This window comes from Neopsephotus bourkii, unplaced genomic scaffold (genome assembly GCF_033783945.1).
Source record: "Neopsephotus bourkii isolate Nb327-2 ecotype Australia unplaced genomic scaffold, CSIRO-AGI_Nbou_v1 NB_1037, whole genome shotgun sequence".
NCBI lineage: Eukaryota > Metazoa > Chordata > Aves > Psittaciformes > Psittacidae > Neopsephotus > Neopsephotus bourkii.
Window position 1 is genome coordinate 745,468 of NW_026901526.1, and position 443,761 is coordinate 1,189,228.

The window sequence follows — 443,761 nt, forward strand, 5'->3', positions numbered from 1 at the left end:
GTACAAGAGGTGCAGGATGAGGGGAGAACACAGCCCTGAGGTGCTTACTGTGGGATGATGTCTGCTCCTTGCCCCTCTGTGAGGAGCACAGCCAGCCCTTCATGAGGTTTCTGGGGCTAATGGAGCTTCCCTTTTCCCCTATGCCTGGTTCTTCTTGTGGAAGTAGTCCATTTCCTTAGCAGGGAGCTGTGCAAAAGCTATGCCATGTAGCAGCTTTGGGAGCCTGCACACCTGAGGGATGTGCTAATGGTGCCTATTCACATCTCTGTCTCCACACCAGCTTCAGAGGCAGCCAGGTACCAGCTTCCAGGTTTCCTGCAGTGCCTCTAATGCTCTCTGAGGTCTGGTGTCTTCTAATGGCTCTATAAGGTGGTCTGCATGGAGATTAGTTTAATCCCAAAAGTTTTGACCTCAGGTCATGCAAAGACCTGCTCTCGTTTTAGTGATCACCAGTGACCTTCAGCATGCAGGACCATGAAGCCAGTGCTTCCCATTAACTCTCTTTCCTGGGTGCACTTTGCTGCAGGAACATGGAGGAGCTGCCAGCCTGTAGCCATATGGCATCCTCCCCATCCCTCTGCATGGGAAAGGAAAAGTATTGCCTTCGGTTCACCCATTTGGTTTGTAACAGCAGCGTCTCCACCTCTGACCTCTCCTTATGCTGGCCTGCCGCCACCAGCGTGGTGCTGGGGGAGCTGCCACCCGAGCCCAGGCAGCCAGGGCTGGCTGCTGGGGGTCCCTGCTAACAGGAGCTGTACTGCCCCAACAGCCCAAGGTGAAGCCAGAAGCGACGTTTCTGAGTGCCATACAATGAATAAAGTGTGAAGAGAAGTCAGCCTGCGTTTGGGAATGAAGGTGTTTTTCCTTGTCCTTCTTTTTTCTTGTTTTTCTGTCTTGAAAATAAAGACTGCTGGGAGGTATTAGATCATTGCTTCTCCATCAGCCTTTGTCTTTTCAATGAAGAAAGGTCTTAGTGGGGAGAAATAAAAGCCGGTGCTTGGATTTTTCAGCTGAAGGCAGAGGAGCAAAGAGCCCAAATCCCTCCAATCTTTGACACATGCATTTATCCTTTCCACAGCAGAAAATCTTGATGGGCTGAAAATACCAACATTTATCATCATTAATGCTGTTACTAATTACTTGTCTTCCATTGGGTATTAATAAGACACTCATGGGTCACCCTTCTGCTGTGTTCAAAACAAGTAAATGTCACTTCTTACTTTCCAGGCCCCCTCTTTTCCCATTGTCAGGCAGCACAGGTGAGGTTGCCCTCACCTCAGCTGTGCCACTATGGGATCTGATTTAAAGTGTTTCCATGTGGTCACTTGCACTGCAAACCCATCTCTTCTTCTGCTGCCTTCATCTCCCCCCCATCATCTTTCTCTTCCTCATCTCTGATCCTGTCTCTGATCATCTGGTTCCCTGCAGGTCTTGCCATGCATGATAGATCACACACATCCAGCAGTGTGATCTGGGCATTTCCTAGCACTTATATATTCTTGGGTTTATGTTCAGGAGAGAACTAATATGATTTGAAAGAAAACAAATTTGCCTTGAAACCTGCAGAATTATATTTTAGGGCACATGAAGCAGCTCAGGGATTTAGCTAACTTCCATGAAAGAAATGGGGCAAAAGAAGAAAAAACCCTTCTGCAGCAGTATTAGCTGCCAAAGCCATAATGTGCAAACCTGGAAATCCCTTGCTCAGCTGAACGTAGCACATTCATACAGCATCTTAAGTGAATTAGCTGGCATTGGAAAGCTGGTGTTTCTTATAAATAATAAACCAAACATCTTTTTTTCCCAAGTCATCCTGACAGTTTTCTTGGAAATCTGCAAATACAGTACTTACGTTAATCAGCTGTGTCATCTGGATCAGCATTCCAGTGTTCACACGGGGAATTAGAAAAGGTAATATCTGTAAAGCAGTACCGTTCATGTAGATTATAAAATACAGGTATGCAGGAATAGATCAGCTATGAAGTGATAATTTATGAAACATAATCCCTGTAATTTATGAATGTGTTTGTATTACATAGAAATTTATTCTGTTACTTGGCTGTTTTTCTGGTTGTTGTTCAGCTTTTGTTTTTCCATGTTAGTCTTCTATGGATTATTCAGGTTATTCAGCTGTATGCCCAAGAGCCGGGATGCTGGATTCCGGCAGTGGGTGGGTCTGTGCTTTGAGGTGATCCCAATTGCCCCTGTAGGCTTGGGTGCAACCATAAATGTTAAGACCAGCCCAAAAAGGAGGCACGGCAGTGCGATGCTCATGTGTACTTGTCCTGGGTTCAGCAGTAGCAGTCAATTTTTCTCCTTGGTAGCTGGTGCAGTGCTGTGTTTTGACTTTCAGCCTGGGAACAGAGCTGATAACACCGATGATTTCAGTTGTTGCTAAGTCATGTTTACTCTGACCAAGGACTTTGTGAGCCTCATGCTCTGCCAGGGAGGAGGGGAGGCCGGGAGGAAGCAGAGACAGGACACCTGACCCAAGCTAGCCAAAGAGGTATTCCATACCACAGCACGTCATGCTCAGGGAAGTAACTGGGAGTTATGTGGAAGGGCACTCGCTCTCTTCTGGGCTGGGCTTGTTTCGGTGGGTGGTGAGCAGCTGTATTCTCTCCCCTTGTTATTTCCCTTATCATTATTATTATTGGTGGTAGCAGTAGTGGTTTGTGTTATACCTTAGTTACTAAACTGTTCTTATCTCAGCCCATGGGAGTTACATTCTTTTGATTCTCCTCCTCATTCCTCTGGGAGTGGCGGGGGGGAAGGAAAGAAAGAGGGGGAGGGAGTAGAAACTCTGTGGCTGACTGGGTTTAAACCGCGACAGTACTGAAGGAAAGCTCTTTGGTGTTCTGTTGCTTAGAAGTCTTTTTGAGCTGCAGTAGGTAAGGAGTGAGGCTGTTTTGTTAGCGTGACTTTTCTTGAGGGAGATCTTTCCCCTCCTATTGCCCAGACCTTTGGTACTCACAGGTCCCTTCTGCAGGCACTGGGTGTTTCGAATTTTGACACTCTGGGTAACAACAAACTTGCCTAAACTACCTCCTCTTGTCTAAGACTCCTGAAACCCTGGGAAGGGCATTTGCGATAGATGCTGCTGGTGGTGGCTTGATTCCCCTTCCCTGCCTGGTAGAAGTGTCTTCCAGGACATGCCCTGTCTCGAGTAACTCCATGAACCTGTATTTCATGTCTGTGTGTCCCAGACCAATATTACAGGGCTGGAGAAGGAGGTAGAAAGAAAAACTTCCAAAAGGCCCACAGAACAAGGGGGCTTTTGAACAAAACCCTTCAAAAAGGCTTGGTTGGGCTCACCATATGGCTCTCTGGTCTCTAATCTTCTAATCAAGAGCAGTCCCATGGCCAGATAAAGAGGTCCCAGGGGGATGTGTGAGTGGCTGTGGCTTCTAGAGCCTAGCTAGGGGAAATGGTGAGGTTCAGGCACTGAGATCCCTTTTAAATATTGAGATAGAAAAAGCTAACCATACAGAGGGAGCCCCCAGAGCAAAGCATCAGGTTATCCTGTGCAGTGGTGCAAGTGGAAAGCCTGGGAGGATGGGCCCCTCTTCCCAACAAGGGAAGAGGCAACCTCTGGGAAACAAGAAGACCCTAATAGCCAACAAGGGCTGTGTGAAAACAAACACCCAAGAAACACTGAAAATGTTAATGTCTTCTTTCTCTTTGTTTTTCAAGGGGTGGCAGATAACAAGGCCGTGAACCAGAGGATCTATAAGAGTGCCCAAGAAGATGTGGAAGCTCCTCGTGGACTTCTAAATGAGCAGTGCTGTGTCTGACAAACCTACAAAATTACAAGATAGCAAGGCACCTGTTCCCTCAAATAACATCATAAAAAGTAAGTGCAGTTGGTGGCCATTTAACACATATCTGATCATAAAATTCACATATGAGAAAAACCTTTGGCGTCTTAAAGTGGTTTTCAAGCATAGAAGCTGAAGGTGGGCATATCTGCCCAACATACCCACCAGGAACCTGAAATAGAAACAGACATTTCAGTGATCTTCTCCACACAGGTAAACCCAGTGTTGTTTTGTGTTACTGGAGGGATCTGGAGTACTGCTGTCACTTTTTATCATTTTGCTAGAAGAAAGGAAGGAAAAGCAAGACTGTACATATTGAGGAAGCCAACCATCAGAGGATCCTGAGGACAGACCTGCTCGTCTGTCACTGCTGGCAAACAAAGCATCCTACTGAATTGCCAAGGCTTATGGAGGGAATAAGAAAATAGAATTAGTGACAAGTAGTATCGGAACTATCTTAGCTGCGTCAAGAGGGAAGTCGGTCTAGTGCTGGGTTCTGCCTCAGCTCCTCTAGGAGACTGACATGCCTGATGCAAAAGACAACAGGTTACTCAACTTGCTACTTCAAGCCTTAAACCTGGCCATCATTCTCTTGTGCGGTGCCAGAGAAGAAAATAAAGGGTAGAAGGAGTGGAGGAGTACATCTCCTGCTGGAGGCTGTACAAGGCCCTTTACTAGAGGAGCTTAACAATAGCTGTTAGTAACCATGAAAGGTTTATATTTAATTCCATACCCACATATATTGTCACCACTCAGACTGGAATAGCTATCCCACAGTGATGTGAGAAATCATGGGTTTTTAAAAGTACATGGTAATTAAAACTATTAGAAAAATTAAACATTTTTATAACTAGTTTTCCAGTGGGATTGTGGTGTTGGTAATTTAAGATTGGGGGCGGGGGGGAGAAGATGCACGTATCTTGGAAAGTTAATTTAGGTTTGAAGTGAAGGAGTCCATCCCGTGTTATGAACACTGGCAGCAGCTGCAGCTGAAAGAAGCAGAAACAGCTCTATCCCAGTTGTCAGACAGCTGTCCATATGGAAACGTGTATTTGGGAAGAAGTAATTGAGAGCCTTAATACAAAGATCATTTCAGATTTGCCTCTGAATCAAAAGGTCTTTCTCCTTTGAGATGAAAATCTACATTGAATATTAACAAAAGAACAGTAGCAATTTCTGCTGTGTGTTCATGGAGCGCCTGTGATGCCATCACAGAGCGTTCGCAAAGGTTCGCAGTTGCAGGAGGGTGTGTGTACAGGGCATGGGGCTCCCGGACTCATGGCAGACAATCAGTCCCTGGCAGGGCTGAGATGTCAGCCACAAAGTCAGCCCGGCTCCAATAGCTTGAAGATGAAGTCAGTTTCCAGAGCAAAGAACCAAAAAAAACCCTGGTTCGCCACTTTGGAGGTTTGCAATTAAAACAAAGCATTTTGGGGTTGAGCTCTTTGCACTGCTGAAAAACCTCCATGTGCACAGGGTCAACGCAGTTATGTCTGCATCAGGATTCAATTTCCTTTCTTCCTCTTCCTACCACTTTGACAAATAGGCAATTGTAAATAATTTAAGACTGTAAATTGTCCAAGTCAGTGACTGCCTTTTAAGATAAAGAGTCTTTAAGTGCACTAATGTAATCTGTACAGTAGTTTGAAGTTCAGGATTATAGATACCAGGTATTATTTTATTTCGGAGTGTTTCTTGCCAGAGTAGCCTGGCTACTAGAAAAAGTTATACAAAGCATATTTCTACCTCTGCCTAGATTTAGGGATGGATGGATGTTGGCTCGGTCCATCTTCCTCTCTAGGTGCTCTTTGCCTATAAAATGCTCCACGTGTGAGGGTGCTCCCCAGCTCATGGGTTCTGGAACCCTTGATGGTCCCACCACTTTCCCACCTGCCCACTCTCCCCTTGAGCCTGTGCATAGGCAGGGAGGATGACACCCAAAAACCTGGAGCAGAGCCAGGTTTTGGGGTATTTAGTTCAAGGGGTAGAAGCAAGTATTCATTTATTGATTGAGAAACAGCACAGTGTTTCTCTTACTTGCTATCGGTTTCCAAATACGCTTTAAATAAACTCTTCCCGTGCATAAATACAGACAAAATGTCATTCACCATATGTTTATTACTAAAACTTGGCACTTGCTTGCACCAAAGTAGTTTTCACATGCAGGCTGTTTGTTACAAAACCTCAGTGAAGCAGGTATAATTAGCATTAGTGCTTGAGGGGGAAAACTGGGGCTGAAAACAGAGAAAATAATTTCCTTGCTGCTGCAGAGGGAGTCAGCACAGGGATTTGGATTAGAAGCAGCCTTTCGATGCTTCCCATTTTCTTCATGCAGATAACTAAATTTACATATTTTATTAATTTTTACAACAATTGGACAAATACTACCTTGCTTATTTCTTAAAGAAAGTGCTTATAATGCTTGTAAGAATAGCTTAGAAATATCAAAGTGAATGGTCTTCCTACCTGAATGGCGGTAATGACCTTGTAAGGAAGATGTATGATGAGATGCTGTATGCCATTTTTGTACAATTAACGTTTATCAACCAGAACACAAAACACTTTCTGAAGACATCATTTATATGAGCTTTATAAATGATCCACTCTCGTACTGCTGCTATAAGTCGCTCTGCTGAAACCATGCAAAGAGCCTCAGAGCGATGATCAACTAGCACAAGATTGTTTTGTACAAAACTTCTCCAACCCTTTACGTATCACCACTGGATTATTATTAAGTGCTCAGGGATTTTGGACTTTCAAACCAAGTCTGAGAGATCTAAGGAGGCAAAGATAACAGATCTTTACCCTTTTTTTTTCACTTTAGTGTTTTTACATGAGCAAATAAAATTATAGGCTGCTTTTGATATTTTCTTGGCTGTGAAAGAGACTTGTCAAAAGATTAAATTCACATGTAGGTATCCCCTTTTAGTTAAATTCCTAATAAATATGAACTTGAAATTTTGTCTGAAAATGGCAAAAATAAAAATTTTAGAACCATAGAATGTGTAACCTGTTCCAGTGTCTCCCCACTCTCACAGTATAGAACTTCTTAATATCTAATCTAAATCTACCCTCTGTGCGTTTAAAGCCATTCCCCCTTGTCCTATCACTAAGTGCTCTTATTGAAAGTCCTGCTCCAGACTTCTCATAGGCCTCCTTCAGATACTTGAAGGCTGCTCTAAGGGCTACCTGGAGTCTTCTCCAGGCTGAACAAACCCAACTCTCTCAGCCTGTCTCCATAGGAGAGCTGCTCCAACCCTCTGATCATCGTTGTGGCTCTCCTCTGGATTCATTCCAATTTCCCTCTTGTGTTGGGGGCCCCAGAACTGCACACAGTACTCCAAGTGGGGTCTCATGAGAGCAGAGAGGCAGGATCATATCCTTCTACCTGCAGGTCATTCTTCTTTTGATGCAGCCCAGTATATGGTTGGCTTTCTGGGCTGCAAGCACGCTCTGCTGGCTCATGTTGAGCTTAAATTAACAATAACACCTGGAACTGATTTTCCTTTCCTTTTAGAAAAGTGCTTTGTGCATGTTAATGGGTCTTTTTAGCAAATCCAAAGATTGATTCTCTCAGAAGAGCATAATTATGCATGCAAAGTCTTTGCCTTTATATTTCATTAAATACTGCTTTTTAATCTACTTTCTCCTATTGTAAAATCCTTCAAGTCATTCTGTATTAGAAGTGAGAGAGAGAGAGGCTGGGTAAGAGTACAATGGAAAAATACTTCATGAGAACTGCACTGTCCCTCCTCTGGGAAACTTTGTTTGCTCTGGGATGCTTCATTGTCACAGCTCACAAGCCCATGCTGCCCTGGTCTCCCAGCTCAGCTGGTCTCGCTTTCTCTACAAATCTCCAGCTTCGAGCTGCTGTATCACTTACTCTGAAAGTCTTTTCGCTCCCCAAAAGCCCACAACCTTCTCTGACATGAGAACTTCTCTGTCATCCTCTGTGTTGCATATCCAAAGCAGCTCCTCAGTTAAAGATCTGCCTTTCTGGATGTCTGGTGGGAGACACCAAGTGGCCTAATTTCAGGAAGGCTCCATCACTCTTAATTTACAGGTAAATTTCACAGGCTATGCTGCCATTCTACATAGCTGGCTCCAGACATCTCCATGCTGGGACCTTCAGATCCCCATTCATCTCTCTGCTCACTCAGCCACAGGGATACTGGCTTCTTCCATGGCCTCTCACAATCTCAAATCTCCTTCCTTCACCCACAGCTGAGAGCCTCCAGCCAGTTCTTGTGATGGCCCCATCGAAGTGAGATGGGACTCAGTGAGGAGAAGCTCCTCAATACCTCGTATTGTTACTTTCCCCATCTCCAGTTGTAAAACGCAGTGGCTGACTACCTGGGATCTCTGTAACCTATAATAATGAGAAAGCAAAGTTTCTGGGTATGCTAAGTGTGTAAGAGTATGTTTAACTTCTAGGGACTTCAGTGGGATGGAAGGTGAGACTTTAAAAGGTGACTCTAGAAATAGAACCAGGAGTGGAAGCAACAGAAGGGTAAAAGGAAATGTTGGTCTCCCAGTGACTACTTTCAGTGTTACAAAGAAATTACATGTTTTATGTAACCCACAAAAGAAGTCGGTTTTGAGGGAGCGCAGTGAGCTGAGATAAAATAGCATAATCCTCTGGCTATCGTACGTCCTGTTAAGAGGCACTCGAACAAGACATAAAATAGGCGAATGTTACCTGCTGCACGTACTGTCGCTGTCCTTCAGCATGTGTTCAGGGAATTGGAGCTGCTGGTGTTTGGTTTGAAAATGTGTACCTGTGCAATGCAATGTCTACCTTGTGATATGCTTTATGTCTTTCGATATTACCATCATGTATTGGCTACTCCTGTTGAATCTAATGGGTTGGCTCTTCAGATCATACTCAGATGGACGAAACGTACTGCAGCCCAGGGTTACCCAGTAGAGACTGCAAGTGAAAGGATGATGCAGTTGTGTGAAACATATGATGGACACAATGTCACTTCATCAGGCATTTCCCTGGGTCTTAGTACAGTATCCGAGACAAATCAAAGCAATTTTTCTATTCCCTAAGTTGTTCTGGAAGGATATGGGTAAATTTTAGGAATATTACACACACACTGCTACTGTAATTTGGTGATATAGTGTACTGTTTTAAAAAGCCTTCTAGTACTCTTTCACAAAAGCACTTACAGTGCCTCCAAAGAGCTACTAGTTCTGTCAAAGAAAGGGTATTACCTGTATTATTTTCATCAGTGTGCAAAAAAAAAAGAAGAAATAAAAACTGGATAAATTATATTTTCGTAAAATTTGTTTCCCTGCCATTTTGCATATGCCCTCTGGGAAATTTTCTGCAGCCTAAAATAAACATACCCAAAGGGCTAAAACCAAGCAGTGTGTAAGGCTTATGGGGCAAATGGCTCTGATGCTCTTAGGCTTAGCCCATTGCAAGGGCTGGTTTCCACACAGCACTTAGAGCAATCTTTGTTTTGGGCTGATGCTACAATCACACTGGGAAGAGCTTGGAGCTGTGTTGTGGAGTGCACTGTGTTTGCCCCAGGTATTTCACCAGATGTGGAGCACAGGTACTGCTGGAGGCATCCAACGGGGAGTGGGCTGTGTGGCTGGGCTCTCCTCCTGGGCAGGCACAGTCAGGCAGTGGTTGCCTCTCTGGTCCTCCTCCAGATGCTGCAGAGGCAGCTGAGGTTATTCATCACCCTCATTCCCTTCTTTCCACCCTCTTGAATGCTATTTCATTTTGGTTTTCCCTTTGAGGTAATGAAAGTGGTGAAGCTTTCATTAGTATATTAGTGCTGCTTCAGGTGAGTGGTTAGCAGGTAAAAGAACCCTAAGTGCGTGGGGAAGCACCTGGGACGTGGGTTGCGCTGTCAGCATGGAAGCAGGTAATGGAAAACTGAAGGGGAAAGACCATTAACCACCTTCCTCTGCACTGGGCTCTGTGGCAGGGAAGGACTGTTGTTCTTTTGCCTCCTGATGTGCTGCTTCGGCATCTTCAGCAGGGGTAGTGGAGGCTCAGGGGGTGGATTTTGCAGGGTGGTTTATATCCTCCTCTGACACAGCACTAACCAAGCCCTTGGCAATTCTTACTGTCCCCACATGCAGCAAGGATGGGGAAGGGGAGAAAGAGGGAATTTAGAAAATGCACAAAGCCCTAAATTTTAGCAGAGATATCAGGTTAAATATTGTGTTTTTGTGAATCACTTCAAAACTCACAGTTCGGGAATGAAGCAGAGACTAAAATCCTGATCAGAAAACAATTAGTTCCCCACATAAGCCCACTGGGACTATTACATGAAATGTGCTGATTTCAGGATGGCACTCTATGGAAATTAGAGTTTTATTCAGTCTCAAATGGGAGGAATCGAAAAATGTGGAAAATGTGTTTTAGAAGTGTGCCTTGTGGTAAGAATTGGGAGTTTGGGAGCAAGGCACTTATCTCCTTCAGAAACTGGCCACTATTTTGGCAGGCGTAAGCTGAAATTGGTGAGAGGGTGCTGGATTTGGCCAGCATGGATGAGGCTGCAGTGTCTGGCTGCAGTGTGACCTCCTCGGGGAGGCTTTCTTTGCCTGACTGCTGCCAGTGTGGCCAAGCTGATGGCTCATCCTCACCCAGGCTTTGGTCAGATATTTTCACCCCTTGGGAGTGCTGTTTGGTTATTCATCAAGATATGTAGGGGCAGGAGTCAAGTAAATCCTACCATCTTAGGACAATATTTTTCCAAGCAACAAAGTTGTTTAGAAAGGAGAATTAGATAAGACCAGGTTGCAGATGATGCACCGAAATGCAAATATGTGTTGACTCAAACACACAGGGATGAAATAACAATTTTACATCATCAGGGTCAAAGAAAAGAAAGTGGAAAACAAAATAGAAACTAAGTCAGGCATGAGCAGGGTAAAGGCCATGAAAATAAGACCTAACAACAGCCCCTGTAGTAATCATGAATGAATGGAGATGACAGTAAACTGAATGGGATTAATTAGAAATGTAACTTTGCATACAATTAGGTTATTTGTTTGAAATGCTGGATACACGCATTTAAGCTGATTTCAGTTACCATAACAACCCAATACAAGCATCATATAATCTTTTATCACATTATTTTGGATATGATTACATTATTTTACAACTTTGGTTGCTAGGACAGCATGGTACCTTTCTGCGTGCTTCAGACAATACTCACTTTGCATAGACATCAGCTCTTTGTGACTGGCTTCTCAGATAGCTTATGGAATCATAAACAATGCAAGAAACTGCATCATACATGTAGGAGTGCGTTGCACTGGGAAAACTCTCTGCAAGAGGATGGCTGGGATGTTCTACTGTCACAGAGCTGGCGGGGTGGCTCTTGTCAGAGAAGAGCCAGGAAGCAAGGAGACAGCAGTCTTGGGGGAGCTTTACTGGAGCGATGGCTTAAGCTGAGGAGCTTGTGCTCTTGTTCTGATGAGTTTGTATTACAGAGTACAAGTTGTATTTCATGCTATCGGATTCCTTTGATGGAAATTCTAATAAATGTGCAGTTAAACTCTAAAGTTGTTTCTAACAGAAGAGCATATGCCAGTTTGAAATCACTGTTCACACTTTTGCCCACAGAATAATCTAATATACCCCAAGCAAAGGCAGCAGATAGCTGTGGGGCAGCTGGCTTCCCTGTGCTTTGCAGCATAAGGGCATTGCAGAAAAGGAGTGGTTGCTATTTAAGATACATTTGCAAGCATTTCCTAGCAGAAAGCAGTGGCAGAAAAGGCTAAATGTGATGGTTCATGTGCTGGAGATGGGTGTTCATCACACTGCGGAGGTTTCTCTGGCACTTGGCTTTGCAGATGGATTGGGGGCTGGTATTAATGGCTTACAATGATAATTCTGGACAGGGGGAATACAGAGAGAAGGTGATTTCTTGCAAATACTGACCGCTAAAGAAGGCAGCACCAGGAGAGAGGGCAAGGCTGGTGGGAGGTCTTCTTCTGCCTGGAAAAAGGACCAGCAATACTTCACTACCTCTGGTGTCTGGGGAGGCTTTAATGCTTTGCTGCTCCTGGAGGAAAAGGCATTACAGGTCTGTGTGGGGATTGTGGTTACAACGGGTTATATGGAGGTCTGAAATGAATAGGAAGATGAGATGAACACTGAAATATTTTTACCGTGTATTTAAGAGCCGGGAGCTGTGAGTAGAAGCACGGCATTTCTTTTTCCCTTTAGATTTATTTAAAATTATAGGAGCTCTCTGGAAAAATTTTGTTCTTAAACCACACCCAATAGCAAGAAAGGGAAGAAAATTAGTTTGGGTTATTTTCCTCTCAGTCTTCTCCCCTCCTGTGCCTAGAGATTGCAATTAAAACAAAAGCCCAATTGCCCAAGAAACAAAACAGAAATTCAAGGGCAGCCTAACTATCAGCCTCATCTTGTTTTCCTTTGGTCTTCTCCTTGGAGAGTTACAGCGACTGGACAATGCAGGCAGCAGTGCCAAGCTGGGGATTCGAATAACAGCATGCACCTCTCACAAGGAAAACATGGAAGCTGCGCATTCATTGCTCCTTGTGACGGCCGCATGTCCCCTCGGAGGTGCAGAGGGACAGAGGTTGTGTGCAGGGACCTGCAGGAAGCAGGATTTGATGTCCCAGGCAGCGGTCCGCTTGACAAGGCTGCCAGACTAACATTTCTCAGTGGTACAGGACCCTCCTCCCTCAGCTATGCAATGTCAGGCTTTGGCACCTGCGGCGTACCTCCGTACTGCTCTGCAATGACAGCCAGGCTCTCTCAAGTGTCACCAGTGATCCAGTCCCCAATTAACGGTGCGGGTTTGTGGGTTTCTGATGCTATTCTTAAAGCTCCTGCAGGCTGCTGCAGCCTACAAGCCACGGATCATTTCTGCCTTGCAAGGCTCAAAGGAAAGGAAGGGAAAAGGGCTAGGAAGTAAAAGCTATGGTTTCATTATTCCATGCTAGCAGGATAACAGAATACATTTCCTTTAGTACTAAAATGTGTCATTTGAGCAAAGATCCTGCTGTCTGATCAAGCTCTCCATTAGTTATTTTTGCATGTGCATGCACAAATCCAGCAACTAAGCTTACAGCACTGCTGCATATTGGAAACCAGAAAATGCTGCAGGGTGTTTCTAAAGAATAGCAATTTGGAGGTTGTGGGTGGTTTGTGGGTGTAATAAAAAAGGCTTCATACCGAGGCATGTGAATTAAGCTTCTCTTTAGGCTGCTTACAGTCTCTATCAAGATTGTTAAGAACCTGATTCTGCCATCCTTACCCTCACCTGGTAGCATTTCCTCCTGTGAGCAATTTCATCTAAGTGCCACCCGTTCTATCACGGGCCCTAACACAGAGGCTGAGAATTCAGCGCAGCTGAACACAAGTGGAAAAACACTGAGCTTTACTGTACTTACTGATGCTCCCTGTGTTTTTAGCAGCTCCTGAAAGCTGAGATCAGTTGGTCACCAAACCGTGGCACACAGGGGACATGTTGTCATCCCTCCATATTGCCCACCACGCTCACCACTTTGCTCTCCCTCACACAGCTCACCCAGAGGCTCCAAGACCACCACTGTCACCATCAACAGAGTGCAAACCATGCAGTTACCCTGTGGACACTTGCCATCTTATGCTGTCCCACTCTGTACCATGCTGGAGCATTGGCTCAATGCCCTGCAACCCCTGGGGTCTTTCTCCCTCTGTCACCCATGGTGGTCAGCCACAGCCACCACCACCTCAGGATCTTCAGTATCTCTTATCTTCCTGATTGGGTTTTTGTTTTGTTTCATTCTGGGGGGGGTCTCAGTTGGGTTGGGGTGGTTGTTTTGCAAAACTCCCTCCTTTTCCACCTGAGGCTCCTTGTTCTTGCTTGGCTTGAGGGACACCTGGGGAGGCAAACTTCTGCCAAGCTGATGGCTTGTGCCTTGTGGTCAGCCAGCCCTGTCGTACAGGCAGCTGACTCCAGCCTTGCCTAATCTGGTTGATCAGTTACTGCGGAGTTAAAAAAACCCCACCAGTCCTTGTGCTCCCTTGAGCTGAAGTTTTGCCTGCTTTTAACTGCAGTAATAGCAAGCTTTATAGCCTCAGGGCTCCCACTATGCATCAGTGCTGGAGCAGCACAGAAGCCTGAACCGTTATTCCAAGAGCACGCCTAGCAAGTTCCCCAGGTCATTTATAGCCCTTATTTTGCTAATGGAAAGTTAATCATTGGCTTGAAACTGTGCAGAAATGTTAAGGGAAAGAATCACAAGATCACAGGAAGAACTCTAATGTGTTTCCTACTACGTCCCTTTCATTTGCCTGTGCAGTTCACAGCTCTAAATACCTTGGGGTGAAATGTGTCTGAGCATTTCAACAACTAGCAAATATTAACTACCTCAGAGCAGGCTCAAACAAGCAGGATGAGGGGGGGTGCCTTTGTGCTGCAGCCTGCAAAGTCAGGAACACAAGGTCTGTGGAAATAGCAACTTTTACATTCTGCCCTTCATGTCTGTAATCCTGTGGAAGACCAGCATGGAATGGAGTAATGCCACAAAAGCACTCACAACACCTAAGGACCCTTCAGTGCTTGACAAACGTTACTTCATTAAGCTTTCTGATGCCCTTCCGAGGTAGTTCTGGCATTGTTATTCCTTCCTGCTTTCAGAAATAGGGAACTCTGGGATTCTCAGTGAGCAACACAGAGCAATTTGACTTGTGACATCCCTCTCTGGACTTCTGACCTGTGGTGTAAAGGAGCCTACCTTCATCCTCTAGCTAAGAAAGCTAAAGATGCTGCTATCTGAGCTGCTTGCAAGGGGTGGGTGGGGGAGTAAAAGAGCATGTGTTCAATAATGTTGAACGTTTTTCTCTCTGAAATCTACTTTTCCTGCTCAGAAGCAATATTGTGTTGATTGCTCTTCAGAAGCAAACACAATAACGTGAATGGCAACCTCTGTGTGAGGAAGCTGAGCAGGTAGGATTACTTACAGGTATGCTCTTTATTATTTCCTTTTGACCCTTCCCACGGGAACAGTGGACGGGATGGATTTCACCAATATATACTGATTTTAGTGACCTGTTTGGTCAAAGGAAATATGAAAACAAATCTGCAAAGACTTGAAATGTCCTTTTTGGTAAACCAATGGAACTAGACCTGTGGATCACACCTGATAATGCGTTTGTCTTGCAGTAAAAAGCAAAGTCTCTTTTTTCCCAAGCAGTATTTTTTAACCAGGAATGACATGCAGCTGGCTAAAAATACATATGGCAAAGAGAAAGAAAAGTAAAATTCTGGTGTTTATACAGAATGAGCAAGTGGAGAGTGGAGAACTGCTACATGCCTGTTATAATTTATCTGTGATGTTAGGGGCTTTTTGGGTGTTTTTAGAGAATATAATCTGGCCACCCATAGAGAACAAACTCAAACCATGGCAGGCGGGCTTGTTTGCCTCACAGCAATGCAGCTGTGCTCTTTAAGGAGCAGCATCCCACAGGAATATAGCCTGCAAAGCAAAACAGACTGGTCTTTTTCTTTCTTCAGATTTGAACTGCTTGAACACGTAGGGGGAAGAACAATATAGGAAGAAGTGTGCTAGAGACAGGGTACTGCACACCGCTCTTCAACATCCAGAGCCATGGGTTAGTGTATGACAGGCTGCAGGTGGAGATGCTCCAGCCTACAGCATCCCTGTGCCACCATTGCAGCCCCTGTTTGTAATCATACCCCTGCTCTCAACTTTCTCTGGTACATGTCCATTGAGATGTTTGTAAGTGACACAGCACAGCCTCTGTGTCTTTGCCAGCTGTCCCTTCTTCAGGCAACCAGTTTTCTATCTACAGCATACAATATGGAAGAGTTGCTTCACTATATTTGCATTTCAGCTTGCTTGCTTTACTGATTTAGTATAAATTACACTGATTTCTAGCAAACCCAAATGCTTACAAAATTAATGAGGCAAGAAAAGAGCACTATATATAAATGCCAGGGAGCAACCTGCGCTTCTGCCATTTATGGTTGTATTTCACTGTATTATGAAAGCTCCTGTTGAGGTACAAACTTCTCCATGCTGTACAAGTTTTAAGACCCTAATAAAAATAAGATTGAATACAGTGGGCAAGAACTAGACACTTAAACAAACTGAAACGAAGCACATACGTAGTCTCAAAAGAGTAATTATCTACTCTGTGCTGCTGTGCTCCTGTCTCTTTGGTGAATCATGCAAGGTGGCATGAGAGCAATTGTCTTACTCTCTTGCTGGATTTCATGGCAGCCTCCCCAGATAAGACTTTAAAGAAACAATTAATGGGAAGTTTTTCCCTGTGAAGGCTTTATTTGCTGCTGAACACCAGGCCTTGTCACTGTTCTGTCAATGGAGCCTCTCCCAGGGCATGATGCTGTGGTTAGGTGCAGGCTCACAGGCCACTGCCCATGTCCTGAGCCAGACAGAGTGGAGCCAGCTGCAGTTCAAAAGCTGCATTAGCTTGGATCCCAGCCCTATAAAGTACCTGATTTGTTGGCCAGCTGTTTTTCAGGATCACAACTAGTTTCCTTATGTGGTCTAAGGGTTTGAAGGTAGTTCCTTGTACTTTAGTGCTCTGTGTAACTGCAACAATTGCTCCTGGAGAACGTCGGTGTCTTTCTGCAACACATCTTCTGTTGTTCAAGCTCTGATGAAGACAGATGTCTACAATCCATTCTGCCTGTACAAAACATTGATAAACACATTAAGTACCTGCTGGTTCATTCCTGTCAGTAGCAGCCAGCTTCTGCTAGGGACCAGCCTGACCAACACTGCATAACATACTCTTTCCATAGGTCATGAATCAGACCTATGTTAAGGGAGCTTTTATCTTGGACCTAAACAGTAAATGACTTCCCTCATTTCTAAGATCAATACAAAATCATGATTATGACTCCAGAAACCATTTATCTGGCTGAGACATACCAAAACCTACAAGTGGTACAAATCCACACCACCCTCTCATAAGAGCTCCCTAAGAAGTACGCAGCTCAGATGTGCTGGCCCTGGGTTACCTGACTCGCCAAGAATGGGGAAATACCTCTTGGTTCATAGCTTTAGCTCTTGGTTTTCTTTCAGCTGTTGCGGTGCTGGATAAAGAGGCTGCTGCCCTTCACATGCCATGACTGCCACCTCTAACTCACCAGTGCAAGGCATCAGGTGGGTCCTCCTGGACCTCTTTCCATCCAAAGGACCTGAAGTATCAAGAGCTGCTGAGCAGAGTGGTCAGCTGGTTGTAACTGAGAAATAGTGAGAAGCTACTGCTGTGGGAGGGCTTTGGCGTTGGAGAACACATCTGTGATGGGAGATCCCAACCTATATGGATGCACAAGATACAGCTGGTGTTTATGGGACTGTGGTTTTCAGCTGAGAAATGCACCAGGTCCAAGGTAGCTCTTTGCACTCTGCTTCACTGTTGGTAAAAAGATTCTTGGATCAAGCAAGGCTTGGGTCTAAAGAAACCTGGTCTTACAAACCGTAGCTACTTCTAAATTATGTCCTCCCCATCTCAGCTTTCTAGAGGTTTTTGTCTTCTGTTTTATGGTAAAGTGTCAATGTTACTGCACAGTAGGTGCACCTATCTTCGAGTTCAAGTCATTCTTGTCTCATAATTACATCCCAGAGGAAATGTTAAGCATACTAGAGACAAACACAAGAGAACAGTCACTCGTCCAGGTCTGCCATGCGCTCTGACAGAAAGAGGCCTCTGTGGGTGCTCAGTCACCCCAGAGCCCAGTTGTCCCTCTGATCTGATCACAGCTTCCAGCCCTCCTGCTTGAAGACACCTGACCATGTTTCTGGCACATGCAACAAGCACATAGGGAGACCGGTGCTCTACGCTGAGACTAGGTAGTTATGGTACACAGATAGATGAGCTGCTCAAATGCTCCCAGAGGTTTCCTGCAGATGTTTTGCTAATGTCTGACCTGCTGCCTGGGTTCAGATGGGAGGAAATGGTTGCAAACGCAGGTGGTGGTTGCTGAATCAGCCTTCCTTGGACTTAGATCATGAGAGGAAATGTTCAGCTCTTCCAGCAAATCTATGCCCAGGTGTCCTTCTGCAGTAGAGAACCATTAATTGCTCAACTAGGGAGGTGTTAATTGCTATGTTGTTACAGCTGCAGCTGACTATTTCAGCCTGTAGTCAAACTGTCCCATGGTGCCTTCTGCCCCTAAGAAGGCTTTTAGGGTCTATGCAGCTTGTTACAATGCAGAAACTTTTTCCATGGCAAAAAAAAATCCATCACAACTACCAGCAGGACAGAAAGGAAGTGAATGCCCATTTAGGTTTGCTGATTTGGTTTGGCATGAGGCAGTTAGCCACCCAGAAGGTAAGTGCACCATGGTGGAGTGAGCTGCACAGATGCCTTGTGAGTCTGTATCATAGCTTAAAGGATGCATCCCTCAGCTTTCTCAGCTATTTTTCAGCCTTGTTGTTTAAAGATTCTTACAGTAATGGGCTGTTATGAGGTTGAACACATGCATAGGGCTTGCTGATCGGCCCCGCAGTCCCAGTGTCCTCTGACTGCCAAGCAACCTGCAAGTTCTGCTTTTGGCATGTTTTCCTTTCCCCTCCACTGTGACTGGAAAGCTGTAATGAGCAGTGCATATCTGAAGTGTTCATTTTGGCCTAATGGTTTCTTAATCCTTAGCAGGCAGGGAGTGGGGGTGGCATGCTGGTGTTATATGAGCAGCAGACAGCTCTGCCCTCAATACCTCAAGGTGCTCTAAATTAATGCTGATAAAGCTGGCAGCCTATGTTAATCCTCAACTAAATGCATGAAAACTGATTAATAAAACAAAGCTTCAAGCTCCAGCATTTCCTGCATTCAGGTCACTGACCTTATTTTAAGAAACAGAGTTTTGTGCTTGTGCATGGTTCCTATTCCTGAAGTGGGGAGGCAGAAGCAATAACCAGGGGAACATCCTGGTCTCTGGTGTGGCATGGCTAATCCCAAATTCTTGCCCCCTGTATTTGCCATTACATATCCTTTTTACTAAATCCTTCATTCATGTCTTATTTAATGTTTCCTGATGTTTCGTACTAATGTTCTCATTATTTAGTAGTGACAAAAGAACATATTTTGTTTCCAGGAGAGCAAAAGCCTTATTTTCTAACTATGTTTATCTCACTTGGGAGTTTATTCTAAATGCACTGCTATTAAGACTGCATAAATTTAAGCCAGGAGTGGTTTATTGCATGCTTAAAGTGTATCTCTAATTCGTTTATACTTGTGATTTGGGCAGGAGGTAAAATGCATGTTACTTCTGGATACAATCCAAGGGCTTAGCTCTATCTAGTTCAGCTGAAGTTAATGAAATATTTCAGTCCAAGGAGCAAGACCTCTGCCTTAAGGAACTGCCCTCAATGTGAAGGCAATGGGAGTTCTTTCATTAATGTTTTCAGGGTGTCAGACTGAGAGGCAGGGGTGGCAGTGTCTTGCTGCTGCTGCTGCTGTGGTCTTACTCCCACAGAACAGTGAGGAAACAATAAACAGCTATAGGTTTGCTGTGTTGCAAGGCCAGCATGTTCATTACATACCCCTTAAGAACTACCCTCATGTTTGACTGCATTGCTGTGATTAAGCTGCAAAGAATTCTGGGATACCACCAACCTCAGTGCTGGGGTTTGCCTTTATCCTTTTAAAACAGCTGCTGTTATTACCATGTTCTTTTCCAGGACAAATTTGGTCAAAAGATTGCAGGCTGCTGTCTCATCCCAAACAATTCAAGTTTGTAACCCATCAACATTGGCTCCCTCCATCCATCCCTTGGCTCTTGCCTGTGCCTGTCTCAGGGCCAACTGGAGCTTCCGAGCAGATGTGGCACAAGGGACTCTCCAAGGGTTAAATGCAGGAATTTGCTGGCCAGAACTTTATCAGCTGAAGGCCAAGCCTGCCTTTATAAGTTGTTCCCTCAGCAGAGATGCTCTACTTTCTCCTGAAGGCATGCATTATCCTTGAGCCAGTCGAGCATGGGAATTCACAGCCGTTTTCTTCAGCCTTCACAGGGAACTGTGAGCTGCAATTTGGATTCTCTGCAAAGCCCTCTGAGTACAAAGCCTCACACCAATGGCTAATGCTCACTGCTCACTCCTGCTGCAGACTGACGGGTATATTTGCAAGGCACAGAAAGCATTCATCTCCTATGCAGCTTACAGACACCACTTAGCATCCTGGGCTTTGACTTCCATGAGCATTCTTGCTTCAGTGCAAAACCTGTGACAGAAAATTGGATTTCACTGAAGTCTGAGGTGTTCAAAGCACTCATTGCTTCTGTCTCACTTGAAAAACAGCTCTCTCTCAGCCCCAAGATATGTTATTATCCTTCCCCTGTCACTTCCCCCAAGTTCAGCTACAATAGGAATAAAATTCAGTGGAAGTTGCAAGCACCAGATCATCTTTGTCAAAGATGGCAACAAATCATTATGGAGCAAGTTATATTTAATCAGAGTTTTTCAGAGACTCACAGGCTGGCTTTTCTGCCCCTCTTCTCTCTCTAAAGTAAAATGAAGCTAATTTCAAAACTGGAGGAGTTTTTGCTTAATCTAGTTTTGACAGGGCAGCCTGAGCTAAAACAAAGCTGTGCTGTCCTTTGCTCAGATACAGGAAATTGAGAAACCCAAGGGGTCTGCAAGGGAGCGAGGACATCTCCATCCGATGCTGCACAGAGCTTGCACCACAACCTCCTTGGGCGCTGGAGTGCTGTTGTTCATGGGGACCAGTGTGCAGCCACTTGAGAAAGCTGTGGTGCATCTTGTGTTGCTCTGTCAGAAGTAAAATCTAAATTAAGATGGAGGAGGTGGTGGGTTTCTAGCCGAGGAGAGGAACGTAACCAGCAAGGCTCTGTAGAAGGATTGTAGGACTTGCCAGACGCTTCTTTTTTAAACCTAGAAAATCTGAAAAGCAAATTAATGTGCTCTTTGAGTCATTCTGTGAAACCTGTAGCAAGCTGTGAAATTTTACTCAACGGCTAAACTTCTGTGTAAGTTGTTTGGGTTATTTTTTTCCCATAGAGACAGGATGGAAAAGAGAGTGCAGGAAGCTACGAACTGGGAAGGGCTAATGCTGAAAGAGGAAATCTCTGCCAGAGTTGCATTTCAGTGGAAAATGATGAAAAGTTTCAGTCCCAAAGTTTAAGTGGGTGCGGGCACGTGATGCAGCAGTTTTGCATTGGGAAGCTATGTGGGCTGATGAAGGTTGTCATACAGTACTAACACCTGATACAAGGGGTACAATGATAAGGACATACAATTCTCTGTGTGTGCTGCATCCTCTGGGAAAACCAGGGCAGTGTAGAAAGGGGCTGTGGGTAGAGAAAAATTAGCTGATTCATGAGTGGGTTTTCTCTGGCTTATGTTATTTTAGATCAAATCACCACTATAATATTTGGTCTATTTTATCAGATTAAAATTTTACATGTCACGATAAGACTTCTGTTAGCATGAGAAACCAGGGGCATGGCACTGAGTCCCAGTGAAATATCTCCTGTGTTTTCTTGGGATATCAAAACAGGGACCAGAACTAGCCCCTAATCCTTTGCTGGTTCCTTACATCCTCTGTGTCTTTACATCCTCCTTTGCTTTCAGGAAACCAGGCTTATCTGAGGCCACTCAAGGTAGAGCTCTCAACTGACAAGCTGCCCTCATTTTGTAATTTCTTTCCTTCCCCCAAATCCTTCTTCTACTTTAAATTCACCGCAGGACCAAAGAAACCTCATGTTCTTCACAAACACTTTGTGTGCTTGTTTTGGGGCTAGCACTGACAGCAAGTCTGCATCTTCAAATCTTCCCATGGGGCCTGGATGCTATTGTAGGGGAATCTGTGTTACTCAGGCTCCAAAATACCCCAGCCCCAGACCTCCACGTCTTTTTAGGAAATAAAATTGCTTTCAGGGAATAAAAAAATACTCTTTGCTACTGAAAAGACAAAGTCACATCATCTGTGCTCAGGGGAAATTTGTCCTCTCAGATCAGCATGCCAGATTGCATCTCACATTTGGGAGCAGCTCAAACACATGGGAGCAGGGTGGGTAACTCTTTTCCATGCAGCTCACATGCAACCCTAAAATGCTGGTGTTAGTGTGGCAAGCCAGTAATTGAACCCTTGAAGTTTAAGCTGAGTAAGAATTCAGCAACCCTAGTGACTATCTGAAATGTTTGAGCTGGTCAGATTAATCTGGTATTTTAACCTCCAGACCCCCAAGTTCATGCATGGGTTTTCTAGTACTCATTATGTCCTATACTGACTGAACACAGCAAATGCACAAAGCCCAGCTATTTTGCTGTGACAGAGCCACAGATATCTGAGATGAAGCAAGACTTGTTCTGTATTTTTATGTAAGTAAAATCCAAATCTAGTTTAAAACAAAACAAAAGCCAAACAAACAAGCAAAAAGAGCAAGGGCTGGAGAATGCCTGTTGTTTGTCCCATTATACTTGTTACTCTGCCTTCCTCCCTTCCTCCATGACATCCACAGGAGTCCAGCTCCTATTCCAGGGGCACAGCAAATCTTTCCTGGCATGATACAGAAACATAGTATCACAGAATTCCTTAAGCCAGATGAAACTGGTTCAGTTTTAAATAAGTCTGAGGAATAATGCTGCTCAGTTAACATAAAAAACTTTTTTACTATCAATAGCATTGTCCCTTTCTTGTACATCATTGTAGTATTTTTGTGCTGTGTGTGAGTCTCACCCTTACATATGGAAAAAAAGGAATTCTTGTAGTAAAAAATGTATCCTATTCCACTTGCATCCTTCAACTTGCTCTAGTAGAAAGTATTAATGTCATGAACATTATATACTGTGGAGTTCAGCCACGTGAGTGGAGGTAATTTGGTACAGCATACCGATAGCCATGCTAGAGGCTGCTGAGAACCCAAGGGTTAAAGGATGCTTTTCCTCTGACATCTCTTCTGGAAGGGCCCTCAGGTTACACAGGGGCTAGAAAGGAGAAGGGCTTCCCTGTGTAGTTTCATGAGAACCCTAACCCTTTCCCAGGGGTGTGGGAAGAAAACATACCTGTATTTTGGGCACCACCAATGTAGTATGAAACTATTGTTTGCTGTTTGCCTCACATCAGGACTGTGAACCAGGGTGGCTAAAGGATGGTCATGCCGCTAGATCTGTTACCTTGCCTGTGAGAAAAATAGTGTTTGCTAGGATGGCAGCTGGGGGAGGGAATACCTGCAAGCCTTGCACCTAAATCACTTCAGACTTCAGCTTTAATCACTCCTCTAAGGGTCTAAGTAGGAAGTTGAAACAGCTGGAGCCACAGTTCCAGTGGTGTTCCTGAAGGTGATTAGTCTCTCATTTGCAGAATTTTTAAAATGCCTATGCATCTCCTGTGATAATTCAAAAATGTAGCCATGGTGTCCATTACAGACAGAGGGAAACACACATCTTTTTCCAAAAACCCAGCTGAGCCCGAAATCAGAGCAACCAATGCAGCAAGGTTTGCATTTGAGGGGAAAAAAAGGCATAATTATTGTAAGAAAATACTGCCTTGGTACCACTCTCTTCCTCTGGGAAATTCAGCATGTGAAAGGCCCTGGAGCCGCTCTTGTGCAGGGGAGTTGCTGCCATGATGATGAGTTATGGCTTGTGGGGAAACAAGTCCAAGAAAGAAGTCTTCAAATAACCTTGAGTCTTGTGTGGAGAAAAACAAAAGCAGCCTCAGGTATTTCTGTGGAAAAAAAAAAAAAAAGGGATGGAAATGCAGTTATAGAGAGGGTGGGAGCTGGGGGATACGAGAGCTATGAAATGCATTTATTTCAATCTTGTGAAGTACCACAGCATATCGAAGCACTTCACTGAAAATCAGGAGAGATGGATTTTGACACAAATGTGTCTTCCGAATCAGCTAGATGCGCGTCTCCCTGCCAAGATTATTCATAGGTGAACTTTGAGAAGTGCTAGCCTCATCAAAATGAAAAACCAGATCACTTCTTTCCATCTGAGACAAGCTAAGCTCTGAAGGAATATATATTGTTAGGTGCAGGAATATGAGCCTTGATGAGCACATAGGGCTAGGCAGACCTTTGGAGATCAGCTGCTGATTTTCTTTTTTTCTGATAGCCTCAGTAGCTCTGCAAGGAAAATATAATTTTGTGTTACTGAAATATAATAAATATCTCATTTCTTCTTATTTCACACAGGCCTGAACTTTACCAGCTACTGCTGCAAAAAACCCTAGAGTGTTCATAACTGAGAATATAAATGGAATATGAGGTGCCATAATCCCACAGCACACTCAGCTTTTCTTGCATGCAGCGCAGGAAGCTTATCTGGAGTAGAGGCAGAACCTCTCTTCTAGTACCACCAGGTTCCATCATGCTGTTGTAAAGCTAAGTTACCACAAATGAACAAACTACCTGGTTCCTAGCAGTGTCAGGCAACTTTCACCTTGTTATTTTTTTCTCTTCCAGGTTTCCAAATGGGTAATTTCTGAGGTGCTACCACCAAACATAGTCACTGGTCAAAACACTGTTGCACCCCTCAAGCAGTGCAGAGATCTGTATTAGTGGTGCCAAAGACCAGGGAGGAAATGGGGAGGTGGAGATCAAATCAGGAGCTTGAGCACCATCGGCAACTACTTTGGCCTGGGGGAACTGCCACCTAGATAAAAGGAAAGCGTGCTCTACCTTCACCTTTCTGTTATGTCGTGGTTTGGCAAGATTTGTGTTTGTTTGTCTGAATTTACAGTGGTTTATGTTTCTGTGGAAGGATTATAATAGAGAAAAATTAGGAAATAGAGGATTTCCTTTTTGAATTTAGTCCTCAGATTAACAAATGAATATAACCGAAAATTATTTAAGTAGGTTTTCAGTCTGCAAAATATCCCATTTTTTTCCCACAAAAATGCTATGTAGCACTGCCTGAATACTTACATTTGATTCAAAACCCACAAAATTGTGCTCTGATGTGGTGCAGAATAAGGTTGTCTTTGCTCTGATGCCCACATCCAGTGTGGACCCATAAGTAGCTAACATTTACACAAACAGTTGAGCTTCTCAGCTAGCTGTTGCTCATTGAGCAAGCTCTGACCTCCAGCAAGGCTCTCCTGGCCCTCTAACACATGTCCTCCCAGTCAAGCCTGGACCTTAGGTCTGAAGCTTAGGAAGCACTTCAGGCTCTTTCACCAAACGTAAAGAACAGCCGTGTTAGTTTTGGTACCAGCAAACCTCTGTTTCTTTCAAAACCCCATCTAGGAGCAGTGCCCCATAGCTCCTGCCTCTGCTGATGCTCATGGTAAAAAGAAAAACATCTTTCTGTTGACATCAGCGAGGCAAGGAGTGGGCCCAGCTTCATTCACACCCACACGGTATGTTTAATTAGAAACTATTTTCCTCTAGGAGCAGGCATTTGAATTTCTTGAGATGTTGCAGAGAGCTTCAAGAAGGAGTTGCCGAGGGGTGGGGGTGTTTCAGGTAGGAGGAGGCAAATAACAGTTGGGAAAAAGAAATAAAAATTAGGGTTTTGGATCAGGGTGGTTTTGTAATGATCCACAGTCAGAGGCTGTTTTCATCCTCTTCATATTTTTCAGAGGAGTTTTCCATCCCTTCAGGGTAAATTTGACCATAATCCAGCTAAAGCTATTTTCTAACCAGAGTTAACATAGGCAGGATTGTGCTGCGTCAGGGAAGATATCACAGCCATATCATCTGCCTTGTGCTTGCTTTCCTGTAGATGTCCTCTCTAGCCTTCCATGGACTTTTTCCATTGTGTGCTTTCAGTCCTGTTCCCAGGGAAATAGCTATTTATTAGTGTTGTAACGAGCAGGTTTGCACTCAACTTAATTAGCAGACTCCGTGTCCATAGCCTGCTTGCTGCTTGGCCGTCAGGATTTATGAAGGAACCATTAACTGCTTGCCTTGTATGTGCAGTTAAATGGAATTACGGCAGATTACAGCCCATGTGTGACAATTTAATGGCAGTGGCAAAACACAGCTGAAGTCAGAAATTTCATGAGAGCTGTCCTAATTCATGCCCTAATGACATGTTTGTGTTTGTAAATACCCTCTTGGCTTGCGTGATGTGCCAAACACAGAATCAGGGGCTGAAAGCTAGTCTCTGACTACAGGGAGGTTCTGTGCTTTAATAAAAAGCCCCACCTTATTGCAGCCAACAGTATCCAGTCTCTCCATATGTGGAGGCTGCTATTGAGATGACCCTTGAGACGAAGTGTTTTGAAAGCAGCTAGTAATTTTTTGAGAAGTGTGAACGCAGAGTGAAGTGTTTCTTAGGCTGCTCCTTTCCTCTGAGACATATAAAGGAGAAATTGCATTTGGCCTTCCAAAGAAACCATGCATCCTGGCATGTTCATCGCAGGTGGTAGAGCACAGGAGGGATCAGGAGTGCTGACCAAGTGCAAGCACCGCTGTTGGTTAAAGGTGCAAGAGGGACTTGCTGGGAGTTAATAACAGTTTCAAGCCTTCCTATTAGACTCTTCAGAGCAGATAAAGTCAGGCAGCATGTGTGCATAACCATCCCATGGAGAAGGATGGGAAGTTTTAAGCATTTTCTGAAACCTGGTGGTAGGTGAGGCAAGAAGAGCTGGTTTCCTGGTAGATGGGAGCTGCTCAGAGATGCTCTCTGATGGCAGTAGTGGAGAGCCTGGGGGAATAATGAACAGACGGAGACATGCAGTGACTCCCTGAAACATCCAGTGCCCACTGCCTTATTGGATTCTGGCGCAGTCCTTCCTTCTGCTGCTTAATTCATTCTGATTACTTGATAGCTGACTAAAATTGAGTAAAGCTGTCACTACCAGCAGGGAAGATTAAGATATGTTGTACTACTCCTGCTTATTTTCCTTTCAATTTGGAGAATAATGCAGTGCCAAGGCACAGTGGTGCTATGCCTACACTACAGCCCCCTGCTTTGCTGCGGCGGTCCCTTGGCTCTGCTCAGTGGAGTGAAGAGGAGGAGAAATGAGTGGGGTGACACACGGAGTATCTCTGTCCCAGGGGACAGGATGTTCAAACAAGCTGCTGTAGGCAACGCACTGTGTGCAGCTCGTAAAGTGGAAAAATACAGCTTCAGACTCCAGGGTAGAGGTTACCTTAGGAAAGATAATGGTGTTATTTAGCCTCAGGACACCACCTGTGAGATGTTCAATAAGACCAGTGCAGATCTGGGGGAATGGGATGTCACTGGGGATGTCTGGGAGAGCCAGAGAGGATCTTCAGGAGTGTGAATATTTCAAGGGAAAGATGTTCACCTGAAGGCAAATAAAAAGTACAAAACCTTAATTTTGTAAAGAAGAGACTGTGTGAGGGACTGAGCTGGTACCATGTCACTCCGCTGTCTGCAATTGGTTTAGCCCTCTTGTGCTTGATATTATGGTTCTGATTATGAAAAAATGCTAATCTGTTACTGAATACTTTAACAGCTGAGTAGCAGTTGCTAGGCTCTTGCAGTCCTGTCATTTGCTTTGTTTGCTGTCATTGTAAATACTATTGGTTAAGAATTTCATGTTGAAATGTATTTCTTGCACGATCAAACTTTTAGGAAGGGTTTTGTTTTTCCGGAAAGGAAAACGTAAAGGAAATCTTTCATTTGCCGTAGGGTTAGCACAGACTGAAATCTTTATAGCACAGAAACAAAATACTGTATTTTCAGTGAGTTCAACACTGACCAGTACCACCCCCAAAATGCTTTCTGAGTGATGCATGTTGTGTGCCCAATTTCCCCCTGCAGCTCCCAAACTGTGCTGTACCTGCTCATCTTGACAGAAAATGGGGCACATAGAAGGCTGGTTTAGATGTATCCTGAAGTCCCCTGAGTGCCCTTGTTTTCTGGGGAGCCTAGGCAATCTCCCGGTGAGAACTAACCTGCATACATGTCTTTATCTGAAGCTTTAAGTTGCACTGTAGGAAATATATTTCACATGGGAATCTCCATAGTGCTAAAGGGTGCAGAGAAAATGGAAGCCACAACTCGGGGAGGCTCTGTTAGGCCATGCAGAAATACCATTTCACTTTGAAGGTAGCCAAAGTGACATGTTTTGGCTTGCCTCAATATATAAAACTGAAACATTTTGTTTCAGTCAAAATTAACATGTTGGGAAAAATGACAACTTTGCATTAGAATTTGTATTTTAAAGTAATTTTGATCAAACATGGAAATTCCCTTTTGCATAGGAATTCAGTTTTTTTTCTCAGGTGTGACTGTAATTATTGATGATTAGTTTGAGAGACTACATTCTGACAATTGCTACTTTTCTATATCGGTGCTAATTATAGTATGTTTTACAAACAGTAGCAAGCTCACTGTCAGGAAAATAATTTTTAAATGAGGAGAGATTGTTTAGTGCTATTTTCTGGCTGAGAACAGCAACCAGCATGAGAAATAACTGTGGGTTTCTGGCCTGCTCTAATGTTTTCTTCTGGTTTGACCCAGAATTGTCCCTTTCCTCCCAACAACTTATTAAACTGCATTTTTTTATTATGGTTTTGTATAGCTACTGCTTGGGAAAGGGCACTGTCCCTCCATCACAGGGCTTCTGGCACAAGGGGAAGCTCAGTATGATTGCAGCTTTAACATGCAACCATATTACAATATGCATTTTGTCATAAGTAGGCTATTATAGATAGATTTTCTTTCACATTACAGTAAAAATGTCCAGGTTTCAAAGAAACTAAAAAGCAGTGTTAAGGTGATCTGCTGAAATTGTGGCTTGAATAATATTAATTTCCAAGATCACACTGCAAAGATCTACAGGCTCTTTTCATTTTTAGGAACCATATAATAAAGGCTGTAGTAGCTCATTTGCTGAGGAGTGAGTTATGTGTCCCCTGCTGTGGCAGCCTGTGATTAGAGGGAGCTGGGTTTCCTCCTCACACAACCAAGACATCAGATAAAAAGCAGTGTTCCTCCTGTGGAGCAATCTGGTTACTTGCTGTGTAGTATGTTCATGACTAAGTAACCGCTCCTGCTGATGCTGCAGTCCCAGGGGCAACCCCAAATGAAACCCCAGCCAGCAATCAATGTGTGAATCAATGTAACTAATTTTCTTTTACTCTTTTTTATCTTTTTTTTCTTTTGTGCAATGAAAACAAATAATTGGGTGCCATGGACTGCTGCTTGATCCAAGGGCTGTACTTTCTTCCCTTCAATAAAGGTAGCAATGAGTGCTCCTCCTTTTATTTTTTTTCACCAGTTTTTGAGCAGCTCTGTGGGAAGCTCTGAATACTTCAAGCAGTGGCAGGGAATTTATTCTACTGGAAAACTTATTGCTCCTAAGGACTGGAACTGTAACGTTAAATATCACTAAAGCAGCGCTGTGATTTACCCACGACAATTGCAATAGTTAAGTTTTACCCTCCTGCTGATGAGCAAATTCATGCAGAGAAGATAAGGGGCCTCTCTAGGGTGTTTTTGGTAGGGAGCAAAGCTCCAGGGGCAACCCTGCTTTCCCAGAAACAAGCACAAATAGCAGTCTCTAAAGATATTAATAAACAATGAGAAATTCCTCAGTCTGGTGAGATTTACTTGATTTTATTACTGATACTTATTGTGAAAACCTTGATTCAAAGGTTCACTGCTATTATGGGCAAGGAAAAAAGCATGAATACTTCTAAACTGACTCAACATTTGACCAACCTGTCAGTTTCATAGGTCATTATCAAGGGATTCTTAAACCGATTTATAGTCTTGGCTCCTTCAGTGCTTTGAGAACTGGAAAATTCACAAGTTGAAGTGTACTGCTGAAGTTGGCTTGCTGAGTTACTGAACTTTGAGAAAGATGGCAATGGGAGAGAGCACATTGTTTATCATCATCTCACTCAAGGAGTTATGAAGGGGGTTTTATAACAGAAGACAAAATCACAAGTAGGAGTTTAAAATTAGGCATGAAAATGCAGTCATCCTCAAATAGGTTATAAAAATTCAAAATCCGGAGATAATAACCTGAGTGTAGGTTGGGCAGATTCTTCAATCTAAAGAAATTAACATTGTTAGACTGATGAGGGTCCCTCAAAGTAAAATTTCTGAAAAAGCAGGGATGGAGTAAGAAAGGAGGATGGCAGTAAAGCTCAGAGAAAAAGGCCATTTAAGCACCATTTATGTTTGCATATCAGATGACGAATAGAAGATTCATGAGATGGAAATGACTCCTCTTATATGATTTTTCCAAATTCAGAAAACACAGATGAACACAGTAATTGTTCCATGCAAGCAGCAGAGAACAGATGTCAGCCAACTGTCCCAGCTGAGGAACCCAACAGTGCTATTTCCAGATCCAGAAGGAAATGAGAAAGTAAGTCTGAGGAGTAATGGGAAACTTGTATCTGGTAGTTAATTCTTTGAAATATTACTCAGAAGTTTAGTTTTCCATAGATCAGTATCCCAGACATGAGAATTTCCAATCTATTTTGATTCCAGTGGCAGTGAGTTAGTCGACTGCAGGGGTTTTGAAAATCTTCTGTCTGACAGAAGGCAGGTCTAATGATCATTGTATTCATATAGGATGTGGATAATTGTAAGTGAAAATGGGAGTATCTTGTGTCTTGGGTGAATACCCTTCCAACTGACAACTACCATCTCTGTGGTGTACCTCTTCCTTTCTTGAATTTCGTGTAATTTCTATTCTTGACCTCAGCAATGCTGCCCGTGAGAGTTTCATGAAAACCAACACGTTGCTGCAAAAAGCGTTGGGTTTGAATTGTCATACATCTCTGATGAAAAAAAGTAGTTAGAAAATTCTCAAACCAGCTCTCATCTCAAATGTTAATGTCATTTTTCTGTAGAGAAAAAGCTTTTTGGAAGAAGGATTACATTTTTGTTTTACCAGTGTCCTCCAAATGTGCATTTCCAGAGACAGACCCCTTCAAATGAAAATGCTTATTATGAGCCATCAAAGGCTTTATCAGAGATTTTTTTGTGCTGCCTTGATTCAGAGACATGTGGCAATTGCTGGTAGTGCTACACCGACATTCAGACCTTGGCATAGGCGGACCTTAAGATTAAGACCTTAACCACACATCTGAAATTAAGAAATAGAAGGCCTTGAGGACAAACCTCAACTATTTTTCTAGACATAGAGAAGGCAAGGAATTGAGCAACCCTGTACACTATCCTAACTCATACCCTAATGTACTGTTCGTATCTGGCACCAGGTGAAAGAGGATGCTTGCAGATGAGTTGCAAATATCAGGGTTACTGTGGGTAAATTCTCGTGAGAGTTGTGAGCACAGTTTCAAGCCATCACTTCTTGTTCATCCATATTTAGCAGGGTCAAAGGGAAAGCGTGAATTGCAAGATTTGGACATCTGGATGAGACAGGAAAGAAAGGAGAGTGTCTTCACTGGTTCTCCAGCTTTCTCTTGCCCCTTGCTAGCTTTCAGCAAACTCATTTGGCTCAAGTGCTCTTCATTTGAAAGCTGATTTCTTGCAATCATTTTGACTTGTTAGGAATGGGGTGGGACTTAAGCCTATAGACTTTTAAAAAGTAGTTCCTGTTATGAAAAATCTTTTATTCTAGCAGAAAACACTCAAGCTGATAATGAAAATAAACCTGAGAATGTTGACCATATGGACATCCTGCAAGAACTTTGGTATGCAATCCCTGTCACTCAGCTCTGTAATGATTGTGAACTACTGAGAAGAAAGGTGAGCACAAAAAAAGGACGTTACTAAAGACAGCAGCAAAGATTGTTTTGTACAGCTATCACAGGTGGAAACCTGTGTTACCTTCTCACTCGGTTCTGCAGCACCAGGCAGATGAGAGAGCAAAGGAAGTGCATCTCCATACAGTACATGGGAAGCCCACCACCACTTTTGGCGGATCTTGACGTTTTGTTTTGAAAAACAAAACAAAAAAACCCATGCACAACAAGCAACACATTAACTTGGTGTCTTGTAATTCAGAGCACATTTAGACAACAGCCCTAGCAGTTTCCTAAATTCAAAGTACTGTAGTTGCTCACTACGGGGAGTGCTTGGTGCACGGACACTGCTGCAGGTGCACACTCAGGTATGAATGTGCTACTTATATTAAGAACAGCTTGGGGAGAAATGGAAAGATGTTGCTGGGATCAGCACAGTTCTATGGGTAAATGTTGAAGTTCTGAGTGAAAAAACATGATGTTTTAGTTGCTTTTCCTCTTTCTGTTCCATCCTCAGCCTTGAATCTGTCTTTAATGATGGTGTCTCAGTATAACAGACAGTGAGTAGGGGTTAATGGGCTTGGTATTTTAGAATTGTAACATGGAGATCGAAAATCTAAACATTAGTCAATATTACAGGATAAATTGAAGAATTTTTAATTGCTTTTGGTTAAGATGTGTATCAGTCACCAGGGGACACTACTAGTTGTTTAAACTTAATTTTTACATGGAGGCAGAAGTACAGACTGAATGGAGAGTGGAACAGATTAAAAAATATTTAGATAAGATGGATGTACTCTAGTCAGCAGGGTCTGATGGAATTCACCCCAGAGTACTTAAGGCACTGCCTGAAGCAATCACTAAGCCATTAGTGATTATCTTTAAGAACTCACAGAGGAGAGAGGAGGTCCCTGCAGACAAGAGAAGGGCAAACACAGTATATTATATTTTAAAGAGGGGAAGAGAAGGACCCAGGGAATTGCAGACCTGTCGATCTAACTTAGGTCCTTAAAAGATACAGGAACAAATCATTAAACAATCAATTTGCAAGTAGCCAGCTGATATGGTGAAGGGGGTGGGGGGGAAGGGAGGAGGAAAAGAAAAACATAGGCTTGTCAAGAACAGTTGATGTCAAATCAATCTAATTTCCTTCTTTGTGACTGTAGCATGTCTAGTGAATAAAGAGGAAGCAGCAAATGCAATAGTGCTTGATTTTTAGTAACACTTTTTGACATCTATGACAGGCTAAAGAATATGGTATAGATATAATTACGATGGGGTAGGTGCGTAGCCTGTTGAAAAATAGCTCTGCAGCAACAGCTAGTGCTGGATCACTGTCAGGGAGGGTATTTTGAGTAGGTCATACAAGACGGTTTGTCTTGTACCCAGTTCTATTAAGTACTTTTTATTGACAACTGAACAACAAGCGAACAAATCCAGCCAGTGGATGACACAATTAGGAGGTGCTGTGAGTCCTAGAAGGTCAGGATCTCAATTTGAAACAAGTCTTCACAGCTTGGAGAAATGACTCCCAAATGTTTAAACGAAATTCCATCAAGAACAGTCCAAAGTACTGTGCCTGGAAAAGAGAGACAGACACTTTGGTGGTGGGGGGAGAAGGTAAGGTGGAATAACCAGGCAGCAGCATGTTTGTAAAAGACTTGAGTATTGCAGGGAACAATTAATTCAATGTTCTGGGTTATAGGAACAAGAGCATCATCCTTGAGGCACTGCTCACAATTATTTTCCTTTCTTGGCTTCACCTATGGTACCGCATGCAGTGTGCCAGAGTGCCACCTTTTCCTGCAGATGAAGACAAAGCAGAGAAAATCCAGGGGAAAGTCAGAATGTAGGGCACCAGAAAGCACAAACTGTGAGGAGATGCTGAGAGAATTGGGTTTGTTTGTTTGTTTGTTTCAGGAAAGCAAAGGCTAAGAGAGTAACATGGCAGCAGATGTCCAGTGTAGAGGTGAGGGCTGTGAATGAGACAGTGAGCAGTTGTTCTCTTTGGATGTGGAGAGGATAAAAAGCAGAAATTATCTTGATTCAGCACTTAATGTCAGGGTGAGAAGAGCTGGCACAGTCATGCAAGGAGGCTCGTTGCTGTTTGGTTTTGAGTTTCTTAGTTTGTTTTCTTCCCCTTAAGACAAGCCAGGCAGTGCTGTTGGGAACCTCAGGCTCCGTGTCAGTGGGGAACTCATGCCATGAGTTCCTCACAGCCACACATTTCTACTCAGGGATAAAAAGAAATAATGTAAAAATGTCCTTATTGCTCAAGTTTCCATTTTAACATTGCTTTGACAATATGCCAGAAATTGTTTGATTTGATGGTCTTGCATTGCTCACCATGAAAATGTCAACATTTATTCTCTGTTACCATTCTCTGTATTGAAGATACTGCAGTATTTTAGTTCATAATAAGCCAGCTGGTCCATTACACATGCTCTCTTTATGAACATCAATTACTGCCTGCTTTAGACTCTCCTTCTTTCTCCATGGCAGCATCACTCCAAACCTTATTTTGTGGAAGATAAGAGACAAAACAGGCTTATATAAATATTAATTGAGAATGTTGTGAAAAGAGATTATCTGAGAATCTGTCCCTTGGAGAGAGCAGCAGAGCAGACTGTTGCATTAAAAACATCTTAATGCAGCTTTCCAGCAGAACACAGACACCCCTTAAATACTCTGCATAATCAGATCCAGACATGGGCAAAAACCCAAGGCTTTCTTGTTGTGTTGCTGTCAAGGGTACAGCTCCTGATTTCAGTAGTTGGGGTTCTGCTAGCCCCTGCTAGCATCTCCCCAAAATCAACAGGCACTATGGGCCCCAGACCCTACAATCCAGACATGCTGTGCCAACAGTGTTGCCCTGCTGCCTTCTTAGGGGCATGTGGCTTACCCTACAAGTTGGTGACTATTTTTCCTAATGCTATCACCTATTGCAACCCAGCCTGTCCCTTCTTTAAATCGTACATAGTCTACCCCATCGCTGCAAGAAGTCATTGATTATAGGGTGTGTTAGCAATAATCCCACAGTTAATGTCTGCTGGTTTGTTAGAGAAGTGAACACCCTCAGCTTTGCTTTCAGCTATTAATTAACCAACCAGTCATTAACTGCTGCTAACAATTGATTTACAGGGAATTATTGCTTAAATAGCAGGAGGTATTTAAGAGGAAAATAAATTAAAACAAAGAACTGCTGGATCCTTGGGCACAAAAAAGGACTTCTTGTAATACAGAGCATAGCTGCTACAGCACTGTAATTACAGAGTGATAAACAGTCATTGGGAAGTACGTTCCTTTCTAGAGACAATGACATTATGTCTCCTGGAAAGAGTCCCTTTGTCTGCACTAATTGAATGATCTGAAATGAATGATGTTATCAGAAACCTAACCAAGGCAACTAATGTTATATTTATGGGTTATCAAAAACGTTTAATCACAGCTGCGGTCTCTCCAAGATGTGTCATGGACACTGCAGCATCCAAAAATATAATTGAGGGCCAGCACGGCACATTGTCTTAATTATAAAGGAGAATTACAAGTTCTTCCACTGATTCTGCCTCCTTCCAAACTGGCAGAACAAATGAGACCTATTAACCTAAGTGCAAGCGAACACCGCCTCCTAATGACACTTTTTCCTCTTTGTGGACAGAAAGTGAATGAGTGGTTGCATACTATTTTCCCTAGGAAATAGTGACCTAAATCAATTTACAGAGCCTGTGACACGTGAAACCCCACTCACGGCCACTCCTGTTGAATCTGCCCAGGTTTATTCCAACACGGTCAACATCTAGATTGATTAAGCGGGTGTTGCTGAGCAGGTCAAGGTGTATTTGCACTTTCCTGGCCAAATTAAGCCGTGTTTCACTGCCCTCTCCTGGAGCCAATGGCTGCCTGCTCTGCTGCCGTTTAGGCCCTTTTGGTACCCCAGCACTAGCAAAAATGCATTTCATATGAGAGCACAGGGAGAGAACTGCTGCTTTTTCAGACCTGAGGCTGTTGATTTCTCTTGCTGAGAGGCTCTGCATGAGATGGCCAGAGAACAGATGGGAAGGTATCGCTTTAAAAACAGAACCTGTGCTTCAGCTTCTGAGATCGCTTACTTTCATTAGATAGATGTCAGTTTTCCTCCCCACCTGCATTTTTGGGAGTTGTTTTCTTGTAAACACAATGGCAAAAGTATGACCCAGCTCATGTGGAGAGCAGTGCCCATGAGGGAGCAGGGAGGAGGGAGGATAGAGCTCAGGTATAACTGCTGGAGGGGTTTTGCTTGAGGGCAGTTAAGGATACTCAAGTAGACAGTAGCTGAGGACAACACCTTACTTGCTCCAGGAAGAAATGTCACAGCTTTGATCACTTTGAAAAAGGTAATTGGCAAAGCCCTGAGCAAAGTCCTGCTCTTCTGCCTCCCCCCAGCAGCTGTGTCCTAAGCTTTGCCTCTCTCCTTTTCATTTATCTGGATAAACTGAGCTGTGGGGACCTGGAAAACGCCCAGTTTTGAACTTTCAATCAAAATCTCAGGTTTGTATCCAAGGCTCACAAATGCTGCAAAAAGAATTTCCTCAGTCCTGCAATGAATAGCAGACATTTTTGAATAAAACTTTAAACTCCCAAGCTTTCTCTTGTTGGGCTTCAGCTGGTTTGGTAAAGATGTATCTGGTTTGGGTTTAGCATCATTGCAGATATCCTGGAGAGAAGAGTTCATAGTAACCTCTTGCCTTAGCTTCCCTGTCCTTTCATTCATTTACAGCTACAAGAATAATTAACTTTTTGATTATCCGTAAAATAAATAGCTGCATATAAAGGGCTGCAGAGTACCACAGAAATTGAGCAGGAAGTAAGGATTGGGATATTTTGCATTTCTTCACCTTACCATTCCTGCATGGCTGGACCTCAGTATGTTTCTGTACCAGGAGGTGGCACTGATAATCACAGGGATCTGCAGCAGATCTGAACCGAGAACTGGTTGGTAAAACCTCTCTGTTGATATGAAGCATGACTGCAGCTGTGTGAGCCTTCACAACAGTCTGTGTGTCTGTTTTGGCTTTATTTAACCTGCAGAAGAATGGCAGACAGCCTGTCTCTACCCAAAATTCTCAGTTGAGTCTCAAAAAGGAAGTGCAGAAGTCTCATGAATGGTTATAGGATGTCAAAAAATGGGCTGCTAGCAAGGAGAACATCAGTAGTGTGGTCCCTTAACGCATTTATAGTATTTCAGAGCATCATAAAACTGTTATCAAGTGAGAAGTACACAGTCCTCTCAAAATATGCCTGAGAAAGTTCTGGTGCTCCCGGTGAAGGCAGAAGTAATACTGGCATGGTTTTTGGACTGAGAAATCTTTCGTGATGGTTGTGGAGCTAGGGCAAAAAAATAGCCCAAATGCCTTCAGGCGCTGCAGTGCTTGACTTTTAGGTCCCAGAGAGAGAAACCAACATGCCTACGACAGGGCAGGTGCTTTGCACCTTGCAGGGAATCAGTATAAATCAGAGTAGGGAATCTTACTTGAAGTGTTTCGCAGAGTTTAGTCCATGGACTGTTGGTACTCTGTAAGGTGTCAGAAGGTATCCTGTCTAAGAACTGCAGAATTATCCTTAAACATTCATGCAAGGAAAGAAGCAAAAGTGGAGAATAAAAGTAAGTGAACACTCAGGTGTCAGCCTGACTGACTTTTGGTTCTGATGCAAAATATTACAGTAACGCTGCAGAGGGCAGTCCCTGGGAAAAACAATTGGGGTTTTGTTTAAAGACCTGGAATCATTCTTGTTTCCAGGGTGTCCTCTCAGGGCTGTGAGGAAGGCCAGCAGCTGCCTGCATCTCCTGAGGACAGGGCTTTTTGCCCCTCTGTCTTTCAGAGCACAGAAGGCTAGAGTCTTGTCTTGAGAAAACATGAAGGCTGTTTGTGGTAACTCTTGCTTGAAGGCATTTTGGAGATACTGGGAGTAAGTTGTTCAAATCTTCTGGTGCTCTAAGGAATTTTGAAGCCACATTTCTGATCTCCAAAGAGAGTTTTGTAGTTGCCAAGATGTAAGAGCATGAAAAGGGATGTCTTCCCTGAAGCTCACTCCAGAGCTTCCTGAATTTGTTTCCTAAGCCTGATGGAGGCATAAGCATGAGAAGCCAAAATGCAGCAGCTGTGCACATATCCAGATGTGGACTTTTTCTGCACAAAAGCTGCTTCCAGTGCTTGGCTCAGCTCAGGCAGAGTTAGCTGGGAATCTCAAGCATAGCCCTATTTAGGCTTACCCTGGCATGCCTGAGGAGTAAGATGTAACAAGAAAACTAAATAAATTGTGATCTATTGGAGGACTCAGTATTTTTAGACAGTTGATGTGACCACTTTTGGTGGGATATAAAGCCCAGTCACTCTTATTAGACATAGCCTATCCAACTCGAGGTGCAAACTGCCTCAGGATGGGAAGCAAGCAGATTCTCAGTTTTTCTATTTTAGCTCTGTGAGTACGAAGGAGCCGATAAAACTAATAAAGCAATGACTGATTTAGTTTGTCTAGTGGTGGTTGTCTATGGCTGTATCATCAGCTCCTCTCAAAACAGTTACCACGGTAATGAAAAACATCTGTAACGATTTAGAGGTTCTTAAGGACAACAAATGCATAACTTAGTCCAAGAAAGAAGTGATTAGGAAAAGGTCATACTGGATTTACTTCTCTGGAAGCACTATCTCTCCATGCACTTAACCAGAGGCCCTATTCACCTGAACACCTCATCTTTGTTCTTGTATCTGCATCTCCCAAGATCAACAGGGATTGCCTATTCAACACGTTTGCTTCCTTCTTTAACTAGGCTTTGACAAACTCCAAAGAAAATGTCTTGCCTGTGTGAACTGTCAGCACAGTTCACTTTTTATGCAGTAGGAACTGATCTGCTATTTATTTGATGTCATCTTTTTTCTCACATCTAATCAATAGGAATTGATCGCTATTGTTATTAATTCAGCTCAATGAAGTATTGCATGTTTCAAACAATCATATAGCTGATGAGGTAGGTATAACAATTGCTTCGTTTTTTTTCTCTGTTGTTATCTCATTAATGCATATTTTTCTCTAATTACAGCTTTACTTTGGAATTATAAATTCAAGGGACTTGATATAGAGAGAATGATTACCTGCTATGTTGAACAAAAATACTAGAAAGCTGCTAAAACCCATGGCAGAGCATTAGAAGCAGCATTTGAAGTAAGCTTATTTTATGTTCTTTCTGGTCAAATAAGGTTTTCTGTTGGGGAAATTAGGTCAAGCTATAGTAGAAGAACACTCTGAATAGAGCCTATCAGCAGTTTTAAGACCATGTTAAGTTTGTGGGTTCCAGGTACTCAAATGAGCTTTGTGTGAGGTGTTGCCTGAAGTCATGGATAATTCATGGACTGGTCATTACCTTACACTATCCTTTCTCACATTTTGATATTAAAAATACAAAAAACATTTATTCATCCTCTCAATTTTATTTTAGAGGCTCGATGTGTCTTTACATCCCTGTTTTAAAGTCATCATAAATGTTTCAAGGTTTGGGGGCCCGCAGTGAAGCCCAGGAGCAGGAAAGCTCTGTGGCGAGGGCTGTGAGCAGCTCTGCAAATGCCTGCAAAGGTTTGCCTCACTGCAAGCTGTGTGAAATATTTGAGCGGAGGAGAGAAGGCTGACATTTGGATTAAGAATTGTTGAGCACTAAATGTTTTTGAGACTGAAGATCTGGCAGCAAATAAGGTGAACCGAAGTGCAGCTTATCTATTTGGCTGGGTTTCCAGGGCTAACAAGTCCCTTGTCCAGGAAGCACACTGATTGCTGAGGGAGGAATGGGGCTGGGAAAATATTTTTATACTGAGGATGCTTTCACAGGTGCTCTTCCCTTTTGCTGATTATTCCCAAACAGCTTTTTTCTTCATCTGTGTGCAAGGCTCACCTGCATCTCAGTGCCAGCAATTTGCTCTTGAAGGGCCACTTTTTGATGAAATACTGGAGCGGGGGCTTCACAATAGCCTTGAGATTGGCCCATAGCTATCTGGCCTTCTTATCCAACATCTCTCACCAAGAGTAAATTCTGTTTCACCTACAGGATTATTTTGCTCAAGCTGCTTTTATCCAGTGGAACAGTTAAGATATTGACAAATAGTAAAGAATAACAACAGAACACCAACTGAAAGAGCAAAGCTTTCCCTCAGATGATTTTCTTTGAAACATCTGAAATAATTTCTGAATAAATGGAACTCCTCTATGAAAAACTGGTTTGTTTTGTTTTTAAAGAAAAAGAAGGGTAACAGGATGTAAGAAGGAGTTTGCCTTTGGAATCCATGCTGGACAAAGCTGAGCATAGATGCGAAATACTGCAAATTCTCTATAGAAAAGTGTTCTGTGATTTCCTAGGGATGGGACGAAAGAGTGAAATCTAGCTAAAGAGGGTTTAATAAAGTCCAGAATACTCATAGGTTGTTGTTTTGTTTTTTTTTTTTCAATTATCTTATAGTGTTCAGCTTAACTTCTGTATGCAGGAAATACCACTCTTGGGAATGATATTTCGATTTCTATTCAAATATCTATGATACTTGACTTCTATTTCCACAAGGGCTGGGCAGGTTCATCATGTAACCGATACTGCACACCAGATCAATTAGGTATTTCTGCTTAAACAGCTCCAGGACCAGTGAAGGAATAAGGAGGAACATCCCCCCACACTTTGGTCTATATTGGAAACCTGCTTGCATGTAGAGGAATGATTCCTTCGAGAGTTAACACTTGTTAAATATACAGATGTGAAGGAGACCTTTCAAATACAATGTTCACATCTTTGTGCACATTCTTTTCCCAAGATTAAGATCTTTTGGCCTTGGGTGCAGGAAGTTTCTCCTGTCACCTGATGAGCAAGCTTGAAGTTCACATAAATGCAATCATGCTCCAAGAATTTAAAAACAAAAAAAAAAAAGGGGGAAAAAACCCCAGTATGCAAGCCATGGGGTCCTGATTCAGGACAGGACCCAGCTACCTGTACTGGTGCTTGCCTAAAGTGACTTTGCTCTGCTATGAGACACTAGTCTGGGTGTTTGGAGGGCCCCAGTGAAACTTGAAAGGTGCTGTTTTGAAGTGCTGCTGGCTTTTCCTACAGTTCATCGCAGATCTTGTTAGGAAATAAGGAGAGGAAACTGGGCAACTGCGCTTCTCAGCCATGAGGAAACGCACAATGACCGTGATGAAGCCAGCAGCTGCAAGACAATGGGAACAGGCTGGGGCTATTTTTGTTAGATGTGAACAATCAATTGAACGTGTGAGACCTTATCGTGCTCCCTCCCCACCTTCTCCCCCCTTTTTTTAACCATGGAAATTTTCCCAAAGAGAAAACAGCTTTCATTTTCTCTTAGCAAAGTTGATTACCATAATAATTTTCTCTTTCATCTCAGAGCAGGTTTCTTTTGGAAGTCTTTGATGGCTTCCTCTGAGCACAATTATTTTCTTGCTGTGACTGAGTGACATGCAGCTGGGTCATACTCGGCATTTTGAAACCTGGAGCAGCATTTGCTGGTATTTATGAGTAGGTAAGGATCCCCTCGCCTCTCGCTTGCTGGATGTGGAGGCTGGAAGCATTTCTCCCAGAGTTATTTTCAGGGCAGAAATCTGAATTTGAACTGGGCATAGCTTTCACAGACAGAAAATAAACAGCAACCTTTCATACTCTATCAGATGTAATGAGGAGAAATACATAATTAAGATGGTAATCAGCACTCTGATAGCTGAATTCCCTCTTATCTTTATGACTGTCTTCTCAGAACAGTCCTTTTAAATGTCTTAGCAATATTAGCTACAAATCACAAATGGAAAAATCGAGGGACATAAGCACATGATTTATGCTGTCAAGTGAGCGTGAAAGAAAAGACAGTTTGCTCTCTAAACAGACTTACATTTTTCCTGTATGTTCAGACATGTGTATTACTCCCCTGATATAATTGTCTTATTTACATTGTTCCAATGTTCTGTGTGCCAATAGCAGATATACTACCCTAGATTCTCATATTTCATAACTATGAAAGGAATATATATTTGTAAATGAGCTTTTCTAACATCTTGTGATATTTCAAGCATGCACTGAAACAGCACTTCAGGTTTGCTATTAATATTTTTTTATTTTCAGTTCGTCCATGTGTAAGTCTCTCTCCTATTAGTCACATATGATCGATACTTTCTACACCTCTACCCATTATCTTAAAATCACTGAGATCTGGCTAGGACTTCATACCACAATTCTTGCTATTACTTAATTTCATTATAATGACATGTTTACATTGGTAACAGTTCAATCAAAATTGGATGTGTTTATAACACTTACTGCAGTTTAGATTAACAGCTTACTTCTACTTTACTACAAGGAAACCACTAAACTGACTGTAACTCCTAATCAATATAACTACAATTCTTAGCATTTAAATAAGTTTTTAAGCACTCTTGCCCGTGCTGCTAAAGGTGACATGGTTGTCTCATCTTACCCATTTGGGTGAGTCCAACTACTTACTCATTGTACTGTCCAACTATGCTTCTCTGTTCCAATTTGTCTCTACCAGTTCACCATCGTTTTCTCAAAATCCAGCAGTCTCACTGGGAGCAGCTGTGGCTCAAACCCAGCTCAGTGCTGAAAACAAAGATCACAGTTTTCTCAGAGTGGCAAAGTCAGTGCTCCGACCTCACCAGTCACTATCAGAGAAACCTCAAACAGTGCTTGTGACCAGAGTTCACGGTTTAGGAATTTATCCTCTGTTTCGGGCTGGTCTACAACACAATGACACAACTTGCAAGCATTGTAGTATCATGGTCTGCACACTGAATTACTATTTTTGTCAGTGTTTTGGCTATATTTCAGCTGAGGACCCAAGTGTATTTCTAAGCATGCCTCAGGCACACCCTGCTCTCATACCAGAGGGCACCAGTCCCTACCTAAACCACCACCCCCCCCTTTCCCTTCTTGTGGAAAGGAAACCCAGCTGCAGGAGACCAGACCTTGCATACTTGAGCAAAACTTTGGATAGTCAAACACTGATGCATTGTTCAGATGTAATATGGCATCCTGATGTAGACTGTTGTTTTGTAGGTTAGGCAAAAGCTCTCTTTGAAAATAGATGTGTAATTCCTATGGCTGCTGAGCTCCATAGTGATGGGAGCTTTAAAGCAGGCTTTGGGGAAGACCCTGACTGAGGTATATTTTTATTGGATGTAGCAAAAGTAGACAAAACTGCTAAACACTGGAGAAAAAGAGCTTCCAGGCAGGTAACCCACATCTAAGTGCTATAGCACTATGGTTATTATTTGCTTGCTTTTTTTATCCCATAACTGACTCTGAACAGTATAAAATGAGATTTGGAAAAGCCTTTTAACAACCTATATACTTCCGTAACCTGGTTTCCCAGGTTTCCTGTTAAAAAAAAGGAGCTCCAAAACCTCTTCCCTGAAACAGCTGGAACTGAACTTCTCGGTCCTGTAGCCCTTCCCTGAAAAGACTGCTGCCCTCTGACTTTGGCTCTGAATTGCACAGTAAAATGCCTAGAAACTGGAGCTCTGTTTTCTTGGTGCTTCTGGGTATTTAAGAGCCCTTTCATTAGGGAGAGATGACAGCTTTCTTTTCAAATCAACTCATTTAGGGGGAAGAAATCCAAAACAACAAATCACAAACAAACAAAAAGCACAAGAGGAAGGGGAAGGAAAAGCTCTCAGCTCACACAGCACAAAGATTGTTTTGATGTTTTTGGAGATAGACAATGTTTTTAATTCATTTCTTACAAGTGAGTCGGAGTTCAGTAAACCTGGGGTCCTTTTCCACTGTCTCAGAGAAAGCAAACTGAAAGCATTTTGTCAGGAAATGCTGAACACAGGGCTGTCCATCACATTGAAGTAGGCAAGGCTGGTGGGAATCCAACTGCCTGACTTTAACATTGTCCTTGCTTTGGAAGTTCCAGTGCAAGCCCTCGGGTCCCTTCAAATGCACCCACCTTTCTCCTCTGCTCACTGCTTTCTGAAGCACAGACTGGGTGGGTGTGAATTGTGCCCAAGCTGAGCTGACCAGATGCTGTCTCATCTTCTGAGTAGCTTTTCTGTATCTAATGATGGAAAAAACCTTACACATTTCCAGTCTCTGTGCCTGAGACCATAAATATAAGTATTTTTCCCTGTGAAGAAGCTTGACAGGTTAGCAATGGCAGGTTGTTCATACTTCTGATGAATTCAAGTACAATATCAGATTTGTTGCCTGGCTTGGGGTTTGTCTAGACGGGTTGTTTTATTAGACAGCAGATGGTTTGGAAATTGTTTGCTGTGACAGGGCTGAGTGGAATTTGAATTCTCTGTTCCCAGAGCAAAGAAGGGTGGGGTAGGGAAAGAGGAGAGAAGAACTCCCACGTTTCCCTTTCAGATTGAAAAATGCATATATATACATATATATGTATGTATATATTTTGGGGGGAAATGAGCTTCACTACGCTGATCACAGATCCTTAAGCATCTCAGATCACTCACAGGATAAATTTCCTTAGGATACCCTCAGTGCTGATACTGGAAATTGAATTTGCAATCGTTAAGTGGTTTTTTTTTGCAATTTTGAATGAGATAAATGAGCAACAGCAGGGCATATTAGCTGGACCGAAAAAATGGCATCGATTCAGGTATCAGGCAATTGGATCTACTCTGTTTACTTGGACCCACGTGGGCAGAAGTTGAGGCTGCCTCCTTTGCAGAAAGGTCTGAGAACAAAGTCTTACTGGCAATGATTTTGGATTTCTCTTCCATTCTAGCCCAGTCTTCACGCGTGCAAATTAATTTGTTTGCAAGGGAAGCAGCAGCCTTCTCCCCTCAGAGGTAGCACAAGGCTCTGCAGATGGACTGTGTATGTCAATATGGACTTAAGTGTGAAGTTTTAAACAATTTCCCCTCTGTCTTTCCTGATATAAAGGTCCTTCAGGGAGGAACTGGTTACCGAGCTGAAAACTGAAACTGTTGTGAAGCAACGCTTGTTCTCCAAAGAGATGTGAAGCTTTTGTTTCTGGCTGCACAGGATTGAAAAGCCATGTTTCTGAGCAGAAGCTGTGCCATCTGTGCTTTGAAGTATTTCAGATTTTATCCCTGGAGCCAGAGTATGTACTGATAGAAAAAAATCAACAACAGGTTAAAATTGACAGCCCACAGCCTTGGTTACTATAACTAGGGTAGTGTGCGACTGCATTTTGGTCTTATGACTCAGGGCTGAATGGTGCTTCTGGCTTCCTAAATCCTCCAGTAATGTGTCTTGGGGTTGAAGTAGCTGTTTCAGGGACAGGGAACAGAGAGGCAAAGGCTGGGTGCCTTAGTCAAGGGCAGCCAGCAGAGCTGGCTTATAACCCCTATATAACTCCTTCCTTGCTCAGCAAGGGTTAGGATATGGAAGATTCATACCATTTCCCTCATCACCTAGAGCAAGTGGAAAAGCAGCAGCTCTGAATGTGACTCCCTCGTTCTCAGGGGATGGCATAATTGCTCACCAGCTTGTATTTGTATCTGTGTGGGCAATCACATTTTAAAAGAGTAACATGCACTGCTTTGGCTATTTCTAACCTTGTTTAATCACAGCATCTGCTGAAGTGAAATTGTAAAATGTCAAGGAACTCTTAAAGTTCACATCTGGCCCAGGTAAGGAAAAACTATCTAGCTTTTAAAGTAGACCTCAACCAACAAACCTGGCACTTTTTCAGGGTGTCTTCATCAGGAGGAAGTGGCACCTAATTGCAGGCCTGTACTACTGTGCTCGTGCATTTTGAATTCCTCTTTTATCATGGGATGGCACTGGAGTGAAATATTTTGGACGGGATTCTGTGGCAATGCACTATCTACCATGTTATCTTCACTCTGCAACCAGATATTAACAAACATTTTGATATAAAATAATGTATATAATTTATATAATTGCTGGTAATAATTCTTGTGTTTATTTTTCATACATAATCATGCCAGTGGCAAGCTGCTTATTCAGGGAATAGGAGATGCCAAATTTTGCAGTGACGTGCCAAGCAAAGTATTTGCCGACACTGACTGATGCCTCCCCTGGTGCTGAGGGCATGCAAACAGTGTGTTGCTTCAATCTCCTAATAGTTTAAAGGAGAATATAGGCCTTATGCTAGTTTTCTTCTATAAAGGCATGTGTTCATCTTGTCTGACAATGTTTTACTGGCCTATGGCTGCTACTCATCAAAAAATTGACAAAATGGTAACACTCAAATCTTGCCAATGCCTTCATTCTCAAATGCTGGGCTGCATTTTTGACTGGTGTTAGCTCTGGCATGAATGTATGTACATGGTGAAGGGATTTAAGGTTTATCAGTCATTAATACAGTGGCATCAGGATGTCTGGAGTTGGTACTGTTAATTTATTTAGTGCACTTCCCCAGGATGAGTAAATGCATTTTTTTCTGCAAACTAGAAGCTAATGCTTGATGATAGTTGCACATTGCCATAGAAACTGGGGCAGGTTCTGCTGCAAGTCAAAGGTTAATGTATATTAAAAAAAAAAAAAAAGAAAAAAGAAATAAATAATCTCACATAGATGCATTAGTATAGACAGAACTTGTGCAAAGCTGGATTTCTTACAAAAAAAAAAATCTATCATTCTATTCTAGCTCTTCCATTAACATGCCTCCTGTTTGCTTAAGGCAGATTCTCCGTAAGGTATTATACAAGATAACTGCCTGGTTTTGAGTGTTTGTAACTGTGTTTGCAAATGACAGAGTGACTGACAGCAGCACAAGCTCTCTGTGGGATGGCTGTGGACCAGAGCACGGATGACTCATTGTGTATGATATTGTTTCACACCAAAGTGTTTGCTCTATATACTGAACATGTGTGCTAGTCAATAGCAAAAAGTTCAAGAGCAAACACAGCTTAGGTGGGAATAAATTTACAGTGACTAAAATCATTATGCCCAAGTCAGAAAGCTAATTTCATCGAAGGGTAGATGACAAGCAAAACACCCATTTAAGTGCCTTTGTAATGCAGGAGGTTTACTTGTGAAGGTTTCTGTGTCCTCTGCAAATGCCTAAGGGTCAGGCAATGCAAACAGTCTTGGCATCTCCTTGCAGAAAAAGCCTCTTTGTTCCCGGTATGGGCAGAATTGAGTTTGGGTCCCTGCTCAGATTTCTCCCGTACAATGGCAATACCTAATAATTGGGTAATATTTTTCACTCGGATGCACAGACTATTGCTAAGGTTTGGCTTTCTCCCTTCCTGTCACCCCAACTGCCTTTTCAACGTTCAGCAGAGATCTGCAAGCTGGTTTTGTATCAGGAGCTATTTATTTGTTTTGTTGCCAGTTAAGCCTCCCCTGCAGCCCTTGCACATCTATAAAGCATAATTAAAAACAAGCTCTTTTTGATCTGATGATGCTGTTAACATCCTCCTAGGAACAGCCCCTCTCTCAGGCTGGCTCAGTGGCGCAGAGGTGTCCCCCTCGGATATCTCCTTTCTCCCCAGATGAAATAATAAGGATCTAGGAGAAAAACATGACACTACCTCAGTCCCTTAGGGGTGCTTGACTGTACCTCTGGGCCACCTCGTCTTTCGTTGAGAAAACCCTCCACAGCATATGTTGGTTGGTTTTCAGTCCTGAGGGACATTTTAATGAACATATAAAGGCAATTTCATCTATTGTTGTGCACCCTCTGTGAACATGCAGTAAAGGGACACAGAAATATTCCTCTTGGCTGACTGGCAAATAACATACTGCTTTTACAATAGTGTGTGAGGTTAAACCGTGCAATTTACCTTTCAAATTGGGTTTCTCTTGGGGTGTAGATATGAGCCCACAAGGACTTGGGGATGTTTTACTGGGCTTTGAATTGTGTCCATAAGCACCTGTTGCAGCTGGGGGCCTGGTTCAGACAGTGTTCCTCTGTAGGTAGCTCTGGGGTGAATCAGCCACCGGTGGCACGCAGAAACTGCTGCATGTGGTACTGGGTGCAGGGAGCTGGTGGGCAAAAAGTGTACCTGGACAACACTTTTAATGAGAAAGCCTCAAACTCCCCCAAAGTCTCTGGCAACATCCTTTGTACAATGTCTTTTTCCACATCCCAGGACTTTTCTTGCAGCCTGTATGTTTCATGTAGCCAATGAAGCTGAAGGGTTCATACCCTCAAGGAGTGACCTGAGACACAGTGGAGGTTTGTCAGCTGCAGGGCTTCAGATGTGGCCAGGATGGGACAGGTAGGGAATTCCCATTTCCTCATGCCACAGACAGGCCGCAAGGCTGCAGTACCTTTCCTTCCTTTTCTGCGCTTGCAGAGCCTGAGCTGCAGCAATGGCAGGTTCACCCTGGGCAAAACACCTCCTGGGAAGAAGCAACCATCCTGAAGGACAAATCCAACCTTGAAAAACAGCCAGCAGAACGGCGGTGTAGATCAAAGGGGTACTGCAGAGCTCAACTAAAGAGATCCCTCAGAGACTTGCTAAAGCGTTTTAGCTCACCCTTAACGTCCTTAAAATGGAGAACAGTTTCTCTCTGGGAAGAGAGATAAATGAAATGAAAGCAGAGGTGGGGACGTGCCTTGAAAAGCAAGGGCACCTGAGGAGCATTGCCATCTTTTGCACCCACCCCTATGTGCTCAGTGACGCTGTGTTGCTTACAAGAGGCTTATTATTGGTATCCTACCTTTTGACGTAAGACACTGCAAATCTCTGAGGCTGGAAGAACTGTTCTGTGATGACATTTAAACATTTTAAATGTGGTGTGTCTGTACCCAATTGTGCACAAGGTGTGGACAACGCGTATGGGTGTGAAAGAGCCTTCTCAAGAACAAGAGGCAGCAGCATTCCATGTACCTTGATCAATTTGTCTTTAATGAGAAGGAGACTTTGGGGATTTTCAGTTTCCAACCTCTAGTTTTGATTTATCAGTTTGCCAGTGGACACAGACACTGTAAGTGCATGAAGGTATTTGCATGTCAGTGAGGATTTCCAAAACCATACAAGCTACAGTGAGCCATCCTATTTTGCAGTTCACTTCCATGTCTCAGATGGATTTCCCCACACTGTTGCTAGGAGATGAAGGTACTGCCTAACAAAGGATATATTGACAAAAAAAATTTTCCAGAACAAATCTATCTTGTTATGGTAAATGGAGCCTCACATAAAATGGATATTGCAGGATTTATTTCCCTAGTGGTGGCACTGGCAAAATTACATGCATCAAGTCAAGGTGAAATTTCCCCATCAGTGTGTTTTTGTTTTGTTTTGTTGACATGAGGACTTTCAGTGTGTTTAATACTGAAAGCACTGTTGCCTTCCAGTGTGTTTTGTTGCTAAGCTAATACGATTAACACAATCTACATTAGTGTTTTTCCCTCTTCCCTTCTCTGCTACTTCTCCCTTTCAGGAAGAAATGTGGCTTACTATAATGGTTTCCTTTTTTTCATGACTCTTCTGGGAAACATGGATTCCTTTGCTTATTTTAAAGCAGGGGAGAAGTGTGCATGACTTTGGACATGTTGAGATCTGGCATAGAAGCAGCTGAATGCAGTGGAAAAGCACATCAGCTTCTTGCTTTACAGCTCTAGGCACATCTACATGGAAAAAAATCCCAAAACACAAAGTTGAATGGAAATATAATAACGAGAAGAACTTCAGGAATTCTCATGGAAAGATTAAATTTCTAGAGAATGACAAGTTTTCTCCCTTTCTTGTGGTGATGTAATGAACACAAAACAAATGGATTTGAACAGCAAATGCCAATGCAGAGTTAAGTCACATAAAATAAAACTCTTTCCTGGAGAATAAGTTTAGTTCTGGTGGGGCGGTTATATTTGCTCACCCACAACTGTCCCAGCAATTCTTATGCCACTGTAAGGGTTTCTGGCTCTAAACACATGTAAGTAAACAGCTCACTGTCCAGAAAGATATGAAGGCTGAAAATGACATTGCTTCTTACTTTGCAGGGGAGGAAAGCAGTCAGGGAGAAACACAATCCCCTTAATTTTCCTATACGTGTCATTGCACAGGTAGAACAGATAATCTGAACTTTTTTTGTGTTAAAAATACTGTCTCTTCCTCCACAGCTGTGCAAATGTTGGGGTGGCTCCACCTTGGGTGTGAATCAGCTCACCCAGGTGAGCCTGTCTGTACAGACCAGTGGCAGACATGGTCCCCTCCTTTTCTGTTTGCAAATTGAGTGGTGTGAAGGGAACTGAGATACAAATTGTCTCATCTTATCATCTCAGTCCTTGACCTGTTCCCTCCTGGGATGTACCATTACTTTCTGCCTCGCTGGGCACACTGAAGTTGATCCTGCCAGCTGGGCAGAAAAATGCAGGTGGAGAAAAGCAGGTGACACATTAAGGCTGGAGTTGCTCGGTTGCCATCTGTCATGGCCATTCTTGGGTTCATGGGGAGAGAGGGAAACCCTGGTTTTGTGGTGTGGATGTGAATGCCTTTGAGAAGCACTCTTTCCACCAGTCCTGGATGTCTGTGTCAACTTCTGCAGCACTGGCGATCGCAAACAAAACTTGTCAGAGATCTAATTTCTGAAATTAATTTAATTTAATTTGTCTATAAACTTGCGCAGCTTTTTAACTAGACTTGAATGCATGCAGATATTATCTCTACTTCTTTTGATGAGAGAGGGAGAGAGGACAACTGGGAAGGGCCTTGCAGCTCCCCCTGTTTCTGCACTTATCCGGTTTTCTGCTGTAATATCCTGTTTTTCGATGCTTACAGTTTAGCCAAACATTAACCATTTAGGATGACACTGACCATGCTGGGACAGCACAGACCAGAACCTGTGAAATATAAGTAAAGCAGAGTATTTTTTCCCAAGTGGCAAAAATCAAAGGCAAGAGGGGAGACTATTTTATTCTATATTAATAGATCATGGCAATCTCTCTGCTTTGAAATTTGGCATGGTGGCAGCAGTTAGGTCATAGTGCTGTTTGCTGAACATATGGCAAACCAAGCACATTTAGCCAAAATAAAAAATAGTAACAACAAGCCCTTGAAGCACAAGCAGAGCGTGCTTGTATTCAGCAGAGACTTGGTTCTCATGACTACATTGCTTAAGGATTTGCTCCTGCTACGTGCACTCTGAGAGTTTGCCCATACTTGCAGCTCTGCAGGGTGTGGATCCCCTCCCCATGAATCCATCCACCAAGCCCTGAGCATGGTGCAGAAGGCACCTCTTCATTGTATGCAGAGGTACAGCTAGAGGATGGATAACAGAGCAGAGCTGGAAGCTCGGGCAACCTGAACCAGAGCTGAAATCAAACTTGGGTCCCTGCTAAGTAGTGATGTCTTCTGTGGGCTGGGGGCCGCCTGTGATGGGATGACATAATGCAAACAAAGTGACTTAGCCAATACATTATGCTGGGCAACCTGGAGTGGGATGTTTGGGAAACAATCTGTTTGACTGGAAAGGAGAGCCAGGGAAGGAGCAAGGATAGCCAAGGAGATTTTGGGAGGAGGGAATATTTACTGAGTAAAATATGAAGGCAGAATGTGAAAACCAGGAAATCTGAGGAGGGATAACAAGTTCCATATTAAAAGAGGACCATGGCACAGGACTAGTTACTACCAGGAGACAGTGAAGTAACAACATCGAGAAATTAATAGAACTGTAAGGGAAAAACAGAGAGATTTTCCTCCCTCTTTCATGTTTATGCCAAGTGCTTATTTTCTTTATCCTGCATGGTGTAGTTCATACCCAAGGGTGATTTATGAGGGTGGTTAAAAATCAGCGTGAAGTTTTCTTCAGCTCTTCCCAGCTTTAGGCTGAGCACAAGAGTCATTTTCTTTGCCAGACTCACTGGCTTCTGCCATCTTTGTGGCACTGGTGACTTCTTTATGGAAACAGTGGTTGTAAAGCTCCCATTTTCTACTGCCTGTCATAGACCAGCAACTTGAAGCTGCTCCCAAAATGCATACCCACACCATTTCTCAGCTTTAAAGAGCTCTCCGTGTTGTGAAGGGCAGCACTCCAGGCCCCTGCTCTCCACAGTTTTCAGTTGTTAGCCAGAGCCAAACAAGGACTTTGAATCTTTATTAGTTTAAATGAGCTTTTAGAGCATCAGGTGCTGCAATGACTACAAATTATTGTGGAAATATTGCTGACTCGGGTGCATTCACAATGGAAAACTTTTGCTTACCACAGGGTTCATCTGAAAGATGCTCGCACATAGAAGTGACTGCATCACTGTCAGGTGTTTACTGAACTTCAACAAATTTTCTTTGTCAAGCTTGAATCAGTGTCTGGTAAGTTGGTCAAATGTGGCTGAACTCTATGGCCCTTTAACTTTGAGTTAAATGTATTTTTTGTTCCACTGAGTATTTTTTGAACAAACATATTTTCTGGCATGCTCCCCATAGGGTAGGGGCTGCCATTGAGCACATATTTATTTAGCTCATGCACTGGCAAGTTAAAGTGGAAAAAGTCTTTTCACAGAAGCTGCAAATAGAAGAAAATCCTAGCTACATGCAAAATACTATTTCTTCTGTGGTCCTGCCCTTGCAAGCAGTAACCACAATTCTTTTCCTATCCATACCAAATCAGACATTCTTTGGTATTTTAATGTTGTATTCATCTGCCTTGGGTGGCGCCTGACTCTGTGAAGAATGGATGGCCCACGACAGCAGTGTGCTGGTCCACCAGGTGTCTCAAAGCTCACTACAAAGGGAGTTAGTTCAGTTTGCTTTAGTTTCTCCTATGTTCCTAATGCTGCTCTTCCAACATCTCAGTTTATTACCATGCCCTGGGCTACAGTGTTGTTTCCTTTTCTTTTATTTCCCTCCCTTCTTGCCTCACCCATAAGTGTTGTTAATTCAGTATGTTTCAGATACCTCTGTTCACTGAAAGCCCTTTATAGCGCTCCTTACAGAAATGGTTGGAGCTGACTTCAGTTTTCCACTTTGCTCCCAAAGAATCAATATTTAGAAGGGTTTGTAATCTGTTCAGGTATGTTGACATAAGTAAAAGATTCCTTAAATTGTATAAGAGGGGGAAACTGCAGAAACTATAGTTTATAGTTATTTGTAAACTATGCAATATCAGACCATTTCCTGATTCAAGTATGAGCACATAGATACTTTGTTTTCCCTGATCAGACAGTAAGAGTTAATTGCATTGAAAGAAAAATCTTTTCTAGTTTTCCCCCTTAACTATGATGTGTTTGTTTGTTTTTTGTTTTGGTTTGACTTTTTTTCAAAGAAAGAGCTTATTTATGAGGAATTAATTAGTCATTAATTCTTCATTGCAATTACCTCGGTCAATCTATTAGCATGAACTTCAGCATGTACGGAACCAGCCTGTTCTGTTTTTCAAAACCACACTACAAAATTCTTAAAGCACATTTTGAAAGAAATACTAATTATGTTCAGTCACTTAAAAATTCTTTATTGTTCCCCCTTCTGCATTCTGAACTACTTAGAAACTGCAGCTGCACAAACTTTATTTTGTGTAAAGAGTAATTTCTAACAACAGGACTGTAATGAAGATCTTCCAAGTGAAGGATGCAAAGTTAACCAGGTTGTGAGAACATATATTCCAGGTAGGCAGAATGGGATGACAAATGTAGTTCCAAAATTTCTTTGAGAAGTAAGGAAAAAATATTCAAAGACTTTGTTACATGCTTCCGTGATCAAAAGATTATTTATTTGTGACCAACTAAACAGATCAACAGGTACGAAATGAGAATTATCTGAGGGCAAATATTCATTCTTGTTTATCATTCTTTTGCAGATGTACTGGTGGTTACTGAAGTTAGCATTAGCATTATCAGCTACGAGTGTTAAGGAAATGCAACTTTTGTTGCACTGCACTTCAAACATTTCCAGCATTTGAAATGTGATTTCACTTGCTCTTCTTCAAAGTGATCAAGCTATCAATGGATTTTTCCCCTTTCAGTTATACACTAACTAACTTTAATATATGTAACACACCACTAAAGAAATAAATATTCCCATGAATTCAGGCATTAATGCCTATGACATACTTCGCCTTTTCAAGCAAACCTTTAAGGGGCACCAAACATATTACTGAGCTATACCTTTCTAATATCTCTTTAGCTGTAGATGAGTCCTTGGAAAGTACCATTTAACTTGTTGCAAACAGGTCATATGTGAGCAGGACAGTATTTTGTTCTGAAATGCCATATTTAAATCACTTCCTTGGTCCTTTTCATTTGCACGCTGTCTTATACCTCACAATTCATTACCATGAGCAATGGAGAAATTTCTGCACTGACTACAGTAAAACTTAGGCAGTTGTTTCTGTTCTGACTGTTTCTCCATCTCACAACTGTCCAAGGCCAGGTTAGATGGAGCTTTGAGCAACCTAGTCTAGTGGAAGGTGTCTCTGCCCATGGCAGGGAGTTCGAGCTAGATGATCCCATAAGGCCCCTTCCAACGCAAACCATTGTATGATTCTATGACTGATTCTGTGCAAAAATTACCTCTCATTCTTTTCAGAAAAGACTGTGTGTGGTCTTCCTTAGCAGACACTTGAATTCTCACTGTGACAGCACTGTTGTGGTCTCAACACAAAAGGGACATTACAGTTAGTTACAAATTCATGAACACTGTAATATTTATTATTATTACACTGTATTTATCATTATTATTAGAAAATTATCTTTCTTTCTGCCCTGCATTTGTGTCCTGATGATGCGGTTATTCCCCCATGCAACCACTGCTTAACTCATAAAAATATACGTGATAAAATCATCTTTGGGTACAAGTGTGGCACGCAGAGCAATCTAACTGCAGTGCTTTTAATTAGACTACAACTGTTTTGCATATCAAATATATCTGTTTCAATTTCAGCAGGAGGTGATGTAATTTAGATACAAAGACTGCAAAGTCATGTGGAGCCCTTTGTGTTTAGAGATACTGCTTAAATGTAAACCACTGCTCTTTGATATCAAGTACACAAGGTTTGATCAACAAAGTAGCCTGGGGAACACCAGCAGCTTTCAGCTGAGATGAAGCCACTTGGGTCCTCACTGAGGGGGAAGCATCTCCTCTCCTTTCCTCGCCAGGTCCCTCGTCAGGGGGCCCTGGTTCAGGTTCCTCAGCTCCAGGAGCAGCCTCATAGAAGGACCTAAGGGAGGATGAAATAATTTCTTTTAAAAATTAATATTCTACCTTTGTTCTTTTCTTTACTTCACACACGGTCTTTGTTGAATACAGAGAAAATTGGCTTTCAAGATCGCTTCCACGTTGGACACAGTGCCTACTGAGCCCTTACATACAACCCGTGATGCTGCAGCTGTGTAGCAAACACTTGCTGTTTACATAAATTTTAATGTTGTGAAGTTTTTCTTTCTCATTTGACATTTCCTTCCCAGGTTTGCACATGCAAAGACAAAAGATCTGGGGAAATTCTGTGTTTAAACCAGCAAAAACCTCAGAGGAGGAAGACACGGCTATGATTTCAGGTATGCAGTTCAACAGAGTAATACAAAGGGGGGTTTCTCTTTCTCACTTGTTTTAAATTCCTTGAAGTTTTCCACATAGTTTAATTAGTTCAGGTGATTTAATTAACAATTGCACTGCTTGGGGTTTCTCTGAAAGGATTTGAGTGAATCAAGTCTTCCCTTTCCTTTTGCAACACATAAATAGTGTAAGGGCCACTCGTTAAGCAAGAGGGAGCTAACCAATCTAAGCAACAGATTAAGAGAAAATAAAGCCTAAAACCAGAGTCTGGTAGCCACAGCTAGCTTCTGGTTTTGGCTCCCTGCACATTGCAGGGGAGAAGGCAGCACAGAGCATAAAAACATGAGGGTTTTCTTTTTTCAAGTACTGACTAGGAACTCACTTTTTCATTTTTGCTTTTTATCATAAAAGAGCCCCACAAAAAGCAACACTGCAGCAGAACAACACTTCAGCCAAAAGGCCTCTCCATTCCGTTTAGCGGCCAGTCCCTCCTGCCCACTGCAAGCAGAAAAAAGCATGGCTGTAAGCTTAACTAAATGCTGGTGCCATCTGGTGTGGGCCGGGGAAGTAGCAGGAATCTATCCTCCGGCAGCACTCCTCTGCGGGCTGCTGTGAGGAGCCAGCTGGGTGCTATTTCCTGAGAAGCAACCCTACAATTTGATAGTCATTGTCTTTTATCCCCCAGTCTTCCCTCCTATTCCCTTCCCTGGCAGCGCAGGGCTGGGAGAAGCAGACCCAAGAAAGGACTAGCCCAAGGCGAGACCCAGGCATCTTTAATACAGCCCATTATTCACAGCTTCCACTTGTAAGGTATGCTTTGCTGTCTTGGTATTTATTAACAAGAAACACATCCATTACAAAACTATTTAATGGTTTTGTTTCACAAGTCGATCCTGAAAGCACTGCCCGTATTTCCACTCGGGGCTACAAAAGCTTTAACCCTCTTCAAGAGAGCAGGCTTGAGCTGTCCTGCCTCATGCTTGTCTCTTATCCCTCTTCACTCAGCAGCTCCTGGATTGGTGGTGTAGCTTCACCCACACCTGATGACAAGAGCAAAGGCCTCACAGACATGAAGTCCTGAAGAGTTAAACAAAAACTGCTGGCTGGAGAGAGGATGGAGACCCTCTGAGTCATGTTCCTCCTGAGGGAAATCAGCACTATTGGTGCCATGCTTTGCCTTCTGCCCTGCCTGGCCAGCATGTGTGTTCTGCAGCCAGGCCAAGGACAGGCACCCAGACAGAAGGTAATGCTGGCAAAAGGGGTCGAACATCGTGGGTGCATGTGGGTAGGGAATGGAGTAGGGAACACAGAAATGTTGCAAGGGTGGGGGAAGAACATGGGAGGTAGAAAGGGAAAGAGGGGAGCTACCCAAACCCATGGAAGTCTGGGCTTCGCTAATGCATCCGCTCAGTGTGGCATGTTCACTTCTCAGACTCACGCCACCCTCCCTTCTTGCTTTCCTAAATGGAGCATGGCTGAATTCCTGCAGTTCAAAGGAATTCAGGAATTACTGAAACTCCTTTTCCTCTTGACCTCTGTTTCTCTCCTGTCTAAAAGTTTACTGGCATGCCCACATATTACAGATTTTTGTTTCTTTGTTCTTAGGAATTATTTTTACCATCCAGACAATTTAGGATGTACCAGGAAGGCAGGCATCAGGATCGCTTTTATTTTTCCGACAGTTGTCATGATGGTTGATGACAGCAGAGTTTCCATTCACTGTGTAGATGGGTTAGTTATTTGAGTGTGACTTGACCTTCAGATTAGATAATCATGGGCTGTTGTTTTTATCAGATCTGCCAAGAAAAAGGATTACTTCCTTCGAAACCAAATTAGTTCACAATTTTTCCCAAGGAAACTGTGTACTTTTGTATTATAACAGGGAGATGTTTTCTTGACTAAAATCCTGCTTCTCTTATGTATATGAAGGGAGTAGAGTAAAATGGGGCCTTGACATTTCTCAATTATGCAGTGCACATGTGATGCTGCTTACAAGACAGCAGTTCCTGGGATCCTGGAGCTTTAGATAATGTAGGCACGGGTTTGTACTTCATTTCCTTTTTAATCCACTGAGCAATACTATAAAGGAAAACATTTATTTCACAAAATAGCCAAAAGCCTGCCTTCATTCAGGGATTGTTGCAACTCATTCGTATGCACAGAAAATATTCCAATAGTTGCTGTCAGTGTTTTCGGAACAACAGCCCGCAATCTGCTTGGGTTGTGTGCCTAAGCCTTCTGTCTTTTGTATTGCACATTTTGGTAGAAGATTTGTCCAAAAAAAAGAGTTTAGCCAGTGTTCTTGAACAATGCAGACCCTTGCACACTGTGTTCAGACTGTGCCATGGTTTTCTTTGGGGAGTATGTGTTAGCTGCCAAATATTATATTGACATCAGGAAGTGAGCTTTCTGCTACTGGAAACATGTGCTGCCAAGTATAGCATTCCTATATAAATATGGAAGCAGAGATCAGTGTTTATGGTCCACCTATTCACCCATCTGAACCTCTGTACCCTAATGTCTGAAAGTAAGAGGGAGTTTCAAAAGTACACTAGCGCATTTTTCTCTTCATTTGATTTTGGGCCTGATCAGGCTCCTTGTGAAATCAATGGGCAGCAGGAAGCGCTTACAGAGACTTCATTCCTCATTTGGAAATGTGATGCAATTTAGCAATCACCTCAGGGTGATTGAATTGAGAAAGAGACAGTTTTCAGCATTATCCTAACTCTGATTCCACCAGTTTGAGGCAGGCCAGGGCTGACCATCTGAAATCCCCACTGTCATATTTTTGGTGGTAAGTCAGCTGAATTCTTATGAAAGGCACTGATTTCATGGGAACAGGGACTGATGGTGCTCACATTGCTTTATGAAATGGCAGTCCTCCTGGCTTTCTCTTGATGAATTGTAACAAAATGGCTTGCAGTGTATTTGTATGTGTATGCAGTGTAGTACATTATTAATAGAAAATTAATATACATTTGATAAAACATACAATGAACACTACCGCAACAAAGAAATGTTTAGCTTACCACTCAGCTCAGTTCTGGCCCTAGGAGAAGCTCTCACTAGCTTTGCCTAAGTAGAGATCAAGAAAGAAGAAACAAAAAAGACCATGGAAGATAAAGTACCTCCGTAGTTATACAAGTAATAGCTTTGCTGGACATATGTGTAGTTTGAGTCTATGCATTTATTCAGGCTTTGGTCCACCTGCCTCAATTTAAATATGAGAAGAGGTTAGTATAGAGAAATACATTGATTATATGCAAAGTAATAATTACACCCACATAGATGCTGTGGGATGCATTCAGTTCATTGGTCTGAATGAACCCAATCTTGCCTGTAACAGCCAAGGAATCTTGTTTTAGCATCTGGTGAAGAGAAAGAGGTTTTCTTACATCCAAATGGTTTCTCACTGCTGTTCTGGCCTGGGAGGGCAGTGGGCATTCAGCATGGTGCAGGGTAATGTCAGAATCACTTCAGCTACTACCAGCCAGCTCTGAGAGAAGGAAGCTGGGTTGGTGCCGGATTTGCTTGCTTTTCCTACTGTGATATGCACCTGGCAGAGCTCAACTGGTCTGAAAGATCTGGGACATTATTTCAGTTTCTATCAGTCTCTTACAATTGTTAACTAACATCATTTGTTTATTTGAGCCGATAAAGCATTTCATTGTGGCTGCTATGTTGTTTACATCCTATTTGGGGGTGTTGCAGAATGTTCTTTAAACAAAAAGCTTTCCCCTTTTATTTTTTAAAGTCTTTGTGCAAAATAATTTTCTGTACACTTACACCTTGCCCTCACCCACATTGGTCTTGCTTTTATGTACTCATTTATGTTTCTGTAAAGTGTTTTTCATCCTATGCTTATTTAACATATTTATATAGCAATGTTTCTGTTATATATACAATACAAATATACACTTGTATACATAAATACATAAAGCACTTCTCCTTTGGGGGTTATTATGGCCTGTATTTGGATAGACATTTAATACATTTTAAAGGTGCACTTAACCAGCTTTAAAAGCCTTGGAACTCCACAACTCAGTTTTGCCGCACGTCCTATACAAAGATTTGTGAGGGTAGCTATTACTGTTCTGTATGACTTGGTAAGTGTAGTTGAGTGCAGCGGGAGCCAGGGAGGCTGCATTTTAATCATTAGATTTTCACAGTGTCTGCTTTATTTTTTTTTCTGGAGCTCATATATATGCAGTCCCTTCTACTGTACATCATGTACCATTGTAGTCTGAGCTTTGGCTTAACGTGTTTAAATCTCCAATCTGTGCTTAATAGCAGATGAAGACTGATGTAACAATGTTTTTCTGTCTGTCCTAGGAAGAAAGCATATCAAGGGTACTACCTGTGGTGGTAGTATGCTTACTATAGACACTTACTACCTTAGAAAATGCTTTAGAGAATTATTAACTATGAGCTATACTTGTATGACTGGAAAGATAGAAAATCAGTTAGTGTCAGCCACTATATATAGCCCTGAGCTAGTAATGTATAGGCAACAGATACCATCAGTTCTTTTGGGACTGTCAATTGCCAGCTTGGACGATACTAATACTATTAGTATTTGGGACAGAATTCTGCTAGGAAAATTCCTTTAGAGCAAAATTTAACATTTCTGATTTCAGAATGGAAGGGTTGCAACAAGAAAATAAAAAGGAAAGAATTAAGTATAACCACTATTTTAACTGAAAATTGCCTTTGAAACCGAAAAATTATGGCATTTTGTGTTGAAACATCGGTTTACTTAAAAAGATATTAACATACATATTAACACAATAATGACGCACATGCCCTATATGTGTGATATCACATCCTGTGCCACTTGCAGTGGCTTTCACCTGTAGGGATAGACAGTGTTACTACTGGCACCTCGAACAAGTTTTTTGGATGGTGATATCAAGCAGTCAAATTAAATAAGCGAGGAGCTCCTCACTCTGTTTAGAAGAACAAGTATCCAATTTTCCCCTTTCTACAAAATATCCAAGTGATGGAATTGGAGCAGACAGAAATTTTTCTAAGTAATTTAGTTCAAGTTGTGTCAGTCTGAAATAAGAATAGAGCAAGGCATTCCTTCCAGGAGTGAGGAGCTGCAAAATGCAAAGCCACATACAGTTACAGAGTGCAGTCAGGTCTGTATGTCCCCTTCAGCAGCTCAAGTGGTACTGTTTTAATCCCTGCTGCTCTCCTGGATCTGTGGTGGATAACAAGTCAGTAGTGAAACTTAGCAGTGGTTCCAATGTCCTGTGGCAGTTCTGTAAAACACATGGATACATCATTCTTTCTTGTGTTGTGCTCTTCTGTTCAGGTCAGGGCTATAGCTACCCTTCACTTTATCAATCATAAAGAAAAAAACAATAACAAAACCTGTGCATAGCTAATTCCAGTATTTCAGCTACTGTTTGGAGGAAAATACCTGAAATTAATGCTTGACAACTAGGTGTGATCTGTAATGCACAGAATTACAGAGGACCAGAGGCATCACTTACCTATCCTGGCTTAGCAGTATTTATCTTGCTCACAGCATCACTCCTGAGAACGTTTACAGAGCATTATGCCAAATGTTGTGGGTTTTTTTCATTCCCCATTTGCTTGCACTGTCTAAAGAACCTTGAAGAGCTGCAGAGAGAAAAATAGTCTTATCAGCTTTGTTTTGAAAGCTTTGGAAGCAAAAACAGTGAGAATTCATGAGAGGCAGTAGAAATTCAAGGCTGAAGAGCAGAGAAGGCATGGAGAAAGGCTCGCAGTTATAAATCCCTGGTTCACGTTTCTGGGATCTCAATGGAAATTGCTTTACTGATTTTGCAGAGACATGAGCTATGTATTTTTCCTAGATAAAGTGGCATTATGCCACTGCAAACTGGGCAACAAGACAAGTGTACGAAACTTTGGAGACAGGGAAAAGTCTGGACAAAGAACAGGTGATAGGACCCTGTTCAAGAGAGGGAAGGTATAACAGGGTAGTTGGATCATTCTTGAAATGCAAGTAAAAATTTTGGGGACTTAAGGGCATCTTTAGCTTCCATTAAACTCAGTAGCTGTTTTGCCATGGGTCTTAAAAGGGCAAGTGTTACAGTCATCAAAGGCAAGGCTTTGCCCTTTTCCACATTATTGAGAAAACTCCAATTGATTTTAGATAGTAAGGAGTTATGCCATTTTGTACCACAGAAATAAGTTTATCCTTTTTATTTTGTGTAAAAACTGCTATGAGAAAAAAGCCAAGATATAAAAGGAAGAATGAGTTGAAAATGCAATTCAGTGAAACTGTGGAGCTGCTTTTAGTGTTTGTATGTCAAAACTTTCTTTTGAAATAGTCTCACTGAGCTTACGTGTGTTGTTTTCAGATAAAAAGAAGACTAACGGTGGCATTTTCAGCAAGGATTTATCCCTGTTCCTTCTTAAGTCAATTGGATTTCCACACTGGCAGGTCAAGGGAAATGCTGTATAGAGCATAATCTAAACAAAAGCCCTCTAATAACCCCCAGTTCAGTGGGAGTCCTTCTCCAATGTCAATTTCTTCAAGCCAAAATTTTAAAGAAGGTCACGATTTCTATAGTTCCTCTATGGCTGACTGCAGTGACACATCTACTGATACTGCTCTGAACTAATAAATACACATCGGTACTTAGAGCTTGGTGTGCAAGAAGCTTGAGAAAGTTAATCCAGCCACCTTGAACAGTTCTTAATCTTGTTTGTTAAAATTATCCTGTATGTAATCAAGGTTGTTCAAAGACAAGGTCAATACACAGTTCAGTTCCAGGCACACAGCTGCACTATCGGGCAGCCCTTCACCTGGAACACGAGAATGTCGGTGTCACTGGTCATGAAATAGTTTGTGAACATAACTTTGCCTGATTTTTGGTTTAAGCAGGCATGGGTGTACAGTTGGAGAAATCAGCTTACTGCAGGAACTCCTAGGACAGTTTGGAATGCTGTTTCATTTATACCCCTGCAGACATCACAAGCTCATTTAAGCCATGCACCCATCTGAGTTCTAGACTGATTTATTCAATTTTTTTTATTTTTTTTATTTTTTAAGGAGAAATCAGGACTCAAGGTCTGCCTGGGAGATGCACTTCAATGTAGTAACGCCCTAACAGGTATCTCTGACCTAACTGGAATAGGGGAAAACTCTTTGGAAGCCAAGGTGCAGTGGGAGGATTTTACTGAGTCTATCAGAACTAGTGCAGCTAAGAGATGCCTCAGAGAAATCCTGTATGCCAGCTCTGAGAAGAGAGCACCATCAGATGTATTTTAAACTTACATTTTCTTATTTTGCAGCTAGATTTTATAAGAGGTAATGTGAGCTGGTAATAATTGTTTCCTAGACACACAGAATAGAGAGGTCTGTCAGGCCCTGAAAGCAACACAAGGCTGGCAACCACAGGGTTGTGGCGTGCTTGTTTACTGCAGGGTTTATTGTAGGGGAATGCAGAGTACCACTTAAAATGAGAAACATTTGTCAGAGAGCTCTATGTCTTGCCAGAAGGCACTGGGGGTGTTTGTGGAAGACAGTACTGGCGTTGCCACTGCTCTCTCATGGAAGGCAGCCAATGGGTTGGTGGGTCTATCTTGACTGCAGCGCTTTGCATGCTACCATGCAGACTCATCCAGTAAAGCTGTAGCTAGGGATGGAAGGAAGGAAATCAATGAATCACCAAGAATCACTGCACAGCCCTTCCTGCTTTCTTTTGAGGGGTTTCGTTAAGCCTCTGACTAATAAAAGAACTGAAAACGCACGTAAGGCCCTGGTAATTACTGTGAGGCTTTGCTTTAAGTAAGTCATCGAAGGGGTGTTTTCACAATTGTAATGTTTGCTCTTGCAGCTTTCTTTATTGCAATATTAAACCACTCTTTAATCTTCACCAAATCAGCCACATTGGTGAACAGCAAGCTCATCTTGCATTTCAGCTACTATGGTTCTCTTCCACTAAGTAGTTCTTATCAGTTTACCAACAAGGATGGTGAAACTAAACCCAGGATGTGGCCTTTCCTGAATTCACAATCTGAGTCTTGCATACATAGCAACACTCCAAGGGGAAGCTCCGAGAGGAAGCCCTTGAAAATTGATCTGCTAAGCATGCACTAAAATCTGTGGAGCAACTGTGTATGGGTAAGTTCTTGAAAATACACCTTTAACAGTGCATTGCATTTGTTTACTTAATCCATGTGGTCTCACACTGTTGTCCTCATCTTGATTTCTTTATCACTTTACTAGCTCTGCTGCAGTAGATTTCAGAGGGTCAGCAGTTTTAGGTGATAAACCCAAAGCCATTCTACAAAGTATGAGCTCCACTCTCTTGCCAAAAGTTTTCTCTTTCTAGCTAAGGGATATTTAATGGTTTAAACTCATATCAGTTTCCTTTTAATCTTTGTTTTGTAATCTTTTTCAGACATGTCACCAAAAACATTTGACACCTTGCTCTACTCACTGAGTAGGGTGGCTGCAGTCTCAAGAAAGCTTCTTCCTCATGCTATTTTTAGTGTCTCTTTGGATTAATTCCCTACCTCTCCAAGACCAGTCAATGCTATTATCCCACAATCCACACTGCAATCCTACAGAGGGTGACATATATTAACTCCTTTAGACATACAAGCCTTACACTAAATTCAATTAAGGAATTCAGAAAGATTCTGAAATTATTCAAATATAGTCATTAAAAAAAAGTCCAGACAGAAAACTATATGGTATGTTCACTCTGAAGACTCCAGAGACAAAAGCTGCCCTGCTCTGTAAGGAATGAATTACAAATCAGGGCAAGGTGTTCTGAGGAAAACCTGAAAGGACATAAAAAGGCTGTCCTAGTTAAAATAAAAATCAGCTTCTAAAAGGGGTTAGCAAAATGGTTGCAGCTTTTGTGGATAGGCGAGGCTTGAGAAAATAAGAGTGTAATTACATTTTTTATTTGAAATGAGGACTTTCTAGGAATAGAGTTACACATTCGGTTTTGATTTGTGCTTCTGGTTTGGTTTTGGCTTCTGCTTAAGATTTAGCCTAGGTTTTGTTTTCAAGCATAGCTGAACCCCGGAGTTATGCTTTCTGTGTTCCAGAGGGTCTTGACAAGGAAAACAGAGCCTCTTTAAAAGTAGCCAATTAAAATAGCTTATTTTTATTTTTATCTTCTAATTCTCTGTAGGGCATTCTGTTACCAGTTACATAGCAGAGACAAATCTACTTCTACAACAGAAAAAGGCAGGTAGTTTCAGCTGCTGGACTGTACGAAGTCCCTGGGGCTTCAAGGGTCCCTTGTCTTGCAGGAGATGGGAATGGTGTTAATACACCAGCTGAAAGCTGCTGGAGAGGCCATGATGGGAATGGTGTTAATACACCAACTGAAAGCTACTGGAGAGGCCATGGAGCGCTACTGGAGAGTAGGCAGACAGATATCTCATTAATGGCTTTTGCACAGATAACAAGAGGGAAGGAAGGAAGCAAGCAACTGAGGGAGATGCAGCAAGAAGTGACACTTCACATGAAGCTGGAAGGGAGAAAGGAAGCAAGGCTGCAGCCCCAGAGTGGTTCTGCTGCTTGGGACTCTGCCACTGGCCCTGCTCTTTTCCACATACAGAACACTACACCAATGGTAAAATTTGGGGTTGCATCTAAAAGGGAACTAGGAAATTGAAGCCCTTCTGATTCTGTGCTTGACCTGGAAGTAAAACTCTAATAGTAACTGAAAATCCTGGCACTCCTATTTGTCTTAGGTTGAGAACGCATGACCAAGATTTCAGGTTTGAGAGAGAAAATTAGGTTCCTAAATCCCACATCTAGGTGCCTGAATAAGCTACTTTCCCAGAACCTGCTGGGTGATTACCAGTAGCAAAGATCAAGCTACTAATCTTGGTGCCTAAAAAGGATTTAGGAGCCTCACATTAGACACCCACTTTTGAAGCATGCGGACGTAGAGTTTTAGCCCATTCCTGCTTTATGTAATTTTATTTTTGTGAAGACTTTTTCCAAATGCAAGCTCAGGACTCCTCTTGGTGTTGTGTGTTAACAGACGGTGTTTGCAAAAGATTTGCCCTCACTCATCCCACAGCCCATCATCAGACATGACAGGAGTTCAGACATATTGCCTGAAGGCTGCCAGCAGTTCTCCCTGTTTTTACTGACCAAGGAAATGCGTTTGGCAAAAGGCAATAAATGCATTAAACTGAACGACGACTTTAGCAGTAAAATAGCCCCAGCTTTTCCATATCTGAAGTAAGTTTCCACAGTAACTTGAGAAGGAATATCAGCCAGGTCAGAAGTGTAAGCACTGTCTTCATTTTTTAATCCCGGCCAGTTATTTCTCTTGTTTTTATGATCTTCAAGAGAATAAACTGGCTAGGGAGGCCTCAGTTGTGTAGATGTGCCAGGTAGTCATATGGTCAGAACCCACACCAGCTGAGTATTGACTTCATTGCCTGATGTATAACCGAGGAAAAATGTTACTTGTTGTCCATACAGGTACAAAGGGGAGAAGTGAAATCCGAGTGTATAGTAATGCCACAAACAGAAGCAATGCTTGTTGCAGGGAAATGGAAGGCATGTCAAAACCGGTGAGAACTGGGACATAAAATGGTAAAAGTCTCACAATACTAAAAACAGGACAAAAAGAAGTGTTTGACCAAGTTGTTAGCCCCATGGTGTTACGAGAGGTGCACAAACCAGGCAGAACTGGCCATGTTAGTGTAAATACTTTTGTCTGTTAATTACATGACAAGTCTATGCACAATGGAGTACTCCTGCATTACTCTAACAGTTGGGTACTGCATGTGAGATTAGCAAGGTCAATATGGTTGTAAGTGACAACTGATTCCTCTACAAAGAGCAGCTGAGCTGCGGAGGACAGTATCAGGTGCTTTGGTTGACATGTAGATCACATCTATCTTACCTTTTAAAGCAAATACATGTGCTTCTTGTTCCATGCCCTGCTAGTTAGTCTTACCTATACTCCCTATCATGCACAGTGGATGTCACAGGCTAACGGTTCAGTGAGTTCACAACTAGCTCAATCCTAGTTCAGATGTGATGAAAAATTCCTGTTGGTGGTGGTGCAGTTTCTAACTTGCAGGTTCCATTCTGTTCCATAAATTGGGCTAATGCACAATGGAAATAAAGATAATCTCTATTCCATGTAGTTTCCACTCTGAGTGAGGCCAACATACGTATGGAAATGCAGTATGAGGTTGGAGTAGGATGCAGGAGATTTGCAGAGAACAGATATAACTGGACTTCTATTCACATGCCAGTTCCTTCTCCACAGCCTGATTCTGTGAACACTTGCATGTATATCTTTGCATGGTAAGAAGTCCAGCTGAATTAATAGGAATAATCATTACGTACTCAAAGTACATATTTGTTAACATGTCAGTATAGAATAGGTGTGAGCAGAATCTTCCAAAGTGATCAGCCCTGCTGATACTGCTACTGAAAATGGTGAAAGATTGGTTTGGGTGCTTTTAATTTACTTCTCTGGGAGCACAGTTATATTGGTCTGGAAGGGTTTGAAGAATCTGCCATGTAACTTTGGCTGGAGAGCAGATCTGGCCTGGCTTGCGCACAGGCCTGGTCTGACTGAACACTGGAAAATATTATTTTCAGCTAAATTCCACAGAAAATATCACTACTTTTCAAAAGTACTGAAAGGATATATATTGCGAGCTCTGAACATGATCAAATGTTTTAAAAAATATTTATTGAACAGATCTTTCAACAAAAAGTAGAAAAACTCACAAAATAATCGACTTGATAAATAATATTCCATCAGCTTTACTGTTTGAATGTTTTTGTGGTAAAAAAAAAAAAAAATTTTAGAAAGGAAATAAACCAAAAATATGGCCTGACAGAAGCATATTTCCAAAGCAATTGCAAATGTTGTCAGTAACCAGCAACCTAGCCTGGATGAAGACACCTCCCAGTCATTGTTATTCTTGAAGCATTTTCTGACTCTTCCTGTTGTTTTGGCGGTGGGTGGCTCAGTGACTCACCCCAGGGCCTCCAGCCAAACAACAGGATCCCAGGGAAAGGAAAGTCTTTCTATCACCCATTGCTACCAAGGGATTGAAGCACAGGAGCCCTCCTTCCCCCACCCTAAAGCAAGGAGGGATTGCTATAAACTACTCGATCAAGTAAGGAGACCAAGAGGCAGAGGAGGGGCTGGCTGTGGCAGTGAGGTATTGCTCATCTTGCACCTTGTTCACTGGTATTCTGCTAGAACAGTACTAATGTCTAGATATTACTTCCTGAAACACATGTACTTCCAACATTTTTTTCTTTCAAGTACTGAACTGATCCAGTCTTGGTTGTACACTAGAACCAAGCATCAGGTTATATTGTGATTTCCAACACCTATAAGCAATGTTGAAATAGTTGTTTCGTCTAAAGCTCTGTTATGTGATGAAGACGACAGGAAGGGGTTATGCCAATTCAATTAAATAAAAATGTTAGGTTTCCTCAATGAGGACTTGAACAGTTGCCAACATTTTACATTTCTCCTAATGCAGATGAAGCTATTCTGCAAAATTGCACTTTCTGTCAGCACTGTAATAAACCCTGCAAAGGAGTTTGTGCTATCATTACATCTACTTCAGTAGATGTGATGATACAAATTGTCACTTCACAGGTTTTAGCTATTTCTACCCATCTTTTGTTGACATGTGGATTTGACAGGCAGTGTACGAGGAATAGCCACCTCAGCTAGCCCTTAAATAGATTTCATATTTCATCATGTAACTCATCTTGTAAGTCTAATGGACTAACCCGCAGGCTCCCTAGCTGTAGTCTGCACATGCAGACTGAAAATAGGTCTCCGTATTTGTGTGTGATGACAGAAGTTAGATAACCAGTTGATTAATAAATTGATAAATAATACATTTTCCAGAAAGAAATTCTATCTCATAGACTGTCAGGATAGCAAGGGCCCTACAGAAATGGGAGTTAGATCTGTGCCGCAAACCCTGGTGCATTTTCTCTGACAGATATTTTACTTGTTTTCACATGCTTCCGGTGATGGTGATACTCCCTGTCTTCAGCCAAACTATTCAAACAGTAGCAAGTCAGGTGAAAGCAACACGCCACACTTTTAATAAGTGCTTACTTCCTTCATGAATGTGATTAGGGTGCTCAGACTGAAACTGTAGTTATGTGGACTGCATTGTCCCAGCCTTCAGCCTTGCCTTTGTTCCTCCTTCTTTTCTCATTCTTCTATAAAGAAAAATAACTAGTCTGTAGAAGTAATTGATGTCCACCTATTCTCAGCACTGAACAAAAATGGCAGCAAAGTATTAGCTTCAGTGTCTGACGTGTTGAACCTCAGAATATAACTCCAGTTGACCTAACAGAGCTCACTGAGATTTTGCTTTTCAGCTCACCCATGGGGATTAAGAGTCTCCTAACCTGATCCAGCTGTAAAGGAAAATATATTGTCTTAGCTTGTCAGAGCATAATACATAGGTTGTCCTTGGTCCTGTTCCTTATGGAAAGATGTAGGAGAGAAGAAATTTCTTAAAACTATTCTTTGCCTAGCCATCTTCTTATGGTACCCCAAACTTATTTGCCTACATCTTGACTCCAAATTAGCATTTTTAACATTAAATAGAGATACAGTGGTGTTCCTGTAAAACTGTGTTTTACAGGATATAGAAATACAGGGTGTTCCTGTAAACACCCAAGGAGCTGATGCCCCAGAGTTTTATAACTCCAAATATATGCTAGTGTATATCATAAACACATTTTAAAAGTTGATTGGCACAATATATAGGAGTTTGTTAACAGCTTTTTGTTACTACGACCATTTCCTATTGCTACTGAGCGGTCCTAAGTACAGTATGTAGCAGCACAGAATGCTGATAGTCAATTTTTGTCTGTTCTTTTGCATGGGTTTTTTTCCCTTAAAAAGGTTTTAGTCTTATCCAAGCTGTCTGGAACAAAAATCTGGATGAGTGTAAGCATAGATTAATGTGAATCAATCTATTCCTGATAACAAACTGCCCAGCAATATAACAAATTACCAAAAGCATGTATGTGTGAAAATTTTTGTGCCTTTTCCAGCTGTCTCTGAGTTATCTGGAATACCTGCTTTTAGCAGGTGCCCAAGATGATTTTATTTTCAGTTGGCTACTTACTGCCTAACTATTGCATGCTGTGGAAACCATTTAGGCCTCTCTATCACTGAATAAATGGGAAAGTAGAAATGCAGAGAACAGGAAAATGTTTATGGTATCTGTGAAGGGGCAGATACACAGTCTGCTAGGAAGCTGAAATGCTATGGGTATATTTTGGCTCAGGGATCTTACCCACTTTTCTTGGCGACGTTGTTTCCTTATCAGACCGGACGTGCATTGTATTTTGCATGTGTCAAAAAGTGCTTACCAGCAGGACTTATTCTGATAGCTACAACAGGAAGTCTGAAATACACCAAAGGAATGAAGGCTTGGGAAGCCAGACACTGAGGAGCTGCAGTAACAGCTATGCTGGATAAGGAGGCTGAGCTATAAACAGTTCAAGCCTATCAATGCTGGAAGTTGGATTGGAGGAGATGGTAGATAGCTGGGGGAAAAAGAAAAATAAAAAGCACAAGAAAAATGCCAAGCAGAGAGGGGCTGTCTTAAATTCAAGAGCAGCTCTGTGCAAAAAAATGTCTCCTAAATATTGTCTTGGAGAATAACTTAGTCTCAAATTCATAATATGTGAATTCTGGCTTGTTCTTATGAGTTCCACCAAAAGCTTTTCATTATGAATTGTCTCTTTACCTAACTTTCCTGACAGAGTAAGAAATGCAGGAAAGGAGTGTGCTGGCCTGGCAGTTCCTGCATACTCTCTATCTGCCCAGCATTAAATTCTGCACAGCTGCCAAATCTCCTGTAACTCTACCTTTTTCCAGCCCCATGTCCTGCAGTTCAGAAGCTCCCAGACAAACAGAAATGAAACTGGGTAATGAGGAAGATGGACGCATTTTTTTTCTGTTAATCCTTTTATGAGTGGATGAAAACATAGTTTTATAATGGATGCTGGGTTACAAGCATAAGCCATAGTATTGGCTGCTGAGAAATGTATAATGCTTGTATTTAAGTACAATAGGCTCTTTATAATCAGATATTTTATAATGTTCTAAGATGTTCTCTTCTGGCATTGGTGGTTTGAAAACAAAGCTGACACTGTTAAAAACTATAGCTTAGGCAGACCAATGCACAGAGCTGGGACTGACGAGAAACCTGATACATTTTTCCACTGCTTGTGCAGAGGAAACCAAATGGAAAAGAGAAGCCACAGAAACTCAGTTTGTCAGAAGCTTAATGTCCAGTAACATCGTACACAGGAAAACTGACGACTGCGGTTAGAGCAGAAAGTGCATCTTGTTTTTCAGTACTGAGGTCCACTGCAGTCTCATACTGCTGCTTATTTTTTAGTTAGGCCCAAGAAGAATGAGCTCATTGCAGTTTACCACAACAAAGATAAGATATATGTCTGGATAGATAGCGGCTGGATTTATTCAGACATTTAGAAAATTAAAAGCATGGTTCAAACACATACTTCTGTTTTGTTTCCTCTGAGACAGCCAACCGTATAATCATTCCATGCGTTTCAAATAACATAAGAAACTGAGACTGACTCACTGTTTCCCGTTTCACTAGCTCAGGACAGGATGCAAAGCATATAAACACGTTCTGTGTGAGTCTTTATATGACATGATGTTCCTTGCTCCAAATTTTCAAGCCCACTTTCTTTCATATCCCTAGAATGACTGTCTGTGGTCTCTCTTCCAGCTGTCCTGACTCCCCGTACATAAGCATGAAGTACAATTTGGGACAGCGGTACCTTCCCTTCCGTAGCTTTCTTCTTTCTGCCACTGTAATTATGCTTAAGCTTCTCTCTGACGAGCAAGATCAAAATATCTATACATCAGTAACTCTCCAACAGAGAAAGAATGGACCTAGACTGGTGTTCTTAAAAGGACCTTGGTTGTTAAATAGCGTGTTGCAACTCCAAGGGAGGTGCTCACAAAGTCAAGGGACAACCACAGAGTGACTAGTTGACAAAAATAGCCAAGTACAGCTTTTCAAGTTCAGAATCCAGATCTGAGTGACTCCTGAAGCCAATGAATCAGGTCATCAAGTGTAGCATAAATTGGTTTCCTTCCATTAAAATATCCAGAGGAGGGCCATCAGGATGGCCAGGAGGGTGGAACACTTCCCTTATGAAGACAGGCTGAGAAAGTTGGGGCTGTTCAGCCTGGAGAAGGCTGTGTGGAGACCTCATAGCAGCCTTCCAGTATCTGAAGGGGGCCTATAGGGATGCTGGAGAAGGACTCTTCATTAGGGACTGTAGTGATAGGACAAAGGGTAATGGGTTAAAACTTAAACAGGGGAAGTTTAGGTTAGATACAAGCAAGAAGTTCTTTCCTGTGAGGATGGTGAGGCACTGGAATGGGTTGTCCAAGGAAGCTGTGAATGCTCCATCCCTGGTGGTGTTCAAGGCCAGGTTGGAGAGAGCCTTGGGTGACATTGTCCAGGGTGAGGTGTCTCTGCCCATGGCAGGGGGGGTGGAACTAGATGATCTTAAGGTCCTTTCCAACCCTAACTATTCTATGATTCTATGATTCTGAAATACATTGTCTACTGGATAAGGAAGTAAAGTCTGAATACATAAATGAGACTGTCTATTGGTACTCAAGACTCATGAGATGGTGAAATAAACTGTGGCTGATGGTGGACCTACAGTTTTGGGAACAGAAATATGAAGCACGTATGTGCAGAGCACTCTATCTTTTGTTTTGCTAGCAGCAGCAAAGGAAGCATACAGTAAGAGAGAGATGGACAGAGGTAGCTCTGGAGAGTAAATTTGCTGCACCCTTTTGACAGTGACATATATCTACTGAATACCTCAAACATACAACATCCTTTGAAATCTAGCATTCTAGCAGAGTGGCAACCACATTTCTACAAATATGATCCTGACTTGTGTCAATTGCAAGTGAGTAAACATTGATCCAGTTCCTTGGAACATAATTTTACTCTCTGTAGTACATCTATACAGTCCCAGTCATGAAAGAGTAGGAAAAACATGCTCTGCAGTAAAAATAACCTTACAGGGTCTGTTGGTATTGCAAACAAACAATACTCAAACCTGATAGCTAGAGTTAAGTAGTTCTATTAGAAATAGCTTGAAAATATCTTTCGTAAAAAGAGTACTGAATACAGACTAAATGCATTTTGGTCTTTAGTGCCTACATAAAAGCATCTAGGCACAAAGAGTTTTAGTGGAATTTTTCAAATTAGCTCTGAATCAAATCGAAGAGGTTTAAACATTTCCATGCTACAAAGAAAAGGTGCCTATCTTGGGTTTTTAAGTGCTTAAATACATTTGCAAGCCTGCTCTTTCATATTTTTAGTATTATTGAGTGCAGGGGAATTTGGGCACTGACATTTCTATTCTCTGAGATGTTTCAATGCTTCCATTAAAAATTCGGAATAAAATATCTGCATTTAAAATGTCCCTCGGCATGAATTTTCAGAGTAACTTCTATATGTGACCATCGAAATATCTTGGCTTCACACTGATATATTCAAGTTCATTGGAGTTTTACTTTATATTCAGATTTTAATATATGTAATAGTTGAAAACAAGTGAACAAGTGTTTCAAAAACAATTTAAGAAAGAACAGAAAACATGGCTAAACAATGTATTTCTACACTGTTATAACCGCATTTTTCAATGTAAATTGACCCTCTTTATGGGGCTACAACCAAATATATAGGTAAGTTGTAGGTAATTATAATAAAATACCACTTTATGTATATTTGCTGAAATACAGATGTAGCAAGATAATAGGAGTTTGAGATTAGCTTTCTCTTTTTGTACCATTCTGCTGAGTTAAAGTAAACATCAGTGGAAGGGATAGCAATGGGAAAGGCCTGCAAATTTAGTCAGCATGTTTGTTTCTTCATTTTAGTAAACCATCAAAGACTGCTTATCTTTTGCATCTTCTTATTTTTGCTTTTGTAAAGAATTTGACATTTATTCTTTGCACACATTGGAAATTGCCAGTAGGCCACAGCAAGGCAGCATGGCTGTCCATATTATTTCCTGGTTTATGCAGTGGTGCTTCAAGAATATTGAACAATACGTAAAATTTCTACATTCTCTAAATCTGAAGGGGATTATTTGAGCCTCAAAGGAGAACTGTGCACAAAAAGGCAATATTTTGCTCCAAGCAATGTGAACTAGGAAAGAATATATAAATACAGCCAGAGACCAATAAATCTGTAACAGCAAATCCACTGTGGCAGTAAATGGATTCCCTTTAATAATGAAATACCACACTGGCAAAAGTAAATATATAACTCAGGCTACCCCAGCCATTATTGGACTGCAAAATAATGGTGTTTTAAAACAGAGAGTCCTTTCATTCTCTTGAGTGCCCTTTGGTCATGTTTCAAGTTTTCTTCTGCAACTACAAGGGCTAAAATCTCACTTGAAAAAACGAGGAAACTGAGAGTGTCACACAGTCACTTGTTCTGGGACTCAAAGTGAAACTCCAGATATTCCAGAGTTGGCAGTAATTCCACAGTTGGCAGCAGTACCAATGACCAAATTTCTCTTTATGAAACAAAGCACACATTGGTACTGAAGCTACGTTTCTTAGTTTGAGGAAAGAGAGAAAAACATTTCTTCAATAAAGGAAAACTTATTTGCTCATAGGGAGAAAAGAGAAGACTTCTGTTCAGTGAACACACAGGAATAATCTTTTGCTACAAAGATTGTTGAAATTTTATAAAACCTTAAATGTTTTCTTAAAGAAAAAAAAAATAAAAACCACTGACAGGAGTTGGGAGAATCGATCTTCTGCAGCTCAGATGCTCCAGCCCGGAAGCTACCACTCAGCTTTGGCCAGAGTTTTGCTTTCAGTGAGTTATTTCAGCTGTTCCCCTTCTATTCATACTATTCATTACTGTGCTGCTGCTACCCATACCAAGTTTGATCTAGCAAAATTTAGCTGCCTTTGATGTTTATCCTAGTGAGTATCTCATTGGGACACAGTTCTCTTGATGCTTTAGCAAGGCATTAAGCCTTAGGACTCTCTGAAGTAGAACTCGAGATGCATGACATAGTGCAGGGCAAAGATACTTGGCCCTTTCATTTCTTCCCAGCTCTTTACATGAGGCTGGGGACCCTTTTCCACACTTGTCCCTGTGATACGGGTAGCTGCTGCAAGGCTGCAACACTGTGTGCCCTTTCTGCCAACAGTGAATTCCAGCTAACCACCCCAGTCATCATCTTCAGCAGTGGCCGCACACTGAGAACTCTTCGGGATGCTGCTACTCAGATGACCAACACTGAACCAAATCAATACTCTCTTAGATATTCAGACAGTTTCTCTGGGTCTCAAAACCCAAGGAAGAGATCCAGTCCTCAGGCTTCTTACATTTTGCAGAGGTTCCATTTCAGTGTAATAAAATAATATTCCTTTCTGCATCGTTTCAGAATTAACTTTTCAAGCGGTGGTTTGTAAATGCAGTAAATAAAAGATTAAAGTCCCTCTTATCTCATCAGCAATAGCATTACCTGGGATCAATTCACTCTCCGTGTTCAAATTTATCTTTTTGCTTGAAGGTTTTCTGCTGCAATAGTTGCTGCTTTTCTAGCCCGTTCTAACTTTAGGTCCTATGTTGGCACAAAGCTAGCATAAAAGCAGAGCACTGGCACTAACACCCTGCCATATGCTCCTATCAACTTGACAAAAGTGTCATCATGTGGCCCACCTCTACTCTGAGTCAAGTTTGTATTACTGTGTGATCCTTTCCAATGATGCTGAAAACACAGTCTTGCTAAGGAGAACTTACATGTTTGCTTCTCTCATGGGTGCTTATACCTAAGTTTGTTCAAATGAAGTGCTAGAAGTTCATTGCCTACCATTAGATATCTGATGAGAGCACCAGCTTTTGTCACCTGCAATGGGCAGAGGATGTGTCATAACCTTAAGATGTAGAAAGACAATTTCTTTAACTAAACAAAAATTATTCCACACACGATGCTGAGCTGCTACTGATTTCCTCATCCCATGAATAAAACAGTACCGTTGTTGGAAGCACTGTAACTTAGCTCCCTGGAGTTCCTGTATGAAAAGCCATTCCAAAACTTCCCTTTATAGAGAGAAACAGTCCTCAGGGGACTAAAAAAAAACCAACCGACCAACCAAAAAAAAACCAAAGAAATTTTAATTACTACAGTAAGTAGGGTTGACTGCTTAATGAGTAGGGAATTTTGTGGGGTCAACTTTTCCTGAGAGGGGACAGAGACTGAGACAAGCAAACATACAACAGCACACACTCGCTGTGGTTGAGGTTTTGTGATTAACTGCCATCAGCTGCCTTGAATCATTAAAGCACAGAGCACAGGAGTATTACAAGATGATGTTTTGATAGCCTTTAACTTTAGAGCTCTGCTTGGGTTTCTTCCACTGAAGTCTGAGAAATGGCTGTGAGAAGCAGGGACACCAAAGTTTCCCAGACCAGTGGGTTTTGAGGAGAAGAGAGCGATTCTATGCTGGCTTTAGTATTAGACAGCCCAGGCAGGAGGCTCACTCTGCAGCAAGTCCATTACTAATGGGGCAGATACAGTCAAGGCTACTTGCAACTTTTCAAATTAAAAAAAAAAAAAAAAGAAAAGGATAAAAAGGAAGGAAAGAAAAGAAAAAGAAAGCACCCAGTTTTCATTAAGAGGAAAAGACAGTGCTCTCCATCCCTAACTCTGTGGAGCCCAGAGCCTCTCCCTGCTGAGGCACCTTGCTGGAGTCATTTCCTCACCCTGTGCTGGTGGCCCCTCATCTCCTCCTGGCTGCAGGATGGCAGGTCTCTCAGGGAGACACGCTCTGCCTTTAACATGAAACAGCTTTGGTTTTTGCCAAGGCCACTTTACACAACACAAAGGAGAGGCGGGTGAGGGCTCTTGTTGCATGCTTTACTCCCTCATTCCTGGCTGTGTTACACCCCACTACCTGGGCTCCCTCGCTGCTCGTAAATGTCCCCTTTTAAAGTATCCCCATCTACAGTATAAAAGTTGGTGATGTATAATATATTCTAAAGAAAGATTTGCCTCTGTTCAAAAACCTTCCTGACCTCATGGCCGAAGAAGAACAAAATAATGTATTAACAAAAACATGGTTCACTGCCAAAGAAAAGGAGTTCCTGTAAGGACTGAAACAATAAATCTCCTCCGTACTGAACTCCCAGAGGGAGTATGTTGTGTTTCCTCCTGTTCTTTATCAAAGTCCCCAAAATAAGCAGGAATGGGCAGTGACTAGGCACAGTCTCTACACACCTTTTTCCATGGAGTAATTAAGGCCTGCCTCAGAGTGAGAGAGCACTCCCTGCCCAGCTGTGTGAGGCAGAGCTGACAGCACTACCACCACCAAGCATGAAGCTCCTAGGGATTGCCTTCTTTTTCTTAGTTGCGCTCTGTGTTTGCACTGTGGGAGGTAAGTTCTTTGGCTTTTTTGGATGTACTTGTCACATCTGTGGGGTGTTTTGTGAGCAAAAGCTTAGCTGTCAGTAGCTGGATGCTGCTGGCTTTTTTTCCTTGCAGTTCAGTGATTGAAAGTCTATGTTGGAGAAGAAGGTACTAACTGGTAGTTGAGTTATATGTGTTCAGTGAAAAACTTTTCTGCCATTGTATTTTTGTGACAGCTCTTTCTGGTGTCATGAAGCTCCTCAGTCTAGGAGAAGTTAGGAACAGAAGTATATTTACAAAGGTTTTCTGTTCTGTTTTTCTTCCTTGAAATAAAGCATCTCTTGCAGAGATGGCTTAAAGGGGGGGAAGTGAAATGTCTGTCAGATTTTGCAAATACTGCTCTTGCAAATCAAATCTATCCTTGTGGGTTTCCATGGCACTATGCCAGCAATAAGTTTGGCCAAGGGTATCCCTCAGAAATTATCTTAGTTTTGCCTCCAAAGATACAGGGGCTTACAGCATTTATTGAGTGTCAATTAATGGGGGATGCAAGCCTAGGGGCAGTATTAGTTACTGAGTGCAATATCCTTTTTAAATGATTCTCAAAGCACAGATTTAATCAAACTTTGACGTGTTTATATCATCACAGCTTGAACGATCTTGCTTTAAAAGTGGAATTAACTAGTAAAACCCGAAAAGGTGAACGAAACTGTAATAAGGGCCAGAATCTGTCATCACCTTTATCAAAAGATAGTTTTGAAGACAAATCTGCTTTTTACCAGTGTTTTCATTTGCTGGCCCTCTGGTCTGAATACCTATAAGCAAATCTTCCACAAGTGTCTGTTGACTGACTGTAGGGTATTTTATGAATCAGCAGTTTAAAAAATGATAATACTAGATTGACTGGTCTTAAAAAAGTCAACTTTTGCTCACATTGTGTGTTAAAATCTCAAAATGTCTTTTGTGCTGTAGCTTATGCTATTGCTTGGGCTCATATTGGGCTCAATATACCTCTGCTTTTAACTCCTCCTAGACTGAGGAGCTTCATGACTGCTGCTAAGGGGAAAAAAAAATCAATGAAGGAGAGTAAAAATGTGTCAGAGGAAGAACCGCTTTAAAACTATGTTAAGTACAAGCCCCAGAAGTCTGTGTTGAGGTACTATTTATTCTCTGTCTGCTACTTCTAGTAAAAATATCCTTCCTGTCATTGTTAAACCTTTAATTTCACAACTTCTGAAAAGCAAAGTGGAGTTGGATCAAAAGGAGCATTTTTAACACAACAGTCCATAAAGCTTATCAGAAAGCAACATGCAAAGGTGGGAGGTATTCTGTCAATTTTATACAATCCTTTCTTTAAAAAACATTTTCCCTCCTCTGCATGATATGAATGAGGTGGAACTGATGACAGTGAATAAGCAAATTTTATATAGGATATATTTACTCTGGACAACTTTGGTTCCTTAAAGGTCTTTTTGTGCTCTGGGTTTTTGGGTGGGTTTTTTTGTTTGTTTCTTTCTTTCTTTCCTGTTATTTTTTTTAATGCTTCATTGCAGCGTAGACATGGGAGAGAAATTCTATTGGTAAATTCATGTTAGAAAATGAAGAATATGTGTGGGAAAATTTGGAATATGTCTCTATCAACCTTGTGAAAGAAAAAGTACAGAATCTGGTCAAGCTTCCTTCATTCTACCCCATGCATCGACTTGTTAAGACAGAAGCAGTTTTGTGGTCTGTTATATGAGGCTGGACCAAAGTCTGTGGATTTCCACTTTTTGCGATCAATAAAGTGTCCTGGGCATCTGGGCTGTAGCAGCAGGATCTCATAATCTGGAGAGGAATGGTTGGTAAGGAGGCTCCCTCATGCTCAGTCTCCTCTTTTTTGAGCATTGGAGACAGCAGCGAGACATTTCTGCAGTTGCTTAGGAACACTTTTAGTATTTTAAAATTATGCTCAGTAAAATTTAGAGAAGGTCAAATCACAGCCCAGCACTTTAATACTCCCTCCCCCAGGTTTTAGGGTAGTTTGTCTTCAAAGCTTACCAAGACAAGTAATGTGTGGGCTTGCAGTCCCTTCACATAATACACACAGGCTGTTTGTCTTTGTGTATTTTGTAAATCACGCAGGAGTAGACAAGGATGTTTCCACTGCGGTTAGTAAAGAATATACCAAGTACCCCGTGGGGCTTCCAAATTTCATTCCGTGTCTTCAGCCTGTATGCTGGCAGTGCTTTCTTGGTAATATTCTAATTCATCTTGGAATCTTGCATTCTCAGAAGTCCCTTATGTTTTAGTGGGCTCTATCCTCTGTCAGCAAATTTCTAGAGGCTCAGTTATGTACAGATGTGGAGGGCCTGTTGCCCTCCTCTCAAGGCCTTTCTTAACCCTTTGAGAACTAAATGGCATGCTTAAGGCAGAAATTCCTTCGTGCTCATCTCAAGGTGTTCAGTCCTTCCAGCATATTGCCCTTTATTCTTACCTGCTCCAAAATGTATCTCCAATAAAAATGCTTTTTCAGTCAGTTCATAACATTTCCAGCTTTAAACAACTGGCAGCACTGGAATGGGTCAAAGAATATATTGGTAAACAATGGTAATCAAATATAAATACTTTTGAGTCTGTATTAAGGTGTAATTACTTTTAAAATGTGTAACAGTGAAATATTTCTTCTAAAATATGTGGGGAGAGGAACTGGCAAGTGCTTATAATGTGTTTAGAGATTACATCTTCCTATGCCTTGGCCTTGTAGTACGGCATGGCTATAGCTATGCAGCATAGCAGATGTTTTCCACTCAGTGCTTGTAGCACACTGCAGCTTCCTTCTTACTCCAGCAATCAGGTTTCTTTCTTGCAGAAATGATAGCAGAAAAGAGTGGGGATGGTTTTGCTTAGCATCAGTCTGGATGTATTCATGTTATGCACTCAAATGTAGGAGCTGGAATGTACTGTCCCACATTGTAGATGTACAGTGGGTGGGTTTATCAATGTCTGATTAGTGACCCCTGTTGACAGCTATCAGTACGTTTCTCAAAGAGTGTTCTTGTCAAAACTGATAGTGCCACAGAAAAGCAAGGATGTTTTTCATTTTTGAAAGCTAGGAGCAAATCTTGGCATTGAGAGCTTGGTCCAAAGACTACTGAAGCAATTTGGAGCTGTTTCATTACACTGTGCATCAACCCCAAGCGACATAATTCCCACCCCCCTTTCCTGTTAAGAGGTTGCTTCAGAGCCTGGGACATCATCCCAACCCTACAACACAACAGATTAATCCCAGCTCCTAGGCTGATAGCTTGAGAAAGGTTCCTCTAAACCAGGGCTTCTGTAGTGATTGCATACATTTGCAGCTTGCCTAAATTCTGCATGTGAACAAGAGAAGATGGATGGCCTTTTCCTTTTTCATCTTCCATGCTCTCAGCTCTCAAATCTACAAGTCTTTTAGAAAATACATTTAAAAAATTAAATACTAACTAAGCTGTCTTGAGCAGTTAATGCTTTTGAACATGGTATCCCCTCGTTCTGGATTGTTATTCATGGCTGTGCTCTAGGACAGATCAGCAACGCACCGTCACAGGCAGATCCTTGTCTCATCTATGAAAACTTGAGAAATGTGAATAGGCTTTAGATAGCCAGCTGCTTTTTCACACGTTTAGCTTGCTGGAACCCAATCTTTGAATGTCTTGAGAGTTTGCCTGTTGTGAAGGCAAACCAAACCACACCAGCGTGTTTTGGGTATTTGTGTTGTTCCTAGCAGTTTTCAGGACTAGCTTTCTCAAAAAACAAATTGTAGTGCTGGAGCCCACCACAGCCTTAAACTGAGTTTTTATTCCTGTACAGATTTTAGTTCCTCCACCCCTACCGCGCTGCCAGTCCTTTCATTCATTAGACCTTCCCAATATTTGGGCTAGCTTTACCTAATGGATTTTAAAGGTGTATTTGTTACTGGACAGAAGAAAACTGCTTGTTCTAGCCCCAAAACTGAATGCGAGTTTACTAAATTTACTGAGGATAGAAGCAGATGGCTTGATACCTGCTTGATAAGGAGATTAAGATTTGCAGCCAAAATAAATGGAAGCTGAATTTGAAGGGCATCTTCCTGCAGCATTCTGTTCCAAACCTGAGAATACATAATGCCATATAACATGGCCAACAAATGGCTGCCTCCTGAAAATTTACCAGAATACTTTCTTTTTCATTTAGTTATGTCCTTTATCTGGATTAAACCTTAGAGTTCTTATCAATTTCTACTCCCTTACAAATTAGGAGGTTGATTTGGTTTTGTGGACATTTTTCTAAATAGTAAGGGACCTCGAATGTGGTCTCCAATTGTTTATATACTGAGTCCTGTGTCAAAAACCTGCAAAAATACAAATTGAAAATAATCTTTAAGAAACTGTTTATGTAGTGAAGAGGGAGTATTTTTAACTGGTGCAATTAGGTAACCAGGCTATCCTTACAGTCCTAAGATAAGTAAGGCCCCACATCAAATCATATGGGGCAGCCAACTTCATTATTTGTGTTCCTCATGAAGGGGGTGGGGTGTTGTTTTGCTGAGACAACTCAAGGAAGGCTGTTTAATAGCTTTATTTTGCAGTTCTGTAAACAGAGAGACAATGTTGGATTTGTGTGTGCAGCAGCTGTTATTTACAAATACAAGTCAAGAATTAAAGACCTGGATCCCCTAGAAGACAAATATTTACTTTTAGTTTCAGCTAGCACTTAAAATAGCTGTCCTGGATTTAAAGAGTCAAAACCCTGAGTCACACCATGTACTGCCATGCAAGCCACCATCATTGTCCCAGAACCTGAGCTATCGGGTGGTGATACCTCAGCTTTCATCTTATGAAAGTAACTCCTTGGATGCCCTAAGAGCAGTACACTGGGTCAGCCAGACCTACCTCAAATACAAAGAGTGGTTTGACACCATTTAAGGCGACGCCATCTCTATGCTGTGCCTTCTGAACTTACCTCCCTATGTGAGAAAGCTGTGCTCTGATGATCACTTGCTAATATAATGGCTCTAAGAGAACAAAATTTAGCAGTTGTGATACCTGGGATGTTGCCTCCTTGAGGGAAGGGTGGAAAGGAGGTTATCAAGCCCTCTGATGCCACCTACACATGTACTAGAGGCTGGTCGGGGGGGGGGGGGGTGTCCAACTTAATTCCAAATAATTGTTTCTTTGTCCCTTTCAGGCCATACGAACTGGTGGTTCATAAGCTATGTTTCAAGCTAGTAACACGGCAAGGATTTTCTGACTGCTTTTATATGGAAAGTGGATGCTTTCCTGACTTTGGTACAGGTGAAAATCTAGCCCATTTATCAATAGAGTATTTTTACAACAGTTTTTAACCTCTCCTTTTCAATGGCACTAACATGCTCCTGGGTGTTTGCTGCATGTTGTAGATAGCAACACATCTCAGGTTGCTGAAACCACAGAGCAAGAGTCACATGGTTTTGCATCATATTTATCTGCTGTAACCTTTCTGCCTTGTCTTGTCACTCTAATAAAATCGTGTGTTTTGCTGGGATGGGAGCCCATCACCAGCCCTGCTGCCCAAAGATTTCTGTAAGATATGTAGTAGTTCTAAAAAACCACATTCAGTTTGTCTTAATGCCATGATTTCTTAGTGTAGCACCTTGGTGTGAGGAGTGTCAGCATAATCAAAACTTTAGGGTTAAATTAATGAAATCCCTGATAATATTAACGAAATATTTATGCTTCCTGGAGACTTCTTCTTTCATAATCTTCAGCAAGAGATTAATATTGTATTTGGGCTTAACAAGTTTTGTTTTTGAGGCAACAACTGATCATAATGGCAAAAACTTTGGATTTCAGTTAGTCTGAGGAAAACAGCACCAGGAGATTTACTTTCCTTCCTGGGCAAGGATTCTCATTATTTTCCTCTGTAACATACCTTACTGATTTGTTGAGGCATATTTTCATTGCATGGTAATTATTTGAAGTGATCAGAGCCCCATATATTCCTTCATTTTTTACTAGTTTTTGTACTTCTTCACATGCTCAACATTGAGTCCAGGTTTTATTTGAAATACAGTGTTGATTACCTTATAAATGTTAATGTGGGTGGTGCTATCTATCCCAGTGTGAGGACAGTCTGAAATCATCTTTCTTTGACAGATTAATTACCCTTCCTCATCTCAACATAGGTTATATATCACAGCAATGTAGATGGTGTAAATATCAGTGTTTGCAAACTCATTCAAAGGCTGTGGAAGCAAAAATATCACCAGATATTGCTGGGTGAAATGGTGAAAAGCTGAGGATTGCTTCACCAAGAAATGAGAAATTCAAATGTTTTCACCCCAGATGCCCTGTTTCATGTCCGCTAGAGAGAGGCAACTTTGGACATGACACATGGCTAATGCCTCCAGTGCCATTCAAAGTTCCCAAAAGCCAAAATTATGGCGCTGCCCTCTCCCTTCCCCCAGGAATTACAGACTCTCTGAAACCCTTACCAAGTTATCCAAACCTCATTTCCCCTTGACTCCTCTACGTAAACATAGAGGTCGATGGCATGTTGAAAGAAATGTTTGGGGCCAGCAATTTGATTGTAATTACTCATTTCTGCACAGGACTGCTAAAATCTCTTTCTGAAAACTGCAGAATTCTTTGAATTATGAAGCTTTCCAGACATCCTGTGGCATTTAACTCTGCTTTGCCACAAAACACATACATCTTGGAAATGTAGTCAATACCAAAAACTGGCTGCTCAGAAAGGCTATTACAGTAGAGCAGCTTTAGGTTTTCTTTAGAAAGAGTTTTCCTTATAAGAGTAGTGTATTAATGTATTTGCTATGGTTCCAAAAGCAGCAATGTATCTATTAAACTGTTTGGCTTCACTTGCAACAACTCACTAGAGTAATTTCCTATGTGTAACAGAGGAATAACTTATTGGAGATTTATGCCAAATAGATCCCCAAGATGTGCCAATCAATGATAGCAAGGGAAGGACACAGCACAGGTATTAGGGGGAAAAATCCTTCTGGTGCAGGACTGTGTTTTGATTCTCTGCACATTTTACCTTATCTAGTTCAAATAGCTTTGGAGGAACCCATTATTTCCCTTTGCATGCCATTCCCTGTGCTAATGGAGTTGTGACTGGTGCGTCTTAACGCTGTTGCATTTAGGTAAACTAGTTCACAACTTATCTCATTGGCTTAGTGACACTTTCTTATAGTGCACTGTCTGCTTCTTCCCTAATTGCTTTCACCTTGCAGTTCCAAAAACTGACAGAAAATACTGGTTTCAGGTGCAAAATGGAAAATGGGGATTGGTCATTTATGAAAGGAATGGTCAAGGCAGAAGATGAGCAAAAGTGTTTGAGTAGGAATGGACAACTCATTCACAACAGTTTTAGTTGTCATGGAGAATAAAATTACACTAATGGCCAATAAAAGTACAAGTGATGTCTACAGCTGTTAATCAGCATGAAATGATCAGCTCCCGCTCACCATGACTTCCCAGTGCACTGGCTGGAACCTGGAGTTTTGACAGGCTTAAGCATCCTGAATATGGTCTGCTTTCTGCTCCACTGGGAAGCTGGTTATCAGTGTGGGTGCTGGTATGGCTATCACAGCTGCTCCCACTGCTCTTGGACAATGTAGGTCCTCCTTGCTGACCCTCTGCTTCATGTGCTCTCCTAGTAACAAATTAGGGGCTTTTAATAGGAATACTTTGGAGCATAAAGCATGTGAGAACAGCGTTTCAGTTTTGCATCTGAGCTTAGTAGTTGTATCAGGTTGGTAGAAACTCAAAATAACAATCAGCATGACAAGATACTCTCAGACAAGGTCTTCATCAGCTATATGTCTCACCTACAGAAATCAGATATTTTGAAAGTGTATCCTTCATCCTTGCATATAACGTAACTTCAATGAGGCTGTACTCCACTTTGGGCTTTTACAACCCATTTTAGGCTCTCCTTTGGGGATATCCTGTCCCACTGAACCTTTGTTCTAGGAGTGTGGAAAAGATGACTTTCTCAATGGGAACAGGGTTTTGATGCTCCAGAGGCTCTCAGAGCTTTGTCAGGAACAGGGTGGCATAGGAGGGTGTGGCTGAAATGGGTGTCTAGGCTAATCCCGGATGTGCTAAAAATAAATGCATTATAGTAGACACTGCAGTGACCCTTTCCTGAATTATACAATCAGTCATGGCGCTGGAGATGCATTTGGATCACAAACACAGGGCAGCACTGTGATTTTACTAGCTGCTGCAGCACATTGCAAAGGAGAGCTAGGGATTGACCTGGTCTCAGCTTCCCCTCTGGCTGTTTCATATGTGCCCTACCCAAATACAGCTTTCCCGTGAAACAAAAATAGGCTTGCAAATAGCATGGTAAGGATAAAGCATTGTAAGCATTACCCACAGAAGGACATAGTTTTCTCTCTGCCTTATGGGTGTGGGTGACTTACACCAACGCTCTTGTTCTTTCCTGTTGCAGGGGTAGGGGCTCTCCTTTCTTTTTCTACTCAGCAATGCACAATATGTAAAAAGCTCTTTCTATATAAAACTGCACTCATTAAAGACATTTTCAAAATTGATTTAGCATGACTAACACAAAGGAGGTGGCAGTTTGTTTTTCATACTATAAAATAACCCTTGGTAACTCCTACCTTTTATCTTACACGTGGATGGACAAATATATCACCATCAAAGGGTGACAATCTGATGGTTTAAACAGCTTTAAAGGGTTTAATTAAAACCTATTAAATAGGTTTAACAAGTTTAAATAAAGAGAAGCGCAGAGCTTGGAGCCGTGGTCCAAGGCAAGCTGGAGTGCTGATGAGCATGCTGAGTGCATTTATTATTTTATGGAGTGCAAACAATGTGTTCATCCCTCTGTAGTACACAGTAATAAAGATCCCCACCAAGCTTCACATATGAGCAGAAAGTGTGCTGAGAAAGCTTGTGATTAAAAGCCCTTGATAGGGAGATGGCACTTCTTCTGAGTTAGTAAAGGAAACCATGAAACTGACTGGGAAGCACCCAAATTTTTATGTCCACACAAGGTGAGAGGCAAAGCATGCTGTGCTTGAGTTGTTCCAGATACTCAATAGAATACAGGGCACTCATTCAACCCTTCTCATTACCATCTATTTGGGGGAGCCCTCAGCAATGTACAGCCATGTTAGCTGAGGCTGGCTCTTGGCAGCTGCTTTCTCAGTATTCCTCTCTGTGGTGGCTCCCTGTGCAGGAGCTCTTTGTGGACTGGAAACACCACTGTTTGCTTGGGGAATCAGTAATTCCCAGCAGCTCTGCTAGTGCTTGGTTTTGGGGCACTCTAGCCACACACGTAGGCAAGCAGGAGGAGCACTGGGGCAGTGTTGGCACAAATGCTGCATTTCCCACCTTCTTGCCATTCCCTGCTGGAGAAATTACAGCAGTTGTCTCCCTTTTGTTCCTCTCTTCCGCCCTGGTGTGGGGTGCCTCCAGTGTACCCGGGTTGCATTTCCTCTGCAGAGCCCAAGTCCCACATTGCCCCAGTTACTGCTGTCTGTTCTCAGGCGACGCAGGAGCAGCTCTGTCCCTATCTCCCTTTCCAGCTACAGGGCTTTTGCATTTATGCTTTTCCTTTCCTCTCCTGTTTTCAGCTACTTTTGCTTTCCGCAGGGAGGGTACTGTGCCCTTCTGGCTCAGGAGCTTCTCACTCCTGCCTTGGAATCTTCCCCCATGCTCCTGCCTGTGTTTCTTCCTACTCTTTTGTAGAAGGTTGTCTGTCCTGTGAGTCCAGCCTTCAAACAAGGACCACGAGCTACAGTGGAGAAGTAGAAAGCTGAACTTAAATTTAAGACCTCAACGTGTAGTATTTATAATAGTATATTTTCAGTTTGCTGCTAAAGAGATGTGACTGAAAGGAAGGTAACAGCTTGACAAATGGGAGATGGTTTCCCACCTCCCTAGGCAGTGGGAGTTATAGGGTTCCAGCTGGTTGGCATCAGGCAGCAAAAATGTGGCCTCTCCCCCTGCCTTACAGTTTTTAGCATTGCCTGGAGTATCTGACTACATCTCACAGGGGTTCAAATTTAACATGACCGGTGTAACTTTGTTCAGGATCCATATAGTCCTTCCAGTTGCTGTTGTAAGATACTCACAATGGAGGAAATCCTGAGGAGGAAAATGGTTTAAGTTGCAGAAGGCTGCATTAAGAACATCTGCAGAAGCACAAAAGCATTGTCTGGCCAGCCTGGAAAAACACTTTGCAGTCCTGACTCGTGAGGATACTGCAGTGGCAGTGATCCAGCATGGGACTGTTATTAGGGATTTAGGTTTTCTTTCACCAAGTGCGGTCAGAGTGAATTGTTACGTGCAGATACTATTAAAAACACATCTGAATGTATGTGTGAGGCATGCCATGCTTTAGCAAGTGAAGTATTATGAAGATATTAAGGCTGTGTATTTTTATTTGAGTTTGCTTCCAATTCATGAAGTTTGCAAATGGCTTTGTTTAAATTAACATCCCTTACTACACACTGTTATCAGCTCCAGCATTCAGTGAATTACTTCTGAACCTTGATTTAAGATGTAAGACACAAGTCCTTAGGGATTAAATGTAATAGAAGGAGTATTTACTTTCATCAAATTAGTTCTTTAAGAGCAAAATATTTGCAGGTTTTTAATATGATGGTTGGGGTTTTTTTTAATTCTGACATTTTTAATTTCTAGATTCTGTATTTGTGAGCTTTGAACAGGAAGAAAGGAATTGATGGTTTCAAACAATACTGTTAAAATTGCTCTTAAGCCCAACCTAGTAGTACAACCCAAATGGAAGGTTTTGTGATCTGGAGGCATCTATGCTTCCTGAAGGAGTTGCTTGCAGTGCTTACTGGTTTTCTAAATAACTTGCATAGTATGGGCTAGTAATTTTTATTCGACCCTATGATCACAATTCAACACTGTCGATTTTTTGGAGGTTTTATGTCACAATTTCAGTCTTAACAAAATACTTCAGGTGAAACTGAAAGTATTATAGTCACCACTGCTCACAAGATTTACCAAAACATTGTACGTGAAGATTGTACTCTGCTCTTAGAAACATACCTCTCTTGAACCTGCAGATTTCCTAGCAATGCATTTTTCTTGGTATTAGGTAGCTCTTATTTGTGCAATTATAATGTGGGGGCAAAAAAGCTGTATCTAGTGGAAATAAAATAAACCAAAGAAATGCAGGGGGAGGACTGAAATAACAAGTTACCTAAAATTAATGCCATTCCTTGCTCTGTCCTACTTTATAGCTTTCTGCAGTATTTTTGGAGGGTTGATTCTGCCTTGAACACATGCTCCAAAGGCAAATGTTGAGAAGTCTGAGATCAGTTGCAAATGCAAAAGTTGCAGCTTGATAGAAACTGCAGATGCATTTGAGCTCTTGACCTGCAAATATCTCTGTTTCTTGCATAACTGCATTAATGCTAGCATGTGGTGCCATAGTGTGATGCAGTTTGTAGTCCTCCAGAGAATAAGAGCATACTGTTTTCCTCTTTTATCAGCTGGAAATGGGACACAGGGAGTGTCCATGTGGCAAAATGCATAGAAATACCCAAACTGATCTGAATGAGGCAGATTAAGTTCCAGAAGCTCCATCTAAGCTAATTAAATTGTATTTTTCCACATAGACTTTCCAGGAAGGATGGAGTCATCTTTACTCCACAGTTGTAGCCATTTATCTTATTTGTGATTATATAACCAGGAAAGCTGTAAACTGGTGACCTCACACTGTATTTGTGGTAGCACAGTACTGTGGCATGGATGCCACAGATATGCAGGAAGCTTTGCAGATCCTTGGAAAACTGGCTACCACCATATCATTACAAACAAGCCATAAGCATCCATTTCAGCTGCTTTAAAGCATCCTTATATGTGACTTGGCAGAATATTAGCCTAAAGTTGTGAAGGAGACTGAGCCTGGGTTTCCCAAATGCTGCTTGTAGCACTTTGCCTTGTCCCCCTCGGCTGGAAATGCAACCTAGGCCTCCACAAAACTCCACAATTCCTTTTGAGGAGGAAAGCCGAAGAGCACATACAGGCTTAGCCTCACCCCCATGGAAGACCTATTTCTACACCAGAAATTAAACCTTAAGTTTGATCCTTAAATGAATGTATTCAGGTGCACTTGAGCATTGTTTGGAGGGCTTGAGTAGGGTTTGAGCAGTGACTAAAACTTGGTTTTGCTCTTTGTAAATGGGGGGGGGGGGGGGGGGAGTGTTTGTGTAATGACTGGTTGATGGGAGGTGAATTACTTATCTAGACAAACTGTGTTTTTTTGGGGGGGGGTGTATGAACCTTTACATAGACATGCACTGCAAAAGAAGAAAAAAAAGGAAGTTGTCTCAAGGTTTAGGGTAGAAGGTCATGAAATGGGAAAGATGGGTGAGGAGTGAAAACAGAAATAAGAGAAGTGACAGAGCTACACTGGGCCTGGGGAAAGATCAGATAGGGGAATGAAGAGATGAAGCAGCAATAAATGAAAATGAAAGAGAAAACATAACAGACAACAGAGCTCCAAGGTAAAAGCAAACAGGTTGTGTACATTGTCAGGCAGCAGCTATTTATTGGGAAATCTAAGAATATCAATAACAGCTTTTCTCACAAGGACAGCTATAACTTTCTCCAGAAAGGACAAGACATCAGATGAAGTGTACAGCCTTCCCACAGATAATGCTGGAACAGCTGTTACAGGAGGCTCTATCATGGTCATGGGGGCTGGCAGAATTATCATTTGCTTCCTGGAAAAAGATCACTGTTTATTTCTGATGGTGTGGAAAGACAGAAAGCAAGAAAGCAACTTTTGACTTCTCCATGACTTGTGTATAATTGTAAAGGCCCAGGGTCACACAAGCAACCATAATGTAATATACAATAAACAAACATAATATAACACTGCCACCCGTAGATTCTGCTTTATAGCTTTGAAACAGGAAATTGATGTGTACAGGTTTCCTCTGGATACCTCTTCAGTAATTGCTACAGCCTTTTGATATTGGTCTGGTTGTGAGTGGGAATATCTTTCATCTTCATCAGGAAACTGCTTAAAACTCTAGCTTCTGTCTACTATGCTATTAGCTTGACACAGGCTCTGAAGAAGACGTAAAGTTTCTAGTCCAAATTTCCCTTGTCTGTTGTCTCTAGTTTCATCCTCAGTGGATATAATGAAAAGTTTATTCCTCTGCCTCTGTTGCAGCCCCTCAACTACTTAGGTGCTGTTATCAATCATGCTGTCTATTAATCTTTCCCTCTCTGGGCTAAGCAAATGCAAATTTGCAGTCCTTCCTGAGAGATTTTTCTCGGCTTATGATGATTTTTATGGTTCTCCATTAACACCCTCTTCTGTGCATCCACACCCTTCTCAACACCCTTCCAAAGCTGTACCAGGTACTTCAGCTGTGGTCTAACCAGTGGTCATCTGAATGGAGGGATTTTAATATGAACATGCGCTCCTGTCTACCTAGTGCAGAGTCAAGTGAAAAGTGTCAAACAGGCCATTTCAGTCACTATTTGTGTAATGATGGTTCTTTTCCATAAAAATAGTTTCTTTTCAGAATCAGACACTGATGCCAAATTGGACAGCATTTAAATTCAGTAATTCATGTAATGAAAATAATCAATATATATTTTGAACAATCTGTTAATCTTTAAGATTGTTTCTGTTTTGAGTTTTTGGCATTCGTTTTGCATTAGTTGCTTCATGTGGTATTTTAAACTTAGTGATTTGTATCCTGTAGTGCATAAACAAACTATTGATGGAGTATCACGCGGTCATTTCTGCCTTTTTTTTTTTTTGGTCTTGATAATAGCAGTAATAGGCACCTAATTAACACAAGGTCAAAACCTGCTTACCTTAGTCTTCCCACTGTAAAGATAAAGATAATGAGAGGGAAGAAATGGTGAAAAGTCAAGCCCTCAGACCTTGGAGACGGAAGCCTACATCAAAAGCTGCAGCTTGAGGACAACTGTGGTCATTGGTCAACCCTGCCTGAATAGAGGGGCCCGTTCTGAGTTTTAGAAAAGAAATTGCAGTGAGTGTTTCAGTTTGTTCATTTCAAAATCATGTCTGAAGCTCAGATACAGATGACTGTACTGTTGCTTTAATTTTAGAACAAAGGTACCATTTAAATACAAGACTGAAAAGACAACAAAGAGAAATTCTGTGAACCTGAAAGAAAGAAAGAAAAAAAAAAACCCAAACCAGAAACAAAACAAAACCCCAGCAGTTACTCTTTTTTTTTTCAATCTGGCCTTGTGGCCACGGGTCAAATGTTTTTCAAGCTCTTCTTAAATCTTTCTTATATTTCCCTGCCACACTTATTGTCTTACTGCCTCTGGTCCTTCCTGTGTTTCCTCTCTCATCTTCTTCCTGCATTGTTATCTCACTCACAGTTCTGCTTTCTTCTTGCCTTGTTAATCTACTTTTAGACTCTTCTCTTTTTTCTTTTTGGATTTTACCACCACCAGCTCTTTATTCAGCTGAGCACCTTCTAGCTCTGCGCATGTTCTGCAGATACAGGGGTGCTACATCACAGGTCTACCTATGCTCTTTTGGCTGAGATTATTGCCAGTAAGCATAACAAGTGGGAGAGGTTTGTGTGGATTGCTGACTAGATTTTGGCTACTCCCTCATCAGAGTACATCAAGGTACTCTTGATTCAAAGGGGTCACTGCATCTAAATTTGCTAAAAGCCATGCCATTGTAACCTTACTTGGTTGTCTGTCATCTGAGGCTGCAGGCAACCTGACATGAGCAGTAAAATGAACCTTTCTGCCTCTCTCTTTGTCTATCAAAGGTCTCTAATAGTCCAAAGTTCTTGTCTCAATTATTTTTGATCTTTTGCTTTTATCCCCCAAAGAATTCTCCTTAGTCACAAGTCAACACTGCAAATAAGGGCATAATAAGCTGATGATTCTATCGCTTCTTTTAATCAACTCCCCACAAATCCCTGCAAGTTTTAAGCATTTTTGCATGTTGCTTTCAGTTTGTTCTCAAAGTATACTTAATTATTCACCATTTCAAGAAAACAATTCATGACACTACTTTATTCTACTCTGCTAATCCAATTTACCTTAGTGTATCTCTAACCTGTGATAAAATCAGCAAATTGTGACGTAAACTCTCATTATTTTAGTTTTGAGGAAATCTCAGCCTATCAGCATGGTTATTAAATGGAATGCCTTTAAAGGATGAATAATCTAAGTATTGCAATGAGCTTTGTACAAAGTCCTGCTGAGTTAGGGAAAGAGTGAATTAAGGAATGAGCTAATTGACCAGCTAGCGTGTTCAGCTGGTGTTACAGACATGGTAGTTACTGAGAGATGTTATAACAAACCATATGAAATGTAGGCACTGTTGAAAAAACATTCTGGTTTTGTGCTGTGGCCTTGTGGCATGGGGAATTACAGGAGCTTTGTCAGCAGCTTGTAATGAGAATGAAGAGATGGAAAAATGCTCGTTGTTTAGAAAACAAGATTGCTTTTTGGTCTATTTGGATTAATTTTGTTTTCAAAGTATATCAAGTGTGGGTTATGAAGCATTATTCTGACTGGGTAACTAAACAGCAAGAAAAAAAACTGTATTTTAAATACAGTGTGCAAGAGGCTGTGCATAGCCTTCCTGTAGTCATGTGCCCTGGGGAGTAGGGCTGGAGCAGCAGCAGGCCCATAGGGAACTGACTTCATTTGATATGGGATATGGCCACATCAGACTAGGCCAGCGTGTGAGCCATTACAAAGACAGCAGCATACCTAGAAAAGATACCCAGGAAAGAGGGGCTCACTGGGAAGGGGCAACTTATCAGCTGTTGCCCATTAGGTGCTAAGAGGGCTGATAACGTCTTACACTGCTTGAATAGGAATTATAAGGGTCCATCTGACTAGACCTTCATACATGCCTGCAGGGCTCCTGTAATTATATTATGTATTATGTTTTTTTCAGGTTAGATCTGTGACTCTGGCAGGCCTCCGGTGGTGCTCGTGAAATGTTAATCGGAGCACAGCATGCTGAGCAAAGGGAACAAAGCTGATTGTTCTGCTCTGTAACCAAAAAAAAAGAGAGAATGCCAGCAGATATTAGCATGAATGGAGTCACACAAGAATAGTGACATGCTGTCCTGACTCAGTTTTTGAATGTCTGTATTACAGCAAGCTAATGCAGCACGACAGGATGTCACGCTGCAAACCTGAAAGCACTAGGGGATTAGTCTGTGCCATTTTGCTCTCCCATTCAGTCATATAGCTGATATCTTCCTTCCCAGATGTGCCCACCCTTGTCTCACAGCAGTGTAAAATCATTAAGAAATGCCACTGTTTCTGATGCAATGTAATTTTTTTACGCCCTAACTTTTTAGTAGAAAGATATGAACACAGGCAATAAAACTGAAAATATTATTTGAAGCCAAAACTTTTAGTTGAGCTATTCTGTTACAACTTCCCAGCACAACCAGAAGATATAGAAATTATTTTGCTTTTGGTTTGGGGTGGGGTGGAGGGGTTGTCAGTTTGTTTTGCAATATTGGAGACTTTTGCCTACTAACTTGACCCAGGATTTTTGTGACTGGCATAATTTACTGCAGTAAAATCCTAGCAGCTGGAGCACTGCCTTGAGGGCAACTGAAAAGTCAGTCATTCCTCAACCTGGTGCTACCCAATCCATGTTCTGTGAATTCTCCTGTTTTCTTCGTATAAGGATGAGGGTGATGCTGAAAACTGCTCCTGAGGTGCTTGTACTAGCCAAAGAGCCAGTACAGTTTTGCTCCTCCAAGGCAGGAGAAAGGGTGCTTACTCCTTAAGCCAGTTATTTCGGTTAATCCTTCACCCTGAAGACCCAGAGCGGCCATGTTTGTGCTCAAGGAAAGGAACAGCTAGCAAAAAATCTTTCATTGCCTGATGGAAAACAACCCACAGTCCAAGGAGAAAGGCCATAGCAGATGCTCCCCATTACAGCAGTGAGGGCAAAACTAAGAGACTTACCATACCCCTTGAAAGGTTGCTAGCAAAGTTGTATGATTTGGTTGCTTCTGCTAGTAATCTCTTGAACTTGATTTTCCAGGGAGGTCCTTGCTGCTGTCTGCCTAATATGCCTATGTAGTGCTAGATAGGTCTGAAAGGTTGTGAAAGTAATATGATCATTTCTGTGTTTATTTCAGAAAATGGTGTTCAAACCAGTACCGCCAGTGCAACTGCTCCTGCCTCAACATCAAAATCTGGTAAGAGTTCGAGTTTGCTATTACCTGATATTCTGAAGCTCACATTGCCTTTTTAGCATTCAAATTTTCCAACTTCTGGGAGAAATTAGATGAATTATTTCATGTGAATGTAGAGCAACATATTTCCCTAGGCCTCTTATCAAACTCTGTTGAGAAGAAAGGCTTGAGGGATCTTAGTAAGGAGAGGATTAATTTGACCAGGATGCAAAAATGGTTTCAGTCCAAAAAGGCTGAAATTCTGTGAGTTGTTATGGTTTCAAAGAGTAGCCCAAGTGTGATCAAATATAAACAAATTAGTTAAGGCTCATAATTCAAGAGGTTGTTAGATTGAGAATAATTCAGGAAACAGCATCATTCAAGGGATATGGCAGCAGGGAGCAGCGCCATTTGATGGATATAGAGTGATGGAAGAGGACATGGGTTTTGATAGTAAAGAATTACACAATATATGCCAAGATTGGGCCTTAGTTGATAGGAGAGAATAAATGTACATAGAACTGTCACTTGCAAGAAATCTACTGATAACTTCTTGAAACTATTGATATGAAGATTCACTTTTGGGGGCAAGGGATCGGCACCAGTTTGCTCAGTTTCAAAAGCTGCATTGTCTCTGACTTCTGTGATTATTTCAACTAGATCAAATTTTATTTAACTAGATTAAAGTCCTAAAACTAAGAAGACTTAACAGAGAAAATACCTGCTTCAGATGGTAAAAATCTGTGATTCTGGTTTATGTCTTCAACTGGCACATTCAGTTCTCTTTATTGTGTAGGCTTGTAGTTAGGAAAAATCCATATTGAACATATTTCATTCATGTGAGCTAAATATCAACTCCTTTATTAGTTTGAATACTGATGACTGCTGCATTAAAAAAGTGATCCATGTGCGAGAAGAAAATTTGGACACAAGAGTTACAGATACTAACGAGATATGCTAATGAGGCTGTGTTCAAGCTGAAAGTACTGAGATGATTATGAGTATATACTTGAAGTAATGGAGGTGAATAAGATGCAGCCAGGTGAAGTATGCATGTTACAGTTATTACAGCAGAAGAATTAAACTTTTTCAAATTGTGTTGCAGTATTTTTGTGTTTCAAAACCCTTGATGTTAACGTCTGTTTCAGAGACACTTTATAAAAGTTCAACACCTCACAGTGAATGAGCTCTTTTGATGATTCACTGAATTTTCTCTTGCAGCTTTCTGTCACAGAAAGGAAAGCAGAATTGTTATTTACGCCTATGAGAAAAGCATCAGAAACCCACTATGAGATTAAAGCACTTTGTGGGTGTGAGGCACGCTCCCAGGGAGATCCATTCGTTGAGGCACTGCTGTTCTTCATGAACAGCCAGCAAACTAAGAGAGGAGGAAAACAGTATAACTTATGTTTTAAAAGTTCTAGTGTGAACATTGCATTAGAAGTACTCTAGTCGTATCAGAGAAAATGACATGTCATGTCATGATTTGTTCCTATTCTTTCGTGTATCCCATCCACGGAAAGAGGTAGTAGGATGCGTGTTGGGTTGTTGTCAGGGACTTAAATGAGTCTCCGTAGCTAACAGTAGCACTTTCTGTTTGTATTAGATTACAGAATTCAAAGCTGGACTCTTGAAATTATTAGTTATGGGGTTTTTAGCCCAGATTCATTGGCAGCAATTTGGGCAGTCGCTTCCCTTGATCATGTGCCAGGAGAACGTAGGTCCTGCAGTATGCCATCCATGCACAGTAAGACAAACTGGTTTAAACCTTGCTATTGTCTTAGTGATGTTTGGGCACTGTTTTCAGCTTTCCATACCAGTGGTAGCTGGAAGTGATCCCTGCTGCCTAAGAGAGCCCTTTCCTCCATCCTCCAAGTTTCACCCCTCTGGAAGAGAGAACACATTACAAAGGGCAACAAGTACACCTTGCGAGATATCACACATCAGAGAATACTATTAATCTCATCCACAGAGTCCTAAAATTGCTTCACACCTCAAAGAAAGTCCTGGCAGTTGCAGTTTTTTCCACAGAAATGTGTGTGCACAGGTCTGGGAAAGCTGGCAGAGAAGGCTCAGCCAAGGCTTGAGATGGACAGCAGAGGAAAAATTTGCACAAAGATTAGCAAAGTCTCTTCCCCTTTGGCTCTCTACCTGTGATATATAAGCTGTGCTGCTGTGTGTCACTCACTTCTTTCTGCGGAATTTACGTCCCTTCTCCTGTTAAACAGGTATGCAGTAAAGTGTTGGTCAGCAGTCTAGTCCAGCAGCACAGTGAACCCATCCATCCATGCCAAGCTCCTTTCCCCTCACCTCTTCCCCTGGAAGCCATGCCAAACCTTCCCTCTGACAGCAACCACATGCACTTTGAATCCTCTTTAAAAAAGTGTGGGTAAGAAAGTTCTGGAAGTGCTGGACTTTAAACAGAAATTCACTGCCTTTGGAAGAAGGTAGTTAGAGGTATGTGATGTTTATTTATGCATGGAAAAATAAATCATTAAAGATGGGAATGCCTTTCTTGCAGTAACAGAAGCTTTCACTGCATCAACTTCACGAGCAACAACATCTCAAGCACCAGTGCTGACAACAACTGCAATCAGAGCTACAGACGAGTCTATCACAAGCAGTAAGTGAAAATTCTTTGAGCTAATTGTTGATGCTGTTCCAGCATTCATTCAGGAAACAAGCAGCAGGATCTTGTAACTGCATTATCATAGGCTTGTCTTCAGTGGGATAACCCACCTATGGGACACAGAGCGGCTTTCTCTGCAGTGAAGGGAGCCCTGTTCCTGTAGATCTTCAATTTAAATGAAATATTGTTTAAATAATTTAAAACTAGTCTGCAAGCAAGACATAGATGTGTTTTGTGTGTCTGCATATGTACGTATGCAAAAATGAGGAAGTAATTTGAATGTTGTTCCTTTATTAGGCTCTACACCTTCTGCATCTACTGTTACACAACAAATAACACAAGGTACAACAACACAACCACCAGTAGAAGTGACCACTACAGCAGCATATAAAAGTGACAGCACAACAAACAGTAAGTGATAATTTCATTGAGCCCTTTCTGATTCCTTGTACACTACATCTCTGTAAAACAGTATGGAGCAATAAAAAGAGGTAAAAAAAGAGTAGTTTTGGTTATGGATTTGAAGGTTTGGGAAAGCAGAACTATTCACCCTGCCATATTACTTATCTTTAAAGAATCTCACCCTAGAATCTTACACAAAGAATATTATACCTTTGATTTGTAGTGCAAGTGTCCTGAAGCCATCACACAGGATTCTAATCTCCCTGTAATTGAGATGTATTTGGAAGGGTTTTAATTTTTTTATTTTCTTATGTGATTGGGTTGGGTTTTTTATAAGTATTTCCTAAAAAATAAGTGATTCCCTGTCAGCAGAGTGGTGTCAGAACAGCCCCCTTTGGGTTTTTTATTCTGTATATGTTACAATGCTACAGTTACTTATGTTCTATATTATGAGTCACAGTACTGAAAGCAGAGAAGTGATACTAATTACCCTGCATCAATCTTAGGAATATATCTCCATCAATCTTCAGAATAATGTGTGCTGGCCCAGCACATCAGATTGGATTCTAGAAAAAGAAAATTAAAAAATCAAACAGATCCAGCAAGTAGTTGGATTAATTTAACAAAGTATATTAACATCCAAAATGAGCTCAGTAAACTTAAGATGAAATTCAGTCTCCCTTTATTTTGCCTCTGAGCTGCACTGAAAATATTTGCTCAAGTCTTTTGCTGAACCATAGTTTAGAAATACTCCATTTGTATACCTAATTAACTCAAAAAATTAAAAATCATTACCACAGATATTAACTCAGTAGTCAGTGATACACCAGTGTTCTTGGAATTGATATTTAGAGCATCCTGTACTGTCACAACTTATTAGAACTTTACTTCCTTTGGTTTCCTCACCTAAAAAGGGAGTCCTATAAAATGGTTTTCATGCTTGCTTTGTGCAGATTTTCCTTTAAAGCCACCCCTCACTGAGCTGAGCATGCTAAACTGCCTGGAGAGCAATCACCCTTTCAGTTAGTGGTTACATCTTCTGATGCAGCTTTCCCACTGTGCTTGGTATACGGAGTAGTCTGATTATCAGCCTGAAGTCTTTTGGGTTTTGGCTAGGCTTTTAAATGCCAGTTTCAGTGAGTCACAGAATACAGTCTGCACAGGCTGCTGAAGTGATACTGAAGGCCACAGAGAATCTTTTTAAGCCTTCATTTGTGACACTCCGAGACTGTCAGAAGCCTGCAGCATGGCACATCATATTACAGATGCAGTTCCTAGTCCTTTCAGTTTAGCAGAGGTTCTTTGGCTTGTGGGTACCAGAGTGGCACAGCCACCTGGAACTAAACCTTGTTGACAGGTAAAGCTCCCAGCAGAGGAGGGAAAGCTAACAAGGAAAGGCATGCCTGCCAGTACAGCTTAGCTCCAGCCACTGCTCTGCACTGATGCTCCAAAACACTGGTGCTGGGGGTATGATAGTGCTGGGGGTACCACTAGGCCCGGGTGAAAGGTTTTTCACCAACACACTTTCTTTCCATTCCTCTTATGTTCTTTTCCCACCAGCTGGAATTTCCCTAGTTACTTGGGTTATTTGTTTTTAAAACTCCTCATTTAAGCTAAAACCTACACCCCAAACTACCAAAACTTGTGATAAAAAAATGTTGATAAATGAACACAAAAACAGGACTAACCTGCCTCTCACTCCCCTTTCTAAAAAGGAAAATTAAGGAAGACATTGGTATTGCATTTTCTTTCAATGCTGAGTAGTATTTGGAAAAACTCTGTATGTGAAAACCAATTTTAGTGGGTTTTAAAGCAAAGCCTGGTCTACCTTTCAAGAAAGTCATAGCCTTGGTTTCAGCACAAACAAGCGGGACAGGGCACAAGGTAGTGGTTTGGGACAGGCATGGTGCAGGGGCTGTGCAGATATGCTCGCAAAAAACCCATAGACCCCTCAACCCCTCTGGCTGCTGGCTAGAGCCATCTCTGTTTCTAACCCATGTATTTGCATGGCAAGATGCCATTGCCTTCACTGCATTCTCCTAGTCCCTGCCTGTGTCCCCAGGCAGTAGCACAGGGCTTGGGAGAGTTGCATTCCCTGAATCAGGCACAAGGCATAGAGAGATTTCTGCTCTCCAAAATGGACAGGAGATGAAGGTTGTCTACTCTCTTTTTCACTAGCACTCACTTCTCCCGCTTTTTGGACTGGCCGTATGGGACTGAGGCAGAAATTGGTAGTGCCTTTATGACACTTCAAAATTTACTTCACTACACCTGATTTTCAATAAAAAGCCAGCAACTCTGTTTTGCAATGGAGGTAACTGCTTTCTCTGCTTCAGTCCCTGCTAAAAGCTTCAGTAAATGATTGCATTCACACAGCAGAGATTTGACAGGGCTTCCTGTCTCTGCTGCAATTTCTGTGGCTGCTGTCACCTTTTATTATAAATTCAGGAAAAGCCCCCAGTGCTCCATACGCTGTGAAATCATGCAAACAACTTTGTCTTCTTTCTTTTTTAAATCCTCAGTATTCTTTTCCTCTACAGGCAATAAGTACGATCTCTTCCTTTTTCCCTTCCTGTCCTGTATATTATATTGGAAGATAAGCAGTAAAACTTGTCTCTTTAACCTCCTAATTTATTAACAAAGGGGTCAAATCCAGGAGTTCACACTTAGTTAGAAAGTGAGCTCACTTGTGCAGTTCAGGTCCCAAAACAAGAATTTATACGGTGCCACACTACAGCAAGTTGCATCTGCAATCAGGATTTCATATCCTGGGAGACTTAAGAGTTATCAATGAGAATACAAAATGAAGTGCAACAAAAATTATGTTCTTCCTCCCTTGGATATGGAGCAAGCATTTTATTCAAGGTCAGTGCTCAAGGTATTAAATTACGAGTAAGAGTGGATTTTTGGCTCTTGTGTTTCTGATTTATCTCATGACGCTCTCCTGGATGATGATACATCATGGTGCAATGAAATATTAAATATTAAGAAGTGGGAAAGGGAAAGAGTGGAAGAGATACCTTTTTCTCTTTTCACCAAACTACAGGTAATTACTTCAGTAAAACTATCACAAGAGTGTTATGGTAACATGTATTGCTCTCAGGTCATTGCCACATGCTATAGGCAACACTGAGTATAGCTGGCTGTTGAAACATGTTAGGCAGAGAAATGTTTTAAAACAAGTATTTTTAAATACTCAGGGTTTTTTGCTTACCAGAAAATGTAAAGCTGGCAGACAGCAGATGCACTCAGCTATGGGCTGAAATCTGCTTGGTTACCTCCCTAGCAACTTTCTGTTCCTCTGAATGGACGTGAAGTTGCATTGGGTTTGCTACACTGGGTTTTTTCAAAGCTTTCATGAATGCACTCGTTAATACAAACGGTTTCTCAGGTTACTGATTACAGGGGTGAGGCTTAAATGTTTGTTTATGTTAAAGATAGGAGCTCAAGGGAGAAAGTTTAGTCTTCCATCGACAAAGCACTCATGCTGGTATTGTAATGTGGTTTGGGTGCAGTTCCTTCTTCCATGTAAAGGTGTTTCCTTGATTGATTCATTGGCCAAGTAAGGTATAAACCCATGTACAGATGTGAATATTCTTTGCAATGCATAGACTATATGCAGACTATTTGCCGCTTACTTGAAGCATCTTGTGATGTTTAAGATCGTTAGGTAACAGTCTGCTGTAAAGCAAATTTAAAGTACTGTTGGGAAATGCCAAAATATATGTGTATTGTGTGTACGCTAAGTAGAAAATCATGCTAAGATCAAGTGAGGGTGTGTGGAATTACAGATGGTTAAAGAAAATAAGGGGTTTTCAGAGCACAAAATGTAAGGAAATACCTGAGGCTCAGGCAGCATCTTTGAGAGCAGTTTCAGATTCGCTGTTGTTGATTATCCCTTTGACAAATACGTGTTAACGCACTGTCATTTATCCTATCAAAGTATCAGCAGGGAGAGCTGCATCACCACCAGGGAGTTATGCCACTGCGGCAATCATCCCCATTTGGACAGCTATTTTACAGTCTTTACTGCTTTACCATTTTTATTCATAATCAGCTGTTGACAACAAACCCATTAACCGATGTTGCGAGTGCTTTTGCAGCAGCAGCAGCAGCAGCCTCCCTTCTCCACTGGACTGCTTTCCTGTGAGCCCAGGCCTCCCCCCGCCAGGCAGCCAGAAATCTCTGCTGCAGCTGGCTGAGCTAAGCGTGATGAATTACTGCAGCGATGTGTCGGTGGGGATGGCAGAACTGAGTCACTATGTGCCCGCACAGAGTCCCCCGCCTGCTCCTGCGCAGAGCATGGGCACCACAGTAAGGACTTGCACTGTCTCCTCCTGCTGAGATCAAATTAAACCTTGCATAGATATGAGTTATGGGATTTATCAGAAAGGCAGCTTTCTAGCAGGCATACTGCTCTGTCAGCGCTGCCATTGCGTACGTGAGGAATGGCTGGATATGGATGCTTCTGTTCTTTTGGCACAAAATTCAACCTCCTAAGTGTGTTGATGGTAGAGTCTGTGCTGTGTATTAGGCGTAAGGCTTGGAAGCTGCTTAAAAGCCACAAGTCAACAGAGAATTGGGTTGCTAGGATTTAATCTTAGGGTAGTACAGTGGAATTAAGGTTGTGTTTTTCATCTTGGAAATGTGCAAAACTGGCATGCAGACTTTTACACCTCTACTTCAGCCCTCAACACCGAGCGCGCAGAGTCTGTTCTGCAGTCTACTGAAATAAATGCAGCAATCTTCACATGGAGCCCTAGGTAAAGGTGTGAGTCATACCTGGTGCTATCTGAGTAGCAGGAAGAATCTCACCTAGGCTGAATTAAAAACAAAAAAAGGAGATGCTAGCATCCCTCCCTTCTCAATCCCCTGCCGAAGCATATCCAGCATGCAGCCCGCGTTCCCAAGAACAATCTGTTCTCACGGCTCCCAAACACAAGAGGAGCACCCAGGGCTGGGCTGCTGCCAGGACTGATAGGACGCCTAGAACGTGTGATCCCCATGGGAAAACAGCTCTCCGTGGGGTTACAGGCAACTGGCTGCCTCCCTCACCATCTCTCCCACACACTGATTGTTTTGCAGTGTTCACAAAGCATATTTGTGTTCAAATGTGTCTGCACATGAAGGTGTTCGGTTAGTCTGCCTTGCTTTTCATTCTCCCATGCAAGCTTTTACTAATTTCTGATAGGAGAGCCACGAGATGCTTGCTGTTGTTGCTGTTACAAGAGCATGCATCCTAAAGGGAGAGGGAGGTTCTCTAGGTTTTTTGCTTTTCTTTTAATTGACCTGAGATTAGAATTTACACATTTTTAGGCATTTAAAATATGAGTCTGAAGCAACTGCTGTAAGAAACAAAAGTGGAAGAATTTTGCTTTTAAAGATTCACTCAAGACTTCTACGACGAGAATGCAGGAATTATTAAAGTTCTTGGATCCTTGCATTATACCACAGTAAAAAAATGAGGTAGAAGAGCTTTTTACACTCTACATCATTAATCTCTAGTGAAAATCAGACTTGCATATTGAAGAGGTACAATGCTGAGGTTTCTGGAGGGAGCTGACAGTGAAATTATGCTTTTCATCACTAGAATTCCAATGAAAGTTTTAGGCATTTAAGTTTGTTCTGCATAATTTTTGGTGTGGTTTCCTTCCATGCCTCAACCTTCAGAGACACCATCCCTGGCTGTCCAGCTCCTCTCAGTTCCCAATGTTGTATGAATCCCCTGACTCCGGTGACTTCAGCTCATTCTTTCTTGGCTCATTGATTTTTTGAAGCTTGCCTTTCCAAAGTATTGCACTTCATTAACAAGAGGGGAAGTGAAAGGCCAAGTTAAAGGTGTGTGGAAGCAGAATAGGAAGCTTGGGCACTGAAAGATTTTTCCCCTCAAAAAAGGGTTCTTTGAAGGGCCAAACTGATAACCAGTTTCTGAATAAAGTGTGCAATGAAGCGTCCCTCAAGATTCAGATGTTGAATGTGCATGATGTTGCACTCATTGTACTAAAACATGTCTTGAAGTTGTTCTAGTTCTAGTGTTTGAAATTCATATGAAGAGGCACTGAAAACACTTTACAGCTCAGTCACATCTCTAATTTATACCAGAAAGGAAGTATAAGGTTACTCTTGGGCACCCCTATGTTTTATTCAGTATGCACTGTCTGTTATGTTGAGGTTTGAGCATAGACACAGGAATTATCAGCTGTACTGGAACAGCTTACATTCTTTCTTGTTGTCATTAGATGACCTTCAGTTCCCTGGGCTCGATCTTGGACTTACCTTGGGCTGGAAATCTTGTGATAAAGGTGGCCTTGATCCTCTATTGACTGTGTGAGAGCAGAATTGAGACATTTTAATTTCTCACACATTAATATTCAGGGATATATTATTTCTTAGGCCTTAACAGCACAGAACAAAGTAATTAACTCTGCACTTAATTACAAACCCTAAAACTTTTTACACTATCACATTATGTGACAATTATGGCTGAAGCTTACTTTTTATTTATTTTGTTTAAAATAAAGGTGAAGCTTCCCTCTTCTGCTCATGTTGCTTTTGGTGCAATACTGTCTAGTCATTCAGGGCTTCCAAGTCAGAGCTCTAGGTTGTCTTCTGCACAGGTGTGAGGCTCTTTCTGATGCTAGGATGTGGTTTAAAGATGCCCCAACTATGCCAGTAGTAACAACTCCATAGAAATGTTTTGTCATTTGACAAGCAATTACCAGAAGCTGTAGTGCTTTCTGACCTGAAGTCTCTTCTATGATGGTGCCAATTTTTGTCTGAGGGATGGTCCAGGATCTAAGACAATGCTTATAGAGGTGTATCTTGCCTGAATATCTGTCTCATTTCCAGCTACACAAGCAAATGGAACACAGTTGGCACAAAATGAGAGTTCAGATGCTTCATCCACTAAGGGATGGTTTTCTTCATCCACTGAGGGATCGTCCTTTTCACCTACAATCTCTCTACAAAAAACCACTTCTGCTCCTGGAACCTCAGGTAAGCCTTGAAAAAATGCACTCTATTTTTCTATGCAAGCAGTTAAAAAGATGCAAATCATTTTGAATCTTTTCTTCATGTGCTGTGCATTGTCCTGGAATGAGGGCCACCTCTTCATTAATGCAGGGTACACTGTGGCTATCTCATCTAGCTATGAAATTATGATGAGCGATGGGTGAACTTCAAAACATTTAGTTGGGATACTCTGTGTCATTACAGGAGGATATAAATCACTAAAGGTAGTAGCAATCTTTATATATGCTCTATGTGGTCACTGTAGCACTGACTGCCAGAGGAGGTCATTAAGATAAATTCTCTGGCTGCAAAGCAAAGGAGACAAAGGAGAAAACAGCTATAATTTTTACAATTGTTAATAAATCTGGAGGGCAAGTTAATGCATATTACCAACTAAATGACATTGTTCAAAGTACAACATGGTCACTTGCAAGGTCAAAAAGACATTAATCTTTCCCAACTCCAGTCTTGTTACGTTGTTTTTCTGGGGGTGTGTTGATGTATTTGTCCACTAAACAACACAGTGTAGATGCCAGGTTATGAGAATGATCATTTATTAATCTTCTAGCTGGCTTAACTTTCCCAGATTTTGAAGAGCCACTTCTTCAGGTTTTCTTAAGGTCTCTTGGATCTTCACTCAATATTTACTTTCAGCTACATGTGTATAAATCCAATGAGGACACTCGCTTTGTTTGCATATCCCAATTATTATTCATGTTTAACATCCCTCAAGGGATACAAGCCTTTTTACAACCTCTGGATTGTGTCTGTGGGAGATAAGCATGCACATGTATTGTGATTTTTAACTCATAGAAGATAGGACTCAATATAAAAGTGGAGTAACGTCATATTCCCAGTATGCATTAAAGCACTTGGAAACATGCAAAAAGATACTATAATAATAAACATTTTAAGGAAGGTGAATGTGTATTTTTTAATGTTTAATCCAAGGTCATTGATTTATAGAGGATTCTTCACAATTAGTCACAAAACAAGTAAGCCTATGCCCCATAATGCATATATTGTGAGCTGTAGTGATTATCCTGCTAGGTTTTGTGTCTTTTGGCGGACGGGCATGGTATGGAAACCTTATCATTGGTACACTGTGGTAAAAGCAGTAAATTACAGTGTTTTTAATCAAAGGCGCTCTCACAGAGGTAAATCCTCCAGGTTAAAATCAAATTGTAATGCATAGCTGGGTATGGATCACACATATTGAATTACCTTTTACATTGTTTGTATAATTACAGTTTACATTTAAAATTGGCCCAGAAAATTTCACCACTTTCCTTGGGTCTGTTTGTGGAAGTCATCACCTTACCCAGCTCACCTTGCTGTAAAACCACTAAATCTTGAGCTCAGGAACTACCCAAGATTCTTGGCTGAGAAAGGCCCATCTATCCAGAGGGGGGGAATCAGTCTAGGTGCTTCGCATAGCCAGCACTCTGAGTTCCCATAAAACTACCATTTCAAAATCACTTCCTCCTGCACCAGGATTTCCACATTTACACTTTCCTATCTCCTCACCAGCTCCTCGCTTCTTTCTTGCAACTTAAATATGCAAGGAATTCCATTACTCACCCTGATGAGTTTGGTAACTTATCCCAAATGGGTGCACATTTAGACCACCCTTGCCCCCTTTATTCTCTGTATGCATTAAAAACTTTAAGAAAAATATGATTCCCTCTAAACAGATTTATTCCCCTATGTGAAATCACTCAGGGCCAAGGGAAGAAATATGCTGTGCTGTACCCTAATAACTTTTAAAGCAATGCAAGCATGAAGCCAGTTGTTTTATCCTGTGCTGAGATTAGAAGAAGTGCTGACTCTGTCACAGCCATTAGATTATTTCTTCCCAGCTCTCTGGAATTTCATTCAGAGGCTTATACAGGAGCTGAACACCTTGTGTTCACTAGTGCAGAGCCTGGTAGGCTCAGTGGGGCTGATGCTGCGGCCCATAAGGGATAGCAGAGCTTGCAAGCCAAAGGCACCCAAGCCACAGCTTCTGCATGGCAGCTCAGGGGAAGACAAATTAATGTGATATTGGTTCAAAATTGAGTGTTTTTGTTTGATATGCTCAACCAAAATAATCCAGCTGGCTAACCTCAATGCAAAAGAATATATATATATATATATAGTTTAGAGACCATTTTACATTTTTTAAAAAAATGTCATTTTGCTGAGAAAATCCTTTGTTGCTGCAGAAATAAAGCACATTTTGAAGAGAAATTTCCAATCAGCTACATCAAAAGATCAGGGTGTGGGAGGAGTGCCACAGAAAGCTGGAGAGGGACTGAAATGAGTGGGGGAGCCTAGCAAACAACTTGGAGAAACATCAGAGAACACTATTGCTTGCTGTATTAAAAAAGATTGAAATCACCAACCACGGAGGAGGGACTGTGTAGTGTTCACCAAAGTTAGGGAAGGCAATAGGGATTGTTTGCAGCAAAGAGAGCAACCTGCATGCTTGCCATTGACACATACATTTCTCTAACTTTGGCTGTCATGTGTAATATACCTCCTACTCATGCTCCACTTCCACAGAGCCTTGCTTGCTAATATTTAATTTTCTCCTTTTGTTCAATTAACAAAAACTTGGAGATTTAATGGATCAGCCAGGGTCTAAATACATCCAAGGCACTACAAGTGTTGTAGCTTTTTTTCTGTGACCTAAACAACAAAAAAAGCCATAGAGCACAATGAGCTGAAGTTCACCCAGCAGGGTGGTAAGATCAGATGATCCATTATAATAAACTGTCAGATGAATCAACCTGCTGCATCTATTGATATCTTTATTGCACTCCTCCAATTATAAATTCTACTCCCTTGATTCACGGGATGCATTTCCCTCAGAAAAATACTTATGAGTAAGACAAGGAGGGTTTGACTCTTTCTGTAAGCAAACTGTGTAGGAACTCTGGATAATGATATTAGGTAAAAAAATCCCACTGTATCTTCAGCTTCTTCACAAAGAAACCTACACAAAAATCAAAGTGCCTGGGAGATGGAAAACACAGCAAAGCCTCAGATAACGCACTCACTCTATAGCATGGTCAGGGCAAGGAGGGTTTTTTTAACGTTCTTAATTTTACTTTGATTGCTTTGATTTATACTGTGGTATCCCCTCTGAGTAATCAGCCAAATTTATTCATTTGTTTTGCCAGTGAACACAGTTTCATGTGGCTGCCCTCCAAAAACAGAAGCAGCAAACTGCAGGGTATCCAAGCTGCTTAGCTTGCGGTCATTGGAGAACGGAGTGGGGAGAGGTTAGCTATTGGTCTTTTTCTCCATCTGTCAAGCTTCTAACCGGTGCTGAACTGGCTCAGGCAGGTATTTTCAAATCAAACCACTGTTACGTGCCAGATTTGTTATCCTTGTCCTCCTTATCACACATTGAGGACTCAGCACAGCCAGTGTTGCACACCTCGCTTCTCATGATGAATCTGGAACTCTTCCCAGATTGTTTATGCAGAGCATCTGCCCCCTAACTCACAGCCCCAGAGGATGTGATAAGCTCTGAACAGGCAGCTACAACAACTATGGTAGCTATGTTAGTAAGCAAAATGCTGCCTTTCCTTCTGTCCTTCTCTTTCTATAGAACAGCAGCATGTGACCCCACCAGCAGAAGGGGCACTGGATGGTTATTTAGAAAATGCAAACTGAAAGCACCTGCTGAACTGCTCCGATAAGCACAGCTTTGTTTGTGTGGCAGGGCTGAGCAATCTGAACAGAGGGTGAGCTGGTGCTTTGCTTGCATACTGGAGATGCAAGAGAGAGAGAAGGACAGGAGATTGTTCCTGTTTAATTTTCCATGCTCTAGCAGGATCTGGGTGAGATGTCTTTGGGAAAGATGCTTGTAATGTTAGTGTTTGTAGATGTGTGCTGCCTTTAAAGAATAACATGTTTTCTATCTGCGATCATCGCTGCTGTCTGGTTTTATTGCAGTGGTGAGGTCTGGCTAGGATAGCAGGGTGGTTTCGGTTGTGCCTGCAGATACTGAACTACAGATCACCCAACCCTTCCTGTTCACAGAGCGTACTGTTACCTGCATACAGCTTTGACCAACCTTAATTCTTTGGGATAGACTTCAGTATCATCTTTGGCTCAACTTGTTCTTTCTATTCATTTATTTGCTCTAATCTGAGCCAAGGTGGTTCACTTTGTTTGCATGAGTGAAGTTAACGGTGAATGTATAATTATGTTACAATCTTGAGGGGTGAGGAGTTCTTGGGTAAGCTCAAATTCCATCAGACTGGGGAGACAAGGTCTGAAGTTTCATAGAGTAGTGACCTATTTGTAAGACTTGACCAGGTCTTCTGCCTTTCTCCAAGAATATGCACACACAGGATTTTATACTTTGCTGGTTCAACCGTTGTGGTGTGACCTCATGGTACTTTTTGCCATGGGATCCCACTCCTTATAGACTTAAGAAATGGCAGTATTTGGGTGACAAGCAATCATATCATATTTGGATGTTTCCTTAACGCCAGCCATCTGTCCTGCTGCACTGTGTACTGTGCGTCATTCCAAACCTCCTTTGACAGGAGAGTTATAATTTCCCAAAAGCTTTTCTTTGGCCCTTGTTGTTAACGTTACTCAAATATGCTATAAACAATGCTTAATGAATCATTACAGAGATCCTCTCTGCACAAGGTGACATTGCTTTTTGCAGATGGATTGATGACATGATAAAAAGCTTAGGAAAAATGTCTGCTCTGGACCTTAGGAAGCCAGGGTAAGACAACTGTATACCTTCAGAGTACTTAGCATTACTCATATTTAGTATGCTCAAGCAGAGCTCTTACTGCTGACTTTTGAGTACTTGGGGTTTTAATCTGAATGTGCTTTTCATGCATGTTCAAGATTACAGTGCAGTTAAAGCTCTGTCCCATATATCATTAGCAAAAGTGGTTATATGCACCCTGGTGGCTCAAGTGATCTATGTTTTTAATTGGATGTAGAGAGGATGAAAAACAAGAGCAGCCATCCTGGTTTTCAAAGAGTACATTAACAGCAGTAGAGTGATGTGTTTCATTTGTAGAACAGCTCCAATAGTAGGAGCTGTCTTTGTGCAAAGCATCAGTCCAGAACACAGAAAAGTGCAGCAACAGTGTATGAGTGGATCTGTACTCCCCTGGGGCCCCAGACAGAAGAGGAGCAGCACTGCAATCCTAGGCACTCAGGGGAGAGGCCTTATGCCTGCCTGGATTTACAGCTGCTTTCATGCCACTCCATCTGCAGTCTCTCAGACTGGCACAGCTGGGACACAGAGGATGTGCCGGTGGATTATGTCTTCCCAGGGAGCTCCTGGGATTAGGTCAGATGCTTCACATTTCCCACAGGTGCTGTGGCGGCAGTGAACTCTGAAGAGACCCCAGCAAGGGGAGGTTTATGGTGCCTTCCAGCCTAGAGGAAGGTGACCAAACACTGTGATTTATACCTCAAAATAATGAATGACTGCTGAGGATGTAGTGCCTGAGGGATTTTTTGCCATGGTAGCTCCAGTAATCCAGTGTGAGAGGCCTCACCAGGTGGGCAGAGGGCCAGTCACTCGTCCCTGGCAGGAGACAGTCTGTCTTGTACAAACAGATAAATGTTTTGCTGACAGTTCACGCAGGTGTCTATTCTCAAAGACACGGGTGAGTTAGGTGCCCGACTCCCTTTGACTGTAGAGTGGTTGCGGGAGAGATTTAATGCAAAGCAATAAAAATCACTCTGGGAGTGATGGTTGCCTGTGGCTAGCCTCCAAATGTGAAGTATTCACAGCCGCCTTAATTTCCAGGCCTGCTATAGTCTAGACGCACAAAAGCAGCAGCATACTAACAAAAGGCTAACAAAAAAAATCAGTGTTCTGCACCAAAACCTTGTGAAGTGGCTGGGGGAAGCTGCCAGGAGTGGGCCAGTAAGCACTGTGTACTCTGCAAGGTCCATTTCTTTCTCATTACCAGTGCCTCTTACTCCTACTGCTTGGCAGCCTGTTAGCCAAAAGCACCAAGATAATTAATGAAGATTCATTTTTAAAGGCTTCTGTGACAATTGAAGATATGTCTCAATTAGGCACTTGAGTTTCTTTTATTAAAATGCTTATTTGTCACATAAATGCCAGCTATTGCTCCCAGATGCTTGGTTGGTTTTGGCAAGAGGAATTTCTTAAGAATGTTACCAGTTAATGTAGGATTTTCTTCTCTTGAGCAGAATAACAGCCTAGCATAGGCTGGACTTTGTATTCTGTTCTCATCTCCAAGGGGTGTCTGTAGACTTTCACAGTTCGGACTTTCTAGGCTTGGGAACAGTGTCAGACTGCTGGTTCTGGGGCAGCATTGCTTGTGGGTTTACTGAGCATGTTGCTAGGGCCTGTCAGTTTGTATGATTTGAAGACTCCAGGCATCTAAAACAGATACTGACAAACCTGTTCCTTCTGTTTTATTGCAGGCCTTCACCTGAGCTCACCAACACAATCAACAAGTAAGAGCAATAGAAGAGTTTGCTTTGTGCACACTGATGAAAAAGGCTGGTGTAGGGTGGGAGGGGGGCAGCCTGAAATGTAGTGCAGAGAAGCAGAGGAATGATGTTCAACGTGTAGCAATGCATTAACTTTGCTGTGCCTTCAGCTGAATGCCATTGTTGGAACTAGCAAATACTGAAAGGAAAACAGGGTGGGAGCACAAAAGAAACATCAGGTCTGGCATATCGCATGATGCAATGGGAAACTGATATAAATAGAGTGTTTACCAAGGAGCTTGTTCTTGTCAGTGGCTCTTATTCCTTGTCCTGTGGTTAGAAGCAGCAGCTCCCAGGGTAAGGCAAGAGTTTCCTGTGCTAGTGAACCTGTATTGTCCTGTTTTCCTTTCTCTGGGTTTATCAGGAAACAGTCCCTTCTGTACTGGTCCCTGCAGTTCTTGCTGCTGCTGCCAGCAAAAGCTTGTCTCTCATGTTACCATGATGTATATATTACTCCAATTAACTGTTATTCTGATCCCAGATCATTCCATAGCTGGAAAATATTTTCCAGACTCACTTTCCAGATTCAGAGAAAGTAGACAGGATGGGCTGGCTTGTAAGAAAATGGTTAACTGAGTTAAAGGTTTTAACTCCTTAATCCATACTATTCCATGTCTTATTTCAAGTAGTTAATATGCTAACCTATGGATTTTCTTTCCTGCATTACTCACATCTTGGTCATTTAACAGACAACAAGGAAAATAAGCAATGGATTTGAATCCTCAGTTTTTCTCCCGTAGAGATGCTGCACAAATGCAAGGATACACATTCATGGTTTTCAGTGTCATTTGTTTCTGTTGACATTTTCAGTCAGTATCCAGGATAACTCATTGCTGTGATAATTGCCTGCTTGCCCTGTATATCATGTAGTATATCAGGTAAGGTAGCAAAAAGGGCAGTAGCATTTCCCTGGGAAATCCAAAGCAATCACATGGAATTACGCATTCAGAAGAATTATTTCAGTCACTTGATGATGGCTCACAGTTTCCATCCTTACATTATCACCCCTCAGCAGACAGGCACCACAGGAGAGACAACTTCTGTTTGAAAGAAACAGCAATTTTTCAGAGATAGAGGTCTCAGGCAATAATTGTTTCCTGCACTGTAGCATCAGAATGTCTCAGCTGTGGCTGTATTGTTAAGGCATCACACAAGCACACAGTAAGTGATCATTTTTCCCCAGGAGTCTTCAGTCTCTGGCCAGACAAATGAAGGTGGGGGGTAAGGGCAGGAAGGAAAGGAAATAGAGACACTAAATAATCTGCCCAAAATTCACACAGCTGCACAAAATCAGAACAGCAATGAAAGAAAGCACAGTGTTCAAATCTTTCCCTTTGCACTACCAGTTAACCCACATAAATTTTTAAGTAGGACTACATGTGTCCTAGTTGCCTGAAAAATCCAGTATACTGGCATATCCAGTGGAGAAACTGGACCCTGATTGTTCTCTGCTTTGCTTCTCTTGCATCAGACAACTTACTCTTACAAATCTAAACAGGCTCGTATGGTGTGAGAATTGGAATATGGGCAAAAGGAGAATAGTGGAGGAAAAGCAATCACCAACACATTTCTCAATAGTGGGCCTGAGTTTAAAATCAGTGTAACAAGGAAGAGGGAATCCTGTATGGTAGGGACAAACAAACCTTGTTTGTTACTCTAATTCAGTGGTCTAGAGTTACAAGTATTGCTTATAAAAAAGCTTCTGAAAAAGTAGGGACATGTCATTCAGAGACTTAGCAGAACAAAATTGCATTCTAGCCCTCAAAATGGCTCTGAGAAATCAGTTTTAATGCCTCAGTTAATTTCTTAGTTTCCACCCATCAATTTGAGCTGCCTTCTGTTCTTTGGAAGGGAAACTGTGCATCCCTACAGGTGCAGGGTATGAGTGGGTACCTGAGCAGTGGATCAGAGCCTGCGACAAAACCTCAGTGACAGCTATCATGTTCTCGCTACTTACATACAGAGCTATATTCTCTACTGGGACCTCTGCTTAAAAGACCATCTTTGGACCACTTCACCTACTATTAGCACAGGGTTTTTTTAATTAGCAATGAAATATTTTGATCTTTCTTCTTTTGGAGGCAGGTCTAATTTTCACTCTCTTGCTTGTTTATTTGCTTGTCAGAAGTTTTCCTCTAGTGTTGAACATTACCTTAAACTCCTGAAAGTGAGAAAGTGTTGCTTATAACCTCTGAGTGGACAAGCAGATGATCATAGGGAAGACTGCACCCATGAAAAGTGTGTTTCTTCTAGGCCATACTAGATAAACTTTTCCATCCCCCTTGCTGAGTTACCCAGGTGGCATTGGAAGAATTATAGATGTGGAGCACCAAATGGTTCCAGAACTGGGGATACAAAAGTTGCTTAGAGAGGGTAATTTTTCAGGGGGAGTTGTTCGGTGAGTTCTGGCAGTTACATGTTAACCTGAAAGATTATATTTCTTTTGCAAATCTAGGTTTTTACAGTCCTGAGAGCACTCGTGAAAACAAGAAAGGGACAGGGAGTGACAACCACTATTCTAGTGAGTGTTCCTATTTTATTGTCCAGCTTTTGAGTTTTCAGTCAATCAGTTTGGCTTTCCATGAGTGATTGGAGTAGTGGGGAAATTAAGCTGGCAGCTTTATTTTCAGCCTCACCAGATGTAGACGCTATTACAAACCCAATTTAACTGCCTGCTACAAAAATTCTCTCAAAGAGAAGCAGAGCTTAACAAGTTGACAAAACTCTCACTGGAGAGCAGCACAGTTATTTCCCAGGACTGATTCAAAGCGATAAAACTGGGAAAGAAATGTGAACAGAGTCATTCACTGTGAGAGAAGACCCAGGGAAACACGTGGAAATGCTGTTATATACCATTCTGAATGCGTATTATATGAATATGTTGTTCTGAATGTACTATTTAAATATACTGCTCATATTGTCATGGGAGAGAAGGACTAGGAGGGACTCTTCTGCAGACTCTTCAGGCACTTGATGTTTGATGCTTGTTACTTAATCTTTTATTTTAATATTATGCATCTCTAGGGCAAGAATGTTGCTGCAGATCTGCTATTTCCTACCCAAAGTACTGGCTTAGCAAAATACGTTTGATGTTCTTCTACACTAAACCTTTCTCAGGGTTCTCCCTCAAGTTCTGCAGATGCACACACACGCATATATGTATGAATATTAAATATTAATTGCATCAAAAGCCATTGAAGACAGATGATGCTGTGGAAGGTTGTGGGAATGCACACGCAGCCTCCCCCGACACATGGCTTAGGCTACATTTAAATGTGGCCAACCACTGCCAGCAAAACGATAAATGGGGAGAAACTGGGCTTATGTATTTCCTCATGAAAGCTTCTCCTCATTACATAATTCTTTCCTTTTTGCTTCTTGGCTGGGAAACACCTGTCAGGAAATGGCAGATGGTGGGAAATAATATAAGGAAAGAAATGTCCTCATTTAAAAAGGAGATCTTGCATTTTTTATCCCTGGTTGTAAGTGCTGTGGGGAATGTTACTGAGTTATGTAACTCCTTAGTGTCTTTCTGGGTGTACAACATTAAAAGAGAAATAATCACTTCAGTTGCTGAATTTTGGATGAGTCTTGTTTTCAAAAAAGAGGAAAAAAATAAATTGCATGTATCAAAAATTTATTCCTGAAACATGAGTGTTTTGCAAAATTTTGGGGGCTGTCAACACTGGGGGGTGAATTGTGAATATTTTGATGGAGATGATGGTGTCAGTTCCACAGGGCACAGTTAAGTGTCAGGGAAGGACTAAGGCTGGGGGAAGAAAAGTGCCTAAATACCCCTCCACAAAGGCTGTAAGCCTGAGGCTCACTGGGTGTTGGAGGAATAACATGAACGAGTAGGTTACCCCTCTCCAGAGAAGCCAGTAATGTCTGATGAAGCCGAGCTGGTGCCTCTCGCCTTTGTATATGCAAGTGCCTGTACACGGAGACAATGCAAGCCAGGGGCAGTGGGCAAAATTATGTTGTTGGTTCTTTTGCAGGTGTTATCTTGCCAGTCGTCATCACCCTGATAGTTATTACCCTCTCTGTCTTCTCACTGGTGTCTTTGTACAGAATATGTCAGAAGAAAACTCCAGGTATTTGGCTTGCTTTCTCTGAAGGGGAAAAAGATCAATAAGCTTTTTATTATTAAAGATCTCTGGGGTCTTTTTAGACTACCTTAGCCATAAATGTTGGAGTAGTCTGATAGGAAAGCTTCTTGTATTTCAAAGTCTTTTGCCTAATGTAGGAAAATAACACTTCATTTTCAAAATCAGTACGAAGAACAGAGGGAGCAAACAGGTCTCTGATTTTTGGAGAATATATAATGCTGTAAAGCCTTTTGTTCATGCTTTTGCAGCTACAGAGAGCTAACAAACAGCTGTGCTAACACAGTCAATCAGGTAGAAAAAGACAGTGAAAACTAAGTTTAGAGATACTGTTTAACAAAATCACTATATTTATTTCATCTCTGTTCTAGATACAGGCAAAGGAATATCAATGCTTTCTTTTAGGAAATACCTGCTATATACACACATACTCACATATGCACTACATGTAAGTTTTCCAGTTACAGTATACGGTACATGGGAACAAAATCCCTGAGCAAAAAGTGTTTTCAGAAACATTTTGACAGGGCAGCTAAAGCCAGTATGCTTCCCTGCTGTCCACAAAATACTTCAGATAACAGGGTATCATTCCATTTGCAAATGTTTACAAAAGTTTCCTGAGCAGGCCACAGGCAAGTGTAATTCTCCAAGCTCTGAATCCAGACTGTGTTTTATTTCTCCCTGTGAACTGGCATGAGTTAGGAGACCTGTGCAGGTTTTCAACTGTGAAATCACCGGGACTTGGAAATATAAAATCACAGCAGGGTGTTGAAGCTGTAGACCAAGGCTAACAGTGTGTCACAGCCAATTTAGCCAATGACATGGAAAACCAGTCCCAGATAAACAGAGGAAGGTGTGATCCCTGCTTAGGAAATTACTGAGTATTTGGAGTCAAGAGGTAAAGGTATGAGGTGAGGAACATTTCCTTGCCAGCCTCCCCCGTGCACAAATGCCAGCAGGCATGGTACTGGCAAATTCATTTGGAAGCTAGATTAGGTAGATATCTGTGGTGCTTCCCATAGGATTTGCCCAGGCCTATCCAGTGTGCTTCCTCCACAGATGGAGAGCCCTGTGCCCAGTATCATGGGGCTAGAACTGGCTCTGTTTATCCAATGTAACCCCCTGGCCCCATCCATCTGCACACACTTGCATGTAAGAATAAAATACATTCAGTATATGATTCATTTGGGGGAAAAACCTGTTCCTCATTGATGGGGCAGACAGGCTCTGTTCTCAGATGTCATCCCAGGTTAAACCCCTCAGAGAGTACAGCCTAGCAGCTTGCTCCTTCACTGTCCTCTTCCTGTCTCTCTTAGCTCAGTTGTTACATACTGGAGAGCCATTGCATGCTTGCCTCCTCTGTGCCAGCTACCTGGGGATTCGGGAGCTGCAGGGAAAAATGTGCTCCTGCTGTGCTCTTGCACAAGTCACATATCATTTTCCTTAGTTTCCAGAAGTATCGATTTGGGCAATATCAGTTCACTTTCATAGATAACATGGTTATCTTTTTGGAAGATGAACTAGAAAAGTAATTACTATTCAAGCTGGTCAATTGTGTTAATGTGCTTAATGCAATAATGCAAAATCACAACTAAGCCTTCTGCTAGCGACTGCAATAGCTGTTTACTTAAGTGAGTTCCAGCAGTCAAAATTATATTAACTTTTTCCTTCTTCCAGAGAGACAAGAGAACAGCACTGAACAGTAAGTTGAATCCTGTTTTTTCATTGCTTAGAGATCTTTCATGGGGCACTTGTGATTGCAGCAGATTCTACATGAGATTTGCTTTGATCTTTCTCTATTTAAATGTAATAAGTAGTTGCTACCCCAAGGAGAAATATCCTATTGAAAGCGATGCACTTGCAGTTATTGTACACTAGTATGAATGGTAAGCATCTGTTCCAGCATATATAGAAATGTGATGGTTCTTAATTGTTTTCCAAGGGATCTTTCGAAATGGAGAAATGGTTTATGCTATGCTACAGGGCCCATTGGCCCAGTCTTTTTTCTCTTCTTTTTGAGTTTCTGCACCATTGATTTATTTTTTTTTTCATCCTTTCTCATCCCCCTTCTTTTGTTCATGTTTTCTCTCTTTTTAATATTTCTTATTCTGAATTTTCTCTTTCTCTTCTCCCCTATTATTTCATGTTACTCTGTCACATACTCTATCCACTAGTCCATTTGCAGAGGCTTAGTTAAAACAGTATTGGCTAAGGAGTTTGAGGAGAGTGAAACTGAGAATCATTACAAGATATATAGAAGCCATTGAGTCTGGCTGTGGCCTCCAAGTTTTGTATGTCCAAAAGCAACATTTGGGCTGCTGATTTACTTGCTAGCCCTGATTCCCTGGACATCTAAAGTGACCCTTTTTGCAACTCAACATCACCGAAAGCCTTGTATTGACAGAGAAAAAAAGATGACTCTCTTTTCCCCAGGTGCACTTCTGTGGAGTGCTAGAGTGACCCCAGAGTCATGCAACTTGATTTATTACCTATCTTAAGAGGAAGGTGTTTTCAGATATTTCGGTGTACGGTGTTTTGCATCACCACAATTTACACATGGCCCCATGCAAAGCCCATTTCAAGCCTGCCAGTACAGACTGGCACAGGTGCTGCCTCCTTCAGATCATAATCTTCAAATTTTGCTAGCCTCACCAACATGCAAACTCTCTGCTTGCTTGTTTTCTGACTTCAACAGAGCCCAGTCAGATAAAGAAGGAGTGAAACTTCTTTCTGTGAAGACAACTTCTTCTGATACTGGTGAGTATTTCCTTCATGTGTATGTCTGTCAACTCCTCTGAGCCCAGAGAAGAGCAGTTTGCAATGTTATTTCCAATAGCAAGATCATCTTCAGTGTCTGTCAGATCAAAATCACTGCAAACAGTTCTTCAACAGTACAAACTCCCAGACTGGGCGCCTGTAGAGCAGCAGTGCAGCTGCACTGTGTGTGGTATCTGTACTTGGGAATGAGAAGTATAACTGGTTCAGGAAAAATCAGTTTTTAAAATTATTGATTGTAAGTGATCTACAGCTTGGCATGTTCAGGAGTAACTCCGATCATGATATTTATCAGCTAGATCTGGATAAACAAGGGAGTCTGGGGACTGATCCCAGGGACCAAAAGGTTTGGGGGTCAATGCTGTATGTCAGCAGTGTTCAGTCATCCCTGTACCCAGCCACCCTTTGCATTTAAAATCCTACTCTCATTACAAATTCCTTTGTCCTGTGCTTCAGTGATGTGGTTTCTTACAAAATATGTGGTAATAAAGTCTAAAGGAACAGAGGTTATAGATTACATGCACAAAAGAAAGCAAAATCTCATTCATAAAAGCAAAGAGATGGATGCAGTTATACGTTCCGCAGGAAACAGTAGTGCAAAATAAGACTGAGGCAGAATAAAATTCTGGCTAATATGATTCCCACTATCTAAACCACCAAACATACAAACACCTCTCATGGCAGAGCTACTCATGATGAAACTTTTCCCCTTCATCCATTGCTTCCTCAGCCATCTGGGTCCCACCTTTGCTCTCTTCCTTCATCTAAGGAAGACCCCAGGAAAAACAGCTTCATACTTTATGCTTTTTTGGCCATCTATTTCTCCCACTGACATTTCAGAGATTGCCTGGTAGCTGCTCTCCCTTTTCCTCTGAATTCTTGGGAAGCCCACTGAAACACAGCACTTAATCTGAAGTATCCTCTACTTGCTGGAGAGGCACCGTCTGCCCTCTCCAGCCTTCTCTGCAGCTCCCAGAAGCTTTTGTGTGATCCAGGAGACAACAGGGCTTCTCTGGCAGGCCTTGCCACAAGCCATAGTTATATTTCCAGCAGCCTCGCCGACACAGAGCAGTGTGCTAGGAGGCTAGAGGGGGGTAGAAGGGCCTGCTCCATTGCAAGATACATCATTCTGCCCCACTGCTGTTGAGCAAATGCAAACTAGGCTTTGGCACTTCAGCAGCTGTGCTGTGGCACTTAAGTGACTGTACTTCAAAGCTTTGTGATTTGTGAATTTTTAGGGGTGGATGCGTTATGTCTTTGGGAATGGACTTTTAGCTTTATTTTAAGGAATATGAAGTTGCGTGTATGTTTTCATTTAAAATCAGTGGGGTTTTTTTGAAAGCTGGATGAAGCCAGATGCTGGAATTGATAGACATTCCTTGATTGATTCTTCCCTCACACTGATCTCAACAATAAAATAACTTCATTGACAGCAGCAGAATGTGTTTTACAGCAGGGTAAATGAGAAAAGACTCAGGTTCACTGTTTTGGGTTTGGTCTCTTTTTCACAAGATGAGATCTGATGCCTGTTAATCAGCTTCTGGTTCACCAAGTATCTGAATGTCTTTCATCCAGAGGATGCTTGATATTCTTTTTTTTACTGAAGTATGATGTATGCGTGCTATAATTGGAAGGTATGAGTCATAACCACTTAGAAGGCAAGATTCTTGCCCTCTTCTCATTAATACAATTCATATTTAAACTAGCTACCATTTTCTCTTTAATTCTTACATTTTTGTGTGTTTCAAAATGAAACATGCTTTCACAGGAATGGAAGTCCTGTTTTTCTCCAGGATTCTAGACACTTACTGCTTAAATTAAAAGCACTCTGAAAGCAGGGCCTGCTTTCTTACAGAAATATTTGTCACTCATACCGGTATATTTGAGTGTGTTAGGATGCCTGCCCATTTGAATGAGATTTACTTGCTGCGTTAAAAGCTTGAGCATGAAAGCAAGTGTTTCTTACAGTACAGACAGAACTTGACAAATGCCTGAATCATGGTCCCTCAACTGAAAACAATTGCACTGCATAAAACTTCTTTACATGCACCCTTCCTTTTCCTTTCCAGACACATAAAATCCAGCTCAAATAAAGATGAATTGTCCAGCTGCTTAGAAATTTGTGTTGTAGCCACCTCTGATTGTACATGCTAACAAAATTACAAAGGGTTTGACTAAATCTAGAAGATTCTTAAGAGCAGCCTTAACCTTACAGATAGATCTACATTATCCTCTCATTATCAATAGCCTACTCAGCTGCCTATGGTGAAGCATATATACAACAAAATTCTGCTTTGACATGTATTCAAATTAAGCTTTATTAGAAGTATACATTATTTTTCTTTATTTTTACTTTTTATCCCAAACAGAATATTATAAGATTATATAGTTGTGTTAAAACTATGTAAAAACATATAAACAAAAAGATATGACCTACAAAGTGCTCAAGCAGGCAACCTAGAAAAACCCTGTGTCAGTGTTGTGGATGATATGTCTTGATCAAAGGATATGAGAAGTTTTATCTTGACTTATTTTATCTATCTAAAAACTAAGCTGCACATAGACAGCTGAAAGAGATGTATGTGTCCAGAGGGCTATTTATCCCTTCTGCCTTAGACATGTATCTTGAACTGAAATGAGCTGACCTATTCAGGTCCATTGACTACTGAAGGATCCTGTTTTAGGGCTTCTAAAATTAGGTTCTGACTATAAATTGAAAGAAAAAAAAAGAAAGACTCATTTTTCAGAAGCGTAGCTGAAATAAACTTAATCAAGAATAGTATTTCAAACACCTACCATTAATGTGAAGGAGTAAAGGAAGAGAGCTCAGTTAAGCCTGGACTGATGTTATGATTTTAAATGGAGCAGTATCATCAAGAACACCCAGTAAAACTGAGCTTTAATATTCTCATTTTTAAAAACTCATCTTAGAAAAATAGCTTTTCTGATGGCTATGGTCTGTGAGGCATAACTGGCTGAGAATTGATGTAAAGTAAAAAACCAGATGGGCAACACTAAACACCTTGAATTTTTCATGTACTTTGCCAGTGAACTATAACACCTGATGCAAGATAAGTGCCTGTACTTGCATCTTACATGAAAACTCAGGTTGGATAAAAATGCTCAGGATACTGATTTGTCTCATTTTACACTAATGTACATATGCAGTACTTACTGCAGCCGTTCCAGGTTGAATGTACAGGCATATTTAGGTTGTCCCTTCCCAGGAAGAATAAAAGGTCTTCTACAATAGGGAGCTCTGCAAAGCCTACCAGCAAAAAATGTTTCTTATTTGGGATTCAATATAGCCCACAGAACTGCATGTTCAGCTTGTCAGTAGTAGATGTTTCCCAAGAACGTAAGATGGAGGGGTTTACTTGATGGCTAAGAGATCAATACTAGCATCCGTGATAGTAATGGTAAAGCACTGCCTATCTTGAAAACATCTCTAACTTTTTCTGTAAGGGTTCACACATATTTCACCAAAAACCACTGAAGGTACTGAACACGTTTCAGGGTTCATGAAATGCTGAAGGATGGAAACTCCTCAGTAACAGAAAGGTTGGGGAATAGAAATTGAGGTAAGGTTACTCCATGCAGACAAATGATGTGTGATAGAAATACTGATACCTGAGTAATGCTGTGAAAATTTTCCTTTATGGCCATTGCCTGGAGTGCCCATTCTAGAGCACGTAAAATGTATAAAGGGCCTTTATTGTAGCAGCACACTAGTTCAATATTCAGTATAAAGTCTCATATCAATGTGCAGGTGACACAATACTTCAGAGCTGTTAGGTATAATCCTGGCACCTTAAGCACAAGCTGATTCATTAGGGAATGTGTTCTAACCAGTGTGTGCTCTTTCAGATGACAGGGTAGGATATTACTTATTTGGCTTGTAGGGGTATTGCCTGCTTTGGCTTGAATTTGCTCAAAGGATATTAAATGTGTCAAAGCTGATGTGCTCAGATTTTGGTGAGGCACCTGGAATGGGAGGTGGCTGGAGAAAGGTCCATGGTAAATGTCTGCATTCAGGCTTCCCGAGACACCCACTGTGCACACAAATGAAAATTCAAGCACTGCTAACTAAACAAGGCTACGAAAATGTACCAGGCAAACATGGATATTTGAGGAGACATCTGATATGTCACATGTGAAACACCCTTAATTCATTGTAATCACACTGTAGAAATGGGTCTGTCAATATCTACAAGCGCTCTCAGATGGCAGTGTAGTACAAAACAGTATGAAGCCAGGATGTAGAACAACCAGCATTCCCGTGTGCTCCACATCTCTTCCAAAAGCTGCTGCTGGTTAATAGTAATAACAACCTTAGAGCTGTTACCTGCTTCTTCAACTGAATGCACCTCCTGCCTGTAGATTTTCATAACATTTCCTGGGTGCATCGCTTGCACAAGAAGAGCTACCTACCTTGAAGATGTGTCCGTTCGTGGCATAGATTAACTGGACCCCATAACTTCAGCCACTTTTGAGATGACCCTGGTTTGTGCCTGCAGCATTCCCCTAGAATTCCTGAATTTCCAAAGGCTTCTCTACAAAGGCCTTCAACACCAGAGGCCAGTGACTGTACTGTACATAGTGACTAACCACTGAAACCACACCAGAAGAAAGAAAAAATCCTTCTCATTCAGCGCAAAACTTACCTCAGTCATTGGGATATACAAGAAGTTCAGCACCTGATGAGACAGCCCACTGCAGTGCTAGGTTTTGGACCTGGAAAATCCTCTAGTCTTCTTAAATGACATGGTTGAATAAAAATATCTTCATCACCACTTTCCATGAATCTCCAAATGCTGAGACTGTTCAACTGTTCTGCCCCACACATCAAGCCATAGATATGGCTGTGGTACAACAGGACAAATCTGGAGCTGGGCAGAGAACCATTCCTCCTCGGTTTCTATTATGCCAAGCACATCTGAGCATGCACTGCAGCATTTAAGAAGGTAAGAAATCTTTGGGGTTTACCTCATTAGAGGCCCAATCCAGGGAAATTTACCCCTGCCAGGGGGCATGGTTCCACAGTGGGCCATGTGCCTCCTCAACATGTGTTGGTACTTTCATCTGTTTCTTATTTTGTCTAGGATCCAGGTGGATGCCTCTAGGAGCAGGTGAAGAAGCTGAATCTCTAAGTGAGGCACTCCGGCACTGAAAATTCCCTTGCCTCCTGCCCTGCAAGAAAAGCAGTGCAGGTCAGCAAAGAGCAGTCAGCAGGCATGCTGCATGTTTAGAAGTGGTAAGAGCAAGTTTTCCTACTAATGTGAGGATGTGATATTGATTATTACTTTTTCCTGTTATGAGCTGTGCTTTCAGTGTCTTATTTCTTTTCCCTGCAGGTGAAAAAACTAGAAGCTGCTTCAATAGAAAAGGGTCCCCTCGCAACAGATAGAAGTACCTGCTTCCCTTTCTGTCTCTTTCTCATTTCTGATACTCTAGGGGTTTTTTTACCTTGCTTTGTATAATGGCCCGAAGTTGTATTTTCTTTCTTCACAGAAACTGAAGAATAAACTTTCTCAGCTTTTTGCAGCTCATGGCTGGATTCCGTTTGTGTTTACTCACCTGCACATGTTTCCAGCTGAGACTTTTGGGCCAAACTGTAGTCAAAAGCATTAAATAGCATATATTTCCTGCTATATTTCTAATTCAGTTTGTGACCTGTGCGTATTTGCAAGGGTATCTAAAGTGGTTTCTCACAGTCAGAGACTGCTGAGGGTCAGCTGATGTTTTCATCTGTGGAGTGTTTGTTAACTTTCCAGCCTGCAGCTTTCTGAGATGTTCTGATGGTGGGAGAGCCACTACCTACCTTTTGCTAGCAGTTCAGCAGCAGTTTCATTCCTATCCTTCACCTGAACCCGTCCATACGTTCTCCCTCTGCCATGGTGAATTGTACAGATCCTTCTGTCCTGCTGACAGTGCTGAGGAGCAGTTTGCAGGGGCATGAGTGAAGTGTGTGGCAGGGGAGTGCTGGACCAGTGGCACATACCAATCCCACCGAGTGCATTCAGCTGCTGAGTCCCACGCAATGCTGTTCTCCAGCACCAGTAATGCAGCCCTCCTTCTTTCAGTTGAGCATGGTAAAACTAGGCATTTACATGCCTGTGTCTGTAGAGATAGTTTTATACTTTTATAAAAAAATAGGCTTCTGCAATCATATTTTATGAAAAACTTGCTTTAATTCTTTGCTCCAAACTAGATTGCCACTTATGATCAATTTCTCAGCAGCAGATATTACAGTGAAATAGCAGTGCAGCTCATTTTTTTCTTTCATTAAAGACAGTGTAAGCTGAGATACAGTACAACCTATTTTTTATGTCAAAGACTATTTTTTTATATCCCTTTCCTTCCAGCTTTTCTAATGTCTTGCTTTTCCTGGGCTTTGCCCAGGTGGAAAACTTTCTGTACTCATAGTGATATGACCTATTAACACTCTTTCATATCAACATGTTCTGCAGTGTATGTGTATACTGAATAATATGTTCAGATTTTTAATCAAATAGAGAAGGGAAGAGGACATTATAGTGAGATTAATACAACAGCCTTCCACAAAGATGACACAAAGAAATGTTTGTTTCAGAGATTCTAAATTGATTTTATACAATCTGTAATTTCAGCTACACAATAATATAATACGTGCCCATTACTTATTCACAAATAATGTGCCCATTACTGATTCACAAATACTGGCATCAGGATGCAACATTAATAGTCAGAAGCAAGTATATTTGTAGAAGTGAAAAATCAAATCAAATACTGCACAAGTGACATTTTAATTAGGAAGAAAAACTTGCATTTTCAGTCTAATTCTATTACTTTCCTGGTTAACATTTAACTTTGAAGGGCCCTCAGGATCTGTCTACTCAGTCTACTTCCCATGCACTTAAGTATGTTGAAGGATCGGGAGTCCTGAATACAAAATTTTTCCTATTACATCTTCTTCGTCCTCATCCTTTTTAAGCATGACTGTGTTTTAGAGACGGGTGTATGCAGTGTGTATTGGATTGGACCCAGTGCCTAGACTGTTCATTTACTTGAGTGAGTTGGTGATCAGGGTCCTGGCAGAAGTGTTTGAGGGGTGCCACATGAAAGGCTGTGCATATGAAAGACCGTTGGTGTATTTTGGTATTTGCTAGAGCACCTTCTCTTTTAACATTGAAGCTAAGAAACTAAGATCTAAGCCAGCAGTACCTGCTCAGATCCTGGGTCTATGTAGTCCCAAATCCTCTAACTGAGGGCGGCTACCACAAAATCTGAAGGCAAGGATAGCAAATAAGGAAGGAGTCCAGTAATGGGGCCTCTGCCACAGCCTTCCAGCAGCCTGTGGCTTGGAGATGTCCTGAGTAAAGGTTGTATCATTGGTGTTTCATAGACCTCTGTGGCTCTTCCATGAATTTGTCTTATCCGCTGTGGCATCACAGCCTCCTGCTGCAATACCTTGGACAGTTTAACTAAAGATCTGTCTGTATTACATGACACTAATGTTTAGAGACCTCCTGGTGCCTATGCTTTTGTGTTTACAATTCAGTTTCAGACAAAGCCCAACCAACAGGTGCACCATTGGAGAGTAAAATGTTTAGTGAAAGGATTTGCTTGTGAGCTAAAACTTCAATGTCAGTGTCAGTCTAATTTCATTTTCCAAATATTTTGCCTAAGGCCTCTTTCTCAAATTGTACATCATTTCTTTCAGTTTTTATAGAAGTGCATGATATATATGAGGTTGGCTTCTCACTGCCCTCTGCCAGTCTATCTGAGCCCACAACTCCTCCTCCATCAGGAGAAGTGTCACGAGGCAGGACCACAGGTAAAGGGGGTCTAGTTGCACTTGCAGCTGTGCAGTTGTCAGTGCTTTGTTAACTGCACCAAACACTTCTTTCCAGCTCCCTTAGGCTCCCACTTTTGCAGTTCACACGTGTACTTATCAAAGTAGACAAACATGCAATGAATTTTCAACCCATTATGAAGAAAAACATTGCCACAGCATCTATCAAATAGGATCAACCAATAGTTTTATGCAAGATGCTGTATAACTATATTGTGAGAAGCTCTCAAGTCTCTCCTGATGCCTTTTATCTCCTTGTGAACAAGACTAGAATTTCTGTGTCATCCTCTCCTAAATGCATAATACAGAAACAACAAAAGCCAATTTTTCATTGATGTTGCTGTCCGGCAATTTTGCTCTTGTTCATATATATTCTGCATAACTGTGCCATATCTCCCAGTTACAAGGCTTCAAAGCAGGCAATCTATCTAGACCAGTTGAACACTGCCATGGCACTGTGTATATTCTCTGGTGTGAAATAATTTCTTTGGTTGATTAAAATATCATTTGTTCTAACAAAATGCCAAACACAAGTATTTGGGTTTTGTTTTCCCTTATGGGAAGCAAGGTCTAATCCACTGCTTTTAGTGGGTGATGGTTTAGGGGCATGTTTGGTTTTTTACAGTCTCAGAATTTATTTGTCAGTTAAGGCTATTCTGAGATCAGTAAAAATGTCTTCCCACTTGCAACTAACCCAACTGTTCTTCTGTATTGTCTCTTTGTGTTGCAGCTGGATATTTAGTACAGCATCAAACTGCTGAGCCATTAGACTCCAAAATTTTTCTAGATACCTCAGTCTCAAGACGTCCTGCAGCTCTGTATCTGAAACCTTGTGTTATCCTTGTTTCTCTTGAACAGACAGCATCTGTGTGACCATTTCTTCTCCAGTATATAATCATTCTCTCTTTATCACTCAACTGTTAGTTGGCACTAACAATCATAGACCCTATAATGCAAATATCTTCAGACATATTTGCAGCCATGGGGTAGCAATAACTTGGTTTTGTTTCAGAATTCTAGCAGGCTCCTGCCCTGTTGGGAGCACAACGGCAAAGCAACACAGAGCACCCCTGCCTGCATTGAGCCATCATCAGACAGTCACTGATATTATAGGGGGACATTGACCCCAGTAATAGTTTGCGGCAGTTCACTCTTTCCAGGGATTATGTGTGTAGTGCCAGGAAATCAGATAGGGCATGTGAGTGTCTGCGTGCTCAGGGTCTGCAGGAAGTCAAATTCACCATTCCTGTTCCATACACCACTTCCAGCAGGTACCAATCAAGCAGTCTCCCGCCTGGAAACAGCACTGCTTCACCCACCTCATGCTCTGATCCAAAGCCTGTTGACATAAATGGGCATTATCCAAGGAGCTAGGTTGGCTCTGGAGCATCTCCTTAGACGTGGTGTTTTCCTGTGGTGTGAAATACCAGTCTTCCATGTAAGTCTGCCTAATTTCTAGCATAGGCAGAGCAGCAAGATGAGAGTGGAACTGATAACAAAGTATTGATATTTATTACAACTATTGAATATTATCTTCTGCATGGTAATATATTTCTCAACTAATTTCCCCTACCTCTTTTCTAAACAATCTTGCCAATTTCTCCCTTTCACACCCTATTAAATCTTCTATTTCTGTATATTGAACAAGGAAAGTAAAAAAGTTAGGAATGAAGAAATAATAAAGCAAGAAATAGATAATAAATTTAAAAATAAATTAAGGTTCTTAAAAATCTCATTACTTTGTTAGTCCAAAACTCTACAATATTTAAACTGGTTCACTTTATTTTAGCTTTTCAAAACAAGATTTTTACCTAACAAAAGCTTTTCACCTGCCAAAACTGTACAAATCTTGTTGAAATGTTTCATTGGTTGTCTACGGGAGACTTGTGTTTTCCTTTTCTCTAGACGAAATTTATCACCAGAATTTCTGAAGCTCTAACTTAGCAACAATTAAGAATGTTTTTTAACAGTTTGATCTGAAATTGAACACTTGGGAAGTTGTCCTGGGTTCAGCACTTAGACCACAACAGAAGTGAACACCATTCCAGCACCTTATTGTTGAACGATTTTCAGTGTTTCTCACTGAACACCATTAGAGACCAAGTTTCCTACTCATCTCTGAAAATCAAAGAGCTCTTTTTTGCTGCCAGGAAAAGCTATGTGAAAACCATTGACAAGTCTCTACTATTTTCTTCAGGGGCACAACTATTTAATCTGAGTGCTAATTATTTAAATGCCTAATCAGTGAATTTGTTATAATCCTAATTTATATTACAGTTTTCAACCCCCAGGCAATAGATCATATGCAAGCTTTTTAATACACAGTCGCTTTTACTAGTCTCTCATCTCCCTGTTTCCATGGGGCTCTGTCCAGTCTGGGGATACCATTCCCTGTTCATCTCCATGTATGAATCTCTGTCACAAGGAAACTCAGCTGCTGCTCCTGGACACACATTTGGGAATGGGAAAACTGTAAACACGTCCTCATCTGAAGGTGTATTTTTGTGCCTATAACTGCTGGCAGCAGCTCAAGTTCTCCAGGGAAGGAGGAGTGAGACCTGTCTGTAATCGCTGACTGATCATGTTAAAAGTTCATTTTCCTTCTCTGGAGGAACTGAGCTGCTGTTGGTGATATCAGCAAATAATAGTTTTATAGTTGTATCTTTTTATCATTTAATGTCCTAATCATAATTAGACATTAACTAAAGTACGATGCCTTTTCTAAGCCCTTGCAACCTGCCTTGGAAATACTTTGTTGTAGTACCCCGCCCTGTGAGAGCAAACCATTGGGGAAATAAGCTGTAAAACAGAGGGAGTAGTAAAAATCTATTTTGTGGACAGTTTTTGCTGGTTAAGTCAATCTGACAAGGAGACTGGCCAATCTGTGCAGTGGTCAGTGATGTGTCAGTGATGCTGGACTCATTTGTCCTTTTGTCTTCGCATGTCTAACTGATGCAAATGTATTTTCTGTTTCTTAGGAGAGCACTCATCTCATGGGAAGAATAAAACTCGGCAACTCTTCACATCTCAACAATAAACACGTAAGTTTATTGGTTTTGTCTTATGTCTTGTAACATTAGTGTTTGTTAATCTCACTAACAGTTTCAGTATTGTGCCATGTAACTAAACAAAAGGGTTAAAAATGCAAAACAAAAACAGCAATGATTTCACCTGGCAGCATCCTCAAGGAGCAAAAGCTTAAACAAAGCTTAGCTTGAATACAGCATCATGAAGAGTCCCAGGTAAATGGAGGGACTGAAGAAGCTGCAACCTCACCAAGGTAGATTTTTATAGGCATAGCATTTGCCTTTACCTGCTCAGCATTTCTGACTGTAATTCCCTAGGTGAATACTCATTTTATCTGTGTGAGAAGTAAGAGACTTTTAAAGGCTGCTGTCTATAAAAAAAAGGAACATGATACCCAGAAGAGTTCAGCTCCTTTGGTTTCAGGACAAATCTGTGTCTGTTCCACATCATGCAAAAGCAAGAGCTTTCATTGAGGTATTTTATTATGGCTTGAAATCCTTCATGGCTAACACGCAAAACTGGCAAGTGTTGGGCAGTATCTGTGAGGGCAGAGACTCTCCCCGAGCTCTTCTGAAACCCATGGTTTGTGATGTGGGCACTGCATTTTCCTTCATGTATGAAGCTTTCTCAGGCACCACAATCTCCATCCACTCTTACGGAGTTGCTTCTCTCATTTGTGGGCAAATGGGATCATTTGCTGACAGTGGGAGAAGGAAGTGGCTGTGGGAAATGCCCTGTGTGACCAGGGTAGTGTAGGGAGGTAGAGAAGAAGAATGGTCTGAGGAATTGGGTGTCACAGCATATGTGAGGTTGACCAGCCTTCCACTATTGTTGTAGGATGAAGCTCCTCCAGAACAGGTCCCATTGCCCTCTGCTGAGAGAGATCTGGTTAACCAGAAATGTGGAGAGACCCTTTTGCAAAACAAGTTTGAATGGTTTTGGCCTGTTCTCATTTCTCCCAGGATGTTCAAACAGAGCTTTCCTGATGTCAACAGTAAGGACAAAATAACCTACTTTGCCCCTTGAACTAGAGCAGCAGAATGCAATTTTGCCTACATGACTGAAAACCCAGAGGTGGTTCTGTTTGTGCAGATGCAGGACAATGTCCCAGACGGTGGATTTACTCCTTATTTCAGTTTACTGTTCCTGAACAGCCTTACCTGGAATAATAAACTTGAGATACTGTTGTCGTTTCAGAGAGAAGCAACCTTGTTTATCACAATATGCAGGAACATCTCACCAAAGTTGCAGGAAATGTGGAGTGGCTGAAGCTTTTTACCATGCAGGACATTTGCATTAATGACCAGCTCTTGACTTCTAAATCTCAAGTGCCTCCTGTTCCTTCTGGAATGACACGTAATTTTTTGATGGCTTAATAACTGGTATATCATGTATTTATTGTTTTCATATATACTAAAAGCAGGAAAACTTTCAAGAAGGTTGAAGAGAATGTAAAAATCGGGTGGTGTTTGCATAGCAGCTACTAAAAATGTTTCCTGCGCATACAGGAAGGAATGTGTTAGCATACTTTGTTGAACTTCTTATGGTAGATAGGGTTCTTTTAATTGTATGTAGCAAAATACAAGCAGGGCCTGACCCTTGAAACAGTACTGGGCAAATTGCCACTATGAAAATTAGTTCAGTGATTTCCATGAGACTCCTCCCTGTAGCACACACTTTGCTTGTCATAAATGTTTACAGGATGGGATGCCTGGGTGAAACACTGATGTGCGTGCTTTATTCTGTGAAGGGGGAATATACCTTGCACTGAGGAGCTTTGAAGCTCTGTAAATTACTGAATATGATCCTTGTAATGTAGCAGACAACATAGTCTATTTTCACCTGTTCCTTGGCTAATTGCATTACGTGTGCTATAAATACATCTCCTATATAGCCTGGGGTGCAGGATAGGGACCAGCAAGATAAGCAGTTTTACAGATGAACCTTCTCCCCCCTGTTCTGAGTAATGCATGGGATTCCTGCTGGTTATTGAATAATTCTGGAATTTTGAAGAGTGTTTCAAGTGCTAATTACAGACTCTTTTAATTTGTACTGAGCTGGAAATTCAAAAATATCAAGTAGTGCTTCTACCTGCATGTATCCTACTTTTCTAGAACTATAAATGTTTGAAAATTGTATTACTGTGAGCATCTGCTTAGTCTTCATCCACTGACTCTGGTAGTGTGCCAAACCTCCACTGTTTAACTGCAAATGGAAATAAGATAGCTGGTGGTGTAAGTGCAGGACCAAGAGCCAGGACAACGATCTAAGTTTTGATGCCTATTGATCCAATGCTTTTGAGGAACTTCTCTCTTCAATTCCCCTTTCTGAAATAATAAAGCCTACCTGGCGATGTGGTAAGAGATTGAGCAGATTTGTTAGTCCATGTTTATACACAAAGCTGAAAAGTGCTCATTTCCCTGCACTTGACAGTTGTTCTGATTTCCACTTTGATGGGTCTAATAATCCTCTGTCTTAGTGGCACCAAGAGAAACTTTAGATGAAGCTCTGTGAGAGACGGGGAACCAACAAGTGTCCTCATGCTGCAGCTGAATTTATGTGGTTCATTCAGGTATTCCTGGATCACTTGGGTTGCTCAGGAGCAGAGGAGTCTTGGATGCCTACTTTGGGGAGGTCAGGCCATCTAAAATACACAGGTTGGCATCTACAACTATTCAGATTCCTGATTGCTGAAGTTTCCTATGAAAAAAGGAATCGTTGTGGATTTTCATGTTCATATCAAAAAGTCAGAAAAGTCATTTGTAGCATGTTGGATCACACTGAAAGGACACCAGGAAAAAAAAACAAAACCAAAACCAAAGATTGTGAAATATATATATATATGTTTGTGCAAAATTTGTTCTGAAATTACCATGATGTGTCAAGGAAAAAAAAAATTAGCTGCCTATTAAAAGTTATTCTCTTTATTAAGAGGCTCTTCTTTTTCTCTTTGCAGAAATGCAATTAATTACCCGTATCCAATACAACTATTGTTCATTACTGTTCATTCCTGTAGCACAGAATGAGCTGAACTCTACAGTGAGCCTAGAGAGCAGGCATTGGATATTCTGGGCATGGTGGTGGCAGGGGGAGCATGAGACCGTGCAGAAGGCATATAGAGTACAGAAATCTCCTCCTTGTTACAAGAGTTGATGGGGAGAGAGCAGGGCTTGTTGCAAATCTTGGTACTGGAAGACTGAACAGCAAAATAGGGGAAGATGTTTGGGCTCTTCATGACAAGGGATATGGCAAACAATCAAGCTCTTATTGGAAGGCTGGGAAATGTGTCTCAAAGTGTCTGGTTTGTGTGAGTGGGCACTAAAGAAAACAACCAAAAAACACAAAAAAACAGGTGTGGTTCAGTGTATTGACTATTGGCTTCCTATCCTAAGATGTTGAATCAAACACCTTATTTGACTCACATAAGAAAATAAATACTAAAAAAACATCTACTTTAATCATTATCATTATTATCATTAATTGATCAGGACAAGGGGTAATGTCTTCAAGATGAAAGAGGGTAGATTTAGATTAAATGCTAGGATTAAATGCTAGATTAAATGAAGGACAGAACTTTTGGCACCAGCTACTTATGGCACTGCTCAGAAAGGTGCTCAAATAGAAAATATTCCTTGGGGCCATCTGCTTGATGTGGGAAAGTCACACTGCCCATGGCAGGCTGCTGCAACAGGAAGCAGCACCTCCATCCTGATACTGCACCCTCCAGAACCCTCAAAGGCTTTTGTGGTTTTGGAGTGAATCCACCCCACTGAAGAGGGAAAAGCCATTTCACTGCGCACCAGCACACAGTAGACTCAAAGAGAGTCACGAAGCACGTAAGTCTTTCTGGCTTGGGATGGGGATGGTGTTTGCAGCATCTCTGGAATGCCTCAATTGCCAGCAGCCGTCTGCTGACCCTGGAATCTGGCTTTTCTGCTGTGCCCCATGGTGGCAACTTTGCTTTTCACCTGCCCTTCAGTTTTGGGTGAGGGACAAGTACAGTGTGCTGGCTATTGAATTGCTGTTGGATTTCTGTGGTGCTAGACCATTTCCTGGGGCTCACCCACTGGAGCATCCCCAGCCTCACTGCCGTGCATTAGTGCACCAGCCAATTCCAGCACACTGCACCTACGGGCAAAGTGATTTCCTTGGGAAGCTTTAGACATACATCTCAGGACCTCTCTGGCACTATTAATTATGGCTCCTCAATCTCTTCAAATTAGGACTCTATATCTAATAAAATAAATGAGCTTAAAGGTTACTCTATTGATTGCCAACCAAGGCAGCTTTTCAGTTTATGGCTAAGGGCAATCTATAAAACACAGGCTTTAATTAACCCTGGTGAATGCAGCTGACATGAAATGCCAATACCTTCAGAATACTCAGCACAGACAGCTGAAGGATCTTCTCAGCTCCTTTGTGTCTACTGTGCACGCTCCCCTGGGTGAAGACCTGAGGCAGAGGCACTTCCCTACCAGGCTGCACTGCTGCCAAGGCCAGAAACCTCTCTGCTGCCACCAGCATCTTCATTGCTGGCAATGCCAGCTATGCCTGTTGATGTGTCTGTCTGTTTGCCTTCATCTTGAGGGCTGGACTAGGTGACCTTTAAAGGTCTCTTCCAAGCCAAACCGTTCTATGATTCTGAGATCTTACCCGCCCATGGCTTTGCAGGTTGTCAGAAGAAAGACCCACAAGCAGCCTGCCACTCTTCCTCTTGTGGCTTCCACAATGCGTACCTGTTTCCTGGAAAGATCTGTTCTACCCTAAGGGCATTTAGCAGCTCCAGGTTCTCCACAGAGTTTGACATTTGAGGTCAAAGCTACTGCAGTGCTCCAGCTGGGAACGAGACAGCCTGCAAAGGGCTCTTTCCTTCAAAACCTTCCCTAGGGATTTGAACCTGCAGCACCTTCTGGGGAAGCAAAAGGAGCAGTGGCTGGCCAAGGGTGAAAGGCAAGCCTGCCTGTGGGGAAGCGTGCCTCACTGCCTCGCACGGCAGGGCTTCTGTGGCAGAGATGACAGATTTGGGGGCCACATCACAGCACTCAAGGGAACAGCACTAAACAGTGTGACTACAGCACTCACCCCCACCAACAACCCACTAAATAACGCTGGGAGGGAAAGCAGGGCTGTGTGGGCAAGGAGCACTTTGCTGGTTTCCATCTCTGCTTTCCACAGTGCATTAATTCTTTCCAGATGAGGCATTTTCTGATAGAAAAGGAACTCTGTTATTGTGCTCTTCATTATTATTAACAACTTTCAGCTTTCTTATTACATCAGTAGGACACTTCCCCGGGTCAGGGTTGCTATTCTTCTAATGAATGTGGCTCATTTGTCTCCCCCTCTCCCTCCCCGCTCTGCTTTTTGTCTGCTTGCTCTTTGGGTAGCATTTTGATGTGTTGAGCTCTCACCACCTCCGCTGCCCCCGGGGCTGAAGTTCTGACGATGCTAAACAATTAAAATGCAATGCAATTACAGGCAGCACGGAGCAGCACAGGATAAGCCAGCACAAACTCAGCCATGCAGAACGCTGCGGAGACGGCGTGGCTGTCAGTCCCTGGCTCCAGGAGATTAGCTGGCTTTTCTAAGCAACCATAATTGAGCGTTTCGCATGCACCATGGTACGAACTGGTCAAAAGCCTGTTTCCTGTGCACCCAGGAGCACCAGATGGATTGGATGGTCCCTGCAGCTCTTCGGGGGCTGCCGGCTTTGCACTTCAAGCCTCTTCTAGCTCTTGTAAGTTTTATTTTCCGACAGGTTTTATGCATACGAGCCCCTTGCCTGAATTTATCTGGTGAAGCGAGGAGGAAGCACGAGGAACGGTATGGCAAATGAAACCAGCACAGCTGGGGGGATTTCAGAGCCAGAGCTGAACTCTGCTGCTTGCATCCACCCCAAGGAAAGCCCATGGGAGAGACAAAACCGTCTCTGACCTTCAGCCCTCAGATTGTTTGCTGTAGGTCAGGATATGCCCCAAGCCAGCCATTTTGATCACACTCAGATACTTTCAGTCCTATTTTCATGAACCCCACACACACCTTCCTAAAGAAGACTTGGTGCCAGGGAGCTTGGCAAGGAGCTGCCACTATCAAAAAAGTGATTACAGGGAGGCATTTCACCCGGGATTTAACAGCTCTCCTCTGTTAAGTGAAGCACACACACAATGCAAAGGGCAGGTAATTGCAGGTACTTTTAGCTGCTCTGCACAGAGAGGGCTGAGCATTGGGGCTGCCCCGATGTGCAGGTCAAATCCCAAAGGTGAGCTACAGGAAACTTAACCAGAGCCCCTGCTCACAGCAGTATTGGGAAGCATCCTGTAGGTACAAACTCAATGTGGCTGCTCATGGCAGCTCAGCTGTCCTGGACTTCATGGGCTTGCTTCCTGCATCCTTCCCAGGTCCCTCTCCTGCATCCCAAAATCTGTGGGCATTCCCTACAGACACAGACAGTGATGACTTAACATCCTGTTCAACACTCTGCTCGAAGGGCCTAGCCTGGACCTCCAGGAGATGGAGATAAAGTGGGACCTGGATGTGAACCAGGCTACTCCTTTTGTGTTGATAAAGCTGGGTGCTTTACAAGCCACGGCAAGGTTTCACACCCTTGTGCCATAGTGTGCTTGGTAAAGGGGCTAGGAGAAGCACCCCACAGGGGAGCTGACCCTGAGGCACATGTGTCCCCATCACCCCAGTAATTTCTTTCAGGTGCTGCCACTGTGTGATCACCAAGGAAACTCATCCCTGTGCTCTGTCCTCCCTCTCTCCCTCCCAGGTAGGTTTCTGATTGCTGGGGTTGGTTTGCACCTTCATCTAGGGTAGCGAATGCTGCCGTTTGCAAAGGATGGAGGCTTTGGGGTGTCTTCTATCCTCCAAAAAGCTGGATGTGCTCAGGCTGCCCTCAGTTGCCCAGGCTTGGCTGCTGGCTCAGGAGCAGGAAGGCTGAGCACTGGGAGGAGGGTTTTGCTGGGGGTTTGTGCAGTGTTTGAGCACATCTCCGTGCCCGGTCCCTGGTGCACAGGGGTCGTGTGTCTCACTGAGAAACTACAGCAGGTCAGGGGAAAAACTGTTATCATCCTGTAGCTGCGTTTCTTCTCTTTAGAGAGGTGCTGCTGCTTTCAACTGCTCCCTCAGCTGGTCTGCCTTTGCCCTCTTTGAATAACTCACAGCACTACAAGGGGGGAAGGCACTCACATCTCTCCAGGCTGTACTCACTGCCCTTGCACAGCTGTGAAAACATCTGCATACCTAGAAGAGCTATGTGGGACAGGCACCATCTGGCCCTCTCCACACAGCTATCACCCAGCTCTGTACCTACAAAATGCAGTTAAAGGCTCCATTTTAAACTTGATGTTAAAAGTTTGAAGCCCAACTGTTTGTTGTACCCAGCCTTGAAACCTGTAAGAGACGCAATCTGGAATGGCGCTTGCCCCTTCAACTAGTTTCCCAAAGCTCATTGTTTTTTAAACTTATTTTTAAAAGCATTTTAGTAGTTTTTGAAGCTTTGCTGGCCTGAAGCAGTCTCATGTGCAGGAGCACGGCAGAGCGAAGGTGGTGGATTTCTGTTCCCCCCAGTGGAGCAATGTTGAAGGAGCAGCAAGCGGGGGAAGTTCATCTCCTCCTTCAAGCAGTGCCTTAGGAGCAAAGGTAATGGATGGCTTTTGATGAATGAATAGTGGAAATACACTGGTCTGGGCTTTCAAAGTCTCCAAGAAAGAGTTTTCCTGTGCCTGCAGGTCACTGATGGCATGAGCTGTTCAAGGATTGCCCTTGGTGGGATATGCACCATACACTGTTTGGAGGATGAAGAAACTTGCACTGAAGTCATCTTGGTGCCATTTGTAAGCTGGGAAATAGAGCCCTGCCTTTCTCAGGGTGGCTTTGCTTGCTGCTGGCCATCTAGGCAGAGCAGGACTGGGTCACGGATGTGACATTTTGACCACACACTCAGCTTTCTGTCCTTACACAGATTGTTAAAAGTATAAGGAGAAGAAATCCTGCCACATAAATAATCAGCGGGGTTGCCTTGGGGCAAACGGGTGTGTATTTACATACTCATGCATCCTCTGGTAGAATAAAACCAGAGCTTGTGGCCTGATGTGTTTTCTTGAGCTATATCAGGTCATCCGATAATATCCCAGCCCCTCTGAAAGACAGAAGAGCAGGAGCCATTGCAAGGCAGAGGTGTGATTTGCAAAGGGGAGAGAAGGATCCCTCTTTTCTTGCACTTGCAAAAGACACGTGACAAACCGCACCTTTCAGAGGGTTGCTGTAGATTGCAGGATAAAGGGGACTTCTAGATCCAGAAACATTTGATTTAAAATATTCCTTTTTTTTTCCCCCTTTTTCATTAAATGAGAGCACCTAACCAGCTGGCTTACTGTGCCAGTTTTGGGAACATGATCATTAGGATTCAGCTGCAATGCAAAGGCAAGGCACTAACTATATCTGAGCCTCACTCATTAGGCACATATGGTTTTTATTTTCCAGAGCTTGGTCTGACATATAAAATTAGCTATTTTGCCCAAGGGTTTTGGAAGCAGCAGGAATTAGTGTAGAATAGAAACAGGATACCTGATGGAGCAAACTAAGGAAAAATTAATGGACATAATTACTGGTGTGAGAGTTCCAGGTACTCGAGCTGGTGTTCGGGGAAGACAAAACCCTATTATGGGTAAGACAATTTCTGGGCTTTCAAAGCTCTGTTTCAAATGCAGCACCTTAATACTTGAGTCTGTGTTTTGTAATTGAAAATTAGTGATATTATCCCCAGTTTACTGAGGAGGGGGGAAATGAGAGCAAAAGCACATCACGTTGCCAAAGCGTGGTGTGTGTCTGTGGTAGGGACAGCAGCTCACCAAGGCACATCTAGTATTAAACCTGCTCTTGCTTTGCTTGGCATGTTTAATGCCCAGGAAAACACATTTCAGCCCTCAAGTCCTGCAAGTGAAATGGAAATCAAGGGAAGCTGCAACTGCTGGTCCTCTTTTGGAGGACAATATTGGGATAATGTTAGCTTTTCCCTTCCAAATTGCTCACCCCACATGGTGGGGCAATAGCATCTCACCTGATGCTGTTTGCCAGCAGCTGCCTTACCAGAAATATTTGGCAGACAAACCTGTTGCATCACCTGCCTGAACTGCCTCTCACCACCTCCGATCATCACTGTCCTATTGCTGGGGCAACAGCCAGTATGAGACGAGACCTACACCACCAAGAAGCCCCTGTGCCATTTGTGCTCATGTCCCGTCTTAATTAAAACTGGCTTATTTTTTGTTAAGCTGACTTGCAATTTCCAGCACAACGTAACAACGTGCCAGAGAAACAGTGCAACCTTCTGGTGTGAGTCTTCCCTCTCCTTCGAGAGAGCTAATAATGATGTGGTTTCTGACAGCCTCTGTGTTCCTGCATGGAGAAAACATGTCCCCATGTCACTGGTAACGATAGCCCAAACCCCCTGACAGGTGAGAGCCTGCAGCATGTCAGCTCTCAGCTCTTGGACAGGTTAATTGTCTTAATTATGTGTGTTGTGTTAAGCAATACTCTGAAGTGACACAAAATACCAGGTACGTCACAAAGAAAATTAACCTCAAACACTTCATACAGATAAAGAGGTTACTGGGACATGAGGCAGTCCTGAGCTGGCTTAGCTGGAAAATCTGGCATTGCCTTTCCTGCTAAAATGAGCCCAGAGCCAAAGAGGCACTACAGGGAGAGGGTATGGGTCCCACAGTGCAGAAGTGCCCTATGTGGGGACCATGATATTTATTTATTTGCTATGTGTATGTGGGTTTAGCTGCTGGTATTTTTGGTGTGGTTCTGAGGCAGGTCTTGGTGGGGCATTGCCTTTGCTCCTGCAAACGTGCAGGAGGGTGCTGGAAACAGGAGAACTTCAGACACAGTAGGATGGGTCACGATGGTGGGGGTTAAATGGATACCGTGCCTTGCCTGCCCCTTTCTGCTCTCTTTTCTCCTCAAAAGGAACTTAGCTATCACTGTCTTGCCATGTTAGCAGTTCCTCTGGCCAGCTTCTGAATCACGACACAAAGGATTTGGGTTCAGTAACCTCTGCTTTTATTTTTGATAGTCACAAACCAGCCACCCTGCTGTTTTCCAGCAGGCAGTGGGGAGGGGGGACACAGCATCACACTGGTTTTATCACAGACCAGACTGGCTCCCAGCAATAGTCTGCTGGCGGCAAGGCACAGGCCTGGGTACTGGTGCTGAAGCTGGCGCAGCAGGGGAGCCCAGATCATTAGGAAAGCTAAAGTGGCTTAGCTCTGTGCTCTGGGAAATGAACATGAACCTCTCTTGCAGAAGGAGCAGTACAAAAGCAGCTCAGTGTCCCAGACATATCCACACCCAGACAGCGAGGGCTGGGCTCATGTGGGACCCCAGTGGAATGCTAGGAAGCAAAAGCTGGTTTGGCCAGCCAATGCCTTTTCATAATGCATTTTAATACCTGCATAGGAAGGTAATGCTCTGTAACAACATCACATCTGGTTACACTGGGGTGTCTTTTCTGTACCAAACCCAAGCAGACTTCTAGGCACTCAACAGCACAACAGTTTCTTGCCTCTGTTCCACCACACTGCAGGGAACAGCAGCTGTTTCTCTGACTTTAGGCAGCATTGCTTCCAGCTACCTGCTGTACAGCCTCCTTGAAATGCCTTGAAGGTACGGATGGCAGCTGAGCTACTTCAACAACTCACATCCTTCTTGCCTATTACTTTGTGAGACTTTAACAAGGAAGAATAACAATCCTTGCCCTTTGTCATGCACAGTCCGTGCTGCCAGCAGTATTTCATCTTTGCAGGCAGAGACCACCAGGAGGTTGACATTCATCACTGTATGTGCTGTTGGCTGTGCAGGGCTGTAAAAACAGTGCTGTTTGGTTTGGCTGGTGTTGCAGGTAGGTGAGTTCAGGTTCTCCCAGCCCGTGATCTGCTCCTGCAGGTCATTAGAAAATGCTCTGCAACATGAACAACGGGGATGCCTACCTAGCACATGCACTCTCACTGAGATAGGAAATACCAGCAAGGAATTCCATCAGCCTTTGCAAAAGCAGCAGAGTGGCGCAACCCTCCCTTGTTTGCCACCCTAACACTGGTGTGATGCTGGGGTGCCAGTAGCAAGGGTGGTTTCCATCAGGCAGCACAAAGCAGTGAGGACCAGTGGGCAGCCCAGTGTGCTGATGAACTCACAGCAGTGATTTTCCAGGTCTGGTTTCTGTGCCAAGCAGCCTTGGAGATAGCTCCAAAATGGGAACGGCCTTTGCTGTGCTGGTCGTCCTCCTGGGCAGGAAGCTGCTAACTGAATTTCTGTCTGCATTTACTTGCATCAAAGCCTCAAGGTTAGGCTTAGGCTTAAGTGGAAGGCAACCTTCCACCAGCATAGCTGTGAAGGGACCCGAAGTTCCTTCTAACATGGTGTACAACAAAACATGGAGTTAATGTGTTGCTCAGTGAGCTATTTATCTGCAAGCAGGTCCACTGCTCTAGGTCTGCAATTGGAAATAACAGCAGTATCCTGAATGTGCTTTCTTAAGAGATCTCTAGGCCTGCTTATAAGAAAAAAGAAAAAAAGAAGGAAAGAAAAAAAGTATCATTCCTGTAGGAAGAGATATCCATCCTCTGTCTTCACCCAGGCCTTCAGCTGGTTCCTGAGCTGCTGGATGGTGCTCAGAGCACAAGGGCCTCCAGCTCTGCAAGCACAGCCCTCGCTCTGCACTCCATCTCCCTTGGAAAAAAGCTTGTACCTGCCTGAAAATCCTACTGCAGCAGGATGGAGATGTTACCTTTTCAGGCTGTTTATTCAGCAGATGGGGAGGAGGGAAGGGAGGGCTTTGAATTTGCCTTGAGTTAGTTCTGGATAGGAACATGATGGTGAAAAGACTCATCAAGAGGTCTCAGTTTTTCCAGAGGGATTTGATGTCTCGATGTGGAAGAAGGGAAACAGCCCAAAGAGTTAATGAAGTTCAGCCCTGGGGCAGAGACAGTGGGAGCAGATGTGTGATTATAGGAGCTGAACTCCCTTAACTGAGAATTTCACCCAGGCACACGGAGCTTTTCTGTACACAAAGAAACAATTTCTGTTCCCTAACAGCCATTTATAAACCTATTGCCATGCAGATAATCTTCCAAAGACAAGAGGGTTTGACTAAAGCATTACTTTCATCAATTTTACCATAGTTTCCTCGTAACACAGATGTGAAATGAGCTAGGTAACAGCTATCTTTATTCACAATAACGTGCCAACCTAAACCATAATGCATTCAGTTTTGCTTTCCTTCCCTGCAACAGTTTGGTGTCTTGTTTCCACCCAACTGTTTGTTGGTGGGGTTTTGTTGTTTTATTTTCCCTTAAGCTGTTTCACCTGGGAGATGCTCTGGGGAAGTAGCTCTCAACCTGCGTTTCACACCACAGCTGTCTCATGGGTGTGAATTTCATTTTATTTTAAGCTGGAGTGTTTGCTGTGCTCTTGGTTGAAAAGGAAATACAACTTTTCCTGTCTTCTGGAAACAGGATCCTTACCAAGAAGGGAGTATCTACAGTTCCTTTCCTTTGTTTTTATTCCCCCAGCTGTGTTGCCTGCTTGAGCAACCCGTGTGAACAGTTTTCCTCACCCGCTCAGAGATCATCTGGATGCTGCTGGAGTGGCAAGATACAGGGGCTACCATCCGAGCTTGTCTCACAGCTGGACCAAGAGGCACATAAACCTGCAGGTGCTTTTGGGAGCCACAGCAGGAGTTTGATGGGTAAAACAGCTCTGAAGAGGCAGTAGCTTCCTCCCTGCTGCGGGACATGTGAGGTGTGCTGAAGGATGTTTTCAGGGTGGGACTGGGGACATGTGCAGGGCTCCCACCAGGGAAGGGTGTTTCAGCAGCGACAAGACCTGTGCTCTCAGCATGATGCTTTCTTCCAAAAATATGGACAGGTAGATGCTGTCAGCTGTTGAAGTGCTGTGTACCTCTCTGTGACTGACAGGGATGCTTTCTGCCAGCCCACATCAGCACCCCGGGTCTGGCAGCTGCTGAGGGATCCTCATTCCCTCTGGAAGTAACTTGTGTTTTCTGTGGGAAAGGTAGATGGTGATGGAAGATGATAGTGATAGTAATGATAACGGTGAAGGTGTGCTCACTGACATGCTTCTTAAGGCCTTTGCTCCAGTAATTAAAGTTTTCTCTGTTTTTCAGCCTTAAATGTTGAGCACACCATTTTATACGGCTGTATTCTTGTGACTGCCCTTAAGCTTACAGGCTTTTTAGAAGGGGAGGATCTTCACAGGAGCTGGCAGCGCTGGCCTCGGGGTAAGGATTTGGCTTGTGGAAGAGCTCGTGATTTCTGAACATGCAGATTTTAGTTTGGTAACTAAGACAAAAAAACAAAAAAACCCCAGCCCCAAACCCCTTAAAAACAAAGAAGGAAACCCCTCCTTATCTCTCCTCCTGAATGTTTGTTAGCTTGTTGCTGAGAACTCTCTGAGAGTGTTTTAGCATATTTAAATGAGACTGTTTTAAGTTTATCCCTAGTAAATAGCAGTTAAAAGGAAATCAAAGGATTTGATTTCTTTTTATTTTCCCCCTAACAACTGAAAAACTAACATTTTAGATCCTTATTTCGAGTCTCTGAAGACTTGAAGTGTTCAGCTGTTCAGCTGTTCCTCTGCCCATGTTTCACAACAGGGACGAGGCTTGCTCTGCTCCTGGGGCAGCACCTTTCCTTCCTCCCGAGGCCCTGCTCTGCTATGAAATGGGGTGTGGATTAAGGTAAAATTAAAGTTCAGCTTACCTTCTCACCATCTGCCAACAGACCTGCACTTGGAGGGATGGGCTGTGGCTCCTGAGGGTGGCAGTGACCCTGTCTCAGCCCTGTGAGATATGGGGATGCTCCTCAGCCTTTGTTCTGTGGGTGCTGTTGGGTGTGGGGAGGATTCATCCAGTTAAAGGATATTTTCAGCTCATGCTGTACACGGAGAGGATCATTTCTTACAAATGTCTCTGTTATTGCTACCATTGCTTTTAGTCAATTGGCAGAATATTGAGTGTTTAAGGATGGGTGGAGATGACTCTGACGTTTTCTTCAGTCCTGTGTCTGAGAACTGAAGCGAAGGCTCATTTCAGTTGTCATATTCGCATCCTTCATTTCTCATACTCAGTACCTGGAGACTGCTATGAGGTACTTAATTATTCATATATTAAATGTATATTTGGATTTGCTCTAGCACCTTAGGATTTTTACACCAAGCATCAAATATTATTTAGGATTTTTCTTACTTAAACCTCTGCCCTTTGGACCCAACATGTTTGGAAAGCAAAAAGGCATCAGCTGAGACAAAGCACAAATGGATTTACTGGAGTTTGAAACATCCCAGGTGTTAAAGCAGTGACTCGGTCTATGCACATTCCGGAGACATCTGAGGTTGGCCAAGAGGACTCAGCTCCGCTTGTGTTTTGGGGCAGGACTGGGTGGCTTCAAGCAGGAGTGTGTTATCAGGAGCAAAGGAGGAGGGAGCACTGCAGAAAAGGAGGGGCAGCTTTTAGTAAGTCGGGCATTTCAAGGTGACCAGGCTTGATCTTCCTCATCGCTGCTAGACAATCACAGCAGGGGACAGGGAGACACTTACTGTAAAGGGCCAACACTTTGTAATTAAAGCTGCTATTGGAAATATTCATCAGTGGTGGGAAGGAGAGAACCCTCCTGCCCCTTCTCTGCACATTACAGGGAAGCTGAAAAGGCCACATACCTGTTTTATCTCCTCCCATGGGGGTCAGCTTTTGAAGCAAAGTGTAACACCTCTGGAACACCCCCTTGTCACACTGTTTTGGGAAGGAAGAAGTTTGTATCTGTTAACATCCAGAAATAAGAGGTTAATTAAAGGCAACAGACTAAAATAAGCCCAGATTGAGCTGGCTTGGTACATTAATCACCTGGAGCTCCAGCATTCAGTGTTTTCACACGATGGCTAAGGTTCAGCAAGGTTTTTTTGGCAGGAGAAAACACCTCAGAAAGTGAGAAGCCCATGGTTCACTAGCCAGGGGTTGTCACCTCTGTATGCTCCTAAATTAGGGGTACCCTGGGGATCAGAGAAAGTGTCATAAAGTAATAAGGGTAAATGTAATGTTGCATAGCAAAGTAGCCTGCTGCAGGGCTATCACTGATGACAAGAAACTCACAGTGACATGAGAAAATTCGCTTTCCACCCCAGATAGGTCAGTGCTGCCTCCCACTGATACACTGTCTTTAATAACCAAACTGATTTCAAGCTGTGTATAGGCAAGCAACTGGACTCCATGAGGCAGCAGAGATCCAGTGACTAGCCCAGTCCTTCAGCCCCATGACTATGGCTGTGACTGTCCTCAGGGTCCTGCCAACAGGTAAGTTGGTTTCACTACCGAGGGACCCAAGTGAAAGAGGGCTGCATCGCCCTCACTGCTGCCAGGGATGCATGGTTGGTTATTGATGGGAGGGAGCGTGACACCCAGGTTCCCCATGGCTTGGGACAGGGAGCATTCCCAATACAATCATGCAGACCAGTCTGTAAATCCACATGAGGGGTGCAGGGGGATAGGCAGGGATTACCAAAAGAAGTCCCCAGAAGATATTATTGACTAATAATTTGTACTAGTCTCACTGAGGATTGCATTTCACTTTGTGCATCAAAACATGCCTTTGCTTGACTACAGCAAGTATGCTTCCCTAAATATTCCCAGGGAAGTGCTGGTAAATGGTCTATTGGAGAAATACATATTAAGACTGTTCAAAGTACGTAAACCCAGGGATTTTTTAACACCCTGATGGCAGCAGTGGGTGGCTTGTTCTGCAGGACAAGCATGTCTCTGACTTTCCTCTCTCCATTTATTCTGATTCTCAACAGGGCTTTGCAATTCTGCAGACTCTACATGGGCTTGAAGGCTGAGCAAGATTTGTAGCTTGCACCAAATGCGAGACAATGTCTGCGAGGGCACTTGCAGGTAAATGTGTGTATAAGGCTCCTGAGACAGAACCAAAAGGGAGTTATTTTTCCATGTAGCCTGCATTGCTTTTTCATACCCAAGGCTTAACACTCGGAAAACTCATTCTGTAAGCTGCTTTCTGTGAAGGCAGGTATCACGCAGCATTTTATACAGAGCTGGGCAAAATTATCTTTAAGGATTGGGTCACTATGGTAACCACTTTTATCTCAGAATTAAAAAGTGTTTATGATTGCAATTAAAAATGTATGCTTTCTACCAAGAATTATTGTGAATTATAATTCATTTTCTGTTGCATACTGGAGTTATTTTTATTGCTCCCAAAGGTATCAGCATCTGTCATAACTCAGCAATGCAGCACTTCATACGGAGAGACCATAACCTGCTTTGAATGTCCTGTCAGAAACTGTGGTCGATGACCTCAATCCCTTAAATACTTCAACAGACTCCAGCAGAACACCAGCACTGGTTTTTGTTCTTAGAGAGGAAAGCATTAGATAAACAAGGCCTCCTGAAAGCTCGCATTTCATCACAACTAGCTGCATACCCTGAGCCCAGTGACGTGGAGAGAGGGGTCCAGGTTTGCTTCTGTAAGCAGGTGAGTTGGCCACAAATTCAGAAGTTTTGTTAATAAAAAAAAAAACAACAAAACACCACAACATAAACAAGCAAACAAAACAAAACAAGGTACAACCTCCCAGCTTCGATTCCTTGGGTGTTTTTTGCCCATCGCTTCTGTTCCCAGGACCATAGTCATGCATGGAAACCTTAGCAGACTGCTGTTTGCAGTAAAGCACAAATAAAACACTGTGGCTGCCTTTAAAAACTGTAACTTAAGTAACAGGAGCATCATGCTCCACATGGCTATGGCTGAGCTAGTGGCAAAGCTGGTTTTCAATTCGAGAGAAGCAAACCCATGCTTGCAATTAGGTGAGCTGCTCCGCCTGGCTCTGTCCACAAAGGCTTCACCAAGAAGAGAAGTACCCTACTAATACAAACGATTTCCAAGGGGATAGCAGCAGGGTGGCCTCTTCCCTATCCTGGGCAAGCGCCAGGCCAGGACACTTAGCAGAAGTTTTGGCACTCATTCCTGGTATTCTGTTTTATTGAGGGCTACAGCCTATTCATTCTTCAGCGAACACATTATGGAGCAAATACCTACATATGTTTTATGTAAATAGTAATGTAATTGTTTGCCTAAAAATTTCTTTTTTCCACTCTTTCCAAGGGGCAGGCAGAACAAATGTTTATTTTCCTAAAAATGTATAACTTTCAACATTATTCTGGGGAGGGAGTTCATTTCTTTGTAATACAGTTGTGAATCCCCATGGACTCTTGATTTTTTTCTCCTGAAAGTGGTTTTACTGCTCAGTGGCAGCAGTTATTCCAGCAGGACACTGTGGAAACATGTGTGCAGATAGATCCTGAGCACTACACCCAGGGTGATGACAGTCTTGCCCACAATAGCACAGCCTCTGCCTGCATCTCAGGGCTGGCGCAGGGATGCTCTCAGCACCAGCTACAGCTTTCCCCTCACACAGGCTATGGGCTTTCCAGGTGAACCTCTTGCACCTAGAGAAGGTAAATACTTAATAATGGCCATAATAGAATAAAGAGGCAATTGATTTCATTAAGCCTGGTGTAATAATTAGTTTAATCAGCTGAAGTGCAGCTCAATAAAGCATACTTCAGAGATGGGTCAGCTTCAGCGTGCCATGCTGGTGGCAGTGGAAGGGCTCTGCAGACCTGTGCTGTGGTGCTTCCCAGGCATGGAGGGACACAGTGCTGGAGAGGCAGTGTCAGAGGGATGCCCTCAGGGTGGGTTTCCCTTACTCTGCAGCTTGCCCTGGTGAAGCTCAGGGACAGGACTAACTGAAGGGCAGCTCCTGAAGCAGGATGGAAGCCTGTGGCTTCGCCCTTGGCATCAATCTGTCAGCTTCACCACAGAGTAGCAGTAATTTGGCATTTCCCCTACAGGCTTTTCCCAGAGCCTTCCTGGAGCTTCTCTGTTAGCATCTCAGGGTAGCGGTTCAGTCCCAAAACCTAGGCTGGTGGCTGCTTTTATTTCTCTCTTCAGTTTCTGAATTATCTCTCAATTTACTTTTGGGTTTTTCCTGCTGGGAAAGTCACAGCTAAGCTGCAGTTCAAGCTACACAAAAATGTCCTATTTCCCCAAGTGCAAGTGGGTTTTGCACTCACAATGGTTTTAATGTTAAGCAGTGTGGTATCTCTTGCAGAGGTTGGATCTCCTGCACTGTCATTGCTAACCTCCTCCACCACCCTCATCCTTCTAGTTTCACTATGGCAGTTGTTTGCTGGCATAGCCCTACCCTTAGATACAAGAAATGAGCTTGTCTGTGTTGAGACTGAAGACTACAGTTTTGATTTCCAACGTAGGGTATCTGCAATGTGAAATCCTGCTTGCCACCAAGGATTTGCCTCTTAGTCCCAGTCAGCGGGAACCACACCTCCTCCCTCCCTTAATGAGCTGCTCCATGAATGGTGGCATTCAGACATGCTGCAACAAACAGGACAAACCAGTGCCTTAGTGCTGCAGCCTCGAACCAGAAGAAAGGATGCTGAAGCTCTTTATCAGGTATTGGGAACCAACCTCATCCTCCTTCCTCTCCTGGCAGTGCTTGGGGTCAGACACACAAAAGCCCATTAGAGAGGGTCTGGAGGGGGGGACTGCTGTGTAGCACCATGGCTTTGGCAGTCCTCATGCTGAGCTCTTAGGAGCCCTTGGCAATGATAAATACTTGAGATTGTGAAGGCTACAGCTATGAGAGTGATGGTAAGCTTGGAGGAGCCTACTTCGGTCTGAAGTACATTAGCATGCACAGTATGGGAGAACCAAAATCAGCATGATACACCCGCATGTTGTGAAGTGAGAAGCAAATCCTGTCATTTGAGCTAGCTACTGGGATGTAGCAGCCCTCCATCTAGTTCAGCCCAAATTCATTTCCTCGTTCTCTGGAGAGAGTAAGATATGGTGGTCCTTGTCCATGGGACATCAGAAAGAAGGACACAAAAGGGATTTGCTTGCAGAGGTAAAAGGTGTTTGGTACCATACACACTGGAGAGGGCTGCACTGCACTGCAACACCAACTGCAATGCTGTGTCCTCCCTTCCAGCTTCAACACAGGTACTATTCTTCCCAGGCATGGAAAAAAAACAAAACAAACAGACAAACAAACAAACAAAAAAAAAAACATCCCAGCAGCTTTTAAAAATCAGATTTATTATATTTATTTAATTGCAATTTTTTTCATCCTGGCTTTCCAAGGTGAGTTTGGATCCAGACGTCCCTGCAATGCGCTCGACCTCTCCAAGCATGCAGACCTGCATGATGCAAGGCCAGCAGCTCTCACTGAAGATGCCAGCCTCCCATTACCCATTTTCTGCACAAGCCTCACAGCAGAGGTGGTTGAGGCAAGGGGATGCTCATGCAGATGGAGGAACATACAGGTTGCATCTCCCTACTGCTCCTGCCACTCAAGATGCCACATCAGTCTGGGGGACCTCAGGTTGGTAAGCTCCATTTCCTTTACTCTCCCTACCCCCACCTCCTCCAGAAAATAATTAATGTGAAAGAAGAAGGTTTGACAGAGCTCAGTCCAATGTGCATGAAGAATAATTGCATCACCGATGACAAGGGCTTTCTGTGGTGCAGCCCCATTGGCTGCCTGGGATACTGGGAAGGCTGCTGCATCTTCAGTAACAGAATGGGACACCTGAGATAACATGCTCCTCCATCCTACAGGTAGGGGTGATTCTTCAAACATTTCAAGTGCAAACTGAGCCCTGATTATCTAGGCTTGAGGTATTTGTATGCATTGCTTGACATCCTGACTTGTATGGCGAGAGCAAGGGGGATGAGTGAGAAAGACAAGGGGTGCCACATGGGACATGTCTCCCCATGAAGTAAGCAAAGCCAGCTCCCTCTCCCCCAGACATTATGTCACTTCCCCATGTTTCCACTGAGGTTCGGGCAGCACCAGGCACTGAAGTCTTTTCTCTTTCCCCAGTCTATAAATACCGCTCAGGTATTTCAGTGTCATCGTATTCTTGCATCCCTAAAGCAGGTCTTAGCCCCACTCACGGGTCCAGAACCTAATATGAGACAACAGAAAGCTTCACATCACTTCAGGGGGGTTTAAACACCGTCTAAATAATGTGACTTCAATGAGATGTGCGTGCAACAAAACCACAGTGTGCACTTCTCTTTCCCTTCCTCCTTAGCACTTCTTCTTTAGACTTAGAGTCTTAAAGAAACTTTTCCCTTGATACCTACTGTAGGTTGAATGTTTCCAAAAAAAACCACCCCAAAAAACAACCAAAACCCCTACAAACAAACCAGACAGTGGTGTCAGCAAGGCCAAGCCATGGTCACGCCTTGTGGAAGCTTGTGCTTCCCCAGGCAGCAGGGCAGGAATGCCAGGCAAAGGGCTGGTTTTCAGCAGGGTGGGATGCCCAGGTCTGTAAGCAACTCCTGCAACACCAAGGCATAGCACAGCAAAACCCGTTGAGGTCACATAAGGGCAAGACTCACAGGCAGGGGCTCGTGGGTTTGGGACTAGCAGCAGCAGCAGATGAAACATGTTTGGACACCCTCCCTTCTGCCTGTGCATAATGCCTGCCTGCAGTTTCAGTCATTGCTGTATTACCTTTACCAACACAATCTGGATTTCTGTTGCCAGAAAGCTGGGGCTGTGAGCAGCCAGGTGCTGTCTTAATGGCCATGGGCACTAACATCATCCTGTGACTTACTTAAATTACACATTCAGGCTGTTTTTTTAGGGAGCAGTCACACAGGCCTCTTTCAGCACCTTTTATTCAAAGGTAGGTAGTCAAAAGACTCTTCCCACTTCGTAGATGTGCTGTTGCACTTTAGCGATGGGAAGCATCATTGTAATCACCTTAGTGATGCTTCTGCTGAAGCTTAGAAAATTTAGTCTCCTGCTGTCTTACCCTCCACCCTAATCTGCTTCCCCCTGCTCTCACCAGCACAAGTACTCTCTGCCTCTGCTGAATAAATACAACAGGAAAGGGAAGGGAAACCCTTTGGGAGTCCGATACTTCACCTAAGGAAAATGGATGCTTCTTGCCATGGGGCTGCAATCGGTGGTCAGAGCAAATTGTGTGTGCCTCCCATAGCAAGGGCCAAGGCACTGATGGCTGTTGTTCATCCACTCTGGCCTCCTAGAGCAGGGATGGAAGCCACAGGGATGCAGGGGGGCATACACAGCTGGGAATTATGAAATCTAATAATGGTTCCTGTAATATGCTATAGGAAGTGTATCTTGTTCATGCATGCTGCTGCCACCCTGGCTGCATGCTGGGCTCCTGTTATGTTGAAAACTGCCCTTTTTGTCATCTAGGAGGAGGCAACAGGATATCAGTGGATGTGTCGGTGATCTCTGATGGTTCTGTGTCCGTGACGAATTTAAGATGTTTAAAGCTCACAAGGGTTATTTCATCTGGTTGCATCAGGGCAGCTCCCAAAGCTCCCAGGTCCTTCTGCAGGGACTCACTGTGCAGACCCGCTGCTTGTGAGGACTGGCCCTGTTCAGTGTTAGTGCTGGAGCAGGGATAGGGGGACCATGGTTTTTTAGACTTAACAAGTCATATAGAGAAATCTCTGAGAGGAGTTCCCAGCAAGAGTTTACACCAAATGCTGCTGGGGATGGATTTAGCTCTGCTCATCTGCTGCAGTGTGCTCCCACTATTCGCTCAGGTGACTGGACTGCTAGAGCTGTGATGGTGAGGCATAGAGAGAGATGCAAATTCCCATGCTCAGGAGACAAGATGAATGCAGAAGAAATAGCTGAAAATAAATTTTGCACAATGTGAGCTACTCATTTATAAGGTAGCAATGGGCTGATATTGCTGGGTAGCTGAGTACTTGCCAACTTCCAGGCAAGCCATTCTGTAAGTGAGCATGAGGGCAGCAAAGGTAGGTTCTATCATTATATATGGGCAAAAACCCCAGCGATCTGTGGGATCTTTGTACTCACGTCTGAGTGACATCTTGTCACTGCTCCAGCAAAGTTTGCATAGAAACACTTTGCAGCAGCTCCATATTTACTTAACAAAGAGGAGTGTGTTCTTTGGTTTGAATTTTATTAGCTATTCAATGGGACTTATAGAGCATCAGACTGCAAGCCTGGGGTTTGAACATGGGGTTTGAACTTGCCTCGCTTGTAAAGCCAGGTGTAAAGGTGTTCAGGAAAGTACCCTGGGCTGACTCTGCTGGCACTGATGCTGGTGTGCTGGTCCTTGGTGGCCATGGAGCCTGTCCTCCACCCCTCTGCACTTTCCCTAAGCCGAGCATTTATCCTTTGGATGATAGGAATATGTTTTAGTCAGTTTTTTCTAACTGCTGGAGTATCCACAAGAGGATTTCCATCTACAGGTTTTCAACTCTTACATGTAGGGGAAAAGAAACAAAAAACAACCTAAACCATATCCTGTAAATGGCTTCAGGAAACTACTTACTGGTCTGGTTCCCACCTCATACAAGAAGGAAAATGGGTGCACCTGGGGTTTTCCCCCTGCTTCTAGAGAAGTGAGTTATGTTACACTTGCTACCGCCGTTTTGTTTGCCCAGGCTTTGGGCAAACAGCCTGGCAACTACTGAATATGCCAGAGACCCAAGGCCCCAGCTCAGCTGTTCATCTCACTTTATAAAATCATTTAATAGGAAATTATTTAAGCATGGACTTAAGTGCATTGCTGTATTGGGAGTCTGGGGCAAAACCTGCTGGATTCAGTTCCTCTGAAGCAGATATTTATCAGAGGTTGGGCAAAGCCACTGACGTTTTGCCTAAAGTATTTCATAAACACCCTGCTGGTGATAACTTGGACACCAGCACACAGGCATTTTGAGAAACAAATAAGGATCAACCAGCATTGTGCTGGATGAGTCAGATGGGAGAGGGGGAAACTGGCTGATTTTGCTCTTTTCAAGGCAGTCGGCCATGCCGATGTGAATGGCAAATGGAGGAGAGCCAGGCAAGAGCCAGCCACAGCGGAGACCATGATGGCCAGCTATTCATTTTGGAGGAAAATTGGCAGCAAAAGGGATCTGGTCAGCCTTAAGCTCTGGCAGCGTTTGTTCTAATTTTGTTGAGCTGACTCCTTAATTAAATGGTCACTTTATGGGGAGAAGCATCGACTGTGTGGTAGCAAAAGGCGGAGGCTTCCATCCCAATTCATCTAATTCTTCTGAATGCCACCAGCTGCTGTACCCCAGCCATGGGATAATTTGCCTCTAGTTTTCAACCTGTATCCAGGCATTTTCTTTTCCCTGAGGGACAATTTCATTCCTTTCCTGGACTTACTATGAGCTGTAATGTGGCTGTATTTCAATGAAGGCAAGCATAGTAAACATGTAGGAAAAGAGCTACAGTTTACTTTTTTCCATGTTGAAGGTCTTGTTTCTTCCTCCCTGTGCCTGGGGCTTTCTCCAGGTCTCAACCCAGCAGCCTCTCCATCCCACAGTGCTCTTCAAAAAGGATAAACCTCAGACGCATGAGAAATAGAGTCGTGTTTACACCACTAAGATGCAATGTAGGTTCTACACAATTTTAAAGCAACATTTTGGAAGTCATCTCTGTGGTTGGCAGTGAAAATATGACTGACAGGGCAGGACTGGGATTGCCTCTATGGATGGGGCTACCAGGGAAAATGGTCAACCAGAAACTTTGGAGCTGACCTTCTTAAGGGCATACAGCAAACTCAGAGTCACTCATGGCAGGGGAGAGGGCAGGGATGGATTTTTCAGATCCCGAGTGCTTGGTTTCCATCAGCTCACTCAAGTGATGGGAACCTGAGGTTTCTCATGGGGAAAAGCATCCACATCCCAGTGAAACTTTAAGGAATAGGTACATGAATCTGCCTGCACACGTGTGGTGCATGTGCAGACAGTAAATTCAGCAGTTTGCCCCCTCATCATAGCTGATGCAACGGCTGATGTGCATAACCAGTGCTTCTCGCTGACTACTGTGATTCTGGGGAAGGAAAGCCAGATTTGCAAAAAGGTCCATAGCAGATCCAGCCAGTGCTGAAGCCAGGAGTGTACTTGTGAGGACTGTGGGCCGGCAGCAATGTGTGAGTACACAGACAGCACTCAGAGCTATTCTGGATCTCATGTTCGGCTTCCGCCTTAAAATCAATTATATATCTCTTCATCATGCCTGGCACTTGGCCGAGGACGGCTCAGCTGCGATGTTCCCAGGACGAGCTGTGTGCCTTGTGCGTGGCTTGTTTTCCTGGTGAGTTTACCAGGACTTCTGCCTAACCAACACATACAGCTGATCTTTAAGGGGGCAACTGGTTTCAAGCACCCCAAATGCCATCAGGTCCTTCCCTGCAAGTTGCTTCCTCACTGTTTAAGACTACCACTGTTGGCTCCTCACCCCATACATGACACTGTCTGGCTTAATAGGATTATAACACCATTCTCTGAGGATGGACTTTTATTTTGTCTTGGAGGTTTATAACATGCTGTGAACTCTGGACTCAAGCTGTTGGAGCAACTCAAGGAGAATAAAAGCTCCTTGCAGTAAGGAGCCTGGTGCTACCAGGGGGGAAATCCTTACCCCCAAGGCCAGCCGCTGCTGAAGCACTGCTGCTTTAGCTTGCTGTGTCTTGTGCTGCTTTTCGGTGGTATGGTTGGTAATGACAGCTGTAGTGACTTTGTGTAAGGGGATGACTTTATTGAGATGCTTAATCCTCAGCAGGCGCCACGCAACATGACACGCAGTTATGTCTTGAAGGTAATAACGCCACATTGATGTTTTACTGTGCTGTTAACCCTCGGTGTGATGAGGTATTGCAAACATCGTTTATCTTCTGCTCCATTATTGATAACACACTCTGCTGCTTGGAGCCGTCTTGCCAAAGCAATGACTGATACAATGCAGGAAGGGGCTCTCGTCTCATGGCCATGGTATTTTATATGGCTCTTATTTTCCACAGTTGTGGCTCTGCCTCTCTTCCAGCTCTGTGGAGTCTCACAACACAAAATGAAGGCTCCGGCTGCAGGACGCAGCATGGCCTTGCTTTATGGTCATGCTTTGCTGCTGTGTAGGTCTCTTAAGGTCTCTTACTTTTGTAGCTGTTCCTGCCTCTTTTCTTTGTTAGGCTTAAGGCAGAAAAATAACAAAGGGGTCATGGCTTTCTGTAAGGATTTACATTTATAGTCCATGAAATATTGGCATAGTTCCCCAAAAAAGCAGGGTAAAGACACATTTGGGTCACTCTGTGAGACAGTTCTCATGTTGGAAGTCTATACAGTGCATGTTGCATCTCCTTGGTTCTTACCCGGTCAGTGAAATTAGTGGAGTTTTGACTACCTTTCAGTGCAGAACCAGGATCACATGCCTTTGGGTAATGACTTGTGTAAGCATGGAATATTTTCACGATTATGATTTTGGACAATTGGGGAACTTTTCACAGGAATTAGAAGCTGCTACTGGGACGTGATCCAGTTTTACGTATTAAGTTCTCATTGACTGAAGTATGAAAAAGTAACGCTGATGAAAACAGCCAAAAATTGAAGGTACTGCCTTTCTCCTGATTGCGTCATCACAACATTCAGAGCCTTGTAGTTTAGAAACCTAGAGCTCATCTTACAGAAACCTCGATGGCATGTCACTCCTGGGAATTCACTGCTATGGCTGCTCCTGCATCTCCTCCCATTTCCTCCTTCCCATCCCACCTTATTGGTAGCCTTGAAGCTGGATCACCACCTCTGGGCAGGGACATGTTGGTATTTGGATGGCAGCTGATGGCAAAACAGGCACTGGGATTGCTGTTTTTTAAGGGAGGCTGCTCACTCTGCAAACTGATACACTGCTCATCACCGCCTTTCTTCTAAGCTGTGGCTACAAGGCTGGGTTTGTATTGTGGGGATGTGACTCTGTGCTAGGACTAACACCACACTGCTGGCATCCTCTGCACCATGGCATCACTCAGCCTTGTGCTATGGGGTTATTCATAGGAAGACTGTGAGGACTGATACCCACCTTTAATACCACCACATCCAGCCTCTGGATGACCTTCAGTAGTTCCAGGGCTCTGCCACTTTCACTGTTAAAAAACAGGTTTGCAAACGAAGAGGGCAGGTTGCTAAGCTCTATTTCTGCAGTATCCACTGTGTGGCAGAGATGGTGTGTGCAAAAGGTCCTAAATCCTGCTGGGAGCAGCTCCCAGAAAGCACACCACATAGAACGCTGACCAAGCAGAAATGCAATGTTCATCTTGCGTTAAGGAATTCTTAATGCACTGAAGATACAATGTTTTAGTCTATGAGAGGAAGCAACATGGGTTATCATACGTGATAACATCCACGGGCTGAATTACAGAGCTGTCAGCTGTGGGACTCTGAAATGACAGCCCTTTAAAGTGCTGTCAGGCTCTTATTGGACATTTGTATCAAAGCGTTCATTTTAGCTTCAGGAAGACAAATTCACCCATGTCTTCCCTTTCTGTGGATCTCCTTAATTTAAAGTGCTGCTATCCAGTAGTGGGATACATAACAGAATGGCTTTCTTGAAGCAGTCCACGCTGCAAGTAAAATCTCTGAAATTGCCTGACCCTGCCCACTGAACTGCCTTGGGCAGCAGTGAGGTCTCCTGGGGTTTGGCAATACGCTGGCCTGGTACATTCACCAATTGCTCACTGGAGTGAAAAGGAAAGAAGGGGCACTGTCCACAGTACCACCAGTGCTGAGCTGGGCTAGGAAGAGCCTCACTAGCTTCTATACAGAATAGACATCAATGTTTGGCTTCTCCTTGTACCCACTTTCCTTTATGTGGCTGCAACCAGAGGTTGAGCCGTGCTCGCATCGTGGCACCAGTAAAGGACCCCTAGCATTTTGTGCAGTGGGACTGGGGACGCACTTAAGACATCTGAGGGGTACAAGTGCAAACCAGCTGCCTAATCTGGCTCCCATGGGAATAGCCTGGATTCTCACTAGCCAGAGGAGGTTTGGCGCAGGGTGGCAGAGCTTCTCCTATGCCTGCTCATAGCCATTAAGTCTTCATTACAGAACACTGAATTCACTCTGCAAATGAAACATAATGTCTCCTTAGGAAAATAAATTAAAGGGGGAGAGAAGCAGCAAAACAAAAAGAACCCTTCGCACTGCAATAGCACTTGCAATTAAGAACAGAACACAACAGAAAGCTCTGAACCTTGAATACGGGCAGGAAGAAAAGGCCCTCTCTAGAGCCCCAGGTTTCTGTAGGCACAGTGTGGTGGCTGCTGTCTTCGCTTTACATCAGAGCATGAATGCTGCTGTTTCGCCCCTGGTGTCAACAGAGCTCGCCTGGTAAGTGGGTGGGGTATTGGGATTTATATTATAGAGAAATTCAGGAAAGATTCAGTTTTTTGCGGTTTTCTTTTTCTCCCTACAAAGCTTTTGAAAGTCCACTGGGGACCCCTAATGGGCTTCACCTGCTGCTGAAGCACATGCTTCAAAGCCAGAGCTGCACAGCTTCTTTAGCCATCTATGGGTTTGATCATTCCAATGGGCTTTTATTACAGGCAGTAACGCTTCCTTCCCCCTGCCAAAAGAAAAGTCATCTTTCTGGGAAGCTCTGATAGCTCCTCAACAATTTTGGTAAAACAACATTTTTACAGTCAGAAAACACAGCAGCCACGTCAGACAGGGACACCCCTGGAGATGCTTTGTGCCACCTCTGTAGTGTGTAAGATCCCTTCATGCCCTGAGCAACGGTAGCATAGCAGACGCATCTACCTTGCCCAATGGGAAAGTCTGCAGAAGTGGTTAGAAGTCATGGTTGCTGTAAAAGGCACTGGGAGGAATAATCCTGTGGGGATTTTTAAGGACATCAGTGACAGATAGGCAGGCGCTCAGCCCTACATGAACTCCCACTGCCTAGTCCCTATTCCCGCACACCTCCTCTCGCTTTTCCCCCCAGGAATCTCTGCTGCCCAACTTTTAAGGCCCACACCCAGCTGGACAGCCCCCATGACCAAAACCCATAGTCCCCCTATTGCACTCAGCCAGGCCTAATGGGAACTGCTTCCTTCATGGAGTTTTGCTCCAGTTTCCTGGTGCCTCCGCTGCTGGGGCCAAGCAGAACACATGAATACTGCAGCCTGGTTTTGGGGGGGTTTATCCCTAATCCCTCAGGTCAGCTTTCCTCCCTCCTATCACAGAAATGTGTCGCCTTTCCCAGACCAGCATTAACATCATTCTACTTTCTCCTCCACAGCCAAATCCAACAGCACGGCTGGTTACTGGGAGTGGGTGGCCACACCAAACCCACCCGAAGTTTAGGGAGAAAAATGTCAGAAATGCAGTTGGAGTAAGTCGCCCTCCTCTCTTTCACACCTCCATCCCCAAACCCAACTAAATCAGAAATATCCGTGCTTTCTAAGTGGCTTCTAACATAATGAAAGTCAATTAGAGTGATGAAAATGGAGCTGATAACTGCAGGTTTTCATTACTGACTCTGTGTTACATGTCTTGTTCTGGGTCGTTTGCAAGGAAGTAAGGGTGCATGGAGAGGCAAGGATGGGGTTTTTTAAAGCAGTTAAATTGCCTCCAATTAGCAACAAAACTGTAGTCAAAACATAATGTGCGGATAATAAATTGATATTTGCATAGTGGAAATGCTACCAAAATGTATTTCAAATAAGCTGAATTAGATTATAATTAGAGCTGTGTTCTGGGAAAGAAAATCCTTCTAATTGCCTGTGTGCAGGCAGTGCCAAGGAGGAGAGGGCTGGCAGCTGCCAGGGAGGTCCAGCCGGCACCACATGGAACCAGTGACCCACAACTGGGGGCTGTCCCCTGGGAGGGGAGAGGGTGTCTGCATCCACTGGGAGCTGGCACAGCCCTGACGAGGCAGGTTGGTGAAGGAAAAGGGACAAAAGGAAGGAGGAATGTGAATGTGCATACCTGCAGCCATCAACTGCAAAAACATGTTTTGTGGGATTGGACTGAAAGGAAATCCAGGGGGAAATTGTACAGACAGCACTTAGGGTTGGAGGCATTCATGTGGAAAGCACTGGATGACAGATTTCCTCTTGTGTCAGACCATGTGAAGGAAGTTACAGCTGAGATACAGAGAAAACGTCATACTCCAAAACAGATTTTTCTGAGAAAGTGCACAAAAGAACAGACCAAATGAGTAACGTGCTGATGTTACACCTTGCCACTGAAGTGAAGGCAGCATGAACATGGAGGCTGACTTGTTGCCTCATATCTGAGAAGTCTCACAGTCAGTGTCAATGCCCTTTTTGGTGCACGGTAATGACAAGGTTCAGGTGGGAAAATCAATCAGTGGACACAAACCTGCCTTGATTGCTTTGATGGGGGGACAGAAAATGGTCTTGTGAAATACAGTGACCATGATCACTGGGGCCTCAGGATATTTCCTACTCAAACACCCAGGCTGGTACACATGATGCGTGCTGGGATAGTGCCATACACTGCACCTGGGCAGCTAACAACATCATCCTGGAGCTGATAGCATTGCGAAAGGGGTGTGAATTCAGCCATCACCTATTGCTGGGGGCAACAGGTTTGGTACAGCTGGCTGCTGTGAGTAGGGAGGGTGGAGAAAGCAAGGAGTATGACTTGGGGGTAGAGGAGAGGTGGCAGCAGACACCATGGGTCCAGATTTCAGTGGGGATTTTGGGACAGCTCCTCACACCATTAGCCTTGTGAATGCTGTTTTTGGGGTTAAATACAAGGTTTCCTATTCACAGGCACAAAAAGGAGGGTACCACAGCCCTGGAAAGGATGCCCAGTGCACTTAACTGGTGCATGTCTCTATATATGAGATACATAGCATAGGTCTAGTTCCCAAATCAGGAGCTACAGCTCATGTGTGTTTACTGTATAAGAAAAAAAAAGCAGGTATGAGACATGATGCAGCGCTAGCCTCATGTCAAGGGAAATACTCTCCTCCTGTGAAGCGCCCTCATTCAGGGCCCCAGTCCGCAGCTGCTGCAGAGGCCATGGATATATGCTCCTTTTGGAGCTGGCAAATGCTATCTCACTTTTCTGCTTGAGGGGGAGGGAAGAGAGAAACTCGCCTGGTGCTCTGCTCTGCTGTGGGTCTTGTGGTACCAGGTTTAATAAAGGGATGCGTAGGAGGGAGCACAGAAGGGAAAGAGAGAGTAGGAAAGCAGGCAGGGGGAGCAGGCAGCTGCACTGCCAACAGACAGCACTGGTCTGCAGCAGGGGCTGCCAGGGACGATCTGGGGGAGGCAGGAGGACATCCAGCCCCAGGTCTCTTCTGCTCTGTCCTCTCCTCTTGGGAGCAAGAAGCAGACCTGGCGCCAAGGAGCTGACAGCCCGGCAGGGCAGAGGCAAAGCCTGACCATCCCTTAACAGGCCCTCAGGCTGGCATGTTGTGCCTGGGGGGTGCCCCACAGGGGTTGCCAGCATTGCCCTAAAAAGATGCTGATGCTCACACCCACGAGAGGATGAGGACACAGGAGCCTAAGCAAAACCTTCCATGCTTTTGTCTATAAATCACAGTGCATAAGGAATTATTGGAAACCAAAGCCTGACTTCTGCCATGGGCTTGCAGTCCCATTTGCTCCCTCAACAGCAGCCCCTGGGTCTTGGGCTCACCAGTGTGGCCTCAGGCAGTCAGTGGAAGCACAGAACCTCATGTAAGGCAACAAGTGAGATGGATAATTATGGTAAGAAAAAAAAAAGAGATTACACACCAACAAAAGCAGCCCTGGGAAACAATTTTATTGCTTACAAAACGCTATGGATCTTTGTTCAGTGAGTGCACTTCCCGTGAAATGCAACTGCTTCCACTGTGGTTTTAAACTGAGACCACCCTGAAAATGAAGGCAGTTTCCATTAAATTGAATTACTTTTCCGTGAAACTGGCACGGCAGTGGTAACGTTGGTAAAGAACAATAGCTATTAAGTGAGAGCATTATTTATATTTTCTATTAAATCACTCTTATTTCTATTACAAATGACATCATGCAGGCATGTCATGCTGATTTACAGTGATAAAGCCTCAGTTGTGATCACTTATTGCAATGCATAAGCAGAGCATGAAATCCACATGGCACAAATGCACAAGCAACACCACATCAAGCTCAAATCAATATTTGGATCTAATTTAGTATTATCAGATCTGTTGGTGCGACACTACTAGCGCTTTTTCAATATCGTTTGTATGCCCATCACCGTTCTAACCCTGAAGGCTCTCTGTCTCCACCCCACCTTTCCAGCACTGTTCAGAAGTGGGGAGACAGAAAACAAAATAAGAAGGAACAGAAACACATTGCTGCCATGGATTTGACCACGGAAGTGCAGTGTAAAGCAGATGTAATGTCCAATGAATGACCCAAATGCCTGAAGGCTAGACCTTCAGCAAGGAGAAAGTGGGGCTGCTAAGTGCAGAAGGCAGCAAGGCTGGACAAGCATCAGTGTTGCACGAGTTGTTCAGGGAAGGTTTCTGCTCTTGAGGATATGTTCCAAAAGCTGCTGAGCTTCTTGGAGCCCATGGGCTGCTGCCACACTGAGGAGTTTCTCCACTTCCCTGAAGGACATGAAACCTTCATCAGGAAACGCTAGGAGGAGGTTTGATTCATCTCTTGCTAAATTTTATTTACCCATGCTTTTATAAGAGGACCACAGCTACTGGGTCTGAAAGTATCTGTGAATTATCTGGTTTTCTGTCTGGTTTTCCTTGTGGTCTGAGCACGTGTATTTTGGGCTTAGTGATTTTCTTGTATTGGTATTACCACTCAGTACCTGAGTCTGCCTCATCACACGATGTGCAGCAGAGATTGAAACAAAACACCAGGGCTTCAACTCAAGGGTTTGCATAGACACCAGGTTTTCTTAGTCTCAGTTAGCTTAAGAATGCTCACTCCAACTTCAATTTTAATACTTGGAGTAAATGTAAAAAACTTAAAACAGTTAAGACACAAACAAAACAAAAAAAAGTCTGTGTTTCACTATGAGGGGAACCCTTTGGTTGTTTTAGCATCACTTAGCCTCAGGATGAGTCACCGCACTCATACAAAGCACAGAGTTTTCTTTGACTATGGGCCTTGCTGGGAACTTCTCATTGACCTCACTGGACAGGAAGAAGGGCAAAAGGAGGCTCCCCAAAAAAGAAAGACAGGTCTTTGTAACAGAAAATGTACATGTGGCTTCAATATCTCTCTATACACCAGTATGGGTCTTCTCCCTTGCCTCAACTGGGAAACCACCAATGGAAATGCATATGTAATCAGACCACAGCTATTTTAGGTACCATCTCATCTAATTCTTAACATTTCATTGGGGCAACTGTTTAGTCTTTCAGTTTGCTTGCGGCAGGCAGGGCTGCATTACTGACAATATAAGGAGAAGGCATCAGAAATACTGGAATAGCTTCACGTATGGATTACCTACAGCACTAGGTTCCCCTCCTCCCCAAGAGGAGCTAGGAATGCAGCTATAATGGAAAGGAAGAGGAATAGTTCAGGTTACCCTTCTTCAAGTGCCACGGTCATGTTTCTGAGTGCCGCCACAGCCAGGTTGAAGGAGGAGTGAGGATGGCCCTGCCCCGCAGCCTGCCTACATGGGAGAAGACAGAAGCAAAGAAAGCGGTAAGAGAAAGAACAGAAGAAGAAAACCTGAGTTTGAATGTTCTCAAGCAAGGTAAGAGCAAAGAAGGAAAAAGGCATGTATAAATTAGTGTCCCGAAATGCGACCCCGTTAACATTTTCAGGCCCTGATTTGGGAAACATCCTTATTGAGAAACATACCAAGGTTTGAGCATTTCTCTAAGCATGGGTGTCCTTAAAGATGCCTTCTTGGTTCACAACCCCTACTGTCAAAGGCACACTTACTTCAGCCCTAAAATTCCTGCAGCTTGATGCTGTTGTACACCTTGAGCAGGCACAGAGGAAACATCCAGCATGCCCCGCCTCTCCTCACACTTTCTGGGTAGCACAGTAACTTTCCACATCCTTCATCCTTCCTGTTTCTCAGCAGGAGCAGGAGGATGCAAGCCCAGGCTCCCATCACAACTGTAACCACAGCAGGTACCACAGCAAATGCTCACGCTGGGCATGGCTGCCTTGCTTACGTGGCAGAAACTTCTTGAGAGCATGTGCTGAGAGCAGGAAATGAATACGCTGCTGTAACTTAGTTTTAGGTTGCCTCATCAGCTCCTGGCCCTCTCCCCTCCTGTGCCTGTGCATTTCTCCCTGTGGCTGACTCTGTGGCTCGAACCTCCCCAAAAGGCTGTACAGCAGCACACGCAACCTTCTGCACTCTCACCACAAATACACTTACTTTCCTCATGCTGATTGAAGAAGCAGTAATAGCAGATGGAGAAAGCAAAGTAAAGCATCTGACCCCCAGTGAAAAGTGAGGAGCTCCTGGTCCCCCTGCTGCTGCCCCACACAGCTCCCTCACCCAGCACAGGATAGCTCAGCACAGCTCTCTCCTCAAAGCACTGCCAGCTCTTCTTCCTCCTCCCTCATCACAGTAGCCTTTCCCCAGGAGAAGGCAATTTCCCATGGCATGAGTTGGCTTCGGGGGTTTTTTTGCATCTCACCTGAACCAGTGCATGGCCATGACCTCATTTTTTTCCACTCCAGCTCCTGGGTATGAGACAAGGGAGCAAAGCCACAGTTAGGATATAAAGTACAATGTCTGAAACCCAGCAGTGCGGTGGTGTACCACACAGCGCGGAGCCACATCTTGCTTCTGGTTTATACCCGTGCATACACTGGCAGCAACTTAGCCACAGCTTCAGAAATATTACCTTGCAAATACCTCTGTCCCAGGATGTGCTGGGCATTGGGGTACCCCAGTCGAGCGTACACATGAGCCACATGGAAATGGAAGTCCTCGTAGCACAGTGGGATGTAGAGCAGGAGGAGGCCAGCAGTGATTACAGCTGCCAACTGTAGAAGAGAGGAGCAGTTGTGATGCAAGGAGAAAAAGAAGCTGAGGATCAGCTTCAGCAAAGATTTAATCTGAGCTCTGAAGCCTCCTGAAGCTATTCCCCACAGAGAAATGGGAGAAAGTTTCACACAACCACAGAAAATCAAAGTTGCCTTTGATAGAGAGCTGGTTCCAGCATCCACTGAAGCCAGCAGAAAAAGCACCACCACCAACTTCAGCAAGCAGCTGACCCAAGTTATATCCCCTTTAAGCTCTGCTTTCCTTTGCTCAGTGAAGGAAACTACAATCATTTCATGTTCTAGTGATCCTCTTGAAGAAAAGAAAAAGAAAAGATCATAAGGTGCCATCAGGCTTTTACAGGCAATTCATCAAGGAGGCTTGTCAGAAGGAGCTTCATTTTCTGGGCCCCCCACTGCCCATTGCCAACTGCAGCATCGCCATACAGATGTGAACACTTTTGTGAACACCCCTTTTTCATTCTGTGTTACAGTGAGGCCACATCACCAACATCCACACCTGAAAGGAGAATAATCTCGGATCTGAAACCCTTCTTGCATCCAAGGTATAAATCGGCAACAAAGCCTGATGTACTGCACCAGCAGGAAAACAAAGATGAGAGACCAGAACTGGCCTGTTTGCTTTCTGATGCCAAATTGGATTTTCTTTGTTCAGTGAGCTAGCTATTAGCTTCCAGTGAGAGGATCAACTGCATCTTGGTGGGGTCAGAGATCCCTGACTGGGGAAAGAAGAGCAGGGTTAGGAAAAGGCTGTAGAAATCCTACACAGAGCCTCCTGCCCGCATAATTTACAAGGAGCCCTTTGCCTCCCTATAGGGGAAAACAGCACATCTCACCAATGGCACCAGCACTACAGAAGGTAAAACTCTTTCCTACTGCATAGGGAGATGGAGGTCAGGTACAGTTGTGGACTGAAGACATGGGCCTTTGAAAACAACACCGGAGGGAAGTGCTGATCAAGTTTCTCAATGTGACCCTGTGCTCGGGTCTGATATTCACAGGGATGTGCTGAAGAGCCTGCAGGCTCTCTGCTTGCCACTGTCCCCCTCTTACAGATGCAGGAGCAGAGCAGACACAAAGCAAAGCAGCCCCATTTCAATGGCCAAGTAGGAAACAAGACCTGAGGCCCAGCCAGGTGACCACGGCTGTCACAGAACAAGCACATTTTCATCTGGGCATAATTTATTGCTACGGGTACTCATGAATAGTGTGTATGTAGGTTTGCCACCATGCCATGCTTGGAATGAGCCAAGGGGACAAGAAGCAGCTGAAAAAGGATGACAAGACACAAAAGCTTTAACAGTCAGGGGCTCCTCTGGCTGCTATAGATGGTTTGATGTGACTGAAACATATAAGTGCAAAAGCCAACTCCCCTTCATTGGGGGGTATGGCACATGTTGTATATGCAGACCGTTGCAATGCAAATGGCACATTTAGGTCCTGATATGCTTCTCAGCTGTGTGTAGAGCTGGAGGGCAGAGGTGGTGTGGTGACGGTGGGGGCTCCTGCACCCACACACATCACAATCAGCTGAAGCAATCACAGGAGGCAACAGGTTGCCAAGAGCTTGTTATCTCCTAATTGGGACCCAGGTCGTAGTTCAAGCCCATCTCTAACAGGGATTAGTGAATGCTGAGGATTGAATGAGACTGGTTAGCTAATTAGGCTAAGCAGATAAAATACATAAGCAGTAATGACCTGCAAATGACCCGACGATTGGTTTTCTGGTTGATGAGTTTAGGGATGTAGGAAAGACTTGATGTGCTGTTTAAGGATCTCAAAATTTAGCCCATGCAATGTCATTGCTCAAACAGGAATGATTCCCAGATGTTTTAACAAAAAAAGCTCTCTTGTAATGCAATGGGAACCTGCGGAGCCTGAAAGCACTGATGGGTATGTAAATCCCTGTAAGCCAACAGCAAGTTCAAGAGGAAGTGCAAGTCACAGATCAATCTGGTTATCGCTGAATGCTTTTGCTCTCATTTAAGATGAGGAAATGATACTCCTGAAAAAAATATATGATGGCTAGAAATATAGTAAACGCTTCTTGCTGGAAACATGGCTGATGTTAAGATCCATCCCAGGCAAAGCTGAGTGCAGACCTCTGGTGAAGGGCAGCATTTCTGAAGCAGAGCAAAGGCTGCTGAGTAAGAGACTGGTTTCAGGCAGTGACCATGTGCTGCCTAATGCTGTCACTGTGCTATTCTGTCACTGTGCTATTTTGTCACTGTTGCAGTGGCTGGGGCTGGAATATATCAGGGAATGTTACAGAAGGTTGCAGGAGACAGGGTGCACAATGTTGCTGGTGCTTCTATGGGTGCAGATTTGGGGACTGCAAGATGCTCACGGTGGTGGCATCTTCTTTATGCTCTATGCGAAGCTACCCGAAGACTTAGGAAAGGAGTGAGAGATGTGGGTTTTGGGAGGAGCTGTTTCTATTGCAGATCTGGTACACCCAGTACACATAACAGCAAATAAATGATAGTCTGTTTCTAAATGAAAGGGGGAGAGAAACTGGTGGGAAAGGTGCTATAGGTCACAGGGGAAATCTCTACAGCCAGGCTGTGACCGTACACCACTGTCATGGGTGTACATCCTGGTGTGAATGCTCCCTGTGGGACATCACCTCTCCATGGTGACGTCCATGATGACCAGACATCTGCTGCAGGCAGCCCCTGCCCTCACTGCTGTGGTAAAACTGTGCCTGGCTCCTGCAAGATGGGTGGTCCAGGAGCTGCTGGATGTCTGCTTTTTGTCCCATGCTGGGTTTTGCAGTGAGGCTTTTACTGTTGCACTTGTGTAGCCACTGTCAGATGTGGCAAGCACCATCTTTCAGAGGCCAGCACTGGTGACTGAAGGCACAGAGTACCAGCAGTCCCCAAACCAAGAGCTCCTCAGACAGCCAAACTGGGCAATAAGCATTAGTCTACCTCAAATGCACGAATGAGAGCTTGTTGCATTGCCCCACGCAGGGGAGGGAAGTGGACTGCTGGCCTGAAACCAGCTTTGCTGAGGGAGCCAGCTGTTCATCCCACCCTATTCTTCTATAGTGACTCGTTCTGAAACGGCTTTGTATGTTTCAGACCTTGTATCATTGGGGCTCCTCCAAAGCAAGAGGAAGCCCAGAGGTATGGACTGAGCTATGCTGAACAGGCAGTGAGGGAGTCAAAGCAGCCTGCGTATGTGTATTTAATATGCATATGCATAGTAAGTTTGCTACAGCAGCTTTAGCATCTCACCTGCACCATCACCCATGTGCCAAAGCCAAGTAATCAGGATCAAAAAGATGATCAGGGGGATGCCTAAAAATCCCACCCATAAGGACTGTGCTGGCAGATGCCACATTACTGGGCACTAGTAAAAGCCCCCACTCTCCAAAGTCTGCATTCTAACAATCATGACTGTGTCCTGCGTTGCATTCTCCGTGCTGGTGAGCAGAAAACCCTGGGACTCTGCAGAGGTTCTGGTGACATTGCAATCACATCTGGGCAAGGTCACAGTGCTGAGAAAGTCATCGCAAGACTCAGATTTGACCCACCTTGGCTTTAAGGGGACAGCATCGCATCCTGGTGTGCCCAGACACCCCAGTGCCAGTGCTCCCACCCTGAGCCCATCCCACGCTTACCTCCCATCTGCTCCATGCCAAACTGGGGGAAAGGGGGTTCCCACTCCCTGGAGAAGGATTTGCGCGGCAGGTATCAGCACTGCCTCTTTCCTCATGTTGCCGCCACACTGCAGGCTTCCTGTTCCGCATCTCTCCCACCCACAGGAGGTCTGGGCTCCTCATTTTAACCTGGTCTGCTCCCTGTCTCGATGGGCACTGCCACTGCCCTGCTGTAAGTCTTCCCCATCACCATCCCTTAGTTTTGCTCCTGATTTGTGATTGCAGTAGCCCAGCTGCTTCACAAAGATAAGAGGGATGGATATGCATCCCCTCTCAGAGTCATAGAAAATGAGAAGATGCTCCTGCCAAAACCCTTTCAAACCAGTGATGTGGTTTTGTTTCTGTTTTTAGTGTTCACACATTCATAAATTCTCTGTGCTGAATCTTCATCTTCCTTTAGACTGCTCCCAGGTGTTACAAGTCCACATTAGTAAATCATTGTATTCAATCAACTTGATGAAGTTTATTTCTTTCTGCTTTTTGCATGAGAAGGAAAGTGATTCACAAGCAATGATAACGCTACCCACCACTGCAAATGTTCAGTATCTCAATTGCATGGCCACCATGGGCACATGGGGGCTGATTTGTTGGATTTTGGACAAATGCAAGAACATGCAGGCCCAACCCCAGGTGAGAAAATTAGAAGTGGTGCAATGATCAAGAAATCAGAACATGCAGAACCCCCCCAAAATTCAACAGGATGGGATTTTTTTTTTTTTTTTAAGCTAGAAAAGAATTTAATTGTTAGAGGCTGTCATTTTATAGCTGTATAAATACACTTCTGTTCATCTGCAATAACTCCACCTAGTGACTTTCAGACACAGAATGCCATTATGCTTTCACATCTAAGAAAACATCTCTCCTTAACACAAGATCCCCAATGCATGTTACCTTTCCAACTCTGAATTCCTAGCAGTGGACCTTAACTGGATGGCCATTAGATGAGGTCCTTCCCATGTGAAGTACTCATCTTGCGTGGTTGCCTGACAGTAAAAGATAAAATGTTGGGTTTTTTTTCCAATTTTACAACAGGATAAGTGCTGTGCTTTGGTTGTAAAGGCAACCCCATCCCCAAGGAACAAGGATACCTCTTTGGTGGTGATGACTCAGCCTAAAAACCTTACTGAAGAGGAAACCTTTCATAATGTCATATTTTATTTCTTATGCTATGCTGCCACCATCGGGCCAGTTCTACTTGTTCAGTCACAGCCCCGTTAAGGTTGACGAGACCCATCTTCACGCTTCTGGTCAAAGAGCAAACCATTTTCACAGTATATGAAATTTAATTGGACATTAACAGTTGTACTGCAGGATCAACTGCTTCCAAGTGCAAACCTCTGCATTAAGGAAATGAAAATAACTTAAGAGAGGTCCAAAACAAGTCCAGAACAGAAAAGAAGGATCTTCACTGCAGCAAAGAGCAAGGAAGAGATGAAAGATGGTGAGGAATTTAATACCTACTTACCCTTTTTTCTTTTTTTTTTTTTTTTAGCTACAATTATTAGAATTTAAAAATCAAGGGGAAAAAACAAAACAACAAACAAAAAAACCACAAAACCTCTCAAGCAGTCATTCTTTTTTGGGAATAAGCCACCCTACAGCTGCAATACCAAACTCTGGCAGAAGTGAGTTCCTGAGTTATTCTTATCACTGTTATAAAGGCGTATTGGTAATAGTTATATTTGTAGTGACACCTCACCTAGCTCAGTGAGATCGGTACTTTTCTCAGTACTTGCAGTTCTTTGTTACAGAGGATTAAAACCAAGAACATATTATTAATTATGAATTATTAATTGAGGACTATCCCATTGCTACCTGCAATAACTTTGGCAGGGAAAGAGCAAGAACCCCAGCTAATTTTCTCTCTGCTCTTCCAAGGGGCAGATAGCATTTCTATTTTCCCGTTCATCTTCACAAAACAAGTTGTGAAGAATCACTTCCAGCTCCTGCAAAGGAGCATTTTGATTGAAAATGTGGAACTAGCCACGTTCAGGAAAACATTATTTCCTTCACGTTTCTTTTTCACATAAAGGATTTCTCTAATAACACCGTTTCTCTTTCCCTCCTTGGTGCATTGGCATGGTCAGGGATAGAAGTGCTTAGATACTCCACATTGATTGAAAAGTAGCTGTCAAGTGCTGGAAGAAGAATGGGTGGCTGTGGGTGTGAAGAGTGGGTGTGAAGAGTTAATAGAACAAAGTCACTGTTTGGGAGAGCTGGTGACTAGACTGAAGTCCCACAAAGAAAAGAAACTATTTTCTTTTCAAAGGACTGAACTGAAAGCCAGATGTGAAACACTGGGTTCGTCTTCCCTTATTTGATTGGGGGCATATAGGGATGATGGGGATGGACTCTTCATTAGGGACTGTAGTGATAGGACAAGGAGTAATGGGTTAAAACTTAAACAGGGGAAGTTTAGATTGGATATAAGGAGGAAATTCTTTCCTGTGAGGGTGGTGAGGCACTGGAATGGGTTGCCCAGGGAGGTTGTGAATGCTCCATTCCTGGCAGTGTTCAAGGCCAGGTTGGACGAGGCCTTGGGTGATATGGTTTAGAGCGAGGTGTCCCTGCCCATGGCAGGGGGGTTGGAGCTTGATGATCTTAAGGTCCTTTCCAACCCTAACTATTCTATGATTCTATTTTTAATGTCTGCTCCTCTTTGTTCCAAATTAACATAAACGTTTTAGTAAGCAGACTGACTGAAGAAGCACACACTTATTGAAAGAATTGTTATACATATTATTGACAGAATGAACTGAAATAAGACATGCTCATAGCACACTACCTGTCCAAATCAAAGACAGTGCCATCACCACATCAGACGCTGTCTGTTTACAATGCAGGCTTAGTCTGGGAGTGATAGTGAATTAAACAACAGGAAGCAATTAGCCCAAAAGGTTTTTCCAGGTTGCTTTCTTAGGAAAAGAGATTAGTATAACGAAATGCTACGACTGGTACAAGGTTGTTTAATTACAGAGGCCTCTGGGCATAGGTATCACATGGCAAAGCAGATCCACCCCAAGAGTTCCTCAACTTGAACGCAGTTGGAGCAGGTACTCCAACTATAAAGCATACGGCTTTATAGCACCACACAAAACTGTGTAAATATTACTTCGGTTACTATCCTAAATGGAGCTCAAATGTGGGGAAGAGGGAGGACTTAGGCATACAGCAACAACAAGAGAGTGGGGAAAGATAAGTTTCTGCACTAGACGATAGGAAGGATGAGGGTAGGCATTCTGGCTGGCACTATCTCTGACAGACTGTTGTTTCATTTTGCCTAACTAGCTATAGCTTCCTTTCACAGCTGGCTAAATAGAAACAAGATAAAAATCTATTCTAGACATTATGACACTATTAATAGCTGATACAAGAATGTATGATTCTGTAAGAACACCACCATAGATATTAGGGCAATTCAAGACTCTCTGAAATCAGTAAGCAAATGTTATTCGCAGATCTGTTAGAGAGACATGCAAAGCTGTTTCCAGATACCAGATTAATAGAAGTATCTGTTAAACTGAACAGTTGCATCCATTCGTCACTGCATACAACACAACCGTGAAACCAGAGAGGGTATGATTTTCCTGAAGCCAAACACAGCAGCCAGCAGAGAGATCCAACTGAGCAGAATCCTGTTATTTGATAGAGGTCCTGCAAAAGGGCAGCAGGGAAGCTCTCTGCAAAGGGGGAGGACCCCAGGAGCAAATACAAGCCATTTGTAACTGATCTCACCACAAAAACAGAGCCTAAATGAATATAAGTGGTGACTACAAACTTTAAAAAAAAACCCCAACAAACTAAATTACCCACCTAAGGGGATGTTAGGTCAAATTTAGGCACACTAAAACCAGCATATAAAAACTAATCTATCTCTGCGTAACTGTCACCTAAAAAGTTGAATTCCTCAAATGCCTTCTCCTGTGTGGCTTTAAAGTTCCCCAGACACTCAAATTTGTACCCCAGAAATATCATGGCAGGGCTGAGCATCTAGGCTTCTAGCTCCCACATAAACTTGTTCAGGACCCAGAAACTGCAAAGTTCACTCAGGGATGAGATACAAAGAGCTTTCTGGAAATGATTCATCCATTAATCTACTAATGGAATATGATCACCACCACTTCTGAAGAAACTAAAACCTTGTGAGAGACCAAATAATACTGTGTTCATAACCTAATAGTGAGGGGTGAGAAATGGTCCCTGCCTTACAGAATCTGCCTATATTTTGGAGGCTAATGAAAATGAGTGTTAGTCTCCACAGAATTGTATTAAGTAGTAGACAGAGTAGAAAGGAAAATGGCACTACATCCCAATGCTTCTAACACATGTTGAAAAACATGCCCTGAGAACACAGCCAGGTGATCAAATGTCCTCAGCTACAACTCTCTGCTCCAAAGGGGAGGTAACCTTTACCCAGTAGCTCCTGCTGCAGAGCTGACTGCCTCTCAGTGAGGACCTGCACAAATCCTCCTACAGCAAGACACAGCACTCAGAGCTGGCCTGTGTACCACCAGCACAGCCATCCAGTTTCACAGGGTAGGTGTGAAGCGCCTGCTGTTCAGGGCACCGTATTAGCAGCATGTCTGTTGGATTGCGTGTGATGTTCTACAGCAAGAGGAGGTCAGTCACAAAACATGTAACACAGATGATGGTTTACTACAAATATATCTTGTAATGAGATGCATCAGAAAAACTTAGTACTAATAAAGAAGTGGCACAAGGGCTGGGTAAAATATGCAAAGCTCTTCCCCCTTTGGCCTTCAGAGATAATAAAAAGATGCCCCAGCACACCTCATCACTGAGACAACAGGACATGAACACTATTACACAAGCCCAAGTATCAGCAATTCCCTTTCTAGACACACTGCATGACTGAGCCTTTCCTCACCAGGTTCCCCATAACCTTTCATTTTAGAGGAGTTTTTCACCTTCTTAAAGGGACCTACTAATGTTAACTGGACCAATAAAAGCCAATTACTCTGCTCTGAGCCCCTTGATGTGTGTCTTTCTTCTCTCCTATGAGGTGGCTACATTATAAAAACTGGATAAGGCACTTGAGGGTAGGTTTGGGGTATTGGTTTCATTAGGGTGATGGCGGTGGTAAGTACTCCCTTTGTGGGATTGAGGTTATTTGTACTTACAACTGTGTCTGAAGTTGCTTTGGGGTTGTTCCTGGTGTTCCTAAATTAGTTTAAAATTTTCTCTTTAAATATCAGGGGGCAGGTTGTGCTTGGTAGAAGCTTCTTAACTAGCATAGGATGATCTGGGGCTAGTTTCATGTACCCTACCTGACATGATCTGTTTAGTAAATATACATCCTTGCGTTAGCTTAACCTTTGGTGTTAGGCTGCCTTGCCTAACCTCCCAGCTGCAAGGAGCCATGAGTAGCTGAAAGCATGCAGACAAGGCAAGCCGTTGGGGAAGCTTGTGTGGGAAGCAGGGAATTTCTGGGCAGGGATTATCTCCACCTGATACGAGGCCTTTCTGTTCCGCTTCCTAGCCCTTCTGTGGACAGAAATCAGGGAGAAGAAAAAAAACAGGTTTTCTCCTCCTACATCTGAAATGCTGTCCCCAGAGGGTCTGTAACCCGCAGTTTGGCTTCTCTTCCCTGTAGGAAAAAACCTGAAATGGATGCTTGCTGTAAGCATTTTGGACAGAAATATTTTTTTTAAATGGCAAGATGAATGAAATCTTAACTTCTACAAGCTTCTTTAAAATCTTGTGATTTACTTTTAAACTGTAAAAAACTAAATCCAAACTCTCTTATCTTTTTGCTCACTGAAGGGAAGCATAAACAATTATGCTTCAAATAGACAGAGGCACCAGACGGTTACATAAAAACAAACCACCAGATTCCTGCATGTAGGAGTGTCTGCTCTCAGTTCGGTCCTGCCTCACTCTGTGTGTGCCTGGAAGTAGGTCTCCCTGAAGCAGTAGCAGCTAGGGCAAAATGCCCAAACTGAAGCACTAGTGTTGAAGGCATTGATGACGTGGCCTTAGGCTTCCTGGAGGCTGGAGCAAAAGGTCCTTTGTAAGCAGGACACCAAGTATTTGGGGTCAGCTTTAGGAGCAGAAGAGACACAAAGTTTTAAATCCTTACTATTTCAGTGAACAGCTGGAAAGACCTTGAAGGGAAGCTCTAGGGATCAGCACATACTCTCCTATCTTGGCACTCTATTTTTCTTGTTGCAGATCTGAAGAAAGTGGGAAAGTTATGGTAAGGAGAGTATCCTCATGAAAACTTTATGCCCTCAGCTCTATTTCCTGCTAAATGTCTGTCTGTAAGAGTACTCATCATGCTTAGGACCCTTTGATATCAGAGAAATTCATACATGAACGTCTACTAAGTGGTAGTTTTGTGATTAGATTGATAAATTGTATGGCAGATTTCGTTTTACCTCTAAAGAGGTATTCAGCCATTGAAGGGCCAGAGTTTCTCCCTGAGCATATTGCATACTCACAGATGAATGGGGTATTTCACAGATAACAGAGATCTATGGTGTTCTGGAAGAGTACAGTGGATTCCTACCTTTTTGGAATTGAAGGAGGTGGATCAACTGAGGTTAAATATCTAGGCTGCTTTATTCTTAAGTAGAAATAATGATGCTGTATTGAAAATGGCATGTGGGGCTTCATTTCAGGGAAATACAGGCAGGGATTCGAAGTGCCCAAGCTGAGGACATCTGCCCTGCATTAATTAAATGTTACAGTTGGAACCAACTTCACGATGAACAGATTTTACTCAATAGTGTGTTAAATATCCAGTGAGACGAATGGGTCTGAGGCAGGGCTGCCCTTGCTAATCCTGTGTCTCTTGCATAAGACAGAGGCAAAAATAAATACCAGTGCAGTCGTGTGGAGCTGTTGGCCATGCCGGCACTTCCCCACCCCCAGCATCATGAAGAGTAAATGCGACTTCATCCTCGGTCAAATGGCACTGGGCAGCCTCATGTCTTTGCTAATACAGTGTAGCAGCTCCTCATCCCGAGACCGGATGTAATCTCCTTCAGGCTGCTTCTGAGATACTTTGTGCACTAAGTCAATTAACTTTACTGAGGAAGGCCAGAACTTCCCCAGTAAAGTTAAAAGTGAATCTACATCAAGCCACGTAGAGGGGTAGACGGAGCAAGGCTAGGTACAAGGAATGGCACCCGGCAATAAACAACCCCTCACAAATGCCTCGGGTCGCTCGATGCCTGCAGCCAGCCACCCCTCCCACCGCGGATCCCAGCAGACAGCCGGTTCTCTCCCCTTCCTGGGCGTGGCGAGGCCGGTCTGGGGGAGGCGAGTGGTGGGTCGGCAGGAGCGGCTGGCTGAGGTCCAGCACTGCGGCCTGCGGGCAGGGCGGCGGCCCCTTGGGCCGCTGCTTCGGCTGGCAGCCCCCTGCAGTTACGCGCGCTTTTTATTCTGTTTATTTCATTTCCATCAGACTCCAGCTCTCAGAGGGCAAGACCCGCTGCCGGAGACTCGTGAGGGGACTCCCCCGCCCCGCACGCTCGAAAGCTCCGCCCCTAACCCCTCGATCGCGGGCGGGCGGCCGGCTTCTCCGCGTGACTGCCCCACGAAAACCCAGACAGCACCGCCGCAGCGGCAAAGCGTCCTATGTCGGGACCTGCAGGGTCTGTGCCTCCATCTCCCCGAAGTAACGGCGAAGGAGGGCCGGAGTGGAGGGAGGCGCTGAGAAGCGAACCTCGACATTCCCTCATACCCACCCCCCGGGAATCAAGCCACCTCACTTCCCGAGACGCCTGTCCCTTTAAATAGAGGCAGGGCCTTTGGCGCACTCCGCACCACCAGACTGGCACCACCCCGCCTCCCCATTGGTTGTCGCTGGGGAGAGCGACCCGCCCCTGCTCGCAGCGATTGGCTAGGGGCGAGGCTGTAGTACCCGGATGCAGGGACGCTCGGCTGTTATAAAGAGCCGGGGGAAGGCGGGAGCGGGCGCAGTTTGAATCGCGGCGGGTTGGGGTAGGTCCCTGTTGCCGCTCGGGCTCCGTCAGTGCGGGACGCTCTCGTCTTCCATCAGCCCCTGCGCGGCGCTGCCCTCCGGTTCGCGATGGTGAGGAGCCGTGGGGCCACCCGAGCGGGCCGCGCTAGTCTGGGGGGGGAAGGTAGAGGGAGGCACAGGGATCAAGGTCCATTGCGCCCTTGGGTGTGAGATGGGAGTGCGCGCGACGGAGGGGAGCGCGGGCGGGAGCGGAGGAGGCGAAAGTGGGGGTCTCGCGCGGTGGTGGCGCCGGGGAGAGGGAGTGGCGGCTGCGCATGCGCTCGGGGAGCTGTCTGTGCCGCTAGGTGTAGCGGGCGGTGCGCAGGCGCCTTGGTGGCGCGCGTGCCTCCCCGCGGTGGAGAAAGGCGGAGAGGGAGGAGGAAGGGCGCGCATGCGCGGTAAGGCGCTGCCGTGGTGCCTTCAGGTATGGTTCCTCGGGGGGGAGTGGGGGTGGTGGGTTTGGCGCAGCCGTTTTTACAGGCCTCTTCTCATTGTCAGGCTGGTGGTAAAGCTGGGAAGGACTCTGGAAAGACCAAGACCAAAGCAGTGTCCCGTTCTCAGCGGGCTGGACTGCAGGTAAGCAGGGACTGGGGCATGCATTAGGGAAAGTCAGGTCGGCCTCCCATGTGTTGGTTAGTTGTACCTTGTGAGATTTCTGGAGTCTGCTGTCTCTTGGTTGTTCATAATGGCGTGAGGGTCTGTTTAATCCTTGAGGTTGATGTCTGGCTTGGCTTATTTTTAGACCTTCTGCAGATCTGTGCAGGAGGGAAGGAAACTCCTTTGTGGCTGTTACTGTTAGTGGTTAGAATTGTGATGTAAACTTGGCATAGTGTGTCCTAAGTTGGATTCTCAAGTGATGAAATGTAGCCTGTACTTCTGCTACTGGGCTTCTGTTGCCCAGCATGTGGTTTTCTTTTTCTGTCTCCTTCGTCATAGCCTTTTCATACTTCTGTTATTTTTCCAGTTCCCTGTTGGCCGCATCCATAGGCATCTGAAGTCTAGGACTACCAGCCATGGACGTGTAGGAGCCACAGCTGCTGTGTACAGTGCTGCAATCCTGGAGTACTTGACAGCTGAGGTAAGGCTCCTGCAGGGGATGCAAGCAAGTTGGTCAACTCCAAAATGGCATAATGGTCAGAGCCTGCTGTGGTGTTTGGCCAGTTAGGACTGGGCTGTGAACTCCTTGCTTTAAGCCAGTTTTAAGTGGATGCATTTAAACCTTGTGCTGCATTTCTTGCAGCTCAAATCACTGACTTACAGGAAAGATGGAAGGGTGAAGTATTTAAAAAATTGTGCCAGTATACTTGTGTCTGCTGTAAAACTTACTCTGTTCTTGAAGAACTAAACGCAGAGCTCCAAAGGAGGAACGCTTTCAAAAGAGGCATTGTCTGCCATCTTGGTTGTGTTGCTAGTGTACTTGGCACAGAGAGTAAAATAGCAAAGGCCATGCAGTTGGTCTCACTTTGGTTTGTGTAACTCAGTTTAAAGATATCTTGTTCTTAGGTTCTGGAGCTGGCAGGAAATGCATCCAAAGACTTGAAGGTAAAACGTATCACTCCCCGACACTTGCAGCTTGCGATTAGAGGAGATGAGGAATTGGATTCTCTCATTAAGGCAACAATTGCTGGTGGTGGTATGTAGATTTCTTGCTGTTTGTGATGGGTTGGGTGGCAAGACCCTTATCAACCTAGAGGTTGATTAATGCTGTTGCTTGCTTTGAAGAGCAGAGTTTAGGAAAACTAAGAAATAACATGGTCTCAATTGTTGCTGTTTCTTAGGTGTAATACCGCATATCCATAAGTCTCTCATTGGAAAGAAAGGACAACAGAAAACTGTCTGAAGGATACCAGGATTCCTTGTTATCTCAGGACTGTTAAGTACTTAATTGTCCAGTGTTGGTGATTCCAGTGGACTGTATCTGTGAAACACAATTTTGCCTTTTTGTAACTTTGAGAACTGAAGCTCCCTTGAGCTCTCTAACAAACCAAATTTCTGCATTGAAGTCTTAACCATATTTAAGTGTTACCATGGCTTCAAAGAAGCTATTGTATTTGTAGTGAGTTCTGATTGAGCTGACTGGTTAATAGATTGGTTTAAGTAAAGGAAATGTTTGGTTTTGTACAGACTTTTCATCCACTAGAGTGGAAATATTCAATAAATGTTATGTCAAGACTGACTGTCTCTTGTCCATTAACTGAAAAATACTTGGTCTCTACTACACAGCTCTGAGTTGTTCCAAGAACGTGCAACTCTGGTGGTCCTGGCAGCTGTCCTTTGGGTGTGGAAACAGTCCTGGAATGTTGCACTTGGGAAATACCATCCAGTGGAAGGCATACAGGTTTCATCCTGCCAGGTTACACTCTTGCCAGCTGAGCCTGCTGTGCAGAGTGGTGACAGGTGCCTTTAGTAGGGCAGATGTCAGGTTGATGCTACTTCAAGGCCAGTTTTACTTGATGCCAGCCTTCATAGAGTGAAGGGCTTTGTCATGGAGGGGGGAGGAAGGTAAGCTGGATGGATGGTGGAAATCCCCAACTTCAGCTGATTTTCCTTATGGTAGATCTGGATTTCTCTCACTATTGCTTGTAGAAAACCATACACATAGGTAAAAGCACAGGCTGTACTGCAGCAGCCTTTCCTGGCTCGTGTAAACTTGGAGGCAGAGCCCAAAACCTGCTCCAAGGTAGCAGTCAAATAGCTCTGTCCTGGTGGCATTTCCCACAGGTCAGCTTTACCTCTGCTGCAGTCCGAACTGGAAAGCACATGGTTGTTGTTTGGAACATCTTACAGTGGTGAGGGTTTAAACTATGGGGCTGGAGTTTTAAGGATGGTGTGTTCAAGTTACGGTTTCTGCTATAGAGTAGCATCCATCATAGCAGTGGAATAAAGGGGGGCTAGTCACATCTGTAGGTTCTCCAGCTCTCTCTCAATCCATTTCACCCAGAGAGGGTCTGCCTGTAACTGCAGTGGGGAAAACCCCATCCCTTTTGTGGGGCAAGAGGTGCTGTAGAGAACAGTTCCTGTGCCTGAGGGCAGCAAGCTGTCTGCTTTCCACAACTGCTCTTCCAGCAGTAAAATACTTAAGGGTGCTAAACAGGCTCTATTGCTTCCCTAACCCCTTTCAAGTAATACTCTGTGCTGCAGCACTGTAGCTGGAAGGTGTTGACCTAGATTGCAGGTCTTGGTTAGACATACATTAGCTGCATTTGTTCCCTGGAGCTGTGGTGCTTCACTGGAGCAGCACTCGAGTGCTTTCATTGCAGCAAGGAAGCCCTCGGCAGGGTGTGATTGATTTCACTAATAATAGGCAGCTGTTACAAGGTGCTAGCCGGCCCCTTTAAGCACAGGTAATTAAGGAACTACAACTCGCGGGCTCCACAAAGGCTGCCGCAGGCCAGCGGTGCGGTGCTCCCTAGGCCGCAGTGCAGCGGTAGTCCACGGCCACCCGCCCGGTACTTTTCCATCCTAGACGGCCCCCGCAGGCTGCGGCCGGAGGGCAGTAGGGCCCCGCAGGCGTGCGGATGGGCGACAGGGATCCCGATAGGGATGCGCCTGCCGCTGGCTGCAGCGTAGATCCTCCCCCAGGGCTGCTGCCGGGTCCCGGGGCTGGCGGTGGGACGGGCGGGGCTCCCCCGGGCCCGCGAGGCGGCGCATGCGCGGCGGCTTCCCGGAAGCAGGCGCAGGCCGGGCTGGCTGCCGGGGCCGAGCGGCGCGCTGGGGCTGCGGGTACCGCCGGCGCGGAGCTGCGCGGCGGGATGAGCCTTGCGGAGTGAGGGGAGTCCCTGCCCGCACTCCTGCCCTCTCCGCTCCTCTCTTCTCTGCTCCGCCCGGCTCCGCTCTGGCTTCGGGCCCCTTCTCTCTGCGCTGCGGCGGGCGGAGGCGGCGGAAGGAAAAGCCCATGGAGGGGAACCGGGACGAGGCCGAGAAGTGCATCGGGATCGCGCGGGAGGCGCTGGAGGCCGGCAACCGTGACCGCGCTCTCCGCTTCCTCGGCAAGGCCCAGAAGCTGTACCCGACTGAGACGGCCCGAGGTGAAGCTCGGCCCTGTTTCCGCGGCCGCCCCTCCTCCCCTCTCCCGCTGCCCTGTTCTATCGGGAGGAGGGGGAACTGCAGGGACGGCGGGAGGAAGGGGGATGGAGGACGTCTCCTCACCCTGGGGAGCCGTTAGCCTGCGCGGGAGCCACCTAAGGATGAGGAGAGGGGATCCCTCACGCGCTTCCTCTGTGCGGGGCTGGCGCTGCCCCCAGAGCAGCCCGGGCTGGGGGGTCAGGCGTGGGGAAAAAGGCTAAAGCGATGCTTAACGTGCCCAGCAGGAGCGCTCAGGGCAGGTGGATTTCCACCGCTGATGCGCGGCTCTGGCGTAAGGCGGTGGGGGGGGACTGGGGCTAGCTCTCTCCTCGCCAAAAGGGCTCGTTCTGGGCCTGCCCAAGCCCTCGCATGCATTCCCCTCTCCCTTTGGCCATCAGTATTAGCATAGCCACGTAGACTGCTTAAATCCAATGAACAGCAGGACAGCTCAGGCCCCAGTCCGAGAAAGGCTAGGCTGGCTTCTCTTCTGTCACTGTGAATTACCCCTAGCTAACGGCTTGCAGTAAGAACTGCAGCTCCAGACTGGGCATGTCTTCAGCCTCTCGTTCACTTGTGGTTTCGTTTCTCTCGCTGTACAGTAGCTACCTAGGAATTGTGCACACATTCAACTTTCCTAGAGAAAATGAGATAGGTGGCTCCCCCTATGACTTCATTGGCTCTTCAGGCCTTTCTGTGCTGAAACTTAACACGTAATTATCTGTCTAGCAAAAGGTTTTTAGAAATTATTTTTTAAAAGGAACAATAGCAGGATTTCAGTGTATACAAAGCTGTTACTTGTCTTGGAGTTTTTCTGTCACATAGTGTCAGAAGTCAGCTCGAAAGTCGTTTGAATGCAGCAGTGACTTGTTGCGTTCCTCTGGTTCTCATTGTCTGTGCCATGGAAGGAACAGGAAAGACTCATTGCTCTGTAATGACTTAAAGGCCTCAGCATTTACCATTTTTGGAACATGTCTTTGAGGTGAAATTCTGTCTGGAAGTGTTCTTTGCTGTATTTTATTCTGTAGTAGAGCCTTTAAGTCAGGTGAGCAGATTCAGTGGACTTTTTCTACTTTTTCTACTTCTATGGAGACAATAAACAAAGGTGTCATCAGTGCTTTTGTTTTTTTATAGTATACTTTTTTGGGGTGTCTTTATGTTTTCTCTCCTGCAAGACAGGAAGGATGTTGCTGGTAAATCACCTGGAAGAAGGTAACCATTCCTTTAGATCAAGACCATAGTACTGTTTATGTTCTTGTCACATTACATACCTCTCTGAAAGAAGACCAAGCAGAAGTTTGCTAAATTCCTCTAAATTTCTGCTGCTTGAGAAGATGATACGCATGAAAATAGTTCCAGCTTTTTGGAAGCAGCAGGCGGGAAGGCTGAGGTTTTCAGTCCAGCTTCTTCCACCAAAGACAGCGAATACTTCGTTTGCTTCACGTAGCTTATTACCATTTTATACCTCCAAGATAAGAGTTACAATAGCTTTTAGGAAAAAGAAGAAAATTCCAAGTGATTTGTTTTGAGTGTTTGGGTTTGTTGGTTTTGTGGGTTTTTTTGCCTTTTAAATGGGGCTGCTTCTACATAACCACTATTGTAAAGTATTCAGTGTAAGAAATAGATGGCTAATTAGGCTATTGTCTGTAGGACACTTGTTTTATTCACTGTGGAAATTAGCAAAGTGTGTCACAAATGAGGTGTATGTCTGGTGAGAAGATGGCCTTGTGTTTAAGGTAGTGGACTATAATCTGAGGAACTATGTACTGAAACTAGATGCTTCACAGTATTTCTCTGATGTTAAGTCACTTCACTCAGTTTCCATTAGTGATGTCTAATTGTTTGTGCTTCATTTTTCAGATACTCAGCTTGAAACAAGGGCCTGGTTTGTGGAACTGATGGGCAGTTAAAGCTCCATCTGAAGCTAGTGAGAATTGCAGATGCTCTAATACCACTGAAAAAAATAACCAAAAAAGCAGGCCCTAGGCCTGATTTGAACTAGGTACTTAGAAATTAGGGGTGCTTCAGTTTTCTAGCTCTGGAGGTTGATAGTTCTTTTCAGCTGATCCCGTTTCCTCCCAGAACAGCACCAACTCATTGATTCTCCACCCCCAAGTTCTCCAGACACTTAAATAGCCCTGTTAAAAGTGCAGTAAGCTGCAAGGACACAGAATGTCCTCTTTTCAGCACTGGAAGGTGTGCAATAAATTAGAACTGGCATTTTACACTGACTAAGAGCAAATGAAATTACTGTTTTGTTATATCAGTGTTGGGTTTTAGATAAATTAAGCAGTGGGGAAAGGAAACAATATTTCATGATTCAGATAATTAAAAATGTGTCATAGCGTATACCGGAGAGAAGGAAACAATTAAGGTTTTGGTTCTAATACAGATTCTTAATTTGCAGTCATAATGTTTTGGGTTTGTATGGTGATAGGACATTATGGTACAGCCCCAGTTGTCACTGCACCTGCTTACTTTCTCCCTGGGGTACATATTAGAAGGTAGTTCATACCAATTTCTCACTGAAGTCACAGATTCTTCGTAGGTTGTACCTTTTAATATCACTTTGAGAACAATTGCCCACCCTTTCACAACTGATGTTCCATCAGTGATAAAAGCAGAGAGAATGGTAGCACTGAATCTTTTACTGGTGGTTTTTCCTGCTGATGTTATGGCAGGTTATAAAAGGACAGAGAGTAGGTTTTAACTGTTGTCTCTAAAACAATACCATGTGTGGTTTGGTTTTGGTGACATTTGTATTTAAAGTGCGTTCACCACTAGTTCAGTTATCAGTGTAGTTTAGTTTGCAAAACAAAGCTTCTGTCTGAAATACGCTGACTGCAGCAGTGCTATTTTAATGCTTTAATAGTGTAATGTAAGGTTAATGCTTATTTAATGATACTTAGCTAATGACTTCATGGTAGCAGTGGTCATGTTGATGTCACTTTGCTAGAAAATTGTTTTACAATTCAAAACATTGCTTGATTTTGGGTTTTGCTAATGATCATCTTGCAACTGAGTGGAAACTAGTTGCTTGACTGGAAAAAAAAAACAGTAAGAATTGATTTAAAGATAATAAAGGAGAAGTTCCTTTTAAGCTTAGGTGCCATTCTGTTTGGAGTTGAAGGCAGAAATTTATATTAAGGACAGTTTTTCAGTGCTGCTAAAAATATTCTTGGACTATTTCTGCTGCTGCCTTTGAAGCCCAAACTCTTTAGGAGTATGTGAGCTTAGTTTTTCAGAGTGTTGTATTAGTACAAATTCTGAATTAAACAGTTCTTCCATTAGTCAAAGTGGGGGTCATGTTCAATGCATAATGGAATCAAATGCAGTGCAAGGATCTTTCATTCAGCAGCAGGTAACAGTACACACAAGAGAGCCTTCAGACACACTGGAGATAAGATTCATTGTCTTACCGGCTAACAAAATAAGTCTTTGGTTCCTTGTATGTCCTAGTTTTAAATATCTAAATGCACAGTGAAAGTTTTCTTTAATGCACTGTTAGGACTGCAGTTCCAGCAGCGGATTTACCACCAGTAGTTCACAGAAGAGTCAAAAAATTGTTTCTGAATATCTGAACTGTATCTTTTATTTGAAGAAAACAATAGCCCCAGACCCTGTGCACTGTTTTCTTTTTCAGTGTAGAACAATAGCATGTTTGTATGTGCTGTGTCCTGCTATTTTAAGAAGTTAACACTTAAGGTTTTGAATTTGTTTTATTATTTTTTGCAAGCATGCTGCATTGTCCTCTCAGCAATGCAGCTCCATTATGAGGATGAGAGATCCGAAATGATAAGGAAGCAGTGATGTTGAAAGTATAGTGCAGCTAAATCAGTTAATGAAAAGACCAGCTAAACATGCTGTGAAGAGACACTGGGTGTTAAAAATGCAAACCATTGTCTATACCTGCATTTCTACCGTTGTCTCTTACTGATTTGGCATGAGCATTACTGTAGGGATGGGGAATTTCTAAAGCAAAGCCAATATAAAGGCAGGATTTGAAATAACACTTACTTGACAGTTTTGCTAGAGGGTAAGTCAGGGTCATATGTTCAATATGATCCCACGTGATACTGTTATTAGATACCAAAAATCACAGGATAAAAAAAAGCGAAGCATATTCAGACAGAAAACGCTTCATTCTCAGGGCTCTGTCTGTGCAAATCTCTCTTCTTGATTACTTCTTGGTCTGCAGACATAGTCACCTTGTTGGAGTTCTTCCTTCATTTACTGCAGAACCTTAAATGCTGTAACAGATGATATTAGAATAAACTATTGCAGATATTTGGATAACTGTTTCAGTTACAATCCATAATGCCACTGCAGCTTTCCCGTTTTCAAGAACCTCACTTCATTTTTAGTGAAAACATCCCCTCAGTATACAACTCGACATCTAAATGTTAGTTGTTTCTTTATTTCTGCAGTAAAAAGCCTGATCTGATCGACTGATGAGTCTTGCAGAGGCAAGCATAAGCGCAGGGCCAGCACTCAAGTCAACTGACTCCTTGTTTAGTCCGGGTGTAGCTATTCAGTCGCAGTACGTCAGGCTGCTGTGGGCAGTGGGTAATAAGTGAATTAATAAGTAAAAGCAAATAATGGAAGGGTTTTAAAGAGACCATCTCAGGGAAGTGGTGGTTTTCCTTTTAAACAAAGCTCTGCTTTCTTCTCTTTCCTGTGCTTCCAAGAGATACAAGCTATGATGTGTAGGATCCCAGTTTTCTGCTGCTTCAAGAGAGACCTTGCTAATCGAAGGACACCAAATTTTAAGATTAGTTTTAGGAGAAAATCCTTCAGGGTTCATCTCACTAGTTTCTAAAAGGAAATATTTTTATAACCATAAAACTATAACATGCTTTCACAGTGAGTGGGACTTTTTTGGGGAATTTTTATTACAGCGTTTTTTTCTGCAGGTAGTAACTCCCAGTTTATGAAACAAACTTGGAGTATGTAGTTTGCCATCTTGCTCTGAAGGGATCTCTTTTCAGGAAAGACAGACTATTTAATAGTCTTTTATCTACATTATGCTTTGCGTGCAGTCCTTTAGGTTAGAATGGTACTGTTTCTGATTTATTGGTAAAACAGATACTTCCAAGATACACACTTATATCCAGAAAGAAAAAGAAGACTTAGTGTATGATGATTTATTAAATTGTTAAACTTGAGACTTGTTGGAACATGGAGGAAGGAGGATTTCAAAGGGGATCTAGCGAAAGCATGCTGATTTTCAAGGTTCAGGTCTTGGAGTTGGGTGTAGCTGGCTGATGCTGACTTACCTGTGGCACTTTAAGTAGCTTGAATTTCAGTTGGTATTGCGTGGAAGGGATATTGAGCATCAGTTTGTGGCCACTAATGGTTTACATTACAAATACGTATGTATGTAGCAACTGAAATGTGCTGGAGATGGGCTTGGTATCTGTGTGGAATAATTTGTAGGTTCTTTAGAGTGTTAGGTTAGTTCCTATTTATTGAGGAATAATATTCCTCAGTTGCTTATTCAGGTATTCAGGTATTCTGGTATTTTCAACCCCAAGCATGGGTTCAGTGCCTCTAAAACCCATCTAGAAATGAAGGACCTGGACAAATTTTTTACAGTATTAAATTACCTTGGCAGAGGTGGAGGGGAGTCCAGTCACTAAGTTTGAAACTTTTTTCCATAGTTTTCCCACAAAAAGATGTTGCTAGACTGGCTTCAGAAAGGTTTATGGTACAAAGTGATGATCAGTAAGAAAGTAGGTTGTAGCAGCTGGTCTTTTATAATTGTGGTGCTCCCAGTTAAGATACTTGAGAGCCCTAACTTAATCTCTAATGCCTATAATGATACTATGATATGCTGTTGTTTTACAGTTTTGTTGGAAGCTATTACGAAGAATGGAAGTACTGCTGGGGGAAGCGCTTACTGCCAAAAGCCAGCCAGTAGCAATGATCAAAGTAAGCCCAGTAACACGAAGGAGAGCAATGCATCCGCAGCAGGAGAAAGTGGAAAAAGCTACACTGCAGACCAAATGGAAGGAGTATACAGGTATGGCCTTGCTTAAATACATCACTGCTTTTTCATTCTGTGTATTATGTACTTATGCTTTCAGCTCTAGAATCTAAAGAAGCAATAAGAAAAATCAAGGTTAGATGCGAGGGGTTACTTGTACTGAACTGTGCCTAAAAGGAAGAGGAGAGTTGTGCTGCAGTTAAACACAGTGTGAGACATTGTCACTTTCTGTGAGAAAGATGATACTCTTCCTTTTAAACCACCAAGGTTACTTTATATAAAGATAATACTCAAAATACTTAGTAAGTCCATGTAATAGTAAATGGAAGAAGTGATGAAAATTGCAGGACAGTGTTTCTGTTCTTAAATATTTTTATGCTCAATATACATGCTCACTCTTAATGTTTATTTTCTGTACAAGCTGGTCTTAAATGAGTGTTAAAACTGTTTCATTCTGGAAGTGCAGGCACCTAAGAAGCTCTGAAGCCCGTAGTCTAAGTTGCATTATTATAATCTCTACATGGACTTCATGTAGCATGATAGTATTAAGATTGGGTGACATCAGGAAAGGAGGATGTGCAAAAAGAAAGAAAGATAAGTAGAAATGCCCTGAGGCAAGTAACTCTTAAGTCATGTTATCATTACACACTTGTTGGCTGTAGGAATGAGAAAAATATGGGTTGATATGTGGTCTGATTTCTGCTAAAGAAATAGGTATACAGCCACTCCAAAATTGCACACATCAAAACCCATTTGTATTTTCTTTTAAGTCTAGCCTAGATATTTTCAAGAGAGCTCAATGAAGGGAGATCAAAAGGTCCTTATCTCCTAATTTGCATAGATTGGGTGAACTGTTGTGCAAAATGGAAATTTGTGTGTGGTTTTTTGTATGCATGTGAAATGCATGCTGCAGTTGATACCATCTTGGCAGCTTTTCCTGAAGTTCAGTAATGTGCTCAGCTGTGCTAACAGTGAGGAAGAAAAGTAGCTTTGCTTTGTTGATACAGCAGCTCTGCATTCAGGCAGGTAGAAAGCAGTATCTCTGGCATGGCTATAAACTTGGTGTTGTTACTTACTAGAGCTTTTAATTTACCATCATCTCTGCTTGATTAATGTTATTGCCCTTTGTGACACATGTAAAGCAAAACCTGAATAAGCATGTAGTTTTTGGCCACCTTCAAAGATTACCTGTTAAAATGAGCGCAAAGTGTGTGTATGTATGTGTGCACACATGCATATGAGACAAAATCCCCAGAAAGAAGTCATCTGTGAAATGAGGCTTAGATCAAATTAAGACATGTAATGCAGTCTCAGAAAGGTGCTACAAGGAAGGCTGTATTCCTGGAAGGATTCACTCGCCTGTGACATGCCCATCTGAGCTGCAGTCTGCTTTGACATCAGACTTTCTCCAAGTTCTTTCTTTTTTTGTTCCTTTGTTGCAACAGAAAGCATGTTGCCTACTTTGTCTTGAGCAAAATGATGTTGTCGAGCCAACTTTTCTCCCTGGTATGCTTTCATGGTGCTGTGTATTGCTTCCTTGAAGGAATTCACAAGATACCAGATAAAATTAATCCAGTTTGCTGAGATCAGAACCAGAGTTAAGGGCATTTGCGGAAGTTGCATATTAAGGATAATCTTGATGCAACATTGGTTCTTAATACCTATTTCAACAAGCTGCTTTGTGAATATTGAATTTGGGGGGTTAAAATCTTCCCAGGTATTTCAGTTGAGCAATTGTAATAGCTTACATAACAACTCATGTTTATTTGTATTTTATATGCAACTTAAAAATCAGCTGTTAAACCAGAATCTTGTCCTTAGCTTGAATTATGCTACTATCCTTGAATGATGCTATATACCTAATAGCAGTTTATAAACCTTTGGAGAGAGACTGAATTTTGAGTTAGATGTGCAGTGATCAACAGAGCAAGTCTCCAATTCTTGTGACATCAACACACCACTTAGAAAATTTATGGTTAAGAATTAACAAACTTGTGTGCCTTGCCAAGGGGAACAGGATTAAATTCAAACAGTGGGCTAAAACTTAATGGAAAAATGCAGCACATGTAGTGATGATAGCTGAGGGAAAGCTTATGTTTAAACCACAGTGAGAATGAGCTTTCTAGCTGGAAACATGACAGGCTGTATATGTTATTGTTTTAGTCAGGCCACAGACTTCTGCAATTAAATGAAACATGCCTCTCTGGGGAGGGTGTTCTTCAGAGAGCAGAGCTTGTCACCACCATATGCTTCTGCCATATCACTGTGGAATGGTTTTCAGATGTTTTGTTGTGGCTTAACCCCTGCCAGCAACTAAGTAGCACGCAGCCACTCACTCATCCCCCTGCCCCCCCAGGTGGGATAGGGAGGGAGAATCAAGGGGGGAAAAAAGGTAAACCCCACAGGTCGAGATAAGAGCTGTTTAATAATTGAAATAAAATGCAATAATAATACTATTATAATAATTGTAATGAAGAGGAAGACAACAAAAAGAGAAGAATGAAAACTCAAGAACTGATGCACAACACAGTCGCTCACCACCAGCTGACTGATGCCAGGCCTGTCTCTCCTGGCCAAATCCCCCCTGGTTTATATACTGGGCATGATATGCTGTGGTATGGAATACCCTTTTGGTTAGTTCAGGTCAGGCTGTGTTCCCTCTCAGCTTCTTGTACACCTCCTCACTGGTAGAGCTTGAGAGACTGAAATGTCCTTGATCGGGGTAAGTGCTACTTGGCAACAACTAAAACCTTGGTGTGTTACCAGCATTGTTCTCAGACTAAATCCAAAAACCACAGCACTGCACCAGCTACTAGGAAGAAAAATAATTCTACCCCAGCTGAAACCAAGGCACCTTTGAATTAGGTAAAGAAATGTGTGTGAAGAGAGTTGGTTTTAAATAGTGTTTCATGCTTGATTTTTATTTTTTTTCCCTGTAAGGAAAGAAATTTCTAGATAGCAAAGTAGCAAATCTTCATTTTTTAATAAATTCTATATTTTGCCATGTCAGTTTGACTGTCAAACAGTTGTTTTGTATGCTTATGATTCGAAAGGTGGTCATTATCCTCAAGTATCCTTCCCTCTATGAGTTCTGGTTCTGTGTTAATAGTGGAACTTAATAATATAGACTGAGAGAAGGCATTCCTGATTTAACTATGCATGCCATTTCCAATGCTTTTTCTGTATAAGCTTTAGTGAGCAGTTGGACAAGGGGACAGACTCTCAGCTCTCTCTCACTTGGATCACTGATTATTGTTCCTGGAATTGTCCAGCTATCTTGAATTTGCTTGTGACAATAGGTTTAAGCATACTGAAGACATGCTTAGAGCAGTAACTGATGTAACTGCATTAATTTTCATCAGGGTTACTCTAGTAATGTGAGTAGGTATGAGAACAGCCAAGCACCTCTGTGCTGGTTTTATATTTGCGCATACGCAGGGGACGCTGATCACTAGCGAGCTACTGTAACAGTTCTGTGGAGCATTACATGAGCTCGGCTGGGAAAAGCATAAGATGCAATATCTTTCCACTGATTGCATAAGTGCTGGGTGATGCTCTGTTCTTTGTGGAAATGGTGTTCACTATTCCAGTATGATAACTTGAAGCATGAGATACCCCAGATCACTTTGTTGCTTCTGAATTGAAATGCTTTGAAAATACCATCTGTAGTACGTGCATTTTTTTTTCTTAAAGATGTTTATCTTGTCACTGAGGGCTGGATCAAGTTGTGTTAACGCTTTAGGTGACCTGCATATCAGAGATACTGACAGGAGACTAGCAGAAATATGTTAGGACCCACAGTAGACTTGTGTCTTTTTTAGAGTTAGTGCCCCAGGAGTGACGAGGCAATTGAAAGCTGACTGAGCAATATAACCTTGAGTGCATCGTGTGCACAAAAAAGGGAGAATTTGCTTTGTATTCTGAGCTCTTTAAAGCAATTCCTTCACTATTTGATGTAGGTTATTGGCATCTTTTGCTGAGATAAAGAAACATCTATGTAAGAAAGAACACTAACTTTTTCTTCTAGTTCACTTAAAACAAATGAAGTACTGATCAGAATTACAGTTGTCAGTTCTTCATTACTTTCAGACAAATTCTCTTCACATCTGCCTACTCACACCACATGTGCAGACCCTTTTTGTGGACTAGCATGACAGTAAAAAAAGGATCATTTGCCTGCTGTGTATTAATCTTTCCCATTTCTTTTTATGCTGTGAAGTGTGTATTAATCTGTTGTCTGCCACATGATTAAAAATAAATTCAGACACATACATAGGTCATACACTTGATACAGGCTTCCTTTAAATTATATTAACATTCATATGGTGTCTTATGTCTCCTTTTTATTAAATAGTCCGTATCATATGTTCCGTATTAGCTTTTTGACATCTGAAACATAAGTGCCATGATGAAGCTGGATTGCTATCTTGTGAAAACTGTGGTGTAGAATACTGCTTTTCCTGCCCTGCCAGTGCCTGCCTCTCAGAATGAATGTTTTTGTTTGGATCTTTGAGCTAGAACCAAACAGACTAATAGAGTCATGAGTTCTATAGGAACCTTGTAAAGGAGGATTAAATGTCATCCAGTAGTGGCTGAGCATAATCACCATTTTGATTTGAATTTATGGAGTAAACAAACAAAAAAAAATTGCTTCTGTACGTTTCATGGATCAGACTGGAAGGAATTTGTGTGACTGACTTTTTCCAGGCCTTCTGCTGAGACTTCTCTGAATTCAGCAAAACATTTGCTAAAATTGAGAGGAAAAACACCCCAAACCAAAAAAGAAATCAGGGTATGCCTCCAATTACGCTATAGCACTCCTGTGAATTGTTGAAATAGCCATTTGAGTGGTTGAGAAAGTCAAGGTAGAAATCACAGTCAGAAAGCCTGTCATGAATGAGTGGAACAGAAGATACGGTGGACTTCGTCAGAAAGCTCCTGGCTTCAATCTATGCATTTTATAGGTAAAATAAAAGGTTAAACAAAATGTGGAGAAATGTGTGCTGATAGAAGCTCCGCCTTTAGTATTTCATGTAATGCACACAGGAGAAACAAACTGACCAGGTACATTCAAGAGGAAGGTACTAAGACAAGCACCCTCATGTGGTGTTGAATCTGTCAGTAAAACAGAGATCTGAAGCTTCTGGGGCATTCATTCCAAAAACTAAGGACATATTGGTACTAGCTTGAGTTCCTTGACAAGACTGTGACCTCCACTTCCCAATCTAGAGCACTTTTTGCTTACACTTACATCATCCAAACTGTGACTGGCACATTCTCAATTCAGCTGCAAGATGCCATTTGCATCAGGCTCTCTGGCATTACTGGAAACTTGAACCATGTAGAAATTGGTCTGCATCTTACTGTGGTTTTCAGCTCATCTCAGTGTCAGTGTAGCTTCCTCTTGCTCAGTCCTTTGTTACTAACGTTCACATTGCTGCTCATTGTGCTGCTCAGTTCAGATTACCATTGGCAGAAATAATTGTGGCTCCCATTGCAAGCTTTTGGAGGTAGTGGTTGAAGTATTTGTCTTTTTGTCCATCCTTGTGCTTATAGACAAAAGCTTTGGAAGGCCCTTCAAAATACGTAGTCATACTAAAACTTAGTGATCATGGGTCACTGCAGGTATTTGATACAGAAACGCAGATACAGAATCTCTGGTAGTTTTTGTTAATCTGATAGAAGCTGTCGATGCTGACCTAATCTGAATTGTAGATTTGAAAAGTGAAACAAGAAGCACAGCAGTAGGATCACATCATACCTTAGTCACAGGAGAACCAGTGGTGGTAGCCACAGAGTTTCTGCAGATGAGAGCAGGCATTTCAGTTCCTGGAGGAATTCCTCTGCCTTCAGCCATCAGAGCATGAAGAGGAATCCAGCGTCAAGCAGAACTGGCTGTTGCTATGGTCTGAAACTGGCTGACCAGTTCTACTGGAGGTAGCTTGTCGGCTGCAGGTTGGGATAGTGGAGCTTTGCAAGTCACAGGGAGACTCCTCTGTCAGCAGACTGTGAACGAATGTTAGCCATCACTTGCCTTCATGGTGTTTGAGAAGTCTATTCTGTAAAAGCCAGGTATTATTTCAGGAACATGCAGCAACATGCCCTCCTGAATCAGCCAACAAATCTGTTAACCAGAAGGTCAGTGCCAAGGTGCTGGCAGGGGACTAAAATTCAGCAAGGACAGAAATTAGCTAAACAAAAGAAATAATTTCACAGTAATTCAGATGCAGAAGTGATCCAACCAGGAATGAAAAATACAAGAAAAGCAATTCACAAAAAAAACAAAACCCCAAACAAATTAACAGTGAAAACACCAAATAAGTCAGAAATAACAAAAAACCCCAGTTCAGTACAAAAGGGGCAGTCAATAAGCAAGTGGCAGATAAATTGCAAGTTTAAAAGGAAACATTAGTATGGAGAAATGTGCATGTGCAAGAAAATTAACACTAGAAATGTGCCTTAAGTACAGCAAAACCAAGCAAGCAAGCAACAATTTGAAATGCAGCTTTCAGAAAGTTAGTTAGTTGTTCATGCTGAGAGTGGGGGTTCGGATGCAGTTAAAGCCATAAGTAATATTGATGGTCAGACTCTTCCAAAGCCTCCACGGGTTTTCATCTTTTCCAGCCTCTGCTGGCCAATGTTGTGTAGCCTGCAACAGAAGACAAGTGTGAAGGGGATGGTTCCTTCTGTCCATCTGTCCTTCTGTGACAGATCTCCACAGGACTGTTCAGTGCTCCAGGTGAGGAATTCTGGCAGTGTGATGATTGTCAGATGTCTGGAGTTTACTGGAGACAAGGGTTGGGGAATATGTCCAAAAAGGCCTGCTTCTGCTGAGGGAAAAGGGTCAGGTTGGCCCTAGCTTCCAAAGGCTCCCAGCAGCCAGAGAGAAATTTATCATCAGGAGAGTGGCACTTAGGGGGAAGAGGACTTAAGTCTTGGAGAGTCTCTGTGTGAAGCCCATGATCCTCATCTCTTTAAGGTGGAGGAGGTATGTGGCATGTCAGGCCCTGATGGGTGGGCTGTGTGCTCCAACAGTGTTCGAGAAGCATGATAACTGCACAGCACACGTAAGACCTGGATTGCCCTGGTGATTCCATGCAGTTGTCCTGCTGTAAACAGACTGACCAAGTTGCGTTTGTGATGTGTTAGTTTTGCCTTTCAGGAGAGCATCACAAACACTGCTAACTTTAATTGGAAAGTACCCTCTAAGCGTCTTTGGTTGTCCCATCATCCTTAGTGCAGAGCTGCTGCTGTACAAGTTTTGGTTCAGAACTCACATGGACTTGTCTGAAAAAGCGAGCCATTACCCTGTAATGATTGCCCTGAACTGTGCTCAGTAAGGGACCTCCTGGCAGAAGTCACTGATTCCCTCCCTGTAGGAAACTTTGCATTAACCAGGTACTAGCTACTTACAGTCCAGATGCCTTTTGCTTTGAAATGGCAAAGCAATGGTTATAAAACTCTTGTCTAATACCAGAGTGTAGCAAGGGCTTCATAGCACAGGGTCACTGCTGAAAATTCCAAGCTTAGGTAGGGGTTTGGCCCCTGTATATTTATACAATTATTTAATGTATTCCAGTTTTAAAGCTTGATCTGCCTAATCCAAAGTTCTGCTAAACCCTGCAGAATTACCACCCATATACCACACATATATGCGTATTCCACATGATTTGTCATGAAGTCACATGCAGCAGTGCTTCTCAGGCTATCCAGCAAAGTACTATCAGCTTGTGTTTGCAGCTGAGGATTGTTAGAGCCAGCACTCACTTGGTTGAGATCTGAAGATGACAACAGGCTAAACAGTGAACAGGGGTTAAGTATCTCAGTGTTGGTTCTGTGCAATAGAAAGGAGGGCAATGTAAATGATCTGGAGGATCGGTTACAGGTCTGCTGTAGACAGTGTTGCTGTGAGCGTGCGCATCCTGACAGGAACACACAAAGGAGAATAAAAAGTCAGGGGTGGCTGTCACAGAATCACAAAGGTTTGTTTGAGCCTGGCCATTTAGCCTAGGGTAGCAGGTCAGCGTATGAGGGCAATTTGATACAAGATGTGCTTGAAATACTGAATTGTAGCTTCATATGAAATCGGGAACTTTAGAATGGCAGTGCTTGTGTATTTGTAGATTGTCTTGTTTAACAAAGCAATCACCAGCAAAGACTTGCTAAGAGGCAATTGAGATGTGTTATACCTTGGCTGAACACTTTTTCTCAGTGAAAAATAGCTCATTTGTGAAGCAGGTTCAGGATAGTAGTTGCATGGAGGGTGATAGCATTTATCCCTTTGAGGGGCAAGTGCCATCTGACCCACAAGGCGGGTTTCTCCCTGTGCTTTCTCATCAAGGAGTAGCTCTGGTTTGATACACTGGCTCTAGGCAGACTGTGGTGTCGGAAGCTGATCACGCACTGACCTGAACATATTCTGACGATTCCTGCTTTTCCAATAAGGGTTTCCCACTGTGGGATTTTCACTGGTTGTGAATGGGAGAAAGACAAAGTGAGTTTTGGGGGGTTGGAAAGCAGGTTGGTATTTCTTGGGCTTTTTATTTTTTTTTTTCCACTTTTCTTCTCTGTATTCTAGAGTTGTGAAATAAATGCATATAGGTTCTGCAAAGAAGTATGCTTTCATGTTTGGATTGGGGGGGGAGGTTTGTTACTTCTGTGAAAAAATGGCCATACACTATTGGGGGAAAAAGTTGTTGAGAACACATGGTGCTTAAAACACTTGAACAAATGCTCGCTGCAGTTTTACTGCTAATAAAGTAACTTTGCTAAACACTGGTGACTCACCACCTAATCTTATATCAACCAAAGTTCTGAAGAGTCTGGTCCACAAAAGATAATTCAGATACTGAATTATTGAAGAGAAGAACTTAGATGGGATACTGAGATAACAGTTTCTTGAAATAAAAGCTTAATTCGATAGCGTTACACTTTAAATAAAAATGTCTTTGCTTGCTGCAGTTCATAAGTGATCTAGGTCTTGAGGCTAAGGATGAAGGGATCTTAACAGTACCAAAGTTTTTTCTTGTTGTGAATGAATGAACAAATGAACAAACAAAAGTTTCTAGTACTCATAGTATAATTTAATGTCTTTCCTTTCCATTCTTTATTGATGATGTGTTCTTTTTAGTTAGCTTTATCAGCTTCTGGAACTTACTAAATGTTAGTTCAATATAATGAACTGTATTTATGTGACTGGGTATTTGTGTTGGCAGCTGCATGCATGCATTCAATGCAGTGCTCTTGTGAGCATTACACCAAGACTTCCACAAAAGTTTGTGTTATTTGATTGAACACAGGAAAAGAGATCCCTCACATGAAACTTGATTTGATCAATCTGTGAACTATGAAGGACCACACACAACGGTGTAGTTGTACTTCTGATGCTAGCATTCCCTTAATTACAGGGTACCCATTCTTCTTTCATGAAAATGCCAGAGGCTTACTTCCCCCTTTTTCCGCTTGGCTGCCCTGTGTGTAGTCTTTGCAACTCTAAACCCATATTTATGTAGAAATCCATGTATTTAAGAGAATGTGGGCACAGTTACAGCCATATGAAGAGACTCACACAACGCTTTTAAAGTATTTATGGATGTAATTTATATTTCTTGCTTGGACAAGCCTTCTGTTTTGGTATGCACCAAATGTCAATGTGCCTCATTTCTGCAATGCATGTTTGTGATTTGGCCTTATTTTCTGAATCCTTATCCAAGTAACTTAGTTAGGTTTTAAGGTGTATTTATTGATTTGGTCAGTTCTTCCTGCCCACACAGAATTAATGTTCTCTCTGCCCTCTATAACTGATCTTTCCCTCTTCTGGGTATTGTAAAGCCTACCAAATCATTACATCATTTCCAGGTTTTGCTTTTCCTGTCTGGGAGAGACGGCCTACAGGAAGAGTATTTCAGTGTTTAAATAAAGCTGCATTGAACATATGGGATGAGATGAATTTGCAGTTGCTGAAGCTGTTATTGTTTCTGTGAACTTACATAAATACTTACAGAAAGCTTGTTAAGATCCAGGTGCATTCCCAGCAGCAGAGGTATTCTCATATGCCTTATTTCCCTGAAAAGTGAATGCTTGAATGGTGTCACAACTTGACTTTTATTTGGAGAAAGGGAGGTATTGTTTGTTTTGTTTTAAATTGTGCATACCAGAGAGCATTTGCTGTTGACAGTCATAACAGGCCTTCCTACCCACTAGCTCTGTGAATAAATTTGGAATCTTCATTTTATGCATTATTAACATCAATATTCAAATAAATTGGGGATGAGGAAATGCTACAGTAATTGCAAACTGGGACAATGTCTTACAACTCTAGTCGTTCTACAGTAGAAGCAGTAAAATAAATGTACATAGTAAGTAATTTTGAGTCTGATCGTTTGTTGTGCTCAGTGGTGAGTTTATTATGAAAAATGCCATTCTTTATTTCTGGAGTGGATTTTTAAATAGATTTTACATTGAAAGTGAGACATGTAATGTATTGCATCAGTGAAATGGATTACCTCATTTGCAGCTGTGTCCTAACACAGTACTTCTACATCTTTTTGTTTACAATGTTTTACTTCATTTTCTTTTGCAGTATAAAGAAATGCAAAAACTATTATGAAGTCCTTGGGGTGTCAAAGGATGCGGGTGAAGAAGACCTAAAGAAGGCTTATAGAAAACTTGCTTTGAAATTCCACCCAGACAAAAACGATGCACCTGGAGCAACAGAGGCTTTTAAAAGTAAAAACCCTTTTTCACTTCAGATTTCTTTTGCGATTAAGCTGTGTCACATGAACAGAAATTCATCTGCATTGGTCACTTGTCTTTACAAAATTGTCAGTGTGGTGTTCTGTACCTAATATTAAACTGACATTTTTATCCAAGAACATACTTGATCTTTATTGTCCTAACATATGCCTAGAAGTATAGATAAATTAGGTGGGCTTCTGCAGTAGGGTTCGGTTTCAGAACATTATCTCTAATTATCAGGTACAAGGAGTGAATATTTGATCTGTGAAACCTCTTGCACTTTTTTACTCTCGTTGACTTAATGTAGTCAATTGAATCTTACTATATTAAACCTTGAGCCTGAAAAAAGCAAAGCAATATCTGACAGCAAAATGCAGTTCTTACTGATTCACATGCCACACTGTTGCTTTTTCCTTAGAACTCCTTGTTTGTATGTAGTTTTACTACTTTTTCCACACAGAAACACTTGGGTTCAAACATGGCTATATTAACAGTTGCCTTCAACTCTTTCAAGTAGAATTTAGTCTGACTTGACCTGATCTTAGCCCTGCACAAGGGAAATTGCTGAGGAAAAGCTTTTTGAGGAAAAGTACGCCTTCATCTCAGACATAGATGAAGAAAAATGTGAATGTGTGAGAAATTATCATGCATAACAGCCAGTATGATTGTGGTACATCTATTTTATTTTTTTCCTGTGCAAGGTTTACATGCAGACATTTGAAAAAATGAATCAGATTTAAATTTGGTAAGGGAAAAAAAGAAAAAAAAAAGTCCTGTTGAGTAAGACTTCTGACCCAGAAGTAATTTAAGAGGTAATTATAATAATATACTAACAGTTCCAGATGACAGTTGGATAGACTACAGCAGGAAGGTTGATGGTTAATGATTATTTTAATGCAGCTACATGATGGCTTTATCTAAAATAAAATGTGTTATTCTTATAAAATTGACTCCAGCCCTATGAGTAAAATAATTCTTCTGTGTTAATAGCAGTTTAAATAACCTTTGAAATGCTAGAAATCAGTTTCTTATTATTTAATCTCTTGTTTAACATAAGCGCTTTCTACAAGTTTGATGTCATCAGCTTAATTTCATTTTCTGGTTCTTAACTAAATGAGTAAATTAACATCTTGTAGGGTAATCTTGTTGACTAAAAATAACATAATAAAAGGTAGCATTTTTCTTGCTTCAAAGTGATTGTAGTCTTTTTTTGTATGGCTGAGTAAATTTATGGTTTAGTTTGCCTTTAAAGGTGTCTGATGAGTTTCTAACATCCAGCTGAGAAAAGGAGTTTCACAATAATAGCTATTATTTTATAATAATGCATTATTTTAAGGAAAGGCCACATTAGAGAACAGAGTTTGATGTTAGGCAAGGTACTCAGATCTTGAGCTACATAGTACAGCTCTTGTATAGAACGGTCTCCCTGAGATTGTATTTCAGATTAAGAAGTTTGTGCAAATATAGTCACTTTTAATCTCTTGGATTCACTTTTAATCTCTTGGAATCTCTTTTACCAACTTCATGAAAAATCTTTCTTTTGAAACTTTTGAGCAGTTAAGGGGATTTTGGGTTTGGGGTGGGTTTTTTTTTTATTTTTTTAAAGTCTTTTATTTAAAGAAAATTGTCTTTGAATCAAATCTGTTGTGAATTATGCTGACCATACTGTGACAGTATGCTGTCTTCTCTTTAGCTGCAGTCACCTGATTTATGTCTCACTAAATTCTTAATGCTTGGGAAAATATAGATTTTTACTATCAATGTTATGCTTGTGCTGAATAGAGGATACAAGAGGAACCTTGCAGCAATATTTGGTGTCAGTAGTGTATATCATGCTCTCAATGTACATTACCAAGCTTAATTTCTTTGGGTTTTCTCCTCCATTTAAAGGAATTACTAATGATTATTTCTAAGGGTATCTTAAAAGGCACATAGTTAAGATTCATTCAATTCCCTTTTTTTCTTCCTAATTGGATAATGTTGAAAACAGTAATTATGCAAAGTCATAGTCCTTATTTGCACGTGTTGAGGTTGTAGTGCTGCACCTCTCTCGAAATGTTGATGACTGATGGCTTCTCAACACCCAAAACCAATCCCTGTGCCTTGTGTTAGTTGGCTGAAAAAGAAGCCTTTTGTGGAGCAGCCTGGAAGAGAGAGGAGACAGGAAAGCAGAAAGGCTTAATGAAGATACGACTGAGTAAAGATTGTTCATTGAGTGCCAACAGAGATTTTCCTTCAGCCTGCAAGAGCTGTATGTCTGTGCACAGCAACTAGGGTTAAAGCTTGCAAAGTCAGCAGAGCTTGTGATTTTTCACACTGATTCTGCCTGTGCTCACCTAACTCAGTTTTTCTACTGTCAAAGTTGAAGTTGCCCGTTTCTGATAATGTAGCATAAATGGGGACAAGCATCCAGGCCAGGCGCTGCAAACATTGAGGTCATACTGACAACCTTAGGAGCACACATGTTCCTGCCGTGCATGCATGTTACATCATGCAAAATGTTGTGTTATTAATGTAATCTGTAAAATATCTTAAGAAGAACACATAAAAATACATTAATACTCTTGTAGGTAATAAAGTTGATGCATTCAAAAAAGTCACCACTTACCAAAGGAAACCAAAGAAGACCTACTGAGTCCATGATGTTTTTAAGCTGGGCTGCTAGAGCAAGCTGAACTTTGCAATTACCCAGCTTTACAGCTCTCATTGTAATGCGGGGTGCTTTTTTAGTAATGGCAGTGAGCGAGAACATTTCCACAAGTGTAGGTGTTCCCCTAGAAAAAGAAACAAAGCTCTCCTACCTTCTGCCTAGTTCAACAGGATAAAAGGCTTTGAATGGCGTTGGTGGGAAACTGTGGAAGCTATGCTAAGAAAAGTAGAGATGTTTCTGGACCGTGTTGTACTATAGTTAATTTGTAACATACAGTAAAAGACATCATTCTCTGCCTATTCCTGACTTTGAAATTGCAATTTTCGTGCTGGAATAGCTCTTATCTTTCATTTACGGGAGTTGTCTTTTATTCCTTGTTTCAGAAATTGGAAACGCATATGCTGTGCTGAGTAATCCAGAAAAGAGAAAGCAGTATGACCTTACAGGCAGTGAAGAGCAAACATGCAATCACCCTAGCAACGGCAGATTCAACTTCCATAGAGGTTGTGAGGCAGATATTACTCCAGAGGATCTATTCAACATGTTTTTTGGAGGGGCCTTTCCAACAGGTATTTGTATATATCAGTATAATCATTGGGATACAGTGGTACTCCCCAGAGTGACATTAGAGTCTGTGGTACTGTAAAACAGTAAAATTACTCCAGCCTGCCTACAACCTCAGTTCTTTAATCTCCATCACAGTTTGGTTTTCCCCTAAGCGTTGCTAAATCCCCAAAATGCAAGTTCGGTTCTTTGGGGTTACTATGGTGATTTTGCAGTACATGAAATAAGACAATCAGTTGTCTTAGAGCTTAAAATACTTATTTTAAACCACTTTGAAGTTGTAAGATATCTTAAAGCTATTTTATGTGCCATTGTGCAGCAGCGCTAAGTAGTGTTATATGTTGATGCTTGTGTATTGACCTCTAAATAGTTTTGGGGTTTTTCACATGATTTAAATATGGATATTTCTTTCCTTAGGTAGTGTACATTCATTTTCTAATGGTCGTGCTGGCTACAGTCATCCCAATCAGCACCGTCAGAGTGGACATGAGAGGGAGGAAGAGAGGGGTGATGTATGTTTAAGCACCATTGAGTTTAAACTATGGATTGTAAAATTTGCTGGTACTCGCTTTCAGTGGTGTGATTGCACAGGAGCTCTGTATTGCAGAGGATAATTTGTGCTTGCCAGTTATCTATTTTAGAACTTTGGCAGGTTGTACTACTTAATGTAACTAGACATGCAAATTTGAGAAGATAATAGCCTGGTTTTGTAAATTTGTTGTTGTATGTCAATGTCTTTCTAGTGACTGGTATTAGCCTAAGTATGTCACTAGTTCTGGTCAGTAATCCTTGACTACATTTAAACATTTATTTGGGCTGAGGTACGAATTGAACTTAAGGCTCGATATTCATCTATACGAATTATATGTAGTCCTATATAATTACATACAACTGTATAGATGAGGCCAAATTGCTGCATAGAATGTAACTGAATCACGCTATTCAGTTGGTAACTGTGGCTACAAGCTAACCCATGAATTCTTGCAGCTTGAGCACTGTGAATATTGTGTATGCATCAGAAAGTTAAGATAACAAAACAGTCTTTGCAGTTGTAGTTTGCCTAGCGGTTTTTAATGTTTAAAGCAGAAAGTCACACTTAGCATTAAATCTTGTCAAATCTGTTTACTTGATGCTGTTTTATGAAATACCTGAATCTCTTTTGCTCCTCAGGGAGGTTTCTCTATGTTCATTCAGCTGATGCCCATTATTGTACTGATCCTTGTCTCCTTGTTGAGCCAGCTGATGGTATCTAACCCTCCTTACGCCTTATACCCAAGATCGTAAGTAATGCTCAATTACATTACCTTAAAACAGAGGGAGGATATTGTAATCAGCCTCTCCCACTTAGAATTGTTTTAGAGAGCCTTCCATTAAACAAGAAATGAGTCTTACTAATGTGGCTTTTTCAAGATCAAGGGTTTAAGCAGCAGAACCTTAATGTTCAGGTAAATGTAGTTATTTTTATTCTCTGGCAAATTATGCAGCCATTCATTTCTTTATTTATCTTGAAATGACAAATTCAGTAACATGCTCTTCTTCATACTCTTCTTCTATAATAGCAATATATTTTTTAAAGTGTTATTTGTGTTGTAAAAACCCATAAAATAAGTATCTAGTCTCTCTCTCCCCAATCCCTCCTTTTTTGCAGAAGTACAGGGCAGACCATAAAAATGCAGACAGAAAACTTGCACGTCATTTATTATGTCAACAAGGACTTTAAAAATGAATACAAAGGAGAGTCATTACAGAAAGTGGAAAAGAGTGTGGAAGAGGATTATGTGTCCAATATTCGTAATAACTGTTGGAAGGAGAGGCAACAAAGTAAGTTTAGCAATATGTGTATTTTCATTAAATCATGCATTACTGTAAGAAGTTACCGCCTCGGGCAAGAATGAAGTGCTTGTACTATTAAAATGTTTTAATGAGAAAGCAAGCTGTTTCTCACTTCTAAAAGGGTCCCCAGTATCATTTAATTTTTGTGCTTTAGTCAGTGACCTAACGGTTAACCATCTGCAAATCATCGTCAGTTTTAACAGCCTGGACAATGCAGAGAGGGCCATGCTTCTGTATAATAACCACCTTTACAGGGAAAAATGTGATGACTACAGAAGCATCTGACCGTAGTATAAAGAAGAAAGTTTACCTGAAGGTGGTGACTGTCATGTTGTTTGCTACTTGCAATTTATCAGGTTGTGAAAACTACCCTAAATTGATTTTGGGTAAGAGGCTCCTAATAGATTTTCTGTATTTATAGGAACAGCTGATTTTGTGGGTTTACAACTTTAAAATAGCTGTTGTGTGTTGTATCTCCTTGACAGTTAAAATTTTTCTAGTGTTGATTGACATTTAAGAAAGCCTTGCTAATCCATTGTGAGTTGAAGGGGTGAAAAAAGATTTTATACAATTAAAATGCGTAACAATGTCAAGCTGTTGAACACCAGTATAATACAGAGAGTTCTTCTATAAATACCTCTGAACAATGACAGTCTGAAGCAGCATCAGCTGAAGTAATGGGCTTAACATTGAGAATGGATTTTGGGGCACAGACAAGACACCAGGGCTGTCAGTAATATGCAATATCACTGAGTGTGGCCTGTATTTGTATTGGTTTATGAGGTCTGAAGAAGTAGTAGGGGATTTTTTTTGTTGTTTCCTTAATCATATACTGCTGTGTGAAATGCGCAGGTGCTAGAAAGCTGTTACCACTCAAAAAGATGAAATGCTTGTGAAGGCCCAGCAAAGGGAAGCTGTAGCAGTGCTGTTGGGGTGGTGTAGTCAATATAGACAGAAGGAGAAAAAGGCAAGGATTAAATGTGAGGTGTTTTACACAGCTTTGAGAAGGAATGCATTGTGTGCAAAGTATTCAGGTTTTAACCTGAAAAAAAAACCTTTTCTCTTTTTTCCTCAAAGAAACAGACTTACTTTATGCAGCAAAAGTGTATCGAGATGACCGTCTCCGAAGGAAAGCAGACTCCATGTCCATGGACAACTGCAAAGAACTAGAACGGCTGACCAGCCTCTATCGAGGAGGATGAGCTACACTTATCCGCATCCATCTTTACGTATGCCGTTCTGTCTCTTGTAAATTAAGAAGAGATTAGTTTCACCATGAATGCTGGAAAAGAGGGGTGGATGTAAAACTCTACTGTGTAGCTGTTTCCAGAAACCTTATGCTGAAATATCATTTAATGGCTTCTTTACCTACTGTGAAATATAGGTAACTTTAATTGTCTAGATTTACTTCCAAGCTTCTGTGAATTCTTTCAGCAGAGAGAATAGCTCAGAAAGGATGCTATACTTGTAGAGACTTAGTCATAGTGGTTCTCCTCTAACATATTTGCCATGTAAATATCTGTGGAAAGAACACTTTGTGTATATACGAGTTAAATGACTTTCTATTTAAAAATCTCAGAAATTTAGTTCCATACAACATTTTGTCTCACTGATGGAATAAATAGTATGATTACATCACTCCTATTCAGATGTCAAGTGTGTGGAGTTGAAACAAGAATTTTTAATATTTTATCTCTAACTCTATGTAAAATCTTCTAGGTTTACCAGCTTAGAGGAACTTGGTATTTTTAAATATAATGGCATATATTCCTAAATATCTGTTGGGGTACATTGATCTGGTGTAGAGTAGCAGTTAGCTGTTGTAGTTTTTTAGTGTTTCTAAGCAATGCTGAGAAACCTAAGAACTACACTAATCTCTTTTCCAAGTAAATATTTGCAAACGCTGTACAGGCCATTACAAGCATTGCTTTTAGTACTTGCAGCAGTTTACAGCAGCTCTACCATTTGGTATTCCGGTAGTAGTAAATCCATGCGTATGGTTAACATGCATCCATAGCTTCCCGAATTTTCACTGGAAAGGTAGAGGAAAACATGCAATAGTAAAATCTTAAAGCTAAAAAAAAATTAGAAAAAGAAAAGGCAACCTTTTTTTTTTCCTGTCAGGCTTCTATTTTCTTACTCTTTTTTTATTTCAAGCTAGGTCCCAACACTGATTCCTCAATGGGTACCACAGCTAGAACAGGGAAACATTCATTGCTAAGGACAAACTATGTGCCTTTCAACACTTCCGCCAACTATTTAAATGCTTTGCTAGCTTGCAGTAGGCTCCTATGGTCAGAGCCATATCGCTTGTCCCAGGGCAGAAGAGGTAGAGTGTGCATTTTTCTGGACCAGAATGTTCCTGGACAGACTTCCTAGACGTGAGCAAACATACCATTTGGTCTGTACGTGGAAACTGTATGTAGCCACACCTGCTGATGCAAAGAGGTGTTTTGAAGCAGCTAAGTACAATGTACTTGAAGTTTATCAAAAGCACGTTGAAACTGATTTTAGGTTCAGTAGCTGATGTTTTTACATTTTAACAGGGCTGTGCAGGAGAATCTTTCTTGTATTTGAGAATGCCAGGTGGCTCTTAATAAGGGCAGTATATTTTGTCTGAGAAAACTGCTATGTTTGAGCAATGCTATCAGTTTATGTGGAGCCAAGTTCTTCTGAACTGAAAGTTTAAATACTTGACTGCCTTCATTGGAATTCCTCCTGATCCAGAGCAGGACTTGACTTTAGAGGTACACTAAATGCTATTGCTCTAAGTGACCCAGAAATCATTTTGCATTATATACCTTTTCTAAGCTGTCCCACTGGAAATGTTAAATTGGTGTAAACTGAGGGACTAGCTGCAGGCTTTTAAGCAAGCAGCTAAACCAGCATTCAGGGTAGACATGAAAGCCTGAGGTACAAAGCAGAACTAACAGCTGCTGAAACAAATGGGAAAATAAAAAGGTTGCTGTACTGGATGTCCTTACTAAGATCGTAGGAAAACCATGCAGAAGTAATGGAAAGGCACCCAATGTGTTTGAAGTCTGCAGTAGGAATTTATGGAGAAAACATGATTCCCCGGATTTTGTAACTGTCCAGAACGTATTGTAATTATACTAATGAAAACAAACTATCAAAGTATGTACTGGTACTCCTGTGTCTTCTTAATTGAAGAAAATTGTTCCAAAGGCTTTAGTAAGTACTTAGGCCTTCCCATTCACAGGTGAGTGTAAGCTTGCAGAGTGATATTTTAGTTCAGATGCCAAAAACACATCAAATATCAGAACAGTGAAGTCAGAGTGAAAAGATGCTGTTAGCATCGTGTAGTACTCGGGTGGGTTATGTCTGCCCTGCTCCTGCTGCAGCAGGTAAACAGATGAATATTGGGCTGTGTTAGGCTGGTTAGATTGCTATCAGTAGGTACCTCAGCAAACTAGAATGATGCAGTGGCTGTGGCAGCACAGGTGTCCCAGTAGTTTAAAAGCAAGACCTGGGTGGCTACATCTCACTGGATTATCTACTGCAATTGCCATTTTCAGGGAAGTTACTTAGTATTTAAAAGATTGAATGGTGGCACACTTTGAAATAGGCAGTGACATGTAGAAGGATGCTGTTATTTCCCATAGCATAACATTTAACTTGCTCTAAACGTGGCCTGCAAATGTTCTTTCAATATTCCATGTAGATGTTTCTGTCCTCATGATTGTTACTGTTTTCTCAAGTCTGAAGGGTTTTTTTCTTTAGAAAAGGAGAAAGGAGGAATTTACTGGAAATTTCAGAATGGATTTTCTTACGAACAAGATGCCAACTGAAGAGAGTGGAGTACTTGGGTATTTGCATTTGACCTTTCTTCAGAAGATGAAGTTCTCGTTAAACTAAGGTATCATAAAGAAAGGGAAAAAAAACACACCTGGTTTTGAATGGCCTGACTAAAAATCCCTGAACTTTTCTAGCTACCAAGAATTAACTCCTTACTCTACTTACACATTACCTGTATATTTGATCTAGAATTAAAGATAGCACATGCATGGGTTTTTGATTTCTCCTCTACAAGGGCAAGCAGGAAGGTCCTGCAGAAAGTGAAGACTTTTGACATTACTCTGACATACCCTAATGAGAAAGGGAGATTATAGCAATCAGTCTGTGTTCTGTTTATGGAGCATCCTGAGTCACAAGCGTGTTCAGTGTTCACACCTGATGAACATTTCCCTACAAGTTCTCTTAACTGTTCAGGTAAAACAAGATTAAATTTTACTTAATTTTACCTTTTTTTTTTTTTTAACCTTTTTTTGAAGTCTTGATTCTTTTACAAGTTTGCAAGAAAAGTAGAACATTATAGCACTAAAATGTAACAGATGCATTTAAATAGGCAGTAGAGACAACTTTAAATTATGTACATTTTTAATGTAATTTTGTAATGAATGCTGTAAAAGGATTAAAATGAGAGGGCAAGAATATGTTTTCTAAGGTTGGTTGTTCTATAAATTCCATTCGTCCGCTAAACAGTTGTTACTCTTTCTTCCTGTAATCGGTTACTACAGCAGTTACTACACAAATTCCTGAAGCTGTAACTGCTGAAAGTCCTGGTTTCCCAGTTATCTCTGTTGGGTTAACAGAGTGCAGTCAGTTTCACCAGAGGGGCTTTAGTCATCATGATTCATGGCAGTTGTAGGCCCCAGTGATGTGTCCCCTCTCTGCTAACAACTTAATATGACCTTGCAAGTGCTGCTCATCTCTGGGCACTGCTTTCCCCATGCTCCTTTGTAAACCTGGAGAAAGGATACCATGTAACAACTGTCAAATTCTGTGCCATTTTTGGCATGTGATCAAGAGCAAATAGTACAAATGTAATAAATACAGGAAAGAAATAACATTTGTTGTGGTTTAACTCCAGACAGCAAATAAGTAGCACACAGCCACACACACCCACCCCCTGGTGGGATGGGGAGAATAGGAAAACCTGCGGGTTCAAATAACAGTTTAATGATTGAAATAAAATATGATTATAAGAATATAATTGTAATGAAAAGGAAGACAACAAAAAGAGGAATAAACCCCATAACAGGCAATCGATGCGAAATACAGTTGCTCACCACCAGCTGACTGATGCCTGCCCTGTGTCTCCCAGCCAACTCCCCCCCCCAGTTTCTGTACCAAGCATGATGTGGTATAGTGTGGAATATCCCTTTGGCCAGGTTGGGTCCAGGCTGTGCTCCCTCCTGACTTCCTGTGCCCCTCCTCACTGGCAGAACATGGGAAAATGAGAAGTCCTTGATGTAAAGTAAGCACTACTTGGCAACAACTAAAACATTGGTGTGTTATCAGCATTGTTCTCAGACTGAAACTGGAGCACAGCACTGCACCAGATGCTAGGAAGAAAATTAACCCTATCCCAGCCAAAACCAGGACAGTATCCACCCCTTATTCTATACCATTTACATCATGCCCAGGTCCCACACTTTCCAATTCACCATCAGCTTTCCTGTCTTTTGATACACATAAACAGATATAATTTCCCTAGTCTGTGGACCACCCCTGTAAAATGACCATTAAGTTCATTTAGTCCATTTGTTTTAACAGCCTTTCAGGGGAGGAGAGGTGGGGTTGCATTGTTGCATACTGAAGCCAGTCCTGATTAATCTGTATGATTTTTACTGTAATATCCTTGCCAGGGCAATCCAAAGGAAGTCAGGTTTAGATCCTTGAATCTGAAGTGGAGACAGTGCAGTGATGGGTAAATAGCCACCATAGAAGTGATAATATACAGTGTTGCATAGCAGTTGGCATCACAGAGTTTAATTCATGGGTTGTTTTAACCCAGAATTACACCTTGAGGTATATATCGGACTTCCCACATTACCCACCAAGTATACCTGGGTCCCTGAGCAAAAGCAATCCCACGAGTGGGTTTGCCTTTACCTGAAGCAGGAATAACCCAGACTGTCTTCCCCAGCAAATTCTTCATAGGCACCACAGGAACTTTGGCCCACTCTACAGTATGCAGATGTTCTGACTGGGCTGGGCCAGCCCTGTTGGCAGATCCTCTGGTGTTGACCAACCAGGTGGCCTTTGGTAAGTGTGTATCCCAGTGCTTGAAAGTTCCCCCACCCATTGCTCTCAGTGTAGTTTCTAACAGCCCATTGTACCTTTTGATTTTCCCAGAGGCTGGTGCATGGTAGGGGATGTGATATACCCACTCAATGCCATGCTCTTTGGCCCAAGTGTCTATAAGGTTATTCCGGAAATGAGTCCCATTGTCTGACTCAATTCTCTCTGGGGTGCCGTGTCGCCACAAAATGTGTTTCTCAAGGCCCAGGATAATGTTCCGGGCAGTGGCGTGGGGCACAGGCTATGTGTCCAGCCATCCCTTGCCTTGCGGGTTGGTGGAGTGTGATACAGACAGTCCGCCAGGCCTCCCCGTACTTGTGCCGGAGGAACGTGGTTTATTTCTTCACTTTAGCTGTTACATTACCAGCCTGCAGGCCGGCGGCTCGATGGGCTACATCCAATCTCAACGCGCATCCACTGTCACCACAACGCCAAGCCCTCCCGGCTCCACAATCCCCACTGACCCGCTGCGCCTGCGTCTGTGCCTGCGCAGGAGGTGCACAGCCGGCGCCAAGCGCTTCCGGGTTCGTGGGGGGCTGACGCGCCGTCATGTGACAGCGGCTTAAAGGGGAAGCGGTGGCTGCAGGGGGGAGCAGCGGCAGCAGCAGCGCAGGGCGCGCCCGCCGCGCACTCAGGTGTGGCGGGGAGGGCAGCGCCTCCACCCCCGGAGCCGCGGCCCCGGCCCCGGCCCAACCGCGCTCCCTTCGCTGGGCGGTGGGGGTGGCTTCTATCAAGGCAGCGGGGTGGGGGGAGGCGGCCGGGCCTCAGGGTGGGAGCGCGCCCGCCTGTCGCTCCCCTCCTTCGGGGTGGGTGACCGGCGCCCTCTCGTCTCGCAGGCCCGCGGAGGTGGCGGCAGCGCCGGCAGTGCCCCAGCCATGGCCGACGTAAGTGCGGCTCCGGAAGGTGGTTGGGGCGCGGGCGGCGGGAGGCCGCGGGGGAGCTCGGCCGGGGCGGCGGGAGGTGCGGGGCCTGACGCGGAGCGGGGCGTTCCGCGGACATAAGTAACGCGCGGTCCCGTCTCTGCCCGCAGGACCTGAAGAGGTTCCTGTACAAGAAGCTGCCGAGGTAACTGCGGGGGGCGCGGCGGGCCCTGCGGAGCACGGGCTGGCGGCGGGGTCGCTTCTGGTTTAGAGAGGCGATCATCCGCACCGCGCCGTGCCGGGCTGTGGCAGGGGGACAGTCGCTCTGGTAAACACTCTGGGCCCCTCAAGTGAGGTGGGATGACGAGAGCTTCGCCTTCCACTCGCTCTTTAGGAAGCGGTGGGGTGTGTTCGGCCCGCCCGGCCGAGGGGCGGATGGAAAAGCCGTTCCTCGTGACTCGGTTGCCTAATCCTTGACAGCTCCCTTCTCCGTAATTACCGGTTACTGGCAGCGTTAAACAGGTTTGCCACAGCCGCAGGTCTGAGGCAGGGTGACATTTGTGCTCGCTGGGCGAGGGCACCCCCAAAAGTCCTGCTTCACTAGGGGAACTCGGTTAGTTGTACCGGTCCTCTTGGGAAGTGCCGGTTGCTGGGAGTCCCATGGAATTTCTTGGTTTACTGCGCCAAGAGCCCACCTGCACTATACAGAGCAAGCCCCCTTCCATGAAACACTGCATTAGTGAAGGTGTCAGTCTTTCCCGTGTTTCCCCCTTCCTTGCGTGTTTGTTCAGGGAAAACAAGATCTTTACTACTAACTGCTCTGTTTTTAAGATGGTGTCTCTTCATTTATTCGCAGCGTTGAAGGTCTTCATGCGATTGTAGTGTCGGACAGAGACGGAGTGCCTGTTATCAAAGGTAACTCCACCTTCTCCCTGCAGCCGATGCCGTGACTGAACAGCAGGGGGTGGAGCAGCACATCAGAATCTGCCCTGGTTGTGTTCAATACCTGAGTATCCAAATCAAAGAATTAAATTGGGCTTCCAGTTCAGTAGCTGATTATGTACCCCTTTAAACTGGTTCTTTGTTTGTGGCCTCAGTAATTGCAGGCCACAGGGATTCTCTCAGCTCAAGGGCTGGAATGGGCACACACAGCAGGGGGGACACAACCAAAGTAACATCAGCACAGGCTGCATGTACTGAAGGAAAAGCCTGTTCCTGAGGAGTGCTAGGAAGGATGCTGGTGTAGGGAGCACTGATGGTGTACTGAATATTAAGTGATGAAGATTGTCCTCTACTCATTGTGGAAGCACATGAGGTGTGTTACATGTTTCCCAATATCAGATGTACTTCTAGTGGAGGACTGAGCCAGCTAACTCCTTGAGATGCAGTCAGACATAACTTGTAGTGATAAGAATTGTCTTGTTTTGTTCCAGTTGCCAATGATAATGCTCCAGAACACGCACTGCGACCAGGCTTTCTCTCCACCTTTGCCCTTGCCACAGATCAGGGCAGTAAACTGGGACTGTCTAAAAACAAAAGTATCATCTGCTATTACAATACGTACCAGGTGAGTCACCTCGGTGTGGTTTGTTCTTGGTGATACAGGCTGCTCCTGCATGATGTTTTCAAGGCCAGGTTGGACAGCACCTTGAGCACCCTGGTCTAGTGGAAGGTGTTCCTGCCCATGGCAGGGGGTTGGAATTGGATGGTCTTAAAGTCCTCTCCATCCCAATCCGTTCTATGATTCTACACTAGCAAGGGAGAGGGGGTTGCTTAAACACTGCCAGACTTTGACTTTACTGCTTTTTAAGTATTTGCATGTTATTTCTCACACTGCTTAAATGCCAGAGCCTAAACTGTCACACCATTTTCAGCTTCTTCTGTATTTCTCAAAACTGAGATGTACTGTTTAAAAATGGTGACGTGTTCTCAAGAGGTGGGGATCAGGAATTTGGAGCAGGTGCTGCTCATGTGGCCTTCAATCTGTTGTGAAGGGTTTAAATCATCTTTCACAAACAATATTTATTTATAATTAGTGGCATTTAAACTAATAAGCACATGCAGTCTGCTTCATAGCTAATCTTGGTGCCAGAGTGATTTAGAGATAAGAAAGCTTGGAAATGCCTCTCTCATTTTTTTACAAGCTGGTTATTTGTGTCCTGAAATCCATTGCCTACTGAGTTTCTGCTCCTTCTCAGGTCCTAGTGGGCTTCAGAGCTGTTTATTATGACTGCAGTAAACTGGCCAGCTGTTTAGCCTGGCCTGTTCGGAACATAAACGGGTGAATGAGTTAGTTTACACACATCAAGCGCATTCCTTTGATTCTCTTGATGTGACTGGCTTCATGTGCTCAAGGTTCCAGTTCCCTGTTAATGGAAGTAGAGATACTGCTGTACACAGAACTGTATTTTAAACCAGTAAACCCCCCTGCTTTCATGCTGCCTGTGGAGAGTGTGGTGGATAACACTGTAGAGCATGGGAAGGAGGGAAATGCCAGGCTTTGAGCTCCTGGTACCATGTTGTAAGTTCTGTCGGTGTTTTCAACTGAGGAGGCTGCTTGTTTCAGATGGCATTAAGTGTCAGAGCTCTGACATCCAACATGCTTATCTGCTGACTGAACACTCTTCTCTCTCCTTCCAGGTAGTGCAGTTCAACCGCTTACCTTTGGTAGTAAGCTTCATTGCTAGCAGCAATGCCAATACGGGTATGTCTTCATGTGTATTTTAAATATTGAAACCAAATCACCTGAATTTACTTTGATGTATATTAACTTTGCTCCTGCTATGAATTTTGTCAGCATATTGTAAAGGAGAGATTTAGATTAGGTACACTATAAGGGAGGTGAGACACTGGCACAGGTTGTCCAGAGAAGCTGTGGCTGCCCCATCCCCGGCAGTGTTCAAGGCCAGTTTGGATGGGGCTTTGAGCAGCCTGGTCTAGTAGAAGGTGTCCCTGGCCATGGCAGGGGCTTGGAACTGGATGAGCTTTAAGGTCCCTTCAAACCCAAACCAGTCTGTGATTCTATGAAAGGTGTGAGTAAAAATGCATAGCTTTTTAAGTGACTTGTTGAAGTTGTTCATTTAGAAGTACAGGTTCTCCTGTGGTTAGCCTAACCCTTGCTGTGTGAGCGTGCTCACTGCATCAGTAGTGCTTGTTCTGTGCAAAGCCAGTTGTTCAGTCTCTTTCAAGTTGGGTTCTGCAGTAACACATGTAACTTCATCCCCTCAGTTGTGTGGGGTGGGGAGTCCTCTGAGCCTTGCTCATGAGGGCATTGGCTAATGAGTGTGAGCCAAAGGGATTGAATCCTTCTGCAACTGCTTGGGCTTTGGCAGCTGTGGGAAGCAGGGAGGCAACAGTGGAGGCCAGCAGCAGGACAGGAGAGCTGTGCTGCATGGGGTGTGACACTGTTGTTCCCATGGAGTGATCAGCCCAAGTGAAAGGTTTTGTGTTTTGGAGCATGATGCCTGTGACTTGGGAGGGGAGGGAGTGGTGAGGTTTGCAGAGAGGCTTCTCAGTTATGTGGTTTGATGGGATGTTTGTTGTGTCTCTCCTCTCTTTCCAGGGCTGATTCTAAGTTTAGAGAAGGAGCTCGCGCCCCTGTTTGAAGAACTGAGGCAGGTTGTTGAAGTTTCTTAACCTGATGGTATAGCCGGAGTGCAGCATCCCTCTGCAGCCCAGTGGACAGATTCAATAATCCTCAGTCAAATAACATGCCTCAGAAGAAATACCATGGCTCCTTAGTATACTAAGTAAGAGTAAATTGTACATAGTACTGAATCTGAAATGATCTACTAGTGTGTTGTAGGTGGATGTTACTTTAGGCCATGCTTCTTGTATCATGCAGTACTGAAGAGACCACCAAAATAGCTCCCATGGAGTTTAGCTCTGCCAGATCGGCATGATGCCACTGGCTAACATGAGCAACCCACAGATCCACAGATCTCTTGCTTTACAGGAAACCAGGCAGGTATTGGGGTGTGTGCTACTACGCGTTGGAAGGCAGATTGGTTGTACAGTGTTATCAGAGTTGTGGTTGAAGGAGTTACTGTGAGAGCAAGTTTACTAGCCGTGATGTGTCGGTACAATCAATAAATATCCCAGCTTTCTCATAGGGGTGATAATTTTGGCAAGGGAATGCTACTAATCTGGATGCTAGCTGCATCCTGCTTCCATTGAGAAGAAAGCTATTTCTGTGAAAGCTGTTGCCTCAGGGGTTTTCCTGATGCCCAGATAAAAGCACCTGAACAATGTCTCATTTTTCTTCACGGGGTTTTTGCGTAATATGGTTGTGAAGATCTCTTGTCTCATAGTCCTTGTGTGGGTTCATCACTGGTGACTCTCTCAGCTCATTTACCCCTAGGTTTTCCTAAATAAATACATATAAATAAATACAGTATTTTTAAATGACAGAACCTGGTCCAGTCTTCTGTCGCACCGTTATACTCCATAGCACATCGGCTTTTCTGTCGCTGTTTGTAAGTGTACAAAACTCAGGAGTTTAGAGCCTGAAAACTAACCAACGTGTCCCATGGCTGGGTGATAAGGATAGAAAGTCCCATGCCAGTGCAGAGATCCTGTCACTGGGGTCAGTCCCTTATTTCCTCCTGCATCTCCCTTCGTGATGGCTGCGGTGTAGACTTGTAGCACTGAAACCAAGCTCTAAGTGTGAGCTCTTGGCAGGTCTCTGCCTCAGGCTGGGAAAGGGGGTTGCCACTGCCCCTTGTTCACATCTTGCTCCCCTTCAGCATCAGGCAGGATGAGGGGAGCAGCTGTGCTGGAAGTGAGGACTGCAAATCCTTGGCTCAAAGCTCTCTTGGAAATTGGGAGTTGTTGGTCAACCCTTTTCCATTTAAACTGATCTCCTCGTGGGGGCTTTCTGTCGCTGGTCCTCACAGAACCAGCTGGAAACTGAGCCTCAGGGTGTCCATGCGTATTTCTGGCAAAAGGCATTTGCATTCCACCTAAGCCTCCTCTTGCTGTTAGCTCCTCTTCAGCTCATCTGCAGGTGACTGTTTCTTAGGCCTGCCAACCCTGTTTCTGCCGCTGGCTTCAGTTCATGACACCATGTGCTAACGGTCTTCAATACTTTGTACCACAGCCTTTTGGTGTGAAAAGGGGAAGGCTGCTTCTGTGGATATACTTCAGGCTTCATTTTCAAGCTGTTGTCACAGAACAGTGATGCTGTTGGAGAACATTGTCCCTCTCTTCCCGTCACACTGCCTCTCTCTCACATCAACTCATCCAAGTTGTTTAACTGAACGGGAGATGCCTGTTTGTTAGACTGCTTCTTGAAGAGGAAAAGGAGGACACGGCTTTACCACCACAGTGCATGAATACAGAAGACCTTTGGTACTTTTATAATGATATTTTATTCAGAAAACAGTCTGTGTAAAAATATTCACAAATATTTTTCATTTCTAAGTTGAAATAAAATGCTATTTCTATCTCCAAATCAGTATTTTCTTTCTTCTCCCAGTCTGTTTTTCCCCTCCTCTTCAGCCTTCTCACAGTAGAGGCATCTGTTGAATACTGACCTGTGCCACAGCATTTGCATGGATAGGAGAGGTTTGCATGTGCTGTTTCAGCAGAAACTTGACTGTTGCACAGGTACATGGGCCCCTCCTTCCCCAGCCCTCCAGTGGGAGCAGGATTATCCAGGGGGTCTCATCTTGCTGCTGGGTCAGCTCTGAGGTCAGGCCAAGCTGCTCTTGGGACCCTCCAGCGTGTCAAACTTTGCTTCCACAGCGTAACAGCTATTTTGACTACAGCACCAAAGTGCGGGGCTTCCGCTTCCTGACTCTAGCCAGCCACAACTGTTAAATTCATGTGAGTCTTCCAAAATGTAGATAGGAATTTACATCAGTTTATTACAGAGTATGGATTCTTTTAAATTCCTATTTTTAGTATATGTGGTGCTTCTTGTTTAATACAAAGCAGCGTTTAGTTCTGAACTGAGTTGCAGTTTTGAACTAAGTGTAGAACTATAGTTCTGCAAAGAACCTCATTTTGAGTTCTCTGCGTGAGGAAAACATAAAATCCAGCCCATTCCCAAGGAGGGCTGTTGGGGTTCCAACTCGTGATGCTACTCACAGCGCTGGCAGATGCCACAGGTAAAGCCTTCTGCAAAGCCCTTTCACCATCTTTAGGGTCCCACAGCAGCTATTTTAAGTATGCCTGTTCCTCGTAACCCCAGTTTGTCAAGTGTGTTTGCATACTGCTGTTTACTGTTGCCTGTAGATGATGCTGTTTGAAACAAATGGTCCCTTATAGCCATCACTGGGGTACAAATGTAACTGATACAAAAAGAGATTTGACCAGAACTAAGTGTTTACTCATCCATCACCTTGAAATATTCTCTGGGTTGTAATATAGATACTATTTACAACAATGTAAATGACTACTGTCATTTTTCTTTTGGTTTAGAGCCTAAACAGATCATACAAAAGAAGTAACTAATGTTTCCAGAAAGGACTGGTTTTAAATAACTGGCTCAAGGTTAAAGAATGTGCTGCTTGCTGATAGAAAGTTGTGATGGTGCTTCCAACAAATTACCAAGAGTGCTCTGAATAACCACAGAAGTTTTCAACAGTGACTACCTCTGTGACTAGTTAAGAGGTGTTTAAGAGTGTTACAGGCACACACCATGCACACCAAACCAACACACTGATTTTGCGGCTGTCTCCGCACGTGACTCAGTGGCCTGAGAGCACTCAGCTGTACGAGTCCTCTGTGCACAGAGCTGTATGCAAGTGTCCCCATGCGAGTACACAGACACGTGTGCCCACCATGAGTAACGGAGATGTGAAACCGTCCTCTTGTAAGCGATGCCCTTCCTTGGCCAGGAGGCAGTTCCTGCCACCGGAGGGAAGCAGGAGAGGTGCAGCTAGGAGCTGAGGGTGGCGTTACGCTGCTCCAGTTGCTTCCGTATCTGTGACTAGAACAGGAAGATGATCTGTTACTGTTTGCTTGCATGCATGTGGATGTACGTGAGCATGACCAACCCAAATACTGGTATTCTTAAGGAAGTGATGCTTTCAAAGCCTTTACAGTGTCTTCTCATTGCTCCCTTCATGACCCAACACATGCGGTTTGTGCTGATGTTCCATACTGTTTATCATATACACAATGACACCCTTAAAGATGGAAGTTATTTCTTCTTCCTAGTGAGTATGTGTGTTAAGAGTGCATCCCAAAATAGCTAAGTGGGTTTGGAGGCATATACATTATGCAAAAACTACATATCCCAGCCTAGTTGGCCTGGAAACCGGAACAATTATTCCCTTCTTGCAGATACTGAGGGCTGTAGCGCTTGGATGCTACCATACTTGGGGGTTTATGATGGCAGTACCAGGGGTACTGCTGTCCAAGGTGTACTGCAGCCTAAAGCTACACATTATCTTACCAGTTTCCATCGCAGTATTTTAATCCACTCGTCAGCTTCTATTCCAGTTTTTGCACACAGGTAGTACGTCCTTAGCGGGAACACTAAACTGTAAGTAAACAATTATAGGCCGTTTGTTAAATTGCTAGGAGAACTGGTAAGTTCTTCCTAAAACTGAACCCAGCTGGCCTGCACCAGCAGTTTAGACAGACCAGGGTGGGGAGGATGTGCTCCCATGCAGTCACCAGAAGGGACATTAGCCAAGAACTCTTTACAGTCCTTTACACCTGGGGGGAGAAGCTGCCCCAGGCCCGTAAGGACAAAAGTCCCCCATTTGGGCGTAGAAGTGGTTACTGTGTGACTGGTAGCAATGTCTGAACTGGGACTGGCCCCTAAGTTCCATGGGTCTATGTGATGATTATACATGCTTACAGAATTGGGAAATGAAATGCCCGCTGCACACAGGCCCTTCCTCCTTGCCAAGAAAAAGAAACCTTTTTCCAGTGGTAATGTGGCAAAGCCATGCAGGACTGACAGAGGCTGGCTGACAGAAACAGACTTTTGAGTTAGAGAAAGAGCCAGGTCATAATGGGCCAGGGAGCTTTCAGAAGCATGCAGCTGTCACTTTTCAAACTTCCCTGGCTATTCTGACCTTTCCATCAAGGTGGAAGGAGTACAGCAACTTACCAGAAACAATTGACTCTTTCCTGGGAATAGTCAAATTGCACAGCTGAGCATTCAGTTAAGTCAAGTGCCCGAATCGGTTCTGTGGCCTTGAAAATAGAATGATTTTAGAACGGGAATGTGTGGAAACAAACAATAACGCTAGCTGGTTCATCTTCAGTACATCATGACCTTTACAAGCACACTAGGTTTTTCCAGGCATAGGAATAGCACAACCCAAACTAACAAGCATAACATCAGTATTAACATGATAGGAATTGAGCTCAGTATAAAAGAACAGGACAGTTCAGATCTAGACAAACAACAGAGGTCACTACTGCAGGAAAGTGTCAGCTAAATGCAGACTGCTTAAAGTTTGGTTGCTGCATTATAATGTAACTGACACAGCAGCAAATCTGGTATCACTCCCAGCTACAGGTTACAGAGACAAGGGGATGGTTACCGGTCTTACCAGGCCTAGCCAGCTGTTGGAGATTTCATTAACTCCTAAATGCTTTAAAAAGGATGCATCTGGGCAGGGAGAAATACAGAAGTAAAGCTAAGGTGGTGCTTGCAGCAGAGGTGAGGGGTTTGGCTGTATGACCACTGGGTGTATGTTGAGGTTTCTTAGTACTGACCTAGAAGTGCTCAGGTACAGGTATGTAGACTGTGTGTAACTATAAACCATCTCCCTTAAGATTTTCATCCTGTAAGGTGTTTGGCCTTACACTGTTATAGAATCATTTAGGTTGGAAACAACCTTTAAGACTATAAAGTCCAACTGCTAATCTAGCACTGCCAAGTCCACTAATAAACAGTGTCACCAGCAGCTCAAGTAGTAGAACAGGTTGCCCTCTACCCAAACACTCAGCTCTTCCCATGGCCCTTCATCAGGTGTATGGAGGTCTCTGTTGCTTTCTCACCTTTCCTTGTGCTTTCCTCTGGCTCGGTGGCTGTTACACACTATACTAGAAGTATGCCCCTTTTGCTAAGGTGTGCTAGCAAATGCCTTCCCAGGGCCAGCAGCAAGTTGCTCACCTGTAGGTATCTGCAACCCCACAGCAACAATGACAGTGCCAGGAGACACGAGAGCTGCTGCCTGGGAGGAGGCCGTATTCCTGACACAGACACCTTCTTGCCTGGTAAGTCACAAAGGCTACTCAAGCATTTGGAGTGCTGCACTTTGAAATGTTATCCTGGAAACTTAACTGAAGTTGGCTTGAACTGAAATGAAAACTGATGGAAAGCCTTGTGAACATGTAACTGTTCATAAATGGTAATGTTTGGTGAGTGGGAGCTGTGTCTGCTGTTGTGTTAAAATCTGTGATATGCTTTAAACAGGGCTTGGCAGAGGTGCAGAGGCTGTGTTTATGAAGGAGATACTGTAAGGGTGGAGAAACTTTAAGTGATATCTCTTATTTTTACTCAGTTTAAGAATGGAATGGAACAGCACATGCAACTGTTTTTCCCGGCTGCAGCAGGTTAATCCAGGTCAGAGTGCTAGAAAGGACGTTTTTAAATCAGTGGCTTTCTATGTATACTCGAAATAGAAGGATGAAAGCAAGGAGCGCAAAATATACTCTAGTATCTGCAGAAATATTTAGTAGCACTACTGTCTGCTAGGTTTTGTGTCAAAGCTACTGATAAAAACCATGTTGGGCTGGTCCCTTAAAATCCACTGAACAAAGCAACCAAAAATGTACTATAAATAACAGCTCTAGTAGGTAAGACTGCAGAACATGGTAAACGTTTTCCAGCTGTAAAACTTGCTTTTGCTTGTTGAAGTCATCAGCAAGATGTTTAAGTTAATTTGAGAGGTCTGATCCCTCTGACAGTATGGGAAGCTTTGATACAGATGCGAGAAGCCAGAGATATGAGGAGGCTGCAGCTGCCTCTAGAGAGGTTTAAAGAGTAGAACTGGCATTTGGTACTTACTGTCTGGTCTTTGAAATACTTAAGTTCATTCCTATGCAGTGTAAACCACCTTGTCTTCCAATTCTGAAAGATCAAGAAGGGATGGATGGTAACTGTCTTGTGAGAATTGAGTGTAATGCATCTTAGGAAAGAAAAAGCTTTAAAGCTTCGACTTGCTCTGGTTTACAGCCGTGCTTTATTGTTGCTCTCTGCAGGGGAATGCACATGGAGCTATTTCAGCTCCACATTGTCTCCAAGTTCTGTGGGTGACTGTAGAGTGGAAACAAGGAGTAAGAGTTTATCCTTACCTTGACTATTTTGCCTTGTTTTATCAAATATCCTTCTTTTGTACCAAGCTGTGAAGGAACAAGGAAGGGACTGGAGTTAGAGTCTACGCTCTCTTTTCATTTCCCACATTCATCTCTCTGCCTATGTCTGGAATAAGTAAAAGCATCCTGTCATTGGGGAAACTTCCCATGGCCACTTGCCCTGTCCTCACTCCTGTTCTCCCTTCACAGGGCTGGATCCACAGCTAGGTTAAACATGGGCCTGTGATAGCTTTAAAGGCATTCTCTTAGACCATGCCTCCTTCAGCACGCTTCTGGCCTGCGTCTTCTCAACCAAACACTGGGAAATAGTTGCAGTTACAGTTTATTTGGTAAAGTTAGATGGTTGCCTCAGAATGTCTTGTAACCAGAAGCACCTGGGGTTTAGCTGACAGTGGAATTATCCACAAATATCACTCCTGACGTGTTTTACTTAGGTGTTCTCTCAGCCAGCCACATGCTTGAGAGGAGAAACCTGATACATTCAATATGTTATTGAAAACTTGTTTTTTGAACTGTTTCTCTGCCACCATGAGTGATGCTAGGACCTTATGACTTCTCAGATACTAAAACTCTGTGTAGGGACCTACTTGTGAGACTGCACACCTCTAGAAAACAAATTCTTGCCAAGCTAGTTACTACTTGGCTCTTGGAAAAATACTGCCTTTTTAATGGCTGCATGTGGAAGTCAAGTTTCTTTGAAGGTTAAAGCGGAACTCGGCCATGAACAGTTGGTTGTGAGATACATCCAAAGTGGTTCTTTCATTAACTTCACTGACCCGTATTAATGTAGCTCTTCCTCTTTTCCTCAAAAAATATAGTACGTAACTAAAATACTTTCCTCTCTGCTGCAAGCAATATTGTTCTGGAAACCACTTCTCTCACTTAGATATGAGTTACTAGGAATCTGAAGTCTCTACTACTGTCTAAGTGAGTCATAGATGTCATCATTTGGTGGCCCAAGTAGATACGAAGATGCTCTTTTGTTCCTCGCACCAGTAAGCCATAGGTTTTAACATGATGTAGCTTTTTACTGTGCTCAGAACTACTAGGACTGAAAGGGTGGAGGCTCTTCCGTCAAACCCCTCTTCTGGGTTTAAGTCTGTGTCAGAATACAGACTGTCTTCCTGCTTTAGGATAAGGTGATTCTAAAATAATAAAATCCGAGCGTGAAGATGCCAAAAAAAATACCCCTTTTGAGTAATGTACCTATCTGCATATAGATTATCTGATTAACTTGGTTGTATTGAGCTCCAGTTTGGGGTTTCCTTTTCCACATGTGTCCCTGCCTGTCTTTTACATCTCTGAGTACTTTTTTCAAAAGGTTCCTTTTTAATTGACTTGAAAAGTCAGAGATGCTCTTTTCTTCCTCCTGGTTAAGAAGGAGGCTGTATATTGCTAACTGGACAAAATAATTCTAAGAAACAAAGAAGCCTGCAAAAATAATACGTAGTAATGAGTTTATGTCTGTCAAGACTGTTTCCTGTCCTTTAATCCTCATATTCACCAAGTGAGACAAAACGTGGTAAATCCCATAACTTACTTGAGTCTGCTATTTGGTGTATTCTTCTCACCTGGGAGGGGAGAGAAAGAGACTTCCCGTTGTCTGTAAAGGATGTTGGGCAAATTAAGGGCTTACTGTGCAACCTGGCATGTGTATTGCTGCATACAGCCTGATGAGTGTTGTCAGAAAGATGTGAGAAGTGATGTGTTTGTTTTGTGTGGTGTGGGTTGGGTTGCTTTGGTTTGGTTTGGTTTTTAATTCCTGAGAAAGTTAGTTATTGCTAAGATGGCATTCTAAAAGGAAGGCAACAGGAGAATGAAAACGTTTCATATATTCTTTGTTTGGATCGTCAGACTTATCTAGGTCAACTGCAGACAGCGTTCTTCCAGTGACAGCACTGAAAATCTCAGTGACAGTTCTAAAAGGCTTTAGCTGTCAGGGGACTGTACTTAGCGAGTCTGTGTTTGTTTTGCCTTGGTTGACAAAAATGTCTTGTATCTACAAGCCCATAAGGGGATGAACTACCAGCGTTATTCCATAGCTCACTCCAGAAATCATATAAAACTCGGGCCAGGAGAAGCACCCCTCTCACTGAACACAACTTACTGAAGGAGCGTTTGGAACAAGGTCGCTTTCTGTTCTTCCTGTCTGCATGGCTGTGTGAACTCGGACAGACTCATAAATGGAAGGTTCTTCTACTTCCCGTGGGTAGGGATGCTTCAATACAATTAAGGTTCCTGGAGAGAAAAAGAGCAGGAGTCATCTGGCAAGATAGTCTTAGAAAATAACTGGCAGTAGCTCCCTGTTTGAGGAATGGTTAACTTTATCTTTTCCCAAATTAAAAAATGCGTAAGAACTAGTAACTGCCCTAAGATTTATGTGACACCTCCTGTAAGGGGAATGGACTCAGGCCACACTGATTTGAGAAAACAGTCAGATGCTATAAATGACTCTCCCATACTGGTAAAACCAGACAAATATTTCTAACATGCATCATCTGAATGATTTAGACTTTGTGAGGGACATTTTCTACAATAATCCACCCATCCAAAGCACAGAAGGATATTTCCTGGATTCACTTGCCCAGTCTCACTTCCTTGGCTCTCTTGTATGGCCCAGAGTCCTTGACACCTTAGACACCTGGACCACGCCTAAACCCATTCCCTCCTCCCTGTACAGTGGGAGTCTATTTACCCTTACATCTCTGAAAGCAAGACTGAAAAACGTCTTCACTTCTCCTAAGCAGCAGTTAATTAAACCCCTTCTGCAGTGCATGATAAAGGGGTGAAAAATTAAGACGGCAACAGAACAGGACTGTCAAAACAGGACCCTCAAAGGCAGGTGTCTCCTCTCCTGCTTGAGCCTTCTTTTCAGTCAGCAAGCAACTAAGTAATATAGAACAAACTGAAACACAGTTTCACAGTTACAGCTGAAACCATGATCTACAGGTGACCTGCACTTTCACTGCGTTCATGAGGATGTGACTACAGACATTATCATGCCTCTTTACCTGCGACTGTGAAAACTGTAAATATATGGTACCTTTTTAAAACCTTTAAACTTACTACTTCTTGCAGGGAATCACTTGACACATTAAACTCCCTTACTGCACAGGAGGCTGGCTGGGTGGATAGGCAGGATGCTAGCCTAGATAGGAGGCCATCACAGCCTGGTTTTGCCAACAACCCACTGCTTGCTGCATAAATTGCTTCATCTGTCAGAGCTTTGGATAGAGACCTCCTAACAGTAAGCCCACATTAGCATCATTGTTAACTGTTTTAGATAGTAACTCTTTTATTATAGCCATTATTTGTTCCCAAATAAGATCATGTTTACTGCACATTCTCTTTAAAAAGCTGCATTCTCAATAGTGAATCTATTAAACTATCTGCAATACTGAAGTCTCCTTAAAAAAGTAACTGCTACACCATTTAATCTCACTCTTTAATGTCAAAGCGTACCAAGTGCTGCTCCATCTGCATCTTATGGTGATATTGTCAGCTCTTAAAAGAGGAAGGATGCTAGAATTGGTAAGAACTCGGACTTGAAATCTGCAAGTGATTGAGTAATCTAAAAATGAAATAAAGTATATTTTGCAATGGGAAGGGCTACAAATAGAAGTGGGGAAAACTCTATTTGAATTAATCAACTGAAATGTGTTCACAGGCACAGGTGGTCTATGCAAATGTGGTATATTCAACTTGTAGTAGGTGAAAAGTCAAAATCAGTTTCATTCTCTCTGGCCTTACAAAAAACATTGCTTTATCATTTAAAATCAGATGGAGAATACACCTATTACCAGTCTACAGAAACTACTCTTAAGCTGTTGCACAGAATCAGAGTACCATCATCTCTATACCATGGATAAACGCTGCAGAACCAGGAGGACTGATTTAACATTTTATACAATACTTGTTTTCCAATAAGTTCTCCATGTTTTTTTCTCCACAAAAGATGTTTGTACAGCATCATCTGGTAGCTGTATAAAAGAAATAGTAAAAGTTGCACTGTAGCAACATTCTTCTTGCATTTGTGTGTGATATCTAAGGAAGACTTAAAATGAGTCCCACTGTTAGACATTTTAGCTTCAAATGACTTTATATTTTTTGTCTGGGTAATGACTTTACTTTTTAATAATAAAGTCGGGGGGGTTAATTATTTTATTGAAATATTTAATTTATTTTAATTATTTTAAATAATAAAGCTTTTTTATACACTTTCAAAATAATTTAGGTAAAAACTGACAAAGCAAACAAGTAAAAATACTATGTCAACCTTGTCACTTCAAATAAAGATGGAAATCCAGAAATATGATGGCATATTGCTTTAAAAGCTTGCCTGTTCAGTAAGCCATCTCACAGAACACAATTTCCTTTTACTTATCTGTAGCTCACAAGGAAGTGGATACATGACACTGCAGAAAAATAGACGTGAGTCCATGTAGCAATTTGGAATGGCAAATGAAGCTGTGGTAAGACAAGGTTTATTTGGCTCAAAGCAGAAACCTGCAGGTGTCCTAGTACAAAAGAACCACTGTGCTCCACGGACTAGTTTGCAAGGTACAGGCCTGTATGTTCAAGCACTGATCAACGAGAGTCTGGTGTGCCCCCTCAGAAGCAAAACTAGCTCCAGTGATACAAACTGGAGATAGTGGAAACCATTATGTATTCTATCTTGTGGGTCTCTGCCTTACAAAATTCTTTCTGTAAGCAAGGAGGAGATGAAAAATGCTATCCTGCTTTACTCTTTCATTCCTGCTCTCACAGTGTTTTTACAGAAAATTGTTTGTAAGTATAACAAGGAAAAAGAAAAACTGGTCCAACTACTTTCTACTAATACCTGAGCTACAGGTTGTTTACTGCCTTTCACTGAATGGCAAGGCCCTATTCCTGGCCCTTCTGCCAACCTTCTGTGTGACCCTGTGTTGAGTCAGCCATTCTGCCACACTGACACTTGGCTTAGAGTGGGCTCTGATGAGCCTCTACCCCCATTTTAGTATAAATCAGCTACCACCCATGAGACCTTGGACACCTCTGAAGGAAGGAACACTGCCTGAGTGCTAGATCTCTCTTCCTCTCTGCTGCTATCCATGGTAACGTAAGGTGGAAGGTTTCTTGATGTGATGTTCAAATTACTTTTCTCATTCTGTAGCACATCCAAATTAAAGAGGTTTCACAGAGCCAGCAGAATCTGATTAGAGATCTTTAAGGCAACAAGTGAACTCATCATTCAGCAGTGTTGATCCTGCTCATAGAGATCACACAACACCAGTGCCTTGATCACTGAAGTCTGTAATGTGTGCAGTGAAGGAATGGGGAAATACAAGTTTTATATGTAATCTGAAACCTTTACAGGGTTAGGCCTGTATGCTGCATGTCTTTGTGCTCACTGGCACAAAAGATACAAGTGGGAACTTTGTGTTTGAACCACTCTTAAAAGCAGTTTCAAAAGAGAATATGTTGAAAGACACAAATGCTATATTGAGTGCATTTTTCTTGCAGGGAAAAAGAAAAAAAAAAAAAGGCAAAGCAACCCTTGAATTTAATGCTTGAGTTACAAGAATGCTGCCCTTAGTGCAGTGTGTGACCTATTACAGTTATTGCACTTGCCAGCTATCACTTAACTTGTGTCTTGTCTATATAATTAGTACTACTCTATGAGGTATTTAAATACACTTTCTACACAGGGTACTGAAGCTTTTGGAACTAACTTGTACTGATCCTTTTTCAACTCCTGCATTTGAAGCTAAACCTAAAACTGGCATCACCATTATAATAAGCATCTGCTTCTATGTGAATTCTGGCCTGGTAGTGTTCAACTCACTTGTAGGAATCAAAATTTACCTTTCAACTTAATTTAGATGGCATGTTGGCTGCTAAACAAACCTCTGCTTTTCTTCCCCTTTTTTTTAAAAACAAGAAACAACACTACAGCCTGATCCATGGTAGATAGAAAGGGAGAGGTAATAGAGGCCACATTCCCTAAAGGAAAGAGGCACATATCACTGTGGACTTCTTCCCTGAATGAGGAACAGTGGAGTAATAGCTAAAAAATTTCAAATCCCATTTCCATTTATTCTTTTTCCTGGATTTCAACTTCATAGATGAACTTTTATTTCCTCAGTAAACACCCTGCTTTAGTTTTTCCCTTTTTGAGAAGGTTCTGTTGCTCCCAGTAAATGCAGATTCTGAAATGCTACTTCTCGCTCTGAGAAATCAAAAGGAGCTCACATCCCTGGTTATCAAAAACCCCATGAGGTTACATGTAGTTTGTCTTCAGAGTACTTGAGTTTTTAAGAGGAACATCTAAGATATCTGTGGTTCAGTGTCATGAACTCTGAAGAGGAACACTTCAGCAGTAGATTCATTTGATAGACACTGAAGACATTGGAAGCTCCTTGACAGATATTTGAAGACACTGGAAGCTCCTTTTACTTAGATCTGTACAAAGCATGACTACAAATGTGTTCATGTGAACTTATGCTCTCCTTACCTGTTTCGCTTCCAATTAAAGGCTGATTTGCAAAATGCATGACTAATTCCTTCAAGCTAGAAAATTCATTAAATCCAAATTTGAAAGACGTTCCTGTATGTTCAACAAGGAAGTGTTTGACAGAATCTTTTCCCCTAAAATAAAAAAAAGAAAATTTGTCAATGCGTAAATGCTGAAGGCATTTGACATGTGCAACCCTTAAATAGCAGCTTTCACTACAGGAAAGGTGGCCTAGATCACAGGTTGACAATCACCGTCCTAGCAGCAATGTTACCACTATAACTGTCCCTCACTAATACTCCACACAGCTGAGACTCAGATTTATTAAGAAAAATCTAATTGTTGCTTTACAGATGTGAGATGACAAAAGCCTAGAAAGGCAAAGGCAGTTAAATTAACTCTCCTATTTATCTTTCAAAAATCAGCTGCCTCTTTCTGCACCCAAACAGGGATTTAATAACATTAGATACCTGTTTGTTTGTTTTGTCTCTGTACTGAGACAAAGAGTTCCTCTATGGTTGGCACTGTCAAACATGAAACAGGGTCCTTTGTGCAGAAAGTAACAGTACTTGTTTATGAAAGCTGATGATATTTAGAGAAGTCTGCAAGGCCTCACTTCCTGGACAGGCACTTATTTTGACTTCAGGAGACAGTAAAGCACTTACTGCAAGTATCTCTCATGTGAAAAAGTTACTTCTGTTAATGTTATTAGCATCCAAAACAGTCCAGGGAAGAATTTCTCTGAGGAGAAATTGTATGGAGCAAATATGTTGAAAACATAGTGAAGAAAGGGGTTTATAGCATCTTTTACATTGTTTATTGCCACTTCCACATGATATTATAATTTCAAACAGGTACTTAAACAAGTATTTATCTTTGAACAGTACTTGTGATGTTGTAGAACATTCCTCTGTTGATGTCCTGCGTGTTTTGTGCTACAGTCAGCTGAGACACAGTGCATGCAAGCCATGCGCAGAGGCCCCACAACAGCAAATAGCTGCTGTGACTCCACTGCAATGACAGGGTTTTCATCTTTTCATTTAATTTCACAAGAAATACAGTGTTGCAATGAGTTGTACTTACTCTATTTACCAGTTCCTTTTTAAAGCTGGCTAATTTAGCACTCATTAACTGGTACCTTTGCTGCTGTTCTCATCATAAAACTTTTCTACTCCCATCAGCTGTTTCTTTAACTCCTGTAACTGCCATATATGTTTTTATCATGAAGACTGAGTATCTACAGCAAATCCACAGAATTATATTTTTTGTCAATAAGATCAATTCACAGTTTGTAAAAATAAGTGCCATTTTCCAATGCAATCCAATGTGTTTTGTTTTTTTTTTTCTTTTTAACAAAATGCCATTCAGCAGGATTACACCATTAGGAAGATGTATTAAAATAGTTTGAGCCCTAGGAAAATCTCTGCAGGTCACCTCAATGCATGAGACAAGCAAACAAACATGGGAGTAAGTGCAGATTTTAAAACTGCTAGCTGTGAGGCATGAGATAAATTCACTTGGGTCCATACACTACCTTACAGAGAGGGAGTAAAGATCTTCCCTTTCATTACTCTTCCTCAAGAGATAACTTCCATCCTGCCCATTGGAAAGCAGCAGCGCTTCTGCTGCGTGTCGGGTAAGATTATCATGATACCACCTGGGAAGACACAAGGGGTTAAAGCATCATTTGCTCTGCTCTTAACTGACAGCTTCTACTGCATTACAGAGCTGAGTTAAAGAAAGAGGAAGGACTGCAGCTATCACTGCTACAATTCTGAGTTACCACGCTTCTCACAAGCAAACGCAGGTTACACAGACCTGTGCCCCTTTCAGCATGCTCAGAGAACTACCTTTTGTTAGCTACAAAGTTGCATACAAAAACCTGACACTTTGCTGTTTGTAATGATCTAAAAAACCTTGCAAATTCTTCTTTTGTGAGCAAAACTAGCCAGGTCTATGCTGATAAGGTGAAAGCAATTTGGGGGGTATGCAAGACCCTTTGTCTATTTTCAGAACCTGTACTTCCTGCCATATCTACACGCTTTGGTACACTTCCCCTTTTGGGGCAAACAGGCAACACTTAAACTCCTCCCAAACTTTCTATTTCCCGCAACTCAGTTCATCTGCACTGCTAAGATCGGTAATTAACCAAATGTGCCTAAGCTTAAAATTTCATTTGAAGGATAAGCTTTCTGAAAGAACGAACAGAGAAAGGGAAAATAACAGAATTTGAGGGAAAATTTAGGAAATCTTACCACTGTTGCTGCTCAGCCATATGTAGTCTCAGCTATGCAGAAAAACTAGACCTAAACAGCTGCCTCATTTGCCATCAGTTAAAACTAACCTCATTGGGTTTTTTTATATGAAAAATTCCACAAGGAAATCACAGAAAAAAATCCTGGAAAGATCATGAAATGTTGTTTATGGCTTTCTTTGTACCCAGAATGTTTCATAACAGAAACGCTTGACTCCTTTCAATAGAAAAGGATCTTATTAGACATGATCCTGAGACTGAACACAAAGAAAAAGCCACAGATGTAAGAGGCTGGAGTGCTATCCCATAAGACATGCAGTGTGAAGATATTAGTGCAGTTATATAAACACACCAGAACCTCTGGTGCAGAAGGAGGAGGGGAGACTGTATCCAGGGCACAGCTCTGCAGGGTGCAAGCATCTCCCCTTGTCTGTATGCAGAGCAGTGACCAGTCTCCTTTCCCTTCCTTTTAAAATGTGTGTGCCAAGAGTATTAGGGTCAAACTCTATTACCGTTTCAGCCAGAGAAATACAGTTTGACTGAAAGCAGAAGTGTGATCACAGCACTTTCCAACATTTGTATCATAGCAGTCTTTAGCCTGAAACAAGGTGTAACTGTACGCTTTTTCTCCTTTATCTGTTCACTGTAAGCTGCCACTAAATTTGGCACCTTGTGCTAAGTTTTTAACTCTGATTTAGACAGCTGCCTATTTGAAAGGCCAGCTGGTTGATAAATTGCTTTACAACAGACTCCAGATTATTAAACCCAAAGAAGACAAGATCCATGTGAAATTCAATACAGTCAGGGTATGGATGCTTTGGCTCTAGAACGTGGTCCGTGGACTATCTATATAGTAGAATCATATTATGAATATTTAAACATCAAAGTGTCATCCTCTGAAACACCTGTTAGCCAAAATCTGCTTTGGGATTAACTGCCCAAGCAAGTAACTGCTAAAGGTCAGATCTGTCCTGCTGTGATGGGGATCATATCAGCATGCACACTTGGCTGAGAGGACAACACTGTGTTTTGGGTGGAAATTTGTAACACTGTTTCTCTCATTTATGTACAGAAGAAGCATACACAGAGAAAATCTGTAAGTGGCCATGCTCATAAAGGAGGCGTATTCAGTTTGAGGTTGCTTTTAAGTGTATTGTTACCTTATGTCCAAAAAGCCTACTAAGGTGTTAAAATAGAAGTCACTTATGTTTAAAAAAATGCTGTGTTTAAATCTACTCTCTCATTACACATAAAAAGCCAATGAGTAATGAAATTTTACCACCATGAAAAAAAAATATTAAACCAATCAAAAGCCATCAACAAAATCCTACCCACTTAACTGGGAAAATAATGTTGGTTTAAAGTGCAGTTTTAAATATTTGCTGACAAGGTTGCATTAGTCATCTTGCCTAAATATGCTACCTCAGACAAAAGCCCTTCAAATGGTACTGTGTTCTTCTTGATCAGCTTAACAAGTAGAACTGGATGTGAGACAAATACAGATTTTAGTGCCAAAGTGACTGTGTTATGCATAGCTGCTTTTTTTTTCTTTTTTTCCCCTGAAAATGGCCACTCAGAATTTGCATGACCACAGGTAAGATTTAAAAATGCTGTGGGAAGTTCAGCATTTACACCCAGGCCAGCAGGAGGTTAAACAAACACATACCTATGCAGACAGACTGCTCTCCCAATCAAACCTGCCTGGTGACACAAAAAGAAGTAAATAAGACTAAAAAGAAATCTAAACAGCCCTGTGGGTAGACATTACTAGATACACTTCAGTTAAATTTAAGTACTTGTCAGAGGGGGGATCCTTCTATTTGTCTTGTTCAGAAAAACATCCTTCAGGCAGTTCTTTGAAATCTGCAGGTAAACCAACATGGTATCATTCACCTAAAGGGCAACCTCCTTTAGCTTAGGTTTTGGTGTTTCTGAGAAAATGGAGGACAAGGAAACTGTTGACAGAAAATATAATACTGTATCTACCTTCGTCCCTTCTTAAAGCAAGAAATTAAGCAGATCTAAAGGCTTTATAAACACTCATCAGTGTTTGAAGCCCCGAGCAAGTCCTTCAAAAAGCTAAACCATCTTAACTATTTCATTTTGAACCATGGTGCATATCTTGCATATTGGGTTGTTTCTGAAGGTCCTTCCAAAATCCATCTTTATTTGACCCAACTTACAGAGCCTTGTATTCACTATAAAAATAATCCAGTACTGTGAAAATTGTCTGGGGTTCCTTATTCAAATTTCTCTGAAGTAACACAGGTAGAAAAACAGAAAGTCCCTCCTTGCTTCAGAGCCACTTCTGCTGAGTGCCCATGGCCTTCCATGCCTTCCTGTCACAAATGCACACATACTTCTGGGAGTTTTTTCTTTTCCAATTACTTTATTTCTCCTATAAAAAGTCCTGAATGCTCTCCTTTTTGGGGGTTCCTTATCATCAATTTGACTAATGATCTCAGTTTCAGAGTTTATAATTGCTGTCATTTATTCATTCTTGTTACCTTAACTTTGTCCTAAGTTATATTAAATTTCTTTACTCCATACATGTAAGCTTGTTTGAGTTGCCAGGGTGTGCTGTTGAAGGACCATGCTAGTCTTCCTGCACTTTGGATTGCAAGAGTCTGCTGGGCCCATGAAATCATGTCTTAAGAAGCACTTAAAAACACCATGAAAGCACTCAGCTCTAGTGAGATTACTTCTGCTTCTCTCTGGAAAACAAAGCAATTTCAGAAATCAGCCTACCCTTTATACCAGATTGCATTGGTGATAGTGCAGGAAGGGCTTTACTGACATTGCTGTTAAGGGGAGAGAAATGAGACATGCAGCACCCCAGAGAACCAAACTCATCAGAGCACACAGCCTTGCCCTGAGAGTCTGGCCAGCTGGTCAGCAGTGGAGCTCCCAAGTAGGATAAGCTAGTGGTTGCCACAGGGCAAGCCATGTCTGTACCACTGCAGCTATGCTAATCATCAGTACCACACAATGCACATACTTGTGTTAAAATCTCTTCTTGCACTAAGATCTCTGTGTAGTTAATGCAGTGACCAGAACTCCATACACAGTGGTGATGATCAGGAGTATGTTACAGCAATGTTTGGGGTGGGAAACTCCCTCTTCAGGTAAGAACATCATCCTCAAAATGTTCACTTGTTCTTTTCTTTTACAGCTCAAGAAGTTTCAAAGAAAAATGTTAATGAAACTTCATTACCTGCAGATCAGACAACCCTTACACAAAGAAACTATATTTTGCAAAACATTTCTGTCTGTGTAAATAGGGGCTGGCGAATAAACCGGTAGCTGGCATCAGCTGGATTAACTTCTTAACAATACTGGAATACATAAGGAATACAAACACTCATCCATGGTTAACCTAAGGATGAATGTTGAGTGACTTGGATAATTCTCTTCTCAGCTAGCTTTATGTGCAAACTGTGTATCACCCAGCAGAAATACTCACTTTTCCTCCTCATAAAAATGAAAGGTAGCTAGTGCCAGAAGAGAGAACAGCTAGAAGTTCTGACTGCCATTTGGTTTTAACCTCTGGTGTAACAACTCTGAGGTACACCAGCTGTCAGATAAATGCAGTAGACAGAGGTTACACTTATTTTCATATCCTTATCAGATTATGTTCTCAGATAGTTATAGCCTAGATAGAGTTAGAAAATTTGTGGATGCTTGTTTTGCTTTTGTAGAGTCCAGCAATTCAAAGTTCCTTTGCTGAAGCAGGAAGGCGATTCTCAGTAGTCAGCTGTGTCCGATTCCTTCCCAGAAGCTCCCTCCCTTACCACAGAAGGTCAAATACTTCCTGTGCTCCTTGGTGGGAGACTGTCCCCATGGAAAGCACCTTGGTTGCCTGAGCTGCAGGAGTAAAGCGGAAACACAGCATAACAAATTCTCTCTTGTCCACCTCTGAAAGGGAACAGAGATCAACGCTGGCAGGGAGACAGTCCAGATGTGCTCTCCGCAGGACTTCACTATTATTCAGAACATTTATTTACCCTGGGCTGCCTTTTTAGTCATGGCAGATGTTGCCAGGTTTTCCACTTTCCTTATTATTATTATTAAAAATGTATTTCCTACCATAAGTTGAATTTCCTTACACTTTGAAACTATATACTAGCCTCAAAGTTCTACTCCCATTCTTAGGTGAAATGTGTAGAATACTATACTACTTGATGGAGTGAACAGGAAAGCAGAGAGTTCTCCTGTGGCTGGACACAGTGCTTTTCACTTGCCCGCACTCTAAAAATTACTCTACAAAATAGCCTTACTAGCTCCCAATTCTCTGCATGGTGGATTTCAGCAACTTCCAGATCATGTCTGTCAAGTTTGGGGGTTTTGTTTGCTTTTAACTTTTTTTCCTAATACGAAACGCTAGAAGCATTACCCAGCTTCTCAAAGTCACAAAAAAGGACTCTTTACATCAGTAAAAGTGAAGTTTTAGCAATGTTTTTAATAGTGCACGAGTTGACAGAGCTCTAGAGCACCTACAAAAGGGCAAGAATGGTAAGACAGAAGTTCTAGGTGACATACAACCAAAAGTGGTACTTATTTAGACATTCTTTCAATGTGTCACACTGAAATACTTGATCACACAACTATGTAAAGCACTTTGTCGGAATGCAAAGGTGCTGTTTTGTAGAAAAAATAATTTAAAAATAGAAATAGGAGGAAATAATATCAGTGTATCCAGCGCTAAACTTCACCTCATCTAACTGCAGGCTTTCACTAGTTCACCTTCTGCTTTTCACTTCCATTTTCTCTTTCCCCTTCTCTCAACTGCCTTTGTTCTGGTTTTCACCCATTTCTTTTGCTTACTTTTTAGCCATTGTAATTTTGCCCTGTTTACACTAGAAATATAGATGAAGGAAAAAAAAATCTTATGACCGTTTGCCCTGTCCCAGTAGTCCAAGTTCCCCAATTCCATCACCATCTGATCTAAGTCTGTGGCTCAATTTATCTTCCGTTACTGAAACTAAGCATTCAGTCTTACAAATACCATCTGTCATGGTACTGTCAAACCTCAAGCTGGAGGAATGTAAAATTTGTGCTGCACAGGATGACAAAGAATACTCAGACTACAAAAGGAAAAAGTCTACAGAAACTTGTTTCCCCTTGCCCCATTCCTGTCACTTCCAAAAGACAAACAGTGTCACCAAGCTATGCTATTATGCTGGGACAGAAGCTGTGTTATGAGACCAGACTGTAATTACTCAGATAACAAGATATTCCACATTCTCATCTCTTGTGCAAGTAACACAAACCACAATGTGGAATTCCCCAAACTCACACCATAGGTGATCAGCCACAGCAGTTTCACACTGCAATGTGCAGTAACAGCAATAAATGTGACTGGAAAAAGGGTGGACTTCAAGAACAGCCAAAGAGACCTTCAAAGAAGAATCACAGTATCTGTTTCCTTTTCCTTTAAGCCAAGATGCTTATGGCTCTTCTGATAAATTTCAGTGCCCCCTTTTAAGTATTTTGGCAGATTTAAGTTAATGAAGGAGCTAACATGTTTTTAACAACATGTTCTGATTTTGCTCTTCTTCTGTTTCATTAGGCATTTAGTTCCATCTACAAACACCTTGGCAATGAAACTGACAGTAATCCTAATTCTCACTTTGAACTTTTGGTTGTTTGACCTGCTGAACTCTCTGAATAAATACAAGCAATCACCTTCCCTCAGACTGCACAAAACAGTACAAAAAAAAAAAATTAAATAAAAGCCAAACACATTATTTCTGCTTTCTTTTGTTCTGATGTAAAAGATCAGGGAGTCCATCTTTACAAATACTGAGGCTTTGGAGAAACTAAATCAATCCAATAAACAGGTGTAGGTATACCTAGATCTTTCAGTGACTGTGATTGTCCCTGATGGTAACAGGGATCGCTAATTCTCATTTCTTGATCTTTATTTTTGTGACAGATGAAGTATCTCTAGAGCAGGGGTAACATAAAGATGGGGTTTGTATATACAGAAACCCCCCTCCCCTCCTGCTTTGCTCCCATGCACTCCAATATTCTCAGTGTAATTTCAGAAGCATTAATCTAGAACAGTCCAGCACATAGCAGGTCCTCCAAACGTAGCAGTGGGACAGACAGGATTTATGCTGTACACCCATCTCTATTGCTGTCAACTTACCATTCTGATGACCAGATGACCTGGTAAACTATGAAGATATCCCATTACCCAACCACCTTTCCCTTAAAAGTAAAGTCCTTCCCTTTTCACTCTTCTTCAAACCTTCTCCAACTTCTTTGATTTTTGCACAGTAAAGCAGAAGCCCTAAAATAACCTGATTCAAATCTCACTCCCAAAGGGAAGTGAATGTCAAAGTTGCTCTTCATCTGAGTGACCCTTGTCTCTGATGGTCTTTACTATAGCAATGATGGATATTCCTCAACAGAACTTTGTCTCAGTTGTGCTAGATACTCTTTCAGGTGCCAGGGGAGCTCAACTCCGTGACAGCACCAGCAACTAAGTTTAGGGGAAAAAACCCTTGTGGTGGCTGACAATTTAATGTTATGGTTGGAGAGTGACATACCTACTTCTCACAGCTTAAAAAGTACTTACTTTAAGAGATCTTTAAGACTATTCTACCGGCATGTTTAGGGTGTGAGGCCTTCTTTTTCCTCTTTGAAGGGGCGGAAAGTGGCATTAGTATTAGCTGAAAAAAGGGCTTTGTTTAATGATATGAAGGGAACCTTTGGTTGGCATTGCTTATTTACCTTTAGCGCATTTAACTCAACACACTGCCTTCAAAGAGATCTTTAGGATTACGTGATAGGGTTAAAAGTTTAGGTTTTTCACCAAAGTGGAAATAAAGAAGCTACAGGTTTAAAAAAAAATGTGTATTTGTAGCTTTTTCTTCTCACTGGTACCACATCAGACACCACATCAGGCTGCAGTCCTACAAGATCATCTATGAGGACAAACTCCTTGCCAATCAGCAAGCCTATTTATAGGCACAGGTTACTGGCATAAATCTACTCAGGCCATATAGTGGAAATTAATAAAAGTCTGGCAACCAAGAATTGCGCTTCCCACATGAGCTGTAACTCTTTTTGCTTTTTTCTTTCCTCTATAGATACTATTTTACAATGAGCATAATCTTAGAGATGTAAAGGAAGTGCGTATTATGACTATTCTGGGTCCCACTGCAAAGTCACTTCATTTCATATTTGTTAGATGCTTCAGTAACAGGCATTTCATTAACAGGCTCTTCTAAATATGGGGAAACTTTAGCAGTGCAGAGATGGTAATTCCAAGTCTCTTTGTTGCACTCCAATTTCTCCACTAAGTCAATTGCAGAAATAAATGTTGGTTCTCATCCATAAGTACTCAGGAAGCAAAAAAACTTTACTTTTTTCATCTATTCTTTCTGAATGCAGAGGTGACACCAAAGCCTTTCTGCTGTGTCTTCACTGGCCTTCCTCTGCGTTGTCTCCATTTTGCTGCCACTGATCCCTCCCTGCCTGTACCAGCCATACTGCTCCTTCAGCCTCCGTTTCTTCTCACCCGCAGCACTGCTGCTGGTAAAAACGTAACCCAAGCCTTCCTCCTGTAAAAGCAAAACTAACTGGCAGGCAACATGGGCGAGTCGCATCGGAGAGGGAAGGAGGTCTGTCGCAACCATGAGCCTTTCTTTTTGCTCCTTGGGTTTCGTTTGCGAGTGAGGGTGACGTCCTCATAACGGCTGTGAACCGTTCCACTGCTCTCACTCCTCAGCCCGAGGTGCCCTGCAAGGGGAGCCGGCACGGCGGCTGCGATGGCAGCCCTCCAGACCAAGCTGTGAGGGGATGGACGAAGGGATGGTGCAGGTCTGCAGCTGGGGGAGGACAGGCAGCTCTGAGGACAAGGTCTGGGCTTGGTGCTTTCTTCAGGCACAGTAAGAGACGCGCCACAACCTTGCACTCTTCCAGACAGGTTAAATGTCTCAGAGCCTGCCAGCCTCTCAAACGCACCACAGGGACGAGGTGTTGGGCTTCTCTGACAGGCTGCACACCATGTACGGAGCCGTTCGACGTGCTCGTTAAAACAAACCCGTCTATCTTACTCCTCACCTCACCACCAAAGTCAAGAAGCTTCAACTGCCACTCTGTCAGCGCCCGTCGGGCGGCCGCCATTTCACGCGGGGACCCCGCGCCCCTCAGACGCCCCCGGGGTTGGGCGGGGGCCGCCATTTCGCGCAGGGACCCCCGCCGAGTCGTCCCCCCCCTACCGCCGCTTACCCCAGCGCCTCCAGCTCCTTGTCTAACGGCGCGGCGGGACGCGGCTCCCGGCTCTGGGTCATGGTCCCGCCGCGGCTCCTCGCCTGCGCCCCACGCAGGGGCACGACGGCTGCCGCGGCCGCCTTCGCGGGCCGCTGAGGAAGTGCACGGGCGGGGCGGCCGGACGGTACCTCCCCGGGCGGGGACCGGCCAGCCTCGCCGACAAGGAGTGTCCCGACCGGTACCCGAAGCGGCTCTTCCCAAAGGCTTTACGGGGCTTCTGCGGCGCCGGCGCTTGCTCCCTCAGGAGGGGCAGCCAGAACCCCCCACGTAGCCAGTGGCATCTGGTCTCTCCCGTACTGGAAATATCTTCTTTCTAGAATAATCAATACTTTCGATTAATTTAACCTGGACAGCCCAGAAGTTGATATTTGGAAATCTTTTATGTACATTCACTTTTTTTTTCTTGCAGTGGATGCTCCTCATCTCTTCTGTATTGCCAAAGTTCTAAGTGAGGAAATCCGTGGAGATACCTGGATTAAGGTGAAATCTATTTATTCTGTAAGTGTGAGGTAATAAATCTTGTACCCACACCCAACCCGGAGAGTCTTGTGGCATTTGTCACTTGCCCCTCTGAGCACAGCTCCCAGGAGTGTGGTACTGCTGCTGGGGCAGTGAAAAAATAGAAATAAATAGCAGAATGCTATTTTCTAGTCACGTATGTCGAAGTTTTCATCGGGTATCCAGTACCAAAAATAAGTTGTCTCCAGAAAAACTGGTATTTAAAGAAGCTGGAACAGTCACTTACTCTCTCACAAGCAGTCGTATGAGTGGCATGCTCCGTGTGGAGCTAAGTCGTTAGGAACATGCTTGTTAAAAGCCTGCTGGGCCTGCTGGTCCCGGGGAATCAGTTTTTGGTGAGCTTTTCTAGCCTTATGGACAGAAAAACCTTCACAGAGTTTCCATATGCCAGATCACACTGTCCTGCTGTTTGAGGTTCTAACCGCGCTTTTGCTCCTATACCTGGCTGTTCATCTCAGCAGCAATATTCAGTTGTAGATAACAGATTTCACAAATAAGCTGGGTTTGGTCGTTCGGGGGTTTTATCGGGTTTGGTTTGGTTTTGGTTTTTGGGGTTTTGTTTGTTTGTTTGTTTGTTTGTTTGTTTTGTTTTGTTTTTTACCCCTCCGAGTTTGCCTTTTCCTCTATTGAAAGCTTGTGATCTGATACCGTCTCTGGTAACCTGATCCTGAAATCCACAGCCTCTGGTTAAAGAGGTGCTTCTGATGTCTTCATGGTTTGCTTGTGTTGGCTGGATAGATTTATTTACTATTGTCCTCCTGTTATGAGAGCTGACTGTTTTCAGCAGTGCTGAGCTCACTCCGGGTTATCTTGTTTGTCTGTGCTAGTGAAAGGGGCAGAAAAGGAGTTACCTAAATTTGTGGGTTACAGAGGAAAAAGCAGAGAAAGAAAAAATTCCGGACAATGAAAAGCCACGGCCAAATTTTAGTGAATTATAATTGCATCACAAATTGTCTTTAAAGTTCAGCACTGCAGAGTGCAAGGTGGTTTCCAGCCCTCCTGTGCCTCATCGTGTTTCGTGCACCAGCGTATTGTGGTGGGAGAGGGCTCCCATCGGGGAGCAGATGGTTCCTCTTAACTCTGCACCTGAGGGTGCAGCGTTTCCTCTTCACTTGCAGGAAAAAGATTAAAAGCAGAAATTGTACTCTCGTGCACCACGGATAATCCTTCCCTTTTATGAAAGCAGCTTGATTTGGGGCTTTTTACACACGTGAGCTGCAGGACGGAAAGACTCAGATTGGCCGGTTGCATTTCTCAAAAGCCAACATTAGCGTCAGGGTTTCCCTTTCCCGAATCTTTCGCAGGACTCTTGGGTTTCGTGTCTGGTTTGAGTACCGTGCAGCGCAGACCTGTAGAGAGCAGCAGTGCTCTAGTGCTTGCTGCTCAGCCCGGAGCGCTGCCGAGCATAAAGTACCCTCGAAGGAACAGCAGAATAAGGCGCCTTTTTGAAAAGCAGTGGATAGTTTTGTTTAATTCTCATCGCCTCTCGTCTGTCAGTTATAATAAAGCAATATGTGATTTGCTTAAGGAAAAAAAAAAAAGTCTAGAAGTCTTGCTTGAATAACTGCCCCATCTCATGGAAAAACCCAAACCACAACAGCAAACCAAGTACCAAACCCCCTATTGTTTTAAACTCAGGTCGTGAATAAGCCGAAGAAAAACTCTGGCCATCAAAATGAGAAGGGGAAGGTCAATAAAAATCAATACATATGTAAAATATCCCTTATCTTCTGTGTCACACTAGGTTATTACAGAATGCCATAATTACCAGCAGACTTTAAAGTGTAATAAATGCAGCTGCCAGGTCTCCCAGACTACCAGGTGCTGTCTTGCAGGAAGACAGTGATGTGCTTGTGTTTGGCCAGAAACTGAGGCATCACTAGATGAGGTTATATCACATGTGTCTTGTAAGTGGTCAGGTCCAAGGATCCTAATGGTTCTTCCAGGTTTTCAGGTTTTTACAGAGCAATTGCTTATAACTATTTGAAAGTTCTGTTTTGGTTTGTTTTTTAAGATAGGTGCAATTTTGTACTGGAGTTTCAAGTTATATTAATGTAATAAAGGAGAATTTATTAGCCATGCAACTAATAAAGCTTGTAAAGAGATGATAGCTTCAAAAGTGTAATTAAATAACTCCAGGTACTTCACAGGACTTGGCTGAAACTTTGATTTCTTTCCTTTTACTGCTTTACCCCACCTTCTAACAATCTAAATAGATTATGGATAGGTGCTAAACACCCAAACAAAACCTAAAGGGACTAATTTCTTCCGAATGAAGTGGAAAGGAATAGAAACGTCACAAAGCCATTGTTAACGCTATCGGGATGAGGGCCAGGATGAGATGAAGCTGTAGCTCATTGTGGGTTTGGAGCTGCAGGATGGGGTTTGTCACTGCACTGAGCAGGAGGCACGCTGTGATGCAGAGCCCTTGGCAGCTCCTAGAGCTTCACTCTGCGGTCAGAAGGAGAGGTCAGTGTCCCCTAGAGCAGAGCGATCACCTGCAGAGCACAGGTTTTCTGTACAACACAGTTGCCAATTAATTTGTTCCCTTTAAGATAATTGCATCTGACAATTTTGCAGGGTCCAGGCATCTCATCCTTATGACAGTCAGGTATGATCCCATGGGATACTGTGAAGCCCACTAAAGCAACTACAGAAATTCTTCCACTGTGTTCACATGTGGTAAACATGCTAATGTAATCTTCTGCAATTAACCGGATTCTTCCCTTCTGAATGTGTCACAGATTGCCTTGGAGTGTTTATTGAAAACCTTTTATTTTGTTGGAAACACTTGCCATGCTGGATAGCAGCATAGCGATAAGTTTTCTGTGTGGATTTTGAGGTGCCTGAGGCATGTTTTTTTTATTGTGTTCCCAATTCCCATGGTCAACACATTTTCAAAACATGTCATCTAACCCTATGTTGTCTGCAATCTGTTCAGGTAGGAAACACAGAACAGAGGTGAACAAATGGATGTGAAATTACCCAGGTTCTTAGGGAAAAGGGGCTTGAAGACAAGTTGGGCAAAAGGAAGGGTGCTTCTCCCCCATTTTTTCCTACAGTTTGGGCTGGGCAGTGCTTCTGTGCCTAAGGATGATGGTAGCTGTGTTGCTGTGAAGGCTCATTCCCCAAGCTTGCGTTAGGACCATATCTCCACCTTGGTACCGCAAGAGTTGCAACAGGTACATCCTCACAAGCCTTTGTAGTTTCCTGCTAAGTAAGATGGGCACAATCATGTCACATGTGAAAATGATTCCATATGGTGTGCCAGAGATATTTATTTAATAATTCAGCTTTTTAAGTCTCTTATACTCTACCCTTATCTAAAAATCTAGCATTGCCCAGATGTGACTTTTGGGACCAACTATAGTTAGCATTTCTAACTACATAACAGGTTATCCCCTTTATTTGTTCAGCTCTAGGAATTTTAGCTACCCTTCTAGGGGTAAGTAGTTTTTTTCCTAATTTGTGAACATAAGCAGAGACATGGAAATCAGGACAGGCAGTTTCCCTCTAGTCATTGCTTGCTCTTTACAAAACCAAGAGCTGGAGCATGTGTATTTTGAGATGATAGTGGGAATTAAACACCTTTAGTTAGAACAGCTGTGTTGTTGCATGTGGTTTGGTTTTCAAGATTTAATAATGTGGATAATGATGTGAAGACTATGTGTTCCCAGTTTCAGTTCTACAAGGAAAACTTTCTAGGAACATTCTCAATCCACTGGTTAACATGTGTGCTTGAAGCCTTCATCATGCTTTTCAGCTCTCTTCAGATACAGCCAAAGTCTCTTTAAAACTTTCCACTTTAGAGCAGAGGTACTCCTTAAGGGCGATAACTGGCACACATCCTCTCCCCGATGCGATGAAAGGTTTTAATGTGATCAAAAAGGGTTTTGAGCAGGCACACTGCACTGGGCTGCAGCCCAACATAATCTCAAGAAATAAACTCAAACATCTGGGAATTATCTTTTTATGAGAAAATGTGAGTTTCAGTGGCGGCTAGCGGCAGCACACCTAGGGAGGTGGAGGACAGTGGGTCTTGTTGCCAAAGGCCAGACTGAAGGCTGTGGATGGAGCCAGGCAGCTCTTCTTGTAGGCCATGCAGTGCCTTGAGCCAAGTGACCTACTGGCGGTCAGGTCTCTGTCCAAGAGGCATCATGTCTGGCTGGCAGGGCTGTGCACTGTGACTACCCAGTAATTAAAGATATAGAGAGCAGGAGGCTCTCTGGACTCCTCTGAATCTCGATCTGTGCTGTAGTGACCTGGGCTAGGGAGTATCAGGGATGAAGACCTGAACATCCTCACACCTGGAGTCCCACCAGGAATTCCTGCTCCTTTCCTGCTCTGTTGTGAAGTTATCCCATAATGCTGTCCTGCAGCAGAGCCCAGCGCCCCAGATCCACATCTGTAATGAGTTACAGCTCCCACCTGACCACAGGCTGGGGTCCAGGTCACACTTGGGATTACAGTACCTGTCTGATGTGTTTAAAGACTGCTTGTGCCTCCATAGTGTAACTGCATCCAAGCACTGGTGTCTAATGATAGGCAAAAAAAATGATGGAGAAACAGCATATGCTTTTAGGCTTAGGTATAGGTGTCTTAAAATACAGAATGGAATGGTTTAAATTAGAAAGGAGGTTAGGAAAAAAAAGCTGAGAATAATTTTACTCACTGTTTTTTGAAACTCCGTTTCTTGTGTGATCTTAGTACAGCTCACATAAGTTCTTTCTTTTCTTTTTTCACTTTGAAATTTGCCACTTTGGCTTTTTGCACCTTCAAAGTCTGTGTTCAAATAACATATGAAATGTATCCATGTACTATCAAACTTGATAGCCCTGTCACTTTATGCAACTATTTATGGATATAGGGGCAAACTTCAGGAGTAACACTGAGAGCTGAGTAGAAAGGAGCTAGGAAAAAAAATTACCCAAATAAAATTAGCTTGCATCAGTAGCCCTGAAAATATTTGGGTGTTGCATCATTTTGCATTTTATGGCACTGCTGCTGCATAAACAGGATACTGAGAATCTGCATCAAAAAGGAGACATAAATTACTTTCTGAGGACAATGATTGCAGTTGTAGTATCTTTTCCTTGCTGGAGAAATGTGGGTTAATACACTGCTCACATCTGTGTAATAGTAACCCAGAAGGCATCTTGCTGGAATTATAGATGCCAGGCATTTTCCAGAGCCTTATCAAAAGCCCAATTCCTTGCCAGTTGCCAATTTAAAGATACATATACCCCATGGCAGGACATTTTGTTTTCTAAAATGGACAAGAACCTAACATTAGAAATGGTACAGGTGCTTTATAATTAATATTTCATGGACACCAAGCAGTTTAATTGGTGTCCAGTGTTCTACAAATGCCTGGTTATTGATGGCTTCTTCTCTTACCAGCACATGGCATGAATGACCATTTGCAAGCCAGCAGTGGTTTCATCTTCCATTCTGTGTTGAGGCACTTCAGTGACTCTAAAAACCAATACTTTGTCACATTAACACCCAAGACCAGCCACCTATTGGGGTCCACATTATAAATAGAGATCCTCTTTAGAAGCCTAGTCTTACCTGAGACATGTATCTGCAAGTTCTGCCAGGCATGATCCTTGCATGCCCATTACTGGTGGTTGCAGTGGATCCCTCCTGCAGCGGAAGGAGAGGTTGCACACATTACTGTACACAGCACACTCTCCCAGCTCAAAGAGACAAGAACATGTGCCCTGTTGGTTTTGCTGAGTGGAAAGTCATGCTTGGGTCATCTCTGGAGGACTGTGTGAAAGCAGGATGGGGCAGGAGTGGCAGGCAACCATGCCTGTTCTCCTGCAGAGCCCTCAAAGAGCCTTATTCTGCCAGGACCATTGCTTTCCTGTGTTTAAACAGCAGTTATTGCCCAGTTTTTTCCAAGGCGAGTGTGTTTAGCCAAGTAGCACAGTAGGTGGTATTAAAAATTCCCGCCTGACCACACCACTTTCCCATAGCTATTTATTGTACCATGGACTACAACAGCTGCACTGGGCTTCCACGTGACATACATGTCTGGTCTGTGCCAGCATATCAGTCAGCCAGTCAAGTCCTCTTATTTATATTGCGACTTTCATAGCAGCAATCTCACCCTGCTTCACATGTTATAATTAGACCCTGAAAACCAGTTCAGATAAACATAACTCAAATGTTAAAAATCTCCAAACTGATTGACATAAACAAGTAAGGTAGCGAGGGGTCGGAAACTTTGGTTTTGATGTGTCCTTGCCAGCATGACTTTGGCATAGTGGACCGTCTCTGTTTTGAACAGAGCACAGCTTTTATGTAGTGGTTTCCCTTTGCAGCCCCTTGGCTAAACTGAAGACAATTAGGAGGGAATATTGTGTGATGTATTTGCAGAGTAGTGGTTGTCATCTTTGATTACATTCTTTACCTTACAGCAGACCAGGGTTCACTCCTGTTTATCTGTTGCAAAGTTGGTATAGCTCAGACCTTGTCAACACTGTGGATGTGCTCCAAGTATAGCCACTGATCTAATTTCACTGCAGAAAGGCAAAACTAATTAAAAGACAATTGTAACCCACAATATAGATGGCTGAAATATAAGCTGTATTTGAACAATGAGAGAATTTGTGTGCGACCTGAGAAAAAAACAGGGAGGGATTTTCTGGCTGAAGAGGAAAAATGAAGAAAATTGAGATTTGAAACAGAGACCTGATACTGTAAAGAAAACGGAGGAGACTCTTAGAAACATGAGAATTGTATTGTTGTTATGGCCTGATTTGATTCCAAGAAGTTAAGAATCTTCTCTTTGAACTCAGAAATTCAATCTGCACATGTATTCAGCCAAGGAGTCTTCTTTCCCTGTCCTGATAGACTATAAGATGTAATACATGGAATTGGAATTTGGGACTTCTTGTTGGCCACCTTTATTTTTTGCCATTTCTGCAATCCTTATATTTAGTGCATGGTATGGGTTGGAGGGGCAGTGGGTTGTGTGGGCTCCCAGGAAATCCTAACTTTGAAACAAGAAGGTCATGAGGTGGTAGCTCTCAACATCATTATTTTTATGAACTTAAAAATTTAATTAACGTCTTCCTTCCTTTGAAAGCAGATGATAGTCCAGGAGTCTATAGTCTATTTTCGGGGGGGGGGGGGCGATAAAAAGAAAACCCCATGGTCTTTAATCTATTGAAAAATGTAAGCCTGCATAAAGGCAAAAATCTTCACTTATTTCCAGGAAGTTTTAGTTATTTAAACATTTCTTGTCTGTAATAACCCAGATCTTGGCAGACTTAAAAAAATATAGATTGTTGCTTCAGCCACCGCTGGCCAAAGTATGCCATACCCCCAGACAGCATTATACTAACTGGTTTAAAGGTTATATATTGCACATGTAGAAGTTACTGTAAAAAGCACAAGAGTGTCATGTACTAAGCAGAAGACTTCCCTGCTGTATTTCTGTAGTGACCATAGGATCCTCCCCATGGGAATTATCCTCACAGTCATGAAAACTAGATACAAGTCACATTCTAATATAAGCAGCTAACATAAACAGAAGTGAAGAAGCTCACTCCAGAGCTGCGGTGGTCTGTAGCACTTTGCCAAATACATGTTGCTGGTTTGCATGACAGACCCAGAAATGTGCCATCTGAAGGTTTCACAGGGTGTGCCAGTGTCAGACAGAGATCTGTGAGCTTTCATGCTTGTGGCATGGTTCAAAACTGCACACAAATTCACACCAAATATTGGAGATACATAGTCAGAAATCTGGATAGGCTGTGCGGTTTGGTAAGGCCAGGCAACCTGTACCACATTTGGGAGCAGAACCCTGATGCTTTTATAAGTGAACCCGCCTCTGCATCCCTAATGAAAGTCTGCAAATCACTGGCTTCAGGGAAGGAAATGGTATGCAGTGAAATGTATTCATAAAATTAAAAGTATATTTAAACTGCCAAAGTCAAGCTCAGTTGTTTGGGAAATGCTGCTGAAATTCTTTGTTGTTTTAATACAGAAATAAATTGAAGCTCTATAAATAAAAAGTACATTAAAAACACTCTGAATAAAAATTACAGAATTGATGTAGAGATATCAGAATAGAACAAAATGTTTATCTGCTTCAGGTAGTGAGAATTATTTTGACTTCTGTATTATTTACAAATCATGTCAGAGTCTGTCTGGCAAAGCTGCAGACAGAATTCATAGCAATTCAGTCTGAATGTAACAAAAAGTATAGCCCCAAGAAACTGGACAGCATTTAATCCATGGCATATTTTGAAAGTGATAAAAGTCCACTTTAATAACAGATGCATGTTCATAATGTTCATCAAGGGAGAGCTGCACTTCCAGCATACCTTGTAGATGTCTCACCAGCGCACAAATAGGGATCACACTCAGCATCTCCAGAAAAAAACCTGTGGAGTCAGATGCGGGGTGGAGGTGGGGGCAGTTTAGTTGATGCCAAGAAGGAAAATGTCACTTTGATTCTTTGTCTGCTATCACGGTTGCAAGAAATAACCTAGGCAGCAGCACTGCCTGTGAGCACTTTGGAAAACAAGCTTTTGCTTGTTTGGGGTTCAAGATGAAAGCTGCTCATTAGGATTATAAGTGGTAGATTCTGCTCACATTTGAGTAGTTCTTCTCTAAAACCATTTTTCTTTAACATTAGAGATTTATAGAAATACAGTACATTGAAGCAGGGCTGTCTCAGGGATGTCCAAACACAAACACATATGCCACTAGTGAGTAACAGCAGCAGGGGAGGAAAGCAGAAATCTTATCCTGGAGGAGTTGGCACATTTCTGTCACAGGTCAGGTCCTTCAGACTGATATCTACTCCTAATCTACAGGAGCGTACACAAGGAAAACTGCAAGGAAAATAAAAGCTGCATCAGATCTTTCATGATCAAAACCCATGGCTTCAGGGAGCCCTTGTGTTGCCAGGCTTATAAACAGATTTTTCTTATTGCAGTAGCATCCATAGCAAAATTGCTGTGAAAATTGATTTGAAGCCTGCTGCAAAATGGGGAGAAGACGACTAGTAGTGAGATATTTTGAAAAGATATCCGGTACTTGCAGAATATTACAGAGTACACATTGTCATCAAACCACAGCAAAGCAAGCTGGTGGTGTGGCACTTTACTTGCAGAAGTGGACTAAGAAGGTATCTGTCAGAAAGCTCTTCTCTAAAGCTCTCGCACTGTTCATACACTGAGAAGCAAGGACCTCACATAAAGCTGGGCTTCATTCTGTCTGCCTTGGTGATCTTCTACTAAACAGCTTGGAGTGCCAAATTAACAGGGAGAGAGGATCCTTAGCCAGGCTGTTAAGTAAATCAAGTCAGGAGGTGCAGCTTGAAAAATGCCCTTCACAAGAAGCTGTGTCCACATGCCCTTCCGAATGAGCGGACATGAGAAGAGATGAATAGTAATTATAATGATTTCCATCAATACCCAAGTTGAATATTTCTGTTGTAAGGGGGTAAATAGCCCAAGTTAGTCAAATGGTAGTAATTCCATAAGCTTTAGATAAGCTTTTCAGTGTAAGAGCAGTCCCATGCACTCCACCATTTCCACTGCTGTCGGCAAAAAGAGGCTCCCAGATCTCATCTTACCCTTTCAAATCCAATCTTATTCTGGAGAACCATTCACTGCAGCCTTTCCAGCTGTGCAAGGGGCTCTGAAGGTAGTTGCTGGGTATTTAATCATCATGCTGGGTGCTGCTGAGAAGTCCAGCTCCCTGCAGGGTGGTGGGGTCAGAAAAGAAACTGCAGCAAGTAGGTAAGCTGCTGTGGCTGTCACATTTCTTCATAAAACATAGAGTATCCTGAGTGGAACAAGACAGAATAAAGTGCCCTTCTCTAGCGAGGGGGGTACACAAGTACTGCTAGACCAGATGGAAAGAAGCTCCCCTAAAACCAGCTACATGCTTGTAAAACCCTGTTGCATATGCCCTGTTTGTATCAGGGTCTCTTCTTATATTTAATTTAACAGGCTCATTTGGGAATAGAGAATTATAATATATAAACGGAGAAGAAAGAAGTCAAGATGCAAATCTTGTATTTCAAATTCTCGCTGATATCACCACTGAAAGGTCCTTTTCAACCAGCTGAAAATACTTGCCTTTAATGTGTATTGGGAAGAAACTAAACATGTGACTGAGAGAGATGAAAATCCAAGAGTTTTTCCTAAGCAACCATTTCAATTTCTCTCACATTTAAACAGGAATATATTTCAAGCCTTGTGGCTGGATTTTGGGGTGAGAACATGAACCTCTACTCTGCTTCTGGCACAGCCACAGGTCTGCTGGGGCAAAGCAGTTTCCCTTTGCATGGATTTCCTCATCTGGAAAACAGGGATGATAATTTGAACCTCATCTGCTGAGTGCTGCAGGATGGCAGGCATGAGCCAACCCATCGCTTTAGAATGCATAGTGTTTATTATACTTTATGTAATAATTCAAAGTGCTGTGGTCAGATACGCAAATGAAGAACCTTATGGCCTCAAGCAAAGCGTGAGAAACAGGCCGTTAAAGGGGGAATAAAAAAGAAAAATCAGTTCTTTTAACCTTCTCGACCTCCACTCAGTGGCAACCCGCTGCTGAGGACAGCTGAGAGATGCACTGAATCAGCACGTCCCTCAGCTGCTTTGGCCACTCGCCCTCCTCGCCCGCTCTTTGGGCTTTCCTGGCCATCGCTCAGTCTGTATTTATACTGCGCTCCTCAGATACTGCAGTGGTCGCTTTGGTATAAATACTGCTAGACAGCTATATATCAGTCTTGTCGTTGAGAGGTCTGAGTATGGTACAAATACAGTTAGCAATGGGTTTCTGTGGTGGAATGGAGGGTTTGGGGCTGCTTTCTGACACCATGCCTTCTTCCATCATTGAACTTAGTGACAGCATCATTTTGAGCACAGCCATGCCATGGTAGACACAAACTGTGAGGCTTGCTCCTCCTATAGCATCTTTGCATTGCAGGAGAGTACAGGGATTCTATCACAGCTGTTTAGTTTTGGGGCTAAAACTGGCTCCCCTCTAGGTGGTGCAGAATGCAGACTTGAGGCACTCCTGCTTCATCTTCCTCTGTTTTTGCAAGTGCATGCATGGGGTTGAGCAAGTAAACCAGTCACAGTCAGTTGAGGAAGGAGGTCACAGGCTGCTGGAGGGGTGATGGGCAGGGTGATAAGCAGAGGGCACCTTGCTTTTGGCTGCATGGCCGCTGTTTTTCACACTTGGCAGGTTCAGGGTATGGAGAGATTGGAAGCACAGGAAAGTTTAATCAAGTAAGGTGGACATTGCACGTGTGCTGAGGTTCTCAATTTGTTTTACTTTCCAGAAAAAAAACCAAACAACCCAGCATCTTTTTCCATTATTATATATGTGTGGTACTTGGAGTAGCTGATTCTTCTTCTATCAGCTAAAAGTCTGACACTTTCTCCTCCAACATCATTGAATTGGTTGGTTGATTCTGTTAATTTAGTTGAGTTTGAGAAAGGAATAGAGGGTATTTTTAGTGAAGCTGATTATTTGTTGAAAAAGCTAAAATTTCTTCTGGTTCTTCTATTATGAAGCCAAATGCAAAACTGCAGGAGAAAAACATCCATTTGGTTTTGTACTGAAGCATCTGTGGGGGCAAGTTGGAGAATGGTATTTTCATTTCTGTTCTCTGAGCTCCTTGGGGGGGCATTAATCAAAAAGGCAAATACTGTTTGCACAAATGCACAGATTTTGTGAGTAATCCTGAATATAATTTTAATGTCTTTATATGGAATAAAATATGTCTAAATGGAGTGGACAGAAAGTAGAGGTAGCAATAACAGTTTGTAATTTCTGTGAAGGGCATCAAAGAGTCCTGAAACTCATCCAGGCGCTACATAAAGGCTTATGTTCTAAGCAATTGCTCTGAGCCCCCTCCCTTTCACTTGAGATAGCTTTGCAGCTGTCCAGATGAGCCATACAGATGGCTTGTCACCTAAAGACCAGGTTTAAATTTCTGCAGCTGGTTTTAGCACATGATCCCTGAAGATAGCGGAGTGGAAAAAGGGAATTGTCCTTCTTGGCAGGGCTTGGATAGCTGTATTTGCCTGGTTTTTCTCATCACCTAGTCTAGGGGCTTTTTGTTGTATATTTTAATTAAGAAACACAGGATTTCAGCTAGCAGTTGTGCACTTTGTGCAGTTCTCATATCACAGCATCCTTGCCTCATTCTGGCCTCTTGTGAGCAGGAAGAGAAAATAAAAGATGCATACTGCAGACCAAACATGTAACATGGCTGATGCTGTTCTTGACTTTGCATCCAGACCTCTGAGCTGTCTTGCCTTGGGCTGTGGGAAGTGAGTGGAAAGAATGAGAGGTTCAGAGGGTTACCTCTGTGTCTTGGGGATTAGCCAGACACTTCTGGTTTGCCTTTCCAGTGAAGGTTGAACTGCCCTGTTTGCACTAGGCTGTGTCCCTACCTTCTCCCTGAAGGCACGATGAAGCGTACCTTTCCAGTCCAGCCACCGTAAGTCATTCATCAAAACCAGTGCAAGTACCAGCTTTGCTTAGGAGGGGGAAATGCATTACTCTCTTGCTCTTGCACATAAATTTTCTTGGGAGAAACTACCTGACAGGCATTTCAAAAGGGTGTCCAGGAAAGAGCAGTGGGCGGGTGCCAGTGTGGGATTCTCCACATTGCTTCCTGCCACTTGGCGGGGCTCACAGGAGCCTCTCTCTTTCTCTTGCTCCCCAGTAAAGGTTGCACAGGTTAACATCTACAGAGAGAGCCCAGTTTTTCCTCCTGAAGCTCTCTGGAGTCATGTTGCACAAAGGGGCATGTGTTTGGAGAGAAAGAACAGGAAGAGCTGAGATTAGACAGACTTCAGCTCAGTTGCAGTTTTACAATAGAATAAATCTCTTAATTTTTTTAAAAAGGAGGCAACATTTTTACCTCTTCTCAACAGCCAAAGCAGAATGGCTTATCTCTGTTGTATTATGGGCTGGTGAGAAAGGATTTCAGAAACGTGAGGGATCCAGAGGTACTCAGGTTCTGTCAGAAGCCTGGTGTGGAGGCCACTGACAGCCGTAGTGTCAGGGAGGCAGACGGTGAGCACAAGAGGTGTAAAGCAAGCTGGGGACACTCTGCTTGGCACTCGCTACCCCAAGCATCCACTCATAATGGAGAATGTCATCTGGTTGGGTGTGATGATGCACAGCAGCACGTCAGCCGAGACACTTGCCCTGCAAGGAGAAAGCAAGGCTCGGTGTTTGCAGGAACCATCTCTCTCTGTAGGTCATTTCAATCCAATAGCTGCCAGGTCTGTGCGTCCATCCTTCCCAGATGCCACTGCTGAGCTCCCTAAGGATGTGGCTCATGTGGTATTTACAGAGCAGCATATGGCCTTTCCTCAGAGCTTGGTTTGGCAAGGCACAGGAGGTGATCTAGCAGAGGAATATCAGCCTCTGAGGCCTGTCTGCCCTGTCAGGGTATTTCTGTTTGAATGAACTGGTATACAGAAGAGTAATATTAAGTGTTGGCATATAAGTGTATGTGTTAAAATTTGTAGGGAAATTAAAGTTGGAAGGGGTTTCTGGGGATAATCTAGTTCAACTTCCATCCATAAGGATATTGCCTACCATCTATGCACCTATCAAGAGCCTTTATATGAGTTTTTCAAACCAGGCTTTGCCAGTGCAGTAATGGCACTGTAATTATCTGATGATGTGCTATAAAAAACAAGGATGATGATGACAAAAATGAGAAGACAAAATTACATCAGAGCTCTTAACTCTTAATCCCCAGTGACATTTGAGTTAAACCATAACTTTGAATCCCTAATGTTATCCACTGATATACACAGGTTTGCATATTTTAAATGTTATGTATTCAAAATTAGTTATGCATTCAAGCACATACTGCCTTAATGAGTTAAATAGTGCTTGTTCACACTGGATTTGCAAGCCCTATTTTCCAAATAGTCCAGAGAATGCGGAAAAATGCTATTTTTTTTTTTGTGGGAGTAGTGAAAGTGTAATTGCAGAACCTTGCACCATGAAGAATATGATTATTTTTTGAAAGAACTGGGGGTTAAACTGCCTTTTAAAGGAAATGTGAGGCCACTGATAACCACTACTATCTAGCATTTAACACCAGAACAAGTGAAGAAAGTTTTGCAGAAACTGCTTTCTTTCAGCATAACCCTTCTGTATTTTGTATACGCATATATTCAAACATCCTCTTCTAAGACTCATGTGTTTGGTGTCTAGTGCAAGCTTTGTGACTGATATAGGAAATGTTTGGGGTTTTTTTTATTATTTGTACTCCATTGTCCATCGTGAATCCTATTAACCTGATGAGGATGCTGATACCTGAAGGAGCATGTTGCCTTTTTGTGTAGAGTGGCAGGGCTGTGTGGGATCCAGGAGTGGCTAAATGCAGACAGTGCAGGGAGGAGTCAAAGCCTGGTGGCTGGAGCAGAAGAGGGCTCAGCATGCTGAAAGCTGCAAGCAGATTGCACAAAACCTGAGCCACAACCAGCTGTAATTCGGACAAGTCCGGTGCAGACCTCTGTGGCCCTCCAGTGATTAATCCCCTACAGAGGTTAATGAGACCTTGCCTACCTGCTTGCTGTGCAACTACTCAGAACTGCTCCAGCAGGATCAAATATCCACGCACCTAAATCCCTAATACAGCCCGTGTTACATGCTTTGATAGCCCTGAGGCCAGCACATCAATCCCTTTCCCTTCCACACAGTGCTATTAACCCAACAGAGGAAATGTTAAAAATAAAAGAAAAGAAAAGAATAAAAATAATGCTTTAGCAGGGAGCACAGATTACTGCCAGGAGAGTCAAAGGTATGGAACAGAAATGTGCTGAGGAGGAAAGGACTGCAGCCCTGCTCCTCCATATTCTCTCTTGCCTGCCCAACACCTGTATATCAATATTTTGCTTCCTTAGAAAACAGGTAGTTTGAGATGTAAATTTAAAGCCTTTGATTGGGGTATCTAGCCATTTAAAAAAGCACTGTAGTAAGTTCTGTGATGGTATCAGCAGGTAGCTCTGATTTATGTGTGACATAACCAGTTGTGGTTTCTTCCCAGAGGGGTATCTGCATCTAAAAATAAACGTAGCACAGTTTGTGTTTTTGGCAAGATGGCACAAATACTTTTCAAATTACTCTGTTCACTCAAAAACAATTGTGCTTCATCCTCTGATGAGTGCCGGCACCTGCTGCCTTCTGAGGTTTATTTGCAGTGTGAATCATCAGCGGATCCTGAAGTGCCATCAGTCCATGTTAGGCTCTGGAGACCTGGAATGCATGAAGACCTGGCCTTTTATGGGCTCCACCTGGAATCCCATCTTCTGCTGGAGCATCTGAATCTTGGTTTTGTTCCTCACCCTACATCCCTCCCATGGGAAGGGAATATAATCTGCACATCCAAGCGACGAAGTGCATGCTGCTGTGGCTGCCCGTTTCTGTTCACTCAAGGGCAGTGGGTGCTCCACGTGGCTCTACCCATCTCCGTGCTGAGGAGCCAGGTTTCCAGCTTGTCATCTCGCTGTGCACAAGCCAAGCACCAAGTGATCTTTGCCACCCTGTGGTCTGTAAAGGAAGTGAATGAAACATGATCACATCCAGGATCTGAAAGAGCAGTGAAAGGATATTTCTGTTTCACTGACATACAAGTTTTTCTGATCAAAACCGTGGTGAAAGCTGGTCTGTCCTGTTACTTTCAGAGGATTTGTATGTGTTATATTATTACCCAGCCTGCAAGTGGCTTTGCAGCCATAATCTGATCTTTAAATCTTTCTGCATGCATTTTACCATATTCAAAAATTATTTACAACCATAGAGCTATAAGGCTCATAAATTGCCCTACCTCAGAGCTGCAGAAACTTGATACTTCTGAATGCCCTTGGATATGAAGAATACTGTAGAGTAGGCACTAAAAGTGATAGTAGCATTTGCTCAGCTAGGCTGGCCTGTTGAACAACAAGGGGCATGTTAAGAAATATATTGGTGTTATGAATTCTTCAGGAAGGGTGGCAGAAGGCAAGTCATTATGTGCCATTGTTTCCTAGGCTGCAGGGAGAAAAGCTGCATAAACACATCTTTGTGTGCCTGTCTGTGGCTGTTTGCATTGGCAGTAAATTCAGGGTTTTCTAGGAGTGAAGAGCAGCTGTGCAAGGGAGCAAGGTGTTGATATAGTGAAATTAACACCAGATAAGCTAGCTCTGGACTCAGAAGCAATATAGGTGCTGCGCTGAAGCGCTACGCTGGAGGCAGCTTCCTCAGCTGAGATGCATGTGGTTACAGTCTGGTACGGTCCTTGCCCCTGGGCTCTGTGCTGTTGTACAGCAAGGCCGTGAGGCAGGTGCAGGTATCTGTAAGGATGGAGGGGAGGTCTCATCCTGCACTGCCTTGCACAGACTGGGCACATTCTGGGTGTCCTTGCGTACCTCTCATTATGCACACTGTTCTTACGTCCAAAGCTGGAGCCTCTCAAATGTGCTCAAAGCTGGAGCACAGCCTCAAGAGCTGTGTGTGCACCCTGTGCTCCTGTGCTGAGACAAGACAGCTGCAACTCGTCTCTCTTCCCCTTTGCCACCCACAGAAGCAAGGCATGGCTGGCAAGGGTTTAGCTCACTTCTGCCTCGAATGAATGTGACCCATCTAGACCTCGATTAGATGTCTACCGCCGCTGATCCTCTTGTGCACGGCATTTCAGTATGATTGACTTAAACACCAAGGGCTTCAAACCTGTTCTTCCTGACACGGATTAGTGCTACTGAAATATGGGCACAACAGATGTCTCTTCTGTTCCACAGGTGCCAATCTGCCCCTTAGGTGCCCCCAAGCACATCTCCCTTGTTGTCATTTAGCAAGGGGCTCTGCAAGGTCCCTGGAGACCCTGGCCCTGTCCCAGAGAAAACTGCTAAAACTCTGCAGTTAAGCATTATTAGCTCATTTAAATTGTGTTTACAGCATGCAGTATTGCAAGAAATTGCCTGTAAAAGGCAAACTTCTGAACAGAACTTAACCCATAAGCTCGAGGTGGGAGAAAAGAAGGTGCTGGAGAAATCTGCAGCAACCTGAATTTCTCTGGGAGTTTCCATGGGACTATCAGACCACTTTGAAAAAGTTCAAGTAAAGCAAGTTGCCATTTTTACCTAACAAAAGCAAAGAGAGCCTGTCTTTGCTTCATTGTAGGCAAAAGTACCTAACCTTTTGAGCAGATGTCACTTCTAATTCCCTAGTGGAAAATGGTGCCTTCTGTCTTTTTGTACCATATGGAAAGTTTTAAAGGAACTGAGCAAAGGACCAGCACAGCAGAAGGATAGTGGCTGGTTGATGAAGGCTACTGAAGCCACACTGGGACCTCCTAGCTAGGAACATTTCATCTGTCCCTCCTCTGTGCCACTGCACAAGCAGACCATGCAAAGGACCCAGGCACTGACTGAATAAGAACTGCCACACTCACAGTCTTCATCCACATCCAGAGCGAGGGGTAGTTGTGCTTATTGCCCCACTGCTGGGGGTGCACAGACAATGCCCCTGCGACCGTAAACAGGTCCTGCTACTGTTTACAGTTGCAGATGGGGTTTTCTGGATGAATTTCTTGATCATGGAAATGTGCATGAAGCTTCAGAATCTGAGAAAATGTATTTTGCTTGAACATAGCATACACTATTGCAATCTGCTGCTTAAACCAGCAGAAAAGTCTTATTTTCTTCAAGTTGTTTAAACAAAACTGTGTTTCTTTTTTCTTATAGGTTTAATTGAAAATTACAAAGGGAGAAACTGGTTCAGATAGATTCAAGCCAAATTTAAAATTTAATGTCCTCAAAGCTGCCTGTTTGATGCCTGCAGTCTAGCAGGATGCATGCCAGGTTTTCTCATCATTTTTTTCTCCTAACCGCCTTGTTTTCAGCCCCTCAAAGCTTTTGCTGCAGCTCTTCTCTGAGCTTTGGGCTCTGATTTTACATCACCTAGCTCAGCTGGGGACCCTGTCCTGGACAGAGCCTTTGGCAGGTAGCAGAGTATGGGCAAGGACAACTACATCAGAGCACCTGTTCTGCTTAAAACAACTAAGCTTAATTTTGGAGGTCTGCTAACTTGCCAATTGCTCATCATGTGTAGAGGCAGTACATGACTTTGATGTGCTGCCATTCAGGTTAATAACCTGTAATCGGTGTGGACAAAAAGGAACACAAAATCCTGTCTGGTGTTCTGCAAAGGGCCAAGTGTGAATTTTGCCCAGCACAAAAAAAAACTCAGAGCTATTTGGAGCCAGGACTTTAATTGGGTGCCTATAGTTTGGGACTAAAAGTCTTCTCAGATTCCACTTGTGATCTGGGTCTTAGGAGGTGTTTTGAGTTAGATCTTGAAAGTCTGAAATCAGGTATCTTGTTCTAGGCTTCCTTCAAGTGCAGGAGGTGAATTTTATTGGGGTGCTGGTAAAGTTAGCTGCTTCTAGCTCAGGGCTCTGTGAATGTTTAATGAAGGTCAGAATATTCCCCCTGATAGTTATCCATGCTGCTTGTCAGATGTAATGAGAGATTAGTGAAAGCACAGGCTCTGCTCCACATGCCAAACTGAGGTGTTGTACCAGATACTTCTTCCCATCTGGCAGCTGTGAGAGTGTGCTCTCTATGGAGAGCTCGCTTTCCATATAGAAAGGTCACATCAACTTCACACTTACTAGATTATATTAGCCAATTTTTGACATCCTTCCTGATGGCTCTACCACATGGCTAGCTTGAGCTTTTCATCCTTCATTAGCAGTGATAATGATGTTAATTTTCACCCACTGTTCCCAGTCACTATGAAAAAGCCTTGACCCTGTAGGTGCCTGATGCCTGCTCACTGTGCACTAAATATGCTTTTGTGCAAACATGGTGCATATATTTCTCCTGCAGTTTAAAGCACTCTGAAATAACTTACTGCTTAGACAGTTCACCCTGAAAATAGGGCAGGTGTCTTTAGCACCTGTATAGCATGAAACAGGACTGGGTAAAATAAACCCAACTTCAAAGGTAAAACCAATAATTATGCTTTTATACTGACTTAGCTGAATCTTGCCTTGGGAGTACTTTGCAGACAGACTCGCATCAAAATGTGCTTTATTTTGAAAAGGATACTTTTGTAGTTACTACTGTGCATTTTAGCTAAACCACACAGGTGCATTTTAACTTTGCCAGGACAGCAGTAGAATCAGTGCTGTGTTTTAGTATGTGGGTTATTTCTCAGTGTCAGCTTACATTGCAAAATTACCTGTGGATTAATTGTAGAATTTGAGAGTGACCAATGGAAACTCCAAACCAGTACAGCTCTCGATACTGTTTTTAAAAATCTGGTGAATTTTGGATTTTAAAAGTTTGGATTGGCAATATTATTAACTTTTAATCTAGTCAACACCTTGTCTGAGGTGTTGCTGCGAATTACTGACAGCATCACAACCTTTGGCTTGCTTTTTCCACATTTCCATGTTTTAAATCAATATTGATCACAGACGAAAGCAGCCTGCAACACTTAGACTAGAACAGCAAGCAGCCTAATGACTGTTGGGGCCTCTAGAAAACCTCAACATTTCAGGGCTTTTATTTTTGAGTTTCCATATTATAGGTTTTTCTAATGTGTCACTTCTCTAATGGAAATTTTTGCAAGTAATTATCATACATGGCTGTTCTGAAAGCATCTGTTGATCTTTATACATTGCCTCTATAAATAGCCAGTGCAACTATTGCATCCTCATCTTAATGCTTATGTCAGCATTAACGTGACCAAAAATATAAATAAAGTCTCAGTGGAAGACACAAGGTTCCTAAGGCAAAAAATTTTGGATGTCTCATTTCACCTTCCTGTCTTCTACTGAGATGTATTTGAGTCCTGTCCAGCTGACAGGGGATGATTGGGATTATTACTATAGTGTTCTGTATGTAAAATTAGGCTGAATAGAGCTGTTAAAATGCTGCCTCTCTGATACAAATCTATCCTGATATGTTGCTGTGCTCTTCTGTTTAGAAACTTGGAATCCTCTTCTGCTTTAGGGAGGTCAGATACTGTCCAGCTGGGAGGAAATCTCCATCTCGTGCCTGATGAAAATGCTGGAGCAGCACTGCAGGTTGTTCAGCAGGTGGAGTGAGCTTTAGATTTCTTGCTGGTGTAAATCTGGAGATATGCTGTGAAGTCAACAGGCCAGCTGCTCCTCTGGTCAATATGGGAGAAGTTTTGCCTTGTGCTGGTGTTAGAGGCACCCGATCAATGGGAAGTGCCCAAATATGAGCCCAGGACCTAGTTTTATTTATCTAGTTTTGCAAATAAAAAATCAGTCAAACTTCTTGTTATCAGGACATTGCCTTCTCTCTCTTTTATGTCTATCTACACAACCAGCTGTATGCTATTTTAAATGTTAATTTGTATTAACAAGTCTGCATTTTGGTTCTGCCTCACTGACCAGCTGTTATAGCCAGAAAGTACTGAAAAACCCTTTACATTAGAGAAGATTAGATAATCCAAATTCTATAAGGCCATCTGATGAGTCAGGAAATGATAGCCTTATTCTCTTAGGGGGTATTGATATTCATAACCGGTGAAAGGCTCTGCACAGGAACAGCAGCAAGGTTATACAATTGCACAAAACTTTGTAAAGCATTATCAGGAATATTAATAGGTTTGCTGGCTTACCTTATTGCTAATGGAGAGGGGTCCCCGAAAACAAAGCCATAGTATTTTACTTAAGTCATATACTGTATTATCCTCTGATAAGCGCAAAAGAAATGGTTATTTCTTGAGTTTTCATTGTCTTCCTTTTTGAGATGCTCTTTTAACACAGGTGCACTTTTAATATGTTCTTACTGTTTGCTACTTCTAGTACTTAAATTAATAAACATGATATCTGAAAATAAAACCTGTGCAACATCCTAGACTGACAGCTGGGTGCCAGGACAGACAGACACTGTTGAACTTCTTACCCAGCAGTAGGCTTTTACATTCATACAGCTGCACAGTTCTGTCCCTGAGTTAGGGCTGTTTATATTCAGGAGTCATTATTTTTGAATACGTAACAAGACTGAATCTTTCTCCCTAGAACTGGCCCAACAAGCAAAACTTGATGATTGTTTACAAAATTGAGCTTGTGCAGTAAGTAACCATTGCTGTTACGTTTTGTGAATGCTCCATCCCTGGACGTGTTCAAGGCCAGGTTGGACAGAGCCTTGGGTGGCATGGTTTAGTGTGAGGTGTCCCTGCCCATGGCAGGGGGGTTGGAACTAGATGATCTTAAGGTCCTTTCCAAACCTAATTATTCTGTGATTCTGTGTAATAGAGGACAAACATGTCTTCGTCTCTTGCAGCAGCTTACTGTAAGAGTATTGAATTTTCAGCTACCCAATCATTTCCTGAGTAACAAAGCTTGGGAACCAAATTAGTTTGTTAAAAATGAGAATGTAATGAACTTCCTCCATGCTTGTACCCAGAGACCTGTCTGCGAAAGCCCAATGTGACTTGTCTTCAGATGGTATTAATGCATATGGGGGTGAGAAAGCCTTTGTACGTGTATCTATGTCTTGTCCATTTGGCTTGTGTGCCAGCTTCAAAGCCATCTGCTCTGGGGTGGAAAAGCCTGCCTAACAGACAAAGGCAGCTGCCATCAAAGTTTTTGCATGCTGATCTCCCAGCCACTTCTCCCGTAACCTTGGATGACCACCTCTTCTAGGTAAAGAGAGAGAACATGAACCTCTGGGTTAGGATCTGATAAATCGTGCCTCTCCCCTAAACATACGTGAGTAGTTCTATCACTCCTAGTAGGCAGTGGACTAAACGGTGTAACTTGAGAGCCTGGCCGCATATATTAGAGATTGGCACTGGTCTGCTTGCTCAATCTATGGGCTATACTCTCTCCATTGCTGCACAGCTCTTCTCTGGTTGCCATCATATCCCTGCAGCTGCTTTTTGCTGTATCTGATCATTAAAAACAACTGTGTAGCCCAAACAGGATGTGTGTCAACCTGGGCTTTATTGTCAAGTGGTGCTTGACTTCAGCCCAGTTTACTTTAAGTGCCCACCCTCTTCAACATATTCCCAAGAGGAGGTATGGAGGTTGATTTGTCCAAAAAGATCATCCTGTGCTTCCTTTTATCATCCAGTGCTAGAAACTTGTTACTCTGTGTTCTCTGCCTGCTTTATATTTATTTCATGTGACTTACTGCATGGAAAGTCAAATGGCTTGGACTGCTGGTGTACCAGAATAAGACCTTTGTGGACTCATCTTTTTCCAGCAGGGAGATGAACATGCACTAGTTGAATGCATTTGAACGAGGGCTCATGAGTTCATTCAAGCTAAATATATCATTGCACTGCTGTTTGAGGTGTCAGCACTAAGCTTATATGTGACTACTCTTTTTCCATGCAAACTCAGTTGAATGGTTTGATACCATACACAAAAACAGCCCAAAGCACAAGCTGATTTTCATTAGCTTTCCTTTCACACAGGCTCAGCAAGACCACTGATCCCAGTTCATATGGAGCTACCCATCTGGCAGATCTTTATACTGAAACCCAACAGTGGGATTCTAGTACATCTCTCAGAGACATCTCTGACTTCCTAAGAAAGAGTCAGGACAGCAGTCCCTCTGGAAACCCCATTTGCTTTTCCTCATAAATGGGAAGCAAGGCAGTTAAGCTATGGCTAGATAGGGAAGTTTGTGTTACGTGCCTTTGTGCACCAAAGCAACCCATCTGAAATGAGGAGCTAATTACTGTAGGTTAATGACAGAGCAGCTGGGACTTTAGGTGGGTTGAATTCTCCCTTTGCTGGCTATGCAAGGAGCCTGCACTCCTAGTCTGAGCAGCTCAACCAAGTTCCTGGTGCAAAGTGAAATGAATTACAAAGTAGTGAACCTCAACATTTGGCCAGAGAGGCACTGAAGAGAAGGAGTCTCTCTGGAGTCTTTTCAGCCTTAAAAATTAGGACATGTTACTTGTTTGTTTTGCATCAGATTATTTGGATTTAGGGAGTTGGAGAGGTTCCTGTTGGGTTTGGTTTCGTTTTCTGTTCTTTAAGATTTGGGAAAGAGTCTTATTCTAGAAGCATTTTCTCCCATCTCTGCCTAGTTCTGGCCGGGCTAGGAAACAATTACATGAAGTAATTGTAAAGAAATACAGCCCAGATAAAGTTCCAGTTTTAGTCTTCTAAAGCATAAAGCAGAAGTGGGAAACAACTTTTGTGAAAAAAATCTAAGCTCTATTTTTTAAATTATTTTTAATCACTTTCATATCACAAATGCTAAAACAAAATCTCTCTGACAGGGAGCACGTTCTCAGGGTTTGCCCTTGAGGGTCTTCACTGTTGCAGAGGGAACTGTGACATGGTGATGAGATAAAAAATGCTCACACAAGGATACCTAAGGTGAGATGTCCCAACCCAACTTAACATCTATGCTTCTGCAGGTGAACAGATGGCCAGCATCCCAGCTAGCCAATTTAAAGTTAGCTCAAGAATCGATATGTGCTACCCTGCAGCCAAAAGCTAATACAGTTGTTACTTGTGTCACTGCATAGCAACCTTTTGTCAGCTAGGCTTGTACTAAAAGTACAGGAACGCAGACAATTACTAGAGAGTGGTCAAATAGAATTCCCACCTGATCACTTTACTGTACATTTCAGACCTATTTGTTAATTCAGGTTGAATTTAGCAAATAGTTTAAGTTGAAAAAAGAGGAGGAGAAAGAATTGTTAGCGTTTTGAGTTTTCTGAAACAGAGGTGGGGGTTGTTTCATTTTCTCGATCTTGATTCATGTGGAGGCCTGGAAACTATTCATAGACAGGAGGGGATGTCTTCCCTTCTCATTTATCTCAACCTTGAGACTTACCCAAAGCAGAAGACAATCCATGCTCAGTTGCAGGATTATGGTGTTCCAGTGCAAGTGGAGGGATAGGAAGCTGCTTGGCAACTGCAAAAGCCTCTGAGCAGAAGAGGCTTGTTTGGACGAAGAGCATTGCCCCATGGGGTTGATTTGTCAGGGGCTCTGGGGCTGAGAGGAGGGAAATACCCTGTAGCATCCAGGTGGGCTGTACAGGGAGCCTATCGTCCCAGTGGGTTTTGACACCGTGCCTCTTTGCTGAGGAGCTACGTGTGAATATACTCTGGTCAGAAAGACTACAAATACTTTTTACAAGGGCATGTAGTCATAGGAGAAGAGGGAGTGGCTTTAAACTGAAAAAGGGAAGATTTAGGTTAGATATTGGGAAGAAATTCTTCACTATGAAGTTGGTAAGACAGGTTGCCCAGAGAAGCTGTGGCTGCCCCATCCCTGACAGTGTGCAAGGCCAGGTTGGATGGGGCTTTGAGCAGCCTGCTCTAGTGGAAGGTGCCCCTGCCCATGGGAGGGGGTGTGGAACTAGATGAGATTTAACATCCCTTCCAACCCAAACCATTCTGTGATTCTATGAAATACATCAGCATTTTGGCAGAGTGGTCTTGACAGCCGACAGTAGTTGCCCCAGATTCACCCTACCTCACTATGGGGATGTGCAACTTATTGAGAACCTCCATGAAGACAACACTGGAGGACAAGGCTGGTGTACGCTGCAGATGGGAGGACTCACAGGAGGGTGTTAGGGGAGATGTGGTCAGTGTCTGCCTGGCTCAGGACTGAATCGCAGGGATTTCAGAGAGCTCATCGCTTCCTGGGAAGCACTCAGCACCTCACATGATCAGGCCTGTGTGATCGGTGCAGAAAGCCCTGCAAAACCCCATGCTCTCAGGTGCTGAAACGCACCTCTGTTTTCAAAATACAGTGGCAAAGGGAAATAATAGACCTAGTCAGAGAACCTTGGACTGCTTGGAGAAAAGAGAATAGGCAGTTTTTATGTTTAAAATAATCCTATTTTTCCTAAGTCACTGCTGATTAAAAGAATGGTGGGAAATGTGGAACTATATAAGCAAAAACCTAGTATAGCTATAGATAGATACTGTACATTTTGAGGCCAGAGTTTAAAATTGCAGTTCAATGAGAACTGCATTATGCTTCAGCATAGGGACTGCCCAGTTGATGAAGGATGTTTCCAGGGACTTACAGTCTTCTAGAGGGTGAATTAACTAATTGCACAAGCATTAGGACAAAGCAAAAAACCAGTCAGATGGGGTGTTGGCACTGCTTTTTGAAGTATTAAAATGAGATTCTTACATTGCAAATGAAAAAGTACTTTTGCTCTGGTGAGATATACAAGTGCCTGTTCTCAGGGCGCACAGCTAAGGTTGTGCAGGCCATGCTTGTGTGCATCTCTGTTAAAACTATGTATTTGACTGTAAGATCTTCTGGACAGGTTGTCTACCTGTACTACAACAGAGAAACGCTTTCTCTAAGTTAAAACTGTTGAAGTTTGTGTAACGACTGTTACTATTTCTGTTTCTGAGGCTATGATAATTGATATATTTGATGTTTTCTATATTTTCTTGCAAAGTATAGACATTAAAATGCGTACACCTTTCAACTATATATTGCAGAAAACTTTTGGAAGATAAGATTACCTAGTAATGCCTCCATTACATAAATAGCCTTTCCTTACCTCAGTAGTTCAGCTGAGTTTGGAGGGCTACTTACACAAGCAAGGGTTTCTCATCTCAGTGAGATCTGATGGGATCAAGGACAAAATTAAAAAAAAAAAATAGTCCAATTTAAGTAAATCCCTTGCTCTAGTATTACTCAGCTTCAGCCAAGCTATCATTTTCCAGCCTCATAAAACTGACATGTCATTAGCGTTTTGGGATGGTCTCATTATAAACCTGACCTTTACAATGGATTTTACACCTGGGTTTAAAAATCTCATTCTTACTTTTCCCCGCAGTTGCCTCACGTATTGACTGAAGGGGTTTGTCAGATGGGAGCTGGTTGGATTTATAACTCCTCATTACATAGCCAGCTTCTCACCTGCGGTTCTTTAATTTGTAAGCTAAGCAAGCCAGCAGAGAAACATATACAAAAGTATGTATGTGATCTTAATTCCAGGCAGGCGGATCGCATGCGCTTCATAATGGTGTTTATTGGGCTCCCCTATATATAGAAACTCCATCCCAAGAGAGGCTTCGCTCCGAGGGCTGCTTGATCCTCCTTTCCACTGCCAGGTGGTGGGAAGCACTTTAGCTGGCTTTTACTGTAAGCCCAGTGAGAAATACCCCCAAGACGCTTGCTACACGAACTTCAGCACGGTGACCAAAGATAGACCCCATGGCAGGGAGGTGTGCATAACGAAGAAGGATCGCTTTTCACATGGCCCTCCCAACATTATTTATTGAACACTGCAAGCAAATTAATCCCAATCTGACTCTGGCTGCTCTCCAAAGCATGGCAATTGCATGTTGCAGTCTCACGGTACCAGATTTGCAATTTACTGCTTGGGCACACATTCGTCTGTTGGAGCTCTTCTATGTCAACAAATTGTTGCCAGAATTCAAAGCTCCTCTGCAAAGCAGCTGATAAAGGGATAGTATTATCCAATGTCAAATCCAGCCTGGCTGTTCCCATTCCTAATTCTAAAGTAAGTGAAAAACAGTGATTGGTATAACTTTTTATTTTCAAGTGATGGCCCCTGGCCAGTTAAAACCAGATTAAAAAATAATAATAAAAATTAAAGTAATAAAAGTAATAAAATCTAGCAATATTAATAATAAACTAATAAGCTATGAGAATGAGAAAGAATGAGAGAAATATTAACTATAAATAATATGATGTAATTTAAAATATAATAAAAATGTAATCAAATATAATCCTGTTACATTCACATTGCTTTGAGAGATCATTCCTTGTTTTACAGTGTCCAAAAACAAACACCATGAACTATGAAGAAGACAGGTTTTGAGCCTGAACCTTTCAGCTCAAGTCTACCGCTATAAATAATCAGTTTTGGGTAATTTTAATGAAAGGTCATAAATCAGCTCTCTTGTCCCCCCACCAGCTTGGCTGAGAGCACCTCAACGAAAGGTCATGGTTTCGGGTTTTGTGGCAATCATTTCCACAGTTCAAATAATCAGATACATGTGTAGTTCTCAGGTTACCTGATAATACTGTACAAAGAATAGGGTCACAGCAGAAAGTTCATTTCCAAAGGCAGGCTCGTGATGGCAGACTTGAGCAGATCCAGTGACCTGGGAGGGTCCTGTGGAACAGAGACCTCGTGAGACCTGGGGGAAGGAGCAGCAAAGTTGAGATCAGATACTGAAACTTCAGTTCCTGGAGAAATACTGGCATGAACATGCAGTCTGCAGGCCCTTGAAAGACAGCAAGCAGATGAATAACAGCTGACATGAGTTTGACAGGGCTTGTTCCAGATGAGTCCTTCTAACTTCCTTTTAAAATAGAGCAATGGGCTTTGCAGGGAGAGCAGGAATGGCGTTTGGTTTTGGTATGGTGCAATACTGTTCTTTCACCAGCTAAGGAAGGGATGTGCAGGTGAAATTATGAGCTGAGAAATTATCAGGTCATGACTGAGCTTGCATCATGCTTGACTGTCAGTTAGAAATACTGCATCATTTGTGTTAGTAGTGAGTTTATGGGGGTCAACACAGTTGTGTTTGTTCGGTATTTTCATTAGTAACTGAAGGATGAAAACAGCAGATGTTAGTCACGACTGTGTGAGCAGGACACAAAGTCATCCCTCCCCTTTTCTCATCAGGGGTGAGGCTCCACGTTTCATCTTGTGGCCACTTCTTTGTACTGCACATACAAACGTACAAATTGAAGTCCTAAGGGCAGTGAAGACAGAGCTCACAGGCACGTCCCACGGGTAGAGAGGGTTAAGTAAATTAGGGTTGTCAGGCCTAGTGAAAAGATGGAGAGAGAAGGAAACACACTGGTCACCCTTAGTTATGCAAAAAGCTGCAGCAGAGAGTAGGAATCATATCTTCTTCCACCCATGGCAGAAGTAGTGGCTTCACAGCAAGGATGAGTGAGATAGAGCTGAGGATCGTCTTTCTGATGATATGTGGATAATCAAGGGGAGATGGTCTGAGGAAACCCTGAAGTCTCTGCAAGCAGAAATTTGTCTGGACAGGTTGGACAGGCACTTGTCAGGATGTTCACGAAGGCAATAAAGTGTTTATAAATACTCTTATTCAACATGTTCCCACAGTTTGCATGTGCTATTGCTGCCTACATGTAACATCCACCAGAATATTGTCTTATATCAGTGACATTTTAGACACTGTTTAACCTGACATATGCAAAATTCAGCAGGTATTTATTTCATCCAAGTAGCAGACTCCCCATATAAATACATGAACTGATATTTAGACTGTATTTGCAGCACGACTGAAAAGTACCAAAGAAATCTAAGCTTGTTCTGGGATTATGTTCCTGCCTGTTTGTTTTGGCATGAGATTTTGGGAATTTCTTCTGGAAGAGAAGGGTGGGTAGTAAGGGGAGGATCTGTTTTAAAAATATATGCATCTTCTGCAGACCTTGTAAGGCATCCACTGGGAGCTGCTCATAGCCAGGGCCAGAGAGCACCACGCAGAGGGGTTTTGCTGTTTAACAAGCACTTCAGGTGCCAGTTCTCACAGGGGCTCAGTTATATGGAAGCTCACTGCAGAGCATAAGGCAACATCCAGAACACAATCCTATCTCAACCTAGAAGGAAAAGTGGCCTCCCATTTGGAATCCTGCAAGCTCAAGCATTCAGGTTAGGGTCTTGAAATCCACCCAGCTCCAGAGTTTCTTTTCTTTGAAAGGTCTGACATTTTCTAAAAGGGAGAGGTCTGCCAGGAAGGAACTACATATGGTTTCAATCTGAGTGACTGAGCCCCTCAATCTCTCCAACAGGCTCAGGGTAGAAAAGGAAAGATTCTCTTAGCTGGTGTAGTCTTTGTACAAGAAGGGATTGACCCTTAAATCCAGGTGTTGGATTTTACTTAGCACTCTGTCACCCCGGCCCAGAAGAGAGAACTTTTTAGTGCAAACTACAAAAAGGAAATAACCTCATTTTAGTTCCACTTGGGTTTGTTAGAAAGCTTCCATACCAACACATATGTGTGGGTATTGTATTTCTTTTGAATATATCTGGTAGCACTCAGAGATTTATAATGTGTGCTAGGCTTCACTGTTGTTAAACCACAAGTCCCCTTCTCCTTTTCCCAAAGGGGCTTTTGCTCCCTCCTTTTCAGGTGCTAGTCCTGAAGGCAAAGAAGGGTGCTGCTGTAACTGTATCATTCTTCATCTCTCTGAACCTGCAGCAAAACAAAGCCTTTTGCTGTGTGCACAGAGGCAGCAGAATCCTTCTGCTGTTTCCATATTTTTTGCAAAAGCCATCATTTCTTCCCATGCAAGAAGCATAACCTGCATTTCCAGCAGGCCACCTGAGTTACTGGAACTGTGTCTGTCTTCTCTCTGCAAATACTGCTTTGATTTTCCTTCTGTACTGGCATGATTTTATTAACTTCTTTGAGAATTTTATTCCTACTCCAGTTTTTAAAAAATGTGACTCGGTGATGTAAGAACTGTGTAACACAGTATTAAAGTTTCTTTATGTTAAACAGATTCATATTTTCCCTTTCCCTAGTCAGTGAAAGCTCAGCTAAATCCTTCCCCTCCTGATGTTCCTTCACCAGCTGTTCACTTTTCTGTCCGTGTGCCAGTTAAAGGAAAAACCTATGCCTTCTTCTGCGTGATCTCCTATGCAGAGTACAGTTACAGTCTCCCTAACGTTTTTAGTGTCCTTATTCTCCTTTTAAATGCCTCTTCTCAAATACCTTTTAAATCCCACATCCCTGGTAGTGATGTATTTTAAGGTGCATAGGTAATTCAGCACATCATCTTTACCTGTCTAACCTTATATTAACAAAGGGCAGAATGCAGGTAAACAGTATGTGTGGTTATTTTTAACAGTAAGAGCTCAAAAGTAGATCATCTATTACATTATGAGAGGCATTACCTGTAGAGATTTTCTGTGGGTTGTCGGGACAGCTTCAGTAACACTTCAAGACAGATTTGGATGCAGAAATCTTAAGACATTGGTAGCTTTAGTAAGTGAGAGAGTTTTTGAGGTGGAAAACACGCAAGACTATTTGGCATTAATGAACACCTCAATTGGGTATTGCTAGGATCATAAGGATGACATTATTTACTGATATCCAATATTATTAAGTAAAAAAAATTGATCTGATTATTAATCAGTGACAGTGTCTTGCCAGTGCAGAGCAAGAAATTGCTGTTTGTGAGAAGGTGTGATGGAGCCATGGTTTCCCTGTGTACAGGGAGAAAATGGGTCTATCACTTTACTTTTACTTGTTGTAGGGCTTCTCTGGCAAGTAAGAGATATAGAAACACTTGCAAACAAAAAAACCCATCCCCAGCTTTGCAAAACTGTTGAATAACTTTGATCTTCTGTAAGGCAGCCCTAGAGGGGAGCAGTCCTGGGAGCACAGTCCCTGTGTTCAATCCATGTACCCAAGCTTTGGATACGATGAATGGAGGTTACTAGGCACCCCAAAAAAATGGCTCTACAAAAGCTGACACTAAGGCAGCTGAGAGGAAAGGCTGAGTAGAAGGAATTAAGCCTAAACCCCCATGGAATTTTACACTTTGCTCAAGGCCAGACTCACAGCAAAGCATCTCTGAGGGGCTGGCACCACATCAGTGCAAAAATTTCTGATTGAAAAAGAGGAGGAAATCTTTCTCTCTTTTATTTCCCCCTTCCTCTAACACACATACTCTATTAGGGCACTTAATATGGATGTTACAGATTCACCTTTTTTCAAAGGGCATTAGGATTTGGGTAGCTCTGTACACTGTATCAACCTCTTAGTGCCATGGGAAATACACTGATCCAAGTGGATAAGGCACACAGGCTTCCAAGCTATAACTGAAAGTGAAGAAGAACAGGTGTGGTTTTTATGTGTGTATTTTTGTCATCAAGGGTGTAAATTCCCTGTGGTGGAGACACAGATAAGTTGTAAACATACATGTATGAGTGCTGCATTATGCTCTCATCCTCAGTTGTGAGTCATCACCTGGTGTTGTAAGACTGAGTAGATTCAGTTCAAAATATCACCAAAGGAAAACAACAGTAAAAACATCTCTGGGTCATAGCTGGAAACTAGACTGTGTAAATAGATAAATAGTCAAGTTTTGATTTGGTGGGGATCTCAGCAGGAGTATATGAACAACTGTTATAACTTCAAAAAAACAAACCCACAACAACAACAGGTTTGGGGAGCAAAGATCTGATTTACTGTATATTTTTTATGCAGGAAAACCAAATACTAGAAAAGAGAGTAAGGTGGGAGAGAGAATGGCACCCAAGACCCTGGTCTGGGGGATCAGAGGGTGAAGTCAGTGAGAATGTGTGGTGGCAATCTTGTTTGAGAGGAGGCATCCAGTAGAAGAGAAGCAGAGCAGGAGGCAGGGCATGCACCCAAGTGCAATGAATGATCAGGGTTTAAAACCTAGTATCCCTCTGCATCCCAAGCGTTTGGAAAGGACTGTATTTGAGGATCTGCTCCTGTCCCACTGCCAGTTAAAACCAACATGCCTCTTTAATAAGATGCTAAAATACTCTCTCTAGTTAAGTCATGTTCTCATTATGGCTGCTTGGGACATGGGAGGAAGTCTAAAATGTGCGTGGAGGGGACACAAAGCTGGTGAAGTTGTGCTTAGGGAATGTTGGTGCTGTTTACCACAGCTCTGTGGAGGACCGCACAGTTGTCATGTGTACAAGGGAATCTGAAGCTATGTGAACCTGGGCTGAGGAAAGATTAAGGCTGGGTAAACCTAGCACTCCTGAGAGCTGGTGCCCAGCTTCTCGTTGAAAACACACTGGTGGCAGCACAGCCTCAGCAGGGATGGGAACCAGTTATCCCTGTTGCATGGGGAGGGTTTCACCACACATGACCTAACTCACTCCAAACCCTTTGAGTCCTTCTGTTAAAATATCACCTGGTGCTTCAGCAGTAGTTCCCATGCTGTCAGTCTGCAGCCTAAGAAACTACCACGTGCCTATGTAGGGTACTAAGAGCTTGAGCCACCTCACTTGTTCTCTGCCAGGCAGCAGAGACCCTTACTGAAACAAGACACAAAACCTGCCGTTGGTGCAGGACCCTCACAGCCCACTGCTTGGGCCCAGCAGAGAAGGGAGGCCATTCTTCCTGGAGGCAGCAGTTAACACTGCATCCCCATGAAGGGGGGTGGCAGCAAAGCAGCCTGTCTATTGGGTGGCATGAGGAGCTGGGGGCACTGGGAAGCCCTTGTTTTAATGTGGAAGGTGCTGCGGAGAGGTCTGGAATAGTGTCTGCTCCACCTCTTGGTCCCTGCATCCATGCAGCATCCCTAGCAGAGCTGCATGCTATGCCACTCATGACAGTGCATGCAGCTGTAGGGACACAGATCCTGGTACTTGGTCTGGGGGTTCCCACAGCTCTACCCTACCTAATGTCTGATGTTACCAGCCCAAGCCCCGACTTGCTCACCCGAGCGTGCAGGTGCTTATTTGTTTTTTAAGTTGTAACTTTAGGCTTTAATATGCGCTGTACAGGGCTGCTCCACAATGCTGCTCACTTTTATCCATTTCTCCTCCTCGGTGTTTAGCAGCTTGTCTTTTCCTTCCATGGCTCTGGAGTAATTTTTTGGTATGTCACCTTGGGCACCACTCAGTAAAGCCCTCAGCCACCAAAGGTCATGTGTGCCATAGAAAAGCCTGTTAATAATAGGTCTTAGGTGCTGGTTATGTCTGAAGTGGCATTTCCTGGGAAAAGGCATCTTAGATCCCCTGGCTGGAGACTCTGGATCGCTGCGTCCACGGGGTGTCCCCCTGCAACACACCTCTTGCGAGCTGGGATACCAGGTGCAGGAGGTAGTTTGAGGAAAAAGACAAGTTGTTATTGACTGCTGTGTGTGGGATGAGGGTGCATTTGCTGTAGGCAAGCCTAGCGCCCTGGGAGCTGCCTCTTCCAGGAGCCGGCCAGCAGCATCTCTGCAGGGAGGGCGGCTCTCCCCTCCAAGGGATGCCCGGGCGCCTTCATTCCGGCAAACACAGACGTTTAGAACAGGACGTTCAATGACGCCGGCTCTATGGACAGTCCGCGACCGGGACGGGCCAAGCGGCGTTCATCTCGGAAAAACCCGGAGCGGCCCGGGCCAGTCCCGAGATCCCGCAGGGCGACCGGCCTCCTCTTCCCGGTGGCCAAGCGGGCCTGCGCTGTCCCACGAGTGCGAGGGGGGGCCGAGCCCGGCCAGGCCCCTCCGCCCCCCGGCGGTGATACCCAGCCGGGCCCGGCAGAGGACGGGAGCGGGGGGTGGGCAGGGCAGGGGGCGGGCGGCCCACCGCCCCCCGGCACGTGCCTGCCCGCCCCTCGGGCCACTGCCGCGCCCCGACGGCTCCGGCATGGACGCGCCCGGCCGGTCGCCCGCTGGCCCCCGAGCGGGCCCCGAGGGCGCGGCGGCGGGTCCGGGCCCGAGCCCGAAGGCGGCCACCGAGGAGGAGAAGGAGGAGGCGGCGGCGTATGTAGAGATCCGCGGCTCGCCGCGGGGGCCGGAGGAGAACGGGCAGATCCCCGCGCTGGCCACGGCCGGCGGCGCACCGGAACGCGGAGCCCGCGGGACAGGGGATGTTGGCGGCTCGGAGAGCTGCGGGTCGCAGGCCGGTGCCGCGGGGACAGCATCCTCGGAGCGCGGGCGCGACCACCCGTCTTCCCCGGGCGCGGCGGCGGAGGGCTGTGGAGCTGACCCAGCCTCAGGAGGGGAGGCAGGGAGCTGCGGGCCGCCGGAGGCGGGAGTCTGCCCGGAATCCTCCTCGTCCTCCTGCCCTTCTCCGGTGCCCAAGGCGCGAGACTTTCGCGCAATGGGAGAACCGGTTTCGACAGAGGGCAAAACCTCCTCGTCCTCCTTCGGCTACGAAAGCGAGGAGGAGGACGCGGGGCGCAAGGCGGTCCGCCCCGGTGCCCCCCCTAGCATCCCCCCCGGCTGCAGTGGCGGCAGCCGCGACGAGGCGCACTATATCAGCACGCAGGAGATCCAGCTGAGCGAGGTTGACCACGACATGGACTTCGACGCGGGGCTGGCCGCCCGCTGGGACTTCGAGGACAATAACGTGATCTACTCCTTCGTGGACTACGCCTCTTTCGGGAGCGACGAGACCCCGGGGGACACGGCGACGGAGGAGGAGGAGAATAGCTGCTACCTCAGCACGACCACCAGCGAACCCAACAACCAGACGGACAGCATCGACAACACCAGCAGCACCGAGATCGTCAGCCTTACCTCCGAACACGACACCCCCGGCGGGGATAAGCGCGCCAGCCCGGGGGAAAGCCGGTCCAAGCAGTCCGGCCGCCCCGGCGGGAGCCCGGCCGCCCAGCTTCTCCTATCAATCAAAGCCGCTTCCCGGGCTATAAATGAGTCTAGCAACGTGCGCGGAAAGCAAAACACTGTTTACGCTGCCAAGCATGAAGGCGACATGAGCCTCCGTGTCCCCACGGCTCCTGATCGCGATGCGAGATTAAAACCGGACGCGGCCAGGGACCCCGCGAAAAAATTCATTGCGGTACCGGCGCGGCTGCTGCCGCGGTGTGGGGCCGCCCGGGCCGGGGAGCACTCCAGCGGCGCCTCCAGCGCCGTCAGCGAGCTGGACGATGCCGACAAAGAAGTGCGAAACCTGACGGCCAGGGCTTTCCGCAGCCTGGCTTATCCCTACTTCGACACCCTGCGCCCCAGCTCCCGCGCCTCCTCTGCCTCTCTTCCCGACAATGCCCTGGGCATCAACCGCTGGTCCACCTACCTGGACCTCAAGTGCGGCAGCCTGGGGCAGAGAGCTGAGCCTAGCCTCCTGCGCTCCGGCCGTTCACAGACCAAAGCCCTCGAGTTCGTGGTCAGCAAGCTCGATGGGGAGATCGCCCACGTCGAGTCACCGCGGCGGCTGCGGGCAGGCTCCCGGGTGGTGACCCTGCTGGACCTCGGCCATGGCTCCGGGGCCGGGCCGACCCCAGAGGCGGGCGGCGGGGAGCCACCGGCGGGGGAGTGCAGCGTGGGGGGACCCATCAAGAAGTCCAAGTTCGCTTCCAGCCTCCTCAAAAACGTCATCTCCAAGAAGATGCAGCTGGAGCACGAGTTCAAGATGGAGCGGGGAGAGATCACCGACACCTCCTACACCGGGCCGGGCGCCGGACGGGAGCCGGAGCCCGCCGGCGGCGGGCGGGAGCGGCAGCGGGAGGGCGGTGTGCAGCGGCAGAGCTCCCGGCACTCGGAGGGCGGCTCGGACTGCACCGCCGCGACGGCGGAGGAGACGGGCGAGGGTGGCGGCGGACGGTCACCGGCCTCCAAGGCGTCGACGCCCCGGGAAGGGAACCGCAGCCTGGACCGGGCGCTGACAGAGGAGCTGTGCGAGGTGAAGCGCAGCGCCTCCGAGGCCATCAAGGCCACCTTCCTCCGCAGCCAGAACAGCGCCTTCAGGTCCTGGAAGGAGCGGGAGGCGGAAAAGAAAGAGGACAGGGCGCCCGTCGGCAAGCTGAAGCTCTCCTCCAGGCACGACTGGATGGCCGACCTGGGCGAGATCTCCGCCGGCAAGTCCACCAAGATGTCCCGCCTGTTCGTCCCCGCCATCCAGCACACCCCGCGGGAAATGCAGCACGGCAAGCAGGCGACCAAGTGCTCCGATGCCCCCGCCTCCTCGCCCCCCGCCGCCAAGCCCAGAGCTCCCGAGATCAAGATCAGCCTGGGCAGCCTGCAGCAGCCCCGGGACGCCGGCTTCAGCATCGCCCAGCTGCTAACGCCGCGGATCGCGGGCCGGCCGCCGGAGGAGGGCCGGAGCCAGCAGCTCAGGCTGCCCAAGCCCGGCGACGGCTCAGACAAAGTGCCTCAGTTCACGGTGCGCGATGTGCGGGACGGCAAGAATAGAGCCCAGGGGCCCCTCCACCAGGTGCGGGACGTGCGGAAGCTCATCAAAAGCTCCTACAACTACGACTCGGGGGATAACAGCAGCGACAAGGGCAGCGTAGCCTCAGACCAGGGCGGCCCGGAGCAGAAGCCCCGGCAGCAGCTGGTCATCGCCGGCGTCCCCAGGTCCCTCTCCCCCGTGGTCATCACCTGCCAGGCGGTCGGCCACGCCAGCACCAAGCCCACCGAGGCGGGGCCCAAGGCGGCGGGAAGGGCGCCGGCCTGTCCCCCGGAGGGCACCGTCCTTGTGCACCGCACCTCGGGGAGGCTGCCGGTGGCCACCATCGCCCCCAACAAGAGCGACCCCCGCCAGCCGGCCGTGCTGAAGATCGTCTCCAAATCCGCCGCGCCTTGGCGGCACCAGCCACCGCAGCCGCCCGCCGAGAGGGGTCGGGGCCCGGAGGAGGACCCGCGGGAGGAGAGCAAGGCGGCGCCGGTACAAAACGCGCTGGAGAAGCTGACGGCGGCGGTGCGGAGCATGGAGGAGCTCTACAGCTTCAACAAACGCGAGTGGAAGCGCAAGAGCGACCCTCTGCCCATTACCGACAGCCACGTCCTCTCCCTCATCGCCAGCCAGGAGCGGGACGCCGGGTCTCGGCCCACCCCTCCAGCCGCCGCCGCCGCCGCCGCTCCGCCCCCACCACCGCCAGCGGATAAGCCGGAGGAGCCGCCGGCCCAGGGGCCCGTCAGCGAGCGGCTGCCCCGCCGCCCCTTCAACACCAACGCCGACAAGGTCTCGGCCAAGGCGGCCGCCTTCGAGAACCTGGCCCGGCAGCGGCAGCGCGGCCTGCCGGCCCCCCGCGTTGAACCCCCCGCGGTTCCCCGTGCCCTCCTCACCCTCCGCGGAGCCGGAGGAGCCGGAGCCCCTGCTCCGAGCAAGCCCCCCTCCGAGGGCGGCCTGCGGGGCCAGGCGGCACCGCGCTCCCCCCGGCTTCCTGCGGGCGGCGGCGATGCGGAGCGCGGCCCGGACTGCGGGAACTACTTGGCCCTGCCGCTGAAGGCGGCCACCGAGCCTGGCTCCCCCCCTCCCGCCGTGCCGGTGTCTGGGGCGAACGGCGGCATCCACCCCAGCCCGGTGTCAGCGGCAGCGACGGCGGCCGCGCTGTGCAGCCTGCAGCCCTTCGGCACCGCCAAGCGCCCGGGCAGCCCCGCACCCCTGCCCGCACCCCCGTCCGCCGAGGAGCGCTCCGCCGCCCCCCCGCCGCCTCCTGCAGAGGGTCCGGCCGCCGCCCTCTACCGCCCGCCGCTGCCCTTCGCCGCCCTACCCGGTGGCGCGCCGCCACCGTTGCTCTGCTTCTCGCCGTCCATGCCCGCCGCTGCCACGGCGGCCGAGCCCTTCCCGCAGACGCAGCGCAAGATGCTGCTGGACGTGAGCACCGGGCAGTACTACCTGGTGGACACGCCGGTGCAGCAGCCCCTCAAGCGGCGCCTCTTCGACCCCGAGACAGGGCAGTACGTGGAGGTGCCTGTGCCCCAGCAGCCGGCCGTTGCCCCCGTCCCTCTGCCCCTCTCGCCCCTGGCCCTCAACGCCGGGGCGTACGGCGCCACGTACATGCTGTACCCCGGCCTCCTGCCCGCCGCCGCCGTGCTGCCTGCCGGTGCCCTGCAGCGCCCGCTCTCCCAGTCAGGCAGCGATGCCAGCGCCCCGGCCGAGCCCGGCAGCCCGGCAGCGGCAGAGGCCGCTTTCACCGAGAGCCCCTACTACGTGGCTACCGGGAAGGGCCCGCCGCCGCCACGGCGCGGGGCAGCCGAGGCGAAGCCGGTCATCAGCATCACAGCACCAGCCACCGGCCCACGGATCGTCGCGCCGCCCTCCTTCGACGGCACCACCATGCGCTTTGTGGTGGAGCACCGGTGAAGAGTGCGGGTGAGTGGGGGCAGGCCGTTAGCCGCGCCAGTGATGGTTAAGGGTTGACCAGGTTAACTGCCAAATGGGAGCTGTGCCGCAGCTTCTCATCCCGGGGTGTAAGTAACGTGCCTGAGGTCCACAGGGGGGGCCCTCACCAGGACTAAAATACAGCCACAGAATAGAAACACAAAGGTTGCACATGCCTGTCAGGGCAGTTGGGTATCCCTTGGAGCAGGATACTGGAGGCAGTTTCAGTAGAAGCCTCTGTCTGTGCAGCCCCATGGCTCAGGGGCCCTGACTTAGTGACATCCCCTTGCTCCTGGGCAGGGGAGTGCTGTTGGGCACCTCCTCTGGACCCACTTTCAAGCCATGAAACAGCCTCTCCACCATGGCAGAGCATCCCCTTTCTCACTCCTCTCTTCTTCCCATGGAGAGCCAAACACTCATCTCTGTCCTGAGCCTCTGTTTCTCCCCATCTTTGGGAAGAGTGAGAGATGGGTCTAATGGAGCCAAACCCTTATTTTGCATCCTTCTTGTTAGTGGGATGAGGGAACGGGATGCATCTGGTGTACCCTGGTGTACTCTCCCAGTGCTATGGGGCTGCTGGTGGGGACAGGGGCACCTACAGCTGCCTGCACTGCAAATCAGGATTTCATACAGCTACTCCAAGCTTGGCCTGACACAGCACTGCCAGTGTCTGGTTACCAGGGCTGTAAACCCAGGCCTATAACCCAGGGCCAGACTCCAGACTGGGGGATGTGCGTGTGGGGCATTGACTGCCTGGTCTGGAGCAGGGGATAGGGCATGGGACTGGGCGTACAGCACACGTCGAAACCAAGTGTGTGATGTCTTGCACAAAATAACTAAGGAACAATGATATGATATTTCTTTTTCAAATACATGAAATATTAAGAAAGCACCTTCAGGTGTCACTGCTCCTTCAGCCTGAGTGATAGAATGGTAGAACCACAGACTGATTTGGGTTGGAAAGGACCTTAAAGCTCATCCAACTCCAACCCCCTGCCATGGGCAGGCGCACATTCCACTAGAGCAGCTTCTCTGGGCAGCCTGTTCTAGTGCCCCACCACCCTCACAGTAAAGAACCTCTTCCTAATATCTAACCTGAATCTCTCCTTTTCCAGTTTAAAGCCATTCCCCCTTGTCCTATCACTAAATGCCGCTTAATTCCCTCTCCAGATTTCTTGTAGCCTCTTGCTTTAAAACACACAGCTCATCTTTATTGAGTGAGGTACTGGGCAGAGCTCCCGAAGTCTTTTGTGGCTTACTGAAGACTCGTGGAGTTTGTTCTTGGTGTATATGAAGACACAACAGCAGTGACATTTGGAGGTTTGGGTTAGTCACCAGTTTGCACTCGGTTTTTCTCAGTTGCATGCTTAAGGGTAAATCCTTTCTTCCAGTGTTTCAGTTATGATTTTTTTGCTTCTGTAGTTCTTTCAGTTTGCATCACCTACTATTGCATAGTAAATTATTTGTTGAATGAAACCTTGCTGAAATGATCTATACACCTCTGCTTGTAGATACTTTATTTTGAAAGTGACATTTTTCTGTCTTGGTTGCTTTCATTGGCCCTTATGGGGTCACTCAGGACAGGCAAGGTGCCAGTTTAAGCTGAGCTCTGCTGTGCTACTCGAGTTGATCTTGTCAGTAAAATCTTGGTAGAGTAGCTAAATAAAATGGCAAGAGGTATTTGATTTTTTCCATCTGGTCTGTAGGCTGAATTCAGACTGCCAGCACAGGGAAGTTACTAGATTTCAGTTTAAGGACTTGCTGCCTTTGAAAAGATGTGGTGTATAGTGCAAGTGTTTCTATTTTACAGCAGCTATTTAAATGAAAAGCTCTAGTTCTTCTCATCTCACTAATTAAAGTGAAACACATCATATTTCAGGGTATGATTTGCCCCTCCTTTCCCAGGGGATTATCCCATGATGTCTTGCTCACAGTGCCTGGCATACCACTGAGGTGGGTGATGCTCTCTGAGAATCACTCTTTCTCACTGGGGTGGTCAGTGGCTGCATCAATGCTCTGCATTCTTGGGTTATACTGGAGCTCTGCCATTGCAACACAGGTGTGAAGTCTGCCCCAAGAGACTGGTGATGCAAATTCTTGTACACTCATTACAGAAGGTCATTCAGCAGTTAGAAGGCTTTCATCTTTTACCATTAGTGATGCCAAGAGGCATGTTGTGTAATACAGACAGGGGTATCCCCTTCCCAGCAACCTCAGACTTGTTGAGGTAGGTATCCTGCTGGTGCGTGATGGATGTGGTGTGGTTGTGGGGTTTTTTCTCAGTCTGCTCTGAAAGGCAGTAAAACAAATCATTTTAATTGCATGCTGCAAGATGCTTTTAGCTTGTTATCAGACTTTGGTTATAGCTCTGGAAAAGGTATAGGATATATGCCAGAGGTGAATCGCATCAATAGCTTTTGTCACGATATGCTGTTCTGTCCGTGTACCTACCTAGCATTTTCATTCATCTACATAGCTCATGTTCCTGTGGATGATTTTTTTTCTCTTCTTCTCTCTTAATCTGCACCCCGCTCTCTTATTTTCCTTTATCTCTTTTGTCTTTCTCTTTCTAATTAAACACATTTGTTTGCTTGGGGTAGTGTTCTTTCCCTAACAAGAGCAGGAGTGTCATTTCATATGAATTAGAGGGTGAACTGTTGGTCATTTTTTCAATCCAATTGCTTTCACATCAGATGTGGGTGTTGGGTTGGTTTGTTTTCTGATTGCAGCAATGCTTTGCAGATCCTGAAATGTTTTTTAAGCCAGCCAGGTTTCATCACATGAACATGGGGTTTGAATAAAATGCTGTCCTTTCAGGTCCCTTCTATTTTAGTAGCCAAAATAAGCTGAATGAATGCTTTTCCTCTCCATGCCTGTATTCCTTCTTGCACATAATATCTTCATCCTTTCTTTAATATTTTTTTTTACATCTTCATTTACAAACAGTATCACCACGTCAATGACAGTGTCACTGTGTCAAGGAGTGCTTCATCTTGGTCACTGTCACCTCTTGGAGAGCAGTGTGCTAGAGCTGACTTGAAGCTCTGGTGGCAATAGGATGACCATGGTGCTGTTGGCACTGAATCCTCTGCACATCTGCTGCTCTTCCAACACTTCTTTCTGTGTCTGATGCTCTTTTCTGTGTGATCAGTGGGATAGAATAGATCCTATCAATTTGGACTCTGGCAAAATCCAAGATACTATTTCTAAACAATTCTTAATTTTTTATATACAACAAATATTAGAGAATATGTGCATGTTTCTGAGAGATATCATGAGGTCGCTTTTCTCCCTCCTCTTTGCTTACCAACAGTCATTGGTAAGCTTTTAGCAACATAGTTCTCTGCTGCACTTCTTCCTTCACATGGGAAAAAACCTGATGCTGATTTTCAGTTCTAGTATCTTGCCAACCTGTCTGCATCCAAACCTAGGCAGCACCAATCTGTAGTGAGAGGTCCACCTGGAGGGAGCGTATTCCCAGCCAGAATGACTAAAAATGTGTTTTAACTTTTGTATCTGTTCTCACTTTACACTTTGGGGAGTTTCTGCTTTGTGATAGTTAAATAAATGAAAAAATAACATGTAGCAAAATAGGAAGTAGCTGTAGTAATTTGTACTGCCAATATTAGAAGGGTATTTTGTCTTGTTCTGTTTAAACATGTCCCCAAACTGAAGCTGGCTTATAGTTACAGGAATACATGGGGTATTTATTTACATGACAGGCTAAGTAAAATGTGAGCAGTTCTTGTTCCTTCCTACCTGCCAGCTGACAATCTATGCCTACCTTTAAAAACTAATTCAGCATGGACAGCATATACAAATGATTTTTTTAAAGGCTCATGAATCAGTATTTTTAAACTCTGTTTTAGTTGTGCCCTATTCAGCAGAATGTGTAGTCTACACTACTAAGTCAAAAAGTCAACTTACAGTGAAATATGCAGGATGTAGGATTTACTTATGCTGAGGCCTTTGCTGAGAGTTTACTAAAGCATCTGTTCAATTTTAATGGGAAATACTGGCATATTCCAAGAATTTAAAGGGCTTCAGCATTTGATGTCGTAAAGCTACAAAGGGGAATAAGTATGAGCTTGTGTTAAAACCTACAGCTACTTCAGAAGTATTTAAATAATGCTTAATAATGGAAGTTAATAGTAGTTAGAAATAGAAGCTAATAATAGTAGTTAATCATGCTTAAATAATAGAAGTTAATGGTGTGGCAAACGACTCTTTGGATACTTGTCCAATCCAGTATTTAAGTCTTAACTCCACAAATCTTAGGGTATGTGTTTATGGGTTGTTTCACGTTCACTTATGTACACCATGGTGGATTCTGTATTAGGAAGTAAAGTGCTCAGGTTTCCAAGTTAAGTGTATGGATCGCTTAAACCCTGGATGGATCACTTGCCCTCTTTCCACCTATGTGCATGGGGTTGCCCAGGACCAGCCCATGGGGAACTACAGGGTATAAGGTACCATACGTTTCACACCTTGAGCTGCAGGGATTAGTTCTGCTCAAAAACTAAGGCTACATGACCACTGACCCAGTTTACAAAGTTGGGTGCTATTGTCTGATTTTTGGCAGTAGCTTAGGAAATGAGTAGCAAGAAGTAGTGTGATAATGAAGGAGACACTGTGCACTTCTCTATAGTAGTAAAGATTGCTCAGATGGTTGTGGCTGCTCTCTTAACAATCTACTTTTAATTAATAATGCCTTTCTGTCTGTTTCTGTTGTTTGTTTACAGGGGTAAGGAAGAAGAGTCACACTCCTTTAATCCAAAATACACTTGGTAACTCTAAACATTCATCCTAAAAACTGCTTCTACAGTTTTCTCTTCTTTTTTTTTTTTTTTGCTTCATCATACAAAACAAGTGTGTAAGTTTCTTGTTTTCTCCTGAATACCCCCCAGTTTGGGAGCATGCATATATTTCATTATGTAAGCAACACTAAATTACTGCATTATTTCCTGCAAAGCTGTTTTTATATGGAAGCCAGTATGCAGGCTTCAGGCATTGCCTCTGTGCTGGTGCCTAGCGGTAGTAGTACCACTACAGCTGTTTGTAAAACACAGGGTGTAAATGCAGCAGTGTTTCCATGTGGATAGACGCTCAGCTTTGTTCAGGTCCCTGGAACGTGCTGTGATCATCCAGTGTGGCCCCACAACTCTTAAAAATAAACCAGAAAAGCCCTCAGCTCTCTGCCATTGCAGAAAATGAGGGTCTTTCCCATAGGCTTTGTGATGATTCATGATCAGATGTCTAGTTTGTACTCTGAACTTCTGCACTTGGAATTGCAGTTGGAGGGATCTGTAGTGTTAAGGTTATCCTTTAGTGTTTATATTTTGGCATGGTTCAAACCAGATTGTGTAAATGTCAGAAAACACATTTGATTGCTTTCGTTTTCTGTTTGCTCCTCTGTACTGTGCTGAACATCACAAGTTGCCTTAATTATGACAGTGTTCAAATACTGGAAAGCCAGAAATGGAATTTAATATGTTTAGATCCCGGTTCGAAAGGAGAGGACAGCATTTATTTTTCTTTAAGACAGCAGTCTATTCTTCCTTAAACTGCAGAAAACATAACCTTAGTGATTCCCCTGTGGGAGTTAATGTTACAGCCCCAAGTAGCAGATTTACCTGAGGACTACATCCACGCTATCTGTATTTACTAAGAAAGTATTTCTCTTTTGAACAAGGAAATAGAAAATAAGATGACTAAAATGCAGTGATATTTATGTCTATATGTTGAACTGTGCTTAAACTGGTTCTTTTGTTGCCAGCAACCAGCAAGACACTTGTTATCATAAACAGTTGTTATCATGACAGTAAAGCTGAAGTACAGTAGAGTGTTCCCTTCCCAAAATTTCAGTTCAGGGAAGCACTTTGGGAAGCCAATAAATGTGAGGTCAAACCTAAATTATTCAGTATAAAGTTCTCTTGAAGTAGCATGGTCAAAATTTAGAAACCAAATGCAAAGCCCTCAAGCCCGTACTTCGGCATTTGCCCACAGGCAGGGTTTTCCTGTGCCTGTTCTCAAGGTTTCCTGCTGCTAAGGAAGTTTCCAGGTTTTCCATTCTTAAAGAAAGCGCAGGTTTTTGTTTTCCTGAGTAACTCACAGCAAACTCAGCTACAACTGTCTGAAACCACACGTGTGAGACTGTATTTCAAATGCAGTTTATTTGTTTACAGGAGCAAATTGGAATTGCCCTCAGGATGAAATGCACTGCAACTATACAGATAGGGAGTGATTTAATGTGTATCCTCTCATTTATCTTCATCGTTGTGGAAATCTCATGGAGAAATATTGTTCTAAGAGCATATAAAGTGCACTTTGCATTACGGTCTACGGTTACAAGCTGTAACTTCCTGCTGGGATTTGGGCTGAGTGTCTTTTAAAGAAAATGAATGCTGCTTCACCATTTTCCTGACTGATAAGTCTGTAGACATTACTAGAGCATCAGTATTAAACAGAACAGTACTTTGGACTGCAGGACAGTGCAGGTACCAGAGTAGATCGTCCCCTGTTACATACATGTGTATGGTACGTACATTATAACACTAGCATCTCTGTTTAAAAATGTTTCTGTCCTATCTTTTCCTATATCGGTGCTCAGAGTGAAGTTTCACGTTGCAGTTTACAAGATATAGGTTTGCACACACAAACTCAGGGTTTACAGTTCCACCCAGTGTACTTGAAAGGAAAACAATGCACAAAACCCAAGTGCCCGGGATTTCAGGGTGTCTTTGAAGGGGGTAAACTTTGCAGGGATTTTTTTAACTGCCTGTGGAGACGAAAGCAATGAAATGAGGCAATGCCAACAGCTATTTATTTTCTCAGGGGAGATTTCTTCAGTGGAATGTGTCAGTCCTAATGTCAAACAGTGTCTGCTTAATGCTGTCTATTAGTAAAGAGACTCCATGTTTGCATCAGGGGGTCAGTTTTGCAAGGAGCTTCACTTCACAGGCTCGGTCCAGCAAAGCCTTCACATGCTGTTCCAACTTCAGATATCGTAGCAGATTCCTGGGAACTTCAGTGGAAGTGCAGTCTTTCTTTTCACCATTCAATGCAATGCTTTGCTGAACTTGGCCCAGAGCACTGAGTGCCTTGCAGACCTGAGTCCCAGGTTCTTCACTTTACATATATAAAACCAGAGCTCTGGGCTTGAGTCTATCTGGGCCCAGCAGATAATGCCACAAAAGGTTGCCGGAAAATGTCCAGTAATATGGTGCTCCTCCATGTATACACGGTGAATTGCTTCAGCCGATGGGGTGATGTGTAACCACATATCTTGGATTAGAGTCAAGCCCTCTGTGTCAGGGTTCACAAGCTGCTAGTATTGTATGTTTCAAGGTGCAGTCATAGCATGTTACAGCTGAAATTCACCCCATGTGCAAAGCAGAGAAAAATCCTGTGCACCACTCGAGTTCCGTCCTAGCCCTGCTATCAGGGTTTGGGGGCTGTGGCCACCGGCCAGGCAGCCACTTCCATGTGTTCTATTTCAGGATGCCAACTACAAGCCTGAGCGGGACTGGAGTGATGCATGAATATTGTTCTGGTCTTTTGCAGCAGGGTGGGTTTCACTCAGTTAAATTTAATCCGTGGTGAATCACTTGGTGAATGATTTAAAATGTATTTATGGGTTGTGTGGGTTTGTTTTCCCCCCTTTGTCTGCATTCAAAGCTACCTTTACTCTCTAGTGTTGATGGCCAAAGTGTCATTCCTTATGCTTAGAAAGTACCATTAACTTGTGGCTACCTGAGAACACATACTTTTAAAATGCTTGTGTTTTTCCCCCTTCTTCTGTTTCTTTTTTTTTTCTTCTTTTTTTTTCCTTTTTTCTTTTTCCTCCCTTTTTTAAGGGGGTAGATATAAAGATATTTAAAAGTGCAAGTGTGAAGTAAGTAATGATTGTTAAGAGGATGTGGATGGTATGTCTGATGAAAGAGCGGTGAGCTATAAGGCAAAGGGAAAAATGCTGTGTACACATTGTGCTGATGAGTGTTGCCTGTGGGGGGGGAAACAAACAAAAGAAGAGACAAATGGACTCTTTGAGCTGCTCTCAATGTAGATGCCGCTGTGGCAAGTGCGTAGGTGAAGCCCGAAGTGATCCCGCTGCAGGATGCCGTGAGCCTGGGATGGAAGGACAGCAGAGTCGCTCTGAGAATTGCACTAGCAGCGCGTTGCACCTGGGGAACGCTTCAGCACGTCATGACCAGGCGGGAAGGACTGTCTGAAACCGCTGAGTACCAAAGTTTGTAACTGAATGAGTTAGCATTTGTATTATGTGGGGGGTTTTTTGAATGTTATGATAAAATAAAATGTATTTTTCAGTAAAAGACACAGTGCAAGTAAGCCTGCAGTTCCATCATTGCTTGTGTGTTTGTGAAGTTACCCTTGCTGTTGTGCAGAGTAAATAACAGAGGCATTACTTGGTTCAGTGTGTGAACAGTAACAGAAGATTTCACTGGAGAGAAGATCCAAAACCCTGCACTTGGAGTCTCTGTGTTTGTCCCCGTGTTGTAAGTCTCTTTCTGACCTGATCTCCCTGTTCATTCTGCCCTCTTAGGATAAAGGGAAGTTGGAGGCATTGCTTCATTTGACTCTCTTTGATTATTTATTTTTTTTTCCCAGATATAACTTAAATGAAAAAGGAGCTCCCCACTTTCAGTGGACTTTGGCTAGCAAATGGGTTCAGGTAACTGCATCTTTGTCTGATGCCTGATGATCTTCGTCACGAGGATGATCAGGGGACTGGAGCACCTTCAGTATAAAGATAGGCTGAGAAAGTTGGGGCTGTTCAACCTGGAGAAGAGAAGGCTGCACGGAGACTTCATAGCAGCCTTCCAGTATCTGAAGGGGGCATATAGGAATGCTGGAGAGAGCCTCTTCATTAGGGACTGTAGTGATAGGACAAGGGGTAATGGGTTAAAACTTAAACAGGGGAAATTTAGGTTGGATATAAGGAAGAAGTTCTTTACTGTGAGGATGGTGAGGCACTGGAATAGGTTGCCCAAGCAAGTTGTGAATGCTCCATCCCTGTCAGTGTTCAAGGCCAGGTTGGACAGAGCCTTGGGTGACATGGCTTAGTGGGAGGTGTCCCTGCCCATGGCAGGGGGGTCAGAACAAGATGATCTTAAGGTCCTTTCCAACCCTAACTATTCTATGATTCTATGATTTTATGTAATGTGTTCAGAGAGAGCGATTGGTGAATAACTTTTTTCTGCTCATTCTCTATGTTATTTTTGTTGTCTAATATTGTGTTGTGATCAGAAATAGGATGACTTTATTAGTGGATAGCAGTATTGCTTGATTTATTGCTAGGAAAAACCTTTTACTGCTTTTGTTTGTTCCTTCTACCCTAACAAAGATTGAGGATCCTTCTGATGTTCAGTCAAATCCAAATGTTTAAAAAAACACGAGTCAAACACATGAAAAATCACAAAATGGACCTGAAAGCTAAAAGATTAGTTCTGCAGTTTTAAAGAACACTTTCACTTCTCAGTTTTCAGTATGTAACGGGCACATTATAATCATCTTCCTTTTAATCACATGCTGTAGATGCCTAAAGGAAAAGATTCCCACCTCATTTCTCTGCAAGTAGTACGATGTGAAGCCATCTACAGTTGAATTTACTGTATCATTCCAAGACATGGCAACACAGTCTTCCTACTTTGACGGAAGCACAAGTTTACTGGTAAAACAGTGGTTTGGTGTTTGTGACATGCTCTCTCCTTCTGGATCCTTTGAAATCTGTACCTTAGCATTGCATTTAGGGTAGGTATCATCAGTGCCAATGTAAATTTACTGATTCCTATACAGATATACAAATGGATTAATTGGTAGACCCAAAAGACTTAAGAGTGGAATGAGCATAAATATTGAAAGGAAGAATCGGGAAAAGAATTGGGGAAGAGCACAGCCACACAGGCTTAGCTCAACAGGAGCAAGCTGAGAGACTGTAGGAGACCAAAGGATGAGCAAACCAGAACCAAATTAATAGTGGGTGTGTAAAGCAGAGATCACTTTGATCAAACTAGAGGGGTCTGAAACTGCAAAGGGACTTGGTGTTGTTAATAGGAAAATTTGTGAGCTGCTAATTTTCTCCAATAATTGCTCCTGGAGCGTGGTTTTGTTCAACCTTTGTAACAAGCTCTTCACAGCACTGATGGTTTCTCACGGTAGGTGGACATGCTAAGCTGAAACCTCTACAGAAGGAAGGTCAAAATAAGCACACTGAGATATGTGAACTCTAACCGTTCCCTAAGAAGCCCAGGAGTAAAAGCACCTATTCTATAATTGCCATCATCTTGGATTGTCGCTGTTGTCTAAGGTGCAGTTGCAGTGTGCATCACATGTGGTTGTAACTCCTAAGCCATATCCATACTTAAAGACTGCAGTTCTTTCCACGATGGCTAGCCAGGGAGGAGTGAAGTGTGAAGCTGAACCCTGGAATTCTAATTATTTTTATTTATTTGAATCACAGAATGGTTTAGGTCAGAAGGGACCTTAAAGCTCATCCAGCTCCAACCCCCTGCTGTGGTCAGGGACACCTTCACTAGACCAGGTTGCTCAAAGCCTCACCCAGCCTGGCCTTGACCACTGTCAGGGATGGGGCAGCCACAGCTTCTCTGGGCAACCTGTGCCAGAGCCTCATCACCCTCATAGGGAAGAATTTCTTCCTGATATCTAATTGAAGTCTTCCCTCTTTCAGTTTAAAGCCATTGCCCCTTGTCCTGTCACTTTGTGCTCTTGTAAAAGGTCCCTCTCCATACTTTTTTTGAAAAGTATATGGAAAATACTCTTTTCAAATCAGCACTCTCTGAAAGTGCAAGGGGAAAGTTTAAACATCTCTTCTGCAATTGGGTTGCTTTTCCGACATAGCTGGATTATCGTTGAACTGTTCTTTCTGTGGTTTCTAACTAAAAAGGACTGAGCATTTACTTCTCTAAATTTCATGTATGAATTATTGTTTAATTGCCACCACTGCTGATTATTTAAAAGAATGCATAACAGTCATTACTAGAGATGTATGCTGCGTATTTGTGATTAATCCCCACTGATGTGATAAACACTCGTAGTGTTTGCCCTGGTTGTAACCCTAAGTGTGTTTTCACTTCAAATGCAGGCTTAAGCAATGTATTAATTTCACCTTATTTTTAGAAGATTTTCAGTTTTGTTGTTTCTGTAGCTATGGAGCCCATGTAAGGAAGCCATGGCTTTCTATTACCCAGCTGTTGGACTAAACCCCTTCTGGAATCCCCATTATGTCCAGCTGTTAGGCTTCAGAAGCAAGTGTATTGCTGTGATAGCAGAGGGTATCCATGAGGACACGTATTGCTTCTCAAGGATCAACAGAGGCTCTGTTTGATTTAGTTACAAGGGATGTTGTCAAAGCTGTGGAAGCCCCAGAACTGCCCTCACAGGCTGGCTGTCCCATTCTGGGACAGATGGGCACATGAGTTTCCTGAACAAGGTGTGACAGGGCTTGATGAGTAAATAACAAAGCCAAAGACACGGATCAGTATCTCTGGGAGACTTGATGTACTGATGTTAAACAGACCTGTGCATTTCACTTGAAGAAGAAGCACACCTGATGCTGTTGGCCAGATCCTTGGCCACAGCCAGATTATCTTCTGTAATCAAACAGTATTTTACGCTATGCTTTTTTAAATGTGAGCACGGATGTTACATTATGTTTACGTGCCAGAGGGCCCTGTTTTACAGGCACATGTTCAGAACTGTCTTCGATTTGATAAATTTGAGAGAGGGTAAGCCTTGCAGCAGGATTGCTAGTATCAGACACAGGTCAAACAGCTACAAATTCTGCTATCGAGAAACTTTTTACTCTGACTTTAGCTTGTGCAGTCATGGATGAGCCTGGCAGACTGCTGAGGCAACGGAGGATGTGGAGTTGAGGTTGTCATCTGTTGGTATCTCAATTCTCTACAAGTGAAATAGCGATGATAGCTATTTCTTTGTGCCTCGCAGTGTCCTCACTCTATATTTAGGGTGTCAGATCACTGCAGGAGAAGACTGCCTCTTTCTAGGCGCGTGAATACTTAGCTCTGCTCTTATTTTTTGTTTGATGTGACATGAATAACAAGTAGTAATAACAAATATAAAAGCTTGTCTTCAGTTTCAATTTCTAAAACATTAGTGGTGGGACCCAATAGTGTCTGCAAAATAGAGGGTACAGGCTTTGAGCATGGATATTGAGGGAAAGAGACAGCTCTGTGGGAGCCTTCCTGAAAGGACTGTGTTTGGGGAGAACAAGGGGAGGTTTGGAGGGGTGGAAGGAGAAACAACCCCTCATTGAGGGAAGAGTTAGGAGGAGGAGGAATACCCAGGGATGGGGTGTCATGTATAACCTTCAGCAGAGGAGTGAAAGAGGGCATTTAAAGCTGAGGATGAGGAGCAGGCTTGCTGGCAGTGCTGGCTGTGTTATGTCACAGGGTGGTGTCACTGCCAGCAGTGTTGGTACCACTTTGGTCTTAACTCATTTCTAGTGGCAGCACTGAAGAGGCCCATCTGTCTTATCTTTCCTCTAGGCAGAGGATTTGGGCAGGCACCTCTGGACGTGGTGCATCCTGCTCAGGGCCCACGTCACCCTCTGGAGATACTTCAGTCTCTTGACTAGAAGGGGAGCCTGGGACAAGTGAGTGTCCAACTCACGTTATTGGTTCCTAGGTGATGGTGAATTAAATAGCTCCTTTTGCCCCTAAAAGGACCATTCCTTTCCTAACGAGCGGCTTTCACAACCCAGAAGGTGACAGACAAAAACCGAGCCTGAAAGCAAAACTTCAAAACTTTTTTTTTCAGTCTGTATTTTTACCTGGTTTATTTATGCTTTGACTAGAGGTGTGTCGGTGTTTTCACGAAAGACAGCAAGCCGACTGCTTCATCCCATTGGTAGCCTGATTTTTTGCAGATTTCTGCACTCTTGGTTTTTTACAACACAAAAGAATTTGGATTTCTTTTAAATTCTTTTAAAACCCCCCCCCCCCCCCCCCCCCCTTTTTTTCCTCCATGAAATCCATGAGTTTTTCCTGCCTGGCTTTGTTTCTTTTGCAAAACAATTGTTCCTGGCTTTTTATTTTACTTTTATGTGACCAGCAGTCACCCACCTTGTCGTATAAAAATGAATCATGTCAGAGATCAGCTGAGTAGAGATGAGGTATATTCTTTCCTAATCTGCCATGCTGTTGTAAATGTTTTACACAGTTCCTGTGAAGACACTGCCTGAATGAGCAAAAGGGTACAAATCATTTTAATCAAAGGAATTGAATGAGTAGTGGTAACATTTTTGCAGTGAAATATGAGTAGAACCTACCTAGAAGAAAATGTTCTGGCTCTGCAACAGGCTTCATTAAACTGTGCATTCAAAATGGATTTCCTTCAGGACCCTTTCTTTCATCATAGTTCAGAATTGCCTTAGTGAATGCTCATTTTTGAGATACACCTGCCTTGATTACACACAGGTACATAAATCTTCAGGAGATAACCTTGAAGAGCAGCCAGTGTTGACTTAACTCTGCCTCTGGTGGTAACTACAGAAATATAGCAGAATTAAGGCAACTGTAAGTACTTCTGGAAGTGTTACCCCACATTTTTAGTCAATTGTATCTAGCTATAGCAGGTAATAAAAAAAAAAAAAAGATAAATAATAATAATAATCAAGCTCTGACTGCTTAAAAAAAGGGGAAATCCTTTAAAATCATGTAAAATAAACCCTGCTTTTTTGTAAACAGGCAATACTGAGTAAGCAGGAAATTTTTGTAGCATTTAGATGTTAGTTGTACTCCAATATTTGAATGAGGGTTGGTCAAAGGCTTAAACCACCTAAATACTTTAAAATATATTCATAAATAATCATTCTTTATACATCATAATTGTTCTTACTGCATGTCAAAACCATGGACTTTGGTGTTCCCCAAGAAATAAAACAAGGGATTATTTTCTCTTTTGGCACAAAAAGGTAAAACTAAAGAACTAGCAGCACCCTTGAGGGAGTGCATGGAATACTACCAAATTGGTCTTTACTGCCTTAGCTATCTTTTTTTACAAAAGTTTTAAATATAGGTTAACATGTAAACAGACTGCACACACTGAGAGTTTGATCCTGGCCTGTTGAAATTCCCATCCAAAATTCCCATTAACTGCAGTGGCGCAAAATCAAGCTCCAAGTTAGTATGGTATGTACAAGCTGAAGTCATTGAGGGAGCCACGGATGCGGGAAAGCAAAACCTCAGGTGCTCATTTAAAACCAGTTGCTGGAGGAATCAGACTTGGCGCCGATGACCTTCCTGCACATGTGGGAGTTCTCTTGATGGAGAGGGTATTCGTTGCCTGCCAGGGGTTCTGCCTTCTCCCTCCTTGCAGTGTACCGTCTGCCTGATGGTAGACTTTCATACTTAGTCACAGAACTCCTGTGAAGACACAAAATGATTGGTCTGGCATTAACAAATACATACAAAATCTGTACCATGTAGGTTATGCTAGAGATAAACACTTAACACTTCCATCATGTATAGTTGTAATCAGAAAGTGTTGTAGTATCTGCAAAATAGCATACTGTTTTCTTAGGATTTCTGGAGATGCTAGAGTTCTTTAATGCATCTCAGGCTTACCACCTTTTGGATCAGAAAAACCTGAATGGAAATCTGGCACAGGCTCTGAAAATGTTATTGCCCTTAGGTCTTAGCAAACAGGGATTAGGAGGAAGTAGTAAACCCACTCTCTCATATGGCAATACAATTGCCACTCTTTGGCTACTGGAAAGCATCTTTTTTATCTTATTGTGCAGTTGTTTAGCTTTCAGGTAAGTTGGTGCCTTAATAAAATACGATAGAACATGACAGTTGCAAGAACTTCACACACCAGGTACATTTGTTGATGTCAGTAAATAGCAGATGATGAAAAACCTTTCCACTCCAGCTAGTTTATACCTATGCACTTCATCTCTCAACACTGTAGTAGAGAATTACTGCTGGCAAAGTTTCAGGTCACTATCAGAACTGATCATTCACAAGGGGTACGTTGTGATCCTCAAAAAGGTACTTTTGAATCTCAGGGGTTGGAGACAGGGGAGAATGGGTTGGGAGAGAAGTTGTAACAGCCTACCCTGCATCTGACTGTGCTAGGCTGAAATTTGGCCTCTGTTAATATCTTGTGGCTGCGAACACCACAAGTTTCTGATTCAGCAGCTGCCTGGAAGGAAGCCTCAAAAATTGTGTGCTCTTGGTTCTTACCTGAATGGAGAATCAACTCTGTCCATCTGCATACAGACTAAAAACGGGTACTGCGAAAACTGCACTGTTGAGATGAAATCTAATGTTGTTTCTACTTCAAAAGTGGTTTCCATGCCAGTTTTCACAAAGAAGGAGTCCACCTCGGTGTTACCAGCTATAAACATGGCTACCCTGCAAATAAATTCAGGCACTGCAATTAATTCAAAACACATTAAGAAAGAGGAAATTAAATTGCAAATAATTCTACTACCCATGCATGAAAACTGAAGAAAGAAGCCTGTTCTTCAGGTGAAGAGATACAAATTCAGATGACACCAGTGGGAACTGGTATTACCCAGATGTAAAGGGAAAGAAGTACAAATGTTCTCCCATGCACATAACTTATTTAACTCTCTGCAAGGTCTTTTATATTTAAATTCTTCTCATTTGGACTACCAGGGCTCAGAAGCCTCTACAGCTATAGTGCGTGTTGGAAGTATCTCACCGGTTCTTGATGTTGGTTTTGGATTCCCTGTACCACAGGCTGAACTCCATCCCTCCTGAGATGTCAATGGCCAGGCCACCCAGGAACTCCGCGCTGGCCCTCGGCCCAGACTGCAGCTGGATCTCCTAGAGCCATCAGAAAGCACAGGTAACCCACATTACTGACTGCAGACCTCAGTGGTTTCCTTATTGCCTTTTGTACTGCCAGCATGGCACTCCTAGTTTTGCAGGAACAAAAAGGAATAGAGGGATTTTCTGAAAGGGTGGACAAAACATCTCTGATGTACATCACTCCCTAGAAACTGAGATGAAGCTAAGGCAAGGTGCCTTGCATTTTTCCCCTCTCCACTGTATGCCAGCTGGTGTAATTTCTGCAATGAATATCACTGCAAGTGGTATCGTGGCCTCTGTCTGCAAGAGCTACCACACAAGCCTCACAGCCTCTGCTGGCAGTTCAGCTAAGTCATTAAACTCACAGCAGCAGTGGTGCGGTGCAGTGTGACTTCTGTACACCTGAAGGCAGCCCCATCCTGGCAGTAGGATGCACAGTGCTGCAAGCAGTCATGCAGTGTGTAGTGGCTCTGAATCCACTGTACAGCAGGAATTATGTCTGCAGTGGCTGGGCGGTCAAACCCATTAGCTAATGTGCCTTAATTGCCACTATGGATTTGCTTTTAATGCATTTTAAATCAATGATCAAGTGGACTCCTGGCTTCCTGAAAGTTCTATGACTGAACTGAAAACTCATCACGTGGAGCGTGTTTCGGAAGTGATAATATAGCTCAGGGTCATGGCAGCTCATCACTTTTAAGTTTTGATACCCAGCCAAGATTTTAAGGTTCACTGAGCTTGGCAATCAAACTCACTTTATACAGTTGTCCTGCTTCCCTAAGAACTAATGGCTTAATTCACTGTTTTAAAAGAACCATTAATTTGGGAAAAGTTTATTTGGTCATGTCCCTCACATACAGGGTATATCCTCCTCTCTCCCAGGTGGTTTCCCCCTTCTTCCTGGGTTTCTGTGCCTGTGGTATTCTCAGCACCTTTAATCTTGCATGCATTTGTAGGACATATGAATATCCAATTTTCCCCCCCTTTCTCATGTCCAGGCACTTTGAAAGTTCCTCTTCTCAGGTATTCAGTAGCTCAGTGGTTCCAGCTAATGCTGTCCCGTATTTAAGAAAGAAGCAAGCAGAGACAGGCTGGCTTTCTAATCCCTAAAGCATGGAGAAATATTTAGGGAGTATTTTATTCAGAGCATTAAAGTTTTCCTGCCATAATCAAGGACTTGGGTGATTATGATGCCTATATATGGCTACTTCACTTTTTAGGGTAAATAAATCTCCGGAATAATCTCCTTCACACAACCAACTTGGCAATCAGTTGCTTGACCCTTTCTGAAGTCAAAGGGAGTTTTTGTACTGACTGCAATAGGCCAAGGAATACTTTACTTGTTGGTCTCCTTAGGTGTGGGGGTAAAGCTTATTTTACTTTTTGACTTTGCTTTTAACTGGGACTGAATTGGTGGGTAACTTAATGAGTGAGTAGGTAACAGTATACCATCTGGCAGAGACACATACACACAGCCAGAGGAGCAGCTATTTTTAGATGCATTGTCAAATTGCACCTAAAAATATTAGAGTAGGCTTGGTTTGCAGTATCTGCACAGTTAAAGGCTTTAAAGGCTACCACAAATTAAATCAGGTTTGTCCCTGAAACCAGAAGTTAAGGAGCACTTGTCCTGTGTTTTACCAGCTCATCTATTTCCTTATTTAGAGTTCAGTCCTGTCCTTTCCCTCATGTACAGATCCAATCCAGACTGATGGGAGGTGTAAATCACAGCAACCCAGCCTCCTCAGGAACAGTATTCTCCTTTCCCTTCCTATTTTAAGCTTTGTATGTCATTTGCAGTAGAAAATGGGATCTGAAAGATCAGAATTGTTAGTTTGTCACTGTTTGAATGCTGAAATGTGCTATGTTTCAATAAGAAAAGTTTCTTTACACACTGCACTGACAGTACTACTGTAATGCAATGCAGAGATTGCTGAAACAGACACTTCTCTTGGAACTGGCTATCTTCCACTGGGGTCTGGCTTTCAAATGGCTTCTCTGACCTAGTAATACAGTATTTAATTTCTCTGTGCTTCTAGCAGGTGTGTTGCCTAGGAGAAATATTAACACTACTGAACTTTAATGCAGGTGCCTTAGGGGTCTCAAAAACAGTTTTATGAGAGCTGTTTATAGAGGGGGAGTTCTAACTTCTGGATGGTTATTCATGGCCCTCAGAGAACTCTGTGAGAACTGCAAAATGCATTCTGACTTCAGCTTGTGGAGTTATGTGAGAAAAGATGTTACAGATGGTGGGCAGGAGCCTAAGCTTTAGAAGCATCATTATTAACTTGGAAATCACGTCTCCAAAATGTGCCTATTGTGATTACTGCAGCTGTAGAGTTAATAACTGGGGTGAGAAGATTGGGGGCGGGGGGGCAAGTTATTTGCTAGATTTGACAGCACTTTAAGTACTACTCAGTTTTGGTCTTTCTATGCAAAAGGATTCTTATGAACATTCTTATAGGGAAGCAGAATTTTTGTAGTATTTAAAAATAACTTTTCTTAACATCAGGCTGCTCCAGTGCAAAAATGTCAACACGAATATTACACAGGGTTTTTTCTGACAATTCACTTCCTCTGTTTTGAAGTTCCAGTCTTGGCTTCCAAGCCATCCTTCTGAAGTCTGATCTCAAATGTGCTGTTTGTATCTTATGTTTGGGTTTTCCCAGTTCTGAAATCACTGCAGCCAACCGTGGCAGACTGAATTTTGGTATCAGAATGGGTGCTGTGTTTTCCATGCCTGGTTTTCCTCTTTGAAAGAAGGTAAAACCATGTTTGGCTTAATTGTCTACACTATGAATTTGTGAAGGGCCTTATGTTATGGGCAAGGTTTGTCCACACCGGCCAGGGAGAGTGGAGGTAGTACTTAACTATCAAGGAGCTAGATTAATTATGTCTCTCTTGCACTGTTTTTCCTCAGTTCCAGTGTTCCACCATTCACACTTCCATTCTGTCAGCGTTTTCTGGTACAGCTGTAATCATAGTTCAGCTGTAGGTTGACAGGTGAGGGCACTTACAATGAAGCTTAACTGTGTTAACGTGGAAGTCCCCAAACCATGTTGATGTTGCTGTCAACCTGGAACCTATCTGTAAGAGCATTCTTAGGAAGATATGCTGTGTTTAAAATGCAGCTCATCCTGAAGCTGTGTTCAACAGCACTTCAAATATTTTTTGTCTTTGTGGGATGTAGAGGTAAGAACAAGTGCCTTTTTGGTTGTGAACACACACTTCCAGTTGTGTCCACTACTTGAGTCCCAAACAGCTTAGGCAGCAAGTGTGATAGTGGCAACCAAAGAGAGAAAGCAGGTGGGATCCCACCTCATCACACTGCTGCCCAGGCTTCCAGAGAGTCAGTGGCTGACGAGAAATGTTACACTCAGGTGCTGTTAAAAATGGGATGTAATCCCAGCCCTGGTGTGCCCCCGACTTCTGCGGGGTTCTCCAAAGATGATGACTGGAGAATCTGCTGGCTATCAGAGCTCTCAGGGTGCCCAGCCAGCTGATTCAGCCAGGGTATCTATGGAGCTCAGTGCATGCACAGCAGTTGGAAATATTAAGTTCTGTAAACACCATGCTCATATTCTCAGGACTGAACATGATTATCTTTCTCACCTCTGCAGTCTGTTTGTTGAATAGGTCATGATAAAGCTTTTGCCAATAATCTGTGTGTGAACCATAGAGTATTGTTGGAATGAACTTTAGTCAGCCAATACGTGCTGACTACATACATCTAGAGGGCTACATGGAAAGCCCTCTAGGCTTTTAATAGTTATAAAGGGGCTGAGCTGGGTTCAGGAAGGGAAAGGCTTCAATGTGCAGGGGGTATTTCAGTGTACTTTTGATCAGAGTGGATTTTCTCATCATCTGCTTTTGGCATTTCCTTTTGCCAAGAATTAAAGGGGAAAAGCAAAAAGTAAAGTTCAAGTGCAGATATTTCATGAGCTGAGTGCGGCTCATGGTTAAATCTACAGGTTCTGAGGGGATTCCTATTTGGGAAGAGCAAAAATATCAAACCAAGTGCCGGCCCTGCACTTTCAGAGATATGTTTAGTTTTTTGTCCTTCAGTAATACATTATGCAGCTGATTATATTAATATATGAGTCTGTATTTAAGCATAATATTAACAGTCTATTTGGCATAACAGTTGTACAAAAGCTACGTAATCCTCCTTTTAATTCCTTGTTTTGCTTAGCAATAAAGTTAAGGGCCTCTGAGCATTGCTGTTTGAAGGTTAGTTATTTGGGAAAGTTTGAGTACTAGTGACTCATTCATTCCATACTTGACAGTTATTGCCTAGTTGGACCTAAGGTCTCTGGACCACTTGTGAAGAGAAAACTTTAGGTGATCACGTGGGACAATACTGTATTACAAGGAACAGTGGGAGGTGAGGCCACAGGTGGTAGCAATAAGAGTTTTCTATAGGAAACTCAGTTGGATTCACTTTTATTCGGTGTTACTTTGTTTTCTAAAATGATACATGTCCTCACCTTTGCTCTAGATTGTTTTTCATGTAATTTCACTCTGTTTTTTAATACCTGTGACTTTTATATTGCTTTCATAGTGAGTGAAGCCCATGTAACATTGATCAGGTATATTAGCATGAAAAAGAAAGAAAATAAGATGTTCCACAACAATGGTGTGGGGGAGGGAGCATTCGTGCTTAAGGGAAGAAGCAAGCAGTGTGCTATCAGTACCTGTGAGTAGTCTGTCAGGAGGATAAGTCCTTTCACCACGTTAATGAGATCTCCAGTTGCTGAGAACATTTTAGACATTAAATCACCATACCCTTGGAAAAATGTAACTGGCCTGAGTTGGACATCGAACAGAATGGCTGACATGCCAGCATAGGAGTCCAAGTTTTCCTCGCCTTCATCAGGAGTTGCAGCTATTATGGACTCCAGACCTTGTGCTTCAATCACCACCTAAGCAGCAATAGTGATACAGAATCACTGAAAAACTCTTCCTCACCCAAGCTGTTAACAACCCTACACGTTTTCTTAATGTCTATGAGCCTGACTCAATTTTATGTAGTTGTAGATTAAACAGTGTAAGGCTAAGACTTAAAGGAACTAAGTAAAGCACTTAAAAAAATGGAAAATGAAATGCTCTCATGACATGTTTCTTCCCTTTAGATGCAGGCAGAATTATTTGCTCACAATGCAGATCACAATCTTGAGCCTACTTTCAAACAGATTTTCTTTTTTCTGTATGACTGTTTCCCACAGACAGCTGGAAGGAAAACCCAAAGATGTTCCACTGCACAATTTTTGTCCTGCAGAAATTTAGGAGCATTATAATATTGGAGATACTAGGCATCATTAAGAAGAGTCCAAAATAGAGGAATCTCATTTAAATCTCTGATTCATGCATTTGATCTACTCCTTATATTTCTATTCTGTGTTATACCCAAACAAACTCGCAAAGCTTTTACTGATTATATCAGGTTAACAGTACAGGCTTTAACCAGAGACAGAGCTTGATACATGATACAGAACAAAACACCTGTCTTTTTATATGTGAACATGTGCCTTATTGGCTCTTCCAAGTTTCTTTTTCCCCTGTTACTGGCTTGTTCTCTGCCAAGTGCAGCAAACTTAAGCATTAGTTGAATTGATTTAGAAACTGTAAGAAGAGGCCCACAGGCTGGTAGAGTTTTCATGTACAGTGTGGCAGTTACCTGGATGGCATGAAGTTCAGCATTTCTGTCAAAAATTCGGATATTCATGTTACTTCTCCTTAAAATGCCAGAGCCTGAATAGAGGATGTCAAGACTGTATGTAGATGATACATCTGGACCACCTTAATTAAAAAAGGAAGAAGGTACCTGTGACTAAGCTAGTGGTTTAATCAAGTGTTTGGGAATATGAGCAGGGCTAAAAGGCGGTTTTGTGGTTACATACGTGTAATATAGCCAGAGTAGGCAGAGGAGGAGCCTGTCTTGGCGAAGCGATCGTAGTTATGAGCACGCATGTCCTTCAGAACTTGCCGAATTGTTTTGCTATGGTATTCCAAAACGAACAAACAAATGAAAACACAGAGACACAAAAATTGTAGTACCAAAGTATTACTGTTCTGTAGAAATTCCAGATTTGAAAGAGGCTGAATTTTCCAATAGGAAAGAAGGTCTTCAAAACCCTCACATTTTCACAATAAAAATCTGCCCTAACTCAGCATATCTTTTCCAGTTGAGCTACTCTCTGCAGTCATAGATAGAAAGGCAAGCAAAGGTCTTGCTTGAAAAGCAGTGGTGTTAAGAACAGATATTTTGACCATTTTCACCAGGGCTGTGATGTTTAGAATTTTCTGAGCCCCACTGAAAGAATTAAGACCAACAGATGACATCTCTTGCCATAATGCAAGTTAGATGCCTAATTCTTATTTGCACCTCTGAAAATGCAAATAGCTATTCAATGAATGTCATTGAAATGCAGATACATATTCTGAAATATCAATACTTTTAAGTGACACGAAAATGAAGCATCCTTTTAACCTCTCCTTAAATTTCACCATAGAAATTCATGAGAACCTGTGTTCTTTGGGTTTCTGTACAGAAATAAGGATGACCTGAATTTATGTATACTGAACTTAATGTACCTTGAAGGCATTTCAAAATGAAGTATATCTTGGATCATGGAGAGCATGTACTTGTTCATTTCCAGAGGCAGTTCACCAATGGAGAGCAGGATGTTTTTCACTTCCATGTAGGATGGGTTACTGTTTAAGATGATAGCAGCTGCAGTGGTTCTCACTGTCTTTTCATGGACTCTGCGATTCTGGTGATATATCCTGTTCATAGTTTCCTTCACCTGGTCAGGAAACAGATTATTCAATCAGTGCTCACACAGATGACTTAGCAAAGTACAGACTGGAATCTTGTTTATAATATCAGCTTAAGCTAGCTCCATAGCTAAGGCTAATACTTAAGAATATATTTTCAGCACCATGGTTTTTCATGGTCCTTTTGGAATGTAAGAGCCGTGTAGTTCAGTGACCACATGGGCAAGTGGGCCATTTGTTATGTTTTCTCAGCCACAGTCCAAGTGCAGCCTTCCACACTGATTTCCACAGCAGGGCTGTAAATAAGTAGAAGCACTAATATCAAAATACTGTAGCAGTGGTAAGATCAAGAGAGACATTTCTTTGATTGTTAAGGGACAATGTAGTTTAAAAAAGTGAAGAGTCTTGCAATATTAATTTTCTCAATTGTGCCTCCTGTGGCCGCATGTCCCTGAGAAGTTGTGACACACCTTTGTTACAGATAAGTCCATGGAAAGCCAGGTAGCCCCACTGACAGAACAGCCTCTAGCATGGTCACTGCATAGCAGTACCCTGACAACCTCAGTCACAGCTCCCAGCAGTAGCTATGGAATGGGATGCAGGGTAATGCCACAGAGGCAGGTCCTCATGTTCCGCTATTTCTTCCCTTACTCTTGGAGGCTATAAGGTCAGATGTAGCCTCCTTACTTCATGCATTCTGCTTGGATATGCAGGTGCCCAAATGTTCCTAATATCTCCTGCACATCACAGAGAAGGCTGTGCTCTTGTGAAAGGAGAACAGTTCTCCCTGCAGACTGCCTGCTGCCTTCAATGTCTGTGTGTGGCTCTGGAACCAAAGGCTGACTAGCACTGGCAGACTGGGAGCTGGGATTTGGCACCCAGGAATGCATAGAGTTTTCTGGCTGAAACTAGAGCTAAACTAAGAAATAATTTCCTGGAGTTAAAAGTAAAACATGTGAAGCATCTTTGAAAAGAGTGGGACTGACAAATGAACTCTTTTAATTTATGCTTTATCTTTAATCCAGTTTCTTGCACTTCTTTTCTTGGGCAGTATATTTTCTTACCTCTTTGGTGAGAAAAAAAGGATCATATCTCTGCAAGGCAGTGGCAGCAAGATTGCTGATGGGCCCCTCTTCTGACTCTGCATACTTCAGAAGCAGTGGAATTGCTTCGGGAAGGAGTGCATTCTTCAGTGCCAGCAGGAACATCCTCACATTGTCATCTTTCTTAGCCTTCTCCAGTCTATTTAGAATCAACCTTTTGGCTTCCACAACAGCCTAAAGAAAGCCAACAGCATCTTTAAATGGTGATCATAAAACTATCTTTTTCCCTTGCAGAAGTAGGAGGAGCAGGGCTGGGTTCTAGCATGCTTTAGGTCCAAAGCACCATTGCGCAGTTAGCAAAAGTGTAATTTGCAAACTGTATGTGGATGGCTTCCTTCAGCATAAACAAGGTGGCTATAGCCATGGTGACACCTGATCTGTAGGTTTATCATTTGCTAGCTGCTCTTTCCCAGACTCAGATCTTACTTGTAGGATCAACATGTCCCCACAAAAAAAAGCATGCTTCACAACATAATGTCATAAGAGCACTTGGCAACTAACAGGGGAAGGAAAAATGGACTCCTTAGAGGCATTCAGGTGCTCTGTGTCTTTCCAGCAGTGTGCTGTAATCCCAAACAGCACAGATCTAGCAGGTACAGTGCCTTGTCTGATCACCAGCATCTACTCAGTCCATGATCAAGGTTATAGCCTTCCTCCTTGGTTGTTCTATGCATGTTTGGAGTAGAGTTGAGTACTTGAACCAATGTTTCTTCTTCATGGAGCTGAAATAACCTAGATAACTGCAAATATTAGAGAGGTACCGAGTTTGCCAGTGTTTCTCTAAGGACATGTAAAGCTTTTGGACAAAGAAGCAAAAGTATTGCTTCTGCTGATGGAGTAGGCAGTAACAAAAAGTTCTGTCAAACAAGGGCAAACTGGAAGAAATGGGAAGACACCAGCATAAAGCCTAAAGCTGACAAAATCAATGTCATTATAAAAAAAAACAAACAAAAAAAACCCTCAAATCAAACAAATTAAAAAATCCCTAACCCTTTATCTGTCAAACATAGGATTTTATGGGCTTGTTTTAAAACAGGGGTGAATATGCTTCCCTTGTTTCTCATGCTCTCCCAGTAACATCAGCAGGGATCATTTACATGCATTGCAGAGCAGAATTTGGACAGCTTTGAACAGCAGATACTCACTGGAAGCTTGCAGCCTTCTCTGTCACACAGCTTCCTGATGAGTGCTCCCATGACAGTGACAAGAGTTTCTCTTATTTCTTCATTTGCAGTATCCTCCTTGAACTTATCCTGTTATACAAAAGCAATGCTGTGAGTCTCTGAATACGATGAACCACAGTCTGTAGTGGGCTGAATACCCTCCCTCACTTCCTGTGAACATCAGTTCAATGCAAAGGCAGGGATGACCACAAGGGCCTGGGCTCAGGCTAAGCAGAGCACTGCTCTATCATTACGTATAATAACTGACTGCCATTTTCTTCTTGAGTTACATTCATCATCTCAAATAGATTCATTTTGAAGCTGTGTTTAAAAATAAAGAGTATTATATTGTTACAAGACTTTAAGAAGGCAACAATCCAACAATCCTCAAATAGTTTTGCTAAGTCAGAATCATGTTTGTTTTCCAAGTAATAGATATTGATAACATTTTACAGAGTAAATAGACTTTCAGTGTGGGCTCATGCATTTTTGTTGTTTCCAGGCTTTATGCTACTGGCACACTTGAAGTTAACTCTGGAAAGCAAAAGGAAACTGGAAACAGGAACAGTCATTTCTTTTTCCCATCCCCTTTGACAGGGATAAGGCTCAAGAGTATTAACTGCGTTGCATTTGTTTTATGCTTTAACTTACAGTTAAAGATTTCAGGAGTGTTTCAGTGGGATGAGAAGCAAATCCACAAGCATACAGGAATCGCTCCTGCAGGAGAGAAGTGCTTTCATCCTTAAAGTCAAGAAACTCCAGTATGGCTTCCAGCGACTGCGGGGTCTGAGCAGAGGTTACAGCATCCACTATCTGCGGGCTACACAGAAGTGGAAATGAAGATATCATTGTAATGAGCTAGAGAATACTGAAAAGACTTCGCTTCATATAGAAAGAAAGAAGCTAATGTGCTGAAACCTCTCTTTAGTGCAGGTAAGAGACAGAAATTTTTACCCTTGTTGGAAAAAAACTGTGTCCTTGAATTCTTCCTCCTCAAAATGGTAAATGTACTCCAGAAATTACTCATATCCATGGATAATAATATTTGAATATATGCAAATATGGGACAAAGAAAGTATTAAAACCCCCAGAACTATCCAGGGTGTCTTAAAGTTTACAGAACAAGGTTGTAAATGGAAAAAAAGTGTTTTATTTCTACATACACAGTGACAATTAGAGAGCAGGCGTCGACACTATCTGAGTTACTCTCAGGTTTATCTCTGTTATTAACAACTGCTATAATTTGTTTGAAAGATACTGACTGTATGGTGGGATACTCGGAAATGCTTTCCAACCCCCGAGCCTAGGTGCATATGCTGTTCACACCCAAACTCTAATATTAGGACAATAACCAGGCATGAACTGGTTGGCTGTATTTCCATTTGAAGGAAACAAATGGGCAAGTCAACAACAAGTTATAGAGTGTTTCAGAACAAGCAGTCAGGATGAGAACCTTCAGGTAAACTACAAAGCATGTTTGCCATGTATTGTAAATACAATCTACAGATACAATATTTGCAGCACACTGTTCATATTATACCACAGGAAAAAGCACAGCTTAAGAAAAAATCCTGTTCCTGTAGACAATACTGAATACTGGGTTTGCATTGCTAGGACATCACCAGTATAACTGAATCTCTTTGCATGCAGTTTGTCCTTTTGCAGTTTTCAGTAACGTAAACCTTTTGAAAGCTTGCTCATAATGACTTACAGAAGTTCTTTCTTTTCGCTTCTAATAACCTGCAGTATCTCCTCTTTTGTAGCTTTTCTGATGTTCTGAATGAAGGACAAAAAGCTTTTTGCTGCTTCAGCCTTGGAGAGTTTTTCAGGAAACATTTGTTCTCTGATGCTCTTCCAGTGTTCAGAAAGCTGCAAAATAATTCACATTATGTAAAGTTTCTTAGATTGTGGTTTCAGTTCTCAAAGTCAGAATTACTAAATGCAGATATGTGGGACAGCTATTGCTCAAATTAGCTGAAATTCAATAGCCTGCTCATCCTTTAGCTAAGTATTATTTATGACACTCAGCACAAATATTTTTGAAACCTTTGTATAGCTTTCACTCTTCCAACACTTTAGTATTTTCCTGATAACATACATTGCCTTAAATGCAACCTACTTTGGAACAAAACCTGATTATTTATACTGCAACTACAATAACGTGAATTATATTCTCTTAAAAATTTACTGTGCTTTCTGGTGAATACAGTGTTTGCCTTCCATTTCCATTTTCTCCTACAGAATGTTTTTTAGATTGGGAGATGCACAATTCCCAATTCACAAAGTAATCATATTTTCTTAGAAGATGGTAATTTTTAAGTGGTTACTATGGAACAGGAATAAATGTTCCATAAGTACTTCCCATTTTTCATTCATAAACCTGCATAAGATGGGGAGAGATTTGTGGTTATTATACAAAATTATAGGTAAGATGGCATTAGAACAGGTATTGGCCTCATCATATGTTGCTGCTATATTTATTCCATGCACCACATTTTTGACCTGAATGAGCCAACATGGTACCAAAGCACCTATATCTGTCCTTCCAGACTCCCATAAATCAGTGCAGGTATTTTGACCTTTCCTCTCTCACTTGCCTTTGCCTCTGTTATCTCAAATTATTGAGAACATTCCTTGGTGAAAACTCAGCTGTTCTTTGCAGCATTTTTTACTGCAGTTTTCCCAAGTGGGAAATAACACTAACACCCATTTGACCTTTACTAAAATACTTCCTCTCTTCAAGGGTTTTGTATTAGGCAATGGCACTTGAACCTGCCCACAAATAGAAGTATCGTTCAGCAGTACAGAGTGCAACTTCCATCAACTGTAACAAACAATAATTAGGCAACAATGATTGAGACATAGGATATTTCCTGAGGATTAATGGCCAGCTGGGAGGAGCTTGTGTTCTGAGGCACAGATGGGTCTGTTAACCTCAACTGGTGATTAGTACTTAGCACCAAGGTCAGTGTGGCTATTATAAGCTGAAATTGGATAAACACGGGGGGGCACTTTCTATTCCCCCTGTTGAAGTTGCACCATAGCCCAGCAAAAAATCTGTAACCTCACTGATCCTCTATTTCCTCCTATGCAGAGCCCAGCTCTGTGGGCTGCTCTTAGGCAGTTTAGCCCATACCCTAGAGACACCAAGGTGGGAGATGTGAGTTGAAGCCATCTCAAACAAAAGAGAGTGAAGGTCAAGTCTTCCTCTTTGGGAGGGGTGCTGTAGCTATTCATCTGCTACAAGGAGCAGCAGCCATCTCCTGCAGTGACCATGACTTTTAAAAAACAGGATTCACAACTGACTTTTGCAATGAGCCTCATTCTGCTGATGTGAATATCAGGCAGCATGGAATGAATACCCCAAAGATTCAGGGACAGATGCATGCACTTCCACATGGGAACTCAGCCGAGCTCGAACAAAAACCTCTGTCAGGAACAGAGGGGTCAGACCAGAGGTTTTGTGGACACTCTAGGAAAATTCAAGACAAACCAAGAGATCCTAAACTAAGCAGGAGTTGGTTTTGAATGTCAGTACCTGACAGCTGCTTTACAAACCTACAAAGGCTGGCTGTACAAGACAGAACAAACCTACCCTATTTTGGGACAAGCATCCGTTCTTGTAGGAACTGGGAGCACAAAAAAATGTAAGAACCATGAGCTTGTCTGAAAGAGCACACTTTATGATGTCTAAACACAGAAATCTAGGCCTAAATTTAAATGTAAATGTTGGCCATAATATCACATAAGCTAATGCTGCCATCTGTGAAGTGGGAACAGTAATGGTTATTTTACCAAATTCAGAAAGATAGAGATAAGACCTGTTATGATTTAAAACGGGTTTTGAAAACATGAAACTCTTGAGCATACCATGTCAGCATGGCATTAATGTATACTATGATATATAAGTACCAAATGTTATGTTGCTGCTTTGGATACAGTGTTCTGTTTATAGATGCCATCTTTTCATAGCAGCTACTGTAAAATACAGTGAGAAAGCAGGACTTCATTCTCATCGTGCCATTAGGTTTATAATGGTATAGCTCAGTCCCCAGGCAGTGCTCTGGAATTATACCCTATGTTTGTTATCTTGGTCTGGAAATTATAACTATTATGACAAACTCAGTTCCAAGTGACAAATCGGTCAGCACAAACCCCGATGGACAGTCAGGGAAAAAGCACCTGTCCCTGCTCTTTTAAGATCCCTTGATGTTCCCTGTTCAGAACTGTTCCAGCACGCATGCAGCATCATTTCTATTTCATTTCCCCCAACACATGTTTTTTATCTTCTCTGCAGCTCAACAAGCATTAGACAACATAAATTATTAGGGTGCAATGCTACTTCCAAATAACTAGCACAAGTTCCAATATAGTAAGGTATTTGTGCTCATAAGGAGTATCTCCAGAGAGTTAAAATTATGTGTGCTGAACAGAAGCCTTATCTTGCTTATCAAAAACTGATAGAGAATAATAATCTTTAAATTGATGTTCCCATCCACTGCTAAATTCATTCTACAATATCATTAAAACTGTTTGCTAACAATCAGTGTGGCAATTTATATTAATTTATGATGCATAGCATCAGTAAAACAAAAGATTGTGCATTTATGGTAACAAGCCCTTGGTAGTTTTTAGATGTCTTAAATACAAAACCCAAGTTCTTGTTGGTTCGTTTTTTCTCCAGGTGAAAAAATGAGAACAGTATTGGACTTACCAAGAGTACTAAAGCCCTATTTTATATTTATAAAAAACCTATAAAGTCTTTTAAATAAATTACTTTCTTCAGGGTTGGGCAGTAAGAAGAGACTAGATGTATTACCAATAAATAATTAGCCTGCCTAAGGAATGGCTAACTACCTTTAATTTCTAGGAGCAGTTCAGCTCCTCCATGACAGAATTGTTTTTAAACACTGGCCAACTATGTTAAAAGTAATTTGCCACTATATTTCCCAGAGGAAATTATCTCCTGATAGCTCAAAGTCAGAGAATATGACATAAAGCAAAAGGGTGGCATATTTTCTAGTGGTCTTGAGAAATACTGCGCTTAATCTTTGAAAGAGAACAAAAAGGTTGGTACTTTTAGAGACAGACCTTAAAACACCCTTGTGTGGTGGAGCACTACTGCATCACTGCTGTGCTCCCCACTCCAGGGTATATTGAGCTGTTAGACCTCTGCTAGTGGGCTGTTTGGACAGAAAGTTCTTTCACACTTATTCTGATCAGCCAACCAACTTGACGTCCAACAAGCTTGTGTTTACTTACTGAAGGACACTTTTTGCATTTGGATTTGACTGGCTCTGCTACCAGTGACACAGCAACGTAACTGGAGTCCAAGGTCTTGATAACACCCGCCACTTGCTTCCCAGCAATCAGTCCAGGCCCAGCTTCTACTGACTTCAGTTCCAGTCTCTGCCTGTGTATCCATACAGTGAAGACACCATTAGAACTTAACCATTAGAGCAGAAATGCAGAATGACGGCAAGAGGAAACAAAAAATCCCTCCACAGGCTAAAAATATACAACACAGATTTAATAAAGTTTTATCTTAAAATGGTTAGAACATGGCAAGTCTATGGTTTTTTTAAGGTAGCAGAATTATCTGATACCAGCAGAATTACTGCTAGAGGTATACGGCATAAAATACCTAAACAACAGACTTTATAAATATGAATTTATTGCACCTGATGAACAGCCATATGCATTCTGAAATGTTTCATGTATTTGTTCAGAAGAAGATCTGCAAAGTGAGAGTCTGAATGTACATTTTTTAGTATCATAATACTAAGAAGATGCCTGAATCATTTATCTTGCATGAGTATTTCCAAACTTCCAGAGTGTTGGAGTGTGGAGCCTAACACAGATCTAGGTTGCACTGTTGTTTCCTTTTTTATGCAGCAGATTTTTTTTCTATACTTCTGAACTTTCACATGTTAGAAATAGGGATCCATTGGAAGTATTTCTTATGAAATGAGAGGATGTAGAAACAGAACACATGCACAAGTAATGTCTTGCCTAAAATGTTTTGGCCAATTCCAGCTGTTTTCATTTAATTTCTTATGAATGCCATTATTTCTTATTTGCAGTATGGTATATCCCTCAATCAAAGTTGAACCTGGTACCGTATGGATACAAAAGAGGCCTAAATCTTTACCTGGTGAGTTTACAGTTTTAGATCTCCATGCTATAAGACCTGTATATATAACCTGACTAGAACCACAACATCCTGCTACTATCAGTGACAGTCAAATTGCCCAACTTACTTTGACACTATTTTGGCACCAGTTTTTCGTCGAGAATTCAGAACCAAAGCATAATTTTCTTCTGCTTTAATGGATTTAAAGAAACTGTCTTCCAGCACATAAATTGTGGCAGATGTGGCTTTTGTGCTGACATCTAAAATCTGAAAATAATGAAAAAATAAACCAGGGAAAGGGCTGATCAGTAAACAACAGAACAGGAAAACAGCTCACAGTTCCAAATCAGGGCAAAACTTGAAATTCAATAGAGCCGAACGAGGAAGGTGGATGTGGTTGACAACATCTCAAGCTAAGCCTATATACCAGGTTGTCAAGAATTCCTTCTACAAGAGCTGCTCACTTCTGCACTATGTGTTTCAAATTCAGTATATGCTGGGAGGGGACAGGGGGAAAGAGATGAGAGGAGAAAGTTATGGAGCAGGCTGCAACTAAGAACATCTTAAATGAGATAAAAAGCTTTTCCAACAAAATGTCTTGTAAATAAGATTGTCATGTTCACACGGGGGAAGCAAAGCCAGCCACCTTGCTTGATCTGTTTGTAAACAAGGTGAAGTCTTTGTGGCAAATGTGAAAATCAGGAATTCAGTCATAGTGTTAAGGCAGTTTATTAACAGAGCATGAGCTACCTTTGTACTTCTCTGATCTGAGGAAGGTCAGTTTCTGATGCAGAGAATCTCAGTGCCTTCAGCACCTGTCCAGCTGGCATTCAATAGTAACTGCTTAGAAAGGCATTTACTAGTAGTGGAGGACCATCAAGGCCATAGAAGGGCTTCAGTTACCTCTATGGCACATCTACATTACACCTGGGAATTAGGGAAGCCTTTGACCTTCCAGACAGACCTGAGTGGGCTCCATTCAGGAGTCAGCATCTTGCCTGGCATTTATTGTGTAGACTAAATACTGTGACTTAGCAGCTGGGAAAAATATTACTCTTTTCACTATGACTGTGACAGTACCTAGTGTTTTCCCCAAAGAAAATGAAGCCTCATATCAATTAAAACTTGAGTACAGTCAGGACAAAAGTGCCGTAAATCTGCATAGAAACTAAAATATGTTATAGATGAGAGCAAACGAATTATGTGAATTTGCGTGCTGTACTTCATGTCAGCTGAGTCAAGGTGTTTTACCCAGAAACACTTGAATCCATTCAAGAGAGAAGAATCCATCCCCTGTTCTCCCCATTGGTACTACCTATGAAATTTGTTCTAGTAATCCTACTAGATGCACATGTAGAATTTGAACTAGAACTTTTGAGAAAATGAGTAATAGCTACTAAAATATATTTTAAATAGGCAGAATGGATTTTATTTTGTTAAAAAAATCATACCCGGTTGTGGCTGGTAAATCCTTGTTTTTCTATTTCACAGGAGGCAAGGTCTTTTATTTTAGTCACTTGATCTTGCCGCACGTTGTAAGTAGTATTGCACTTCCCAGATATGTCCACCTTGGAGAAAAAGGAGTCAGATTACAACAATTTCTTGAATTTACCTTTTGGACCCTCTAAAGATGAACAATTTTCTCCACTGTTGGAATCCTGTACCAGAGATGCTGCACTGTTTATCGGTTTTGAAGGTATCAGTGTTTCTAACTACCTGTTTTGGATAGGGAGGGTGCTTTCTATTAGATGGCTATGGAGGAAAGTAACAACATTTACTTAAACAAAGAATTTAGGAAACATCTGGCAGCTGGCACTATACTCATGAATTTGGGCTAATTTCCAGCTTTGCTTATCTGGACAGATGTAGAAACTTAACAATGTAAGTCAGGTTAAATGGATGTGCCTAAACCATTGTTTAGCTGTGTGTGGATACTCTGATTTAAAATTGCCTAATCCACTGAAGTAAGCTTAGGAAATCAACTGACTTTAAACATCAGTATAATTTCTTTTATAGTGACCTAGTTTAAGTTGGTTTATTACCAAATTCTGCTAAATTGATAAAAGAATTGAAAATGGATTTTCACCAGTTCTTTACATTAAGTGCAGCAACATGACTTGTGTCACCAAATATTCAGAAGACTGTCTTTACATCCCCAACCTCAGATGTAATCAAAGGGCTGATTTCTGTCACATGCCTTCTAAAGTTAGTGGGAGCCACAGGTCTGTATTTCAGAGCAGATTGGGCTCTGCCTTTTTCTCTGATGATGGTTATCTTGCCAGATTTAGCACCATACCTCATGGGCAGGACCAGAGTGCAGCTGCAGCTGGAAAAGGCTTGCCAGACCTCTCTTAATGTTTTGAGTAAAAGCAGGTTCATTTTCATATGAGTAGAAGTTTTTGACCTGTAGGAATAAAACCCAAGTATATTACACATTTGATTAAACGAGAAAGTAATACTGAGGATCCTTTCTAGAAAAACTCCCTTTAGGTTTTTTTTCTGATTGGGAAGCTAAATTTGGACCCGTTGCCCTTATTTAAGCAAACTCCAGGGGCTGCAAGGCCTGGCAATGACATTACAAACATATTTAGGGCTTCAGCTGTACCTAAGTACAGTTTCAGTACAGTAAGCATCTTTTTTCCTTTTAATTGGAGATAATAGAGAAGGGAAACGGGAAACTTCACATAATTGCACAAGTGACTCATTTTTCTACATACTCTTCAGATAATCCCTCCTCACAGGGGCATAATATCTATTGCACTTTAGTCACAGATTACAAAAACCCAGAATGAATCACAGGTAAATTATAGTTAGAATGGCTTAAATGACGTGTCAAATGCATCACAACCTTTGCACTTGCATGGGTCACCTGTTGTGCTTGAGCCTCTCCTCTGGTAAGAAGACTTTGCACCTCCACTTTGTATTCAAGGTGCTTTAAAAGTGCTGTTTTTTTTCCAAGAACTGTAAGTACAATAAGTGTGTTATCTCAGGGCAATCCTGGAAAGTGAAATCACCATGCCAGGGATGAAAGTATCATACCACAGAGAAATCATAAAAGGAGTGCACAGATCCTTTTACCAGAGAAAAAGCACAAGTTTTTAATACTGCATCTCAATCTAAGCTTAGTGTGAATTGCTTAGTGTATTAGGAGCAGATGTATTTTGACTGTGGTGTTCTGATACCTCTGTTCTCATTTAGGGATGAGTACGGTTGGGAGCCAGTGCTGTCCTGTTTCTTTTTATCTTGTGTAAAACTGATGACAAGGTTGAGTCTGAAAGTTACTGAGCAGGCCTGATAGCAGCTGCAATTCAGTAGGCTGAGCTGGCGGCCAGGGTATGTGCTCAGTGCCTATTTACAGCAGGAGGTAAAGACCCTGCGGGATAGGATGTCACAGCCCTCACTCTGCTCTGCAGAAGAGAAGAGGGAGTGTGACCTTCAACCTTCCTCCTTTTCTCACTGCTCCTCTACCCACGTCCCACCTGCTGAGAATTGCTTGGGCTGCAGAGGGGAAAGCACGGCTGTTGGCTTAAGACAACAAGCAATGAGAGGGGAAGGAGCATAGAGAGGAGGCGGGAGCAGCCATGGCTCAAGCCTTGCCACCACCTGGCCAGAGCAGTAGGCGAAGTGCAAGGGGACAAGTCAGCAGCTCCACAGGGAAAAAAAGGGGGAAATGTATTTACTTCTGAGTGAAACTGGGCCCAGAGAGGTTGTGAATGCTCCATCCCTGGCAGTGTTCAAGGCCAGGTTGGACGAGGTCTTGGGTAATATGGTTTAGTGTGAGGTGTCCCTGCCCATGGCAGGGGGGTTGGAACTTGACGATCTTAAGGTCCTTTCCAACCCTAACTATTCTATGATTCTGTGAGCTGCAACTGAATGTGGGGAATCCAGCAGCAGGACAATGCTTCCGTGCTTTGTCAGGGCAGGCTGCAAAACCCAGGCATCCACTGAAACACACCTCCTCAGTGTCCCTTCTCTTCTGAATTTTGAAGACAGTTTCCCAGTAGAGGAACAACATGAAAAGCCTTCATTCCTTTAGCATCAAGCTCATTAACTCAGGACTGTTGAAACTGCAGCTGTCACTGAAGTAAATAATCAAGCCAGAGAGGTGGGAAAAGCTATCATTCTAAAATATTTGGTAAGGGTTTAAAGTGATTAACACTGTTCCACACAGACTCAGTATAACCTCCCTCATCACAAACTGTATCTCCTTTTCTGCCTTCACACCTTGGATAAAATCCTGCCCTCACTGGAGTCAACAGCACATATCTTACATAGCAACTATGCATGTATCTACAGGTGTACCCTCGTATTTGTGACTGTTTACTTCCATAATGTGTGGTGTTCTCAATACAAAAGCGGCTTGGGCTGGAAGGGCCCCTTGTACAGGTAAATTACAGTCTATTCTAAACTATAGTGTTTCATTTGCTATGAGAGTGGTGAGATACTGGAACAGATTGCCCAGAGAAGTTTCTGAATGCCCCATCCTCGGAAGTATTCAAGGCCAGGCTGGAAGGGGCTTTGAGCAACCTGGTCTAGTGGCAGGTGTCCCTGCCCCTGGCGGGTTGGAACTAGATGAGCTTTAAGGTCCCTTCCAACCCCAAACATTCTACACAGAACGATAAGACACTATGGCATATTAAGAACACTCAAAGAATAATGAATTCTCCAAGCCTGTAAAAAAAGATTTGTCTCAGATTTCCTTAGGGATTGAATTTTAAAAGACAGGGTCTTACTTTTCCACGGACTAGCTCAAGAACCATAGGCCTCTGTAAAGCTTGCAGATATTCTTTCCCAATGACCTTCTCTGTGTTTTTTCCTTTGAAGATGTTTTTAGCAGCTGGACGTTCATTCACGTTTTCAACTTGAACATCTTTTATCTAGCAAAGTAAAAGCAGAGAAAATATGTGTAGAGAGCAGCCTAGCATTGGCCTGGGGTAAGCTAAATCACCTAATACATCTTTTTTTATTTTTCATTTCTGGTTCTGATAATTAACCTTGCATGATTACTATGTCTATGTTTTCAAAAGAAGCCAGCACTTACCACTGGGGAAATTAGTGGCAGAAAAATTCACCATAAAACTAAGTAAAACCCAGTTTGTATTTAGCAAATGTCATGATTTTCAGCTAGAACTGAGAATTTCATATAACCTATTGTCCCTCAGTAGTTGCTTGCACATCAGTTGTTTGAAACTGTAGAAGCTGTATGAAGCCACTTCAAAATACAGGAGATATTCTGAAGTTCTGGCTTATGATGTTAAATATTTTCTTGTGAGTCTTATTCTATATGAATCAGCTTATCAAAGAAACTGGTTGTAGGTGATAAGAAGAATAAAATGTTTAGCTCATCTTCTAAAAATGAGTTCTTCAAGATTAGATTTACAGTTAGATAAATGGGCATGATTTAAGTTGCCTGATGGCATTCATTACCGTAACTTTGACCAACTGGTCATCATCATTCTCCGGGTTTCTCCATAAGAGATTTACATCCACACCAGAAGAAAGACGGTATCCTGCACTTTTCTGCAGTGATGCTTTCACGCGATCAACATACACTTCAGTCGAGTAAGAAAATTTATATAGCTTGTCATTATTTAAGCTTGGTCCAGTAGTGTGCCCTGTTTGGGAAGCAAAAACAGTATTTTAGAATTGACTGACTCACGTAATCTGTTATGTTTTCTAAGAAACAGCTTTAGAAAAATGAAAAAATTAGTCGCCAACAAAAAATTTATGGGATTGAATCTGCTACCCTTAACTACAGAGGCTTGTCCCACTGGAGCAGCTGGGGGATTTTCATGGTTAAGTTGACACTAATCCCATATATTTAAGATAAGGATGAACAGAAAATCCTTTGTTCTATCTCTACACTTAAATAAATAAAAGAAAATAAAACTCTTTACTTCTAATATATTAGAGTTAGAAATTGAGCCAAAATTATCTGCAGCTCCAACTACTGTAACTAATCATGCAATTTGTGTGCTTAGCAATTTGAAATGCACTAATGTAATCTGTTGGAGCCAACAGAAATTGCTCTCTGCATGTATTTCACATTTATTGGGAATATTTCCATTGAGCTTTATTTGGGGGTGATAGGAATGTAATGAAGACATTGGGAAAATGTTTTTAGATTAAGTAATTAAGGCCTTATTCTTTAAACTAAAGAATTGTCCCTTTAGCTGTTCCTCTGCTACTAACTGATGTATTTCAAGGGATATAAAAGCCAAATTCTAGCATAAATGCAATTTGCATACACAACTTATTGTGCCATTTCTGTCTGCATTAACAACAACTCAGATAGACTGCTCCTTAGGAATTCAGTTGCACTCTTCTTACTGTAAATGAAATCTGTAGTACACAAATTACTTACACTTTTCCTTCATCAAACTGCTTACTACCACACTATTTCCTATCTTCTCTTTCTCTTGCCTCATGCACAGCCATGTGGGGAATGTGTGGCACCAGTGTCACAACTCTACCCAGCCTCAGGCACAGGAATTAAGACCGTGCCCCTAAAATCTTTGTCTAATGAAAATCAATTTCTGCTTGAATACCCTTCAAATATTTTGTCATGAAGGGTATACATAACATCCCTTTTCACTCCTTTCGAGGGCTTGCCTCTGCTGGTGTGGATGGCTACAAAGGTCTCTTCCAGATATGAAAAACTGGTGAAGTCAGTAGAGGGAAGGGAAAAGAGGACAGGCTGGCTGAACACAAAGTGCTCTGACGTCCACAAAGCAAATACACATACAGTGACCTTAGGTGCTATCTGTAAGCAGCACATCACAAGCCTCTCAGACCCAGATGCTGAACCACTGAATCCATTGGGAATTTCTTCAAGGAGTTCAGAAAGTACAGAGCAGAAATGATAACAGAGTTAATCTAAGAAAGGCAAAGTGCTGTCCTCAAGGAGATGCATCTCAGTCTTATGACAAGTGCAGGGAAAAACTATAATCTATCAAAACATCTCAAGACAAATTCTTAAGCATGCTGTAATGTGATCAGTGTGTTCAAAGTCCCTTGTGGAGAATCAGCAGCCTATCTTGATTTATGCCATGTCCCTTAGTGTTTTATTTGACTCTGCTTAATAGATTACAAATCACTGTATTGGTAAAAAAGAAAATCAAAGCCTTATTTCACTCTCAGATTTTAAATCCCGATTAGGTAGGTATAGTGCACAGTATAGTTCCATCATGGCCGGATGGATATACTCTGCAGTCCTCCAAGGGTCCAAAACCCCCTTTCTTAAGGTTTCATTTGCTTCCTTCCCCTATTCATAGCAGTAGATGAAGGTCTGCTTTACAGAACCTTTCCCTGATGAAAATGGTCACCCCACTATGTTTGGTCTGTAAGTTGCGTAAATTGGCAAAGCTACATCAAACTAAACTGGCTTATGCTTTATGCCTGCTGGAGATGTGGCACAGCAAATTTGGTAATACAGGGAGAGCAGCCTGTTTGCATGAGGTACAGCTCATATTTTTTCTGCAGGGAGGCTAAAGCATTAATGTTGGCATGACAGGGTTTTTCTGAGTTTGCATGTCTTGTGCGGCTGCTTCAAAACAAAGTGACCAAGAGGTATAAAACCCTTCCCTCAGTTTACCGTGAATTTCCTAACGCCTTCCCCAGTTCCTCTCAATCCTATCAGTTTTGAAGCTACATTGCCCTTGAGAGCAGAGTGTGCTCAGTGCTTGCCCAGAGGTGGCTGCACCTTTCTGGAACATCTGTGGTTCCTTGCTGTACCTTGGAGCTGGTTGCCTCCTGATTCAAAATGTCCTTCATTTGCAGCAGGAATGGCAGTGCTGATGATTTAATATCAGCTGAGGTTTTATGAATGCCACCCACTAGCTGATTTCTAAACACAGAGTGTGACACAGTCCCATCTGAAGACAAGAGGTGGGGGTAAGCATGTCCAAGAAAAATTATCCAGGTGCTCAGAGACATGTGTCTTAGTAGTTAAGGTGGATGTTTGTGGTTTTGCTCCCTTTCTTTTTTTCAGTTAGAAGCATCTTTTACCCACCCACTTCCTTTTCCCACATCTCAACCTATAGATCTTTTTCCCATTTTCAAGTGTTCCTTCCCTCTTCCTCCCTTTTAGCATCTGCTGGTCCCCATGTAGAAAAGAGCTTCTCCCTCCTAAAGGAAATAGGTGAGTAAATGACACAGCAGCTTCTTGCAAATGTCATGGAAGAGATAAATAATCACAGAGTATTTCTGGGAGCTAGAAGAAGATTAAGTTCTGAAAGCTTTCACCATTTCATTTGTGGAAAATACTACAGGAGCCAGGACAGAAGACGCTTTTGGTTGCAAGACTGGTCTCACTGATGGAAAAGGGTAAGCCAGCAGTGGATCATAAGAGAAGCAGCAGAGATAAAGCAGTTCCCAAGGGGTTAGCACTTACCCCAGTGCAAATGGGGAAGCCAAGAGAGACAATTGGATAACATGGTCAGTTTGAGAGGCAAGGGGGATATTGGTGGCTGAGGGACAGAGACACAGTGTCACTTCCCGGAACCAGTATTCAAAACAGCATAACTAAATTTTCATACCATCTTTCATGAAGAAAACACCTGTACTATTTAAAAAGTTACATTCCTACACCTTTGATAGAAACTTTTCTTAAAAAAAAAAACCCTGTATTTAGAAGCTCTTTCCTTTGTATTCAGCACAGCACTGGAATCCATGCTGCCTGTACAGCAATTACCATTTCAGCTGATAGCAAATGTCCCACTGACTGAGAATGAAGGAGAGATGGACATAAGAATTGCAATTGGCCATGCTCTCTTGGGGTCAGAAGTGCCTGCTTTCAAGGTGGAGTGCATAACACATAGTTTTACTAGTAATGTTAAGTGTCTGTCATTAAGGGTAACATGCCAAGTCTATAATTAAATCATGATACTGTATAATACAGAAGGTTACACTGCATGAGTAGAGACAGCTGTCAAGCCCTGTGCCTTTTATTAATACATATGGCATGCACAGCATGTGTGTCTCTAACTACTTGCTAGCTCTACCTTCATAAATTATATTTGCCACTGTTTCTGATACCGGATAGCTTTAAAAGCAAACCCCATCCGTTTCTTTGAACATACTTTTCAAGTGGAACTGAAGTAAAAAATTTTCATGTGAGCTGATCTAGATGACTTGAAAAGAATATTCCTTACATATTTCCAAAACACAGCATGGCCTGGTGGAAAGGTAAAACACTCATCCTAATCCCAGGTCTCACTGAGGCACTAGGGCCTTGGGCCAGTAAATTAGCTCTCAATCTCCCTGCACAAGAGTGAGAGAAGACCTGGCAGAGCTGAAGGGAGGACTAATTAATGAGAAAATCCTTGCTGGGTATCCTGGCGATGTGAAGTGACAAGGAAATATTACTTCATACCAAGAAGAGCTTTGCTTAACTGATGTTAAGGAGAAGCTGGGACAAGCAGATACCAGAAATATGGCACATTGGTATATAGCCATAATCATTACTTGGCATTACACTCATGGGTAGAGGAACTAGCTGCAAACTTCTCTGCTTTACAACTCCTGTCATAAGTGGGTATGGACGTAGGGAGGAAAGTTGCTGCTGTGTGATTACACTGACACAGTGTCCTGGATGCTCTACAGGGAGCAGAGGGAGAAACCCATGAGAACACCTCTACAGCCTTTTTAATAGTTGAACCCAGGATGGCATGCCCCCTCCCTGCTCCTCATCATAATAAGGACATACTCGTTAAACCAAAAACTAGGGTTTGGCTCATGTTTTAAGGTTTTTGCTCCTCTAAATTTAATGTCAGGTTGTACACAAAGGGCCACTACTAAAGACACATTTCCTTGCTTCATACACTGCCACGGCTGAAGTGAGCGGTCTCCAGATTTCATACCCTTGACCTTTGTCAGCACACCTGAGTAAAGCCCTGCGCTCAGAGCTTGTGCAGACATCCAGGTTTTCATTATTTATTGCAGAGCAAGCTTCCCATGAAATTAATGGGATGTTTGTTACTGAATTTAGTGGTAGCCGATTCAACTGCTCAGAAGCTGAAACTTGGAGAGCCCTGAGCACTTCTTGGCTTCGCTCCACCAAAGCCCTTCTGTTTGTTTAACTTTTGAGTGTGTGAATAGTCTATTTCTAGTTGGTGCCCCCACAGCATGTCCTGACTAAGCAAGGTCAAGATCCTCAGTCTCCTGGCTCACACTGCTAGCCCTGTGCACCTGAGAACAGACTCTTCTATCCCTCTGCTGACATGAATGCCACAAATGCCTAAACCTTTGTAATTACTAAATGAGTTTGTATTACTCAAGGATGGATAAGTAAAGATGATAATTTTTGATGCAAAACAGACCTGCATACACATACTGGTTATGCCTCCACTGAATCAAGCCCGGTACAGACCTACCTTTAACAGAGGCTGAGTAGGTGGAAATGATGCAAAGGAACAGCACAGTAAGAAGAATCATGCTGGACTCCCGTGAGCTTCTGACTGCAGCATGGAAGTGTGAGAGCCTCCAAGAAGTGAGCTGCTGAGAGTGGAGGGGTGCCTTCCAAGAGAGACGCAGGGCTGGCCACACTGTTTATCTAGATGTAGTAAAGGTCAGATTCCAAATTCCACACTCAGGTACTAAGTTCATCAAAGGACTTCCAGTTAATTATTAAGAACTAAGGTAACTGGTGGTTTCTATCCCATTTATCAATCACCTCAGCTTTCATTTTTGAATGCTAAACCCACACAGACACATTTGTGCATGGGGGAGCCCACCTCCAGTCCTGGCAGGACCAGGAGATCCTATCACTCCTCCTCTGAACAAAAGGGCCACCAGTTCTGTTGCTACCAGGGGCCAGATCCTCACCACTGTCTCCATTGTCTTGTATCAACTCTGTGACCAACCCCAGAGGCAGATGATTTTTAAAGGTCTTCCTGGAAGCAAAAGTATATAGAGTTTATCAGTACTATCCCTAAAAGTGATGCTACTTTTTATAGAGACTAAAATGCATGTCAGTTCCTGCTGTATTGTATCCTACCAAATAGATTCTCTTTCTTCCAGCAGCCCCAGCACCCATCTTACATCGTTGCAGTGGCAGAGGTTAGAGACTGAAAAGGTGAGATAAACCAGCCATTCTATCCCACCTCAGTGAAGAGAACCTGCTTGCCTGGGTCTCGGAGAAGGGCAAACCAAGCCCTCCTATTCACCCCTATTTCTCCCTTTTCTCACACTCACTTTACCACCTCCCCTGATAAACTGTCAGCTGACTAACCCATGTGCTTCCCCATTTCCTTTGAGATTAAATCCCTGGCCATGTCACACTAAGCCTCAGGGCCATAAGGCTTGCTAAAGGACCTCCTTGTCCCTTAGGTGATTGTGGGGCAGTAGGTCACCTCCCTAAATTCCTTGGCACACCCTGGGTGTCACAGCCTGCATCCCCTTCCCCAGCATACAAAGCCTCCCTTGCTCTGTGAGGAGGGAGGGTCTGGTCCTGCTTGTAGAGGAGGCATACCCGTGAGCCATCACCATGCTCCTCCATTCCACTTCCAGAGATTGTTTTAACAAGACTGTGAGCTACAAACCCCCCAACTGAATCAGTGCAGCCCCAGCTGTATTTAGCTGCTTCCAACACTCCATCACTGCCACCAGCTCCTCTGTATTAGTAAAGGGATTGTAAAGTGAGAACAGCCTTCACCTTGAGTGGTATAAATGACTCCTTTGTTGCCCTGTGGTAAAAGAAAAGCTGAGCACTGTGGATGTCAGTCATTGCCCAGCAGTGGGAAACAGCAGGTCCATGCCAGTGCTTCTTGTTCACGCTCATCTCCACACCTTGTGGAAGTCCGCTTGGGAGCTCTTCACATGTTGTGTGTGAGTATGCATGCACATGGGAGGGAGGAGATTAGCAGGAAACCATGGGGACTGCTACTGCTTCTGCCCAGTTTGTGGTTATTTATCCTGCTTCCTCAGCATAGGCTGTGACATGCTCCTGAATTCAAGGGACTTGGGCAGAGAACTCTAGCTAAACCTTTTGCTGCATTTGGTAAACAAGAAACTTGCCAGGCTGTTTGCAAAACCAACTCAGGCTAGAGGGAAACTGGAGGTATAGATGCTGCTTTGGAAATGCAATATTCACACTTCACTCATGAGGAGGAGTTGGTGTTGGTCTGAAATCTGGAGAGAAGCAGTTATCCTCTTCTTATGCTCTTGGGACACAGGAAATTTATTTCTTCCTTACAATAATGCTATTAATGAAAGGGACTCTCTTAGACACTAGAATATCAGAGGCCATATCCTGTGCTGAGGTAAATCAGCGTCTCTTTTTGGACACCACTATAGTAGTGCCAATTACAGAACTAAGGATGTAACCATCTTGTAGAGTAATAGTGTACATACATTTCCATACATACATAAATACACCTATACACATACCCATAATGCATTCTAAGGATATTCCTCAAATGTCTTACAAACAGGAGGCTTGAGCCTCATCTCAGTTATGGCCAGATTAAATCAGCAGTGACTTCCCTGAAGTCAAATTACACCAATGAAAGAAGTGTTGTGCCCATCAAAGTCCATTACACATAGAGGTTGCAGAATGAGCTCCTAATGCACACTTCATGCCATGCTGGCATATGTACTGGGGTCAAAGTATTACTGTTGCTGCACATTTTTCAGAGTTCAAACTATAAGGCTCATATCTTTATACAACCTAATAAAACTGATGAGATTTCCTCACATCTTCTGAGATCAACAGAATGTTTTTGTCTTCTCTTCACAGCAACATTGTGAAGATCTCAGTTTTCAACTCAAACTTTCAGCTATGAGCACCAAAGTACGTCAGTCCATCTTCACTCTTCAACTGGCACCTGTGTGCTCCAGCTCCTGCTGTTTTGGTGAGTAAGACACCACCTGTCCCTGCCACTGGCAGAAGACACCCAGCCAAGCCACTGCCTAAAGGTGAAGTGTCATATTGACTAAGGTATGTGTCACCTGCATCCTAAGCTTCGCATGAGTGCTGCAGTCGGACCTGCCCCACAGAGAGTGATACCAGTATCTACGCCTGGGCCTCCATGGAGAATATTTTTTCTTTTCTCCATCCTTTGCCTCTCAACCTGCAGTGCTGTTTCTACAAAATGCTTCAATATGCAGTTTTAGACTGTGGGGTATTGAGTTTGTTCTGTTGCTGGAGGAAACTCTCCCTTTGATCGAGCATCTTGAAAAGTCATGTCATGGCTTTTCAAAATAATGAAATTCAGTCAGATAGCTCTTCCTAGGTATTTGCAACTGTTCAGGGCATCATTTTGCTTTGTCACCACTTGGCACTTGGCAGACTTCAGCAGAAGTTGCATTACCCTGTGTCAGCGTTTGAGAGCACTGGAGTCTGGATTAGCTTTGGAAAGTGCAATATGAGAAAATCAGATTTATAAATCAAAATGTGTAGGCACTTTCTTCATTCTAAGAAATAGCACATCTGAATATTGAGAATATTTTTTAGATGCTTTTTGGCTTTTTTCCAAAAAACCAAGCAAGCGGATGGGCTTCTACTGGTAACTGATCTGTAGCATTTCAATGCCCAAAAGAAAACGAAGGATTCTGCATAAGGACAGTGGTGCTTTTGGACTTGTGTGATGCTGGAGTGTAAAGCTAGATATTAATAGCAACATGAGTGAGGTTTTAAATAGACACTAGCAAAAGCAAATGCAAATCTAGCTATTTTTAAAGTAATGCAGGGAATAGGAATCACAAAGTAAATCAACTACTACAGCAAATACTAAATACCAACAGCAGTTAAAGATCAGTGTCTTACTGTAGAGACACCATAGTTTTGTGACTGTAACGCAGCCGTAGTAAACCTGAAACCAGCACTAAAACTGAAAGGCTGTGTATATCTGGAACCAATGAAACTTGAGATAAACACTGATGCAGATGAAAAGGGTATTATGGTAGCACATACTCGTATGTTTGCTAACTCCATGTGCCTCACTACCCAGGGGCAAACGGGTATCTACATATTTAGTCTGCCCAAAATACATTTTTCTCATACAATATAATCCCAGTCTCCAGAGCTCCTGTACCAGGGCAGCATTCTTTCATGAAGTCATCTGAAGGCAAAAGAACGTCTCCCTTTGTTGAGTACTGACACCAGAGTTTAAAAAGTGAATTGGCAGTGGCCTTTAAAAATATGAGGCATGAAGGCACATACCTCTTTTTAGGAGCCAGAGGGAACACGGCATTGCTGGGGGACCTTTGGAGCTAGAAATCTGCTCTCAGGAATGCCACTACTTAAAAATACTTCACTGGCCCCTGTGTGAACTCGGTAGTGTCATCAAAACCATCAGATAAAAATAAGGTTTTCTTTTCGCTCCTCTTAATCCTGTGGAGCCACCACAGCCAGAAGCAGGGGGGAAGCTCAGTGTTCTTCATGACTCTCACTCATCAGGGGCACGAGGAAGGCTGTGGGGCCTGGCACAGGGTGTTTCAAAGCAGTCAGCTCTCCTGTGTACCTGCCTGCAAGGACAGGCCCTGAAAACCCCTCAAGCCTGACCACCTATGTCCACCGTCACTCACACCGCTGTCATGGCAGGGCAGCATGGCAGGGCTGGCCGCAGCTGCCTCCGACAGCCAGCCTGTTACAAGCAGTGATCCCTGGCAGCGTTCAAGGCCAGGTTGAATGGGGCTTGAGCAACCTGGTCTAGTGGAAAGTGTCCCTGCCCGTGGCAGGTGTGTTAGAACTGGGAGATCTTAAGGTCTCTTCCAACTCAAACGACTTTACATGATTCTATGAGGTAAAGATGAGCAGCCCACACAACACATGGCTAATCTGCATTTGTTACGGTTGTAGCTTTTTAATTTTGGTTTATTTGGCTGGAAGCTGTCCCACGTGAAACCAGAACTGGCTCAGCAAACAGCGATCAGCGCAAACCCCCGGCGCCGAGCAGGACCGGGGCAAGAGCAGCTCCCTAGCCGCCTGCCCGAACAGTCAGTGACGGGTCTCGCCACGGCTACCAGCCGCTCATGGGCCCGTAAGTGCCACAATCCGTGCCCGTGCCCGTGCCCGTGCCCGTGCCCGTGCCCGTGCCCGTGCCCGTGCCCGTGCCCGTGCCCGTGCCCGTGCCCGTGCCCGTGCCCGTGCCCGTGCCCGTGCCCGTGCCGCCCTCAGCGCCGGGGCAGCGTCCATCACCGCTTCCCGTTGCTCGCCGGGATTTGTAGTCTTGGCTGAGGGGAAGGTGCGCGTGCGCGGCGATGGGGCGCGGTTGCTTGTTCTGTTCTCCTTCTCTGCCTCTCGTTACCTGCCTCTGGGCCCTGTGGGTACGTTGCAGTCACTTCCCTGTGCCGCCAGGTCTGCTACTCCTTGGTGGTTGGGGACGGGCGGGGGGGAAGCGGGGTTCAGGCTCGGCTGTGCCTCTGAGGGAAGGAGGGGAAGATGGCGGCTTCCACACGACCTGGGGACCGTGATAATCTCCCCTCCACACGCCCGGCTGTCGCTGCCGTCTGTGGCAGGGTCACGGCCCTCCCCCCCTTCCCTCTCCCCAGCACTTGGATTATGTTGAGTTACGAAGTACTCGGGCGCGTGAGCAAAAATAACGCGACTGTTACTACATATATAATGTGTGTATACATGGATACGTGTGGGTATGTGTATATATAGATGTGTGCGTGTGTCTATATATACACCCACAGATGTATGTATAGAACTCGGTCTGTGCCGGGCGTACATGCTGTGGTGGTGCAGATTGCACCTGTGCCATGCGAGGCCTTGCCGTTTGGCACCCAAACCCATCCTCACTCCCTGGGCCTTATGGCTTAACACCCCCAGACATGGAAATCAGGGCATGTTAGATAAAACACTTCTGGCTTTCTGGGGTTTTGTGTGTTTTCCAGCTCTTCTGTTACAAAAGAAGCCAGGGGATTTTTTTTTTTTTGTTTGTTTGTTTGTTTTAATGCATGTTGATTGTGGCTATAGTTCTTTAGTGAAGTAGTTAATTTTGGGAAACCATGTGTTTGGGGAACTACTAGTATAAAAAATACCAATACTTGCTATTGGGAGGGACATGGTACAGTTGTAATTGGTTCCAGCACAGAAGGTTTTGCTGAGTAACAGTTTGGTGTGTTCATCCCCTTACTTGCTGTGTTTTGTCCACTTGCAGTGGCTGGCCAATGTCTTTGATTTCAGAAGAAATAAAAAATAATTCTGAAGGGGTACAGCTTGATCACAGTTCTCCCCCCTCCCCCAAATGGCTTTAGTATCTTTAAAATTATGTTTCTCTAACATGCTGCCACAGTTACATCACAAGAAGCCTCTTAATTTTTGTTTGTGTAGTTGAGATAGTTGTAGGCATAATAGTACTGTTGTTGTTTTTTCTTTTACATCTAATCCACTACGATTCCCTACTTTTATGCAGTTGTGTTTCACAAAGTTTTTAACTGAAAACCTTTAAATAGGTGCACATGTAGCAGGCAGAGTTTTAGATGTAATCTGAATATGGGTTATAATCTCTTTAGTGTTTTATATGTTGCAGTTTGCAGAGACACTAACCTAGCTTTAAACAAACAAAAAAGGCTATATCTTACTATTTTTTCTTTTTTCAGGTTTATGGTAGGTATAGAGGGATATTTGTTCTAGTTGAACTTCTTGTTAATAACACTCATGCTATTGTTTTGGTTATTACAGAATCAACAAAGGAAAAGTTTGCTTTTAATGAAATATTTATCACTTGTTGAGAAACCAATCAGTAAACCTGTTCAGAAGCTAATGTCATCAGAAGCACCAACAGAAAGCCCAGAGGTGCCAACAGAAAATACCATGTCCCCTAAAGTTCCTGATGTGGAAGAAAAGGTGAAGTCCAGTGTCAGTCCAGTAGAGGGACAGGAGACAGGCTCAAACAAGGAAGAATGCCTTGAGCTCTTGTCCAAGAGGCAAAGGAAGAAGCTGTTGAAGCAGAAACAGTGGGAAGAACAGAAAGATCTACGGAGGTATGGTTTGCAAAATAGCTTTTCTAGGGTCATGTGTAGTTTGTAGTGCGAATAATAATGATGTGTTAGTAGAATTTGAGCGTAGATCGCTTTAGCAGACCAAGGCAGTTGAACCAGTTTTCTCCCACGCCACAGGTTTAAAGCAGTAGTCACAGGCTACTCCATCTGCATATGAAGAAGTTATAAAGGTAAGCATCTTTCCTTCATACTAGAGGTGTTTCTCAACTTGAAGAGGATATCAGGAGGGTTTTAAACTTGCATGGTTTTGATTTGTCAGAAGAAAGGAGTAACTTGTGGCCCTGTTCCTTTCTGAATGCCCTCCTTCCCTGGTGCTGTCAGACTTGGTGAATCTTACAAAGACAGTGAATAAAACCAGATTTCTTCTGACACATGAAGTTCTGTGCTGTAAGTTATGTTGACTTACAATCTATTAAAATAGTTTTGGGAGATGCTGAGTTTCTAGTTTATCATGTTGAGAAAAAACATACCTGCTAAATGGGCTGAGGTGGTTTATTCTTGTCCTGCTGAATGCAAAGTGCTCTTTTCCAAGAGAGTGACTTGCTGGCTCTGAAATTTGATCTTCCAACTGCCTACTTCCATCAGGGGAACAGGGGGGGAGAAACAGTTACTTCAGAAGCCTTTGGAAAACCGTTCAGTGAAACAGGAGGTAAATTTCCTTCCACATTGTGATGCTGCAGTTTTGGCAATCTTTTTGGTTGTTTCTGTTATGAGACCTGACTGAAAGTACCCTTAAATCGATGAGACACTCACTATTGACTGAATTTGTGTCAGATGGCTGTAGGTATATACAGAACTTTACAAAGACAGGGTATGTGTTTCGTGCTGCTATCAGTCTAACACAGATGCAAGCAACAGGGCAAGTTTAAACCACCACAGTTGTGGAACAGCCACCTTGATCGTCGAAATGTGCATTTATGTATGTGACACGTTCCTCAGCAGATTTGGCTGTAGTTTTTGAAGACTTACTTGTTTGCTTATTTAGGCAGAAACGAAAAGAAAAACGCCAGAAGAGAAAACAAGAACGTCAGTCAAAGTTGGACTCCAATAATGAAGGGAATGACAGAAAGCGTGTGCGAAGGGAAGTTGTTCCTAGTACACTTCGCCTCATTGTGGACTGCAGCTTTGATGACCTGATGGTGCTAAAGGTAAAAGAAATTCACCCGTCACATACAAGTGTTGAAAGATTCTCCAGTGACAGCATTGGTGCAGCTGTGTTAGAGCACAAAACCTGGAGAGCAGCTTGCGGAGGATGGTTAGCATGTTTCAGATTCTGATGACTCCCAGACCTGTTTATGTCAGTTGCTGAATTTTTTAGGCTTTGAAATATATCTTTGTATAAGCTATGCTAATATGCAGTATCCTGTAAGAGTGCAGCCTTTGGTCTCTGAGGTGGCTTTCTCCCTTCCCTGTTACCCTGAGCCCTTCTGCTGCTCCCAGGGGCTTCGCTGCCCTGCAACACTGCTTGAATTCAAGCATTTGCAAAGCCCATCTAGCTACCTGTTGAGTGTCCTGCAGAGCGTGTGTAGTACTAACAGGGGCTCGTGCCACTCAACTCAGAATTTTGGGGAAGCTCCAGTTGGCATTTTGGAACTTGGTTCCCTGAGGAGCCCTTCAGCAGTGCCCTAGAGGAGACCAGAAGTCCCCCTTGATAGTCACAGCTGACTGAGCATTTTCTACTGTATTCGTCATTGGTAACGTGTGTTTTGTCAGGCAGAGCCCCTCTTAGGCCTAATAGAAAAAATAGCACTTCTGCAGGTGGTCAGGAAGGGTGAAATGTAGGTGAAGATGGCTGTGACCTTTAGCAATGGGGTAAATTACATTCTTTCTCTAGTATCTATCACTACAATATTGAAGGTACAGAAACTTGCAATATTGTAGTGATGAAGTCTAGTTTATTTGAAATCCTTTGGACATATCAAAACATTCTGAAAGTATTACATGAGTCAAAGCAATATAATGATGATTCATGTTAAAATGGGAATCTGTTACATTTACAAAACACTGCTTTTGGGGCACTGAAAATAAAACTCTGTACGTACCTTACAAAACCCATAATTGACTAAAAGTTAAGTTGTCTGCATTTTAAATAGTTATAGTTAACTGTTGTGCAAATTATCAGGTTAAAATGCCAGTGTCAGCCACTAAATTATCTGCATTGTTCTGGAGTTCTTCAGGTTAATTACGTAGATTTACTTTTGTTAAATATAAGCTATTATTAAGTTTGTATTATTGGTGAAAGATGAGTATTGTCACAGTGATAAATCTGCTTGATCCTTCAGATTAATTTTGAGTATGTTGTTGCATATAATTAAATCCCAGGGATGTTTGTTCATTTTGTTTGTAAATCAACTACATGCATAAAGGTGTCTTAAGTACACTTTGTAGAAGATATGTGTGGTTTCTTGTCAGCATAACCTCTTCACAATGGCTGTTTTTTTCTCTCAGGTTCTGATGTCCACACACTCTTAGAAGGCTCTTTTGCCAGTTAAAACCTTCCTTTTTCTCTCTAGTTTCTGACTGGCTCGTGGTAAAGCATTTTGTGGTGGTCTGTCTGAAGGACTATGTAAAAAACAAATTGTGTTGTATACAGGATGTTAAGAAGCTTCACAAGCAAATTCAGAGATGTTACGCAGAAAACCGCAAAGCATTTCATCCTGTGCAGGTATGTTTAAACAAACTGAGCTATTGCCCTGTACAAAGAACGTGAGGAAGGCAGCTGTGGCCTAAGTGGTGAGAACTGTAGTAGAAAAAATATATTGAAGCTGCCCCTTTTTAATAAGAAAATTACTTCTATTGTAGCAGATAAGTTTTCAACCCACATGTTATAAAAATCCCTGTGTATATTAAAAAGTATGTGCATGCAGATGAAGAATGACAGATACTGGATGCCACTAAGATTCTGTTGATACTCAGTTTTATGTGGGATGGATTAAAAGAAAAAAGGGACTGATTTTTCTTTTAAATGTGTCAACAACTACGTGAATATCATCTTAGTACCATTTTCAGCTAAAATAATGAAGAGTTTTAGCTAATATTTAAGGATAGAAAAAGTCTTGTGAAGAAACGACTGACATTAACATTTCATTATTTTGTACCTCTTGTTTGTTCTTTTCGAAGTTTTACTTGACCAGCCATGGAGGACAATTGAAGAGCAACATGAATGAAAGTAACAAAGGATGGGTGAACTGGAAGGTGAATAACTGACTATTTCTGGAGAAAGAGAGAAAGAAGTGTTAATTATAATTGCTGACTAGGTTGATAGACTAAGGAAGACTACTTGATTTAGGCAGCTCTCACAGTTGTCTGTCTTGACAATACTCTTTTTTTTCTTGGCAAAAAATAAGACTTTAAAACCCAAAGAAGTTGCAAATGCCCCATTCCTGGCAGTGTTAAAGGCCAGGTTGAACATAGCCTTGGGCGACATGGTCTAGGGTGAGGTGTCCCTGCCCATGACAGGGAGTTGGAACTAGATGATCTTAAGGTCCTTTCCAACCCAAATCATTCTCTAGTTCTATGATGTGATTCTCTGTATGCACCTTTACTTCCATTATATTGCCTCTTAACACTGAAGTGTTCTTTACAGCAGTAGCTTGTCTTATGGGCAAATTCATGTTGGCTTTCCTTGTGACTCCCCGTTAAACCAGTAACCAGCATTCCAACAACTTCAAATGAAGACAACTTTGCATAAATAAAAACATTTCTACTTCTAGTATGTCTTACATGATAGCTGCTTTGCAAAAGCATAGCATAAATTACTGTTATCAAACAAGTAATGTTAATTAAGCATTTACCTCTGGTTTCACCTTTTTTAGAAAGGTGGACTTGAAAATTATTTGGCCCTAAGAGAAATATGATAACATTTGAAGGGAGTCACAAGAACTTAAAGATTTGTGAAGTTCTTTTGGGGTTTTGGAAAATTTCCTGATGATTTTTACAGTCAGTGCTATAGGGACTGTGGATTATTTATGCAGAAATCAGTCTGCACTGTGCTACATACCTAAATATGAATGATGGATGTGGAATGACTGCATGCTTTTGGATTTCTGTTTGCTAGTTCCATCATGGGTCTGTAAAGCTTGCCCAGGAATTCATCACTTAAATGTAACTTCTTTTAACTACCTTTTTTTGAGGATATTCAAATTAGAACAGAGCACTATACTGAGTTAATAAAGAAAGAAGACCTAGTATATCTTACCTCAGACTCCCCAGATGTTCTCAGTGAGCTTGATGAGAAGAAAGCCTATGTCATTGGAGGACTGGTGGATCACAACCACCACAAGGTAAACTGTGGGTCTGCTTCTTTACAGCTGTTTTTTGGGGGAAGTGTGGGGGGGGGGTGTTTGGGGTTGTTGGGGTTTTTTTTTGCACCTTACTTGACATGAACACTGTTCATGCGTAAACTAACAACAATCAATCACAAGAAAGCGTCTTCGAAAAAGGCTTGAAAAGAAATTTTGGAGAAACGGGAGAAATAAACCTTGTAGTGGTAGAAGCAGCTTCGGTTCCAGAGCGCAGACATGCAGAGCTTTGTAGGATTTTATCTTTTCATTTTAAATATAGGAATGGAATTAATAACACTGCTCAGCTTACTGAGGGCCGTATTTTCAGCCAGAAGGGTTTGGTTTCTGTTCATGCACTTGTGTGTGTGCATGCACTTGTATGTGGATGTGCCCAAATATAGTTGAAGAGCAGCACTTGGATCTTGAATGTCCATTTTGAATAAGTTTGCTTGTCAGGAGGACTTAGTAAGTAACATACATGCCTCAGGGATCTGATTCCATACCTGTACGTGGGATCGTGCTGTGTGGACCTGGAATGTCATTGAGGACTCAGCTGGGAAGTTAAAGCACTGTTGCTGCTTTTCTTCAAAGACACTCCAATGTAATTTCTGGTGACATGTTTAATATTTCAATGTGATGCTAAAAAAAGGAATGGATCTTAAACCATACCAAATGATACTTCCAACAGTTAATCCACAGTTAAAGGCTAGGAGCAGGTTGAAGCATATCCTTTATGTAGTCATTATGGTATGACGTGTTCACATAGTTTTCAAGGGGCTTTTTTTTGCCTGTCTTTGGCACAGAAGTTGCCAACCTTAAAAAAGCAAACAAAATTTCCTTATCCTTTATTCTTCCTCTGAAAAAATACCCAGTTATTGCAACATGAGTAACTTTGTACTTAAGCATAAACTTACCTTTAGAACAGGCTATATCTGATGCATTCTATAGCTGCAGCTGCTTGAACAAGTTTTATTTACAATCTTTCTGGCTATACGTCACAGTGTGACATGTTCAAAGCAGTAAGTTTTCCAAAGGTAGCCCTTGAAGCAAGTACCGTGTAACCAGGTTAAGTTACTTTTCATAAATATCTTCTAAAGCAAGATCGTGGCAGCACTGGCAAAATTCTTTCCAGAAAAATGGTACTTGTAGTAATCTGTACGGGCTGATCAGAAATGGTGATTCTCAGTCCAGTTCTTTTGGTGTCTTTCTCACAGGGAGTTACTTACAAAAAGGCTGTAGAGCAGGGAATTGGTCATGCACAGCTCCCCCTTGGAAACTTTGTCAAGATGAAGAGTCGGAAAGTGTTAGCTGTCAATCATGGTAAGTTTTAGATCACAGTATAATGATGTTGTTGTGGAATATACCTGGGATATTCAGAATTTGAACCCTCAAAATGTACACTGTAGTGCAGATGCCTAAATCTTTTTTTTATAGTGTTGATATTTCTTGAATCTACTTGCCTTTGGGATACAGAAACTGTCCTGGCCTTTGAATACTTCAGATATGGTTAGGGTAAAGGATGATGTCTTAGCCACTTAAAAGTGTGCTCGCTATTCTGTTGACTTGTCCCATTAATAATTTTGGTATTCTTACCATCCTGGTCTTGTTGCCAGCCTTAATGTGTAAAATGTTGGAAACTATACCACGAATTTTATCGCAGGAGAGGGTAAATGTGATGTATTCCCCTCTTTGTACACCTTCTTTCAGCACTAACTGCTTAGGTACCTGTAGACATACCTCATCTCACCAGTACTCCCATCTGCTGAGCTTTCATAACTGTGTTTTTACCTGGTTTCCTGGTTCTGATTTAAAACCACGTTTTAAACTGATTTAAAAGCATACAATTGCTTAAACAAGTCTTGACTCCTACTCCTTTAAACTGTCAGTTCTATCATTAGATTAGCTTTCAGTGTCATTTAGTATAAATACATGCAAAACAGAGCCTACTCAGACCTCTATTGAGATTTTTGACATGGTGTCCAAGTCTTTATTTTGCCCCACTTTGGATTTTCTTATTTTCTCTTACCTTGCTTTATTTCAAGTTCATTTTATTATGTAACACATTGCTCGATGATAACTTTTTCTTAAAATGCCATTGATTGATGAGGTATGTATATGCATGACAATAAAGATTATGTAAACATGAAGGAGAATATAGTGGATCTTTGGAATTAAAAATTATCAGACTTCATGTATTTTTAAGAATTTACATGTTTCTAAAACCTGATCTATAAATGTTGCTTTATATAGAGCAGAATAGGATTTTAAGTGTTCTTTGTCAAGAGTTATGATAGCTGGAGCTTTCTACTAGAGTTTTTCTGCAGTTATCTTATACTGACCTCTAGTGTCAACATTTCTTGAGGTTGAGTTGTAGCTGTTTGAGCACTGGGTATAATTTGAGTTACTTACACTGAGGCTTTCATTTATCTGCTTTATGGTCTTTTGCCTGTTTTTTGTGCCAGAGATCTAGGCACCTTTTTCACTGCAATTCAGTTGGCAAAATTTCATTTTGAGTAAGCTTGTTTTCCCTTGCCTTTCTAAAATATTTCAAATTGCAGATGAAAGGCTCTTAATGCACAGACCCTTTTTAGAGTAAATAGTATATTATGGCTATAAATATTATAGTGTTTTGCTCAAGATTTTGGGGCAGGAAAATGAACCCAAGTCCACCACCACCTAAAGCAGAGGTACCTTTTACTGTTGTAATTAAGGCTCTGGTGTATATTTGTAATCCTAATAGTTTACAACCTAAATCCAAAAGGCCAACTTTCAAGGGAGTGAGGCATGAGTGTGGTGGACAGAATCAAGCTGCTTCTCAAGTCTCATGTTTCAAATTTGGCTAGGTGAGAAGGATATTTGCACTGAGATTTTTTTGCATTTTGCTGCTTTGTAGAACTGTGTAATTGCCCTTTCTCTTTTGATTTGGTTATTCTGGCCTCTGGGTTCCTACCTTCAGTGCAGAAGTGAAAGCTAGCAGAGTACAGTGCAGGGCTTGCCACATGAGACTCTGGGACCTTCCTGGTCCCTGTGGAACTACTTTTGGTAGGTGTGAATTTGGGAAGTCTTGTAGAAGAAGAAACTGTCTCTGAGCTGCTTGTGGCTATGAGGCACTTTAATTAAATGGACCCTCTGGTGGTGGGAGATTGACAGTCATTAACAGGTGAATTCACTTGTTGCTTTTTACTTACTGATTTATAATCCTTCTATCTTGGGATCAAGTCTTCATGTATTCCCACAGAAAATTCAGTGCCCGCATAGCCACATTAAAATGGGATGAGGGATGTGTGTGTGTATGTGTGTGTGTGAGAAATATTTGATGCTAGAAAACTAATGCACTATAAGATGAGACTTTTTTTTTTTTTTTAACTTGATCTGGAATTCTAAAACTTGGAAGATGGAGATCTGTGTAAAACACTATTGGAAAACACAACTACAAGTGTAGCTGAGAGAGCTTTTCTACTGTTCAGGTTTCTATCCCGAGGCGACTACTTTGTAATATATGTTACCGTATTGCTTCATTCACCTCTAGAGTGATGTCCACCAACTGTTCCCACTACCTTTTTCTGTCCTTGCAAAAGACTTTTGTTGCTGTTGCAACATAGAAGCCTCCATTCTGCTGTGGAAGCTGCTCTCTTTCGACCAATTCTGGCTTTACTATGCAGATAAAGGAAGCTCTAGAGCAAGGGCAAAGAAACATGCTCCTTATACTTCACTTGTCTCCTAAGCCACAGATGCTTTCTGTGAGGGGATATGAATATAGTCTTCTGGGAGCTCATACCTTCGCAGTACGTTTCAAGTGAATAACCTGCTTAGTAAAATGGCCAGCTCTTCAATCTCCATGTCACAGAGAGCAGCTGGCTGTCCAGTAAACCTGGTTTCAGGAAACCTCTACTAAATAAGCCACTTTTCTGTAACTTGACTCTCATGGGTGCGATATCCATGCTGCTTCTCCCTTTCTGCACACCTGCCTAACCTCTGTAATGTTTTCCTCCCTTCTTAGCTCCTTTGATCCTCTCATATGCTGTCACTCAGCATCAAGAATGCTTGTGCTGGGTGTACTCGTTGAAGTCAGCATTCTCCAGTGGTGTTTATCACTGCTTCTACAGCCTCAACCTTGAAGAGCCACCCCTCTGTTGCAGATTTGCCATCCAAGTCTGTCTGGCTTACCAGCTGTACATAGGGCCACCTCCTGCCTTCCCTGCTGCTGCTGAGCCACAGGGTTTGAACACTCAATCTGTGTTGAGAGGGTTTTTTTTTTAGGTAGCCTAAGATTTTTCTAAGTAAGAATTTGCTGATGAATTTTATATGTAATGCAGTTTGGATAGGTTGTCAATCAGGGAAAGTTTTGTCAGCTGAAACATGAGGGTGGAATGTATGGTTAGTGTAATAGAAACAGCAAGAAAGGGTCACAGAATAAGAGATAAGTAAGGATTTTTGCTATAAGCTCAGCTAGAAATGAAGGAGAAAGCTGATTTATAGCAGGTTTTAGGAAGACTTCCGGCTGTCTGTATGTTAGCGAGTGGACAAAGTCATTGCTAAAGTACATCCACAGCAGTATTCCTGTCAAGCATCAGAAAGCATTAGGCACTGGTAAGCCCTGAAGTACGCGGGGTGATGGGAGGAGCAATTCTCTCTGTCCCCGAGAGAAATTAATTCAAACTGGGGCCGCTGCAGAAAAGAACTGCTGTAGTAACTGTCTTACAACCAGAGACTCTAAGTGTGCTTTGACTTTACACTGCAGCAGTAGCAGAATTGTTTTGTCTGCTTCTGCCTGTACTTCATCAGCTTTACTCTGAAGATGTCACAACCAAGTGCACATAAACCTCTGTAAAGATGGATTTGAGGATGTGTTCCTGTCAGAATTTCACTTATGTCCCCATAAAAGAGCTGATGGTCTTTCTTGATGTTGCAGTGTTTGAGATCATCCTTGCATACCTGGAGAAGAGAGACTGGAAGGAGGCCTTTTTCAGTGTCTTGCCACAGCGGAAAGGGGCTGTTCCTTTGGAAGAAGCCAGTGATTCATCCAAACATACTCTGTCTGGAAAAGAAGATGAAGACAATGACTCGGAGAACAACTAGGCTTCAGAATGAGATGATGGGAAAGATGAGACACTCAGTTCATGAGACAGAACCGGGACGTGAAGTAGTTACACTCTGAAGACTGTCTCCTGCCCTCATGAATTCTCTCAATGCTCTGTAGTTCCATAGTTGACCCAGAGCTGTTTCAGGGCACGAAGGGTGAAGATAAACTTCCATATGAATAGCTTAAAAAAAATAAATAAATTAATGTCAAATGCAGAATTTATTTTGTTTCCCAAGGAAGCTATTTAATTTTTTTTTAATATTTGTTTTATACATTCCAAGTTGAGTGTATTACCCAAGAGCATTAGTAGTTACTATTTTAATGTATTCATTCTCCTCCATTTCTGCTTTAAGTTTTCTTCAAAGCAGGGAATGGCAAGCATTGCTGTGATCCCAAAACCTGCACCGCTACTGCCTGTAGCAGAGTGTGCTTGAGCACTCAAACAAACATTTCAGTTTTCCCGAGCATCTCAACAGACAAGCAACTGAACTGCCTTTGTCAGCAGTGCCACACTCGTTCATATGCCAGCTGTCAGTCGGGTCAGTGGATGAAATACAAGTGGGGTTACGCCAATGCTATATACTTCAGCTAGAGTGGGATGAATGCCTGCATAAGTGCAGATCATGCACCTTTGTTGGCACATGGTGCACACTGAGTGCACAGTCACTTTTGATTGCTTCTGGATTCTCTCAGGAAAATTATCACACAGCCTCAGAACAGTACCTGGAGCTGTGAACTCTTTCTTACTGACTCGGTTTCAGTATACCTGTTTTATCACATCATCTTACACGTATTGTATTGTCTGACAACTATTTAAAAAAACCAACAACAAAGGCATAGACTCTCTTGGCTGGATGTTCTGATTTAACTTATTTCTAACTGATTTAAGTGCTTTTGTAAAATACTGAAATTAACACCTTAAAAGTGTGGCTTCACTTTGGCTCTCTGAACCTACACAATCCCTTTGTGCTCTAGGGCCTAGCCAGGCATCTGCAGGTTTTGAACAAGTGCAGCTTTCATTCAGGATGGCTGAAGAGTGTAAGAGCACATCATTGTAACTGTTACCTTTGCTGGGCTAGAATCAGAGGGATGATCCAAGTATTCCTTGGTTTGTATCCATGCTCATTTCTCCCTCTATTACTGTTTTCAAATGAAGACCCAAAACGTGGGGTGCCTGCAGCTCCCTGTGGTCTGTAAAGGATTGGCAACCAACTGGATATGACTTTATCCATTTAGTGCACTTCTCTCTATACTTTTTAAATAGTGGTAGAAAAATTTTGTCTGGTTAAAGTATAGGTTGTAGTTTGTTGCTCAAGTCATGTGGGGGGTTTTGCTAAGCATTATGTAAATGTGATTGCTTTTGGTCCAGAAACTAGATCAGCTTTTTCATAAAAGCATTGCTGTTTTTATTTCTGTAACAAAAAGTGCAGCGTAAGTATACCCACCATCTATTATAGATTCTCTGATATAAATGTGTAAAGCAGTGAAATTACAAGGAGTTACATTTTTACAGAGGAGATGCTGCATGTTAATGCACATAGCACCTATTAAACCTCAGGTTCTTCAGACTCTCTTAAGATCAGCAGCAGGTGGGGTCAGGGAAGGTGTCAGCAGACACCTGCGGAAGTTAAGTTTAGGATTGGGCAACATTTGTGTTGGGGAATGGCAAAGTTCACGCTGGAACAATAGGTTACTGTATATCTGAGACACTTCCCAACATAAGTAACTTTAACTCTGGTCCTGAGGTTCGGTTCACACATTGAAAAATAACCTTGCTCTACCTCTGCTACTAGGGTAGGTGAAGTGACCTTGAGGGAGCTTTGATTTCAGAAATCTAGCAAATAGGTGCTTTGGGAATGGAAATGGCTGAGTAGATGAAACTGATTGTAGCTATTGTTGCAAATTACCACCCTTTTGGCTCAAATATATTTTCTCAGTAACCTGTCAGCTTCATGGAGGAACCATGCTGTTGAAAGACTATGTTAATGTGGTTGTTTTCATTTTGATTCTGTTCAGTAGTGAGCCTCAGACACAATTAAGTTGTCAGGCTCAGCTAATGCAGGCTGATGCTGAGAGACAGCTGGTAAGAAACACTGAGGACAGAGGTTTATATGCAATTGAGGCAACCTGATTATGGCCCAAAAGCGTTTTGTTGCAGCATGGTTTAGTTGACTTGTTTGAGGATTAAATACAAAGAGCGTATAGTTATTTTAACAGGGAGTCTGAAGAGATATCTTTATTATCTACATACTACCTATTACTATATGTGAAGGTGAGTGGGAGATGCTTCAGTGGCTCTGAAGGGGGTGGGGGTCCATGGAAACAGGGCTGTCTGTTGTTTGGGGGTGGCTGTTGCGCAGGAGAGACTTCTGATAAGGTGGGAAGGTCTGTTGTTTCCACTGCATGCTTGCAGTTGTTTTTCTTCTCTGGGAGCAGTGTATCTGCTTGCACTGGACCTCTGTTTCTCAGTGCTGAGAGGAGACATTCTTTCTCCCTTTCTGGAAAACATTTTGAAAAAGAAGCTATTACCAGGTGTCCTGGGTTTAGCAGTAGCAGTCATTTTTCTCTTTCTTGGTAGCTGATGCAGGGCTGTGTTTTGACTTTCAGGCTGGGAACAGAGCTGAAAACAATGATGTTTTGGTTTGGCCAAGGACTTTGTGAGCCTCATGCTCTGCCAGGGAGGAGGGAAGCCAGGAGGAAGCAGAGACAGGACAGCTGACCCAAACTGACCAAAGAGGTATTCCGTACCACAGCACGTCATGCCCTGGGGGGTAACTGGGAGTTACCTGGAAGGACAGGGGGTCTTCTGGGTCGGACTCGTTTTTCGGCGGGTGGTACTGTAAACAGTAGTTTACTGAGTGTGGCTATATGGCACTATCTGTCCATGAGTTATTTTGCAGCCAAACCATAGTAAACACAGTTTGAAGAACTGGGTTCTGAATGTATAAGTGAACAGTAAAACTAAAGCATAGCCTTTACTGTATACCCAGCTCAGGAATCAAAGAGCAACATCTCAGGAGACCCCCACCTCCCAGTTAAAACGCAAAAGTTGGGAGAAAAGCGGGTCTGTATTTTTAGCATCTTTACTGCAAAACGCCTTCGTGATGCCCTCTGCTGTCCGGCACCAGTGCAGCAACACTTGCATTCCTTTTCCTCAAGAGTGCGCAATCCTCCCTGTGGTAAGTGTTCGGAACGGAATACTAACAGCCCTCAGATCTCGTACAATCACCAGAGAGGAGACGGGTAATTAGTAGCGTGGAACTAAAGAGTTTGCAGAAAGATTCTTTTCCTGGAAAAAGCTGATGCCAAATGGCTTGAAGCCAAATGCTGGCGATGAAGTAAAGAACGTGAACTCACAGAGAGTGAAATGTAGTGGAAACTTCAATTCCTGTTTGTCTTGTTATGTTTACTTTTTCCGTATATAGTTTGAGGAAGCTGTAAACACAGGAGGATGGAAGCAAGCTACGTACTGCTCCACCACGAAGTGGCTACCTTGAGCAACCAGTGCTGCTTGTGGGCACTTTCAGTTGCTTTTATTTCCTTGCAATGCATACTGTAGTGCATAAATAGTGTATAAAGTAACTTGTAGGAGTAGAAGATACTGACTTTCCAATGGTGCTTTGCCCACGGAAGTGAGATTCCTGCTACACTGAGGTTGCAACTCCAGTACACTTTTTTTAAATTAAACTGACTTCCTTAGTTGAGTCTGCTTTGCCTTTAATGGTAGCTGCTGAGTGATCTCCCTGTCCTTACCTCAATTCGTGTGCCTTTTGTCATACGTTCTCTCCCCTGTTCGGCTGCAGAGGGGAGAGATAGAGCAGCTTTGGTGGGCAGCTGCCATCCAGCCAGGGTCAACCCACGACGTGGCATAATTTGAAAATGGATGAGGCTTGAAATGCGCAGCAGAGGCACGCAGTGCTCATCTCCACCCAACCCCTCACACCAGGACGTTGTGCCAGGTGAGCGCAAGTACACTGGCACAGGAGCAGTGATGAGCCTGTGCTGGTGGATGTCCATGGAACCCATGGGTCAGGCAATCACTCATAAATGGAGCAGGGTGTTGCACATGGTAAGAAACGTGCATCCTCTCATGCCCCTTCTCCGTCAGTACTTTTTGTCATCGATATGATCAGCACATTGGCCTTGGTCACTGTTCACTGAAACATTCCAACAGACTAATGAGTACCTGGACTCTGAAACTACAGGACTGGGGACAGGCACAGCCACAGCCAGTGTATGCTTCTTAAGCAGCTTGCACAACAGCATGTTTTAATGTGTTAACTGGGCTCTTAGGAGTGTCACCAAATACAAAGTAAACCTTTATGTTCTCACTGCATCCCTGCTGCTATGAATTCAAGAGCCACTCTTCCCTTTTCTCTTTGCAGCTGCAGTGTCAATGGGAGCAGCAGGTTTGTAAGGCAGCCTCCGTGAGAGGTGGAAACAGGGGACACCTTCCAGCCAAGGCTTTTGCTTTCTTCCGCGATGTTGAGGACAGCCCTAGGGAGGGTATAAAAACGGTGGAGAAGAGTGTGACAAAGGAGTAAGGGAGACAAAAGCACTATGAAGGGTGAGATTTCAGCAGGTGGGTGGTTTATTTTCATTCTGGCACTTTGACTAAGGGGTGGGACTCTGAGCTGGGAGGCTTGGCTAAAAGGTCAGAGCAGTGCACTTGCAGGAGCACTTCACAAGATCAGCTTCCAGTGCACAGACAGGATTTGGGGTATCAGCAACCTGACTGCTTAGCAGCTGACTGAATTCTTGGCGCAAGGAATCGGTGGTGGCAGGATTTGAGACAGACACACTGGTCAACATGAGCACGGCGGGCAAAGTAAGCACAAATTTATATTAGAAGTTTCTTTCCTGCAGCTGAGTAGTGCATGTTTAAACACAGTTTCTTTGCTGGGACACCCTCAGTTCTGGTGATACAGCACAGATGACAGTTTAGGAGGAAGCGGGTGCAGGAGAGCAGCCCTTACTTGCAGGCCACTGTACTCTCCTACGAAATGGTGTTAAATGAGAACGAATATAAAATGTAAAATCAAGCACATTATTTAATTATTTATTTATTTAAGCACCGAGGCAACATGAGGTAACAGCACCAGGATAAGAATAACCTTCCCCAGCATTAGCAAACTATTTTTAATCCTAGATTGGACAGTTTGAAACGTGATGCAGTTTAGTAAGTGTTCAGATCAATGTATTTTATCAGCTCCAGCAGTTTCTATTCTGAGTTCCCGCAGTGGTTTAAACTATTTTTAGCTTCTTTATAACTCATATCAGTTTGTTTTCTAAAAAAACCCATAGTTAATATTGTGTTACATTTTGGGGTGTAATTGTGATGATGTTAGAACAGTCATTAAATATCAATATGTGCATAATAACTCTGGAGCTTAAGCTAATGACGACCAAAAGTAAGTATGATATGCATCAGTATGAGCATATGTATCAGTACTGAGCTGGGACTGAAATGAGTATTTGCATCTTTGCTAGAAAGTGAGAAGAGAGATGTAGGTGAATTCCACTGCTGAAGACAGTATATGTTGCTTCTTCCACTACCTGAGAGATACTAACTCAGAGACATGCAAGCAAGGTCGATGGACAGGAACTCAGAACCTAGAAAATGACTGAAGGCCTGTGCCTTGCTGTAATGTGCCTTAAGAAAGTATGGGGATTGGTACTGCTGTTACTGCCAGCTATACTCACTGTTTTAAAGCCACACAAAACAAGAGGGGACAAAAAATAAATGCTCTCTTTGAGATACAACAAACGCAAAATAAACTGTAGATCACTTGTAGGTAAATTCACCAAGTATGGGGTTTTTTCCTGTAGTTTTCTTGTTCCTCCCCTGAAATACGAGCTGGCGTTTCACATGAAGAAATACAAGATTCTGTCTGTGTGGTGACTTGCAAGTGCCATTCCCTTTTTCTTTGCTCTGTTTGCAGGTTATTAAATGCAAAGCAGCAGTTATGTGGGAAGCCAATAAACCATTTTCTATTGAGGAAGTGGAAGTTGCTCCACCAAAAGCGCATGAAGTTCGTGTAAAGGTACTAAAAAAAAAAAAAAAATTAAAACAACTATTATTCTATCTTGCTGTTTATCAGGATTATTTCTGTAGATTTTGAGGATCCAGTTGGAAAACATTTAATAGCTGAGTAGTTAGTATTCAGTAGTTACTATTCAGTTACTATTCAGTAGTTACTATCCCTATGGAACATGCTTCAAATCCTGAATTTGATCATGAGGGTCTTTTTATAAAGAAAAAAAGACTTTTTAGGGTTAGGTTTTTTGTTTCCTAAGACATTTGTGCTTCTGACAGGCTGAAGAAATCATAGCGCAAGGCAAAGATCTGATTCTTCCGTAGTATGGAGCAAGAAATTCTCTTTTACTTTGAGTCTGTGCTAGGAAATAGCTCAGTAGGGTGGGAGTTTCCTTTTTTAACTGGGTGCTGAGCATCTCTCACAATTCAAGACCTTTCTCAGTGGAATTCAGCAGCTGTTTTTTATTTTAGAGCAGTTTCAAGTGTTATACCAGTGAGAAGAACCCTCTCGTGGGGTTGACAACTCCATCTGTCAGAACAAAAGCTGTACAGACATACCTGAATGTTTCAAAAGAAATATTGCTACTCTGCTACCTGCAAGAAAAGGCAAATGTGATATAAAATACTACATGTAGCCTCAATTTTTGTGTGGATGACATATACATATATTTAAAATACATAAATAACATACAATAATTAAAATGTAATTATATATAATGCTATGCCATTGTATAATACATATTTTATGTAACATATCTATTATATATTGTAATATAATCTAAAATAAGGAATAGAAAATATATATCCTATTTCTAGGTTTATAAATACTATTTTATGGTTAATTTATATTTGCTTGATATGGTAATATTTCTACAATATTGCAAACTTTTTCTATTTATGTATTTATCTATAAATATTGAAATATTTTATTGCATTCTGTTCTTCATATATGATTACATTGCTAGAACATAGGTCCTGCCAGATAATCAATGGCACTTCTTACGGAACTCAGTAGTGCATAGCAAACATTCCTAAAGGAGCCTTGCTCTGTAGATTAAAGACTAATGCAACCCATGAAAATCATGAATCACACAAAAGTGTTTTCCCTGTAGTTATTTTGTGTATATGTGATTTTGGAGGGAAGCAAATTACTTCCCCAAATGTATGATATCATTTCACTTCCATATATGACATGACAGAGTTAAATGCTGACACATTCTTGTCTTTCTTCTAAATCAGATCGTGGCCACAGGGATCTGTCGCTCTGATGACCATGTGATAACTGGTGCACTCATTATGCCTTTTCCAATAATTCTTGGGCATGAAGCAGCTGGTATTGTGGAGAGTGTTGGGCAGGGAGTAACTTCAATCAAACCAGGTGTGAAACAGCACTGAACACAAACCTTCTGCTGAGTTTCCTGTTTCCTGACACTCCTGTCTAAGTCAAAGATGATTACATGCATAAGTGCTTGTATTGCAGAGGAAAATGTTCCAACTCTGATTTTTTTCAGGGGTACCTTAAAGGATGCTACATGGTGTCTACATCTTTTTGTGTTACCAATCTTGATTTACTTTCAGATTTTCTATTAAATTTCTTTGATTTGGGGAAAAACATCTGCAGCTTGCTTTCTACCTACATAGCACTTTTCTTGTCATGGGATTAAGAACAGATTCTTTGCTCTTTGACACAGAAAATCAGGTATTACATGTTCTCTAACCCCGGTTTATATAGCTCATCTCAACAGTAAGGCAAAGCAAATCACTAGTCAACATGTCATAACACTTTCTTTCAATTCTCCTAACAGTTAAATAATCCACTGACTTCAGGAGACCAGAGCTCATGTCTGTGTATTCCATTACTTCATTTCAAATATATCAGGGCATGACTGGGGTGCCCACCCTGCTGCAGGCTTTGCTTTTGACTTGCATAGTACCAGTGCAGGTGAGACAGCACTGCTCACTGACAGATGGGTTGCTTTGAAGAGGACACTTCTCTGGACCAGCTGCTCCTCTCACTACACTCCCTTTGAACCACAGTGGGTAGAAAGAGAAGTTAGTGAAAGATGCTGATGTACCTCCAACTGCTGCAAGATGAGACAGCATTTCTGTACATCTGTATGGGACCAAAGAGACTCTAATAAGGGCTAAATTATTAACAGAAATTATGCAGTGAACAAAATCTGCACAGTAGTGCTTAATTTTATCCAGGCAGTTTGTTACAATATCTAAGTAGCTCATTTTTAACACCTCCATATTGCCAGTGTCTTTTTACTGACAACAAATATGTAGTCTGTCCAAAGCAGGTTGGTAGGTGAGATAAGAAAAAGTTTTACTTGAGATTTCTGCTTTAGCTCCAAATAAATATGTATATTGCAAATTTCAGTGATAGCTCTAGCTGCTTTTTCTCTTACATCTGGCTTCATAAATCACTCAGTTGTCTAATTCTAGCTGCCACATGTTTTCAGGTGAAACAGCAGGCCTGAACACACCCAAAATCATGTTTCTTGGATGTTGCTTAGTTTACACCTTCAAGTTCTAAAAAAGACCCCCAAGACGTGCAAATAGTTTCTTTAACAGAATGATTGCTAAGCCTATGTCACAGTTCTAAGTTAACTGAGGGCCAGGGCAGAGGGGGAGCATTTCATGCTCTGTAGGTATTTTCCATGTTTTAGTGGCAATCAAAGATTTCCCTTGCCTTTCAATGTGTCAAGGATTAGCCACATTTTAGAGCTGCCAAATCACAAATTGATCTCTGTTAGGGGTTACCTGTTTAGAGGTTATGAGGGATTTACCACACATCATTGCTGTGGAAAATGTATAGCAGTAAAAATCGCACTGGGAAGCTATGTGCTACTTTGTCCATCATGTAAGAGGGCTATGGAATGTCTTAGCTTGCGTGTGGCACTGCTTCTCTGACAATCATTTAACCTGCTTTACTCCAATGCAACAGTAAAATAGGAAAGAGACTCAAGAGGGTTGGCAAATTAATGCTCAATTTCCCATTCTCTGTATGCACAATTTACAGCCGTGTTATCTTGGCCCTCCAATCTGCTGTCGCAGTGGGTGTCAGTTTTTATCTCGGTTTCTTTACCTGTGTATTACTATTTTCCTTTCAAGTAGAAGATGCAATAAACTGCTGAGTGAGTACTTTGGGGATGTCTGTAGCTAACAGAGTTTTATGACATAGCTCAGATTCAGTTCTGTGAAAGACATCAAGAATTTTGTGAATTGAAATCAGTTGTCATAACTTTGCCCTACTTAGGTGCTTTATAACAGAGAGAGATGGTGTATCCTCCAAGGGCAGCAGAAGGAAATAAAACCAGCATTGCACTCCTAGCACACATTTGCTGAGGGATTAAATACACTTGCTCCATGTTTTTATGTGCATGCTTCCTGTTTGCCTTTTTAAATCCTGTCATTACTATATTATTTCTAGGAGATAAGGTTATTCCACTCTTTGTGCCGTCCTGTGGGGAGTGCAGCAGTTGCCTAAGCACCAAGAGTAATCTCTGCATCAAAAATGAGTGAGTTTTCCTGGGTCACCTACAACCCTTATTTGATTTATACAAAGCTGATCACACTCAACAGATTTAACTTGTCATTATTTCTGTTCATCTTTCAAACAGCATTTCTTCGGCTGATGGATTAATGCTTGATGGCACCACTAGATTCACCTGTAAAGGAAAAGCAATTCATCATTTTATAGGTACCAGCACCTTCACTGAATACACAGTACTGCATGAAGCTTCTGTAGCCAAAATTGATTCTGCTGCTCCTCTGGAAAAAGTTTTTCTAATTGGGTGTGGATTTTCAACTGGTTATGGGGCTGCTGTGCAGACTGCCAAGGTAAGTATCATGGTGAGTGTTTCTGGTAACTGATAGCGGCCTGTTCAGGATTGTACGGCCTGCATGTGGGATATCAGCAGAGCAGCCAGGAGGTATAGACTCTGTTGCAGAGTTCAGGGTGAAAGGAAGATACTTGGGTTTTGCCTACTTCAGTTTCCGTGTCTCTAAGGTACTGAGAAGCCTTCAAATCAAAATCCAGTAAAAAAGCATATTACCGTTTGTTAATTTTTCTCTCATGGCTTTATGACCCCTAGAAAAAACATTAAAAAGGAGCTGATTTGTTTTATTATAACTGAAATCTAGGAAGCCTATATTTGCAACACTCAGAATTCGTAGCAATACACAGATGTGACTTTTACAGCTGTCATTGTCTCCAGTGGCACTACACCATTGGAATATAAAGCATTGTAAAAAAAAACCATGTCTCTGAACCTGAAGCTGAGAAGAGTGATGAAAATCTGGTCTCAGAAATGTATTTTAGGGCAATTTATACTAGTCACATGTATGATTATAACAGTATAGCTGGCTGCTGCCCTAGTAGGTATGCATATGCAAATTCCTTCTCAGCAGGTAATCTCTAAATTACAAGAAGCAGCTTAACTGAAAACCTGTTGGTAGTAAGAAAATGCATTGTACTTTACATAGACTGTTAGAGTATGGCATGTTTGCATGGGTATTACAGGTGGAACCAGGCTCCAGCTGTGCCGTCTTTGGCCTTGGAGGAGTTGGCCTCTCTGTTATCATGGGCTGCAAGGCGGCTGGAGCTTCCCGCATCATTGCTGTTGATATCAATAGTGACAAGTTTGCCAAGGCCAAAGAACTGGGAGCCACAGACTGCGTCAACCCTAGAGATTTCAAGAAGCCTATTCACGAAGTGTTGATCGAAATGACTGGCCATGGTGTGGACTATGCCTTTGAGGTTGTCGGCCATATCGAAACCATGGTATGCAACCAAAAGATGTCATCAAATGAGGCATTAGTGTGTTGGGTCCCTCTTTGCTAACCCACTAAACACCAAGGTTGAGGAGCTGAGAGCCACTAGCAAAGTGTCAGGCTACCTTCAAGTCCAGCTATCTGCCACTGAGATGCAGGGGCATGCTCAAAAACTTAGGGCAGAGAGCTTGAGCATAGTTCCCTGGCCTAACCAGGGTGGCTAAATTTCACATAGCCCACTGCCTGCTTTCCAGCAGTGGCTTATCGCTAATGTCTAAGACAAAATGGGGAGGGAGAACAAAGCTAGGACATATCTAACCCCTGACAGCAAACACAATGCTGTGAGCAGATTCAGTGGAAACTGGTTGGTGCAGTTTCAGTTACAAAAAAATTAATTGCAACCAGAGCCCTGCGAGGGGGAGGAATGCAAACTTTTGGGCCTCAGCAGCAAATCTTCTGTGACTGGGTGTCCCTCTGTTCCCAATGCAGACCGCAGCCTTGGCCTCTTGCCATTACAACTGTGGAGTCAGTGTGATTGTGGGAGTGCCTCCTGCAGCACAGAAGATCACTTTTGACCCCATGCTCCTCTTCAGTGGTCGCACCTGGAAAGGCTCTGTCTTTGGAGGTAAGGGCTTGGAAAGAAGTGATTTAACTGGCTTGGGAAACTTGCGAGTTACCTTGAATGAAATAGCATATGTATAAATTCATTGCTTAGGTTGTCCTGCTGGAAGTAATATTGATAGCTGTTTTGCTGACAAAGAAGCACAAAGGGAATTAGATATGGAAAGTGTTAGTTAATGGTGAGAGAAAGAGAGAAAACCAGAGACAGAGGCAGGGGAGAAGGAGGAGACAAGAAAAGACAGAGGAAGAGAAAAAGACAAAAAAAAAAATAGGAAAAAAAATAGTGGGGAAGAGGAGAAAGAAAATAAAAGGGGGAATGAGAAAAAAAAAGGAGGGAGAAAGAAAGGTATAAGGAGAGAGGAAAATGAGAGGGAGGGGAGGGAGGAACAGAGATAGAAAAGAAAAAAACAGATAAGGAGACAGAAAGGGGGAAAGATAAGAGAAATGGACAAAGGAAGATAAAGCTTGGCAAACCCAAGCTCACTCAACACAAAGCTGAAGGCCACCAAAGACTTGGCTCCAGCAGCAGGTTTTCTCACTCCCAGCCACTTCCTCTTATGTATTCAATAGACACCTGAATAGAATAGCAGAGATGAATTAGGTTCCTCTGGAAGGGCATCTGACTGTTTGAGACAGTTTTATCTAGGACTGCTTGAAAGAAAAGAGAGGCATATCTACCCCCTGCCCCCTCAGTTTTGATCAGTCAATCCAGGTTCCAGTTACCAGCATGGATGTCCCCACTCTGGCTTTTGTATGATATGTGGTTTAGTGAGCAACAGGCATCAACAGACAAGTTGAATCAGTATTTAATGTGGGGAAGAGTTTGGATTCTGTAGAGATTAAAATTTTTACAGGTCTTCCACCAGTAAAGCACTTATTGGGCTTGTTGTATGTAGAACAGCTGCACTTCAACCCGTGTTTTCTGCTGGCACTCTGTGTTACAGAGGTAAAGACATGCTTCAGCATTTCATCATGCTGTTCTCTTATTGCAAGTTTACCTAAAACTTTAAGCTGCCAATGGGTTGATGTATTTCCCAAGCCTTTAATGTTTCATTATCCATTATCTGTGGGGTTTTTCAGGCTGGAAGAGTAAAGATTCAGTCCCTAAACTGGTTGCTGACTACATGAAGAAAAAATTTGTTCTGGATCCATTAATAACTCATAGACTTCATTTCACTAAAATCAATGAAGGATTTGATCTGCTAAGGACAGGGAAGAGGTAAACCATGTTTAACTGTAAAGGTTCTGTATAAATAACCTAAAGGAGCTGTATGGTAACGCAGAGTGTGACTTCATGGTGGAGAAGGGGAAAGGCAACACACTACATCCCTTAATCTTGCCCAGTATGGTTCCATGGGTTGCAGTTGTAGTGATATAGCCAGCAAAGCTTTAGCTTTTGAAATACATTGAGCCCCGTCTTTCCTTGTAGAGGAATTTTCACATTCTGCTTTGAGCAAAGACAGTGGGTGGCAGGGGAAGAAAAGACCCCAGCAGTGAGGAAGTCTGTGCCCACTACCCATTGGAAAAGAGCACACAAACAAGGGAGCTTGGGAATGCCAAGCTCTGGAGTGCCAGGGTCCAACTGCATCACATCTGAAGAAACATCTTAGACTGAGGAGCAGGAGCACAGAAATAGACAATATTTACTAGAAGAGCAACTCACCATTCCTCTGGTGCAATTAGTCCTAAAGTCACTGGGTAGTTTACCCTGAATTTTGGAGCTTTTCATGAAAGAAAGTACTTGGTGCATACAGACATTGCAAACTCAGAATTTAGCCCTCATGCCTTCCTCAAATCTTGTGAGAGTTCAGCTCAGACTCTGTTTTCATGGAGTGTTGAAATTGGAAATATTGTTTGCCAGAGGCATTTGACAAGATTTGCATGGGAATAATTGGAAATTCACCTTGGCAGAAGTGGGAAATACATGTGTGTACCTTAGTACATGTGGGGACTACCCTTTTTGTAAGTTCTAGCTGTGTATAACTTATGCAGTCTGGAGAATTACATTCACGTTTTCTTTTCCTTGTTATTTGCTGGCAGATATTTTAGGTGTTACTTGCTCTAAATGTATACAGCATGTAACAAAAGAATTTAGCCCCTGAGGTTTGTTCTAAGGTTCTAACTGCACAGCACGCATGTCATTTTTTAACTGTCCTTATTTTACATAAGCTATAAATGTCAGTTTTAGGTCTAGTGTAGCAAATGGGAAAGCAATGAGCACAGAGACACTATCAGATTTGCTAGAAGACTGGCAAGCCACCTGAAGAGAGAGGCCTGTTGCAGCTGCCCATCATCACTAGATGAAACACTTCAGTTTTTCAAACAGAACAAGCTGTACCACTCAGAGATTACCCTTAGAGCCATTCAGAACTGCAAAGACGTGTCTCAGCCCCACTCCGAGGACTTCCCAGGCTCTGTCTGGTGATGAGTTGCCAGGAGCCAGTTCATGAGTGAAGGCTATGCAGTCTTGCATGAATGTTGTTCTCTGCAGCACAGTTTGCAGTGTCACTGCAATCGGGGCTGGGGTGGGCAGGGAGGGAGTACCCTGGCTGACAGCATTAGCCTGTATTAGCAGAGAAAACAGCAGTGTTTTTCTGATGTTAGCCCAGGGGCTTATCTAGAGGCACTAACTTGTCACTTTATATTGCAGCATTCGCACTGTCCTGGTGTTTCAGGATTCCTAATTGTTAACAGCAGATGGCTTAGCACCAGTACAAACTTCATTATCCTCCAATACAACTGGTATGAAGCACAAACCAAGATGTTTCTGAAAGGTCCACCACTTCCCCTCGGAATAAAAGGATCAAGCTTAAACCCCAGACTTCAAGCACAGTGTTTATAAATTAAATAATCTTTTTCCTTCTGCCTCTTTCTACTGATTCTTGCTTTAAATCCTCTTTACACAGAAGGAATTGTGCTGCACTTTTCCTCTAATAGCATATTATGAATGACAGGACTTGCTGCTGTCACAGGTGTTAGAAATGGTTTGGATTTTTTTAATGGCCTTTAATATGCGATCTTTTAATAAAAGCAAAATGAAAGGACCTTTATAACACTGTGGCTCAGCACAGTAAAACTTTAGGTCAGAACTGTGTGTCCATCCTGAATGATTTTAGCATTCCATTACTTGACAGGCAAGGGAATTACTGCAGAGATTAAAAATTATGGTGACTTTGCATTTGAATTAAAAATTTCAGTTAAGGGTATTTCAGTAAATCAAAGACTTACACCCTGAAGAATGTCTCACCACCAAATTAACACTTCAGGCATCTCATAGAAAACTGCTGTTGTGCACTTCTGTTCTTTGGTTGGTTTAACCTTTGTATCCCTTTCTTAGGAATGTTTTAGTTGTTTTACCAGTATAGTTTTAGATCTTTGGCCAATTTATACAAGTGCCTCTGGTGCTCGGGAAACAATGTGAAGAGATATGAATGTGCGTCAAGTATTGTTACTTGTTTCCATTAGATAGAGAGGCAGTGTATTAACCTTTAAATGTAAATATAGACTAAATGGGAAGAAACATGTGACTGGTAACAGTTTGCAAGTAAACAAATACAAAACATCTTACTGCTTTCTACGTTTGCAATGAGGAAACAGGAGCAGAGGCTATTTCTATCTTGGTATATATGATCAACATTGACTTATCTCTTGAAGTTCTACTCAGAGCTTGCAGGCACTCGTGGGCATGGTAGCTGGGCAGCAAAGCCTGTGAAGCAAGGGGACTGTATGCTAATGATGACTGACCGGTCTGTGTCAGCAGAAAGAGTCCTTGAGCAGCCCAGCTGGGTTAATGATTTGAGGATGAGTTCACCCAGAGATTAGACTTTAACAGAAGACCCTTAAACACATGTGTGTATAAAACTCCGTTCACACAGAAGTTAAGACCCGAACTGCAGTCATTTGTTTCTGCGGGGTTACCCGTGCAGTCAGGTGCGAAGACTTTTTCTGGCCCATAAAATAATTCTTTTCACATGCAGTTCAGTTGAAGAATTCTCCTCTCTTTCAAGGCAGGTTGTGTGAGAACCAACAGTGTGAATGCGATCACTATTCAAAGCAGAATGAGATGGGATTTAATTCCACTTCATGTCATCAGATCTCATCTGTAGTAACATGGATGCAGTAGAAACAAAAGCTTAATAATATTTCAATTTTCACAGTATTTTTGCAAAATATTTTCTGTGGAGGCTGAGCTACTTTATTGTATATTTAACTCCTAAATTAAACAGAAGCCAAAGGAAGCCTGTTTTAACCTAGCTTGTGAGGACAGAAAGAAGGAGTATGAAGAGGTAAAATATCTTCCATATGCCAGATAAAAGTTTTTTCCAAGGCATTCCCTACTGCATTAACGGTAGAGGATATAACAGCAGTCTTGAGAGTAGAAGAATAAAACCAATAATATTGCCAGGGAATAAAGTACAACAAACCTCCTCGCTTCTGTCCCGTTCAGGATCATGCAAAGCCTGTCTCTGTTGTTGCAATCTGCCAAGCATAGTAAACACCTGCTGTTAAGTGTCTTTATTAGGACAGTTGCTGGCATCCTAAACAATAAACACATAAAATCATTCTTATTAGAGACATTTTTAAGGCAGCCATCCAATTCTGTCTTCACAAGGAGGAATGAAGTGGCTTCTGACTGGGGAATGACAAAATAGTTGACACTAGTTGACACTAGATCAAGAGTCTTTCTCCCTGCAGATCCCCACCCACCCTCAGGAGAAAATTGATTTGTGTGATTGTGCAGCTGTGAATGGCGTGTTTCTGACAGACTTCCCAATGGCTCTCTGATGCTGAGGTGCTCCAGGTGGGATCAGGGCCATATGCACATCTCTCTGTGAGCCTCCATTTAGGAGTTGTCTGTGAGTGAGCAGGATCCACACTCCCCATCAGAACAGTCTGCCCATTAACACATGGTAACACTACAAAAAATCCTCAAAAGCCATGAAAAATCCAGTAACATCTCATGAGACAAACCCTTTGTGTGACAAAGCACAAATGTGTTTCCTTAGACCTTAAACCACACTAACATTTATCAAACATCACTTGGCTTCAAGTGCAGCCTCTGCCTGTCTATACAAATTCTGACTTAACAGATCAGTTACAGTCTGCCTAAACAGCTAGGAGAATGCTTTTGTTTTCAGCTAAGCACTGGCACATCAGTCCAATTGTGGAGTGAAGAGTGCAAAGCACATGACAGCAACTAATCCTGGATAAGAACCACATTTTTGCTCCACCAAGTGTGGTGAGTGAACTGACAGGGTAACAGGCATGGACATGTGAACCAGCTGTATAGCTGGGTGTTCTAAGCATGAGTCTACACAGTAATGCCTTCCTGATCCATGAACGCCATCCTTTTTTCTGATCAGGACTAACCTGTTTTGCACCAGATTTGCAACAGGTTGCATCTGTTAGCAGGTGGCTTTTGATTTTTCAAAATACGAATATTAGTTTACCTATCATTTTGTTTAACAGCTGAAGAGTTGATTTCTGCTCACTGTAGAATTCTAAATGGTTCCTGATCCAAGAAGGAGTTTTATGTCATTATTGGTAGTCTGCTAGGAAAGGATCCCATTCCTCAGGTATACAAAAAATATCCTTTCAGCCACATGGAACAAGGATTTCTTTCTGATGGACAGGCCTCTTCTAGTCTATCGTTTGCTTCTAGGTGAGAGTTGATGGGATCATGAAAGTCCTCAAGGGGGAATTAGGAGGGATTCAACACCTGAGCAAGGATTTTTCTTTTAAGTCAAAAAGAGCTCTCATGCAAAATTTCAAAGCTATAATCAATATATGGCATTTCTGACATGCTGGGATCAAGTTCACATGTGTGACCAGGAAAATCTGGTTTTCTTTACTGGTGTCTATCCACATCATCTCTATTTTCAACCTCTTCATCCATCATCTTTCTGTCCTTTTGTCCTGGGTTCAGCAGTAGCAGTCAATTTTTCTCCTTGGTAGCTGGTGCAGTGCTGTGTTTTGACTTTCGGGCTGGGAACAGAGCTGAAAACAATGATGTTTTGGTTTGGCCAAGGACTTTGTGAGCCTCATGCTCTGCCAGGGAGGAGGGAAGCCGGGAGGAAGCAGAGACAGGACACCTGACCCAAACTGACCAAAGAGGTATTCCATACCACAGCACGTCATGCCCTGGATGTAACGGAGGATTACCCAGAAGGGAGAGTGGACTGCAGGGTTGGAGGAGGTATCGGTCAGTGCTTGGTCGGGCTGGGGGGGCGAGTTATCGGTCACCTGGTGATGAGGTGTTGTATTCTCTTCCCTTGTTATTTCCTTTATCATTACTATTATTGGTGGCAGCAGTAGTGATTTGTGTTATACCTTAGTTACTAAACTGTTCTTATCTCAACCCGTGGGAGTTGCATTCTTTCTGATTCTCCTCTCCATCCCTCCAGGAGTAGGGGGAGGGCAAGAAGGGGGGGAGTGGGTGAACAAGCTGTCTGGCTGGGGTTAAACCGCGACACCTTTTTATCAGTGTCTCCTTGGCATCAGCTTAAAGTTGCGTGAGTATATGGTAAGTCCAGTGATTCTAGATGGTTGCCAAATTACACATAACAACCATGTGCATTCAATATTTTAATGTGTGGCATTTGTTTGCACATTAGCAATGGGAAGGACACATTGCTTTTTGAACTGGTTTCCATTATTTAGCTTATCCATTTCAGCTACAATTCTATTGTAATCATTTCTACGTCTCAGTTTCCTTAAAATAACAAAAAGAGCATCTCTTCTAGAATATAAATGCAAATTCAGCAGTCTCAAATACCATCAATAAAACACCAGTAGGTTTATGCAAGGTACATTTTAACCCAGAAAAATATTTACTTTTTTGTCCTAGCAAACAGTTTATATGGGCAATGAGCCCATGCATGAGATTGCAAAAATCAGAAGGAAAAATACGGGCTTGCTCCACAACATATATATATGAAGCATCAGAGTATCAAACATTGTTCTCCACTGATTCTCACATACTGTTAGAGCTTAATGTGGAAAGAACCCAATACTGAACAGACCATCATTTAAAGTATTTAAATCATTCAAACGATTTAAAGTATTTAAATCATTTAAAGTATTTAAAGTTTTCTGTTTGTGACTCTGCACTGTTTTCTTATACTTAAGAGATGACAGTCACACACCATTTCTCATGAAGTGTTCCCTTGCCAGTTCTTCATGTTATAGAAGTAACACAAATATCAATCAATCTTTGCTTCTAGAACCATGTAAACTAGCACTATGCAGATGTAGTGTATGATGTGAATAATCCTTTGGCATTTAAGTCAGGTACTGAGCTCACACACAAATGTTACAAGAGCCATGTCAAATGCACCAGTGGGACATCAGTATTTTAAATACAAACTAGTTCCCATAAAAATCCAATATATCATGAGATTCTTCTCCTTTACACCACTTCAGTGAAACTGTTGGTGATGTGCGCCTCTAGCAATATCATTCTTATAAATGAAATGGTAAGCAAATAGCTCTCTTATGATGCTGATCAAATGTGTGGGGTTTAAACATCCTATGAGTTTTTCAAAACCCACGATTTGCTATGCATAAAATAACAAGACTACTGAAGTAATGAACTCTTCTGAAAGTGGAGCTCAGATGGCGCATGAGAGACCAGGTAGATCAGCTTTTTTTCCCCAGAGCAGGATCAACTCTGTATCATTCCTGAGAGATCACTTGTGCTCAAAGGCCTCCAATGATCATCTATTCCATTACCATTTCAAACTGGATTATACTGTCAAAGTTAATCTCCTCAGAGAGACTAAATATCCCACTCAAATGTATAGCTACTTTTCATGCTGCTTAACACTGCTATTTTATAACCTTTGTCCTTCCCACTCTGAAGTGTTACTTTTCGCCTTGCCAACTGTATTTCTGTTTCCACAGCCACCATAGCATTTGCCTTTCTTCTACCCTCAAACAGCAGGATATTGCTAACTCACTTTGGCATCCACTGTTCTTTGCAGACTTTTCTTCTGCAGAACTGGTTTTGACTTGTTGCTTGCCATTCTATGGGGATCACTTCCCTCAGCTGCACCCCAGTTTTTGAAAGCATTCCGCCAGACTGTCAGGATCGTTTTCTAATCCCCTCTTTCAGTGTGCTTTTCACCCTTTTGTTTTCTGCACATTTAATGACTGTAGTCTGCTCCAACATGAAAGTCACATAGTGGATGACTCTGCTATGGATTGTGCCCAACAGCTTTAGGGAGAGGAAAACATGAGATACATTTCAAAACAGGGTGTTGATCTGTATGTTTGTTTTAGTCAATATACTGTGCACTGAATTTCTCAAATGTACCTAGTAAAATACAAAAGGAGAAACATTTTTTCCACTATTCTATTTACACCCTAAATGAAATAATTGTTGTTCCATGTTATGTCCCCTGTACTTAGCACTTGTGAGGCTGCACCTGAAATCCTGTGTTCGGTTCTGGGCCCCTCACTACAAGAAAAACATTCAGTTGCTGGAGTGGGTCCAGAAGAGGCCAAAGAAGCTGGTGAAGGATCTGGAGCACAGGTGTGATGAGGAACGGCTGAGGGAACTGGGGGTGTTTAGCCTGGAGAAGAGAAGGCTCGGGGGGACCTTATCTCTCTCTACAACTGCGCCAAAGGAGGTTGTAGTGAGGTGGGAGTTGATCTCTTCTCCCAACTAACAAGTGATAGCACAAGAGGTAATGGCCTCAAGCTGCACCAGGTGAAATTTAGATTGGATATTAGGAACAATTTCTTCCATGAGAAGGTGGTCAGGCATTGGAACAGGCTGCCCAGGGCAGTGGTGGAATCACTGTCCCTGGAAGTGTTCAAAAAACGTGTAGATATGGCCCTCGGTGACATGGTTTAGTGGTGGAATTGGCTGTCCTGGAGTAATGGTTAGACTTGATGATATTGAAGGTCTTTTCCAACCTAGCCGATTCTGTGATTCTGTATCAGTAGCAGTATCTGGTAGAGAAAACTTAGTGGAGTTCATCCACCAACTTTTTTGTGTTGACACCACTCCCATGCCTCATAGTTAGCACTGCTGCTTGAACCTCTTTCCTTTTCTCATACAAACTTCTAGCACCTCTGTCCCCCATTCCTCATAAATCATTACCAAATCTGTTGTTTACTTAAATATTCTGTCAGCAATGCGTAGAGGGAAGCAATGGGGCTAGCCTTCTCTTTAAATTACTTAAGGTCTTACTATAATTTCTTTCAGAAGAGATTCATTTTTCCCCCAGAAACCTCAGAAACTAAATTTGCAACTCTGGAAATCTGCAGATCTAGAGACAGGAGAGGATTTGGTTGGTCTCATTATCTAACAAATTCATTTGATATTTAACAAATACGCATTAAGAATTAGCATGTATTTAAAAAAACGCAGCTCACAAATATGGAATGGCTAGCATTGAAAGGTAACAAGAGACAGTAGCTAGTCCCTTATTATTTGAAGCATTTTATACAAAGCAGTAGGTAACTTTAGTATTGCCGTGTAACATTTATACACACATACATGGATGTGGCTTCATTTTTGCAGATGCTGTTGGACTTTTTTCAGCACCAAGTTCCACAGAATATTACAGCACAACCGTGCAAAACCTTCCCTGAAGATCAGGATTGTCACTGTGAGCAGGTCATGCTTTGAGCAGGTCGCTGCCTCTTTCAGTGCTGAACATTGGACCCAAAACTCTATAATGCCTTTTGATCCCTTTCGAGCAACTCTTATCCCAGTCCATAGCCCTTTGAGCTTCTGGAAACCCCTCAGCACTATCATCAATTACACAACACAACATGAATACACAAATGAGCTATCAGAGGTTAACAAATTCCACCTGCTCTGATAACCTACAGTAGCTTCTGCACACAGAACTCACTTTGGCCTGCTATGAAAATTACCTGTAATTCTCCTAACTACTTTTTAAACATAAACAATAAGACTGCAGGTAATGAGATAACATCAAGATGACTTGTTAAACGTTACAGTTGAGTGCTAGCACCTTCCTACAACATGGTTAAGAAGTTCCTCCCAATAAACGTTTCCCTAACACTGCGTGTGTCTGCACAGCCTTAATTTTATACTAATGACAAGTCTCAGAGAAAGTAATCAATTAGCCCAGTAACTCTGTAATAAACATAAACACATAACTAGATCTGTGCAGGATTGGGACTAAAAACCAAATTCCTTTTTGAAGGAAATCTAAACCTAGATGAAACAAAATCGCTATAAAATAACTCTGCCTTAAGTCAATTGTAACTTGAACTTTACCAGTTACTTTGAACTGTTGCTATTTATTGAGTATATATAAAATTATACATGCTCCTTTTCCAGGTTAAATAAAAGTGGTTCATCCACCTGAGTAAAGGCTGGTAATTGGTGTCATTTTGGCACAGCAGGTAACACACAATGATTTCAAGTCCATTGGTGTCCCTATATACTACCAGAGCCCTTTGGTGGTGTGGCAGCCAAGTGTTCTTAGTGACACCACTTTTCGTTAGTTTATAATTTATAATTCATACAACTCATGACACAAGTTAAGATCTTACAAGCAACCATACCTCAGTTTACAAAGGTATGCAGTATATTTACTTACGTGAAAAGTGCTCTACTTGATAAGCAGCAAGTGTCTTTTTCCTGTCGGGAAGTGGAGAGTCCTAATTCAACTAGTACCTTGTAATTGTCTTGATGCCATTTTCCACTTACCCCCAAGGGAAATCCCATAAATTTAATAGCAGTGGCATTACAGTATCACAGTATCGCAGTATGCTAGAGATTGGAAGGGACCTCAAAAGATCATCTAGTCCAATACCCCTGCCGGAGCAGGAACACCTAGATAAGTTTACACAGGAATGTGTCCAGGCGGGTTTTTTTCTTTCCAGAGAAGGAGACTCCACAACCTCCCTGGGTTCTGAAATCATTAATCCCATTGTGACGTCATTGACCCCATTGTGACGTCATTGACCCCATTATGACATCACTGAACCCATTGCAACTTTATTCTGAGATCATTAATCCCATTGTGACATCATTGACCCATTGTGACATCATTGACAGCATTGTGACCACATTGACCCCATTATGACATCATTGACAGGATTGTGACAACATTGTGACATCATTGATGCCATTGTGACATCATGGACCCCATTGTGACCTCATTGAACCCATTATGTCATCATGGAACCAATTGTGACCGTATTGCGACATCATGGACCCCATTGTGAGATCATGGACGCCATTGTGAAATCATGGATGCCATTGTGACCTCATTGACCCCATTATGACATCATGGAGCCAGTTGTGATATCATGGACCCAATTGTGACATCACTGATGCATTGTGAAATCATTGAACCCATTGTAACCCCATTCTGAGATAATTATTCCCATTGTGACATCACTGACCCCCATTGTGACTCATTGACCACATTGTGACCACATTGACCCCATTATGACATCATTGACAGCATTGTGACAACATTGTGACATCATTGATGCCATTGTGACATCATGGACCCCATTGTGACCTCATTGAACCCCTTATGACATCATGGAACCAATTGTGACCGTATTGTGACATCATGGACCCCATTGTGACCTCATTGAACCCCTTATGACATCATGGAACCAATTGTGACCATATTGTGACATCATGGACCCCATTGTGAGATCATGGACGCCATTGTGAAATCATGGACACCACTGTGACCTCATTGACCCATTATGACATCATGGAGCCAGTTGTGACATCATGGACCCAATTGTGACATCACTGATGCATTGTGACATCATTGAACCCATTGTAACCCCATTCTGAGATAATTATTCCCATTGTGACATCACTGACCCCCATTGTGATGTCATTGACTACGTTGTGACCTCAATGACCCCATTATGATATCATATGACATCAAGGAACCAACTGTGACACCATTGTGACATTATTGATGCCATTGTGACATCATGTATCCCATTGTGATCTCATAGAGTCCATTATGACATCAAGGACGCCATTGTGACCTCATAAAGTCCATTATGACATCATGATCCCATTAAGACATCATGGACCCAATTGTGACATCATTGAACCCATTATGACATCATTGACAGCATTGTGACCCCATTTTTACATCATGCAACCTATTGTGACCTCATTGAACCAATTATGACATCATGGAAACAATTGTGACCCAACTCTGACATCATTGATGCCATTGTGTCATCATGGACCCGATTGTGACATTATGGACGACATTGTGACCTCATTGAGTCCATTATCGCATCATCTACCCCATTATGACTTCATGGACCCAATTGTGACATCGTGGACACAATTGCAACCTCATTGAACCCATTAAAAGATCATGGAACCAATTGTGACCACATTGTGACATCATGGAACCCATTGTGAGATCATGGACCCCACTGTGATATCATGGACGCCATTGTGACCTCATTGACCCCATTATGACATCACTGAAAGCAATGTGACCCCATTGTGACATCTTGGACCCCATTGTGACATCATGGACACCATTGTGATCTCATTGAACCCATTATGACATCACTGAAAGCATTGTAACTCATTAGATAGTTCTTGAACTTGATCTTTTCAGCTTTGGTATTTCTTTACTTTTTCTGCTGCTGCACCCACCAAAGATGTTGATTACACTGGAACAGGCTGCCCAGGGAGGTTGTGGAATCTCCTTCTTTGGAGATATTCAAAACCCGCCTGGACACGTTCCTGTGTAACCTTATCTAGGTGTTCCTGCTCCGGCAGGGGGATTGGACTGGATGATCTTTTGAGGTCCCTTCCAATCTCTAACATACTGTGATACTGTGATACTGTGAACTCTCATACCTAACTGTGATGTCAAGTACTAAGGCCTGATTTTCCTTAACAAATACCAGATCGTAGAATCATAGAATCACAGTCACAGAATGGTTTCGGTTGGGAAGGACCTTAAGACCATCTTGTTCCAATCCCCATGTCGTTGGCAGGAACACCTCACGCTATGTTGCCCAAGGTTCTGTCTGACCTGGCCTTGAACACCGTCAGGGATGGAGCATTCACAGCTTCCTTGGGCAATCCATTCCAGTGCCTCACTACCCTCACAGTAAAGAACTTCTTCCTTATATCCAACCTGAACTTCTGTTTCAGTTTTAACCCATTACCCCTTGTTCTATCACTACAGTCCCTAATGAAGAAGCATCCTTATAGGCCCCCTTCTGATACTGGAAGGCTGCTATGAGCTCTCCACGCAGCCTTCTCTTCTCCAAGCTGAACAGCCCCAACTTTCTCAGCCGATCTTCATATAGGAGGTGCTCCAGTGCCCTGATCATCCTCGTGGCCCTCCTCTGGACTTGTTCCAACAGATCCATGTCCTTTTTATGTTGAGGACACCAGAACTGCACACAATACTCCAAGTGAGGTCTCATGAGAGCAGAGTAGAGGGGTAGGATCACCTCCTTAGAGCTGCTGGTCACGCTCCTTTGATGCAGCCCAGGATACGGTTGGCTTTCTGGGCTGCAAACAGACACTGAAACCGGCCCGTGTTCAGATCCCTGGTAACTCGCACCCTGACAGTTGTCTGGAAGCGCCGAGCTCTGCCACTCTCGCAGCGCCGCCTGGTGCTGACCCGCCGCAGCTTCCTCTGCCTGCTGCCTGCGCGCTCCCCAGTGCGGTACAGTTGAACTTGGGCACAGCTCAGGCACCTGCCGGCAGCAGCCGCCCCTGGCCGAGGTTTGCCCTGTGCGCAGCGGTGTGCGCAGCCGCCAGCTCCCCAGGACGCTCTGCCAGGCTCATTGCTGAGCTCCGCTGCCTGCCGCAGCGTGATGGTGACAGACAGAGGGGTGCTGCTCTGCTGCCCTCCCCTCCAGCCAGCCAGGGAGTCACGGCGAACTTCCAATAACCCGGAGACTTTCCCGCCCCTTCGGTAGCGCTGGCTAACTGGGCAGGACTGCAAACTGAGCAGATAAGGAGATAGTCCCTCAAATTCTGCTCGATTCCTAAAACATCACTGGTTTCACAGCTGGACAAATAATTACGTTTGAAAGTCTAGCAAAGGTATTTATACACAGCAGAGGAAAACACTGCCAAGTGCAAGCAAGGAGGTATCGGCATAAACCTTCCCCAGATTTATCTTTAGAATTTCCCTTACATAGTTAATTTAGATTGGATATAAGGAAGAAGTTCTTCTCTGTGAGAGTGGTGAGGCACTGGAATGGGTTGCTCAAATGGTGAACGCTCCACCCCTGACAATGTTCAAGGCCAGGCTGGACAGAGCCTTGGGTGACACGGTTTAGTGTGAGGTGCCCCTGCCCATGGCAGGGGGGTTGGAACTTGGTGATCTTAAGGTCCTTTCCAACCCTAACTATTCTGTGATCCTATGATCTCCGCCAGCACCGGGGTTTACAAGAAGAAAAACGCCGCAAGAGGCTTGTAACCCCCTGTGGGCGCTCCTGCTCCGCCATCACCGGCGGGCAACGAAGGAGGGCGGGAAGGACCCAGTCCCCATAACCACCCCCCAGCCCCAACACCGCCCCCCTCCGCCCCGCAACGCGCATGCGCCCCATCGTGGGACGGGGCTTCCCCGCCTGTTCCGTCCCCTCCCCTCCCGTCTCCTTGCCTTGCGTTCCGCAGCCGTGCGCCATGGCGAGCGGGGTGAGGCGCCTCGCGGCTGCGTCCGGGTTCCGAGCGCCGGACGCCGAGACTGAGGGAGCCGGTTCCCTTCCTCCGTCCCTGGGCGCCGTGCGGGCACGGCGGTGGTGACCGGGCGGCTTCCCGGGGCTGGGGGAGGTTGGCGGGCCATTGCTGGTTCGTTCGCTCCCGCCTGAACGGTGCGGTGCGAGCGTGGAACGCGCGCGGAAACGGGGGAGCGGGGGTTGGCCTGTCCGGTCCTCACTGCTCTCTCTCCTGCGAGCATAAGGTGTGCGCGGCGGAGCACGGGGCCGTTGTTAGCGCGAAGGAGGCGCCTGCTGTGAGTGTGTGCAGGGTCGGGAGCGGAAATCCCGGCGTTGCTCCCCGCCGAGGGTTACAACCGGCTCCCGAGCGCGCTCCCTGGCCCGGAGGGTCCCAGCTGTGCGCCCGGAGCGGTGGTGGAAGAGCACGCAGCGGACTGAACTGCGCCGTTCCCTGAAGGGTTCGCGCAGCTGTGGCTGTAACCCCGAAGGAAGGGGAAATGGGATCACTGCGCACGGGGCTGGGAAGGTGCCGGCTCCTCGGCATACATGCGGTCACTGCAAGGCAGTGAGGAGCGGTCCGGTGGGTGGGAGGAGGTGGTCGGGCACAGTTCACCCCGCGCTCCTTCCTCTGTGACTGTTGGGTGGGAGAAGAAAGAACGGGTGCGTGTTTGGGATGATGCTGCTTGGCAAACAAGGGCGATCCTTGAGGCCCCTCGGCATTACTCCCAGACCCTGCTTGCTCTCGGAGCCATTGCCTGGCGAGTTCACTGCTTTCAAAACACAATAGTCTGAACGTACTGAATACTGCTTTAAGTTCTGTGCAGCAGTTCAGTGCCCCAGGTCTGAGCAGGCTGCATGGTTTCCCTTGAACAAATGCTGAAGGCTGGTCCAAACGAGCAGCAGTTTCTGCGTGGGTAGGACAGCTGTTGTCACTGTTGAAGGCTTGAGTTCATCTTAAATGAGACAGAGACAGCTGATCGTATGTGTAGCTACAAGCAACTGAACCACTGTGTACCTGTGCTAATACATTAATAGAGAAAATGAAGAGCTTTAGGGGGCCTATAAGGATGCTGGAGAGCGACTCTTCATTAGAGACTGTAGTGATAAGACAAGGGCTAACGGGTTCAAACTTAAAGAGGGGAAGTTTGGATTGGCTATAAGGAGGAAATTCTTTAGTGTGAGGGTGGTGAGGCACTGGAATGGGTTACCCAGGGAGGTTGTGAATGCTCCATCCCTGGCAGTGTTCAAGGCCAGGTTGGACAGAGCCTTGGGTGACATGGATTAGTGTGAGGTGTCCCTGCCCATGTCAGGGGGTGTTGGAATTAGATGGTCTTAAGGTCCTTTCCAACCCTAACTATTCTATGGTTCTATGAAAGTGGTTGTGGTGGGGTTTTTTTTCCAGTTACCGGCTCAGTATTTTCAGCAAAGCAACAGCAGGAAGCTTTGAATATTGAGATGTTAGTTTTAGGAAGATCAGAATTTAACCCATAAAGAGACATTTCTCCTCTCTCTGTGTTTAAGCTTGTGGGAATTCATACTTTAGGAATACAGTCTCTTGTGCAAGAACAAGTGACTTCATGAGGGGAGGATGAGGGATAGGTTGAAAACCTGCAAATTGTTTACCTAATGATGGCTCCTCTTTCCTTTTGTGCCTTGAATCTCTGGCAAAATCTTTGGTATATTCAGAGATTAGGGCAGAATGCCCATACTGTGACTCCACAGTTAGTTACTGTGTCACACTGTCCTCCATTCAGCTGTAGCAGTTACTGTTCTCCTTCTTAGTAGGTGGTGCAGTGCTGTGTTTTGGCTTTAGTCTGAGAACAATGCTGGTAACACACTGATGTTTCAGTTGTTGCCAAGTAGCACTTAACCCTGATGAAGGGCTTTTCGGTCTCTCATGCTCTGTGAGTGAGGAGGAGCACAAGAAGCCAGAAGGAAGCAGAGACAGGACTTCTGACCCATTTTAGAATTTAAGTGCCACCTAAGCACTCCTGAGTTTGTTACAGTTTTTGCTCAGTAGGAGACTGAAATCCAGATTTCACATCTTGGTTTACTTATTATTATTTGGCTTCTGAAAGCAAATGTAGGGCAATTAAACCTTTGTGTTGAAATTACGAATTTCAGCTCTGGGATTCCTTCCAAAAGCTCGTAGTGTTTCTCTCATTTTCTCCCTTGGCTGAACAAGAATTGTTTTAAATGAACCATACAACAGATGTCCTCTTGTTGTTGTTGTCTTTTAGGTTATTAAATGCAAGGCTGCTGTTGCTTGGGAGGCAGGTAAACCTCTGTCTCTTGAGGAGGTGGAGGTTGCTCCACCAAAAGCTCATGAAGTTCGTATCAAGGTAATTATATCAACTGTTAGTTGTATACGCTGTATTTTGGGAGACCATGTATTGAAGCTGAACAGTTTGTTTACCAACAGGAGAAATGTTGAACAGATAGCATTAGTAAACTAGCATCTCAGCTGGCTTTACAGAGAAGGAAATTATGGTGTTTAGCTCTTATGTTTATGAAGACCACTGAGTTTCTATGGATGTGACTTCACAATCCGTTCTACTGATCATGGCTAGTCTTGGGGATCAATTCCAGTTGTTACCAGCTGAGCTTCCACAAACCATCTGAGCTTGGAACACCTTTGATCTTGTTTGAAGGCCACCAGCTTGTGACCTGTTGCAGCTGTAACAAGCTGGGTTTTACTTCAGTCAGGCCATTAAGTTACTGTCTGCTGAGTTGTGATTTGGTCTCCTGTATTCCCCATACCCAAATTTCCGGTTTGATTGGGACTTTCCAGTAGCCCCCATCTGCCCAGAAGTACACATTAAAGTGAAACTTACCTCTGTAGAAAGGGTCTCTGCATGGTGCTTAAGGCTTAACCTGGATTTATGCAGTACTGAGAGTTCTGTGTGGTCTTTCTGGTCATTTTACCTTTGAGAGGCTAACTTCAAATCTGAGACGCCAGTACTGATTTCTAGCTTTAGGAAACTAGATGTCTGATCTTCCGGATCTTCTGCTAATTTCATGTCAGAATTTAGTTGATAGAAATGAGGAAAGATGTACTATCACAACTTTACTTTTTCAAAGTAAGAAAAAGGGCCTTGGCACTCCTGTGCCTTGGCAGGAGTGAAAGTATGTTGGCCATAACACAAATGCTGCCAACATTGGCATATTTGTCCTGAATTTCTGACCGAAGGGAAGTACTTAGAGCTGTACTACTGTTCTGTTCTTCAAGTTGGCCTCAGGTTATATGTTTCTTTGCAGATAGTTGCCACTGCTGTCTGTCACACCGATGCCTATACTCTGAGTGGTGCTGATCCTGAAGGATGTTTCCCTGTGATCTTGGGTCACGAAGGAGCAGGAATTGTAGAGAGCGTTGGGGAAGGAGTAACAAAAGTAAAGCCAGGTAAGAAAATATCTTACAAGTGTTCTGCCTTCCTTAAGTGCTTCCTTACTAGACGGTCAGCTGTCAAATTGGGCCACTGAAGTGCGATATTACAGGAGTTATATTGTTTTATTCTAGTGTGTATGCCTGTGTACATTTCTCTTGTCTGTGAGACACAACACAACTCTATTCAGTGTGCTCTTGGTTTAATGCTTGAAAGAATGCACCATACCAATTTCTTACTTGAATTTATGCTCATATAGTTAGAGGTTTGGGTTTTGTTTTTGTTTTTTTCCGAAACAACAGTTGTTACCTCTTGGTTTAATTGAAGGCTTTAAAATTATTAATCATGTCACTTGCTGTTGATTTGGGATTGTTTTGTTTTACAATAACATTCCTATTTGTTCTGGAGTGATGAACTGCTCGGTATCTGTTCAGACCTGAGAAAAGTGTCCTATCTAGCACTCTCCATAAACAGTGCTACTGTATACCGCAAACAGTTCTTGATACACGAAGAAGGTTTTAAGTGAACACAAGGTCACATAAAAGCCATGTAATCTTAGTAACTTAGTTTTTTCCTATTGCCTTGCTTGACTTGATCACTAGCCACAAAGTATTTTTTTTCCCTTTCCTTAGGGGACACTGTTATCCCTCTCTACATCCCCCAGTGTGGAGAGTGCAAGTTCTGTAAGAATCCTAAAACAAATCTGTGCCAGAAGATAAGGTCTGTATGCTTTTTATTTTGACACAAAGTATAGTATTTGTTTAATGTATACTTGTTCTGGTCACCTAAAGTAATAGACAAGAGTTATCTTTGGAGAATAAGTCTCTTGAGGCATCATTTAGTGACTTGGAAAGTGTGTTTTAAGGAGTCAGTTATACACTATTCTACATTCTTCCCTAAAATGACTGCATTTTTCTTTTTGCCCTTTAATAAATCTCTTTCTCTGTTTTCATGTATGTGAAGGTGGAAACTGCTAGCTTGTGTCCACAGCTTTGAAAACATAAATGCTCTAATTCCATATTTAATCCATATTTTTGGGAAGCACTTTAGGGAGGTAAGCTCTTGTGATTGAACACCAAAGCTATCAAGTGTTACAGAATCAAACAGAAAGCTCTATTTTCCTTGACACCTGCTTCCCAGCTAATTTCCAGTTCCCATTCTGGAAAATAAAAAACCTTCCCAAACCCAACCAAAACCCCTTGTGACAAAATTGGCTGGTGCTAAGCAAGGGAGGTTTACTGAAGGAGGTGAAGATGGGGGTGTGGTGCTGTGGTACAGGCAGCTAGCATTGGTAACCAGCAAGGTCAGCATGTTGATAAACTCAGTTTATTTCAGTGCTTCCATGGAGGAATTAACAGCATAAAGTTTTAGGAGTTCAGAATCTGATTTCTGTGAACTCCTGGGTTTATTGGAATGACTGAAAAATACCAGTGCAAGTGTGCAACTGCATCTCTGGTTTAGTAACTTAATGGATACTGTCTGCTGGGAGTACTGACTGCTTAAAATGCTGATTGTACTTTACTGTCTTTGCCTTAAGAATTACTCAAGGGAAAGGAGTCATGCCTGATGGTACCAGCAGATTCACTTGCAAAGGAAAGCAGATCTTCCACTTCATGGGGACTAGCACCTTCTCCGAGTATACTGTGGTGGCTGATATCTCAGTAGCCAAGATAGATGCTGCAGCACCTCTCGATAAAGTGTGCCTGCTGGGCTGTGGCATCTCCACTGGCTATGGGGCTGCTGTTAACACTGCCAAGGTAAAGGCTGGGCTTGTCTCTGGCTTTTCTGTGAAACTGTATCTGACCCAAAGTACACAGATAGCTGAGGGACTAGATTAGGACTGTAAACAAGATGTACCAAATTCTTTTCAACTTTTAACTAAGTTGAGGTTTAGCTAAGAATGTGTAACTTCTCCGTAAAGGCCAGAAGGACCTGATGTTCTTTAGAGGAAATCCAGGTAGAAGATTCTGCGTCCCTTTTTATAGCAGCTATATATAAATTACTCTTCCAGTTCATCTTAATCTTGCAGCAAGTCTGATAGATTGAAGCTTAGGGTGAGGCAGACCTGGTAGGTGAGTGTGTATGAGTCTCAGGCAGGTTGTAGGAGTTGAGTCTTTGTGCAAAAAGAAAAGCTTTGAACCTAAAGAGCCTTTGGATGAAACTTCTGTATATTTTCCCTTATCTAAGCGATGAACTCTTGTATTTGCTTTCATGTTTCTTTCATTATGGACTTGTTAACCTGTGCCCCCACTCATGTGCAAGGATGAATTTTCTGTGTGTTTCTAATGGGTTTTTTTCTTATTCCTAGGTAGAACCTGGTTCTACGTGTGCCGTCTTTGGTTTAGGAGGAGTTGGGCTGGCAGTTATTATGGGCTGTAAAATAGCTGGAGCCTCCCGGATCATTGGCATCGACCTTAACAAGCATAAGTATGCCAAAGCCAAAGAGTTTGGAGCTACTGAGTGCATTAGCCCTGAAGACTTGAAGAAGCCCATACAAGAGGTGCTGGTGGAGATGACTGATGGTGGTGTTGACTACTCATTCGAGTGCATTGGTAACGTTGGAGTCATGGTAAGTGTTTGCGTAACAGTAGTATGTAGAGGGTAGGCACAGCTAGCTGCTACTTAGTTGTTCAGCTAAATAGCAAAATTAGTTGCATTCTTGTTACAGCAAACATGCCATACTAATTTAGTTATTACATAGTAATGATAACTGATATGATTAAAATGGTCATTTTAGATCCAATCCTGACTATGCAGTGAAAACAGATGCTAGTTCTTAGGTTGAAAATGGCACTTCAACTTACAGAATCACTGAAAATGGTTTAGGTTGGAAGTGACCTTGAAGCTCAACTAATTCTAACCCCTCTGCCATGGGCAGGGAAATTTACAATCTTTTTTTTTCTTAATGGGAATTCTTTGAAAACCTTAGTTTTCAGATTGAAAAATTAACAAAACCCACAACAAATATATTGCACAATGAACAGTAAAATCTCAAGGACAACCTGCTATTTTCCCAATTCCTCAAATAATGAATTTAACCTTTGGAAATGCAGAAGTACTATGGAGTGTAAGGCTAGGTTTTCAGAAATCCCAACAGCATTCCTAACTCTCAGTAACATGGTCTACACAGTCTCTGATTACAGTTTATCCCAACTCCCAGTGGGAGTTCAGAGTGACTTTGAAAGCCAGATGGGATGTAAAAAGAGGAAAGTGAATGGAAAAATTGATGCTATTTTTAGTGTATTTATTGTTCCTTAAACGCTAGTGTGGTAATGCATTAAGTGGGGGAAAGGAAGTGCAACCTTATATTGCCTAGATTGGCAAAACATCAGCAATACATGCTCTGCTTTGTCCTACCTATCTATGAAGAGGGCTGCCTTGGAAGCCTGCCACAAAGGCTGGGGAGTCAGTGTGATTGTTGGAGTAGCTGCTGCTGGTCAGGAGATCTCCACACGGCCATTCCAGCTTGTAACTGGGCGGACATGGAAAGGAACTGCCTTTGGAGGTAACTTTCTTTTTGGTGTGGGAATGATTTATTCTGGGTTAAAGCTGGGAAGAACACACCACCTTGCCTTTGCAAGAAGGGTGCAGCTGATAGGTTATTTGTAAATGCTGTGTTGACTTCCAATATTAAGACTTTTAAAAGCTGATATTTCTACAGATAGGCTACAAATAAACACAGTGTGATATTTCATGTGTTTTGAGGAGAGCTATAGCTATATGCTATTTAGTACTAAAGGAGCACTGTAGATTGCTTTATCACCCCAAGAAGGTTTGATTCAGTTTGGTCCAGTGAAAGGACCTAGTCTTTGGGAAGAGGATAACTCACATAAACATTTTTGTGTTGCTTAATCACTAAGCAGATTGTAGGGCTAACCTGGGAATGTGCTATAGAGAGCTTTAAAGTCAAAAGCAGCAAATGCTTGATCCACATTTCTGCTGTCAAACCAAAACCACACTGCCACTTTCAGAGTTACTGATTGCTCAGGGATTCTGTAGTTGCTGAAGATCGTGGAAATATCCAAACTTGATGCTATTATTACATTGCTCTTTTTCCAAGTAATACAATACTTAATTGGGTTATAAAGATACATAGAGGTGCTGACAGAAATGCCTCGTGCATGCTTTCCTGAGGCTTTTTTTCAGGGCCGCTGTTACGTTGAACGTGGAAATACCTAGTGAAAAGTTAGTGCACTTAGGTGTTTGAATAATGTGTGCTCTTGCCAGACCTAGCTGGTGTCTTGCTTTCCTTAATGCCTGCCTAAAGCAGGAGCTACAAACATGTCACTGATCTTAGTACCTTTTCATATGTATCACACAAGTGCCTGCGTGAGATTGTATTTTTTTTCCTTCTGTTTTTTCTGAGGTGGGTGGAAAGGCAAAACACAATCGTGTGCTTTGTGTCTTTCAGGCTGGAAGAGCGTAGACAGTGTGCCAAAACTGGTGACTGACTACATGTCCAAAAAGATCAAGGTTGATGAATTTGTGACTCACACCCTACCTTTTGACAAAATTAATGAGGCTTTTGAGCTGATGCATGCAGGAAAGAGGTAATGTTCATAATACTGAAAGGTGCAGAAGACATTTCTTGATGAGACACTGTCAAAATACAGGTTCCCCACTCAGTATCATGCTCTAAACAGGGAGCATAAAGGCTGACATATACCACACACATTCATTCAGAGATAAACACACTTTCTCTGAGCTTTTAGGCATGTGCAAAACACAGGCACAGAGTAAAAAGGAAGCAACAATTTACAAGGGAATTACGCAGGAATGTAAAGCTGATGATGGGGACAAGTCTGTCGTAGGCTTCCAATACTGCTAAAACATTCTTCCTCAGGAGACTGAAGGGGAGTTCACATTCATACATTTGTACAAGTCATTAAGGTATTATCTGTTTTAGTTAAATAGTAGATTACAGTATATTTCAGACTACTTGGGATAGATTACCAACACAGTCAATCACTTGGAGTGATCTGTTAATATGCTACTGAAATAGTAACTATGTTCTTTATCTCAATGTATTCCTATTTTGAATAAGTCAGTTAACAATAACTGCATTTGTACTTTTTACAATTGGAAACATTGCATCTGTGCAAATTTCACCCAGCAGTTGATCCCAGTTACAAACTGCTTTTATTTCCTACCTGAGCATGTCCTATGAAGCTAATAATGGCAGTTATTTAAAATTCTCCAAGCAGCCAGAAGAGGGAATGTCTGTAAATATTAATGTTCCTGAAAACTGACACTTCCTGAAAGCTTCCACTTTGAGTGGATCTTACTGGGGGAGAGACTATTAAAAAAACAACCCACAAAGATAACAAGCATTACCAACCCATTTTAACCAGAATTTTTATTAAACATTATAGGCATAAGCATCACTTCATTCTTGAAAGAGGCAAAAGTTAAAGTATGTCTCAGCAATGAAAGGGAGGGAAGAAAGGGGAGAAAACTGACTTACTGGTAATTTTTTTCTTTTTCCTTTTGCATTTTAAGCATTCGAACTGTTCTAAAGCTTTAGAACCAAACGTGGACCTTCCAGTTGACCAGCAACATGGTAACTCTCCTTTTATAATGGAACTTCTGATAGAATCACAGAACCAAGCAAATGAAAGCTCACGGGGACTAGGAAGATGATGTATTTTAGGGTGAGCATTCTGGACGTTAAATAACAAAAACAATCAGTAACCACTGAATAGTGTTATATAATTAGCACTGGTTGTGCTAATTCGATAGTTCCTAACTCCATTAATCTACTTAATAAAAGCTTATTTCTAAGCAGTGTTGGAATTATTGAGCAGTAAGACTGTGACTATGATTGCTGTGTCTTGACTGTTTTCCTCTAATGACTTTACAGTATGTGTGTACATGACAGAGCATTCTTCAGCATCAGTAGGAAATGATGTGCGATTCATTACTCTAGGCAGTCTGCTAAGCACAGCTGGGTTGAGAAGCAGCACTGATGTGGCTGAAACTGCACTGAGAGAATGGCAAGAACTCCTGACAGTTGTCAGGCTTCTGAGGCTGCTCTAGGACTCCCAACGATGTTCCACCCAGCCCTACCTTGAAGCCAGCTGTACAGCAGAATGTGGTTGGATGTATGACCTAAGTGTCCAGCTGTACCCAGGTTCACTTGGGAAGTCCCTATTCTGCCCTATTACAGTACCTGTAGGTAGGCCTGTTGTAAAGGTGATGACACAGACTACTCTGGTCACTTGCCTTAGTGGTGTCCTCTAAGACTTCATTCAGTGGCAGTTTTGCCATTTCCTTAAATGTACTGGCACAGTTGAAGCAGCCTTTGCAGCTAACACTGATAAACAGTGTGGGATTGTTACCACTATTTAGTCAAGCGTGGAATGTTACTATTAGAGCCACGGTCTGCTCTTGATGGATGCAGCAGAACAACAGTGAAGAGCATTGTTTCATAAAGGCTTCAGGGTTTTGTGGAATTAATTTGGTTGGGGTCTTTTTGGAGCAGGAAGGCTTAAATCTTAATGTTGGAGTTGCAGATTTTCTCCTTAACTATAGCTGAAGTGATGTGACTGGATAAAACTTCCTTAAAAAACACAGAGGAACAGCAGAAAACAGACTGCAGAGGCAGAAAGGCTACCCAGTTGAAGTTGTAACAGCAAAAGTTAGTGCTTTTCAATGACCCAAGGACACTGCTTAAGAGAGAAGTTTCATATTTTCAGGGAGCCTTGTCAAAACAACTCTTCCAGGAAACCCTGAATCCAAACAAAGGTCGTATTAGAAGAAATTCCCTCTCAACACTAACAACTGCCTTACTCAAGTCACTGCTGTACAACTGGGACAATTACATCTTTCCCATTTGTCATTAGCAAGGTATCCCTAGAGCATCCTAAAAATAGTTGAGGGAGCTGCTTTCCTAACTTCATTTCAGGCAGGGTAAACAACAGCATTGACTCCTGTGAATGTCATAAGAACTCAATTTTGAGCAAAGTGAGTTTGTACCAGGAACGTGAGCCCTCCACCACAGCAGTGAAGAGACAGTACCCTATAGCTCAGAAATGCTGGCTAAACATTAGACAGATCAGTAGAAACTTGCTGTCAAGCCGTTCCAGCGAGAGTTTTCTGTAAGATGGTATCAACATAATATTAGCTCAACATCTTAACAAAACTACCCCCAACTGGATCTAACAGATTTAAAGTATTTATACTGTAACAGTTGTTCCTCTAGGCTGTGCAGACTAGATCAAGAACATATAATCATGTTGTCTGCATTACATTATTACTTAGAGAATCTGCATTTTACGAGTGGAAAGCTAGTCTTGCCATACCAAAGTAACAACAAAAGACATTTAGTGATACCAGAGCACTCAAAGACTTCCAGGTTCTTCCCAGTCTGAAGAACTGATGGCCTAGCTGTTACATAGCAGCTTTCAGACTACTTTTTCCTGCAAAGTAGTTGATTCAGTGGAGCATGTTTGAAATAGTCTCTTTGAAGTTGCTGAGCTAGCAACAGGACTCAAACTCAAGACCTTGTACCCCATTCTTGGTGAGCAGGGGACTGAACCACACCATCTGTAAGGACTTCAGTGGACAAAATGTGTTTCCACCAAATGACTATGTGAAACGTGTATGTACTCCGCTGGCTGGCACGCAGCAGATGCAGCTTGTTCCCTCTCTTCATCCTGTTACTTTTATTCAAAATTGGCTATCAAATCTTCTCTCCTCCAATATTCATGTCAACTTGCAGAAGCAGCATGAAGAGTTTCCATACGCTCTTACATGATAGTAAGGGGAATATACTAAGAAATTGCTTCAGAACTACTTGCAGGAATGTGGTTGGTTTTCTTGCAAAAGTGTATACAGTTTATAAAAATTTCATTAGAAAATAGATTTAAGTTGAGTTTTTTGTTTTTAAGTGAATAGCAACTTCTGTAAGAATCAAAACCAGGTAATTTCCCAAATCCAGTCAGTACAAATCTAGTCTTTTCAAGCAAAGTTTCAGATGAATAGGTGAGAAAATAGACTTTCACAATATTTTAAAGCAAGTTTTGTATCTCCTGTTGAAAAACCTGGTGTAGATGCTAAGCTTTCTACTTGTTTAAAAACACTCTAGTAGTATGAACTCAGTATAAACAATTCTCACACTATTATTTCAATTTATAGGCAGAAATGCACAGCCTCAGAGCTTACCTATATTAAAAATGTGCAGTGTTAAATTTGGTTGTATTGGTACAATGACAAAGAGGTATTCCAGTGGCACACCTGCTGGTTTAAGGGAGATTTTTGACTGGTTGCGTGCATATACCATTAAGGGCTTGCACTAGTGCAAGCAAACCTGGATATAACCAAGAATGTCACATCTGGGTTGGATCACAAGAAGTTATTTCTGTTAAAAGCAGCTGCAACTTTTATTTTATAGACCAAAAGTGAAGCCACCCCCCCACCCACCCATCATACACACATATATAGAAAAGGCAAGACCATTGTAACCATTCAATTGAATGATATGGTGGGCAAACCTTCAGGACAGTCATCTCCTCAATACATTACATCTCATTCAACACAGGTAACTCAAATCAAGTACTACAGTCTGTTCTGTTAAAATCTGTACACACGCACGCACACACACACACATGCACTCCTTATGTATCAGTTCAGGTCACTTTACTGCATAATTAAAAATAACAATAAAGGTAATGAAAACATTGCAATGATGCTCTTACAGCAACAGAGGTCTGAGGCACTCAGGGCAGAGAAGACATTTTCTGGCAAGTTTGGTATTTGGTAGTACATGAGTCCAGTTTTATGAAGCACTAACCCCTTTCCCCCACCTAAATTCTGCAGTGCTAAGGGGAGCCAAGGGTATGGTATGCAGTACCTCATACGCTTGGGTCTAATGTGGCAACAAATTCATCAGACACCATATAAAAGGTGTATTTTATGCCCATGACTGTGTGATTTAATGTCTGCATTGGTTTAACTATTTCTTGCATTACAGTGGTGTAAGACTAAGTCTGCAGTGGGGTCTGAAACATTTTTTCATTACAATTCAGAAGAAAAAAATAAATTCCCTCAGCTAAAACACCAAAGATGGTGGAGAGGACCTAAGTGGGTAAAGCGGGTATGGGAACAGGGTAGAGAGAAGAGAGGCTTAATCAATCCATAGCCTTTAACATGACAGTTTCCAGCTCATCATTACCCATGAACAGAAAATAAAGGGGGATATATATATACACTAACATTGCCCAGTCTGAGAAAAAAAAAAAATAAAAATCATTTCTATAGCTGCCCCCTTAGCATTCCCAAAAGCATGAAACTCACTTAACTGAGGGAGGGAAAAACATGACCTGTTCAGGAATTACCAAAATGAATACAGCATCAAAGGTGTTTCGTTTGCTCACAGACTTGTTTTGAGATATGCATGTACTCTTTTCATTGCAAGTCTTGCAAATCCTGTCCCCCACAGCTCTGTGGAGGTACCTTTAAAAAAAATGTCCCACAGTTCACACACTCAGGGATCCCAAGAATCTTGGGATCTTTTTGGTACTTGTTCCTTTACCTAGGCAAGTCTGACACATCAGCTCCACGGAGCTTTTGGAGCAGGAGACTGCCTGGAAATACTGCTTTGCCAAGAAGCAGCTTATTCCAGGGAGTTGCATATAAAACAGAATTTATTATTTTTCCCTGTAGAAAGCCCATACTATCAAATCTCCAGCAAGAGAAACAAGTCCTGCCATTAACAGTGTGTCACCTAAGTTGCAATCACCACAGAGGCCATCACAAGGGAGACGGGAACAAAAATAAAGGTAAGGGTAGCTTATTCTTGGCAACATGCATGTGTCTTTCCCTTCTGCCCCCTTCTCAAGTGATAAACAAGGCCCAGCCCATTAGAACAGTACCTCCAGAAGCAGGAGCAAGTCTTTGGAACTAGAAATGCTTAAAATCTCAGGTGCCACTCACATCCCAAGAGTGACAGGGCACATTAAAGTGGTGAAAAAACCTGGATCCCAAAATATCAAGTCCCAGTGGGAAAGGTTACCCACACTTTTCTAGCTAATATGGCAGTAACAGAAGCAATTGTGGGTCTAATTGGAAGAAAGGTGCTAAACAGATAATTGAAATACAAAGAAAAATACAGCATGAGTATTGTGGGTAAAGCAGGAAATTCCTTAAATTCTTCTCTGCTTTCCTCAGGTTCTTCAAGATATTCCTCTTATCTTAATCACTGAGAACAAAGTAAATGCTGAAATCTCTATTCTGTACTCTTAAACAAAATGCATAGTACAGAGACACAAAAATAAAGAAAAAAAGGATCATTCAGCTCCACCTGCTCAGTCTAAGCGCTCACTGGGACATGAAATGGGGACGAATACTATCCAGCCGCCGTGTCAGGATCTCACAGCCTGTATCGGTGACCAGGAGTGTGTGTTCAAACTGGGCAGAGCGCTTTCCATCCCGTGTCACTGCAGTCCACCCATCAGGCCATGTCTCATCTTGCCAGCCACCTGAAAACATAAATGGTGACTTTTGGACTGGTTTGAAGTAAAAGACACAGCTCCCCAAAGAGAAACGAAAAACCTATCAACTGTACCAAATAGAACCAGCATCCTATTCCATCACTACTGAATGGTAAATAACAGTAACCAATTTACTGTACTGCTAAATGGCTCACCTTCACAGATCATTGGCTCAATTGTAAATACATGACCTGGCTTCATGACTCCAACGGCCTTATTTTCTGGAAAAAAAAAAAATAATCATGTTAGAAAAAGTGATCCCACCTTAGTAAATGAATGAATCCATGTCCTAGAATAATACAGCAGGAATACTGTGAATTTAGAAAAGCTCCTCAGAGATGACCTGCTCACTTGTTCATTTTTAATTCTACATTAAGGGCTCCCTAAGTATTTTCCTTCTCCCCCTCCTCCAACACCACAGTATTTACTCAAGGAGTTTAAAATGAATTGCCATCTTTCTCTCCAGTAACTGGAGTCCAACTCCAGTTCTATGAAAACACGGAACAACTGCAATAGGGGAATTTCTGCAGACTTCCATGATGAAAATCGTCATTAAAAAAATCAATACACATAAGAAGCACTTAAGATATTCAGGGAAGGTTTGAAACCTCTTAATTTGTTTCCACTGAACCATTAACTCAAATAAATTGTCCAAATATGATTGTGGTTAAGTAACCCTTTGATGCCATTTATGAAAGACACACTGCCCCCCCTTGTTACTCTGCATAATGGGGTCATAGCAGTGTCAGAGTGAAAATACTGCATGTCTTTAGCAAACATAAAAAGGCAGAGAATTCCAAGGCATCCAGGACAGTAACACCAGAAATTTCCAATGTGATATACACCAAAAATGTTTGTGTGGAGGCACGGGAACTGATGCAGAGCACATCTCTAGGAGTGTAGTTTGACTGAAGAAAGGCTTCATCCCCTTTCAAAAAGCCTTTTACTTACATATGGAAATGGCATTATAGGCCTTCTAAGGATAGAAACATTTGCCCATTCATGTCAGACAAGGATGTTTAAGGGATTAGCTGAGAATTCAGGCAAAAACATTGAGCACTTACTCAGTACAGATGAGAGCTAACGCTATCCATTAGTGTAGGCACAATTGTCTAAATATCTGATAAATTCACCATATTTAGGTTCATAAAGCATGCAATGGTCTAGAGTTCAGCAAAACTTATTTCATGAATGCAAAAATGCTACCTTAATGGCTGTCAGGTAACATGCTACTTTGTTTGAATAAAACAGTAAATTGGGGGCATTCAACGCAAACCACTTCTTGTCTACAGGACAACTTGAAGGGAATGAATACTCACTGGCATAATGTGGCACGTTAGGGGCCGTATGGAAAAGTTTGTGGATTCCATGCCCACAGTAGCTCCGAACCACTGAAAATCCATTTGCTTGAGCATGTTTCTGAATAATGTTTCCTAGTTCTCTGTACCGAACACCGGGTTTCACTGCAAAATTAAAGAGAGGGATGCAAATTTATAATGCTTGCTTTCAACCTAACTAACCAAACACCATGCTCACAGCTTGTGCGGCAATCTGTTCTAGAATGCAACTTCCTATCATCACTTAATCCACCAAGTACAAAAGTGAGTGCAGTAATGTGGGAGAGGGAGGAAAATGTCTCTTGTAAAAGAGAAAATGAGAGAATAAGAAAACTCCTTCACAAGAACTCTACTTTCTTCCTTTTGTGGATATAAGTGCTCATATATTAAAAAGACACCGAAGTTTGGAACTAAAGACAATGAAAGGCTTTCAAAGTCCTTGCTCATTGCAGGGGGTTTGGGCTAGATGACCTTTGAAAGCCCCTTCCAACCCAAACTGTTCTATGATTCTATGAAAGTACTTGGTAACTTCTCATACTAATAGTTGCAGTGCTTTGTTCAATGAATGCATGAACTCTATTTCAGTACAAACTTATCTCTCTACTAATATGTGAAAAGTGTACACAGATAAAGAGGTAAATGATTATACGTGAAGAACCAAGAAGGGGAGAAAACAAAATGGGTATCTCTACTCTGCAAGATTTTTACTGGCAACATTGCAGCAAATAAGAACGTTCACATGTAGGGCTAACTTTTTAGGAAGCCTTAAAAGTTAAGAGCTTGAAACAAATGAATACTGTGTGAAAGAAATCACTTTGAGCACTTGGACAAGGGAGTAATAATGCCATAAAAGCAACAATGCCTCCTCCATCAGCCAATGAAGATGCATACCAAAAGCAACCTTGAGCCACTAAAAAATAAAGAACGTAAACGCTATTTCATGATCATTCACAACTCCCTGAATGCATGCTGTTCCTTCAGGAGCCAGATGTAGTGTGGTTATGTGGAGCATCTTAAGCAGAGTTCACATACACAGCTAAAACTCCGTAAGAACAAAGCCACTTAGTAAAATTCTCTGCTAACTTAAACAACTACAACTTAAATATGTAAGTTGAATTTACGGAAAATAAAGAAATTTAGATTACTAGAATGTGCAAGCTTTTCCCAAAATAATTAAAAAATTAAAAAGACAGGGTGAGAAAGACAGGAAAAGTCAATCTGTTGTTTTTATGCTACTAGTTGTGAAGCACCATCTTCTTCAGGCCTAACAATATCAAGCAACTCATCTCAAAGCAGCAAGGAGCCCTCTGCTTCTCTCTCATAAAACTCTCCTAGTGAGAGTTCTGCTGGTACAGTGCCAAGAAATTAAGATGGTTTAAACAGGGGATAGGCAACCTTTTGCAACAGAGCCAGGACACTTGCTGCCAGAATTCCTACTAACAGGGAATGTCTAACACCCATTAGAACCTGCTACAGCATCTAGAAAGCTGGTGAAGTTACACTGAGAGTTTAAATCTTACTATAATTAACACGAAGGTGGATTTCTGTCCTAGTTTATACATCAGGATATGAAAGATGACACATGTAACGTTTGCTATAAGAATAAAGTACAGGAGTAAAGATAAACATTATTCTGATTATCTCTGACAAACAAAGTGGCTATTTTTTAACAGTAATCCCACATAAACAGGTAATTTATGTTCTTCACAGCTCAACTCTGCAGTTCTTTCTTGATCACACAATGGATATGCAAGGTATCATTCACATGGATTTGTCTTCTCAGCTTGGCTAGCCATCTCCAAATTATTAACCAAAGTAAGCTACTATAGTATTTTTTTTCATTTATTTTTGATTAAATGCAAGTTTAAAGACTTCAGATCTAGCACCTTAAACTTCAGTCTTCAAAGGCCTTGAAGTAAGTAAATTTTACTGGGGATTTTAAAAACCTGCAGGGTATAAAAAAATACAGATAATACAAATATTTCCAGGCATTTGGGAGATTTCTGGTTTCTTTTCTCCATTTGTCTAAGAGAACATAGTATATTCCTTTGTGAATGAAGCTGAACATGACATTCTTTCTATCTCATGGTATGTCTCAGTGAAGCTGCCCTGACATATCTAAGCAACACAATTGAAGTTCTGTGGGTACTGAAGGATATAGATCTGTCTTTTCTTGCATAAAGTTGAAAATGAAAAGCTTGTAATTAGCTTTATAAAATAACCATCAAGTTTGGAAGGGACAGAGATATGTTTAAATGTTCAGAGAGTTTTTTTGCCTTATCGGCTCATTGTGCAACATTGTTCAATACTTTGATTTTCCAAACACACTTTGTTCTTCACATTCTCTAAACAACTTGGTTCGAGGATGTTTTATTCATCTAACAGTCTAAAAAGGCTGTTTCCATTTAAGTATCATCATATGTGGATCAGCTGAACATCAATTACATTTTCCTTGTCAACCCACATTACAAGTAAAAGTTGCAACACCACCCACAGAACTGTGCCATTTGAAGAATCACTGTATTATACATCATTTGCTGGTGACACACACTAACACTTCCGTGTCCTACAACAGAAGTCACTCCCCATAGTAGCAAACAGGAGCATTCACGGTTGAGAATTGAAACCAAAATGCTTCAGGCCCTCTCCAAAGGGTTTACCTGAATCAATGGCCTGCATTAGGCACTCGTAAGTTGTTTGGACAAGCTTCCTTGCACCCTCATCAACTTCTCCAACATAAAATGTCTCGTTCAGATCTCCATGGTAGCCATTACGATAGACAGTAATATCCACTGCAAGGAATATCAGAAATACTGCAATATTAGCACTGTATTTCTCACTTCGTCTCTTGATTTGTGAAAGAACTTCCATGCATGTTTAGAGTAGTTACACCTTTGCAAAAACTGTAATGCTAAAACCCACTGCTTCCAGCCAAGAAGGTAACATTTCTTCAACACTGAATACACAGCAACTTTTCCAGTAATATTCTTGACTAAGAAAAATACACCAAATTACTTAGAACTTTTTCTTTTCTTCTTTCAAATGAAAGAATTTAAGCATTTAGTATCAGGCAAACAGCAAGAATGAGAAGGGCATGCTTAAACAACCAAGGTTTAGAAGAACATATAGTAAGAGTTTAGAATTATGTTGCAGTAAAACTCGTTTGCTTTGTGTATAAAGTTGGTTGTAAACTGAAAGTGATATAACTCAAGTCTTGAAAAATAGCAGCATAAGTAATTTCAATGAGAAAAAAAAAGCTTTTTTAGTTTAACTCATTACAAAAAAAGATACACTTTTTTTTTTGTTAAGAACATCCATACAAGATGCTTGCTACAAGTAGTCTTTTTACAAAACATGGGAACAGGCTTACCAGTTTAGAAACAGCTGACAACTATTTTAGTATCCTGTCTTTTATAGCAGACAAGTGAAACATTAGTCATCATATATAGCAAACACAAGCAAAATATTCTAGATTTGCATATTGAGTTGACTTCCTGTGGTAGAATGGGCATTTCTGTGTTTATCAGGCTTTTGTCAGTATCCTGGTAGGTCTAATAGCTGTACCAAAACCACTAGCCCTCACTGGTACACAGCCATGATGGAAACTGTACTGGGCAATAACACTTTAGGAATATGTTGCATGAGCCCCTTAGAGAGACCAGTACAGCTTTGACAGGAAAATGTGGGGCAAAACCATTGGTGTCAGCAATAAATCTGTACTGGCAACGTTTAAGAATGAAATTAACACTGCACAAAACCAATCCTGCCTGCTGTGGATGTGTGCACATACAGGGTTACACTATACTCACTGCAGGATTGTGCGGGACTACTGGAGTATTACCTAGTAACTAACAACAGGACCCTAGTAACTCATCCAAGTAAGTTTCTTGTGAACCGTCTATCAGAGCTCCTTCGCACAGTGTCCAGAATACTTGCTGCAAAGAGGCTGTCTCAACAGGACATGTGATTACTAGACTTTCTCTTGACATTACCAGATTTGGCCAGAACATCTCACTCACTTGTAGGTATATGAGCTTTAAGAATCTGCTCCCAGGGAACAATATGATTAAATGTTATGATGCCTGCTCAGAGCACAGTGTTGGATTAGACATCACCTGCCAGTACCTTTTGGGTGACATTTTCCTGTGATACAAAAACCTGTTTTGGACTCTGACATGGCCACCTTTTCCTTCCAGCAGGCAAAAAAATTTTAAGTAAAGAGAAATATGGGCACTTCCCTCTATTGTTCACTGGGCACATTCCCTCTAAAGCACTTTTTCTGTCTCCTTTGAGCCGTGTTTTATTCCTTATTATAAAGTGGCTTTTGAGTCACTTCCTTACAAAAAGAAGCCTACAAGACTTGGAAGCCTTTTGAACCCATGGGGAAGGGATGTTCTACCCATAAGATGGGGGCCATTTTGTAACAAGACCTACAAAAGAGTAAGCTAGTTGTTCTTCATCAAAAGAAAGCAGAAGGCTCAAAGCTTGGGCAAATGCAGTCAAGGCAGGGATGTGAACAATGGTATGACTAAACCCTTTTATAAAAGGCATTATATACAGCTTTGGCATGCAAATAGTGGAGAGGTAAGGCACCGTATAGATGAAGCCAACCTAGTAAACTCAGCTAGGCTTCTCAGGCGGCCAGCAATGCCAGAAAAATTGGCAACAACAGAGCTGTGCAAAGGCACCATCTTTGAAATTAAAAAAAGATAAAGGAGCCTTGGCCAAATGGTTACATGAACACTACAGCTGAGAGCTATCAGCCTGACCTAGAAACGGGCAACAATCATGAGGCTCATTCTGAAGAGACTTAATAGCTCTTATTGCATGTCGATACACACCCAATATCTGACAATCTAAAAGAATTCCAACCTGCTTCTAGAGATAGGCCAAACCTTAGGATACACTGGGTATTTGTTTACACATAAGTGAAAAGCAAACCAATGCAATAAAAAAAGCTGCAAATGTTTCTACAAAACCAATGTCATTAGTTTTTCATGACAAGCAAAGAAAAAATGAATGTGGAAACAGAAAATGGTCAAGTAATTTAAGTATTCCTTATCACCCAAGAAGGTGTAAGTACCTTGAGTACCATGAACAAAATGAAGCTAGTACTGTCAGGTGACAAAATGCTCAAGAAAAGTGTATGTTTTTAATATGTACCTATACAGCACCTCACCATTAGGATCCTTACAGTCATGACAGTCATCATGTCTGTAGCAAAATCTTAAGGATCTAGAGCCATCTAATTAAGAATTCATGCAGAACTAATCCCATTCAATAATTCAATATAAAATTTATTCACTATTTATGCAGTCTGGAACAACTGGAGCCTACCCCACAAGTGGAATACTCAGGTAGTATACTAATGCACAGATCAGGGTATAAGTATTCTAAAGCTCTTAAAATGAACCAAACTTTTAAAATTCTTTTATTAAAATCATTGATTTAAATATATGAAGAACAGAGGTTAATTTGTAAATGAGAACAAAAGCCTCTGCTAGTGAAACCTCATCTTACTGCATGGTTTAACTGAATAAAAGGTAGAAATGGTGAAGGTTAATTTTCACAGCACTTACCATTAACTATATCTCCCTCCTGCAATGGCCTCCTGTCAGGAATTCCATGACAGATCACTTCGTTCACTGACGTACAACATGACTTTGGGAAATTATAATAATTCAGAGGGGAAGGATAGCAATTCCTTGCGATACAAGCCTAATTTAGAAAATACAATTTATACTTTACATTAGTCAGTTTTGTACAAACAGATGCACAATGGCTTTACAGTAAGAATGACAAGTTAAAATGCAGTGACCCTTGGAAAAGATTCTTCAAGCATTTTTTTAATGTTACACTATTTTGTTATGCTTTGCATTTCTTACAGGAAGACAGTAAAGAGTTTAATTTTGTTTCTACTCATTTTTATATTCAACTACAAATGCTAAAATATTCAGGTCTAAAATAATGCATAAAATACTTATCCAGCTAAAAAACTGAATCATTTTCAATGACTTTTTAAGCACATGGTCTAAGTACCTTTGCAGAAAACACAAGTTAGACATTTAGCACCACTCTTTCACCCCTAGCTTTGAGACCTTAAACTGTGTCTTTTGCACTCCCTCTGATAACCTTTTGGAGATGTTTGCAAAACTGATACATACATTTTATACATACTTCTATATACATGTGTCTACACACTCTGAGACATACGGAGCAGTTCTGGAATACTGTGTTAACTTTTTCCATTTAAAAACAAAGGGTAACATTTTAAGACTGTAAATTACCAATTGAAGAGATTGGTCATTGTCAGCCATCTGCCATGCAAAGGTTTCCAAGAACTGCTGAGGAGGGGTAACACCATTTAAACTACTAGTTGCCCACATTACACATTATGTATAAGTAAATAGTTTAGGGTTTAATGCAGTTCAGCCGAAACCTGTGGCCCAATCAAACCAGAGTAAGTTCTTTATAATCTTGGCTCAGCAGCTGCAAATGCTTATCTGCATGTCTGTTCTAAAAAGATCAGCAAGCAGAAAGCTCTCTAACAAACTTATCTATAATCACTGCCTTCCCCACAGTGCACACAAGTATCCCCAATTATCAGCTGACACGCTGCACAGAGAAGAGAGCCAAGAGAAATAAAAATTACTCAATTCAAGTATCTATGAATAGATAAGAGAGGAAAATACTCGAATATATTTCATTTCAAATACTTCACTGGACTGGGCTTTAGTTTGCGTGACTGCATCAAACATCTTGTTTCAATTCTCTCTGAGGCTCCTCACTTCCGATTCCCAGTCATAAATAATTAACCTTTCTCCTCTGTACGTCTTACCCAGCACCACAGAGGACACAACATTCATGGCCTACATGTGATGTTCTTTATATAATGGTATCTTTGGAGCAAAAACGTTTAGAAAAAAGAAAATTATATAATGTTAACCAAGAAAACAGGTGAGGAAGCAGAGAGAACCTGAAGCTGGAAATCACAGAAGGAGCTGATACAGAGAGGCACCCAGGAGTTCCTAGCTCATTTTGAACCTACACATATTTCTAACGTCCATACTCCAAAATGGGAAACAGTTTAAAAAAGGTAATTCATGCAACTACAAAGAAAACCATGCAATACCAACACAAAAAGAAAGAGAGAAAAGAAAGCACTTATAAATGCTGAAAGAACAATAAAATAATCTTACTAAATGGACAGCGTGATCAATTTCTTCAGTAGTTACTCCTGCTTTCACCATCATGGCAGCAACATCCAATACCTCTCTAGCAAGCTGCAAACCAAACAAAAGTACTGATGTAAAATAAGACCAAAAGTACTAACGTAAAATAAGACCAACACTACTTCCTAGACAATTAACTATCAGTTTTCTACACCACCACCAAGAATGCTAGAAAAGCTGGGCACACTTGGCCTCTACAAAAACTTTCAGATGTTTATGGGTTATATTACTAAGCCACATCTGTGAGATTTGAAAATCCTCTGACTAAAATTTGGACCACAATTACCTAGGGTACCATAATCTTAACTCAGACTACCTGAACACATTTCAGTGTTTGACTTTATGCACAAGAAACTGATTACAATTGAACAGCTTTTCTTCAGTAATTGTTAGGGATAAGACTCTGTTTCACCTTTTAGTTTTTAGTTAGTACTAACTCTGAGGGAAAAGTTCTGTTCTCATTTACGCATGATACAATATATTCTTAGCAGAAACAACGTTTCAGCCACACGTTATCTCACTGACAAAATAGATAAAAGTTATTATTTCTGCTTGCAAAACAGTTTATTGTGAATTGGGAGTCACAAGGAGAAAAAAAAAAGCAAGAAATACCTATTTTCCCAAACTATTTTTCAGTGCTGAAAAGTGCTTTAAACATTTGTAGGGTCACATGTGCTGTCACAAACTGGTAAAATCACTATGGATTGCTGACAAATAAAGGCACTTCGCCATTAAAACCAAAGCCCCCTTACCCTACACACTACTCGCATCCCTTCTATATCCTCAGATGTGAGTATTTTTATTTGAGAGGTTCCTTTTAAAGCCTGTTCTGATTCAGACATTCCTGAAAAGAAAAAAGGCAGAGGAGAAAAAGAAATAAACAAACCACATTATATGGAGGAGTGATTGTTACACATGTCCAATCAAGGAACTTATTTGGCTTACCAATGGCATAAAAGTACATACATTCTCACTACAGACTAAAGTAATGAACCCACTAAGTCAAAGCATTATCATCATTATCCATATTAATTTGAATTCATAAGCCTTCCACAACATCGTAATGACCGCATGTGCTCAGGATACCTGTTCACTTACTGCATAAAACCATCGCCGCTAGTTAGTCATAACACAACCTTGAAAATCAGACTTACAAGGAAATTATTCTATTCATAGAAAGGTTGTTTTTTTTTCTTAGCTACTTTGAGAAGAACACATAAATGGTTCCCTTCTCCAGTGTCTCCTTCATGCTTTAAAGGCTTTTCAATTAAAAGAAAAATATAAAGCAAACAATGGTACTCCATAATTGTGATTTGCTTTAAGTTACCTAGTGGGTGATCAGCATAGTCCGGTCTCTGAATATAACTTGGCACAGGTCTCGTTGGCGTCTAGATAAATCATGATCAGAGCTGGTTAGGTTGCATAAATACTTATTACAGTCGCAAAAACAGAGACTCATTCAGCAAAATTAAATACAGTGAAATATGGCTAATTACACTAAAAAAAAGTTGTGAAGTATGCAAACACTCCAAAACACATCAAATTTTCTTTTCTTAAAGATTCTCGTACTACTCTTTACCGCTTTCATATTATACATCCTCTAACAGCCAACATCACAGCTTTGGAAAGACTGAACTTTTGTGTGTCAAGTAAATGAGATTGGTTTTATACCGTATTATCCCGTTACACTGTGGTGTTTATTCTGCTATTTTCCAGATGGCAAATGCACTGGTTCCAAAGGCATCCTTCCTCTCTGGTTATTAATGTCTATTAGCAAAATTGCTATTCCTAGTCATCACCCTAGTCATTAGCACTTTTTATTATAGTTTCATTTGCATCAATAATCCTACAGCAGTCAGAAGACAAAAAAAAGCGGTAACACTACTAAATTACTTAGCCAGTGACAGAGCCGAAACACCCTTTCTTCAATGACACTAACAAACACACATAGGCTCAGGCTCTGTTAATCTGTTCTCTAGAGCCTGTGACAGATGGGGAAGACCATAGAGAGGATGCCACAGGGGCAGCATTTCTACCACAGGCCAATTAGAAAAGACAAATGTAAATGAAATGCCATAATTTGGGTAAAAACTTTGGCTCATTCCATGTATAAATTTATACCAATTTTAAAATACAGCTATACTGAGATTGTGTTCTAAATCTAACTTTCAAGGCTCAGAATGTTATTATCTCAGTTACTCTTCACCATTCCAGTGCTGGAGGTCACCACAACCTCTGTTCCTTCAGCAAAGCTGTTCACCAGCTCATTCACCAGATTATTTCAAACCATTTACATAAAATAAACCTTTTTTTAATTCAAAATTAATTTGAGTTTTTCCAAAACAGACTGCTCCATTATTGGTGCGAACAGTAAAGAGCTAGGAGACATCATCTCAACTAGCAGCAGAATACATGTCAAAACATACAGCCAAAAGGCATGAGCTTAAGCCTGTTACTGATGGATGTTACCTCACAGGCACTTCCCCAATTTTAAATATACCAAGAGATAGATGAAGTTAAATCAAAATGAACCACAAAAAAATATGGACAGAGTCATACATGTCCTTGCCATCAGGTTCAGATTGCTTAAGAAGCTTTCCTCTCTTATCTGAAATGTGAAGTAATAAGTCAGGACTGGTCCATTAGTTGCTACAGAATGTAGCAGCAACTGAGTACAGTGGCACCTGTTGCTTACCAGTGGATAGTGTGGCCTGAGTTTACCAGTGTATCGATAACCAGACCAGGGATTTGTGTTAACATCACCTTCCAGGGTCCAAGAGGAAACTTCACGCTTAGCTTTTTCATCTTCTGAAAAGACAAAAAAAAAGGCAGCAGCAAAAATCAGTCCTACTGAGAATAAGAACTGTGGGGTGGAGAAAGTGACTCAGAAGTACATCAGTCCAGATCCGACTCTTGCTGGTGTTTTAGACACTGGTATATAAAAGTGTAAGTAGCAGTCCTCATTTTGTATTGTCCTTAAGTTTTTCACATTCAAAATTCACATCCTGCCAGCTCTATTCAATAGCAAACTGGGGAATGTCAGGACAGCAGTGCTGAATGCACAAATAAAATGTAGTAATTATTTAAGTTGCTCTTCATATATATAGTTCTAAAACCTAGTTCTGTGCATGTTTTCATTCTTGGGGAGAAAGCATATTTCTACAGAAAAAAATTATCCCTTCAATTAACATTCTTGCACTGTAAATTAATTTTCCTTTTCTATAATTCCTCTTAGCATTGAGTGGCAGAAATTACCTGGATAAGAAGGCTTAACAGTATCCAACTATTAAGTTTCAATACATGGCACCCACAGCTCCTCCAGATCTGATGGAGAGAGTGCGGGTGCTGTCACTTCTGCATTTCATAACAGGCAGTGTGTGCACCTTCCAAGATGGTCCCAACCTGCTGGAAGTTCCCAGTTTTTTCAACATTGTGAAATTCATGTCTAGCGTGCTCCAGTGACTAACTTCATTCACAAATAACACAGTCTAATGGTGTAGATTTAAGGTGTTTGCATAAAGGATTGAAGCAAATGGATTGTGAGCATTACCGAAAGGAAAAATATTTACTCGGGAAGAGGAGGCAAGGGTTAAGAAAGAGCACAGCAGCATTAATTGTTAACTCATCTCTGTTTATATCTCATAAGAATTAAGAGATGGCAAAGGTCTGCTGTAGCAAGCCCTAACTTGAGTGCCTTAGAGCCTCTGTGGCTGACAGCTGAGCCATCTGCTCACGTGACATTCAGTTTAGATAAACTGAAAGGAATACTCTAAAAACCAAAAGTTTTAATGAAGCAGTATTTTGGATTCCCTTGAGATGCTTCAGTTTGTTGCATTGATGTCTTGCCAGCTCAGCTTGGGCTCAACAGTTACCCAGGAAGCTAACAAGATCATGGATTTAGTGGAGCTGTAGAAAAAACTGCTGTCAGATAAACAGCAGCAGAAGACTGTACCCCGGGATTACCAGTACTAACAACAAACACTGTTTCATATCCATGCAGGTACAAAGTAACAGGATTCAGATTGCAAGTGTGAACTATGTGACCCCTTATGCTAGGAAGGCAGAAAGAAGGAAAACATTTGTAATTGTCTGTGCTACTCCAACCTAATAACCATGCAACATCTATCATGGAAAACGGAGTTTTATTGGATTTTAGGAAAGGACAATATAAATTACTGGAGGATTTGAATTCCTGCCATGCCACTTACTTTTTATTCCCACCTCCCTTTCAAGCAGGAATTGAAGATGGGCAGGGGAGTGGCAGGGAGGAGGCAAGACTTTGTTCGATTGTTTGGTTTTAAACTCATGGAGTATTTTTACTACTCAGATAAGGGAGAGTCCACCAGTCTACTAGTATTTCTGTGCCACAGCTACCAGCTGTAACTAAGGCATACAGATACTGTTATTGACTTCAACTAAACTCAGCAAAACCCTAGCTATGATACACCCTCCCATGAATGGCTGCATCAGTACACAAAAGCATCTTCCTTTTTTTCCCAAAGGGGTCCACCACCCCAAACATACTAAACACCTACACTCTGACTGGTTTGCTTGCATCCCACCAAGTGTCTTACCACAAAGCCTTCACACAAACCTTTCCCACTTTACTGCCTTTTCTACATTAGGTATCAAAATGCTATGATGGCACAAGCCTGGCAATGCCTTATAATAATGGTTTATTATTCTCCTTGCCCTTTATTTCAGCATCCCTTTTTCTTTGTTCACACACCTAGCAATGTAGCTTGAAGAATGCTTTACACAAAAAGAAAAGGGAATGGAAACAGACAGAGCTGTATCACTGCGTCCAAAATTTTACATAGATCCTTAAGAGTATCAGGAGCTGGACAAAATTTCAGATATGTGGAATCCAGTGCCATATATCTTGGAAACACCCATACCATTCTTAGACACAGAATCACAGAACAGTTGAGGTTGGAAGGGACCTCTGTAGGTCCTCTATACCCCCTGCTTAAGCACAGCCATCTACAGCTGGCTGCACAGGAAAAAACAAATTCAAAACATTATTAAAATGGATTTTAAAAATGTACTTACTTGCTTTCTTGTGTAATAACTTGTGAGTAGCCCAGCTTCCCTTAAAGCATTCCTAGAATTGCAAACAAAATATATACATTATGTATGTTTAAGTAGCATTATCCTAGACAGACATAACATCCCCATAAGAGAAGCATCTCTGTTTTAAAAGAAAACTAGAAGGCAGATTTTATTAACCCTTGCAGCAACATGCACTTAATGCTGCTGTAACTGCTAGTCTCAACAATATAAAATACTACATTCAACAGCTTATGAGCCAGAACAGACAGAAAGCAGAGCCAAACAGATGCACCCATCACAGTAAAACACACTGATCTAATCCTATCTACTAAATATTGTGCCTTTATCGCTTTAATGAGTAACTAAACACCACAGTTGTTCTGTGTTGGCTGAAACACAGAGTCTATCCCCATACCAGATCTGACAGCACTGCAGTTAGCAGGATGGTCCTCCCTTGGCTCCTGCAAGAAGCCATCTTCTCTCACTAATTGCATCCTTCTGTCTTCTTTCCCAGCACAGGAAAGCAACAGAGGCCAATCACCACAACCACAAGGGAACAAATAAACCGGGGGGGGGGGGGGGGGGGGGAAGAGGGGTGGGAAGTGAGGGCTACTGAATGGAAATAGGAAATTAAACCATAATAAAGTTTAAATGGAAATCAAGACAAGAATGACTGTGAAGGAGGAGCTCGACTTTTTCTCTTCTGTCCAAGCACAAGTAGAGCAGCTCATGTGACAATCAGCAAAGGGGCAGATGGAGATGGCTGGCAGCTGGAGGAGACTGAAAAAAGACTAAGATGAAGACATGAAAAAAGGAGAGATTTAAGAAGACAAGCTGCAGAAGGCAGCGTTAAAGGTAATCCTTTAAGGTGCTAATTAGGAAATTACTTGGGCTTGTAGCAGAAAGTCTAATTCAATGGCTATGTGCACTCAAAACAACCATTAGAAAACAGCTAATTCCAATCATTTACAATAACAGCTGAATTTCTGACAAAAGAAGCAGTAAGCAAACTGTTTTGCTTTATAAGGAAAGACAATACTAATGCTGAATCATCACTCTAAAACTACCATCCAGAGCCAACAACTAATTCAAACTAATGTATACAACACTCAACCAGCACAAGGCAGCAGATCTGTAAACTACGCGTGATGTGTAACCCCTGCTTCTGGTTGCTACTGAGAAGTCTTGACTGTCTACTCCTGCAGACTCATCTCCCCATCTTCTTGTTAGTCTTGCAACCAGTGGTTATCAAACTGTACCCACAAAAACACAGTGAAGTGATGCACAAGAATACCTATATTCAGAGAAAGCCTCTGGTGTGCTGTTCCACTCATTACCCAAAGCAGCTGTTTGTCATCCTTCTCCTACACCACAGAATTAAAGCCACCATATTCTCTGGACTGGTACTCAACATGCCATGGTGCTACATAATCGTCTGGGCAACAAAAGGCCTTGAAACCGACACTCTGGATTACCAGAGAGAACATCTTTCTGAACAAGCAGCAGGAGGTTTTGCTGTCCCACTTGTATAACTCGCTTCATACACAGACCTTTGTGCTGCATTATGATCTGGTTTTGTTGGAGAGCTGGGAGAAAAGGAGCAGGAGCTGAGGCCTATTTTAAGAAAAATAAAAATGCTAAAAATCCTATTTCAAGGACATTGGAAGCATCAGTATGGTTTTAATACCCTTTTAAACACCAGGCCTCTGTTCTGAAGGAGAAGGATTATACAACCAAGCCTTAAAGCAGCTACCAAGTCTACAAATCTAGATTCCACTTCCTGGGATACAAAAGAGCATTTTGGGAATGAATACATACATCAGCTGCGGCAATTACTGGTTTTAGTTCATTCTCTCCCCTTCCCCATGCAATTTTGAGGTGTATTCTCCAAGGCCATTCCCTTCTCCGACACCAACAGTCTCTCCTCTTTGCAGGCCCATAACCTGAAAACACCAGGCAAACGCCGCACCACTGGCAGTATCATAACCCAGCAGGCTCCTCTTTGGCTCTTTATTTCCTGCAGCTGTAAACAACTGAAGAGAATCCAACATAAGGCTGCCATATGTCTGAGTCTTCCCAAACATGTTCCCCAGATTTTACTTGCCCTCTGTTTCCAGAGGAACAGCAGCTCCATCAGAATTGCTACAAGCATTGCTCCAAACAAGCTGCTGTACACCAAGACATCCCAGACACGTGCACTATACGCACATCCATCAATTGCAACAAGTACACACAGCAAGTCTGAAGCATTTTTCTAAGCACATGCAGTGTACAGCCAATGAGTATCTCTGTCTTGATCTGACACTTTTGGAAGGCATTCAAAGGATATGCTGCACATCCACCTACAACCCATATATTTTGTGTAGGATCAGCCATATGCTTCCTGTAAGCATCGGACTTACAGGGTACACACAAACTATTTATATTTAACAACTTACTGCACAAGCACTTCACTGCACACACCTGCAGAGCTCTGCCTTGGCAATTCCAGATAAAAATATGGCAGCTGTCATCTCACAGGCTGGAGAATCATAGCTCTGGCAACAAAGCACTACCAATGTACCACTGCATATTGCATAAACCCTCACCTTCTATACAGCAGACTTCCTGACAAGCCATGGAGGAAAGCCGCTCTTTCTCTCCATCTGAGCCACTTTCTGGAGAATTTTCTGGAAAAAAAATCTGCTTTTCACTGAGCCTTCTCCCCTCAGCCTTCTGCTGAGACATTTACTTTAATCTTTCCGTTATCATTCCTGGCTCTAGTGATTGTTACATGTTCCCATGCCATATACAGATCAGGATAGGAAATTTTCAATTATTAAATAAACAAAATTGAGGAAAAAATATCCAGGCTGATTTTAATATCAAAATGAAAATATTAAGAATTATCTTTTCCGATATGGTTTAAAAAAGGAATACATGATCTCACATGGCTGTATTTGAAAACATTAACTAGCTTCAGGGAGAAAGTATACATGAATAATATGCGTTTGGCTTCAAGTTTATTGGAATACTCCTGGATTTGACTTGAAACACTACATTATCCATTAGTATGTCTGATAATAACATCCCCACCCGTCTCACCTACAGCATTTTTGGTTTTATGGCAGCCATTTTTTATATAGCAATCGAGACAGAAGACTTGGAAACACTGAGGAGGGCTTATCAAGAACAGAGGTCAAATATATGACCATAAACAAAGGCAGGGGGAGGAGGGGTAATCTTCCATTTGTTTAGAGCAATCTTGGGTACAACTATTCTGTCACCAAGAAAAACACAACTGTGATTTTTAGACAGAGGTCATAATGTATTTAAACCTTTAACAGCATTTCTGGCTTCAAGCCACACTTAAGCCAGCCCCACTGCTTCGGTGTTTAAAGACAAGCTTAACCCAGTGTTCACCAGAACCTGGGCCATTACCAAAAGGTAACCAAAGGCACAACCAGCATTATGATCTAGAAAGATTCCTCTTGGATCACCTGGTGGAATCCATGTCACTTCTATAAATGATTTTTACCGTAAGAACTTGCCCCAACACGTATTTACTGGTTGGAGTACTGACAGAATCATGCAGCACAACAGAATTTGGTTTACAGTACAGTGCATTTTCTCTACCAACATACCAAATACCTTAGGCCTTTAATTTCTTTCAACCAGTCATTGAAAGAACAAAACCAAACCCCTTAAAACAGTTACTAAGCTACTTAGCAAGGATTTTTTTTTCCCTATATTTACTGTCATCTCTACAGTCATAGGAAAGAGCTTCTTACTCTTTTGGTTCATATATCTACACAACCTGATTAAGAGGTAGAAAAGCCCAGCCAACTGCAAATTCCAGAGGATAAAAGGGTGCTAAATCAACCAAGATTAGGATACAACTGCACTGCTAACCTCTGCATAGCACAGACATAACTAGCTTTAAATAAGCTATCCAAGTACAGGAAGCTGTGCAAGCACCACAACACAGAATCCAAGGCATACTCACTGTGTTTCTGAACTGACTTTGCAAGATAGCAGCTCACTTCAGTTGGCTCTGCCAACTTGTCATCAGCGATTTCCAGCCTTAAGGCTTACACACTTCTTCATGTTGCCCTTCACCTTTGGATTGTGCTGCTTTATACAACCTGGCATTTAACACTGTAAATACACCTATCAGCAGGTACTAAAAAACCACCCCAAGTTACTGAGAACTCAAACTCATGTCCAGTTTCCACAGAACTACCCCTCTCCATTCACTGTGATCATCATTGAGAGCCACCATGCTGAATTTCCAAAAGTACCCATTCTACATGAAAAAAAATAAAAGAACGGGAAAAAACCTACCATCTGGAATCAAGACGGTGGGACAGATTGGCTGTCCCTTTGCATGTCATTATACCCTGAATTCTAACAGGTAAATGTCTAGGAAACAGTGCCAAGCAGTACACTGTATTTAAAATATTCTGAGCAATTATTTTAATAGAACTTTTAAATGTCCGTTCTAATGTAAAATTGTCCCGGGTTTAATCTGAGATGATGTAGTTTTGCTTACCGCGAACTCAATTTTAACCAAACTACCCTGAAGGTATGCAAAACAGAACACAAAAAAAAGAAGCTGAAGTTCACCATTTAGTCTAAGAAAAATATCAGGTTATCAGTGAAATATATATTTAATACAATACAGATTAACTGTACATTTTATCCGTAAATACACATATGTTGAGGAATGCAATTGTTAATACATGTGACCTCTTCTTCATGCTGAACCCTATTCTTGCAGGTGCTGTACAAGCCCACAGAGACAGCCCTTAGCCTGAAAACTCAGTACAGAATTCCCAAACCAGCCGAAGTAGCACACCTGACCAGTCAGTTTTTCAGAAGAGCTGAATACACATTTTCAGATGCAAGTCAAGGGAAGCACCTACAGGCAGCACCTTGATATGAGCAAGGTTGGCTTTCTCCTTTATCTAAAGCCTGATCTCACCCTGAGACTTCTGTGTCCCACATAACAGAGCCCTTCCTTTGAGGGATACACTGCATTTTGCAACTCTTTAGATTTACACAGATACACAAGCAATTTTTGAGACAGGTGGAGGAACAACGGACCAGAGACATTCAAACTGGACAGGCCTTTCAGTATTCTCAACACAGCTCAAAAAGCTGTCTGAAGTTTTACTTTCAGAAAATTACGAGGGCTCAGCATTTGTGCACCAGCAATAACCAGGCATTTACAGCAGACACAGGTATTTATGGTGATTTATAGGCAATTAAAAATGTCAGCTTCCTGGTGAAGGAAATCTGTCGAAAGACCTTCTAGCAGACGGTATCTGCAGAGTGCCAAATGAAACTCTTACGTGTTGCACTTGGATCCAAGCAGCAGGTTTTAAGCCTATTTTAGGCACAGCAAAGAACACTGAACCAAGATGAAATATGGCACTTATGTCCTACAGTCTGACACAGGAGAGGATAAAAAATAGTTTCATACAGGTCCACTGCTCCCTATTCCCCACCTGCAACACAATGAATGCAAAAGGAAACAGCAAAGTGGGGGACAGGACAACACACACTTCTCAGGTTTTTCAACAAATCACCGTGACCTTGAGTATCCAGAGCTGTCAAGGGCCCAGGGCTGAGTACCAGAGAAAATGTGCCTCTCCGAAAGGAGTAAATCGGTATACAGACCCTCTGAGAAAACAAAGCAGCATTTCTTTCCTTTTACTAGAATTTAACAAGCCCCACCTCAAATGGGAAGAGCCCCATTGGTGGGTAACTGTACAATTTGGAGAAATGGTTTCCCTTCAAACACCTAAAACACATGTCCAACAATCGCTCATGTGCAGCAGCTTCACTGTATCATAGGCCCCACTTTCGTCTCCATAACCAGATCACTTCATACACCTAGGCCTCTCTGGGACTGACAACACACAGGTACACAAAGCAGGAAGGGACTGACTTTATAAGAGAATGTTTCCAGCACATGGTTAGAAATAGGTATTTCTGAATTGGGCTGGAGAAACACCCCCACCCTAGCATACAATCCACAGAAAACCTCCAACTACTCTGCTTCATCTGAGACACTTACACAGATATAAATAGCATGAGAGAGGAAGTTTCCACGAAAGCAACATAAAATTATTAATAAGAGATCAATTTACAAATAGAAGGCTCATATAATAGTAGTAACTGGAAATCTCAAGAACAGTTAATACTTTCCCTCTGTTTATCATTCAGCAGCTTACAGAAAGCATAGAAGAAACTTAAATCTTTTGTGTATTTAAACACAGTTTATGTATGCTGTATACAACTGACACAAAAGTGACACATGCATCTATAAAGGCAGATTTCACAATAATAAATTCGTCTTAGAGGAACAATACACTTGAGATGTGATGCTGGGCTTCTGTATTATTTCCACATTCAGAAGATAGACTGAATTACTGTACCTCAAAGTAAGACGATAAACACAAGGAACACTGTAGCAAGTCTCTACAAAAGAGAAAGCAAGACAATGAAAGAAGGTAGCTGGCATTGACAGAACCTGATTTATTAGTCTAAGTGAAGATATTATTAAAGGTTAACAGCAGACAGAATCCCTCCACAGAATATTCCCTCTGCTTACACCTTGGAGCAAAAGGAAGAAAAGTAATGCTGAGGTTCAACACAAAACCTCAGCTCTTCCACTGCTAAAAGCCATCCATTCCCAGTTCAAAATCTCCCTGCTCAGCCAGAACCTGGCTGCCTTGGCCCCCTTTTCACCCATAACCCACAAGCACAACTGTCATTCAACAGCTGTATGCAGTTTTCCAGTGTGCACAACACCCAGAGATAGAACAGTGTTGGCTCAAAGGAATTTCAGAGGATGTCAGATTACTTCAGAGTGTTTTGGGGGCCTGCTGTTGAAGCATACTTTTTGATGCAGAAATGCAGGGGGAAATAAATGACGAGAATAATGCCCTTTCTCAAGGAAAGGAGAAACCCAAATGATCAACCCACTGGGGAAATCACTGTCTTGATACACTCTATCTGAAAAGTTCACTTGAATTCTTTATGTGCAGTGATGAAAAATGATGTTTAGTCAAGGCCAGGTTGGATGGGGCTATGAGCAACCTGGTCTAGTGAAAGGTGTTCCTGCCCATGGCAGGGGGGTTAGAACTAATAACCTTTAAGGTCCCTTCCAACCCAAATCACTCTATGATTCTATGAATCTCCTCACTATACCAAGATTCTCATTCCTATACATCCTGCATTATTTTTTCTTAGCAAACTATATGTTACTACTTACAATTCAAACACACTGCTTCATACTGGTTACCTTTCTACAGTAGTTCACACTTTTCTATTTATTCTTGGCACTGGAGAAAACAAACTCCTACAAATTCAGTTTTAGCTCTGATTGAAGTTTTGGCTGTGTGAACAAGTTATCGTAGGCTTCTGTGTGTCCTCAGACATACACCAGGTAGCTTGTTGCTCCCATCCTGCTCTCAGCCCAGAGTCAGTGCCTGCATACCCCTAGCTATCGCCGCTGCACTCAGTAAGGACGGGTTGACTTTACAGAGTGCTGGGCCACAACAGACAAGCCTGCTCTTTGGCAGCATGCTCCTGGAGCACTGGTGTTTTATGACCCCACTGTGCAAAGCTTTGGGGAAGCTAAACCAGCAAAATAAAAACATCAATGCAACTGCTTTTTCTCCATTAAAAGAAAACTCTAAAGCCCACAGAAGTGGCTCACCAAGGAATCAAGGCCAGCTTAACAGAAGGGGTAGAAACATGCACCCTTGAAGTAAGGAAAAGAACCATGGCAGCTACAGCACAGGCTGTGCTATAATGTGGAGTAACAGCTGAGGCCCACTCACTAGCTTATCTAACAGTTACGTCTGCAATACTACAATGGAAGGAAAACCAACAAAGAGAGAACTCTGGAAAAGTTTCACAAATGCTAACCAGTCCAGTACTGTCTGCTGAAACTTGCTGGAAGTTCAGAGGAAAACTCCTGGCTTTCAAAACTCCTTAACCTGTGGTGTGCTCATTTGGACAGGCAGACAGGTTGTCAGCAGCTCTCACCTATCCTGACCGTGTGGAGTGCTGCGGTGAGTCTCTTCCATCACACATATGAGATGATGGGGAGAGCTGGAGTCGTGGGGCAGCTCTGCAGGAGGTACTCAGGGAGGCTGAAGGTCCTCACTGCAGGCTGAACACGAGGACTGTTCTCTCAGTGCATGAGATTTTTTGCACGTCTTGAAAACAGGCTGCTATTAATTTCTTTCTCTTCTGTAACATGTTGTCCCAAAACTTCTGAAGCACCTTTCATATCTGGGGAATCATTGTGCTTACCTACTTTACTGATGAGGACAGTGAGGGACAGCGAGGAAAAACAGTACACCCAAGGTCACTCAGGAGTAAGATGACTGGGATTCACAGTTCAGTATTTGATTTTCTAGACAGGACAGCCTTACAAGCATGTGGTTGGTTATCCAGCAGTCTCTTTTAACAAGCAAATACATATTTTGGGTAATTCCCCTTTTAACCTTACAACAGTAGCAGATATTTCAAAATAATTAAACCAAATATATAGATGACAAGAATCTCTGCATCCTGTATAAGATTAGCTGAAGTTAGAGATGGGACAGAGTGGAGTGAAGATGTTAGTAGAACTCCTCACATAAGATTGTTTAATCTGTTAACAAATGGCTTTGTCATCATGAACTAGTATCTGTATGTGCTGAAGATGCATTTATGATGAGGTTTACATCAGACATGTCAAAACGGGTAGTAAAACACAACGTGAATCCCACAAACCAGCCGTAAGCACCACACAGGAACTAAACGTACAGAACTGTAAGAACACTTTTGAGTTGCAGTTGTTCTAGTTAGCACTGACTACCAGCATCTGGCACCAGAGACTTCAGGGGAAAGTACCAGAAACCGTGCTGTGGGTGTGTTATGTGCACGTGGGAAGTCTTCTCCCAGCCCCATTCAAACTATAACTATCAGCGTACACCCTGACTCAGAAAAACACCATCCAACTAGTAAGTTAATTTTATCCTTAGCTTATGTGACTGAATGATTTTAAGTTTACCTACAGTCAAGATTTTACCCTGAACTGTAATTCTGACAGCGAAGTTCACCGTTAATCTCCAAATTAAAACCCACGTACCTCATCAGTGTTGACGGACGTTACACATACAAGTTCAAAGCACAAGGCCATGCATTTTAATGTTTTTGAAAAAACAAACTACAAACCCACTCAACAGCCATCAGACAGTCCTTTCTATTTAAGTTAAGGACCAAACTACATTACCACTGCGGTAATAAGTGAAGGTAGCTGAGGCCTACAGAGTGTGTTTAACAGGAGTTGATGGCTGTGTGACAACTGGCCTAACCTGAGTTTCCCTGTTCAGTACCCTTAAAGCAACATATCTAAAGGCATAAAAAAAAGGAGGTGCAGCGAGTAATTTTTCCAGAACCTCGTATTTAAAGGAAAAGGAGAATCCGTTTTCAAAGCAACAAGTTTATCAAAGACAAGCAACTCCAGAGCCAGAGCTGATGCAGACACAGAAACGCACACACTGGAATTTGATGAGCCCGTCTCATTTTGTCCCACTAAGCCTTTATTTTTAATGGACACACACACACACACACATCACCCAAACCTTCAGGCCGAGGACAAGCCACGCACCCCTCACTACCGCCCCGTCCGCTCGGAAGCAGCCAAGTCTCGCACTGCCCCAGCCCCGAGGGGTAACCGCCCCACCCGTGGCCGCGGGCCCGGCACCCCCAGGGCTCCAACTCGTCCCCCACCGTGCGGAGGAACTTTCTGTAGGCACAGACGGCGGACCCAAGGCTGGCAGGGCGGTAATGCCGGGCACGCCGGGCCGCGGATCAAAACCCGGCCCGCAGCGTGAGGAGGACAGGCGGGCACCCCCACGGGCGAGCTGGGAGAGGAGCCTAGTGGCCTCACCTGAGAGCAGAAGTAGGAGCCTTGGATGCCCAGCTTGAGGCAGGTCGGGCACTGCAGCTTGGCCTCGCTGCTGCAGCCAGCCGTCTCGCAGACGCGGGTCTCCACCGCCGCCATGCTGCCGGGCTGCCACAGGCGCGGCGAGCGGCGGGGGAGGAGCCGCCGCCCGGAGGTGCCGCCGGCTGGGGCGGGCGAGCGGGCGGGCGGCAAAAGAAGAGAAGAGAAGGGGAGGAGCGGCCTACAGGCAGCTCAGCACCGCTCCTCCCCTTCTCTGCCCTCCTCTCACCGCCCGCGTGCTCTCCGCGCAGCCGCCGGGCGCGCAGGTAGCCCTCAGTGGGGGGAAGTTTCCCATACAGAGGGTTGGGGGTCGAGGTGATGTCGGTACGGTGGCGGGATAACCCGGCCGGCATGTGGCAGAGGTGAGAGGAGGCGCTATACCCCTGATTCCCCGCTTCAAGTCCAGCGGCACGGTGTTGTTCAGTGGCGTTATAAAAGATGCCTAAGGGCTTGTTCTTCCTTCGTGTTGCCATTGTGCAGCGAGATCCTAATATGCACGTGTGGTGTGCAGGATTTAGCCTCATGGCTTTCTGTCGGCGACAAAGGGGGAAGGTCAGTGGCTTCGCTTCTCATCTTTGTCATTAGTGAGGCCTTATCTTAGATTTTTCAAGCATGCCTTCTTTATTATAGAGTTCAGTGTTGATATATATTGTAGTCTGTCACATAATCACAGACTGGTTTGGGTTGGAAGGGGCCTTAAAGCTCACCCAGCTCTAACCCCCTGCCACAGACAAGCACACCTTCCACTAGACCAGGATGCTTAAAGCCCCGTCCAGCCTGGTCTTGAACACTTCCTGGGATGGGGTAGCCACAGCTCTGGACAACCTGTCGAGTGCTTCTATTGTAATAATTCTTCTGTAGGGCTGCCTGTGTAGTTCATAATAATTCTTTTCATCTATTTTTAACTCTCATTTGGAGAGAGAGGAAACAAAAACCATAAGAAGTTCAAAATTTAGTAAGGCAGTAACTAAAACTAGAAAAAGAGGCTGCAGAATCATGGTGGCATTGTCACAGGAAGGAAGCTGATTTTCTTCCTGAAAGAGAAAAGTTAGATACCGGTAATGTGTCATAAAAATGAGTGATTAAATCATACATTATATTTCTCCCATTGTGTTCATCTCATAAAAGATACTGCCTCTGCATATAAAGCTAACTCTGCTTATGTCCTCTGAGTATCAATATCAAAGCTATTGTCAATATGTACTAGAACATCTCTAACAATATCACTGCAAGACACTTTTTGCTGGTTCGTAAGTCAAGAGGAAGTTGTTTTTAAAAAGAGCATGGTGAGGTGCCTACTGAGTAGGAGAATAGCTGCAAAAGACTTCAGAGCACATATTTGCTAGATCCAGCCATTGGTGCTGGGATCCCACTCCTTGCTTAAATCTCAGTTGTCTTCCCACTGGCTGGCAGGCACAGCCTGTGATTTCAGTCAGAACTTTGCAGGATCAGATTCTCTCTTCCTGCTCAATGTCACTGACTTCAATAAAACTATGCGAATCTTAGTACACAAAATATCCTCCTCATTTCCTGGCATCCAGGTAACTCCCCAGAAAGCGTCATTCAAATCCAAGCTATAACCTCAGTATTTTCTGCAGTTGTATTTTATTCCCTGTGGTCTTCTGGCCCCATCTTCAACAGAAAAAATATATATCTCTTAGGCTTAGAGGTTAACTGAAAATTTCCACTTCCTAACTTCAGAACACAAAAGCATTGCATCCTATTCTTTTCTCAGAACAGTGTATTCATATAAACATACCTTCTATATTATGGTAGTGCAATTGGTAAAAAGTGGTTAAGTAGCCCAACGTTTTCCTGTTTTGTTGTGTGAGAAACACTTTCACCAGGATGGTAGAACAACCAAAGGTATTTGATGCCATGCTGTTATTGAAGTGTAATTGGAGGTGGACACCTGTCTTTCTGACAGCTCTCATCTTCATTTCTCTAGTAGTGATAATACTTCCATCCACCTATTGTTTGTAGAAAGAGAATACTGTGAGAATGAATTAGGAAATGTTTCTCAGGTGATTGTAGAATACAAAGAGTCCAACTATTACTTCCTTCAGCAAGTGAAAATAGCTGTGTATTGATTCATGCAATTCATGCTGTGACACCATTCAGGGCCATATTTGTCCTACCTAACAACCAATAGCCAACCGACATCATGAAATGTCTTTAAAGGATGCATTCACAGACTATGATTTTACATATTCCAATTTAAAGTCATTATTAAAGGCTTGGTTTAACCTTCTTAAAGCAAAATGTTACTCAATGGGGAAAATCACTCTTAAATGATCCATGTTGCTAGCAGGTCTTGTACTTTTTCAAGCCCATGGAAAATTGGCACTTCTTTTCCAAGTAACCAACAAATCAAGCTATCAAGCAATGTAGGACAGGTACCTTCATGCACTTCAGTTGCCACTGTGTGCCATTTAAAGAACCCTTCAGAATTGTAGATATCATTTACCTGGTTAAGCAGGGTTTACAAGTACTTGGTGTCACGGATGTAGTATAAAAACCTGAAGCATACTGGTTGATCTGGTCCAGTGTCTTCTGCTCAGATGTCATCTTCTTGATGAGATTTCAGTGTAATTACCATTAATAGTTTAAGGTACTTTATTAAATTTTGTGACTGTTTAATTAATATTTAATTTAATGTGTGAGTATAACTTTACAATTTATTCCTATTTGTGTCCTTCACAACAGCAGTATATGTTTGTGCTCATTCTGTAGTGGCTGACAATGATACAGGTTAGAAAAAAAGAGGACTCCCATTCTAACTAATAGACAGAGATCCTTCTGTTACTCAGTTTCATTTTTTGCTGCATTTCTGAAGTGCAAATAAAAACATGCTGTTTCCTTGCTTCCTTGGAGAAGCCAAGGGTGCATATATTCACAATTTCAAAATGCATGTAATTTAAAGAACAGTGAGCCCCCTAATAGAGGAGTTAGCAAATTTGTTTACTCCTTCTCCTCAGCGTTTGGAAAGAACAGAGACTGCACTTGCAGATCAACCTAGAATAACAAACTGAAAGATTTGACCTAAGATTGTGATGGTTGTTGTCGTTACAAGAACAGTAAACTCCATCTTTTTGCTTTTATATTATCATTCTCATAGTAAGGATTATGTAGATTTTGTTGTACTTCAGTGCTTTTGTTTTCCACTTTGGCTTTGAATTTCTGATTTGGTAAGTGAACCCATTCAGGCCTGGTGGAGGTCCAGCCATTGCCATTTCCCATTCTCTGGTGGCACACTCATTCTCACCAGGGAAGTTCACTGACCTTTGCTGTGACCTTCCCTGAGGAGAGCTCTTTTTTCTCTGTCAGGCTTTTCATGTCACTTTCTAGCTGCCTGTCCCCCTGTGTCACAGACAAACACACACAGAGAAGCATGAGGCAGAAATTTTATAGCCCATTCATGATCCTTGATTTATGTCCCTGCTGTATTCCTGCTGTCCTCCCATCTACTCCAAAGTGATGCAAGGCTGGGAGTGCGTGAGGTTAGCAAACAAGGGCAGAAGGAGAGGTCAGCAATGTCTCATGGGTCAGATAGCTGCTACTAAAAAGCTAAAGCAGCTGGCAGCTCAGGCAGCTGCTGGTTAGGAATAAAATGGCCACCGACTTTGACATTACTTAATTAAGAGAGTGCCTTAGCTCATGTTCCCCCTCCTCACTTTGCTTCCATACATTGCAGTAGAGGGGGTTGGGCAGTCACACTTTCCTGGTGAAGCTCTTGGGTATAGTAGCTGTCCTCTGTTCAGGCTCATTGAAGACACAATTAAATGCCTCTTTGTTTAGTGATAACTGAAACAATGCAAAAATACCACCCAGGAGCCAGACCACATGCAACTATGCGCTATTATGGCTCAGCCAGATGGTACAGGCACTTACTGAGATTCTCATACCAAATGCAACAGTTAACATAGGTTGTGTGTGTCTGTATGTGCATGTAAAAAATGCACAACTGCAAAACCATTGCAAATGCACACAAAGGCAAATGTCTCAGAGATGATCACAAAAGGAAATGTAGCATGATCGAGTGCAAAACAGCCCTTGAAGGAAACAGTACCCAGAAGAAAAGACAAATAGTGTGGTCAAAGTAAAATAGCCTTATTATAGCCAGAGAAAATAAAAAAAAGACTGTATGAACATCCTTTGTAAATGAACAGAGTTGCATTAAGGAAATATCCATCTCAATTTTTCCTCTTTGAAGAAAAATGATATGGGCTTTCAAAGTCAGTCTAATTCTGTAAGTCAAAAGAGGTAGCAATCGACTGTAAGCCCCTGCATCACTTTTATTGCTTCCATTGATGGAACTAAATGAAAACTACTGAAAGGCCCACTACAGCCACAGTTCAGACTGGAACAGGCTTATTCAAAGCTAATTCCAAGCATGCTTTCTCTAGTTGTGGTAAAAAGGAAGGTCTTGCATATTCTTTTGTTTTGCTTGTCCAAGCTGTGCTGCCTCTTGCAGCATAGGTATTGATAGAGCAAATCAAAACTTCTGCTGTGCTTTAAGAATGGTTCCCTCTGAATTCAAGAACATTCTTCCTGCACCCAAGAATCTTAACATTTTCCAATATATGTATATAAAACTAGTTGTTTCTCTTGGGACAAGAACAAAGGAAAACAAGCTGCATCTTTTTAAACAAAGTGGTGATTTATAAAAAGCATTCCTATTTAACCAGTAAGTTACAAGCTTTAAAGAGAGAAACTCCACTGCTTGTAGTATCTGAAAGAATCTATGAATGTGTCTTGAGGTGATAAAAATTTTTGTTCTTTACTATGGAGACACAATAGAAGTCATGTAGTAAAGTTCTGGGTAAATTAATTCCATGGGAAAACTACTGATACCAACAGGGATTTCACCCAGTTTTTCTCAGGAAAGTCAAGGCCATAGGAAAATAAACTTACTAATAGGTTTGCGTTTTTTGTTTTGGGGTTGTTTTTTTTTTTCACTTTAGGTATCATGGACAATGCTATGAGACATTAAAAATTGTTTTTACTTCAAGGTTTCAAAATCAAATTAAATTTATCAGATTTTTCATCACATAAAACACTGTGATTCTAAAAGTGCTGTATCATGGATGAGAGTGATGTGCTCCATTTCCACTCAAATCAGTGAGATACAGGTGTGCAGATCAATTAGAGCTTATACTTACACAGTGCTGATGCCACACTTTGCAGAATGAAACAGATGTTCCTAACAACTGCTTAAATGCACACTGAAAATAGAGCCCTAAAGTGTGTGAGGATTACAGAAAAAGGGATACTCAACATTCCTTTACTTCAGACCCTTCTTTTTTTCCGCTGTAACTTCAAAAGGTGTGATTTCTCGATGTATCTATGAGAACTCTTTGCCTTCTATCTTGATTTTCCTTTTAGTTTGAAGATGCTATCACTTGCAAGGCAGCCACATCAATCTGAGGATCATGTTGATGTGTGTTAGTGATTTAAGGAAAAGATTACAGCAGCTCATAATCCTCTCATTGCTATTATAGGTTGTTGGATAACTTCTGATGTCATCTTTAGAGGCTTTGTGCCTCAGTAACTCAACAAATCAAAGAAAAACAGTACCAAATCAAAACACATGCTTACTTCCTATTTGCGTGGTAATAAGGTAGGCCATGTTCTGAACTCAGATGTACTATATTCATCTATCTTATTAAACTTTGTTAGTAAACATACCTGTTATGCTGTTATCCGTCTTACATAAGAAAAATGAAATAGCCAAGTGCTATATAACATTCAGTAACGCTCATTTACAGTTCTCAATAAAATGGCATTCAAATCTATAAAATGTAGGTCTCTACTCTCTGTTTTATTGAGAATGAAAACACAAGGTTAAACTCAGAAGAAGGTGGAGATAAAATGGTCAGAGAGGAAGAGGATTCTGGGTGGGTTATCTTTATTTATATTAAGAGACTTAAAGGCAGGATTAAAACAGGCGGTCAAAGAGTGTGCATGGTTGCCAAACAAATAAAATGGAATATCAGATCCATGTGGCAGCATATTAGGCAAATAAATGGGAAGTCTGGATTCACGTTAAACAGTCTGTAAATAATTACTAGGAACCAAATGTTCTAAAATAGGTAAAACGAAGAGTATGTCACTGGAGAAATAATGCTTCTGCACATATTGATGTACTTTCTGAATGTACACGTTTAATAGATTATGTTCCCAGTACTTTTTCTGCTGGCACATTGTATCTGTGGATGTGAATATATTTGCACCTCCATAAACATTCTTTCCAGTAGCAATATCACAGTACCACAGCCTACGTAGGAGTTACGGCGCCAGGCAACATTTTAGTCAGTGTGACAGGAAGTTCATGTCCCCTTAAAACCATCTTAGTTTTGGAAAAACTATACTTTAAAGCAAATCCAATTAAGAAACTTATTAGAAATCATATAATAACTGCATAGGTTAAATGTTGAGCCTAAAGAGGGAGGGTTTAGAGAATACAAGTAATTACTAACTTGTTCCATAGTTAACCAACCCAGTACTGGGTCTGGTTTACTAATAGCGAAATGCCAAGGAGGATCAAGTTGATCAGCAAGGGCAGAAAATACAGGAGACTTAGTTGCTTGTATGCAGATTGTACAAATGTTACACCCAGATATAACACAGAGACTTTTTAGACATTTTCAGTGTCTCTTCCATGGAACAGCTTGTTAGAAAGCCCACAGGGAGATTGACAACTTTTGACTTCACCCTGAGTAACATTTCAGGTTTGAAATCCCATGTTTGAAAAGCCATTCTGTGACAACTGCCTTAACATACTTGGATGCAGTATGATTACAGGAGCATCAGCAGCCAAAACATGAAGCAAATTTGCCCTCAGTTTCAAAAAGAGGAACTATGTAAAAATTTGAGAGTTTGTTAAAAAGTAACTTTAAAAGTGCAGCTAATTTGAATTCTTAGAGGCATGTAGGAAGCTGTTTTAAGATGCACATTTTAGAAACTTAAAGTCTACATGCACTTTTAAGGAAGGCTTAAGAATGGGCAAAAGGGAGACAGCACCAGTAAACAACAGGCTAAAGGAGGTTATTAGAAACAAGAAGCAATAGTGAAATGGAACAAGCAAACAAAAAAAATAGAAAAAACACGTATATTCCTGCAGATCAAATGTAAGAAAAGTTAGATTGGGTGTCCCATCCCTCCGTCGCCCCAAGGGAATCAAAGCTAGTAATACATTCTTCTTCAATCCTTAGGGACAGGAAGCCTGGGCTAATTGATAACCATGGTATTAGCAGGAATACTCAAAGAAAACCAGACTGTTGGAGAGAAGTCTATAAACTATTTGAGTCAGTGTTCACCAGTGACTATGCTAAAAATTGAAGAGATTTTGAAGAGAGAATGGCTGAAACTGATAAAATGAACAGTAAGAAGCCACTAGGACCAGATGGCAATTACTAACCGGCATGTGTAATTACAGTTTTAAAGGTGTACTGATACCCGGTGTCTGCAGGATGGCAAATGCGATGTCAGTTTTTATAACGAGTTCCATAGGAGATGGGGCGCCTGACAGGCTGAGATGGGAATCCTGGTCTATCCGCCTTGCAAGTCAGTAGAAATGTTACGTGATAGAACTAGTAGACCCCTGAATAAATGTAATCTTCTTGGAAGAGTCAACATGACTTTTGTAGAGGGATATTCTGCCTTAGGAATGTATTGAATTCCCTGAAAAGTCAACCTCCATATGGAGAAAAGTGACTTATATAGTCTTAGTCGCATTCCCAAGGGGTAACTCATCTGCTTTGAGGAGATAAGGGGGTGCATACCTGTCTGAAGCTTCTGGAATATTTACCTCCAATCACACATTTCTTCCCTAAAGAGCTGTTCCTCTAATCAACTCCCAAACCCTTTGTTAGATACCCGGTTCCCTTAAAACTTAGTACTGGATAAGGTACATCTCAATCACTGTCAACTCCTTTAACTTTTTCGGGTCTCAGCAATGTAACTTCTTATTGCCTTTCTGTCATGAGATGAGCAATTCTGTCCTGACTTTGGGAATTCAGGATTTCAGGGGAGAGAGCTTTAAAGGCTAGATTTCTAGGGGAGATTGAAAGCATTTTAACCACTATAATTGCAAACAGTCTGTTCTCATGCTGTGCCTCCATTTCTAGGTCACCCTGAAGAGGGGATACTGCATTAATGTGCCGGAACAAACCTGGTCTCAAAGCCTGAAAACACCCTGCTTGCTAATGAAGTCTTTAGCAGGTAAAGCAGAATGGATGTGTGCAGATCTCCTACCAGACCTTCTGTGACAGAAACATTTCAGATGGAAAATGAAATGCCTCTCTCTGGAGTCTCACAGGAATTCTGCACTGCCACAGCCTTTTCTCATGGAACTAACTTACTGTTACCCCTCTTGCACTGCTGTATTTCTGCTGTTCATCTGATCAGATGTCATCTTTGCTCATGAATATGAGCTAAAAAGCTAAAATGTCAGCTCTGCTGCACTGCTTAAAGATCTTACTTCTTAAAATAGTTCCATTTAAATTTTAGGACCTTTTTATGAATTGGGAGTGCTGTGGCAATTCAGACAACCTTTACAGCCTTCCAATCTCCTGTGGAACCATCAGAAATGCCATCTGTGGTAGGTCTCATTTGTGATTGATTTCTGGGAGGCTTTACCTGCTGCTTGCACAGTAAAATGATGGTTTTCTTCCACAGTGGAGGGAATAAATTCCTCAGAACTTCTAATCAGTTAATTAATTGAGGGCCAAGGGCTGGGGGAAATGTAGCTGCTACAATCGCTGTAGTTACTGTGGTCAGAAACACAGTTCTGACTGGTGGTGGGAAGAGACTGAGTCAGCTAAAAACAGTGGACCAAAACATCAGCTGTGTCAAGTGCTAAGACAAGTTTTGGTTTCAAAATAACAGCCCTTCTATCTTTGTCTTTTCCTCTCAGCTCCACCTTTCAGGATTCTTATACTGTCCACGTCCCTGATGTAGGTGATCAAACCAGATGTCCAGGGCTTGGCAATTTGTTCACAACATTCAGAGCTTTAGCACCCTTTGTTGTTGAACCTGTCTAATCCTTCTTTGGCTGGAGAGCACCTCCCTTCCTTTCTCCCACACACCTCACATAGGCTCTACTGACATGCCTGGGAAGTTGGATATGGTAGTGTGGGATTCCACGTTTGCATCCTTTCACAAGAAAAAGGTCTTAGATGGGCTGGGTCAGCCTACCTCTGTTGACTGATGCTTTCCTGCAGAGCCAGGAAAAAAAAATGAAAAGATGGGAAGTTCCTCTCACTTCTTATCCTATGAACTCCTATTTCCCTGGGCAGGGAAAGCATCCCACCTTTTGGCTTCATTCACTGCTGTCCCACACCTCCCTGCAAGCAGTCCAACTGTACCCAGGCACAGTCAGCCTCACACTTCTGTCATGCTGGCTTCCTGATAACAAACCACAGCAGCCATCAGGTTGGGGAAGCAGCTTTCTGTTGGCCACTTTTTTTTTTTTTGCCTGAGATGGCCAGCCATGTCGCCGTCCAACTGAGAGCCAAGTTCATTGGATGTGGAGTCAGGGAAAGATGGAGTTGAATGGAACAAATAAAGTGTGTGATGTTAAACGCAGACTTGGCCTGCAGCAAGCACTGGCTGCCGTGCCTTCACATCGGTGCCCAGCCACACCAGGTCGCGCGGACAAACTACACAGGGGTCGGGCCCGGTGCTGGGGACTGGAAACAGGCTATAAACCAGTCCTTACGGCGCGGGGTACCTCCAGTATGGTTACACACGCGTATGCTCCACACGCGTATGCTCCACACGCACCCCAGGGGGCGGTACCGCCCGCCGCAGCCGCCAGGGGTCGCCACTCCCGCGGCGCTGCCCGCCTCTTCCTCCCGTGACGGCGCCTCGCCGGGAGCCCCCCTTCACCCAGCATGCCCCGCGCTCAGCGACTACAGCTCCCGGCAGGCTCCCAGAGCCGCTTAGGGCCCCACGGCTGACACCTCGTCTCCACCTTCCCAAACGGCCGCCGGGCTCACGTGACTGCCGGGCAGCCAATCGCGTTTGAACTTCGGTTGCTCATCCGCCCGTTACCCCGCCTCGCGGCGCTCCTGCGATCAGACCGATCTAAGATGGCGGCGGTGGAACCGGTGAGTGTTCCATTCTCTTCTCCCGCCCGCCTTTTTCACCTCCTTCTTCCCACTCCCGCCGCCGTCGTCTACTCCTTGAGTCGCGGCTCCCACTGGCCGCGGCGGGAGGAGGGGCGGCGGGTACCCGGCCGGTGAGGGGGCGGGAGGCGGATGGGCGGCGAGGAGCGCACGCACGCAGGGGGACGGAGCGGGGGGAGGGGGAGCGAGAGGCGCCGGCCTGTGCGGGGGAGGGGGACTCATTGCTGTGCCGGCTCCGCCACGCGGGGCGGGGGTCATTGTGTCCCCCCGGCGGCCACCCTGGGCGGGCGGCAGAGCGGCAGAAGGAAGGCCCTGCGGGCCGGCGGCGCTGGCTGCTGCCGCCGCGGCGCCCATTGTGCCGCGCCCCGCCGCCCGGCCCGGACGCCCTGGCGGCGCTGCGGCATTGGGGGACGCTGGGGCCGGAAGGCGCGGCGAGGGGAAGCAGCCATGGGCGGCGGCGGTCCGGGCGGTCGGCTCTGCGCCGCGCTCGACGCATGTGGCGAGGTGGGGGTGGCCATGTTGCTTTTCGCCCGGAGGGTTCGGGTTGCCGGTCACCGAGGGGCGGCTCTTTCTCGCCGGCCGGCGAGCGCCCTTCCGGCAGGTGGGGAGTGTTGGAGTAACGTCTCGCTGCGAGGTAGCTACGATGCCCGAGGGGTTGCGGTGAGAGAGGCATCGCGGATGTGGGGTGAGTATCTGTGAGCTGGCAGATGCGCTGCTGGGCAGTTGGGCAGCTGAAACGAGAGAACAGCGTGGGGCTTCTTAAGGATCAGGGCGTGTCACAAGCGAAATTGTTTTTTTCCGGTCACGTCATTTGGCTGGAACAAGATTTTTTTTGTGTGTGTTTTGATGTTATTCAAACTCTTGATTGCAGTTAAGTAGTTTTTGTTGTGTTTATGAATTTATGCTCTGTTTTCTAAAGCTTTTCCCCGTCTGTACTACCATAGAGAGCTGAATTAGCTGGAAGGGGCCCAAGTACAGTTGTTGTTCCATGCTTCTTTATCATGAGTGGACAGCAGAAGACTGTATATCACAGTTTCAAGAAAATGAGAAACTTAAGGAAGGGTACTGCTTGCCAGTGTGTGTTTTGGACAGACTTTCCTCCGTTTAGACAGAAAGTGTTTAAATTTGAAAATAACTGGTTTAAAATAAAGCTTACCATTTTGCACGGGGAACTTTGATCCTCCTCTTACAATTTTCCTCCATGAACAAAAAACAACACCCTAGAACAAAACCAAAACAAACCAAAAACCAACAGCATTAGTTACAAGGAAGAGACTGAAATTGGTCAGCGTTTATAAGTTGCTTGATGAGTAGTTCTGAACAGGAAGAATGTCAGTTGTTTAAGATGCTGGGCTGGCCTGCCAGCAGCATCCTTCGCATGTTCTCCAGTCACAGTGCTAAACACTTGTTTTGCCAGCTGTAGCCCAAGCACCTGAAAATGAGAGCTTCCTGTTAGCTCAGTGCTTTATGTTAGTTGTGGGGTTTAGCAGGGACTGTGATAAATAATTTTTAATACCATCAGCAATCAGGATTACACTGAAGGTACGAGGACAGGTTGTGGTTTTCTTGGCTGTGGTGCTTGTATATGTCTGTCTCTGCGCCATTCTCTCTATTGCTGTTGCATAAATATGAGGTTGCATGTTAAGCTACTGGGCATAATGTAGCAAAAAATAAACGTTTTTTTGCTGTGCTGTTTCCCTGGAAGGTTGGTTTCCCAGATCCAGTTCGCCATGCAATGACAAACAGGTGTGCTGAGCCACTAAAGGTGGAATATGGGGTACCCTCACAACAGTTTAAGTAATGCTGTTGAATGTTGTGCCCTAGTTGAAGTAGATTTGACTTCAAAAAACAAATGTCAGCTATGCTTCCTTATTTTTAAATTTAAATAATAGAATATTTGTTTATTGCCCTCTTAGGTGGCTCACGCTTTTCCTACCTAAGCTTAAATTTAGACTTTGTAGTGACTGAGGTCATAGATGCCTAACGTTGCAGAAATATACATGCTTTTCAATTGAACAATTTAATTGTATGTGTGGTTAGACATTGAATTACCCTTTGATCATAGGGAAGTATTTGTGTTGCTGACCTTCAAAATCCGGAGATACGTTTTTAGAGATGTCATCTGTCATGCTTTCCAAGTGTGAAAATTTGCCTGTTTTTTTTTTTAATATAGGGCCCTACTGTGATCTTTCTAGTACTTCCATGCCCTCAAATGTAACACACCAGAGCTTAAAATGTAAGATGCTGGAAAAAAAAGTTGAAACTCTTCAGGAATATTGAAACTTGAGTTTAGAGTACTGAAAAGAGTCCAGTGGAAATTGCTAAGAAAAGCAAGATTATTGTAGATAAATATCAACCTGTTGCACATTGGTTTACTTCACTACAGAAAAGACTTAAGCCTCTGCAACATTGAAAAGTTAAAACTTTTTTTTAAGGCTATTTCCGTTTAATTTGTGAGAATATGCAGAAATGTCCTATTAGTGTGCGCTCATACTGTAGCCTTTAAGGATTAAATGTGGTTGGATAACACTATGCAAAAGTCCACAAAGTTGTTGACAAAACCAGCAGTAACGCTTTAGTAAACACTAGTTTACCAAAGTTGACTTTAAAATGTAGCCTGTAACTTCTAAGTGGATATAAATCATGTGAAATCTGATCCCTCATTGTTCAGATTGGAAGTAGGAATCATGGTTCCTTTTTTTGCTTTGTGACAGTTATCATTAGCACTTGCACAAATGTAATTCCTGTGAATTTAATGCTAGATTTTAAGATACATGAGTGAAACTTCAGGCATGTATGATTTGAAAAATGCTTTTTGCAGTAGCTACTGGCTAGCAGGTAAGACTCAGAACTTTAAATGAAATGGGGGCTACAAACTCTGTGTAGGGCCTTAAAATCCTGGGAAGTTCAAAATAGCTCCTAAAAGTCAAGGTATACTGTAAGGTATGGGTTTGTTTTGTTTTTTTTTTTTGTATTATTGACAGTTAACATGTAAATTAAGTGCAGGCCATGTCAACTTTGGACTTATTACTAGGTATTGCTGTTGTAATAAAGTCAGTGACCTGTTACGGTTGAAACCAGTATAGTATTTAGCTGTAGTATTGTGAACACAGTTGCTTGCTCATTGCATTTTCCTGACATTATAGAGGATAGATGTATCTTCCATGCTGTTTAATAATTGGGAATGTCTATCCTAAAGTTTCAAGTTGTAAATTGCATTCCTGACTGAACAAAAGCTTTCTCAAAGGGGGGAAGATGTCGGACAGTTCTTAAATTTTGACATAAACATGTCAAAATTTTCTGAAAGCAGTTTCTTAAAAACATTTCACACAGCGTATAAAATGTCAAGCTCACTTCAAGGTAGTGCATAAAAATAGCATGTGAGACTGAGTTGTGTTTCACTGCCGTGCAGGTGTGGAGGTACATGTGGAATTTTGATCAGAAAACGTGACCCTTCTTGCAGCTTTGTGAAGATCAGTGTGAATTTTGGTAGGGTAGAGGGGGGAGGATCAAATGAAAGGTGTTGGTAGAGAGCCTGCATTGTGGAAGAGAAATGCACATTTTAAGAAGTAATTTAAAAAGTAATTTAAATGTAACTTTTCCCTCAAACATTTTTTAATCACTTTTGAAATATTCTGAAGTCAAGGCTAAACAGAAGTTGAAACAATTTTTAACCTAGAAACTTCAAGCTTATTTCTTAAAGCCCTAAAACGTATTCCTCTAAATGCTCACCTTATAAAGGTACTAGGTTTGCGATCGACAGATTTAAGTGTGCTGTGTAATACAAGTGTGTTTTGTTAGCTGCCTGAAATTGGCACTTGTCCTTGATTCTTGTATAGTGGATGCAAGGCATAAAAATTTTAACTGTTTAAAGGTATATTTTTTTCCTAAATGTGCAGAGCAGTTTCTGAAATGAATAAACTTCTAAACAGTGGTCGGTTTTTGTCATGTTCAGTGCTGCTTATCAAAGTAGCTTGTGTACATGAAACGCCATAATTGGAAATAGCAGTAGTATGTCCAGTACTTTATCCCTCTGACCCTGGAGGAAGTGTGTGACTCTTCTACTCCAGTCTTATGTTCCTATACTTCTGTACATGTGTTGTACTTCTAATTTGGTGGGATATCACTCGGTTAAAATCATGTCACACGTTTGTTTTCCAAGTAGTGAATACCTGTCTAAAAATCTATGGTGTTCTAAGTAGTAATGTATGCAGTTAGGGTGGCTGCTCTGTATGAGACCTTGCTATGTTACACCTAAAAAAATCTAGCTGTCCTGATGTCTGGAAATCTATTAAGTGCTGTTTGATCAGTGACATGTACGTACTGGTACCTCTCTTCCAGTTGGTACTACACATATGATTTCTAGCTCTGTGTACTCATTCCTTAGAGTTGTGTATCAGATAATACTTGGTTTGTTTTTTCACAGCACATAATAATTGCTTGTAGGTGGGCTGAAATCCTTTTTTTGTCCAGAGTATTTTGAAATAAATAGCTCTTTATTTGTGTCTTGTGAATTGTTATCCTAGCTGTAGTGTAATAGCAGTTACGTACGAAGAGCACTAGGACCAGCAGATAGTTGTCATGCTTTTTCCCTTGACCTCTGATAACTGGGACATGTAGTTTTCTAATTCTCTTGAAAACTGTAAACAAGGAGGTATAAACTCTCAAATGTAAGTTATATTGATTTAATGCATTAAAACTTTGGAAGCCTCTTCCACTAATACATTTTCTCAACTTTCACAAGGAATGAACAGCAGTGCTAGGCTGTGTTATGTCCTTTTGGGCCATAAATATTGTGCTGTCTCAGCTGGACTTCCTAACCAACTTCTGTAGGCAATTGGGTGACATGAATGTGGTCTGGGCAGTACCTGACAACACTCAGTGAAATCTAGTCAAGCTTGTTGTTTTCTTCAACAGACAAACCTGATCAAGCAGTTTGTACTGTAAGTGCTGCTTGTTTCCTGTCCTAGTATCATGCACACCTTCCTTTGATATGTTGGTCATTACGTGCTGTGGAGAAAGAACAAATAAAATTAAATTCTATTAACATTAATTTGCAAGTGTCAGAATCCAAGTAACGTGCAGATATGCACAGTCATTAAAAGCTGAGTAGGCAAATGTTTCATGGACTTCTGCAAGCTGATTCCTACATCAAAACCCATGTGGTTAGTAAATAAATGTCACTTTTAATTACATGCTGTCTTGTGTATGAAAAGTAGGATTGGCCAAATGAAGCTTTCCAGTTTATCTGGTAATACTGCCCTATATTATATGTATTTTAAAAGCAGCAAACCAGGTGGTAGCTTAGTTTAATAGGAGATGCAAAGTCAATTTTAGGTTGAAGAATGCTTTAGTTAAATGCAATAGCAAAGTATTATGAAGGATTTTAAATTTAGTAGTCCAGAACCTGCTGGTGGAGGAAGTCTGGCTTACTAGTAAGTTAATAGTGTAGCAGTTGTAAGATTTCACTCTATGGATTGATAAACTGTGGACAGTATAACTTTAACTTACTTTGTATTTCTCAAATCTTTTCAAATGTGCATGCTAGTGTTTTGGGTGTAGAATTTCACTGGAAGGAGGTTGGATAGAAGAAATGGACTTGGAATACCAATTAGTGAACTTATGTACTTTGTATTTGACTTAATAATGAAGAGTGCTTTGGTATCCAAACACTTTACCATGGTAGTCAGAACAGTGAGATAAAGGTAAGATGAAAGGAAATAGGAAATGATATGATCAGACGGCCAGAAGTGAAAGTTGTCCTTTTCCAGTTTTCCATGGTGGCAGTGGGAAATAAAAGGTAGTGGAAAAAAAAGTGCTTTAGGCTGCTGAGACCAGACAGAAAACTTTCGTGGTAATAAGCTTTGCTTCCAACTTTACACCTTCTTCCAGCTTTATTCTCGTGTGTACAGCTGCCCTATCCTTCATGAGCAGCCTGGCACTGTGGAAAAAAACATCTCTTCTGGCTGGGTTAGGTTTTGATGGGAGCGGCGTAATCCTAGGTCAGGATCATAGTTAGCTGGGACTTGGAGGCAAGTTGTCATGTACTGTTTTAGACAGGAGCTTGAATTAATGGTTAGTCTTGAGTTTCCTTAATGCTAGGTAGCTTTCAGGATATTTTAAGGGACTTGTTATTGTGGTGACTTAACTAAAATGTTTGTGCTGAGTCAAATGCCTTCCATTTCACCAGGAAGAGACTTTCATGTGGTAATGTGAAGGGCAATCCACAGTATACTGAGCAGGTATTGAGGTTTACTGCCTTTTTTTTTTTTTTTGTCTCCTAATTGACTGGATGTACTACCTTAATCCTTTTTTGATGTTGTCTTGTATTAGAAGTTAAGAAATGGCATAGCCCTGCTTGTGCTCAATAGGTTTGTATTGATTCCTACAGTTTTTATAGTTACACGTCTGGAATAGTGACCAGGGAGACTTCAGGATTAGCTCTTTGTATATTGAAAGTTGTTTGTTGAGCAAACATGAATGGGATTGTCAACTGAAATTATTTTTGAAAGATGCTTTGCATTGGTCAAGGGTGAGTTTATTTGGTGTGAGAATCTTTAGTGTAATAGTATTTGTAAAACATTTTAAATATTAGATGGCACAACTGCAAAATATTGTGAATGAAGGCAAGCTTCATTACAAAATCTAGCGCTTAATTTACTTCAAAATAGCAACAAGATTTTTCTTGTATGCTCACTATATTTGCACATGCAATATTTCTAACTCTTCTAGTTAGAAGCTCCTACAGGGGCAGCATTTGTAGTTTGTACTTGGCTTTTTGTAGTATAATACAAGCAATACTTGGAGGAGGAAATATTGAAGTGCTGCTTTGGTGTATTTATAGCCTTTGTGTCTTGACCACCTTGATTTGTTCTGTGGGTTCTTGTACATGGTTAAAGGGGAAGATGTGTATTTGATACCATCAACTTAAAAATAAATAGGGCAACACTAGAAGTCTTAAACTAGATAGAATTGGAGGCACTTACTACATTTGTTTTTAAAATCTGTTTTTCTTTTTATAGTATTACACTGCAGGAGATTTGGCAGATCTTTCAACACTGCTTCTGTGGGTTTGGCAGTGATGTTTCCTATTAGAGGATCTTTGGAAAGCATTTAGCTTTATTATGAGGCAGGAAATTGTACTACCTGCCCCTTGTAGGGTGTAAATCAAAGCACTAGCCCCTTTTATGCCTTTGCTTTTCAGTCTTTTCACTGTGAACATGGGAGCATATGAAGCATTCTTAAATATGATGTACATTAGCTTTTGAACTGAGGTGGTTGGTTGTTTTTTTTCCAGGTGAGCTGTTAAACTAAAGCGCACTTAAGTATTTTCAATCGTAAAGGTATAATGTCTCCGAAGTACAACGTAGTAACCTGCCTAATGTTGCTAAATAAGTTGATAATGAAAAAAAAATCCTTATTAAGAACTTTAGGTGTAATCATAAGAGTTTGCCAGATGGGGCTGAAGGTTAAACAGTGTTTGTTCACATTATCACTTCACATTCATTCTACTTTTCAGCAGCTTTGGTGATGAGAAGCTGAGTAGTGTGGGATAAACTGAGTGACATGGAAGTCTAGAGTAAAGTGTTCCATCAGTTAGATGACTTGCCATTACTTAGTCCACCCCTACATTGCTTTGTTCTCTTAAAGCCACATACTTTAACTTTGAAGTACTACTTTTGTTCTGCTGTGTTTAGGAATGTCTAGAGTCTTTGGGTCTGTTGTAGTTAGTGTTTGTTTGTATTGCCAAAGTGTTTTTTCTTTTGCAGGATCAGCTGCAAGGTACAGGCATTTTTGACTTGCCTGTAGGGAATGAGCTATAGTCCTCATTCCTTGTCTCCGATATTCTGGCATGTATACCACATTAGAGAGAGAGATGGTAGTAACTGGTGGGGACACTTGGCCTCACAATAAAGCTTTGTGTTCCTTGGTTTGAAGGAAGGGCATTAGAATTTCAAACATGATAAAATAGCTTCTCAAACTGAATGGCAGCCTTGAGGGGGGGATGCAGAGGGAATATATATTGTTTCACTGTTTATTTGTGTATATTTGACATCTCTGCCACTGTCTCTAGAGGTTGGCTAACATAATACCTGGGACTGGTCTAATCTGTGGTAGATGTGTGATTCAGTTTAAAATTTGAGAAGTGATACACGTTTAAATTCTGCTTTTTGGTGCCTGAAGCTTTGGTGGTAGAGTTGCTGCATATACAAAGATAACCACTTACCAGTTGGGGTTCTAGCTGCTTGTAACAGCTGATTTCAGACCTGAGAATTGTAGGCATGTCTCCTGTTTGTAATAACAGATCTTGTTATATAAAAAGGCCTGTACATCTGCTTCCAGTGGTGCTTTGTCAGAAACTGATATTTTCCCCTTCTGAAATTATTATTGTGGAAATTAATTTTTAGATGTGTGTATTCTAGATAACAGCGTGTTGTGTATTTCTGAGATAAATCTCAGTTGTTCCGGAGTAAGACAAGTATGTTAAGTAAACCATTTTGGAAACAAATGACATGGATAAACAAATCACTGAAGAACAGAATGTGAATTCCTGCAGTTAGAATTTGTTGTAGGACCTGTTTAGATGCTGAAGGGAAAAAGGGATGCAGATTGTGAATCTGGGATGAATTGGAGGAACCCTTAGGTTCAACCTTCTTAGTTACTTCAAAGAACTAAATTACTTCAATAAAAACTAAGAAGGAACATACTAATAACTCCTTTCTTCAAACAGGAAACCACTCCCAACCCTCAGCCTTCAGAAGAGGAGAAAACTGAGCCAGCAGCACCTAGTCAGGAGGTTGCCAGCCCTGAACAGTATATTAAGCATCCACTACAAAATAGGTAAGTACTACAGAAGCATTATTATAATTTTGCTCAAGGTAGAATAATGCCTGTATCTTTACAGCTGTCTTATTTACCTTATGCTTTCTGGCAGAATTCTTAGAGTTCTCAATTTTTTGAAGTTTTTTTGCAGTGAGGTTGCAGAGGAAATAGGATCTGATCCTGTTGTAATTTAGAGCCTTTTCATGTAGTTTTGTTACAGAAGTTGAAAATATTTACAGATTTTCAGAATGAAGTCAGGTAATCGGAAAGAATGTGGCCTGGCTTTCAGTTAGAGGCAAGCAAAGCTTTTGTTGCTTTTGTCTTGTGTCTGTTAAGAGACAGACACTGAGAGAAAGTTGCTGCAAAAAAAGAACTGCAAAAACTTGCATTCTGCCTTGTACTTCCGGCGGTTAAGGTGCCAGTGGTGGTAAAGAGCTGCCATTCTTTTTTCTTACTAGAGTCTTAACTCTTTTGTATTTCTACCATTTTTTCTCCTATTTGGAACTGAAAATAGAAGCTGCATTAACCAGCCAAAGAGCTTATTAGACTTGATTGTATGAATGGTTGTTGTTTGCAGTAATAGTGTTTTCATTATTTGTAGAAGGAACAGAAGAAACCCTGTTAAATGCAGATGTTCACATTTGTACCAGTGTGTTACTAAGTAAAAACTGTAGGGCACTTAAATTTTCCTGTTTATAAAGAAAAAACATGAAGCAGTAGTTTAAAGTATAGCTAAAAAAAATTACTGAGAAATCAAAGCCCACTTACTAAATTGTGCTCAGAGTGCAAAACCAGATCTGTCTTAAAAGCTACTATTCCGCTTTTTACTGACTTTTAGAAATAATGAGGACTTCACCAAGAAGCTTTATATTCAAAAATCTCAACTTGAACTACCTTTCTGCAGTAATGATATTATAACCCTACAGGTTGAATTTCTGCTAATGTGGACAAAAGTTCCTCCAGCAGCATACATATACTTAAAAAATCGCCGCTAGGAAGTTTTCTCCAGTTAAGCTGAAGAGCTGATGCAGTGCTCAGTACTTTATGTTGGTGTTTAGGTGCTGCCCAAAAATGAACCTTTTATTAAGTGGCACCTTATTCTTTTTCTAAGACTTGAGCAAGTGTGGAAGACCACAACACATGTTCCCTTACTGTCTTTCTTTCAACTTTTATCCTTTCTTTTTTCCTCTAAACACTTTTATTAAACAAGTGGTAGTAGCGCTGTTAACGGAAAACCACAAACTTATAAAGGTTTGAAATGTCAGGAAAGGTGTCAATAATAGATTGACACTTGGTGCTCTGCCTTGAGAAGATAAGCCTCTAGTGCAAACCTGGGTGATTTCAACACTACTGAGATTATCTGAATGAAAAATTAGCCTTTTTTTGTTTAATGCCTTATCAGGTATCCTGTTCCAGCATTTTGAATGGTGCTTTTTAGATCCAGAAAAAGCAGCTTTGTGTGAAAATGCAGTGTGATTTGTACTCATCAGAGATGATGAAGAAAAACCAGATGGAAATTTTTTTCATTTTAGATTAAAAATGTGCATAACTAATATGCAGACTTAAAAAAATTGCAACAGGTAAAGTTGGTATGTTTGTTTTTTAATTGTTGCCTTTACTAAGCTTAACACAGCTTCCCTTTTAAAATTTACACTGTCTTATTATGTGAGTGCTTGGGAAACTCCCATGTCATGTATAGCTTTGGAGTGATATAATTAGCTTTTGTAACCTTTACTGGAAATTACTGGAAAGGGTGCTGCGCTCCTAGGTTGAATAGTTGATGGTGGTTTAGACCATAATCAGTTATTTGTGGTCAGGGACTGCAGTTTAGCAGTGGCAGCAAGGAGAAACCTCTGAGGCTTAGAGGTTTAGAGTCTTAGAAATGCTTCAAAATTATTTAAAATATTTTCCTAAGCACATTGATGAAATCTTCCATGACTCTTCTAATGGGAACACGAATATTGTTGATATTGAGATATTGTTGATATTGTTGTATTTGAGAACTGAGGTTCTAAGTTTTCTTACCGATAAAAACTTCCGTGCTGTTATCTTAAGGTTTGCAATTAGTTAGGCTATAACATTACAAATAATGAATTATATATTTAATGTCTTTTAATTTATAGATGCTATTTTATTTTGTTTTCCTTTAGATGGGCACTCTGGTTTTTTAAAAATGACAAGAGCAAAACTTGGCAAGCAAATCTTCGTCTTATCTCAAAGTTTGATACTGTTGAAGGCTTTTGGGCGTAAGTAAAGATGCTTCAGTCCATGTAATAATCCAGGCATATGTTGGCAAAGCTTATGTGAAAGTGAAAACCCAAAGCACTCAATTAACTGCAATTTTATGAGTGTAATCTGAAATGTTTGCAAAATGGAAAGTGACATCTAGCACATCTCTCAGAATGTGGTAGAATTTAACCCTTGAAGAAAATGTGATTGAGGTTCTTCATACTTTAAATGCGCGTTGTTTTGCTGTTAACACTGCAGCATTGCTTGTATTCATGTGTACATGTAGAAAATTACATTTTGTGCAGTATCTATCTTATAGTAGCATAAACTTGTAAATGATTGTAGCCAACTGATCGGTGCTTCCTTGGTCCCAGATTGCACTAGTTGATTAGATTCTCAGGAGACAGGGGTGTCTTAGTGGAATAATAAGACCCATCAGTGACCCTTTAGCACCAACAGGAAAGAAAGAAAGATACTGAAAACATTTGAGCAAGTATTTATCAGTGCAGTCCTCAGAGAGAAATAGGATTCTGTGCTTGTAACCAGCTTTCCCATTCCTACTATGGAGGTAGCAGTCTTGGGGTATGTGATGAGCAGCTAAATTGTTTGAAGCTCATTGTTAAAGTTCATTGAGGGTAAGTTTTTTAAGCTTCTATAAGAGTCTGAGCAGCTAAAAGTGCTTTATCCAGACATTTGCAGTGAGGAAGGTGTAAAATTAGTCACAAGCAATTAAGAAGTTATGCCTCTGTTGTAGTCGGAGTGGGAAATAGTTGTATTGTTCTGAGTAGAAAGTGTTAAGGTCAACTTAAAAGGAGGGAAGCTGGTTAATCTGTAAGTGGCTTTGTAAATTCCAGTGCCTGATCTCTAATTCTAAGAACATCACAGTAATTCATTTCCTTTTTTGGTGCTGGACAATGCCTGAAAGTTATGTATGAAATGGTTTTGGCCACAGGTTACTGTGATATGTGCAGGCCTTCTTCTGAAGTCTTAACAGCGCAGGCAAAAAAAACCCAAACATTCCTCTTGCTAGAGGAGGAAACAGTATGTACTACTATGATCTTCTGCTCTGAAATGCATAGCTGTAAATTGAATTCAGAGTATATACTTTATATTTTGATGTTTGTTGTCTCTTCTTACCTTTTAAGCTATTATTTTAATAATTTGAATCAGGCTTTATCCCTAGAAGATTGTATTAAATGGTAAAGTTGAACATTTCTTAAAGATTTCTTTGCAGAGATAGTAGCCTTAGAAATACAGTTGTCCTTACTCCATGTATGTGTATGCACAGAATGCACATGCACACAGAACTTGTTGCCATGAAAGTTCGGTGGGTTATGTTTCTAATAACTTTGTTAAAACTTCGATTAGAAGAAGCATTGATGTAGGAGCCAAGCAAGTGTTCATAAACCAGTTTCTGTTCTGCTTCTTTAAGCCCAGAACATCCTAAAGCTCATGCTTTTATACTGCTGAAAAATACTTCAGAAATAAGGTTGCTTCTGAAATTACTTTAATGCTTTTTAATTTTTGTATTTTGTTCAGTCTTATGTCTTAAATTCTTAGAAGAATTTTGTACCTTAAAATAATACTTGGTTTTAATCTGCTTTTTTCCTTCCAATAGTTTATACAACCATATCCAGCTCTCTAGTAATTTAATGCCTGGTTGTGACTACTCGCTCTTTAAGGTATGCTTGCTAACCTTTTGTCTTCAGTTATGGATATTTAGTGATGGATGGTTTCCTGACTAAGCAAGACACTGTCCAATATTTCACTTCAGATACTTGGGAATGTCCTAAAGGTATTACTTTATTAAGAAAGTCCCAAATACATGTCCTCTGAAAATCAGGGTGCCACTAGTTCTGAAAATACCAGTACTTGCTTTATAGCACACTTCACTTTTATAACACACAATTCACTTTTAAGTTTGACTATGTTTGTCTTCATTTTATGTTTGAGGAAATAATCGTTAATAACTTTCATAATATTAAAGATTTTCTGGCTCTGTCGTTTGGTGTGACATGAGTTGAAATGTGCAAGTTCTGTGGGAGGCTGCAGTGTTCTCCAGTGCTCAAAGAACAGATGCAGCCTGCCACAGATGCACAGTGCACATACTAGGCAGATGCACAACGCTCTTTTAATTTTTACACCATGAGTTAAATGCTGTAGCACTTATGTATAAAATGCAAAATTGTACCCAACACTGACACTTAAAAGAGGCTGAGGAAGTGTTCAAACCAGTGAATAGGAAATGCTGATGAAAGCGTACATGAAATCCTGCTTTAGCTGGAGTAGAGTACTGAACTGGAGCTCTAAATTAAATCCTGACCTCTATGAAGTGCTTCTAACATACAGCTTCCTTTCTGAATATTTAAGTAATCCCTTAAGTCATGGTGGCTGGTTAAAACACTCCTTTTCTGATAAAACATAGATCCTGGCTGACCTCCTGAGAGGACTATGTCCTCAGAGGACTGTATGTAGTTTGTAAACCCCAACAGCTATAGGTATAGTGATGCTTGGGTTTGAGAAGGTAATGCTGTTTTAGGTGACTGAAAAACCTTACTAGTAAGTTTGAAGAAGCTGTAAGCCCTTCAAAAGTTGGGATATGTATGGATCGTACTTGTATTTTTTTTTTTTTGCAAGGATCCTAAATTTGTTATAACTGTGTTTGCTTAGAAATAATTATTTAAATGCATGAAGCAGGAACAGAATTGGAAACTGCTGCAGACTTCTGAGCAATCTCTTGCTCTCGTCCTTCAATTGTGACCTCGTAAGAGTACCTCTTAAATTTAAATGCCCTTGCTAGCAGCTGCAGAGCTCAAACTATGTCATCACCTTTAAAAGTGAGCTGACACCGCTTCATCCTGCATGTTGAACACTTAATTAGCTTTCAGCCAAGTTATGTAGTGCGACTCTCTTCTCAGACAGTTCTTTACTGAGTTTCTCTGTCTAGACAGTTACCTGCTTTTTTTAATGACTGGCTGTTCAGAAGTGCAGTGTAGCTGTTGGATATGGGAGAGGCAGCTGGCTGCTTTGCTGGATCAGCGTATCTAGAGTCACTTAGTGCAGGGCCATTGGTAAAGCTTTAATCAAAATGAAACTTGCTTTTATATGGTGTGTTGATTTTTTTTTTTTTAATTTATTTTTTTTCCTGTGGCCCCAACAGTTAAAACCCTTTATTCTCACTGTGTGTATGCAGGAAGTTGCTGGGATAGACTGCCAGGGGTGTCTGTTTCAGTGCAGTAATCTTTATGCATAAGCGAAGCACTTGGCCAGTGTTGTACTGAGTCCAAGACTTAAAATAAGGGCTTCAGAATGTAGCTGCTAATTTTGCCTGGTTTTATACAGGCCTATTCCCTCAGGGTTTTTTTATGTGGTTTCGTGTAGCCAAAACTTGCCTGGGTTGTGATTCTTCTGTAGAAATAATTCATTAGCGAAAGTGCACTTGCTAATCTGTTTTGAAACTTCGGTACTGGTGCAGGACAGTATTTCTGGACACAAACATATCTCAAACAATGCACTTCTTTCTGAAGTTGCTGATTCAGTTATCACTGGCCTTTTGGTTATTCTTTAGGAAAAATACAGATCAGATCTGATTTAACTTCTAGCTGTTCTTTGCAGGATGGGATTGAACCCATGTGGGAAGATGAAAAGAACAAGCGAGGAGGACGATGGCTAATTACACTAAACAAACAGCAGAGGCGAAGTGACCTTGATCGCTTCTGGCTAGAGACAGTAAGCACTATGGCCTTACAAGTTGCAACGGAAGAATCTTGCATTTGTATTTAATACTTTAACTGGTTTGTTCTTTCTGTGTGCCACACACAGACTTCTGGCTTCCTGGCAGCATAGTGTCCTGTAAGTTTTTATTGTCAGGTTTTCAGTAGTGATGTGTAATGTAGTTCTGTTCTGTTGAATACTTATTATAGTGGGCAGCAGAAGAGAGAATTCTACAGGATAGATTAACCTTTTTTTGGGGCATATACAGAACAGCTGTTGAGCTACTGGGAAAATAGTACAGTCCTGAATTTCAGGACTCCCAGATTTGTCTGCTTAAGTGTAACAATTTGTTTACAAGTATTTGTAAATAAGAATAGTTTATTTGTAAATAAGAATAGTTTTCAGGTTTTGGTCGTCCTGAAGCGAGGGAGTTTCAGTTTTAGTTTTTTTCTTTCTGTACCTAACACCAGGATAGACAAGTAGTAGCACAGTCTTCCTGTATGTACACTATAATAATAATATTGTCCACTGCTGTTATCTCTGGAATAGGTATTTCTGAATGGTAAATATACTTCTAGACATTGTGGGTTGCAGTACGTGTCTTGTAGAAAAGAATTGTACTGTCAAGGAGCTGACTCAGCTTAGCCTAAAACAGTCTAGTGTGTTCTGAGTCTTAGGGCATAAATTGCAGACATTACAAGGGAAAGCAATGTTACCATGGCTCTTGATCTTTTTTCCTCTGCTTTCATGAGGTACAAGAAGTACTGCACTGCTTTGAAAGGGAGGAATGGCCTTCATGATCAAAGCAAGAGGTGTCTGAAATACCAGAGCTATTAGGATCTTTCTAGATCTGTAATAGTGATTTGAAGAAAGGATTGTGACCGGTATACTACTAGGAATATGACTGCACATGAGAATAGTGTCTTGCTGTGTGCATTTGGCCTTCTGATTCTTAACAGGCATTACATGCAGATTGGAAACATGACTTAAGGCTAGAGGGCTCTGCTTTTTGTTTAGCAGCAAGCAATAGCAGAGAGCCCAAATACCAGGTGACTGGGATGTCTGTTCTAAAACAACCCTGTCACTTGCAATTATTAGTAACCAACTTCCTCCAATAAAAATCAAAGCCCTTTATCAGTCCCCTGTGCAACACACTTTTATTGTAATGTAATGATCCTTGCTGTTTTTAACTGTAAACTAAACCTTATTTGAGAAGACTTTTTTTCCTCCTTTTGAGTAGCTTTCATTAAGAATGTACTTGAGTGTAGTGTTTATTGAGCATGGTAGTCATCTTTGCTTGTGTATGTACTAAGGCTGATCAGTATTTTGAATAGTCATGTGTAGTTTAAACATTTATGACTTTGATTACTCAGTGAGCATGTGCAGCCTGCAATTGGGTGTAACATTTAAAGTACGTGTAGTTACACCTGATTTATTCAGCAGCACACTTGGTCCTGTCCTTTTCTACTGCCATGAGGAAGTCAGACCTTGCAACTTTCACAGGTACTGAAAGACCTGCTTTGTTGAAAAAGCTGCAAATGTATTGAATTTCCAAATGTTAAACAAGTGAATCTGGAAAGGAAAGTTACTATAATGGCATCGTGTTTAATGTACTGTGCAGGTGAAGTAAACAAGTGCCCATTTGGAGATTAAAATTTTAATTCAGCATGGCCTAGATGAATCTCTTAACCACAAGAAATTCTCATCTTTGAATATCTAAATTTGCTTGTTTTACAAGTAGCAAGCTGAAATTTAAATACCACTTCCACAGTTAGGACAGTTACCAGGATGAGTGCTAAACTCAGTCTGATGTTCCACTTTTCCCAGCTCTTAGCTTTACCGTTAGGAACTGATAGAGGAAGAATCGTGTGCTACTCGTACAGTTGTATTGTTGCAGTTGGGTACACACTCTTCAGGATGATTGATTTCCACTTCAGAGTCTGTGGGAATTCCTGAGTGTGTTGATAGGAAGTGACACTTCATTAGACAGCACTTTTCACCTAAGTTGCAGTCTGATTTGCCTCAAATTGATACACTTCAGAATTGAAATTGGACCTTACATAGATGACATATTGCCCAAGTTGTTCTTCACAGGTTCTTCCTAGGTAGTGAATGTAAGCACATAAAATTTCAGCGTTTTCTATCTGTGTTAAACATACTGTAGAAGGAAAAATAAATTCCTTGAATTCTGTCATGGTTTTGGATTGGAAGGATGGGTGGGAGGCAGTACTACATTAAATGGTCAGCTGTGTCAGAACTTGCAGGTGATGGGCCAGGAGAAGAGATGGGAAACTCAACATAGGAGTTCCACAGCTGATTTTAAGTTCTCTTGTAACACTTGGGATTTCAGGAAGATACTGCAATAAACAGAAAACGATTTCTGCATGGCAAGTGGTTATAAGAAATAAAACGTAGTATTCTTCAGTCCTTTGTGTACACTGTTTGCTTGTGGAGCAGGATTCTGACTTGTAATGCCCCTGCTAATGGTTAATCTTTGTTTTGTAGCTGCTGTGCCTTATTGGGGAGTCATTTGATGACTACAGTGACGATGTATGTGGTGCTGTTGTTAATGTTAGAACTAAGGGTGATAAAATAGCAATATGGACAACTGAATGTGAAAACAGGGATGCTGTTACACATATAGGGTAAGTAGAGTGTTTGGCGTCTTGAACATATGAAATATAATAATGCATTTAAAGCCAGCTAACTTGATAGAGAATGCACTTCAGGCAAATGTAGCCTTTAATAGCATGGTGTAATCTTCATTCCTGTAAGCAACAGTAATCATCTGAAATTATCTGCAGACTGTACTATAGAAAATGTATGTTGTGCTCTGTTATTTAGCAAGTATTGTTAAGCTGATGTGTTTTTTATGCTGTAGTATTGATGCTTCAAATTTACTTGTTGTTGAAGTCAGTCATTGTAGGCCACTTAACCTATGCAAACTGGTGAAAATATTTCTCTTCCCAGCTTAGCACATCTGTCTTAGGTCAAACTTTTAACTGACAGGCATAGTAACTTGCTAACATTTTTGCTTATTGGGGGCTCTCTTGACGCATTCCTCATTTGGGCCTTTAAAAATCTCTTGGGGTCTGCATTAACAATTTTATTATATGATCATGTTCAGATTTGAAAGGTGAAAGGTGTCTTAACAACAAACAAACAGGATTGTGGAACATATCATCTGTTATTAGAGAGTAACCTTGCATCAAGCCTAATAGGCATCAGAAGATTTTTAGAATGGTACTATTAACCTAAGCAGCTAACATGGCTTTATTAGAGAACTGCAGAGAAATTAAGATTTTGCAAACTGACTGAGACATTGACTAAGGTAAGTTGTGTTGTCTACCTGCTGTACCTTGTGTTACATAACTTCACAAGCAATACATCAAGTTTTTATTTAACAGTTAAAGTTGTAGTAAGCTGTGGTTCTGTGAACTGCTCCATTATGATTAAGTTAGAGAAAACCCCCATATTTATGTAGTTTTGTTAATCTGCAGTTGAGCGGGCTTGTCCTGTGGTTTAGTCAGCCCTTGCAGCCTACTGTCACTAGTGGCTTGCATCTCATTCACTGCTAAGGAATGTTCTGTTTGTAAGATGTGTGCTGCTGCTTCTTTTTCTTACAGCATGAGATCCAAGGTGATTTTTCTTAAAAGCCCCTGTTGGGTAGCTGCTCATGACCAGCTACCAAGAGGGCAGACCCCCACGGTCTGCTCTCTACCAGTAGGTAAAGAAAATACAGCAAGTCTCTGCAACCGAGATGTGTGTGGTGATAAATCTTGACTGTTCCAGGGAACTGCTGTTTTATTAGGTTCAAGTGGCTTCATCATTTCAGTAGTTGGAATTGTGGACCGTGACTATTTCATAGCTGTTTTCTGTATGTGGGAATAGGGCTTGCTGATACTGATGATATTCACATGAATGCAGTGGAATCCCTGTGTTCTACATTTATGTAGGCCTGTTAATTATTTTTTGGTGAGACCTTGTCCTATTTTATATTCTAAGTCATTGTTCGTACAGAACTATAAGCTGATTTTAGTTGCAATAACCTAAAAAAATCATGGTTCAAGGCCTTTATTCATACCTGAGAAATTGCTTCTAAATAGGCAACTCTTTTTAATGAAGGTGTCAGCAGATCTTGAAAGCAGGTGTCTTGGTACTAATGCCTTCCTAAGGGCCTAAACTGTTTTTCTGTTTCTTTTCTCCAGGAGAGTATACAAAGAAAGATTAGGACTTCCTCCAAAGATAGTGATTGGTTATCAGTCCCATGCAGACACAGCTACTAAGAGCGGCTCCACCACTAAAAATAGGTTTGTTGTTTAAGACGACACCTTCTGAGTATTCTTTCATAGGAGACTGCGTCAAGCAATCGAGATTTGGGAGCTGAACCAAAGCCTCTTCAAAAGCAGAGTGGACTACATTTGAATTTGATTTCCATCTAAGTGTTGCTAAAATTTGTGAGAAGTCTCATTTGCCTTTGTCTTGTACTTCTGTGTTCCATCTTTTTTTTGTTCTTTTTTTTTTTTCCCCTCCTCTATTTTGGCTGAAGTAACCATTTCCGATCAGAACCTGAGTACACTTCACCCCTCAATTCATTAATGTTTTCCTGGCCCACTCTGTAATAGCTTGATAGAAACATTACTATTACAAGGAAAAAATAATTGTTTATCCACAGTATTGAGCAAAGAAGTTGCATTTCTGTACCTGCAGGAAATTACTCTGTTTTACATTTGCATTGTATGCAGTAACATTTTGCTGGTTTGGAAAAAGAGTATGGTGCATACAGTTTTCTAGCAATTTTTTTTATACAGCATCACCTTTGCTATAACGTATGCTGATGGCTGCTAGATTAATTTATTTGTTTTCCCTATTTGATAACATTAGTGATATTTTGATTTCAGTTGTTTTTGCTCATGTAACATTTGGTGAAGAATCTGGGAATATGACAAAGGTGGAATAAACATTAATTTTGTGCATTCTTTGGTAATTTTTTGGGTTTTTTGTAACATCAAAGCTTTGCTACAAATTTATGCATTTCAGTCCAATCAGTGATCTGTTTGTGTGATTTCCTAAACATAATTGTGGATTTTTTTTTTTTAATGTAATACCATAATTTACATTCCTTACTAGAAATAGTATGTCTGGTTTTGTATCTTATGCTGTATTTTAACACATTGTATTACTTAGGTTATTTTGCTTTGGTTAAAGTGGCTCAAGTAGAAAAGCGGTCCCATTCATATTAAGACAGTGTACAAAACTGTAAATAAAATGTGTACAGTGATTTGTCTTTTAGACAACTAGATTTGTCCTTTTATTTCTCCATCTATACAGCAAGTATTTGTACCTCTTGTGACAAGGCAGTCTCTGCTGTGGTTTCTATTGCAGTGTCTTCCAAGAAAGATGAATTCTGGAGCTATAGTATGTTGAAACTTCTAATAAATCTGTTAGCTAGCACCCTAAATCAAAGTCAAATTATGTTGATGTGGTTACTGTTTTTTCCTAGTGGTTGGTCTAATTGACAGTTTGCATTGTTTCTCTTCTGACTTTTGTTTATGCCAACCAAGAAATCCAAGGGTACATAGAGAGCTGTCTAGTTTCAGGTAGAAACTACACTAAAAGCGCTTAAGTGAGTGATTCTACTTTAAGTATGTAATTCTTATATGAAGTACAAGTAGAGTGCGCTAGAGACATGGCTACAAGATAAAAGTATATGATGATCTAGATAGTCTGCTGTTAACGTATATCTTAGAATAAAATTTAAACTTCCATTGGCTTGAATGTTTCTGTAGGATCTGCAGGTTTCCTTGACTTGGAGGATTGGGGGAAGATCTTGAAGGCTGTTAACTTCTTGTCTTGAACACGAGAGAGGCTTTTTCTTTCCACTCTTTAAAAGTGCTTTATTGCTAATTTCTTGGTCTTTAGTGTGTGATCTTGCCGGGGCTATGTAGCCTTTCTTCAGATAAACGTAAAGGCAGATGCTTGTTTGGGTTTTGATCTTTGTGATAATTCCTTAAAGCAAGTTTAGTCACTATGTGCAGTGAAGATTCAGTTGGATCAGGCTTTTAAATCCTCCTGATTAATGCACTGAAGTATTTTTGTGAGCTAAGATAGACGTGAACAGTTTCTTGCACATTTTTTCCAAAAGGTGACGTAAATAGCATGTCAGACTATACAGAAAAGGTATTGCATTAACTTTGGATCATTATAATGTCCAATACAAACACTTCCAGTAGGCATGTATAGCCAATTGTACTATGTCTTCAATACTGGTCACTAACTGGGATAGGTGTTAGATGTGGAGAGAGTGGTTAGGCTGTTTGTATGCTGGTCTCTCTGGATTCTGGTGTAACTGATCGTCTTCCCTGATTCTGCAGGTGGGCAGAGCCAGATGGATTTAATAAGGCCATTCATGATAGAAAATAGCAGTCCCTGCCTGTTCTCTAGCTTACTGCTTCAGTTTATCATCTTTGCAATTAAAGTAAGCTCTTTGAACTAGATTTTTCTGAACTAATACCATCAGCTTCAAGCTGAGTAGACTTTGTGTAATTTGGGAGTACCAGGGCAAGGCTCACTATAAAGTGTGTAATAAGGTAGTGCTGCCGTTCTGTGAAGAGTGTTGAGATCGAGTGCTGTTGTGAGAAGTACATAGTAATGGTTTTGTTTCATTTCACTACAAGACTGACTGGAATATTGTTGAGGGTAGCAGCATTTTTGTTAACCCAGAAAAGTGATTGATATTTTCTTGGTATAGTCTCAGGTTTTTGAGCCTGAGCCTATTTAAGCAGCCAGCTGACTTGCACTGCAATATGAGAACTGCAAGTAGGTTGATTTGAGGCTCCTCACTGCTTCAGATAACAAATGCTGTGTTTCTAGAGGACTTGAGTGAAAATTATACATACTTGTTTTATCAAATAAAATAACCTATGCCTTTAATTCACTGCTAGAAGTAGCAAGTGACCGTGAACGTAGTGTTCTCCAACTTGCACATCACTTTGTGCTGCATACTAATGTTCTTCTGATTATAATGGTGTGGTTTGTGTTCTTACACAATGGGAAAAAGCCAAGAGCTTTCTGTTCTTGTATTAATAAAATGTTCACAGGCTCTCGAGAGGAAAAAGCATTGAATTTTAAATTTAAGTATCTAGCTTTGGTACAAAATACCTGGCATCATTAAACTTCCAGCTAAGTGGGTAGCCATGGTGAATGTGTGGTTTAGTAAGCCTGAGAAGACTAAAGAATAAAGCTGAAGCTTCTATTCAGAAGTGGTTCTGTACAGTACCAAACCAGCAGAGCAAGGAAAGCAGAAACTTGCTGTTTGAAGAGGTGTCAGAATGTGCCCGAACATACCTGGGAAGAAGGGGCAACAGATAAGGAATAGTTGTGAATTAACAGCTTCTGGGTGTACTGTAGTCTTGGGCTGTGCAATGCTTTTCATTGTCACTTTGTTGTCCTGCAGTGTCTGTCTTGTGTTTCAGGCTGTCTCTAGCTCAGGAAACTTAATGTTACTCAAAATCTGGGAACTTGGAATAGTGGCTTTTTGCAAAGCTTGGATTGAGCTCAAAACTTCATATTACCTAATGGGATTTTTTTTCCCTATAAAAATGCTTGGAAAAACTGTTCTGGACTCCATGGGACTTGTACTAAAAGGGAAGAATCCATTGCATTTCAGCTTAGTAAAGTGACATGGATCTTCCCTCTGATACGTGACCTCTCTTGTTCCAGGAAGCTTTACTTTTGAGTCTAAGACCGATGGTTTTAAACCCAGATTTCTAAGAACATCCTGCACTGAAGTACTAAACCAAATAGTTGAACTTAATAGTTAAGCCCATAGACCTTTCAAACTGCCTAGCACTTGTGGATGACTGTGCCTGCTTCAGAACAGTCAGTAGTTTCTGCAAATTGTTTTTTGCAAGTAGGTTTTAGTTTGGCCTTATTTAATGCAGATTTTGTGCCTTTTCATGTTGGGCAAGAAACAGACATGAAATGACAAATGAAAATGATATCACCGGTAAGGTAATAGTTTCTGCATATTTCACATCGAGACATTTCATACCTGTCTGTTCAAACTAGACTTGGAGAGCAGGGGTGCAGGGTGTATCAGCCAGCAGTGTGGAACAGTCCTGGCTGTTGAGTGCACCTGCTGGGCCTCTCCATCATTTCAAATCTCCAGAAGCTGTTAAATCTGGGAGATTTTATTATATCTTGGTCTCTTTGCAGGACATTTGTTGCTGTAGCTGCTTGAACAGACTTTCTGCCTTTTAGCTCTTAAAGCTTTTGTATTCCACCAGGATTGGTGGCACTGCCACGAAGGCACTGCAGCAATGCCTTTAATAAGCACTTAAATTCCTTCCCCTGTGATGAAAACCATGGTCACTTCTGCTCCTGCCTGGTGGCTGCCTGGCACTTTCCTAAAAAACTATGGGATGCCCTACTAGCCTTCCTGTCTTGAAATAAAGCAGGTTTTGATGTCCAGAACGAAATGTGAATTGTGGCTGAGCACATGATGATTGTTATGCCCTTAGCATTAACTTGTTTTGTGTGATGCCTTAAATGTAAACACATCCTAGCTGGAGTCAGTCTGTTGGTACCGGTTTGCCTGCTAACCAAATGTAACTCAGATTTATTTTCTCTACTATTATTCCCTGCTAGTGCTGAGTGTGTGACAAGCTTAGCTGTGAGTTTGTGGGGTTTGTGACTGCCTGTGCTTTCCTATCTCAGTTTTTCTAAATCCTGATACTTTTCAAGCCTTATTAAAATATATTTAATAAAGGGAAAAATTACACTGAGTCTAGTTACTGCTTCTTTTGGTCACTGATACCATGGAGGATTACAGGTGTTGCTAAACCCAGATACAGGCTGCGTGTGACTTCTTTGGCATAATATTCTCCTTTATGGGATTTTCACTTTTATCTCTAACCATGTAAGTATAACAGGGAAAATGATACTTGAAAATGTGTGAATATATCGTACATAAAGACAAAATGACTCATCTATTTTTTCTATTATTTTTTTTCAAAGTAGAAAACTTTTGTTATTTCTAAAAGGTTTCTTTGACTTTATGTAACTAATGATTGGGTTTTGCTTTCAATAGGTAGTTTAACTTTTTCCTTATGTTGTGTCTGTTAATGTTATTGAGGAATTGGAGCCAACCTCATAGGTAAGGTTTGGTGTTCTTTGAAGAAAAGCTAGTTTTTGAGCCTTCCTCTGTATGTATAGGGTAGCTCCCCTAGTGCATCTAGCCCTGAGCCATACAAATATGCAGAATATATAATGGGAAATTGGAAGGTACGACTTTATTTCTGTAGCTTGAATGAAAATAAAGCTTCTGAGGAACTGAATGTCTCAGCTTCTTGACTCTGAATGGGATGTAGAAAAATACAGATCAAGGATGAATGAGTAAGGCTCTTCTTTGAAATGTGTGTTCACTCTTCAGTTTGAAGTTTGTGGGTAGCTGGGGCTTCTGCAGCTCACCCACAGATCAGCTTTGTTCTAAACAGAGCTTAAGTAGCACAGTTGCAGTGATACTGCTGACTGCTGTTCCCTTGTTTGCCATTTTCCACAATAGCAAAGAGTCATCTAAATATGTTTGTGTAGTGGTCCTACTGTTAGAAGGTTGCTTATAATCTCCTCATAGGAGCTCCTGTGTTCCTATTGATACTGAACAGCTGGAGGCAGTACCCTGAGCTTGCAGGAGGGGTTTTGGTCTGGATTATCCATTACAGGTTTTAAATTGAGAAAGAAATTGACCCTCTAGGTACATCATTGTACAGCTGTACACTTAATACTGGAGACTTTTAGGTATACACTCTCTTACACTGGAGATTTTTTTGGATACAAGAGTAGATGTTTGATACCACTGCACTTCATCTTGTGCATTTGAAATGGGAGTGATCCTGTGTAGTGGGGAAATGGTGACTACTGACTGCCAGACGTGGAGGTGCTGCTTCAAAGCTTCCTTGGACCTTGAAAATTCAGCCCTGAGTTCATTCCCTAAAGGCAAAGAATACCTGTAGGCTGCCATCTGCAGGTAGATGCATTCCAGATAAATTGTGTAAAACAGAATGCTTAAAAAGGCCTCTGAAGTTTCAATTAATCAGTTGAGGTGTAACTTCCGTGTACACACAAGCTTGGGGGTGATGCCAGTTATCTTCAGTAAGCTCAGGCTTGAGAGATGAGGTTCTAATTTCTGCCCTTCCAGGTAACCTCCTCCAGCTGTACTTGTATTGCAGTGTAAAAACATGCTCCTGGTTCTGGTGCAAGTGATGTTACTGCAGTAGCCCTGTCACTTGCAGGGGTTTTAACACTGTGATGCAGTCCAGGATGAGCAGTCATGTGAAAGGTGTTCTGACAAAACATGATTAATTCCAAATTGAACACAATCCCAGCAGCCTTTATTACGCTCTTGAGACTACATCTTAATTGCACTGAAGTTCATGGTTTAGGGTCATCTCCAGTAAAATTCCCTTCAGGTAAGTTAAGTCTGCTCCTCATCTTTTTTTGAGAGCTTCTCTAGGTTCGAACAACAGAGATTGGCTTTTCTGAAATGCTGTTGTGTATATACCTTCAGTATAATACAGGTGGGTTTCAGCTATAGCCTTGGTCTGCCTTCCTGTCCCTGTGAGGAAGCAGTCACTCAAATTTGCATCAGAACTGGCATGTGTCAGGAAGGGAATAAAATGCTTTCTTTGGCCATGAGAGCTGTTTGCAGCGAGATCATTTGCTGACTGTCTTGTGCCTGGCTGCTATGTCTTGCAGTGTTGAGCCTGGAATTTGTAAGGTTTGTACAGATGCTTTACTATGCTTGAGTATGCTGCTGGCTTAAAAACCGTAGCTTCTTCCCCATGTTTTGTCAGTTTTGAGAGGAGCAGCATGGAACAGTGGAACAGCTCCTGCTGGAGCTAAGAGGTCAACCCAAAATACTGTAAAAATCTGTAGGTTTTCCCCTAAACATTGTAATTGCTCCTTTCTGTACATCTGACCTAACTACTGTTAACCTTTCAAGGAAACACTGGCAAATCTGATAGTCTTCTATGATGACACGGCAGGATGGGTCAGTGAGGGGAGAGCAGTGGATGTTACCTACCTCAGCTCCAACAAGGCTTTCAACCCTGTCTCCCATAACATCCTCATGGTCAAGCTTTGGAAATGTGGGTTAGATGAAGACAGGTGGATTGAGAGCCAGCTGAATGCCGGAGCTCAGAGGGTTGTGATCAGTGGAGTAGAATGCATTTGGATGCCTGTAATCAGCAGTGTGTCTTGAGTTGTTTATCAATGGCCTGGATGTGTTCATGTGTAACCTGCTCTAGGTGGCCCTGTCTTGGTAGGGGGTCGGGCAGGATGGTCTCCAGAGGTGGCTCTGATTTGATACCTTGCTCTGCATGTTCCAGGGATAGTATAAGCTGTGCCCTTTCAGTTGGTACGATTTTGCCCCAGTAGCAGAAGAGCCCTTAGTGTGAGATGGGCAGTGCACAGCGCTGTCTTGGACGGGGGAGCTGCCTCTAGAGGGTGTTCGCATCCGCTCGAGTTCCTCAAGCACTGGGCTTTTCCCAGCTGCCTTTGTCATGCACTTTCTTTCTCTTCAGGTAGTCTTTTCCTTAGTTAAAATATAGCTGCTGGGCTGTAAGCAATGAAAAGTCTTTTACTGGACATAAAGTTTCAAAACATCCCTGAGGCATAGCACGTGTGAGCTGTTCTGTACCTTGTAATGGCATTAGGGGATGGATGACTTCCACTGCATAATCCCAACATTCATTCCAGAGAGAAAACAAGTATTAATGGTGGTGATGAAGACAAATTGAAGGCAGCTGAGTCAAAGCATTTCCCTGGGCAATGTGCAGATGCTGAACCTGAAATCAGACATGGTAGAGATTGAAAAGATTGAGTTTCTTTTGAAAAGGATTTGATGCCAACCTCAATCCTTTTGATAGAGATGAGGTAGCTACTTTACCACTTGCTTACCTTTGCCCCGTGCTGTTCCCTTACTAAAGCAGGCAGCAATCAGAGTTAGTGAAATGGCTTTGTTGGATGGGACAGTTCATATTTTCCAGGCTGTAGTATGAGCTCTCACTTGAACTTGAGACAATTGACTGTAGAGACCTTTTAACTGCGGAAGACTAAATGGGGGTGGAAATAAGCCTGCAGGTCTGTGCAGCAAAGTCCCTGTGTAAACATCAGTACTCAACCAGAAAAGAAAAGGCTTTTGCTCTCTGGACAGAGCTTGCCCTGGCATTAAGTCCAGTGTGCTCCTCAGGTGTTAGCAGATGGCTCTGGGTGACATGGGAGTAGGAAAGGCAGAGAAAAAACAAGTTTATGTGATTTCCTGATGGTCTGCCTATGTCCAACGAGGGTCTTCATATGTGTGGGGGGCGAGGGGGCAGCCCATGCAATCTCTATGGGCTTCCCTACCTGTCTTCTGTCTCTGTCCTTGTGATATTTTAGAGATTTTAATGGAGTTTGAGATTATTTGCAGGAGAAGAAAGGATTCAGATAAACTGCTACTTTTAAACCTTCTGTTTCAGTCGTTTCCTCTTCTTTTTCAAATATCACTAAACACTGAATTCTTGTTTTCCAGTCATTTCAGCCCTGTGGCTTTAAGTTCATTTGTTCTCTTCTGCTCTTACCACATTGTTTCCCATGCAGAAAACAGTCATTGACAGCTTATAAAACTTCACCTGTTGGGTTATTTTTTTTCCTTTCAGCAAAGCTGCTGTTATGCCTGGTCATTAAGCGACATGGGGGCAATCTGTTGTGGTCTAGATTTTGCTGCATAGGCTATAAGAAAAAGGAGCAGGGATAGGAATGCGTGGTTGGAGAATTCTGCTCTGGATAAAGGAACTCTTCAGTGTCACAAAGCTGGCAGATATTAGGCAGATGCAGCAGGATGATGTGCTCCCTCACATCGGGAGGGAGACGTTGTGCCAACAGCACAAGCTAGAACAGCTCCAGTCCAGCTGGGCTGCAGACTCCCTCTCTCATTCCAGTGCCATCTCTGGCTTTTGGGCATCCTCCCTTCCATGCACAAAGCAGAGGGAATGCAGCCATGTATTTCCCTGCAGCAGGCCGTGGATCACACACAAAGGAGTGTTTGAGAGCCTCACCAGGTGTGTGTATCCTTTCCAGATACACTCTGGAAAGGCTTTGCAGCTGCACCCGTTCCCACCTCCTTTCTGGCTGAAAGGATTGGATGCTAATTCAAGTGCTTGCAAGAGAACGTATTCCAGGTGCTGGCCCCCAGCTATAGTCTGCCCTCAAGCAGTAATGAAACACTAACAGAGGATTTCAAGTGGTTAAGCACAAGTGGAGGTAAACATTGGCCCTACAGCAGCAGGCAGCATGTCCCAAGCGGAACCCCACTAAAAACCACAGGCAAAACCAACCATGCCTTGTGCTTTGCCTTTTCCCAACAGTTGGTATTGTGTTTCCATGTCATGTGTTCAGGATCACATACAACCTTCCAGGTGGCTTCCTGTACAGCTGTTCATATCTGCCCCAGCAAGAAGGACTTGAAGTGTTTGGAAAAATCAACAGATCTCAGCTGCAGGGGGATGCGGTGTGAGGTGGTTTTTACAGTGAGCCCTTTCGAGAGCTTGTTCCTTTTACCTAGTGGCTTTGGATGTGCAAGGAGATACCAACGCTGTGCCTTCCCCCACTCCAGAGCACGAAATGCCATAGGTACAGCAGTTTTCCACCCTTAAACCACGGTAGATGTTTTTCCAAGTGCTGATAGCAGTTCTCAGCATTTAGTTTGATGTGACTGCAGTCTCCCTTCAGGTCAGCAGGACAAAACTGTGGTGGTTTTTGTTCATGTGGTTAATTGTTATCTGTTACAACGGGTTGTGGTGCAAGTAGTAAAACTGAATTATGTGTAACCATAACTCAGCTGGTTCTGACAGGAATTTTCTCTAATTAAACTTGTGTTCCTTAGACTGAAATGCCACTAAAAGGGGATACGCTTTACTTTTTTCCATGTGGTGAACTCCAGGGCCTGTTTATTCTTTGGAGACAGTTTAAAAGGCAAAAAATGCCCTAAACACAAGGGTTTCATTACTGCTTGTACAGCAACAAAAAAAGATACTGTATTACTTAGAGCATTCCATGCAGAAAATTGCTTTCTGGCTCACTCGGGAGCCAGGAGCTCTGCTGTTTGCCTTCCTTTGGCACGTACTTGGGTTCTTGGCTGTGCTTACTTTAAACTCAGGGCTGACAGCAGAGGTGTGTTCCTATCTACTGACTTGGCTAAAATACCTTTCTGTTGTGTCCTGTTTCCAGCAGTGGCTGGTGACACGTTAAAAAACAGCTTAAGAAATGAAAGATCATTAGTGTCATCTTTCCTCTGGGACACCTTGTCAACTTTTGACCAAAACCCCTGCACCTAGACCATTGTGTTTAATAGATGCTGACTGGCCTGTCTCTATCAATACAATGAGTCCCTTTCTGAATGAATTTATAGTATTGGGTTTAGATGTTCTCATGGCAACTGAATTTCCAGCATAGCTATGCATTGTGAGAAGGCAGCTCCATCTGTTTGAGCCTCCATAGTAGCTCCCCACAAACAAACCTGTCTCAGATTGAGCCTCCCCTTCCAATTCAATCTGGTGGCAGACATGCTAGAACTACCGCTTAGCAAAAGAAGGTGGTGAGACACCAATCTTTGCTTTAGATGTTTTTTTTAACTATGAGCCAATCCTGTCCATAGCTTAGTTTGCATCTCCCCTTCTCTTGGGTTGTTCAGTTGCTGAGTACTGGAAATCTGGTTAACAACATAATTCCTTCCACTTGGGGCAATGCAAACCATTCAGTTACAGTGCGTATATATAAAAGTCTTGCAATATAGCAGACTGTGTCTTAAACAGAACGAAACTGCAGAAGCAGAAAATCTGATTTCTAATTAAAAGAAGTAACTCTTTCTGAGTTTCTGAGATAGTACTAGCTGCCCCCCTCCAAGTCCACCCCACCTCATAAAGAGGTCCATGTTTGCTTCACATACAAGCCTTATTTTTTTGACCCTGGTAATAGCTGGATTATTGAGTCCAGATTTCACTTGGCAGAGCTGTCCATAGTTACTGTGTGCTTTCCACTTTGCTGCTGCTGCAAGTCCTCTTTCAGTTAAACAAATTCAGATGGTGTATACTTGCGGAGGAGCCTCGTCTCCCGTGCGTGTGCCTGTTCTGTTAGCTGTTTTCAAACAGCCCCATGGGTTCTTGATTACTTCAGGAACCTTGTGACCTAATAAATGAAGCAGCCATAAACAAAGCCAGCTTAATTTCTTCATGTCAGGCACCTTGCCATGGAAAGTCGGTGTTAGCTGGATCAACTCTGTTGTCAAACAGAAGGGGTACTGAGAGAGATGACTCATCATGCAAACTCATCTCTCTCTGTCACGATGAGGGGGCTTTATGTGTGTGCTGCTTCTTCTCCAGGCTCTGCAGAGCAGGGACTGCCCCAACCCGAGCGAGCGGCAGGGCCCTGGGTGCAGGGCAGGTTCACGTTGAAGCATGAGGTGCATTTCCATGGGGGTGGCTCCCTGGGTGAGCACATGCTTGTGTCTTCATGCTGCCTTCTGCAGAGCTCAGGCTCCCTCCTCCATAAAAGAACAATTATTCACTGGATTTTGAGGAAGCCGCAGTAGCTCCTTCTGTTAAAGCTGACCTTGAAGAGGAGTAAGTGCTGTCAGCTGGATCCTGTTCTATCTGCTCTGTGCTATGTGAAGAAAGGCTCAAGAGAGACATGTTTGAGGATGTCCTGAGTTTTATTTTTACTTTTCTGCTTGCTCTTTACATCACAAGTTATGATCTTGTCTGTCCTGCATGACGGAATGGCAGACCTGGAAATGCAGTGGAAGTGTGGATTCATAACAGCAACAATAGGATCTGCTTGAGGGGAAGGGTCTTTTCTTTGATTGTGCTATAATAAATTAATTCACAATGAAACATGCAAAAAGAAAGGGGCTGCTGTTACTGATAAATGCGTGTGTGCAATTCTCCTTTTTAGGGAATCTCACCTGTCACTGGAGCCTCTGTTTCTGGTGCAAAGAGTTTCCATGTTTGACAGAGCCTGTGTCTGCAAAGGAGTTAAAAGCCTGACCCTGTTGCAATTGCTACAACTCTCCTACGTACAGCTGATAATCTTCCTCTGCCAAATCAATGTCTTCTCAGACTTTGATGCATCACATTGCCTCTGGAAAAACTTGATTCTTTCCTAGGCAGACCTATATGAAGATAGAAATGCTTCCAAAACCAATTGTGCTTTATTTGCGTATGGGTTTTACCGGTAAGGGAAGTTTAATTAATATCCCTCATCTTGCCTCCTGAAATGAACTTTCTGGACTGTAATCTATTAAGAAAACTTCCCTTAAGCTTACAAGAATACCATCCATTCCACATGGTAGCTTCTTTAATACACACTTTTTACATTCCAAAGGTCAGAGGATACAAATCTGTCAAGAAGTGATAGAAGACAGGCTCAAATAACAGAAAATCCCACTGATAATCTGCTTTCCTTTGAAAAATGTAGGGAGGGAAGACTGTAAAATTTATAGACGAACCAAGTTTGCATTTTATTTCAGTCCTCAGATTGAACTGAAGAACTGAATTTGTGTTGTGGATGTAGATGTAATGCATAGACTGCACTTAGTGTCTTGTTTTAGATAAGCATCTTAAGAGAGACCTGTAATGTAGTGGTAAACTCTGCAGAAGATTCAGAAGCTAAATGTGGACACTGGATGTGGCTGCTGCTGAGTCATGCTGACAGCTCAGCCTGGTTAGCTTTAATGAAGGTTGAAAGTGGAACGGGGCATCTTTTAGGGCAAGGCGGCAGTCCTTGGCTGAGAAGTCCTGCAGGCACTGTCAGTGCTCAGTCGTGCTTGTGCTGGCCTCTGAGCTGACAGTAACGGAAAGGATTTGGCTTCTGGTGCTAAGAGTAGGGCTTTGGCTTTTTTACTCTGTGCACAACATCTTATGAAACCATCTGAACAGTTCCTTTGCTGTCAGGTATCATTGAGGGTGTAAACAAATATTCATTGACTTCAGGGACTGTGGCCAAAGTACATGGCTCGTTATTGCTCTATAATTTTCCCTAACTGTGATTAGGCATTCTTGTACTGGAGGCTGCCATTGCTGCTAAGGGTCTCTGGGAACACACATGTTTAAATGTGAGTGTACTGAGAATGAATGAGCTTATTTTCTCCTTGCAACCAGACAGGTTAAAACTCAGTCATACCCACGGAAAGCCAACAGGAAAAGGACAAGAAATCACAAGACAGAAGTGTTTTCTCCCCCAAGCAATTGTCTGTGGGGTCTGTCACAGGATGGCCTTCTGCAAATGTACATTTGACATAGGAAATGGTTCCCCAAAAAAGTACATGACAATGGATGTTCCATGTCTTTAGTTAGATTTACCCAAGGGGGAAGGACGTGCTTCCTGCCCCCTGACTTTATGGGCAGACATTTGGCTGGAGAAAAAAGATGTTGTTTGTGTGTAATAGTTCATATCCTATGAAGAAGAGCTGTTTGTACTTTTGGCATACGAGTCACACTGGGCTAAGCACTGCGTGGTGCCAGTCAGTTGTTTCATACTGTTACCTCTTGTTAAAAATACAGCTGGCTTGCTCCCTCACCTACCTTGCATTAGTTATCTTGCCTCAGATGATGTCAACTAAGATCACACCTTTTCTCTCAACCAAAGGCAAGGCCCACTTGTACAGTGCACGTGGGGCTATACAGCAGGTAAAAGAACTGATCTGCAGCTGCTGTCAGTATTATTTTGTGGGAATCCAGGTTTCAAACTCACCTGGCTGCCTGATACTACCAGCTTCCCTTTGGATATATTAATTGGATCTGGCTTAGCTTTATTTACCGCTAGGCTTGTTTTACTGTTCCAAGAAAGGCTTAGCCCCTTGCTAGAGCAGCACATGTGGTATTTGTCAGAAAGAGACAGCTTTAAGGCTGCCAGATAACCTGACCAGCCTGCTCCTCTGCAAACAATTTTGTGGGCCCTGCTAATAAGGATAAAGCAACTGCACTGAAGATGATTAGAAGATGCTGATGTCTGTAGGGGAGCAAGGCTCTCAGTGGAAGACTAGTGCTGCTCTGGCATATGACTACTCTGAAAGAAAGTACTTCGAAGCTTATGAACATTTGTAACATCTTGATACTGATGATGGCATTCATCTGCAGTTTTTCCGCTGTCACTGTATGTCATCAAGCCCCAGATGCTCGTTATTTCATGCTCATCAGCATCACTGTTTTAGTCTGCAAGCCTGCAAGAAGCTCTCTGTGGCTTTTTGCAACAAACTGAATGATACCAAGCCCCTTGAAGACAAGCCTGGGTGATGCTTATCAAAGAGCTACTCATATAGACGTTGCCTGTACCAGAAAAGGTGTCCATCCCATAGAATGAGGCATCAGGACTGAGTGCAGTTGTTTCCATTAACACTGTTCAATCTGTATCAGAAACTGATTTTAAGCCCTGCAGGATTAATAGAAGCAATTTCATTTGGGGATTATATAGACAGACCTGTGAAGTCATGTCGGTGCCATTCTGCCAGTACTCATGCTATTTAAGAATTGTATTATAGATTAAATTTGAAAGGACTCAAGTATTTAAGATTGTCATTAAACCTTTTAGAGGTGGGCCAAGTTTAGCTGGTATGCATCTATAGTGAAAACCCTGAGCAGGAGAGCAGAGATCTCTTTTCTCATTACAAAGGCAATAGGGAAGCTCTGGCTTTAGGTTAAAACTGTTGGGTTTCACCACTGCAGGGAGGTGAAACTCCCAGCAAACTGTGTGAACAGAAAAGCAAAGGCTACAAAGCAGAAGAGGCTGAAGGGAAGATCTGGGTCTAAGGAAGAGACAGCTCAGAACAGGTCAAACAGAGAAGCACTGCATGTCCTGCAGGTATTTGCGGTGATGAAGCATGGGGAGGCATAAAAGCAGCCTGAAAATCTGAGTATTTGCCGTCTGCAGAAAGAGAGAAGGGGAATCAGAGTGCAGGTATTGCTCTTTTCTGTCTGGCTCTATTGCCAGAGGTCCAAGACAAGGAATGGTTGCAGATGAGCCTGCTTCCTTGCCCTCTCTCCAAGGGATGTGGGCAACCCAGCAGCCTCCTTGCATTCCTTTCAATTCAGCACAGCTCTGCTCCTCACACTAAACTCTTTTAGAAGATCTGTGGACTGTTATTGCCTCCCCTTGCCTTTCCCCATGTGATTTTTGCAGGAGGAATGGATGAGTTTTGTTTGATGTGACTTTGATGTCTGCTGCCTTTAAATCAGCTTCAACTGATGTGAGACTCAAGTGCTGGCAGCTGGGAGACTGCTTAGCTTCAAGCATGGCTGGAGTTGCTCTGTGACCTGAAGAAGAAGGTGAATGCATTTTGCTCTCTGGGTGGCAGAATGCCATGCATTAAGGGAGACAGAACATAGGTATGTGGGAGGAAGCCCTTACTCAAACAGTTAATGCACCTAAATGTGAAGAAAGAGGATTTGGTGTCAACGTACATGTGTTGCCCACAGTTTGATGCAGTCAGCATGGCATGTACTGCAAACCGCTGTTCCAGCTGCTGTGGGCACCTATATTTCCATGAGTTTTCACTGCCTGCTGGTGCTTTGGAGATTTACTGCTCCTGACATGCAGGAATATTTGTTTTCAACGTGTGAGTGAGCGTGCAGGACAGGAGTGTTGATAGCTCACAGCTGACCACGCTGCGCTGAGAGCTTTACTGCAGCAGAATTTCAGCTCCTGGCTGCAGGGTTGGGTTTGAAAGAAAAAGGATCAAACTGAACAGCTCTCATCAAGTCCTCTGATTTATAATTCCTAAATTGATTCTCTTCCTTGTCTGCTCTGCTTTGGTATGTAAAGGAAACCATACATACTTTTCCCTTTGTATTTAGAAAGCAGGCACGGATTAGGCTTGCTAAGCAGTAATCAGCTTTCACTGGTTTAAAATTAACTAAAACAGCAATAGATTTATTTCTGTCAGCTGGTGGCAGTAGGCCTCAGAAGGTGTGTGGAGGAGGTGGCTCAAGCTTCTGTGGAAGGATGAAGACAGACGTGACCTGCAGCAAACTCTTCCTATTGCCAGAGGCATGGCGTCATGTCCAACCTGGACAAGTTTTCCTGGCCTAGCCTCTTGGCTGCTAGTATAGCTATGTGGGAGAGGTGTCATCCTGGTGGGGGTGGGAAAGCATGTCCTAGAGCTGGTGGAGGGACAGCAACAGCAGGTGACCTGTGCCCATCTGCCACCCTCCAGCTATTCTCCCCTAAAGAAAACGTCTTGTTGGTGCTTTCCTCATCTCTCTTCTACTGTGCTGACAGTGAGCTGTTTATTGTGAGTTGCAATTGGAACAGGTATGTTGGGGATTTTAAGCCCCTGCCCATTGCAGTGGGTGAGGACACTGAGATGCCTTCACTGCTTTCATTTCCTCAGCTCCCCCACTAACATGCCAAGAGCTTCAGTGTTTCTGACAGAGGATGCTGTACGACAGCTAGACTGAGTGTTTCTTGATCCTTCTGAAGGCTTGCATTATAAGCTCACCCTTACCCTTCAAGCCCATGAAGAGGAAACACGTTCTTGTTATATGATCCGACCCTTAGTCAGCACATCCTTTCCGCTCTGTGTAACTATGTTCATATCACTGCCCATAGGTTCTGTGTGCCAGGAAAAGGGGGCTGGAGCCTGTGTGCGCCCCAGCATAGCTGCTCTGTGAGGATGAGGATGTTTGATCTTACTTTGTCTCTTTCAATTAAATTGTTTTATTTTGGTTTTGTGTTTGGGTGTTTATTACATGCCTACTAACCGGAACCCTGTAGTGTGACTTCAGTGTGTATCTCCAGGCTGTGTTTGGGTGTTTATTAACATGCCTACTAACTGGAACCCTTTAGTGTGACTTCAGTGTGTATCTCCAGGCTCATCTCACACTGGGTTTGGATTTGGATTCTTTTTCTTTTTGGCAAGGCAGCAGCTAGAGTTTTCCTTTTCTCACTATTGAGTGGTTAGACCAACGACCTCCTCCTGAAGTCACAACTGAGATCCATTTTCCGTGTTGAAACTGCAACTGTGCAGAGTTTACAGCATAGCACAGAGCTGTGCCTGGTGAGCAGCTCGCACATTCTTGGTTTCTTCTGTTGGCCAAGTCATGCTGGGAGATGTAACATAAAGCTAAAAACCACCACAGGCTGTGGAACTTCTGTCTGTGTGAGAAGCATCTCTAAGTCTCCTCCTAGACAGCACTGAGTAGTCGAAGGCTATTTTCCTTTTCTAGCATTAGGGGGAGCACAGCTGTTAAGACAAAGAGACTTACGTGGTAAAAAAGCCGTAAGGTACAAACAGAAAAAGAAGCTCCAGACTTTATGAGTCCAATTTAAACCCTGTCCCTACACTATGGTCTGTGTATAATCCCCGTGCCACCAGTAACAAAACTTCTGCAGACACCCAAGACTGTAAGCCCTTCCTCTTAGAGACGTCACACAAAGGAGAGGAGTAGAAATGAACAGTCTGATCATTCTTCAGGCATCTAGAAAGAAGCAAATATAACTGAGTGGCATTAGCAATTGCTGAAATCTCGTTTGGTATTCCAGAGGTCTTGATGACAACAGTCATTCGGGAATGTTATTGCATCACCAGGAGTGTCTCTGAGATGTTGCATTTTATAGACTGGCATCTCTTGCTTTACCTTCCAGTGATGTCATTGGTGATCATACACAGGGCTTTTGGCTACAGAGGAAAATATTCTCCTCTTGTTCTAAGCCCTTGGCTCTGCAGATTGGTTTTGTTTTGTACTTTGGTAGGAACATTGCCCAATAAGCTGTGTGGTAAAACCTCTCCACCCCCAGCCAACATCACAAAACTCCTAATGATTTACTTGGAGCTGGGGCTTCACATGTGGGATCAAAGTTCTTAGGCCTATTTAATTCATCTGCATCTACCTCTGCTGGTTGTGCTTGCTTCCTCCATTCATGAAAAGTACCTTACTGATCAGCTCTCTTAAAACCTGTAAGGACACTTCCTGGCTACATTCTGAGCAAGGCTAGCAGAATCAGTCCCTCTGTGCATAAAAGGTCCCAGATAATGACATTCAGGCCAAATATTCTATCAAAGATATTTTACTTCATATGTTTTTCCACAACTCAGCACATACTTTAATCACTGGAATGGACAGGCTGACTGATCGCTTGGCTGATTCCCCTAGATCCAACACCTAAAATTAAATGTTCAAAAGTTACAGAGTCTTCGAGCTAAGGCTGCTCTCTGCACATTCTTTGGAAGCCAGAAGCCCAAGTCAATGCTTACTGCTTTGTGGGAGAGCAGAGGAGATCCTCTGAGAGCTGGCAACCATATACCAGGCTTGGTTTCTAAAGGGAGACCAAAGAGGGAGCATGGTAGTTTGGTTCATCTCTTTCCAGGTATGTGATTGGCTGGTTCTGTCAGGTTCACAGGAACACATCAGCATCTCCAGCTAGCCTATTCTGCAGACATTCAGTTTACTGGGAATATTCTAATGTTAGTATTGCCAAGAGAAGTGAAGGACAAAGTGCTTAAGATGAACAATTGCTCAGAAGGGCACACTTGGGTGGCAAGCAATGGTACTATTAACTGCAGAAGACTATGTGAGGATCCTTCCATAGTAGTATTACTCATGAGGAAGTTTCAATGAGACTTGTGGTGTTTGCAGTGCTTAGTCAGAGAAGGAGAGGTGGGAGAGAGTTGCAAAGGGACTAAAGAGGGAAGAATCTTGGGAAGGGCAAAGAAGAAAGACAGGAAAAACAAATCTGTGTATCTCAGCCTAAGAAGGGCATGAAGACAACACATGCCCCAGAATAACAGTGCCACGAAAGCCACAACAGAGATCACTGGTGGGAAGGGATACTCTTCTTTCCCCTCCTTCTTTTTTAATTTACTTCAAAAGGATGGCAGGAGCATGAAGCAAACTGTTATTTATGTAGTGGCAAGAGACATGTATTAGGACATCTGTTTTAAGGAGCTGCTTTAAAAAGAACCACAAGAGTGGAGTGTGTTTGTAGAGCGTAGCAGGCAACCTGCAGAGTAGCAGAAAGCAAGACAGCAGTGGTGCTCTGCGTGCAGACAGCCACAAAGGGCTACAGGATTGTGTACATTTGTACTCCTTGCCAAACCACCCCACCCTGACCCCTGTGGGTATTTTACAAATTGCAAGGAGGTGCTGTTTCCATATTTTCTGCCCAAGAACATGGATCCCTTCTCTGTTGCTCTCCTTCACGACTCCTTTTTCTTAAGTCAGCAGCTTTTAAATTCCAGCTTTGAGTCTTTTAAAAACTCACCCTGTTTCAATGAATATCCAAAATGTATGGCAGAGGAATGCAGAGCTGGATGCTACTCTATCCCAAAGATGAGGCCCCGTTCACCTGGAAAAAAGGAAAAGCAGGCTGAGAGATTTTGAAGCAGAATACACGTCTAACATTCTGCTCTAGTCTCTTACTGACTGCTGAGTACAGGAACAGGTAGAAAACCTGGACACTGATTTACTAAGATGCTGTAAGAAAGTCCATTACAGCTCATGTGTTGCCTCTGCTTCCCAGGGGATAAAAGAGAACTTTGCACAGCTTTCTGCTCATTATCCTTCTAACAGCTGTAGTTTCACAGCTCGGAAAGTGTTGTGGTGTAGGACTCAAGGCAAAAATCAGGTGTGATCCATAGTGAAATGAGAAGGGCAAAGACAGATGGCATGAGGCAGCCATCCCACCAGGAACACAGTGTTGCAGGTGCCGGGCAGTTAATTTCTCAGGTTAGCCAGGTGAGAAAGCATGTTTGATAAAGACCAGATGAAAAATGAGCATAATTGCTCTTTGGGAGATTCAACCTCTTCGTGCCAAGCACTCCTTAGAACAGAACTCTGACAAAACTCATGATAAATTTGCATCCATATCCACTTTCCAAGTTTTGGTAGGAGAATCAATGGCAAATACCACTTCAAAGTAGTAACCAGTTGTGTTACCTCTGCTTTTCTAGCTAGCCACTGTAGGTAACAGAAACATTACACAACTAGAAGTGAGAGTTTGAGATAAGAGTAGCTGATATCACTCTAGTAGGAAGCAGCTGTATTTCTCTTCTACACTAGTGGCTGTCAGCAAGCAACACTGAGCTGACTTAAGATACCCCTACCTCAAGGGAAGCATTATCCTCTGTATTTGCTCCAGTACTGTGTGTTCTGATAAAAACCAAATGTGTCTGCTAAAATCAGTTCATGCTGCAGTTACTACTTTGAATGAAACTTTGTTTTCAGTTACAAAAATTCTCACAGCACGAAGTAACCATTTGGAGTTCCACAGAAATTTACTGGCTATGCCTGCTGTTAACTGTGGCTGTACTTCTGTGTTTTGTAGCTGAGTACAGCCTGCAATGCAGTTTCATGTGTATATAAGCCGCAAATGGGATGTGCTTTGGACAAAATTTCATATTTCAAAAGAGTTCCATAGCAGTCAAAATAGCTTGGAGTAAAATTTGGCAACAGGGAATTTAATATCATGCTGTTACTCCACAGGTTAACAAGCAGATGTCATTATGTAAGAGAGGTGGCATCTTTAATTTTGGTTGATGTAACTAAAGCACATCCATCTAAAGTTGGCTTTATGTTTTTATTAAAATTCAATTTACATTGAAAATAATGGTCATTTAACGCCCAGACTGCATAGGCTATCCCACTGAATACCCCTTCCCTGTGCCTATGCAAGTTGCATACTACCCCCTGCAGGACTTACTCTCAAGGAGATGTGGGCTTCTAAACACTAAGACCGCTTTTGGAATGGGAACTCTGGCGTACTGGGCTGAATACCAAGAGGTACCCAGGCATACACAATATATGGTTTTTAGTCTTTCTTTGAAGTATTTCATGGTTTACTATTCTGATGTCTCTTCAGACCTTGCCAACATTAAGCTTTTTCTGTTAGTTTGTAACCACACAGAAAATATAAAATAGTTCAGTCTCAATACATTTGGTAGGTAGGTGTTTTATCCTAGCTTGAAAGTGTATGGTTTCCTTTGCATAGCTGTTTGAGTGCATCACTCTTGTTTCAATTGTGACAATTTGGCTTACACCTCTCTTTTCCTTGTGTGAAGTGGGGCTTGAGCGCATTGCACCATTCTGTTGCATGCATCCTCTAGACATGCTGTTCCCTGCTATGGAATTATGGACAACTGCCCAAATTTTTCCCAGAATACTGCTATACAGTTGCAGACACAGTGGCAAATGCAAGCTCGCAAGGACACTGATATATTCAAGGAAAAAGACTGAATCAGTACAATAAGCAGGCAACAGTAACAGGTGTATAGTATAGAACACCAACTGGAGGCTCTGCCTTGTCTACCTCGTGCAAGCTGATCTTGTTTCCTATGGTTACTGCTCCTGCTAACCTTAGAATCACAGAATCAACTACATTGGAAAAGACCTTCAAGATCATCAAGTCCAACCATTACCCCAGGACTGCCAAGTCCACCACTAAACCATGTCACTGAGGGCCACATCTACATATTTTTTGAGCGCTTCTAGGGATGCTGACTCCACCACTTCCCTGGGCAGCCTGTTTCAATGCCTGATCACCCTTTCCTTGAAGAAGTTGTACCTAATATCCAATCTAAGCCTTCCCTGACACAGCTATTACTTGTTACATGGGAGAAGAGACCAGCCACCACCTCTCTCCATCCTCCTTTCAGAGAGTTGTAGAGCCCTATGCATTTCAGCTGCCAGGTCTTGCACCTATCAAAATTTGGGAAATGTCTCTTTCTCCCTCTTCGGAGCACACGGAGGCCCACGGAACGCAAACATAAGCAGTACAAACAGGGTAATTTACCACTAGGTGGCTGGACCTCCTTTTTGTCCAGCTCTGGGTTTTGTTCCTAGCTCTGAGTGACAGTGCTCAGAGCAGAACAATGGACTCATTGTAAGCTCCCTCCCCATCCCCTTTATAACTTAACATTTTTAAACAGCTGATGCTTTTAGCAGATTTACCTTTATGATGAATATTTCAGACTTCTCAAACCTACTGAAAAAGCTGTGCTGATATCTAAGAAAATGATACATCTTTGCTGAGACAAAAATCTCCCTCACTCCTGTTATTTTTTTCCATTCCATTACATGTGTAACACAACTTTCATTGAGTGTTTCATTTCACATGTGTATGCATAAGCGCGACACACTTAACAGTTCATCATTCAGCTGGGATATAGCATTATGAAGTCCTGAGAAGTCATGACATAGCAGATACAT

General features: G+C 42.6%; 12 protein-coding genes and 2 long non-coding RNA genes across 28 annotated transcripts; 11 read left to right on the forward strand and 3 right to left on the reverse strand.

The window, feature by feature from the left end:
• The first annotated feature begins 17,565 nt into the window (after positions 1–17,565).
• Positions 17,566–38,568, forward strand: LOC133216324 (uncharacterized). Its single transcript, XR_009726618.1, has 3 exons — positions 17,566–18,135; positions 29,950–30,066; positions 38,493–38,568. It is a non-coding gene; the product is annotated as an uncharacterized LOC133216324 (long non-coding RNA).
• Positions 38,569–42,885: 4,317 nt separating this feature from the next.
• TRMT10A (tRNA methyltransferase 10A) lies at positions 42,886–329,627 on the forward strand. 5 transcript variants are annotated; one of them, XM_061360935.1, is made up of 8 exons: positions 42,886–42,889; positions 319,351–319,652; positions 320,656–320,818; positions 322,264–322,335; positions 322,791–322,865; positions 323,804–323,953; positions 325,168–325,273; positions 328,866–329,619. In XM_061360935.1, exons 2-8 carry the CDS (start codon positions 319,378–319,380, stop codon positions 329,030–329,032), a joined length of 1,008 nt encoding a protein of 335 aa, XP_061216919.1. In that variant the 5' UTR covers positions 42,886–42,889; positions 319,351–319,377; the 3' UTR covers positions 329,033–329,619. The 5 variants fall into 5 exon arrangements, with proteins under 5 accessions (XP_061216919.1, XP_061216915.1, XP_061216916.1 ...); XM_061360931.1 differs by lacking the exon at positions 42,886–42,889 and adding an exon at positions 317,835–317,987 and having other exon boundaries at positions 328,866–329,623; XM_061360932.1 differs by lacking the exons at positions 42,886–42,889; positions 328,866–329,619 and adding exons at positions 317,835–317,987; positions 327,348–328,859.
• On the forward strand, positions 76,086–130,677 carry EMCN (endomucin). Of its 5 annotated transcripts, XR_009726616.1 has the most exons (13): positions 76,090–76,308; positions 93,430–93,489; positions 95,987–96,088; positions 96,392–96,505; positions 103,346–103,492; positions 109,940–109,969; positions 112,455–112,529; positions 114,007–114,102; positions 115,792–115,816; positions 116,810–116,871; positions 121,746–121,853; positions 121,992–122,039; positions 122,244–122,433. XR_009726616.1 is itself a non-coding variant. In XM_061360924.1 (12 exons), exons 1-11 carry the CDS (start codon positions 76,248–76,250, stop codon positions 121,847–121,849), a joined length of 876 nt encoding a protein of 291 aa, XP_061216908.1. In that variant the 5' UTR covers positions 76,090–76,247; the 3' UTR covers positions 121,850–121,853; positions 121,992–122,433. The 5 variants fall into 5 exon arrangements, 4 of the variants coding, with proteins under 4 accessions (XP_061216906.1, XP_061216907.1, XP_061216908.1 ...); XM_061360924.1 differs by having other exon boundaries at positions 121,992–122,433; XM_061360925.1 differs by lacking the exons at positions 121,746–121,853; positions 121,992–122,039; positions 122,244–122,433 and adding exons at positions 127,702–127,764; positions 128,948–130,677 and having other exon boundaries at positions 76,095–76,308.
• Positions 139,587–144,028, forward strand: LOC133216343 (uncharacterized). Its single transcript, XR_009726624.1, has 3 exons — positions 139,587–141,053; positions 143,020–143,120; positions 143,621–144,028. It is a non-coding gene; the product is annotated as an uncharacterized LOC133216343 (long non-coding RNA).
• LOC133216312 (histone H2A.Z) lies at positions 173,199–175,484 on the forward strand. 2 transcript variants are annotated; one of them, XM_061360912.1, is made up of 5 exons: positions 173,211–173,383; positions 173,810–173,887; positions 174,276–174,389; positions 174,815–174,944; positions 175,090–175,484. In XM_061360912.1, the coding sequence occupies exons 1-5, from the start codon at positions 173,381–173,383 to the stop codon at positions 175,149–175,151; spliced, it is 387 nt and encodes a 128-aa protein (XP_061216896.1). In that variant the 5' UTR covers positions 173,211–173,380; the 3' UTR covers positions 175,152–175,484. The 2 variants fall into 2 exon arrangements, with proteins under 2 accessions (XP_061216898.1, XP_061216896.1); XM_061360914.1 differs by lacking the exon at positions 175,090–175,484 and having other exon boundaries at positions 173,199–173,383; positions 174,800–174,937.
• DNAJB14 (DnaJ heat shock protein family (Hsp40) member B14) lies at positions 176,960–203,607 on the forward strand. Of its 2 annotated transcripts, XM_061360916.1 has the most exons (9): positions 176,960–177,339; positions 178,553–178,585; positions 183,221–183,395; positions 193,942–194,087; positions 197,130–197,315; positions 197,728–197,822; positions 198,481–198,590; positions 198,959–199,131; positions 200,221–203,607. In XM_061360916.1, exons 1-9 carry the CDS (start codon positions 176,961–176,963, stop codon positions 200,343–200,345), a joined length of 1,422 nt encoding a protein of 473 aa, XP_061216900.1. In that variant the 5' UTR covers position 176,960; the 3' UTR covers positions 200,346–203,607. The 2 variants fall into 2 exon arrangements, with proteins under 2 accessions (XP_061216900.1, XP_061216899.1); XM_061360915.1 differs by lacking the exon at positions 178,553–178,585 and having other exon boundaries at positions 176,961–177,339.
• LAMTOR3 (late endosomal/lysosomal adaptor, MAPK and MTOR activator 3) lies at positions 205,840–210,587 on the forward strand. Its single transcript, XM_061360927.1, has 7 exons — positions 205,840–205,883; positions 206,085–206,132; positions 206,279–206,313; positions 206,965–207,023; positions 207,542–207,675; positions 208,749–208,812; positions 209,671–210,587. The coding sequence occupies exons 2-7, from the start codon at positions 206,124–206,126 to the stop codon at positions 209,742–209,744; spliced, it is 375 nt and encodes a 124-aa protein (XP_061216911.1). The 5' UTR covers positions 205,840–205,883; positions 206,085–206,123; the 3' UTR covers positions 209,745–210,587.
• On the reverse strand, positions 212,418–233,611 carry DAPP1 (dual adaptor of phosphotyrosine and 3-phosphoinositides 1). 4 transcript variants are annotated; one of them, XM_061360920.1, is made up of 9 exons: positions 233,384–233,592; positions 224,423–224,545; positions 222,889–223,022; positions 218,503–218,633; positions 216,375–216,422; positions 216,088–216,150; positions 214,177–214,262; positions 213,511–213,598; positions 212,418–213,042 (listed from the first exon to the last, which is right to left on the reverse strand). In XM_061360920.1, exons 1-9 carry the CDS (start codon positions 233,443–233,445, stop codon positions 212,992–212,994), a joined length of 786 nt encoding a protein of 261 aa, XP_061216904.1. In that variant the 5' UTR covers positions 233,446–233,592; the 3' UTR covers positions 212,418–212,991. The 4 variants fall into 4 exon arrangements, with proteins under 4 accessions (XP_061216904.1, XP_061216902.1, XP_061216905.1 ...); XM_061360918.1 differs by lacking the exon at positions 213,511–213,598 and having other exon boundaries at positions 233,384–233,608; XM_061360921.1 differs by lacking the exon at positions 216,088–216,150 and having other exon boundaries at positions 233,384–233,599.
• On the forward strand, positions 267,276–277,320 carry CUNH4orf54 (chromosome unknown C4orf54 homolog). The gene is made up of 2 exons (XM_061360917.1): positions 267,276–271,696; positions 276,448–277,320. The coding sequence occupies exon 1, from the start codon at positions 267,284–267,286 to the stop codon at positions 271,685–271,687; it is 4,404 nt and encodes a 1,467-aa protein (XP_061216901.1). The 5' UTR covers positions 267,276–267,283; the 3' UTR covers positions 271,688–271,696; positions 276,448–277,320.
• On the reverse strand, positions 284,714–313,253 carry MTTP (microsomal triglyceride transfer protein). The gene is made up of 18 exons (XM_061360928.1): positions 313,094–313,253; positions 308,148–308,335; positions 307,454–307,597; positions 305,017–305,124; positions 304,172–304,288; positions 302,848–302,987; positions 301,850–302,000; positions 298,299–298,456; positions 297,239–297,407; positions 296,570–296,677; positions 295,386–295,598; positions 294,139–294,350; positions 293,445–293,542; positions 293,222–293,343; positions 292,239–292,466; positions 287,435–287,559; positions 286,951–287,121; positions 284,714–286,128 (listed from the first exon to the last, which is right to left on the reverse strand). The coding sequence occupies exons 1-18, from the start codon at positions 313,152–313,154 to the stop codon at positions 285,960–285,962; spliced, it is 2,682 nt and encodes an 893-aa protein (XP_061216912.1). The 5' UTR covers positions 313,155–313,253; the 3' UTR covers positions 284,714–285,959.
• A 4,060-nt stretch (positions 329,628–333,687) lies between the features above and the next one.
• Positions 333,688–343,338, forward strand: LOC133216320 (alcohol dehydrogenase 1). Its single transcript, XM_061360929.1, has 9 exons — positions 333,688–333,864; positions 334,979–335,080; positions 336,313–336,451; positions 338,510–338,597; positions 338,700–338,919; positions 339,602–339,862; positions 340,342–340,477; positions 341,554–341,692; positions 343,124–343,338. Exons 1-9 carry the CDS (start codon positions 333,847–333,849, stop codon positions 343,155–343,157), a joined length of 1,137 nt encoding a protein of 378 aa, XP_061216913.1. The 5' UTR covers positions 333,688–333,846; the 3' UTR covers positions 343,158–343,338.
• Positions 343,339–355,105: 11,767 nt separating this feature from the next.
• LOC133216321 (alcohol dehydrogenase class-3) lies at positions 355,106–364,310 on the forward strand. Its single transcript, XM_061360930.1, has 9 exons — positions 355,106–355,126; positions 357,387–357,488; positions 358,405–358,546; positions 359,162–359,249; positions 360,067–360,286; positions 360,838–361,098; positions 361,899–362,034; positions 362,941–363,079; positions 364,029–364,310. The coding sequence occupies exons 1-9, from the start codon at positions 355,115–355,117 to the stop codon at positions 364,051–364,053; spliced, it is 1,125 nt and encodes a 374-aa protein (XP_061216914.1). The 5' UTR covers positions 355,106–355,114; the 3' UTR covers positions 364,054–364,310.
• A 3,563-nt stretch (positions 364,311–367,873) lies between these two features.
• METAP1 (methionyl aminopeptidase 1) lies at positions 367,874–392,778 on the reverse strand. Of its 2 annotated transcripts, none has more exons than XM_061360937.1 (11): positions 392,578–392,778; positions 382,641–382,692; positions 380,284–380,393; positions 378,916–378,976; positions 378,341–378,432; positions 377,556–377,639; positions 375,936–376,074; positions 373,017–373,148; positions 370,339–370,482; positions 369,175–369,240; positions 367,874–369,007 (listed from the first exon to the last, which is right to left on the reverse strand). In XM_061360937.1, exons 1-11 carry the CDS (start codon positions 392,689–392,691, stop codon positions 368,847–368,849), a joined length of 1,155 nt encoding a protein of 384 aa, XP_061216921.1. In that variant the 5' UTR covers positions 392,692–392,778; the 3' UTR covers positions 367,874–368,846. The 2 variants fall into 2 exon arrangements, with proteins under 2 accessions (XP_061216921.1, XP_061216920.1); XM_061360936.1 differs by having other exon boundaries at positions 380,284–380,396; positions 392,578–392,777.
• A 9,814-nt stretch (positions 392,779–402,592) lies between these two features.
• Positions 402,593–426,865, forward strand: EIF4E (eukaryotic translation initiation factor 4E). Its single transcript, XM_061360946.1, has 7 exons — positions 402,593–402,743; positions 411,493–411,602; positions 413,735–413,830; positions 415,432–415,495; positions 417,429–417,542; positions 420,033–420,172; positions 421,736–426,865. The coding sequence occupies exons 1-7, from the start codon at positions 402,726–402,728 to the stop codon at positions 421,848–421,850; spliced, it is 657 nt and encodes a 218-aa protein (XP_061216930.1). The 5' UTR covers positions 402,593–402,725; the 3' UTR covers positions 421,851–426,865.
• Positions 426,866–443,761: the final 16,896 nt, after the last annotated feature.

Bases quoted from the DNA above. Each gene is read 5' to 3' on its own strand.
- LAMTOR3 (XM_061360927.1), top strand. The intron at 207,024-207,541 runs GTAACTCCACCT...GTTTTGTTCCAG, and splicing joins CGGAGTGCCTGTTATCAAAG to TTGCCAATGATAATGCTCCA. The intron at 208,813-209,670 runs GTATGTCTTCAT...CTCTCTTTCCAG, and splicing joins TAGCAGCAATGCCAATACGG to GGCTGATTCTAAGTTTAGAG.
- METAP1 (XM_061360936.1), bottom strand. From the start codon at position 392,691: ATGGCGGCGGTGGAGACCCGCGTCTGCGAGACGGCTGGCTGCAGCAGC. The intron at 378,977-380,283 runs GTAAGCAACAGG...TGATTTATCTAG, and splicing joins TCAGGCCACACTATCCACTG to ACGCCAACGAGACCTGTGCC. The intron at 377,640-378,340 runs GTAAGGGGGCTT...TTTGGTTTGCAG, and splicing joins GGATGCGAGTAGTGTGTAGG to CTTGCTAGAGAGGTATTGGA.
- EIF4E (XM_061360946.1), top strand. The intron at 411,603-413,734 runs GTAAGTACTACA...GTTTTCCTTTAG, and splicing joins AAGCATCCACTACAAAATAG to ATGGGCACTCTGGTTTTTTA. The intron at 417,543-420,032 runs GTAAGCACTATG...TTTGTTTTGTAG, and splicing joins ATCGCTTCTGGCTAGAGACA to CTGCTGTGCCTTATTGGGGA.
- LOC133216312 (XM_061360912.1), top strand. The intron at 173,888-174,275 runs GTAAGCAGGGAC...TTATTTTTCCAG, and splicing joins CTCAGCGGGCTGGACTGCAG to TTCCCTGTTGGCCGCATCCA. The intron at 174,390-174,814 runs GTAAGGCTCCTG...TCTTGTTCTTAG, and splicing joins TGGAGTACTTGACAGCTGAG to GTTCTGGAGCTGGCAGGAAA.
- DAPP1 (XM_061360918.1), bottom strand. From the start codon at position 233,445: ATGACCCAGAGCCGGGAGCCGCGTCCCGCCGCGCCGTTAGACAAGGAG. The intron at 214,263-216,087 runs GTAAGTACCAAA...TCTATTTTCAAG, and splicing joins AGTATTTCAAAGACCAGACA to GCCACAGAACCGATTCGGGC. The intron at 213,043-214,176 runs GTAAGTTGCTGT...TTCCTGTTCTAG, and splicing joins GAAAGAGTCAATTGTTTCTG to TCACAGATACGGAAGCAACT.
- DNAJB14 (XM_061360916.1), top strand. From the start codon at position 176,961: ATGCGCGGCGGCTTCCCGGAAGCAGGCGCAGGCCGGGCTGGCTGCCGG. The intron at 178,586-183,220 runs GTAACCATTCCT...GTTGTTTTACAG, and splicing joins GGTAAATCACCTGGAAGAAG to TTTTGTTGGAAGCTATTACG. The intron at 199,132-200,220 runs GTAAGTTTAGCA...TTTTCCTCAAAG, and splicing joins TTGGAAGGAGAGGCAACAAA to AAACAGACTTACTTTATGCA.
- LOC133216321 (XM_061360930.1), top strand. The intron at 357,489-358,404 runs GTAATTATATCA...GTTTCTTTGCAG, and splicing joins CTCATGAAGTTCGTATCAAG to ATAGTTGCCACTGCTGTCTG. The intron at 362,035-362,940 runs GTAACTTTCTTT...TGTGTCTTTCAG, and splicing joins GAAAGGAACTGCCTTTGGAG to GCTGGAAGAGCGTAGACAGT.
- LOC133216320 (XM_061360929.1), top strand. The intron at 338,598-338,699 runs GTGAGTTTTCCT...TCTTTCAAACAG, and splicing joins AATCTCTGCATCAAAAATGA to CATTTCTTCGGCTGATGGAT. The intron at 339,863-340,341 runs GTATGCAACCAA...TTCCCAATGCAG, and splicing joins TCGGCCATATCGAAACCATG to ACCGCAGCCTTGGCCTCTTG.
- EMCN (XM_061360922.1), top strand. From the start codon at position 76,248: ATGAAGCTCCTAGGGATTGCCTTCTTTTTCTTAGTTGCGCTCTGTGTT. The intron at 93,490-95,986 runs GTAAGAGTTCGA...CCTTTCTTGCAG, and splicing joins TGCCTCAACATCAAAATCTG to TAACAGAAGCTTTCACTGCA. The intron at 116,872-124,591 runs GTGAGTATTTCC...CATTTCTTTCAG, and splicing joins GACAACTTCTTCTGATACTG to TTTTTATAGAAGTGCATGAT.
- CUNH4orf54 (XM_061360917.1), top strand. From the start codon at position 267,284: ATGGACGCGCCCGGCCGGTCGCCCGCTGGCCCCCGAGCGGGCCCCGAG.
- TRMT10A (XM_061360931.1), top strand. From the start codon at position 317,922: ATGGGGCGCGGTTGCTTGTTCTGTTCTCCTTCTCTGCCTCTCGTTACC. The intron at 322,336-322,790 runs GTATGTTTAAAC...TTCTTTTCGAAG, and splicing joins AAGCATTTCATCCTGTGCAG to TTTTACTTGACCAGCCATGG. The intron at 323,954-325,167 runs GTAAACTGTGGG...TCTTTCTCACAG, and splicing joins TGGATCACAACCACCACAAG to GGAGTTACTTACAAAAAGGC.
- MTTP (XM_061360928.1), bottom strand. From the start codon at position 313,154: ATGATTCTTCTTACTGTGCTGTTCCTTTGCATCATTTCCACCTACTCA. The intron at 293,543-294,138 runs GTACATTAAGTT...GGAATACCATAG, and splicing joins CATTTTGAAATGCCTTCAAG to CAAAACAATTCGGCAAGTTC. The intron at 287,122-287,434 runs GTGAGATACTTC...ATTTATTTGCAG, and splicing joins AAAACCAACATCAAGAACCG to GGTAGCCATGTTTATAGCTG.